Source organism: Acomys minous (genome assembly GCF_964271855.1).
Source record: "Acomys minous genome assembly, chromosome: 9".
Taxonomy (NCBI): Eukaryota; Metazoa; Chordata; class Mammalia; order Rodentia; family Muridae; genus Acomys; species Acomys minous.
Window position 1 is genome coordinate 95,599,786 of NC_140490.1, and position 561,285 is coordinate 96,161,070.

General features: G+C 43.0%; 4 protein-coding genes, 1 long non-coding RNA gene and 1 pseudogene across 13 annotated transcripts in view; 1 reads left to right on the plus strand and 5 right to left on the minus strand.

Annotated features, from left to right (window-relative positions):
* LOC311605533 (uncharacterized protein) overlaps nt 1-13,807 on the minus strand; it is a 77,139-nt gene extending 63,332 nt beyond the window's left edge. The window contains exons 1-3 of the mRNA XM_084796157.1: nt 13,715-13,807; nt 12,840-13,012; nt 9,696-9,779 (exon numbers count right to left, since the gene is read on the minus strand). The gene's annotated coding sequence lies outside the window, so the exon portion shown is untranslated. The remainder of the gene's footprint in view (nt 1-9,695; nt 9,780-12,839; nt 13,013-13,714) is intronic.
* A 772-nt stretch (nt 13,808-14,579) lies between these two features.
* On the minus strand, nt 14,580-67,448 carry NEDD1 (NEDD1 gamma-tubulin ring complex targeting factor). 5 transcript variants are annotated; one of them, XR_014781998.1, is made up of 18 exons: nt 65,221-65,472; nt 63,567-63,710; nt 59,954-60,048; nt 56,456-56,572; nt 54,719-54,859; nt 44,083-44,312; nt 42,335-42,536; nt 41,788-41,974; nt 38,746-38,874; nt 36,627-36,674; nt 35,516-35,718; nt 34,155-34,311; nt 33,228-33,384; nt 24,920-24,986; nt 23,953-24,516; nt 22,384-22,554; nt 16,775-16,908; nt 14,580-14,706 (listed from the first exon to the last, which is right to left on the minus strand). XR_014781998.1 is itself a non-coding variant. In XM_084796155.1 (15 exons), the coding sequence occupies exons 2-15, from the start codon at nt 63,700-63,702 to the stop codon at nt 24,412-24,414; spliced, it is 1,974 nt and encodes a 657-aa protein (XP_084652281.1). In that variant the 5' UTR covers nt 63,703-63,710; nt 67,340-67,448; the 3' UTR covers nt 22,940-24,411. The 5 variants fall into 5 exon arrangements, 4 of the variants coding, with proteins under 4 accessions (XP_084652281.1, XP_084652280.1, XP_084652279.1 ...); XM_084796155.1 differs by lacking the exons at nt 14,580-14,706; nt 16,775-16,908; nt 22,384-22,554; nt 65,221-65,472 and adding an exon at nt 67,340-67,448 and having other exon boundaries at nt 22,940-24,516; XM_084796154.1 differs by lacking the exons at nt 14,580-14,706; nt 16,775-16,908; nt 22,384-22,554; nt 65,221-65,472 and adding an exon at nt 67,143-67,279 and having other exon boundaries at nt 22,940-24,516.
* A 672-nt stretch (nt 67,449-68,120) lies between these two features.
* LOC311604503 lies at nt 68,121-69,200 on the minus strand. The gene is made up of 3 exons (XR_014781524.1): nt 68,868-69,200; nt 68,333-68,464; nt 68,121-68,231 (listed from the first exon to the last, which is right to left on the minus strand). It is a non-coding gene; the product is annotated as an uncharacterized lncRNA (long non-coding RNA).
* A 42,304-nt stretch (nt 69,201-111,504) lies between these two features.
* CFAP54 (cilia and flagella associated protein 54) lies at nt 111,505-407,961 on the minus strand. 4 transcript variants are annotated; one of them, XM_084796146.1, is made up of 68 exons: nt 407,403-407,961; nt 395,592-395,697; nt 389,197-389,340; nt 387,408-387,579; nt 378,111-378,169; nt 372,290-372,433; nt 369,989-370,102; nt 369,764-369,865; nt 366,165-366,363; nt 362,284-362,465; nt 362,040-362,205; nt 361,136-361,221; nt 358,794-358,928; nt 357,636-357,786; nt 354,313-354,389; nt 346,754-346,882; nt 346,282-346,408; nt 343,657-343,743; nt 343,441-343,562; nt 333,370-333,546; nt 328,461-328,553; nt 328,053-328,238; nt 318,263-318,399; nt 315,303-315,450; nt 314,740-314,895; nt 313,008-313,130; nt 304,149-304,274; nt 302,215-302,332; nt 298,255-298,344; nt 296,819-296,945; nt 291,676-291,790; nt 290,824-290,924; nt 287,795-288,025; nt 285,643-285,785; nt 282,830-283,017; nt 279,964-280,191; nt 273,361-273,584; nt 273,125-273,260; nt 269,772-269,883; nt 259,307-259,459; nt 256,389-256,580; nt 254,468-254,555; nt 253,860-254,066; nt 251,031-251,097; nt 248,149-248,331; nt 242,241-242,327; nt 236,458-236,580; nt 230,105-230,158; nt 225,478-225,685; nt 220,966-221,045; nt 217,488-217,657; nt 205,557-205,656; nt 204,187-204,334; nt 203,208-203,365; nt 202,877-203,053; nt 202,639-202,765; nt 196,766-196,918; nt 194,537-194,642; nt 193,552-193,645; nt 188,344-188,442; nt 186,476-186,617; nt 165,792-165,965; nt 163,587-163,810; nt 156,269-156,439; nt 147,022-147,128; nt 141,643-141,784; nt 133,861-133,935; nt 111,505-111,683 (listed from the first exon to the last, which is right to left on the minus strand). In XM_084796146.1, the coding sequence occupies exons 1-68, from the start codon at nt 407,738-407,740 to the stop codon at nt 111,564-111,566; spliced, it is 9,528 nt and encodes a 3,175-aa protein (XP_084652272.1). In that variant the 5' UTR covers nt 407,741-407,961; the 3' UTR covers nt 111,505-111,563. The 4 variants fall into 4 exon arrangements, with proteins under 4 accessions (XP_084652272.1, XP_084652274.1, XP_084652273.1 ...); XM_084796148.1 differs by lacking the exon at nt 372,290-372,433; XM_084796147.1 differs by lacking the exon at nt 358,794-358,928.
* A 76,685-nt stretch (nt 407,962-484,646) lies between these two features.
* Nucleotides 484,647-558,213, plus strand: CDK17 (cyclin dependent kinase 17). Its single transcript, XM_084796156.1, has 17 exons — nt 484,647-484,918; nt 525,454-525,600; nt 529,676-529,840; nt 534,635-534,768; nt 535,757-535,882; nt 539,350-539,406; nt 540,419-540,533; nt 541,437-541,531; nt 541,986-542,048; nt 544,178-544,301; nt 549,318-549,438; nt 551,944-552,041; nt 552,537-552,642; nt 553,896-553,938; nt 554,796-554,886; nt 555,886-555,963; nt 556,489-558,213. The coding sequence occupies exons 2-17, from the start codon at nt 525,483-525,485 to the stop codon at nt 556,524-556,526; spliced, it is 1,572 nt and encodes a 523-aa protein (XP_084652282.1). The 5' UTR covers nt 484,647-484,918; nt 525,454-525,482; the 3' UTR covers nt 556,527-558,213.
* On the minus strand, nt 499,021-499,763 carry LOC311605444 (dynein light chain 1, cytoplasmic-like; annotated as a pseudogene). Its single transcript has one exon. The product of its transcript is annotated as a dynein light chain 1, cytoplasmic-like (transcript).
* Nucleotides 558,214-561,285: the final 3,072 nt, after the last annotated feature.

Consider the following 561,285-nt stretch of genomic DNA (forward strand, 5'->3'; position numbering starts at 1 on the left):
GTGTGCGTCCATGTTGGATCTTCCTTCCATGATTGGATAAGATCCCTTTATCTGGAGATGCTCTTTTACTTATGATTTTGTCTGTTGAAAGACGTTTGTCTTCTATTCTTAGCTGCACAGAATAGTGTTGCTAGGAATACTACCATTCACTGTTTCTCTTGAACCCTGCTTTTATTTCTCTGGGGTATATACTAGGAGCTGAATTTCTGGACGTAATGGTATTTCTGGGTACCATAGTGGCACGCTACCCAATTTTTCTCCAACATGCTGTGCCAGTTTCCATTCCCGCTGGCAATGCGTGAGGCACCATGCTTCTTTATATCCTTGTCAATCCTTGTTGTTTTATTTTCTGCACCTTAAACTGTGGCTGTTATGAGCTGGATATGAAGTGTCCCCCAAAAGACTCATGTGTTGAAGGCTTGCTCCCCAGCTGGTGGTGCTGAGAAGGGACTGATATGAGAGTACCGATTTCATCCATGGACTACCCATCGATCAATCGACAGCTAGCTGAGCCATTAGGAGGTGGGACTAGTCGGAGGAAGTAGGCAAGTGGGTGTGTATGTCTCAGGGGGATGTCCTGTCCCCTATAGCTGCCCCCATTTGCTGCATGTCACACGGGGAACAGCTTTCCCGCACAGTGCCTTTTTGCCATGCTGTTTCTGTCTTACCACAGTGCAACAACAAGGGACCGAAACTGAATTTTACCTCCTTTTAGGCTGCCACATCATGGACTTTGTCACTGTTATAAAAAATGTGAGGTCTAGGGGAGGGGAATGGGGGAGAAGAGGAGGGAGGGTGGGAACGGGAACATTATTAGCAAGGGGAAAACAGGATGTAATGTGAATAAATTATAAAAAATTTTAAAAAATTTAAGTAAGAAAAAATGAAAAAACAAAAACAAAAAATTGTGACTGACACAATGGCTTTGATTGTTTTTGTCTAATGACCAATGATATGAATATCCTTGTATGTGCACATTAGACATTTGCATGTGTTCTGTGGTGAAATGCTCTTCTCAGCCCTTTGGCCATTTTAACTGGGCTATTTGTTTCCTCTTGTGGAGGTCTAAGGGTTCTTAAATATTCTGGATATGAGCTCCTTACAAGCTATGTTATTTATAAATACCTTCATTCTGTGAGTTGCCTTTCCTCTCTCTTTGTAATATCTTTTAATATACATTTTTAGCTTCAACAGTTATCAATACTTTTTGTGCCTTTAGTGTCACCTATTAAAAAAAGGACACTGACAAAACCAAAATCAGGAAAATGTGTCCTTATGTTTTCTGCTGCTAAGTGATTGAGTTTCATTTTTTTAAAGTTAGATCTTTTGAGTTCTTGTTTCGAGCACATGACATGAAGCAAAGGTCTTTATTCCTTTGACATGGATTTCTAGACAAAGATCATTCAATGTTCTGAGGAAACTTGCCACAGATCCCTTGTCAGAGATGTATAGAAAACCTCACTATATCATAACACAGATTTCTCAGAATTCAAGACCCCAAAAGTGCCCAGCAGGCCATTCATTTCTATATGGCAAAAAAAAAAAAAAAACCATCATAGTCATATTGCCATCATCCTGAGCACATCCACACATCTAGTACTGAAAGCAAAGTACTTCTCCTGCCCTTATCCACTCACTTCCTGCCAACTAAATCTCTATACGAGGAATCTGTCTCCTCTGAAGCTCCCCTTCCGTTCCCATCCACATGGCTCTGGTTTACAACCTGCATGTCTAAGATGGTTTCCTAAGCACGTTCATCTGCTTTGGGCCATTCCTTCACTCTTCTGGCATACTCCAGGGACCTTTTTTTTTTTAAAAACATTGATCAAATCATCCATCACTCCCTGCTGCATCCCCCAAACCTGTCCCCTCGTTACCATGCAGTGGTCATGGGGACACACATGGCCTTGCGGAACCTGATTCTGACCTCTCTAGCCCAGGTGAAGTCTTGAGTCAAATGACATGTGTCCAGTTGACCCCAACACCCTGAGAAGGGAAGCCCACTGGAGCCACCGCAGGCTCCTGAGATAGAGAAGCTCAAAAGAAGCAAAGGGGAGTTAGTTCAACCTGCTGCTTCCGGAGGTGAATACGCAAAAGCAGGAAAGGACTAGCCAAGACACGTATTTTTATGGCTGTGGTTACTCTGTTTGTTTGGTTTTGGTGCTGCTCTGTGTTGTGTGTGACTGTGTGGGTATGATTTATGCATAAATATACATAAATGTGTGTGTGCCCATGTGTATGCGTGCCTGTGTGTACATGTGTGTGTGTTTCCACCAACAGTGGAGGTCCAGTACCTTCTTTCATTTTTCTCCATTTTACTTACTGAGGCAATGTCTCTCACTGAACCCAGAGCTTGCCAATGCAGACACCAGCCAGCTAGCTCATCCAGGAGAGCCTCTGTCTCTGCCTCCGAAGCTTTGGAATTACAAGCGGGCTCCTATGCCTGCCCAGCTTTTGCACGGGGCCGAGCAATCCGAACGTCAGTCTTCACACTTGTGTGGAAAGCACTTTATTCAGCAATCCCAGCCTTATGGCATTTTGTTTTGTTTCTTTGCTTGCTTGATTTTTAATGCTTTTGCTCAAATGATTCAAATATCTAGCATTTTAGACATTCGGGTGCCAGCATACACTAGTCAGAACAAAACGTAAATGATGGACAGTGATGTTAGCACGCTTCAAGCTGACGTATTCCAGAGTAGGACACGTAACTTCTGGGGTTTTTGTTTGTTTGGGGGGGCGGGTGCTCAGTTTTGTTTTGTTGGTTGCTCAAATTCTTATTCTCAGCAGGATTTTTGTTGTTGTTTTATTTTTTGGCTTTTAATGAACCATTTGCTCTCAGACAAAGGACATGAACGGTTGCAGACATAAATCAGCTTTGAGGATCAAAACACACCCAAAAAGGAACAAATGGCAGGGCAGGTTTACATCACAACACGCGACCACTCATGAAATAGTTGACAGTCTATTTCTGCGATAGTGTGTTCCTTGCCTCAGCTGTTTAGTCAATATGTTCTTAGAGACTATTATATGGCATTGACAACCCAGTACCAAGTAAGTCATTGCTGTAACTGATATGGGCTACGACATGAAGTCCAGAGCCACTGTTCCGGGGACACACACACACACACACACACACACACACACACACACACACACCCTGTAAAAGAAAAAATAATAAATGCTAACAAGGATGATAACAGACTGATACTGTGTTTGAAGAGTACAACAGAGGGATAGAGATGGCTCGGTAGTTAAGGGCCCTTGATGCTCTTGCAGAGGACCTGGTTCAGTTCCCAGCACCCACATGGTGCTCACAACTTTCCGTGACTCCAATTCCAGGGGAGTTCCTTCTTCTGATTTCCAGGAGCACCAGGCATGCTCATGATGTATCCATGGCACACACAGGCTCCACTCTCAAACACACACACACACACACACACACACACAAATAATAATAATAATAATAATAATAATAATAATAATAATAATAATAATAAATCTGAAAAAAAATACAGTGGAACCTGAAACAAACTACTAAAGGATAGGATAAAAACAGTATATATGAAAAAAACTCTATACAATCATTGACTATAGTAGAATCTGCCTCCAAAATGAAAGGGTGAGCCAGTATTTAAAAATAAATTGCAACATCTACACAATTCTAGAGGAGAGGAGACAGTACTGAATGTTGGAAAGTCCATGACTACATATCTCTAGCACTGGAAACCAGGGAGGGATGATTGCTCTTGATGGTCTACTTGACACACCTCTGAAGTTGGAACTCAGCTAAGGAATTGGCTCCAGCAGACTGGTCCGTAGACATGTCTGTAACACTTTTCTTGACTGCTGAGTGATACAGGAGGGCTCAGCCCACTGTGTGCAATGCCATCTGTGAGCAGGTGGGCCTGAGTTATGTAAGAAAGGGAGCTGAGGAAGCCAGGGAGAGCGAGGCAGGAAGCTTGTCTGACCTAACATCCTTGTGACTGTCATGTGACATCTTTGGGGATGTATGAGCATACTGTAGTTAGTACCACCCCCAAAGCTGTCATCAGAGAGCCTTGAAAATCTAGAGTGAAGATTTCTCTGCTTTGCTGTAACTTACCTACCTGATGGTTCTACTTATGTGTTTTAAAACACATATGTGTTTTATGTGATTTATGATATTTTTTTAAATAAATTACAAAAGCCCCATGAAACTATTATAATGTTAGGACATAGTATTTAGGGTGATCTAAAGCTGGGCCTAGATCATAGCTGCTCATATTTGGCTACAGTGCAAACTATCTCTTATTCTCTTTAAGACGAGAGCTGTTGGCTTGTGCCAATATATCTGTACTCTGTACTCAACGCGCTTATGTTTTTCTAGTGCTTATCACAAAGGAATGATTTACTGCTCATCAAATTAATTAATTCATAATTAAAAACAAAGACAAAGGATCAGAAGTGAGCATCCCAGATGGAGAACCTTCCCTGAAGTACGGCTGGGAAAGTCTTCTCTGGACACTGCTGAGCCACGGACAATGTCTTAAAATATCTACCACTAATCCTCGGACAAAATCTGGAAGAGTAACTTTCCAGATCTGGGATGCCCTATGGACTCACCTAATTACCTCACTCCCCAGCCAAAAGAAGCAGTATTCTCCTTCCTCTACGAGCCAGAACTGCTGGAAAAAAGGAATGCCAGCCACATTTGCCAAGTGAAGGCGCCGATGGTAGCTTTGCATGAAGAGTCCCGATACCTTCTAACAAGGAGGGTGGACACAGCTCAGCTCGTCTCCTCATTCTGTAGAGTGCAGGCAAGCATGTGTCAGTTAACAGGGTGCACATGGAAACCCTATCTTGACTTGCCCTGCCAAGCTCACTTGTCCCCCCGCCCCCCCCCCCCCGCAGCAACTCCTGTGTGGGGCCCTTGTCCTAGTCCTTCCCTCCCGTGACACTTGGACAAACTTCTTCTTTTTTTTTTTTTGTCAAAGACTATAACTATGTTATTGAAAGAAGGCTCAATACCTGTAGTAATATTTAGATATCCAGATATTCTTTGGTTTCATTTGGCAGATAAAAATTTGCTGTGATCTTCATCTTTTTAAAATAAGAACTAAATGTTTTCTACTTCACTGCTTTTCAAAGACTAGAGTAGGTGTCTTTTGACATAAGACGTACTTCAAACAAATTTTGAAATTTTCAATTTGTCTGAATACAGAATGAGGCATAATTGATTTTTGACATTTTAATATTCAGCAAACTCACTCTCAGATTAACTTGAATAGGAACCACAATGTCTGTATCTGGGATATGTCAATTATCTTCAACAATATTGTCACTTTGCTGTGTACATAAACCTATCTTACTATTATGAAAAGCCGTTAGTTGACGTGAAGAATGAAAATTTATGGTTCATCAGATTTCAGGCTTAATGTGAGCACCATGCGTATCCCATGGGAATTAATATGTAATAATCCCTATATGTACCCAACACTGTTCAATGACGGTTGTATGAAAAGATGATAATGAACTTCTGGGAGAGGCTCTTATCACACTGGACACTGTCTAGACCGAGATAATTTGACGGCCTCCTCTGCCCAGTGAGGATCCAAACATGGAGACAAATCATCATCGTCATTCTACAAAAAATCACCATGCTGCTAAGAACAAATTTTTGAATGATCAGGAGAGAACAGAGGTGTCTTTGGGGCAAGAAAAGAAGATGTCATCCGAAACTTAAAACATAAGTAAAATAAGTTGAGTCCTAGCATTTTACCGTTTGAAATGCAGAGGCAGAAAGCTATAACCCATCTCTCCACCCCCAGATCCTCAGATTGGCATATTGGGTGTGTGTGGGAGGCGGGTGATAAACAAAAGAAAAGTCTGCAAGAACAACAAGTATGTCACACCAAGAACAATACCACTTTCCTTTAGACAGTCATAATTGCATAGAAGACAACTCTAACAGCTACATATTCAGTGACCAAGTAGGGAAGTGGAAAGCCTAGTTAGAAAAACAATTTAAAACCTAGGTAATGCCGGGTGTTGTGGCGCACGCCTTTAATTCCAGCACTTGGGAGGCAGAGGCAGGTGGATCGCTGTTAGTTCGAGGCCAGCCTGGTTTACAAAGGGAGTCCAGGACAGCCAAGGCTACACAGAGAAACTCTGTTTCAAAAAAAAAAAAAAAAAAAACCCAAGAAAAATAAAATAAAATAAAATAAAATAAAATAAAATAAAATAAAGCCTAGATAACATGTGTGGGCAGTCTGAAGAACAGCAGCTGGGATAGCGGTGAGGCAAGAAATGTCCCTGGCATAGCATCCTACACAGTCAAAAGGCTCCCAGTGGCACATAGTGGACCTTATTTCCAGCTGCACTACACACTAAGATGGGTCTGAATAAGCAGGTTGGCTAAGATCTCTGTTCTAGTTTGCTTTCCATTACCATGGTAAACACCATGAGCAAAAGCCACTTGAGAAGACAGGGTTTATTTGTCTTACTGACCGTATTATTGTCTATCATTGAAGGAAGCCAAGACAGGAACTCATGCAGGACAGGAACCTGGAGGCAGGAATAAAGCAGAGGCCATGGAGGAACTCTGCTTACTGGCTTGCTCCCCATGACACACTCAGCTTGCTTTAACAAAACAATTCAGAACTACCCACCCAGGGGTGGTACCACCCACCTTGGGCTGGGCCCTCTTGTATCAATTATTAAGTAAGGAAATGCCCCCACAGACTTGCCTACAGGTCAACCTGATGGAGGCATTTTTCCAATTGAGAGTGCATCTTCCCAGACAAGTCTAGCTTGCCTCAAGCCAACAAAAAAACAACCAACATTTCTGTCCCATATGTGGTTTTTCATGTTTCTTATTGGACCAACAACTATCTCAGGAATGTGTGTGGCATGCATATGTGTGTACAAATGTGTGTTAGGTGTGTTTGGGGATGTATTTAATGTGCAGGTCAAAAGTTCAAAAGCAATCAAAACTTATGAGATAGATTTATTTATTTATTTATTTATTTATTTATTTTTAGCTTTTTGAGATGTAGCCCAGAATGGTCTCAAACTCACGATTTTCTTGCTTTGGTTGGCTGAAAGTTCAGATGTATACCATTATGCCTTACAAGAGCTCTTGAAGCCTAGTCTTAGAACCAGAATATCATTTTTGATTGACAGCAACCAACGCTAACAAAGTCAGAAGACCGGAGACAAAGCTATCATACACCACACAGTCTGTAGAGCCAGCACCAAGTGGCAGCCAAGGTTTACCACGTGTTCTCTTTAGAGCTTTGCTGACTCAGCAATGGAGCATGTTTCCAGGAAGCAAGGAAGACAATCTCCGGGTAGCCCCAGGAGAGAGAGCCTGTGGAGATGGCCATGGGCCTGTTCCCCAAAACCCTTGAGTCCTAGGCCTATAGCCTGTGATGTAAGAAACAGAAGCACACGTCCCCTAGAGACCCATGTGTTTCTGAGATGCCCCTTAGACTTCTTTCCCATTATCCTCGTGCAAAGCTCTGGCTCCTTTAAAAAATCAATGCTAATCCCTGGAGCAGGCGGTTTCTAAGATGCACCTTCCACACTCTGGTCATATCATGAAGGTTTAGAAGGTTTCTACTCTGCTCCTTTGTCATCACACAGGCTCCCCTTGGGTCATATGTATGTTCCTTCCATGTCCTACTCTACGGCAGTTCAAATAACCCAGCCTTGGGGCTTTCTTGTCCAGGTGCTCACTCTGCCAAACTAGGCCACCCTGGCAACTGCAGCTTCTTCCCGTGTCCCTGGGCTTGGACAGAATACAAGTCTCTTGTCACCATGCACCAGGGGTGGTGTGTAGTACAGTTTGTAATACAGTGGCTTCCGTTTCCTCTTGAGACCAGTTTCCCAGTCTCTTTGTCCTCCAAGACACCACGAGAGTTACCCATATTGCTCTGCTCACAGAATTCTAGGCTTTCTCTAAACTGCTCTTACAGATTCTCCCAGCCTATGGCCATAACTTATTTCCAAAGTCACCCCCCTCACGTTTTTAGATATAGTAATAAGCCCTATTCTGGTACCAGCTTTGTCTTAGTCCATTTCCTGTTGCTAGAGACACAATATCACAGTGCCTAAATTATAAGGAGATAAGGTGTATTTACCTTACCTTCTCAGGGGTACAATAGCTCACATTCTTGTGGGCAGAGTCCCAAGGCAGCACATGGCAAGAGACAGGAAAAACACATCCACCTACCTTCTGATCTTTTTCACTCTTCTCATAAAGCCACCAGTGTTCAAGTCAGGGTGCTCCCCCTTGATGGCTTTATGTAATCCCAATACCTCCCAAAGATTCCATTTCTAAGCAACATAATTAGATTACGTGCCTATCTCTTAATACCTCCCCATGGGAATTAAACTCCAGCATGAGTTTCGGAGACAAACAAAACTCAAGCCATAGCTTCTTCTCTTGAAGAGGTTGTAGTGATATTCCAAGACTGAAAGGATTTCCAGGTCTGTGAAAATAGCTCAGTTGGTAAAGTGTAGGCCATGCAAGAATAGGGACCTGAGTTCAACCCCCAGAATCATGTATATACACACAGACACACAGACAGACAGGCAGATACACACACACACACACACACACACACACACACACACACACATACACGCCAAGTGCATTAGGGCATGCCTCTAATCCCAGCCCTGGGCAAACAGGAACAAGTGGATCCCTGAGACTTGTAGGCCAACCAGCTCACCCTAATTGGATATCTCCCAGGTGCCAGCGAGAGTCCCCGTCTCAAAAGCTAAGGTGATTGACAACTTAGGATTTACGTGGGAGGTTGACCACTTGCATTCACACATGTACACACTCACATACACAAACACACAAATGGTAAGTAAGAGTAATTGTTATTTTTCATGTGCAGGTATATATAGTGAGGATGTATTTATAAATAAGCCAAGAAGGATATATATATAAAGAGAGAGAGAGAGAGAGAGAGAGAGAGAGAGAGAGAGAGAGAGAGAGAGATTTTCAGAAGGAAAAGAACAAGAATGGGATGAGAACAGAGCGCGTAAGACTCTCTGGTTAGGAGCAGTGGACCGATGCGGACGAAGAAGACGTTTGCTTCTAGAATGGAGAAGCGTTAAGACCTACTGATCGCCACGCTACTTTTCCTCTGGGAAATGCTCTAACTCTGACCCCTGACAGGAAACAAGAGGAACCGGGAGAGCTTTAAACTCTCCTCAGGGACAGAGACGAAGTCGTACACACTGGGACAGACCTGCTAAAGCTAAAACCTGCGAAGAGAGCTTCAGAAATCTGAAGCGGTCTATGTCCGACGTCACTGAGCAGAGACCAGTGCGTGGGTGGCGTGCCAGGTAGAGATCCCAGGACTGTGTGGAGCTCTGAGCTGGCCCCCTGGGAGGTCTGTGTGAAAACACTGGGGACCAGGAGTAAGACCCTCGGTAAAGCCAGAGCCCACGCCCCACAGCGCTTTCTGTTAGAGGTCAGGGGCATCTAATTCTGTTGTGTATATTTCAGCTTTGCTTCCTGTAGTTGCATAACCTTCATACTCAGACACCGAAAGAAGAGTCTAAAGAAAGGAAAATTAATAACTAACCTTTCTAATAAACTTAGACAAAGTAAATCCTAAATACTAGCAAAAAATAAATCCAAGATAATGAGGTTTCTTCAGAGTGCAAGGATGATTTAACATTTAAAAATCAATACGAACCTCTATATTCATAGATTTAAAGGGAGAATCCAATCTCCGTGGATTCAGCAAAAGCAATTAACACAGCTCGGTACCCACTCGCTCCTGATGGAAACAAAGCAGAATTTCTTAGCAAACTAGACAGAGAGCTGGAGGCTCTGCGCCTTCCCCTTACCAATTATTGGGAGAAGTGTTGTATTCAGCTCTTCCACCAAAGTATAAGCAATGACCTTTTCTTTTGCCGTCTCCAGCATTTGCTTTGGATGTTTCAAATCGCCCTGGTGAGGACATGAAACACTGGAATCTCTAAGTCTTTTTCTTTGACCAGGACAGCCTATCCAGTTGGCTTCTGAAGTTCCAAGATGGGCCAATCTAGTTTGGTAGTTTAGTTGTCAACTGGACACGGCCCAGATTTATCCAGGGAAGAGTTTCAATGAATCTAGATCAGGCTGGCCCGTGGGAATGTCTATGGAGACTTTCTTGATAGCTTTCCCTGATAAAGGAAGACCCAGCTTGAAGGTGGGTGACACTGTATGATGGTTTGGATTCTGGACTATAGTAAGAGTAGAAAGAAGTAGTTGGAAACTGGGCGCATGCGCACACATTCTCTCTGCTCCTGACTGCCTTAGCTGCTTCAAATCCCCCACCCCCCACCCCACCCCTTGACGTCCCTGAAACAATGCCCTGTAACTTGGAATTATGGGCCAAATAAACCCTTTCTCACTTAAGTTGCTTTTTCTCGGAGGAATTTTTTATCACAGCAACAGAAATGAGACTAGCACATTAGTAGTGTCACATTTATGCTGGTTTTTCATACCTTCTTCCGTTCTTTCATTTTCCATTCTTCCTGCCACCCAATATTTCAAAATGTAAATCTTGTAACCAGAACTTACCTTGTGTTTTGTATGCTAATTGTTTTAACTGGCCTATGGCTTCTTTGCATATTAAGTGTTGTTACTAATACATTTTAGTTGAAATATACTAGCTTACTATTGTTTCCCATCTGAACCACCTATTCTGTCGTCCTATCTTTTTTTTTTTTGTAGGTATTTACCACAATTAACCCCAAGAATCAAAGGGAATTATTCAAAGGTCTGTAGTTTTATAATAGGTTTCACAAACAACACACCTATATGCCAACACTCAGGCTGAAAAGTGAAACCCTGACTTCAGAAATGTCCCTAGTGCTCTTTTGGCCTTGGACCCCAGAATTCAGATGAGATCTTTACTGCCACATGTGAAATATTCCGATAGACTCCCCAAAGCATGTACACCCTTCCGTGCTAAAGACTGTATATATGAGACCCTCGGGTCGCAACCTGCCTGAGGCCACCATACCTGCAGGAAATCGTTAAGTTTCGTACTAAGCTAGAGTGTGGGTTATTTAACTGTGCTCTCCAGCCATTATGTCTATAAACCTTTGGATCCAGCCAGACTGTTCATCATTGAAACCTTGACTGCTTGGCCTCCTAGCACAACACACGTTATCATCGGCCAAGTTTAGAGCACCGCTGCTCCTTAAGAGGAAGGAGATGCCGAGGACTCTCGGCTCAACCAACCTGACAGCAATCTGATGTCAGGGCTGGACAGTTTATCATAAGAGGACCCTTTGCACAAATTCAGAGTAGCTCAGCAGTACAGTACCATTTGGTCAATGTTAAATTTGAGTCACCCTTTCAACGCTTACAAGGGTTTTCCCTACATCTTATAAAATCTAAGACTTGATAAACTTAGCTCCATTAACTTAATAGTCCATTCTAGAACTAAGGCCGTGTGTGTGTGTGTGTGTGTGTGTGTGTGTGTGCACTCGCGCACTCAGGTATGTACATATACACATAAATATAAAACACTTCTGTAAAATCTGAGTAACTCATTTATTATTTGATTGTTGTCCCTTGATAGCCTTATTCAAGCCTATTGTGTGTGTGCTCACTGAGTCTCTTCAGAAGCTCACTTGCATGAGGCATCATGTCATCCCCTCATGTTCAGCCTGGGCATGCCCAGATATAGCTACGCTCTCTCGTATGCACACACACACTTTGTTTGTTTATTAAGCCAAACAACTGCATTTAGTTGGTATGTTTAGCACATTTGTATTTAAAGTTACTATAGGTTAGACCTTAACGTGGCCCCTTGTTAATTCCTTTATGCATTTCTTGTACCTTTACTCTGATTTCCCTTTCCTCCTTAGGCCTCTTCCATTGTGTTTCTGCAGTTACGATTTTTGTTTCTTCCTCACTTCCTGATGTATTCTTTGTAGTCATGAATGTAGCTATATAAATCATCTTAACTACTTAATTATAATGTTACATTTAATACATGCATTCACTTATAAAGATTCTACACCTTACACTTAACACTTTTTACAATAATGACACAAGTTTCCATGTGTGTGTGCATCTGTGTGTGAGTGTGTGCATGCTCACATGTGCACGTGTGTGTGTGTGTGTGTTTGTGTACATCTGTGTGTGTGTGCATGCTCACATGTGCACGTGTGTGTGTGTGTGTGTGTGTGTGTGTGTGTGTGTGTGTGTACATCTGTGTGGAGATTTGAGGACAAACTCGGTTGTTGAGCCTCACCTTGCACTTCATTTGCGACAGGGACTCTTTGTTGCTTTTCTACTGTGTACGGCAGCCCAGCTGACCCTCAAGCGTCCGGGGATTCCCCTGTGTCTATCTCCCATGTGGGATCTGTGAGGATTACAGATGTCTGTGCTCCATCCCCAGCTTTTACATGGGTTCTAGGGACTTGCACTAAGAGCCTGCTGCTTGTGTGCAAACTCTTTTACCTACCGAGTCATCTTCCTGGTTGCCAATCTCCCTTTTGGTACTACGAATCGATCCCACAGATTAGTTGTAGGGGTGTGTGGGTGTGCGTGTGTGAGGGGTGGTCAAGCCTAGGGTCTCACACAAGCCAGGTAAATACTCTGACCTATAACCCCAGCCCAATGTCATAGATTTGTAAGTTTTCAATTTAGTTTTACCGTGATGAGGACAGTTAGTATGAGCCCTACCCTATTAACAAGCTGCGAGCGTACAATAGATCACTGTTGACAACAGGTGCAATGCACAGGTCCCCCGAGCTTATTCATCTTGCTTAACTAGGACATTATAATTACTTCTTATGCTCCTAAAGATCCAATGCCAGATTCAAAAATGATTTACCTTTCAATACTACGGGCTTCTTCTGTGGGTCTATGTATTGACCTATAACTGCGAAGTTATATTTATGGACAGTTTTCTCCTGCCGTTTACCATGTTTTTGCTTGAACTTAGGAAAAGTAGCCGCTTGAGTCGGATACGAGAACACCAGAAACCAGTCGGCCGCAGAGTTGCCACTAAAGGACAGAACAGCAGATGTGCATGTTGTATGTTATAACTCTCTGTTCCCAAGGAAAGAATCAAGAGTTAGCCTGTCACCCCAAACACACAGGGAGGGCTTGAGGAAGGGCTCTATGGAGTGTCATCATACCACCCCCACGTGATTTTAATCAGGTTGGTTCCTTTTCTCCTGCAGTATAAGAGCCAGTTAGTGGATTTCTCAGAAGGCATTTGACCTCTGGGTTATTAATTCTGGTTCATGTGCAGGAAGGAAGGTTCTGCTCATGGGCTTTTTGTCCATCTATCTTGCTGAGATCACTCAACGCTTGCTTTCTTAAAACTTCTAATACAATGGCTCTCAACCTTCCTAATCCTGTGACCAGTTAATCCGGTTCCTTACATGGCAGGGACCCCTCAACTATGAAAGTTATTTTCATTGCTACTTCATTACTGTAATTTTGCTACTGTTATGAACCATAAAGTAAATATCTGGTACACAAGCCAGTAGACATGAGACCTCCAGAGGGGTCACAACCCACAGGTTGAGAACCACTGCTCTAAGGTTTCCTGGCACAAGAACAAACTTCACTTAAGCAAACAACAAAAACAAAAACTTTCTCAGGCCTGAGCGATATCCCATGGACCCAGTGCTTGTCTAGCATATGTGAGGCCCCAAGTTCAATCAATCTACAACCTCCTACACCCTTACGGAGACGCACCTGTGCATCCTCATGGCCATGGGCCTGATGAACGTGTTCACTATAGGCTTATTCCTGGTGGTCTCTGAAAGGTTTACCCAGTCAGGATTAGCTGAATGAAAAGATTTTAGGCTGCTGGTCTGGAGCATAAGTCAGTAATTGGGTTTATGATGAGCAATAATTTCTGATTTTTAAGAAGCAATAAAAGGGACATGTTAAAAGAGATCAATAAAATAAGAGACGGTAAGGCGCTGTTGGTGACAGCTGAAAATGAAAACATGAAGTAGATAATAATACCAGGCAGTTCTAGCATGTTGGCTAACAAATAATTCTGGCAACATTAAAAAGGAGACAACAAAGAGCAGGACAATGTGAAAACTCAGTTGCGACATGGATGGGGTTCTACACCAAGCAGGCAGCTTGTGAGGATAAAGGGCCTCCTTTCCCAAATCCAGGCACTTCCATTTCCTTTTCCCAGCCTGGAGCATACAATCTTGGCACCTTAACGCTAAGGTGGAAGGGTCAGCGAGATGGCTCAATGGGAAAAGTGTTTGCTACCCAAACACAAACATCCAAGTAACAGCCAGACATGGTGGCACATGCCTACCTGCCAGTGCTGTAGGGTGGAGACAGTAAAAACCCTAGAGCTTAGGGACCATCAGTCTAGCCAAACTGGTGAGCTCCTGGTTCAGTGAGGAAGTTCATCTCAAGATAAAATAAAACGATGGGCGTGCAACTAAGGAAGATCCCAATGTCCACTTCCGGCCGCCGTGTGCACATGTACACACTTTCACACAAACACGTATGCATAACCCAAACACATATGTGTGTATGCACAAATTAACATGGGACATTTCCAAACTTAAGCACATAAATATTAAATTACCTTTAATGACTATTGCAGCAAAATCTTTAGGAAAAAAAGTAAAGGTGAATTGTTCTGACGACTTCAGCTGTGTATTTGCACATCTCTATAAATCCTAAGGCATGGATTTTCAATTCTCCATCAGCTCCTAATAGACAAGTAAAGATTTTTGTAAAAATGGCACAATAAAGACAACATGACTTATCAACACCTTTACATATAAAAACCACTTTTGTGGCTTATCATTACATCAAAGTTTGAATCAACTATAGAAATGTACTGTGACCTAAGGTTTCATGGTCAAAAAAACTATGCTTGCATAATGCACTGAAAAATAATACTTGGAGTAGAAAGTTAAAGGTGGGTGTGTCTGGCAACTTGTTTCATAAAGGCAAAGTAAATATAAAAGTTATAGAACAGTAGGAGTAATTTTGAGTTCAGAGGACACAGGCAAGTAAGCAAGAGTGGTGTTTATGTTTTACATAATTCTGAAAAGCATTCTGTATGCCATGCACCAAGGAAACCGTCAAGACAGAAGCAGCAGCTCTTGAGGCTACAGAAACAGGCAGAAAAGAATGCAGAGAACACCAGCCAGTTCACAGAGGGCCTCAGAGACCCACGGACTCCTGCTGTGAGCCCAGTAAAGACTGTTTGTGCCTCCTGCCTGCCTGGCTTCCACTTCCTCCACCACCGCAGTCCAGGGAAGTGGGGACAAAAGATGCCTTAGTCACTGCCCCTGTGGGCAGAGGAGACTTTTAGACAGCTCTTGTTGAGTTGTATTAAAGTGGATTTACTTGAGCTTCGGTGTTTCAAATGAAAAGAGCAGCTGGGCTGCCCTGCCATCTGCCCCAGTGCCATATTCTGCAGCTGCGAGATGGGGCCCACACACCTGGGTTGAGATGGCCAGGGCCATATTCTGCAGCTGTGAGATGGGGCCTGCACACCTGGGATGGGATGACCAGTGCCATATTCTGCAGCTGTGAGATAGGGCCCGCACACCTGGGCTGGCATGACCAGTGCCATATTCTGCAGCTGTGAGACGGGGCCTGCACACCTGGGCTGGGCTGACCAGTGCCATATTCTGCAGCTGTGAGATGGGGACTGCACACCTGGGATGGGATGACCAGTGCCATATTCTGCAGCTGTGAGATAGGGCCCGCACACCTGGGCTGGCATGACCAGTGCCATATTCTGCAGCTGTGAGCATGGGGCCTGCACACCTGGGCTGGGATGACATAGCTAAGCACATGTGCTACCTTTGCCTCTTCCCTACTGCTGGAGAGTTCCGTGTGATAAACACTAGTGGTTTGGGCATCATGACATATAAAGTGAGTTGGATAGCCTTAAATGGCGGTGAAGCACCCGGGCGCACTTTAGGAAGGACCTAGCCTTTGAAACAAGGACAACAAAACTATCCCTCCACCAAAAGGCTCTGTAATTTCTGAAATGGATCCTATAAATTGCTAGAAGAGATGCTGTGGTTTTCAAACTCAAAGCCATAAGTCTAGACAATTTCAGATAGTTTTCCTGGCATATTTCTGCTGGAAAATGGGGGTGGGGTGGGAAATAGTACTATGTGAGTAACCCATTCCAATAGTTGGTCAAACATCATAATTACTCTTTATAGCTGGCATTTTCTGATAGCGTGAAATCATAGTTCAAGCTCAGGTTGAGCATATAATGATATATTTCCATTTAAATACTTTCTGAATGGTAAAAGTAGCAACATCACAATTTACAGAATAACTAAACTAGTAAGTGTTATTTCCATGAAATGCATACTCTCTTGCCATCCTTTAACAAGTGTCATGATCCATAATGCCAGGCACTGAAGAAATGAGGGAAAAAAATCTGACGGCTCAGTCTGTAAAGTGATGACTGTGCAAGCACGGGGGCCTGAGTTTGCATTCCTAGCACCCATATAAAAGGCTGAGCATGCCTCTGCATGCCCATAACCTCAGCTCTGGGAGGCAGAGGCAGGAGGATGCCAGGGGCTCACCGACTAGCCAATCTAGCCAATCAGAGGGCTCCAAGCTCAGTGAGCGAGCCTGTCCACAAAACAATATGGCACAGAGTAATAAAGGACGATACCAAAGTCTACTCTGACCTCCACATGCACATAACACACACACACATACACACACACACACACACACACACAAAACAGAAACAAAAACAAAAATACTTGACTACAACCTTTATTTCTTATTCCTTGCCTGTATTTCCCTGATGAGTTCTGCAAACCACACTTGAATTTTGCCTGTTGAGCAGACACTGACCCATGACCAGGAAGGTTGTAATCTAAGATTTCAGGAGGCTGAAGGAAGAGGGTCCCATGTCTAAGTCCAGCCTGTCGCAAAAATAAACGACTAGAGTGAACAAACAAAAGAAGGAAAACAGAAAACTCTTCTTGACAGTTTCATTTTTCTCCATAATGATTTGTCGTTTATCAAGGAAACTGTACAAGTATAAATGACAACCATCTGAATCACCTAGAAAAACAAATCAGCCTCATATAAAATTTCTAATTCACTGTACTCCAAACACTCAGCTCATCAACAAATAATCACTGATAGATAGGTGTGTATGAGGTGAGATAAAAACATTAGGGTGGTTAAAGTTGATTAACTAGAAACTGTCAAACAGCTAAGTTAAAATTTTAAACACGTCAAAGCAGCCACCAAAATGCTACTAAAAAAAATTATTTTATTTATTTTTTTTAAGAAACAAGAAAAATACATTTCATCCCAGGTAAACTCCACTATTTCACTGGCTTCATTTACTATAAAACCAAAACTATGGGAATTCTCAGTGGATGTGTTTGCCCTACCATTGCACATTTTTACAGTTCTAGTTAACTAGTATCTGTAGCCTTGGTCTGCATATGATACTGACAGGCTCAGTACTGATGACTCTCCTCCTATATGCTGGGGCAGTTAGCTCTGTAAACATGACACAACATGGGATCAGGTAGGAAAGGAGTCTCGAGGCTAGAAAAGGATGGCCTCTGGGCATGCCTATGAAGGACTTTCTTATTTGGGCCAACAGAGGTGCAAAGACTCATCTCGAATGTGGTCAACATCACCTCTTGGGCTGGGCCCTTGATTGGATAAAGAGGAAAGAGTAAGTTGAGCACTACTAGGTATGCATGCATGCATTCTCTTTCTGCTCTGTACTGTGGGTGTGACTGACTGCTTCTAGTCCCAGCCATCTTGCTTGCCTGCAATGACAGATTGTGACCTGGAATTTTATAGCCGAGTAAGCTCTTTCTCCCTTGTTACTTTTGTCAGAGTATTAATAGTAATAGAAAAGCTGCTAAGTTCCTAGTGCTAAGCTGATGTCAGATATATAGATATATTCCATATTTTAAACAATATTAACAGCGTGAGGGGTAGGAATAAGTCACTTCAACCTACCTATGCCATACATTAGAAGTGTCCCCTCTTTTGGTGGCACTCAGGGGAGAGTAAAGACAGGAGGATCAAAAGTTCAAAGTCAATCTCAGCTACATATGGAGCTTGAGGCCATCCTGGGCTATGTAGACCTTGTCTTAAAAACAAGTTGGGGAAGTTGATATTAAAGTAAATAATCCTATCAGAAGCATGTAATTTGGAAAATATTGGCCTGAGTGCTTCTATCATCAACACCCAAACAGTGCAGTCACCAGTGACAGGAGTCTCCCTGTGACCCTTAGGCACCCTTCTCTGACCCCACTCCCTACTGTCCACAAGCATCGATTGCATTTTCTAGAGCTGCAGTTTACCACATAGCACTGGTTTCGATGGATAGATTTTGTGGCTAATCCGCATCACTGTACATTAGAGTTCTTCGCTTCCTATAGCTTCATGGACTCCATTACATCTACTGTGATTTGCTTATTCATTTCCTCGCTGACAAGTGTCTGGATGGCTTCCAGATTTGGGATACTACAAGAGCTGCTGTGACCGTTCCTGTGCAAGTTCTGTTTAAGTGTCTGGAGTAGAATGGCCGAGGCCCGTGAGTGATGGATGGCGTGAGGAACTGTTAAAATGTCCCCTAGAAGGACTGTACCATTTTGCATTCTTCAAGTGTGTAAAACTCACAGTTGTTCCTCTTCCTTACCAACTATGGTGGTTTGAATAGGAATGGCCCCCCTAGACCCATGCGTTTGAATACTGGGCCAGTAAGAAGTGGCACTATTAGGGGGTGTGGCCTTGTTGGAGTGGGTGTGGCCTTATCAGAGGAAGTGGGGGAGGCTTTGAGGTCTCTTACGCTGAAGATACACCCAATGTGACAGTCTTCTGCTGCCTGTGGATCAAGGTGCAGAACTCTCGGCTCCTTCTCCAGCACCATGTCTGCCTGCATGCTGACATGCTTCCTGCCATGATAATGAACTAAACCCCTGAAACTACAAGCCATTCCCAATTAAATGGTTTTTTTGTTTTTCTGCTAAGAGTCACCGTGGTCATGGTCTCTTCACAGCGGTAGAAACCCTAACTAAGACACCAACCCAGGAAAAAGCTGGGGTTTGTTTTGTTTTAAGCTCCCAGTGTTTAAATGAGTGTGCAGTGGCATCTTCTGGCTTGGTCTGAATTTCTCTGAAGACTGAGATTATATAGCTTTCCCACGGACACGCTTGAAGCCTTACCATCATCACTGTCAAAGTGCCTATCTAAATCATTTGCCCATCTCAAAACTTACATTGCTTTCTACAGAGATTCCTTCATATGTCTGGAGTGCAAGACACTAAATGGCACTTTCCCATCATGCCATGTCTTTTGAATCTCAGAGTATTTTTTTGAAGAGCATATCAATTGTTGCTCAAGTCCAAGTTAGCAATTTTTCTCTCAAGGTTTTATTTGTCGATATATAAAAAACTGAGCTCAAGATTTTTATCTGATGTCTTCTAGACCCTTAATTAAATTTTGCACACAGTTTGATCTATTTTAGTTAACTTTTATATAGTACAAGGTATATTTCACAATTTTTATTCCAGATATCCACTTATTCCAACAAAACAAACCAAGTATAAACTTTCTCTATTGGTTTATATTTTTATGTCAAAAGTCAGTTGATGGATAGGTATGACAGGGCAAGAAAATGCTAAGATTCGATCTTGTATGCTTGCTGAGGCCATTTTACATTTTACTAAAATTTGATCTCCTTGTAGGGAAGCCCTATGGAAAATTATCCAACTCTATTTTAGGAATCCAAGGTCAAGACGCTCCAGCTAACTTATGTTAGCTTTTGTAAGTCTGTCTGCTTGAGCAACCTCACCCCAACCCCCTCAGCTAGATGCATATCTTAGCTTCTGTTAAACTGCTTGCTTGTACAAAACCTCATCCTACAGCTGCCAAACAGGATGTCAAGATATGATTTTTGCTTTTAAAACCCCTTACTCTAAATGCCCAGTGCTTCACTTGGGTCCCAAATACCCCAAGTGTGATCTTAAGTACCTGAGTGTATTCCCAGCCTACACTACACTACACTACATTGCAACAAAGACTCAATTGGCTATAAACTTGTGTCATCTCTTGTGGGCTCCCCATAACATATGGATGAGTGTGTGTACCAGTGTGAGAATCTACTTTTGGACTTTATTGTAGCATATTGATGTGACTATGTCTGCACTTATCTGTTACCTGGGCTAGTTGTACCTTTTAACAAGAAATTATGAAAATATAAACACCAATATCCTATTTTTAACAGGATATTGTTTGGTTATTCAAATATTTTCTATTTCAAAAATGTAAAGGTAGTTTCTCACATGCTATCTAAAAAGATTGGCAACACACTTACTGCCATTCTGTTGAATACATGTCAATGTGAAAACTGATATTTCATAGTACTGAAACTGTCAAGCCCTAGTGTGCATGCCACACTATTAAAGTTTACCTTCTCACTGGAGAATACAATGTACAGGCCTTTTATTAAATCTATCCCTCACTAGCTCACATTTCTATGCTAAGTGACATTTAATTTTCTCATTAATTGCTACTTACATAGAAATGAGACTTTTGTAAATTTACTTGCACCTGTTTTTTTTTTTTTTTTTTGCTTGTTTTATTGTTTTGTTTTTTGAGACAGGGTTTCTCTGTGTAGCAATGGCTGTCCTAGACTCGCTTTGTAGACCAGGCTGGCCTCAAACTCACAGCAATCTGCCTGCCTCTGACTCCCAAGTGCTGGGATTAAAAGCAATGCGCCCACCACACATGGCAAAAATAAACACATTTCTTTTCTTTTTAAGATTATTTATCTATTATGTATACAGCATTCCTCCTGCATGTATACCTGCAGGCCAAAAGAGGGCACTAGATCTCATAGATGGTTGTGAGCCACCATGTGGTCGCTGGGAATTGAACTCATGACCTCTAGAAGCCCAGTCAGTGCTCTTAACCTCTACCATCTATAATGTGATCTGATGCCCTCTTCTGCCCTGCAGGTGTACATGCAGGCGGAGCACTGTACGCATAATAAATATTATTATAAAAGTACTTGAAAGACTTCATTAGTTTTCAAATTTGGTTTGTCTTTGTTTTTTGGATTTGTTACTTTGCTTTTGCTCTGTTTTGGTCAGAAATACTTGTAGATGATTTCTTTCCCTCCCAATATTGCTCACTTATGTCTGTTTTTCTCAGTAGTGTGGCTGGTGGCTTATCAGTTTTATTGCTAAGAATTAGCTGTTAGCTTTACTATTTTCCCCCAATTGATTGTTTTCCACTGCATCCTCCCCCTTCTCCCCCCCCCCCCCTTCTCTTCCTTTCGGGCATACATTTTTCCTACTTGCAGGTAGAAGGTAAGGTCACTGAAATAGGAGTCTTTACTTTTCTAAAATAAGCTTTTGATGTTATACATTCCTCTAGAAATACTATGCAGTGTGGTTTCCACAATTTTTATTTTTATTTAAGAAGAAAAGATGAGAGGAAAAGGGAAACAGGAAGAGGGACAGAAAAAGGGAAAGAGAATGGTTGAAAGAGACGAGAAGCGACTGTCAAACTCTGGAGCTGGACTCACAGGGAGCTGTGAACCACCCAGTCTACGCCATCTGGAAAAGCACTGTGCTCTCCTAACCATCAAGCCTTCTTTCCTGAACCTCATCTTCACTTTCATTCAGTTCAGTGTACTGCCAACTTTATTTTTCAAACAGTTTATATAGTCATGTTTAAATTTATGTTCCGTACAGTTGGATTGTCTTCAAGATTCAATCTGATTATAAAAGCACCTTGGACGAGTCGATGTAATTCTAGGTATGTCTGTTTAAATCTCCCACCTTGCTGTTTGTTTTCTGTCTCACACTTATCTTTCACTACCTTTTTGGATGTGTGTGTGTGTGTGCGCGCGCGCGTGTTTCCTAGTGTAGCAATGTACGTGCCACAGCCCCCAGGCAGAGGTCAGAAGGCAATCATGAGGGTCAGTCTTCACTTCCAGACTGTTTGAGGCAGGGAGGTCTTTAGTTTGTCACAGTGTATGCCAGTCCAGCTGGCCCATAGGCCTCTGGGGTCCTCCTGCATCTGCCTCACCCCACAGTAGGTTCAACAGTATTACAGATGTACCCTGCAGATTTCCCTGGGTCTTGAGATGCCAACTGTGGCCCTCATGCATGTGTGACTACACATATAACCGTTCCCAGATCCTATCCCATTTTGTTGTTTTATCACTTTCACTAGTTTGCTAGTTATAATTAACATTTTTCCACGGCAGCTGACAAGTGTTTCTCATCGCAGCCTGTTTCAGTTAGTGTGTGTGAGCAACTCAGGACAGGAGACTTCTTCATTGCATCCTCCCAACCTTGATCATAGCCCATGTCCACTTTACCTTGGTTAACAAGATAACATTTTACGCTTACCTTTGAATAGTATTTTTAAAGTGGGAAGTGTCTTTATTCGTTAATATTTTGGGTCTTTACTGCTTTGTGCAGTTACAACTTAGATGTGGTACCCTTTCGGACAGTAAGTCCTTCTTGGACATTTCCTGTAGCTCCTTCTCCTTGTAGAGAACTCTTTTAGCCTTTTTAGGTCTGGAAGAAAAAAGAAAGTTTTATTTTATTTTCATTTTTGGAAAATATTTTCACTGGGTATAAATTTGAATTGGAGTTCCACCTTCAGAACTTTGAAGATGCTCTGCCATGACCTCCTTTTTTCTTCCCCGCCCTTTTCCTTCAACTTCTATTTTCAATTTTCTGTAGCTGCTGCTTTTAAGAAATTTGCTGTTACCTGTAACCCTGAGTACTCTGAGTCTCTCTCTCAGGGACGACACTGCTGTGGTGCCCAATGTCTACTACATAGTAACTGCTTTGTCTCTCCATGTTAGTAACAATTGTCTTTTGTTGTCAAATTTCTAGTGGGAAGCTAAATCCAATCCTTATTATTCCATTTCAGCTAGAGACAAAGAGTTCAAGTTCAGACTGTTTTGAATACAAAAATTTATTTATCGTACTCATCATTTAAATCCATGACAACTGTTTTACCTATACACATAAAATTACTAAATTGTTTTATCAGACCCCTTTTAATACATAATATATACACCTATAGAAAAAAGGAAGTAGGAAAATATTAACAGATTAAAATATAGTATATAGACAAAGTAATTTTGCATTCTAACATTGTTTGAGTGACATATAAGAAAACTTGTTACAAGTCATAATGCCGCCATATTTGCCAAGACAGCAACTTGATATGCAAAGAGATTTTCTGAGTCACACAAAAAAGTCTTATTCCTGTCCCACCTTTGGAGATAATTATTCATAGGTTTATATTTGTTAAATACATCCTTTCACTTTCCATCACTTTAGAAACCCATAGAGTTAGCAAACTAAGCTACATTTTAGTAAATATTTTGATCTTGGAAAGCAATATTGAGGAGAAGACCTATATACAAAGTACACAGTTGAAATCTTTGGGCAAGAGGCAACAGGAATATAAACAAACGGGTAAGTAGCCCCCCCAATACAACCCGATCAAAAGTGTGGAGCACAGTAGGCAGATGAGCATGCCTAGCACTGCCAACGTGTAAATTCTTTGCATGATAAACCTTTATGAATAATACTATGGTAAGGCTAACGACAGAAAATGTGGTCCACAGCACACTATAATATATGTACGTATAAACACAGAAGAAATAATCTATGCCTTTCACTTGTGAGGAAAAAACATGGCAACAATACTGTAATATTTAGTATCTTATAAGAAATTCTCATTGATCATAAGTAGAGCCATGGTAATTAAAACCAAATAGTATGATTTTACACATCATTAATTCATTAGAAAAGCAGCAGATGTATAGCCCTTGAGTCTTCCAAACCCCTTAAAGTCTTTCCTATGTAAAGTTAGATAACCAGAGCAAAGGTGCTGTGTATCTGGACAACTCAAAACTTCAAAATGTGTTACACATACAAGCAATAAATAAGTCATACCTGATGTCATCACGTTAACAAAACAATTATTAAACAGTAGCATGAAAAAATCCAATCGCCACTTTAAAAGTATTTCTTCATAAAATAGAAGGTATACCAAGGTTTTAAACATTGGCTACCTAAAAAAATTTGGAATACAATTTGTCCTTCAAAAATATATCTGTTTAAAAAAGTCATTTACAAAACATAAACCTATCCTTATATGCACATCTTTTTCTCTTAGGAAAAGGGCACTTAGTGTATAGCTAAGGCAGTCAGAAAATGAAGTTCCTGTTGACTTTCCCACTGGAAAGATGGTATCCACTCAGTTCTAATATAAAAATATAAGTATGTCTGACAGAGATGGAATAGTCCGTGCTGCAAAATCCATGCTCAAGGCCATGAGAACAATGTGACTCTGTGTCATTGTTAGTTGCCAGAGACCTCCCAACTGATAAAAACTTAAGGCATTCTGGGTCTTTAGAAGTGGGCCCGGAGTCTTTTGTTTTCTTCTCGCAGTCTTTCGATTTCAGCCACTAAGCCTTCATTCACCGAGTATCTTTCCAGCAAAGAGTGCATTTCATTCTGGAAAAGAGGGGAAATGCTTTATAAATGCCTGGCTTTTCACACTACCCAGCAAACTGGGTTTTACACATGTTGCACTGTCACTTCTTTTACCCTCAATTAACTAGCTAAATGGTATTTCTTGGACTTAACCACGAAGATTACTAGAGAAATGAAATATCTGCAAGTTTACGGTCACACTTTTGGGAATTTATCAGAGAACAAACCTATGAGGTAGAAGCCCTAATTCCCACAAGTGGAGGAGTACCTGGGCAGCTAAGATCGACACCATTGTTAAAGCGTCTGAACTCCCCCCACTTCTCTTAGCAATCAGCTGTAACGACTAAGGAAAGAGGTACTGTTCCGTTTTTTTCTCAGATCCTCACCCTTCTGCATTCTTGAGGACACTATCTGCTATACATACCAGTTGCATATGAAACTGTTTAATCATCTCCACTTGCAAATTCACAATGTCCCTGTGGCAAGCTTCCCTAGGAAGAAAATAACTCCTGTTAGAATCTGTCAGTGCAAAAGCTCTGGATCATTCACAAAGCATCTTCTCTGTTGAAATGATAGATATTAACCGCAGGTATGCTGATGTACCAGTGACAGTGGTTGTGTGCAGCGATTCTTTTACTTGAAATTTAAGAATCCATTAATCTCCACAGCGATGAGCAGTATGTTGCCGACGAAGAAGCAGAGCCAGAGCAGGTCTAATTCATCCACTGTCACACAGGCCCAGCAGGTCACCAGCCCTGGTTGTCCTATGCATCTCTACAGTGCTACAGCCTACTTGTTATGCTCTGTGCCCATCCTCCTGGCAACTGACAACTGAATTGCTTCCAAAATTCACTATTCCCATGTTGCTATAAGTGAATACACATGCACGCACACACACGCACACATGTATAAATAATTACACATGCCAGTGTCCATTGGCAACAGTGGGTATAGACTTGTTTACTATGCACTCATGCAAATGGCTTTTCTGAGCAGTATGTGAATGGATTTTGTTCACAACCAACATGAGAGTTCTGCTTGAGCTCTGTCACTTCACCAAAGCCAGGCAACACCACTTTTCACCAAACTCTGCCATGAAAGTGACATGGTATCACACTGTGTCTTCCATTTGCTGATCAGCTAGGAAGTAGAGTGCTTTTCTGAGTTCATACACTGTTCCTCTTTGAAATATGCTGTTCTTGAATCTTTATTATTCACTATAAAGCTTTTTGACAGCACCTTACTATGTGGCCCAGGCTACCTTGGAATTTCTCATCCCTTTTATCCTGAGTGCTGGGATCCCAGGATGCATCACCTCATCTGACTCACTGAAAACTTACAAATTGGTCCTTTGCTGGCCATGAGATAACAATTTTAATCATGAGACAACATAAAGTGCCAAGACCATAGTATCTTTCCATGTCCACTCCATGAAGTGCTAATAATTTGTAGTATGTAATAAAATTCTCCCTTGGGGCTAGAGAAATGGCTCTGCAGTAAAAATCACTTGTTATTTTTGCAGAGGACATGAGTTCTGATCCTGGCCCCCACATGGCAGCTAAAAACTGTCTACCTTCAGTGTCAGAGGATCTCCCAGCCTTCTTCTGGCCTCCACACTTCTGTGAATACACACGCATGGCACAAACATACACATGCAGACGAAACACCCATATATGTAAAATAAATCAATTTTAGAAATAGTTTTTGCTTAAAAATGAGGCAGGGGGAGCACGACTGGTGGACACTCCCACTAGCAGTGGACAGGGTTTGCTTTTCCCCTATCTGCCACTGCTATCATCAGCTAAAGATGATGAACATTTCTCAGTCATTTCTAGTTATCACTTGAATATTCTGTGCTTAGTTTAGCTCCATGTACCCCCTTTGAGTTGTTTCTTGATTTTTTTTCCCTAGATCTTTGTATATTCAAGATACTAACCCTCTGTCAAGAGTATCACTGATAAGGACTTTCTGATTCTTTAGGCTGATTCTGTACTCAACTGATGTCGTCTTTTGCTGTACAAAAGCTTTTTAGTTTAGTGTCGTCCCATTTATTAATTGTTGGCCTTAATATTCAGAAAGTCCTCTCCCTCCTCTTCTTTGACACTGGGTTGAAGCCTATTCCCTACAGTCCATCAGAGTCTCACGTCAAGGGCCAAGATCCATTTGGAGTATAACTCTGTGCGAGACAAGACAGGAGATCTAGTTTCCTTCTTCTACACACATCTATCCAAACGGACCAGCACAATTGTTGAGGATGCTGTCTTTTCTCCAGTGTATTTTTTGGCCTGTCAAAAATTGAGTAGTTGTAGGTATATGAAAAGTCTGTGCCCTCCTGGAGGTGGGTAGCGATGGGAACAGGAGGGATGGGGTACAGAGGAGGGAGAGGGAGAGACTGGAACTGTGGGGGGCGGGGCATTTGCAGGGAGGGAGATGTGGAAACCTAGTGCAGTACAAACTTCCTGGAATCTACAAGTGAACCTAAGGAAGACTCCTAGTAATGGGGGATACAGAGCTTGAACTAGCCGTCTTCAGTAACCAGGTAAGGCTTTCCAGTAGTAGGACTGGGACACCAACCCAGCCACAAAACCTTTAACCTACAATTTTGTCCATCCTGAAAGATGTGCTGGGGTAATGGTGACACAGAACTTATAGGAGTAGCCAACTAATGACTGGTCCAACTTGAGGCCCATGCCATAAGAGGGAGCCTATGCCTGACAATGCTTGGATGGCCAGGAACTAGATATCCCAGAGACATACAATAGTACCAAACAAGACAGAACCAAACACAACTAGACAAATGATAGATAGATAGATAGATAGATAGATAGATAGATAGATAGATAGATAGATAGACAGACAGACAGATGATTGATAGATAGATTTTTTAAAACCCAGTGAAATGATTCCTAATGATATTCTACTATACTTAAAGATTAGTGGTCGGCCCAATCATCACTGTTAGAAAGGGTTCACCTAGCAACTGATGGGTGTAGTGCAGAGACCCACAGCCAAACATCAGGGGAACCTCAAGAGGGGGAGGAAGGACTGTAGGAGCTGGGGGAAGGGGTCAAGGACATCAAAAGACTGCCGCCACTAAGTATGGCTCATGGGGCTCACAGAGACTGAAGTGACAGTCAGGGAGCCTGTATGAGTCTTAGCTAGGTCCTCTGCATATATGCTACAGTTCCGTAGCTTGGTGTCCTTGTGGGACTCCTAATTGTGGGGTTAGATTATCTCCAATTTTTTGCCTTCACTTGAGACCCTTTTCCTCCTACTGGGTTGCCTCGTTCAGCCCTGATATGAGTTTGTGCCTAGTCTTTTTATAGCTTGATATGCCATGCTTGGTTGATATTCCTGAGAGACCTGCTTTTTTCTGAAGGGAAATGGAAGAGGAGTAGATCTGGGGGTGTGGTGGTGGGGAACTGGGAGGAGTGAAGGGAGGGGAAACTACAGTCAGTATGTAATGTATGAGAGAATAAATATTATAAAGAGAAAAGCAAAGTGTGTGTCCTCCATTCTATTCTACTGAACAGTGTGTCTATTTCTATGCTAGCACCGCATGACTTTTACTACTATAGCTCTGCAGTATAACACAGTGAGGGATTTTAAGCCCCTAGCAGTTCTTTTATTGCTCAGAACTGTTTTGGCTATTCTGGGCATTTTGTGTTTCCAAATGAAATTTAAAGTTATTTTTTTCAATGTCCGTGAAGAATCATATTTTAATTTTGGTGGGGATTGCCTGAACCTGTAAGGAACTTTTGATAGGATGGCTATTGTCCCACTAGTAATCTTACTAATTTATGAGCATGGGAAGTCTTCCTTAGCACTTAGTATCTTCTTCGGTTTCTTTTTATTGTTTTTATGTATCTTATTATTTTAAAGTTTTAGTATACAAGTCTTTTACTTCCTTAGTTAGATTTATCCACCACCCCTACCCCTGCCAACACAGCTATTATGAACCAGATTGACTCTGTTCTGAGATGGAGGGCACAAGTAGGCACAAAACCCTACTGTTACCTGAGGAGCTACTGGCAGTTGATAGCTGTGGGAGAGAGAGAAAGAGGCATCTTTCTCTAATGATGTGACCTTAGGACACTGATCACACGCCAGGGCAGGGCCCACTCCCAACAGTAGCTGGGTAACATAAACTGAACTCAATGTGGTGGAGAGTAAAGAAGAAAACTCAAAGTTGGGTGGATAGGCAGGGTGGATATGGGAGGAAAATGTATTGCATGAAATTCTCATAGAATTAATAAAAATATTATTTTTAAGAGATTCCATCTTACACCTGTCAGAATGACTAAGATAAAAAAAAATTCGAGTGATGGCACATGCCAGCAAGGACATGGAGCAAGGGAAACACTCCACCACTGTTGGTGGGGGTGTACACTGTACAACCACTGTGGAAATCAACCTGGTGATTTCTCAGAAAATTAGAAACAGCGCTACCTCAAGGCCCAGCTATACCCAAAAGATGTTCCACTACACAACAAGAACATTTGCTCAACTATTTTTACTGCAACTTATTCATAATAGCCAGAATCTGGAAACAACCCTAGATGTCCCTCAACCAAAGAATGTATATAGAAATTGTGGTACATTTCACAATGGAATACTACTCAGCTATTAAAAACAAAGAAATGATGAAATTTGCAGGCACATGGACAGAACTAGAAAAGATCATCCTGAATCAAGTAACCCAGATCCAGAAAGACACACTTGATATGGACTCACTTATAGGTGGATATTAGCCATATAGTATAGGATATCCTCACTACAATCCAAAGACCCAAAGAAGCCAATGAGAGCCCAAGGGAGGATGCTTGAATCTCACTCAAAACAGGAAATACAACAGGCATCTGAAGTAGATGGCGGGAGGGAACTGGGTGGGAGATGGGGTAAGGCGGATAACGAAGTGGGGATCAGGTCGTGGGAAAGAAGAGGAGGGCAGGTGAGGAAAAGAACTGAGAGAGAGAACAGAAATTGGGGGGGGGGGGTCTCTGGGACAGGGGAGGCTCCTGAGAGTCTATGGGAGTGACCCTGGCTGAGACTCCAAGCAGTGAGTGTTAAGGAGCATAAAGAAGGCACCTCCTCTAGGCTGGTGGGGCTCCCAGGAGAGAGAGGGGGACATGAAGCCACATATAAAACTTTCAATCTAAACTATGCCTTGCCTACAAGAAGCATAGGGACAGAGATTAAGAGAATGGCAAACCAGTGACTGGCCCAGCTTGAGACCCACCCCACCGAGAGGGCTGACCAATGTCACCATTAATGAAACTCTGCTATGCTTGCAGACAGGAGTCTAGCATAGCTGTCTTCTGAGAGGCTTCGTCCAGCAGCTGATGGAGACAGATGCAAAGACCCAAGGCCAACCACGGTGCAGAACTCGGGGAGTGCTTGGGAGGTAGGATAAAGGGAGTCAGAGAGGTCAAGGACTCCACAAGAAGACCTACAGAGTAATCTAACCTGGGCCCATGGAGGCTCATAGAGACTGAACCACCAACCACAGAGCATGCATGGACAGAACCTAGACCCCCGGGCTTGGGGAGACAGAGAGAACCTTGGGAAGAACTTGGTCATCAAGTGGATTCCCTAACAACAGGTGCAGGAGCGGTCTCTGATCTGCTTCCTACTGTTGGCTGGATCACTTTCCCCTAGCTGGGCTGCTTGTCACTCCTGGGTGGGAGAGGATATGCTTAGCCCTGCAGTGACTTGAGATACTATGTGGATTGGTACCAACTGGGGACCTCCCCTTCTTTGGGAAGAGAAGGAGGAGGAGTTGGGATCAGGATGTGATGTGATGATAGATAGATAGATAGATAGATAGATAGATAGACAGACAGACAGACAGGCAGACAGACAGATAAATGGAGGGGGGAAAGACAACCTCTTCTTATAAAGATCACCATCTTGTTTAGATGCATTCCAAAGCAACTTAATTTTTCAGTATGGAAAGCAAGGTTGAGGTGTAACAGGGCCCAGGAGCTTGAGATGCCTTTCCCTGGTAGGGGAGTATTAAGAGCATATGGCCACCAAGACGGTCAAGGTTAACAGGTGCAGTAGGCTCACAACCCTAAAGAGGGTAGGATCAGCATTCGTGGGTGTTGGTAAAAACAAGAGCCAGCAGGATAGAAAGATGGAGTGAATACACCAGACATTCAGCTGCTGTCTGCAGGGGAATAAAGGGAAACCAGAAGTAAACTAATTCTAAGAAAAGCTAAGCCAGCAACTATAGACTTAAGGGGCCCACTTGACAAATGAAAATCCTGAAAGATAATTCATGATGTCATCTCTCAATGACAAAAATCAGTCTGCAAAACAGTACTTGTTAAAATTATCCAGAGTTACAAATACAAAGAAACTTAAAGTAGAGTTGAAGAAAGGAAGAATTCTTCCTGGGAAAAGAAAGGCCCAAGATTCTAGACTGTGCATGTGCAGGAGAAGCTTCCTGGGGGAAGGTGAACAGAACGAGCTGAATGTCTATAGACCTTAAAGCCAACTGGAGACTCGACAGCGTTTAGAATCCCAAGACTTCTGCTGTCAAGTCTGTCCTGACCAACTTTCTCCCCTGGGCCTGTACTAAGTGCTTACATTAAAAATAAGCGATAAGCAAAGACACAGGGTTGGGAGAGAGGCCCCTGAGGCACAGAGCATGTGACATCTGAGGGCAAGGGAAAACTAAGAACAGCCTCTGAAGGCAGAATGGCCGCACAGAGGAGCTACCATGAGAGCGAAAGGAAACCCTCAGCCCTGTCCCTTCTGGGCCCACAATGACACGGCAGCTGTATATAAGCTACTAGAAGCAGAGACAGAGCAACTAGCTTAGAAACCCTGCGCCACAGAAGCCCTAAGGCACAGAAAGGCAGGAACAGACTTAGTAAAAGGTGGTGGCCAGCTGTGAGGCAGAGAACTCAGTCTCCCCAGGACGCAGATCCCCATCTACTGAAGGGAGGGGAGGCCTGAGCCCACCTCTCTAGAATCAGCAGACACCGCGTCAGGCCTTCATAATCCCTGCTCTCTGCTCTCCTCTCTGCTGACATTCCTAGAGTTCATACCCATGTCTCTCCTCATGCTGGTCCCATATACTTCTGTATAAAATAAAGCCTCTTCAGCAATACCTTTCTAAATCTGCTCCCTTTCTGTGTCCTTATTTGTGCTAGACTCAGCTGTTATCTAGACAGTTTTCCTATTAGGCCATACATATTTATGTAGTCCTCAGAAACTCTTACATCTTTTAAAATCATGCACTGACAGTAAGAGGACGCAGAGAGAAGGGACTACAGCAGACTACTTATAACCCTGCAACTGTCTACGTTGCAACTGACAACAAGTCCTAATAAAATACCAGTGCAGTTAAAAAGCACGACCAAAGTCCGATATGAACTACTGCATATGATCCTACTGAGCAAACCTGATGATCACTTAACGGAAGGGAAAGGAGACTGGACAGAGGATGCAATGCTAAGAGATAAAAGGGCAACAGATGCTTCCAGAACGCCCCACAGTCACAGCAAGGGAAGAGAACACAGGTGGGGGCCCGACTTCGCTGCGGTCATACACCTGCTTTAGTCCTAGTGTCATATTGACCACAGTGCTTATTTGCCAATCACGAATACAATAATTCACATTAAAACAAACACATATACCATATCCGAATGCAGTATACTTATTCCAAAAACCAATGGCCACTGTGAAAGACTCCACTTCTGTATTCTTATTATCTGATACACATACTAGGCACATCATAACTGTCAAAAAAAAGACAATCTCTTAAAAAGAAAATGTCTAATCTTTCAAAATGCGTTTAAAATATTTTAAACATTAGAAAGAAATGTGCATTAATAAAAAACTATACATTTCCAATTTTATTCTCATTAAAATCCAAGTAATTTCAAGTCAGAAAGGGAAAATAAAAATCTCATAGAAAAGATTAGTAACTGAAAATAACTTCCAAACCCTGAAAAATCAATGAAAAGGCAATAGCAACATTCTAGAATACATGTTAATATTTTTGTTTGATCCCGCAAATTTCAGAGAATACATAGATAATCCCAATATCTTAATACTCTCTGAGTGAAAAAAATCACTTTTAATTTATGATGACATAAAATCCTACAGCCATGACTAAAGGCAACAGGAGGAACAGTCATCAAATATAGCTTTATAATGAACATTCAAATGATGGGAAGAACAAAATTAAGTTACAGAAATAAAGAAATGTCTCTCTGTCTCTCGGTATATATGTAACACTGAAGTAATTTATCTGGTGGATGGCTTGGTGATTACAGGCACTTGCTGCCTCCAGACTGAAGTTTAATCTCCAGAACCCACAACACAGCAAAAAAAAAAAAAAAAAAAAGAGAACACGCAGGCTGACCTCTAACCTCTACACGGTTGCAGTGACATACGCTCCCCTACCCCAGCTCCCACACAAAATATTAAACAAGCCTAACAGGTCTGTTTCACACATCCCTTCTTATGGTGCCCTAATGTAAGAACTGCATTTGAGTACATAAAAACCCGCCACATCCTGCTGACAGACAGAGTCTACAAGGACACTGCACACTCATAGCTTCTCCATGCAGGTGGCAAACGTGCCTTTCCACAGTGCGGTGCACAAAGATCAGAATTGACATTTCGTATGTTCTGTGCTCATCAAAACCTAGGCGCACATAGCAATTACCAGGAGGAACTCTGGTTGTGGTTTGGCACAGGTAAAAACAGACTGCTACCTGAAGTCATCCAGCGTCTCCTGTATCATGTTCTGAATGAAGCGGATCTGAACGGAGCTGAGCGGTGCGCTCGGCCGACTGTTCCCCAGGGTATCCACTATTTTTTCTGAGAGGGAACTGGCTACTCCAGCAGTGACGGAGGATGCTGCCTTTGGCACTAAAACAAATGGAGGAAATATTAATAGTTAACTTGGACAAAGAGACATCGACCATTCCTAAATACGATTTGGTAAAGACTTGGGAAACTGCGTAAGAACAGTGTTCTGTCTGGAGTACACACTTCAGAAACTCTATGACATTATTTCTAATGGTCATTTATCTGTAGATATAAGCTGCCAACTGTCTAATGTAATAACACATGACAGAGGGATTAATCTTGAAGGATCCCTGAGCCATTTCCTCTTATAAAAGATGTATGTGACAAGCTGCACCACAAACCAGACTACTAAAAACAAACAGGAGGAACACAGGCGTGAAGCAGTTGCCACTGGCGAGGCCCTGGAGTTTGAGCAATGCAGACAGGCTCTCGGTGGAGCCATCTGCACAGGCAGCTCCTACACACCAGCTCAGCTTCCTTAAATGCATCTGGGTCTTCAGTCTACCGCATATACTCTAAGGATAAAACGTAATACAGTTCTTTTACAGATTTCAAGTACTTAACCACACCATTTCAGAAAGTCCTGTTTCACTCTATGTACACCAAGTTGAATCAAGCCCTTATGTACTGGACTGAGAATGAAGTCCTTATCAAATGATCAAGTCAGGGCTGCTGGATTAAGCACTCATGACCTCTGACCCAGCTGTCCTTAAAGTCATCCTTTAACTTTACCTGGCCCGTGGCTACTCTCCGTTTGTTTGTTACAAGTGAAACAATCAGGGACATCCCAACTGCACAGTCTCCAACACGAGAGCGTCCAACGCGCTTACCTGGAGTTGAGGATCCATTGATGGAGGGCTCATGTATCAACTGGGCTTCAATTTCTTTCTCTGGCTTTTCAAGTTTTTCAAGATTTCTTGTTTGGTTAGACGATGGACAGGTATTTAGAATTCCAGGTTCAGCACCAGAGGAGATCAACTTTGTAAACTTCATATTTAAAACAAACAGTCACTTTAATAAGTCATTTCTTATTTTATCTATTTATCCTACTACCCACAGAATTTTTACCTAGTTCTCACTTCTTTGCCCCAGTAGGCACGGCCAGGAAAATAAGAATTGACCAGGAGCTAATGCTAACAACAAAGCAAATGTATGAGTCAAGATATGAACACTTACAAAATGCTAATTTATTAAGCACTGTTGACTACAGTCACAAATGCAAATCACTGGGAAGAGGAAGGAGGGAAGAGACCTCTAGACTCTCATGTAGTAACTAGACAGAGCTATCCGACAAACAGGACATTTTTGTACTACTGACTTGATTATCTGTTAACATCTAGTTTTAAATATAAGAAAACAAACATTAGAACACCTACAGACCTCTGACCTCTGACCCCCAAGGTGCTAATACTTTAGTGGTTCTTAGCAACCTCAGATTTGCTGGAACACTAGGAACCACTTAACTACCAGCTTGCTTTAGGCTGCAGTGGAAATATATTTTTAAAGAATTTCCCCCTTTCTACATATTTCTCTTCTTTTTTCCCTACTTAGGAAATTAGAACTTTTCACTCTAAAATCTTTGAGTATCTGCACTACTCAGAGCAGACCCAATGAACACAACATACAAGTGAAGACACATCATCGCCCATTGTCTTAGCTTTACTTCTCAGAAGTAAGACTAGCTGGAAAGCCCAGGCGCAGTGGCACACGCCTGTAACCCCCGCCTCAGGGAGGCAGAGGCAGCTGGATCACTGTGAGTTCAGCGAGTCCAGGAAAATCAAAGCTACATAGAGAAACCTTATCTCAAAAAAAAATTTTTTTTTCTTTTCCTCAGTGAGAATAAAGAATGTATTCGGATACAGGGTTACATTATTTTAACCTGATTTTTTTTCCTACTTAAACATGAAGTTGATTCTTTCCCTTGACTTCATAAGAATAAAAATAATTTCTCCTCAAATAAAATAAAGTAAAATTCATGGATGATTGAAGATGTGTCATTATCTGCAACACAGACAAGGTTTGGCAGACTTTAGAACTGTCCTTCAGCTATTAAGAAACGGCATCAAGATTTAAAACTATTCTTTTGCCTAGTAAGTACTTGGCATTAGTTATTAACACATATTCGCTGGTGGCAGCCCCTCCTGAGTGACACACACTGAATTCAGGCGCTGCTTTTGGGTGGGGTGAGTACCTGCTTCAAGGGGTCCTTAGGTTCCTGTTTCCCTAGGTGTGTTTTCTTAGGCTCGGCTGTCAAACCATGACTTTCATCTTCTTCTTTCCCTGGAGACCCCATCAGGACATTAAGAGGGCTGGAGTGCAGGACCAGAGTGCTGGAAGTGACTGGAGGTTTTCTCAGGGGGAAAATGGAGTTCAGCTGAGGTAGGAAGTCAAGGCCTGTGAAGGAAAGGGAAGGCGACACGCACATGATGCTCCCCAACCTTAAACACTTGGCATAAGACTTTATTAAAACAGTGGCAGATAATGTGGCAACAGACAGGGCTTTGGACACAAAGGACTGGCTTATCTCTCAGCTGGAATGGGCTGGATTTGGGGCACAACCTTTCAAAGCCTGACACTCTCTCTCTGGGAGGATGGTGAGCCTTTAAAAATACATGTGCCCCAACAGGCACATAGATGGCTCCAGAGCCTTAAACAGGAAGACTAAGGTATACAAGGCCAACTTGGACTACACAGCAACAATGTCTTAAAAAGTTTCTTTTCTTGTGAAAATACTTTGAAAACCACATTCAATGATTTAGGCCGTACCGGTTCTTCATGACTAAGAGTTTTAATTTGTGCCTGTCTGTGGCAGCCTTTAAGATGGCCCGATGATCCAGGCCTGACTTCCATTCTCTGTGCATTCCCCTCAGTTTGCATGAGTTAGACTAAGGAAAGGAATATGGCGAAAGTGGTGTGATGTCACTTCCAAGATCAGGTGACAGATAGTGTGTCTTCTCTCCCAAAAGTCCTCCCTCCACAGTCCTCTCTGAGGAAAGCAGCTGCTCTGCTGTCAGCTCATCTGAGGAGATGTCCAAAGATGGAAGACACTGGTCTCTGCAGTCAGAAGGTTCACAAGCGAGCTTGGAAGCAGAGCTGAATGCAGCTCTGGCCAATTCCTCAACCAGAGCATCAAGGAAGGATCTAAAGCCAAAGGTGCCTGGCCAAGTGATGCTGAACTCACAGAGACAGTGAGATGCCAAGTGCTCGTATTTAAAGCTACAGGAGGTGAGGTGAGTTGTTACATAGCAGCAGTATCAGTACTGCTTAGGATTTTCACAAAAATATTTCTTAGGATTTCTTACCATCTCCTTTCCCTACAGATTCTTCACCTCCTTTGTTGACTACAGCATCTACAATAAAGTAAGATAGTCAAATTAACTTTTTTATTTGCAATATTCTTTATAATAAAATTTATTTATTTATTTTTTTTTTACATTGCAAAAAGAGAAGCTGTAGCAACTCTTCCCATTCACTGTCCCAAGAAAGAGTCAGAGACGGACACTGCTGAGCGTGAGTCAAGCCAAGCATCAACACGAACTGAGGCAGGCCTCCCTCTAAGAAAGAGTCTGAGACGGACACTGCTGAGTGTGAGTCAGGCCGAGCATCAACATGAACTGAGTCAGGCCTCCCTCTCGCTATTTAGCTTCCTGCAGAGCAGCACATATGCACAATCTTCTCTGCATGGTCACATAAGGCGACAGCAGTGCACGAACAAGCCCTAAAATAGGTGCTGGCATTCAACAACCCAGTTTCGATCATTTCATTTGGGGCCAGCTGCCAATACAGTTACACTTCAGTTTACCTTGAGCATATTTACACTAGAGATAATGCCTGCATTATGACACAAAATTGAGCAATTAATTGAAATAAGAATATTTTACATCTATTACAATGCTATAAAAATACATGGTTTTATTGATGCTAACTTAGATCATACTGTTGCAATACTATAATTATTCATTTATCAATATATAACAAAAACTGTGAACCCAATGTCAACATATTAATAGAATGGGCAAAAGCCACTAACAAATGTACCAGAAAAACAAATGGCCCATAAGCAAATGACTACCTGACCAGAAATCTGCACATTATGTATTCCTCATTCACCCAGTAACTGCATCTCTCTGTCTCTCCATCTCTCTCTGTCTCTGTCTCTCTCTCTCATTGACTTTTAAAGTTCATGGATTCCTCTTAATATAAAAATTATTTTTCTTTAACAGATGAAGAAACTGAGGCACAAAGATAAGTCCTTTCCTTAGAGAACTGTACCCTTGAGATTAAGACCAATTCCTAGTCAACAAAACAAACATTGAATGGTCTTATTTTCCTTAACATGAAGATGAAGCCTCACAGCTAAGTGGTGGTGGCGCACACCTTTAATCCCAGCACTCAGGAGGCAGAGAGGCAGGCAGATCTCTTGAGTTTAAGGCCAGCCTGGTCTACAGAGTGAGTTCAGGACAGCCAGGCTCCACAGAGAAACCTTGTCTCAAAAAACAAAAGCAAAAGATAAAACCTCAATGAATGGAGACAGATACCTTAAATTTTACATTTGAAAAATAGCACAGCAATTAAAGAAAAAGCTAGGCTGCTCATTTATTTATTCTAGAAAAAAGCCCCCTCCTTCAGTCTTAAATACAAAAGTTGTGCTCTCTCTGAGAGAGATAAAGGAGGTGGGGAATGTGTATTTAAATCTTCTACTAAGAACATTTAGATTCTGTGTCTGGCTTTTAAATATTATAAATAAAACAGCAAACACACAAATCTTACAGATGCCTCTGAATATTTTCTGAGGTAAATTGGTTGAAATGGAATTAACAGGACAGAAAATATGAATAATTTAACTATCAAATTGCCCTCTAGATATTTGCCCGGATTGCTGGTGCTGCTATTAGCACTGAAGCCATCCCATTAAGGAATGTGAGCCTCAGTAGAACTGGGAAAGCACAGCTGGACAATGGCATACGTGTGTCATGCATCAAGAAGGCAAAGGTTTCTTTTCAATGGTGACAGCTACAAGGTAGTGGCAGAGATGACATGACAATCACATGAAAACACCAAATAAATACTAATAATCTTTATTTTTGCATACCAAACATCCAAATTTTTAGGTAGGTTTATTTGAAGCAGACACAAGTCAAAGGTTGCTTATAATGGTAGATGCTCCCTGAGGTAACGCAGTTGGCCCCCCAAGTTCAGAGGCAGAGCACTCGCCTAACACACAAAAGGTGCTGGGTGGGCCCCAGGATGCGGGTGGGGTGGGTATACACAATGGCCAGCACTTGCTTTAGCAAGGCACCTTCTCACCTATTGGGTACAGGAAAGCCACAACTCAGGAACTAAGAAAATGATCAACCACTGTGTGATTTAGACCCGCATCTAACAGCAGTATGAGACCACGCCCTATCTGAGCACACTTACCGTCTCTAATAGGTGAGAACATGTCACCTAAACTACTCTTCCCAGTATCATCAAAGCTGGAGAAATCGTGGCTTTTTCCACCATCTGCTTCCTTAGATAAGATATCTGTATTTTTGCTTCGAGGCAAGCCTTGGAAGAATTAGATACAAGAGTCAGTGTTATTACATACATCTAAACAGCTGCTAACATCAGAAGCAAGACTGTAAAAAATGAACATTACCTATATTGTTGCAATTTTACAACTGAGCATCAAGAAAAGCAGCAGACTATGTCAATGAAAGGCTTTTCCAAACAAGCAGCGCATCTGCTCATAGGAATCACTTCAGTGGAAGGTTTCTAAAGTCATTAATATGCTTCTACTGCCCTCTTAAAGGACACTGAGTACAAGCTATGCGTGTTACGTCTATGATTGTCTACAGATGACTGAGACATACCTGCTGGGCAGACAGTATGATGCCTAACATACAACAGGAGTCCTCCACCTTGCAGAAGGCAGGTCTCCTGTCCCTAGCAAAAGTCATCTCCCATTAACAGCGGGAGTTTTACTATCTGCATTATCCAACTAAAGGGCTGGTGACTCAGAATGTTATTAGCAACAAGGAAACAAGAGGACCAGACTCATAAAGAGTGCAGTCGGCAACAGCAAAGGGCTTGCTAACACAAGGCTTATGAGCCAAGGCTCTGTGGGAGAAAGCATGGATGAAGGACCATCTTGCTGCTGTTAGGGCTGTGAGTTCCCGAGCTGCAGCGGCTTCTGACTGGTAGCATGCTGCTGTACGTTTTAAAAGCTTTACTTGGTTGGCATCTTGGTCTCAAATGGAAACTGAAAAGCTAGAGATGAAAACAAATAACAGACTACGGGATTTCCAAAGCTGACAAAGTCAGGATAAAGAAATGAACTTTAAAATCAAAACAACTGCTAAGAAAAACCAAAGCATCTGTGTATCACAACCCTGAAAGGTGTTTCCAGCAGTGGCACAGTGACACACAACTGTAACCGGGCACTGGGAAGCTAAGGAGATCAGGGTTAGCCTGGGCTACATAGTGACAGAGATGAAAGGGAGAAACATGGGTACTTGCCTTTGTTTTTTTTTTTTTTTTAAAGGTTCTTAACATATATCTTAGCCTGTGAAACATTCAAAATAGAGGGTTAATATCATAGAAAAATAGTACTGAAGCCTTACTTTTCACTTCCTAAATTGTTATTTCATACTTGTACTGAGGATCAGCATCAAGTCTGTAGAGGGCTTTTTTAAATTACTAAATCAGTTAACTCCAGTAGAAACAGGAATTTTTAAAACTTTAGATTAACTGTACATAAATCTCAAATGAGTCACCAACATGGTCATGACTATGATTACATATCACTTACTACCTCATGAGGCAGGCATTTGGGATACGTTTTTTCTGGTTGCCATAATCATCTTAAACGTTAAACTCATCTTAGTGTACAAGGGAAAACAATGAGGCAGTAGACGCCAGGGCATAGCTCAGTCAGCAGAGACCGTGCCCTACAAGCTGAAGATGCTCCCCAGACCCCACAAGAGAAGAAAAGCAGGGCGTTTGCAGTCTCGGCACTGGGGAGGCAGAGGTGTACAGGGATCTCTGTGGCTTGCGGGCCAGCTACCTTGGCAAGTTGCAAGCCAATGAGAAACTCTGACTTCAAATAAAAAGCAGACAGCCCCTAAGGAATGTGACACTCAAAGCTGCTGTCAGGCTTTCATATACATAGGCACAGACAGCACACATGCACCTACACATATGCATGCTCACACTCACACACTCAAGACAAGTAGGCTCAGTAAAGATGATTCTGTGTGTGTAAGACAGAGAGTAAGGCAGCAACTAGGAATAAGCCTATGAGGTTCCAAGTTTGCCAAAGGCCAGAGCTTAGGGAGCTCAGCACAACGAGTGAAACAACTCTGTAAGTTGACAGTTACTTGAAAATAAACAGAAATCTGTTTGTGGGAACAAAGCAAATTGCCCCCCTTCCGAAACTGAGACTGTTTAGAGCTGTCATTAAAAGTAACCCAGTAAACCCAAGTCTTTATTTGCTAATGAGTGCGGTCATCCTTAAAGAAGAGCTGTTAAAAACTGATACTCTACTTCACAGTTTATAAACCACTAATTTAATTTTTTAAAGTCATGAATAAGATAAGAATTGCAGAATCACTCATGAAAATCATGGCAAATTTTCATAATAGTTAATTCAGCATTTTAGGAGATATTATTCAGTTATATTTCAAAAATAATTTTTCCTAAGTAAACAGCCACTGTGTCTCCAGGTCCTTAAAAATGGACCTAGTTATTTCTCGTTATGTTCTGACTACTCTGTAAGAGTGACACAGACCATCACAGGAAGCTAATAAAAAAACAGTTATTTCATCTATGGAAGTCAACACATCAGCGCCTTGCTGTTACTTAGAAATAGTAAGTGTACACAGAGGAGCAAGGACGTGACGTGCACCTGAGACAGCACACTTGCATTACTACTGAGTGTAAGGTGGTGCTGAGAAATCAGACTGTCCTTATTACAGGCAAAGAGCAGTGAAGCCACCACGACACTGCACCTTCCTATGACCTAGCAGAGTCAACAGGATTGTCATTAGAGACCACCTAAACACTGCAACTCCCAGTTAGCCAAATTATAGCTTAATGTGGGCCAGGCACTATTCAGCAGTTCACTTGAATCAATGTTCATCTTGTCACTTACGGGTGACTTACTGACTGTAAGGGTGAAACAAACAGGCAGCACTGCCATTCTCACTCTCTGCTCCTGACGTAAAGGAAGGCCAGCCAATCTGAGGCATGGTAAAGACACGGCTTCCAGCACTCCATGTCTAAAATGGCCACTCTGTCTCACAACAGAAACTCAGCTGAAGAGAGTAAGCACTCTCAAGAGCTCTTTAACAAGGCAGAGTTAATAAGCTTCATTTCTTCACTGCTTTGTACTGATCGGTTTTGCCTAAATATTCAAATGAGCCCTAGGTTCTCAAGGAAAGTAAGACTACGTCCTCAGAACACTCTGACAGACGCACTCACCCGCCTCGTCCTGTGCAGCTACCGCTCCTTTGCCCACAGCTGTCGCTGTCACGGGCTGTGGGAGAACTGTGGCAATGGAAGGGGCGGACGCGTCCCTGACAGCTTCTGAGTTCTGCGCGGCCCTAGTGCTGCTGCTCCGTTTGTTCACTGCTGCGGCCTTATTTGAGCAGCCTTTATTTAAACTTGCCTGAATGGAGTAGAATATTTGAAAGCTCAGATTACTAATGTGTAATGCATTAATATTTTATTAGTGCTTTGCTAAATTAAAATTTTAAATTTTTCTTCTTATGAATCTGAAGCTTGCTGGTATATCTGAATTTTGCTCTAAACAACAATGCGTTTTAAAAGACTGTTTATGAGATTTTATAGAAGAATTAAAAACTAAAATCAAATCTCAAACAATTTATACTAAAACTATGCATAATGTCACCATATAAAATAACTATGAGGCAATATAATGCTGTGCTTAATTGATAAGACATAATTTTCATTTTTGGAGCTAGGAATCCTCAGTAAACTAGAAAAGGTTGAAAGGAGAATACCTCACCTTTGTCAGAGACGTGGAGTACTGAAATGCTATACATTGCACAGATGTCTTATGGGCACTGATGGTTTTCACGGGTGACTTCAGCATCCTTAAATCATATTGATATATTTTCCCACGGGAAGATCCAATTGCCAAAGTGGCTCCATCCGGCATAAAATCTACTGCGGTCAGAGGAGCATCAGCCACTAAAGTTTTCACTAGCCTTTGGAAAAGCAGGAGAATATGCAAATACACTAGTATATACAGGAGTACAGGCTTTTATGACACATTTATTTATCAAAACCACTGAGTCAGAAGTGGGCAAACAACACATATCGCAAATAGCTGTTTAAAGCAATTTGGAGTACATCTTAGAAGCACATACCTAACAGAATGACCTGCAAAGAGCTGAATAGGTTGGAATTTTCTACTCACATCACCAAGGCACAAACTACATTTTGCAGGTTGGCCTCCTATGTCCTGGAGTAAGCACTCTAATAGCCACGAGTGTGACAATGGGCACCAGGCTCAGGGCTGAGCAGGCACTACATATCCAGTTTCCACTGAGTGATCTGCTTGTCCCTGGGGGTCTGTGACCTTTCACAGGAACAGATGCTACTCTGAGTTGTACATCTCTTGACCAAAAGGCTAAAAGTAACACAGTTCATGTGGTAGGACCTTAGCCAGCCAATGGATGCTGACATGCTCTTTGCTGGCCTATCTTGTACAAGAGAGAGCGAGAGAGAGAAAAACAAAAACAAAAACACAAAACAACAACAACAAAACGGCTTACTGACTGTCGAGGCTGTGAGTGAACTGTTCTAAAAGAGAAGATGGTGAAACAGGTCACAGTAACTACTGAGCAGTGCAGCAAGGCCTGATCCTGGCATCTTCCCTGATGGGGACCTTAGCATTCTACATGATCTTTAAACACCGCTTAGCACTGACTACAATGCTAATAGCCACCCCCCTCTTTTTTTCAAAGTTCTAAATTAAGCACAGTTATTATAAATGTAGGGTTTAATGGTTCTACCCAAGCAGGGGCAACATTTCTCAGGGATATCTGATAATGTCTAGAGACTATCATTCTCAGCAAATGCCCCTCAGCTTAGTGGAGAGAAAGCAAGGCCGATGCTGAAATATATTACAGTGCTCAGAGCAGCACTCCGTAACGGAAAAACACCAAGATAAAACCCAATTCACTTAGAAACTTTGATACAGAAAATAAATTAATTTTAAAACAAAACTGCTTTTTAAAAGTATGTTTAGTTATATTTTTCAAAAGAATCTTAAGACTAATAAAATAAAGATGTACAATGAAGATTCTCCCCCTCAACACTCATGGTCTAAAAACATCTTAATGCCCATGCTATATCCGTTCGTTTTGTGTAAGAAAGCAACAATGAAAAAATTTCATATTAAATACATCAACTGTACAAATATCAGATCCCTCGATAGCAACCAGATGCCTGGGTAAGTCACAAACATATCTGCTAATGAAATAGCCATCACTAAATTAAAGAAACATGGACACACTAGGCCTGGGGATGTAGCTCAGTGGATACAGTGCTTGCCTAGCATACATAAAACCTTAGGTTCGAGCCTAACACCACATAACCTGGCTGTAGTGACACAGACCTGTAATCCCAGCACTCAGCAAGTCAAGACAAGAGGATCAGAAGTTCAAGGTCACCTTTAGCTAACTGGCAAGTCTGAGGCTTTGTGAGACCCTGCCTCAAAACAAACACTTCTGACAATGCCACACTTACTTCTTACTTGAAGTGTCATAGAGGATGATTCTTTTGTCCAGACCGATGGTCACAAACAGCAGTTCATTGACAGGAGAGAAGCAGAGGCCTGAAGCTGGAGCTTTGTGTGTGCTGTCAAAGCTATGGTATGAACTCTGACTGTTCACATCCCACAGAGTCACTGCTCCATTATCCGAGACGCTGCCCAGCAGAGACTTCCTGAACAAGGAGTACTTCACGTGCCGGACAGGCTGCAAGAAACACACCAATGTGACTGCAAACAATCACAAACATGACTTAGGCAGTCTCCGAGTTAAAGACAGACATGTTTTGGCCACAAACCCCACCATGGTTTTTAGTGTGCTGTAAGATGACCCTGCAGCATTTCAATATTCTGTTAGTTGAATACCTGCCATGATTTTATTATCTTGGAAAACACAGCTTCTTCAATCTCCTCCATTTCAGAGGAAAACTGTTACCATAACACAGCCACACTGACCACACTAATTAACCAGGGTTAGAATAGTCACCATAAATACAGGACCCAACCACAGTCAAATCACAGGAGAACACTGGGAGAGAGAGAAATTACTTTGTGCTCATTTCCTCTATAGCCCTCAGACACTGGCATGTTTTGGTCTGTGCGGGGGCCGTGGAGCTGGCGACCCAACACAATCAGCAGCACAGTGAGGTGTAGTAAGCACAGAGGGGATCAGCAGCATCTGCACAGGGCAGGCGAAAGCCCCTCTTGGAAACGTGTCAGCCTGAAGGCAGCGCTGGGCTTTGTCTAAACATTGATCCCCATTAGAACACAGGCTTCCTTTCTAGTTTATCTGACCAAAAAATTCAGACTGAGTAAATAGGTCTTGATTCTAATTGGTTGAATTATACCTACTTTTCCTAAAATACTGCCTTTCAGATTTCTATTGGTATAATTAACTGTGCTAATAATAAAACAAAACGGAAAGCTTGTGGGAATAACCAAAAAAAGAATAGGACAAGACAGATAAGAGAAAAAGGGCTCAAAAAAAGGCATAAGAAACAGATACAGACACAGAGAAATAAATACTTAGATCACACATTCAGACACCTGACAAAAACCACAAAACTGGAAGTCATAAAATATATGCAAAACCTACAGGGCAAAAAATAAAAGTGAAAATAAAAAAAGGTTTAAACCTCAACATGACATTATGAGATGGAAACCTCAAAGATGCCACTGAGTTTGTTTTCAGATGGCCATCCTACTGGGCATATAGGCCATGCTGGAGAGTAGTCTGTTCCCTAGTGAGACTCTTGGAGAACAAGTGGGTGTCAGCTGGAGACAGCTTCTGGGCTAGAGAAGGGAGCATGTGTCCATTTCCTTCAGCTCTGAGACCCCATCTGGTCAGACCCGTGCAGGCCTCGAGCACGCTGCCTTTGCCTCTGAGGACACAGGCGCATTGACTATGCTGTGTTTAAAAGGCTTTGTTTCCCTGCTGTCCTCCCTCCCCTCCAGCTCTTAAACTCTTTCCACTGCCTTTTCCCCAGGATCTCTGAGCCCTGATGGGAGGGAGTTGATGAAGACATCCCAATTAAGAACGGCGTGTCCCAAGGTCTCTCATTCTTGCTGTGTACTGTCTGGTTGTGGGTCTCTGTATTTGTTCCCATCTGCTGCAGGAGGAAGCGTCCCTAATGATGGCTGAGCAAGGCACTGATCTAGAGGATAGCAGAATATCATTAGGAGTCATTTTATTGCTACATTTCTTTTGTAGAGTTTGTATTTGGTCTCTGGGCTACCTAGTCTTAGGTTCTTGGTCACCCAGGAAGCGTCAGGTAAGAGTTCCATCTCATGGAGTGGACCTTAGGTCAAATCAAGATTGGTTGGTTATTCCCACAATCTCTGTGCTCCACTACACTTGTGTCCCAGCACTGAAGCTTCATTTGGTGATGATGCAGTTGGAGATGTCTCTCTTGGTATTTGGCAATTTCACTTAGCGCGTGTACACACACACACACACACACACACACACACACACACACACACACACAAACACAAAAGAAAGCTTCTACTGTACTAGGTTTCCATACAACCCCTCAAATGGCCCTTGATTTTAGCTGTCCCTCCCCTCCTCAAATTCTCTCAATCGATGCCTCTTCCCTTCCCCCCTCTCTCTCATCCTCTTGTTCCAGTCCCTACCCCACCTCCAACCACCATCCATCCATAACTACTACTCGATTTCCCGGTCCCAGGGAGTGGTGTTCTCAACCTGTAGGTCTTGACGCTTCTGAGGGTCAAAGGACCCTTTCACAGGGGTTGTCTAAGACCATCCTGCCCATCAGATATTTATTTTATGGTTAATAAAATTAGCAAAATTACAGTTATAAAGTAGCAATGAATATAATTTTATGGTTGGAGGTTATCACAATAGGAGGAGCTATATTAAAGGGTCACAGCATTAGGAAGGTTAATAGCCACTCTCTGTCATTCTACAGATTATAGTTTACTTATCTGTGACTTAAACTAACATTCACATATAAGTGAATATATAACCTTTCTGGGTCTGGGTTACCTCACTCAGGATGATTTTTTTTTCCTAGTTCCATTCATTTACCTGCCAATTTCACTTTCTTTAATGACATAATAAATATTCCATTATATAAATGTGCCACATTTTCCGTATCCATCTGTTAACAAGACATCTAGGTTGCTTTCAATTTCTGGCTATTATAAACAGAGCATCAATTAACAGGACTAAGAAAGTGCCTCTGTGGTAGGGTGAAGCCTTCTTTGGGTATTATGGCCAAGACTGGCATAGCTGGACCTTGAGAAAATTGAGTCCCATCTTCTTCAGGAACCACCACACTGACTTCCATAGTGGTTGTGTAAGTTTGCACTCCCATTAGCAGTGAATGCGTGTTTTCTTTATCACATTCTCGCCACCATCTGCTGTCATTTGTTTTATTGGTCTTGGCCATTCTGACTAGTGTAAGATGATTTGCAGATGACTTGAGAATTCTGTTAACAGGTCTGAACCCCATTTTTTAATTGGGCTATTTGATTTCTTGAGATCCAGTTCTTTTAGCTCTTTACATATTCTGAATATTAGCCCTCTGCTGGAATTAGAGTCGGTAAAAATCTTCTCCCACTCTGTAGGCTGTCGCTTTGTCCAAATAATGGTGTTCTTTGTCTTACAGAAACTTTTCAGTTTCATGAGATCGCATTTATTAATTGTCGATCTTGGTGCCTGTGCTAATGGTGTTCTGTTCAGAAAGTCTTTTCTTTTCTTTTTTTTTTTTTGGTTTTTTCGAGACAGGGTTTCTCTGTGTAGCCTTGGCCATCCTGGACTCACTTTGTAGACCAGGCTGGCCTCGAACTCACAGTGATCCACCTGCCTCTGCCTCCCGAGTGCTGGGATTAAAGGCATGCGCCACCATGCCCGGCCAGAAAGTCTTTTCTAACCTGATGCACTATGTAAACTAAATATTAGTGCACTTTGGTATCAGCAGCACGCAATTTATTATGTAGTTATCTGGCTTGGCACTTTAAGCATCAATGATATTTTTTCTTACAACACATTATCATTATGTAAGAATGCATTTGTTTTTTTTTTTTAATTGGTTGTTTATAAGTAAAAAACATACTCATATAAGTAGGGGTCAGCAAACTTAGTCCTAAATAAACTGAAAGTAAACACACTATCATTCTGCAAAAGCAGCTGAAGACATTATATCAACGAATAATCCTAACTGTGTAAACTTCACTTACAAAATTTACAAAAATAAATAATCAGCCACGGGCTAAGGAATTCTCATATCCACTATGAGTTCTTGGAAGAAAATATAAGTAACAAAGAGAAAATTCATCTGTGACCTCAGCAACTACAGAAAAACTCCTTGTAGCTTTGGGGGTGCCTCTTAAGGATCTTTCTGTATGTACATGTGTGTTCGGTGGAATAGAACAGATACCTGGGGTTACATTCTACTATGTATGACACAGTCATGTCAGTAAAATGTCGTCTGCTTGATTTCACAGCTGGATAATATAAAAATGCACATTTACACTAATTTATTCCCTCCAGTTTCCAACAAATATATCATTTCCTAAAGTTGCTAATTTAAGATGATTTGCATTTCTGTTGTTCAATGCTCTTCAGAGATACTGAGTTAAGAATACTAAGTAAATATTTAGTTTTTTCTTCTTATGAATTGTCTATAAATCTATTTGGGCTATTTTCTATTGAGATAGTAAGAATTTTTAAAAGCTAATTTGCACCTGTTCTTAGAGTAAGGCCATTAATGCTCATATAGACTGCAAATATTTTCTCCACTTCCTTTTAGTTTTGTTGAGTCTTGTTCTGTCATACCTGGGCTACAGGAACAGTCTCAAGGCTTCTGGCCTTTCCACCTGTGCGCTCTCCTCCTCCTCTGCAGTTCAGCGGAGCTTTTAGCTTCCCGAGCTCCCCTCAGCAGGCCAAGGGCCCTCCTCCAGAAGGAGTGAAATCTTCCAATCCTTGGCTCTCTCTCTCTCTGGTCAATCCCAAAGCTACTAATCAGAGACATTCATCACCAGGAAGATGCTAAAGAGCTACTACTGCTTCTACTCTGGAGATACTCCTCACCTGTCTTCTGAGAGCTGTCACCAGAGACCTGTGCCCTGAGGACGTCAGTCCCCACTTCACCCTGACTGGTTGGATCTTCCCTAGAGCCCAGTGGACTCTGCCTCAAGTTACCACTGCCTGTTCCTTGGGCCCATCATCCCCTACTAAGCCAGTTACCAATCCTAGAAGTACTTTCAGCTCCCCCTCTTCCTTCTCCATTTTGAAGCATTTGGAGCTGCCAAATCTCACAGGTCACTAAGCAAACACACACACACACACACACACACACACACACACACACACACACATCACACACTTTAATCAAATCAAGAAGTTTATAATACAAATTATGCTTCCTTTACAAAGACCTGACATCCTAAGGTATTCCATGGTCAAAAATTACAAAATTAAAGAAAGGCCTGCTTTACATCAGTGGTTTCCAGCCTTCCTAATGCTGTGGCCCTTTAATACAATTCCTCATGTTGTGGTGAACCTCCCCCCTCCAATCATAAAATTACTTCATAACTGTAATTTTGCTACTGTTATGAATCATAATGTAAATATCTGACATGTGGGATCACCACCCACAGGTTGAGAACCACTGCTTTAAATGTTAGTCCTTAGCTGATTTTTTTCTAGTCTATAAAACATTAATTTATTTTTTTATTTTACTATATTTTATGTATTTGAGGTTTTTAACTCAACAATCAAAGACTATCTCAGTTTGCTAGACCTGGCACTTGCTGGATACATATGTTTCAAAGTTTCTCTTTTGCCAATTTTATGTAACACATTTTTCAATGTTTAAGTATTTTCTGTATGGTGCTCCCTGGGAATTCTAAATAGCTGAACACCAGCAGCATTGTTAACTGGCTTTCTGGGTGGCCTCGTCAGCTCCTGGGCTTGTGGTTCGGCTACAGGTTTATCAGCCTTAGAGTGGACAGAGCCTAGAGACTCAAGCACATGCAGCAGTCTGAGTTGCCAATCTGAGAGTAGGGTGCATGCCTTAAATAAGAGCCACTTACTCTGCTTGCTTTTGCTTGGGGTGGGGGGCAATGTGGAAGCAGTTAAAGGTTCCTGACCATGTACATGAATAAGCAAGCTGTTGTATGGTGACTTGTGGCTGTCTTTAAGATGCCGCTAGGAACTCTGGGCTCCCACACCTTGGGTATTTGCCTTTCATCCTTGCACTATCCCCACGCACCTGCACATAATGGGCCTGTACCCCTTTTCTCTTGTTAATCTACTGTCGGTTCTTTCTGGCAGATTCAATTACTAGCCTACAGAGAACAGACGGTGAAGCTGTCTGCTGGGTTAATTTGTCCTTTGTAAAAGTTACTTTTTGTTTTCTTTTCCTTTGCCAGGCATCTTATACTCTAAAGAAAAGATGCACCTAGCTGATTAAGATAGGAACAGAGGAAACATCATTCATTAGACCTCCTGCTCACTTATCCGTATTTAGATTCACAGAGCTCAGAACATCTGCTGCCTATCGGTAGGTACCATCAGAGTAAGTCAAAGAACCAGACACCTCAGGACTGACGACTGCTCCAGTGCCCACTCGCTGTTCACAACTAAAAACATTAGCACCACAGTGAACCTGCTATCGAAAAAGGTCAAATCAGAAGAGATTTATAATAATTTTAAAATAAGTGCTTGTTGTGATTATAAAAATTTAGAAAAATATCTAGAACAGAAGAATCTTTACATAAACAGTGACATTAAGTAATAACAAGCATACAATCACTGGAAATTAGTTAGGAGGGTTAAGCATGCCTGGGACACACAGGGTGACAAAAGAAAGGCAGGAGACAAGTTTAGACAAAGAAAATGACTGTGTAAGAAAGACAAAGCTATATATAGAAACATATAAGATAATATTTTTCAAATAATTTCCACTAATGTTAGGAAGAGAAAAACATGAAAAATATATTTGAAATAGGTACAAAGCGTCAATTTATTTTATGCTCACATAATAATAAAACTGCTGAAGAACATATTATAGGGGCAAGGCAAAAACATAACAAATGCTAAAGAGTTTATTATTAAGGATGTGTTATTATGCCAAACATTTTCCCCAATGTAAGTTATACTAATGCTCCTGTAAATTTAAAGATCACTAATCTAGAAATAAAGCCTTGTAGTCAAACTTTTTGGGTATAAATCCATGTAAAACATAAAGAACTTTAAATTGAAATTTTTCTGTAGTGCCAGAAATAGAAGTAGGATTTCCTAGGGTTCCTACAGCTGAGCTGTACCCTGGCGCTAAGGTATTCTTTACAAAAGGCCATTACTTACGGTTACCATAGCTCTGTACTTAAGCAGGCTTATTAACACTTACAAAACCTATATATTAAACGAAATATCACTTAAAGAAAACAAATGAGTTTAAACATGTATTGTGTTATATTTTTAAATCTCACCTGCTTTACCTAAAATTCTCTTTAAGGCATCTGTAATACAGAGCCACATTTTTAACTGCTTGGGAAAAGGCGACACGGGTTAAACTCTCAGGGAGCCCAAGCTGCTGAACTTGCCCAATGCTGACATGCAATTACAGCTTAAGAAGCCGTCAGACAGCAGCTACACAGAAGCGGCGGGGGCTCTTTTTTCTTTGGAGAAAGACAAAAACTAATAGCTTCAATTGAGCTCAGACATTTCAAAGTAAGACTCTGAATACATTGAGGCAGCCTCATTTCTGATATGAATTTCAGCCGGATGTAGAGGTAGTGAGATGTCAAGGACTTGTCACATTCTCTAAGAAGCCAATTTGGCGATTATTACAACCCCAAATCCTTGATTGTATATAGAAACAAAAATAAACATTTCAATTTAATCATGGATATGTCTTAACTAATACTTTTTCTCAACAACCCAGAGCTTAGGTACAGTAAAATCAACCAACTCAAAACTGGGCTGAACAACAGTATATCTGAATTTAAAATGTCAATGTCCGACATGCTTGAGATCTTATAAACTGTTTAAACTTTTTAATGAATACTTAATTTATTTGAAATCTTAAAAGGATTTTAAGAAATCTTCTAATAGAATTTTTTAATGAATGTTCCTGGCAAGCCTATGCTTCTAGTAATAATAGGTAAACTGTAATTAAATTGTAGGGAAAGAATTAATGTAAAAATGCCTTCAAGTATTACTAAAGCAAAACCTGAGTGTGCAGAACCATTCCACTGACTTTCCTAAGAGATCTAGAACGTATCTTTATATTTATATATAGAGAGAGGCCAATTTCTATTGCCTTGCTTACGCATTTTTCTCTTACTGGTATAGCTTATCAGAGAATATGAAATAATATAGTATATAAAAAAATAGCCATTTGTCCCAGGCAGAGGGAAAAATGCACCCTAATTTTTTCTTTACCTCCTTACCATCACACACACACACACACACACACACACACACACCCTACTGCATTCAGTTATGCTGCCTTTATATGCATGCGTTTAAGACTACCTACTTAAGTACTGGGAAGCCTACACAGGGTCTCCTTCCTGAAGAAAACAGCTGTCACTGACAACCTGAAGCTCTGCCTCTGGATGTGGGGCCTTGTCAGAAAAATAATTCCAGAGGATAAATTATACTGGTAAATTAGCAGGGGTTGAAGGGAGTACAGAAACTGGAGATGTTCAAACCAGGCTGAGGAAATAAACTGCAGAACTGATTTTAATGTCAATATAATGACTCATAAAAAGCTCCCAACAGTAGCTAACACTCACTGATCTCTTAGCCTAGTATTGCCAAGTAAATACAACGCCTGCTCAAGCCCCTGCAGAGGTGCAGCTGCCCACGGAGGAGGCGGCTGCCCAGGACAAGCTCCAATTCTGACTGGTTTGGTTGGACGCACACTGGAGATGAGCTCTGCACTTCACGCTCCTCCTAAACTAGAAGATAAGCTTAATTCAGTTTTCTGATGAGAACTAATGAACTAAAATTCTATGAAAATCAACTGTGCTTCAATCCATCACCTAGGATTTTAAGGGTTTTTCTTTTCATGTGAGAAAGAGATACAGATAAGCATTAGATTCTCACACACCTCGAAGCATCTGTGTCTTCTCTGCCACTAGCTGTGGCCACAGGGAAGGAGTGAGAGGGAGCTCCACAGGGCAATGGTAGAAGGGCAGGGGAAGAAATGAAGCGGAGGGCCCTAATCGGCGAGGAAGGCTCATACAAACAGAGAAGGAGGCAGGAGGTTAAATAACTCAAGATGTTTGGAACAGCCATAGGGAATTATATTATTTTATGTTTACCTGAAATTACAAATACATGTACACACACACACACCAATGAAGTTATACCACATAAAGTGATAATGTTTCAAAAAGCCATAGACCAATTGTTCTCAATCTGTGGGGCATGACCCTTTGGGGGTCAAATGTCCTTTTCACAGGGGTTACCTAAGACTACCAAAACCCACAGATATTTACATTACAATTCATAACACTGGCAAAAGTACCATTATGAAGTATCAATGAAAATCATTTTATGGCTGGAGGTCACCACAACATGAGGAGCTGCATTAAAGTATCTCAAGAAGGCTGGGAACCACCGCCAGAAATCGTTTATTTAAACAAAAACTCCAGGACTAAGTGAGAAACTTCCTTTTGGTCAGGGAAGTCCAAAAGACCCCAAAACAATACAGGTTGCCGCCATTGCCCTTTGTTGTCTTCCAAAATTTGGAGGCAAGACCCCATTGCTGAAGACACCACATACTTTGGTCTCAGGGCTTAAGGAGTCAAGCCGGTACTAACTGGAGCTGGAAAGCTCCTCCCTGAGGACCTGCCACAGAGTGCTGCCATGCAAGTTCCCAAGAGAGGAACGTTATCAATAGTCCTACACTCCTGTACAGCCTGTGCACCACAATAACAACTGGCCTGTAAGGACACACACCGGGAATAGGGACACTGTATTTAGAAGTAAAGCAACAGTTGTCTAACTGGACTTAAGGCCCACTCAACAGGAGGGAGCTCATGCCTAACCCTGTAAATCTGGCCAAGAACCCATGGCTGGGCAGCTCAGACACTAGAGGAAGGAGCTTCAGATACTCATGGTCATCAGTAATCACAACTTCCACCAGCCTAGAAAGTGAGGCAGGAGGAAGCAAGGCTAGAGGAGCAGCTGACCCTCCGGTGGCTCTGGGATCCGAGGGTGTGGGATCACAGTTCTCAACTGTAAACTAAGAGCAGCAGACTGACTAGCAGCAAAGCCTAAATGAGGAGAACGCAGTGTAACTCAGTGACCACTAGTGTGAAACAGCAAACAGCAGCAAGTCCTCTGCGTGTGTAGTACGTCCAGCAAGTACAAGAAATCAGAAGCATGAACATACTCATGGCCATAACTGACTTGCATGGGTCTAAAGAGCCAGGCAAACATTTATGGATTCGCTATGCCCTAGTACAGAACACAACACAAACAACATGTCCACCTTAGAAAAAAATTCTACCTTAGTGGAATTATCTCTAGAAATTTTCAAAGAATGTTAGCAGGGAATAGACTTATTAAAGCATTTCTCATTCTTTTAAGAAAAAAATTAACTATTTTTTTTAACCAAGGAAAATATCTAATTGACTAATTTTTCTTTTAAAATGTTTCCCTAAAGATTTCTGTACTAACTAGAAATGTCTAAGTAGGCTTTGATTATTTTAACTACCACATTAAAAAAAAAAAAAAAAGGCTAGGTTTTTTTTTTTTCTTCAAAATGTACTTGCCTCTACCTAAACACAGTAATTACCTGTTCCTGAACAATATGTATCAGTCCTCCAGCCAATACAGTTTAAAGTTCGCAATACTTCTGTCAGTTTTAGGGCTGTGCTACAGCAGATAGTTGCATTTTGTTAAAGACAGTTATAAGATAGAAAGAAAAATTTAAGTATAGATGTGAATTCATACAAGCAATCTAGTATGTATTATAGTGTACTTTATCTTTTTCAAAAACTACTATTAAAATTATCTGGATGTTTTCTAGCAAGCCAAATAACATTTTTAAATGTTAAAAAATTTAAACTTTCTTATGTAAAATAATTTAAAAATATGTTATCAATTCTATTAAAAACATACCATACCTGCTTACTCCCATGGCCAAAAGGTGTACTGGATGTATTAGTGGTTACGCTGTGTAAAATAATCTCACCACTGAGAGAGCCGGACGCAATGTAGCAATCGTTCCAATTGTACGCCACACAAGTTACTTCACATTTATGATCCTGTAAGAAACACATTCAAGAACAGCAGTCCTTAACGCCTGTATTGTGATGGACAGAGAAGAGCATGGCTGTCAGTCAATACCTGCAATACCATTTCCCTTCCAACACAACACTCCTGAGCTGATTAGGACACTGCATGAGCAACACGAGTCCCCTCAGCAGACAGCTTCTCAGAGCCATATTACATGTTCGTGGACTGAGACAATAAACAGTTTATAACATAACTTCATGTTTGCCTCGCAGAACTGCCTGTGTATTACTGTTCAACTACAAGACACTAAGATTAGCACCAAAATGGCAGAGCAAATGCTAAATAAACAGTGTCAGCAGGGGATCAAAACGAGAAAACCAGGTATCACTGTCAACTCAACTGATTGAGACAGAGACATAGAATTGAATCCAACCTTAAAGAAAGGACGAGGTGAGGAGTGATAAAGCACTGGTAAAGCCCAGCACTAAGGGGGGTCATGAGTTAAAGACTAGCCCGTATCACACAGAGTTCTAGGTTAGCCTGAGCTACATAGGGAGTCTTATCTCAAAAGACAAAGAAGCAAATAAAACAAGAACAGAGGTAAGTTATGGGAAAGGAAGAAAAGCAGACATGACAAAAGGGAGAGAAAAAGCAACAACTAAGTCTGCAACGTCAGGCAGCAGCCGCTCTCACTGGCTGAGTGCCTTCTCCGCTGAGGCTTCACGTACTAACTAGTCAGCCTTTAAAATTCTAAGAGGCGATGCCACTTTCCCCATCCACAGATGAAGCACACAGACACGGCAACGTAAGAGACTGGTGCAGCTTACATATGTGCTAAAGGACAGACTAGGACTCAGCCCCAAGACAGACGACCAAGCCCTTGGCCCTCCTGACACAAGACTGCTTCCCACATAGGAACAGGATCTACTTTAATAGAATGAGAAGTCCAAGACTTCGAACAAACTGAGTTCACAAGGACGGTTTCCAAACATCAAGTTAGAGATGTTTTAACAGGAACATTAACACTGATCTGAGTTAGAATGGTGGAGTGTTTTGTTTTTTAAACAATGCAGTGTTCTGTTATTTACTAAAATAAATATATTAAACTTAATACAAAATAACTAATGGGCTATCAAGATTGCTGCAGCTAAGACATCACACTTACTTTACAGCTTTATCAAATGATCCTTCGAACATTTCCCCTCTTCTATCAAAGCAGTTGCCTGAGGAAAAAAATTTCCTATGCAATAAAATAAGCAACATTTTGTGCATTGTTGTGATAGGGAATTAAGAGTGTGTCATCTAATAGAATTTCTGTGACTTTGTAAAGGAACAGGTCTTCCTAATTTCAGTTGTAGAAAATACATCAACCAACCACAGAAACCAATTTCCCATCACTAGGGAGAAGTAGTTCATTCAATACAGTAAAATACGTGAAAATAATAATAATGATGATGATGAAAATGCAATCTGCAACAACAGCTTTTATGAGGAAAAAAGTTTCAGCTAGACAGCACCTGTATTTCCCCCAATAAATCTCACTTCAGTTCTAAAGCGAAGTTTGGTAGCTACTCCAAACACGGTGTGAGCTACTCATTCTACAGAGGTAAAACGCATTTGCTTACCTTAAGAGTGCGATGAACTCGTTTTGACTTTAAATCCCAAATATTAACAGTGTTATTTAGGCCTCCACTCGCCAAATACATCGATGTAGAATTTAAATCGACACATGTCTGCTTTTGCTATTTAAATAAACAAACAAAATTAGTTTAAGGGAGCCCAGAGACGACACAGTCTCACCTAACACAGCACACAGGACAGTGAATCTGCTGATATAAGGCATAAAGGTGATGATAGCTGCAGCTAAGACTTCACCTCTCATCATCCTCCATGAGAATCAACAGCTTATTCATTTTAAGATGTCAAGAAAACAGCAAACCTCACTCCAGCGGTTCTCAAGAATGTCACCAAATCTAGGCCTCAGGGGCTAGTGACAGGGCTCAGTAGCTGACACTTCCTCAGTAAGTGTGATGCTGTGGGAAACCCACCACCAAATACAAACACATGCATTAACATATAAACCAAGTAACCTGGCCTCACACTTGTCCTCAATTCAGCAAAGGTGAAATTGCTGAATAACCAACCCTCAATTCCCGGTCCCAACCTATCAACAAGGTATATAAACTCCAATTCTACGATAAATTCCACATGCTTCCCTGCATCTAAATATATTATTACCACTAACCAAACTTTGCCCAAACATGGTTTAAAAAAAAAAAAGGCAGCCAGAGCTGGCTTCCAAGCATACCTAGAAGAAACCGCCAACCATCAACCTGCTGCCAGAGCCATGTTCCTACTACATTCTTATCACTGTCTTTCCCATACTAATTCTTCACCAATAAACAACCCTGCACTCCTAACAACAATCCTGCAACCGCCTCCAGGCTTCTAAAGAGCTGCTCTCCTTGCCCAGAAGTGAAAATTCACCAGACCAGGACAACAGACATTAGATGCTACTTCTTAAAGAAACCTCCCTTGGCCACTTAGTCTAACTTCTGTGGCAGTGTTTTAGTTCTCGGCAAAACAGCTTTCCAGTATTTGGCCATCTTTGCTCAAAGTTTATTGTCTGCTTGAAACCAGAAAGTCAGTTTCTTAAAGATTACAACCATATTCAACCAACATTAAAGAATAATGAAAAAAAAAAAAAGAATAACGGCTAACGGCTAACCTCACAGAGGTTATCAAGCTACTCTCACAGTAAGGATGCGTCCCCCTGGGGCCTGGGCAGTGCTGCAGGGTTTTATATAACCCACAGGAGTGGAATGAAGCTACACTAATTGTTCTTACTTCAGTTGAATGCCATAAAAAAACAAACAAACAAACAAAAAGGAGAAATGACGTTCAAAGGAGAGTTCATGGCCTGATCAAAAGGCAAGCTGTGAGGCTTAGGCAAGTCACTTCACATGTCTGGATACATCCTGAGAAGCAAACACATGAGTCCTGGATCAACTGTCCCTACCCTGAGAGCCAGGCATCCGCAGCCCAGTCTCTGCTCCAAAGAACCCTTACAGATGGCCTCTTCCGGCATCCCTGCTGGACCAATCAAGATTGCTTTTACCATTTGACCAACAGTACCAACTAACACATACAAAAAGAGCAGATGCACACCACATCAGGGCTTTAACTCTAACACTAACGTTCTTGCAGATGCCATCCTAGGAACGAACAGGTCTGAAGGAATCAAGAAGACTTACTTCAGAATATGCTTGCACTACATATCCAAGTTTTCTAATAACAATTAAAAGAACTTTTAAGAAGAAATAGGTAAGGATAGTATCCACCAAAGCCTGATACATTGGGACGCCAGCTGTCACAGGTTCAATTACTGTTAAGAGCTGAGAACAAAATCCATACTTAAAACTGGCTTACCTTGTTGACAGAAGGCCTTTCATGTTAATGTATTTTTAATGCATCTAATGAACTTAAATAACTAATACAAACTGTATGATATTATAGGAATCCTGTACCCACAAGACCAAAAAAAAAAAAAAAATCAAAACACACAATTTTTAAATCTAAAAACAAGGTGGTGAAATTTCAAAGTTATATTGTAATGACACTATAGCCATTATAATACCATTAAGACCAATCTGTGCACTTCAAAGAGGAAATACACGAAATTAAAAACAAAAACATGAACCTAAAATTTCATTCTAAAAATAATCTTAAAATTAGTTTCTTTCCCCAAGTAGATAAGGCCTGATAGCACAAACAGCCATGTGAGAGAATAGGGCTGGAAGCACCACACAAGCAATGATTATATAGTAACAGATGTGTTATAAAATATTCCTAATAAATTCCTTTATTTAAAAGCTGTTTGCAAAAAGCTTTTATAACTGCAGTACATTCAAGATTAGAACGCTAATGGATTCAAGTGTCCACCTGCTTTATAATATAATCTCTTAAATTGGGGAGGGCTAAAATTACACAAATTAATGGGAATATTTACTAAGTCTTCAGGATGACTCACATTTATACACATCATCTGTTAAAGGATTAAAGCATACAACAGAATTTGAAGTATAAAAGTTCAAAGTATACTTTTTTAAATGGGAGGAGTCAAGCTTAGTATAGTAGTTCATGCCTTTAATCCAAATACTAAAGATGCAAAGGCAGGTAACTCTCTATGACTTCAAGGTCAGCTTGGGGTAAATAGCAAGTTCTAGGCAGCCAGAACTGCACAGGAAGACTGTCCAAATAAACAACACAGGAAGACTGTCCAAATAAACAAACACATTATCAAATAGATTTTTTACAAAGAAAAAGACAAAAAATGGGCGGAGGTGCTAAATATTGATTTTTAAAACACAGTGTATCAAAGTGCACCCAGTTGTGGAGGCTGGAGGAACTGATCTGGCTTTGATAATAAATTCAACAGCAGCTTGCTGGTCACTCTTGAAAGGACCAAAGGTCCCACGATGGCTATTGCTGCTATCTTGAAGAGTGTGGTCCACCTGCTGACAAGAGACAGCCACTTCAACTTTACTTCGCCCCATCTGCCTCAAACTCCCATTCTACCTTTAGCAGGCATTCTCTGTACGTTTCTACGCCTGCGCTGGAAGTGAAACTTAAGCTTTAAAAAAAAAAAAAAAAGCAGCAGCAGCAAGAATAAGCAATACCTTTTTGTTAGCTGTTGTTCTCTCTGAAGAATAGCTTTTGTGAATGTGTGGATGGAAGTGAGGAAACCAATACTATCCTCAATGAACGTAAGAACAGAAGAATAAAGATATAACATTCAGGGAGAGCTTCACTGTGTGCTGTGGGCTGGGGCGGGTCCCTGCGTGCTCAGCGGCCAGCGTCTGAAGCAGAAGGGTGCCTTCAGAAACAGTCTTTGTGGATGACGCTGCACACAGTCAACAGGGGCAAGTCAACCTGGTGACCTAGTCACACATCAACAAGAGGGGAACAGAGAGGGTGCCTCCTAATGAAATCTAAGGCCTCAACTATTCTCCTAATAGTTTAGGTGAAAAAATGTTTTTAAACACAATAAACCATAACAAGTAAGTCACTGTCACTTAAGCAAACTGAGATTTTAAAACAATTTTAAAAAGCAAATAACTTACCCCTTCAGCAAGCTCCAAAAGTGGGACGGGCTTACATTTGCAACTTGACACCACTATTTTGTCACCACTGGAAGATGCTGTCACTAGAAAGTTGTCTAAATGAAGAGTTAGGAAACATCAAACAGTCCATGGGCACCCACAGCACCCAACTATGGTCACGGGAGTACAGGCACGTGATCATCACCAAGGCAAGTACACAAATACAGCTCATACACCAGTGTTCAAAAGGGTTCCAATTACCAACTGCTAAGTCTCTCTCTCAGGACGGCAGGGACGATGCCTCCCTTCTGGCTATGCTACCATTTGAAAGCTCTTAGCCCATGTGAAACACTACTCCCTTCCCAGAGCGGGCCAGAAGGTCTAACTTTATCCTTTCAGAAGCGAGAGCACAATAAAAGCAACAAATACAAATAATAATCAGCTTTTTCATGTACAAAATCTGTTCAGGGACTTACTGATCCAGTGCTCAGTACCAACCTCTGTCAGAAAGCTGGTATCCATGTGACTCTCCTACTCCTTCTAACAGAAAAATGAAGACTGATATTTTCTCAGGACTAGAGTCACGATCGTAGTTGCTTCCACCATAAATATATTGTGAATGAGTATTGTAGATAGCATACTAAATACAACTAAGTGTGGCTAAATAAAAATGACATATGTTATACAAACTTAAACTATTTTAAATTAATCTTAAGCTAAAATTTTAATTTACTCTATATGATTTTATGAGTAATAAGTAAACAGAAACAATGCAACTATCTTGAACCAAAATGATTAAATAATGTAATCAAGAACAGGAGTCTGATTTTAAAAGTCAGAGCACATTAAAGTAGGAGAATGTTTTGTACTTGTTTGTGTACGTCTGTGCATGCACACTCACACACGTCACGGTCCAGGTCTGGAAGTCAGAGGACAACTCATTCTCTCCTTCCAGCTACTAGGTTCAGCGAATTCCGCGCATCTGGCTGGGCAGCGAGCACCCTAGCCCTCCGAGCTATCTCGCTGGCCCCAGAATACAAGACTTCCAAACTTTCAACTTTAGGAAGCAAAGTCTATGTGTGGAAGCAATGACAACATCTAAGTAACCCTAACTATACAATTTTGACAGTGTGCGTAACATTCAGATCCTTTACAACTAGAGCATGGACTGGAACATTGTATTTGTCTGTTTGGGGGACAGTCCCAAATGTCACAACTCACTTTGTAGCCTGAGACACCCTTGAGATTGCCGTGACCGTTCTACTTCCACCTGGCAGATGCTAAGGCTACAGGCGTGCACCACCACCATGCCGGATTCCACACATGCTTACCACCAACCTGAGGGTGTCACTCACGTGAGGCAAGCCTCTACCAACTGAGTGACACCCCAGACTAAATGGTATTCAAAAGAATAAAGAAGTTTCTTTACTTTGAACCATGTCTGAACTCCACTGGAGTCAGAGATAGAGCGTCATCTTCTGCCCTCACAATGAAGTCTCTAAGTATCAGCTAAGCTGCCAACACAAGCCGCTCATCGTAAGAACAGAGTCCAGGTTCCTCTGGCTTGTGAACTAGCAAGTCAATCAGCACACTGCCAAAATCCACAGAGCCAGTCGCCAGTGCCCTCTCCTCTAACACAGCTACAGGCTTGCTTTTTCATTCCAGGCACTCGCACACCTCTGATCCGAGTAGGCCCCGGTAAGAGCTGGGTGGAAACGCCACTATCAAATACAGAGCAAGCTACACACATCATTTCCAGGGGAGATGAAATCCTTGCTACCAGCACAGTGCCACGTGAGAAGCCATCGCCTTCCTCAGTCTGCCACACTTCACCCCTTAGGACATAGAGAAAGAACCACAGGAAGAGAAAAGAGGGGAAACTAGTTTCTAAGTTTTCTTGCAGTTTTAGAAGTTATGAGAGAAATGCGGAGCATTCTGTAAAGAAACCAAAATGAACTAAGTTCCCTAGCACTTCACAGTAACCCTGACCCCAACTGGAATTTATACACCGGGACTCTGAGCTGCTGTGTCTGGAACTCTGTTCTTCGGGAACAAATGCCATGAAGACCACAGCCTCACCGGGAGCACGGCTAACAGGACGATCTCTGCACAGAACCAGGACCAGCTTCTCAGAGTCACACAGCAGCACTACCTCCTTGCCACACCAGCCATTATGGAGTGAACTTGCCGATGTCAGTCCTGGTAACACTCCCTAAAACAAAGCTACGCAGGAAAAAACAAACAAACAAAAAACCCACATCCTATTAAGATTTCTTTTCTTTTCTTTTCTTTTTTTATTTAAAGAATTGGTTTGTTTTTTTTTTTTTCAATAGTCCCAGAAAAAAAGGGGGGGAGGGAGAGGGGAATAAAGCTGTAAACATAACTAAAAACTAAAAATAGAGGATCAACTTCATGTACTTGCCACTCTCCTTAAAATAGTTACCACATGACAGGCTGGAGAGTCCTTCATGCAAGTTTGATTAATAGAGCATTGAAGTAATTGGTTTCACTGCTCTAATGCAAAAATCAAGGAATGATCAAGAGGGAAATTTTAATTCAATAAGAAAGCTGTCATTTGTTATGTATGTGTAAGAGCAGGCATTTGAAATTAAAAAATCCTAATATGTTTGTTCATAAATCAGTCATCTTCTAAAGCCTTGTCAGTTTCCCTTTCATCAGGAAAAATATTAATACTTTGATACTGCTAAAAACCAGATAATTCTTAACACTTAATGGCTGTTTCAAAGCAGTATGTGATTCATGGAAGATTAATCTCTAGCATATCAATGGCAGAGTATTTTTCTATCAAGAGAACTCATCTACGATGCTTCATCTACGGCAGAGGCCTTCACATGCGGGTGAGTCTAGCACTGCAGGAGGCAGTTTTGGACCATCACAGCTGGGAGTTAAAAGCATTTGGTGGTTGGTAGCAGAGGTCAGGAACATTTCTTAGGATCCTACAATGCCCAGGAAAGCCCTCGCCAGCCCCAACACAGCCATGATGTGAGGATGATAAGCCCTAACTTACAGGCTCCCCCCACCCCTCTCCCCCAGCCCTGGTTCCCCATTCAGAGGCTCACCAACACAGGGAGTATACCAATCAGAGTGCAGGAAAACTCAATCCATTTTGTCTGTTGGGAAATGATGCTCTTTTCATCACAGACAGAAAAGACAGACCCAAGCATACCACCAACATGATATAAATGATGGACAACTGGTTTTTTAATCACCTCCATCTTGCTTCTGTCCCCAAGTTCTCAATGATTTCCAGATCCAACTCACAAATAGACAAATAGAGATGTGGAAAAACCATTCTAAAATCTCCCAGATGCTCTCCTGTTCTTACCTAATTCCATGTATTCAATAATATGTAGACAATGTAGCTAATTCTACTGACTGTATCTGAAGACTAACAATATTCAGCAAGTTTGAATGAGGTTCAAGTGGGTTGCAACCAAATTTTTTAAAAAGAAAAATCAACAGAGAAAATTAGAGCTCATATATATATACTATTTTTATCTGGTTATTTTTAAATCTATGGTAGCCACACAAAATGTTTCTTTTCACAGGCCAACAGTTTCACTGATTATTGAAAACTAATAAAAAGAGGTTACTTTTTTTTTTTAAAGGATACTATTGTTGCTCCAACATATTGAACTGATTCCATGCGGTGACGTGTGCGGGTTGAATTTATCCACCAATGTCAGAAATGAAGCGTCCCATATTTTAATATCATCTCCTGATGAAGCAAATCTGAGGCTTTCCTGCATGACTGAGCCTATGAAAAATTTAGAACAACTTATTTAGAACACAATTGTGAAAATGAAATTTAAGAGTTGAAATGCCCCTAATCTAAAGGAAGTGGCGTTACTTGTCCATTTCTGTCCATTTTTATCCCAAACAGCATGCAAAACACACACACACACACACACACACACACACACACACACACAGTACACGTGATCTAAGCACCAGCCAACTGCATACTCTTAGCTCTTAGCTCATCCTTCCAAGAGTCCCCCTAGCATCTACAATAAACCCAAGCTCCTCAGCCTGCCTCCCAGGACAGCCATTCCTGTGTGACTCTCTCCTACCTCTCCTGCCTGAGGCCACCAGATCTGGATACCGGCCTTCTTCACGTCTACATCAAGCCAAGGTCATCCTCACCTTAGTGGCTCTTCACCTGCTGCTCCCCTACCTGGAAAGTTCCCCCCAGGCTCCCCTAAACCATCTCCTTATAGTTCCGGTCTCAGCTCAAAGCATCTCTGCTTCTAAAAGACAGGTTCCCCACCTGCTGTAACAAAGGCAGCCCTGTACCAGCTAACCTGTATTCCAATGCACGTTTCCCCTGCCATGGAACATCTGTTGTCTTATTTGCTCCCCTAACAACGTCTGCATCCTCACACAGGAGTTTTGAAATATTCCTGATCCATAAGTACTCCACAAAGAAATGTACTAAATAATATTCTCATCTTTAAAAAAAAAAAAAAACAAAACAAAACAAAAGGGAGGAGGGAAGGGCTGGAGAGATGGCTCAGAGGTTAAGAGCACTACTGTCTGCTCTTCCAGAGGTCCTGAGTTCAATTCCCATCAACCACATGTTGCTCACAACCATCTATACCCTCTAATGGCCTCCTCTGACATGCAGGTGGTACATGCAGATAGAGCACTCATACACATAAAAATAAATTAATTAACTTTTTTAAAATGTAGCCTAAGCTGGCATTCCTAGAACTCTGAATCCCCTTATCCCAAGTTTTCCAAACTCTAAAACTAGCAACATGGTTAAAGAAGCTGCCACTTGTGCCATGGCTTCTCCCTTTTTGTTCAGTGTGATGCTCCAAACACGTAATTCTGACAAAGTGATGCCATAAGCCAAAACTATCTAGAAGAAAGCAGAGAGGGTGCTCTGGGCACTCTGAAGAGCTGCAAGTAATATGCATTTAAAAACAGATGGAAGCTTTAATCCCAGCACTCAGGAGGCAGAGGCAGATGGATCTTTGTGAGTTCCAGAAAAATCTCTGTGAGGTCAGCCTATTGTTTTTGAATTATCTGTATTAATAGTATTATCAGTATGCCCAGCTAACAACCAATTAAGACACTGACCCTTTTTATATTTTAAAATAGCCTTAGTTACCCTAGGGCAGGGCAGATACCAATCCTCTAAACTACTTCCCATAGTGGGGCAGGTATGGGATCCCTGTCCCAATCCCATGCGATCTGCTCCTAATAATTTCTATCAAGCTACCTCCCATCCATAATCCCAAACACGTGCTAATGTTCTTCACCTGGGCCAAACCCTTCATCCTCGCCAGCCACGTGCTTCTCCTCCATCTAACCCATGTCGGCCTTCCACTCGTCCTCTCCGCTTCAGGTTTTTCTCCTTCTTCTCTAGGGACCCTCTTGTCTTCCCTCAATCCTTCTTCCTCTTTCTCTCTATAACCCTAGGAACCTTAGCCACACCTCTATCTCCTCTGCCCGGCCCAGGTGGGATGGCTTTTTATTAATCAAAAGGTGGGTCACAGAGACAGCAAGCAGTAATTAGCATCAAAATACATTAGGCCATCCCCCAACAGCAGCCTATTCTACAGAGCTAGTTCCCCAGGACAGCTAGACACACACACACCAAAAACAAAAAACAAACAAACAAAATCTGGGGGGTGGTGGGGGGAGGGACACAAGAGAGAAGAAAAGAAATATACTCACACCCAGAATGGGTGGTACAGGAATACTGTATTGTAGGTGGTGGCGCACCCCTTTAATCCCAGGCAGAGGTGGTTTGTAGCCAGCCTGGTCTACAGAACTAGTTCTAGGACAGCCAGGGAGACACAGGGGGGAAAACTGCCTTTAGCCGGGCGGTGGTGGCGCACACCTTTAATCCCAGCACTCAGGAGGCAAAGGCAGCTGGATCACTGTGAGATTGAGGCCAGCCTGGTCTACAAAGTGAGTCCAGGACAGCCAAGGCTACACAGAGAAACCCTGTCTCAAAATACCAAAATAAATAAATAAATAAATGCCTTTAAAAAGAAGCAAACAGAGCCAGACGGATCACTGTGAGTTCGAAGCCAGCCTGGTCTACAAATCGAGCCCACGACAGCCAAGGCAACACAGAGAAACCCTGTCTTAAAGAAACAAACAAACAAAAAAGAGTACTGTATTATTATCCAATAAGAAACCTTTGACAATAAAACTAACTCTATTGCCTGTATCTAAAGACTAATATAAGGGAATGAGCTTGAATGAAATGGGTTGCAAGCCAGTTGCTTTGTTGTTATTTGTAAATAAAATCACTGGAGAAAACCAGAGCACAGCATATGTACTATCTTTTAATCCATGTTTTTTAATCTATGGAAGCCACACAAAATATATTTCTTTTTCTAGGTCAACACCGTTTCATTGATACTTCAAGTCTAATAAAAAAGTGGTCACTTTTTTCCCCTAAAGAATACTATTGCCGCTCCAACGTTGAAATGATTTTATCCACCCCTGTCACAGACCAGACCAAAAGCTGTCACAGACAGGCCCGCATTATCATCAATAAAGTACCACACTTATCTCTAAGGAGCTCCAGAGAAGAAAATAAAAAGCATAAACCATCCGTTTCCAAAAGGGGGGGAAAAAAGTATTTTAAAGTTTATGGAAAGCATCAAACTTTTAGCCAGAAACTCCCATGATTCATTGTGCTTTCAGGTTACAGTAGTGTATGGGTGGTCCCGTGGTAGAAGGGGCCCTGCCAGGTGCTGCTAAAAACTTTTCGAGTCACCTGTTGAATTGCAGCAATGTTTCTACTTGGTGACCACAACATGTACCCTATGTCCCCTTGTTGCCCTGCTCAAGGAAAAACAAAGCGTGCCAAAGTAGAACTCTTAAGAGCAGCGAACACAACTGCAAGATGTTGCTTCTACGACCCTACAAAAGGTGCCTGCTGGGCAGTGTGGAGCAATAGTGGGTGCATCAAGGGTCCCCAAAGCTGAGTTAAGCAACCCGCCCAGCTTAAGGCGATGCTGACTTTACAGAGTCTTCTTCTCCCCGGTTCCCTCGCTGGGCTTCTGAGATCTGACATCAGTTCCTCGAGAGGGGGGTATCCCCCGAAAGAAGAGCTACAGCGACCAACGGCACACTTGGCTGAAGAAGAGTTCTCCGGAGTCGCCTTTCTCTGGAGCCCAGACCGAGGGCGGCTGCGCTCAAAAGCTCCCGCAAGGAGCGGGACCTGAGCCTCTCCGGGTGAGCTGCCCGCCGGGGGCAACTCTCGGGTCGGCGACCCCGTCCCGTCCCGGGCCACTCTCCGCCGCGCGCCCCGGCCCGCGCAGCGAAGGGCCTTCTGAGAAGGCCGGCCCCGGGGTCCCCCGCCACCCTCCCTGGCCCTGGGTACGGTGCTCACAGCCCCGCTACCCAGCGGAAGCTCACCTCTCAGGCTTGGGGCCACAACGGAGGGGGCCCGGCTCCACCCGCTCCTCGGTGCGCTTCCGGCTCCCGCCTGGACTGTTAAACTTGGGCGGCCGGAAGTCCCGCCCCAAGTGACGTCACGGGAGAAGCCGCGCTCTGAGCGTTCTGCTGAGTGGCAGCCCACCCTGGGGCGGTGCAAAGGAAGTTATTCTAGCCTGTAGCTCCTGTGCCTTTGTCGCTGTGCCAGGCGCCTTGTTAGGCTGTGAGTGTGTGCACTAATGGGCTTAGCATAGAGGAATAAGAGATCTGTGAACACACAGGGTCCTTGACCTGATAGAGTGTAGGAAACTAATGCTAAAAGTTCAGTATGTAAGCGGAACTGTGGGAAGGCAAGCCTTTGAATCCCAGAACTCTGGAGGCAGAGGCAGGTGGATCTCTGAGACCAGCCTGATCTACACAGTGAGTTCCAGGACAGCCAATGTTAGACAGAGAAGCCCTGTCTAGGGGGCCAGGGGAGGACAAAACAACATCGTAAACAATTGTGTATGTAAAGAAAGAAAATAAAAGAAATATCTAACTGCTCCCCCCCCCTCCAAAAGAACCGAACTCTAACCCTGAACCCTGAGAAGAAATGCAGAGATGACTTACCCTTTGAGGTAGCAATCTTCAAATCTCAGGCATCACATGGTGCCTCAATGAATAGTGAGTAATCTTTTGATTACTGGCTCAATGAATAGTGAGTAATCTTTTGAAGGAAATTTGTCTCACGTTGGAAAGAGGACGATAAGCTGAGTTTTCCAAGGTTCTTGCTGAAAGACTGCTCTATTGACGATCTTAACTTCGATGATTGATGGGGTGTTTCTATGGGAAGTGTCACTCTTTTGTCCCAGGTGTGCACAGATGTGTTTCTGGTCTAGATACATAATGTCGCAGTTATCTGAACCCATGTCACAAACAAGTGGAAACCTACTAGGTCCCAATCCCCACCGCCTCAGGTAGAAAATGAAGTCCTACCTGGCTTCTGGAGTCTGGTGGGAAGCAACCATAAAATGCAGACAACTGGCAGCATCTGCTGCATGTAAGCTGTAGCTTCTTGTGGTGTTTTTATCTGATTTTTGCCTGGGATTTGGCCCAAAACATTGAGATCTGAGAAAGCAGAGTAAAGGAGAACTGGAAACAGATGAAATTAAAAAAAAAATGCTTCCAACAAAAATTATACATTTCTAACACTGAAACCCGCAAGAAAACTTCAGACTTTATTATATGGTATGGGGGAGGATGTAGACACCAAGATGGTTTCTATGTTAAAAGTGAGATATTTTATAACAATAAAAGTAAGCTGAGCACAGTACCTCACATAACTAATTCCAACACCCAAGAGACAGGCACAAGAGTGGCCTTGAATTCAAGGCCAACCTGGGCTACACAGCAAGACATTATCTGAGAAGAAAACAAGAGCAAATAAGATTCTCTAGATGAACAGAACTGGTGTGTGTGTGTGTGTGTGTGTGTGTGTGTGTGTGTGTGTTTTAACACTAGAGTAACTTACAGGTCATATCCCAGCTAGACAACAATGGAAAAGTCTAAGAATCCAGTGGCTGCTTAGTCCACACAGCTCGGTGTCTCAGCTGGTCTTGAGTAGATGTCAGAATCCTGAAGACGTGGCCTCTACTACCAGTGAGGGAATAAATTTTCCAGAGAGTGAGGGTGAGCAGGCAAAGAGAAAAAGCTTCTTTCTCCTTTGTTTCCTGCGTGGGCTGCCAGGAAAAGGTGTGGCCCAGATTGAGGGTGTGTCCTCTGAGATGTAATGATCAGAATTTACCCTTGAGTCTTACTGTTTCAAATGATCCAGTTACCAAAATTGCCTCGTAGGTGTGCCCAGCAGTTTTGCTTTTCAGTTCCTCCCATTCCATAGGGAGTCCGGTTGACAATCAAGACTAGCCACCACAGGGGCGTGTTCATAATCGTTGTTGAAAATGTCAACAGAATTCCCTCTTAGTTGAGAGGGAGGGATCACACTAGTGTCGACGAAGATTGGGATGCTGTTGACTATCAGCATTCCTGGAGCACTCTACCCCACCCCACCCCCAACAAACGCAAGATTACCGGTCTCTTCAACTACATATCTGTAAAAATAAACAAAAGGCTGAAGAATTAAAAAGGTTATAATCGATTTGTAAAAGAATATATTTTACAGCCAGGCGTGGTGGCGCACGCCTTTAATCCCAGCACTCAGGAGGCAGAGGCAGGCAGATCGCTGTGAGTTCGAGGCCAGCCTGGTCTACAAAGCGAGTCCAGGACAGCCAAGGCTACACTTAGAGACCTTGTCTCCAAATATATATATATATATATTTTACAGACCAGGTTCTCTGATCATAATGATGCCAAGCACAAACTGAATATCACATATTTTAGGTAAGCTGCTGTGGACCTTCTCCACTTCCCATGCCCTCCCGCACCCAATCCTCAAGGTCATCCCTAATGCTGAAATGGAAGACTGGGTACAGTATCTCCAAGGTATACCTCCTATGGATACCATAGACTGTCCCCCCATGGCCCTCCCTCACCCCTCATCACTGAGTTCCAGACCCCACCTTGGCTGGATACTTCCTGATCAACCAACCACAGGACATGCCTGCCAGAAGACCAAGTAGGCTGCCCACAGCCTTTCTCCACTCTCTCTGTTCCCCTAGGCCCAATTCTCATGGTCATTCCTACCTAGCACTGCAACAGACCATCTCTCCCCAACCTTCTCTTCCTCCAGCCTTCAACACCAGCAAGCATCCCCCCTGAACTCCCCTGCAGAGCAAACCAGGAAAGCAAGACAACACACAACCAGCACACTCTTTGAAAACCCAGAAAGGAAATAGAAACTAAGGCACAAAACATGCACCTAACAAAGGCACGCCCAGAAGCCAGCAGCTAGGCCCATAATCATCCCAAACCCAAATGCCTAGATGCCAGCATAAGAACACAATCAATAACACCCAGGGCAATATGTCTCCACTAAAGTCCAGCTAGCCTATAGGCCACAGGTCCTGAATATTCTAACATAGTTGAAACACACACACACACACACACACACACATAGAGGAATGTTAATTCAGAACATGTCTGTTCTGGCAAGAGATCATATTCAAAGTTCTTCTAGGTCTGTGTGATCTAGCTGGAATACAAACACGCCTTTAATCCAGGAGAAAGAGGCAAACAGATCTGAGTTCAAGGCCAGCCAGGTATAAAGCAAGTATCATATAAAGAAAAGCTTAAGTCCAGGCGTGGTGGTACATGCCTTTAATCCCTAAGGAAGGTAAAGTTAGTTTGTAGAAGGAAGCACCTATGTTTGAAAATGACCTCTAATTGAGTGGCAGTAAGGGTGATGAATCAAACAAGATTTGACAGAATAGGGTATGCCCAACTCTCATGAAAAAAGAGAGGAAAGGAAGCTACTTAAGAGGCAGTTTATAGAGAGAGGAGGCAGTTTTACCAGGACAGTAATAGAGAGATGGGTTGCAGAGAGAGAACTCAGGTAGGATGGAACAAGCCAGAAAATGAGAAGAAGGAAGAAGATTAGAGCTGATTTCTGAGTTAGTCTGAGACCAAACAAAGCGATTCCAGGCCAAGAGAGAAGCCAGATTAAATAAGTCAGCTGGGAGAAGAGTTTGAGCCAGAACAGCTGGGTTGAACCAGGCAGCCCAGAGTTCAGAAAGAACAAGTAAGGGTGAGCTTATTAAGCAGTAAGTCTCAGAGGCTGAAAATATTCTAGGCCTAGATTAGATTGTACAGAGGCTAGAAGCTTCCAGGACTATGCCTAGGTTAGCAGGAGGTAGTACGCCTCCAAGATAACAATTGAGCCAGGGGAATAAAATTACTTTTACATACACACACACACACACACACACACACACACACACACACACACACACATACACACACACACACACGGGGATGGGGTGGGGGGGAGAGAGAGAGACAGACAGACAGACAGACAGAGACCGAGAGAGTTTAAAACCAACTATATGAAGATGATAGAGGTCCTTAAAGAGAAAATAAATAAATATCTTAAAGAAATCCAGGAAAACACAAATAACTTGAGGAAATGATAAATCCTTCAAAGAAAGCTACAGCTAGACTGTCTCGACCCAACGCTTCCCAATAATAACAGTGAGTTTTTATTATTATTTATATAGCTCGGGCCTTTTATAGCTTAGGCTATTTCCCAACTAGCTTGTATAACTTAATTAACCCATCTTTACTAATTCACATTTGCTATGTGGCCCATTTCCTCTCCTCATTTCTAGTAAGTCCGACTTCCTCCATGCCTGGCTGGTGAATCTCCCGCCCCTCTCAATTCTTCCCCCCGGGTCCTATCTCTGCCTGGAAGCCCCACCCTTCCTCTCCTGCCCAGCTAGATGCCATCAGCTCTTTACTAAGCCAATCAGAAGGTGAAGGAACAACAGGGCAAGTGATGCTTCATAAAAATTGCAATAGCAAAGTGCAGCTTGTACTCAACTCTTGGCCTGTACAGGATGAGATCCTGCTGTTAAGGTTGAAGTCTGGTGTTTCAGGATAACCTCTAAGTAAGAACATCCAAGAGGAGTAGGCAGCAAGAAATACTCAAGCTGAGGGATGAAATCAATAACATAGAGACCCAGAGAACAATAAGAACCAACTCCTTTGTTTCATTGATTCTTACAAAGAGTTGGTTCTGTGAGAAATTAATCAAGATAGACAATCCTTTATCCAAATTTACTAAAAAAAAAAAAAAAAAAAAACTAATAAAATAAGAAAAGAGGGCCATAACAACAGACACAGAGGAAATCCAGAGAATCATAAGAGCATACTTTAAAAACTTGTATTCCACCAAACAACAAAATCTAAAAGAAATGAATGATTTTCCCAATGGGTACCACTTATCAAAGTTAAATCAAGAATAGATAAACAACTTAAGTAGACCTATAACCTCTAGTGAAATAGGTGCAGTCATTAAACTAAATTCTCCCAACCAAAAAAGCCTGGGACCAGACAGTTTGAGCACAGAATTTTATCAGACTTTCAAAGAAAAGTTAAGCCCATACTCCACAAAATAGAAACAGAAGGAACATGGCCCAATTAATTTTATGAGGCCACAGTTACCCTGCTACCCAACTACATAAAGACTCAACATGAGTTGAGGAAAAACCAATTTTCCTCATGAACACCGATGCAAAAATAGTCAGTAGAATATTTGCAAACTGAATCCGAGACACATCAAAAAGATCACTCACCATGAGCAAGGAGCCTGCATCCCAGAGATGCTGGAATGGCTCAACATTCCAAAATCAGCACATGTAGTCTACACGATAAATAAACTGAAAGGAGGAAAAAACATGTGATCATCTCATCAGCTGCCAAAAAACCTTTGAAAAAAATTCAACACCCCTTTGTGATAAAAGTCCTGGAGAGACTAAGGCTACAAGGGAACATACCTAAACACAGTGCAGGTAATAATATACAGCAAGCCTATAAACAACTTCCAATTAGATGGAGAGACACTGAAAGCAATTTCACTAAAATCAGGGACAGACAAGGCTGTCCTCTCTCTTCATACCCATTCAATATATTACTTGAAGGGACTCCAGCCAGCATTGCCTGGTAAGCAATGACTCTGACAGACCTTGTCCTTCTTCCCCATTCCCTCTGCCTTGCTAAAAAACTGTTAGATTGCATTGCTAAAGCTAACAACCAAAGCCTATTCCCTTATTTGGCCACTTCCTCCTCCTGAAGCTGACTATCAAGGTCCAGCAATCAAAGTATTGAAGTCCAGCAATCAAAAGCCCCCTATGGTTCACCTACTACACTTGCCCAATCAAAACACAGCACCACATCCTAGCCCGTTGTCAACGGAGGCAGAAATACACACCAGAAAAAAAGAAAGCATCTTCTGACAAATAATATTTGTTGAAAGATGCTCCACCGTACAACAAGAATATTTGCTCAACTGTGTTCATAGCAACTTTATTCGTAATAGCCAAAATCTGGAAACAACTTAGATTCCCCTCAACCGAAGAATGGATAAAGAAACTCTGATACGTTTATACTATAGAAAATAAGTTAGCTAAAGCACAGCCATTTTTTATTTTAAAATAAAACAACAGCCGAGGCTTAAACTTTCCACTATCACGCCTGCTACTCCCTACCCACAATTCACCCACCCAAAATACTTAAACCACATCCTCATGTCGGATCCAAAACACCTGCAGGGGGCCGACGGACCCCCAAGGTCGACGTACCTAACACTTGAACCCTGACCAGTCATTTTAAATGTCATCTCTGTTAGCCAATCAGTTGTTGACTAACCACTGTTGTTGAATTCTGCCTCTGTAAAGGGCATTTAAACCCTCAGCCTTTGCAGGACAGGGTCTTCCATCTCCTTGGAGCTTGGTGGACCCTGGCGCGTAAGCTCAATAAAGTTCTTTGCTTTTGCATTGAGCTGTGACTCCGACTCTCACTGGGCTTCCAGAAAGAGACTCCCGAGATTCGAGTGCCACAACACGATGTATCAAAAACAAGAAAATCTTGAAATTTACAGGCAAATGGATGGAACTAGAAAAGATCATCCTGAGTGAGGTAACCCAGACCCAGAAAGGCACACACGCTATATTCTCACATATAAGTGAATATTATTAGGCCAACATAGATGTCCTCTGAGAGACTCTACAACACGGGGTATGAGGTCAGATACAGGGAGTAGCAGCTGGACTCTGGGAGAAGCACTGAGAGTTGCATGGAAGAGTGGCGGGGGGGACAGAAGAAACTGGGGTCGGGGGAGTGTCAGGAGCTCCACAAGGAGACCATCAAGCCGGCGGATCTGGACCCAGAGGGGCTGCACAAACTGATGGCCCAGCCAAAGGCCATTGTAAGCAGAGAACCTAGACCTCCTGCTGAGATGTAGCCAAATGACAGCTCACTCTCGGTGTTGGCACTGGGGAGGGGAGTGGGGCCTGCCTCTGACACGAACTGTGGTGCCCGTGATTTGATCACTGCCCCTTGGCAGGGAGGCCTTGCGGGCACAAAGAGGAAGAGGATGCAGGCTACCCTGAGGAGACCTGGTAGTCTGGGGTCAGAGAGTGGGGGAGGAAGAACCCCTCCCCTTCCCTCCACCCCCTCCAACCCTGCCCTGTCAGAGGTCTAGGGGAGGGGAATAGGGCAGAAGAGGAAAGATAGGAGCGAGAGGATAACAATCATGATGTAAGTTTGAATAAATTATCATAAATAAATAAAAAATTTTAAAGATATGTGTCTAACTGGATGTCTACATATAAAAGAGTGTGAATAGATAGGTACATACTTATTACCCTTCACAAAACTCAAGTTCAAGTGGCTCAAAGACCTCAACATAGAATCAGATACACTGAATCTGAGAGAAGAGAAAGGGAGAACAGCCTCGAATACACTGATGCATGAGACAACTTTCTGAACACTTTATCAACACTTGATAAATGGGACCTCATAAACCTGTCCCAAAGGTTTATGAGCAGCCAAAGAGGCAGCCTATAGAAGGGATTTTTTTTTTTTAACCAACTCGGCCTTTAGTAGAGGTCTAACATCTTGCTGGGTGGTGGTCAGTGCACACCTTTAACCCAGCATTTGGAAGGCAGAGTCAGGCAGATCTTCAGGTTTGAGGCCAGCCTCATCTATAAAGTAAGTTCCAGGACAGCCAGGGTTACACAGAGAAACTCTGTCTCACAAAAAAAAAAAAAAAAAAGGCAGAAAAAAGAGGTGTAGAATATACCCAAAAGATGTTCCACCACACAAGAAGGACATTTGCTCAACTGTGTTCATGGCAGTCTTATTCGTAATAGCCAAAACCTGGAATCAACCTAGATGTCCCTCATTCAAAAGAATGGATAATGGAAACTGGTACATTTACACTATGGAATACTACTCAGCTATTAAAAAACAAGGAAATCTTGAAAATTTCAGGCAAATGGATGGAACTAGAAATGATCATCCTGAGTGAATTAACCCAGATCCAGAAAGATACACACGGTATATACTCACTTATAATTGGACACTAGCCCGACAATGATGTCCACTAGGAGTCTTCATTCAGCTGGGCATTGGGATAGAAGCTAGGACATCCTATTGTGACTCCTGGTGAGAGAAGTATGGGAGAATGGGGAAAGGGAAGGACCCAGAATGTCCTGGAATCCAACAAGAAGACCATCAAGGATGGCGGATCTGGCCCCAGGGGGAATCCACTCAAGCTACTACTGTACCAACCAAGGACAATGCACGCAGTAAACCTAGACCCCCTAATAAGATCTAACCAATGGGCAGCACATTCCACACAGGTGTGTGGAGAGCGGGGGCTGACTCTGACAGGAGCCCCTTTTTTGATCACTCCCCCTTGGTGGGGAGGCCTGGAGGCACCCAGAGGAAGCAGACTACCAGGATGAGACCTGACAGGCTGTGACCATATAGTGGGGGAAGAGGTCCCCTTCTGTCATAGACCTAAGGGAGGGGAATGTCGATGCCGCCCCCGACCAGCAGGAAAGACACCAACACCGGAAACTCTTCTTGCCGCAGCTTATTCAGGATCCTGGACTACCGGAGTGACCTCGGGAAAAGCTCCCACAGAACCTCTATAGTCCTATCAGAGACTGCCACGTCGCTCTTGGTTGGTGCGTTCGGATCATGCCACCTCACACTATGCCTTGTTCAGATCATGCCACCTCACGCTATGCCTTGTTCGAATCACGCCACCTCACGCTATGCCTTCAGGCATGCGCATAAGGGGCTTGCTCAAAGGCGCACTGTGCATGCACATAAGGGGCGCACTGCGCATGCGCATAAGGGGCGCATTGCGCTGGGGAAGCAGCAGGGGGCGCTGCTATCTGTGGCTCTCCACAGGGGAATAGGGTGAAGGAGGGAGGGAGGAAGGGGGAATGGGAAGATATAAGTGAGGGGATAACAATTGAGATGTAATCTGAATAAACTACTTAAATAAAAAAAAAATTTAAAGGAAAAAGAGGTCTAATATCCAAAATATAGAAGTCAAGAAACTAAATATTAAAAAAAAAAATCCAATTTAAAAATGGGGCACAAATCTAAACAGAGAATTTTCAATAGAGGAATATCAAATATCTGAGAAGCACTTAAAGACATGTTCAACATCCTTAGCCATCAGGAAAATGCAAATCAGAACTACTTTGAGATTCTTTCTCACAGCTGTCAGAATGGCTAAGAACAATAACACCAATGACAGCTCATGCTAGTGAGGATTTGGAGCAAGGGGAGGTTGGGGGGGGGGAGCTGGGAGGGGGAGGGGAAACCCTGGTGAGATGTGAGAGAGGAATCTATTTACAATTTTTAAAAAAGAAAAATAGAAAAAAAATCAACCTAATTTATAGAATTGAAAAATTAGAAAGTGCTTATAATTACATAAATACACGTAGCAAAAGCATTTCAAATGAGCAATGTCCCTGAGTGATTAAAAGTACTCAAACAGCTAGGAAAGAAGGGAGAAACCAAACCCACCAGTTGGTCCAAAGTCCACACAAGAGGCTTAGGAGACACTTCAGTCGGGAGAGAACATGCTTGCTGTGGGAGTAAGACAACCTGGGCTCGCTCCTCATAGCACACGAAAAGGTCGGGCCTGCTGAGTTTAATTCTTGACAGAACCATAGCGAACAACTTAACCAAAAACCTAAAGGCTACTGGGTGGAGAGATTGTGCAAGAAACTCTGGTGGGAGGAATTACTGCAGAAAACTACAGCCTACCATATATTTTACCATGAATAATATCTATGTATTAAAATGGGCATAAGAAATGCTAATTGAACCAAAATTAGTGGTATTTGTTTTATAGTGGAATGGGAATTTGAGGGGGGTGTGAGTTGCTGAGAAAATTGATTTCTAATCTTCTATAGTGGAAAATCAATGAGTAAAGCCTAAAATTGAAAAAAAAAAAAAAGGCAATTATTCAGGGAACTGGAACAGAATACTGAAGGGCATTCAAGGGAAGTGCATATAACCACAGAGTTTTACAACATATAATTTTGTTTTTTTACAAACCTCAGTCCCTCATACCTGTTCATCACCATCTGCTTCCCAGAAATAAACTGGACTTTTGCTGTGTCATCGTTTTGTCATCATACGTGTATGGACACTCTTCAGTTCCTAGCAGACATGGCGGCCACTGCAATCGCCTGAAGTGATTAGCCACGTGCCTGCCTTCTTCATAGGGCGAGGCTAGAAAGCAGCCAGTCTGCTGATTCCCCAGGGACGGGAAAGACAGTCACTGAGATGAACAGCACTCTTAACTTGGAAAAGTTCCGATCATACAGAGGTGTTATATAGGTGACACAAACTGCTATGACATTCAACAGAACACATGCCAGACAGTAGTGGGAGGAGTTCATATTGCCTCTAGAGTTAAGGAGGGCTTCAAGGGGAGGCAAGGTGACAAGCACTCAAGATGCTTGCCGGCTCCCCTTTATCTGCAGAGGGTACAAATGAGACCCCTGTGACTGGATGGCCGTGCTTAGTGGCAAGCGTTGTACGCTCTGTTTTCTCCTACATGTGCAGGCCTATAATTAAAGTTTGTAATTAGGCTCCATAAGAGCTCTACATTAGCGATAATAAAACAGAACAGCTACAACAGTAATAAGACTGATACTCGAACACGTTGACACCTCTCTCCACAAACGCCATATCGTACTGTACTTATCCGTCCTCTTACAGAGGAAGGTGCTTTGTGTGCGGCTCCTCTTCAGCATACGTGAGCTGTCGGCGCCGCTTCCTTTTGTGCTTTTGGAACGTTTGTAAGCACATAGAGGTTAAGTACAAATACTGAGATGATAGCAACAGTTGTTCTTGTAACCAATATGTCTACCAAATAGGGGAGTGTACATAGTGAGCAAACTCTTGAAAGAGAAATGATGAGCCAGGAGGTGGCGCACGCCTTTAATCCCAGCACTTGGGAGGCAGAGGCAGGCAGATTGCTGTGAGTTCAAGGCCAGCCTGGTCTACAAAGCAAGTCCAAGACAGCCAGGGCTATTACACAGAGAGACCCTGTCTCGAAAAACAATCAAAGGGGTGGGGGTGGGGGAAAGAGAGAGGGAGAGAGGGGGGGGAGAGAGAAAGAGGGGGAGAGAGAGAGAGAGAGAGAGAGAGAGAGAGAGAGAGAGAGAGAGAGAGAGATTATGTACCTTTTGGGTGAGATGGGGCAGAAAAGTTCTGTTATGCTACTCAGACTGATATACAACTTTAAATGTATGAATTGTTTGTTTCTGGAACGTTCCATTTAATATACATCTTCAGACCATAGTTGATCACAGGCTATGAAACTGTGGAAAATAAAAACATGGTTAATGAAGGCTCCTGTACATGTTTTCTGGCACTATTAGAGAACTTATCACATGGACATCTGGATCCCTTTACCTTTTTCCTCTTCTCTACAGCTTCTTCCACCCATTATTTAGGGAGCTGGTTGCCGCACGTGGTTCTTCCTTTGGTACTGTTCCCTGAACTCTCCTCCAGCTCCCTCTGGGACTTCACCCAGGTAAGTGCTCATATATGATGTTTCTGCTTGGACATCCTTACGTAAATGTTCCCCACACCCATTCATGTGGTGTCTTCTTCCTCTTCGCTTACTCTGTCTTCAGAGCAAATACCTGATTGACCGTCCGCATTCAACTACTTGTTTGGAAGTGCCACAGGTTCTTTGTCTTGGTTGATACTCACTGTGCGCAAGTGCTTATGGTGCTGCCAGTCAAACAATGTATATATACACACACACACAATGCCTATTTGCCAAAGGAGTAAACACCTCAATCCAAATCCCTGAGCTAAGAGCCAGCCCATAAACTCAGGAGCTACCCACTTTCTCTCTTCCAAAACTGTCTCTCTTCTGTTGCTCCTCATAGCACCCCATGGACTCAAGTCAGATACCTGCATATCAATCAGCTTTTTTGGTGACTATCTCCCAACTGTCCACTTTTCCCAATTGCTACTAGGGCTGTATTGATTTGTATCATCCACCACTCTTGACTGACTGGTTGAAATAATGCCCCTTCTCCAGGCTTTCACCCTTCTATGATCCTCCAGAAATCTTATTAACAGTTTATAAAAATGCACATCTGATCACATAACTGTTTCCTTTAAAACCTGTGCCGAACCCCTTTGCATGGACCCTTAGGGCCACCTCCATCGCCTCATGCTAACTTAGCCACATCTGTGGCCACCAGCCAGCCTTAGGGAACAGATAACATCATCACACTGTTCAGCCACTGCCCTTTCTGCTTATTCCTGTTACACCATGGTCCCTTACTCTTTACCTGGCTCTTTTCAATTAGCTCTTATAGCAAGGCATCCTGGAAACATGCCCTCCCTCTTGGGTGTTATCAGAGCCTCCAGTGGCCATGGCCATGGGCTACGAGCTCAGGTCACCTTACTGGCCTGAGTCTCTAGGAAGGTGCCTGACTATGAGAAGTAAGTTTTTGCATCCCCATTTCCTAGCATGATGCCCAAAATAAAGGCCATAGTTAATGAATGATGATGGATGGATGGATGCATGCACGCTTGCATGAATCTGGTTTTGAAAATCTGTTTTTAGAATCCAGCAATAAAGCGGAAAAATGAACTGCCAGCGGGAAGTCTAGGAGCACATGGATTAGTTAAGAGCTAATCGACACCTTGCAGGCAAGATGAAGATGGTCTGGATTCAGACAAAGGCCATGGGAATGGAAATGGGTCAGAATCGAGAGCTATTTTATGAGCAAACAAAACTGATTGATACGGGTATGTTTTCTGAAGGATAGCTCTAATACTTACCGCATAGACAAAGGGCTGGAAAGCCAGGCAACCCCGTAAGAAGCAATCAATCAGTAGACTTCATGAAAGTGAGAAGAGGTGATTGAAGCAGACAAAGAGCTTAGAGAGGCTCAGAGAGTTCCCGATAGCGAAATAAAAGAAAGTTTTAACCACTGGAGAGTCAAGGGGCTGACAGGAGAGTGAAGATTTTAGTGCAAATAATCTTAAGAACTGGAAGAGGTTGCTTTTGTCTTTAATAGTGTAATAAAGCTTCCAGGCAGCCTAAGATATTACATTGACAAGGAAGCTCTACATTAGACAAGCTTCGGTCCATTTGAATAAAGGAACTTTAAAAATAAACTAGTTTCTGGGATTTATTGAAGTAAAAACACAGAACTCTAGGACACCTCATAGGATCAGTATATGTTTGTCCTATTATGTCTGACATCTCTAGACTCGTAGCATGATGATACGTTTTAAGACATGCCTGAAACATGGAACAGTGCCATTACGACATCTGTGGTGGTGGCCAAAACGGGAGCCTGTGGTGTATAGGGTACCAGAGTTTACATGCATCTGTACTGTATTCTCAGGCAAACAAGAAAGTGTGAATTACTGTGTGGCCATGACTGACTTTGAAATTTTTCAATTGAAGAAAAGCTAGCAACATCTTTCCCCGAGTAGGTAATGAATGCATGTTATAAAATTTACGTATCATTATGCCAACATGTTGAATTAAAAAAACAAAGCTTTGCTTATCCCCGATAGCGGGCCATGATTTCTTTGCTTTAATAAAGAAAAGGAGCATAATTTCTTGAGCACATTTCGGAAACATTATACACATGTCCAATTTCATGTACCACAAAGTGTGTCCCATATGTAGAAAACACAAACATTAGTTCAGAGCTATTCTAAGCTTCGTTTTTCTCTTGTATCAAAATACAGTTAGTAGTTGATCATTTTTTGGCCAGTAAGATTGCTCATTGGCCAAAGCACTTGTCATGTGAGTGTGAGGACCAGACTTCAGGTCCTCAGAATCTATGAAAAGCCAAGTGGGTGTGGTGGCCTGACAGTAAGTTCAGCTTGGGAAGGATCTCAGACATAACACCAGCCACATCAGTGATCTCTGAGTTTGATTGGGAAGCCCTGCCTCACTGAATAAAGCAGAAGAGCAATTGAAGATGATTTCTGACGTCACCTCTGGGCCTCCATGTGCATGTATGTGTACACATACACATATGTGCTCACAAACATGCAACATGCATACACACACATGTCACACATACACATGAGAATGAAAAAAAATGTTATTTTAGTATATCCTGGTTTTATATCTCCTGCCCACATAATATTCTGATTTGTAGATGGTTTTTTAATTTTGTAAGGTCTTTATTGGTATATGTTCAATATTTTATCCAGATGTCCTTTGCATGTAAGCAATCTTCATATATGCAATATTGCTTATACCAGCAGGATTAATATGATGCATACAGCATGTGTGGCTTAAATATTCCAGCAGCCACATATGAAGAATTAGAAGAAACAGATAAGCTATAATTTCATCAAACAGATATTCAAAGCATTATGTCTAAGTGTTAGCATTTCAAATTTTTGTTACTCAAATTAAAATATGTATAATAGTGAGCAAATCCCTATGTGTGAAAAATCGTTCATCTTTTTTCACCAAATGAAAGCTAGTATTGTTTTCAAAACGCAAATAGATCCTTTAAAATGCATGGAAGTTTTAGCCTTTCAAGCCTTGAAGCAAATTCAGAAAGAAAAAGAAAGAAAAATAAACGTGTCTTATGCAATAACATTTATGCTAGGGTAAATGCAAGCCTCCCAAAGCTGATACCCCCAAAATATCCTCCTGTGTGTTTGCTAGCCTATTTCCTTCATAATCCTATCTCATACCAAAATAACAGTTACATTGCCATAAGGCAAAGAAAGTTAACCTTATGCGTAGCTTAATATGCCACCTAAGCCAGTCTCTTAGGTATTAAGGATGAGCTAGCCACTCAGTATCTGAAGAGATCAGAGTCTGTCATTCCTACAGTTGGTTCCATTGAACAAACTAAAGCTTGGCTTTATGATTTCCCCCTGAGCGTCAGAGCAGTTGAGTCCCTGATGTTAGTGAGCTTTGTGTTTAGGTAGTCTAGAATAAACACCCAGAGTTACCTAGGCGGGGGAGAGGCAATTCTGTTCATTGTATTAAAGTTTCCTCAGTTTCTACATACTGCTTGTCCTGGCACTGCTATCTTCAGCCCGCTTGGTGCCCATGCTAACTGTTTCCTGTGAGGAAACCATCAAACCTGTGGCTTAACTATTTCTCAAACCTGACAGCCCATAAAGCACCTGACACCCATAAAAATTACAGTGATCAGCCAGGTGTGGTGGCACGTGCCTTTAATCCCAGCACTGGGAAGGCAGAGGCAGGTGGATCGCTGTGAGCTCAAGGCCAGCCTGGTCTGCAAAGCAAGTCCAGGACAGCCAAGGCTAACACAGAGCAATTCTGTCTTGAAAAAACAAAAACAAAGCAAACAAACAAAAAGTTACAGTGGTCTCTGTTCCTGACGCTAAGTGTGTTTTCCCTACTGCCTCTTTCTGCACTCTGTACCTCAGCCAGCTAGCTCATCAGCCACTCACTGGACCAGTCTCTTCTTTCCCCTTTCCTTCCACGATCCAGCCATTACCACATTATTCAGGTTTGCTTTCAGTTGCTACCTTTCGCTAACTCCACTTTTCGCCTTAACATATCTCCCTCGGTTGGAGTGATAACATATGAATCATCTTTTGCCTCTAGGTCTGTCTTTTCCTATTATATGCTTAGTGGTACTGCCGGACAGACCATCCTACAAAACGGAGCGTAGTCACATCCATCCTGGTTTGAACACACTTTGGTGGACCCTTTAGTATAAATTTCCACATTCCAGCTATTTATTCAATTACTAAATATTTAGTAAACACTTCCCGGGTGCCAAGAGCTCGTAGCAGCTGTCAAGGACACTGAAAACAAAACAACAAAAACTTTGTTTTGGCTTTGTTGTTGTTGTTTTGGTTTGGTTTTTTTGGTTTGGTTTTCCTAAACAAGTTTCTAGCTTTTCTTGAGCGAAGGTATTTTCTGAAGTTTTTGTTGTTTGTTTGTTTGTTTTTGACAAAGTTATGGAACAATAGACTTTACTAAAGTTTATGGCACAGAGCACGTGCTGAGGGCCGCTTCCTTCAGCCTTTCAAATCCTATGGAAGAATAGCGTCGAGTACATAATCTGAGAAATCCCGACCTGAGATTTTTGCCTACAGCACACTGCTCGCGCTTGTTCGTGTGTGTTTTGTTAGAACAGAGATGGAGCTCTTCAAAAGATCAAAGGAAGACGCCACCCGAAAAGTGACTTCTTTGCATTTCCTGTAGCTACTGATTGATATTACGGCTCAAGGAGGTCGCTCACAGTAGCTCCCCGCTCCCTACACCTTGTGGAGCATGCTCTGTTGGCCTGTACCGGAAGTTCGCCTCTGGGTCAGATGGCGGCCGTGCGGCTTCTAAACACAGAATAAAGATGCTTTCTGCCGCTCATTTTGAATAACACCCTGAAGCTTTGATGCAGCATTATGGAGTTAGAGTGCATAATTGGTTTCATGGATGCTTCCCCTCAACTATGATAAAGGGTGCATTAGGCAGGATTTTAATGTGCATGGCTTGCTTTTTGAATAAATTCAACTTATTTAAAACTTGAGAAAAACCTGGGAACTATATTGGAAGACGTTATCCTTCGCCTGATGACCAAAAAGATTGTTTTTTTTCTTTTAATTTCTATGAGTCTAGACACATCTTTTGTGAAGAGGGAAAATGCTTTCTGAGGTGTTATTTTGACAGCTGCAGGTTTTTTCTCTGGTTCCTTGGGGCTTTCATCAAGGATTTCATCTGGACGGGGGGGGGGGGGGGGGGGGGCAACTGGGGGGGGGGGCTCAGACAAAGAGTTTTTAAAGGCTAGCTGTAATGGTCCAAAAGTAACTCTCACTGTGGGAAGCTCTACTTTAGCCAATTGTTGAAGCAAAGTTGCATGGTAGAGTTACTGCCCGACCCCGGCCAATTACAGGCCACAAAGGGCTTCTTGGGTGCTAGTAAAAATGCTCTTTCTTTATGTCAATACTGTTTAGTAGGTAGATTCAGTTTTAATAACTGCAGTAGGCAGTATGCTGGGGATTTGTACAGTACGTGTATTATACTCCAATGCATTACAAAACAATAAAGTTGGAAATACCTCCTCCAACTTAAATAAACGTACACCTGCATTTACACAAATACACCTGCCCACATGCACAAACACTTTTCCTCCTTTAAAAGGAATTGGTTTTGCTTTTTTAAAAAATTTTTTATCTTTCCTACTAAACAGTGCGTTCTATAACTCAAGCTCTTGTTGGCGGCAGGGCTGATGTTTTTCTCAGCACGCACTGTATCAGAGCTAGTACACAGAAGATACTTCGTGAGCATGTATTGAATGAATGAGTGAGCTAGAGAATGAATCAATGCTGCAGCCAAAGAAATTAGGAACAGATAGCTTAAAAGGAGGAACTGCAGTAAATCATAATCCTCTACACTGTGAAACGGTTATGATTATCTTACCCAACGGCCAGGTTCTATAGGCAGTTTATAACCCATCATCACAGTAAGCGTTAAACAGAACACTTGACCAATTAAACTAGGATGCTACTTGGTATATCCCAGGATGAACAAGGTATCCTTTTACTTAGAGATTGTTTTAAAATGTTGTACTTAGAGTACTTTAGAGTAAGACAGGAGCTGTTGGGGTTTTTTGTTTTTGTTTTTGGTTGTTGTTAAAGATTGAAGAGTAGACATTGAGTTATTTTTAGATACTGATTATATTTTAGATCTGTAAATATTTTTAAAAGCATATTTAGATCCATGATCCTAGAGGCTTGGCAGTCTGTGGTGGTGTAGGTGTCCTACGCAAACCACTCCTGAAGGCCGAACACCCACGACACAATTACCTACCAAAGTTTTTAATTGTTGAATACTATTAAAGCATGACTTCGGAGAATTATCTGCCAACATGTGACACCTGGGAGACATAGCCGATCACAACAGCAAGCTAAGGACAGCAGTGGAGGTGTAGTGAAACATCTGTCCTTCATGTTGTAAAACAGTGGTTCTCAACCTGTGGGTCACAACCCCCTTGCAGGGGGCGTGTCAAATGACCTTTTATCAGGGGATGCCTAAGACCATCTACACATCAGACATTTACATTATGACTCATAACAGTAGCAGTTACAGTTATAAAGCAGCAATGAAACTAATTTCATGGTTAGGGTCACCACAACATGAGGGCCTGTATTAAAGGGTCACCGTGTTAGGAAGGTCGGGAAACACTGCTGTAGACCTTCATTGTGTTGTGAGATGAGTCAGAGAAAGCTGAGGGTCCCATGAGAACATGTGCAGTTTGGTCAGTTTGGCTTTGCTCCCAATTTTAATTGTAGTAAACCCTTCATGCTTAGACTCTTGAAGAAGGAATAGAAAAGGACAAGGAAAATGTTTCAAAATAATTCCATTTCAAAATGTCACCATATCCTGTACATTTTCAGAAAGAAATAATAGATATCAAACCTTGACTTGGAAAGCAGGAGATGTGGTAAATTCTTAGTTACATATTTCTGTGTAACAAATGACTCTAAAATGTAATGGCTTAATTGGCTGACACAATAATAAACACTTATCTTTTATAGCTCCTGTGATTCAGGAATTTCAAATCTATTTTGCTGGACACAAAGGCTTCATCAGAGTTGCACGGCTAATCAATGGCCGCTTTAGTCTGTGGAGCCATGTTCTCTGACTTACTGGTGGGGGACGGTGACTCTGTGGAGCTAACAGCTAGAAACTGGCTGAGGTGACAAATTACTAAGAACAATTCATCTTTTACTAAAGGAAGGAAAAGTTGGAATATTTAGGCAGTGATTGTGGAGGCCTCGTGAAAGCTAGGCAAGGTGGCTCCCTGTTAGACACAATACTTTAAATGAGTATATTCTGGGCCTCCATCTTTACAGACAAAGGTCTATAGGCCTCAGTAGACTGTCAGGTCTCAGGCCACATCTGCCCCTCAAATGAGAAATGAGACTTGGGAGAGAGGAAAAATAGAATCCATTAGAAGACAAAATGACCAGACATAGCAACCATCAGGATCAACACACTAAAGCACCGTGTGCTAGAGAAAAATATCCTAGAGAAAAGATAACAACCATCTTTATAATAACTAGCAACAAACACAAAATAAATGAAATAGTCACACTCATAAAACAAGAGACGATGAGACGAGACCAGGCAGACTCAATAAAAGGCAAACCAAACAATCTACAAATAAAAGAAAATGTTATTTCTTTTGAAATTAAAAGCTCAGTGGATAGGTCAAAGAGGACTGGTAGAGTTAAAAAAGAGTATTACCAAACTGAAGACATTTTGCACAAAGTCTTAGGGGAGAGGGACAGATAACATGAGCAGCGTTAAGAAGCAGAATGGATCCAGGCGGTAGTGGCGCGCGCCTTTAACCCCAGCACTTGGGAGGCAGAAGCAGGAAGATCACTGTGAGTTCGAGGCCAGCCTGGTCTACAAAGCGAGTCCAGGACAGCCAAGGCTATACAGAGAAACCCTGTCTCAAAAAACCAAAAGAAGAAGAAGAAGAAGAAGAAGAAGAAGGAGAAGAAGAAGAAGAAGAAGAAGAAGAAGAAAGGATACAAGGCGGAATCAAAGCTTATCTGACAGGAGCCCTCAAAGAAGAGATTTGAGTGAACGGAAGAGATGTTTGGAGAGCTACTGAGCACGCTTTGAACCTAATAGCCCTGTCAATCAAGAACAACGAGGAAAGTGAGATGGCAGTATTTCTTAATTTCCATTTATTGCATGATAAAAGTAAATATTACATGTTGGAGAGTCCTGTATTGCATAGTATGCAATAGCTCACTGTCAAAGCATAATTTTCAAGACTGAAAAACATCACGCTTATAAAAGCCAGAATGCATACGATCCATGGGCTGCTATTCAACCCACTAAAGAGGGAAGCTGTAAGACAGCAGAAGTGTTGTTCCGGATAGCATTTGAAAAATCTTAAGCGTGACATCAGTGTAAGCTGGCAAAGTGGCTCAGCAGATAAAGAACTATTGGCAAGCCTGACGACCCGAGTTCGATCCCTGGTGCTCACACACTACAAGAAGAGACTCAACTCCTATGAGTTGCCTCCTGATCGCCACACATGCACCATGGCACATAGACATAGACACACACACACACACACACACACACACACACACACACACACACACGGACTATTCCACTTAGCTAGGTCATGGCACTGGCACAGGTGGGCACAGATTGCAGAGGACATAAGGACCATGAGAGAGGATGAACGTTTGACATGGTGCCTCCAGATTCCTATCACCATGACACTGAGAATTCAGAGCCAGACAAAATAAACCATAGCGAAGTAAAGCAGCGTTTTTCTTATTAGTGAAAGTGCACACTCAAGGGGAGGGCTGGGGGTGGGGAAGTGGGGGTGGTAAGGCTGGGCTTCTTAAAAGTCTCACATTACAGGTTTCTAGATAGTGTATAGGGATGTATAGGTTATTTTTTGACTAGGGTGTGATTTTTTAAAAGATTTATTTATATGTATAAATGTGTATCTGTGAGTGCATGTGCAGCACGTGTGTGGGTACCCAGGGGCCAGAAGAAGACCTATGTCTTCCCTAGACCTAGTGTTACAGACAATTGTGAGCTACCTGACGTGGATGCTCAGAACCAAACTTAGGTCCTCTAAGAGAACAGCAAGCACTCTTAACCATTGAGCCATCTCTCCAGCTCCTTGGTTAGGGTGATTTGATAAGGCATATTTATTTTATTTCCTTTTCAGACCCTGCAAGGTGCAGGTTAGAGGTCAGATCTGATATGGGAAGTTGAAGCCACTGCTTTTCAACATGAAATCCAGTTTGAGAGCTCCTGATCCCATCTCTAGATCCTGCCTGACCTACAAGTGGCGGGTTCCTTTACTGTTTCTACATCCCTTCTTTCTTGCTTTGACTTCTTCCCACTGACCCCATTTTGTTCCTCAATAAGTCCTGATCCCAGTACCAAGACGTTCATCCAAACACCGGTGTGGATGTTGCTGTGAGGGTGCTTCCCCGCTCCCCCCATCCCCAAAGATTTATACCAAGAGTTTCTAAGTAATGCTGATTAACCTTTATGAGGTAGGGTAACCGTGTGCAAGAAAAAAACAGCCTCAAGAAAAACTAAAGAGGGCGGGGAGATGGATCTGTGCTTTAAAGAGCACCTGTTACAAACATGAGGACCAGAATTTGCATCCTGAGAACCCAAGGAAACGCCAGGTGGGCATGATGGCCTGCCTGCAATTCCATCACTCCAAAGGCAGACACAGAGGATCTGAGAAAGCACACTGGCTGTCCAGGGATACAGGGCATACAGGGATAAACTGAGAGACCGGTCTCAGTGAATAAGGTGGAGAGTGATTATTGGAAGAGCCCCAGGGCATAAACCTCAGGCGTCCATACACGTGTGCGTACAAACCTACACAAACATGAGGCGGGCAGAGAGAGACGACTCGTGTCTTCAGAGGAAGCGGGAACCCTGCCTCCCGACTGCCCGAGGCTACAGCGGCATTATCAGTTCGTCCCGATTCTGCAGTTCATCCTAATCCCCGCCACGCCCACAGCCTATGTGTTCTATTTCTCTGGAGAACTCTGGCTTCACACCCTCGAGGGAGACCTGAGCTAAGGGAAATGTGAGACTCAACGGGCGTGGTGGTGTGCGCCTTCAATCCCAGCACTCGGGAGGCAGAGGCAGGCGGATTGCTGTGAGTTTGAGGCCAGCCTGGTCTACAAAGTGAGTCCAGGACAGCCAAGGCTTCACAGAGGAACCCTGTCTCAAAAAAACAAAAAGAGAAAAAGAAAAAAAAAAAAGAAAAACAAACAAACAAAAAAAAAAAAAGAAAGGAAGGAAGGAAGGAAGGAAGAAAAAGAAAAAAAGAGAAAGGAAAAAGAAAAAGAAAATGTGAGACACAACCCATTAGGAGTCAAGTCATGCAATGTGAGGGCCACACTCTATTATGCAACAGTAAAAGGTACCAAATGTTCAGTAAACAAACATTAGTTCAGGTGTCTCTGGCAGTGTTCGCCCATGCTGCATTGCGCAACCTCCCGGAAAGCCCAGTCCTGAACACACAGTATCGAGCTCTGCACTGGACACGCCATCACACAACATAGTGTCAACCAAGGCTGCCTCAGCTCGTGTCTGAGACTGCTGATTGTTCTAAGTTGTTGCGTTTTTATTGTACAAAGATTTCTGCTCTTATGAAACACTACCGTTTAATTATAGGCCAACCATGTTCTCCCTGCCAGTCTTCAGCATGTAAGGGTCAAATTAGTGTAGCTTTGGGTTGTTTTGTGTTAGAATGCTCAGTTTTTAGTTTATTGGTATTTTTAAGATTTATTTTTATTATGTATAAAAAGGAATCAGATTATATTATAGATGGTTGTGAGCCACCATGTGGTTGCTGGGAATTGAACTCAGATCCTATGGAAGAACACTCAGTGATCTTAAATTCTGAACCATCTCTCCAGTGCCCTCCCCACCACCCCCTCCCCCATGCTTTTTTTATAAAATGGCTGTTTGGATGCTGACTTGAGATTCATGGAAAAAAATTGTTAAATAAATGTTGGCTTGGGATTAGGACAGAATTCCCAGCAATGTCTGAAATGGCCCTAAATGTACTTCTATTATTCTGTAGTGCATCTGTACAGCAAGAGACATTCTTAGGACTAGTGGTTGTAAAATTAAAGCATCAACCGATTCTGAAAAATGTTGAAAATGCTCAACAGCTTGAGTATCATTCACCTGAATTTAATATTTTATGTAAAAACAAACAAGGAAATCCATCTACATCTCATTAGTATGCAGATATTCTCATCTTCAATAAATGATACAATTACATATATACATATACCAAATTATATGATTTATTATCGGTAAATGTTGGATTTACATCACACACACACACACACACACACACACACACACACACAGGATCTCCTAAATATTTCTTGGGTAGCTAAAAAGCTTAAGAAGCCTTGAGTTGACACTGACCAGCACTGAACTATAAACTGGAATCCAAATAACTTATTTTGTCTATTTCTAATTTTCAGGTCATTTTTTCCCCCCTAAATACTCCAAACAGTTAGATATAGTTACAACAAATTCCACTTAATTATTTATTAACATGTTAAAAAAACAATTACAACATTTTATAGGCTTTAAGTTTTGGTTAGAATCAGTACTTCAGTCCATAAAATAAAATGAGAATTTAGAGAAAATGAGGGGAGCACAGTTTTAAAGATAAAAAGCAGCTAGGGGGTGTGGGCGGGGTGGTGGTGTGTGGAACAAAACTAATCGAAACACAAACAAAGAACAAAAACCAGGTGGGCCGTCTCAAAGTTACTTCCCTTGCCTGGCACCGACAGAGACACAGAGGACAGAAGTGACTGGCTGGTTCAAATGCCACCATTTCCTTTGCATCTGGATTAAAACATGGGGACTCCAAAAGGCTGCTGACTGAAAGGCTGAAAGGTGCTTCTAGGGGGAACCAGGTCTTGACCTCTCGCTTTCCGTTCCCTGGCAGGTCAAAGAACCAGTGAGGTTTTGACTCAGCAGCACGGAGCTCCTGCTTTAATGTCTGATCTTGATTTCTAGTCTAGTCTGCTAAAATCCAGGGCAAAAGATATCAAAACAATGTGCTACTGTTCTTATATAACCCTCCAGAATTATCCCGCAATTGTTTGTTGGGCCTTGTCCATAGTAACTTTGGAAAGAGCTAGTATACTTGCGTTGGTAGAAAACAGCGTGATTACAGTACTTAATTTAAAATGGCACCATGGATCCATTCCCCCCCTCTCCCATACCCCCTGCCCCAGTCTATGTTTTGTTGTTTGTTTTTCCAGACACGGTTTCTCCATGTAGCCTTGGCTGTCTTGGACTTCCTTTGCCTTCCAGGCAGGCCTTGAACTCACGCAGATCTGCTTGCCTGCCTCTGTGTCCCTGACTGTCGGGATTACAGGCATGCGCCACCGTGCCCAGCTATGAGACTACTTGTAGTTTATGGTTAAAATACACTGGAAGGTCACCGCAGTCCTTGTGAACATTTGCAAAGATGACTATGCCTTCCTGGTCCACTTGCAGCTCAGCCTCCATAGTGTAGTTAAATGATCTCAATGCCAATCTCCCTTCGGCATCCCGTCCCATTCTGGATTCTTCTGTAACTTCCCAGCCCCCTCACCATAGCCCATTCCATAACTCATGAGCAGATGGACCTCTCCTTCTGCCTTTTTTTTTTTTAACGATCCCTGCACCATCATCCCAGCTGTGCAGAGCTGGTCTCTAACTGACAAACGCCTTGAAAAGTCCGACGTGATGATGAGACTGGATGCTCAGGTCCTTCCCAAATGCACAGGTTGAAACCCTGACCCCCAGAGGTGATGGGACTTGGGAGTTGGATTTTGAGGAATGACCAGATGATGAGGACGGAGCCCATGTGTTCAGAATCAGTATCTTTAGTATCATTAAGAAAAGTCTCCAGGAGAAACCACAAAGGGGAAGGAGATACCTTCTAGTATCTAAGGACAGAGATAGATGTGACCATCTATGAAACATGGTGGGGGTCCTTGAACAGGCACCAAATTCCCTAGCACCTTGACCCTTGGCTTGCCAGCCTAACCAGGTGTCAAAGATAAATGTCTGTTATTTATAAGCCACACAGATGCAGCAATCTCTTATAACGCTCTGGAGTAAGATTAAAACAATAAAAGCACACTACAATTTGCCTTGAGCCCTCCCAATATAGAATTCTTGGAGTTTAGAATATTAACTTCCGTCTTTATCAGGACGGTTCTTACCTGTTTTAGCTTAAAAGTTGTCGTAAGCTAGGTTTCCTAGACAACAGAGCATAAAGGAGGAGATCAATGCTGATTATTTCTGGAGAGGGCAGGCATGTGAAAGCAAGAAACTGTGGGGAAAAAAAAAAAGCCTGAGTGAAACAGGAAAAAACATTAAATGTGTTACAGAACTGACCACATTCCTTCACGATGACCCTTGGAGACATGTTTTGTTCTGTTTTGTTTGTTTATTTGTTTCCAATGTGTTATGCACCTCAGCCTTCCCAGGGTGACTGACCAGGGAAAAAGATGCTTCAGAGAAGCAAGCAGTATCTATCTGCCCCACCCCTCACCTCAGTTCTCTGACTCTTGTTTCCCACTGGCTGGAGTCTGTGAGTGTGGTGTCAGCCAGGTATAGGGGTGCTTGAGGAATGCTCATTTGGGGGCCTGCTACTCAGAGGGCACAGGCAAATTCCAGGGACAGAAACCATAGGTGACATTTACCCTCACCTCACCAGCCTTCCGCCAGGGCTCCACAAGCGTGAGGTGTCTGAAACAATCTAGCAGCAGCAAGAGGAAATGATGAGAAGAATTGAGAAGGTAAAGCCTGGCTTCCTCCTCGCTTCAGGCCACAGGGCTTTGGTGGCACGTAGAGAAGACATTTCTGACTTGGATGAAAGGTTAGAAAGGCCATGATGCATCCTGCCCTGGCTCTTGTAATCATTGAGAGTGCACCTTAACGGCTCTGATGGAATTTTCCATATATTCAAAATGGCAAGAAAACCATGGAATCTGGCCATGGTGTGGAAGAGATTGCCAGAGGAGTTTGTCCAAAGGGTGAGATGTAATAGGCTTCATACGCTTTTGTCTTTTGGAGGATTTGAGAGACAGGGGAATAAGGAGAAAAATAAAACACATCAATGAAACCACTTTGGAACTTTCCATCCAAGTTGTCAAGAGATAACATTTTATTACATTAAGAAAACACATTTGAAAATTATACTCGCGACAACACCTATTTTCTACAAGGACTTTTCAGAATACAATTTTTTTTTGACCAATAAGAGACAGCATTTATTTGCTGGGGCATCTGAGACAGAAGCTATGCCTCAGAGAGAAAGTGCTTGTTGCTGACAGAATAGAATCTTAAAGCTGTGTTTTGTTTTAAAGCAAGCCAAGGCGTGTATAACACAGGATTCAGACCCCTTCCAAATACGAATTGTGAGCAGCCTTTCTAAATGGTCTAAAGTTCACGGGGCATAACCCAAGCTCAAATTTGAAACATTCGTTCCACAAAGTAACAGCCAGGGTCAAGTTAAAAGCCCCATTTCAGGACACAATATTGCACCAGTTATACCATAAGTAAGCAGTGAAAGTGACTGGGAACAAGATTTCTGCTACTTCTTCTCTCATGCTATATACAAGGCCGGTCTCTTAGCTAACACCTGCTGTAGACTCAAGCGCTCCTCTGGTCCTGGACCACCTTTGTTTTTGCGTGTTCACCCCTCACTCAAGCCCTGTCCTTCCTCGTCATAATGCCATTCACCTCTCTGTGATTTCCCCCTTTAAGCTAATGTCACAAGAAAGACAGTTATGCCAGGACCCAGGATTGTACATCCCTCTTGCTTCTCGCCCTTTCTCTCTCTAGGCTCTTCCATCTCCCCACTTCTCCTCTCCATGGTCTTCCCCGAGAAACAAATTTACCTTACCTGGTCCTATAAAGCCCATTTGGACCACCACTTGCTTGCTCAGGGCTTCCATTTACCTATGCACTACATGCTGTCTGCAAGGGGCCATTTTTCTCTAAAACCTCACCCTCCGGCAGCTTTAAAGAAACGCCAGAGGCTTTGTAATTTCAGCCTCTTTCTCCTTTCTCTGATACCCATCTTGAAAACCATTCAACTGAAACAAAAGCTTCAGAGGATAAGGAGAAAATACTCGATAAGCCAGCCCCACGCCCCCTACCACCTAATATCTTAGAGAGGTTGGTAAAGGGGCATATCACCCTCATCATGGTGAGGATGGGTCTCTAGGCAACCTGAGAGAGAGAGAGAGAGAGAGAGAGAGAGAGAGAGAGAGAGGGAATAAACATTTACCCCTAGATAAGCCACCTTGCCCAAACATGCACGCACGTGCACACACTTTTGTCAGTGGAACCTACTGAAGTCCTAAAGTCAGTTTGGATTTTAAGGAACACTTTTTTTGCCCTCTCCATTTCACATCTGTCACATGAACTATGCCAGAATGCATTCAATAAAGAGTCCTATTTTAATCATTAATTATGATACCAACATACCGGTTGCATTGTGCTCCAATGTGACTCGCACTTGCAGACTTCAAAGAGCTTGCCCAGATTTAATTAATCTTTCGCTCTGCTAATGAAAGGCATCTCTTTTGCCCGGCATGGGCTTAGGTTTCTAATCTGTTCCTTAAGGTCACCTCATTTTTCTCAAAAATGTACATTTATAATTTAACACCGCAGATCTTTCACATTCCCTATTAAGCAATTATTTTGATTACTTCATTATCTTTCATTTTTTTTTCCTGGACTATTTAGGTTGCCTTCTGCCTACGACCAGCCAAGTGTAATTTCAACATTCTCCCCGGCTCCCTTTATTAGTGTGATCTGCATCAGCAAGGGATTCATTTTCATTCCGAAGACTGAAAACAATTTCATTATCTGATAAAAATTATCTTCTCATACACGGTGAGAAGCAATTCTCCTCATTTATGGACTCATTAGGCATTTCATCTGCCCAATCCATCTTCCCAATATTTCTTTCCGGAAGTAATCATCTCGTGACTCAACTTGGGAGACTTTGGACCAGGGATTCTTGTCTGCATTTTTTTCTCTCTCTTCTCCCTGTTTTCTTTTCCCAACAGAGTCATTCCATCAACTCCTCTGTGAACTTTTGCTATTTTTTTAATCTCCTTTTACCATTCTGTTTAGGTTTCATTCTATTGTCTACAAGGCTATGCTGTAAATTGTAAATGTATATATCGGTTGCCTTCCATACATTATGAACATCCTTTGTGCCAGGCTTCAGAATACAGCTCTCTCTATGTCTAATGTAGAGGAAAGCTTTTTAAAAAAGTGTATGCTGAAAAATGAAAGAGAGAGAGAGAGAGAGAGAGAGAGAGAGAGAGAGAGAGAGAGAGAAAGAGGGGCTAGTGACTTATACAAACTAAGGCCAAGCTGAAGAGATGTATAGAGCTCAAAGCACCAGGGAAGGAAGAAGTTAGGCTACCTCTCCAGGAGATAGCACACCTGTGCTATTCCAGGGGACCAGCTGAAGAGAAATAGAAACTCAGAGGATGCGGGGAGGGGCAGGGGCGCATGATTTGGATGCAGGTTTGGATGGGGCAAGATCTAAGTCTGAACTGGAAGTGTCTCTGCTACAGGACACTGAACCATAACAAGGTCTTCTTATCACAGCTACTAGGACTGACTGATACAAACCTCAGAAGAGTTTCTCAGTCTGATGTCAGACTTTTGAGTGATTTCTGTCTTACTCATCCCATAGGAGAATTAAAAGAAGAAGAGGAGGAGAAGGAGGAAGAGGAAGAAGAAGAAGAAGAAGAAGAAGAAGAAGAAGAAGAAGAAGAAGAAGAAGAAGAAGAAGAAGAAGAAGAAGAAGAAGAAGGGGCTGGAGAGATGGTTCAGAGGTTAAGAGCACTGACTGTTCTTCGAAAGGTCCCGGGTTCAATTCCCAGCAACCACATGGTGGCTCACAACCATCTATAATATGATCTAATGCCCTCTTCTAGCCTTCAAGTGAACATGCAAGTAGAGCACTGTATACATAATAAATAAATAGAAGGAGGAGGAGGAGGACGAGGAGGAGGAACCAGACTGTTTGTTCACTTCATCACACATGTCAGAACCGCAAGAATATAGAAGAAACATAACCCGTGGTCTTGGTGGCAGTTCCATAGGACTCCTCCAGGTCTTCTGCTTGGTGCAGGGGCCTCGACTAGTTCTTTTCAACCCCGGGGTAGAATGACCGTTTCACAGTGGTTGCCTAAGACCATCAGAAAACTACGTTTTTAATTAGTTGTGAGGACATTTCCAAAAATAATATTTTATAATACACAAAATTTATGGGATATTCAAGTTGGGAAAGTTCTTTTGGATCACAGCCATGTGTGGCTGGGTTTCCCATGGCCCCATTGGCTCCAAACTGCCAGAGATGACTAGGAGCAAGGGGGGGTGTGAAACCTGAAATTTTCTATCTGGTGTTCTGTGAGCCTGGGAGTCTTGGAGCCTCTGTGTCTATCATTGTGATCATGAGTGTTTTGAAGGAAAACAGTGTGAAGAAGGCCCATAAGGAAGATGGCTACTGAGCCACTTTCCCAGAAGTGAGTCAGAGCACACATGTGATGGGGGACCCCTGCACTGAATAAAGCCCGAGGTCCCCTTACCACTGACTTTCCAGTCACGTGAGTGCCAAACACCCCTCATTGTAGGACTCAGGTAGAGGCCCGTTTTCTATCATGGAGTCACAGAGACTCTTTATGAACACAGTTATAAAATACAGATGTAATTTTAGTCTTCTCAACTCTTAGGATATCATAGTAGTGTTATTTGTCATCTTGGCAGAATCTACATTTACCTCGGAAATGGGCTTTGGGGTGTATGTACACAGGATTTTCTAGGCTATCTTAACTGATATGAGATGAGCCATCTTAATTGTGGGGGTAACTGTTTCCTCAATGGGAGGATCTTGGACTGTATGAAATAGAAAAGGCAAGCTGAGCATGCATCCATTGCTGATTGGGGACACAACGTGAGCAGTTGTTTCAGGCTCCTGCCATCTTGCCTTCCCTGCGATGCTGGACTGTGCTCCTGAGTGACTAAGAGAAAATAAGCACTTTTCTCCTAAAGTTGTTTTTGGATACTTGACTGCAGCAACCAGAAAAGAAACCACAGCAGTGTTCTAGCTTGCTTCTCTGTTACTGTGATAAAACACTGGTCAGAACAAACTTGGAGTAGGAATGGGTTTATTCTGCTTCCGGTTTACACTCCATCAACCAACGATACCAAGGCAGGAATTCAAGGCAGGAGCCTGAACTGGAAGGGGATGCTGTTTCCTGGCTTGCCCTCCATCCCTTGTTCAGCCTGCTTTCTCAAACAATTCCAGGACCACATTCCCAGAGGGGGTACCACCCACAAGGGGGCCGAGCCCTCCCATATCCATCATTAATCAAGAACATGCAATGCACCCAGAAACAAGCCGGTCTGATGGAGACAAGTCCTCAGTTGAGGTTTCTTCTTCTTCTTCTTCTTCTTCTTCTTCTTCTTCTTCTTCTTCTTCTTCTTCTTCTTCTCCTCCTCCTCCTCCTCCTCCTCCTCCTCCTCCTCCTCCTCCTCCTCTTCCTCCTCCTCCTCCTCCTTCTAATAGTTCACTTATTTATTGTGCATACAGTGCTCTGCCTGCACATACACCTGCATGCCAGAAGAAGCATCAGATCACATTATAGATGGTTGTGAGCCACCGTGTGGCTGCTGGGAGTTGAACTCAGGACCTCTGGAAGAGCAGACATTGCAGTCAGTGCTCATGGGTGAACTTTGACTAGACACAAAGTAACCAGCACAGACATGAACTACATTTTGACTCAGCTTTCCTGTTCCACAGCTCATGAAAATTCAGGACCTGTCCCATGATTTCTACAAAGCCAACAAAATAACACTCCTATTACTCTTGACCTCCAAGTATCATACATAGAATGAATATTGTTTTCACCCCCTTTGTATCACTGTTAGCTTCCTGAATATGCTTTTGGCGTTATGCAGGGTTACCTAAGACCTGAGGGACTACCGAAAGGGCTCTTTCTCTCCCCTGTGCAGCCTGCCATCTCACAACTACCTACTCTTTCCTTCCTCCCTCACTACCCTCCTACTCTTCCACTTCCAACACAAAGAGCCATTTTTGTAAGATAACAACGCCAGCTTGCCTAGACCCCGTTCATTTTGAGACTGTCCGGGCTTTTGTACTATAAGTTGGCATGTTGAAAGACTGATTTCTGTGCAAACTGAGAGCTGTCACTCTCCTTGAGTAGATGTACCTGCTTCTGTGAGGCATCAAAATGAATTACTACCTGTGGCTCGGCGTCTACATGGTTTAGGTCGTGTATCGGAAACATTCTAATTGGGGCAGCATTCTTTTCTGAGAGGATCATTAAATCAAACGTGAGATGCTTGACAGACGGCTTAGCATTGAAGAGTGGTTGCTGTGTGGTCACGAGGACCAGACTTCGGAGGCCAGCACCATTGTGACAAGTGATGTGTCCATCACACACACACACACACACCTATGCTCCCAGCTCTGAAGATCACTGTGTTGTTTTTTGACAAAGCTGAGAAAACTCATGTCCAGATTCATGGAGAGATCCTGTCTCAAAGGAAAAAAAAAACAGAAGGCAATAGGAGAGAATTCGTAGTGTCCTCTTCTGTCCCCTGAGCATATGCAAAGGTATACACACATACACATGCATACACACACACACACACACACACACACACACACAGGAACTTACACAGACATAGACACCAATAAAATATAGTAAAATAAATAAATAAAACCTACCTTATTATTAATATAGCCACAGAAGCTTTGTTAAGTGTAGTGTCTGCATGCTATCCATGTCTCCATCCTTTGGCCTCATCCTGCCAGTGCATACAATATCTACTTGTGTGTGCATGTATGTGTGCATGTGTGTGTGTGTGTGTGTGTGTGTGTGTGTAAGAGAGGCCATATTTTAGCCTAGCCTGGAGTGCACTATATATCTCAGTCTGGCCTTAAGCTCACAATAATACTCCTTCTTCAGACCCCCAAGTCCTGGCATAAGTCATCGTATTTGGCTATAACTTTGATTCTCACCAGAAGCGCTGGTCTATTCATATCTAATATAATTAGTAATGTGTTTGAATAATAAATATGGTGTGAGTCGTCTAGACTACTTGGCTGATTTATTTATTGGTTGCATACTTGTGTGTGTGTGTGTGTGTGTGTGTGTGTGTGTGTGTGTTACTTGTGTAAAGGGGTGTGGGTGCACACTTGCCGTGGTGCATACGCGACATCAGAAGACACATTTGTGAGGTCTGTTCTCTTCATCCACCTTTACATGGGTCCGACTGAACTCAGGTCATCGCTCTGGAGCAGCGAGCGGTTTTACTGGCACTTCTAAGAAAACTCACCGTCACTATTTGGCTTCAGATGCTTCTGATGAGACATCGCCTGCTCTCTCATCGGTCCTGTTCTCGGTGTCTTGTAACATGCCCTTTCTTTGGGGCTTAGGTAGTTTCCTGTAGTTTTCAGCAGCTCTTACCAAGTGCTTGGCTTCCTTTTTTTGTCTTGTGTGGCTTTCATTTAGAATCCCCAAAACTGAGTGTGTTTAATGTTTTAAACCCAACTTAGAAAAGGTTTTTACCATTATCATTTATAACTTATGGTCATTGCTGTGTGTCTTGGGAAATGAGTGGCATTGTGACATTTTATATGTATATAATGTAGCTTGATGACTCACCCTCTTTTACTTCTTGTCCCCTTTGCCTGGTCCCAGTGGTCACTTCTGTCTAAATAATACCTTCTTTCATGTTTAAGACCTAGACTCGACATGAAAGGAAATACACAATATTTGCCTTTCTGAAGTTTTAGCTTTTTTATTTTCATTTTTTTTTTGTTTGTGACAAGGTTTCTCTGTGTAGCATTGGCTATCTTAGACTCGCTTTGTAGACCAGGCTGGCCTCGAACTCACAGTAATCTGCCTGCCTCTGCCTCCCTGCGTGCTGGGATTATATGCCTATGCCATGACACCCAGCTGGTTTTTTTTTTTTTAATCATTTTTAAAATTATTTTTTCTTTCTTCCTTTCTTTACAGGGCTTCAACTTCGTGTACTCTAGAACAGCTGATGGCCTGGTAGAGAGCTCTACCATAAAGGACTCACAGCACAAGCAGGGAGGACCCTCAGGCCTCTCTTGGAAAAGGGACATGATGGCAAATGCTCATAATCATCTCATTGGAAAAGCAACATGATGGCGTATGCTCATAAGCCTTTCATTGGATATGGGAAGACAGGCAGATCTCTGGGGTTCACTAACCAACCAGTTTAGCCTAATCAGGAGCCAGTAAGAGACCTTAGGTAGATGGCTTCTGCAGGAAGACACTTGAAGTTGACCATACACACACACACACACACACACACACACACACACACACACACACAGGCACCCACACACGCGCACCTGTGAACACATACACACATGTACACACACAGACCAAAGAACACTTAATAGAGTTATGTATGCTTCTTTAAAAACTCTTTTTCTTATTGGTTTTTTGAGATAGGGTTCCTCTGCGTAACAGTCCTGGCTGTCCTGGGACTTACTCTGTAGACCAGGCTGGCCTCAAACTCACAGAGATCCACCTGCCTCTGCCTCCTGTGTGCTGGGATTACAAGGTGTGCGCCACCTCTGCTCTGCATAGCTTGCAATTATTAACAATACTTTTTAAAAATCTCACTCTTCAAGTGGATAATTAATTTGTTTTAGTCTGTTTCAAGGACACCTCCCCCTTTCCACAGTGCTAGTTTGCTTTCGAAGTTCACTCAATCTTTTTTTTTTTTTCTTCAAAGTTTCCAGTGGAACTTTCAGTCCCAGGGTTTGCATCACTCACTGAGTTCTTTTTCATTTCTAGGTCTCTCCTGATCAAACTCTGCTTTTTATCCCTTGTAGCAGTCTTTTCCAATAGGTCTTGTGCATACATCATAGTGATTTTAAAGTTTTCATATTCTATTTCTGCTGTCTGGGGCTGCTGAGGAACTCTTTGCCCCACCCCTCCCTCCGGCTGCGAGTAACATGTTCCTTGTTGCCTCTACAGACAGTATTTTTAAATTTCATAGCGTATAATAGGAGTACTAAGCTTCAGGAGACATATTGCTTTCCTGTGAAGAGTGTTGGGTTTGGTCTGAGCACAAAGCTAAATCACTGGCAAATCATGTCCATGTTCCTCTGAGTGAGGTTTGATGGTGCTGGGTCTTTTTGCATTGTTCTTAGTTCCCAGTCCTAGCTCTAGGCTTCAGTGAAAAGCACATGAAATTCAGTAGGTCTCTTTCACTTGCCTGGACTCAAAGCAAAAACTTTGGTTTTTCTAGAACTTTCTTTTTAGCATCTATTAGAATCTCGTCCCAGTTCTTGCAGCCATCACCTGTCAAGGAGCTCCCTGTAGTCTCAGCTGGTACTATCTACTGAGGTCATCAGCCAATGATTTGAGGCTGATTTGTGTACCAATTTGGGTGGTTCCAGGAAGTCTCCTTCAGCGGGGAGGGACCTCCTTCTACTCAGAAAGATGTGAACCCTCAGCCCAGCCACTTCTCTCACTAATTCTCTTCCCTTTGTATAGTCACACACCTGACTATATATTCATGTTTTGTTCAATCATATACTTCATCAAGTCCATAAGATTATGATGGAGCTGGAAACATTCCTACTGCCCGGTGATACAGGAGCCATTGTAACCCAATGACACTATTCCTGTGCTTGTGAGAGCACTAGTGTAGACACACCGCTTGTACTGCTGGTTATACGAGAGTAGAGCACATGCAATTATATGTCCCGTGTGTGTGGTGCACTGCACCATCCAGGCTCATATAAATCCACCCTGCAATGTTGAGGTTGTGATGAGATCGCCTAATGGTGCATTGCTCCGATGTGGCCCGTCATTAAGGAACACACAACTGTACTCCGTGGGATGACGAGGGGGAGGAGCCTTGGAGAGAGAGAGCCACTAAATGTGGATCTCACTTAGCTAGCTCCCAGATTTCAAAGGTCATGTTTCCTCCAGGCTCTGTGCCTATTTTCAGCCATCCCTCTCCGTGGCTTCAAACAATTATTTTAATTTTTATTTCATAATTGCCTGCACTGTTTTATGGCCTAGAGTTCAGAGGTGTTACTGGCAGATGGGAGCTCTATAAAACCGACTCTGCTATTAGCAGAGCTCAACGCTTCATGATACTGAAAAAAGAAAGAAACAAAAAAAAACAAAACCCTTTGTTCTTCCTTGGCATAACTAGGCATTCCTGAACATTGTACATACACTGTGCACAAGAATGCAATAAGAGTAGGGGATAACTTGGTGTGCAGCCGGTGTGCCACACACAGTTGTTCAAGGTGTTTTGCCCCACACTTGGCAGATGACAAAGCTGGAGTGCAGGGAAGTTATAAAACCAAACAAAACAAACTTGCTAACATCCAGGGATGTGACCCATCGGATCAAGTACTTGTTGCAGAATCTGACTTCAGATACTGAGTTCACACACACACACACACACACACACACACACACACACACACAGTCAGGTGGCATGGCATATGCCCGTAACACAACTGGAGGCAAGCCCAAGAAGGTGGAGTCTCCAAACACACTGGCCTAGGATCAGTGAGAGACTGTTTCCGAAAATAAGGTGGTGAGCAACTGAGATAGATACACATTGTCTACCTCTAACCTTCACATGCGTCCACATACATTTTTGTACACACACACACACACACACACACACACACACACACACACACCACTCACACACAGTTCATTCATGTGGTAAACAGAAATCTGCAACTCTAGTCCTAACCAGCTGATGTTAGAGCTGGCTCTCTTACTCACCATCCTATCCTGCTGTTCAACCTCAGGCTACTTATTTCTTTAAAAAACAAAAAAAACAGACCAAGATTTTATTTGTATTTATGACTGTTTGTGTGAGTGTGGGTGCTTACACACACCAGAAGAGGGCAGAAGAAGGTACGGGCTTCCCTGGAACTGGAGTTCAAGGCAGCTGTGGGTGCCAGGGATCAAACTCTTGTTTCTTTAGTTGAGCAGCAAATTCTCTTACCTGCTGTGCTGTCTCTCCAGCTCCATGTGAGTTTCTTGAAGGCAACAACTCAGAGTGGATACAAACATGTGATGGAGAACTGAGTGGCCCACCTGTGGTTCTATTTTATTTTATTTTATTGTTTTTGGTTTTTTAAGACAGGGTTTCTCTATGTAGCCTTGGTTGTCCTAGACTTGCTTTGTAGACCAGGCTGGCCTCAAACTCACAGCGACCCGCCTGCCTCTGCCTCCCGAGTGCTGGGATTAAAGGTGTGTGCCACCACGCCTGGCTCCATCTGTGGTTCTTTTAAACATGTGTATTTGATATCCTCATTGAAATCAGATCAGCTAAAAATATTTTCACATTAGAAAAATTCCTTTCCCCCCCAATCAGAAACCCTAACCAGAAGTAGGCTGGAAGACTATTCCCATTTCCAACTGTACCTACAGAGCCATTTCTTTCTCTGCCTCAGATTCTGACATGGGGAACACTCCAGCAGAACCCAGGGTTTCTGGATAATCTAAGGTTGCTACCATGCTACCTGTCTATGCACTCATTCTGAGTTCGGGGCCAAGGCTAATCCCACTTTCACCAAGCAGCGGCTCAAAAGATCAGGCTTTGAAGTCTTGCAAAATAGTCATCCTGTGTGCTTCTCTGGGCCAACCCAGATACATTTGAAAGGTGTTTTAACCAGTGACATCAGAGACCACATTGAAGTATTTTCCCTCCTAGGAAAAGAAACTTCTTTTAGGAACAATAAGAACACGTTCCTTCCTGTGGCAGCCTTGATGCATGCCTCTTGTCATAGACTCTTTAATTAGAAGCAGATTGTTATTTTACAAAATTAAAGTGTGTAAGTGTATAGAAATGCATCCAAGACCCTTGAACTGACCTGAGAAAGGGGCTGCGTTTTGTTGTAGGCCATGGCTAAAGATGTATTTCTTTGCAGTGTGATCCTGTGAAGACTCATAGGAAATCCTTTTAGGGGATTAGCGCTGGGATTCAGAATTCTCATGTTGCAGGACTCAGATCTCCAGAGGGAAATCTTTAGTCTGTTCCCAGAGTCCCCACTGAGAGACGGAGTCCGTTGTCGATGCAAACGCATAGGAATTTATTGAGCGACGTGACGGGGTCTGCCAAGATCTTTCTAGCTGGAGATGCTGAGGAGCAGAAACATGGGCTTTTTATACCCTTTACAGAAGCAGAACTTAGCAGAGACTAACTTAGCCCTGGGGCTATATCCCCCTTTTAAGCAAGTCTGAATATAAATAACAAAATTGCTCCAGAAGTGATTCATTGCCATAATGTTAAAAATAAGAAACATGGAATTATAAACAAAGGTTGAGAACCTGTTTGGGGTTGGGTACGGGTGGGGTGGGGGAGTGGAACTCAACCGAATACTTTTTAAAAGGGTTAACACCCTTGATGTTGAAGGACATTTGAAATCAAGAAAAAGATGAACATATCAATTAGTCAAAATGGAGGGAGAGAGGCTGGAGAAATGACTCGGTAGTTAAGAAGGTTTGGACGATCAGAGTTTGGATGGTAGCACCTGTAATTAGCTCACTCGGAAGAACCTGGAACTCTAGCACCAAGGGCTCTGGCACCCCTTTCTGGCCTCCACGTTCTATATCAGTTTCTTCTAAAATTGAAACATTCCATCCTGCAGGGAAGCTACTTAAGGAGAGAGGTAAACAACTCAAAATGACTTCAGGAAGTCCCCGAAACTGAACAGATTCTTGGCCTCTCGCCATCAAAGTAAGCAGAGCTAACTGGGCAGGAGACAGGGAACGGCAAAAGCTGCCAGGAAGGCACTGAGACCAGCAGAGCTGCCAGGAAGAGATTTAGATCAGAGTCACTTGGAAGGATACTCTCCAACCTGCTGAGCTTCCTGCAGGCTGTGCTGTGTGCTTCACAGTCCCCAGCTTCTGTGACCCGTCACCCATGCTGGGGTGGGTTTTGGTGATGCACCTGTCTATGAGCCATTGGTGCTCCTGTTAAGTAACCCCAATAAAACTCATTGGCTCACCAACTTGGATTTTAGTGTTGTCCACGCTTTGGTCTGTTACGTGTTCCGTATCTGAGCGAATAGATGTGTGTGTTGTATTTTCCCAGGAAAAGTTCTGTCATACAACACATGGCCACCTGGACATTCATGTGCGCGCACACACACACACACACACACACACACACACAACCACGCACACATAAATATAATAAAAACATCCTGAAGAGGTAATGAAGATAAAAAATAATGCAACATACCAAAATAAAAACAAAGAAGATCATACAACCTTAGAAGTCAAAGAAATGAAAATCTAACATTAATGAGGGATCTCTGTAGAAAATGGAGACAACTTAGCTACTTCCCTGAGCTCTGCCTATCTTGCTCCATGAGCACAAGGAAGAAGTAGATATGATAATTAGCATGTACAACACTCATTGTGTATGACAAGAGCATGTGTATGTTTCCTGGAGGTATCAGGGAAAAGGGGGTAGAGACACTGTGGTATGAGGTGCCTGGTCCAAAGAACTGGAACCATTAAATATGAGCATTGAAAAGCAGTTTAATACATTCAAAATGCTCTCTCATATACATAGAATTTCTCTCATATACAAATATATCTATATATGTTTGTATCGTGCATGAAATATGGATTTGAAATGATTTAGTCAAGCTAATAAGTGTATATATTTGTGTATATATTTTGTGGTGGGAATACTTAAAATCTACCCAATCATTTTTCAGAACTACATATATTATGGTTAACTATAAGATATCGTCTTATACGATAGAGCCCTTGAACTTAGCTCTTTTCTAAACGGGATTGTATATGCTTTCACCAACCTCTCTCCAGCCACCTCTCCCCCTGCTCCCAGTGTATGCCATACTAGTCCTTATGCAGTGAGTTCAACTCTATAAAAGCCTACATGCAAGAGAGGCCCTGTGGCATTTGCCTTCCTATGACTGGCTTATTTCATTTAACACAATGTCTTCTGGCTTCATCCATGAAGTCACAGGTAACATGGTTTCTTTCTTTTTTTTCCTCTTAGGCTTGGGTGGCAATCTATTGTGATTTGGGGATTTTCTTTATTTATTCATCAGGCAATAGACACTTGCTTTTATATTTTGACTGTGGAGAACAACACTGAAATGAAAATGCAAGGGCAGATGCATCTTTATTAATAGATGATTCTCATTTTCTTTGACTGTATCTACGGAAGTGGGATTGCTGCACCAGATGTACTACTGAAGGAAGGAAAGACTTAGGTGCCAAACAGCGAGTGTTTGGAAATTTTTATTTTTATTTTTAATTAAAAAGAGCGAGGCCCGGGCATGGTGGCACATGCCTTTAATCTCAGCACTCAGGAGGCAGATGCAGGTGGATGGCTGTGAGTTTGAGGCCAACCTGGTCTACAAAGCGAGTCTAGGACAGCCAAGGCTACACAGAAAAACCCTGTCTTGAAAAAAAAAGAAAGAAAAAAGAAGAAACAGAACAAAACAAAACAAAGAAAAAGAGTGAGAAAAGATATTTGCCTGGATAGCAAAAGTCACAAATATGTCAAAGAAAAGGGGGGAAAAAACAACTTTGAAATGAACAAATATGTTTGAAGGACTGCGCTGAGTTAGTCAGGGAGACACTAACATATCTGTGGAAGGGAGATTAAAGGGCCAGCCTCTAAGGAACAAGGCTACAATCTCCATCCCCTTTCCCCTCCTCTCTCTCTCTCTCTCTCTCTCTCTCTCTCTCTCTCTCTCTCTCTCTCTCTCCTCTCTCTGTGGATCATTACCACTTTATTACTAGGGCGCGCAGCCCTGGACAATTCCTTTGGACCTAATTACATCTTTACTGTTTTGTGGCATATCATCCAAACCACCGAGTCTAAACACTCCCAGTCTGAGCATTTCCTTAGCCCACAGCCCTGACAGGGGCCGACTATGCTACGCTCAGCGGATACATCTTGAGTCTGACCGCTGAACACCGTTTATCATTAGACGGATTTGATGAACTGTGCTTGACTGTTACACACACTGGTTCTTACACAGTGGTGGGCTTCAGGGAAACCTGTTTTCTTTCTCTCTACCTTTCAACATTTTACAAATTCTATTAGTTCTGAATTGCATTTTGGAATGATGAGAAATCAGTCCAAGAAATTCTTGTGAATCCTGAGGGACAGAATTGAATTAGCAAAGTTAGGAGAGCAGAAATCCTGGAGTACTCAGAAATCTCTTGAGCTTCCACAGTGTGGATGATTTCAAAAGGAGGGTTGAAAGCTGTGTGTGGAGCAGGCTGTGGTTCCAGAAGCATTCATTCTGACGAAACAGACGAAGGGGACCTGAAGGGTCAGAGGGCAGCAGGTGCAGTCCAGGGGCCTATATCCAAATTCCCAATTGAAAATGCACTTGTAATAAAACTCCTGTGCCTCTTAACCCAGCTTTCTCAGTAAAGCCGTGCACATGTTTATGACAAAAAAGAAATGGGTTGTCATGGCAATGTTAGCCTCAAAATTGCAAGTCATAAGCAAGCCATTACTGAAGCGAAAGTAAAAACAGAAAGCAAGTCTTTGGTAAAGATAAACTTCAATATAAATATCTAAAATATTGAAAGCGTGAATGCTAGATGGGCTTTACATGTTAACTGATCTTATATAATAGGCAGTCATGGAAAAGGCTCCACACAGATCTAATTTTGGAAAATCAAATAATTGGAAGTGTAACAAGGGGACTTCTAACTGGTAGGGATTGTGTAGGGACTCTGCCTCCACTGAATTAAACATTTATTAAGGCTCCGCTACTTCATATTAAAAATTAATATTTTCACAGATTGATTTTCTAAAAGCGGGCATATGGATATAGTTTAACATTACTTTTCAAGTGATTTTGAGTTGTCATTAAAATAGAAAATTAATGGAACCAGATCTGTGAACCACTGAGTTATAGCCATGTCTGAGACCAGAATCACAGCTCCATTTAGTTGTTGATAGGTATGAGAGTCAATAACTGCACCAAGCTTGCCAACCAAGAAGATAGGAGAGGGGTTTTGTTTTGTTTTGTTTTTAATTTATGAAACATATGCATAGAAAAACTCGAGAGACTTACATAACAAATATTTGGCTTAAGGAGGAAAATTAAAAACACAAATGAAACCTCTTAAGAATTCTCCCGAAAGCTCATTTTCTCTTCTTCATCCTAGAGATGGCAACAGCTGGAATTTGCTGCCAACCATTAACTTGTGTTTAAAATTTTTTGTATGTATGTATGTATGTTTGTATGCATCCATAAATACTGTGCCATTAGACTTGCCTTTAAATGTTGTATAACTTGACACCCCTAATGTATAGATATGTCCTTTGCAGAACTTCAGCTTATTGGGTGTGTGTGTGACTGTACGTTGACACTCATTTCCATAATTTGGTCACAAATGTTCCACATTCGGTTACTCAGGCATTTGTAATGTCAGCATCGCACTCTGTTGTATGTGCCCCACATACAGTGAACCACACAACTGAATGCAAGTATCCGAATGGCTGGCAGGCAGGCAGGCAAGTTACACACCAGTTCCTTTGGGGAATAAACCAGATAGGGGAAACTCTTGGTTTCTGTTACCTATACCTTAGCTGCGGGCCGTGCCTCCCCACCCCATGTTTCCATGCTTTCCTTCCCCTGATTTTTAATTGTTTTCTCTCTCTCTTCCTTTGCTTCTTGCCTTCTCTGTTATAATTAAAACAAGTGGAAAACATCAGAGCCGTCTGCTGCCAAGTATTTACAGATACTGTAGATGGCTTTTAAAAGATAAAAGCAGTTGCAAAACTTGTAATTTGGTCTTGAGGAAAAAAAAAACACTTGCAAGACATTTGTGGAAATAAACACATCCTTCATGCTGGTAGATTTTGAAGGTTTGTTTGCTGATTTGCGCTTCATGCCAGTTCATCACTTCCTCAGTGCCTGGCATAGACTGTTCCAGCTCTAACAAGGGAGTGTCACTCCTATTTTAGAGGATGAGAGGGATTTCTAGTATGGTAGCTGAAAATGGAGAAACTGTGACTACAGGGTCTGGCACATTGTACACAGTGTGTCTGTCTCTTGGGCAAAACGACACCCAAGAATAACAGCATCTGTAAGCAACAGAAAGGGAAGAGGCAGCATTTCAAATGCCCTGACATGCTACACGAGCTGCAGTGGGTGAAAGGGAGCTAGCTGTCTTCTTCCCCGCAGGAAGTCAGCATACCTGCACGGTGTTCTCTCTGACCACCTCTGTGCCTCTGAGAGCATCACCCATTCAGGTCTACAGATCACGTTAAAAAAAAAAAAACTACCCTTTTTTAGTTTTTCAAGACAAGGTTTCTCTGTGTTATCTTGGCTGTCCTGGACAGGCTGGCCTTAAACTCACAGCAATCCACCTGCCTCTGCCTGCTGTGATTAACGATGTGGGCCTGGCAAAAATATCTACTCTTAAAGTGAATGGTAGGTAGTCTAGTTTTAGCTTGAGGCTCAGCCATGCCTCTCTTTCCCTTGCCTTACAAATTTCTTAGAGCCATGGACTATGGGCCAGAGTAGGAGCTACCCACCTACGCCGAAGAGCTCGGATTCTCCAGGCAGGATTTCAATCCTGGCTGCAACACTGAACGGCCCTGAACACTGAGCAGGTGGCTTAATTGCCTTATATTTCTGTTTCCTCTTCTGTAACGTGGGGTAAGTAAGACGATGTGCCTTGTGGCCATGATGGTTGTAAGGACAAAGGGATACAAGTCGTATGCAGTGACAACTAACGGGGTATAAGGCATGGCTAATGCTCCAGAAAGTGTAGGCAACAGTGGGTGTGGTGATGGTGATGGACACCCCGGAGATTTTTGGATTCCCTCTTCAAGGTCACTTTCTTGTGCTTCAACTCTGTTGGGATATTTTGGTCTTGCTTTCATAGTACAGTTGGGCTCTGGTGGTACCATAGTGGCTTGGATGTTGTTGATTGTGTTCCTGCTCTGGCATTTAGGCATCTGGGTTTGGGATGATTATAGGTCTAGGTGTTGATTTCTGAGTCTGTCTTTGTAAGGACTCCTTCTTTCTTATAGCTCCGTATGTCACTTGGCTTTGATCACAAGCCATTCACTCAATAAACCTTGTAGACCTCCGTAGAGTGCCAGACATTGCTCTATGGTTCTTAAAAAGTACATGAAGTTACATTCATTAATATTTACAAGAAAAAAAAAACTAAGTACCCAACTGATAAAAGCTTAATAGTGAAGGATGAAAGATGACCACATTGCATTGTGGGAAATTAACAAGTGGTTTAACGGAATGGCCCTACTTGCTTGCCATGAACATGCTGGCGTTTATATAATGTTTCACTTCCTGTATTGAGAAATGCAAACCTGTTCTGAAACACAACAGAGACATTTGTAAGTCCCCATCCTCCACCACAGGACGTGGAATATCCATCGCCATCCGAATGTGCATGAGCCAAACTTCATGTGAAGGCGCAATCTTCCAGTAGACACTCTCCCCTAAGCTCACTGGTCTTTTCCTTTCTCACTGTGACATGGTTTCCTGTTACTCTTCCTGTAGTTCAGGCCTTTTCTATTAGATCTTGTAGGTGTATCTTATTAGCAGCCAAGCTGTCACTCACTCTGCTCTCTGATTTTCCCCATCCACTGTCTTCTAGTGTCAGGACCTTGTCTCTCCTCTCCTGCTCCACCCCTAACAGCTTCCTATTGCTTACGGATTCAGCCCCAGGTGTGTGTTCTAGTTCATCTTTGGTGTGAATACTCTTCTGCATCCAAACGTGACACAGTCCGTATAGGCAGTAGCCAGGTCCTTCCCAGATGCAACGCAGGCACTCCTGTACCTCTCTCTCTGCACTCCTCTATTGTTTCTACTGCTAGAAAAATTATAGTAACGTTTCAAATGCCCATTTTTTTCTTATTGTTAACTTCCTTGCTAAAGTTTCATCTCCACTATATCCTATCATAGGATGGTTTGAGTTCGGTTGCCCCCAAACATTGGAACCTTGTAGATGTATACTTGAGTACAAACGTAAGGTTGTAAGTCATTTTCGCTTATCATTTTATTTTATTTTCACAAGTACCCATTCATGTGCCAAAGCCTGGGAAGGGTTAGTGCATGGCATTGTTAGGTGCTAGGTGAGCAGCCGAAATGCCTGGCCTTCTTCGCGTTTAGCAGTCAAACGACACTCCATGGCCTATCACTACGTTGGGCCTGAGCTAAGCATCTTGGCATGCTACTCCACGCACTTTAGCAGGTACCAGCAATCTTATGAGACAGACGCTCATATCCTCATTCTGTAGATGAAGACGCCAAAGCCTAAGAATTGAAGCTAACTTGTTAAAGAAGCCAACTGCTTTAAAGCAAGCCGGTGGCAAAGTTCTTACCCAGACCCACGCCCACAGAATTCCAAAGCTGGTACAATAAAGTTCCATGCTGAGATGCCTCTCAGAAGAAGCATGTTAGCATGTAAGGCCAAAATTTTCTTCCCAAGCCAAATAAATAAACGTCTTCAGTTCAACATAACAGAAAATATTGGTACTTAGGAGATTAAAAATTTAGAAATTTATTTTGAGCCAAAAAAAAAAAAAAGTAGTAATTAAATCCTCCCAACCCCGTCACCACAGTTACCCTGTTAAGCATGTTCACGGAATAACTGAGACCACCCAGTTGAAAAGGCTTCCTACTGACACAATACAACCATTTGCGAGATCAAAGAGTCTCTCGAGATTGAATATCGCAGGCAGGGAGATATCAAATGGAACCTGAGGGAAAAAAACACAAAAGCATATGTGAGGTATACTGTTTCAAACTACTGACTGAAGAAAAACTTCATATAATAGTGTTATATAAAAGGCATTAAATACTCATGTTTATGATACTGGCTTTCTACCCAATGATATGTCACAAATGCCATTTTATGTTCTACTGGAATTTGTAGATCCACCCATTAAATATCACATACTCTTTAAAAACAAGTGCTATTGGCTTTGTTCTTCCTAAGAGATTGATTTGCCCATTGAAAAATCTCTCACTCTTCCCTTGATCCTAAGTCCTACCACAGGCAGCAGGAAGGCTGTGGGGACACTGGGGTTGAGATTACTCTATCTCAAAGAGGTTCCAAGTTTTATGTCCAAGAGCTGGTACAGCCAAAGTCACTCCAAACAGACTGAAACTGAGAAACATAGACTTCAACATATGTTGATTATAAGAGAAAGAACAAAAATGATTAGCCATCAATCAGGAAAATGCTCCACAGAGTTGCATACAGGCCACTCTGATAGGGCCATTTTCTCAATTGAAGTTCCCTCTTCCCACATGACTCTAGTTTGTATCAGGCTGACAAGAAACTAACACACACACATACACACACATACACATACACACACACACACACACACACACACACACTCACACACATTTGGCTTCTTTAATTAATCATTATATAATCACTATTCTATTTTGGGAAGTTTTTTTTTTTTTTTATATGGATAAGGTGGTTAGAAAGAGAATGGCCTCCGCAGTGTTTGGTCATTACAGAGTGGAACTACTTGAAAGGGAACTACTCCAAGGTGTGGCCTTGGAGTGGGTGTGGCCTTGTTGGAATGGGGGTGGCCTTGGAGTAGGTGTGGCCTTGGAGTAGGTGTGGCCTTGTTGGAGTAGGTGTGGCCTTGGAGTAGGTGTGGCCTCGGAGTAGGTGTGGCCTTGTTGGAGTAGGTGTGGCCTTGGAGTAGGTGTGGCCTTGTTGGAGGAGGTGTGGCCTTGTTGGAGGAGGTGTGTCACTGGGGGTGGGCTTAGGGGTTTCAAAAGCCCAAGCCAGGCCCAGTGTCTCTTTCTCCTTGCTGCCTTCAGATCGGGATATAAAAATCTCAGCTACCTCTCCAACACCATGTCTGCCTCCACGATGATAATGGACTAAATCTCTGAAACTGTAAACAAGCCCCAATTAAATTCTTCCTTTTTATAAGAGTCTCCGTGACCATGGTATTGTGTCATAGTAACAGAACACTGGCTTTTGTTTTTGTTTTTTTAAATAACATAATTACATTTCCAGCATATGCTTATTCAGTTAGAACTCACATGTGTGTTAATGTATGTACAAAGCGCAAGTGAAAGTGTGAGTGTGTTCCTTGTATAGTCATTTTTTTTTGAGACAGGTTATCTCACTGGCCTGGAGCTTATGAGTTAGGCTAAGATGGCTGACAGCAAGCCTGCGACCTGCCTGTATCTGCCTCCCCAGTGCTGGGATTAGAGACGTGTGCCATCACGTCCAGTGGTTTCCCCTATGGGTTCTGGAGACTGAACTTATCCACACTTATACTTGCATTTATTGACTGAGCGATTATCCTTAGTCCTTATGGCCAGTTAAAAAACCCTTACAGGTGACTTTCAGAGTAGAATGCAAAGAAATACTAATTAGCATTAAGATATTTGTACTGTCTTTTACAATAAAGTCCTTTCCAGGTTATATGTACGAATGGTTTTTGAAAATGAGATGACCACAGTAGTTTATTTAACATTCCAGTTATATTGCTGACACAATATATGCTAAATACAGATGCTGCCCTTTGACTTCTGGCTCTTGGCACTGAGACTCCAAGAACAAAAGACTATTTGTCAAAGGATGAAGAATGATTGGTGAGCTGATAGAGGCTACCGGCAATGCCTTCACGTCACGAGAATCAAATAAAGGCAGCTGTCACTCCAGAGAGGAACAAATTACTCAAAAATGACGGGTCCCTCCCTGCTGTTCATTCTCACCATTCTTGACACCAGAGGAATTTTCAGCCTTTTAGTATACGGTCAAGGATTTCAAATTCTGCTTCTTGGTATCATGCAAAAATGGTATTCTGTATCTTTCTACTACTGACTAAAACTGTTATGGTAAACTTCTGGCTGAACTAGTAACATGGTAAGTCCATAAGTTCATAAGTTCTCTCTCTCTCTCTCTCTCTCTCTCTCTCTCTCTCTCTCTCTCTCTCTGTGTGTGTGTGTGTGTGTGTGTGTGTGTGTCTGTAACCACTGCCCAGATCAATGATTAGATATACACATAAGCCAAGTCTGTGACTCATAAGTGATAATGCACACTTGTAATCAAATCACAGATGATGGAAGAAGGTAAAAGCAGGACAATCAGTAGTTGAAGGTCAACCAGAAGTAGTTCAAGGCTACCTAGAGAGTTCACAGCCAGCCTGAGTTACAAGATACACTGTCTCAAAAATAAATAAATATATATTTACATATTTAAAACTAGACATACCCATGACAGTGAGGTTTGCTGGGCCATTAGCTATACACATATCTTATTATAAGTGAGCAGCTTTCTAATACTTATTTCCTACCACCCATGTATGAGCTTTTTGGGTGCTTCGTCTAGTCACACATTTTGAAAATTCCATTTGAGATTTTAGCCGCCTTGTTGAATTTTGTAGGTGCCCAGCTGACCCTCTCTGTTCTTATGGCAATGTCCTTGACAGCTGGTGACACTCCGCCTTGCACCCTGCAGGTCCCCTTGTGAACGGGCAGGGCTTTGCTTAGCTTGTACCGAGCAGCCGATTTCTCCTTGATATGTACAGGAACTTTAAGGAAGTCTAAATACCCATCCTCATTAAGTATGCATGGATGCTGCCTCTGCTCCTCAGCTTGTCATTTACTCATTTAATGATACCCTAAATGAATACAGCCCACTTTATGTTCTTAGTCTTAAAAACAGCACCTTTTAACGTGGGGCCTATTTATACAGTATTGTATTGTATTACCAAAATCATGTCAGGAACCCTCCCATGCCCCATTTTTTGAGGCAGGGTCTCTTGTATCCCAGGCTGGCCTTGAACTTCTTATATAGTTGTGGAAGACCTTGAGCTTCTCGCCTTCCTACCTCCTCTTCTGCACCAGATCGGGGACTGCAGGCATGTGTGAACATTCTTGGCATAAACGGTGCTGAGGCGGAAGCCCAGGGCCTCATGCCTGGTAAGCAAGCACTCTACCAACTGAGCTACATCCCCAGCCCAAGATAGCTTGGCATGCAGCTTTCTGTTATGCCAACACTGCAGAGTCTGAGGCAACAGGACTGCTCTCAAGTTCAAGGCCAGTATAGGCTAGAGAATGAGGCCATGTCTCAAGATACATTAATAAAAACAGGATATATGGTTTTCAGAATAGCTATGATTTTTTTCTCAGTCTGATTTTAAATAGCTACTTTGTAACATCTTCTGGTTCTCTCAGGTATAATGTCCCCTCCTCCTTGGTTCCAAATGTTAAATGATGAAGGAAGCAGGTGGGCAATTGTAGAGAGATTATCTTGTGTATTGTATGGATGAAACACCTGCCAATTAAAAACAACAACAACTATGGCCTATAGGAAAGGGTAGACTAGAAGGTGGGACATCTTGTAGTCAGAAAGGACTCTGGAATAGAGTCAGACGTAGGATATTTGTCCAGGAAGATGTGAGGAGGACAGATGCACAGTACATAAGCAGTGGTAACCAGACACATTGCAGAATGTAGATTAGCATAAATTAGTTATGTTATGAGCTAGTCAGAGAAGAGCCTAGGCATATGGCCTAGGTATTTATAAGTATATTTTGAGTCTCATAAGCCATTATTCTGGGAGTTCAGGGATAGGAGGAAAAATTCATACCCCCACTACAGGGAATTCCCCCTTCATCAGTTTGGCTTGCTTATTCTAGTACTATAATTTTGAATGATTTCAAGTTTAGGGACATGGGTGGATGCAATGGCTTCCTTTCAAAAACCTTAAAATACAGTGCAAGATCCAGAGGGGAAAAAATCTAATAGTCCCAAAGAAAGACAACTTACATCTCCCATGAAAGTTTATGTACCATTTCCTATCTGTTAATTTAGAACTTCTCTGTGAAGTTACTGATTGACTGGAATTTTTTTCTCAACTGGGAAAAACACACATCTTAGAAGATAGAAGATAGTGTGATACTATGATATTAATTTACTTAAGAAACACTATTGTGGCTGACAGCTGACCCATGTGACGAAGGGAGAGAGAGAGAGAACTAGATAGGCTTCGTTTTCTTGTACTTGCTTTGAGCGAAACCCCGTGTCAGGCACAACGGTATCCTGCCTCCCATCCTGACACGGACAGCACACAGTTCTTCAGAGGTAGACAGGGCCTTTGTACAATTTCTCTCATCCGTGGGAAATCCCACACTTTTCTGAGAATGAAATTATCTTTTTTATCACTCTAATTTTTGTGTTAATCAAACTTTAAATATGACAGAAAGGTATTTTAATATAATGGGGGATCAAACGGTCATACTGGTGAGATGGTAGAAATCTTTTAATATTAAATTTTAATGAAATAATGTTATTGCAAAAGGAGATTTGAATAGAACAAGAAAACTAGATATTAAAAGTCAAGGTGTGGGGAAAAAAAACATATACAGGCGTGCTGACTCAAGTGGCATGTTGTCTAAGGATAGAAGGATAGGTTCTTCTTCTTCAGCCATCATCAGCACCATGACACACCTTCATCCCAAGAGGAGCCAAGCAAGCAGGCTTATGTCATGGGACTCACAGACAACCCTGTTTGGGGTTACTGGGGGAAGCATGAGGAGGAAGTATGAAAAAGGAACCTTTAGAAAGGGCACAGACACTCCCCATCCTTTCTCTGCGTGTATGTCTCTCCATCTCTGTCCCTGGGTCATTGTGGCCTTCCTGACATACTAATAATCACACAAAGAGTGCTTGCTTACTTGTGGCGCTCCTATCACCTCCAGATCTTTCTATCTGCCCCCCCTATGCCTGCCACTCTTCCACAAGAGTCCCCGTACTCATATGTTTGCAGACTGGATCCAGCAATGGATCAAAACAGATGCTGAGACTCATGGCCAAACACTGAGCCATTTCTTTTTATAGAGAATTGTTTAAGAAAACATTCAAAAATTTCAAGGGAAAAAGAGACAATTAAGGAAATTGTTATCCTTAGGTTGGTTATCCTAAGGTTTGTTCTGACTGCTCAAGACTCCAAGATCTAGAAAAAAAAATCTTTGAAGTTGCTCTCTTTTGTCAGAAAGATATGTTTTTCAACTTATACAGAATATAAGGTCTCAAGTAGGGAAGTCTTCTTTAAAATGTCAAAAGCTCTGACTACAGCAGGAAGCATGAATGAAACAACAGTCTAGCAGGACAGCATACAGGACACACAGGACAGCATACAGGACACACAGGACAGCATACAGGACACACAGGACAGTACATAGGGCATAAAGGACAGGACACAGAGCATACAGGACAGGACACAGGGCATATAGGACAGGACACAGGACACACAGGACAGCATACAGGACAGTACACAGGAGAGCATACAGGACGTACAGGACAGTACACAGGATAGCGTACATGACAGTACACCGGACACACAGGATACACAGGACAACATACAGGACAGTACACAGGACACACAGGATACAAAGGACAGCATACAGGACATACAGGAGAGTACATAGGATGTACAAGGTACATGGGACAAACAGGGCACACATGACAGTACACAGAGCACATAGGACACACAGGATAGCACACAGGACATAAAGGACAGCATGCAGGACACACAGAGCAGCACACAGGACACACAGGGCAGCACACAAGACACATGGGGAAGCACATAATACACAGGACACATGGGGCAGCATACTTGGTACACAGGATAGCACACAGGGGTACATAGGATATCACATAGGGCACACAGGTCACACAGGGCAGCACACAGGCAACACAGGACAGCACATAGGGTACATAGGACAGCACATAGGGCACATAGGACACATGGGGCAGCACACAGAGCACACAGGACACAGGACCGCACACAGGCCACACAGGGCACCACACAGGGCACACAGGGCAGCATACAGCATACATCCTGGCCTGGATGCAAGTTCAAGGGTCTGTGGTCTTAAAGTCACGCACTGGAAGAAAAAGTTAAAGGAAACATTTTCTTCAATATAGAACTTAATAAGAAGTCAGTGTATGTTGCTGTGCCACTTCACCACAGGACAAAAGATCATGCACTAAGCTTTCAAAACTTAAAGCCAAAATCATTTTTTATTTTTAGAAAAGTTACTCCAGATATTCCTTATAGTGCTAGACAGCTGACTAACAGAAAGCAGATTCTGAGATGGAATTTAGCTTCCAGAAGTTCACTTGCTTTAAAAGAAATGACCAGGAGATTAATACATACAGATAAAAATGAAGGAAATGGAATTTGGCAGGAGGAGTTGGCCTACAATGCAGTCACAGACAAACTCCAAGCCGACCTCATGGAGATCTTTGAACATGGAATGGCCCTTCAGTGTTACTTTGAACTGTGACAGAGGGTCAAGTCTTTATACCACAATATTGACCAGAAACTGGACACAGGCTTCTTCAGGAGAAGATGTCGTGTGCATTGGCGGACTAAGGAGATGGCTCGGTCAGGAAACTGCTTGCTGGCCAAGCACAAAGACCTGAGTCCAGATCCCAAGCAACAACATTAAAAACAAAACGGTGTGCAGAAGTTTGTCACCCCAACGCAGGGAGCTTGGAACAAGAAAATCCCTGGAGCTCGCTGGCTAGCCCGCCTAACCAACGGATGAGCCTCAGGCTCAGTGAAAGATCCTGTCTCAAAATAGTTAGGGCATAAAAATTCAAGGAAGACACTCAATGTGACCTCTGGCACCCCAACAGAAGTGCATATACTTGTACCAACACACACACACACACACACATACACGTGCATGCGCATACACACATGCACACACATACACACTCACAAACACACATGCATGTGCATACACATGCACATGCACACATACATATAATGGCAATATGGCAGAATGCATGCTAGCCTGCGGCCAATATAAGCTGAAGGGATAGTTAAATAATTTTGATACATATGCTAAATTTCCAGATGCTTCTCTTTGGGGTCTTCATAAAATAATTCTAATGCACTGCTTCTATTAATCATTCTATTTGATTACCCTAGCAATATTCCCCTCTAGAATATGAGGGGAATTAACAATTAAAGAGTAGGAAGAAGATTTAGGACTAACATCCTCCTGAAAGCTTAAGAAGGAAAAACAAAATGCAATTCCACTCGAATCCTAACTCGGTCAGCTTTTCCTGGGGAGACACAGACAAACATCTCCTCCCTCCAGAGAGGGCACTGATGGTAAATCAAAGTAAAAGATCCCACCAAGGACAGTTTGGTGGACTAATGAGGAGTTCACTTGGCTTATTCATAGGCACATGCGTGAGGCGGGGTAACTTACAGGAGTATGGGTGAGCCTCAGATCTTGGCACCATTACAAAAATCCCACCCCAAGATGGATAGCAATCCTCTGTTAACCTTCTGCTTCCTCCACACCCCAGCACCTCCCAAGATCATTTTCTGCTAGGAGTGGGGTGGGACGGAGGGAGCACTGGTTGGCTGGATTTCCAGCTGAGGGTCCGGTGACCTCCATTCCTCCTTGCACTATGTAATGTCAGCTGCTCCAACGACTCTGTTAAGGAAGCATCTATTGCTGTACTGGTTTTTGCTTATTTGGTTGGCTACTGGGCTAAGGCTGTTATTGCTGTGAGGTGGTAGTGAGGTGTTCATGCTTTCCCCCAAGGAGAAGGCCTCCCATAGCAGGTTAATTGGGGAAGTCCCCTAGAGTCTTGCACACATTTCTGAATTCACGGAGGAGCAGGAGAATGAAATTGGGTGGGAACGTGTGATGCTGCACAGGCCAGGGCAGTGCACAGACATGGCAGAAGAGTGGTCATGGGAGAACTGAGTGCTGCGTGGAAAGCAGTTTTGAGCACAGTGATAAAGGACATATTCTGACCATCCATCAGCCTGGACATGGAGCCTGACCGGGATACCTGCTAGCTGAGGGGTGTTGGCTGAGCCATTGCGTATCCTTATTCCTCAACTTTTCTCATGGAAACAGTGATAGAAATAGTAACAGTAACAATACCAATGCCTATCTTAAGCACAAACAAAATCTGAAGTCACACGCTTGGCTTCGAGTATGGATTTACTCCCTGTCCCTGAAGCCACACATTCATGCAAACATAGTGATTCATAACTAACTTCCTGTAAGTCCTGAAGGTCAGAAGCCTGAAATCTGTTTAACTGATGTCAAGTCGAGGCACTGTCTGGACTGGTTTCTTTCAGATGTCCAGAGCAGGGAGGGGTGTGGGGTTGGGGGAGAAGGGGAGCTGTTTACGTTCCTGAGCTTCCGGTTACCTCCTCCCTCCTAAAACCAGGCTCACTGCCCTTGGGCTTCTGTCATGAATTTGCCTCTGTCTCCTCTCTGTTGTCTAATCCCTCAGGGGCTCCCTCACACAACGTCCCTGATGACAGCCTTCTGGGGTCACCTACACAATCTTCTCATCATTTTATCTTAAACCTGACCACATTCATTGAGTTGCTTTGTCATGATGGAGTTCTGGGGAGTCTTCTGGAAAAGACCACTGTCTGCCTGTCACATCTGTGGTACTGTCACATGTGTGGTCCTGTCACAAGTGTGGTCCGGTGAGGTGATTTAGATCCTGTACTTATCATAGCTACTGTGTGGGGATTGCTATTATCTTATTGTATTATTTTTTACTTAAAAATTCACTATGTTTCTAGAACATCCTATTGTGACAAAAAGTTATTAGTGCTCACCAAAATTCATCGGTGTGTCTTTACAGTGCTCCCTGGTATGCCCTTGCAAACTGGGTTGAGACAGTAGGCTATGAGCAGAAATGGTGACAGCCACTCAGGATGGCTTTTGGAATTTATTACCCAGACTGGGACACATTTCAGAGAAACAGAAGAATCCGTGATCAATCACTCTAAACAAGTCTGTTCTCTGTGACTGCGGCATATTAGGATATGTGGCCAATCTTCTAAAAAAAGAATGTCTTGTGAGATTCTGAAGGTTTCTCTGGCAATGCTGTCCTTGAACAACCACCACTGCAGATGCCACAGATACAAGTCCAAGGGCTGGAGAGATGGCTGAGAGGTTAAAAGCACTGACTGTTTATCCAGAGGCCCTGAGTTCAATTCCCAGCAACCACATGGTGGCTCACAACCATCTATAATGTGATATGATGCCCCCTTCTGGCCTACAGGTGTACATGCAGACAGAGCACTGTATACATAATAATAAATAAATATTTTTAAATGTTAAAAAAAAAAAGAAACAAGTCTAAGTACCCAGCTTTCATCATCTGTGAGGCAAATAAATCTTATTTGGGATGTGGAGATGGCTCAGTGTAAAGTGCTTGCCATGTAAGTGTGAGGACTTGAGTTCGAATCCCCAAATCCATGTAAACCTAGATGCAGTAGCACAAACATGTAATCCCATTGCTCCCCCTGTGCCGAGGTGGGAGGCAGAGGTGACAGGATCCTCGGAAGCTCGCAGAGCAGCTGGCCTGGTGTACCTAGTGACTAACAAGGTAGGAGGTGATAAGCAGCACCTATAGTGTCCACGTGAGTCATGCCACATGTGCGCCTGCACACGCATACATGTGCTCACACCCACCTGTGCAAATGTGTGCCCACACATACAAACATGTGCACATGCACACACATCAGTACCACCCCTGAGCATTGAGGGCTTAACTGTTAGTGCAGCATAACCTGCCCCATCCTGACAGAAATTTCTGCTCTGGCAAGCTCACCTTCCCTCACTGTATTTCCGTCACCACGGTAAGAGTTTAACTTCACTTAAAGGTCAGAGCTTTGAATCTCAGCAGCCAAGTTAGCTGCTCGGTACCCTCCCAAGGGTCTCCGTGGGGTCTGCCTGCATGCTTTTGACCAGGGACACAGAAATAAAAACTCCACAGTTATAACAATATTTGATGCTTTTTTTTTTCTTCTTCCCGAGGGATCTCACTGGGCTTAACTTCTGGCAACTAAAAACCAGAGGCTTTTTTTTTTTTTAAAGCAAAGGCTTTGTCAAGAACCAAAGTTCACACTTTATGTCGGGGACTTTGTTGCCTCGAATCAAAAGCATGCTGGGTTTTGCTCTGAGTTCAGTGGCAAACGGAAGAGCAGACCTTATGTGCACGGTGTGGAAGGAGACCTGCTCAGACTGGTTCTTTTCTCATGGGGGATGGGGGCACACCTTTCTTAGACAGCCACTGGCAACGAATGGCAGTTTCTCGTAGAAAAAGTTTAAGCATCCGCCAACACTTTACACCCATTGTTTATCTTGGTATCCTGAACCCCAACAGCCAGCCTTTGTGGATGGACAAGGGGATGAGGAGAAGGAAAGGACCAGAAAAAGAGAGTAGGAAGGAGAGAAGCAGAGGAGGGAGGGCGGAGCAGGTCGCCGCCTGGGGGGGGGGGGGAGGGCACTGAGCATGTAGCATCCACCCTGCCTCAGACGCTGAGCCCTGAGGGTGAATGAGAGCTCTGTAGCCTAACACTGAATATATACATTTCCGGAGCATTTTGTTTATTGGAAGGATTGGCTTATGGCTAGCTATGGCAAAAGAGACGAGGCCAGTCTCAAGAGTGAGCCACTCCTTTTATATAGCATCCTTGGAATGAAGACATTTCAGGAATATAAAGAAGATCAGTGGTTGCCAGTGGTTCAGGGGATAATGTTTAGAAGGGAAGTGGGGCTACATGAGGGTGACAGTGGTGCTAGCGATTGCAGATGCGCTTTGGGTTTTGACTGTGTCACTGACCCCACGTTGGCGTAAGGTTTCACCACTGGGGAGAACATGCAAAGGCTGTAGTCTCATCTGTTCCCATCCCTCTCCTTTCCCTTAGCTTTGGGGACCTGGCAAGTGTTATGTGAGTGTTATAACACGGAGTCAGGGGCCTGTCTCCTCTGTATGATTTTTTAAAATTTCAAAATCTTACTTATCTTTCTGTGTATGAATGTTTTGTCTGAACATATGTCCTGTCTATGCGCCGTGTGTATGCAGTGCACATGGAGACCAGATGAAGGGGTCAGATCCCCCGAAACTAAAATTACAGATGGTTCTGCGTCACTGTATGGTGCTGGGAATTGAACCCTGGGTCCTCTGGAAAAGCAGCCACTGCTTTTAATCATTAAGCCATCTCTCCACTAGCTGCCCCTCCCCCCATGTTACTTCTTATAATGATTTGGCTTCATGTGAATCTACAGTTCATTTAAAAAGCACGATTGAAAATAACTCATAATAACCAAAATAGTTAAAGACACCCTGTTAATGGACCATTTACTCTTTGAAAAAGCAGCAAACCTTCCGATGAGCAGAAGAAGGGAGATGCTAATGGTCAAATGAGTCAGTTCACATCAACTTAAGGCTAGGAAAAATAAAGATGGCTGGCCTGGCACTGTGTTGAATATTGGTCCCAATGTGACTTCAGGTGACAATATCTGTTTGCCGCTAATACTCACCTGAGGGTATGAACCCTTGACAAACAGAAAACAGAGTAAATTTTCCATGATCACACACATAGCAATCTAACTTTTCTATTTTTTTCCCCAACTAGGATACATTGCTTCTAAGACTAATCAGAATCTAATCAACCAAGGCTCTTTAAAGACTAACATGTCTACAGGGGCAGAGGCACAGCATGGGGTGAGGGCTCTTCCTGCTGTGCTGTGCCACCACAAGTAGTTGAGGAGAGAGCACGTGGAAACCAGCTGCCTGTAATGGCAGCGGAATTCTGTCGGAAACCTGGGCTGGCTGTTGGCCAAAGTAAACAAGGAAAACAGGCAAATTGACACCTGCTTTTCCTTTGCATATTTACTTAAATTCTCAAAATATTTATGAAAAGAATTTTTAGAGTTTTAGTAGTTTATTCAAGTTGTACGAGTGGGGAAAAAATAAGACCTTCACCTAAAGTGAAAATAAAGTTACACTGTTGGATCTGTGACAAAGAAAAGGCCTTGCTATATAGCTCAGGTGGGCCTCAAACTCACTGAGCAGCACAGGGTAGCTTCCAACACAGCAATCCTCCTGTACCTCTCAAATGCAAGGATTATAGGCATGCATCCCTGCATCTAGTTCAAGGTTAAAAATATTTTACTTTAATTAATTAATAACAATTAATAATTAAAAATTAATTGAGAGAGAGAGAGAGAGAGAGAGAGAGAGAGAGAGAGAGAGAGAGAGAGAGTGTGTGTATGTGTGTGTGTACACCATGTGTGTACAGGTACCTGCGGAGGCCAGAAGAGGGCATCAGATCCCCCTGGAGCTCAAGTTAAATGTAGCCACGAGAGGACTGACATGGGTTCCGGGAACCGAAGTCTAGCCCTCTGAAAGAGCAAGCAGCACGCTCTGAAGTGTTGAGCCATCCCCCCGGCTCTGAGGTCCAGGCAGAATCATTTAGCAAACTTGAAGGAAGGAAATGAAACTCACAGTTTAGCTCAGTATTTTCCAAAATAGACAGAAATGAGATTGGATGATGACTCCCCCCCCCCCCCGCCCCCCGCGACTTCCCGTGGAGTTGTACGAAGCGACTAACGGCCCCCTTGAGAGCGATCTGCACTTGTTTTGGAAATGAAGCCAGGCTTGATTTATGGAGCAAAGCGCACGCTTCTGTTACTTTGGTAGCAAACACATATTATCCCGTTCATGATGATGCTGTGGTTCAAATCACACCCCAGCATCATCACACCCTCAAACTGCACATTCACAAAGCAGTCTGGTACTCCAAGCAAAGGGAGCATAAGGTCTCTCAGTTTCTCATGAGCAAGGGAAAAAAAAAAGTGTATTTCACCTTGACACTATTGCCGGCAAATCTTGGAGAAATGAGCACTTTGAAATGCTCCAAACAGCCTAGTCGTTTCTTAGCATTTGAAGAGCATATTAATAGCCTGGTCTTTTCTTAAGGGCTTTCTTTTTCCCTTATCCAAATTTGACAGTCATACGCAAACGGTGAGACGATGGAACCAGAGTCGCCACAGTGTTTTTAAAAGCAGTGTGGAATTGATGCTGTCTGGCATTGTCTTCAAAAGAATGTAAGAATATTAAGTGGATGCCTCATGATCTCACACACAAAGGATGCTCTTCACCTGAGGGCCGGATGGTAATGTCTCAAAGCAGGGGGATGTAATTCTAGATGCCCATAATAGCCCATAAAATCTATTCAGACAGTTCGTGGCTGCTCCAACAGAAATCAAGTAAAAGAAAGAAGGAGAGAGGAAGAGAGGGAGGGGAAAGGAGAAGAGAGGAGAGGAGAGGAGGGGGGGGGGGGAAATGTGCAATTGTCAGCTCACCCTCCAAAATGTGTTAATAGAATCAATCGATAATATTCAGTAATTACCTGCCATGCCCAGTGCAGAGCTCTGTGCTAGAAGCAGGGTGAGCTGCTGGCAGGCGTCAAGGAGCCGCCTCTATGCAGGGGGGGATGAAGCATAGAAACCGGGTGCATTGTTAGCTCCAGATCGATCCCAGCCCACTAAGGGGTGAGGGGTGAGGACTGGGTCCAAACTGGAATGCTGGGGATCGCTTCAGAGCTCAAATGGCAACAGAGCTTTCGCCTGGGCATCTGTGGAGGCCTAGTCTTGAATCCCAGGCTGTGAGAAGGGCCAGCCAAGCACAGAGTGGTCTGGTGTAAGGACCCAGGGAAAATCTGGGCAGGGTTGGCTGCGGGATAAATCTTAATGGTTAAAGAAAACCTCTGTAGTCAACCCATTTGGGGTATGACAGTTATCAGCTATGTGGCTTTGGGCAGGTCTTTTTATTTTGCCTTGACACAGTGTCTCATTCTGTAGCCTAGGCTGGTGTAGAATTCACTGTGTATCCCAAGCTGGCCAACAACTTACTATGTAGCCTAAATGGGCTTCAGATTCACCGGCCATCCTTTGGCCTCGGCCTCCCAAATGCTGGGTAGCGCTTTGAAATGGTATCTTACTTCATTTTCCTGGGTCTTCATGCAAAACAGACACTCATAAAAAACCTCAGCCGCCATCTTTTCCTATTGTAAGCACCAGCTTTCTAGACACCCCTGTCCTGGCCAAGGCTCTCTGTCATCTCTGTTTTCCCTAGTGTGCCCAGCCTAGTGCCTTACACATGAAACTTTTAAATGGAACTGACCTTTCCCTCAAAACAAACAAACAAACAAACAAAAAGTGTAATTTCAGGAAGTTGAGGATTTGTCTCATTTTTCCATCTTCATAGCAAATCATGACCTGACCATCGAGCCCATGGCAGAGCCAACAGGTGTGTATTGCCTGCCCTTTCCCATCAGAGGGACACGTCCTGTGAATGACCCGTGAACGACCCTTGGCTGTGTTTGTGTTTTGCTGAGGCTACTCTATTGTTGTGCAGTTGTTTTTCAGCACAATAAAAACTATTAACAGTAGACCACTACATTTCATGAGAGGAACCAGTAAGCCAGGGGGCGAGGGCAGGAGTGTGTCACCGTCAGAGCTATGGTGAGAGCCCGTTAGAGGAGTGAGGGTAATGGTGCGTGAGGCTGGTTACCTCTTCAACTAAACTGTAGGCTCTCTTCAAGGGGAGAACTTGGGCTTTTACTTCCTTATTCTACTGCCTTGCCTTGTGGCTGCCACAGGAGAAGAGTCCTGCTTAACAAATGGCTGACATTGATGACCCCAGAGTCTATGTTCATGGCAATCGTAGAACTGAAATTCCAGGGCTATCTTCAGGAGATGAATTTCAAACCATTCATTCCTTTAATATTTACTAACACCTGCTGAGGACAGACACTGGACAAAACACTGAGAATACAAACACAGTAGGAAGCGATATTATTGTATTAGACTTAGTCATCATTATGATAGGAGACAAATAGAGATGTATGTCATTCAGACATATTTTGCTTAAAAGTTATTTCATGCCAAGAGATGTAAGCCAAAGGCTGTAGAGGAGGAAGTGGAGAAAGAGCATCAGTCAGGTCTCCAAGCTGTCCCAGTGGGTAAAGGTGCTTGCCCCCAAACCTGATGATGACTTGAGTTCGATTCCCTAGAACCCACACGGTAGGACAGACTGTCTCTCAAAAACTATCTTCTGTCATTCATACATGACCTGTGTCATGAACACATGCTCCCTCCTCCACCTTCCCCTCACTACAACTACGTAATAAAATAAATATAATCAATTTTTAAAGAAAGAAAGGTCACAGTCATAGTTAAGCTAACATAGGTGGAGGGTGCTATTTATCCATTTTCCACAATAATCCAGGAAGATACTGGCATGGTTGCAGACATCATTTCTGCTGACATGTAAAGGCTCATAAGAGGCTCTGAGGGGTGATAAGATATTCACCTCATGATGGAATCAATATATTAGAAAAAAAGGAGCAAATGACTAGATAAACCGAAGTCTGTTAGCTTGTGTAATGGTAACCGTTAGTCATCAGCACATGGTTGATGCCAATGTTCCATCAGAAACGTCGTGTACACAGGAAAGTTTTGTTGTGCTGTAGATTGAGTCTAGGACCTCAGGCATGCTGGGCAAGTTTTCTGCCACTGAGCCCCTAAACAATTATTTTTAGCAATAAGAAACAATTGGCTATATGCACAGGGAACTCAGCCATGTAAAAAATATCCATCAATCAAGGGCATAGTCACACGATATAAGTCAGTAGAATTTTAATGTCATTAAGGATTTATCGGTCTGATAGAAAATAGAAAATATTTTTTAAAAAGCAAGTTTTTGTTTGTTTTATTTTGTTGTAGTTTTGGCATTGGGGTTTTGTTTTGTTTGTTTTTGTTTTGCTAATTTAGGAGCTTAAGGGATAGAGATGTCAAACAGTCACTGTGCTTTCTTGAGGTAAAGGGGAGGAGCTTTTCCTGGCTATGGGATGGCTGCAGACCTGCTGTCACTGTCCCCACTGCTCCCCACTATTGAGAACCAGCTCCCCTCTCCCACTCACCCAATAAATAGTACACTTGTAGTGGTGTTTGTTTCTTCCATCAGGCCAAGATGCACTGGGTCATAGGATCTTAGATAGAACTGGGTGTGGCCCTCAGTTCTGTCATTTGTGCTGAGCCAACATCCTCAGCCATTTTACTCTATGACAATGAGTACCTCAATATTCTCCTCTCTTAAAAAAACAGTGCCCCCAGCCCACCCGACTAACTCCAAGTACTTGAACTACTTCACCGAGAAATGAAAATCCCTGGGTGAACTGCCCCAACCTCACCCAGTCCCTACCAGACTTCCTCACGTCCCTTTCTTTCTCGATCACGGCAGAATCCTCACACTTTCATCCCTCTGTTATCCCTCTGTCCAGACACATGCCCTGTCCTTATGGATAACATCTCCTCCTCCGGTCTCCTTTCCCTTACGCTCTTTCCTATTTCGACACGCTCCTTGGTCTTTGGATCTCTGTCTAGTGTTCTCCCTTCCTTCTCAACCCATCTTCATGTATATTACCAACTTTTAACTTCTTGCCTCACTCCTCAACTGCTCACAACATCTTTTCCCACTGTTCGCAAGCACCATCTCATGGGTACAGGTAAATTGCTGGCCTTATTAAAGCAAATCTGTACTTGACTCCAACCCCTGCCTTGAGCCTTCGGCCTGATTTTCCTGTGCCTGAATTTCCTCACCAATGAAATAGGAGGGCCTGAGGTGATAGTGCAAGTGCCTGCTGCTCTTGCAGAAGACTGAAGTTTAGTTCCAGAATTCACATCCAGTGGCTCCCAAGGGCCTGTAACTCCAGCTCCATAGGATCTGATGTCTTTTTCTGGCCACCAAGAAACAACAGCATGCATGTGCGTACACACACACACGCGTGTACACACACACACACACACACACACACACAAATAAAATAAATTTAAAAATAAATAAAACAGCAACCAACTCGATGAGATTCTTCTAATATTAAATGAGCTAATTGTCTTAGTCACTGTCCTATTGCTGGGCAGAGACATCATGGCACAGTCATTCCTATAGAGAAAAGCATTTGCTTGGGGCTTGTTTACAGTCTCAGAGGTTTAGTCCATTATCTTCAAGGCAGGCAGACATGATGCTGAAGAAGGATTTGATAGTTCTACATCTGGGCCGGCAGGCAGCAGGAAGAGAGGGAGAGACACTGGGTCTGGCTTGAGCATTTAAAACCCCAAAGCCCACCCCCAAGTGATACACTTCCTCCAACAAGGCCACACCCACTACAACAAGACCACACATCCTAATCCCCGTTAAGTGTCACCACTCCCTAATGACCAAGTATTCAATAGACAAGCCTTGGAGGCTATCTATTCAAACCACCACACTAAGATATTTAAAACATTTAGTAATGTTTGCACATACAATGTTCTGAACAAATATGAACTAGTGTTATTATTATGATTACCAGTGGTTTGTTGGCATTCAGTGAATATTATTATGATTGTTAGGTACTTATGCCATGTTGAGCTGAAAATTCTGAAATGGAAGAAAAGCTCTTTACCTTGTACAGTCAATAAAAACTGTTTTGCAACCTCTTGTGTAGTAAGTTCCATCTCTTCCAACCAGAATCTGTGCCTCAAGTCTCTTCCAAGTACAGGTCTGTATGATTCGTGCCTGTACAAATGAGCTATACGCTCACACACCAATCTGTTCAATTCACACACACTCCACGCACATATGTGTATAAAGACCAATGTCTTCATGTCATGCAAGCGAGTAGGAAAACATCAACTGAGCCAGGTGGAGGTGCTCTCATCTATATTGCCTTGCAGCTACCTACATCAATGTCCAGCAGACAGCGGACGGCCAACAATTAATGATGGACAGGGCGCTGTGCAGAAGGGCTTCTTCCTCCCATGGGTAGCTAGTCATAAGAGGACAAAGGAAATCATTTCAGCATCATATTTAAATCCCACCTGACAGCTTGGAAACTAATAATTTGAACCTAAGCAGGCAATTAAAGAGAAACTTTTTGTTGTTGTGTGACACAAAATCATTTGTCATTGATACTCTATGATTGTCACTAAGAAGGTCTGCCTGGATGCTCTTTTATCTCCTTGCTCTTCTAAGTCTCTTTTCTGTAACTTCTACACAGCAGTTTTTATTTTTAATTAAGGAGAGGTGATACAAGCCAAGGTAATTTGTAGTGGGTGTGTTCACTAAAAAGTAAAAATCTTGCATAACAAGATCTCATATCAGTGACAAAAAAAAAAAAAGTCTCAAAGGGCCAGATGTGGTGGTACACACCTTTGATTCCAGCACCGAGGAGGCAGAGACAGGAGGTTCTCTGTGAGTTCAAGGCCACCCTGGTCTACAAAGGCTAGTCAAGGTCGCACAGTGAGGCACTGTCTCGAGGAAAAAAAATTCTATCAACACCTAGAAACTTTGCTTGTTCAAGAATTTACTTATTGGGATAAGCTCACACATTCCCTTGTCCTATTACAGCAGTTAGGTAAGTCTGCCTCTCGGCAGGGGTCAAGTGTGGGATTCAAGTGGAAGATACCATCTCTTAGATGGGTCGATCCTATGGCTGCTCTGCCACTGTGATCTCTCATGGCGCCATCCTGCACACTGGCCTAATTCCTCCAGATTCAAGAGCGATTTACATTAACGAGTAGAGACTTGGTGTCTGTTTCCTCTTCTAGCTTTGAGACTACAAAAAAAACCTTAGATATTAAAACTCTGAAATCAGTGAACCCGGAGCAGAAGCATTCACACATGACGAGGATGACAACGATGACAGCTCTGCTTAGCTATCCCAGCTTTAAGCATTCACTCATATCAGACTCTTTTCTACATACTGAACACATCACTGTCTTAATAGCCACAATGACTGTGAGAACTTGGCAGCATGACTTCATTTTATATACACAGCCTTAGGCCACACCATTGTTAACCCCCCAGACTAGGATTTCAGGCCTCATCTGCCAGAATGCAGAACCCTCGAGACTGTTCACTGTCTATCTCATGAAACCCTTTTTTTTTTTTTTTTTTTTGTGATCCATTACTGAACACTGTGGTGGTTAATGTTTATTGTTAATTTGTATCCTCAGTTTCATTAAGTGGAGAGACGCCTAGGAGATGAGTCAAGCACACTCCTGGGTGTGTCTGTGAAGGCGTTTCTAGAGATGACTGGCATTTGGGACAATAAGAGAGGGGGAAAGACCTAGCCTTGATGAGGACAGCACCACTCCATCGGCTGAGCATCTGCATGAAGAAAGGTGGAAGGAGGAAGCCAGGCAGAATGTGCAGGAACCACTTTTCCTGCATGGCTGTGTTAAGTGCAGACATCAGGAACCACTCTTCCTGCAGGGCTGTATTAAGTGCAGATGCTGTAGCTATCTGACTCCAGCTCTTGAGCCCTTCAGTATGCAGCCACACTAGTGACTGCAGGGAGCTCCCAGGCCAGCAACCTCAGGCTGGGATGCATCATTGCTTACCTTGTTCTAAGGCTTCTGGTATCATCCACTGAGAAGCTACCAGGTTTTCTGGCTCTCTAGCATACAGACAGACATTTTGGGACCATGTAGCCTCCAGTCATGTAAGTCAACATAATTATTTCCTCTGTAATCACATATACATGCATATACATACAAATATACAAACATACATACCACACACATACATACACACATGCACATACGAACACAAATACAACATATACATGCACATATACACACAAGTGCATGTGCGCGCGCATGCACACACACACACACACACAGACACACACACACATACACACATGTGGCTACTATTCATTCTTTTCTTCTTGAGAGCCCAAAACACAAAAATAACTTGTCCAAAATTAGATTTAAGCTTGGATTTACTCTTTCTACCTCAGTAGAGCTATATCTTTACTTAATACAAAATATGTTCTTCATTTTAAAGTGGACAAGAGACACATTATTAAGTGGATTTTTTAAGGAAAAATAAACCTAAGGGTTTAAACCTAAAGAGAATTTAATTTAATTTAATTTTACAAAGCACCATGGGAACAAAAAATATAGGAAATGCAGCACTGCTGTCCCCAAAGCTCAGGAGCTGGTGAAAGGCACAGTACAGTGTCCCCATGGCTCTTCAGATGGCACAGTACAGTGTCCCCATGGCTCTTCAGATGGCACCTCTTCAGACATTTCCCGTAAGCAGCCCTAAGAAACCATGACATTATGGCCCATCAGAGAAACCAGTGAACATCTTCTGGAAAAGTCCAGAAAAGGAAGAACTGAGGCCTTGGAAGACATATAGACTTAATACCCAGCTCTGGTGGTGGGGCAGTAAGTGCACAGAAACCACAGCGAGTGAATGGGCATGACTTTGTAAGAAAACACCATTTCAAACTGTCAGTGTAGATTTGTGTATAGGATACAGTTTGACATTCCATTACTTAATGTATTGCCCCGTATGGTTTTTAGTTATTAGCAATTTAAAAAATCCAGAATTATCTTTCTGCTGCTGGTGGTGGTGATGATGGTGATGAATTCTGTCTACTCTCTCTACTAAAAGGCAGCTCTATAATAAAGTTTGTAATTTGAAATATGTTCCTAAGATGAGCTATCTTTGAACACACACACACACACACACACACACACACACACACAAACACACTAAAAGACAAAATGGAGTGCCTAGTAATGCAGATGGGAGTTTTGGTGAACTGACTGTCTCATCAACAACTGACAGGAGAGAAAAACGGGTGTCGTTTCCAGAGGACCATTTGCCATCATCTATTAGAGTGAACATACTAGTTCAAAAGCGAGCAATGGATCAGAGAGCTAGTTCCCTGGAGAAGATACGCAGACGGATGATGAGTATATGAGAAAATGTTCAACATTAGTTGTCATTAAAGAAATATGCATCAAATACCCGAATACCACAGGTACATCAGGGTGGCTATTGAGAAAAAAGAAAAGTAACACATATTGATGAGAATGCAGAGCAAATAGAACCCTGGGAGGAATTGTCTGCAGGTATCTAAAGTTGTACAGCTTCGGGGGGGGGGGGCGCGGGCGGAGTTTGAGAGATCCTTAAGTAGTTAAACGTCGAACTGCCATGTGATTTTGTAATTTCACTTCTAAGTATGTAGCCCTCCCACTGAAACCAGGACTCAGTACATGCCCGTGTAATACACTGATCGAAAGGCGAACAGAACCAAATGCCTATTTCAGATGAGTGGGTAAACATACATGGTATGCAGACGCAATGAAAATAAACAATAACGTAAAAAGGAATGAAATAATGATGTGTGCTACACTGGGAATAACTTTAAAACATTATGCTGAATGAAGCAAGCCACACACCAAGGGAGAAATGTGACACAATTCCATTTCTATGGTGCCCCTGGAGTAGGTAAGCCGGGACACTGCAAGTACAATGGAGGTTGTCAGGAGTTGGGGAGGATTGTAGGGAGGAAAGGGGAGGTGATTATTCATGAGTGGAGCTGCTGTTTGGAGCGATGAGACAATTTGGGAGGCAGGTGAAGGTAACAGGTGCAAGGCATTTGAATCTAACAGCTGTCCAGTACATCAAATGGCTAAAATTACAAAGTTTATAGTATGCTTATTTCATATAATTTTTACATATGGTTATATGTACACCTCAAGATCTCTCATAAGTAAGTATTTAGCCATGCAATTAGTGCTTGGCAAGCAAATGAGTGGAACTACTTTAAGGCATCAAATATAACAAAGTAAACTTTTCACACACAACAACTCGCCCGTGACATTATTGATTAGTGAAACAGCAAGTTTCATGATGCATGTAAAGTTGATTCTGTTAATGTAAAAATCCTAAATTTGTGTATACTGGAGAAATTTCTAGATATTCTCCAAATGCTCACAGAGGACTTTCACAGAATGGTGGCTTTGGAGTGATTTCTTTTTAATCCTCTTTATAATTTTCTGCACCAGTTGAAGTTTCTAGCAAAAGATACTTTTAACTAAGGTAACGCGCTATGATAAATCCACATGTGGTACTTTTGCATGCTAAGTAAGGGAGTGGGGTCTGCTGTGTTTGCAGTTAGGTACCAGCTGTGCCTCTGTTTCAGCCGCAAAAGAGATGTGATCAGCACAGTCTCGGAGAGGAGGTACATACCTCAGACAGTGGCGTGGACTCTTTGTCATTGGAAAACAGAGCTGTTATTTCAGAGCAACATTCCAGGATCATGTTCTGGAAACAGAAAGAATGCAACACAGTGATTCCAATGTGACTGGGAACGTATTCCACATTAATTATTAACCATTTTGTCTTATCCTATGTCACCCGGACCTTGTTCCCAAGCCCTGGAAGAGGGAACTGGAAGTCATTTTCTCAAGTCACCCCAGTTGTTCGAAAGGATGCAAGGTAGCCATAAAATATGAGAGCAGCACACAATCGTGTCTGTTGCCATGGTACCTTCTCCCTGGATAGTGACTGCGGAGAGGCATACTCTGCAGGGGAATGGCAAGTACGACAATTTACACCAAGACACGGTTTGGGAGAAATGACTTTTCCACTGAGAAGAGATCTCTGGGATGAAGACGGTCAGACCCCAGAGGCCAGGAGTGAGGAGGTAAATCAGAAAGGAATGGCTGCTGGGTGGGAATAAATGGGACAGGGCAATGAGGGAAGGTAAACGCGAAGAGGCAATAGCATGTAGGCATCATCTGCTGATGGACTGGCCTGGCCTGACTGTAGGGACACAGTTGCCTTTCGATGTGGACGTCTGACCTCAGGTGACCTCCCTACAGGCAGAGCTGGCACAACCGTGCTCCCTGTCATTGCAACCGACTCCCTATTCACCTCTCCTATCTCGGAGAGAGGCTGCAGTGGTGAGGTAAGATGTGGAGCTGGAGAAGGCAGCTACTGGGTTAGTGGTGTGAGCTCTGGAAGAGGAGGACGCAGGGGTTAGGGAGAGTCTGTGTCCCCTGTGGGTCTGAGTGCAGCTCTGGCTCTTGCCTCCCAGGTCTGGTTTCCACAAGGGTTCTTGTGCTCAATCTGGCCGTGAGCTGCACACAGGCTTACTATACCGTCTGATAGACAGCTCTGCCCTTTCTCTCCCAGCCCATTTTACTCAAGCAAGTGTCTTTTCCTTTACTTAGAACTAAAGGGAATATAGCTACAAGACTGAAAGAAGAGGCTGGGGAGGCTAAAGAGATGGCTCAGTGGTTAAGAGCACTGGCTGTTCTTCCAGAGGACCTGGGTTCAATTCCCAGCACTCACAGGGCAGCTCACAGCTGTCTGCAACTCCAATGGAATGGGATCCAACACCCTCATGCAGACATACATGCAGGCAAAACACCAGTGCACTACAAATATATTTTAAAAAGAGTTAAAGAAAAGAACAAAGAAACAAACAAACAAAGATGGGGCTTGGAAGGTGGCTCAGCGGCTGGTGAAGCACTTGCTCTTTGCTCTTTCAGAGGACCTGTGTTCAGTTCCCAGCACTCACATGCTGGCTCAGAAACACCTAAGACTTCAGTTCCAGAGGCTCTGATACCCTTTTCTGACCTCCACACGCATAGGCACACATGTGGTGTGTAGGCAAAACACTTACACACAGAATAAATACATCTTTAAAAAAAAAAGATTGTCAGCGCTAAACTATGCCTGCTTTAAAATATTGCCTGCATCTAGCCCTGAAGGAAGCAACAACTGGTCTGGATGATAGTATTAATATATGCATGTACTGGTACTCAAAATATTAAAATGATAAAATGCATTAATTTTTCAAATCATAACCAAGCAATGACGGTTAAAAACCTTAAAACAAAAAGCAAATGATAATAGACCTTGGAGTTTCGAGCCACATTATATCTATGTTTTATAGAAGATATACACAGAAATGATCCAGTTAGAGCTAAGCAATATTAAGGAAAAAAAGTGATGCACAATAAAACGACATAGCAGGTAGCATCTATGCAGAACACATGTAGTTCTGGAGTGTGGCAGGATCCTGGGGTGTGATGGAGAGTTGATACAAAGACAGGGGTGAGGTGAGGAGTATGAGCCACAAGCAGTGAACATTCAAGGAACACGGGGGAGAGGGAACTGATGTGGTCTTTTCTGTGGCAAGCGTGGAAATATGAGACTTAACAAAAAGGCTGTGGATAACAGACAGCTTACATGAAAGTCAGGGATCGGAGTTTAAACTGTGGTAAATTAGTTAGGAGGAGTCCAAGGAAATGGAGGTACAGGTTGCCTTGACCACTGTTGAGATGCAAATCACAACGACTCTGAGATTCCATCTTACACCCCTCAGAATTGCTCAGATCAAAACTTCAAGTGACAGCACATGCTGGCAAGGATGAGGAGAAAGGGGGAACACTCCCTCATTGCTGGTAGGAGTGCAAACTTGTCCAACCACTTTGGAAATCAATCTGGCTCTTTCTCAGAAAATTGTGAATAGGGTTACCTCAAGACCCAGCTACTTCATACCTTGGAATATACCCAAAAGATGCTCCACCATACAACAAGAACATATGTTCAACCATGTTCATGGCAGCCTTATTTGTAATAGCCAGAACCTGGAAACAACCTAGATGTCCCTCAGTCAAAGAATGGATAAAGAAACTGTGGTACATTTACACCATGGAATACTACTCAGCTATTAAAAACAAAGAAATCTTGAAATTTGCAGGCAAATGGATAGAACTAGAAATGATCACATTCAGTGAGTTAACCCAGACCCAGAAAGATACACATGGTATATAGTCATTTATAATTGGACACTAGCCCAACATGATGTCCTCTGAGAGTCTTCATTCAGCGGGGGATCAGGACAGATGCTGGTACTTGCTACTGGGACTCCAGGTGAGAGAAGTAAGGGAAAATGGGGAGATAGAGGGACCCAGAGGGTCCAGGAACCCTACAAGAAGACCATCAAGGCTGGTGGAGCTGATCCCAGGAGAGTCCGCTCAAACTACTGTACCAACCAAGGGCAATGCATGCAGTAAAGCTAGACCCTCTAATCAGATCTAGCCAATGGACAACACATTCTCCACAACTGTGTAGAGGGCAGGGACTGCCTCTGACATGAACTCTGGTGACCCCTGTTTGACCACTTCCCCTTAGCGGGGAGGCCTTGTGGAACTCACAGGAAGAGGAAGCAGGCTATCCAGATGAGACCTGATAGGCTGTGATCACATGGTGGGGGAGGAGGTCCCCTTCTGTCACAGACCTAGGGGAGGGGAATAGAGTGAAAGAGGGAGGGAGGGGGGACAAGAAGATACAAGTGAGGGAATACCAATCGGGATGTAATCTGAATAAATTATTTTTTAAAAAAAGAAAGAAAGGTAGGCTGGCCTAGGAAGCGAAAAGGGGAAGAGCAGCCAGCTAGGAGGCTACCCACGCCATTGGAGCTTTAGGTTAGCTTCACCGGCTAAAGGAGACAGAGGGAGGGCGGGAGGGCCAGCACTGATCACTACACCTGATGACCCTCTAGATTCGGGTCCACATTTCCACACAAAGGGGGGATGCTTTTCTCCACCTGCACTACTCTAGTTTCTTTATATACCTCTACTTCTCACTGGATTCTTGACTTGCTAAAGTAGGTTTTCTCTCTTTAGAGGGTTTCATTAACAGCCATGATGGTTCCTGCCATCGTTTCATCAAGAGCCATCAAGCAAAATGGCTTTGTGTGTGCCATTCATCATCTCGGTGGCAGATGAAGGGAGCGGTGTTATGTGACAGATGCCTTTTACTGTCTGTCTCAATGTTTATCAGACAGGGACTTTGCCTCAGCGACACTGTGTCGCCTGGGCTGTGAGGTAAACCGTGTACATACGCTGTGGAATTGGTTGGTTTGAAGCTGGACCTTTGAATATCTCACATGACCTCACTGCCACAGACCCGGGGCAAAGCGCTTATGCTCAGCATTCTTAGACAGAAAGTGGTGGGAAGCTTGCCGCATTTGACAAGGGTCAGAGAGAGGTGAAGTGACCCTTAGCTAGGCTTTGCCCTTTTCCCTTCACAGGAGCACCCACGAATTCTACAAGAGATGGGCCTCTGAACACCTCCCAACACACAAAGCCAATTCTCATCCTTAGAATCCTTGTCATCTTTGACCTACATCGAGAGAAATGCTTCTTAAGTTGTTTTCCAGCCTTCAAATCCCTGCTTCATCTGTTCTCACAACGATGATGATCAAATTGTTGGCTGAGATGGCTGCTCAAGTGAGGCACAGCCTCTTCCAATTCCCCAAAACCCAGACTGACTTCCCCACAGCCTTTTGCTATATTGCAAGTCTATTTATCGCTTATTCTGTCAAGTCTTTGAACTGCCCCCTACAGTCCATAGGGTGGGGCAGGAATCAGATGAACAATACAGAAACTTAAGGAGTTCTCAGTCTGGGGGACTAGGACACACACACACACACACACACACACACACACACACACACACACACACACAAAACAAACACACACAGAGACAGATTCCTCTCACACTGCCTGGCACTGTGCCTCCACACTCGCAATGTGGGAGGTCAGAGTGGGGTCAGAGTGAGGCATTCTCACGTCCACTGCACCCTCCAGCTACACCCCTCCCCAGTGCTCTGCAACTGCTGTTCCTTAAATTCTTGCAAATAATGGCTTCCCAGAAAAAATAGAGAATACTAAAAACAGAGTGTATTTTTTTTTCTCCAGGCATCCACAACCACAGTGCTTCTCTATTTAGGATTTTTAGTATTATACTAGTTTTAAGCCATTTATACTGTTCAGATCTGCCATAAATATTTGCTGAAGTAACCTTATGCATTTTGGCAAACATATGGTGAGCTCCCTAGAGCAACATATTTTTATTCCAAATAATGTGTTTGTACCTCAAAATCAGCATGGCTTATAAACATCTTTCCTGATTTTGGTTTCTTTGTTGGTTTGTTTTGTTGAGGCAGAGGCTCCTGTAGTCCAGGCTATCCTTAACTCATATGTAGCTGAAGAGGATGACCCTGACCTTCTGATCCTGTTACCTTTATTTCCCAAGTGCTAGGATTATAGGCATGGGCCAAGGTGCCCAGTTCTAGGCTGTGCTGGAGAAGGATGGACTCAGGGCTTCATTCACGCGAGGCAAGCAGTCTCATCAGTGGGCTATAACCCTAGTCCTTTCCTGTGTTATAATATGCTGATCCCGCTTTCTGTAAATGGTGGAGCCATTGAGATCAGTCATTCAGAGCCATTGCTCCTGTTAGAAAGTTTCGGGAACTGATCTGAACATGTGCTGTGTAGCCTCCTAATCTACCTTAAATTAACATCTGTGTTCCAAAGTCCCTGGCTTATTCTGGGCTGTAGGGACTTTGAACAGGGCAACAATAAGAGAAAATAGGAAGGACCTGAGGGAAAAAACAAGGAACGGGAGTAGGAATGAAGGAAATCCACACCACACATACAACCAAAGGCACATGACATATCCTTACAGTCAGCATCCTACCAACAATATAGAATACGTAATAAGAATATCATGTTACAGAAGCTATGGACTCCTGTTGAATTCCAGACCAGAATCAATCTTTTCAAGTGTCCTACTTAGCTTTCCAATTAGCTCAAAGTGAGAACTGCCATGACAACAAATTTAGTCAATGAGATTTAATATAAGCCAGAATCTAGTTTTTTAAAGTGCAGTTTAATTCTGTGTAAGAAAGAAAAATATACGTTACTTCCATTTCTTATAAATACTGTGAACTAACTCACTTGCCAATTCAACTCCAAGTAAACGTAATTCCTTCTATTTGGGGATGTTCTTTCATATACAGTGACAACGGGAACTGGAACATGCCTAAAACTTACTTTAAAGCTAAGGATACACTAAGAGAGGAAAACAATTTTTAAAATGCGAAGGAGGATATCAACTTTGCAGAGGGTTTGTTTAGCTGTGGTTGACCCCAAAGCACCAAATGGGGACATGAGAGCACATCACAGGCCTTCACTATGGAAACCTGTCTGCTGCGTTCCTCCCGCCACCATATATCCCTGTTTAATTTTGACTTGTTTATGTTCACAGTCAACCCCCTGACTCAGACATTTATCTTCTTATAATGAAATTTACACCCATGTTGACCGGGGTCACTCGAGTAACACTGGTTCTATCCGAACAACCTGTCTTTGTGTGAAAGGATTATTTATTTTAGAAATGAAAAAGAAAATTAGCCCTGGAAAAGGTCTAGCCGCAGACCTAGGCAGTAAAGCAGAGAAGCAGGACCACAATCTAGAGGCCTCTTCTCTCATATTGGAGACATTTTCCTGCGGCAGACAATCAAAGGTAAAAAGACAGGCAGATTCGTAAGAGAGCGATTTTCCATACATTAACTATGGAGAAATGTATGAGGAGCAATTTAAGCAAGAAATATTCTAGACTGTGTCTGCCTCAAAGACAGCGCTCTGATAAGTTTGTGACTGAAGAGCCGTCATTGAAAGTGCACTACAAAAGATGCGCTCAAGTCAAGAGAGCTGAGTCCTTCTTGAAAGCAGACGTGAGAGGGCAACGTGCTCTTCGTGAAAGCAATGTATAATCTGTGTATCTCTACAAAATCTCCTGGGTTTGAGATACTGGGAGCTCGCTGACCTATGAGAAGATTTATTGTCGCACTCAGTTTATCAGCAAGCATAGTAATTCACATGCGAACATCTGAGGCTGTTGAAAAGGCTGCAAGCCTGGAGCTCTAAGATGTCCGCCCCTTACGAATCCTGGCAGAGGGTGCAGAGGACTTGAAAGCTACACAGTGGCATTTCACAGAGGCTAGCTGGGCTCACCTGATAGAGTCTCTTACATATGGCTGCTAACTTGCATAATAATATAAAATACAGTTAGTCATTGTGCTAGTAAATTGAGACTTAAAATGCCAACACATATACTCTGAAAATCAGAAAAGCTGCTAGCTTTTATATATTCATATATTAAAAGCACATAGAGGAGATAAATTTAAAAAAATGAAGAACCATGCAAATAAGTGTTATTCTTTAAGAGTTAAAATTGCTTGATTGTTGGTAACTGGTTTCATATTCACCTGGCCAAGTGGCTTCAGAAAACAAAAGATCTCCTGGGCTAAAACTGAAGAAAAGATCCTGAAAGCTTGCAGAGAAGAAAAGTGAGGAAGCAGCCTAGGCTGCTGCAGCCTTAACCAGGAAAGCAGCAAAAGAAGAGCCAGAACCAGATGCACCAGTGGCTCCGAGAACAGCGGGAGCCCAGGAGGAAAATGGCACCGAGACAGGATGTGATCAATTTGAGCTTTTGAGTCAAAATTTATGAATGAACACCTGAAAATTGGATATGATGAGTGGGAAATAGTGAAGGATGAAAAAAAATTAGTCAAGAAAACCAAACACACAAGAAAAGAATACAACCAAAGGTCTTCCTGCCCCAGCTGTAAGGACTTTAGACAGGGCCATAAAAATATACACACCAGAAATGGTTTCCAATGCATGTGAATGATAAGACAGTATTCAGAAAGCAAGGGGGAAGGCATAAGTTGGGAAGAAGGGGGTAATAAGTTTGACAAACCATAAAATAGCCAAACAGAAAACCAATAGCATCTAAAATTAATACAAGTAAGGATTCCTGCCATTTTAGGAACACTTCTGGATTTCCAGGCTCATAGTGAGAACATTGGCACAGACAGCAAGGATCATATTTGACAAACAGGTGACCTGTGACCCCCACACACATGCACACACATATGCACATACTCCCTCATACACAGATGCACTGAATACACATGTACACACAGGAGTTAGCCCATATCTGGTAGTATAAATAAAGAAGATTAAAGGTAGGAGAATCACGAAGTTCAAGATTAGCTGCCCAGTCCTGTTCCAACAAAGGGACCAGTAACTTCAATAACGATGTGTGGTGGGATCCATCCTAAAACTACAAGTTCATTTTCCCATCATTTAGCAATGTACTTACTTCCATGTCCATATCAACTGGTTTATTTGCGGGTTCTACTGATTCATATATATTTTCATCTGAAGAAACTTCAGGAACCGATGGTAATGATATCTCAGCTATTTGTGCGAGGTTAGATAGCTTCTCATGAATTGAGATGACTCTAAAAATAACACACATATATGCATTTAATGTGAAAAGCCAAGAATGGTATTGGTTTTAGACTCAATGAGATTTATGAATGAAGTCTTTATCTACTTAACAGTTAAGGGTCTGAGCTCCTCCAGTATTGTCTATTCAATCATCCCTTCATTCAACAGACATGAGCAAAGAGACAGCAAGCAAATACTCATAATGTTTATGTCTACTTACCCATTCACGTTGATATACATTAAGACAGGGGAAGGGCACAATGACAGGAAGATATCTGTCCAAATTATTCTGAATTATGAAAAGAAATATTTATAAAATTCCAGCCAATCAACACAACAGTCACTCCTATGTAGATCTTGATGGCACGTTATGGCTGTCCTGCTGACACAAGGTAAAAACTATGACAAGTCAGAAAGAACTTGAAAAAGCCAGCTCATGAGTGCATACTTTAGAGGTGTGTGTGTGTGTGTGTGTGTGTGTGTGTGTGTGTGTGTGTGTGTGTATGTGTATGTTGTATGTGTTGTGGGGGGCTGATGGGGCAGAGAAAGAGGAAGAAAATTAAAAAAGATAAGAAGCAGAGGTCAAAGAAGAGGCATGGAAGGCAGTGGTGATGCTGCTGCAGATGGACAGCTTCAAGGCTTAAGGGCAGTGAGAACTGAGTGCTCTGTGGGCAGAGGTAGGACCAACGGAGCAGAGGTAGGACCAACAGAGCAGAGGTCAAAGGCTTGTCATTGGCAAGACCACCTGTAAGGCCCTGTGTGACTCCACCCTACAGGAACAGAGTGAACATGCATGTCTCTACTCAGGGAAGGACATTATTATGCAAAATGAGATGATTCAAAGAGCAGAATGGTGTAAGAGTACACATGAAAACTTTCAGTACATATAGAAACACAGTCTTCCATAGTGTCTCTTCCTGTGACATGGGGTACTATTTGAGTTCCTCACTGGCAGTATATGCATACATACATACATAAACACATACACACAGTATATATAAACATATGTGTGTATGTGTGTATAAATATATGCTATCAATAAGGAAACCAAATAGTACTCTATGTCTTTCTTACATACACACATATATGAGAATTTTCATATATTCTGCATTCTTTTTTTTTTTTTTTTTTTTTTTTGGTTAAAAGGTAACAACTAAAACATAAAGATTTGTCAGTAAGTTTGCTTGAAACACTTGCCCGTTAGGGAGTAGGTTCTATCCAACTGTGCTAGACAGGCTGCCTGTTGTATGGAGAGTGACAGTGGAGCCAGGACTCACTGTGTCACACTCAGCTTTTGCACAGGGAACCTGACCGACCAGTGTCTTGGTCCTTCCTTCATCCCTAGACCCTCCAGGGAGTCCATCAGCATCTGACACTTAAATTCCTCTATGGCAAGGCTGGACTAATAAAGTCCACTTTGCCTAACTCATAGGGCATGTGTAAGGAAGAAGCGATGTACCTGGACATGTTTAACTATAACAATAGCCCATAAAGGGAAGAGAGTGTGCTAAACCCCGCTCTTCAGTCCAATGCCCAGAGAAAGGATTCTCATGTCGTTTCAAACATCACATAGGGCTGAGGGGTGTATCTCTGCAGGATAGTGCTTGCCTGGCATGTCCAAAGCCGTGCACTTGACCCTTAGTGCCCTAAGTGAACTCACAACTTCTGATCCTTGGGGTTGTAGTAAGAATAAGCTAGCCCCAGACAATGGGTTTCAGGTTTCCCTGATTATCCAGAACTCAGAGACTGCGATGCCTTCTTCAGAGTAAATGCTCAGAATAAATCACTCTCTTAAGAGTGATCCAGGGGGCTGGAGAGATGCCTCAGTGGTTAAGAGCACTGTCTGCTGTTCTAGAGGTCCTGAGTTCAATTTCCAGAACACACATGGCAGTTCACAACTGTCTGTCACTCCAGTTCCAGAGGATCCGACACCCTCTCACAGACATACATGCAAGCAAAACACCAATGCAAATAAAATAAATCATTTTTAAAAAAAGAGTGATCCAGTACCCAGCAGAATATGCTGGCCTGGTGCTTTCCCACTGTGCTGCTCAGCCATGAGGGCCTGACATCTCTCCAGGTTTCCTGTCACCTTGCTTACGAGGAGCAGCATTAGGTGATGGTGGGTGGCAACGTAAGGTCAGCCCTCTGGACTGCACAGGCCCAACGCCTTGAGCCTCATCTTTTCTCCAGCCTGCCCTTGCTTCGCTCCCTACTCTTTACTTCTCTGCCTCCAAGGCTAATGCCCACTCCAGCCTCTCAACCTCCTGCCTTGACCCCACAGGCAACTACCCACCATCCTGTCTGAGCTATGAGAGCTCCCCAATACCCTGTTCTCCCTAATGTCTGGGGGCTCTCTCTCCTAGTCCGTCAGGGCCTGGGGAACAGGATCCTCTTGGAAGCAGAAACACAGATGAAGATGAACGGTGGTGACAGTTTAAAGGTGGGGAAGTGGACAGAGAGCTTGATTCCGGTCCCCAAAGGCCATATAGAACTAGACAGAACTTTGATTTGCAATGACTGGGAACTCGGAAGCTTTCTCTGCGGTTGGAAGAGGAACAATTAAAACATGCCTTTCCTCAGGAGAACTGAAGTAGCAGGTGTGGAGGCGAACACAGAGAGGGAAGCGCTCTTTCTTTTCTCTGCCACAGAGACACTCACTTTGTCTACAGTAAGTGAACGAGTGGTAACCCTCACCAGAACACAGCAAACTGCCCTGGGTCAGGAAAGAGACATCACTGCTGAGAAGAGCTCGGTGACAAGGGCTTGTCCCTGTGTGAGTGGTTTACTGTTGATCATAAAACACGGCAATTTTAAAAGAATTTTAATTTTAACTTAATTAAGATTTTAAAAGAAGCCTCTTGCTGGTGCCTTTCTGCTCGGTAGGTTTTATCCTTATGTTCATCTTGTGGTTCTGGAAAAAAAATTAAACACCTGCAGTGTTGCAGGGTTTACAAGATAAATGCAGATGCCCCGATTTTGTGGTTTCTTATGCTGGTATGTTTCCCACCATTTTGCTTTAAAGGGAAAAGGGTGGGGGGTGGGTGGAGGGACAATATTGACTGAAAATTGGATGTCTGCCAGCTCTTGAGACAGCTCTTGCTTTATTCTCTTTCATGACAAGGCCAAAAAAGTCCTGAGATCTGAAAAGCATGGGGCAAGCACGGGACTCTCTGGGGAAACAGGGAGGTTGTGTGTCTCCATCCACAGTTTTTCCAGATGCCAGGTGGGATAGAGAGTGAGTGCCAGCAGACTCCTGTGCTGTCAGCTTCCCAGCACCTTCTCACCTGTCACCAGGCTTGAGGCTAAGGACCACCAGAAAGCTGGGCAAGGAGATGTTAGCACTCTCCTCTTACTACAGGAGGAATGGAGGCTGAAAAGGTGTCAGGGCAGTGAGCGACCGAGTGAGCCGAAGATGAGTTGGCTAAGTTAAAACATTTCTTTTAAACCGAAAACAAACAAACAAAACAAACAAAAACAAAACAAAACAAAGAACTTGGCAAAAAGTTAGGAAAGCAGAAAACGAGCGAACAATTTTGTTTTGTGTTTTCTTTTTCGAGACAGGGTTTCTCTGTGTAGCCTTGGCTGTCCTGGACTTGCTTTGTGGACCAGGCTGGCCTTGAACTCACAGAGATCTGCCTGCCTCTGCCTCCCTGAGTGCTGAGATTACAGGCGAGTGCCACCATGCCGGGATAAATTTAACAAAATGAAAATTAAAGATCTTTCCTTCTTGATAGAAAGGAAGGAATAGGCCTGGCTAGAGCAGAGGGCTTGATTTGGGCAAAACACAAAGGAGATAGTGGAGTTTGGATTTAATTTGCAAACATTATCAATATGCACACACACACACACACACACACACACACACACACACACACACACATACACACACATGTGTTTTAAGCTAAATTAACTGGAATGTTTAGAGGATATTTAGCTTCTTGAGTTATTCCTAGATTCTAATTTTCTGTCCAGCTCATATCTGTGAAAAGAGTTTCTCTCAACCTGTGGGCTTTCTCTTAACCCTGTGACTGTTCCCACTGCTACACAGAAGCCCAGGAGCCTTTTAATTTCACACAATCTCACTCTCCAGTTTGTGATATTACTTCCTGAGTTACTGGAGTCCTTTTAAAAAAAAAAAACCCTTGCCTCTGTCTCTGCACGGAAATGCTCCCGCTGGCTTCCTCTATGGGTTCTGAAGTTATCGAGCTGGGATTTTTTAGATGGAATGAAACATGTGGACCTAGTTTCATTCTCCTCCATGCAAATATCCAGTTTTCTCATAACCACGTGTTGAAGATGCTGCCTTTTCTCTATCAAAACTCAGGCAACTGTAGCTGCCTCAATTTAACTCTGGGTCTTCTCTTCTATTCCACTGATCCACATGTCTGTTTGTGTCAGTGCCATGTTCTTGTTACCATAGCTCCACAGTATGACTTGAAATTAATTTCTTGCTCTTGTCTTATTGCTGTAGCTCAGAGACTGAAGGACACGGAATGCATTGACTTGTCTTGTGGATTTTAGGGGAAATGCTTGAGTGTTTTTCCCCATTTAGTGTAGTGTTGGCTCTAAGCTGTAGAATATAGCCTTTATTGTGTTGACATGTGTTCCCTCTACCTTAGCTTCTTCAAGGCTTTTATTATGACAGGGGCCAAGGGAGTTTGCCTGTGAGTCTATATACCCTGAGTCACCAAAGGAGGCTTACCAAGCAGTGTGAGCAATCAGGAGCTACGGGTACCATGTCTGTGTGATGGGCATGCACGAAGTGAATGGGCCAAGCTTCGCCCTTTCCCTTTCCGACAAGGTATCATTTCAATAGATGTAAAAAGGCAAATGCTTACTATGGACTATTGATCATCCACATGAAGGGACCTCTCCTGTGTCTCTGAATATAAGAAGGGACCCCACTTACTCTCATGGGCCTGGATACTCCTCAGAGCCTCCACTGTGCTATCTTTACTTGGAGTTTAGTTACTCCCTAAGGAATCTCTTACTCCAAAGGATAATTTGTCTCGCTATCACTCTTGAATCCTTACATCTGAGATCTTACAAACAGTGCAGTGCAAACATTCTGACACCATGCCCCTACTACTGCACTCACCTGTACTGGCTGCAAAGCACCACCCACTGTGGACTCCCAGCTCTCTGGCTCTGCCTTCCAGAAATTCCTTTCTTTCTTTACTACCAAGACTAATGTTTCTATTCACCATCATCCCCAGATGGCTTCCAGAGGATGGTGTTTACTTGCCTGCTCAACGAAAGCCAGCAGGTGCCAACACACACGCTGTTACCAGTAGGTACTCTAACGTCTGTAATCTTCAGAGGCTTCAGGTTATATGCATACAATAATAAAACCTAAAGAAAAATAAACGCATATAAAAATAGACATCAAAACCATACCTGAGAATTCCATCATCATTCCTTATAGGAAAAAAAATCACTGTATCTTAAAGAGTTTTTCCATAGAAAAGAAATACTTGAGTTTTCCCCCCTCTCAATTCACTTTGAAGAGAAATACGAGATGTTCAAAGTTAATTTGGTTATGGCGAAAGAGTCTTGGAATCCTGGAATGTGGGATGCAGAGGCATAAGAGTTTGAAGGGTTCAAAGTCAGCCTAGACTATACAGTGAGCTCAAGAAACAACACGTTGCCTAGAAAAAACATGCATAAATATAATTACATGAAAATAAGTGCTACTTGGAGTAATGTTTTGTGCTGCGGTTAAATGTAAGTTTCAGCATTTTCAGGCCCTCTGTAAGAAGCACAGATGCGTGGGGGACACAGAGCTGCTTCCTGTTACTTCTCAGTAGGCACAGCTCCCCCGTCTGGGGGGACGCCCGCTGGCACACACCCACTTACAGTGCTCTCCTCTCCTCTCGGTTTCGTCTCAACTCCACACACTATCACAGGCCTGCTTAAGACTCATGCCCCAGGCAGTTCCCTGTCGCTTGGATTTGGATAATTCCTAGAGTCCTCTCCATGCAATGTGACATCCACTAACAGTCATGGACTCCCACACTGTGCGATTCACAGACTCCCACTTTTCTTTAAGATTGGAACGCTGAAGCTTAGAGCAGCCCGTCAACACTGACTGGTCAGGCACACACATGTCTCTCTGCTTCCATGCAAGTGAAATGTAAAGGCTAAAGGGCTATCTTTACATTTAAAAACTTGCAATGGCAGAAAGAAAAGGGAGTGAAAGAGATGACATATTGCAGCACTTTGGAGAACAGAGAGCATTTCAAAGACACAGAGGAGAGGGAGGGTATTCCAAGTGTCTTCACAGTGATTGCCGATATCAAGCATGACCTAGAATGGTGACAAACTCCAGGATTAGAGGTCAGGCCCCTGAGAAGGCAAGCTCAGGTAGGATTGCAAATAGAAGTGTGAGAACAGCTCACACCAGGGCTCTTCCTGTGTCCAAGTGGGGCGATTCAACATTTCCCACGACACTGCTCCCCAGTAAACCCTACCCACATCTATATTCATGGCTTTAGCTATAGGGCTGAGGTGTTGGCAGGAATGTTGGAGTTAATGTATTATGAATGTGAGATATCCACATATTCAACCACAAGAGCACAAAAGCAAAAGTCCCTCTGGGATCATTGGCCAGTTAAAGAGAAAAAGACTCACAGACACTGGCATCTTGGCACCCTCCAACGAGCTGCTGGCTCTTCCCCCCAGTTACCTTATAACCAACTCTATATATCAATAAGCCAGGCACCATGTGTTTTCAGTGGCTCCCTAAACATAGTCAGACAGCCAAAGGTCTGCTGGAAAGGAAATGAAAGGCAGAAATCAAAACTAAAGAGAAGAAAGGCAGTCAGAGGGTCAGACAGACCTAAGATGGAACAGAGGAAATTATCAGTGGGCACAACAAACCTTCAGAGAGAGAGGTGACAGGTCCATAAAAAAAGACGAAGAGTGAGAGATGGTTTGTCTGTGAAGAAGGATCACGGGGCTGCTCAATGAAAAAAAAAAAAACACTAAGGACAAAAATACACTATCACAGCTAAGTAAGCAATGAAGTATTTGAAGCAGAAGATGAATCTGTCCTTCCCCAAAGGAAATACTAAATTCAATTCATAGATAACAGGGAGGGAAAGGATAAGAAAAATAAACTCTGAACCCATTAGGTTCACTTTCTGAATAACAGAAATTCGGGACTATACTGAGATGGCCAGAGGCAGGACTTGATAAAGATGAAACCTCTAGGAACTGAAAATGTGATGCTGTAGGGTGACAAGAGTGTCCTAGGCATCCAGCAGAACAGATTGGGGGGGGGGGTGGAGGGGGAGAGACCGAGGCACACCGTAGAATTTCATCACACACGTGGGACAGAGGATCACAGAGCAACCAGAGTCACAGAAAAAGACCTCACTGCCCACTGGGGATGCATCCAAAGGCGAGCGCATCAGTCAATCAAAGCCATCGCTGCACTCCGGTGGGTAGCAAAGCATCTCAACAGCCAAGATGTGGAATCGACCCATGTCCATCAACACATGAGTGGGTAGATCAAATGCATTCAAAATAAAACTCCGTACAGGCATGAAAATGTAATCCTGACACTTGGGGGATGTGAGTGAGCAGAGAAGGCCAAATGTGAAGCAAAATAAGTCACATGTAGACACACAACTGCTGCATGGCCTCACACACATGTGGAATAAAACAAGGATCTGATAGAAGGTGGTAGTAAGTGGTATTTATCTAGAGGTTGGTGTAGCTCGGAGAGTGTTCACAGATGTTAGCTAAAGAGTATATAATCTGTTTTTCTTAACAAAAATCTCAGTCGTTCGATTGTACCAATAAAGACCCAGGAGCTTAGATGCTGGGGCAAAAGCCTGCTAGCTCACAAAGGCAGCGAAAGAACCCAGTTGACTTTCCTCCTTAGGCAACATCCCAAAAAAGAGGCTCTCCTTCCCCACAACACTGCCCCAAAAATCCCTCAAACCGAGCGCCCCTCCCTTCTACTTCCTGGGCATCTCTCTATCCATCCTCCTGACTTCCTTTTAGTCTCTGTGGTTTTTTCCTATGTCCACTCTCTGTCTACTGATTGCTTGCTCTGCCTCTTGACCTATGGTTGACTTTATTTGATCCTGTTTACAATATTCAAACACAAAGCTCTTGGGTTAAAGGTGTGCTAGGGCTGAGCCACACCACAACTAGAAATGGCTTTTTTTCCAGTAAATGATACAACTTGGGGGTTCACAGTGTGATCAAATATCCTGCTACAATAACCAGTTAAGATAGGAGGAAACAATGTGTGACTGTTTAGAATAAGCAAACATAGAGACAGAAAGTAAAAAAAAAAACAAAAAAAACCAACTACCTGTGATATTGGGCCAGGAGAGAACTAGTCGGGGATAGTATAAAGAGATGAGAATGGATAGTAGTAGTTATTGAATGTCTTATATGGGGGGAAACTGATTGCATTAATAACTGCAATCTACCAAAAACAGTGGGTTGTATACTTCAGATGGGTGAACTGATGCTCTGTTAACTGTACCTCATTAAAATTGTGTATGTGTGGGGGCGCGCGCGTGCAGGTGTGCACACATGCACGCATGTCTGTCTGTCTGTCTGTCTGTTTGTCTGTCTTTATATGGAGTAAAGATGTATATGCATGCATATTCATTTGACTATTCATGTAATATGAATATGCAGGTATGCAGCTGTATGTGCACATGCATGTGGGAGGCAGACGTTGACACTGGATGTCTTCCTCAGTTACTCCTCACCTCGTTTTGTTTTTGTGTCAAGACAGGGTCTATCATTGACCTCGCAACGTGCCAGTTTGACTAGACTGCCTAGCCAGCAAGCCCAGACATCCTGCTACATGGCTGCTTGTCACCACATGGGGATTTTGTTTTGTACGTGGGTGTTTGGGATCTCAACTCAGGGCTTCGTGTCTGGACAGCAAACACTTTGCCAACTGAGGCATCTCTCTATCCCCACTGTTGCTAAAATTTAAAATGCCAGCGCAAATATAAACAGAATTCAAGACAATTTGTGAATGCATGTATGACATTATGCATTTGAAAGCCTGAATAATTAAAAAATTACCTTTTGATTAAAAAAGATTAATAATATTGAAGAGACAATATACATCAGAAACATATATCAATAAGGCACTTAAATTAAAATAAGAAAGTCTAAGTTCAAGTTGACAGATGTTTCTATCACCCCACTGAAGCACAGTATGATAATAAAATCTTATAATAACTAGTCTATAAAAAGAAAAGGACGGGGGAGGGAGAAGAGGAGAGAGAGGGTCAGGCCTCTCCATACAGTGCAAGCTTCCCACAGACAGTGAAGGAATGCTTCCGATGTGTTAAATTATATATCTTATGTGAAGTGTGGGAAAATATTTTTATAAGATGATGAAATCTCCCCCAGAGATTTGGCCAAGGCCACACAGCCTTATGCTGTTTGCTCTTGCTTTGTGAGTGTTGCCCTTGACTACAGGTGTGGAATTTAAGATCTTTGAGAACAGGAATACTATCTTGGGGCAGGGTTTTTTCTTTCTTTCTTTCTTTCTTTTTTCTCTTCAGTATTTGTGCAATTACTATCATTACCTCTCTGGCCTTCCCATCGTGTCTGTTAAGGGCCAATGAAGTTCCCTAAAGTGTGTGAATGGACAGTTTGTATTTAGATAAACACTTGAGATTTATGCCAATGGCTTTCCTCCTTTTCATGTCACCGCCTGTCTGCAGCTTGCCTATACGGTCGAAGCCTTTTCCACCTGCTTGAAAGGAACCGTTGAAGTCAGTGGATAGGTGACAGTGTGAGATCAGAACATCACGGCATCAGTCCTAAACACACATGCAGTTGCGATGAGTATGGCCAGCAAGCGTGTCTGGCTGGGCCTCCCCAGTCGTTTAAATAGCCATGTCTCTGCCTCCTTGTGTGTAAACTGTAGATGTGCCTCCCATGACTTGGGGTTGGCTTATACCATACACCTAGTAGCTTTGGGAACTATCTGCAGGAGGACTAGGATCTAGTTAACCATTCAATTAAGACTTCAAGTCCAGAGGCAACTGAGAGGGAAGTCCTGGGCAATCACATGAAACCTGTAACACTCCAGGCACTAACTACGGGAAGCCTAGCTCTTACCTTTCTATCCTGTTAGACTGAGCTGGTCTTGAACACACAGCCTAGGAACAGTCTAGCTCTTGTTAAAGATATAAAGACCTCCAGCAAGGAACTCGGTTTCCTATCTCTTGCCTCCAAAAGGCTCAAATCCTGTACTGATTAAACATCTCGAGGGTCCATTCCTATCCAAGGATGTGTTTTCACTTGCCAGATGAAGACTTCCTGTTCAGCGTTCAGTGTTTTGCCTCATCAGACTTCCTAAATGTGGCATTGCTTGTCTGTTTGCATCTGTGGTGCGGCCACAAGGTACCAGGCCTTAGACTGTCTAGCCACATGTCACATAACAACCTTGGATTCCATGTAGAAGATCACAGTAAGTTGTAATGCCCATAGGAAGATTAGCTATTGATCCCCTGGTCCTGCTTTGCTTTCTATTGCTAGGACGAATACCATGACCAGAAGAAACTTGGAGAACAAAAGGCTTATTTGGCTCATACTTTAACACCATAGTCTGTCATTGAGAAAAACCTGGGCAGGAACTCAAGTGGGAACTAGGAGACAAGAACTGAAACAGAGGCCATGAAAGAGTACTGCTTGCCGGGTGTGGTGGCTCATGTCTTTAATCCCAGCACTCGGGAGGCAGAGGCAGGTGGATCTCTGTGAGTTCGAGGCCAGCCTGGTCAACAAAGCAAGTCCGGGACAGCCAAGATAACATAGAGAAACCCTGTCTCATAAGAAAGAAAGAAAGAAAGAAAGAAAGAAAGAAAGAAAGAGGGAGGAAGGAAGAAAAGAAAAGAAAAGAAAAGAAAAGAAAAGAAAAGAAACAGTACTGCTTATGGCTTGCTCCCTGCGGCTTGCTCAACTGTGCTTTCTTAGATACCCTCAGAACCATCCAGCCACAGTGGCACCAGCCCCGGTTAGCTGGGCTCACCTCACAAATCATTCATTAAGAAGAGCTCCCGCCCTCAGACTTGCCTACAGGCCAATCGCAATTCCTCAATTGACATTCCCTCTTCCAAAAGGATTCTAGCTTGTATCAACTTGACAGTAAACTAACCAACACACCTTTTTTTCACTTGTCATTCATATTGAATGCACACCTTGAAGCTCACCGCCTTATAAACGCAATTGAGAGCTCATCTGGGACCAGAAAGTAGGGCCATGAGGCGGGTTAAAGGTCTAGGCTCTCTGGCATCATCTTGAGACAAATCTAAGTCATCAAGCCTTTGGCTCTGGGTGCATGTTTTTTATTGCTGAGCTATGGTGCCATGTCTGGCTGAAAGCAGCAGTTTTTCACTGTGGTCTGTAAAACAAGTATCTGTGCAGTTCCTTAGATTTTTGTCTCTAGTGGCCACTTACTCCCTGTCTCTAAAATTGTTTGATAGTTACTTATTTTGTAACAACGATCTAATAAGGTTACTTTCTTTCATGTGGTTCTGTTATGTTCTACTAAAGATTTTTTTTTAAAGATAGGATAGTCTGATTTCTTCTTCCTGTATTTAGGAAGTTAAGATTTTTTTAAGTTACAAACTTGAACCTAGCTCCAAAGTTCATCACCTAGAGAAATGCATCTCTTTGAAATCTTAAAACAAACAAACAAACAATCCACCCTGCCCCCAACTTCTTATCTGGGATTTCTATTCTACTAGCCCCAGCATCCTTGCTTCCAACTGGCATTTCTGCTTCTAAGTAGTCAATAAATGGAAAAGGATGGTGTGACATGCAGTTACCATGGCATGCAAATGGCCTTTATAGTCCCTGCGACATCTGAAGTGCTAAATCAGATGTGAGATTTCATGCATCCTGCCTGAGACCTAGAGTGCCCGCAGACACCACCCAAGGACTAAGTGTGGTACCTTGCTTGCTCAGGCAGATACACTCTACAGTCAGATGGCTCCAGCCTGTGTTCTTGCCACCTGGCAGTCCCCCACTCTTGGTCTCAGTCTTCCTCCCTGTGAAATGGGATTAGGGACCTCACCTACCTCATATAGTTCCTGTCAAGATAATGGAAACAAAATGGCATCGGTGCACCCTACCCTGCACAGTGCTCACTGTGGCTGCCATCTATCCCAGTGGCTTTCAGCCTTTCTAATGCTGCAACCGACCCTTTAATAGAGTTCCTCATGTTGTGGTGACTGCCCCCAACCATAACATTATTTTTGATACTACTTCAGAGCTGTAATTTTGCTACTTTTATGAATCGCAATGTAAACATCTATTTTCCAATGGTCTTTTGGGGCTTGTGACCCAGGTTGAGAACCCCTGATCTAAGGTTTGCTGAGTGGGTGGATGATGTCTAAATTAATCAACAACTGTCAGAAGTATCTTCGAAAAAGGTAAGAATTTGGAATCTGAGAAGATTATCCAAGAAAATGTGTCTTTGTGATTTTTTTTGACAGCCACTGTATCTTTTGTTGTGAAACAGATACATATTATGCACACTTGTTCACTGTTAAAGAAGGAAAAATGGACCCAAGGTAAGAGAAAGGGGAAACTATGGTCTGCCTGTTTTCTTGTGCCTTGAGAAAAAGTATCCGCCTTAAATGACAATTTGTTGGTTGAGACTCAGTGTGTGGCCTCCTGTCAGCAGCTCCTGAAGCCCTTGTTTGCTGTCAGATGTGGCTGTTTCTGGACAATGCCTTGTTACCCCAATGATGCCAGAGATGAAGGCTCAGCATCCAATTCCCAGAGGAAGGTTTCTGTCACCTGACACCAACACAAGGACATCCAGACCATCCTGCACCTCCCAGTAACTGACATGATATAGTGGTTCTACAATCTGGTGACATGAACACACACTTAATTTTAAAAGACTATTGCTTTAGATGAACATTCTCTTTGTCAACTATAAATCCTTCCAGCCCCTCCATCTTTTGCCTATTTGGTTGCGTTTCCTGCAACTAAATACATTCTGACATATGACCATCGATTCATCTATGAAATTTTGTCTTTAACAACATGTACCATGCAACAAAATTCTCACAACACCTTATTTTTCTTATATGTGATGGTGGCTTTTTTGGCCTATGTCTTATTTCCTTTTAAGAGGTGCTACTCGTGAGATGGAGAGATGTCTCAGTAGGAAGGAGAGTGAGGCCCCAGGTGTAAACACCCAGTATATTCGTAAAACTCCTGGCATGGCTACAGGTGCCCAAAGCCCCACTGTCAGAGGAGCAGGGATAGGTAGATTCAGGAGCTCACTGGCCAGGTCAATAGAGGAAGATACTTGGTGCCATTTTCTGGTCTCTGTTCATGCACTTGAGGGACACACACACACACACACACACACACACACACACACACACAGTGCTACTTATGACATACTGTATTGACTCTCTAACCTATTAATGTTTAGGGAACCACAATTTGAAAACTACTATAGTAAATTTCCTGAGAGACATGATATACTATTTTAAAAGTTAGATGGAATGTCTGGCAAGGATTTCAAACTGGGAGGCAGGGGTGGGTGGGAGGGTGGGGGTGGGGGCACAGATGGTATGGACAGCCCTGCATAGTCATGGGTTCTACAGTCACAGATTCAACCAGTTACAGACAGAAAATATGTCTTTGTTGCATCTGCTGAACATGCAGGGACCCTGTCATGTCATTACTCTCTACATAACACAGCGTAGAAACAACGCATACATTTCCATTGTGTTCCATGTTGTATGTAATGCAGAAACATTTGAAAGTACACACAAGGATGTATGTAAGTCATATGCAAAGATGTCATTTAAAAAAAAGATTCTTGAGCATCCATGGATTTTTGTGTCTTTGGAAAATCCTGGAACCAATCACCTGCAGATAACAAGGGATGAGTTTTGCCTCTCAAGGGTAAGACGAGGCTTTAATTATATCTGGAAGTGGTATGGTAAATCTATCTTTCTGCCTGAATAGGAAAATCTGTATAACTGGCCCAATGTTAACAGGCTTGTAGCCTAAGGGAGAGGGAGGGTGGAAACAGGAAAGGGTGGGCCTATGAGGTTTCTGATTTGACAGGGGTCACGTGAGTCAAGGAGGGGCAGAAGCTACCAGGGGCGCCGCTGGAGGCGACAAAGCTTCTGTGCTGGAGAGTGCAAAAGGATACCAATGCAGGAGACAAAAAGCAAACGAAAATGCCAGAGGAGGAAAGCCCCTTAGGCTGGTACTCAATGGGAAAATGCCTGAGGCTCTTCTTAGAGGGAGCCATCAGAGGAGTTCTACACTGGAAGGCCTCGCCATAAAAAACGGTTACATTGACCAACGGTTCCATTCTGCAAAGCCTGACCCATTTTCAAGACTGCCCTGGAATCTGAATCACTGCTCCATCTCGGTCTTTAAGGGAGTGAGCCTCATTCCTGCCTCTGTGAGAACACTGCGAGCCTTATCTCCCAGCAGAATAGTTAACTCGGGGTCTTGTGTACCATAGGTTCTGTGGCTGTGCTCGGAGGCTTGTCCAGGGGAGGGATATACCACTGGAAGCAAAGTTCTTTGTTTAAAGCTTGCACAGCCATTTCTGACGTGAGATCGGTGTAAGATGGGGTGCCAGGGAGTTTCGAAGACAAATCAGACTGCACGGAGCTGTCCCGATGAATCTAGGGAACAGAAACAACGAGAAGCCATGTCAGTGTAGTTGCCAATGGTGAGCTCATTCAATATTCAAAGCAATGACATTCTGCTGCATTAAAAAAATTCTGGGGGTTGCCGGGCATGGTAGGCACATGCCTTTCATCTCAGAACTCAAGAGGCAGAGGCAGGTGGATCGCTGTGAGTTTGAGGCCAGCCTGGTCTACAAAGCGAGTCCAAGACAGCCAAGGCTATACAGAGAAACCCTGTCTCAAAACAAAACAAAACAAAACAAAAATTCTGGGAGTTGTCTCAGTTTATTTTATGAAAGTAGACCTTGAAACTGCCCCTAGATTGCCATAGAATAAATTCTCATATAATGAATAAATATTTAAAACCTTGTGGACTCAACAGATGTCTTCTACTTCAGTAAAGCTTTCAGGGTGGTGGCCGTAGGGCGGGGGCATACCCTGAAATTTGTTGCTAAGAAATATCTATTACATTGTTTCTGCTTGACATAATGGTGAGAAAATATGTGCTTTCAGCTCCAGTGACACAACTGGTTAGCACTTGCTACTTGCAGAGTAGGTACCCATAACACTTATGGTCTTGTTCATTGGTGACACCATTACAAAATGAGACACTTATTATTCCCTGAAAGGCTTAAGTCCAATTCTCTCTCCTTCCTTCTTTAAATGCATGGGACTGATTTGTAAGTTCAAGCCCTCAGTGGGATCTAGGCCTAGTTTATTTCAGGAAATGTGGTTGCTGGGCCAGGAACACAGACGGGAAGAGGAGCTGAGAGCTTCACTGGGGAAAGAGTTGCTGAGGTAACTAAAGGGCACAGGGTGCTGATGTTCATCAGCGAAACAACTGGCCAGCCATGGGGAAAGCAATATACATAGCGGTACCTCAGGTCTGAAAAGAATGGGAGGTAAATTATTTTCAAAGTTAACTTCTTCTTGCTCCCAAGGCCACAACTCAGTAACTAGAAAAGTTTCCCTGCTCTGGGTTCCTGACAGCCAAGGCTTCTCAGCGGGGCTGCTGACAAGGAAGACACACCACCACCAGAACTCTGGATGCCTCTTCTCCTCTCATTATGCCCCCACTTAATCAGGCTCTGACTGGGACTGCAAGGCTTCAAAACCCAAGCAGAAGTGGAAAAGACCCTTGACCTTTCAAGCTGTCCCCTGAGAAAAGGAGAAAGACGTCTTGACTGAAAGGTAATACTAAATAGGGAACTTTCCAGAATGATCTAGAAACTATCAAAACAAACAAAAGCCCAAAGAACCTCCGCATAATGAAGAGCAATTCATATGAGCTGGATTCACACCCGGCAGTTCATAACAGAGACGGGGTAAAGAATCGCTTTAAAATTGAATTTCTTTCTTTCTTTCCTTTTGGTTTATTATTATTATTTCTTTGGAGACAGGGCTTTCCTGTGTAACCCTGGCTGTCCTGGAACTCCTTCTGTAGACCAGGCTGGCCTTGAACTCAGAGATCTGCCTGCTTCTGCCTTCCGAGTGCTGGGGTTAAAAGTGCCCATCGCTGCCACGGCTGCTGCTGCCACCACCACCACCTGGCAAAATTAAGTTTCTAATATGAGGAGTTTTCCTAGGCTCTGACAATTATTAATTACTCTCATAATGATTATTCTAATTAATGGTATTCTGGCAATTATTATTATTTCCTAGGTTCTGAAAAGTAATTCATACTTCCAACCAGGTCAGGGAACGAAAATAAAAATCAGTTACTTTTTAGTTCAACACATGCGTCGATCATTAGAACAATGATAATAGACACTACTGTCAAACTGCAGTGGTGAGCGTCATCAGGGCTTGCCTCTCCAGCAGAAGGACTTGAGCTCAATCCTCAGGCCATGTGAGAAAGCTGAGCACAGTGGGTGTGCCTGTAGGATCAGTGCCGGGGGTTGGGGGCAGCTGGATGCCCAGGATTCACTGACTTCTAAGTGCCAGGCCAGTGAGAGATCCTGTCTCTAAAATCAAGGTGGGTAGCTCTCAGAGAACGACATCTGTGGTTGTCCTCTGGTTTCCCTATGCAGTACACATATGTACACACCCACAAATACATATCCCTGAGCATACACACTTAGTTAATATGAAAACATGCATTTCCCAATATATTTAAAACACTATAGTATCTAGTTGCTGATGAGAACAATTATATACATATTTAATATATGTATATGTTAGTACATATTAAATATACACACATAAATACATATATATTCTATATAATAAAATATAGAATACACCTATATACTTCACACATATATAGAATGGTGACTTAGACACCAGATACTTTCTATGTTTTCTTAATCCTTTAAAAGGAATGGGATAACAGACCCTATCATCCTATCAAAACCAACTCATTCCAGCTGATCCAGTATTTGGATCTGCACAGGCTGCATGGGCACTCAGTCCATAAGCATGCACAACTCATCACTGTGCGTGATTTTAATCATCGTCTATTTGGTATCTCTAATTCGATTTGTTTGGTGCCTCTGTTTCCCATTGCAAAGCTCCAATAGATTCAACACAACACAACATAACATGCGGCAGTGATTGTTATGGAAACCTACCTACTTCTTGGTGGGGGGAAACACAGGCTGAAGTACCCAAGTAAGGAAACAGTTTGATTGAAGTAGCCTCCCGAGTGATTAAAGGCTCCAAAATGTTATTATAAAAATCAGCCAAGCTTGGAGATTATATCAAAAAAATCCCCAAAGGCTTCATGCTTGTTAGTTACCTACCCCAGTGAAGCGAACACATGATTAGGTACCTCGCACCTGTCAGGCGAGCGACAGTGATCTCAGAGCTGATTACCCTGGGATAGTGTTTCACTCATTATATAAAAATAAGAGTACACAGGTGAAACAAAATCCACCATAACGCCGCCGCCGTGAGAAATAACAGAAGGCTGCAGATCGCATTTGAAATGCTACCTGTGAAACACCAGCCTCAGAATTAGGTCATGCGACTTTGGGTAGCCATTCATACGAGAAAACTTGGGCCAGCGAAACTTTCAGGCATGCACATTAGGCATGCACATTAGTTTCCAAGGTCTTGTTCAGCGCCCACAAGAGTGGAACTCCGATGACACTGTTCTCGGACCTCAAGTCCAGCCCCTGTCCTCTCCCTCCAGAGTCAAGGTATAACCAGGTAGGATGGCTAAAACCTACGATATTATCACGTGCAGACTGAGGAAGGAGGACTCTTGTGAGTTTCAAGCAAGCCTGAGATACAGAGTAAATTCCAGGTCAGGGAAAAAAAACTCCAACAGCTAAAACAAACCAAACCAACAAAAACTCCAAGGTGTTTGAGACATGTGCAGTAATCCCCAAGGGAGTCTCAGTTCCAAAGAAGTGAGTCAGAGTCTATCAAATTTTCTCCCATGCTATGTGCGATTGTGGGAGAGCCTACTGGTCTACCCGTCCTTCTCACTCCTCTGCTGGGAGAAAGTTACCTGACTGAATTCAGGGGGAAATATTTGGGACATGCACATTTCTGCTTGATCCGATTTCAGCTTCAGTTGTTTGTTGTTGTGTTGAGGTGGGTTGCACTGTGCAGCCTAAGAGGTGCACCAGATAACCCAGGCTTAGCCTACCTAGTGCTAGGTTACCGATATAAGTCAGCGTACGTGGCTCTTTAACAGAGTTCTTAAACATTCCTGAATGGCTGTTTCCTTGTTTTATTATTTAAATGTTTTCTGTTAATATATAACCTATGCTGTAAATTCACAGTGTCTCCCTAGGCAGTGCAGGTTGGCCTACAGTTTACAATCTTTACTTCTTAGCCTCCTGAATGTTGGGGTTACAGGAATACCCCACTACACATGGAATATCACGTCTAAGGCCACAATTTATTGAAACAAAACAAACAACTAACTCTTTGGAATAAAAAGGCAGGAGAATTCCCAAGTGTTCTATTAAGTCCCCCCCCCCCAAGGGTTTCTCTGTGTAGCCCTGGCTGTCCTGGAACTCACTTTGCAGACCAGGCTGGCCTCGAACTCACAGAGATCCACCTGCCTCTGCTGCCCTGAGAGCTGGGATTACAGGCGTGCGCCGCAGCGCAGCACCTGGCTTCTTTTAAGTTTTTAACGTTGTATCCAGACACAGAGATGCTCCATTCTGGTAGGATAAGATGGGTGAAAGTTCCTGTTCTGGAAAGAGCTGTGGTTTCAGGTCACATCCCTGGCAAGGCTGGCAACAGAAGCATGGCCGTGGCTGGTTTATGGAAGCCTGTCATTGTAAACACTAAAGGGCTGAATGGCAAGGTTCAGAGATAGGATTAATTCAGAATAAGTGAGGACTCCCCCCCCTAATTTTGAAGACTCTGTGCAAGTGACATGATTTATTCATTTCATAAACATGGACTCATAAACTTGTGGGTTCAATGGCCCCTTGAGTTTTCTGCCAGAATCTCAGACCTTCCATCTACAGAGCACAGTGGGTCAGCCTCCTCCACAAGGCACTCCTCCTCCAGCTCCCGTGCACCTGCTGATGGTGTCACTGAGCTCTAAGGACCACAGGCTTCCCATGGACCCTTTGTCTTCCAGCTCCAAAGGACCATGATGCTCTGTTTCAGTGTGCCATTTTTTTTTCTTAAGCAGTGTCTTTCACAGCCGTATCTTCCTTCCCACTCTTGTGGGCATACGGTCCATTACTTCACTGCTTCTCTTTTAGAGATCCCTTTCCCCCTCTCCTCTGCCAGTCAGTGCTACACAAAACTAACAGCAAGGATAACGTACACAGGTTGTTTTACTTTTGTATTGCTCTGTCTTGTTAGAAGATGATTTTATTTTTCATTTTTACAATAGCCTATAAAGTAGCAGGTTCCCTCACGGTATTCTCACACACATGGTCTTCCCTCAACCTCACCCCATCCCACTTCCCTGCTCCCGTTTCTCCTGCCACACCCTTTGTCCCCCAGTATTCTCCTTTCCACTTCAGTATCCCACGTGTTCTATTATCTTCCTCACCCCTTCAGCCCGTGTCTCCCTCCCTGCGTCTCGGGATCATCTCTAGTCCCCTGGACCTTACCCACATCTCCACCCATGTAGATACACAGAGTCACCATTGGAGGCCAGGAGCTACATGTAAGAGAGAAAACACAGCACGTGCCTTTCTGAGCCTTGATTACCTCACTTGGTCCTATAGTTTTTCCAGCACCATTTTATTTTCCTGTAAATTCATAACTGCATTATTTTTTTTATAGCTAAATAAAATTCCATTGTGTATACACTTAAGTATTTATCAGGTGATAGGTATCTGGACTGATTCCACACTCTCTCGGCCATGAAAAGAGAAGCAATGAATGTGGATTGCAGATATTGCTGCAACAGGATGTAAAGTACCTTGGTTATATACCTAGGACTGGCATAGAGGGATCATGTAGTAGTTCTATTTTAGTTTTTTTTTTTTAAAGAAGCTTACACACTGATTTCCATAGTGGTTTTGCTCTATTTTACACTACCAATAGTAGACAAGGGGTTACTCTTTCCCCACACTCCAATTACCATTTGTGGCTCATTTGTTTCCTTAAAGGAAGCTGTTCTGGTTACCGTGATATGGAATCCCAAGGCAATTTTAATGTGCACTTCTCTGATGGCTAAGGATATGTAACACTTTAAAAATGTATTTATCGGTCATTCATACTTCTTCTTTTGAAAACTGTCTTTCCAGTCCATTGACCCAATTATTGATTGACGGTTTTGATTTTAGTGCTTGGTTTTTGCTGTTCTGTAGATTTTCTGAATATTCACCCCTTCTCTGAAGTATAGTTGAAAAGAGGTTTTTCTCCCATCCAGCAAGCTGTCTTTCACTCTTTTAACAGTTTTTTTGTTGTGCAGAAGCTCTGTGTGTGCATGTGTGTGTGTGTGTGTGTGTGTGTGTGTGTGTGTGTGTGTGTGTGTACGTATGTGTGTGAATGCACTTGTTTGTATGTGTGCTTGTAGAAGTGTGAGGTCAACTTTAGTGTGTTCCTATATCATTCTCAATACCTTTTTGGCTAGACTGGCTGGCCAGCAAGCTTTTGGCATCTACTTATCTTAATCCACTCAACCCAGTGAAGAGCCACAGTGTGTAGCTGTTTGCATGGGTGCTCAGGATGTGAACTCAGGTCCTCAGGTTTATATAGCCACTGAGCCATCTCCTCACCCCCTAGAAACTTTTTTATTTCATGTGATCCCATCTGTCAGTTCCTGCTCTCTCTCCTGTGCTATTGGAGTCTTGATGAAAAGCGTCCTCCTTATACTTAAACCATCAAGTGTTCCCCACACTGTTTCCTTTAGCAATTTCAGAGTAAAACCATCAATAATCCATTTTAACCTTCATGATTTCCTTGCAATGTCTCTTAGAAAGATCTTCTGAAGTAATCTAACTTCCCTTTGGTCAAACTTGAGATCTGTTGTTTCTCTACCACTAGATCAAAACTGCACCCACAGGAGGTCTGCTTTTCTACATCGTCTGTCTCGGCCAACTCAGTCGCTTTGGTACATAGTAGGACTTCAACAAATGTTTCAGGCTCATATTCTTAATTTTGAAATGACTTTCTCAGTGTAATCAAACTCCTTCATTGCAGTGGTTTATTTAACTGTTCACATTACTCAAACTGTGATGGCTTTAAAAGCCAACTCTTAGAACCCCAGAAAGTCATCTTTCTGTGTCATGTCAATGGAAATTGCTAAGGTTTTTTTATTACACATTTTGTAAGAATCCATTGAATTTAATATAACTTTCCCGAATAACAAGTTTCCCAACTCTTAATTCATCTAAATCTTTTTTTACTTCTATTAACATTAATAGTTGTGAAAAGTACAATGAACCTTTCACATGTTTAAAACAAAGAACCCAGTGTGGACTTAGAAAGACTCAGACTAGGGTGTGGCAATGTGATGATGCTGGATTTTGCATCAGATCTTAGCAAAATGGGCCACCTGAAAGATATTTGCACTGGGGCATTTCCAAGGCCAATGGAGATGACAAGAAAGAAGACTTGAGGTGGGAATCATCCTGAAACTCCAGGTATCTTGGTTGACCTCCCTCTGAGCCTGCTAGGAACTCTGGGTAAATTAGAAACCTCTGTGCCACTTGAAGGCTGACTCCTCTCTGTGATAGAAGGAGGGTGATCTAAGACAACGGTTTCAGAAGCTTACCTTGCTCAGTGACTCAAACAGGATTTTTTCTAGCGGAGCGAAGTTTTCCAAACTTTGAAGAAGCTCCTTTGGAAACCCATCAATGCACGAGGAGGAGTAGAGCTGTAAGAATCGTTTCAGGAAATGATGTATTTCTTTCTGGCGCAAGATCAGTTCAGAGTTGTACAGGGATGTGAAGAGCATATCATCAGGCAAAGAAATCCCCGACACAGGAGTTGCAGATGCTTAGAACAAAAAAGGTCATTATTCAGGCTTGTGTTTGTGACAGAGTGGTCTCAGTCTCGGCACTCACTCACTGCCTGCTATGGCAGAGCAACCAGTTAATGTCCGGCCACTACCATGCTCTGTAGGAGTTACATACTAATGGGTTACTGATTGCCACGGGCTTCAAGGGACATGTCACAGGTACACAAGGATATTGTTTCTGGTTGTAACTGTTAACAACTACACCATCTAGTCTGTCTACTTGTCTTATTTTGGGTTCCTACCACATAGGCCCTGCAAGTGGAGATTTGAATGGGGGGTATTCTTCTGAAACAGGGATCTCAATGACCTTTGTGGATGGTTAGGAAAACTGGCGCCAAGAAAAAAGGAGATTTAGAAGGGCACATACATGAATGGGACAGTCCTGTGGACAACAAACAAACAAACAAACCAAGCCAGGAAGGATGATCTCAATCAAGCCAGCTTCTCTACCTCGGCTACCCTATTAGCTAAGGTCACTGCTAGGTTGTGGGGAGCCTTGGCGTAGGTTGTGTTTACAGAATGGACGGAACCCTAAGAAGACCCAGAGCATAAGAGCAGAGAGGTGAATGCTTTTGTGGAAAGTGCCAGCCTCTGCTTTCGGAGGCAAGCTGGTCACTGCAGTGGCAGGACATCCTCAGGGCTGGCTGTTGGGCTCAAGCCTACATCCTTCCCTTCTGAATGAGTTTCCATCACTGCAGACCACAGCAGTCACCTTTCCACCCTGAAACCTTCCCCCAGGGATTGCTTAGCCGCTTGCTAATATCCGATGACTGTGCTCAACCACTCTGTGACCCTTGTTGCCTACCCTGATGACCTCTCAATTTTTGGACATGGTGTGGACCAGACAGTCTTTCTTGACCGCACTCATAAACAACACTAGATTACTAACTTCAAGGATACCGATAAGGCACAGTAAAATACTAATAATGTCAAAATAATCATGGTAAAGGGCTGGTGTCAGCAGATGTTAGCAGTTTTTCTATAAATTCTTTACATGGTGTGCTGGCTTGACACAAGGTGAAGTCATTTGGGAAGAGGGAACAACTGAGAAAATTCCCCCACTAGACTGGCCTCAGCCAATGTGGTATTTTCTTAATTGATGAAAGATATGGAGGTGCCAATCCTGAGCAGGTTGTCCTCCTGGGTACTATAAAGAAGCAGGCTGAGTAAAACCTTGAGGTGTAAACCAGTAAGCAGCACTTGTCCATGACCTCTGCATCAGTTCTGGCCTCCAGGATCCTGCCTTGAGATCCTGCCCTGAGACCCTGCCCTGAGATCCTGTCTTGAGACCCTGCCCTGAGATCCTGTCTTGAGACCCTGCCCTGAGATCCTGCCTTGAGACCCTTGCCCTGAGACCCTGCCCTGACATCCTGCCCTGATATCTTGCCTTGAGATCCTGTCCTGACTTCCATCAGCAACAGAGTGTGGCCTGAGAGTTGTCCTCTGGAATAAATCCTTTCCTCCTAGAGTTGCTTTTGGTCTTGGTGTTTTAAAACAGCAATAGAACCCAAACTAAGACATGTGGTACTTTTTTAAATGATAATTAAATGTCCTATCCAAAGTCGTACATTCTGTCTCCTTTACTTGCTAGATAGTAGAACACACCCTAAAGCCAAATTCTATCTTATTCGTTTTGTAAAGCTGTCATTCTGTGGTCCCTGGTTTTTACCTCTTTTGCTCCAAGGACCACTTTGGCAATCTGGCGAATTCACCAGATACTTTTCAGTCAGGATGTTTTTAAATCTATGAAATAAGATGTGTTGAATCTTTGCAGACATCAATTACATTGAAATGTTATTCCGGTCGAAGGTCCCCGTACTGTACGGGCTCACGTCCCTGAAACCCCATCTTTTGATGACCCTTCGCTCAGCCATCAGAATTGCTCTACAGTCTTAATAAAGATGTGACCTAAGTAGGAAAAGGAAAGTAATACAGTTTTCTTAACGCCTGGAGACCCACCTAGCAGCTTGCTCAAGTTGTTAATTCTCTGTAGGTGGATGTAGTAGCGAATGAGAAGGACCCACGAAATGTCGCCTTTGGTCTGAGTCTTCCTTTTGCAGTCTACGTTGTCATAAATGTCATCATTTGGGTTAAAAAATGAACTGTAAGTCTGGAAAGCAACTTGGTAGTTTTCTGAAAGCAAAACAAACAGTAACAATGAAATGCTATGGTTTTCTTAAAATAACTCTATGCATGGAGTCAGAGGGGGAGAAAGACAACTTATAAAGGAAAGGCTATTGTGTGAGCAGATAATCAATCTTTAAAAATGTATATCACAAAGGCACCAAACACAATGCTGAAAGAAACAGACTAGGGCGTGGGGAGGGCGTGGAATTTAGCGCATGTATTGCTGCTGCTTGCTTTTTAAAATAAAATATGTGTATGAGTGTTTTGTCTGCATCTACGTCAGATCTGCTGGGCTGGAGTTTTGAGTGGTTATGAGCAGCCGTGTGGGTGCTGGAAACTGAACCCAGGTTCTCTGCAAGCACACCAAGTGCTCCCGACTGCTAAGGCAGGCATCTCTCCAGCTCCCAAATTATTTTGTTTATTTCTTTATGGTTCTGAGAACTGAGCCTAGAGCTTTGTGCACGCTATGGGTATGCTCCGCCAGTGAGCTACGGCCACAGCACTTCCTCTTTTTTATGTAACATCTAAAAACTTGGTACAAACCAATTTATAAAAAGTCAAACAGCCCAGTTTCAATAAGCAGTTCGTGGGAGAGGTGAGCAAAGAATTTCAACAAGTAACTGGTAGGCCATAAAGGATGGAAAATTTTAGTACCACTAAAAATCAGGTAAATCCAAATTCAAGATGAAATATCCTTTTCCATGCCTTAGGAATTGCCACAGTGCTAACTGACTATAGTGAGTATTAGTGACAACTTGAAGACAATGGAGTGTGCATACACTTACCCCCAAGTGCAACAGCCCGCCAGAGAATAGGGCAGGATCTAACAAAATGGCAAATGAAGACACTCGTGCATGCTAGAGTCTTGTGCAAAGATGTGCCCCACAGTTTTGCAACAGAATAGCACGGTACCACTGATGCACATTCCAGGGCATGTATGTTCCTTATGTCGTGTATGTGCTAACAACATGTACATATGAGATTTGATCAGGGAACAGTAGTTGTCTCTGGGGATGAAAGAAATGGAGATGCTTGGGGTCTTCTGTGGGTAGTGGTCCAGGCATGTTTTATTTTTTATTTGTAGCTCCCTTCCTTGTTGCCTCCCAGTCCCACCCTCCCTCCCTCCCTCCCTAGTCTTTAGAAAGGGGAGCCCTCCTCCTCTATCATGTGACCTCAGCCTGTCAAGTCTCATCTGGACTGTAAACTTTTTTTGTTTTTGAGACAGTTTCTCTGTGTAACATCTCTGGTTGTCCTGGACTCACTTTGTAGACGAGGCTGGCCTTGAACTCACAAAGACATGTCTGCCTCTGCCTGCCTAATGCTGGGATTAATGGTGTGTGCTACCACCTAGGCATGTTTTAAATTGAATTTCCATGCACTTACCGTATGGACGAGGCCTCTCTGACTGACTGACAAGCTATCTAAACACTTACCACTCACCTTAGAAAACAAAATACTGCCTGAGTGCTTTTAGGGTACCTTGAAATAATCCTTTCTTAAACCCATTTTCCTGTCTCTGTCTGAAGCCATTGGCCACAAGTAATCTTTAGCCAAACTTTCGTACTAGGAACCACACAACTCTCATAAAAATGTATTTTTCTTTATAATTTTTTGAAACTATGTTTGGAGAAAAATTACATTACCGTACCATAATTTTTTTCACTAGACATTATACTTTCAAGTTTTATCCAAGCTGTTTATAGGTATAGTTCATTGATTCTTTTCATTGCTTATAATATTCCATTAAATAAATACAACATGATTTATATAATCTATTGGTGATAGACATGTGGGTTCTTTCTGATCATATTTTTAGGTTTTAAATATTTATTCATTTTTATTTTGTGTGCCTGAGTGTTACTTTGCATGTATTATGCACAACATGTGAATGTCTGGTACTCATGGAGGTCAGAAGAGATTACTGAATTCCCTGTAGCTGGAGTTACAGATGGCCGTGAGCTACCATGTGGGTGCTTTTAAGCACTGATCCATCTTCCTAGCCCCTGTATTTTGCTTTGTTTTTATTTTGCTGTTTTAAACAAAACTGCCATGAGTATTTGAACATATTTAATACTTAAGTGTATAAATCACTGGGAAGTAAATGTAGGAGTTCATTTTCTGGTATTTTTAAAAGAATATTGCCCTTTGCTCTTTTGGATAAATTTTACCATCTTTATCAACTACCACCAAAATGAAATTTGTTAAAATAGTTACTGAAGCTTCATTAAATGTACATGTCATCTCTAAAAGATGTATAGACGGCATGCTCTCCTGTCATATTTGCCCATAGCTTTTGATGAGTTCTCTATTAACAACTTTTGTTAATCACTAGTAATTTAACTTTTTAAAAAGTATTATCTTTTGAAATCTGTAGAGATAAAATCTTTTAAAAATTATTTTTGAGAGCTTCATGTATGAGTTTACTGTACTGACATGCCCTTCCTTCCCTCCCTCCCTCCCTCCCTCCCTCCCTCCCTCCAACTCCTCCATGGCCCCCACACTTGCCTCTCAGATTTATGATTCTATAATTTATATATACACACACACAACTTAATGCTGCCTTTCTGTATGCACAGGTGTTTGGGGATGACAATTTAGGACTGGATAGCCTATCAGGAAGCTTGTCTCTAGAGAAAACCAATTTCCTCCCCCACTCAGCATCCACTGGTTACTTATAGATCTTCATATATAGCGATTAGGACTAGTGAAAATTTTCTCCATCCACATATTAACTGGTGTGGTCATTTTACAGGTCTTGTTTAGGCAGCCGTAAGTGTAGATTTGGCTTCCATGGTGTCTAAGAGAAACTACCTTGCAGCAGGCATCATCTCCCTGAGACTTAGGTTTAGGCAATGTGTTGTAGATGTACCAACTGGGGCCAGGCAAAACCACTTATCATCTACCTTTTGGGCAGTAGTAGATCTCTGTGTAGCTTCTGTCTACTTCAAAAAGAGTCTTTGATGATGGATGTGGCTTATACTTACCTATGGGCATAATGTATTTACAACACATTTAAAAGCTATATTGAATTAGGAAAGTTTAGGTTCTTTTCTGGGGTCTTCTATAGAGCAGGCCATAAGTCCAATCAGACAACTGTTGGTTACTACCAACATACAAGTGCCACTATCACGTTACTGGGGATATCCCGCCAGGCAAGCTGCTGTTGTGGCTCGCAGGCTTTACAGCTAGGGGGGACTGTTGATAACTTTTCTCCCTTGGAAGTTTGCAGAGCACCTTCCAATACTATGGGAGCTGGTTATCAGGGAGGAGCCTTTCAGGCCAACACCAGATTGATTTTTTTTTTTCAAGTCCTGTGACGTAAGTGTGTGCTGTCTTCAGCAAAAGGACGTTAATGTCAAGTTCTGGGAGGCAACCAAAGGCAATACCAATAGCCAATGCCTTGGGGGTATGTATGCCTTAGACCTCACCCTGACTAACAACTCAAAGAAAGACATCTCTTGACTGGGTTTCTTTATAGATAGACTATGGCTCCTTTACGGCATTACTTCCTTTAAGATTATGTATGTATGTATGTATGTATGTATGTATGTATGTATGTACGTATGTATGTTTGCTTGTATGTGCGTGCATATTATGTATTTATGTATATATGTTTGTATGTGTATATATTACAAATTTGTGAATTATATAAAATATGTATTTCACATATTTATAAATACACATACAAAATGTACTTCTAAGCTTATAAAATTAATACTTCCCTATGGCACTTTCAAGCATCCTTCGTGTTCTTTATCTCTGTTCTCCTCTTGCTGTTTTAGCCTCCTTCCCCAACCCCAGTTAACTACTGCAGCCCCATTTTCCTTCTTCCCCATTTTATCGCACCTATGCTCCCCTCTGGACCACCCCAACGGTCCCTTTCTGCTTCCCTGGCTTCTGCAGGGACCCTTAATTATATACTTTGTCTTTCTGGGTCTGGGTTACTTCACTCATATATCTTCCAGTTCCATCCATTTGTCTGCAAGCTTTCTTTACAGATGATTAAAATTCCATTGTGTATATATAGATTTTCATTAGTTAGCCATTATGATGGCTCCTAGGCTGATTCCATTTCCTAGCTATTGTGAACAGAATGGCAATGAAAGTGTCCAGTCAAGTATTCCTGCAGTAAGATGTCCAGTGGTGCACCTGGTTCATTTGGAAGACATACTTTTAGTTTTTTAAAAAAATTCTCCATACTGACCTTCTGTGGCTGCACCACTTTGCAGTCCTACAAAGAGTGAGTTAGGGTTCCCTTCCCCTACATCCTGGCCAGCATTTGTTGGCACTTGTTTTCTAGACCTTGGCCATTCTGACTGGGGTTAAAGGAAATCTCAGAGCAGTTTTAATTTACATTTTCCTGATTGCTAAGTACATAGTCCACATTTTTAAGTAAGAAATAGCATCTTGCATACAGCAACCCTGCTAGATGCACCTTGTCTATAGTTCGGGGTCTTATTTGTGGGAATCATCCATGGCTAATGGCAGCTCATTATTATTATTATTTCTTTTCTGCATATTATTATGCAAGACAGAACATCCAGGGCAATTTAAAATTAAAGTCATGATAAGTATTTCACTTGTTTCTAAAGGGAAGAGTACGTTCAAACACAGAGGGTAAGTACTAAGAGGGTTTTCCTCACTCAGAACTCTATTTTATGTTCAATTATGAGTGCATTGCATGTGTGAGTATGTGTGTGCATGCGGGCATGTGTGTGTGTGTGTGTGTGTGTGTGTGTGTATGTGTGCGTGTGTGAGTGTGTGTGTGGTATGGTTATGTGTACATGGGTATATAGTACCCATGTGCAGATGCCTGTGGGTGCCAATAGATGCTCTGTAGCAGGTGGCTGTAACTGCCCAATGTAGGCACTAGGAACGGAACTCAGGTCCCCTATAAGAGTAGTGCAGATATGCCTAATTGCTGAGCCATCTCTCCAACCTTTTAGAACTCTTTTTAAAGGAAAGGAATTTCCTTTAACTCAGTTTTGGAGTCATGGATGACTGTTTAATTTTATTTAATTTTGTGCCTGTTTGAGATGATGATTATTTTCACCTACTAATGTAGCGATTGGATTTAATAGATATTCTAATTTTGAATTACATTTGCATTCCTGGAAGTAATCCAACTTGACACCATGTATCTTTCAACATGCTGCTTGTTTTCAGTAGTCATGCATGTATATGATCAAAAATAAGACTCTCTCCCTAGAGATCCAGCTCTGAAAGTAACTTTCTTATAGCATCTTCTCCAAATTGCCCGTTTTCAAGAATCTATTGATTAGGTTTCTGTGACATTAACTTAGAGGCCACTTCTCTGTCCTTCAAAATGGTTACAGGTATATCACATCCGCTTCCGCTACCATATTCCTACAACCTTCTAAAAGCCTTATAGTGCATCCAATATGGACCATATCTCTGGATAGCTTACTTCAGAACCTGACAGCACCTGCCCCTTTGCCCCTTCCAAGCTTGCTGTTGTCAAATACAACAACATTTACGCTCGTGCTTATCTGTATTCATAACTTCTGTTTTATCGCTAAGATGAAATCAACAAAGAGCATTTGCTGAGCGTTGTGGCACCTATGATTCCTACACGTGGGAGGTTGAGGCAGGAGTATCAAGAATTCAAAGTCATCCTTGGGTATATAATACCACATCCGAAGAAGAAGAAGAAGAAGAGGGAAAAGGAAAAGGAGGAGGAGGAGGAGGAAGAGGGAGACCTAATTAGGATTAGGATCGCTCAATTCAATATAACCAGATTTCTTTCATGAAGGCTTAGTATCACAATCCCACAACCCACATAAAAATGCTTTTAGTATGAAGATCAAATGGACTATTTTAATTTATAATCATTCCATCATTTCATCATATACTTCATGTACGTCACTTTATTGGACTATGAATCTTTTAACTCTGAATATTGTCTTCACTAACAGAAATAACATTTTCACTTCACCATATTCTTTGTGTGGGGAGGTCTAAGACAGGGTTTCTCTGTGTAGCCCTGGCCATCCTAGAACTCATTTTGTAGACCAGGCAGGCCTCAAACTCAGAGATCCACCTGCCTCTGCTTCCCTAGCACTGAGATTAAAGGCGCGTGCCACCAGCACCACATTTTTAATGTCTTCTAACTAATTATTCCATCTCCTGCTTTGCACCCATTCAAGTTTTCCAATAGTGTTCCTGAGATAGCCAATCTCCCAACCTACTTTGCACAGATGCATTATGGGTGGTTGCATAGCGAGCAATAGTGGGGAACTCCCCTTTCTTTCCTTCATTTGCAGTCCTGCATGCCAGGATTTATTATCAAGAAACATCCTGAAAACAGTTTATCAATTTGTAAAAACACTTGAGTCCTTAAAGGACCCTAAAACCTAACTTGTGTCTTAGTGAAAAAACAAACTTACTTCCCCACAGTCCCTCCCGAGCCTGTGCTCTGATGTCCTCCCATCTGTTGTTGCTGCAATGGGGCTGAGACTCATCAAATCCAACCCGCATGTGCTACCTCATTCTGGAATGTACTTTCTTTTCCCAATTAACTCATTATCTGTGGTAATTTAAAGTGTCCCGTTAGGCCCAGCTTTTCATATTTTTTTGTTTTGTTTTTTATTTGTACTGCATGGATCATGGTAGAACTTAAAGGCTCATTTCTCCCTTCAGCACTGAAAAAGAGTTTTCTATTGATTTCTGTGATGACTGCTTCCAATTTTCTTCTCCTACATCTTGAATATATTTTGAATATTAAAACATTTGCACTGATTCACTCTTTCTCGATTTCTATTTCTCTTTTCTCCTCTTCTTTATAATTTCTCTGCCACCTTCTCTCCTCATCTCTCTTGATTGATGACAGATATAACCCTCTGCTGTTATGCAGAAATGTAGGCATTTAAATAAATGGTTCTGGATGTATTGTATATCCATATAGACAAAGTCTATCTTGACTTCAGCCTTCCCACGCATGTAAGAGTCGCACATAAAAACAGGCTGAGTGACATGCAGATCTAAATGTAAGTGCTGAAAGGAAGATGGGTACACAGGAAAGCATTTTTTGATTTTCTGTATGTAAGAAAATATTTCTGTAATTGAATATTAAGAGTACAAATCATAACAGAAAACACATACCTGTGTTTTAAGACACATACCCACGTTCCCAGTTCAGGGGCAGGAGAAAACCCTGTCTAAAAAATATTTATAATCTGCACAATAATAGAAGTACAGGATTTGAATAATCAAAAATTAAATAAAATAAAAAGATGAAACAGTATAAAAGATATATAATATATTATATAATCAACAAAACATAATATATATGATATATAATATATTATATAATCAGAAAAACATCCAAATATATAAAGAACACCTGTAGTTCTCTAAAACTCCCAAGGAAAAGTACAGATGGCTCTTGAATAAGAGGGTCCCTCTAAAGAGTATGCAATAGCCAATACACAATACAGAATACAGCATGTCAGCAGGATAAATTTCAAACTAAACTGCCTTGGGAACTTGTAAAGATGCTCATATGCTTTCTGATGCAGCAATCCCACTCCTTGGCACACATGTGCACACACATATGCATACACATATGTACATGTGTATACACACATCATATATATATTTATATGTACACACACACACACACACACACACACACACACACACACTCATATATCTGTACCCAAAAGATCACAATGTTTTCTGAGCAGGCTCTTTCACACAGCCTTCAGTGTTTACCTATGGATAATAAATGGTGCTGTTACATCCACAGAAGACTAAGTCTCACAGACAGTGTAGAACAAAAGAAGCCGGCTACAACAATGCAGTTATTTCATTTACACAAAATCCAAAAGCTGGCCAAACTTATGTTAGACATTAGAAGGCGGGAAGGTTAACAGGGCCAGGAGGGGTCGCCAGGTGGACTTCCGGGGTGCTGGCATTGCTCCATGCCTTGATTCGTAACAGTCACATGGGCATTTCCTACATGACAAACCACCTGTGTTTGTGCTCTTTTTATATTTATCTTCCATGACTTTCACATTGGAAATGCCTGTGTGACAATGGCATGGCCTCCTCTTCTAGAAACCATCACCGAACAACAAAGAAAACAGGAAGCAACAACACTAGTTTGGCTGGAATAAATCAAGGAGTGGAAATCTCAAACCACAAACTGTGTAGAGCCATCCCCAAAGCAGATGGCATTGAGAGCGCAGACAAGGAAGTCGAGGGTGACACTGAGATGTAAAAAATTGATGATGAAGAGCAGGGCTGTGGGGCCAGTCATGAAATCTTGCTACTCATATACAAAAGAAAAATGACTTAAAATGTAAATGTAATGTAACAACTCAAATTTATGTTACAGCTTTTCCAAGCTAAAAATGGAAAGCCAGTAGAGCGTCCTATAGAGCAGTGGTTCTCAAACATTCCCTTTATATAGTTCCTCATGTTGTGGGAACCCCCAGCCATAAAATTATTTTTGTTGGATTGACCATAGACATGCCCCCAAAACCTAGACACTCATACAGCTCTGCCCTAAGTGACTTTACCCAGTGCTCACCCTGATGTCTAAGGATGCGGTTTAAGGTGAAAAAGATTTGCATTTCCCCTGGACGAAAGCTCAGTCTCTCAACCAGGACACTGTAAAATGGTCAGATAAACGGGCTTAAAGACAGAGCTGAGAACACAGGTGTGTGGATCAGGATCTGGGGGAAGGAGGATTAATGGTGATGGAGCCACACGGAATCCTAGGAATTAGACTCTGGAGACCAGACTCCAGGTGCAGTGCATAAGCCTTTATATGACTGAAGGACCAATCAGACCATCCCATACTAGCCTCAAGCGCCAATAGCAACCTGTCAGGTTGGTGTAGCTATGAGGAAATGTGGCAAGCCAAGGTCATTTCAGAAGGCTTCTGAGAAGAAGGCAGAAGCAGTCGCTGACCTAGCCTCGGACCATTTTGAGAGTTCACTAGTGTATTAGGAGTCCCTAGCAGATGAACACTGTGTGCAGTAGATCAGGATCTTTCAAGGAATCTTAGGAGCCACTGATGCTTGACTGCCCCTTCTCTGGGGGCCTCAAAAGGGTTCTCTCCACACTCCCCACACAGAGAGCATCCTTCCTACTTCCTCAGCAGAATCACACGTTGCAATGACAAATGGCTCCCACTTGTAACTGTGGTTCATCCGAGGTCTTGCTTGTGTTTGTCTAATGATATCAGCACCAAAACCTCCAACAAGATCACTCTTTATGCCAGTGTCAGCAGGAGAGCGGAAGTGCTCAGAGCATTGACGAGCTCTGCTTTCAGCCTAACAGTTCATGATGAAGCATGTATGCCTCCATTTGGAGAGGCGGCACCAGGAAGCAGTGAGCGGCGCCTTAGTGGGACGCTAGGAAAGCAGACTCCGCACTGCCTAGCTGTCCTTGAGTTCTTCATGTGAAACAAATAAATTAATTAAAATGCCATTTTTCGTTGAAGACTGCCTGGCTTGGTGATGCCGTGAAAGTCATTAAAGTTACTAACTATGCACTTCTTTTTTCATATTCTGCGTAATAAAACATGTAGAGCAAGCAAGGCCCCTGTGCAGGGGTGTGCAGGCACAGGGCTGGCCCAGAATTGCAGCTGAATATGCCTTTTCCCACCTCATGAAACTCCGTTTAACCTGAAACAACAACTGACAAGCTATAAGGTGATCTGAAGTGCTCTGGACTTCAAGGGAAATCTCTGACAGGATTAGTGCCTGTGATAAACGTTCAAGTCTTCAAGTAGAAATCCTGAAGTTTTGGACCGTTTATACCTGTCACTAAGAATTTTCCAGTACTTAGGTTTCTTTGAAAGGGATGGCAGTGATGTTTTGAGCTTACAGTGTTTGACATTGGCCAAGGAGATAGACCAGTGTTTAGATGTCCTCACCACACCAGGAACCAATGCTTTCCAGATGCTTAAGCTGTCTCAGGGACCCCACGCCAGGCTCAGCACCGTAGCCCTTTTGCCAGGTGAAGGAATTCAGAGACACACAGAGTACAGCATAGAAAACAGATGGAGGGTTTTTTTGTTTTATTTTTTCAAAGTAAAGTTGAGCGCTCTCAAAAGGGTGGGCAGGCAATAGGCACTGGCCACTGCAGAGGAGCACACTCCTGAGTGAGAGTGGGTGTTAGAGGAGCCACTGTCTTAACCTACATTTTTTTAATTTTTATTTTTTTACCTTTTTTATTGATTTATTCAGATTACAACTCAATTGTTATCCCATCACTTGTATCCTTCCATTCCTCCCTCCCTCCTGCTTTCACCCTATTCCCCTACCCTAGGTCTGTGACCGAAGGGGACCTCCTCCCCCACTATATGGTCACAGCCTATCAGGTCTCATCCTGGTAGCCTGCTTATCCTTTCTCTGAGTGCCACCAGGCCTCCCCACCACGGGAAAGTGGTCAAATATGGGGCACCAGAGTTCATGTCACAGTCAGTCCCCACTCTCCACACAACTGTGGAGGATGTCCTGTCCATTGGCTAGATCTGAGTAGGGGTTCAATGTTGACTGCATGCATTGTCCTTGGTTGGTGCAGTAGTTTGAGCAGACCCCCCCTGGGTCAAGATGTGCCATTAAAGTATTTCTTAAAGTCCCTAAATTAGAAGGCTTTCCTGTGGGCAGTTTTCCTGTTCAGGTGATTGACTGGCTCAGAAATTAAGTAACAACAGTCGATTAGAAAGCCCTTTCCTGGGCAGAAGCCTATTAATAAAGACTGGGGCCCAAACTAATGCCAGTCTCCTATAAATGGGAGGATACAAGTGAGGGGATAACAATTGAGTTGTAATCTGAATAAATTAATAATAATCAAACCCTAAATTGACCCGATAAAAAGCTTTCTCGGGGAATTCATCCTACCTAGATGGCAATGCCCAGCAGCTCTCCTGAAGGTCCACAGAGGCCCTCGGCCGGCTCTGGCTAAGCACTCTAGAATCCTCTGGGGCACCAATTCCCAAGTTTGGATCTGTTCCCAGATGACGAAGGCCAGGCTTTAAGCCAGTTTGCTTCTAGGCTCAATGAATTTCAACAGGCTATCGAGGGCATGTTCCCAGGGGCTGGAGAGATGGCTCGATGGTGAAGAGCATTGGCTGCTCTTCCAAAGGACCTGGGTTCAATTCCCAGCACCCACATCCTCACGATTGCCTGTAACTCCAGTTCCACATAGGGAGCCTGATGTAAAACAATGTCCACGAAACAAAAATAAATAGACCATTAAGGACACAGTTCCAAAGACAGCCAAATCCACCATAAAAATAAGAGAAGGGCTCTTTTGCTGGGAACACAGGTATGAACTGAAACCTACAGGGAGGACCCTCAGGTTAACTGTTAACACCTCTTTGAAAGGCTCTTAGCACATGCTTTTACTTTCTACTGTCATCAAAATCCTGGAAACTGATGATTTTATTCATCACTCTCCGGTTAAATGTTGGTAAGAAAACCCTCCAAGAAAATACCTTCTGCCATATAGTGGAGACTTAAGTTCATCCAAACGGACTGTCAGTCACCCAAAAAGAAAATCCCCATGAATGCTATCTGTGCCAGACGCTTTATAAATAGAGAAATCTTGTCTAAAGTTGTAAAGCAGTTCGGCCATTGTCCCTTCAGCCACTGCCTATTCTCCCCTTAGATTGTCCTTTATCTTGTGGTGAACTTCACCTACCTTCCTCACTATGTTCTTCAGAGTCTCTGATTCTTTCAACAGAGACGGCAAGGACTAGGGAGGCCGCGGAAGGCCATGGAGAGATGTCTATGAGATAACATATGGTGTTATAAATCACACGTGAGGCAGAGGTCTATAAAGATGGCAAGGTTGATCAACATACTTCAGTGCATTAAAGCAGAGAATGAAAATATTAATGATGTGGGTTTCGGAAGCAACCTCAGAGTTAATCATACCCTGAACTCCCCCAAAAACACCCTTTACTGGCATTGTTTTGGATGTAAAGAGGAATATAATTATTTGAAGAGGCCCTTGTATAACTACATATTTGCACGAAGCTGGATTCCCTTTACTTACTTCAATGGAAACACTGCATTGCTGCAGACTGACTTTAAAAGAAGGTGAGAGAGTTCAGCTGATTTTTAGGAAACCAGATTATTAAACAAATTTGTAATATGTTTTTTCTGCTAACTTGTGGTAGATTTATTAATAATCTTAAAATTAATAAAATTTAACTTCCAGTTTTAATTTCTAGCATAGTTATATTACTTCCATAGTAACAGATCTAATTTTTTTACGTTTGTAATAATAGATACAGTGACTCTACCATATAGAGATAGAGTGGGGTTGAAGGTGTGGCTCAGTTGGTGGAGTGCTCCATTGGTGTGGCAGTGACCCTAGCTTCTATCCCCCATCCTGCAGAAAACCTGGGCATGCTGGCCTGCAACTGTAATCCTTGCATTTAGGAGGGGAGGGGGCAGATCAGAAGTTCAAGAGCATCGTCGGCTATATAGTGAATATACAGCCTAGGCCACATGAAACCCTGACAAAAAGAAGGAAGGGGAAAATGAATAAAAAAAAAAAAAAGACAACCACTGGCAAAACATTTGAATACAGCGTTAATATGTTCACATAAAAAAGATTTGAAGTAAATAAACATAAAGGATTATAATTTCTCCTGTTAAAATAATTTGATAGGCTATGAAAATGTAAGTTATTCTGAAGCTAATATCTAAATGTAATACAACCCCAATAAAAATATAAGATTTTAAAAAAATTATACAAGTTAAAAAATTTGAAAATTATACAAGATATTTTAAGCCATAAAAGACAATATTGAGAGGAAAGAATAAGGAGTGGGCCTCACACTAACACCTATTAAATATTATGACTACACTATCTTAAAGAATATATGTCGTGCTGAAGCCTGGATACGTGGAGCGATAGCAGCCGATTGGAAGCCCAGAGGCAGGGCTGCCATCTAGTAAAACTAAGTATGCGATCACGGGACTCACTTTGCATGGGCCAAGTAGAATTCCACAAGTCCTGTGATAAACACAGACAGGTAATTGGTATGACCATGATCAATAATATAAAAGTATATGTAAAAAAAATTTTTTTTAAAGAAACAAAAGTAAATAAATAAAAGAGAGTGCAGGGAGAAAAGGGAGTTTTTTATGGAGAGCTCCTTACCAGGACAGTTTCACAGAAACAGCACGCAGAGAGAACAAGCTAGATGAAAGTGAAGACAGAAGGAGACGGAGAAGGAGCTGGAAGATGAAAGCATACTGTCAGAATTTGTTTGAGGTCAGAGAGAGCGATTCAGTCAGAAGTAAAAGAAGCCAGTTTGAATCAGTCAGCTTGGAGAGGAACTTAGGCTGGAACAGCTGAGTTGAACCAGCCAGCCAGAGTTCAGAAAGATCTAGAAAGGCTTGTTAACAGCTCTCATTTCACCCACACATCTGAGAAAATAAACACATTTACATTATATATACATTATATATATATACACACATTATATATATACATATATATACACATATATATGTACACACACACACACACACACACACACACACACACAATTACCCAAGTCACTGGAAAAGATTTGAAGTAGAGAGGACCTTTTTGCAAATCTAGACATCATCAAAAAAAAAAAGCATTTTTCTGCTTTATAGAAATAATTCTTTTCATGTGACAGAAATCCTACTGGAAAAAATTAAATACCTGATAAATTATTTTCTTCATTTTACAGGATACTTTTTTATATTTTTTTAAGTCTCTGAGATGTGAGGTGGTTGGCTGCACAGCAACACCTTTCCAGCACAACCAAAAGCAGATGCTCTGTCTCTCATTGACACTGTGCTTCTGCCTTCCTTTCTAAACTTAAGTTAAAAATAGTTTTGAGAATTTCATACATGAGTAGTGATAACTATATATAATATACTCTTCACAAAAAAACCATCATCAATGAATCCATGCCTCTGCTAGGCTGGCTCCTGTAATGTCTCGTCACCAAGTGTGCCTGGCCAGTGTCTGAATATACTTTCTTATGTTGAGGAAATTATGAAGATAAACATTATGTTTTCAGATGTCATGAGTTTCAGGAATTCTGGTAAGAACTAAATTCAGAGGTGGAATAAATTATGTCAGAGAAGAGATTAAAGGCATCTCTGGCAGGCAGGAATTTCAGAAGAGCTGCTGTGTGTCCCATACTTAACAACCACAGCAGAAAAGTCTTGTGTTGCAGACAAACTCCGAATTCACTCCTAGATGTTTAGCTTCTCCTTTGTTTCTTTAATTTCCCACTCCCATCATCAGCATAATGGTCTCTCCAGGGATCCTGACCTCTACACTACAAACAACAGCTAATAGGAGTGTCGTGGGCAACATATGAAGCTGAGGGTACAGGACAGACAATGAGCCAATGAGTAGGGTGTGTTGGTGCAAATCTGTAATCCCAGCACAGAGGCAGGTAGGTTGCTGTGAGTTCGAGGCCAGCCTGGTCTACAAAGGGAGTCTAGGACAGCCGAGGCTACACAGAGAAACTCTGTCTCAAAACAAAACAAAACAAAGAACAAAAACACAAAACAAAATAAACCAGAAACAAACAAACAAAAAAAGATGACCCACAAAGATGCTCACCTCTCAATGTGCAGAACCTGTCAATGCATAAAGCTAGGTGACAAAGGAGAACTAAGTTTTTCAGGTCAAATTTAGGTTCAAGTCAACTGTCCTAGAGGTGGGAAGACTATGCTGGGTTATCTAGATGGCCCAGCGCCATCGCAGGGTCCTGACAGGTGGAAGCACAAGGAAGGAGGAGGAGAAACCATGTCAGGGTGACTTAAAGACGCTGGCTTGGAAGATGGAGGAAGGACACAAACTCCACCCAGAGAACTTGGGTGGCCTCTAGCAGAGATGCTCCCGTGAGGCTCCTGAGGAAGCAGTTCCCTGAAATTAACCTGGGGACACTCATTTTGGACATCTGACTTCCAATGCCCATGACAAAGTGATGTTCTGCACAGCCTGTCTTGGAGCAGGACCGGTGGCTGAAGCGTGGCTAGCAATGACTGCTCCTCAGGAAAACTAGGAACTGAGCCAAAGGGAAGACAGGCGCACACCTTCTCCCCACACCCTTGAGTCTCTATTGAGAAAGAAATTATCAGAACATTTAATTAAAAGAAAATATTCTCCACCTATACGACTGACATTGGGATCATAAACTTCACAACAGGAAATTAAGACTAGATACATTTTGGTTCGTCATACAAAATCCTTTTCTAAAAGTTGACTTTATTTTCCTCTTTAGGATCCACAGGGGTTAGAAACTATTGATATGAAGTCTGTTCTAAAACTGCCTTCAGGAGGACTAGGGAGGAGAGTGTGAGGTCTCTCATGCCCTGCACTGGGGAACATCCCTTCACAACTACTGCCATGGGCCCCAGTCAGAGCTTCTGCTTCTGAGACAGTTCACACCACATTCTCAGAGCCACTTACCTGGTGTGAGTCTCAACCTTATAACCAGAGTGAGTTTCTGACTCCTCTCAGGTGGGTCTGGACCCCAACCCAAGGTCTAGCCTATTAGGAACCCCAACTCTCTGTTGCTGGTTATCTTTCCTCCCCCATGGGGCTCCTCCACCCACATCCATGAGCAGGCAGCAAATCCCTAGCCCCGCCCCTCCAGCAAGGGCCTCTGCTACTCCTAACACACACACACACACACACACACACACACACACACACACACACACATACACACATATAAAACCCACCCCAAACCAAACCAAAGACTCCATTTTGAAAACAAGGCAGTGTTTTTCTGCTATCAAGATCAGCCAGGAATTAAAACAAACTGTTCACTTTGCAAGACTGTTCTATGCTTGACTTTAGAGTAGGCAGAAGGAGCCCTCAAATCAATTAAATTCCTTCAACTCTAAAACTACACACAGCTCTACATTAAAGTCCTGTGGTGTGACTTCGTACATCTAACATGATGCTTTCTTTTCACGTCTAACAGGATGCTTAACGATACTGCCCTCAAGAGCTGAATAGTTGAGGGGCCAAAGCAGTGGTGAAAGATGGATAGGCTTTATTACTCCAGTATCTTGCCTCCTTTGTAAAAATGATGCTCCCCCTGGATTTTTCCTAGAGGATAAGCGGCCTCTTATTAGTTGGTAGTCCAGCCTTCAGGCTCTCGGCTGTTGTTAGTCCTTGGTTGTGGAGTCCCTATGAAGGGTACTTAACTAACTCTGTTTTCTTTGAGTCTCTGCCTATCTTCAGGAAGATGGCATCCTATTGCTGTCTCCCATGCATGGTTCTAATGTCTTATTTTCCACTGTGACTCTATCTAGTATAATACTTATTGCCTTAAAGACCGATAGTGTTGACAGTTGACCAGTACCTATGGCACTGTATCTCGGCTTTTTTTCCCACGTGTACATATCTATGCTGAGCATTCATAAATGGATGTTCACAGGGGTACATCAGTGTACCTATGTGTGAAAAACAAAGGTTGATGGTGAAGATCTTCCTTTTATTTACTGGGATGGAATTTCTTGTTGAACTCAGAGCTTGCTGACTTGGCTAGCTGAGCTAGCTAGTTTGACCTGAAGACCCCATACTTACTTCCAAAGAGCTGGGAGTACGAGTGGGTCACCACAGGCACCCAGTGTTTATGTGGATATTGGGGAACTACTCACTGGGCCTCACACCTGTAAAACAATCTCTTTAACCACTATGATATCTCCCCAGCCCCCTTCTCAGATTCAAGCGATCAATGAGATATCTCTTCAGGGGAGTCTCTGGACTTCTGCAGACACGGGACCAGGACAGCTTGACTTCACTGCAATTGGTTCTCTTCATGCCTTAGTAATTGCTTCTATAACACTCTCAAAGCACATAGGTAGATGGACAGACAGACAGACAGACAGACAGACAGACAGACAGACACACACCCTTGCACTATTCTAACACAGGTAGATTTTGTCCATCCCATGGGTAAACGATGTAACCGTTTGGGATTTGGGTAGAAATCACTCCACTTCTCAGCTACTAACTGTGCCTGGGGGGAATAAGAGAACGAGATAGTTGTAGAGAAATGGAATCCATCTCTGAACAAAGACCAAGAGAGGGAGGTGCGGGGACGGCAAATCTCACTCCTTCGGGCTGGGAGATCAGCTGTGTTTCCAGAGGTAAAGCACACACTGAGCAGCCACACTGTTCCCAGCTCTGCTCCACAGGTTGCTGTAGTCTTGGTGGAGAGTTCACCGATGTGCCCTGCATTTGTAGCTTTCCGTATCTCATGTGTATTTAGCTGTGAGAGGCTGCATTTGGAACCACTAATCCGAAGTGGTGCTTTTAATTTAAAGTGTCTTACAGAATTTAATATTTTTTTATCCCTGCTGAATTACCATTAAGGCCACAAGAAAAATCAAGACTAGAGGGTTGTGTGTATTTGAACATAAGTGCAGTGTTAGCAGCTAATGAAGGTTCTCATGCTGAATGGAAGCATAGTCCCACATTGCAAGCGCCGCCATTTTGGAGTTGATAAGACAACGTGCAGAATAGTCAACAAATGGAACCAAGCATTCTGCTCAAATTTTCCAGTGTCTCATGAATGCCTATACAGGCATTTGTCAAACACATATGATTCCCCTTCCATCTGGTACTGATTTGCATCTGTCCTGTAACTCACTGTGCCCAGGTGAAAAGAAAGCTCCCAGTGAACTCTTCTTACACCATCCTGAGTGTCCCCAACTTTCCACAAAAGACATAGATTTAGCTTCTGGGACATTAATGCTACTTTCATTGATAGTGGTCTCTAAAATATGAATTTCTATTTTTGCAGTGTGTAATCCTGTTTCTAATTGCCCATGGCTAAAGGCTCATGGACATAAGACCTGCTTCCCTGCTGTGTTTGCTCCATGACTTCTCTCTGATGGACAATAGCGTCTGGTGCAGGACTTGGGGTGCAGTTCAGTTAATAGCAGGCTTAAGACTCCGGATTGCATCAACAGCACAGCAAAAAGAGCGGAAGGAAGGGAGAGAGGCAAAGAGACAGCTTGCATTGCACTCTGTACCCAAAATGATGGCTATTGTTCATCACCTCCTGTGCAGATGAATACTAATATTGTTTAAAGCTAGATTAGTGAGGTTTTCTTCTGGATGCTAATTTATGCTAATGAGTAGGAAATCAAACAAGTTTTATTTGTTGTTGTTGAGCGATTTTTCCCTTTAGCAAGTCATTTTAATACGAACTTCGTGGCCATCTGTGTATTTGTGGAAATCAGGTGGGAATTCAGAACTTCCTTCCAACCCAAATACTGAAACGAGCAAAGTCATCAACATGCATTAATTATCAGCCTGCCAGGAGAAGACTGGAGGGCAAGATTAATATTCTTTATGCGAGGTAAAATGAAAAACGGATTAGACTTTACAACCGAGCAATTTCATAGTTAAAACAGTAAAGAAGTGTTAATGGTCTAAAGCAGAAACTAAAGAAACTGGAATGTGTGCCAAGCAAGCTGTCCACATAGAACAAAAAGTCCAAGGTCTAGCATTAAGCAAAGAGGAAAATGACTCAACCAGACTGACTGACATCAGTTGGTTTAGGGAATACCTCCCTCCATTGTGGTACCCATGGCTGACAACACTAGTCGGCCATTGCAACAACTTGTCTTGTCTTTCCATACAGATGCTCACAGTTCTCCTCCAGTGGTTCTCAGCCTTCCTAATAATGCTGTGACCTTTGAATACAGTTCCTAATATGACACCCTCCCAACCACAAAGTTATTTTGTTACTATTTTATAACTATAATTTTGCTACTGTTGAGTGAATCTTAATGTAAATATCTGATATACAGGTTATCAGATATGTATATTCCCCCAAAGGGGCCATCACCCACAGGTTGAGAACCTGTGCCCTGCACTTGTCGAGTGATAGTGTAGATTAACATTTGGCAAACACAGGCATCTTACCCCTTCTGCAGGCATAGCACATGTCCCATACCTTGCTCACACTGGGAGTGGGATGGGTGGTGAGATAAGCCTTCAGTAAGCCTATGTGATCTGACCTCTGCCTCCTGCCCTGGTATCTGCTGTGAGCAGAACATGCTGTGGGTAGCCACCAGCTCTGCAGACTGTGACCCATGGCAGATGCCCATGGAGCATATGCAAGCCCTGTCCACAGACTGAGGCGGAGCACAGGAGAAGGGTGAAGATGCTCTTAGTTGTAAGTCACTGGATGAGGCTCAGTCCATCTCAGATGAACCTTGTTGTCCATAAAGTGCGAAGCATCAGAATGAAGGAAAGGAGTGAAGTAAAGTGCATGCATCATCCAGAATTAATGTGTTCCTGGTAGAAGCAAAGGTAACCATGCTGGAGGCATGAGGCATCTGGCCAGATCCAGGTTTCTAGACTGCTCTGTGCAGGGCCAGAGGCACTGTCTCTAGTGAGTGCTAAGAAGCCAAGGAGAGGGGAGCACCAAGATGGAGGTGTGGGTCATAAGGAGCCAAAGTCTACTGGGCATGAAAGAAATAAAGGTTTAAGAATAAAGTTTCAGTATAAGGCCACTATCTAATTAGTTGACCTCCAACAAAGCATTGCTGCACTGGGGATAGTTTGGCCACTCAATCATCTGGAAGAAGCTTGGAAAGACAGTGAGGTGAGATGTGAGAGCCTTTGGGTGAAGGATGCTAATCCCAAGGGTGGCGAGGGGGCCACTGCCACCTGGTTGGATTAAGGGGAAGATCTGTGTCTCCTTTGGCTCAATGTTTAACACACAGAGAGATCGGAGAGGTCAGTCTTACTGAGCAGCAGCACCTGGTTGTTCCTTGGTACCTGTTTCAGCCCAAGAGAAGCATTCGACAAACATTTTTGACAAATGGATGAAAAAAAAACCCCACATAAATGAATGTTAAGTTCATTACTGCTGGTTTAAGAGTCACATTATAGTTTACTAACAAGAGGATAAACCATAGATAAGTAAAAGTCATTAAACCAGCCGTAAGGTCAATCCTAAACTCTAGCCACTTGGCATTCATCAGTTCAGTTAACAGACTGGATGCTGCGCATGTGCAAATGATGTTGTACTCCAGTGCAGATGAAATAGTGGGCCCTGCTCTCTGGAAAGCTCGGGAATGAAGGACATACTTTATGCACACACAAATATGCACGCAAATGTAAAAATTCTAATAAGACTAAAGAGAGTGTTAGCCAGTGGGTATTTTATATGAGAGGATCAGAGAAACTCTCTAAAATAAAAACACTCCCCGAAGGTACCATCTGGCATGCATATATGTTAAGATAAACAATATGAGGTCCTATCACTCTCAGAGCCCAGTTGTACAACAGCCAGCTGGGTAACACGTGTGTGCACTCAGGTAGTGAACTGAGCACACACTATTTTGGCAACTGGCCCTAGGACCCTGGAAACTCCCCAAAACATTATCTCCTCTAAGAGAAAGGCTAACAAATCATAACGATAAAGTCTTCTAAACTTGACTGTGCGTTATACAGAGAATGTTCTGGTTAAATTCTGTAGAGACTTTCAAACGTACCAAGTAAATAATCTGTATACGAAGAGAAGAGATCCACAGTGGCAAACTCTGGGATGTTTGGCAGTGCCATGTGATTAACCTTGTCGGTTCTGGCATTCTTCTTTCCAATCAGGAGGTTGAGCGCCAGCACAGACTCACTGACCTAAAATGAACACATTAGGATTCGTGTCATGTTAGCAAAGGCTGTGGTTTGGCCCTGCTCCTCCCAGTTCATGTGCTGGGAGTATGACCCCCACAGTGGCATGGGAGATGGGGGAGGGGCAGAGGGCATCTTAGAGCACTGATTAGGTCAAGAGAGCTGGGCCCTGAAGCATGGATTGGGGTAGTCCCTAAGTCCCCAAGTAAGCTCCTTCTAACAGCAGAGGCTGTCTTCCTATTTCATTTCTGTTTTGCCCGTCCACCTTATGCCATGCAGTTATAGAGCAAGAAAGGCCTCACTAGGTGCTAGTCCTTGATCTTAGACCTACTAGACTCCAGAACTGTGAGTCAGTACATCCATGCTTAACATGAAGTACCCAGTGCGCGCTGTTTTGTTACAGCATCAGACAAAGACAGTAAACATGAAGACATGGATTCATAAAATAATATTTTGTTGCAGGATACTTGATCCCATTGGGAACCCCGAGACTGTGAACTGTAAAAACCTGTTACTTGTTTGGCGTGGCTCAGCCGTAACACACACCTTGAACCTGAGAACTTTCTGTTTATTGTGGCAGGTGGTTCTGGTGTGGCTCAGCCCTAGCACACACCTTTAATCCAAGAGCTTTCAGTACACAGGATTAAACAAAGTTAGCCCTAGGTCAAGAGGTGGAGCAAGAAGCCAGCTGACAAGGATTAAACAGAAAGGCAGGACATTGAAAGAAAGATATTTAAGACACCATGGAGAAGAAGAAAGGGCTTTTGGCTTTTCCTTCTGGGACATCAGTGGAGTAGGACGATCAGCTGGGTGCTTTCTCTGCCTCTCTGAGCTAGCAAGTTTTCACCACAGCATCCTGAGTTAAGCTCCTGAGTCTCCACTGGTAAAATTGAATGATTGCGATCTAGTGTTTTAAAAACAACAACAATATTTGATATACATTGTGTGGTCATTTGAAAGAAAATGGCTCCATAGGCTCATAGGGAGTGGCACTATTAGGAGGTGTGGCCTTGCTGGAGTAGAGGATCATATCACTGGAGGTAGACTTCGAGGTCTTAGATGCTCAAGGCAGGCCCAGTCGCTCAGTCTTTTCCTGCTGCTTGTGGATCCACATACAGAACCCTCGGCTCCTTCCCCACAACCATGTCTGCCTGCATGCCGCCATGCTTGCCACCGTGACCAGAATGGACTAACCCTCTGAAACTGTAAGTCAGCCCCCATTAAATGTTCTCTTTTCTAGGATTTGCAGTGGAAATGGTGTCCCTTCACAGCAATAGAAACCCTGACTAAGACACAACATGAAAGAAAGAAAAAAAATCACAACATGAAAAAAAAATAATATGTGATCCCTGACATGCAAAAATATGCATCATAGCCAAGCCAACCAGTTAGCTTTGAGAATTTAAGTGATGTATAAGTCACTTTAAATAAGGTACATCACACAGCCATGGCATGTATTTGCCAAATGTCTCAAACAGATATACTTGTATATCCAACATTTCATTAAGGGAAAAATGGGAAAAGTTGTGTTTGGTTATTAGCTATTATAAATGCTATACAGGTGTAGAGACTGTTTCTAAAGCCTCCAAACAGATGTGGCAGATAGAAATCCCTCCCCAAATACAACCTCTTTCTCTAAGACAGATTCGCTGTGCTGCTACAGCACCTGGTAGATGGAGAACACAGGCAAGTCCACAGGGAGGGCAGGGAGAGTCTCTCTGTACATACTGACCTGTGCAGCAGCTCGTATTGCAATCCAGGCCAGTGAGCTGTACAACTCAAATCGACTTGCTATTGGCTCCTTAATAGAACTATGCCTTCTGGGAAGAGGCTAAAATATTAAATAGAAAGCATTTATGATAAAGAGTGCCTCAATTTCCTTGACAAACCTTCTCATCATCTCCAGGTGACTTATTGGTGGAACAATATGCAGCCATCAAAAAGTATAATATATTCTTACCATGAAAACATATTTAAAATATACCCCCCAAAAACCTATATGCTACAAAATGGTATGCAAATATGATCCTATTTTTTCAAAATGCACTCACATATTTCTGTACATATAAGCAAAAATTACATCAAGTCCTAAGAGTGATTACATTTTCCCTAATTTTCTATAATGAGTTTACATGATTTGTGTATTAAATTAATAAAAATATCTTTTTAAGTGATGTCAAACTCCATTTTGATAGAGAGGTTATTTAGACTAAATGTATTGTGGGAAAAGAGACCAGGAATGAGGATATTCAAATTTGTTCTGCTCTTCTGTTGTTTCGGCATGCTGGTCATAGCCCTGCTGCTCCCAAACTCAAGATATGCTGGTCTCAACCTCCTGAGTGACTCAGGGGATTTTGAGTCATTTTGATAGTAGGTTCTTGTTATGAAAAATGCTAAAGGGATTTTCATAACTCCATAGAATACTATAAACTAAGGAATAGTTTTTTTATGCATCTACATCTCTATATATAAAAATACATACATTCACATATACACTTATATAATTCAATTTTTAGGCACAAGAAGTTTAATGCTACAAAAACAAACACAGCAAACATAGTCACTTAAAAATTCAATGATAATTGAAGTAAATAAATTTTAACTCATTAAAAAAAATTTAAGTAGTTAGACCAGGCATGGCAGCACATGCCTTTAATCCCAGTGGGGGCAGAGGCATGTGGATCTTTGCTGGTCTACAGAGTGAGTTCCAGGACAGCCAGAGATACACAGAGAAACCCTGTCTTAAAAAAACAAACAAACTAACAAAAATTAAGTAATTAGACAACTAAACTTTAATTAGATAAATATTTAATTAAACCCCCACATTTTAATTTTTTGATGTGCATATTTTGACTATTTCTTTATTCTGCCAGAAAACTGAAGAATTAAACACAGGGTAACAAGCAGCTTAGATGCCAGGAACACTAAGTCACTGGATAAACTGGTCTGATATGACCACCCTGCACAAGGGAGAGCTTTGGAGAAAAGAACACCAGGAGAGACATCTCCATGGGTGTCTGTTCTACATAGCTCTGCCCAAAGACAAGGCCCCGGGGGAGGGGGGGCACGGGGGGGGGGGACTGTGTGGGCTCTGCTGTAACAACGACTACTTGGCTAGCGCGAGCAACTTAGCTACTGCGTGTCTGGAAGCAAGACTGGGAGCTGCGAATCGGAGAACCCAGAGTAAGGTGAAAATAAAGCGTGGTGCAGACACTGGGAAACACATTAGTGAGAAGGCTGGACTTGGGCTCAAAATAGAATTTTCAAAAAAGGATTGGGGGAAGAACGTGATGGGCTTTCTTTTTTTTTTAGATGAGGAGGTGAGGTGTCAACATTCACCAGCCCATGGGACCAGAAAGAAAGAGAAAACCCAGAATGGTTGGAAACGAAGACATGAAAGCCTATTTACTTGCAAAAGATGTATACAGAGTCCTATATACAGGATATACTAAGACACACACACACGCACACACACACACACACACACACGCACACACGCACACGCGCACACACACACACTCCAATAAAATCAGCAAACATATTTAGTGGGGGCCTGGATATAAAATCCAATAATATATGATATATGCAAATCAATTACATTTCTGTAGAGATGATTTATGTCCCTGATATCTTAGTATTGTTAAGAACTGTCACCAGGTTACTCTATAGCATCAACACAACTCCTAAAAAAAAAAATCCAGTTCATTTTTCCTTGCACAAATTTGGAATATGTAATGAAGAATACAGGTGTTGTGTTGAAGTTGTGTAAAGTCAACAGCACTTAATGCACCCTGCTCAATACTTTATGTTTTTGGCCACATTAAAGGGCTCATGTAGCTGTCGCCATGTCAGAGGTGGGGAAGCAAGGCTTCTGAAGTCACTCCTGTATGTCAGGCTCAGATCTGAGTCCAAGACTGCTCTGCTTGCCCACCTCTAAAAGCAAAACAGTACCATTGTTTATTTTGTTTTGCCTTTCATTTACTTGTTTTGGGGGCACTTGTATGCCACAGTCCACACGTGGGAGGCCACAGGACCACTTGCTCTAGTGGTTGCTCTACCATGTGCATCCTGGAATAAGGCTTGGTGGCAACTCATCCACCCTCAGTGGCCCCAGTCCTATATTTTAAAAAAGGGTTTTAAGGGGTTTTGTGTTGTTCCTATTAAGACAAATTTCAGACGTTCTATTTCAATAGCCTGAATATGCATGAATGGGTGTTTTTATTTGTTCCAGGCTATTTTCTGTGCCTCTAGTAATTTTATAACTTACTAAAATATTTATATTATGTCAAGATACACCAATTTTATGGAATTATAGTATTTTCCTTTTTCAGATCCTATTTCACATTCATAGTTACAAGCATATATCTTGGGCAGGCCCAGAAAGCAATGCTATTCATGTAGTCTCCGCTTTGCAGTGCTGCTCTTTATGAAAACCAAACACTTGTTTTTCTCTAACCGGCAATAAACATTTTTCTCATACCACCAGAGCAACCTTTCCTAGTTTATAGTCACGTTGATTTTTTTTAAATGGTGGCACCCACCTAAGGCACCTGTCATATAAACAGTTCTATTGGCTAAATACATTTGCCTATAACTTTTTTTCTCATTAATTTATTTATCTGTTCATTCTATATCCCAACCGCAACCCCACTCCCTCCTCCCCTCGCGGTCCCATCCTCCCACACACTCCTCCCCCGGTTATCAACCCACTCGGCCACATCAAGTCACATCAGGACTAAGTGCTTCCTCTTTCCCTGAGGCAAGGCAAGGCAGCCCTGCTAGGGAAATGGGATCCAGAGGGAGACAGCAGGGTCCAAGTTACAGACAGGCCCCGCTCCAGTTGTTAGGGGAACCACTTGAGGACCAAGCAGCCCATCAGCTTCGTATGTGCAGGGGGCCTAGGAGCAGTCCATGCGTGTTCTTTGGTTGGTGGTTCAATCTCTATGAGCCCTCATGGGCCTGGGTTAGTTAGCGATATAGGTCTTTTTTTTAGTGTCCTTGGCCACTCTGGATCCCTTAACCCTTTTCCTAACTCTTGTCCAAGACTCCCTGAGTTCCGCCTAATGTTTGGCTGTGGGTCTCTGCATCTGTTTCCACCAGCTGCTGGAAGAAGTCTCTCGGATGACAGTTACACTAGGTTCCTGTCTGCAAGGAGAGTAAAGATCATTAATAGAGACAGGGGTTGGGTCTCCCCCATGGGTCTCAAGTTGGGCCAGTCATTGGTTGGCTGTCCCCTCAATCTCTGTTCCATCTTTTATCGCTGAACATTTTGTAGGGTGGGTAAATTCTGGGTCGAGGGTTTTGTGGGTGGGTTGGTGCGTCCCTCCCTCCACTGGAAGTCCTGCCTGGCTATGACCCAAAGAAGCTAAGTAACAAGGAGGGCTCAAGGGAGGATGCTTGAATCCCACTAAGAAGGGGAAATGAAGTAAACATCAGAAGTGGAGGGAGAGAGAGGCGGCTGGGGGAGAGAGGGGATAGAGAGGAGAACAGGGGTGGGGGGCAATCAGGTGCAGGGGAGAGGGGATGGGGGTGAGAGGGCTGGGAGAGAGAAGGGAAATTGGTGTTGGGGCATCTCTGAGACAAGCTGGAGACCTGGGAGCTAAGAGGATGAGCCTAGCTGAGACTCCTAGCAGCAGGGCGTACTGAGACTGAAGTGGCCACATCCTATTGCCTAAAAAGTTTAAATCATGTTCTTGAGAACTCAAAAATTAGAGACTTGAGCCAGTTGCAGTGGCTCATACTTTTAATCCCAGCATCGGGAAGCAGAGGTAAGTAGAAGTCTGTGAGCTTAAGGACAGCTTGGTCTATATAGTTTCAAGACATCCAGATCTATACAGAGAGACCCTATCTCAAAACAAACAAACAAATATATATATATATATATGTTCATACACACACACACACACACACACACACACACACACACACACATATATATATATATATATATATATATGTTTTTAAAATTAAGAGATTTTATTCTGAAAAGATATCCTTACAGAAAGAATGATCATTTGGTAAGGAGATGAAAGTCTACCACAATACAGCAATAATTAATTATGTCATTCAAAGCAACCTGGCTCATTTCTGCCATTAGGATCTCCTCAGTCAAGATCCTTGGCACTGCAGTGGCCTATGCCCATCAGCAAATCGCAGTCTATTGGAAACCCCAAACCTCAAGCCTGCTCTCTAAGTGACAGGATCATTATCTGCCTTCAGCAAGATTTGGGGATATGGTTCTGCACCTCGGTGTTCAAGCACTGCAGTGGGTTGCACATCTGCCTGTGAATCTTTGCACAGCTCCCTCTTTATCCAACACTCCCTGCTGTGACATCACACCAAAGCGCCACCTTCCACTTACCACCTTGACATCACATCATCCAAGCACCTTCATTCACCGTTCCAGCGACACAATTTCCTCATCATAAGTTTCCCTACCAGGGGCCCCTCTCTTCCCCCTTTCTCCCTCGTTCCCGTCTTTCCTGTCTGCTGCTTTAAGCTCTGCTTCCCTTCACCAGCTCTATGAGAAAAGGGATTGTGCTGATTTGTGATTTTCTAGAAGAGTGGCTTGATCAAAGTAGGTGCTCGACACATCTGTGAGAAATGAACAGCACTGCCAGTTTTTATTACTTTCAAACATACCATTTGTCCATTTCCAATATTCTCATGAGCACTTCCAACCACCCATTGACTTTGAGTATTTGCATAAACTAGCATTCTGGGTGCATCATTTTTAACAAGCAGAAACAACTACGTGAAATCAATTTCCAGAGATCTACCTAAAGCCTCCAAAGAGGCATTTGAGTGCAGATGTGACGGCGAGGTAATGAGTTAATGTCTTCAAGCCATGAAGCAAAATGCCTCATTATTTCAGCAGTGCAGAATTACTGAAAACTACCAAAGGCAAGTGGCCTCCAATTCCTGGAAATGCGGCGCTTACCTTGAGCATTGATGGTGTCGCCGACAGCTTCTTCTTTGGCTTCTTCAGATGGAAATACACCAGGGCAAGTTCTAGGTAGGAATCCCTTATCAACCTAAAACGACATGACATGAGCCTTAGCTTCCCTGCTCCCTTGTACAACCTTGTTGTACTTTTTTTTTGCTGACAGTGTCTGGGAGAGTGAATGGTACGAACAGACCAACAGGTGTCCCCCTAACCCCCATGCCTTAAGGCCACGGCTAGTAGAATCTTCCTCTGAAAGGAGAAGCTCTTGGAAGAGCACTTGGCATTCTATCTGGTCTTGTGCTAGCAACATCCCAGGCTACGAATGATGCAAAGCTCAGCCAAGGCCTGTCTGGAACATCCCAGCAAAGTGGTCACTAGAGAAGTCACGGTGAAAGAAGCCACCTTGAAAACCAGGCCTCTGTCTTGTCTTCTCTTCTATACTAATTAAAATGGAGACAGAGGCCTGCATGGAAGGCAGTGATGGTCAGATCTATATATGTACTATTGAAAGTATCAGTTGAGGCCTCATGGGTCTGTGCTGATTCAACAACAGTGCCTCCTCTCAATACTGAGGTAGTATGTATGCAGAAGTAAGTGGACTTATGGATGGCTACTGAAAATATAGAATGCATCCTTCTTATACATCCACAGTGGGATCTTCTAGGCATAAGTTGATAATCCAGAGGAAGTCCCTGCCATCTTGGTATTGACAAGAGACCTGGGTCTATGCAGCCTTGAATGCTGCCATGATAAATGGGAGCCATCCCATCTTTTCCTGTAAAGGAGGCCTTAGGTCAGAGCCAAAGGCAACAAGTTTGAGAAGCAGGTCAGTAAGCCTGCTGTCTGGGTGAATGAGTCCCAGCACACGAGCCCTGCCAGGATGAGGTCTCTCGTTCACCCCTTTCCTGAACCTTCTGTGTACTGCTACACAGAAGTCAGATTACACAGGAATAGTTCTACAAGGATGAGATTTCATTACCCTGAGTTCTGATCATTTCTTAGGCTTATTTGAATAGCATCAAAAAAACTCTCTACTTGTGAAATTGGAGATTTATCTTCCATCAGCATTTGACGCTCTATTCTGCCTGAAAGGAGGGAAAAAAAACATGTAAATATGGTGGTCTCTCTTTTTTTTTTATCGTTTATAATGAAAGAGCAGATATTTCATTCTACAAACTCTGGAACCTGAATTGCTGTCTTCTGCGGGTCTGTCTGTCACTCCTTCATCAAAGACAAGCTAAGGACGAAAGAATTAAAGCTTCCTTCCACCAGAATGTCTGCAGTGCTTTCAATAAAGACACCTTTGGCTTCCCAGCAGCACTGGCCTCACACTTTTCCTACTTTGCAATTCCACTTGTCCTGGTCTATTTCCCAAATACTAAAACTAGCTCAGCTGCCTGCTTATGTTCATTGCAGCAAAACCCATAGCTACAAAGAAACGAAGTAAGCCTGAGTGTTCTTTAAGGCTGAATAGATTTTCAAAAATACAATTATGTATATGTAGGTATATCATTATTATTATTAATTATTCAGCATAAAAAGAAAGAAATGCTACCATTTGCACACATGAACCTGGGACACTATGTTAAGCATAAGAAGGCAGGCACAGGAAGGTAAACACTGGATGATATTACTTATTCATGGATCTGAGAACGCTCCATTCTTGGAGTAGAAAGTGGAATGCCAGTCGCTGGAGGGCAGGACACAGGGAGGAGGATGGATGAGTTCTGTCACCTACTGTATAGCCTTGTGGTTATAATTAGAGTGTATGACATACTTGAAAAGTGATAAAGAGTTATATTCTTAAATGCTCATGCCACCAAGTGAAATATGTTTGGGTAAGTTTAATTAGCTAGGTTTAATCACCTCATACTCTACACAAATATGGAAGCATTACACTGTACCTAAAATATATAATTTTGCCAATTAAGATTAAAGTTGTTAAGAGTTATATTTGGGGGGCGGCGAGCCTGGCCTTTAATGGCTAAACCATCTCTCCACCCTAGCTTTTAGGTTTAAAATTAAACTGAAAGCCGGGCAGTGGTAGTGCACCCATTTAATCCCACCTCTTGAGAGGCAGAGGCAGGCAGATCTCTGAGTCCAAGGCTAGTGTGGTCTACAGAGTGAGTTCTAGGACAGCCAGGACTACACAGAGGAATCCTGTCTCAAAAAAAAAAAAAACATAAATAAATAAATCTTAGCAAAAATATTTTTTCTTTTGTTTTTCAAGACAGGGTTTCTCTGTGTGGCCTTGCCTGTCCTGGACTCACTTTGTAGAGCATGATAGCCTCAAACTCACATCGCTCTACCTGCCTCTGCCTCCTTGCATGCTGGGACTACAGATGTGTGCCACCACACCCAAAAATGATTTTTTTAAATGCCAGTAAATGCTTTAAAAATGCTTAGAGGCAATGCCAATGTCCACCCTTCGCTTGTCTCCCACCAATCATGGTGGACGCTATCCTTCAAGCACAGGAATTGAGAGAGGGTCCCTGCAGCAGAAATGCCACACAAGGGAAAGCTCAGTCACCATGTGGAAGAGCCACAGTTTTTGTGCAGAGGAAGGAAAAGTGTCAAGTAGGGGTGGGCACAGGGTTCCCATCTGGACACTCTCATGTGACATGTGTAGCTCAGTAAGTGACTGCAACAGTTACCCTTTGACTTTCTTGCAGCTACAATAGCCATATGAATGTACTGTATGTAAGATGTAAAGGCAGCTACTGTACAGTTATTATATTTTAATTTAATGTTATCTCTTACACATAGAAAGTAACCAAGATGTCTAACTAGGTAATGAAATAATGGAAGACACTAATGTATTATTATTATTTAATAATAAATTAATCTTTATTGTTTTAATTCATACTTGCAATTTGTTTTATTAGTTGTTATTTAGTAGGTATGTGTTCTAAAAGATTTATTTTTAATTTCTTAGTATTTTCTTTTATGTGTACAGATGACTTCGCCTGCATGTATTGCTGTGTACCATGTGTGCGCCTGGTACCTGAGGAGGCCAAAAGAGTTCATTAGATCCCATGGAACTGAGGCTGCAGCCATGTTCCGAGACAGGCTTATACAGAGCATCGATGTGTCTTGTCATTGCCAAGCCCTTTGTACAGTCTGTAGTTTTTACAGTTGAGGAGTTGCTTGCTAACAACATCACAGCTCTTTGTGCTTCATCACAGTTGTGATGCCCAGTGCAGCTCACCTTTCTGAAACAAAATCTCAGCCTCCACCTCCTGTTCTTCTGTGGCTGTTTCCTTGCAGAGCTTCAAGGCCATCTCAAAGAGGTGGAGAGCAGGCAGCCACTTAGAGATGTCTTTTCTGGTTTTGGACTGCACCTGCTTGGCTAAGGTGTGTCCTAAAAACAAAACAGTCGGGTGAAGGCAGAACAGCAAAGTCTTCAGTATTTGGAGCAAGCCACTAAGCCTATGGGCTTCTTTCAGAGCTCCCAGTAGCCAAGAATGTCTTAAAAAAACCACAATAGACAATATGTCCATGAACTATGACAGCAATTTGGTCTTTGATAAATCTCCAATGTGTTATCTTATTTCTAAAATCAATGATAGTCTCCAAGTCTCTCCAGTTCTCAACTTTTCATAGTGCTCATTAAAACACGCTCCATGTTCTTAAGAGGCTGATAGCAGAGAAATATCTGGAAGTTGCATATTATTTATAATTAGTAAATTTGCATATACTAATATTATGTCTATTAAATGCACTGATTACTCATCATATCATATTATGTCATCATAACTGGATAAGAAAGCTCTTTATAGACAAGGGCTACATGCCATATTCCTTAGGATCTCTCATCTTTAATGACTGCACAGAAGGATTATTGAATAAATAGTTATTATGATTAATTAATTAATTAGTTTTGTATTTCAAGACAATGTTTCTCTGTGTATCTCCAGCTGCCCTTGAACTCACTCTGTAGACCAGGCTGGCCTTGAATTCATAGATCAGCCTGTCTCTGCCTCCCAAGTCCTGGAATTAAAGGTATGTGCCAACATGGGCGTAGCTATGAAACATTGTTCTGTATTGCATCAAATATTGACATTTGTCAAAAAATATTTCCTCCATGTTTGAGTACTAAATATAAATGAGGGAAGTGAATAATAGGAGCTGAGACTAGTTAAATGTTTGCCTGCATGCCGAGCACCATCTCATGAACTCGACATGAGCTGCCCCTGTGGTTCACTACACCAAGTGGGCAACATTATTATGTCCATTTGACAAAGACAGAGCAAGGGCCCAAAGCTCTAAGTAACTTGCTCAAGGTCCCCTGGCCCTGATTTGAGCCTAAAGCAGACTGGCCCTAAGGCCCACACCCTAAACTACAACACAGTATCCTAAGAGTGAGGGCATGGAACAGTGGGTTAACCAAGAATATAATAAACAGCAAGACAAGTAGTTACAAAGCATGTGACTGGGCATTAGAAAAGAAACTGTGGGGCATCATGGGAGCAGAACAAAGATCTGGCCTGTCTGGGTCTTGGGAAGGTTCCAGAAGGCTACCCAGGCAGCGTTATGTTCTAGGTCAGCGGATGGGGGATCTTGCCTACTTCTGTTTCATAAATATAACCTCAACATGTTACTTCCTATCAGAGGCTATCCCAGAGGATTAAAAAGAGCAAGTCGCCAAATTCCTGTGATGCAGTCTATACAATAAGGAGAAACTGTCGGGAAAGCTAGTGGCAGATGCTTTTGTGCCTCATCATATTGAAATGTTCCTTTTCCCAGTAAACACCCACTCTGAAAAAAAAAAAACCCTGTTGTGAAACTGACATTGTTTTGACAGAAAGGCGCTGTGGTTTTGTTTTTAAAAGCTGTATTTAATATAATATAGCAGGAGGCAAGCTGTTCAGCTTCAAATGTGTCTGCAAAGAAGCAACGGTATTGTCATTGAGCGGTGACAGATCTTCAAGATTAGCAAGTTGGAGAAGCTGAGTGTAGATTTGATTTTACACTATCTATGCTTTGAGCTCATGCAGAACTCAAGTAATAAGCAAACTGTGGGGCTAAACGGGTGAGGGGAGAGTGTCTTGCCCGTGGTCACTAACTGAGCTGCACGGAATCTGGGAGGCCAGCCAGGTGTGGTAACTCCACTGTGAGGATGCTTACAAAGCACTGTGCAGTGAGATTCATGCACCGGCGGTGAGAACGGAGATTTGATCAAAGAAGGAGAGAGGCGAGGGGAAGACTCCTGGGAGATGGAACTTTGAGTATATGCTCACTGGTCTCCTTTTGCCAGCAGAGCCCTACGACTGATTCTCTTGGCTGAGCAGGTACTGGTAGGAGAGGAAAGAAGGTTCTAGGAGGTGGCAGATGACAACAGAGAGAGCTACCACTAGGTTTCTGCTCTCTGAGCAAACCAAGACCCTGAGAAACAGAGAAAGGTAGGTGTGTGTCGAAGATTAGAGATGGTACCCAAAGAGAGCCAGAAGGGATGGCAGTGAGTTGCAGAGAAGGGGAGCTGTGGCTGGCCTCCTGGATTTCCCAAAAGGGATCTGACAACAGACTGAATTCTCTGAACTCCTGAGCTCAAAAATGCTGGCTGGCCTTTGTTCTTTCCTTTGGCGACTCAGTGCGGGAATTGAGACTCTTAAAAGCTGATACAGAGCCAAGCCACAGAGGCAGAACTTGCCCTTTCGACCACTTCTGGCTGACTGTCACAGCTGGACCTGAAGAAAAATATGCGTAACAAAATCTATTCCAGGAAAGAAGAACCAGCAGCCATAAAGAGGAATATCAAATGTGGCTCCGAGAAGAGATAGCATGAATGAAATAAAATAGTTTGAGGATAGGATACAGAATAACATATACACACATACATGCATACATGTATACATACATGCATGCATATATAAAAAATACAACATTCATGCATACACATATATACCCACACACATACATACATACATACATACATACATACATACATACATAAAGAGTCTACATAGAAAAACAAGTTACCAGCTAATTTTGAAAGGGTGGTCAGTACCAAAAATATTACCTGTTAAGAATATTGATTAGATTAAGCTTACACCATAAATTATAAAAAATTAGAATTACAAGGGAAAGATTACACACTACGCAGACATAGCCAAATATGATCAGCATCTATAGAGTTTGCTATGGTCCTGGCACGGAGCTAGGCATGTTTCTCACCTAATCGTCAATGAGGGAGTACCACAACTACTCCCTGGACGTTTATGTTCTCTTCCATTTGTATGTTGAAATGCCCTCTCCAACAATGATGCTGTCTATGTAGAGAGGTAAGCCTTTGCCTGGTGATTATGAAAGCTGAGCTCTTGTCAATGGCCTGGGTGTGCTATATAATAACTTGGAAGAGCCAGTTTCCCCTTTCATGACACAAGGACCAATTGAAGGGGCCAGCTGTGTAGCGGATGTGCCCTCGCCAGATGTTAAATCTTGACTTTGGACTTTGACTCTCCAGAAATGGTAGTAATAGATTTGTACTATTTACAAACTACTTAGTCTAGGGTAACTTAGGGCATGTGGGCTACGGCAGCCTTGCTTCTGAAATGAGAGAACTGCAAAGATGCTGAACGACACTCTTGAGAGTTTCACACAGGTATCCAGCCCCAAAGAAAGAATGGAGGAAGTGGGAGGACAAGAACTAAGCAAGAAGAAATCCTCCCCAGATAGAAAGGAACTTATCTGCAGATGCCATGGGCTCAACTGATTCCTCCATAGAGAAAGAGGGTGCATGTGCCAAGACAGGTGTTGGTGAATTTCCTGAACTAGAGAGGTGAGAGAAGATATCTAACAAGTTTGGGGGAAGGAAGGACAGGTTTCTTGCCAAAAGAAAATAAAATTTAGACTGACACTACAGCTCTCATTTTAAACATTGAGAGTGGGAATTACGGAACAGCGCCTACCAAACTCCAGAGGGAAGGCCATTCCCCAAGGTGCTTCTGCTAGGCTGAGAAAGCACACCCGTCACCTGTCATGGTGAAGAAGAGGTGTTTGTGGAAAGCAAGGCTTCAGAGAACTCAGCACCAGGTGGGGGAGTCAATCAACAACCATACTGCAGAACAGAGACTGGGAAATGAGAGACTAATGAACAGACAAGGAGCGGGAAGACACCAGCATTTGCCCAGTTGTAGGCTGTCTATTATCAGGCATTATGAGTGACAGATACAGTGTCTCTAAGAGAAAGAAGAAGGAGGAGGAGGAGGAGGAGGAGAAAACCCAAACCCCCATGATATAGCCTGGATCACATCACAGGAAGCCTTTTATGCCACAATAAATGGATAACATCAATTTAAGGATGATCTATGGAAATAGAAGACTTTGTGGTAATCAAGAAACCAGAGAAACAAAAGGAAAAGTTAGAAGACACAGTGCCTGGGGATCTACAAGTTGAGTGCCAAGAAGATGCTGGTGACGTAGACACTACCGGATACTGAGTGGCCCAGGGACACAAGACTGGAAAGGAACACTCTGGAGTTGCAATTGAGCCTTGGTCAATCAACAGTGATTTAGTTAGTCTGAATCCAGAATAAAGTTGGAGTTGGACAAGGAGTGAAAGGAAGAACATGGCAGGTGGAATCTATTCTTTAAAAGCCCAAATGGCCAGGTGTCAGAAGAATACAAGGTACTTAAGAGTAAGCAATTGTTTTGTATGTCGTCTGTTTGCTTTTTTTTTTAACTAGTAAAGATTTAAATATATTAACATAGTAAAGGTTGAAGAGAGAAAAAGGATCTCAGTGACAATAAATGGCAGAAGGGAGGAACCTCTACAGCCAGGACCCCAGGAAGAAGACACCATCTGAGAGCCTGAGGCAAGCTAAGAGGCTGGCCTTTGAGGAGAGAGGCTGCTCCCCTGACACAGAAATAAGGCCCACCATAGCTGGATTCTTACCCAGGCTGAGTAGAGAGATTTCCCAATGGGCCTGGCCTGCAGAGTGTGGCACATCCATGCATGTTTTTGTTTGTTTGTTTGTTTGTTTTTGTTTTCATAACACTGCCTAAAATAACCATGGTGCCTGATATTGAAAGTGTCCGTACAGGACATTCTCCACTGTTAAGTGGAGAGTGGGATCTGACTTTCACACGAACTCTGGTGCCCCATATTTGACCATGTCCCCTTGATGGGGAGGCCTGGTGGCACTCAGAGGAAGGATAACAGACTACCAAGAAGAGACTTGATAACCTAGGATCATATTCAGGGGAGGAGGGCCCCCTCAGTCACAGTCATAGGGGAGGGGAATAGGGTGAAAGTGGGAGGCAGGAAGGAATGGAAGGATACACGGGATGGGATAACAATTGAGATGTAATATGAATGAATTAATAAAAAATTATAATGCAAAAAAGTGTCCGTAGCAGAAGACCCATTTCTTACCATGCATCATGGTGAAATATGGAAACCTTACCTTCAAGATACCTTGCTTTGTAAAACTACAAAGATTTTAACAACTCTACATTGACAGGATGCAGATTTATTGCTTAAAATATCCCAAACTTGGTATTAGAGCTCAGAGGGAAAGCATGGCGTTACCATCAACACATTAAGATAATGTTTTTTTCCTGGGCATTGTTTCTAAAGATACAGGTACTTAATAGTATCAGTAATAAACAGAAGACACAATACACTGTTCTATATTCCTCTCTAAACTCTTTCTCAATTTGACATAAATATAAAAAAATATGCTGCAATTTAGAGAACAAAAAAGTGGGGTATTATTTAGGAATGCACTCATACCTGGGTTTCTAGGATTAAAAAAAAATAGATTGTGAAAATAATCTTGTTACAAATGATTGACTAGCTAGATAAAATGCAACAGTCCAAAAGCAAATAGATTCACATATTGTAATTGCTGTAATCAACCTCATAACTTCGTTCCTACATTCAGAATATCCATACACCACAAGGTTTATCACATGGTAAGTGACCAAAAAAACAAAACAAAACAAAACAAAAAAACAATTTAAGCATGTGGAGTCTGGGCTCTCGTAACACTAACCCTTCAAGTTATGGCAGCCTAGTTGAAAATCAGTTTAAAATTCCTATCAGTAACTCTAGGAAGGTAGATATTTAAATGTTCTTACCAATTCTCAGTTTTATTTTGGCCAGTAACATGACATGAGGAAGGTAGATATTTTTTAAAGGCTGTAACGGATTCGCATAGTCAACAGCTGAGAGAGGGAATTCAATCGTCTCTCCAAAAGTTAGCATCTAGGAAAGAAACGCTAGAGTGAGTGAGTGTGGTGAGGGAAGGAGAAGAAAAAAATGGCGGGAAAGTACCTTCCCAAGTCTGTGACCAAGAAAAAAGAAAAACATCCCTACCTGTGCGATAAGAATTCTGTGAGCTTGATTCAAGAAAATTAATTTTTCCTCTTTTGAAGACTGTTGCTTGAACTTCTCAGCTTTTGTTAAGTCATCCATTAGAAGGAGGCTTCTCACCAGGGTCAACCAAGAGCGAGGAGAAAGGAACTCATTGCCTTCCAGCAAATGGATGATTTCCTAGTGAGAGAAATCTATTTGTGTTTCCCAGCTCATTGATGAGCTGGGGCCAGAGTGCCAGCGACACGTTCATGAGGGTTGAGAATCTCCCTCCTTTTGGTCCAACTGGAGTTTTCCATTAACACCGGTGTGTACACTACCCTGTCTCCTTTACCTGAAGGTTTCTTATGATGTCTGCCTTTAAGTGTTTTTCCTGCAGGCCCAGGATCACAGCTTGCATCAGGAACTCGGCCAGGAGCTCTGGGTCATCTGCACTTTTCGCCTCCGTGCATACTTCGTGGATAAGGCTCAGACAGTCTGTCATGTCATTCTCTAATGCACACAAGGGGGATCATCAAGATGCACGAGAAAGCAGGAAAGGATGTGTGCATAATGTCTCCCAATGGCCAGCGAGTAAGAGGGCATTAAAAAGGAAAATGAAGATTACATGAGACACACAGGTAGGGGGGCTGTTCTAGTTTTGGTCATTTGCTATTAAAGTAATGTTATCACGTGAGACTTTTGACTTGGAAGGTAGACAGAGACATGCAAATAGGTGGGAAGGGAATAGAGTGAAAGAGGCAGGGAGGGGGGAACGGGAAGATACAAGTGAGGGGATAACAACTGGGATGTAATCTGAATAAATTATCTTTTAAAAATAGGTAAGCACGCAACTAGACAGTTACCAGTCACTGAGGGAGCGACTATTTACACATGCCAAGCTGTTATCTAAGACTATAACTTCCATCTCCTTCTGTCTGACAATGAGCCCAACAAGCAAGTAGGTTATCTCCATCTTCCAGAGAGAAAGGGGAAGTAGAGGATCATGGGAGACTGGGTAGGGGGAGATTTGACAAGGTGGGGGAAGGTCAGCATTGGAACTCTATGTTGCTGGGCTTGTCAACTCTATGCTTAGACACCTTCCTGAGAAAAATGCATTTTGAAATCTCCTTGATGATGATGATGATGATGATTATGATTATTATTACTATTATTATTTAGAGAACTGTGAGGAATCGCTGTTTTTGTTTAACAACCTGTGCTTTAAATTCTGGAAAGAGAGCAAGCTACAAAGTTGTGAGCATCATCGTAGACATACGCCTATAAAACCCCATCCCCTATGTCAAGTGAAACAAACCACAGGTGTTAAGTACCTTTCATGATTCCAATGCCATGGATCTGTGCAACAAATGCAGTGACGAGCATCAAGCGGCACCTCAGCCAAAGGTGGATGTTGAAATATTCCCGGGAGTTCAGGGAAGTGGGGTCTAAAAACTCGCTATCATCTTTGTTTTCTGAGGCCTAAACAAAGTTAAAAATGATGAGGTTATCTTCTCATTGGATAATGTCAACATCCTGGCCTAAGGAGAAGCATGAGCTGGGAGAAGCGTCCAATAGCATTTCACAGTATCACCTTTTAAATTAAGACATTATTCTTGAGTAGTCTATAAGCTGTAAGATATATGCAAAAGAGGCAAGTGAAGTCAGTCGCAATCCTGTCATCCCCTAGGAACGTTTTGTACCATGTGTCAGCCCATCCTTTTTCTCAATACCTCTACTCAAAAGCAGCTTCGCATGGAACCAAAGAGCCGCCTCAGAGGTTAACAGCTCTTCCGCTCTAGCGGAGGACCTGGGTTGGGTTCCCAGCACCCACATGGCAGCTCACAGTCACCTGTAACTTCAGCTCTGGCAGGATCCAGTGACGTCACCTGCCTTCTGCTGGCACTGCACACAGGGTGCACTTGGGTGCAAACGAAACACTCTTAGACATAAAATAAAAATTGTTAATTAAGAAAACAGTTTTGAAGCATTGGATATTTGTTTTGGTTTTTAATTATGTTATCAGAAGTCTCCATGTCATCAGAAAAAAATATTAAACATCCCTTTAAGGGATGAAGAATGATAAACCCAGTGCTGAGTGTCTATTCTGGACAATTAGTTCACTGGTTATGAGTGATTTCATTAGAAATCTGAAACTCACGAACAGTATTTTGTTTGGTGCATACTTTCATGCAGACCCCTAAGCAATTTGAGCCAGCCCAGTGACAGAGCTTGCAACAGGGCTGTCAAGCAGGCTTTAGAGCCCCTGTACAGGGAGGGCTAAGTCTGAGGAATCCTAGGTGGGAAAGAGGGTGAGCATCCTCCCTGCCGTCTCCAGGAAACAAACTCAAGAGTGGAAGGAAGAGTGGGTCTTGGGAAACCGCTGTGCCGGTGGGGCCGTATGAAGACTCTCCACAGGGACACATCCTAATGTGTCTTGCGCTGAGGTCTGTATCCACTCTCAACAGCTCGCAAATGAGATTACAAGACTCTAGCAAAGAAATTTAAGGGGCCTTTCTCAATAGGGAGCATAAACGGGACTTCGACACAGGCCTTTTGAGCCAGATTTCGCTGTTTCTTCGGCTTTTCCGCTTTGCATCATCCAACTAGCTAATTCAATGCCTGCTGTGCCCTTCGGTACAGTGGGATGTGTTGTAGTGTTACAGCACAATGTGTTCTGAAAGAGTGATAAGTCTATACGTACAGAACTTCCTGGAGAGGTGGGAGTGTATGGGTCGTCAGGCGTCCTCTTAAAAAGCTTCGAATCCTGGAGAAGCTTCAGCGTGGAATACATTATGGCGGCACTGAAACCAAGGGAAGGGTTTGACTGTTACTAGTGACAGCATCTGGAGTGTTATTTCACCAGTCTCTACTTCCTGTGAACACTTTGACACCCTCCACCCTCTCAAGGTGACCTGGCATCTCCTTTATATGTCCCAACAGCACTGTAGCACTCTGGTCCCCTACTATACTCATCACACCTCTTAATCGCAGTATAGAATTCTAAACCCAGTATAGAATTCTACAATCACTGAGGCAGATGCGCGTGCACATTGCACACACACACACACACACACACACATACACTCAATCACACACACCTCACACTCACACACACTCACAGATACACATTCACACACACTCAATCACACACACCTCACACTCACACACACTCACAGATACTCATTCACACACTCAATCACACACACCTCACACTCACACACACTCACAGATACACACTCACACACACACACACTCAATCACACACCTCACACTCACACACACTCTCACACACACTCACAGATACACATTCACACACACACACACTCAATCACACACCTCACACTCACACACACTCTCACACACACTCACAGATACACATTCACACACACACACTCACTCACACACACAACTATAAAAACCACAAAGTCCTGTTCAATAAAAAGAAATGGATCAAAGAATAAATAACGAATGTTTCCATAATCTAAACAGACCAAAGGCAAAATCCCCACGTTTGCCTCCTACGGCCAAACTGATTCCACTTCAAGTCCTCAGTCAGCACCACTGCACCCTGGCTCAGCAACACACGCTGTTCAATCCATGAAGGCTGTCAGCTTGACCCACAGTGTACGGCCACTGTCCAACACCTCCTTACCCCTCTCCCCCACTGCCAGGCCATTGCTACCTCCAGGATGGAGGACCAAGCTAGGCTCCTCGTTCCTCTGCTATGGGGCACATGGACTGTGCTAGTGTGAAGTCAAGAGTGTCCAAGCCCTGAAAAATCTCAATCTTGAGACCAGCGGGAGTCAGGACTGGCCTCTCCTTGTTCTGTGCCTACATGCCTCAGCCTGCGTCCTCCCGTGACTCCCACACACAATTCTAGAAGCAGTCGCCCAGCCTAGCACGTGGAATGCCTCCCGTGCAAGTGAGGCATCACAGTATCTGAGGCCCTCAGCCAATGATGTGCATCCATCTTAGCAATCCCTCCCCCTCATGCCCAAGGTTCTATATAGCCCTTGTTAGACCCAGTAACAACATGAGCTGTTGCACCGACTCTTGTCTGAGACAGCTGTATCACTAGAATCCTCACAGAAGGCCTTCTCCCCACAGCACTCCCAGCCTGACCAGGATCCTGCGGACCTCACCAGTTCAGGCTCAGCGTCACCATTCCCAGCCCAGCTGTGTAGCAGTGCAAGGACTCACACTCTCCTGCTCTCGCTCTGACCCACAATAGCTATGGCAAACTCCTCACGGTGTGACTGGAATGGTCCGTACCAGAAGCTTCCATGGACTCTGGTCAGTATACTTTCTTCTTTGCATTGGTTACCGAGAATTCTGGTCTAGCCCGTGGCTGGCTTCATCCATGTTCCCGGATCATAAGAAAGCCAGCTCTTGTCCATAGGTTCTCAGGGTGTGTGCTTACAGGCTCGATTTCTAGACTTGAAGTATTTTAAGACTGTTTTGTGTTGTTTGCATTATAGATGGGAAGAGTCCTGTTAACACTAACCATGGAGCCAAAATGTTTCTCCTTTTTCCTATAATTCACATCTTAGGAAGACAGACTGTTTTTCTACCACCTGTCAGATGCCATATTGTGTTATTTTTGTGAATTAAGTCATTTACTGCCCCTCACATGCTACAAGTTTAAGGTAGATGCTATTATGGACTCCAGTTATGGAGTGGGAAATGGACACACAGAAATATTAAGTAGGTTGTCCAAAGTCACAGAGAGAGAGAGAGAGAGAGAGAGAAGAGAGAGAGAGAGAGAGAGAGAGAGAGAGAGAGAGAGAGAGAGAGAGAGAGAGAGAAAGAGGAATGATGGTAAGAATCCAGACAACAGATCTCTGAACTGTTCTGATTCAGTCTCTCTCCCCTTCTCCCTCTCCCTCTCTCCTTGGTCTATCCAGTTTGGCATCATTGGTCATGTCACAGTGTTATGATCATTACTGTCAGTGTCACTGCTGACTATACTTGTCATCAATATCAAAAGACCTCTTGGTCCAGCCCAATGTTTTTCTCTTACATTCTACTCAGCATATTGCTATCATTAATATCACATACCCGATGTTTTCTCTTTACCTTTAGTCATCTTATTTATAAAAAATGGCTGGTCTAGCCTGGTCTACAAAGCAGGTCCAGGACAGCCAAGGCTACACAGAGAAACCCTGTCTAAAAAAACAAAACAAAACAAAACAAAAAATGGCTGGCCTATCCCCTTGATGGGGAGGCCCAATGGCAGTTGGAGGAAGGATAGCAGACTACCAAGAAGAAATTTGATACCCTAGCATCATATTAAAGGGGAGGAGGGCCCCCTCAGTCACGTCATAGGGGAGGGGAATGGGGTGAAAGCGGGAGGGAGGGAAGAATGGGAGGATGCACGGGATGGGATAGCAATTGAGATGTAATATGAATGATTTTACTTTTCAATAAAAAAAAAATGGCTGGCCTGTTTCTGCTCTGTGGGTTATACTCTAGTCCTGTATCTGTCACTTGGAATGGCATACTTCACTTCTCCTAAGGAGACCCAGGTGATCCTTGCCCTGTGCCTTCCCTTCTCAGTCCTTTGTCCATGTTGTTCCATTGATCCTAGCTCATTGGCCAGGATGCCAGGTCCAGGAGTGAGCACAGGGAAAAAGCAAAATGGATCAAATGAGGGTGGCACATGGGCTGAAAGAGATGGACCAGACTGGGCATTCCTGAGGCATTCCGCCTTGTCTTGCTGAGCCCCCAGCCCATCTTTACCTCTGTCCTCCCCTGCTCTGCTAAGTCAGTCAGAAAGCTGCCTGTTGCTTCAAGCTGAGATTCTGTCTCTTGCAAATAAGCAATACCAATAGAGACATGGAATCTCAACACTTGTGTCAAGATATATCGATGATGATGATGATGATGGGGTGGCTCACACATGCAGTTTAGAAGTCAACTTTGTGGAGTCAGTGCTCTCCTTCTGCCTTTATGTGGTTTTTTTGGGATTAAACTTTACTGACTGGGCCATCTTGCCAGCCCCATAATATGTACATTTTCTGTTATTTTATAACTGTTTATGCCTCTTCCCTTTTCCATTGTTTTGTGTCTTTGTTACGGTATAATATTCTTTGACCCCCCTCACATTAATTTGAAAGAAAATGCCTATCCTTGTTTAGATTTTAACACTGGTTACTTTTAATGGCTTCAAAAACATACTTCTCTATTAACCCATTTTTTTCCCCTTTTGGTTTTTTAAGACAGGGTTTCTTTGTGTAGCCTTGGCTGTCCTGGACTCACTTTGTAGACCAGGCTGGCCTCGAACTCACAGCAAGCCACCTGCCTCTGCCTCCCAAGTGCTGGGATTAAAGGCGTGCGCCACCACGCCCGGCCCTATTATCCCATCTTTTAAAACATAATTTCTCCCTTTGTCAAGAGGGGAAAAAACGAAACGGAATGTGGAAGGTGAAGAAGTTAGCACATTAACTGTGCTTTCTCTTCCATGCCTGCTTGGCTGCTGTATCTTATGTAACACCCTTAGCTCATTGTTAACTGCTGCCTTGATAATGCATCACACATTCTAACACTTGCATTCGCTTATACGCAGATGATTGTTTGTACCCGGTGCCAAGCCCTGCCACGCCCACCACTAGCCATGTTAGCAGAATAAGTCACCCCTCCCCAGTGTTCATAAGGTTTCTCTCTCATCAGCTATGTTATTTCTTCAGGCACATCCTCGGGGCACCCGGCCTGGAATTTGGTTGATGAGCCCCTTATGACTTAAACTGTATTTTTCTGGGTGGGGGGAGGTTAAGTTCTTCTTCCTTCTTCCTCTGCTGTAGTCAGATGATCCCTCTTCATCAACTATTGACAGAGCTCTAGAAACTTATCAAATTAGAATTGAGTTCAAGTAAAAATGTCAACTGATGTGATCTGTAAAATATTTTAATTGTGTGTGTGGGGGGGGGGGGGGAATGCTTGCAACCGGAGCTGGGCCAGCAGGAACAGGAAGCTGGGCCATCACAAGTTCGTCCCCATACAGTAAACAAAGAGATCACACAGGAGTGAAATGTGCCTTTTGAAAGTAAATTTCCCCAAATCTGACCATTAAGCTTTCTTTAGTACTTTGCTAAGCCTATTTCAGTTTTTGTGTCTTTATGAATCCTTCTGATGAGACACTGAGGGAAGAGACTGTAGATGGAGCATCCTTGCTGCTCTTGCAAAGGACCTCAGTCCATAGCGAGTACATACAGGACCGCTAACGCCAGTTCCAGGGAACCTGGTGCCCTCTTTTGGCCTCTGTGGGTATTGCATGCACATGTTGCTCATAAATGCACACAGGCAGCAACAACAACAACAACAAACACTCCTACACACTGGATCATTTGATGGACAGCTGAACCAAAGGCGTTACTTTCCCTTTACAAGGGGGCGAAGGTTTTCCCAGTGTTTGTGGACTGGTTACAGTTTCCTCTTTTGAAAAAAAAAAGCTGTGTAGAATTGAACTGCACCTTTTAGCAGTAGTATCTTTTAATCCACGTTTCCCAGTGATTATAAGTAAGATCGCAATGGCCTGTTTATTGTATTTACAATACAGTTTGTGGCTACAAGCCTTTTTTATTTTCTGGTGTTGAGGCTCATAAGCCAGGCCTTGCATATTCCAGGCCAGAGCTTTTCTACTAAGCAAGAGCTACCTCCCCAGCTCTGGCTGCAAGTATTCCTCACACACACACAAATTAAAATATTTTACAGATTAAATCAGTTGACACTTTTCTTTGAACTCAATTCTAATTTGATAAGTTTCTAGCGCTTCAACTATTTAATTATGTTTTTCTTCTGTTGCTAATGAAAGCTTTTAAATTCATCTTGTATAGCCTAATTTTCAGAAATTTGTACACAGGGGGAAAGAGTTCAAGGCCCACCTGTGTCATGTTTTAGCTGTATGATCTTGGGAAATGCAATTATCAATCTCTTTATAAAACAAAAATGATGATAACAGTTCCAACCACATCAAAATGAATGATTCTGATGATTAAATTAGGATTCGTTTGTTCACAAATACATGCTGAGTATCTGTTTTGTGCCAGGAAGAAATCTAGGAGCCATGGATACAGCAGTAAATGATACAAACCAAACCCCCACCCATCAGGACCCAACATTCTACTGCAGTAAGTCGTGCTTAGCAAACACATGCTAGCTATTGGCATCATTAGTTTATTGATTTGGCAAGAGACGTAGTAAAGGCCAAGTTGATTTTTTAAAACTAAATCGTTAAGCAGCTTTCCAATCTCTTAGCAATTATTGAATATTAAACTTGAAAAGCGTTTTCTAGACCATTAAAATATCCACATTTGTAGACTATTTTTAAGGTGTTGTGTGTCATTAATGTTATTGTTTTCTTTTTAATTATTATTATTTAAAATAATAGGAAACAAGCAAGAGGAGAGCAGAGAGCCTGGTGGGGCCTCAGTTCGTGTGCAGTTATGCTGCAGTCCTTTGATCAAGGCTACACACTTCCAGGGTGCCCTGTTGCTACGGGGTAGCTGCAGAGTCTGGTACTTCGCAGCCATGGGAAAAGACAGGAGTGCCTACTGCAGGGGCTCTTCCCATTCCAAAGCCTGGGTTCTGCTTTAAAGAGAAAGGACTTGTAAGGCTTGGCATGTCAGTAATGAAGAAACCACATAAAATGCAGTGTGTTCTATAGGCCAGTGTGTCATAACCCACTTGTTACTCTGTAGTTGCTTAGTGTTTTGTTTTGTTTTGTTCTGTTGCTATTAACAAAACACCTGCAACCAAGGAGAGAAGGAAACTTAGTTCACTGTTCTAGAGCAGCAGTTCTAAACCTGTGAGCCAAACAACCCTTTCTCAGAGGCCATAGCCCACATGTCAGGGTTTTTACATTATTCTTCATAACGGTAGTAAAAGTACTGTTATGAAGTAGCAACAAAATAATTTTGTGGTCGGGGGTCACCACAACACGAGGAGCTGTATTGAAGGGTCACAGCTTTAGACAGGTTGAGAAGTGCTGGTTGAGCCTGGTGTCATCAATTGGTGAGGCTTCCTGCTGCCTTAGAACATAGTGGAGTATTGCACAGCAAGACAGAACAAGCCTGCACGTGCTTGGGCCTGTTTCTTCTAAAGCCACCAATGCCAGCATTAGGACTCTACCCCTATGACCCCATCTAATGATAACTGTCTCTCAAAGGAGATTGCACTGGTGTCTTTACTATCGCTGTCATAAAAATACCCTGATAGGCTTTATGTTGGCTTACAGTTGTAGAGGGTTGCGGTCCATCTATCATGGAGGAGAGGCATGACAACAGGGCGGGGCAAGCAACAAAGAGATCAAGCAGGAAGTGAGGCAAGGATTTAAACTTCAAAGCCCACCTCCAGTGACGCACTTCCTCCAGCACAGCTTTACCTCCTAAAGGTTCCATTACTTCCCCAAAGTGAACCACCAACCAGAGACCAAGTGTTCAAACATAGGAGCCTATTGGGACATTTATCACTCAGGCCTTGTTAGCCATAACCCTTCCAAGGGTTATGTTTCCAAGACACAGACTCCAGGGACAAGCATGTAAGCAGCAACAAGTGCACAGTGGGAAATTTCTAGTTCCTCTACTGCACTAGACGGAAAAGTCCAGAAGTGCGTACCAAAGTCTCAAATGCCAAGAGGTTTCATTTTTGTCATAAAATCCAAAGGCTTGAATGTTTTTCCTTTTAGATCGTGAACTAAATGCAAAGGAAAAGAGGAACAAACATTTGTTTAAACAACATAAAGAGGATGGTAAAGAGAGTCCAGAAAGAGAAGCATGTTTTGGAAAGTTTTGATTCCATTTATTCCTTATTAACATTCATGACAAAAAAAAAAAACAGTCAGTTTATCCTCATGAAATCCATGCAGCTCGCTCTACCTGTCACCCCAGGGAAGGCGCCTTTCAATTTCCTTGACACATAATTTTATTAAAAGTATCAGGAAATGTCAGGCATCATTTGGAAAGGGGATAGTCCACCACTCTCGCAGTACCCCAACAGAAGCTCCTGGGGGTGCAGTGAGGGGGGTGGGGTGTCCAGTTCATGGAAGAGAAAGTCACTCATCTTGACAGTGGCCTTCCCCAAAATGAAGGCTCTGCTCCAAAGAGGCAACAGCACCAACATTGCTGCCAGTTTTGTCCCAGGGGCCATGTTCACATGTTTAAAACAGTGTCCTGTTTAACAGTGTCCTGATACGCTGGCACAGAGCTGGCATAAGTCTACCGTACATCTGGTCTTCAAGTTAAAGCTCTATTGTGACAGCCCTTTCCTGGACAGATTGAAAATTTTCATTCTCATTACTTTTTTCATTAAAAGAGGGTGGGGGGCACTCATCCCTCACATCCTTTATACCAAGAGAGAAGAGAATATGTCAAGACAAAAAAAAAAAAAAAGAATGACGGTAATGACCAAAAGAAAATTCCGTGCATATGTGTGTGTGTGTGTGTATGAGTGTGTGCATACATGCATGCATGTGGGCGTGTGTGTGCATGCATGTGTGTGCATGCATGTGTGCATGCATGTGTGTGCGTGTATTCTTAGCGCTAAAGAGAGCACCACTGGAGATGGAAATCATACATTAAAGGTTTCTTCGCCCTTCAGATTTTGGCAAGGGAAGTAATTTATCATTAGTGACTGTCTAAGCATAAACCTATAATTAATACATTTTCAATAGCTACCAATAAAGTACAGCGTAAAGATGGCTGTAAATATATTATCACTATAAACTACCATGGCTCAAGTTTGATGCCAACACTGCTGTCTACCCCTAAAAACCATTAGGATCTGTAAAATTGTTGGGGCCCTCTAAAGAGTGCTGTTAACATTTATCACGTCAGAAATTGGGTTATTTAATATTTAATTTATTTTAAGAAAAAAATTAAGTCATTATATAGTAACAGAAGTAGTCCATTTTATACAAAAAAAAATATTTTCCAAAACAGGGATGAACTGCCATGGCTTCCTTCATTTACTGACTTTCCAAGTAAGGGAAAATGGACTTCCATCCCTGCTCGTTCATCAGTCTGCTGTCCCATTTTATTTTGATTAAAGGTTGATTATTAAGCCTCATACAAGGAGGCTTTTTCCTTTATTATGGTATGTGCGTATACATGTATATGTGTCTGGTATAGTATATGTATGAGTGCATGTTTGTGAATATACATGTGTGTGTGTATACAGATGTGCATGCACATGAAGGTCAATGTCAGGAGTCGTCCTCTGTTACTTTTTCAGTGAACATGGGTCTAATTGATTGGTTGGGCTGGCTGAGCAGCAAGCTCTGGGAAATCCTCCAGGCTCTGGCCCCTCCCACTCCAGCACTAGAGTTAGTTGCAGGTGCATCTTGTCAGGTCTATTACCTACATGCGGAGATCTCCATCACCCCATCTGGCCTCTTTTGATAACTACAAACATTTTTCTTTGGTGGTTTCGTAAATGTCTGTAGCCATAGAAAATTTTGTACCACACACTGACAAGGGTTTCCTACATTGAAGCCCACTGGTCTGCTGTGTTCACGAAAATTTTGAAATGCTGAGCTTTTGTCATCTGGGAAAATGAATCACAGAAATATATCAATTATTGAAATAATTAAATAATTAAACAATATGTTGTTAATATTATCATTCATGTCACCAAAATCTCAGGTTCTTGTGACAAATATAGATTCTCTAAAGTTCAGATGTTCTTACGAAAGCTCAAATTTTATCCGAGGCAGCAGCTACTAACAGGCCAGCTCCTAGCAGCAGCAGCAGCATGATCATTTTGTCAAGAAATTGTCTGCCAAGTATCCAAACCCAAACAGTCACAGTCTGTCAGTTGTTTTTCCAATAAAGATGGTCTCCCATGAAAAGAGCATCTTGTTTGACTCTCAGTTCCATCATCCATGTGTTTCTCCTCAGGACAGCCATCAGGACTGGTACACTACAGAAACGTCCAGACAAATGCCCCACCGAAGACGCCACCAGCTTGGAAAAGTCTATGCTGGAGGGTAATGATTCCAAATGCCACGCCTCTGTGTCTTCAACAAGGGCATTAGTGAGTGTAGCTGGCATTAGTCTCCCCCTCCCTCCTCCATGTGTGTGCCTGTCTCACTGTCTCCCACCCTGGGGTTCGTGTGTGTGTGTGTGTGTGTGTGTGTGTGTGTGTGTGTGTGTGTATGTGTGTGTGTGTGTGTGTACGCGCGCGCATACACTCTCTTCTTCTACCCCAGGTGGCTTCTGTGTTTGTGTTTAATCACACATGAGCAATATTGAAGACTATACTGTCAGAGTGTGTTCCCACTCCCTTGCTCATGCTGAGGGGTCAGCGGTTTTACAGTTGCTTTGGCTGCTGCATCAATGCGTGATACAGTGAATCTGGTCATCATGTCCTGGTTCTAACACAGAACTGAGGTCTGTCTTCAGATCCACCACACAAGGTCTCAGACGCCGTCCGCCACCCTCAGACCATGCCCTGAGAACCCCTGCTCCCCAGAGAGCTGATGGGTTTTCATGACTGCTTAGAAACTAGAAACACACTCCTCATTCTGTGCACATGGAATAAAATCCATATACAACACTTGCATATGCCATAGTCAGAGTCTGCTGAGCACATCTCTAGGCCTCCTACAGAGAGCATGGTAGGTTCCCGGAAAGCTTGGACACATCTTGAGAGAACAAGGTCCTGATTTGTTTTATGGTACTTGCTGGGTAATCGCACTTGGGTAAAGGTACCTACACACAGGTTGTGAGTGTCAAAATCTCACTAGCACCAAAGTGGCAAGTAACTGATCATCCTGCTCAAACAGGTACTGGGCAGAAGAAAGGAAGTGGGGGCACCTAAAAGCCGTAGACAGTGAGCACAGAAATCAACCCATATTCTCTGTTACCACCACATAACCTTTATTCATCCATGTATGTTGTATGTATGTATGTATGTATGTATGTATGTATGTATGTATTTAAATGATGGAAATTAAACTCAGAGCTTTGGGCATGATACATGAGTAGTCTACCATATTAGACCACAAGTACATAATCTTAACATAACCCTCCCTCTTGCCCCCTCCCATTTTTACCCCGACAGTCTCCGTGGTACCAAGTGTGAAAGTGACTTTCTTATTATGGTTAAGGTGTATTGGCAGCCCACTTATCATCTGTTAGAAGATACACTTGCTGACAGCAGGGCTCTCATCAGTGCTGTTGTGCATTTTGCACAGATTACACAGATATACGGGTGTCATAAACCTGACCTATCCCCAGAGCCTAGAATAGCACCAAGCATAATGTCAGGGCTCAAAACTATTTTTGGTGAACGGTGTGTGTCATTAAACAAATGGCTACCAAAGGTGTCCAAGGACTTCATGATACAGATGTGTTTATCACTGGTGGTACATTCTCACGCACTGATGGAGTATGTCTGCGATGGTGAAGAGCAGCTGCACTGGTGCTACTGTTTACATGGCTGTGAGCATGCGCATGCCGGAGCCTTTACACCATGGGTCTCTAGACAAGACTGTCACAGTGAGATAGCTAATGACAGAGTCGGTGGCCGAGCTGAATGAAAATGCTGACACAACTATGTGCACTAATATAACCGGCTTCTCCACATCTAGGCCTCAACAGTGTCAGGACAATTTGAGACAACACAATTCAGAAACGCTATTTTAAAAGACAGATCTTCTTTGTTTTTACTTTATTACTTATGTGTCTGCATAGGCACAAGTGAGTGTATGTGTGTATGTGCGCATGCACGTGTGTGTGTGTGTGTGTGTGTGTGTGTGTGTGTGTGATATGAATAGCAGTGGCTGAAGATGCATGAAGAGGCAGAAGAGGCACGAGATTCCCAGCACTGGGTTATGAGTAGTTGTTAGTCACCCTATCTGGGTGTTCTGGAGGAATATTTGTCACTGCTGAGCCATCTCTATCTGCGCCCTTTTCATATTTTTATTTGATGCTTAAAGAAAAAAATTAACCCCAAAGGCTTTATTGTGTTAAAAAAAAAAAAAAGAAAAACTATAAATCAACCAAACATCAAGCACTGTTAATTTGTTCATTTTATATATAATATTAAACATTCTACGTAGTGTGCTTAATAAAGGAATTTCTTTATAGAAAACTGATGTGTTCTATGTAAATTAAAATTTAAAATCCCATGAATAAGTAAAATCAAGGATGTCCCTATGGATCTAGGACTTTCTGAAACTTATATAAAATGTGAATATTTAACAACTGAGAACGAGCAGCTTCACATGGACACCAAATGGCAGAGCACTGGGCCTTCCAGAGTGAGGGGGTGAGGAAAGGTGAAGGGTGAGGAGGCAAAGGGGTGAGGGGGTGTGGGTTGGGGAGTGAAGGGGTGCTGACTGAGGGGGTGAGAAGATGAGGGGAATTCAAATGAAGAGGGAATGAGGGGATGAAGAAGTAAGGGGGTAGGGGTGAGGCGTGAGGGGATGAAGAAGTAAGGGGGTAGGGGTGAGGCGTGAGGGGGTGAGGGGGTGAGGGGTGAGGGGTGAGGGGTGAGGGGTGAGGGGTGAGGGGGTGAGGGGTGAGGGGTGAGGGGTGAGGGGGTGAGGGGGTGAGGGGGTGAGGGGTGAGGGGGTGAGGGGGTGAGGGGGTGAGGGGGTGAGGGGAGAGTGTGCCTCTTCTTCTGGGGGACTCACCTGTATGCTGCCCGGTATCTCTGCAGAGCAACTGTAGCCAGGTGCAGCCTGGCCTCCACCATGATTTCCAGATCCCTAGCAGAGCACTGACTCAGAGGCCTGTGGCACTGATGCTCCAACTCAGACAACAGGCAGTTGAGCCTGTCTTCCGCCTCAGCCAGTAAAAATGACTAAAGAAAGAACAGCACATAGTGACACAAACTCAGAGATAAAGTCCCACTCTTAACGAACATTTTTTTAAATTTTTTCCTTTTTTTATTATTTGTTCATTCATATTACATCTCAATTGTTATCCCATCCCTTGTATCCTCCCATTCCTCCCTCCTTCCCATTTTTCCCTTACTCCCCTCCCCTATGACTGTGACTGAGGGGGACCTCCTCCCCCTGTATATGCTCATAGGGTATCAAGTCTCTTCTTGGTAGCCTGCTATCCTTCCGCTGAGTGCCACCAGGTCTCCCCATCAAGGGGACATGGTCAAATATGCGGCACCCGAGTTCATGTGAAAGTCAGTCCCCACTCTTCACTCATCTGTGGAGAATGTCCTGTCCATTGGCTAGATCTGGGTAGGGGTTCAACGCTTACTACACGTATTGTCCTGCCATAGTTTGAGCAGAACCCCTGAGCCCAGATCTGCCTGTCATAATGTTCATCTTGTAGGTTTCTAGGACCCTCTGGATCCTTCTATTTCTCCATTCTCCCATAATTCTCTCACCTAGAGTTTCAATAGGATGTCCTCACATCTATCCCACTTTCCTTATAGGTGAAGACTTTCATGGGACATGCCCCTTAGCTAGTGTCCAGACAAACATTATTTTTTTTCATGTCTGGACAAGTTAACAGTGGTTGGGGGACACAAGAGGACATGGACACCTAATCAACAGAGGTGGAGGCATGGAAAGGAGAATGGACAGCAACAGGTGTAGACTTGACAACACTGCTGGTGGATCTCCCTGCTCGCAATGGTCCTGGAAAGTTCTGTGGAGTTGTCATCAACATCGACTAGTCAACACGAAGACACTGCCTCTTGGGGACAATACAGATAGATGTGCCTGAGAGCCTCTTGTCACATGTTCATCAGATGATTGGTACTTTACCTTGTTTTAATGTGTGTTTACACTTAAAGACATACTATTCCACAGATATTGCTTCATTAACCCTGAACTCATAGACAAAAGAGCTATAGTTCATGACTGCGTGAAATCTATATGCTGCAACCATTTTCTCTGTAAGGCACATTACAAGTACTGGACATCATTTTAATATTCTGCACAAGGGACACTTTAAACAGCAAAAATCCACAACAGAAACACATGGGGGAGCACAGCACAGGCCAGGGGTTGGGGTTACTAAACAAACAAAAAAAAAAAATCTGATGCTGAAGCATTTTAAGCACTGACCTAGCGCTCCAAAAGCTTCAGCCCTGAAGCATGGAGATGTTTGGATTAGGGATGCTCACGCAGGAAGTCTGTGCAAATATTACAAAATCCCTCAGAATATGACGATTCTCATAAGGGTCACTCGGCCTGTACTAACAGATCAGAGAAGTGCAGAAGGGTCTGTTGGCAGCCTGAGGAAGGAAGGAATGCCGGAGCAGAACCTCATTCAGCATGGCGGGCCAGTGCATGCTGGCTGTATTGGTTTCTTTTTTTTTATGTTCAGATTTTCTGTGATTAAATTTCTTGACAGCTGAGCATGTCCACAAATGATCATAGAAGTGTGGGGCTCAGAGGTGTGCTTTCTGAAGTTACACGTGAATGTCAGCAAACGGGCAAATTAGCAGACAGAATCCAAAATGAAGATAGGTTAAATTCTGGCTACCTAATAATGGCAATGTGGAGATAATAAGGCTTTGTGATAGGCAACCAATAGTAAACAGAAGTAACATGGCAGAAGAGAGTCTTTCGAACAACAGGGCTCACTATGCATTGCCACAGAGTCCTCCTCCCTGAAGACCAGCTCTCACAGTGATGTAAGAAGACACTAGGAAAACTTCCAAAGGAGGAATACAACCAACCAGCCCACCCAGCTGTCTATGAACACCACCAGCCAGCATGGCAGGATCACCCTAAGGGTGCGGTAGTGGTACACATACCTTGTTGGGAACCAACAGCTCTTCAGTTGGACTTGAGACAGGCTCAGCTAGAAAGAAATCATGTGTGGTCCTGGAGACCGAGAGAACCACCTGGGTCTAGTACACTCATAGAACTCAGAGGAGAACCTGCAACTGCCACCTTACTAAAACAGAATAATAACCCATAACCACATTCTGAATATTTGTCTGTGTCTCCACAGGTAAGTATAGCTCTCCTTCCTTATCAAGGAAACTTCTCTCTGTGATAGGCGGAGACCGTTTACAGAAAACTGAAGCCCAACCAAAAAGGCAGAGTTGTGGAGCCAAGTCCCAAGGGAAATGCCCACAACACAATGCCTGCAATTCAAGACACAGGGGACATGCAGAGGGGCAAAAAGATTTTAAGAACCAGAGGGCCAGGGAAAAGAACTATAAGATTGGAGCTTCTAGAACTGTCTGAGATGCTACAGGCATGAAATCTCCTTGGCCGTCGGCATGGCAGCCTAAAGAAGGACATCGTTAGGTATGCGGGGGGGGGGGGGGGGGGGGGGGAGAACTCTCACAGCTTCACCTCAACACAAGAACGACAGGCAGCCAAGGGATGCTGAGAGTGGGAGAAATGGTCTTCCTCAGGGAAGGGCACACCAACTGCGCATCCAATACCAAAGATTAGCTCTGAAAACTTGACATACAAGTTTTGACACACAGACGTATCAGGTTGTACTTATGTTTGTGGGATTATATATGTATACACATATATATGTAACAATGTTTTTTTTTAAAAAGGCAGTGAACTTCAAAGAGAGGAAGGTGGGCACTGTGTATGAGAAGGTTTGGAAAGAATGGAGGGAAGGGGGAGATGGTGCGATTGTATTACAGGCTCAAAAAATAAAAAAGAAAGAGCCAGGTGGTGGTGGAACATGCCTTTAATGCCAGTGCTTGGGAGGCAGAGGCAGGCAGATCTCTGTGAGTTCGAGGCCAGCCTGGTCTACAGAGAGAGTCCAAGAAAGCCAAGGCTACACAGAGAAACCCTGCCTAGAAAAAACAAAACCAAAATTAAAGAAAGTAAGAAGGAAACAGATCTTTAAAAATTTGTGTGTACAAAGCAAGGACTATCATAGTAATTTAGTATGGTTGAAATCATGGACCCTTTAAATAAAAAATATAGAGACATCCTATTCCCAGATCTATATTTTGCTATTTGAATGACATTGTTAAATTTCATATATTGTCTAATCCTTAGGAATTTTACAAAACACAGTTTAGTAAAAAATGATTAATACTTACATCATAGAGGTGTGAAAATTAAACCACCATGCGAAATGCCTGTTGTGTAGTGAGCATTTTGATAAATGGTTTACCATAATTTGAAGAAAAAAATGAAAGAATGAAATGCTTAGGCTTACCTTTAGCATGCTAGTAGTGTGCTCATCTCTGAATCTCAACAGCTGACAGTGTGAGCTTTCATTATCTTTTATAGACCCATCTAAAGACAAGATATTTTTAGAAAGATCCAGGATCAGTGGTTAGCTTAAATAGTATGTGCAGTGGCTAAAAATCCATCATTCATGGGACACACAAATACATTTAATGAAAGAGAATCAACAATGAATATTAAAGATGCATACGTGTATCAAGCATTCCCTAAACATACCTCAGAAGGCTGGTGCTGAGCCTTGGAACAAGTCAGAGAACTCGGAAAAGGTCCCTTGGATACTGAATGATGTTACTTGGATGATTAATTTCTGATGTAAAATCATGGTCCTTCTAACCACTTCTAACATCAAACAAAACTCCTTGGAGACATGAGCTCTATTCACACGTAGAAGCCCTTACTGTAGCAGCAGACAGTGGGACCATCTGCAACAGCGAGTCTAGTTAAGCAGTGTCATTGAGGATCTCTCTCAAATTCCTCATCCAAGGCCAAGAGGCTACCCTTATTCTGAAGCTGGATTTACATACAAGTCTTTGCCTGAGTCAGTCGGTTGTGGGTGAGCACAAGTCACCTGGCTACACATCCACCGCTACTGAAACGTCATCTGCCTATAAGATCAATGTGAGGACATCCTACTGAGACTCTAGGTAAGAGAAATATAAGAGATGAGGAAATAAAAGGACCCAGAGGGTCCTAGAAACCTACAAGAAGAACATCGTGATGGGTGGATTGGAGCCCAGGGGAGTCTGCTCAAACTACTGCACTAGCCAAGGACAATACAAAAGTAGTAAACATCAAACCCCTACTCTGATCTACCCAATGGACAGGACATTCTCCACAGTTATGTGGAGAGCAGAGACTGACTCTGACATGAACTCTGGTGCTCCATATTTGACCACCTCCCCTTGGTGGGGAGGCCTGGTGGCACTCAAAGAAAGAATAAGCAGGCTACCAGGATGAGACTTGATAGCCTATGACCATATAGTGGGGGAGGAGGTCCCCCTTGGCCATAGACCTAGGGGAGGGGAATAGGGTGAAAGCGGGAGGGAGGGAGGAATGGGAGGATACAAGTGATGGGATAACAATTGAGTTGTAATCTGAATAAATTAATTAAATTAAAATTTAAAAATAAATTTTAAAAAAGATTGACAAGTGGGAAGAATGAGCTTTGGAATCAAATGGAATCAAATGGCACTGACTTCCTCTTTTCACCTCTTTGTTATTCTCCTAAAACAGGAAGCCCTGGTCTTAGGTGTCAACTGAATAAAGGGGTTGGATTTAGGCTTTCTTCTCAAAAGAGAGAGAGAGAGAGAGAGAGAGAGAGAGAGAGAGAGAGAGAGAGAGAGAGAGAGAGAGATCAGTTCCTGGGATAAGCTCTCAGAACCTACTCCATGGGAAAAGGATTGTTTTCTAATTTTTTTTTCTTTTTTCTTTTTTTGTTTGGGTTTTGTTTGGTTTGGTTTTGGTTTTGGGTTTTTGGTTTTGTTTTTGTTTTAGTTTTTGTTTTGAGACAGGGCTTCTCTGTGTAGCCTTGGCTGTCCTGGACTTAGTTTGCAGACCAGGCTGGCCTCGAATTCACAGTGACCCACCCACCTCTGCCTGCCTCCCAAGTGCTGGGATGACAGGCGTGCGCCACCAACAGCTTGCTAAGGCATATAGCAAGCAGGCAAGCCTACGTTACAATTTCAGCTGAGGCTGGGCTGAGAGAAGCTCAAGTCTAAGGACATGCTCAAGAACAGCAGAGACCACAGGAAAAGGCCTAGAAGAGGCTGATGGGTCCCATCCGGTGCACAGGCTGCACTGTGCGCTGGCTGCCTTATGGGGCGCACTCACAGGTGGAAAGCCAGGCAGTGGTCCATCAGGATTGTCCCTTGACTAGATGACTGGAATGGCAAATTAGGCCCCAAGAAGGCATCAAAATCAGATGTAACTAGCCAACAACTCACAAAGCTCAACAGCTGGGTAGGAGCCAGGAGAGTCGGAGAAAGTATGGACAAAACTGCCTCTCCCAGGGTGGTAGCCACGAACGGATTCATTATGAGGAGAATTCTGAGTGCTTGTGAGAAAACACCAAGGAGACATGATCGTAACATCTCCCGTTAACATTCAAATGCAGAAATAAATAAAATCATAATGAATGAAGAGACGGGAAAGACGAGAATAAGAAGGACCATGGATACTTAGTTCCTTTTCTCCTTGCTGTGATGTAACACCTGACAAGAAGTGACTACGGGAGGGAGGGTTCATTTCCGTTTGTACTCTGATGGGAGACGGGCTAACTTTGACATGGTGTCCACAGTCAGAGAGCAGAGGGAGATGGATGGTGCTGTTCACTCCCGCTCTCCTGTTTCTTCAGTCCAGGATCCTGTCTGATATAATACTGCCACCCATATTTAGGGCCAGGCCTCCACCTTCAATTAACCTGATCTAGAACCCTCACAGACATACCTGGAAGTTCGCTGCCATGGTGATTCTGAATGTTCCAAATATCACTAGTGTCTTTGTTGTTGTTTTCTTTTGTTTTTCAAGACAGGTCTTCTCTGTGTGGCCTTGGCTGTCCTGGCCTCCCTTTATAGGACAGAGTGTTCTAGAACTCAAAGAGATCCACCTGCCTCTGCTTCTCAGAGTGCTAGGATTACAGGTGTGCGCCGCTGTGCCCGGCTTTCACTAGCGACTTAGTCAATTTTTATGGCTGTGACAAAGTACCTAAGGAATATGCTTTAAAATAGGAAAGATAGCTGTAGCTTATGGTTTCAAAGGCTTCCACGCATGGAGGCTGGAAGCCAATGGCAGGACAGAGCATATGGTAAAGGGAACACTAACATCCCAGCAGCCAAGAAGCAGAGAAGGGAGGTCCAGGGACACAGCATACCCTTGTAAGTCACACCCTCAGAGACTCACTTTCTCCAACTAGGCCCCACCCCTTAATGTTTCCACTGTTTCCCAATAATACCATCAAATTATGAATCCATCAATAGGTTAATTCAGTGGTTAGGTCAAAGGCCCCACGATCCAGTCACTGCCAAAAGATCTGGCAGTGAACATCATTGCTTTGGGAACTAAGTGTTTAGCTGATGAGCCTGGTGGGGAGGAGATTTTATATTCAACCAACAGCAATAAGACACTACTATGAACTGTGATGCAATGGTACCAAACATTAGTAAAAAGATTAAAGCAAAAAACAAAAATTCTTCTAAGAAATCATGAGCAAAACATCCAAAGCTGGAGCTGAGGCGATGGCTCAGCCAGTAAGGAGCAAATGAGCATGAGAGGCGCAGTGTGACGCCAAAATGTCACAGAAAGCTGGATGCGCTGGCTCGGCCTGTGTAGTCCCGACATTGGGCAGGTGGAGACAGTAGAGTCCCTAAGGCCTGCTGGCCAGCCAACCTAGCGAAGTCAGCAAATCCCGGTTCTAATGGAGAACTTGTCTCCAAACACAAGGTGGACAGCTGCTGAGGAACAGCACCCAAGGTTGAGCGCTGGTCTCCATACACACACACACACACACACACACACATATGTACCCTCACAGATGCATTCACATGTGCATGTGTGTGCATACTCACTCACACACAACACAAAGCTAAAGTTATCACACTCCTTGATTTTGAAATATATTTAAAAATCTATAACATATAAAGTAGTGTATTATCACCTCCACTCACCTACACCCATACCCATTTGTATATCCATAAAGATGTTAGCATGCCATGCATAACATGAATAACACATGTTTTCAACAAATAACATATACAAATGATTATATGAAATGGTAGATCAAATTTATTTTTAAGGTAAAAATCTAGTATATTTCAAAAACACACATACTTGGTAGCTCACGCTCTAATGTTCAACATAGGAATACACATTGTCACATGGATCTGAAATACTGCAGTATGGTTCTTTGGAGACAGTGTATGAATCTCACCAGGGCACCTGCTTCCCTCTATCATAGGATGCTCATAGCACAGAATAGTAAACAGAACAAAGCAGTTTTCACTGACACCTTATAAACGATCTACTTTAACATTTTTTTTTATTATGCCCGCATCTCTATGTGTGCGCATTGTGTGCAAGTACCTGCAGGGTCCAGAAGGCATCAAGACCCCTAAACTGAAATTAAAAGCAATTGTGAGCTGTCCAGCGTGGGTGCTGGGAACCAAACCTGGGTCCTCTGCATGAGTAACAAGTGCTCTTAACTGCTAGGCCATCCCTCCAGCCCTGCATTTTGTCTTTATGTAAGAAATGCAAGATGAAAAAGAAAAAAAAACTGTAAGCATTCCATTCTGTCAAACAGTGACATGCTCTATTTTGCATATTCATCACATTTCTATGTATATGCATGAATGGATAGATGAATATGCATGTACTTGAACTTGACCTCGGAGGGAGAATACAGGCCCATATATATGTATTTCTTGGGAGTGGAGTGGCTAGTGGTTAAGGAGACCAGGAAAAAGCAGAAATTAAAATAATAGCTCACCTTTTGGGTTTGGGAGGTTGGATTTGTTCTTGTCGCTGACCACTGTGTGGCATCGTGCCTTCTGTGAATTATCTGGGATGCAGTTTATCGTCGCAGCCAAACCTATGAGGAAGTGTGCCTTGACTAAATTAAATTTACTTAAGAGATGTGGCTGGCCGAGATAAACCAGAGTGGTGGGCAAGCCTTTGTTTATTAAGTCTTCAAGTGCCTGCAAATAAGAAGAGACAGAAGACTTAAATGTCTTCTCGCGTGTTAGTTTCACTCCCGTTTTCTAGTTCTGATTTGGTATCAGACGAAGGATTGGACATGACAGTTCCATATATGTTAGTACCATCCCAGTGCCTGGTCCTGCCACACACACACACACACACACACACACACAGAGAGAGAGAGAGAGAGAGAGAGAGAGAGAGAGAGAGAGAGAGAGAGAAAGAGAGAGAGAACCTGGGATCAGAGTTTTACCATGAGCGCACACTGGACAGGAAGGGAAAAACAGTGTCCCTACCCAGACTAAGGGCGCCACGGTCAATGGCGCCTTCCCCAGCCCCTTTCCACTGCATACACTCTTCCTTTGCAACTCGGACTCTAAAGTGCATTTGATGGCCTACAGTAGACAAGGAAGAGGAAAGTTGCATGGCGGTGCAAGTGGCCCCACGTTAAGAACTCCACCAGAGTTTCTCTAGTATTCCTGACTGTTCTAGACTCACTTTGTAGACCAGGCTGGCCTCGAACTCATGGAGATACGCCTACCTCTGCCTCCCCGAGTGCTAGGATTACAGGTGTGTGCCACTCTGCCTGGCTAAAGAGATCTTTTTAAAATTGAAGGCCAGTGAGGTGGTTCTGTGAGCAAAGGTGCTGGCCACCAACCCTGAGCACCCCCAAAACCTATACAGTAAAAGAAAAACAATTCCCAAAAGTTGTCTTTTGACCTCCACAGGCATGCTGCGGCATGTGCCCTGCCTACCCAAATACATAACAAATTTATAAGCCTAAGTGGATCAGATCACACTTTTGCTCAGAGCTTTCTGGCAGCTCCCCATTTTGCTCCGGTAAGAGCCTATGTCACAATTTCCCTACAAGACACTTCTTAGTTTGACCTCTCTGACCCTATGTAGTGCTACTCTCGCCCGCCCCTCCCACCATCCCTACAGCTCTAGCCACTCCGGTGAGGATAGCTGTCGCCAATCCACGCATGTCTGCTCTAAGGCCTCTGGGCTTGTTCCCTGTCTCTAGGTTATTTATTTATTTACATATTTTGAAGTTGCATGAGCCACATCTATCTTTAAGTGAAGATGGACTTACAGTTTCCACTTATTACAGCGCTCCCAATCCACTTCACACGCCCACTGCTGAGTCCTTGCCAACCTACAGTGTGAGCCACTTCTTTGGGCTTATGACATTTATTATCACTGGGTCCTCCCCATTCAAGTGTACGTTCCATAAGGACTGGCTGTTGGCCTGTAGTGCTGACTGGCTGTGGTGACAGGCCACAGAACAGCACCTTAGATGCGACAGACTCTTCATCAGTTTTGAACTGATGTAGAAAGAAGATGCTGAGGCTATCCTAAGACAGAAACTCCGTGCCTTACTTAAACAGAAACAAGATTTCATCATTTGGAGGAGTCTGAAGCCACAGTGGCAGGGGTGGGCAGGCGAGGTTGTTTGCTCTCTGTTCCTCTTTTCTTCATCTGTTCTATGGGATGAAACCCATGCGTGTGGGCGAGCAGATGTGGCTCCCCCACTGGGACAGAGGTGCAGCAGACCCACTGTGGCATCAGGAAGATCATTAGTCTTCCCAACCCAGAGAAGAAACCATAGGCTGGCTGGGGGTGAAGTGAGGGAGGGCATTTTTCTTCCCTTCCGTCCTCAGCAAACTGATTTAATGAGCCCTGACAATTACACGCAAACACTTGAGGATCAAAGGAAGATTAATTAGTAATGCTATTTAACACTCCATTCTCTCCCTCTATGCAGAAAATACAAAGTGTAATCTGAAGAGTCTTAAGCAGGCCAACAGTACTGTTTTAATTAATTAGCTAACAGAAATTGGGTCCCCATTATGCCGTCAATCTCTTTTTGGGTAAAAAGAAATGATCAGACAGACATTCTTTTCAGGCCAAACGCTGTTCCGTAAGGATTGTGTTTTTAGGGGGGAGGGGTGACATTTGTGACTGGAAACAAAAGAAATATTCCTTAACTCCCCAATGTTTTGGAACACCTAAATATGAATATGAATCTTTTTCTCCCTAACACCAGTCCTTTCATTCCAGGCAGCTTGCTTGTGAATTAAAAATAAAAATTTACTGGAAAAACACTGAATGATATGAAATATAATTAAAAGTGGAATTTATGAAATAAAATGCAAAATAATAAAAAAGTAATAAGATTACATTTAATAAAAACAGGATCTAGGCTTTATCAAAATTAAGGGGAAAAATAAAGCAGTTTTGAGAAGAATAGCTTTCAAGTTACTTAAAATAAATACCCTATGTATTAGCTACTTTCAATACTAAGACAAAATATGTGGAAAAGCAACTTCAGAAAGGATGGGCTTATTTTACCCTACAACAGAAACACAAGGTGTCTGGTCATATGGCATTCACAGTCAGGAAGCTGAGAGTTGAATGCTGGTGTTGAGCCTGCTCTCCCTTTGGGTACACAGACAGTACTCTATGGACAATGCTGCCAAAGCCTAACGCCAGGTCAGCATGCTGCCAGCTCCCTTGGCCCCAGTTGCAGCAGACTCTGTATACCCTGGAGGCTGACCCTGAGGAAACACTTTGCTGAGTGGTTGGTGTGAACCTGGGAGCCCCGTTGGTGGCACTCTGAGTTAGGCTAGCTCCCTCTGAGTGCACTTTTCCTTGGTTGGTAGGGTCTTGCCCTTCTGGTATGCCTTTAGGGTGATAACCTCTTTAACAATAAAGCTGCTTTTTCTACAGCTATCTACTGTGTGAACAGCTTTAAATGCTCATGTTCTGTTCTGTGACAAACTTCACATTCCTCATGTCTTCCTGCTCCATTGGCTACTGCTGCCTCTCTGCAAGTCTAAATAGAAGCAGGCAGCGTTGCCCATGGTTCAGCACATAGCCACGCCATTTTGAAATTTCTTCTGCCAAACAGAGACCTTCATTGCTTTGAACCGAGCCTTGATCAAGTTGAACGCAACCAGATTCTTAGCCAGAAGGGAACACGAATGGCTTCTAGAATACAGTGCATGGTCCCCTCTAAAATGTCCTGAGCCAGACTTGCACTGTCCACAAGTTCCTGGCATTATTGTTTTCCAAACTCCCATTAGAATGGACCATTAAGCTCCACGAACAACATTCTGGGGCTTTTGTAGCCTGAAATGTCAAACAGCTTCCAATGGCTCAAGCACCAAACGGTCCGGCTGGTCAGCAATGACCCCATTTCCGCAGCCAATTTTTGGATTAGCTACTTTTCTCATAGCTGTGACAAATGCCTGGGTAAGTCAAATTAAGGAAACGGGAGTTTGTTTGGGCCACAGCTTGAGGGCGTGGTCCATTATATCAAGGGAGGAATGGTGACAGCGGATGCCTGGTCACCCTACATCTACAGGAGCAGAGAGATGAACACTGGTGCTCAGCGTTTATGTAACTATTTGCCCTTCTTCATCCAGCCCAAGACCCCAGGCCATGGGCTGTTGCTGCTCATAATCAGGATGGGCTCTTTCCTCTTTAGCTAAACCCTTCTAAAAACACACCCACAGTCTGTTTCTATGGTGATTATGAATCCAGTCATGTTGACAAGGAACATTAATCACCCCACCTCAGTTAAAGACGGAATGCTGTTCTCTATGATTTAAAAAAAAAAAAAAAAAACAAAACTAATTGTATCTGTCTGTCCACATTAACTGCTCCTGGATCATTCATGTCTTCTCAATCCACAGTGCCTCCCCTAGTCCTTGTGACAATGGTTTTTGGCGAAGGCCCTCCCTATAAGCACTTTTATGATGCTTTTAACATTATTAAGGTTTTTTATTTTTAAGTATTTAAATGTCACTAGGAAATCAAATGCTTAAATACCGATCATTGGATTGTTAACAGGTTTTTTTGTTCTTGTTTTTGTTTTTGTTTTCGAAAACTTTTGGGAAAATCAGAGGAGTCACATGTGAAAAGGTTACATAAAAGTAAGCCCTGAGGTGGGTGGGAAGTCTGGGGACCGAGAAGAAAGGATACAAGCAGAGGCATATTGAACAAAAGGGTACTCCAAAAGGAAGGGAATCCTTAGATTACAACAGACAGATGGTCTCCTTCCAGGAGCCAGAGCAGCCAGTACTACTCACTAATATCAAGTTACTTTGATACAATTCTAACTTTAGCCTCAGAATTTTGTGACCAAACCCGATTATCAGACTTTTTATAAAGAAGAAGAAGAGGAAGAGGTGGAAGAGGGGCAGGAGGAGGAGGAGGATTGGGAGTTTGGGGTTATCCTTGGCTACAACAGTGAGTTTAAAGGTAGCCTGGGCTACATAAGACCTTGTCAACAAGAGGAATCAGGGAGGAGAGAAAAGAATGAGTACATAGAGCAGGCTTTCAAAATCAAATATTGTACCTCCCAGACAGCTTGAAATGACTCAGAAGATTTCCACATTAAATATTGTTATTACCTGTAGGTTGTCTTTACTGTTGAGAGGTTTCGTAGAATCGAATGATTGAGTCATCTGTCAAAAATACAAAATATTAACAGTAAAACCCATATTTATTTCAGCATTCTTTTAAATGGAATTATTAATACGCCCTAAAAACATTTAAGCACCATTTTGTTGCCAAAGTAATACGTGATCTAGTCAGAAATATTAGTATAAGAAACACTTTGAAAAGTGTATATGTCAACTTCTTTTATGCTGTAAATGTTAATATTTTGATGTCTTTCCTGTCCTTTACTTGGTGATTATCTTTAAAAAAAAATATGTGCTCATGTATATTCCATTTTCACTAAGAATTACCTAATTTTATTTCTACAAAATTAAGTTATTTGCAAACCTCAGCCTAAAAGGCAGCAATGAAAATAGCATGAGGACTCAGTTTCTTTGCCCTTCTGAGTTACCTAGTGTGGCCATTCCCCATCATCAACCAACCTGAGGTGAAATGACATTATATTGATTGATACTTTGTCTGTATTTTGATCATTGATTTTTTTATTTGGACCTTAGAAGTAGTTCAGGGTCAGATGACAAGAATGTCTTGAGGAAATGGGAAGGCTCGACTTTCCCTCCCACCCACACAATATTCTCACTTTAAAAACTTTTTGGTTTGGGGGAGATTGAATTTCTATTTAGAATGACCGTCCAAGGCTCTTCTCCATTTTTCTATGTGAATCATGGATTCATACTTGACTCTAATTGTACTAGCTCAAGGGAAACTTTTGTTCCCACAGGAAACTGTAGTCTCACAGCGCAGACCCCATGTCTTTTTATCCTGGCAGTCCTTTGGAAAAGATGTGCCTGGACCCAAGCTGATGCTGCTCTCCTACCTCCTCAGGCTCCAGGAAGTATCCACTAACTTCCAGGGACAGATAAGTCACTCATATACAGGTGGCGTTCTGGATCAGGACCCTGTATCTCTTCGCCTGAGGACATTCTGTGGCCCTAAGAGTGTTCAGGAGAGCCTAGCGACTCAGGCCACTCATGTCCCACCCAGCCCCTTATGAAAGTCCTAGGAACCCAGAGCAGTGACAGTCTCCCTAATAACACTCTTGGACCGTTTCCTCCTGTTGCTGTGGGATGTGCCTTCTCTTTCAGTGTGCATTCTGGGATCTCCTCCCAAAGTCACTGCTCACTCCCACATCCTTACCTGAAGATGCCCATGCCAAAATATCAAGTTTACTGTTCACAGCAAATCAGCTCTGATACTGCAGAATCGCCCCTCTGAAGGCATGTTTTATTATCCAGTAGACACTGAAAAACTAGCAACTCAATAAAGGAGCTCTCTCTTGATATAAAGGAAGAGAATTCATAACAGGACTTTACAGTTGGTAATAAGAGAGGAATCTTGATACAAACATAATGGTGAAGTATAGACTCTTTCAAGGCACTATGAAGCGCCGGATGGTAATCTGTACGTCTTTTTCAGTTCCTTTCCTTGCACATGAAACTAAATTCATTAAAGTCTTCTTTAAATAACTGGCCTGCAGCCTAATAACATTGGCACCTATTTTAATTATAAACCCTGAAAGCATTTCCTCTTTTAATTACACTTTTAAATTCCCAATTGAGGGTGGAAAGCTGCAAATTAACTCTGAGAATACAAAATTTGAAGTCAGAACCCACCGGGAGATGATTCACCTACACACTTGTCTAATGAAAGTTACTGGATAAAAATGAAGTTTGGGATGTTCATGTAAAAAAAAAAAAAATGGGTCTGAAATGTCTTGTTGTTTGTTTTCGGGAAGGAAATGGCCATTGGAAACCATGCACATGGTTTCTCTTTCCATCTTACCTTCCTAAACTATACATGTGGATGGCCATAAATTCATTTCCTTGCACTTCTCTTTTTCTGTCTGCCTTCGTTCTCACGTTATTTTAATTTAATGGTAACTAATCCTATGTCTTAGCTATGGTTTTAGTTGCTACTGCTGTGATGAGACACCATGACCAAAAGCAACTTGGAGAGGAAAAGATTTATTTTGGAGTCCACTTCCATATCACTGCTCATCACTGAAGGAAGTCAGGACAGGACTCAAGCAGAGCAGGGATCTGGAGGCAGGAACTGATGCAGAGAGAGGCCATGGGAGAGTGCAACTTGCTTGCTCATTGTGGTGTGAGCAGCCCTCTTATAGAACCCAAGACTGCCAACCCAAATGATCTGGGCCCTCCCACATCAGTCACCAAGGGGATGTTCTCCCGGCTTACCTATAGCCCTCTCTTATGGATATGTTTTCTTATGGATGGGCTTCCTCTTTTCCAACAACTCTATCAAGCTGGCATAAAAGTAACCAGCACATTCTGTGGTTTTAAATCTCTGTGTTGCTATTCTCAATTCATATATGCAACCCCAACAGGTCCCCGGAGTTCTAGTCACTACCACTCTGCACTATGGAGCTATACTATCACCTAGATGCCTGTGGGTCTCATGTGCAGCGTGTTCAACACCTGCTTTACTGTGTGTGAAGACTGCCTGCCAACTGCTCAGGCTGAACCCTCCATATTCACCCCAAACACCACTGTCTAATGCTGCCAGCTCTTCCTTCACAACCTACCTAGAAGTAGCCTGCTCACCACCACTATCACCCCAAGAATGATTGTGTCTCAATCAGCGGAGTCCTCCCCTCCTCCTCTCTTCCTACAGCCTCACTGCTGGTCTTCCCAATATCTCATAAGCATCATCCTCATGTTCTTTATTTTAAGTGATTTGTGCCTTGACGGTCATTCCCTGAGAACTCTGCCTGGCGCGTGTCCTCTGCAAGTTGCTAATGAGGAAAAACTTTCTGAAAACATGTGAATAACAAAACAGCAGCCTATTGCCCAGATCACTCTTCTCCCCTGCATATCTGTGGGATTATGTCCACAGCGCATGGCCACCCTGTCAGAGACATGGGCTTGGTGTTTGTGATCTGTCCCCCTCACTAAAGCAAGCTCCAGGAAAGCAGGAGGTACATGCAGTTTTTCCACTGCTCCTCCTCTTCCATGCCTACAACAATGGCTGTGTTCAGTAAGCACTCAAGAAACAGTCCGAGTCTATTGAACTATAATTGTAATAACAAAAGACAGACTGCTTATAATAAGAAAATACTGGGAGGCTTGCAAGAAAATGGCACTAATTTAATCCAGACAAGAAGATAAATTCATTTATAACACAGAAAATGAATGAATAGCCAATGTTCTTCTCTCCTGATAGGTAGCATGCTGGCTAGTGGCAGGTCATCTTGACACAAACTAGAGTCATCAGAGACATTGGAGCCCTAATTGAGAAAACGCTTCCATAAGACTGGACTGTGGGCAAACCTGTAGGGTATTTTCTTAGCTACTGACTGATATGCAAGGGCCTAGCCCATTGTGGTCTGGTGGGCCTGGGTTCTATAAGAAAGCAGCCTGAGCAAGCCATGAGGAGCAAGCCAGTAAGCAGCACCCCCCTCTCTGGCTTCTACATTGGCCCCTGCCTCCAGGTTCCTGCCCTGCTTGAGTTCCTGTCCTGACTTCCTTCAGTGATTGACTATAGTGTGGGAGTGTAAGCCAAGTAAATCTTTTCCTCTCCAGGTTTTTTTTGGTCATAGTGTTTCATAGCAGCGATGATAACCCTAACTAGGACAAGTAGGTAAGTCATAGACAGCTAGGCAGATACACAGGCACACTTATACCATGTACCACATATGGTATACCACATGTACCACATATGGTATGCCACATATACCATATAATGTACATAATGTATACATATACTCTTTAAGTAGATATACATACATATTCATATTGTTTAATTAAAATCACTATTAGGATGTTCTATACATAGCTTTACAGTCCCATAAAGCCTCGCTGGTCTCAAACTTGCCAAGGATGACCTTAAGCTTAGGATCCTTCTGCTTCCAGTTCCTGAGTACTGGGGTTACAGGCATGTACAACCACACTCAGCTTTTATTTAGCCATTTTAAAAAATTTAGTGTGGGGTACTGAACCCAGGGCTTTGTGTATCCTAGGCAATCAACTGAGCTACCTCCCCAAGCCCACATTCCCCCCTCCTCACCCCCCATGTTTCCAGTGTTACAGATCTACCTCAGGTCTTCACACGGGCTACACAACTATTCTTTTTTTTTTTCCCAGAGGAAAGAGTTTATTTCAGCCTACAAATCACAGTCCTGCTGTGTCAGAGCAGACACTCAAGGAGGAACTGAGGCAGAGGCTGTGGAGGAACGCTGCTTACTGCCTTCATTCCTATGGCTTGCTCACCCTGCTTTCGTCACATGCCCAGGGCAGCACCACCCAAACTAATCTGGACCCTTCTGTATTAATCATTAATCAAAAAAATACCTCACAGGCTTGCCTACATATGGAAATTTTCTCAATTGTGGACCCCCCCTCCCTGCCCAAAGTGACCCAAGCTTACATCAAATTGAGAAAAAAAAATCACAGCACAGGCTGGAGATGGCTCAGTGCTTAAAAGTACTTCTTGTTCTTGCAAAGGTCCCAAGTTCAGTTCCCAGCACACAAGAGGTGGCTCACAATTGGCTGTCTAGTTCCAGGACGTCCAACATTCTCCTCTGGGCTTCCTGAAGTACCCCCATGTGGTACACATATAAACATGCAGGCAAAGCACTCCTTCCTACACATAGAATAAATCTCTTTTTCAAAAGAAGACTAGGAATAAAACTAGGAAAAGCACAGGGATTTTTTTTTTTTACAGTTTTATAGACTAATAATTATACCTGCTAAACAACTATTCTAATACAGGACTATTTCCCAGGCCTCTATTATAACAAGTAACAGCACGGTCACAGCTGTGTGGAATATGAGAATATACATTTTAGAGGACTACACTAAAGTAATAAGCACAACACATATAAATAGGATGCCAGCGTGCGTGGGCGGCTTTCAAAGCTTAAGTTCATATTGTTGATCCTTTTAAGATATCTAAATTTGAGTTCAGCTTCTTACATGTGTCTGTCGCCTCATGCTTACACATATGGTCTCCCCTGGAATGTGACATGCTAATTGTGTATGTGCCATGTGTGTGCCTACATGTGTGGAGGAGCATGTGTCTGTACACATACATATGGATGTCAGGTATCCTTCCTCTATTTCTTTGAGATAGAACCTCTTACCAAAACTAGCAGATTTCTGCTAAGCAGGCTGGCTAACAAGCTCTTGGGGTCCAAGGCAGGGGATACAGGCACAGGCAGCCATGCCCAGGTTTTATGTTGGTGTGGGAATTTTAACTCAGGCCTCATGACTGCAGAACAAGGGTTCCCCCCCCCCCCCGCCCGCACCCTACCCCCACTGAACCACCTTCCCACATCTTATTTTTTTTTAATGCTTGAACTGATTTGTTAATGTTTTGTAAATATTTTTTTTCATATAATATATTCTGGACGTGGCTCCCCTCCGCCTTCTCCTCCCAGTTCCTCCCTACCCTGTCAACTCCATGTTTTTTCTCCTCTCTCCTCAGGAAAAAAAAAAAACTTGCTTTATTGCTAGTTTTCTGTTTTAAGTATATAAGCTCAAGTGATGAAATTACTACTTATAATGAAATCAAAATTCTAATCAGCATCTGCCTAAAGCAAGGTCACCCGGTGAGTCCCCGATCACCAGCAAAACCAAAGCAGAAGAAAAATAATAACACACTCCAATTTAATTTATGTTCCCGCTGTAAACTTCAGCACTTGGCTTCAAGGATGCTTCAATTACCCAGTTTACAAATACAAATTAAGCAAGTCAGGTAAAACCATCTCCTAAAATCAAAATAGATTAAGCAAAATGGAGACCGTTCTTCCCTTGGAGAAATCACAAGAAAGCTGAAAGTGGTGAGAGAGATGCCACAGAGGCAGTGCCTGCCTGGCTAGCATTCACAACACCCTGGGTCTCATCCCCAGATGCAAGAGGGGGCGGGGGACGAGGAGGAGAGTGAAGAGGAAGAGAAAGCATATAAAATAAAAGCATCCAAATAAGATACACAGACAGGTCACTTGGATGAAAAACATTAAGCAAAAGTGGTAAGATTATATCTACAGATCTGGCCTGTGCTGGTGGATGTACCTAAAGAGACCACCGTGACACCGATAATAAAGTGTGCGGTGCACCTGCGCCAGAATTCGATCGCGATAACCTTCCCCAGAACCTCGGTCCTTCCCTCCCAGCGCCTTTCCACTTCAGACAAATGAAATTCAGTTTTGCTGTAGCCAGCCTTAACAGTGAGATCTGGAGCACTGGAGACTGGCAAACATACATCTTTGGGGATGCTCCTAGGTTTTAGGAAGGCAGCTTCTGGAGATTTAAATAAAAGGCATCTTTCAATCAAATTGGGAGGTTACCTTGACTTTCAATGGAGTTTTATAGCCAGCAGGTATGGCACACGGCATGTTCTTTCCAAGAACAATCTGGGACAGCTCATAAAAGGCTTCGGAAAAGAAGCCTAAGTCTATAAGGATTTCGATCTATAAAAGAAGGAAAAGAAGATTTTAAGTTCGTTCCTTTTACTTATAAAATACAAATTTTAGAGAAAACCGTCTGTTTCTAAGATCCAGGATACCTGCTTAATGATGGCCATGTGCAGTGAATCACACTGTTCATTGATTAGTGAGTGAACACAGAAGCACATGCTTGTGAAAATGCCTGTTTCCATGTGCCCTGGGCCACAGAACTAAGAGCAGCAGGGGCCACTCAGAACAAAAGGCCCTTCTCAGCTGTTGCTTACTTCATCAGAGGCAGGCACAAGAATATAACAGCCATGGAGAAGTTTTTAAAAATTAATTGAACTTATCTCTTTGTTCCCATGGTTGCCATGGGAAACCGGGGGAAAAAACAAAGTAAAAATACCCATGATGTTCTTGAGCCCTCTGAGGAAAATCAGACAAAAGCACAGTGTGTCAACATAGAGGCAACTATTAATTTTCTTATCTATAATTAACAGTGTCAGTTTTAAAGCCATATGCTTAACAATTTTTAACCAGTTAGTAGCTATAGGTTTTGCAAGGTTTGTTTTGAATACAAATTCGCTTGGACTAAATCAGGATGTTAAAGGAAGGGAAGTTGGCATGCATTGTATTTGTTGACCATCTCTTGGACAGTTTGCGTATTTGGAGCTTACAGTCCCCTGGGATTCATAGTTAGCCAAATATAGGTGACACGCAAAGTTCTTACATAGTAAGAGGAGGCTTAGGGGTGTTGACAAAATTCTGCTTTCAACAGTGGGGCCCTAGAAAAATGTCAGTGAGGAAGAGCTCCTCAAGAGAAGAGTTGGGAATCATGTAAAAGAGAGAGAAAACATGCTGACAGTAGCTAGGCACAAAGGGCATGGGTTCTGCATGGCTGGAGACAAGGGAAGGCAGTCGAATTAGGAAGTGGGCACAGGTGGTGGCTGAATACACAGAGACTGCAGACCACAGTAGAGATGTCTTTTTTTGTGATGTGAAAAAGAATTTATCAGAGAGATGGATGTAATGGGGAACACTGGAAATGCCGGTACTTTCAAAAGACAGGGAGTTTCAAGCCAGGCCTACATTAAGAGTACAAAGCCAGTCTTTGTTGGAGTGAGACTGCCTCAAAAAAAAAAAAAAAAAAAAAAAAAAAAAAAAAAAAAAAAAAAAAAAACAAGGGATGGGGGTTCATCTCAGAGGCAAAGTTCATGCTACTATATTCAAGGCCCCAAGTTCAATATCAGCACGGAAATCCCAGCACTTGGGAGACATAGGCAGGTGGCCGCTGTAAGTTTGAGGCCATCCTGGTCTATAAAGTGAGACCAGGATAGCCAAGGCTACACAGAGAGACCCTATCTTGGAAAAAAAGGAAGGAAAGAAAGAAAGAAAGAAAGAAAGAAAGAAAGAAAGAAAGAAAGAAAGAAAGAAAAGTCAAGGAGACTTTGAACCAGAAAAGACTCCTACATGATCTATGTTTTGAAAACATGCAGAGACTTTGTGCAAGACAAGGGTACATATGAATGGATACAGAGAATAAGTCACAAAATTGGATGAATACACAGAGGGGAGAGGATGGGAGGGGGAAGAGAGCTCACGCAGAATAAGACAAGTCAATTTATCTTCAGCCAACACACTTTATTCTCTCTTCCCCCTCCCACATTTAGCTTAGGAACATTAAAAGTGGAAAACACAAAAAACACTTCAAGGAACTTTTTTAAAAAGGCAAGTTAGGAGAAATTGGTTGTAAAATTAACATGAAATGCTAAAAGGCTGGTTTTAACTGGAAAGAGGAAGTCACTTGGTTGAACTACACACTGCAGTTTTTTACTCAAGGATGGTGGTTTCTGTCCTTCTCCCACGCCATCCATGCTGCCATCAAATAGCAAAGTCATCCCTTAGGGAGATAGATGACTCTTCTGGACCCCGGGAGCCATTACTTTAATTGACCCATAGGAGAAACTATTTTGGAAGACCTCTGTGTGGTCAGAGCACTGTACCAACACAACATCAGCCAAGGCGGTCTCAGACTTTATCATAGTCATCTGAGCAGTTGGAGCACTGGTCACCGGCACTGTGGATTCAAGCCAGAAGACAATGAGAACTGGTCACCAGCCAAACCTACATATGGCTTGTGAAGCAGCAGTACCCTTCCTGGGAAGGAAATCTTGAGAACAGATCTCCAATAGGATTAGTGGGTCTACAGTGAACCAGGGTAGCCAATCTTACGGCGTCCCTTGGGGTAGCCAATCATAAAGAGGTCTTACGGCGTCCCTTGGAAGACTCTACTGCACTACAGAAACTCGACCACAAGTTCTGTCTATCACAGCCTGATAGATAGCCAAGGAGCTGCACTACTTGGTGTTTCCCAACTCTGATGCTTCTCTTCCACTTAGTGACCCCAGTTACTCAGGAAGGTCACACAAACTCCATTCACACAGACTGTCACTTCTTCCTCCATGGGATCTATCTTTTGCCTTGCATCTTGTCAGGACCCTAACCCCAGGCTTCAATCTTACTGTGCCAATAAGCTCTCAGGTCTATCCCATATTGCTCCCAGAAGTGTTAGCAAACACCAGATCTGGTGGTACCATTCTCCTGGCTATCATTCCGTAGTAAATACCCCTCCTAGCCAAAGCTGAAAACACAGGGCATAGGTCTTCACTGGTTTCATAGCTACTCTACGACAAAATCATAACCAAAGACCAAAGAAAGAATCCTACCTTAGTCTAACTTGATAAACTATGAGTTTGTTGGGTTATTTACAGTCTTATGGGAGCTTTATCACCAGAAAGTACCCTGGGCAAGCCTCGAAGTTACAACAGTAGAAAATTCATTCACAGCATGAACAACTCACAAAGGCCACTCTACCAAAGCATCCCAAACTAGCTAACTATTCATCTATGGCCGGCCTTTCTCTAGGAGAGGAATGGTTTTGTGAATCCATGAGCCCTAAGAACCTCTGCATTCCTCCAGTGAGGAAATGCCAATAGGCCTGATCATCATCTTTTCTTTTCTTTCTTTCTTTCTTTTTCTTCTTCTTCTTCTTCTTTTCTTCTTCTTCTTCTCCTTCTTCTTCTTTTTCTTCTTCTTCCTTTTCTTCTACTCCTTATTGTCTCCTTCTTTTCTTCTTTTTCTTCTTATCTTCTCTTTCCCTTCTTCTTCTTTCTTCTTAGATTTATTTATTATGTATACAGTGCTCTGCTTGCATGTGTGCCTGAATGCCAGAAAGGGGACATTAGGTCATATTATAGATGTTTGTGAGCCACCATGTGGTTCTTGAGAGTCTTCTGTTGTGATCCAAGACAGGAGTGGTCATGGACAACCTGGAGGAAACAGCGACCCAGCACAGCTCTCTGTCATTTCTCCCTTTGTTTTCTATAGTCTGTTGCTCAGAGCTTCCATTCCAGTAACATAAAACCACATCTGCCTTCTAAACAACTCAGTTTTTTTCACCTCTATATTTTCCCAAGAATGTTCTCTTTCCCACCCACTTAGCTGTCATAGTTTCAAGCCTAAATTCTACCTATTTGGTGAAATCCTCAAACCAAAGCCATTTGTTTCCTGTTCAAACTCTTGGGAACAATTCTCATCACACTCACTTGCAAATGATCAAGTGACAGGTGTGTATGTTACTAACTTGTGATGTGTCCCATCTCTCTTCCCAGTTTTCACGTCCTTATAGTCAAAAGCTGTGGGCTACAGGTCTTAGACTCAAGTTACTAACATGGGGCTTTTACATAAGAGGTGTTCAGAAAATCTTTTCAAAATGTTATTTATTTGTTTGTTTATTTATTTATTGTGGAGCTATCTCTGTGCGTGTATGGAGGAGGTCCCTCTCAGTCTTAGACCCAAGGGAGGGGAATAGGGTGAAAGCGGGAGGGAGGGAGGATCGGGAGGATACAAGTGATGGGATAACAATTGAGTTGTAATCTGAATAAATTAATAAAATAAAAAAAATTTCAAAAAAAGAAAACCAGAAAAAAAGTCAGGATAAGGATAACTTATGGGAGTTCATTTTTTTCCAGGGCTCAAACTCATGGCCTCAGACTTGGTCAAAAGTACCTTTACCCTGCTGAGCTATCTCAAACAGCCCCAAACCTTGCTTTGAAATGAATGAGGATTTGCCAATTATTTTCATCTGAGTAGCAGTGAACACACACATAGACAGTAGGCACTTGACAAAATCTACAGATTTAAAGTTCAATCTAAAAATCAACTAATGAATATCTAATATGCAAACTTATTACCCACCTAAGACAGTAGAGGGAGTTAAAAGGTGAATAGGATACAGCTCCTAGCCTCAAGAATATTATCTTGAAGGAGGGGTTTAAAAATATGCTATTAAAGTTAAAAAACAAGATGATTCATGAATCAGTAACTCATGAATATATTTATGAAGTCCTTAAAGATTTCTTTATTTAAAAATAGAAAGTAGTGGACTATTCACCAAGGCCCAAAAGGTCTAGAAGGAGATACAGGCTACATGTACAATCTAATTTCTCTTCACTGAAAACAGGAGGGATTTGAGGGAGAAAAGTAGAGAGTTTCCAAAAGAGAAAGTGGTATGCAGGAGCACTGCCCCAGAGTGCTGAGTGGAGGTGAGCTGGGGTCATGTCCTGGATTACTGTTCTAGAACCAGATCTTTTTCAACCACAAAACCTGGCATGCATCTCTAGTCCTGTCTGCCTCTCTAGTGATGCCTTATGGGTAGCTTGAGGACAATTGCATTGGGAGTATTTACATCTTGAATGAAAACTGCAAAGATATAAATCTGCCTTTTTAAAGATTCATTTTATTATTTTTAATGTATGAATGTTTTCTCTCTCTTTGTGTGTGTGTGTGTGTGTGTGTGTGTGTGTGTGTGTGTGTGTGTGTACACACACCCCACATGCATGTCTGGTGCCTAAGAACACCAGAAGAAAAGGACAACAGGTCCCCGGGGGCTAGAGTTACTGACATTTGTGAGGTGCCATGTGGGTACTGGGAATCGAACCCAGGTCCTCTAGAAGAGCTGCGAGTACTCCTAGCCACTGAGCCAACTCTCCAGCCCCTAAATTGGCTTTTTAAATGATCTCTTTGTGAAACCTTTATCAACATATAGCAGATCATGTCACAGCATGAAAGGAAACATGTGAAATGATGACCAAGAAATAGTTTAAGCTCAAGAACACCAAAATCTATTTTAATTTTTTTCTTCACTCAAATTTCTCTTTTCCCAGTGTTCATTAAAGGAAACTATAGGGGAAAAAGGGCAGGTGAATATGGTCTGTGTTTACGTGTGTGTGTGTGTGTGTGTATGTTGGTGGGGGACAGAAAGGGGATAGGGTGTGTATGTGTGTGTGCGCGCGCGTGCCTACATGAGTTCATGTGTACCACCTACACATAAAAGCCAGAAGAGGCCGTTGGATGCCCTAGAACTGGGGTTGCAGATACTTGTAAGCTACCATGTGGGTGCTGAGAACTGAACCAGGGTCCCCTGGAAGATCAGAAAGTGCCCTTAATCAGACTCACTTTGCCATCCATCTATTTTTTTAAATTCATGACTATGTGTCTAGGTATGTGTATGCTGTGCCCATGGAGGCCGGAAGAGGACATCATTGATGATGAGGTCCTACATGAGCAGGCACACATTGTGAGCTGCCCAGGGTGGATGCTGGGAATTGAACTCAGGTTCATACCTTGAGGATTCTTGCTTCTAGATTTCTATTGATGTCTTGGCAAATTACAGACACAAAATATTGGTACAATGCAAGGAGAGGCAGAACCTACCAAGAGGAAAAAAAAAAGTCTCAGTTTTAAGATATAACTTATCAACTTAATAGACTAGTAATCCAATTTTGCCAAACATTAACTGTAGGATGTGTTACATAAATATCGCATTTCTGCATTAGCATAATAAGCTGTTTTATAGAAATAAAATGGCCTGCCTAGTTATATTAGTCACATCTCTTATTGCTGCAATAAAATACCTGACAAAAGCAACTGAAGGAAGGAAATGTTTACTGGAACTCACAGCCTGGGGGGTCCAGGCAGGCCACCCTGGTGGGGAAGACACAGCAACAGGAGCGTGAGGCAGCTGGTCCACGGCGCAGCCTCAGTCAGGAAGCGGACAGGTAAATGTTGACACTCAGAAAGCCTGATTTCTCCTTTTCATTTAGTTCAGGACCCAAGCCAAGGGAATGCCACCACTCATATTTAAGGTAAGTATCTCTATGTCTCCTCTCTCTCTCTTTCTCTCTCTGTCTCTCTCTGTCTCTCTCTCTCTTTCTCTGTCTGTCTCTCTCTGTCTCTCTCTCTCTTTCTCTGTCTGTCTCTCTCTGTCTCTCTCTGTCTGTCTCTCTCTCTCTCTCTGTCTCTCTCTGTCTGTCTGTCTCTCTCTCCCCTCCGCCACCCCCCCCCCCGCACCCTTACTCCGTGTGTTGCCTTCGCTGCCCTGGAACTTGCTTTACAGTCCAGCCTAGCCTTGAGCTCACAGACATCCACCTGCCTCTGCTTCCCACGTACTGGGAGGAAAAGTGTGTGTGAACCACACCTGGCTGAGTGTCTCTATTTCGATTAACTTCATCTAGAAAGTCTCTCACGGTTATGTCTAGAGGTTCCCATGGTGGGTCCCAACCTCCTCAAGTTGACAGTCAAGATTATCCTCTGCGTTAGCATATGCTTCCTAATCTCATTAGACCTTGAAGATGCTATCAGAGACTTGAGAGTTCCATGGCTATGTCATTTGTGGCCCCAATGTAAGGGTCCCATCTCTAAGTGCAGACAAGGTCAAGTACAATTCATTATCTTTTTTAAAAAAGCAATGGCATGAATGTGTGAGGAATGTGTGAAAATTCTAGAAAACATGCTGTCCGAGAATGGAGAACTTACGGCAATGGATTTACGTCCGTGGCCCCTCGCTAGCTCTTACTTATTCGCATCACTGTCATCTGCAATGCCTTCAATCAGCATCTTCCCATGGCAAAAGTGTCACGTGCCTCATATATTAGATGAGACACTGTTGGGTGAGAAGAAAAAGTGTGGCTTGTCCCAGCCTTTATAGAGCATAGCCTCTATTGACTAAACCCAAGCTTTCTCCACACTTAGTGTTTTTATTGTCCTAAAGTTAAACCCACATAGACTCCCAGGATCTCAGATGACTGTGCCATTACTCATCACAGCAAGGGATGGTTTGGCATGGACACTGGAACAGTTCCTGATCTCAGCTCACACCAGAAGCTTCACTCCGGCAGCTGCACCTGGCACGCCAATGTAGGCTCAGTTTTCTTAGCCAATATATTTTATTATAGCTTATTAACTGAGCATACGTCACCTATAACCTGACTAACCAAAACAATAGGAAGAGAGGATTAAGGAACACAATAACAAAACCATAAGGATATCAGCAGGATTCCTTCTACTGGAACCTGAAGTAACCAGAACCTAGAACCTCAGCAGGAGCCGGAGCCCCGAAGCCTTCCCTCGAGCGGTTCTCTCTAGGAGCATCTCAAAGTGGAGGGATGGATAGCCAAAACTATCCCAAGTCTCCAAAAAGCCCCAGCTCCAGTTCTGGGCTCATTTATATATCTCCTCCCAGAGTCTGTTCATGGGATCTTTACAGCTGGCAACAATCAAGCTCCCGCACGAGGTGGTTGGTCTTCTAGTGGATTAACCTCACCTGTTCTCTCACAAGACCATTCCAATCCCGCACTTGGGATCATAAAAAACAGGTTTATCTCTCCTTCAAGCTAAGGGTGAGACCCCATTATTGTCTCACCTTTTGTAGACTGAGGAGTGAACCAAGCACCTTGCCGCTTGGTTCGTGTTAGGCAGGAACTCTACCACTAAACTATACCTCCTGACACCTTTGACTTTTATTCTTTATTTTGAGATATGTCTTACTATGCTGGCCAGGCTAGTGTTTAATTTGCCTCATAGCCAAGGCGGGCCTTTAACTTGTGATCCTCCAGTCTTAGGCTCTTGAGTAGCTGGGATCATGAGCCTGAGCTAGCAGACATGGACAAGCAAAATTATTGTCTGAGAGCAAACTCTGTATTTTACAGATGTCTCACCTGCCAAGAGGCTTCTTCTCAAGGCTGATGTAATATAAGACAGAAGGTGCTCACTGTTTCTGACTGGTTGGGGGACATCTAACGATGGGTCAGGTAGAAGCTACACCAGCAATCACTTTCGTAAAAGATTGGGATTAGTTTGAAATGACTTTGAACATAATACACTTTTCTACAATGATGCACCGCAAATGTAAAGCAAAACCTTTACTACAATTAACACAGCATGGAACAGCAAGAACAATTTTACTTTTGAGATTTAGTTTCTTTTCTTTAGTGAGAAATAAAAACACACTATTTTATTACCATCTATTGCTCAATTATTCAGGAAAAACATGCTCAATTTCTTTAGCTCTAGAGGGGAAAAAGTCTTATTTCTTTTTGAGACTTTATATATGAATATGGGGGCAGCTAGGGGGTCCCCAGGGGATAGAAGTGTATCCCAATCTAGAAGTGAGCTGTGCTACAGGAAACAAAGTATCATTTCATGAAAGCTTTGTTTGTTGGTTGGTTTGCTTTTTAGTAAATAATTCCTTGCCAAATCTGCCCAGTGTTGAAAGCACTTACCACCCTCTTCATGGCAATAAGTATTTTTAATATAAGAAGAGAGATAAATTCATTAGAACAAGTATACCATAAGAATATAAAAGATAAATGCATACACATCTATACATATGTTTTATATATATATACATACATATATATACATATATATATATATATATATATATATATATATATATATATACATACATACATACACAGAGAGACAGAGAGAGGGACAGACAGAGACAGAGAGAGGAGGAAGAAAAACAATAGCCAGTGTCTAGAGCATATTAATTTATTTTTAAGTTTAGTCAACTTCAGATTTGTGATATACACTTCAATTTCTTCCCCCAAAAGGGGAAAATGAACAGTGTTTGGACTCTGGGGGTTCTGAAGACATTGAGAAACGTCTGCTTTTTATCTCACAGTTAAGATTTGTTGTTCTTAGATACATCTTTGACAGAGAAGACACAGAACATGATAGAAAATGAACTTATCTCAAAGTTTGGACATTAACAAGAACTACACTTTAACTCTGTGAGCCTTAAATGCCCTAGATTTCTGTCCAACATCAACAATGCATTCTAGTCAATTTTATCAAATGTCTTGAGGGAAAGAAGAGTGAAGTAAGAGAGCACAAAAACAGACAACGGTCGAATAGGCATGTAATGCAAACTAAAATGTCAGAGAGAGACTGTGGATGAGCACGGGTTCAGAAGTACAGGCAAGAATACAAAGTATGTATGATTTACACGTTGTAACCAAATGCACATCAGTGAAACTTGGAAAGTAGAAGGTAAGTTAAGAAATGCATCACAACAAGTTAAGAGGCTTTAAACTTGGGGTCGAAGTAGTAGAATGTGTGTAATGAAAGTCAAAGCGGGGAGATTCGGGGTGAAAAGGTTTAAAGCGGGGAAGGAGAACAGAGAGATTGGGGAGGTGAGGAAGAGGATCAGGTAAAACTAAGATAGTGGGAAAGTCCACAAGAAAACATGACTCTTGGTAAACCAATTAAAATGATAATAACAATAAAAGAGTTTTAATGAAGGTAGCCTACGTGGGCAGATAAAGCTGTCCCAGAAGCCATGGGTTACTAAATAAAAAACCTAGTGCCAGGCAAAGGACCCCTCCCTGTGAGTCTCCAGCCGGCTCCCTGAGGCCCCCAGAACAACACAGGCAGCTTCCACTGAAGCTGGCGGCCCATCAACTAGATGGTGAGACTCTATTGACTAAGATACCGTATGCTGTGGTCATAGCACATAGAGAAAACAAGCTAGAAATAAAATGGAAGCTTCTTTTTTGATAGCTAGCCCTTATAGTACCAAAAGTTGCTGGGCCAATGGCTGGGGGAGAACTGTCATCAACAGTCTGACTGCAGGCTGCACTTCTGACCTATGGTAAAAGGTGTGTCTGTCTGGTGGTGTGATACAAGCAACTCTGTTACAGGGGTGGCCAACCATTTTCTTTCCTTTTTTCCTTTTAAAATTATTGTATTTATTTATTCACTTCACACCCCAATTGTAGCCCCCTCCCCCCTCTCCTCTCTGTTCCTCTCTCCCTCCCTCCCTCTTCCCCCACCTCCCTCCCCTATTCCTCAGCAAAGGGGAGCCCTCACCCACCCACCCAAGCTCATCAATTGCATCAGGACTGAAAAATTCCTCTTCCCCTGTTGCCTGGTGAGGCAGCCCCACCAGGAGGAAGTGATTTAAAAAAAAAAGCAGGCAACCACGTCCACATCAGAGATAACCCCCGTTCCCCTTACTAGGGGACCTACATGGAGGAGCCTGTGCCGCTTGTCCGCTGCATCTGTGCAGGGGCCTACATCCACTCTAGGCATGGTCCTTGGATAGCATGGCTGTCCTCTGAAAGGCTACACCCTGCAGCTGATCCAAACAGATGTGGAGACTCACACCAAGAACCGAACAAAGCGTGGGGAGCCCTGTGGAAAATTGGGAGGATGCATAGAAGGACCTGGAGGTGACAGGAGCTCCACAAGGAGACCAGCAGAGGCAACTAACCAGGGCCCAGAGGAGCTGGGGAGAACCACCATTTTCTAATCAGAATTAAGGCCTGTTACACAGGAAGGACTTCACATCTGCTGCTCCAAACCTGCTAAGAAGCCTGTGGCACTGGAGTCGTAATCCTGAGTGGGGCAGCTACTGCTGCTTTTGCTGAGTGGACATGGTGTGCCCACCTAAATGCCTTCTATACCCTTATATTTATTACTCCTACATCTGTGCTGCTGTCAGCTTTGGTCAGAGAAGCTTCTTTCTGCAGAGGGCAAAGGTCGCTGCAGAGACGTATAAGTGGTCAAAGACTTGAGAATAAATGACAGGTGGGTGCTTGGGCACACGTGGGATGTCTGTATCACCTCCTTCAGGGTACAGAGAACATTATGGGGGAGAGGGCAGAAAGAATGTAAGAGGCAGAGGATGGGGTAGAGCGCTATGGAATGCTGCCTTCTGGGCATGAGGTGCCCATGGCGCTCCTAACACACAGCAGCGACGAGGACCTGTAGGAAACCTGCATGCGATCGACCCCAGCAACACTCTGTCATGGCAAGGGAGGGGAATCATGAGGCCCCACTTCTCCCTGAGGACTCATAGGCAGTCAGGGGTAGCTGTGACAGGGGATGGTTGGGGGTAGGGTGGGGACATTTTCTTCAGTGGTATAGATGCTGCTAAGGTTCCCACGCTCTTACCACTGTTCCTGCTGCTAAGCAACCCTAAGGAACTCACTGAGTCATTAAAAAAAAAAAGACATGAAAATAGAAGGAGGACTAGCTGGAAAGAGAGTATCCATGAGAGTAGGAGATAAGAGGTACCAACGGTGGGGGGGGGGGGGGGAGGCAGGGGGGAGGGCGGGGGGGGATACAGATAATCAAAATAATTATGAAAACATTGTAACAAAAAACACCATTATCTCATTACACATAGGTAATTCATGATACTAATAACATATAAAAGCATTGTTGATCTTACAAGTCACTTACCATGAGGTTGTACCGAGCACAGTGCAGTTCACGGATGACGTAGTACAGGCTTGCAATGACACTGCAGATGTCAGCCCTGAATTTGTCTGAGAAGAGTTCGATGCCCGGGAGGAGCTGGGTGACATCGTACTGAGCGTAGCTATGCTCGGCTTTGGGATGTGGGAGTGTAGTACGAAGCAGGCTCTGAAAGGGGAAAAATGGTGAACTGAGGAGTCACGGCCTCACCTGCAATGATGGAACAGGCCAAAGCAGGCGCGGGTAACACTTCCTGAAGGGCTTTGGGTGTGATCTGTTTGCTGCCCGTCATCATTATAGGTTCCTAACGCTGCTGTCACTCCAGGTGGGCTTTATAAATTCCATTATAATAGTATGCTTACCGTTTTTCAAAGAAAGTATCATTATAGTATCTTTTGGTGAGGCCTGTGCTTCTGGCAAATTCTGTGTAAACATCAACTCGCTCACTCTCAGCTAACTTACTCTTAGAACAAAGGACTGTTCTTTCACAAATGGTACCACTAAGGCTTAAACAGTTAAGTTATATGAGCTTACACAGCTAATGGCTGACTGAAAAGCTTCCAAGTCATGTCTATTTAACTTTGAGCACTGTGGCACTTGCTTTTACCAAGTTACAGACGAGGGAGATGGTGACTGAAGTCTAAACTAGGCAGAGGAGGTTCTAGTCAGTGTCTCTTATGTAACTCATATGACCAGCAGTATGCAACATGTTAGGGAAACAAGATGTATTTATAGAACCAAATTCTATATTTGGAAGTCTTCCTTTGTTATTTTATCACTTAAGTTGAAGACAAAACATTGTGAAATTATTTTCATACATATCGTCAAGGAAATTTTTCAGTTGGATTATTTGTTAATATTATAAAGCACCCAGTTTTCAAAGATGCATATAGCTGTTGGAAATTTTAAGGTCTCTAATTTGCTTTGTAAAACCATTTAAAAATTAACGGGCTTCTCCTGCTCCCTGAGGACTAGCTGCCATAGTACAGGAAGGGGATATTCAAGCTTCCGAGGGAGGTAAGCGACCAATACTCCTGCCTAGCTATGACACTTACAAACCACAACAATGACCGCCGCGGCACCATACACTTAAGGGTGGAGTAGTGGCATTTACAGCTTGGCAGTGACCAGCTGTTCTCTTGGACTTAAGGGCTGCTCAACGAGAGGGAAATCAAAATCATGCCTGGTACTGAAAACCAAGCCAAATACGCAGAGCTGGTGACGTCATGGGTCTTAGAGGAGACCCTCCTGCTGCCGCCTTACTAAATCAGCATAACTCCCAGCTGCACCCTACTGATCCTTACACCCTCAGAGAAGAGGAGCGCCCATCCCTCCTCGAAGAAGCTTCTCTTTGCAAAAGACAGAGACCGTTCCATAAAACCACAACTTGTTGAAATGCAGAGAACAACTGAATACAACTACAACACAACCCCTGCACCCAAGGCTCAAGAACATCGAGGAAGAAGGGGCAGAAAGACTGTAAAAATCAGAGGACCAGGAAGCCTGCTGTGATACCGAATCTCTAGGAATGGCAGGAAAGCAAGCCCATGATACCAGCGCAGGCTGCCCAGCAGGGCCAGAGCAAGACCACCACCAGACGGAAGGGGAAATCTCACAGGCGTCCACCCATAGACAAACATCTACAGAGAACTGAGAGTGGAAGGGAAAGTCTTCCCTGGGGCTGAATCCTCTCATTTGTTATTCAACACCAAGTGGTCAGTCCTGAAACCAAATACATACAAATTACACTAAAAAGATTTAGTAAGATTTATACATACATACACATATGTACATGCATGTATACATGTATGAATATACACACACACACACACACACACACACACACACACACAGAGTTATATAAAAAGAAGCCATGAATTCAAGGGGCCAGGGAGTATAATTTGGGAGAGGATGAAATTAAGAAAGGGATGAAGGAAAATGATATAATTTTATTTTAATTTAAAATTTTTTATTAAAAAATTAATCGGCTTCTAAGATACATCTCACAAGCTAATGTTTATTTTAGGCGTGGCATTACTAATGTAGCAACATTTAATATTAAACAAAAAGCTAACCATCTTTAATCGCACACATTCTAGAACACAAACAGGATGAACAAGGGCACGAACAACAAGCTAAAGCTACGCAGCACGGGGTGAGAGAGTTAGTCTGCTTGCTCTTCACAGCTCCCGCTTCCCTTTCAAGCACACGACTTGGGATGTGTGGAAACTGTAAAGTCTGGCTTGAAAGCTGAAGAGGCCTTTCCCAAAGAACATACATATCCAGATTTTAGAAGCCTTCAGCTGACCATGACACGCACACAGCAAGGGCATCTGTCAGTCCATCAGAGCAAACGGGACCTTTGGCAGGGGCCCGGGGCTACATCTCGACTCTCTCAGGTTCTGTTTCAGATAAAAGCTCCTTTCTTTTTTAGTGAAAAATCCCAAGATGCTCCTATCACCTTAAATCAGTTTATCTCTTGCCTTCACTTTATGATAGATACTCTCTCATGTGCCCCAGAACAACGTTATCTAGCAGAGATGAGGTAAGCCCTGGAAACTGTGTACAGACTGGCTCTATACTGATAGCTAGCGAAGATCCTACTAAGCATAGGAAATTCATGGATCCCTATGTATAAAAATCCACCCACGAGAGGAGAAAAGAGACTGAAAAGTGACTGTTCTACGTTGATGGGGAAGGAGCGGGGCAGCCAACTGCAGCCAACACAGGAACGATGAGTTTGGGTGACTGCAGCACAGCCCCTGCTACCCCCCCTACCTGCAATTCTTATGCACTGGGTAAACCTCATCTGTTTACTGATTACATAAATGGCTCCATCACTCCAGAAAACATACACAAACCATTACCTGAAAAAGCAATGCTGACAAGATGCAACAGTTGATTCTTTTCTTAACGCTCGTGGTCTTAATAAACCTAAATAATTATAAGGAAAACCAATTAGTCGACAACATTCTAAAGGTCCTATATGACAATATTTGGAGATGCGTCTAGAACCAAGGAAATATTAGGGGAAGAGGGAGAATGTATGCAATAAAACAATAAAAAGTATAGAAAAAATGAAAAGTTATCCCAAATCCTACCACTGGTAACATTTTGATCGACTTTCACTTAGACTTTTTCTCTCATAGCTGCACACAAAGAAACAAAGGCTTGTTTATATTAAGATTAAAATTATACCATCGATAATATATATGCAATATGTTGTATAAGCCATTTTCTATTCATGTACTTGGTAAGCTCTATGATTACTTTAAAGAACTATAGTGTTTTATTGTGTAGAGGTATCACGCATAAAAATCTCAATCCTGACTTGTTTCTCTTCCAAGAAATGTTCTAAGTAAAATTTTGAGTGCTTAGCTTATTAATTCCACCAGATAAACCCCTAGAAGTGCAAATTTTTGGCAAAAAAAAAAGAGGAATGAGAAGAAGTTTTTACATGATTCTGGTTGAATAATCACCCCCAAAGGCTGTGGCCATATGGTATCTTGCCACTTCTAACATCAAGCCTTTCCATCCAAAATGAAAATCATGTCTTTCCGCTATGATTGTCTCCCGTTATATCCCTTGGAAGAGTTTGTGCTTTCTTTATGTGACTCTTACAAGCTGCCTTTGCAGCTATAAACCAGATTCTCTTCTCTTCTCTTCTCTTAGATAAATAAAACCAGGCCCCTGGCTCGGCTGTAGTAGCAAGTCTGCCCATCTCTGTTCATCTGTGTGGGTGTCAGAGGTGGGACTCTGCCCTCAAGAGTGTCCTCTGAGCATCTGACAACAGCTAAAGGCCCCATGAGCCCATGTCTCCCCTGGAAGTCAGACTTGCAGCTGGGAGCAAGAAGTGGCTTTCTTGCCTGAAATCACTATGTAATAATTTCAGAGACTGCAAGCTGAGGCACCCTCAACAATGACTGGTCCTTTCTGTGTCACAATCTTCTACTCTTGCTTTCCTAGGTATCACACTGAACTCTCCCAAGTCACAGGTACGCAGCACGTGTATGTGTGGGGTGTATGCTCACACATATGTGTGTTTGAATGTGTGTATGTATCTGTTTGGCTTTCAGTTTCAGAATTTCAAAGATGAATTCCTTCCCAGGGGTACAAAGTCAAAATTGACAGATGCTCTTTCATGGTTAATACTTTTAGAGAAATTTATTTCTTCCTCTACTTCCAAAAGTACCAATTTTGTGAAATATAAAAGCTTTCTCATTTACTATGCTATATAGCTCAAAATGCAGTATGGATTTTTCTTTGACACAGCATGCAGGTGGCCAAAGAAGTGGGCGGAGAGAGGACACCTCTCCTACTCTGGACTTTGGGAATTTCCTAGTTATTATGTGGATTGTTTACTGTATACAAAGCATCGTGATAAACACGTACCAAAGGCTGAATCATGGCCAGAAAGATGTGTGGCCTAACCCCAAGAACCTGAGAAAATAATACCATTTATGGCAAAAAGAGACTATGCAGATGCAATTATATGAAAGACCTTGAGATGGGGTAAATACCCACAAGCGTCTTAACAAGTCCAGGTAGGCAGGATGGTACTTTAACCGAAGAGCCAGAAGGGCCAAGGAGTAGCAGGAAACACAAGGATTGAATTAAAGGTCAGGGAGGGCCTGAGCAGAGAAAGGGTGGAAAGAGCAGAACATTAGCAGACTGCGGCTCTTCAGCGGAAGGTGGGTCTGTAAGGCATGGAACGCAGGAGGACCCTAAAGCGGGAAAGGTCCAGAGAACAGACGCTGTCCTGGAGTGTTCCTAGGAAGCATATGCCTGCAACACCTTGACTGCAGGGTTTCTGAACTTCCTAAGTGTAAGATGATAAATGTGTGCCCAGGCTGGATCTGCTATAGGTGGTTGGTGCTTGCCTGGCATGTGAGTAGCCCTGGGTTAATCCTTGGTACCACGGAGCAACTGAAATGTGTTTTCTTTTTAAAACACTGTAGCAGTTTTGTTATGGCAGCAGTAGGGAACAAATGCTGGGGTGCAGTGGGCTGGTTTGCTATGCTGTAACTCCCAGTAACCTCAGGACATGAGGAGACCCGCAAATGAAGATGATGAAACAGACTGCGGATGGGCCGCCCTAGTCCAACCTGATTTGTATGTAGAAGAGATTTAAATACAGACAGATCCTGAGAAAAGTGACCACCTACAAGCCCAAAAGAGTCTCAGGAAAGCATCAGCCCATGTCCATCTCAGGGGTCCAGTCTCTAACATTATAATATGACGCATGCCTACAGCTTGAAGCTGCCCATCTGTGCTGCTGTTACGGCAAACCAAGCAAGGTAGTACAGTGTGTCGTGTCAGTGTGTCCACCACAGTGTACAGATGAGGGTGCTGAAACTCAGAGAGGACACGCAACACACTGTGGACAGGGGATTCCTAGGATGCTTTGAAACTCGGCCTGAGTAGCCAACCTGCATGCTATACTAGACTGATTCCACTATTCCATTATTCAAGTCCTACTAAAAGCCAACACCATGCCAGGCACTTGGGATGCATCAATAAATAAAGGCCTGTGCCCAGGTGGGACTTATCTCCTGGAGGCAAAGAAATGTCGCAGGAGAAGAGGACAGTCTTAAATAAAAATATCCCAAGATGAAATTGCATCACCCTATAGATGGCCATAACCATGCTGGAAGGAAAAGGAGTTGGCGTGTGGTGCAACCCACACTCAGACTCACTGTGCTATCTTCGCAGAGATCACTGCCCCCTGCAAACAGCCCCAAATGCCAAGCTTGGATAGAAATTCTTCACTGTAGTCCTTGAAACCAGAAGGGGAAGATCTGTTGGCGGCACTGGCGAGGGAGCCAAATTCCTTCCAGGTGTATAGCACATCTGGTTTTCTGAATATGTCATCAAGAGCTTGACACCAACATTTAAAAGCCGCCCTAAGACAGAAACAGAGCCCTCAGTGGAATGTCCTCTGGGCCAGTCATCAAATCAGAGCAGTCAAAGCAAACAGGCTGAAGACGCACCCGGGGCAAATATTAGAAGCTAAGACCACAGTGTCTGTTCCATGTGACAGTCTATCTCAGATCATATGACATGTGACAGTCTATCTCAGATCATATGACATGTGACAGTCTATCTCAGATCATATGACATGTGACAGTCTATCTCAGATCATATGACATGTGACAGTCTATCTCAGATCATATGATAAATAAAACAGAGCAATGCAATGTTATTGTAGAACTAACATTATAGAAGAAAAATGCTTTTCCCTTTTTCCTTTTTTTAAAAAATTGAACAAATAAAAGTCTGTCTTTACTAACATCTGCGGCATTACCTTTTCTTCTCTGCGAAGATGAGGAGACTTCCAAGTGAATGCAGTGACTGAACTTTAAGGCTCCTTTGATTGCTGGCTTGGAGAACATCTGTATTTTTAATCAAGTGAAAGAACAAATGTCAGTTCTGAGGAAAGCATTTCCTTTATGTTTGCAAGAATATTTCCAATTGCATTACTTCTGAGCTGCGTAGACTGCAGTGAGAGAAAACTGCAAGTTAATAGTGTTTTCAAATGTCACACGCTGTATGTACCCAGAGAGAGAGCAAGCGAGACTCTGTTTGAACACTGAAGAATGGGAGACTGAGTCTAATGTCCCAGGATCACATGGGCTCTGTGGAAAAACCAGAGCCAAGTCAGGCAGGAGGAGGCGGTTAACTAACGAGCCTTATGGGGGAGTGGTGGGAAGGCTACAGCTGTGAGACTGACACTGGAGTTTGACTTTCCAACGAGGGTGGACTGGGAGCCGCAGGAGAAAGATAGTGCTTCAATTCTAGAGGCCCCTGACTGCTACTTGGAGATTACATTGTGACAGAGAGAAAGGGCCAAAGAGCTTGTCTTCAGCAGAGATATGACAAGATGCCAATAGACCAGAATTTTCCTTTTACCTAAATGCGGGGTCAGGAGGGTACTTTTATCGTGCGTTTTTCAACTTTCTAATAAAGGAATATATAAATAGGGTTGTCTAGCCAGAAGAAGCCAACACATGTGGCAGTGGTTTCTAATGATCGCAGCAGTATCTCCTAGAGGGCATTTCTGGGACCTCAGGCGGGGTTCTGTGAGTTGTGACCATCAGCTAGAACGTCGTCAGCAGCAACCAGGGATGCAGGATGCCCTGCAGAAACTTGCCCCACAGTGCCTGAAAAAAAGTGAGAACCCTGTTTATGAAGTCCAATATAACTTTGATTCATAGGAATGTTTTAAAGGTATTTTTGTTTGATTTCTAACTGTCCTGAATTTTCCAGAAATACAACCCTTGCAGGGCTTGGCCTTGTTCAGAACAAAACTCACAGTGCTGGGAGAGCTCAATTCACCAACACCTCACACCTGTGTCGATCGATCTAGGCCCTCGGTCACGGGGAGTCCTCACGTGCGATGGCAGCATCTGATCACTTGCACTTTCTCATTTCCATATTAAGCCACAGAATCTAGTTATAGAGTCATTTTGTATTCATTTTCATTTTATCTTTACAGATCCATAGAGGATTTTCAGAAATTACGTATCCCAAAGAATACACGAATTGCAGGTTTTACTTTAGGAAGTAAAGGGAGAAATACACAGGGTCTATGCAAAGGGGCTATGTGTCACTGGAGGGTTGTCATACAACATGGACGAAGGACACACGACTGGGTTTGTAGAAAAGCCGCATCTAAGGGAATGCTGTGAAGAGTGAGGTTGTCTGGGACAGAGTGGAAGCACCTGCCCATGTTGCCATCCTCACAAGGACCTCACAGTTCCAGCAAGAGGAGAATGGAGCCAGAGAGTGGCCTAGGATCTTGCAGCAACCAAGAATAATAGCCAGGTAAGTTACAGCAGGAGTCTGTTTCTAGAATGTTCTATCATAGCCTAAAAGTCTGTAATGAATTGACTGTGCACTCAAGTTCTTCCATCATTCTTAAGTGTTTAGTTCATTTATTATTAGTGCTTGTGTATTGGGGGAGGGGCTGCAGGTGTGCACATCCCATGGCGTACATGTCAAGGTCAGAAGACAACTTTGAAGAGTCTGTTCTCCCCTTCCACCTTTACATGGCTTTAGAGGATTGAACAAAGGTCTCCGCTCTTGAGCACCAAGCACTTTTAGCAGCTCAGCCATCCAGTTGTTACATCCTTCACCCTGCTCTTAAAGGTAACACTTCGGGGCTAGATGCAGTCTCACGTTAACACCAACGGTCATTCTGACGACTTGTACTTGGTTAGCCTTACCAATGGTTTGATGAAAGGAAGAAATGACCAGCCCCAGCTGCGAGTAGGGGAGTTTGCTTTTCTCCACGGAACTGAAAACTCTGAAGTGTTCCTGAGAAAGGTCAGGGGGTGTTGACATGTGCATCTCTTCTGTTCCCAGGCAAAATTCCACCTTCCCTGAGGTAAATCTCGAGTTTATCCCTCCTTTTTCACCTATGGGTATGGGTGAGAAATGGGAAGGGTTAAATGGAGAAAGACGGAGAGGGTGGAAAGGCCAAGAAAAGACAGGCTGTGCCTACAGATGGGCTTCTCTGTGGTCAGGGGGCTGCAGTTTTCTCAGGCCTGGGGTCCAGGGTGGAGTCTGAAGCCTGAAGCTGTTCAAGTGGAGGGGCTTGGTACCTTCGTGCTTTAGCAAAAGTACTACAGAGGAAAAGTACTAGCCTGGCAGGCTAAGTCACTACAGAAGGACAGACAGATAGGGTAAGGCACAACAGAAGGGACAGCCAGAAATGCCAAGGCACTGTAGAAACACCGACAGATACACAGCAAGGCTAAGGCACAACAGAAGGACAGACAGACAGGCGACAGCACTACAGAGGGGGCAGCCAGAAAGGCTAAGTCTTAGCTAATATTCTGCTTCTTCTGCAAGCTGGGGAAATTCAGAAGGTTTGAGTCTGTTTTCTTAAAAATAGCTTCCTACAGTTAAGACTAATTCACCTCTGGGACAGAAGTGACATGCATAGAGCTCTGACCTGAAACAGGAAGAGAGGGAGAAAAAATCTATTTTGTTAGAAGATCACAAAACACAGGGAAAGAAAAGGGTAGGTAAGCAGAGTAAAGGAGCTGAGGGAAGACCTGTGATGGGATGGATGCTGGCGTCTACACCTGAGGACTAGGAGTGAACTACTGAGATGCTCAGAACCCAGTGAGCATGAGGGTGAGCCTGGGGAGCTGTTCTGAGTTGTCATCCTTGCTTTTATAGCTCATGTCTACCAATAATATATTTAGTGATTGGAGGAAGTAATTATGATGCAAAGAATTAATTTAGCAGACTGCCCAAAACACACCAACTGAGATAGGCTAGCTGGCCAGTGAGCACCAGGGAGCCACTTGCTCAGCTTTGCTTTTACCAGCATGCTTTATTTTAACACAGTTTCAGACTTTGAGATGGTTTGAATAGGTATGGCCCCCCCATAGATTCATGTGTTTGAATGCTTGGCCATAGGAAGTGGCACTATTAGGAGATGTGGCCTTGTCGGAGTAGGTGTGGCCTTGTTGGAGGAAGTGTGCCACCGTGGGGGCGGGCTTTGAGGCTCTGCCCAGTGTGAAACACGTCCCATTTCCTCCTTGTTGCCTTCTGCAGATCAAGATGTAGAACTCTTGGCTCCTCTACCACCGTTGTCTGCTCATGATCTGCCATGCTTCCCGCCATGATGACAATGGACTAAACCTCTGAAACTGTAAGCCAGCCCCACTTAAATGTTTTCCCTTATAAGAGTTGCCTTGGTCATGGTGTCTTTTCTCAGTTATAGAAACCCTAGCTAACAGAGAAGTTGGTACCAGGGATTAGGGTATTGCTGTGATAGGCCTGACCATGCTTTCCTTTGGGGGAATGTGGACTTTGGGACTTTGGAAAGCAGTGGAACAACTTAAGTGGGGCTTAATGGGCCACACTAGAAGAAGCATGGATGACAGTGGTGGCCTGGCTCAAGAGGTTTCAGAAGAGAAGAATTTCAGTATGTTGCCTAGACTGTCCTTGTGACATTTTGGTGAAGAATGTAGGTGCTTTTTGCCTTTGTCTGAATAGTCTATCTGAGGCTAAGGTGAAGAGATTTAGATTAATTACATTGGCAAAAGAAAGCTCAAAAGAGCCTAGTACAGACTCCAGCCTGTGGTTCACTCTTAAGAAGAGATTTTTGATCAAGCTTAGAAAGGAAAAATGTATGGTTCAGGTATTAAAGGGGCACCAGGAAGTAGAATGGAGCTAAATCCCGTGTTGAAGGATATTAAATCGAATTAAAGGACTGGTAACTTTGGGGCAAGAGCCCACCCATCTGAGCTTATTGTTCATTTGTTTGCAGTTGAATAAAGGATAGTTATGTCATGCTAGTCATTGTTATGACCTGGCTATAGTTTTCATTTGGACATAAAGATATATAATTGAGGGGGCTGGAGAGATGGCTCAGAGGTTAAGAGCACTGACTGTTCTTCCAGAGGTCCTGAGTTCAATTCCCAGCAACCACATGGTGGCTCACAGCCATCTATAATGTGATCTAATGTACATTGTATACATAATAAATAACTAAATATTTTTTTAAAAAGATATATAATTGTGTGTTATATGGACAAAGGATGGTTGTGATAGCTACTCTCCGTTGTCATCTTGACTGTATCTGAAATGAACTGCAACCCAGAAATAGAGGGCACACCGTGATCCACATCTTAAGGCATAGTGGCCATATTTAAAAAGAGCTTGTAAAAATGAACTAAGGAAAAGCTTAGGCCAAGGCATGGTGATCTGTGCCTTGCTTTTAAATGGCTACTTCTTTGAGACTGATAACTGGCATCTGGTAAGAGGCTCTGCTGAACTCGGTATGGTTCCTAAAGGAAAATAAGAGTAGCTCTACAACCTGCAAAGAAAGCTCCAAGAACTCCAAGGCACGGGACCAAAACCTTAAAAGATGCTGTTTTCCTTTCTGTCCACTGTATTCAGGGAAAGTTGGCTGGTTAAGCAGAAGGTTTAAAAGCAAGTCAGGGGTCTTGGTTGGAATAAGGTATGTGTGTGAGAGAGAGAGAGAGCTGATAGAATCTGTCAGACAGGATAGAAAACGGCTGCCAGAGGAAAAGCATGTTGGTGAGTGAGGAACATGAGGCCAGAGCACTTGGCAGGATGGTACCCAACCTAAGTACAGGCCGAGGGACAGAGAATAAACCTTTACCTTGGGTCTGTGCAAGAAATAACAAAAGCAGTTTTCTGCTGTGTCGGACTGATCTGTTTTGGTATTTGGACTTCTCCAGGGTCTCTCTGAAGCACCTCAAAGTGTCTGTCACATCCACAGGCACGCACACAAGCTGTTTGGCTTGTTTATACTCTGAAATAGAGGAGAACAGGTGTCACAAGACAGCACCAACTCAGAGACCTTCATGGCTTCAGCGGCTGAGTTCAAAGGCCCCAACTTGTAACAGGCACTTGACACTCAGATGATTTTTTTGTAGCACATTTCAAAGTTCTTTTTTTTTTTTTTTTTTAGAGAAAAGTTTTAAAATTTTTTATTCTTATGAAGTGCAAATAACTTTAGATCTTGCCAATTTTCCTTATGAAGCCTCCTACTTTTTCATAAAAAATGAAATAATCTACTCTTTTTTAACAGCCTCTTCAAAGCCCAGGTGCCTTGGGAAACGAGGAGGAAACAACAACAAAATAATAATCTTGGAGCCTGGCAGCTGATCTCAGAAGAGAAGGAAAAGGCAGGCCCTGAGAAAGGAAGAGCAGCTGAGGCCATGTGTGGGTCTGGAGCTGATCAGGTGTTCCGACATGTGCCAGGCACTCGGGGAGATGCCATTAGGTCTCTGGGCAGTGAGAACGGTCCAGGAACCGGACTCGGCTGCAGGTGATCTGCATACAGACAAGATGAGGGCTAAAGGAGAGTGATCTTGCAGGATTCCACATTGAGTAGCTAAAAGATTTACTTCTTCAATAAACCGAACAAGTAAGACATCCCACTAAAAACATAAGGTCTCGGTAATGTAGCCACTTCCTAACTAACAGATCACCAAGAGGTTAAAGGGCGTGACTTTCTTCCTGAAGAGCTGGCCTTTCTAGCTGACTAGATAAGGCTTTCCAACATAGGAAAATTAATGTCACCTTTGCAGAGAGAATCTGACTAAATGATAAAATAAGAGAAGTTTAAAAAAAAAAAAGACAGAAATAAACAGAGGCAGGAAAGGGCACACTGACATCTCTCCAGCCCAAAGTCTAATAAATTACTATGCTTGATTGAATCCTAAAAACAACCCTGAGAAATAAAGGTCATTATCACCCTTATTTTAGAGATGAAGAAAAGAAGGTGCGGAGGGGCCTGGCGAGCAAGCATCATAATCTGGAACGCAAGGAGGTATCCTTGCAGACACAGATATTTTGTGCCAACATCAGAACAGACAGACAGACAGACACAGTGGGGATTCTGTAAAGTTCAAGATACAATGGGCAGACTTGGCTATCCATTGAACAAAAGGGTCCATCCCAGTCCAATTGCCTTTATTTTCTTCGGTGGAGAACCAGGGACGCGCTTTCCAAGGGGGACTCACACCTATGGACAGGTATCTGAGAAAGATAAGGTACCAGCCATGTTCACGCACGACTTCCACAGCAGAAGCACTGTGTTCTCTCACTTGACTGGAGTTTGTGAAATGGCGACCAGGGACCTGGTGGCAGTGAGGGTGAGTGGCTTATCAACCACTCCATGGGAAATGAGGAATCAAAGCAAGCCAGGGAGATTTGGAAAATATTCACCCATCCCCTACACCAGTGCCTGTCTGCCCCCAGAGATGCTCACCCTAGAGAATCTCAATTCCCTCCTCCTGCAGAGCTTCCATACCCCCCTCTGTGGAACCATTCCCAACAGCATTTTTGCTGTGATTTTTCCCATCTCTAAAAATGAAAAAGCTCTCTCTCTTGGCTCATTTCCCCTCAGGCTATCTCCTAGTCCTCTGTTCTGCTTTATAGTAGAATTTTTCCTGCAAAATTTGTCTGCACTTGTTGTTTCCCATCCCCGCATAAACCCATTTCAGTCAGGCGTCTCCTCTGTGCAGCAGAGTCCCTCCCAAGCCGAGCCAATCACTCAGTCCGGCTCTTTTGGCTCTCTTAACCTCACCTCTTGACCTCTTGACCTTGGGACCCCAGGTATTGTTCTTAGACGCCTCTCTTCCCTTCTTAATTTACACTCACCCCCACAAAGATCATCCACAGTCTTGTGTTTAAATATCAGTGTTCTGGTGGCTCCCACATTTTTAGCTCTAGCCCAACGCCCCACTGAAGCTCTCACTCTTCTCTCTAAAGGTCCACATTGCTGGGAGTGCAACAGAAAACTCAATCCTAGCATACCCCCCAGCTGGCTTCCTAACACACACACATACACACACACACACACACACACACACACACGCACACGCACACGCACACGCACACGCACACGCACACACACACAGCATCTACGCCTTCCAGTCTTTCCCATCTCAGTAGAGAACGGCTTTATCTTTATACATGTTCAACTACAAGCTAGAATCACTCTTCTCTCTGGGATCCCAAGTCAAATCCACAGCAAGTCATAGACTCACCCTTCAGAAAATACCTACAGTCCCACCATCTCTCAAGGGCTCCCCTCCACTTCCACTATGTGTGGGCCCTGCTACCTCCTTTGGAACTAAAGCAGTTGTCCTACAAATTGGTCTCCTCCTTTATACCCTAGCTATGTCCACCAAATGCCCCTAACATAGTTTTTAGAAGGTTCTTTTTAAAGTGTAAACTCACTTGTGTCATTTCTTGCTTCAAACTGTCCTCTTGCCCCCATTATCATCCTCAGAAAACACTAGAATTCTTAGAACAACCTCTATGGCCTTATGGGAACCCCCCCAGCTGCTCTGCCTGCCTCCCACTATTCTACCCTTCGCTCCCATATACATCAGGCATGCTTCCAGCCCACAGGCTAACATAACTGGCTCACTTTGGTCTATGACACTGGTTCTCAACCTATGAGTAGCAACCTCTATCACAGAACTTGTATATCAGATATACTGTGCATCAGATATTTACATTATGATATATAACAGTAGCAAATATAACAGTTATGAAGCAGCAACAAAAGTAATTTTATAGTTGTGGGTCACCAGAACATGAAGGATTGTATTAAAGGGTCACAGCATTAGGATGGTTGAGAACCACTGTTCTAGAACATTCTTCTGTCTGGTATCATATATCTTGAATTCTAGATTTCTTGGGACTGTTGCTCAGCTGTCAACTTCTCGGTGAGACCTCACTCTATCACCTACGTATGGGGCATTTCTCCCCCCCCCCCACTATCCCCACAAATCATTATCATATTCTGACATATTACGGCTTACATGCTCATTGGATGTCTCCACGAGCTCATTGTAGACAAAGGCTTTGTCCATTTTGTCACTACTAGTACCTGCTACCTGTTACGTGATATATGCTCAAAGAATTCTGTTAATAAACTAATGAGTGCAGGTCTTCAAAGCTGTATGGCTTGGGCATGTTTCATTAATAATCTCTGCTGTAGGCTAATCTCAGTGATCCTGCCTCAGTCCCCCACTTCTGTATTCCCAGGAAAGCACACCCTGTATTCATCATACCCAACCCCTCGCACCCCTACCCTTATTTACAAAACCCTCAAGTTTGTAGATTGCCATGAAATAGTAACAGTATGGCTGCCTAAACAAGACCTGAACAATTCCACAAGTTAGCATCCCAAATGGATGGGCCCCATCCATAAATGAAGGGCTACAGAAAACTAACAACTGTTGAGGCAAGCGGATTGAATCTTTCCCAGGGCAAACCAATCCCCAGTTGGTTATTCAATACCAAGCTGTCAGCCTAAGAACATAATAATACATAAAAAAAACCCACTAAATGACTCAATGGGTTGTATTTATATATCTGTGTGTGTGTGTGTGTGTGTGTGTGTGTGTGTGTGTGTGTGTGTGTAACAATAATACTTTAAAAAGAGGTCATGAACTTAAAAGGGGGAATAGAGAAGGAGTTAGAAGGAGGGGAATGATTGTGGAAAAGATTAAGTTTTGTCACAGGTGGAAGCAGTCTTGGCGGGCTTTAGCCTTGGGGCACCCCATGAATACCTTGTGATAGACTTAGTGGAGCCATCCTGGGCCTGGAATTCAGGAAGCAGACCTGGGAACCCCACCTGGGCTATTGTTTTCCTAATTGACCCTCAATGGGAGAAGGAGACCACCCTTTCCATGTGACTGAGGGAGGTGGGGAGGAGAGAACAACAAGTTGAGGCCAGGGGAGAGGGCAGGGAGAGCAGAGACCAGGCCAGACCAGAACGTGGGCCAGACAGACACCTAAGGACCTGTCCCGTGGAAAGGATACCGGAAGGTTCACTCTTTTGTCCCTTTAACCTTTTTTTCCTTCTTGTGTATGCTAGTTGGGTTGTATAATAAAGTTTAATTGTTAAGAAACAGAGCCAACAAATGATATGTTTTAATTTTTAAAATAATGCAAGTTAGCCCCAGACTTAATTTTTAAATAACCAGTAGATTTTGTTGATAACATTCACCTCTAAGGGTTACTGTTTAACCTTATGTGTCAAGTGTCTGGGAAAAGTACCTGTTGTGGAGTAAGCATCTGATATTTGGAGGCTCATGTCACTACCGCTGCTTATACATTTTTAAAACAGAGGCTTGTACCATCTCACAATACTGTCCAGCATGATGGTAATCCCACAAGATTACATCATCTAATGACATCAGCTGTCTTTTTTTACTGTTGGTACACCAATGAGACTGCCCAGCGACAGCTTTTCTCATAGTGTATCCCTGTCATGAAGTGTCACATGACTGTATATATGAAGCACTTATGCATACTGGGCATCGTGTCAGGCAATGAAGAAATACAACTGGATAGAACATGGAAATGGCTCTCATACAACTGACATCCCAAGCTAAATCCTGAAATGTAATTAAACAGTCTGAAAGAGAGCACCCTGCAGCTCATTGCTCTTTATGTAACCTCTATTGATAACTGACTCCTCTTTATAGTTTTCCTAAACTATGTTACTCTTTAAAAAAATTACTTTTCTTTTTTAGAGCTTTTCCCTTGTGACCTAATTAGCGTTCTGGTGCTGGTGATGCTGGTGCTGGTGCTGGTGCTGGTGCTGGTGGTGTGGCTTCTGCTTCCATGAGACACAACCAGCAAAGCAGAAAGAAGGTATCATGAGTTCCAGGCTCACCCCCATGGGTCTGGCTACCTCAAGGGCTCTCTGAAAATTTCCATGGATCATTCCAGAAATTATTTCAAAGTCATTGGTAGTGTTTCAATAGTTTGAAATTGATAAGGAGGAAGAGTAGGGTAGGGGGTAGGCTATTTATGCATCTTGTTGCACCCATGTACTAAGGGAATGCTAATCACACATGAGTGTTGGGTCTACCAAATATGAGTGTTGGGTCTACCAAGGAAGGAACCTCAAGAGGAGAATGACCTGTGCTTTCAACTCACTTGACCACATCCATGGTAGTGCCCAGAGACATTAATAAAACACACCTGCCAAAGACTGAAAATTGCACTACACCTAAAGACTAACACTATCAGAGAACTTAAATATCTAATCAGACCAATACTCAAGATAGAGGTGCTGAAAAGCATGTCAAAAGTTTCAATAAAAGACACATCTAAGGTTATCTTGCAGACGGATCTTAATAAGCAAGCAGGCTACTCATCCACACAGGAATAACCTATAAAACGAGTTAGTCTCACTTCTTCAGATCCTGCTGATATTACACCAAATTACATATGCATTATTAAATAGCTGAAGGGAGACTAGGATGCTGTTAAATAATGAGAACACCAAATGTTTCTAGGCTCCGGGGCATCACAATATCTGTTGTGAAGAATTAAAAGCATTACCAGCAAATGTTTTTATGCCACAAGAAATTCTGAGGCCCTCAAGCAGTGATCTGGTGTGGAACCTATCACGAGTAGACTTTGCCTTATAAAAATAAAATTATAAGCATTTTATAGAGACATACCCAAGGCTCAATATAGTTATAAACATATTAATGATCTGAGTTCAAGATACTTAGAAATTTTCATCATCTTAAACCCAAAGTCATGGGTCAAAGACTCTTCTAGCTACACAGGTTCCAGAACCTTGTAAAGAGATTTAAGTCACAAGACAAGTTTATAATAGCTCAATATAAAACCTCTAAGTGTACTGGTTATAGTGGAATTACCATACTACCACAATATTCCAGAATACCGTGCTTATCTCATACGGCCACTGAAAAATACCAACTTGTTTCTTGACTGATGCATATTTAGAGATGACTTCAGCCTAAAGTGTGCAATACACAATAGGCTTGATAGGTCAGCAAAACAGTTAAGGATGGGACAATCAGCCAGACCACGGATTAAATTAAAACAAAACAAAACAAAAACTCTCACTTATATAGAGTTCCAGTGCAGTGTTACCACTGCCATATAGTATTCTTGAGTTTTTAGTTCCTCAGATGTTCCTATTCTAATCACAGCTCAAACAATACACACTTTGAACATAGTTGCAAATCAAGGGGACTCTATATAATGACTTCACCTGTTTTTCCTTTGCCACTCCCATTCATCCACCCCCAAATGTCTGCACAAGTACAGTTTAATAAGAGGCAACTAAGGTGTTTTCAGGCATAGCACACCCATCATCAGTTAGCATCGCCTCTTCTATGGGAGTTATCATTTAGATTACAAGCATGGTCGGCATGTTTTCTCATAATGGTAGCTATTCTTCATAGGATGGACCGCATAATAGTAATTGTATTTGAATAAGGATGCTAAAACCGGGGACATATTCCATCCCCCAAGGTTTGTAGACAAATCCAAGAAAGAAGGACTCATACTCCTTGTTGGTGGCAGTCATATGTGACTAGATGGTGACCCTCAAAGCGAGTATGGACCTGAGGGGATGATCATCTCAGGTCCCCCCTAAAGGCAGAGTTGACAGAAACATTTCCCTTCTCTTTCTTCTTTCACTGTCCACTCTTCTGTTTCTCCTAAAACCTCTAATCTTAGCAATCCTGCCTATGCGCTAAACCCCATCACTGAGAAAGTCCCTCCTACCCAAGGAAAGTGTCTTCAACTTCCAGCCCTACAAACCTTTCTGCAGGGAGCCTGACTCTTCACCCTTCCTCTCCACCTTAGCAGAAGGACCACCCCCACCCTCAAGTCTGCACTCCATCTCTGCCTCAAGGTACTTGCTCCATCAAAATCCACGCTCTTCCATTGCTAGGCTCTCCCTCTCTGATGGCTCCTCCTGTTTAGCATGTGCATACACTTCTCTTCTTCCACTATAAAGACACACATAAAGTGAGATGGAAGGTCAGAAGGTGGCAGAGTGGTTGCCCAACGTGCATAAGCCCCGCCCCTGGCACCAGGAAAGTCCCTGTGCTGCCTGCCACAGCGCAAAGACTCTCACTGTTCCTCTCATCGTTTCCATAGCCACAAAGTCATCCATTCAGCAAACGAAAACTGTGCCAAGGTTGTTGCTTGTGGTTAATTTAAAGGTGTGGTCTAATAACGTTTATGATTAGACTTATAATTTTGAGGGTGGTATTATCTAACCTGCTATCACAACCAATAAAAGACACAGACACCTGATAAATTTTACAATAGACTTATTTCACTTGTGGCATAGCAGATGTTACCTCCTGAGCTATCTTTATCTCCCAAGGCCCCCATCCCATGCCGCCAGCTCTAATAATTTCTATCTAGGTTACCTCCCATCCATAATTCCATAAATACTTGCTTACTGTCCCATCTGGGCCACTTTCCTCCAACCACACAGATCCAGCCATGTGCTCTTCTCCACACTAACCCATCGTTGGTCCCTCCTTCCTTCCTCCTTCAATACTTGTCTGCTTCTCCTCCCATGATCCTTCTGTCCCTAAAGCCTGGGAACCTTCACCACACCTACCTTCCTCTGGTCTTGCCCAGGTATTGGCTTTTTAATTGGTCAAACACGAATCATTTCTTAGGTAAGGTTTGCATAACAAGAACAGGTATATGTGAGACTGTGCTTGTCTGGACAGCAACCAGATCTTGGGGGCCAGTAATTACGATTAGAATACATAGCACCAGAGCAACCCCCAACAGGGCTTGTTCCATCATGATGTCAACAGCTCCATATTCAAGCTTACTGAACACAGACATGGAGGCAATAAAACAGACGTTTCTTATGGTGAGCTCATGAGATACGGGAGCCATGTGGCACTGCTGGACAGCCATGTCGTGCTTTGACTGACGTTGCTTCCTAAGTGCAATAGCCTCGAGTCTATACTCAACAGAACTCTCCCTGACTTTAACCACCACCAATGTATTGATAGCTGAACAGTTCCCTAAGCCAACTCACTCTGAATGTTGCATTCATACATTCAACCACCTACCCAGATACCCTCAGCTACCCACAATATCTATCCTCCAGTCTCCACCAGCCGTCTGCGCCATGCCTCTCCTTGGGTACCCATCAACTGTCTATGCAACACTTCTGTTATCCATTGGCCATCTATCCCATGCCTGTTCATGAGTATCTACCAGCCACCTACCCTATGCCTCTCTGCAAGCATCCAGGCCAAGTCAGAACTGCAGTAGCATGCCTTTCCTCTGACCTGTACGTCATTATCTACCCAGGCACCTGCTGCAGACCCCATGAGAGTGTGAGCCACCCCCCTCCACGCCAGGACAGAATGAAGTCCTGGGGCCTTCCTCTCCCTGTCTCTCCTGTTTGTTCCCTCTCTAACTGCCCAGCTGCAGGCCTCCACTCATATATAAGCCGGGAGCAGCAACTCTCTGGGCTCCTTCTACATTGCTGCAGGAGAGTCTTTGAAGAGATCACTTGACTCTTTGCTGCCTGCGTCCTCCTACCTGACTCCCCTCTGCTCTCCAGAAAAAAAGCTGAGCCCCTTCATCCTGCTCTCTGGCGTATATTATTGCCTACTTCCTGTCAACCTCGCTGACCTTTTGCCTTCCTGAAGTTCTCAAAGGTGAATTTTAGTTACTCACTATTGCAGTTTATAGCAACAGAGATAGTAATAATACTGTCAATTACAATCCCTACCTTATTGATCTTCTTCAACATATTATAAACTCCTCTCTGACTCTGAGGAGTCTGTCATCTCATTTATCTTTGAATTCTTGATACTTTATGACATCATTTATACCTTAACAGATGTTCAGTGCTTGCTAAGTGTCTGGATAGCTGGAGGACCAACTCGACAAATGGCTGAATGACTATTGATGAAGCTGCACATACAGAAAGTTAGTAGTGAGATAAGAAGTGAAAGAACTGTAACATCCCAAAGGGAAGATGATGCTCCTTTCCCATCCCAGAAATGTGGACACTTGAGAAGCACAACACGGTGTGGGTCTTATTTTCATTCTTATGTTTTTCTGTAAAGAACTATTTTGTTTAATTATAATAATACAATTAGATATATTTGGGTTTAGATTTAATTTTATATGCATATATGTCTATGAAAGTGCATGCTAAGTGTATGAAGATACCCACAGAGGCCAGCCAGAAGAGGATGTTAAGCTACGTGGAACTGGAGCCAGAGGCAGCTTTGAGTGACAGATGTAGGTACTAGGAACCGAACTCATAGCCTCTGGAACCACAGCAAGATATTTCAACTGATGAGCCAGCTCTTCAGCCCCTCTATTTTCATCTTATTCTACTGCCTCAATCCTACAAGTTGCACTGGCAAAAATATTCTGGAAGCCTCAAATCAGCTAAAAACATGTGTCTCAGTCAGGAGTTTGTTGCTGTGAATTGACGTTATGGCCATGGCAACTCTTATAAAGGAAAGCATTTAGTTAGAGCTGGCTTACAGTTCAAAGGTTTAGTCCACTATCATCATGACGCGAAGTGTGGTAGCACACAGACAGACAAGGTGTGGACAAGGAGCCAAGACTTCTACATCTGGATCAGCAGGCAGTAGGAAGAGAGAATGACACTAGGCCTGGCTTGAGCTTCTGAAACCTCAAAGCCCAGCCCCAGTGACACACTTCCCCCAACAAGGCCACACCTACTCCAACAAGGCCACACCTTCTAATAGTGTCACTCTCTATGGGCCTATGGGAGCCATTTTATTTCAAACCACCACAGCAAGTAAGTCAAAAGTATTGGAAAGCCTTCTTCATATCTTTAATTATAAGATTAAAATGTCAATGACTTACCATGGCACAATCAGTAGGACCCTGTACATTGAAGAAGTAAGCTATTGTCAGAATCAAATCTGGACAGACACACACACACACACACACACACACACACACACACACACACACACACACAGAGTTGCTATTTTTTAAAGTGAATTCCCATGAAGACAAAAGTAGAAAGATGCACACAGAGTAAACTTTTCTCATCAATTCTCCTTCTCTTTTCCTTTCATTTCCCTTCAGCTTATGAAAACACTTTGAGCTTATAAAAGTATTTAATCATCCTTGTAGGGCATTGACAGCAATATAAAATGATAACTATCAAATGGTTTATTTTCAAGTAAACCTGAGAAATGGAGTTTGCTCGCATTGCTGAAGGGTTGGCATGCAGAACACGATGGCAAACATTAAAGAAAACTGAGGTTCAGGTTGAAGCTGGGTCTGACCTGAAAAGAGGATCATCTTCAGCGGGTCAGAACTGCCTTCTAGATCTGGCAGTGTCTTGGGTGAAGAAGGGTCGATCTTTAACTGCTTCCCGATGAAGTTTCGGCAGGTTATCTTTAAAAAAAAAAAAAAGAGAGACCAGACATCACTTAGGCATGTCTAGTTTAAAGTCTGGTTCACTTGAAATGTTTATCTCAGTTTCTGTTGAGATAGATGTGAAACAGTACTACAAATAAAAGCTGGTGGAACTCAGTCAGAAGGACGTCAGGGAAAACACAGCGACATAACTTTTCCTATTTCTCTTGTACACAGCTCAGCTGGGAGAACATTAGGGAGATTGCACACAGCAATTAGAATGCATTTTCTGATATTCTATAAATTCAGTGATCTAAATATATATTCCATTATGTGAACTGAAGCACATTTCAAATACAAGCTCCTCTTCCAAAGGCAGATTTAGTTCCAGCCTACTCATAATTAACACAATTGTGACTTCCCTGATGAAGTTTTTCAAAACTAATTGCTTCTCCAGTATTTTGACAATTTCTTGAACAGATGTTTGAGTTCTCAAATTGTAAAATATGCGAAAACAGAAAAGTGTTTAGATGAAAGGAAATTCCGTTAAAGAGACCAAGGCCCTGCATACTCAGATAATCAAGTTTACTCCTTCTCAAGTCTCTGGGGGAGTTGAAGACAGGTAGCTTAGTTTTACAATGAAGCTTAATTGTTTAGGGGTTAAGATGTTTTTAGGTCTAGATAGGTGCTCTAAGTTGATAATGACAATATGTGATGGAGATTGATTTACATTCAGAATTTTAGATGCACCAAGATAGGAAAGATGTCTTTTTCAAGGCTGTCAAATACAAATATCCAAGACACTAAGAATGTAACATTTATATCATTCATGATTGTATCACGGTTCTTCATGCCATAGGTAATCTATTGTAAATATGTGTAATAATATAAATGTATATGTACAAAAATAAAATAATTTTTAAAAATTTGAAAAAGAGACCAAAGCCCTGTTCTCTTCATGTATCTATGCCCATTCCTTGGTCTAACCCAAACCAGTCACTCAAGATATAGCTGCCTTTCAGTCCAGTCTGGTGAAGGTGCTTCTTCCTTGTCTCTGGTGGGCATTTCCATAAAGAGATGGAAACAGAGTCTGATAAGATGCAAACTTTTTCCTACAGTTTAATAAAGCACACCTGGATGGGCCATTCTCTCTCAGGCTTCTTCAAAGGAATCTTTGTTGAAAGCCAGGGTGTCATGCACTATTACACACTGATAGGATAATGTGGCAGCACAGAGAAAAACAAGCAACAACTTCTACTCTTAAGGAACATATCCCAGAGGGTTGTAAAAACAAACAAAATACTGAAACACATAATGTAGCACATTGAAGACTTTTAGTGGCTATAGAGGAATGGTGCAAACAGGCACATGGTTTTAAATATGGGAGTGAATGAGAAGTTCAGCCAAGGGTATGAAAGGTGGGAGGAAAATCCGTGTGGGCATACGGAGGAAAGTACATTCCAAGCAATGGCACTGACCCAGGGGTGAGAACGTCTCAAGAATAATGTAGTTGAAGCTACAGAATTGAATGGCCTAGGCCACCTTAGCCCCAACATTCACGAGACAGACACTGGAGGACTGCTGTGAGTCCAAGGCCAGCCTGGTCTGCATAATGAGTCAGTCCTAGGCCAGCCACAGCTGTAGAGACCCCGTCTCAAGAGTATCCAAATAAACATAAAATTTAAAAATGTGCAGGAGAGCTGGGTGTGGTGGTATAAGCTACAATCCCAGGACTCAGCACTCAGAAGCAAGAGGACCAGGCGTTCAAGGTCATCTTCTACTATACAGCAAGTTACAGGTCATTCCTGAGCTACAGGAGATAAACAGCTAAACACCTACAGGGACTGGACCAAATGATAGCCAGTAGCAAAGGCATGAACTATATAGAATAATGTATATGAGGCCATGAGGAAGTTCTGTAGAATAACGTATAATAAGGCCATGAAGAAGGTGCTTACTTCATTCTAAATCTGATGGGAGGCCCACATAGGATTGTATAATCTGTAGTCTGACTTGGGTTTTCAAAGGGCTGCTTTGTCCACTGAATTTGAGAGTAGACTGCAGGCCGGACAGGGTACAGGGTAATTACAAAGTCACCAACTCGAGAAAACACACCAGTAGTTGGATCAGAGGACTGGCCAGTGCTGAGAATGGGCCTGAGTCTGATTGTATTTTGAGGACAGAAGATTTGGAAAGCAATGTGAAGTGGAGTGTGAGAACAAGGAAGGAGTCACAGGTGCCACCATGGCGTCTGATGTGAGCAGTTCGGACAGGGCTGTCATCAACTGACAAGAACAGGCGTGTTTGCGATCTACTAAGTGTGATGAGTGCTATAAACATCCAAGAGGGGACGGCTGGAGTGTGGGTCCGCTGCTTAGGGCTAACCTTTAAGGAGAAAAGGCAGGGAGGCGTCCATTTTGGGGCATAACCACACTTCACTCCAATCCTTCATAAATCAAGCACTAACCTAGATAATCCTGGGGCAGGATTCTTCCGAAACTAACTAATGCCCCTAGTTAGCTAACTTTAAACTAGAGTGACTGTGCTCGGCCGACCTGGCCTACGCACACAAGTCCTTTCCATGCCATTGAGCCCCAGAGCGGCAGCAGCTGCACCTACAGTTGCTCGCTCCTCTTGCGAAGCAGCCACCTGGCTGATTTTGAACCACTAAAACGAACGTGCAAGAGGGAAGGCACTCACTTGGTCGTGAGGAGCGTCTGTGAGAACAGGAGAAAATCAAGTCCTTCCTGCAATCCCACACACTAGTGTGAGCGCAGGGGCTGGAATCAGGCCAAGGCCTTTGGGAAGGCAGGTTCACATGAGGCATAAATTCATATCTGTTCAGTTAGTCAATTGGAAGGTTTACAAATCTCTCTTCCTTCATCCCTGTCAAGATTACTATGATTTCATGAGCCTTGAACATTTTCACCTTCACGGGGCTAGTGGTCCACTTAAAATGTATATGCTAAACCATTTTATCTTATGACTGAGTTAGGGTTACGTACAAAAATATCCATAGTAAAAAGTAAAACATTGTCTTTGTCCTAAGAACTACCTTTTCCTTATTTTTAAAATGAACTCAAACATAAAGCAGGCCCCTGAAAACTACTGTGGGATCTAGGGAGCTGGTCAGCCCTGACCCAGATATATGTTTCTTGGGAGAAGGCCTTAACTTCTGGATTTGTTGTATCTTGAGATCTCTGCCCAAGAACAGGCTGTCAATCACATTTGTGGATCTGGATGGAGGATGCCCAATGGAAGCCATAGCTTCTCAGCTTACCTTCTCTCTATTTTCAGCCTCGTATCTGGCACAAGCCTGTTGGGAGACATCAGGGCCATCGAACTTTTGTATCCTCACGAGCAGCTGACGCTGGGCATACACCAAGAGCGGGGTCACTTGCTCTGTGTACCTCTCTCTGGGCCACGGTAAAGAACAAATCGAGAAGTTACCTTGAGCTAACAGACCATCCCCCGAAGAAGCCTGTTACTTTTCAATGGCTTTGCGGCCGCACGTACTGTGAAACGATGTTGAACTGGATGGCAAGAGACACCAGTGTTTCCCACTTCTCCACGTAGTACAACACCTCCAGGGACTTTAACACAAAGTCGTGGATCCATTTCAGGTCGACCACGTTGACATCATCCAAAGGATCCTCAAAAGTCAGGCTGGCACCTCCGCTGTCGTGTTTGATGCTCCCGAAGCAGCTGGGAATGCTGAACTCGCCTTTCTCTCCGACCGACTGTGAGAAGCACATGGAAATAAAGTTCCCAGTATAAGGCCTTACTGCATGTGTTCCTGGGAAACGGATGTGATAATGTAACCTGAGGAGAAACTCAACTAAGAGGAGAAATTAATGTTGCGTGACTCACTGGTTTGTGATGGGAGATGGTGGCTGTGCAGTAACACCTTCGGGGATGATCAACATGTGCTGGGTTTGGGCTTGTCGTAATTTAATACAGCCGCCAGACACGCGTGGCTGCTGGTTATGTGAAATGTGATGCTGCAGCTGAGTACTTAATTTTGCTTGGTTTTAACTATTTCAGATTTTAACATAGTTCACGACAGCTAATATTCACTAGACAGCAGAGGCAGAGTTTTATGCTTGGTATTTACTCATTGTTGATTTAAGTAAGGACATTAAACCAACATGACAGAGCTTTTAGGGAAAGCTCTATGTGTGTTGAGTACATTAACTAGCGTGTAGAATACTACCCCCAGTTCCTTAATATAAAGGTCAGTTTTATGGAGGTGTCTTAGTTATTTTTGATGAAACACCATAGGATACAAAATTAACTTAGGGTAGAAGAGGTTTATTTGGCTTACATTTTCCACATCACTGTTCGTCATTGAAGGAAGTGAGGACAGGAGCTCAAACAGGGCATGAGCTGACGCAGAGGCCATGGAGACGTGCTGCTTACTGGCTTGCTCTCCAGGGCCTGCTCAACCTGCTTTCCTATAGAACCCAGAACCACCAGCTGGAGGATTGTGCCACCCACAATGGACTTGGCTCTCCCCCATCAATCAATAATTAAGAAAATATCCTATGGGCTTGCCTGCAGTGTGGTCTTCAGAAGGCATTTTCGCAATTGAGGTTCCTTCTCAGATGACTATAGCTTGTGTCAAGTTGACATAAAAGTAGCCAGCACAGCTGACTCCTTGTAGACTTGACACACACACACACATCACTATTAAGCCACAACCTTTCCTTTCTTTTTCATCCTCAATATCACACATTAATCTCAACATCACAATATAAAACCATTTCTAATTTTAAAAGTCCCACAGGTCTTACAAAAACACTTTACAAATTCAATCTCTTTTAAAACCCAAAGTCTTTTTTAAAAATACAAGGTCTACAACTGTGGGCTCCTATAAAATCAAAAAACAAATGAAATACTTTCCTACTTCAGGAGTGAAGAGCCAGATACAGTCATGATCTGAACAAAGCAAAACCAAACTTCAGCTGTGAAATAATAACTCAATGACCAATGGCTGGGATCTACTCATGATCTTCTGGGATCCTCCAAAGGCCTTGGCCAGCCACTCACAGCACATATAGGCTGAGGCTGTCTCCTTTACATAGCTGCTGCTGACCGCGGTGGTCATCCCATGAAATGGGGGGTCTCTGGCTGCATCTTCATCAGTAGCCTCTCCTGGACTCTCTTCAAGGTGCCCAGCCTCAACTTCTCTGCATGCCTCCCTTAAGCCTGGGCCTCTGGCTGCTAATGAGCCTTGCACCTTCACCAATGGCCTCTTTTTGCCTCTCACAGTTCCAGGTCTCAGTTGTCCTTCATGCCTTCAAATTCGCTGCGGCCTGGGAGACGCTTGTGCTGAACTGAGTTCGGCATCCAGCATGGAGTACAACCTTGGCCCCCTCTGGAACGCAGCTTCTGTGTGCTGACTCTCAGGAGACACTTCTCAGATTTCATCTTAGCGGTGCTGTTCTCTTCTCAGTCACTGCTAATCTCTCGGCTCAATTATCCCAGGAGAGCAGGGGTTTCATTTTAGCTGTTCTGGTGTCTTGTTCATCACAGCCAATTCTTCTGCCTCAGCTAACCAGAACCACAGATTCTTAAGTCAAAAGATGCAACGGCCCCCACTGGAGTCCACAGGTGACTTTCAAACGTCCCTCTGGAACTTCACAAGCCAGGTCTCCATCGTCTGCATTTCTTCCAACATTCTTATCTTCTAAGCTCCCATAGAACAACTCACCGAGCTTTAAACACTCAATGGCTTTTCTATAACAAAGTTCCAAAGTCCTTCCACAGTCCTCGCAAAACAACGCGGTCGGGTGTGTCATAGCAATGCCCCACTGTCCTCACATTAGTTTCTGTCCAATTAGGGTTACTATTGGTGTGATCAAGCTCCCACATCACTGTTCACCTTTGAGGAAGTCAGGGCAGGAACTCAAGCAGGGCAGGAACCTGGAGGCAGGAGCTGGTATAGAGGCCATGGAGGTGTGCTGCTTACTGGCTTGTCCATTTGAAATAGCTCAGCCTGCTTTCTTACAGAAGCCAGGACCATCGGCCCACAGATGGTACCACCCACAGTAGGATGGGCCTTCTCCCATCAATCACTAATTAAGAAAATGCCTTCCAGGCTTGCTGACAGCCTGGTCTTAAGGAAGCATTTTCTCATCTGAGGGTCCCTCCTCTCAGATGACTCCAGCTTGTGTCAAGTTGACATAAAACTATCCAGCTCAGGAGACTTTTATCTAGAGGCCTGATTTTTGTCCAAACTAAAAAGTGACTGTTTTAACTACAATTGTGCTTATTTCCCATGAGACCTGATGCATTTGTTATATCCCTCTGAAGTTTTTTGCAGCAAAACAAAGTGTCTGAGGTCTAAAGGCCAGGCTGCAGCTCAAAACAGGCAACTGGGCTCAGCTCCTTCTGTCCTGGTGACTCGTTAAGAGAGGGAAGGCCTTAACAAAGGTGGGGGCTGAGCAAGAGCCACTCCTTCAAGCTAGAAGGTCATGACTATCCTCTAGCTATGGAAGATCAGGGAATGAAGAGATGCTGGAGCCAGAATTGGCCGCGTGGGATTTACCCCTTACATGGTGCCAGTGCATGGAACAAGCTCAAAGGAAGCCGTGTCCTGAGTTGTGAGCCCAGTTCCCAAGCCGATGAGTCTGCAGTGTCACATATGTGTGTAAGAGGCTAGCTCCAGCTCCCTTCTCCCACATCTCCAAGTGAAGGCCTTGGCACTTGCTCTCCTCTTGTCAGCCTGTCCCACTCGCCCTTTGCGGCTTGCCATGCTTACACGCTACATCCGGTACCAGGTTCACTTCTAGGATGAAAGGTAAGGAAATCCTCAGTGGTGACCATACGTTCCAATACAGAGCTCACTAACAACAAAGCTAAGATTCTGTCTCAAAGTGTCTTATTCAGCATCCATCTCTCCATTGACTCTTATCTGATAGGCAAGGGCGGAAGAGCATGATGTGACCAGACAACACTAAGAAGGAAGCAGAGCTGACATATCAGGGCTGAGGTAGCATTTGGAGAGTATGGTTTGGTTGTGATCATGGTCTAAACACTTAAAGATTTAGTATGTGCCGTGTGCAATTCCTTAAGATGCTTTGTTCAGGGCAACTTACAGCTCTCAAAACAGTAGAGGAAGTCATAATAAGACCTGGACACCTTCTATGCGCTTCAATAGTTTTCAAATTTTCGGATATACTCAGTCCTTTTATCATTTTAATCATATCCCAGAAATTAAACTAATCAGCCTATAAATATTTCAACATAATCTCTAAAGAGTGAACGATTCATTTTACAAAAAAACCCATAACTATAATATGAAAAAGAGACAATAATAAGGATTGAGGAGATGGTGTGGTGGGAACAAGTGCACATCCCCCAGTAAGGAGGACATGCGTCTAACTAAAGCTTCAGAACTAGCAACAGTGGCACCTGTGCTCCAAGGGCAAGACAAGGATGGACACAGATGCCTGTGGACCAGTCAGATGCCTATGGACCAGCCAGATGTGGACCAGCCAGATGTGGACCAGCCAGATGTGGACCAGCCAGACGCCGCCTGTGGACCAGCCAGACGCCTGTGGACCAGCCAGCCCAACATTTATAGCCCAGCGGCAAAATCACAGAGACACCTTGGCTCAAACAAGGCGGAAAGCAAGGATCAGCACAGAGGGAGTTTGTTCTCTGACTTACACATGCATGCTGTGGCACTCCCACACCTGTAAATACAAATACATGGATTCATATCATACATATACACACATGCGCGTGCACACACATACACACACACACACACATAAATAGCACTAAAATAGTTCTTCAACAAACACACTCAAAATGTCCCTGTTTCTTGAAACAAGAGCTACACAAAGCCCAAGCGGTGCCATTCATTATGGCTCAAGTCCTTTATCATCTATGAGTTCATCTCCCTTTTTAACATTTCATTTTGTTGTTGAGGAAACCATGTTGCTTCCTGGAGATCTCCCAAGGGCTTGATTCTGTCAACTGCATTCTTAAGGCTTTCTTTGAAATGTTCCTCTGTCAACTGCATTTGTGTCAACTGTGAGGTCTAAATGCCTGATCTGATTAGTTTGGGTTTTTTTTTTCTGAACGTGGAACTCCAAGCCACTCCTTCCTCCACTTAATTCATTAAGAACTGACAAACCTCAGTCCTTCCATTCCAACAGCCTTTCTTCACTCACTACCTGCACACCTGGCCCCCTTTATGGAAAAATGGAATTTAAAGACATTCTAGACAGCTGCTGCTGCTGCCACCGCTTCCTTTGGGGCCCTTCTAATTTCACTGCCTCCCTTGCCATTTTTTTTTTAACTTGTATAAATGGTCTTCCTTCAGGTTCTCCATTTGTATCATTGACACATTGCTTTCTTCATGCTAATACTGTGGTCTCCCAGGTATTATTAAGCCTTCAATTGGGTAGTGAGTCCTGAAAGTTCAGTTTGTTCTGAAGACCTGCTGGGCTGGTGGGGTCTGGGGCCAAAAAGATTCCCTTTCATTTGCATTTGCTTATAAATTTTAAAACTGTCAATGTTTTTTAAAAATGCCTTTGGATTTCCATGGGTCGACAGATGAAGCTGAGGATAACTCACAGCCAGTCTTCCTGGCATGACACTGTGAGACAAGGAACCTCTAAAGATGATGAGTTCGTTTTCTGTTGGCCGTCTACTGCTGGGCATGCTGCCTTCCCTTATGAGTAGTTTGCTTCCCCAGTGAGACTCCCTTGGAGGAAACTAAATATATATGTGCAAGTGTGTATCAATTAAAGATTGATTCTGGGTTAAGAATAGAGACGTGTGTTACCTTCTTCTCTTTTTAGCTCTAGGACCCTACCTGTTACATACCCTGTGTGTGATTGCCTCAGTCTCTGTGTTTTTTGTTTCCTAATGTTCATAATTTCTCTCATATGAAGAAGTATATGTGTTTTCCTACCTGGTCAAAGAATCTGTGCCTTTTAATTAGGGTGCTTACCAGTTTACATTTAATATAGTTATGGATATGACTGAGTTAATTTTAATACTTGTCTTAGTCAATGTTCTAGTGCTGTGAGGAGACATCATAATCACAGCAACTCTTAAAAGAAAGCACTTACCTGGGGGTTGTTTATGGTTTCAGAGGTGTAGTCCCGCATGGTGAGAAGCATGGCAGCATGCAGGCAGACATGGTGCTGGAGAAGAAGCTGACAGCTCTATATCTGGATCCTCAGGCAGCAGGAAAAGTGAAACTCTGGGCTTCGCATGAGCTTTTCGTCGAGACCACAAGGCCCACCCATAGTGACACGCTTTTACCAATGAGGCCACACCTACTTCAACAAGGTCATGCCTCCTAATCCTTTCAAATAGTGCTGCTCTGGTATGAGCCTATGGGGTTCATTTTCATACAAACCACAACAATACTTGGTATTTGTTTTCAATGTGTTCTTTGTATGTTTCGTCCCTGCATCATTTCTTTCCTTCTTTTAAGTTAATTGAGTATTATTTAGTCTCATTTTATTAGCTTTTCTGGCTATCTCTTTTTGTTGCTGTCATTACTTCATGGATTATGGATCACATGCCACTTAAAGTTAGTATTATAACACTCAGTGTTAGGTAGCTTAATTTTATTTACATGCTTTGTCTTTCATGATATTTTTATTAGATATCATCATCCTTCAGAAATGTTATAATGTTATATACCAATGTGTTTATGTGTTTGCTAATTTTCAAATTGTTTACATTGTTGCATATTGTTTCCATTTTATTTCTATAATCTAAGTCATGGTATGATAGATTTTCAACAGCCACAAGCCTTAGCACCTGGAGCAATTGAAAAGAGTTAGACAGACAGCTGGGACAGAGGTAACCTGGGCTTCTCAGCCTTCTTGTGGATTATATCTACTAAGACAATTCATATAGGAGACAGAATGGAGGAAGGGATTCTTTCTCTTTCCTTCAAACAAACTAGATTTTCAGACTGAGATGTTTTTAATTAACATTAATGCAAGGTATGTGCTGTGAACAAAATTAGAATGAGAAACAAATGCAAAACAGACAAACCAAATGGGAACACAAGAAAAATATCAATTTCTACTTATCCCAAGCTTGAGGATAAAAGATATTTTTTAATTACTAAAATGCCCTTACCTTGATAGAATTGGTGCTCTGTAGCTTTATTAGCATGTCAATAAGCAGTTCTGTGCCCAGGCTGAAGGGTAACACACAGATGCAGAAAAAGGCATCCTCACTAATAGGGAAAGCTTTGTAATTGTCCACAGCCTGCTTCAGTAGGATTTGCAGTTCCCGGGAAAAGTTCCAGAAGACCCTGCAGCAGTTCTGCAGTAGAGTCCAATAGCCACCACGGTAAGCAAGCACCTAAGACAAATATCACGTTTAATACCACAAAATTCCAAAAGTTATAGATGTTTGGAAAATTTGACATTTTTTTCTGCTAACATATATGTCAATGATTTTTTAAAAAACTAACTAAAACCATTTATTATGTGCTGCTCACATGCTTAATACTGTGGCATGCTATTTACATACATTAGCTGATCTGAGTTCACCAATCCTGATAGGCAAATATACTTTAGCACTCTAGCAGTAAAGAAATAAAGCCTAAGCTAATTTGCCCATGGTCCTCAACCCACTAAGTGAAAAGGTAAGATCTGCATATTCATAGCCAGAGTCTGAGAATCCCATTTTTGTAGGTGCTGGGGGTACAGCAGTGAGCAAGGACAACTGGTCTACCTTCCTGCTGCTTACATTTACAAGAAGAGAAGGCCAACAGTAAGAAGGTACACAAAAATGGGTTTTCAGGAGGAAATATATTTTATTTTAAATAAAGCAGGAGCTAGAGAGATGATTCAGTGGTTAAGAGCATATAAGATCTTCCAGAGGACCTTGATTTGATTCTTAGCACCCACATCAAGTGGCTCACAACCAACTGCAATTCCAGCTGCAGAGAATTCAATGCCTCTGGACTTTTTGGGCCTCCACTGAGGTGCACATACACACAGAGATGCACACACACACACACACACACACACCCAGAGGGGGGGGAGGGAAGGAGAGACAGAGAGGCACAGAGAAAGAGCCTTAAAAATAACAAAAATTAATGTAAAAAATCAGAACTAAGCCAGAACCGGCTAGGAATGAGAGAACATATTATCTTAGAGTCAGAGAAGAATCCTTCCTGAGGTAGAAGGAGGTCCAAGAACCTTGAAGTAAGCAGACCATGTAAAGGTGGGGAAGAGGAGAACACCAAAGACTCAGAACAAGGAACAGAAAGGATGAAGGGTGAAACTGAGCTGGAGAGAAAGCAGGTTTAGTGCCTTTGTAATAAGAGTGGGAGGCAGAACAGAAGCAAGGAAAGCTGAACTCCACCCTGTGAGGAGGGCTTGGCTCCTCAGTGCTCTGAAGCTAAGAGGAGGAGGCATAAAATTGGGTGTCCATGGCCAAGGGGATGGTTGTGAAATCACCCTGTCCATTCCACGGAGGAAACTCAAGGGTCCTTTCTTTTGTCTTAAACGCATAATGATCCTCTCACCTTTGAAGACACTTTAAGCACACGCTTTTCCTGCTGTGATTTAAAAAGAAACATTTCTTTATGGCTAAGAATTCCAATCCTGAGTTTAGCTGTCTGCTACTTAGGATTTTAAAAGCATAAAAGGTGGCTGCAGAAATGGGTCAGTGGGTAGAAATGGTTCCTGTAGAAGCATGAAGATCTGTGTTTAAATCTCTAGCTTTAATATAAAAAGCCAGGCATGGCAACTGTACCACTGTACCTGGAACTGTTGCACTGGGGTATGAGTTGGCATTGGCAGAGACAGGAGGATACCAGGGACTTGCAGGCTGCCAGCCTAGCTCAACATTCAGTGAGAGACTCTGTGATTAAAAGAAGCAGTGATAGTGCAGGACACCCAATGTCCTTACCTGGCCTTTGTACACGAACACCTGCACCCACATGTACACATGTACACACACACACACACACACACACACACACACACACACAGAAGAGGTAAGTATATTAGCATAAAGGGATACAAGTGGATGATAGAACCAGGAGGTTGAGACAAGAATAGGTTTTTCATAGTCAGCAGCATCATTCTTCTCTGGACTAGAGGAAAGAGAGAGAGTTGTGATACCACAGGAGTCATAGCAACACTGGGAATGCACCCAGTGATCTCATAAAAGAATCCTATTTGCCACTTGTTGCAGAAAAGCAGTCAAGGCATGTGCATCGTCACAGAGTCTTCATGGTACCAAAGGTCACCAAGAAGACTCTGGGTGCAAAGATGACAGCTAACTAAAAGAGCTTATATCTTTTTACCAAACAACCAGACAGCACATAAGTCTTTAATGTCTTATCAGGTAAACCTCAGAAGTGGCTGAGACGAAACCAACAAGATAAAATCTATATGTAGCAAGTGACTATGGGAAGTGTCAAGATAAGCCTTTTGGAGGCCAACAGAGAATGGCAAGTGTGTGTCAGTGGCTCCTACAACTCATCAAATGATCCTGATCCACTGCACACACTATTGATCTACTAGGGAGTCTTAGTACACTAGTGAAGTCTCAAAAATGGATCCAAGGCTAGAGTGGTGACTATGACTATTTCCCCCTTCTTTACGGAAGTCTCCTGATGTGATCTTGCTATAAACACACACACACACACACACACACACACACACACACACACACACACACACACACTTCCTTTTAGCTACACCAACCTGATTGATTGCTATTGGTGCTTGAGGCTGTCAGGGATAGTCTGATTGGCCCTTCAATCATATAAAAGCTTATACACGGAACAATAAAGTTAGATCTAGACGTTCAGTCTGGTCTCCAGAGTCTGATTCCCAGGTTTCTGTATGTCCTCTATCTCCACTCGTCCGCCTTCCCCTGGTGATTGATCCCCACAAATGAGCATATCTTACACACCCACATTTACGGGAGGGGCTCATGACTAGTCTACTGCACAATCAAAGGGAAAGGACTGAGTTACCATGGCTCTCTTGCAACATGAGAAGATTTTCATAAAGTGATCCAGTCCCCAATTCAGTGCTCGATCCTTCTCTCTAGCATTAGTACCACTGCCTAATTGAGATTCTGATTCATAGATTACTTGTGTTTTTATCTTGGAAACATTATCTTCACTTTTGGAATTCCAAAATGCAGCAAAATCTTCAATATCTACATTCCAAAAATAAAACATAATACTATCAAAAACACAACTAAAAAATAAAAAAAATAAAGCATACATGTATATTCTAATAAAGGTGACATATGTCATGTAATGGTAATACATGTCACATAAACTTGGAGAAGGAATGGCTCAACCAGAGCCTGAAGTGGCCACCTCCTGTAGCCAAGCAGGACTTTGGTGGAGGAATGGAAACACCAACCCATCCATAAACCCTTTGCCCTGCCTACAAGATGTGCGAGAATAAAGATAAAGCAGAGACTGAAGAAACAGCCAACCAATGACTAACCTAACTTGAGAAACAACCCCATGGGAGAGAGCCAATCCCTGACACTATTAATGACTCTCTGCTATGCTTGCAAACAGGAGCCTAACATAACTGTCCTGAGAGGCTTCATCCAGTTGCTGATAGATGCAAAGACACACAGCCAAACATTAGGCTGAGCTTGAGGAGTCTTGTGGGAAAATGGAGGGGATGATTGAGGGAGCCACGGGGTCAAGGACAGGAGGCATGGCTAGCCCCATTGGAGGATATGGAGAAGAGCACTTCAGGCAAAGGTGGGGGCAAAGGAGCAATGTGGAGGAAGAAATGAGCAGGTGTTGGAGAAGCAATGACAAAACCCACTGTTCTTTAATCTTCCCATACAGCCGTTTCCAGGACCAGCACTCTCATTCCTCAGCCAAGAGCGCCCCGGCTGTTCACTCCTCAGCTAAGGTAGCATCAGCCCGGAAGTGCTTCACCCACCACATATCTCCTCCCCCATATCTGCACTAACTAGTCTGAAGTGTGATGTCCTGTCTCCAGTATTAGAGTGGGTTAAAGCTAGGGATAAACTACATGTCAATGGATTTACAAAAGGAGGAGGAGGAGGAGGAGGAGGAGGAGGAGAAGGGGAGGAAGAGGAGAAAGAAGAAAAGGAAGAAGAATCTGATTTTATGTTTGTAGAATTTCTCTTTAATTATGTGGATATACATAACATGGTACATGAGTAGTGCCAGTCTACACCCAGGAGAACCAGAAGCATGGAAGACACCTCACGATGACCCAACACTGCTATCAAGGCAGTTAACCAGCTACTAAGACCCCCAATCAACAGGGATGCCACAGTGCTTAAATGCCACCATTAAGGGATTTGTGAGGAGGCTCAAGAGACAAGAGCACTGACTGCTTTTCTGGAGAATCTGGGTTCAATTCTCAGCACCCACATGGAGGTTTACAATCACTGGTAATTCCAGGCCCAGGGGCCTCAGCTCCCTCTTTGGGCCTTGACTGGCATTAGATATACACATGGTGCACATATATGCATGCAGTCAAAACACACTAAGATAAATATTTTAATGACGGTGTGAAAAATCTACATACATGAAATTTTAATAGCATAAAGATACTATAAACACATGTTCATTTGTAAAATGGGCAGTAGTCAAGATAGAAACCTCTGTTGTTTAAAAACAGTATTCCAGGTTCTATCATATTTACAGGAAAGAGTTTTAAAAAAAAATCAACCAAATTTGACATGTAAATAGTCAGCACTGCGTCCAGACAGCAAGACCTCTATGTCTATGTGTCTCCGTCACCCAGAGACTATGAAACAAACCATACAGGAGCACTTCCTGCCCTGCAAGCAGAATATTATTTCATTCACCTTGAAGTGCGCTTTCATAGAAGATGCAATTCGAGACTGTAAGGCAGCAGTGGGCTGTCCCAAGTTCAAACTCAGCGATCGTGACTCTGTTTGTGCCTGGCAATATCAGTACATTGGTGGAATCTATTTGAGAAGTGATTTCCACTAAGATTATCACTCCTGCTAGCAAGTCTTCATCTACTGAACATGAAGGGTTTCTTGCAGGCTCTGGCAGGCCTTGCCCTTCTCTCATCTCCTCTTCCTTGCTAAAAACCATTAGACCACATTCTGAAAGCTAGTCCCCACAGTCTATTCCCTGTTTGGCCACTACCTCCTACTGAGGCTGACTAGCAAGGTCCAGCTATCACAGTACTGAAGTCCAGCTATCAAAAGCCCCCTTTGGATCACCTAATTGACATGCTCAATCAAAACAAACCAACCCATCCTAACATAGGGTTTCTCTTTTTCCTCCATAAACCAACGTTTTCCTATGGACCATGACAATCTCCTCTCTATCCAGAGGCAGTTCTTTGTGCTCTCTGGGGCAAATGTCTCCTCCTCCCCCACGCCACCGCACCCCACCCCTTGCTTTCTGCCTCATCCTCTATCTCCTATCTTTGTCTCTTATTCCATGCTCTTTTTTCCTCTGGGGCATATAAATCTCCTTTGCGATGAGAACTCAGTCTTGGGGTATCTTATGGTGACTTTGAGGCCCTTTCAGAACAGTAAAAGGCTGCTAATACTTATACCTGCAGAGCAATCAAAATGATTGTTAGTGAAACATTAGATACTTAATTGTTAAACTCAAGAAGGGCAATTACCCAAACATACTAACACAACTAAATTGCTGGGCTTTTGAAAATGGCATATATATCTCTCTGTGTCAGCATCTATGCTTACATGTGTATGTGTGCATGTTATATGCTGTTTGTGTTACTTAATAAAAATTTAGAGGCAGTTGATAAAAATTGTCAGTGAGCACAATTTTACCTGAGTGCTGGTTGTGCTTCCTTTTTTTAGAAACTGTAAGGGCGTCCAGCATTGCTTTGTAGCTGTCTAGGTTGAGCTTGGCAGTTGATAACACTGTTCCAGAGTGGAATAGTGAGAAGATGTTAGGATCACATGATCGGAAACTGAAAAGAAAGCCAAAAAATTATGAAAAAACAACATAAACAAAACTGAATGTCTTTTAAATACATCTAATTTTTGTTTTTAAGATATTTATAGTTGTGATTTTAGATCATAGGTTCTCTTGGCAGGCAATCAGCCCCTAGGACCTTACCACAGACTTTTGAGGTTATACAATGTAACTACTGTTAAGGACTTAAACATTGTATCCTTCTCTAAAAGGCTCCTTAAAGATGGGAACTAAGACTCTTTATTCTGAGTTCTAAAGCAATAATTATTATTGGGCTAGTGGATGCATCTCTGAGGTAGACCAGTTGTCTAACATGTATAAGGCTCTGAAATAAATCCTGCTATTGCAATGGATAAATACTATTAGAATAATAGAATCACATGATTTAAGTACAACTCAGTGAAGAGAATGCCTATTAAGAATATGTTTATAACCATGTTTCTTTATTAAAAATCTGAGCACTACACAATCATAAACACTGAGAATCCACTAATAATCATAAAAAAATCAACATTAGCAGCAAAATGCTCCTGAAATAACCTTGACCACTGATGGCTTTATTGTGCTATCATCAGGCATAGTTGATGACACATGACAAAAAGACTTCTAGGTACCCAGTGGACACCAAGAAATCCTCTCTCTTCCCTGCCATGGACTGTACTACTAAGCTAACTATTTCTTTTTTGGGACCTGGACTCACTTTGTGACCCAGGCTGTCACCATCCTCCCAGCCCAATCTCGGCACTAGAATTGTAGTCATTGTGCCCAGTTGGCTGGCCACTGGAATGCAGATGTCTAAGGATCAGATTTGTGAAGGTTTATCTTCCAAAAGTTATAACCAAATTTGTGGAGAACTGAAAGGAATGTCCAAGTTCACTTTGCATTTTAACCTGCATTTCTTTGCCTTGCTGGATTACTGAAATAAATACCCTCTTACCTCACATCCTTTTTTCTAGTCTTTCCCCCAGCCATCCCACTGTGTGTTCCTGCCAGGGAAACTCCTTATCATGCTCTCGCTCAAAACTCCTTAGTCGTCTCCTTCCATATAGAACAAGATGAGCCCAGATTTAACATAAACTCTATAAACTCTTCAGTACCCGTCATGACTTGGGACTGCCTGATGTTGCTATTTCTCACCCCCTCTTTCATATGCCCTAGATTTGGTCAGACGGTTGGGGTTCTCATTCTGTTTCCTACCTGAACTCTGACTTCTGCTATTCTCGCTACCAAGAATGCCTGCTTTTCTGAACGCTCATTTCTAAGCAGCGTCTATCTATCTGCACCCAGGAGTACCAACTCCATGAACCCCTTCCTATAAGGTCAAGCCAAAAGAAAGCAACTACCAAGTTGTAACAAAGAATGTATGTGTGCTACACCATCACTCAGCAAATAGAGTTATGCTTGGGTGCTTATGACACACTATCATCCCACAGTGTCTATCTGTTCCATCTTTGCACACTCGTGGCATCTAGCTCACTGCCCTGTATATAAGAGTTCTTTGGCGAGTATTTTCTTTTTTGAGTAGAAGATTTCATATCAGCTTTGCAACATGTATCTAGCATTCTATACTATAGTCTTCCATTTGTATCTACCTCAGCACTTAGCCAAAGGTACAGAAGAAAATCTCAAATTTTCTATTGAATTCATGGCATAAATATCACATTAGAAAATATGACCTCTGCTTTTACAGGCTTTCAAAAATGCCACTGAATGAAAGTGACAGTGACACGAAGTCTGCTAATATCAACATGTATTATGAGGTCAGGCTGGCACTAGAAGCTGCACTGATGAACATAGTCAAGACATATGCAAATTAGCACCACACAAGACATTGCTGAGCATTTATTAGGGAAAGAAACCAACATACCAAAATGGAAAACACCATGATGGCCAGTGTAATGCAAACATTCTGGAAACCTCGCTAAGCTGAAGCCGGGGGCATTCAAATGCACGGTGTGTGTTCATGAGATGAACAGAGCGTGATTTACCAGTATCATTGTGTACCTGACATTCGAGTGGGAAGAGGAGACCTTCACCTTCGTGCGCTCGGACAGCTTTTGTAAAAACAAGTGAAAGTGAGCACTCGCCAGATACAGGTTCATCTGCGATCTCCAAGGGAACTCTTCGAGCATTATTTGATGGAATCTCTTTCTTTTAACATAATTTAGTATTAAGGGATTCAAGTTATCTGTGAGGCTCCGATACGCCATTTTTTTAACATCAGGTCTCTTGTTTCTACCAAGGGAAAAAGGTTTTTGAAGTTATACAGAAATAAAAAACTAAGCATTAAATAAAGAAGAGTGATTCCAGTTTGAACAGAATATGTTAGGAAGTCACTTGACTACACTTATGAAAATGTTTTTGGCTCGTTTATCATTTCTTCAGTGATCAAGATGTGAAGCTGTGTGGCGGAGAGGCTGCAAGGAGAGCCGTCAGGGGCAGAGATGCTACTTAATTGCTTTCAGGGATCTTGCATGTTCTAGCTCAAACAAGAGCTTTGTTTTTCCACAATCCAAAGGCCACTGGGATTACACAAGCCACACTGTTTTCACATTGATCAGCTTTTTCTATACTAAACAACAAATTCATTTTTCTATGTTAATCCTTAAGGGAAAAAACAATGGAGCAAAATTTTGTCTAACATTAGTTAGACTCCACAGGAAGTAAAATTTCAATCAAGTGTAGATAAAAATAATTTCAAATGTGAACATATTCAATATGTTATGGGAGGAAAGTATTCAAGTTTGGTTTCATAGTTCATATTTGAGTCTGGTTTTGCTTTTCTGAGAGTGAATCTTGTTACGTAGCCCAGGCTAGCTTTCGCCTCTCCATCCTCCTGCGTCAGCCATCAAAGCATTATGATAGTTCAAAATTTTTTAAAGATGCTGTACATTTAATCTTTTTTTTAAAGCATTCCTATAGATCAATGGTTTGCAATCATGAAGACATAAGTTGGATTCCCAGAACCCGCATAAAAAGGATGTGGTAGTTCATGCCTATAATCCCATCATGGGAGGCAGCCACAGGATGATTTGCTGGTCAGCCAGTCTAGCCAATCAGCAAGCTCCAAATTCAGTAAGAGACTTTGACTCAAAATTGAAGTAAGGAGCAACTAAGGAAGACAATGTCAACCTGTGGTCTCTACATGAATAACCAGATCAGAGTATCTCATGAATACACACCCCAAAACATCAAAATAGTTCCCCTTTGTATTCTTATATTATGTGTGCCCGATTACCCTCTCTACTCATTCCTATAAGCCTCCTCTTTTCCTCTCATGTACCACTCTCTAGTTTCACAACCTCTACCCACATTTCCCTCTGCTACATGCATTTTACACTGTTGTTCAGTTCTAAATATACTAAATTTGGTTAACAAACGTAATTTAATTCAAGGCTTCTGGGCTTTTTGTTATAATCAGTTAAATTTTCTACCGAAATTGTGAAGCTTAAATGATTATCCTGAAATTAAAAGTGTCATTGCCAAGACAAAATTAATCTTGTCTTTGTGTAGGGAAGCCAGTTCTCCTCAAGAAGCTAAGAAGAGCCCACAGGGCCCCACCAGAAAGCAGAAGAAAGGCCAGGGAGTGATCAGGAGAACAAGCCATATCCTGTGGTAGACTAGTGACGTGAGATGCTACAGCCAGCCCACAGCTGCACAAGGTAGAGAATGTTCCAGTACCTGAGTGGTTGCTAATCTTTACTTGCACTCTAACAATGAGACCAATCACCACGATGGTAATGGCCACATATGTCCTACAGACTGCACAGAACGAAACAGATATACAAAGAGACACATGTGTAAACTCACATAAAGTTGCTATACTTTGAATAAAGTCACTGGGTTGTATTACTTCCAGTGTCTTGGTCTATGATAATGTAAGGAGTCAGAGTGTCCCTTGAAAACCAGGTAAAGAACTTATGGGGTGTACTTCTCATAAATGCACATAAACTTTCAATTATCTGAAAAAAAAATCTTTAAGACACATGTTACAACAAGTATGTCAATATCACAGGATTTGGAGGGATTACACTTGAGGCCTTGGCCTGTAAGCAATGAGAAGAAATAAGAGGAATGAACACTAAAAAAGAATAATCCAGACTTCCACTCTCGGTATATACTATAACCATGCACACAGACAAACTCGAACCCAGGAGTAAATTATCAAGTCATGTAGATAATCTTTATACCAAAATTCTATTATATCTCTATTCAAAGAATAGAAGAAGTCAGAAATGTAATTTTTAAATCCATGTAAAAATAGTGCTTTTTATAGCTAACAAAAAGAAAGTAACACATTTAGGGAGAAACCATACAATGTATTTTTTTTTTTAAATTACAAGCTCTTAAAAGAAAGATGTAGAGATGCAAAGAAACAAAACAAAACTTCCCAGGCTCGTGTGTATATTCAATTCTCTTTTCAAATTCACAATAGAATACTTCCTGTTACTCAGAAAGCCAGTCTGAACTATTTTCTAAAAGATTATTCAAGACCCAGGTGAAGGAAAGCAACATGCTGGAGGGGCATTTTCTATCAGACAACAAGTTTTACTTTAAGGTCAAAATAATTGCAGTAGTGGGTTGCTGATGCAGAAAACAGACAAACTAATGGGCTAGAGAAGAGATCCCAAAACCAAATCCAAGAACAGTCACTAAATAACAAAGGAAACAGTGACAATAGAATCTATGATTAGGGAAGAGATGATCCAACAGATGGCACCATCTAAAGTAGCCTACAGTTCAGGGGAAGGAGTGGACCGGCAGTTAAGAGCCCTGGATGCTCTTCCATGGGACATGGGTTCAGTGCCCAGCACCCACATGGCAGCTCACAACCATCTGCAACTCTACTTCCAGTGTATCCTCTTCTGACCTCCACGGGCACTGCACACACATATTGCACTTACATATACGTGTGTAACTCGCTGAGATGGATTGTTTTGTATAGCAGGTTTTCCGGCATATCCCTAGAACTCAAGTTAGTACCCAGCACGCAGGAAACCTCAAGTGAGCTGGTGCTTACAACTCAGTCATACCTTTCCAGGTCAGATAGCTCAAAAATGGACGGGTTCTTAGAAAAATAGTCTTTAAGAGTTTCCTTTTTCTTCTTTCTTCTTCTCGTCAGCATCTCTGAACTCTCCATGGAAAAGAGAACAGATGTTACAAGCTCAACTTGGAACAGAAGCCTATCACCCCTTCATGCTTCAATGCTTAGCCCTTATGAAACACACTGGTTTTTCCTACATCCTTTAATTAAAATTACTATCCAAGGAGTGGAGAGGTGGCTCCAATGTTAAGATCACTTGCTGCTCTTTCAGAGGACCTGAGTTCGATTCTCAGCACCCATGTGTTGGCTCACAACCATCTGTAACTCCAGTGTCAGGGTATCTTAGGCCCTCATCTTGCCTCTGTAAGCACCAGGTGCACACATGACCCAAACATATATGTATGGAAAATATCCAAACATGTAAAGATAAATAAATATTAAAAGTAAAATCGGACTCTTAGGGGCTGGAGAGATGGCTCAGCAGTTAAGAGCCCTGTCTGTTCTTCCAGAGGTCCCAAGTTCAATTCCTAGCAACCACATGGTGGCTCACAACCATTTATAATGAGATCTGATGCCCTCTTCTGGTGTTTAGGTGTACATGCAGACAGAGCACTCATACAGAAGATAAATAAATAAAATCTCAAAAAAAAGCACCCCTATACCAAAATATTTGATTATAGGAACATCTATATTATTTAAGAATTTATTATGAAAGTATAAAATTGTTCCCATTGGTATTTCTGTTTACAAATTAAAATATAATCAGCCATCCCTAGATGTATAATCTCTTAATCTATTTTATTAATTTAAACTTCAAAACACATTTTAACAAATTACTTACTCTTCCTATCTCGATCACTATAGATTTATACTTCTTGGGAGATTTGGGTGACTTCTTAGAAAAGGCATTGTCCTTATATTTTAACCGTTTTACTCCAATAAGGGACTCGTTTCGCCTAATCCACTCAGAGGGGAAAAAAAAGATTAGTCAAAACATATGCAAAAACAATTGCTGGCAACAACCTGTCAGAACAATAAATCTGTAAAGAATGCTGTCCTTGAAACTGCAAAGTGGAAGGGTGCCCATGATGCATGCTCCATGCATCACTGGGGGGATTCCCTGGGTATCTCACCTCCTAACAGTAATGATGTCATTCACACTGAAAACGTGCAAAAAGGGTGCACACATAAGTCCACAGGGAAAGGAGGAAGAGCTGAAAGCACAGTGTAGGTTGGACAGAATCAGGCTGAAAATCAGCTACAGTTACTTCCCTTCATGAGGAAGACAGAAGCCACACCAGAGTGACTCTACACCAACTACCTTGTTTCTGGCTGACTTCAGTCTTCTTGGTTCCATCCTGCCTAAACTCCCAACCGCCACTGCCCTTTGCTAAGCTTTCTCCCCTCCCCACCCCGCTTGGGAGCCTCATTTTCCCATCATGGCTTCCAGTTCTCCAAGCACAGTAAGGTTTCACGGTGTCTTGCTATTGACATGTGTCAGCTAATTTTCCTGAAATGCGTACATTTTCTGGAATTTCTTTCTTGCTAGAGAGAGGGAGAAATCTTCTTCTAAGGTGATGAATGGGAAACAAGCACTTGAGTGAATTGCAAAGCTACAGGGTTAATACAATGACTGAGTGAGCGATTGTAGATAGCTAGTTCCTGTCAATATGATAGAAATACTGAAAATGAATATGATCAAATTTCATCTTGTTTGTAGGAGTAGTTGGTAGGTTGGTATCTTACTACAGTTTTGTGTGCTCTCTCTGTCTCTGTCCCTCTGTCTTTCTGTCTCTCTGTCTCTGTCTCTGTCTCTGTCTCTGTCTCTGTCTCTCTCTCTGTCTCTTTGTCTCTCTCTCTCTCTCTCTCTCTCTCTCTCTCTCTCTCTCTCTCTCTCTCTCTCTCTCTCTTTGTGTGTGTGTGTGTGTGTGTGTGTGTGTGTGTGTGTTTTGCATGTACACATATGTTTGAATGAGCACCTTTGAAGATGTGTGGTGACCACAGGAGAACATGAGATATCCTGATCTGATCTTTTATACTCCCTCTTGCTCCTTTGTGACAGGATTTCTCTCTGAACCTAGGGATGGCTATTTTGGCTATTCTGGTAGCCAACAACTCTGTCTCCGTCCACCCATGGTACTAGAGTTGTATGCATGCTTGGTCATACACGGTGTTTACGTGGATGCTAGAGATGGGTTTCAGGCTCTTGTACTTACCCAGCAAGTGTTCTTACCCAGTGAGCAACCCCGCTGACCCCTCCCTTTAGTCTTTATTCTTTACTGGACAGTGAAAATCCTTCTTTTGTTGTTCTTCTTTTTCAAATATCACTCATTACTCTAGCCTACACTCCAGTTTATCTGAAGGAAACTGCACTGAAATTATTTTTTAAACCAACAAGGTAGTTTTAAGATAATAGAAGCATTCACAGAATTATGTCTGACTATAAAGTGCTGTGCTGCCTTTTCATTTTAGGTAGAACATATGTAAAATATGTATGCGTGTTTTATACAAAAACATGTCATCGTTTTCAAATCAGTCAATACTCCCACACCACCCCTGGTAAATTTAGTGATAGACTCTGTAAAAATTGGATTTTTAATTATACTTTTAAGTTCATACAGGAAAGCTATTGGTTTTGCATCTAACTATCCTATGATAGTTATCTTTTTTTTTTTGCTAATTATCTTTAGATTAAGTTAAAAGAAACAATTATTGTCAATGTCTCCATTTTCAAAGTACTTCACTGTGGAATCCATTTAACAGTTTTAATTCTCCTTGCTGTGTTAATCATAAAATCTCTAATTCTAATTTCTTTTCTTAATATACTGGCAAGAACTTTCAGAGAAATGGTAATTGTCAGAAGGTAAAATGAGTTTCCTTGTTTGGGGCTTAGTTTAATAGAAAATCATCTGATCTTAATTTTATAGGAATAATCATTGAATTTACCAGACAATTTTTAGAAAACTCCTAATGGTTCCTGTGGCTACCTATGATAATTATATTTTCATATCTCTTATTCCATCTGACTTGAGAATAAAATATTTATTTTATGGCTGGATTTGTGTGCTAGTACTCATTTTGGATTTCTGGCTCTGCATATTGCTCAGTACACTTTACTTTTTTCTACTTGTTCACTCTCTGCACCCAGTTGACTAGAAACCTTGTTGATATGTGGTAAATAGCTATGTGTGTACATAGACGAAAAAGTACAAGTGACCACAGAGGCCAGATGAGGGCATCAGTGTAAATGTAGCTTTTATTTGCCTGATGCAACTGTCATCTCAGAAGCTTACTGCAAAATAAATTCATCATTTCTAGCTCTTTCTGAATTCTCGGCAATGCAACTCAGCTGTTCGGGCTCAGACTCCGCTCCAAGCTGACTAATTCAAACTGGCTTTTCTCGGCTTCTCCTGAACTGCTCTGCTTGGCCTCAAACTCTGGCCATTTGTTCTAGCCTTCTGGCTCCTTCTTATTCTCTAGCTACAACTGCTTCTGCACTACTTCACAAACAAACTCAGCTCCACTGCACTGCACTCACTCAACTGAACCAGCTGAAATGATCTCAACTGCCACTGCTCTGTCTCTCAACTGACTCCCCACTGACTGGCCTCAACTCAACTGAACTGCACAGAACTGCATGAACTCAAGTGACCTCAACTCTACTATACTGTCTTCTCTACTGAACTCTACTCTACTGTATTTTCTTCTCTTCTCTCTCCTCTCTTTTCTCCTTCTCCTCTTCCTTCTTCTCTCTCTCCTCTCTGTCTCTTTCTGTGTCTCTCTCTGTGTCTCTCTCTGTGTCTCTGTCTCTGTCTTTGTGTCTCTCTCTCCTCTCTCTCTCTCCTCTCTCTCTTCTCTCCTCCTCCTCCTCTTCTTCTTTTCTTCTTCTTCTTCTTCTTCTTCTTCTTCTTCTTCTTCTTCTTCTTCTTTTCCCTCTCTCTCTCTCTCTGTCTCTCTCTGTCTGTCTCTCTGTCTCTGTCTCTCTGTCTCTCTGTCTCTCTGTCTCTCTCTGTCTGTCTCTCTCTCTCTCTCTCTCTCTCTCTCTCTCTCTCTCTCTCTCTCTCTCTCTCTCTCTCTCTCTCTCTCTCTCCTGGACCTACCTTACTCTATTGTCTCAATTCAACTGTACTGCTCTTAAGTACCTTCTTTTTCCTGTCCTTGTGAGAGTTGGGCATATTCTAATTCTGACTCACTCTGTCAGTTCTTCCTCTGATTCATCACTTTGTTTGCCCCTCAATTAGACATCACTTTCTAACATGGGTGCTTCCTTCTACAAACTAACTTTACCTTCATTGTCTTAAATTAAAGCTGTGTATTAAGGGTGTGTCTGTATTCCAGCAAGAGGGACTAAAGGTGTGCCATTCCAGCTGGACCACACAGACCGTCTTTGGATGTGATAAAAGCAGCCATGTTGCTAGATGAACATTCTCTACACATCCAGTCACCTGGAGCTAGAGTTACAGGCAGTTGTAAACTGCCCAACACAGATGCTGAGAACAAAAACAGGGGCCTATAGAAGAGCAAGAAGTGCTGGTAGTCACCAGCCAACTCCCCATCCCTCTAAGTGGCATTTTAAGCCACAGCATCATAATAGTTTCTCTTTCAAATTAGTCTTATCAGCAATTATTCCCACAAACTTTGACTTCTCAAATAGAACATGAAACTTCATGAAATACCTTCACTGGGGCTTATAATCACCTGAATGTGCAATCACCCACATTCAGAATGAGAAGGTGACAAAATAACAATTGAAGGGGTTTGTTCTTTAAGTAGTGCCAGTTACATCTGACAAACCTTATCAAAGGCTAAGGTTTAATTTGCATGCATATTAAGCATAACGTGTGATGCTGTAAACTGGAGGAATGCAGATGGAAAACTTCCTGGTATAGGGTGAAGTATTTCAAATGCAGAAGCACGCCGCACATGTGAGCAAACAGACATGAGTGCTACATCTGCTCTGTTCCCTATGCACCCTGGCCCGGTGAAAATATCTCCTTGGTCTCAAAGTTTAAATGGCTGCCATTGTCTACATCAGCTGCCTTGCTCAGTGTCCAGGCTCAGATACTCATGACACCATTATTCAATGCTCATGACCCACTTCATCTATTTACCTTTCAGAAGGCCTGTTGTTATTATTTTTTTATTATTATTATTGTTATTATTATTATTATTATTATTATTATTATTATTATTATTATTATTGACGTTCATGGTCCTTCTGATTTTCACAAGTCTTGACTGCTTTTTAATTGAATATGACTTTCTAATTCTGACCAGTTCTCTGATTACCATGACCTATTATAGTTAATAGGCACAGTCTCCTCCAACTTTTAAAAATACTATTCTCCTAGTCCAAGCTTTGGCTTTCATAAATAAGATGCCTATTTTACAAAGAAATTTCTATGTGGATTCCCTCCTCTTTTGGTGCCATTTACAAAAAGTAAGCCTCATGTTACTTGCTGTTATTTTTATTCAAATGGGACTGATACGTTCATACTCGATGACAGACCAGCACACTTGTCAGTGGTCCAAGGACAAGTTGGATATATCTGGAGTGAGACATTATAATTTTCCTTGAGAGTAAAGACAATCACTCCCGCTTAGGAAACAGAGGGGCAGCTTTAAAGCTTACACAGATGAAACCCCAAAGGAATGGCTCTGCTCATTAGGACAGAATCAGGAGCGCATGGTAGATGTGCAAAGTCAGACTCTATGCCTGCCACAAGAACGAGCCGGCAGCCCAGGGAGACCATTACTCACACTGGCACAGTGGAAATGGCCTGCTGTCTTTGCTGCTGGTGATGAGAGCATGCACTGGTCTGGCTGCTTAGTTCAGCTGCATAAATATCTTTATAGATAGAAGTTAGTTACGAACAAAGACACAAGCCTTCTCCGTCTATAAGCTCACAGTTGCAATGGCTGCCCACTTTCTTCATCTACCTTTGTAAAAGTCTTGACATTTGCAGAACTAGAACAGCAAGTACCTCTTCAAGAAGTCATTAACAGGGCCAGCTATCTCCACCACGAGGTGAAATTTTTCGTCGTTCATGCACTTGAGCATAACTTGTGTAAAGAATTCCAGGAATCTTGGTCTGTGCTTAAATTTCATGACTATAGAGACAAGAAGTTCATTTGAGAGTCACCAGTGTCTCTTGTAACAAGTGCCAAAATTCCTAGTGCCAGCAGTCCTTAGGCACAACAGGCCCGTGGATCAATCTACTTTCAGATTTCCCATGTATTTATTTTATTTCATTTTTATTAAAATACACTTACACAATTCCTCCTCTCCCTCCTTAATTTCTCCCACACCCCTCAATGCCCTATCAAAATCATTATCTCTTCTTTTGAGTATTTTATTTTATACACACACACACACACACACACACACACACATACACACATACATCCTAATAATTTTATATAAATACCTGGTGAGTCTATATAGTGTTGATGTACGTATATTATTTTAGGGCTGATTATTTGTATTTAGAAGCCAATTATACCTACAGACAAATGTAGCCCTTGCCTCTCTTCAAAGAAACTTCCTTTGGCAGCATATGGAGTCCATTATAGAAAGCCACAACTGGTCAAAATGCAGAGAACAACCAACCACGGGTTGCCCAACCCAATCTGATACATCTATGTCAACACCCCTATGCCTAAGGCTCAGGGAGCACTGTGGAGGAGAGGGGAGAGGGTGTAAGACCCAAAGGATCGGAAGTTTACTGTGAGATTGTGTCTTCCAGCTACGACAGGGAGGCCACATCCATGGAGTCTCAATACTGTGTCCTCCTGAACAGTGGCAATAACATTCAACATCCAAGGAACATGGGGGAAATCTTGTGGGGGCCCTTCCTGAGAGGAAGAACCACAGGCAGAGGATGACTGCTAAGGGAGAGGATTACTCTCCCCTGGGAACGAGACCCCTTACAGGTTAGAGTTTTCACTTATAAATATTAAAGCAGATGTTAGGCGAGCCTTATTCCAATGGCCACTGATATTTTATGCTGCATATCTGATTCATCTTACAAAACCCTCAATAATAAGAAAGAGCCAACTGACATTGCTTGTGATATACAGCTGTCAGGAGAAGACGCTGGTCTCATCTTACACTGATTTGCACCACACACCACTCAGAGCTAAACAAAAATGCTGCCGTCTCTTCGCAGCTGAATTTTAAAATGATGACTGCATCTTTCTGGTGGCCTTCCTTTTGTCAGCCTCATAATGACACAGTTCACTTCAAAGCAGCCAGGAAGGCTCTTTCTTCCCAGACTTTAAGTCACCTGTTTGGGTTTCTCAATTTCTTTGCAGTCAAGAGTCTGCGTTCCTCTCAGTGGGTGAGAATGCTGAGTGTGCGAGACATCTCAGAGGATACAAAAGAAGCAACGTACAGCAAAAGGCAGCTCCTGTCACTCACCTTCCTTCACGGCGCCTTTCACCGTCCAGTTTAAAACCACAGGGTAAAGGAAGATTGGGTCCTCTGAACCAGAGAGTTCAGTTGAGATAACTAAGGTTTTAAAAAAAAGGTTAGTAAATTCTAATTTCTGTTTGGATCTCAATAACCAATCTCTGTTCAGATCTCAATAACCAAGACATACAACTCTTTTGGAGGGTGTTTTTTTTTTTTAATAGGGGAAATACTCTACTAAATACTAAATTATAGGCATTAAAATACCAAATATATCATATTTTGGAATTGGAGGGAAAAGATCCATTAATTTCCTTTCTCTTAAAATTTAAGGGGCTCAAGATCTATTAGTTACATTACTCTCATCCTTCTAAAGTCGAAGTCACTCTATGAGTCATAACCTGCAGCACAGACTGCTGGGTTCTGCTTCAGCCTGCCTACCTGTGACGTCATTGCCTACCTGCCATGGAGCATGGCCCTGCCCAGTACATAAAAGGACAGACCTATCCTGCCCCTCCTTCTCTTACCAACCCCCACACACACACACACTCCTTATAACTCTCTCTTCCCCCTCTTCTTCACTCTGTCTCTGTCTCTGTCTCTCTCCTCTCTCTCTCTCTCTCTCTCTCTCTCTCTCTCTCTCTCTCTCTCTCTCTGTGTGTGTGTGTATGTGTGTGTGTGTGTGTGTGTGTGTGTGTGTGTGTGTGTGTGTGTGTGTCCGTCCCCCTTTCCTTCCTTCTCTCCCGATGCTCATTTAATGAACCTCATATAGTCTAATATCTGCTGCCTGGCATCTTATTCTCTTATTATCTTCTTATCATTTTCTTATATAATACATAAAATTAGTGCCTGGAACCTGAGATATGAAATCCAAAGGGCCAAATTCCTCTCTCTAAATACTTCTGCTGCTCTCCCACTTCCCGCTGCCTGACAAAGCCACCTGTGAGGAAGCCTTCCCAACCAGCTCTTCAAGACTGCCACTGAGGCCATGATTCTAGGCTGAGGTCATTTTCTGCTGCTTTGCTTACTCCCAGTGCCCAGCACAGAGCGCAGGTGATTCGCTATGCCGTGTGGCCAGGCAACCCCCCACAATGGCACTGTTCTTGGTGAACCCTGGTGTGGACTAGAAGACCACATATTATTGGTAAACAATGCCCACCACAGAGTGTGACCAATTTTTGGTCCCTCTGGTGTGAGTAACTTTGAGCTGGCCACATTCTGCCAGCCACTTGTAGGTATTGTTATACTCCACCACCGGGGCACATCTCAGGTAATCCTCTGGGACTGGGTTATTCCTGCCGTGTTGGATTTGAGAATGAAACACTGCTCTCAGCCACCCTGAGTCACTACAGCCTACTAGCATTTTAAATCTTCCTGCCACTGGTTCCTCACCATGTGACAAACGCCATGTTGGTTCTGGACAGAGGAAGTGAAGTGTTTGCCCTCCACATCGTCTTTGTTGAGGGCAGCCACATGACTAGCCACCATATTTGTTGAGGGCGGCCACATGACTAGCCAAGATCTTTGTTAAGTGCAATCATGTGGATAGCTGCCATCTTTAAGGATAACCACAAGACCACTACCTGCTTCTTTCCACTGTCCTGGCCCCTCCCCCTTTCCACTACAGGACTGCTGGAGATTCACTAGAGATGCACATGTGTGACTCCCTACTCCCTAAGTCCTGCCTGCCCAAAGGTGGGCCAGGGAAGGCCAGGGGTGGAGTCAACCCCTTGCACACAATGACTGGCTCCAAGCACTACAATTACTAAATCCCTCACTAAGAGAGTCAAATAAGCCTGGCTCTCAAACAAAAATAAAAATTGTCTCTTATTTCTTTTTCTATGCTAAAAAAAAATCATATGATTGCTTATTGGGTGTGATGTTTGCACCATATATAAAAAAAGCTTAACCTCTGTTTATGAATTTTTAGATAAAGAAACCAACAAATCTCATTTTATTGTACCCTGGTTCAAAATGTTTCTTATTTCAAGGTTATACAATGTTAAAATTTAAATCACTGCCTTAAAACATGTTTAACTCTATTTTCTAAATGTGATGTTATTGATCATACAAAAAATTGTTCTGCTTTCTTTTTATGGACTGTGTTTATTTTTTTTAATGCTCCAACAGGGATAAAACCTAAATCTTGGTCTTTAAGTATTAAGATAAACTATAAATAAAGTTGTCTATTTAAATATTCTTACGATAACTGTAGTCTCACTGCCATCTTAACTAAAAGGCTGAGGATATTTCTTGAACCCCCATATAGGAACTGGTAAAATCTTTAAAACCTGAGAAGAGCCTTCCCGACAGGCTCAACTACAGCAAAACTCTACTCCAGGCCTTAGCTACTCTCCCTGAGGCAAGGAATTAGAGGTCTGCCGTGCCCCCTCCTGCTGGGGTTCAGCCTGAGCCAGTTCCACCAGGGACCTGTTTCAGATACAGCCAAAAAGAAGACCCTAGTCCCTCAGCTTGCCCATTGGCGAATTGGCCTATGGATGTCAAAATGCTCAGATGCCTCTGCTATGCTATATGTCTGCTGCCTTTTCCTACAATGTATACATGTCTAACAATGTGTATTTCACTGCAGATTACAAACAGTGATGATGCTAATGTGTCTAAAATGTATCTTCCTTTTTGAACTTAAAAGGATTCTTGTAAGCTACAGGGAATCCATCTCTCAGGTGAAATGGAGTCCAGATAGTACTGTCATCCAAAGCCTAAGTTTCTCACCTATAGCCCATCTCTGAGGGTGGGCTTCCTTGTCCTTTTCACTGGTTTGGGACTCTCATCTCTAATACTCAACTGCCACCTTCTAGCACCCAACACCAGCTGAAATCTCCCTTCCTAGTTGAGTAAACGCTTCCCTTTATCCAAGAGACTGTCAACGTCTCTCTGGTGCACTGGGAGCAGAGGTACACAACCCCAGGCTTCACAACTGAGGTTGTTCCTCTTCACTGACCTACAGCTAGGACTGTTCCCATCAGGTGAGCTTTCAGATGTAGCTTCTTTCCCGCAGCTGCCACTGCAGCTGTCCCAGACTCTGGGGCACTGAGTAGCTACATCTCCGGGCCAGTTTATCTGCCGAGCTGTGCTGCTTTGGTCCCTGGTCAGTGCTGCTGAGCTGCTTCTTGTGTCACTATCCATTTTGGGGGATGCCCTAATGGGTTACTGGCCTCACTTCTCCATGGAAAACGTCCAGACATCTATTCCTCCTAGCATGCCTTTGGGATGCCTTCTGGAGAATTTCAAATCCCTATGCCCACATTAAGGGCTGCTAAGCTTACATGCCTCTGAAACCAAACTTGGACAGATCCAAAACCAAACCATTGTAATTATTGCCAGTGATCAGGTAAAATGGAAGGAAGTTCCCATATCCAAACCTTTTTCTTTCCTCTCCCAAATTTTTCAAATATTGTTATCTTTCCTTATTTTCAAGCCTCTTCTCTCTGTTCTCCCAAGAGTTTCAAATGTACACCTAAAGGGAATTTTCTCCCTAACCAACTAACGTTGTCTTCTGCCCTCGTATGTGTTCCAGTATCCTGCCAGACCTCGTACATCCGGGACATCATCACAGCAGCTACCTACAGATGCTCCAGTCCAACCTCACAGATTATGTCAGCTGGACCTGCATTGCCCCTCCTAGCCGCAGATGCTCCCAGACCCTAAACAGAAAATACAACAATAGTGCCAAGGCTGTAAAGGCCTACCCTAAAGCTGTAAGACATGGGCCCAAGCCCAAGTCGGCCATGCTTGGGAAACCCCCTACCATTATGAGGCACACCTGGAAGAAGCATCGAGCAACTCCTCTTAACAAGGTGTTGTTAGGATTAATGGCATCATGTAGACACACTATATAATCCTTTAAGGGTTTAGCAAATACTAACATCATCTTCATTCTTTCAGCAAAAATACTTCCTCATTTTAAGAAACATAATGCTAAACAGATACAGGAGGGAAAAAAATTACATTGCTTTGTCATTTTGAGTAGATGTGTCTCCAACAAGGCCAGCTGTTCGTTTATCTTTTCAGGCAACAGCACCTGCTGTGGCTTCCTGGTTTTTGAAGTTTTCTTAGAACAAGTACCCTAGAAACATTGGTAAATGTCAGAATGTATTTCAACATGTTAGGGAAACTGTCATTTTCAAAAAACCTGCTCTATGTTCGGCTTATCCCTTCCCTATTTAAGAGGCAGGACTATGTATGATGTGTGCGGCTAAGCGCCAAGAATTAGCAGTTTATAGTAACTGAGACTGCATTCTAGCTGAAAGTGCTAAGAGTTACATGCAGAGAGCCAAAACGCTCCTGTTTCCTCTGCCTCCCATCCACTAACGCCCACCCTAAGCCAGGACCTTCTAGAACATGTCGTGGTGGTGGTGGTGGTGGTGATGGTGATGGTAGTAGAGTGTGTGTGTGTGTGTGTGTGTGTGTGTGTATGTGTGTGTGTGTGTGTGTGTGTTGAAAAAACATCATCTGTAGCTCAGGCTGGCCTCAGACCACTAAGTAGCCAAGGATGACTTTGAACTTAGGATCTTCTACGCTCCACCTCCTCAGTACTGGGATTATGAGCACGCTCCTTCAAAGTTGGTTTAAGCAGAGCTAAGGATCCCACCTGGGGCTTCAAGCATGCTAGGCAAGCACTTGGCCTACACCTCCAGGTGCTACAGTCTTCCTAAAGTAGCTGTCACCTACAAACATCCTCAAAATAAAACCCCCAGCCAGCCCGCAGGAGGGCATCCTTTTATTCTTCTCATTCTTACTGTCCCAGAAGGAGCTTCTTTACAACCTGTCTAATTGCCTCTACCACTTTGCCTTTCACTGAAACCTCACTGTTCTCAGTAATTAGCAGATTAAGGACTGGCCTGTGTGTATCCAGGCTCCCCACCATGTTTTCTCCATCTGAGACTGATAATTGACCTGCACTGTCTCCTGTTATCACAAACAAAACCTTCTAATCCTCTTTACTCTTAGAAGAGGTCTCCAGTGGCTCTGGTGATCTCTGCCTCTGACAAATTAGCAGATGCTACAACCTTAGTCAGTGGGAAGTGTCACAGCCTCCTGCTGGACCAGAGGATCCGAGGAGAGAGGTGTGAGACCCACTCACAAAACTGGGAGGGCACAGAGCCTTGAGTCAAGGTCTAGCAGACTGACACAAGGAGCTGGTGGACAAACTAAGGAATTGGTTTTGAAACAATAAACTCAGATTGCCTCCACTTGAATCAGAATTCTCTCTAGGCAAAGCAAACCCCACATCCTACTCCCCAAAAAGATCTTTTAGCGTAAAATATCCTTTAGCCAGGATGATTTGGCTGGACACCTTCTAGTGTGACTCAGAAGCCCAGAAAAACCAGGTAACATCTGACCTGCAAACACGCTATTCATTCCAAGAAAAAGCAATAAAGCCTAAGTCTCTCTAAGAGTCCTGCTTATGAAACACATATGGAAGATTAGTCTCAAAAATTAGCAGTCTTGTGGAAAAAAAAAACGGGAGTCTAGGTATTGCTGTGGGTCAGAAATCCACTTAGAGCATAAGATAGAAAGTTCAGCTACCTGTTTACTACCCTCTGTGAGACACTCAGAAGAAAGCAAGTTTGACTCAATACTTCCTAAACATGCCTCTTTATATTTCAGTGTTCAACTGAATGTAGGATGGTCTATCCTCATCTACCTTACAATCAGTACTTGAAATGGGGACTATTCAATGAGCTAGCTCTTGACTGACCCTATCTCAAAAGTATGTTTTTAAGTTAAAGAAGTTCTTAATGAAATCACTTTTGTTAATGTAAAGATGACAAACTGATCTATTTCTAGAGTGTTTAAGCCCAATAACTAAAGCAGATAAATGTTTTTTTTTTGCTAAATGTATTTTTAAAAGAAATAAACAAAACAATAAAACAAATTACCTCATCTCCATTATCATCTTGGCCAATACCAAATAGAGATTTGCACCCTGATGTGATGTCCAACAGCTTTTTCCCATAATTTATAAGTGCTATTGCCAGGTCATATTCCTTCCAGGAACGTAGAATCTAATTAAAAGAAAGTATTAATTATCTCTGTTGGATGCCTCTCTGTGTCCAAGTACAATGCATAATTTTTCATAAATTCAAATTCCCCTAAGTCTTTTGGGCCTCGCAACACCTCACCATGGTTAAGAAATTTACTTCCAGATTATAGGAATTAAAGTTATGTAATTCTACTATTCTTTAAGTAAAGAACTAACAACACCTTCTTATCAATAATGCATTTCCTATCTCTCTGGGACATATAACTTTATGCTTTGTGGTACAGCACTCCACTATTAAGAAATTAGTTCTACTTTCAAAAGACATATTCAAAAAATTGTTCCTTAAGGTCATACACACAGAACCTTTTCTGTGTTCTCTTTTGCTTTGTTTTTTGAGACAAGGCCTCATGTAGCCCAGGCTGGCATCAAACTCACTATGTGGCTGAGGATGGGCTAGAACGCCTGATGTTCCAGTCTTTACCTACAAAGTGCTGGGATTCTAGATTACCGGGATGTACTACCATGCCCGCCTTATCTCAAGTTGCTTCCTGTGGGAAATGGCACAATTCCTGACCACACAGTGCATGAGTGTGAAGGGGAACCTTTAGTTGGTGATTTGCAAGACATCTTAGTGGGAGGTTGACCGTCTCTGAAAGCCTGAGAGGAATCATGCAGTAACTCTTACAGGGGAAGGCTTGCTCTGTCCTTCTCCTTCACGTTGCCCAGAGCTTGCTCTTTGCCCTTTCCTGTCTAGTCCTGTCCACTTTTCAAGAGCAATCCTCCACCACCATGTCCTTAGTGAGCCAAGTGGAACCCCAACACCTGCATGTTTCACCTTGTGTCTCTCTGTGCCTGACTCATTTCCTAAAGCGCCTGTCACCCCTTATTTCTACAGATTTGCCTACCTTATTATTATATGCTGGCTATAGCATCAACTCCAAGAAGACTTTTGCAGGCAGTAATCTGGTTTGCACATTTCTCACTGCTGTGGCTCCGTGAAGGGAAGGGAACACACTCATGGTAAGCCTCAGAGGGGCAGCTATGTATAAATATGTCGGTATGAATGTGCTACACATGTAGACACTCTGCTAACATGGTTCTTATTTCGGATACATAATCGCTGCTACTTCCCACATGGAGAAGGGCTGTATGAAGGGGCTTAGACATAGTGAGTGGTTGGCTACCCAACCCTAAGAAGCAAAAATGTGTCTCTGGAGACAGGGCAATGTATTTAAAAAAAAAAAAAAAAAGGAAATGCATCGAGAGGAACATAATGTAGTAGGACACGGTGGCAGAGCAAGGCCTGAGACAACAATCTAATACCATGACAAAACGTAGATGAGACGCTTCATCACAAGCCATCTTTACTGGGTAAGTGTAGCTACTGCCCCTAATCAAAGACTCTTCTCTTCACAGTAAATGGAGGCCATCACAGAAAATCACAACCGGACACAATGCAGAGATCAGATCAATGAGTTGGGAGGAATCCGGTCCCGATACAAGAGTCAGAGCACACGGTAGTCAGCTGTGAACAGTCCCTGCAAGACACGGCTGCATAAACAAGGCCTGGACCACCATAATATCAATAGACACGCTAATGTGGAAGGGGAATCTCACAGGATCCCAGCCCTAGACAAGCAACTACAGGTGGAGGGAGAATTCGCCTCTCCCAGGGGTTGAGCCCCCTTCTTGGTTGTCCAATAAGAGGTGGTCAGCCCTGAAACCATGCATGCGCGCGTGTGTGCACACACACACACACACACACCAAAAACACACTCAGCAGGTTGCGGTTACATGTCTGTGTATGCACATACTTACACATAAATATGACGATAACAATCAAAGAAGAGGCTACCAATTTGAGAGCTGGAGGGATATGGAAAGATTTGAGGGAAGGTAACTTGGGGGAGGCTGAAGGGAGGAAAGAGGAGACTGAGGTAATTGTGTTCTCATTTAAAATGAAAAGACATGATGACTATGACCGGGGCGAGCACTGCTATTTGAAAACAGACACGGGCTGACGTGTGCTCTGCACTCTACTCCAGCTGCTCGCCGCCCGCTTTCACTCTGCTCAGACAGAGCTGCTCGACGCCTGCTTTCACTCTGTTCAGACAGAGCTGCTCGCCGCCTGCTTTCACTCTGTTCAGACAGAGCTGCTCGCCGCCCGCTTTCACTCTGTTCAGACAGAGCTGTGCAGCCTTCTCCCTCCCTCTCTAAATATATTCTGAGAAAACAATAAATGAGAACTGATTTTTCCAACGAAGAGAAAGACAAAGGACTGAGTCTATTCGACACACCAAATAATGGACAGAAATGCCCTTGTATGACAGATGTCTAACACTGACAACTTTAAAACAATGCAAAAATAGCAACAATATGTGAGACGGCAAATCTCAGAAGTGGCACCTCATTTGCAACTGCAGCAACTTGGAGGGGAAGTACCATTGCTTAAATAAGGAAGACTGAGCTCTCTGAGGAATTTTTCATTTTGTTTTTCAGAAGAGAAAATTGTTGCTTAACTGGGTTTCACATGTTCTAAGATAAAATCTAGAGCTGTTTGTATCAAATGAACACCTGAAATTGGAAATCGGAGATAGCCCATGATTCAGGAACAATAGACGGGGCTACAGGAAATTTCTAGAATGGCAATGCCCAACTGTACCAGCTGAGAGAAAGCCAGCTCAAGTAGCTAACATCCTGGTAAGTATATTCTTTTCCAGGTGAGGTTGTATTCAGGATCATTTCTGGTATGACATAAATTAATCCCCTAATTCCTCAAGTGAGGGAAGAAGAGGCAGGGGACGTAACTGACAAACCAGGAAGTGCACAGAGCAAGCCCAGAGCCACTGAGTACCAAGGGCAGGAGGCAGCAGCAGGAGGATTCACGGATGTAGACCTCCACGGGGGCGGGACTACTACTGGAACCAGCATCGTCCCCCATCTTCCGCAGCTATTGTCTCTGGAACCCGCTCATATTTCCAACTCCCTCACGGTCGCCAGGCAACCTGCAGGGATCCTGCTCTTCCCTTCCATATCTTTCCCCTTTCCCCTGCAGGCTCCTTTCCATGTTTTAGATTGTCAGCTAAGCAGGGTTCCTTGTGTTTGCTCATCACAGAAAATTTGCTATTGCAAAGTCACCAGATGCCTTGCAATATGGTTTCTTCGCTGAGGTGGAACCCTGCAGTGGTCACTGCCATTTATTTAAGGTGCTTGGCTGTGTTCAGTGTTCTGAAGGAAGGTGCAAGCTGCCCCTCCCCTCACCTGAAAGGGACACACTTCCATAGAAGTACCCCACTTCCATGGAAAGCAGGCCAAGCGGATGAAGGTTCTCTAAAGAAAGCAGTAGGGGTTTGGAGAGGCAGTTCCATGGTTAAAAGCACTTGTTCTTACAGAGGACCTGGTTCTGTTCCCAGCACCTGAATGGTGGCTCACAACCATCTGTAACGCCAGCCTAGGGAAGTCAACACCCTCTTCTGACTTCCAAGGGCAACACACAGGCAAAACACCCATATACATAAAATAGGATTTAATAATGATGATGGTGGTGGTGGTGATGGTGGTGGTGGTGGTGGTGGTGGTGGTGGTGGTGGTGATGGTAATGATGGTGGTGGTGATGGTGGTGGTGGTGATGGTGGTGGTGGTGATGGTGGTGGTGGTGATGGTGGTGATGGTGGTGGTGGTGGTGGTGATGGTGGTGGTGGTGGTGGTGGTGATGGTGGTGGTGATGGTGGTGGTGGTGGTGGTGGTGATGGTGGTGGTGATGGTGGTGGTGGTGATGGTGGTGGTGGTGGTGGTGGTGGTGATGGTGGTGGTGGTGGTGGTGGTGGTGGTGGTGGTGGTGGTGATGGTGGTGGTGGTGGTGGTGGTGATGGTGGTGGTGGTGGTGGTGGTGGTGGTGGTGATGGTGGTGGTGGTGGTGGTGGTGGTGGTGATGGTGGTGGTGGTGGTGGTGGTGGTGGTGGTGGTGGTGATGGTGGTGGTGATGGTGATGGTGGTGGTGGTGGTGATGGTGGTGGTGGTGGTGGTGGTGGTGGTGGTGGTGATGGTGGTGGTGGTGGTGGTGGTGGTGGTGGTGGTGGTGGTGGTAAGAAAGACAGCAGGGGCACTCTAGGCCCAGCACAATACTAATGAATTTGGCAGCACGAGAGAAGGGCAGGTATTGCCTGTGGTTACAGCAAGTGTTGTTGACAGGGACGAATGATGCAGAAAGGCTAAGAAGGGCGCGGAATGACAGGCGGTTTTTCATCAGATTCCTCCCCACTGCCCAGTGTTTGGAGGCGAGAGCTGCTTCTTGGGACTCTAATGCAAAGTAACTAACTCTCACCCCTTCTCTCAACTGCGTGGCTGAGGCAGCATCCTAACTTGCTACCACTTGAGCCGTGGAGTGGCCCCTCTGGTGTTACATGTAAGCCTCAGGGCCCTCAGGACCGTTTGAGGAGCACTTCTTTGGATATTCTCAAAGCATCAGAATCTATCCAGAGCATATCCATTTCTCCTTCACTACACAGAGAGAGAGAGAGAGAGAGAGAGAGAGAGAGAGAGAGAGAGAGAGAGAGAGAGAATTCCTCATCTGGAGTCAATTAAAATTATTGTGCTTGTCCAGTTGTCCAGAAAATATAGGCAGACATCAACATGGCCCTGCCCTTGCGTCCTTTATCCCTTACACATGATGGATTGCCAGCTTCTCCACTCAGCTCATAAATAACCCTTGAGCCTGCTAATGCCTTCTGCCTCTCGCTTTCTCCACTTCACTTTCTAACTCAGCCCTGCCTCAGGTCTCACACCCTTCAAGTCACTAGCTGCCACACAACTGGAACAATTTCCTTCTCTATAATGCACAACCTTTTTACCATCCCTGGGTTTAAAACCCTTCAAAATCTCCTCTTGGATCTCAGAAAATGGCCTTTCATCACCTGCTACCTGCTCACTGCTGCATCTCAACTCAAATCTTTTTATTAATATTTTTACATACGCATTTATATTGTTATACATATATCTAATGAACTACATAGAGCAAGAAGAACCATGAAACAATCAGGAATTATATTAATGTTACATTCATGGGGTTTGGGTATTTGTATTTGGCAACCTTGGAGAAAACATCTTTTCTATCTTGGTGAGTCTAAAATTTTGAATGTAAATCAGTATCTATCATATTTCATCTCTATCAACTTAAAACATCTAACTAGACCTAAAAACATCTTAACCCCGAAACAACTAAGTTTCATTGTGAAAATAACCTATTTGGTCTTCAACCCCATCAGAGACTTGAGAAGGACTAAAATTAATTACACAAGTAAACAGGAAGTGCAGGTTACCAGCTCCCAAGTTGGAAAAAAAATGAGAGGGCCATCAACTCAAATCTCTAACCATAGCCTATGTGACTAAAGATAATCTTGGTTCTCCTTGTGATGAGCTGCATGTTTTCTCATTGGTTGTTCTCTGGGTCAATCGGTGGTAGTAATATGCCTCTGCCACGCATTTTCCAACTCTGATATTTGCCTCTAACTTTGCTCATAATTTCTCATCATAAAAGTGTTCCAACTACAAGTAGCTACAGTTTTCAATGTGTGATCCCCCTTGCTGAGGAAGGTGAGCCCTGACTCCAAAGCCACGTGACTTCCCTGGATCCAGCTGGAGGGTATTATGGTGAGACGCTGGGCTCTGAATTTACTTCAGGTGCACAGTCACTTACACCAGGGTCGCCCACTCTGAAAACCATAGCAGAGCAGGGTCTCTATGGTCAAATCAAATTGCTACCTGTATAAGATGTTCGATTCTTCTGGAGCCGTGGGCTGAACCCCCTACTCTAGTCCACGGATCGATTTGCCCACAATATTGTTAACACCATTTGTACTCAGGTGTTTTCACATCTATTGGGAACCTTTGAATGAGTCTAGAGAAACCCCATGGGAATTGCAATTAAAACTACATTAAATATAAGTGTTATTTTAGGACAGATTTATATTTCTGTTGCAGCACATCTTCATGCCTGGGAACTTGGTGTGGCCTGCCATATGCTCAGATTTTAATGCGTATTCTTGGCAAGATTTCAGTTCTTTTATGCAGGTTCTCTGACACTTTTCTGGGTTTTTAAATAGTACCTAGAGTCTGCCCTCTCCATGGCTAATGATTTCTGACATAAAATAAAACTATCGCTCATATCTGTTTAATATATGTCTACTTGATATAGTCTTCACATGATTCTAATTGTTCCTTACCGGATATTTGAGACCCCTACAATTACAAGTAAGCTATATTTTTCCTTTCTACTCTTCTAAAAGTATTTCAAATCTATGTCTACACCACAAGAGAGAACCTCGGAAAATAATGACACTCTGTTCAAAGCCCTTCTTGGGCCTGGTTTTTTAGGAAATGGCTTCAGAAATTTGCCATTTAGCATGATATTTGCTTTAAAATGTGGGTAAATGTCCTTATCGGTATTCTGCAGTTCCCTTTCATCCCGAACTCACTAGCAATTTTATTAGGAAAAGTGGTGAAGTGTTATCAAATGTCTTTGTGGCATTTTTCATGCAATCTTATTTTTCTTCAATTTGCTGTTATAAAAAAAAAAAGTCCAAGCTTTATTTTAATTCAGACTCTTTCCCTTTTCGTGGTGCTAAGAATCAACTAGAGGGAAGACTTGGTCCTCCGTGCCTGACACTGGGCCTGCCATGAGAGTGGCCTACAACACAGCTGAAGCTCTCCAACAGCAGGGCAAGGTCAGCCCCAAACAGCCAAAGGACAGTGCGCAGTGCCGCTCTTGTCCCTGGTTAATGTTTGTGGCTTTGAGCTCTGCTTTTTCTGGTGTGAAAATCATCATCTCCCTCCATTACTTTTGTTGGTGCTTGACCGTCACCGCTGTCCTCTTCATTTTAGATGTTTTTCTTGAAGCAGTATCTCTACAGAAGCCACATTTCAAGCCCTCCTGGAAGCCTGTCTTCTAAAATCATCTACACTCTGTGATGTGGTTAAAACTTACTTTATTACTTCCATCTTTAAGATGAATACTCTTCCTTGCTTCTTACTTTGGATAAATTAGCCCACTTCCCTCCTGGTCCATATTGCTTGTTCTTGGGGCTCCTCTCTCTGTCTCCGTGTCTGTGTGTCTGTCTCTCTGTCTCTGTCTGTCTCTGTGTCTCTCCCCCTCCCTCATTGTTTCCACTTGATTCTTTTTCCTCCCTGTACACTTACAAGTCCCATTATTCTGTAAAGTTGTACTCACAGTGACACATAACCATGAAATCTTTACATACGTATGGGTGTTCTGTCTGAGATATAGTGCCCTTAAGCTACATGCACTTCACATAACAATCATAACTGTACAACCATGGTCCAAGAATCTACCTGCTAACCTGCTCTCCCCTCCTCGGATATGATGGAAGCTTTAGCTCTGGGCTACTAATAAGTTTGTCTTTTAAGGATGACGCCCGTCTTTCAAGAAATCCTACTTACACTCGCAATGCAAAGTCCAACTCACACCCTTACGCCCTGTTTACTTGTAATAATGCAGATTCTGAGTGATTCACTGCTCCTACTAGCCCCCTCTTTTGTCTCTCCTATCTTAGGACTTCCGCTTGGAATCAGCTGTCATTTGATAAAGTGTTTCCTCAAGTGTTTTCCCCAGATAGGTGCGGGGCACAACACTTGTGCTTTGCACGTGTCTATTTCTGCCCCGCGATGAATGAGTGGTATCTTTCTTGGTTATTAGTTCTGGGACCTTGGGCCCTATCCTTCCAACGGCCGTTTGGTGTTTTAACTCCTGGTGCCGCTAATACAGTGGGAGCCCGTTGGTTCTCCTCGTACTGTGAAGAACCTGCTCTTCCCCAGCACTCCTCTGCACGAGTGTCCCTGCCTTAATCCTGCTTGGGACTCAGGGAGCCTACTAGTGTTCGTTTGCTTCCTCCTCAAACCAGCCTCCAAGTGTTCTCATGCTATGGCTGCTGGGTCCTCCTTCTGAGTGCATCTACAACTCCGAGCAGTTCTATGCTGAGGTACTTTCAGATTCGACTCACGATCTACTGTTACCACGTCCCCTGCTGGGTGGAGTCTTTCAGAGGACATCTATGGTAGGCTCCTGTCCTGTTCCCTCTCTTCAACTGCTCCCAGTGTTCTATTTGTCCTTCAGAGTAAGAGTTAAGCGTCCTCCCTAGGGTCCTCCTTATTACTTAACTTCTTTAGGTCTGTTGGCCTATATTATGTAGCTAATGTCCGCTTATATAAGTGACTATATACCATGTGTGTTCTTTGGGATCTGGGTTACCTCACTCAGGATGATCTTTTCCAGCTCTATCCATTTGCCTGAAAATTTCACAATTTCTTTGTTTTTAATGGGTAAATAGTATTCCACTGTGTAGATGTATTGCAGTTTCTTTATTCATTCTTCGGTTGAGGGACATATCTAGGTTGTTTCCAGTTTCTGGCTATTACAAATAATACCATTATGGACACAGCTGAGCAAGTATCCTTGTGTGGAGCATTACAAGTTGGTGGAGGTGCCCTCTGAGACCAGAAGGCGGCACTGGATCTTGAGCAGCAGGAGTTATAGGCAGTTGTGAGCTACTTGACAAGGGTGCTAAGAAGCAAACGCAGGCCCTCTGCAGGAGCAGCATGAGCTCCTAACTTCTGAGTGCTGTCTCTGGCCCTGGGGATGCTATTCTTATGCAGTCCAACTATCATCATTAAATGATGTTTGACTTCCTCGCTCAGTAAAGTCATGCATTTTATGACAGTAGACAAACAACGAGATAAGTACCTTTGTCATATAGAAGATGCAGCAAGCTACCATGTGCTGTATACTTTCAAAGCTTGGAATGTGTTTCTTTGAATGAACAATATTTGGCATGCCTTGCAAAACCACAATACATTTTATCAAGATCTAAAAAAAAAAAAAGAAACACAATGATTTTGTGTCAAAATATCATCTTATTTAGTATAAATGTAGTACCATAAATCGTATCAGTCTTAAGCTACGAAGTGCCACTGTCATAGATCACTATTGATAACATATCCATGGGGTATAAAAGAATATACATAGATAAATGGACATATTCAATTTTCAGATGAGTCATCTGTCTATATAAGCTTGAAAACTGGTCAAGAGGACAAAATAAGTATACAAGTAACTATAAAGCAGTGCTTATTTTCACAAGCACCGTAAACGATAGAGGCCAAATGCTGTATGGATCCAAAACACTCAAGGTCACATCTATGCTTAGGGGGACTTTGGCAAAGGACAGAGGGGATCAGGCTGTATCTGACTTAGTACGGAGGGACAGAGCACTTTAAGTTTGCTTAAAGTTAGATTTAATTAAAATTAAGATTGCTTTATCAAAATCCAAAACCTTATAACATTTCCCATTTCCTTGTGAGTGAGTAGAATGCCAGTGTTGTCATACATTCTCGCCAGCAACAGGAGCAACAGATCTTACGTTGTTAATCTGGTATGCTTCCAGAAATACTTGGTACCCAAGCATGTTAGCATGCAGCGTATTTGGATTTTTGTGAGATGTCTATCCAAGCCCTGTGTCCATTCACCCATTGGGTGATGGTTTCCTGTCACACCTTATTACTCCTCATTTACTTTGAGTATATTTTTTCCAATTCCACAAGTTTCCTACAATCTTTGTTATGGTCCTTCTGTCTCATACAGTTTTTTGTTTCTAGATGTTCTTTCTTAAATGGGAAGATTTCCCCCCAAAACCCCAGGCTACATATGTCATCTTCTGGGTTGGTTTGATTTTCCCCCTAAAGTTTTGCTTTATTTAACTTGTAGGTTTTTAAAATTTATTTATGTTTATTAGTATTTTGTCTGTTTATCTATGTGATGGTATTGGATCCTGGAGGTGCAGACAGTTGTGAGCTACCTTGTGGGTGCTGGGAATTGAACTCAGGTCCTCTGAAAAAGCAGTCAGTGCTCTTAACCGCTGAGTCATGTCCCCAGCCCCTAACTTGTAATTCTTAAACAGGTGTGGATACTTTTACATAATATAATAGAGAACAGATTCTACTTTCTTTCAGATGAATAACTAGGTGTTTCACCATCATTAATTCAAAATGTTCATTCTCCTCCCTTTGAATGAAAATATCAACTGTGCTACCAAGAAGTCTTTCTCGGATTATTCACTATGTGCCCCTAGTGATGGCTTTAGCAATGCATGCTGAAAATATACTGCTGTATCTAAAATGACAAGAATATCAAAACTAAAATAACTCCTAAAACTGAGACATGGCTATTGCCAGTGTTTGACTAAGGCCCTTGATGAGACTGTGAATTTTCAAAGAAGCACAGTTGGCCTTTATGTTTTGTTTTGTTTTCTGATATATAATCCATTAGGACATTTTCCATTTAACTCCTGAAAATTCACAATACTTCTTCCTGGCGCATTTGTCCTTTATGGAGGATACACTTCTTCTTTCCCATAGTGAATCACTGAACTGTCATTCTACACAGGCCTTCTGTGGAGGCTGGGAGAAGACAGCCTTACCTGGATGGCGGGTACCAAAGCGATGTTGTGATAAATGATGGGTGCGAGGAGCCCATAGCACTGAGTCACTGCCTGGAGGGCGTAGTTAGCATCGTTGAGGAAGTTGCTGACCTCCAGTGCCACCAGCACGTTCTCACATTCCATCAGTCTAGCGGTCTGTGCAGACAGAAGAAACGCTGTTACTCGGGCTGAGTATCGGGCGCCACACTCCATGTGTCTTTGAGGACCAGAGCGGGCAGGGAATGTGACCCTTCTGGCTCAGCAACATGAACAATAATATGAAGAAAATCCAAATTTATAAAGGACTCTGCCTCTCCCTTAGTGCTACACGTGCATAGCATGATCTTGGAATTAAACTCAAGCATATTTTGTAAGACAATGTGCCTACCATTTTTATTGGCAAAAAAAGGGGGGCTATGTTTTAATTTCAGAAAAATCCCTAGTTTACAAAACCATAAATTGTGGCAAATAATAAATAAAAAATAATATAGTGATAATATTGTACCCACTTGATTAACAAATTCTAATTTCACTTACTTTGTAATAAAATGGAATGTACTCACTTGTTGGGCAGGGAAAATCTCATTGCCTTTAATATTATCACAGTAGAGATTTTCTTCTTTAATTTTAATGTCACTGATCACAAAGATATTTCTAAGGAAAAGGTATAAGAGGATCGAAGAAGTGTCTGCCAAGATGTCGGAATGCAGTCTGCAGGAGGAGGAAATGGTGTTAAGTGTGGTACAGTGAAATGACTGGCCTAGCACATCTATTCAGCCTGCTTGTGTTCTCCAATTCTCAGAATCCACAGAGTGACCCTGACAGTGATGGTGGCACATGGAACAGCTGTGTCTGTTTAAACCAAAGGCAAGTTCAGCACTAAGAAAGCGAAGCAGTTGAGATGTCAGGCCACCAGTCTGTAAAAAATAATCAGTGTCAAATGTTCCTAGTTGTTACAAAGGGCTGCCCAGTCAACACAATGCAATTCCAGTGCGCCGGGTTGCAGAACAGGCCCAGGAGCCCAGCTGGTGAACTCTGTGAAGATGGGGAGCATGCTAAGCAGATTCAGCGAGAGACAATAAGCCTTGGTGGCCCTGGTTATTTCTGATTGCCTTTTCTCCATTGCAGTCCACAGTGCCAAAGGTAGGCAGAGCTTTGAAATCTGTGAGTTCTTTTCTGTTTCCAATCCCCATATGCCCCAAGGCCTAACTGGTGATAGACCCTCACACTCAAGCTTGCAATCCATCTGCTCTCTGAGCCTTCTCTGCCCATAAAGCCTGGAAGAGCCTGACATCATAAATTCACACTTAAAGTTGACCCTGCCTTGTTGAACTTTGCCCTCCCTTATGGGGGTCGGGGGGAGGCTAGTTCTCCATCCCCACCCTGCAATGCACACTGCACTTCCTGGTTGGCCTCACAATGGCCCTCAGGACCTTGACCCACGCCTTCATCCCACCTATCACTTTGTGACCCCATTACATTCCCTGCACACCCCAGAGTCCAAGAAGAATCTTCGATATTGAGGTTCCCGGAACCTTAGTCTCTGCCACCTCTTATATCATCGCGTGACCCTGTAAGGACACCACTGCCCAATTTTTCTAGCTTGTCACAACACCGGTTGCTTATTTACTTATTTATTTTTCCTTTCACCTTTCTAAGATAGCGTCTGCTTAGGGGCTACTACATGCAGGTCACTCTCCTGGGCCCTGGGATACAAACATGAACCAAGCAGACGCTTAGCCATCAGAAACTGAGCTTCACCACGAAGTTCTGCACCAGCTATGATGTCAGTGCTAGCACTCCAGCTCTTCCTGTGCACATGTCCCCATAGAACATTCTAGCAGCTCTGAGCTCTATGCCCTCTTGAGTATAAAGGCCCCAGGACAGTGCCATTGCCCCCAGCATTCTCTTGTGTCTTCGTCCTCTCCCTCTGCACTGGATCCCTCCCTTCCCTCTAGACACCAAAATACTTCTGAGCCTGACTTTCAAGCCTCTGCCTGCTGCTCTTCTCTTTTCTCTCCCGCCCATGAGTGGTCTTCACTTGTTTCGGGTTTCCATTTTCGTTATTCTTCTGCCCATCACAAAATCCTTTCTGGCTCGTGGTTTCACAGAAGTTACTCTCTTGAATTCACTGGTGGCCTCCTGATTTCTACTGCGCTCAGCCTTTCTGCGGGATTCCATTGAGCCTGACCTGGCACTAGCACGTGCTAGAGCAGGCCAGTCCCCACCCCCACCCTCCCCCCATGACTCCCACTGCCCTTAGCAATGCATCTCTCTGGTTCCCAGTCTCCTGGACAGCGCCCCTTCAGCAGTCCCCCTTGGCTCCATCACTTACACCTGCCCCTTTAACGTAAGCAGCGCCAGTGCTCAATACCAGAATTGTCTATTTTCTGCTAAAGTTCAACCATCATTCCCGAGGAGACAAGCGCCTTTTCACGATTTCAATGGTGACCTCCACAGACAATTTCCAAATTGCCACCTCTAGCGTTGACTGTCTCCTGAATGTCAGCACTAAACAAAACATCCACTATCATCGCCTGACCTACAAAGGCATCCTGCTGGAAAAGCAAAAGCAAAGGAAAACTATCCCCAACCCCACTCATTATCTTCCTACACACACACACACACACACACACACACACACACACACACACACACCTGCTTCCCTTAGTAAATGCCACAGACCCTGCGGTCTGTTAACACTAGGAAGCCCGGTTGCTTCTCACTCCATCTTCTATACCGCACAAAACCTGACTCTTATCTCTTAAAATGCTCCTCAGATCTCTCTCCCATAGCATCACGATCCTTGCACAGAGCAAACGTGAAGTCTATATTTGTTTAATTGAAATGGAATTAAGCTTTTAGTGCAAACAAGTATAACCAACACCTTACCTTGCCTAGCATTTATATTTTTAAGTTCACAATCTGTAAGGGGGAAAGGGTTATACCTTTCAGGCATTAATAAGCAAGTGAGGGTTTTTGGGTTTGGGTTTGGTTCCTCAGTTTGTAGGCACAGCCTGAAATGCTGTTGTAAGACTGATCTGAACTCCTGCCCCTTTAAGGAAAAACAAGAGGCAGAAAAGTCAGGAGATAGTCAGCCGTGTTCTATGACTTCCACTGGCGTGTTGGCAACTGCTGTGAGTCTGATCCTGGGCATCTATGTGGAGCAAAGGAGACACCCCCATGATCCCAGTCCACAACATCAAGCATTAAACCCATCCACTCCCTGCTCCATTTCGAACGTCCCCAGGGAGCGTTCATGTCTTCCGCTCTGGCTGCTGTCACTTGGCATTTGTATGCCAAAACCTTTGTCCATCTGCCCCACTGTTTTTCCTGACTCGAGAAAGGACATATCTAACAAGAACTCTAAGGCCTTGGAACATATGTACTTTACAATTCTGGGTAGACAGACTTTTACTCGGGCTATCTTGATGTGAAAACGAGAACAAGTGACTTGTTTTCTGCCCTCCACTCTGTTCCCTATAGCTGCAATGTTGCACTTTAATGTCACATTTCTAATTACCTTCTCTGTCTTATTGTCATGACGTTGTTTAGACAGATAACAGACGGATCATCCTGAAGCGGCGAAGCAACAAAATAATCCCAGACTGGGGAGAACACTTTCTTGGCCAGCTCATAGTTACCGATCTGATAGGCGACCTGTGACAAAATATAAAAATAATAAATAAATAAATAGATAGATAAATTGTCTCAAAGGATCTTTGCACTTGGGATATGTATATTTCAAATAGAATTTTGACACATCCGGCGCACACTAATTCCACATTTGCCACTCTGCTCACTGTGGTGCCACAGTGAGGGAACGGGGTGGCCTTGGATGGCCACTGGCAGGGGAGGCAGATGCATTTTGAAGTCTCTTTTATTTCTAAATTGCATGGAAATTTGAAGCTCTGTAAGGATGTTTCAAATCCTCATAAGCAAAACAAAGATCACATCTGAGCCAAATTAATTTCATTTCCATCCATCTCAGCAGTGGGCCCCATTTATTATAGATACCGTTATAATGAACAATCTGCTCCAAGAGAAACAATCAGATTTCCCCAACCTGATATATGAAATATATTTCATTCTTCCCTGGTTCTGACTGACACTTTCAGAGCTTTTGTGCAACAAAGAGTTGGCAGCTGAAAAGGGTAAAGAATAAGACAGAAATGCTCTCTCCAAGAGCTCGTATCTTTTAAGTTTAACAGATCCACTGTTGGGAAAAATAATTTCACTTGTAAAGCTTAGAAGCTCAGTAGAAAAAAAATTATCACCAACTGACCTTCTTTTGATAGAATATATTTAAGGGACTTTCTAAAACTTCTTCCATTTAAATACATACCTAACATGAACCTTCAGCAAATGACTTCCACGCTGCTTCAAGTGATAAGGCATAAATAAATTCATTGAATTAAGCACAGAAAGGACATTTTATTAGAACAGTATCCACTCATGGGAAAAACTTACAAGGCCAGAACTTCTCTAGTCTGTCAAATGATTCCTCCTGACTCGCCAAGCAGTAAGCTTTCCTGACCGTTTCTACTCTATGCTGAATGCTGGGGAGCAAGCTCCTGTCAGCCTAGGAATGCCCTCACCGTCCATGTGACCGGACCCGGGCTAAAGGTATAATGCACACTGCAGCACAGCAGAGCTACAAAGAAGAGCATAATTGTTGTAGAGATCTTAGTAATATAGAGCAAGCATTGCAAACGTGCAGAGAGAGTGTGGGTTAAGCTGAACCCTAAGCCAAGGATACAGTCCCAAATGGTACAGTTTAGACAGAATTGTGAGAAGAACAAGACATGAGAAATGGTCAGAGAACATCGAAGAGAGACTGCAGGGATGAGTCAGAACTGGAAGGAAAACGGGCAACGTGGAGGAAAAGTTAATATAGGATGCATGGGATCTGTCAGGCCTGAAAGCCAGACGGAACTTTCTACATTCCCTTTCTACATGTGAAGTATTACTGTAAACACTTGGGCCTATTCCAATGGCTGCCCCTTACAGCCCGTCAGTCCCCTTTGTGGGGGAGAAGTGGAAACTGGAGCATGGAGACGGGGAAGATGCACAGAGCCCATCAGTCAGGAAAAGTAGTAGATTCCAGTGCTAGACCGAGTGCAGCAAGCCACCACTGTGGCGACCAATCAGAGAGTCACAGCAAGAGTCACAGAAACACCATGTAATTCTAAGATGGTCAAGGAAAGTGAGATGATGTGGGGGGGGGTTGCTAAACCTACAACTGAGCCTTCCTTCCTGTTACTAGAAGCCCCGGCTGCCCAATGGATAAGGTGTGGGCCTCAAATAATGTTATTGGCTTAACGAGTGAACACTGCTAAACAAGATGTGCCGAGTACAAAAACAGAACAATAAAGTGATGAACTCGTGAAGCATCATAGGCTTTTACACAGGAAGTGCCATGACGGCTGCATGTGCACCAATAATGAACCTACCAGTGCTGGATAGAGCAGATTTCCAAAGGGGTGTGGGGGTGGGAAAAATGAGAAGCAGCACACTAAAAGACCCGTGGGCTGCGTTAGATGCCTCCTCCTTGATAACGGCCCACATACAGCTTCAAGAATTCCACACTGCAGGCTTGCTTCCTGACACAACGGCCACCTTCCCTCCCAGACGCCTCTGCCTGCCCCTGCTCCTCCCCAGCTCGTTCTGTGTTGGACACCCGAGGTCCCCTGACTCCTTGGGTTTCTTTTCTGTCCACGGTTTCCTGGTGGCAGCATGTGGCTTGCACTATCACATGCTGTTCTCAAATCTTTCTCCCAAACCCCAGAGCCATGTATCCTACCTCAACCTGCCCCAACTTTCAGCTCTCCCCTGCTCCCAAGAATCCATACACCACACAGCCTTACAAGCAACTCAAACAATGGCAAGTCTGTCCTTCCAATTGCATGATTAGCCTTAGAGCCAACTTGGCTCCTTCAGAGCATACCCAGGCCCTGACCTGGCACCGCTGCTGAGCCCCTTCTACCCCTCACTAGAACTCAGCAGAAGAGAGTCCTTCCTCCCTAGTCTCTCCACATCCGTTCCCACCCTAGCCCGATGAGCCTCTGACACTAGAAGTCACACGTGACACGGCATGAGTCCAGGCTGTCTGGTAGCTGCCCATTTTAGGCAAGGCAAAAGCCGGACTGCCCCACAGCTCAGATATCTGACCACTCCCTCTGCTCTCCTTGGGCCCTACGCTCCAGCCATAAAGCTGGCCTGCTCTTCATCAGACTGAGGAGGAGAACACCTGAAACTCTTACGGCTCCAGCTCCCGGCTGCTCTTCCATGGAGAACCACCGCCTCACATCCTAGGCCTCTCCTCAAATCTCGCTCTCCCTGATCATCCTACTGAACACGTTCCTTACCACTTAGCCTCTGACACATAGCTTACCTATTTGCTTCACCCAGTTCTCACCATGACGTTTTGTTCAGTGGTTAAAAACAAGATGGTGGGACCCAGAACTCCAACCCACACGTCCACACACTTGGGTTTTAGGGTTCCTCACATGGAGTAACTGGGGCAGACAAATTACCCAAAAATGTTCTGTTCACAAAATTTAAAAATCATCCTTTCTGGTAATGTCACTCTCCTCCTGTAGAGAGATGCTGAGCAATTTAACTATGTGATACAACATCGTTTATTAATAGCTGGGGTGAGTACCTGACTCAAGTTGGGTACTTTGTGGCCCCTACTAAATCAAGATGCACTTCACTCAACGCTTATTTCTGATGTTAAGGCTAATAGCACAAAATATAGAAGAAGAATTTGATTAAAAGCTGGATCACTTATGCAAGAAATTCCTAGTGAGGGGAAGGGAGGCGTTATCAGGTGTGGACAGCTTGGTAAACAGAGGTAGGCTAGTGGTTCTAAAGTCAGGGGATAGTGTAGGAAAAGCTCATGCTGGCTGAGAGACTGAAATATTCTGCTGTTACATAAAAGCAGGGAACTGACTCTGACATGAACTCTGGTGCCCAATATCTGACCACTTCCCCTTGGTGAGGAGGCCTGGTGTCACTCGGAGAAAGAATAAGCAGGCTACCAAGATGAGACTTGATAGCCTATGACCATATAGTGGGGGAGGAGCTCTCCCTCGGTCTTAGACCTAAGGGAGGGGAATAGGGTGAAAGCAGGAGGGAAGGAGGAACGGGAGGATACAAGTGATGGGATAACAATTGAGATGTAATCTGAATAAATTAATTAACTTAAAAAACAAAATGTTAAAAAGAAACAGACAGAGTGTGGTGGCACAAGCCTTTAATCCCAGCACTCGGGAGGCAGAGGCAGGCGGATCACTGTGAATTGGAGGCCAGCCTGGTCTACAAAGTGAGTCCAGGATAGCCAAGGCTACACAGAGAAACCCTGTCTCAAAAAAACAAAAACAAACAAACAAAAAAAAAACCAACCAACAATCAAAAAGGAGATTAGTTCACAGAACTTTTATTCAGATTTCCTAGATACGGTACCTAGATGCTGGACTCACAGCAATCTTTATTGAAACACAAAAGTCATACTCCCCTAAATCAAATGACCCAATCAGACACTTTCTCAAAACCATGGATTTTAATTTAAGGGCCTGCTACCCTGAGTGACTGGAACTAAGCAATACATAACAATCAGGAATTGCCATTTTCCCTTCAAAAATAGGGGTCTTTAGGGAGAGGAAAACAAAATGGATGTGCAGAGAGAATCAAAAGTACAAAGTGTAGCCTTGATGACCCCACGGCCTCCCACAGCTCACGCCTGCCTTGCCCGAGCCAGGCTGGCTCCCTAGTGTACAATCAGAATCCTAGCTGAAACCATCAGTAAACTTATCTGCACACGGTCACCACTGTGATGACGTCAATCTAGATGAGTTGAAGAGACATTTAAAAGGGAGGAGAGATGACATTTAGCATGGAGCCTGGTGCTAAATAGACACTAATTCATTGAGAAATAGATGAACAGGGAGAGTGGGGCAGTCAGAAGAGAAGAAGGAAAAGGAGGGAAACTTCTGAAGAAAAGCACTTAATTTTTAAAAACTTATTGCTCTGGCTTCCCTGCTTGTTGCTGTGATTAAAACAAAAACCACTCTGATGAAAAGCAACTTATTGGGAGGAAATGTCTTATTTTAGTTTACATCTCCAGGCCACACCGTCCCTCTTGAGGGAAGTCAGAGCAGGGACTTAGACAGAACTCAAAGCGGCAACCATGGAGAAACGCTGCTTGCTGGCATCCTCTTAACTAACTTTCTTTTATACAGCCCAGGATCACCTGCCCAGGAAATGGCACCAACGGCAGTGGGCTGACCCCCTCCTACGTCAATCAAGACGATCAAAACCAGTCCCCACAAACACATCCACAGAGCAGCCTGATAGAGACACCGAGACTCTGTTCAGCTGACTCTAGGCCCTGGCTAGTGCATAGCTAATGCCAACTAAGTCACCCATAATTCTTTCTTTCAGATTTAAACTCATGGGCAAAAGGAAACCTTCATGCACCAATGGATACTGGTGAATTCGTCTGTGAACTGGGGACATGGGAGAGCCACAGTTCCCTCACCACTGTCACAGTGCTTGCATGTTCCATCCTCGCAGTCTGCTGCATCTCGCCAGGAAGACCTGCTGACACATCAGGTTTGGCGGAGACAAGAGAAAACTGAGAGGACGATGAACAGTGGAGGGGAAGAGAGCGAGCCTAGAGAGGGAGCAGGCAGGGGGCCACGGTGACACTGCTCTCAAAGCGTGGGCACTGAGCAAGGCCCAAGACTTGGACTCCAGGAATCTGGGCAGGGTTGCAAAAAGACATGAGCTGACCCAGTGTCAGACATCTGCTACCTAAGAAACCTTAGGGGTGTTGCTGAAGCTGCCTAAGGCATCCTCGGTAGAACACAGGGGAATTCCAGGCATCTGTTTCCTTAACCATCAAATGAAAGTACCCATTTCATCACATAGAGTTATTGTCGAGAGTGGAATAATGAAGTTTTAGAGCTGTTTTCAAGTTGACAAATAGTAATTGTGTGAATGGATGAGTTAACAGTGAATGTGATGTTTTGGTGAGTGTGTAATGTGATGATGGAATGACCAAATTGCACTAATTAACATATTTATCCAATTGCATCTATTAACATATTTACTAACATATTTATCACCTCTAATGTACATTTCTTTGTGGTGGTGGTGGTATTAATGTCATTTCTTCTAGTGTTTGAAATATTCTTATAATTATTGGGCATAATGACTTTAGCATTAAGGCTCTCTCCTGCCCACCTCTAACTTAAATGCCTGTTGGGCAGTGTCTCTCCTTTCCCTGCCCGCCCTTGGCCCTGACCTCTGAAATCACAATTCTAGTGTCCATCTCCATGAACTTGACTTTTTCTACATCAGTGAGATCAGACATTTGTCCATCTGTAACTGGCTTTCAACTTAGTCCCTTCATGTCCTCCAGGCCTGCCCATAGACTTTCCTGGTGTTTAAGGCTGAATAGTATCCCACTGTGTACACATCATCAGAGTAATGCATGTGAAAACCATGTGCAGTACCACCTCTCACCTCCTAGATGGTCCATTATGGAAAAAAAAAAAAAAAGGAAGGCAGTGGGAGTCGGTGAGGACATGGAGACCAAGAAACCCTTCTACATTGCTGTCGCCATTGCTAGCTTGGAAAGCACTATAGAAATTCTAGACACAGACTCAACTGAGGAGAGAATGAATGCAGCAGCCCAAAGCTGAAGCCCGCATGCCAAAGAGGTATCTGTTCGCTGAAGCATATGCCCAAGAGTGAAGACACAGAAGCAGGCTGTGTCCATTTACAGAGAAGGGATGGGCTTAAAGGCCTGGCATGGAGCAAGCCTTTGTTGGCACTGCTTCTTTGGTATCTTAATAATTGATATTTACCATTTCCATATCACAAAATGCCCATTCGTATTATTATTTAATGAGCTGGGCGTGGTGGTGCACGCCTTTAATCCCAGCACTCGAGAGACAGAGGCAGGAGCATCTCTGTAAGTTCAAGGCCAGCCTGGTCTACAAATTGAGGCCAAGACAGCCAAGGCTACACAGAGAAAACTCTGTCTAAAAAAACCAATATATATGAGCTGGGAGGAGGCATATCATTCGGCCTTATGTATTACAAGTAGGAAAAACAAAATAAAATAAAATAGTTGTGTTAAAGTCAAAACTAGAATCCACTCATCAATTTCTAGTTTTCTATATTTTATAATACATTTTAGCTATTACCTGCTTTAAAAATAGTAAGCAGAAATGAAGCCAGAAAATGAGGGAATAGTCACAAAAATAATAAAATTGTAAAGGATTCCTTTAAAAACAAAATCCAAACAGACTAAATTACTAATGTCCTACATTAATGAAAGACCTGGTAAAGATTCACCTGAGTTTACTAATGTTTACAGAATAATGTGGAATTAAAGTGCAACCTAAACCCCCAAAGGCCATGCTGACCAGAAGCATTTTGGGAAATAGCTCATCTTTTCCTACTTAATACTTATGATAATGCATTTTAGTGAACAGAAATGTCCTGAAACTAAAAACCTAACCACTATTATGAAAACCAGATTGTACTTTTGAAAGAAAGGTTTATATTAACATAGAATATATATAAAAGCTTAATCTTTGAATTTAAGAGTTGAGGAGTTTTAATAAGTGAGAGATTTCTGCTTTAGCCACGTGGCATCATGGGAGACTGGCCTAAAGAACTGCAAACACGGTGTCAATAAAGAGACACGGGCCATTGCTCCACGGCACCTCCTCCTTATCCCAGCAGTGTAGGCTGGACTTCATTTTATTAACTTTCAATGAAAGTTCTGCCAAATGGAACCCAAGAGCCAAACCACTCCCGGGAGAAAAATTAGGTCTTGATGAAATATTCAGCGCCCCACAATAACTCCATGGCCGCAAATTAGAGAATATATTACGTTCTAAAGAAATCAAAATGCCAGGAAGCCATGAGCTCCTGTGACATGCTACACCGATGCTTGACAAATTCTCGCAGTTCTCTTGGTTTAATTTTCTTTGAAAAATGTGATCATATAAAATGGCAGTGAGATCTAAGCTTATCATACCAATCAACTATTAAAAATAGCACAGCACAATGGAAATATGATAGCACTCAGAAAGCCGCCCACTCTACAGACAACAACAGGCTTTAAATTAGAGACCTTAGACCTAGGTCAATGTGTCGCTCTGGTGTCCTATTCATGGGTGACAAGTCTCCAGTCAGACAACAGCTATCCCAGCGAGAAGGTTAATCATGGGTGTGTTTGTAACTAACAATAATATTCAGTGTGCACTGTGAGACAGATGCTGTGGTTACACATTTGACATATGTAACACCATTGACATTCCCAGGACCCACGAGCATCCAACTGCTGCTCTCACTTGACAGATAAAAGTCACTTGCTCAGTACCACATGGCCTGTGAGAAGCCTGAGTCTTAACTTGGTTCTGCCTGTATCTATTGACCTGCTAATTTCCTTTCTATGGATGTATCCTCAAAAAGCAGACATGGGTGCAGTTAAAGATTTATAAGCAGTAATGTGTGTTTTAGCTTTTTATAATAAAATACTGAACATGGGGACATGGGAGGGGTTGGAAGGAGAAAAGGAAAGAAGAGATTATATAATTATATTTTAATTTTTTAAATTAATATTCAATAAAATGGAATCACTAAAAAGTACTTCATAGGAAATTTCCTAATGCAATAAAAAAAATTAAAAATTATCTATTAAGTGAAAATATCATGTAAAATAGTATGTATAGTTAAGACTCCGGAAGTGATTTAAGAGAAGGAGCAGGAGGACAGGAGCCTTCCATCGAGGTCCTCTGAAAGACTTCACCCACCAGGGGATTGAAACAGATGCTGAGACACACAGCCAAACTTTGGGGCAGAGCATAGGGAATCTTATGGAAGAGTTGGGGGATAGAAAAATCCAGAGGGAACAGGGGCTCCACAAGCAGACCAACAGAACCAACAAATCTGGGGGTGGGGGAAGAGGGCGGGGGGGGGGGGTGGTACGGAGACTGATGCACCAACCAAGGACTGACCAGGCATAGAGAGGACCCGACCCCTTTGCTCAGATGCAGTAGACAGGCAGCACAGTCTCCATGCGGGTCCCATAATATGAGGAGTAGGGGCTGCCTCTAACAGCCTCTGTCTTGCTCACTCATTGATCACTTCTCCCTGGCAGGGCGGCCTTGCCAGACCACAGTGGAAGAGGATGCAGAGAGTCCTGATGAGACCTGACAGGCTGGGGTCACAGTTGGAAAGGGAGGAGGGCTCCACCTTTCTGAGGACTAGGGGAGGAGGGTAGAGGGGGAAAGGCAGGGAGGGTAGGACCAGGAGGAGATGAGAGAGGGGACTACAATAGGGTTGTAAAGTGAATAAATTATAAATAATTATTTTAAGGCAAAATATAGAAATTCATATTTGTGTTTGTACATTATATACACATATATAATTGCATGTATAGATAGGTAGATGGATGGATGATAGATACATAGATAGATAGATAGATAGATAGATACATAGATACATAGATACACAGATAGATAGATACATAGATAGATAGATACATAGATAGATAGATACATACATACATACATACATAGATACATACATACATACATAGATACATATATATAGACAAACAGACAGACAGACAGACAGGATAGATGACAGACAAATAGATAAGATGGCAAGTAGATAACTAGATAGATGCACAAAAATGAAGAGCTGTCTCTGGGTGTGAGTTTCTTATGCTGCTGCTGCTACTGACACGTTGTATTGGATTTTTTTTTTTACAGTGTTTGTGATTGAGCCCAGATCCCTGTGCATGCTGAGCTAGTATTCTACTACTGCTGAGTTACACCCCCAGTACGCGCTGGGAACTTCCACTTTGCAGAAGGCCATCCCTGTCACACTGTGTGCTGCTCTATCACCCTCCCTTACCTCTACTCGCTAGACACCAGTGGCATCCCACTAGGTTGTGACAACCAAAAATGTCACCAGACATTTGACAACAGTGCCCCAGGGTAAGATCTGCTGCTACTCTGGGTAACATTTATTTATATGCATTGCAGTATTTCCCAAAACGTCTAAAATTACATTTGTCCTCCTGGGGGAAAATGTTCTGTAGAAGGAAAACTCACTAATAGGGGAGGCAACGACTCAGGTTTTATCAAGTAAGCAGTAATCGTGGTAAATACGCATCTGAGGCGCTGTGGAATGTGTACTGTGATTTCTCTTCCATCAGGACTACTTAGCAAATGCTTAACGGGGGGGAAAAAAGGTAGGAAAATAGCAGCCATCTTTTCTACCTGTGTCAGGTACATCCGAGTGGTGAGGGCAGAGAGAGGAGGGTAAATAAGAATTGGTTTTGTTGTCTCCCCAACAGCGTCGCCAATGAGTTTCCCATAGGAAGAAAAAGCAGCAACCGCAAATATATATTTTTCATTCGTTTCCAAACCTTTAATTTCAAAGAAGCTTCTGCCATCGGCTGGTATCTGTGAACAGAAACATTTCAGCTTTTACTCAGACAATTAAGGCGGTGTGACTATTAAACCCTAATTGGATAAACCTTTCCCCTTCGCTGTTGGCTCTTGGTTGTGACTAAGTCGGAATTAGTGTCAATCCATTGCTGCGATGACCTCCTCCTAAGGGGAACAGACACTGGGTTGTGGCTGATCAGGCTTTGATAAGGTCTTCTGACCGAGAGGGTGACATACCGCTTCTCCTGAGGTTGGGAGGTGGTTGTTGTTCAGTCTGACTTTTCCGTAGCTTCCCTTTGCTTTGCAACCCAATATGCAGTACCAGGACACCTGGAGGGGAGAGAGGCAGCCAGCCATCACCCGCAGTCTGTTTAACGGCACTTGATCGCCTCTGTCTAGGTGTAGCAAAAATCAATAATCTTCCCACGAGAACGGCGACTACTCTCGTGTTAAACTACAGCATCTTTTATGCCCATATGTCATCTCTACACAGTGACAACAAACGTGGGGCTTGCTTACCTGAGACAACCAAGACTTAAGTGCTGTTTATAATTTCTCTCCCCACCCCTCTGCCTCTCTGTGTGAATGTGTGTGTGCTCGCGTGCGCATGGGCATCTGCACACACATGCACACATGCATGCACGCACAGTGCATGTGTGGAGGTTAAAAGGAAAACGCAGTTGTCAGCCCGTGCCTTCTGCCATGTTTGAGATAGGCCTATGGTTGCTTTCCCACATTCAAAACAGCAGGCTAGCCGGCCCACTAGCCCTACGATGTTCTCCTAGCTCATCTCCCCTGCCCCACACGGGAACACAGGCATTAAAAACTCTCATGCTGTGTCTGGCTTTTATACGGGTTGTGCGAATTTGAATCCAGATCTTTACGCCAGCCTGGCAAGCACTTTTACCCACTGAGCCACCCACCCAGGCCCTCCCTGTTGCCTGCTTCAGTCACTATTAATTGAGCAGCTCATTGTACTGACATTAGTAAAGTGGCGTGTACTTTCCTTTTCCTTGGCATGGTCATTGCACATAGTGATGGGTTTCATAAAGACATCTTCATACACGCAGATCAAGTACTTTGAGCATGTTCAGTGTTTGCCCCCTGCCGTCCTGATATTCTCACGCGCTCCCCCAGCCTCCCCTCTGCTTCCACGTCCTGGATACATGCATAATATGATGTGTCTACATAAAAGCTGGAGTTTGAAAATGAGAGAAACGTGCAACATCTGCCTACTTGAGCCTGCTTTGTTTGGCTTACTAAAATGATCTCCACCTTTTCCTAAAGAACAACATGATCCATTCTTTTTATGGCTGAATGAAACTTCACTGTATATATATATATATATATATATATATATATATATATATATATATATATATATATATATATATTCCACATTTTCTTCATCCACTTGTCTGTTGATGGACACCTAGGCAGGTTCTATAACTTATCTATTGTGAAGATGGCTGAAAGCACAGGTGTATAGGCATCTCTGCAAGGTCCTACTGGTACAAACGCAGGAGGGGTGGAACTTGGTCACACGGTAGCTGTATTTTTCTTTCTGGGGTATCTCCACCCTAGTTTTCACCATGGAGAAAAATAAGAACGAATTCTATCTCCACCAGCAGTGTGTAAGTGTTCCCTTCTCCTGAATTCTTACCAGCACTGGTTGTTATTTGTTTTCTTAATGGTTGTCATTGTGACCAGGGTGAGACAGGATCTCAATGTTGCTTTAGGTAGCATGCCCTAGTGGCTGAGAACAGTGAAAATTTGTCATATGATTACTGGCTGCTCCCACCTCACCTTTTGAGAACTGTCTGTCCATTTTGAGAGCCACAGGCAATTGTGAACCACCTGTGGGATGTGGGATGTGCTGAGGACCAAGCCTGGGTCCTCTGCAGCAGGCAGTAAGTGCTCTTTACCTCTGAGCTATCTCTGCAGCCTAACACTTAGTCTTTTAAGTCCTTTATATAACCTAATGTTAACCCTCTGTCAGTGATACGACTAACAAGAACTTTTCTCCCATTCCTTGGCTGTACAGAGCTTTTTAATTTCATGCAATCCCATTTGTCAAATCTTGCTTTTTCCCCCCTAAGCTATCCCAGTCCTTTTCACAAAGTCCTCTTCAGATAAGCCTGTACCTGTATCTTGACATGCTTTTCTCTAGTACAGTCAGAGTTTCAGATCTCATATTAAGGCCTTTGACCTATCTCGAATTGATTTCTTCCAGCAAGAAATCTGCTCTCATCCTTCTACATGTGGACACCCAGCTCCGAGGGCACACGCTGATGAGGAGGCTGTCTTCTCTCCAGTGTATGTTTTAGGCATCTTTGTCAAAAAATCATGTGAGAAACATCCGCCACATTCCTTGAGAGGGAAGTGCTACTGTCATGGGAAACCGTAAGGCAGAAAGGCTAAGTCATTTTGACTCCGCGCAGACAGGCACACAAGCTGATGCCAGAGACAACTTCATCTTGAGGGACTTGAGATGTGACTAGAGGGAACAGAGATGACCATTTGGAAGATTTTCCTGTGACATATACATATGACAAGAACAGCAAGGCGTAGGGGGGGAAGGGAAGCGCTGAGAAACGCAGGCTGTTTACAGCCGAAGGTCCCAGTCTGTGTAAGGAAGCCAGACGGAAACTCGCCGAAGCGAGCACCGGGGTCTGTGCTGCACGAGAGGGCCTTGCCCCTGACTCCACTCTCGGTTCCCTTTTAAAGGAACGGTTTGTACATGAATGATCACTTTCTAGAATTACCAAGAGCCAAGCCACTCATGGCTTGCTGGATTCATCGAGTGAGGCTTTCCGGTCTGTCCCTTTGTGCTTCCAAAGAAAACTTCTCAGGTGACTGTGACATGTAGGACTAATTAAGAATGCTAGCTAACATGAGCAGAAATGCCGAAACGGGGAAAGCAGCAAAGAGCCTGGAGGCTGGAAGGCAAGGGTAAAGACCCAATGCATCTCCAAAACACAACACAACACAACACGAACATCAAAATAACGGACTGAGCATCTCTTGATTACGCGTACAAAAAGTGTACACGCTCCACAGTGTGTGCGTTGGGGGGAGGGGCGTGACAGAAAGACTGTGTTGTATGATAGATATTTATTTTATGCAAGCCAGAATCTAGAGAGCAAATTCTCTCTAAAAGCACTTTTACAAGGAGATTTTATATTTTTATTTTGCTCCTAGTTCCTGTAACACAAAGAAGCAATGTGTAATTAGAATCTACATAAGAATAGAGACGGTGTGAACAAATCACTAACTTTGGAAATAAGGTTTTATAGACAATGTAAGTAACATTAGCATTTGCAACTATAGAAACAGATTTTAATGAAGCGATATCTTAGGAGGCTTTCCTGAGACAAAAGATGGCCAAACCAACAAACCAGAAACTTACATAAGCCCACAGTGCCACCTAGTGGTGACAAAGAGGAAGCAGCGGATGAGCCTTCCTGAACCAACTCTCCTAATGAGTAATTTACATAAATGTTGTTTGTATTCATGCCATTGAAAAGTTCTAGAGCTGTAGGTCGAATATGAGGTGCTAATGCTTTTCTGTGGTCAAGCAACATAAAATAAAACTGTCGCTAAACAGTAATACTGAAAAAATTAATGTTTGCGTTAAAGGGAAATGTTTAAAAGCAAACACTAAATTTCATAGCCCTCATTCTGTAGAATTTTCTAAAACCAGTGAAGCCTTGCTCCTAGCACAGATCTCCAAAGTCTCCAATGCTGAACCCCTAAAATGACGCTCTCACAGCAGCACACGCAAATGTAAAACGAAGGCTATTTCTCCTCCCACAGTTTCAAAGAACAAAACAACACGCGAGCAACAATAGTTCTGAAGAAAGTCCACCCCATCCATCTAAAGGCACTCAAGAGTGAGCCACACTTCATCCATGTTCCACTTTGTGCCTGTTAATTCACACACAACTTGGCGGCTGACAGACATTTGAGAAAAAAAAAAAACCTCATTGTAGAGCATTGATGAAAAATGTCACATAATAATACAACCACAGTCTCTAACTCCAGTAATTAGTTCGGTAGATTCTATTACGCGTGATTAATAAAAGTAGCAGGAAGCCATCAGCTAATATGTCGGTGATATTATATATCAGCTTGGTTTATATTTTCAACAGGGTGTCGCATTGGCCTTCAACTGGCTGTGGAGCCAGGGATGACCGTGAACTAACAGGTCCTTCTGCCTCTGCCTCCAAAGGGCTGACATTAAAGGCACCACGTGGCACCACACCCAGTTTACATGGCCCTGGGGACAGAACAAGGCCTTTATGAGTGCTAGACGTGGCCTCTACTGACAACGCACATCTGCTCTCGCTCAGTTTCTTCTCACAATAAACACGCTTTACAAATGAAAAGACATCTTCAAACTGTACTTGGTCTTTCTAAAGGCCAAACTGTACTGCCAGTAAGAAGGGGAGCCAGACTTCAAAGTCTCTGTGTGCAAAATGCCCTAAAGATAACCAAAGATAGGAATGCATTGTGGGACAACATCAAAGAACCCCATCAAGAGGAAAGAGTAATATTTAAAATAAAAACTAGATGGAGCCGGTTTCTTGTTAGAAGATGAAATCCCAGGAGTTAGTCCCACTCAGGCTATGATCTGGTACTCAGGGACGAGAGTGAGGCGCACCCTAATAAAGCCATACAGGCTTGTGACTGGAGAGACATTTGGATTGTCACTTGTTTCCACAGTGACGTGAGAAAGATTTACATAGAATCCCTAGACTCACAACCTTCAAATTCCCGTGTCCTACAGCTTTGTCCCCAGTGCTGGCTCTCGGAGGGACTACCCTCTTCCAGTGTCTAATTCTATTCCAGCCCTCTGCCTTGAGCGCAATGTCATTGTGGCAGACACGTAAAGGGAACTCGGTTTTTTTTTCTATTGTTTCTCCTTCCCAAGTGTTCGAGATAGCTTTAGAGAACAATTCATAAAAGGAAAAAATATCATGAATAAATTAAGCGTAGATAAGACATGAAAATGCTAATCTGATGCTTGGTGCTTATAAATAAGACTATTCATTCGGGTCATAGAGGCAATAATAATATGAGTCCTTAAAGCCATGAACGCGCTTATGTTGCATGGCACGCGGCGGCACTCGGGAGGACACCGTACCTTAACATCTGAAATGAATGGAGCGGGCTTCAGAGTCACAGAGCAGTGAGTCCGGGCCAGCAGGATGGGAGGAGGAGGGACCCGGCTCTTCTTCGTCTTTGAACTCTCCAAGTACTTCTGATAGGAATAGAGGGCATTTTGTTCTGCTTCAACCTTCTCAATTAAGGCATACGTTTCCTGTAACGAAGTGTGAAAATAGAAAAATACATTTCAGGAGCCTGAGCCTCCTTTGTATTTGTAGACTTCTCTTGCGGTAACTGTTCTCTTTCTATAAGTCATTTCTTGAGCCCCAGAGGCATAAATATACATGTCAATATGTATTGCTGGCTGGTTTTCTTTGAAGGGCTATAAAAAGACTACTAAGTGAGCATCATCAATGGAAACAGATGCATATGTCTAAATGTAATGGTCGTATATTAATAGGAGGCCTTTCTGTCTTTAAATTCACGGAATATCTACCGTCATACTCTATTATGTTTCGGCAGTTCATAACACAGACACACAGAAACCTGCGTTTATGCTGATAAGCCCACCACTGTGAACCTGCAATATGACTCTCAAGAAAAAAGATTATTGATTCATGTGATTTGTGAAAAGAATGTCGTTGAGAGTTTAGATCATCAAGATGAAGTTAGAAGAGACAAAAATGCCAACTCTGTAATTCGGAAGGAGAAGCACTCATTGTTTCCAGCCCTTATATACAGAGACAACACCTAGCTATCAGTGCTAGACAAACTGCACCTACAGGGATGTGTAAACCTTCTAACATACCAACACTACTTAAAATAATAATAGTAATATTTAGTCTCAATAATCACAGGCAAATCAAACATATTTGTCTTTACTTTTTTGTTGGGTATTTTGTTGTTGGTTTTTGGTTTTTGGTTTGGTTTGGTTTGGTTTTTTGAGACAGGGTTTCTCTGTGTACCCTTGGCTGTCCTGGACTCACTTTGTAGACCAGGCTGGCCTCGCACTCACAGAGATCCGCCTGCCTTTGCCTCCTGAGTGCTGGGATTAAAGGCATGTGCCACCGCGCCTGGCTTGTCTTTGCTTCTATAAGATATTTAAGCAGGGTAGAGAGAGAGTTTGGTGGTTCGTTCTTCCAGAGGACCCAGGTTTGCTGCCAATGCCCACACACAGCTTCCTGTAATCACAGTTCCAGGGGATCCGACAACCTCCCTGGCCTCTGCAAGCACCAGGCACTCACGTGGTACACATATTTATATTCAGGAAAACACTCGGACACATGAAACAAAAATCATAACTATTTTTAAAGGTATTTGAATATCTTAAATATCTGCTACTAATTTTCAAAAATTCAATAAGCTGGGAAAAATAATTAGCTTCATTAAAATATTATTTTTAGTTAAAAGACAGAGTACTAAAATAGCACTCTTGGTGCTCCTAATGAAACACTAAAGGGAGGTCCAATGAAGCCCAAAAAGAGATGGGGGGCTATCACCCCACTGTGTTCTAGACGCTCCATGCTGTCAACAGACGCAAAAGAGAAGCTTCTACAACTAGGAAGGCAAACTGTCTGCCTCCCAAATCTCAAGCCCTCCCGCTCTGCTACATTAGGCCTGTGCTATTTCTCCTACAGGAGACATGTAGAGTTTGAAGTTTCCATGTAGACACCTGGACTTCAAGTTCGATAAAGAAAAGACTAGACATGGAGTTTTAGTGTTCCTCAAAGTGACGCTCAAGGCTGAAGGAGCAAACTAGCACCCCATTATAAGACGGGAGTTCCAGGCATGGTTTTTCCTAAAATAATAAGACCAAAATAAGATGACCAACCTGTTACTCTTATGAGTGACTGGCACCCAGCTCTAAAATCACTAGCAGTAACTAAGATGTATCTGCAATGATACAGGCTTTAACGTGCTACTTATCCAATGCTTGGAAAGTGTCTCTGCACTCGAGGTCACAAGTCTTAGCCATAAGCAAGGCCAACTGTCCCTTCATTTGGTAAGAGTAGCAGGGATGGTCTGTCACTAACACAAAGTAAAAGTCCAGAAGTAGGGCTGGAACGTTTTTATCACTGACGAAGGCTACGGGTGATTCTGAAGTGTGTCAGGAACCGTCACACAGCTTCAGGTAGGAAACAGCAGATCACAGGCTCCCTGGCTGCCTTTCATCCTCCACAGAAGTCAGGCCAGGCCCTCTTGGACACAGAGACCTGAGAGGAAGGTGTCACGGCGCGCTATGAGACATTTCTTTTCTTACCCAGGACCAGACTCCTCAGTCCTATCGAGGTCAGGCTAAATTTCCTGGTGTAGAACTTCCCACCTACCCAAATAAAAGCCTATCAAAGTCAGAAAACACCCCGTGTTTAGGGAGGAGTGGGAGTCTGCAGCCTTTCCTTTCCGGACCCCATCATGCTTTGCGTAGCATCTGTCTCTCCTACTCTCCCACTTCAAGCTCTCTTTCCTAAGGGAAGACTGTCTCTCTCCCTGAAGGGCCTTCGTGTCCCCTCTGCTATGATGTCCTAACTCTTAGTGCTCACCTGGCTCTAACCTCAGTGCCTGATCATGTCCCTGCCATCTCGAGGCTCCATCACCTCTCATAGCTCATTTTATGAAGGGTGATTTTACATCGACCCTTCTCCCAAGACAACCGACCTGCTGCATCTGACCAGCAGCCTCTTCTCTGTCACTCGGTCTCTGGGCTCCTCAACTTCTGGTCTTGACTTTCAAAGCATCCTCTACCATCTACTGAAGGGCAAACTCCTCCACAGCATTTTGTTGTTGTTTTGTTTTGTTTTTTGTAATGAGCACAGACATATCTTCTGGCTGCATCTCCCCATTTACTCTTTCTTATACTATGTATTTATATATTTATACTTTCTTGTACTATGCCTACCTTTCTATTTAACCTAACCCTCTAAAGCCATTAAGTTCTATGCCATCCCCTTCCCAGGCAGCAGCACACCTTCTTTGCTGGTCTGAGACCTTCTGGAGCATCACCCCCACTGACATCTCTGTGACAGCCCCATGCTCTCAGGATCCCCACCCATGTATCTTGACCAATGTTAGTACAGTGGGCATTACACTGTGTGTTATCTGTGTACCTAGCTGCGCATGCCCTGTTCTGACTAGCTTGGTGGCAGAGACGAGACGGGTGCTTTATTTGTCTTTAAATTCAGTCTCTGAGGTCGAAATGAAAGTCATCCTAAACCGTGATGGTGAGGCAGTGTGTTTATTACAATACATTTAAACCCCATGTTAGAAATGTTCTGACTGGGTCTTGAACAATGTTAAGAGGAAATCCCTGACTCGGGTTTTGCCTGTGCCCCAATTCAAACTGTGCTGGCAGAAATATCCAAGGTTGTATCAAAAGTAGTGAAAGAAAAGTGTAAAATAAAATCTTAGGTTTGGGCTGAATAAAATCTGTAACAAGAACTCAAGGCAAACTCTAATACCTGTTAAATATATAAAGTCCTGTGATCCCAGCACTCAGGAGGCAGAGGCAGGTGGATCGCTGTGAGTTCAAGGCCAGCATGGTCTACAAAGCAAGTCCAAGACAGCCGAGGCTACAAGAGAAACCCTGTCTTGAAAAATCAAATGTTAAAAATAAAGTCCTAACTTAGAAAGACAAATCTTGCAACTGCTAGGAGAGGTCATTCATGAGAATGTGTCTGGGGTGGGGGAGGAGGGAGTTTGATATCTTCAACCCCACAGAAGGAAATAGTATCTAGGGGGAAAAATCAAGAAAGAAAATTCTCAAAACCAGTTGTACCCGATTTTGAAAGGGTGTTATCTACAACAAGACAAGAGTGTTACCTATAGCAATGCTTTGACATGCCAGGGCCTCACAACTTTCCCACTCTTAATTCAAAAACTTGCTTTCCCAGCCATGTCATGTCATACAGTGGAAATAACTAACCCTAACCCTCTCCTGAAAGCTCTTGGAGACTAGAAGGGCTTACCAAACCTGAGAGAAGAAGGAAAAAGGTTAGCCAAGACCCTCGATGCACAGGGACTTCTGCAGCAGTGCTCAAAGGAAGCAACTACGCCTCCAAGGGAGGCCCTGAGGAGTTTTGTGCACATGCAAATGCCCCTGCCTCTGGTTTCTGTTAGAGAGAATGAGACCTGCCTCTCTCCAGTGCTCATGAAGACCGGCTGACAGTAAATACACTTGGCACATGCCTGACGCCCACGGTGAGTGCGGACACTAATGGACAGTCTTGAAGGAATGATTAAGATGCACACAAACAACTATCTCCAGGCTGCGCAGATGGAGTGCCACATTCACTACTCATCTTGGAGCCCTCCCTGGGGTCCATGCTGGGTCCCAGCATGATGACAGACACCGCAGAAGAAGACAGGAAGTAGATTAAGTCATCCCCCAAGAACCCTGGCCGGAAATATTGCTGAGAATAAAAGACACGGTTTTGGAGAAGGTGTTGGACACGATGTGTCATCTCATGAAGATAAAAACAGGTGAAGCTTAGATAATAGTTCTAACCAAAGACTACAGAGGGCTCAACGTGAAGGGTAGGCTATCAATGATAACAATTGTCATATTAATATCTTGTAGTTATGGCCTGTTTACTCTGTGCCAAAAGCTAAGAATTTTTAATGGTTTATTTATTTTTACTGTATGTGTGTTGGTGTTTTGCCCTCATGGATATTCATGTGAGAATGTTGGATCCCCTGGAACTGGAGTTACAGACAGTTGTATGATGCTAATGGGTGCTGGGAATTGAACCCAGGTCCTCTAGAAGAACAGCCAGTGCTCTTAACTGCTGAGCCATCTCTCCAGCTCATTTTTTAAGCTAAGGGTTTTATTTTATTTTGAAGATTGATTGATTGATTGGTTAGGCATACAGTGTTTTGCCTGCATGTACACATGCACACCAGAAGAGGACACCAGATCTCATTACAGATGGTTGTGAGCCACCATGTGGTTGCTGGGAATTGAACTCAGGACCTTTGGAAGAGCAAGCAGTGCTCTTAACCTCTGAGCCATCTCTCCAGCCCCAAGCTAAGGATTTTGTATGCAAAATAATAGACAAATATCTTAAGACTTAGGAGGACATCAATAACACAGGACATAGAGTTAATCAGTGGCAGAACAGGAACTCTAGCCAAGACCCTATACTCCTAACCACAATGCCCCTGCATCCAATTTCAAAGCTAAGCTGGGGGGAAAAACCCTTGGGAAGACAAACCAGAAATAGTTCACAACACTGTACCTTTAAGATAGATGACAAAGAAAAGTCTCTACCAGGTAACTATGCCCAAAGCTGCTGGCAGTGTTTGAAACCCAGGGTTTGAACCTGGGAAGGGGGGGAAGGAAGGGTCAGAATCAGGAAGGCCTCTGATATTCCACAAGGAAGACATGTATAGAAGAAGCACAAAGAACTGAGAAGGTTCGGGGTAGGGGGAGAGAGTTCACACCTCCCTTCAGAGAAACAAATAGGACCGTGTTGACTGAAATTCCATGAATAAGGAAAAGAAATGAACTCAATTACTGCCAGTTCAGTTCATAGAATAGAATTAGAGGCATAAATTCAGGGAACACTAAAACCAGGACTTATTAGGACTTCCAGGGGCTCTGGTTTCCTTCTCAGCTCTGGTTCTAAAATGGGACTACACAATTACATTCTGCACCAACAGCAAGCACGAATCTGCTAGACCATAACGCCCCTTTGCGTAGAGTTGAGGTACTAACACCAGGACTTGGCACTGTTGACTCTCTCTCCGCAGCAGGGGTACTTTGCCTCCAGACAGCATTAGCAGAAAACCAGATGCAGCCATTGGGTCTCTTTGCAACAGAAGCTACTGGGAAAATGTGGGTCAGAAGGATGGAGTATTCCCAGAACAAGGTAACTGCATTCTCATCAGCACACAGGTTTGGCAATAGATGGATTGCCAAGCTCTATTTCCTTATAGGGGGCATAGAGAGACCCCTTTTCCTTGGCAAGAAGCTGCTCCTAGGTAGGTATACTAAAGTTGCAGTCTTTTCACATCATTATAGAAAGTTCAGCCTCTAAGAAGGGAGCAATCAACAGGCCCCTTTCGCATCTTTGGCATCTGGACGCTACCTGATTTTATCTAGTGGGAAGGAAGTAACTCCCCCTTCTGTGTTATTTGGATATCTTTGGCATCTGGACTCTACCTGATTTTATCTAGTGGGAAGGAAGTAACTCCCCCTTCTGTGTTATTTGGATACAGGAAACAGCATTCTAGAAGACTGCCTTGAAAAGCCTTAGGAGTATCTCTGTCTCTTTCCAATGAGAAATGTCATCTGCTAAGATACTGAAAGGTCAACTGGTAGACCCATCAGTGAACTAAATGTCTAACATAAGCCGCAGGGTGGCTGCTCAACTCAAAAGGAGAAAAGCATCAAGTAGGGGTACTAAGTGACATCTCTTACAATAAAGGGATGACTTATATGCAAAGCCAAAACAGACTGACGGAGTCAAACAGCCAAGGCAGGAGAATGGGATAAATATATTCCTCTAAACAAGAAAAGAAAAAAAAAAGGTATTCATCCCATTTGGGAAACCAACATTATCAAAAATCTGTCCCTTGTCTGTAGCAACAAATTGGTTTTAATTGGTTTGGAGTCACAGACACTTGATAAGATCATATGGATCCACAAGGGCAGAAAACTTTTGAAAAGCCAAAACAGGGTATGAATTACTTAAGAGTTCCTAAGAGACTCAAGCTTTTTCATACCTTTTTATGATATCGGTTGACACATCAATTACTGACTTGGGGACAATTTTATTACAAGACCATGATAATGTAAAACATTTTGTGATATTCCTTGGCAGAGAATGCTTGCCAAGGGAGAGAAGTTTATTTATCTTCTTTAAGGAAAGAAAGTTTGACAATTATTTGAGTCATAACATCACTGTTTAGGAGAGTGCCCCAAGGAGCAATCGTGTCACCACAACACTGAGATGGAAACTGCCACTGAGGAGCAGTGGTGGCCACCAAAGACAAGGGAGCGCAAATAAATATTCAGCATGCTCCCAGCTGGAAAAATCCCACGTTGAGGATCCCTCATGCAGAGCAGAGCCTCCAAACTCATCTCATGGAGCTTTCTTATGGGGACATTATACTCATATTTTTTCTGGAGTTCAAACAGTCTTGGGAAATAGACCCGGAATCTTAGGCTCCTCACTTCTCTGCCATCCCCCTCCCTGGCCTCGGTGGGAAGGAAGTGGCATATAGTGGAAACAGTGAGAAAACCCCAGACGGTGCGCACTCATCAGGCTCCAAACGCATGTGGTCCTAAGGGAAACATGTTTTTAAGAAATTATGTTTTGTTCTCCATAGACTTGGGACTGGCATGCCAGTGTCCTCTAAGCAGGCAGCCATGAAGCATCTGCCTAGGAAACACACACACACACACACACACACACACCTTGAATAGCACCTACCCATCCAAAGCCCTCAGCCTGCTGAGCAGGAGCGTGTTTGGTTCCTCTCTACCTGCCATCTGGTCTCATGCTTTACCGAGGCCCCCCAAGCCCCTCCAGCCCCTGCTTCATCAAAGCACAGCGACTTCTGGATCCTTACGACTCTGCACACGTTCCCGTGGGCCCCCTCATCTTTGGCTACTCAGTGGTCTCTGAGTGTTCAACTTTAGTCTATGTCCAAGTTTCCAAAGTCCTGCTTGTTAACCTCAAACTCATCATTTTAGCTTTCTCAGACTCTCAAATGTATGGTTTCTCATTGGCTCTTATAGGGTGATCCAGGTTAATGATTTTTTCTGTGACAAAGTCTTCACCTTGATGTCTTATTTCCTTTCCCATTCAATCTGAACTTGGGGTTTTTTGTTTGTTTTTTCGTACAATAAACATCTAGTTCTTATCTGTAATAACAAAGACACAGAGCACTGCAGGTTCAGGAAAGAGCTGACGTCACAATCCCTCTTCATAATCAGCTGTGCTAAATAAAAGGGCCTGTGACCATGGGGGAAATGGGACGCCATGAACAGGCCCCTGAGGTAGGAGGCTATCAGGAGGGGATGGAATGTCATTCCAGAAACAACATGGCGGATCCTTAAAAGGAAAAAGGACCTTCCCCTCAAAACATGGAGAGGAGCACCATTAGGAGAGATACCTTAAAGTGGAAGAGTAGATAAAAAAGGGTGTTGTGTACAGCATGATAGGAAAGCGTGAGGAAAAGAGGAACCCTTCAGAGAAGTCCCCTGAGCAAAGACGAGATATAATTCCCATGTATTTTTAGAGGGTGGCTAAAATTCCACACCATCTGATTATGGTTTAGTCCTCCAGAGCCTAAACACCTGGAAGCCCCCACATCCCAACTGTGTGTCTTAACTTCCATGGCCAGGGCCTGTTGGCTGCTAGGAGCCTGGCCTGATGCCTGAGATAGTGGGGCAGCTAGGAAGTCTGTGGTCTAACATCATCGTTTTTTAAAAACTGAATGATCCTGCATGAATCTTCATTGTGACAAAGATCCTGCTGTCACTGCTACTAAGCGTACTACATCAGACCACTGGGAAGAAGAGCCTGAACAGCCATGCTCCCCAGCCTCAGGGAGAACTTCCGCGTTCCGGCTAGTCCCTTTGCTTGCACTCAGTGCGCATCGCCATTCTTTCCTATCCTCAGTTCCCCTTCGCTTTCCCTTCCTGTCACTGCCATCTCCCCCTCTTCACTGCTGGCAGAAGCCCTTGCTTCCTCCTTAGACAAGACAGCATCCGCGTACCCCTTCCTCCGCACCAACAAGCTCCTTGCATGCAGGGCTCTCCACTGCTCCTCCCTTTCTGCATCAAAGGATGAAGCACCTGCCTTGCAGGCTACCCCAGGCCTATGCTTTCTTCCTCCTCCCCTTCCCTCTTTTGTGGCGGTCTGTTCCCATTTTAACCTCTCTTCTGTCTTCCATTTCCTGGTTCCTGTCTATTGGTCCTCAGAACACTGGCATACCACATATACCTGTTCTATACACGCCTACTACATGCACGTGTGCTGTCTTCTTAACTGACCTGAGTTTGGTCTATTTTTTCCTTGTCTCATTGTCCAGGTTACCTGTGGCATTAGCTTCTGTTTTAATGTGATAATCCTCACTCAGCCAGAGCTCTATCAGGGTATGGAATATCTCCCAACGTCCCGTGTGCTGAAGGTAGTGAGAGAGTGAGTGCTGAAGGCAGTGACACAGTGAGTGCTGAAGGCAGTGACACAGTGAGTGCTGAAGGCAGTGACACAGTGAGTGCTGAAGGTAGTGACAGAGTGAGTGCTGAAGGCAGTGACACAGTGAGTGCTGAAGGCAGTGACACAGTGAGTGCTGAAGGCAGTGACACAGTGAGTGCTGAAGGCAGTGACACAGTGAGTGCTGAAGGCAGTGACACAGTGAGTGCTGAAGGTACTGACAGAGTGAGTGCTGAAGGCAGTGACACAGTGAGTGCTGAAGGCAGTGACACAGTGAGTGCTGAAGGTAGTGACAGAGTGAGTGCTGAAGGCAGTGACACAGTGAGTGCTGAAGGCAGTGACACAGTGAGTGCTGAAGGCAGTGACACAGTGAGTGCTGAAGGTAGTGACACAGTGAGTGCTGAAGGTAGTGACACAGTGAGTGCTGAAGGCAGTGACACAGTGAGTGCTGAAGGCAGTGACACAGTGAGTTCTGAAGGCAGTGACAGAGTGAGTGCTGAAGGCAGTGACAGAGAGAGTGCTGAAGGCAGTGAGTGCTAGCATACAGGAGGCCTTGTGCCCTATCCCTAACACTACACTCTTACAAAAGACATCAACAAGAAGGCTGCTACAGGGGTTAGCAGCAGCTGTCTGAAAGAGAGAGTACCTTTAACCAATGGGATTTCTGTATTCTAATCCGAACACAAACAATGTGCCGGGCTGGCCAGTGTTGCTCCAATTTTAATTTCCCTTATTTGGACTCCTCCTCATTTAGGTGGCCTGCTATGTCAGCTGTCTCTCCAGACAAAAAAACCACTTGTTTGGAAATAGTTTGGGACTCGAGGTACACATTGGTCCCCCTGTTCAGGCTGCTCCATATAAGCTGATCCATAAAGCTCGCAATCCAATGCCAGGGAAGAAAGCATGCTTTGGAAAGATACACCAATCAAGATGAAATGATACATTACCATCAGCAAGCTCTGTGTCGTTGTGCAGGGTGCGTCTTTCTCAAACAGCAAAAGAGCCTTCTGCATCAGGTAGCTGGCTCGGAACAGCTTGTTCTTCTTTATTTTATTCATTACACTTAGCTCTGTAGAGGGACACGAGCATTTACTAAAAGGCCAGGACGCGAGGGATCATTTAAATATGTTGAAACACAGGTGATTCCAGCACTGATCACCTACCTGAGAAAGACACGGTGCTCTTAGGTTCCTGCAATTTTTCCCGACCTTTCATGGAAGTGTTTACGACAACAGTTGGAGTCTGCAGAGCTGAACGACACGTATTATGAACCAAGCAGAATTTTTTTCCCACGCAGGGGAACAAGCCCATGACCTCGGGCATGCCAGGCATGTGCTCTACCAATACCCTGCAAGGCCAGCCTTCATTGAATTTTGGTTGAGGCAGGATCTCCCTATTTGGCTCAAGCTGGTCTTGAACTTGCTATGTAGCCCAGGCTAGACTCAAACCTATAATCTACTTACTCCAGCTTCCCACGAGTTGGGACTACAGGCATGTACCACCACACGTTGTGACTACAGGCATGAACCACCACACGTTGGGACTACAGGCATGTACCACCACACCAAGTAGGGTACAGTTTCATTGTCACCACACTCTTTCCTTTCTCAGTGATGTATTTTCAGGGCATAGAATTTCCAAATTATAAAAACATTTGATTTTCTGTCTCATCTTAAATAAAATCAGCTTGTGGGTAAACTATTGGCTACTTTACCTTCTTACATAAAATGGCAAACCCTGATACCAAACTGTCCCTGGTCCTTTCTAGAGAAATTGTGTCACCTAAGTCCCTAGAAAATATGAATACTGCCTGGCAGTGAAGACCTAACTATCTTCACCTAAAGCATAAATATGTACAGTTTGTGTACAGTTGGGATTGACTGTCATGGTGGTCCAGTACAATGAATGTGCCAGCCCAGGAGATGGAAAGAGTGGTGCCAGTTCTTGATGCTTTGGTCTAGTCCACAGGAGACCTGGCACTATTTTGTTTCCATCCCGCCAAGTGTGCGGGGTGCAGTGGTTTGAATGGGAATGGGGCCCCATAGGCTCCTATATTTGAATATTTGGGCCCTAGCTGATGGAACTATTTTGGGGAAGATTCGTAGGTGTGGTCTCATCAGAGTTGTTACATCACCGGGAGTGGACTTTTCAGGTTTCAAAATCCCACGCCAGACTCAGACTCTCACTCTTTACTTTCCTCCAACTTGCAGGTCAGGACGTAGCCCTCTGCTATTGCTCAGGGCCATGCCTGCCTATCTGCTGCCATCCTACCTGCCATGATGGTCACGGGCTCATCCTCTGAAAATGTTAAGCAAGCCCCTGGTTGAATGATTTCTTTCATGTTTCCTTGATTATGGTGTCTCCTCACAGCAAGAGAACAGTAATTAGGACCCAGGGTTCCCTGAGGACACCTGACAGCACATCCCTTTTGCTGAGTGTTACAGTTTGTGCTGACGAGGGCTGAATGACAGTGACTGGTGCAAGTGGCAGAGCAGGACAGCGGCAGAGGATGGGATGTAAAGGGGACTTCCTATGCAGATACAGATGAGACATCAGGGGGCAGCCACTGTCAAGTTCTTGAATAAGAGAGGCACAAACAGCACTTATGGAGCATGAATCCGGCAGCAGCACGCATGAGTGCAAACAGGCAGAAGGACAGAGATGGCAGTCTGGGCCAGGATGGAAGGCCAATAAAGCAGCAGCAGAAGAGCCAAGGGGACTGAGAGACAGCTGTGCGGACCCTTAACTAACTCCACTAAAAACCCAGCTCGGGCCCCCATCTATACCTGTGCGTGCTCCCTCATGAGAACTCATTTGGCCTTCAAAGACCCAATGGACAACAGTTAGAGAGGAAACCGGCACACAGTAGCCCTGAGAGTAAACAAAGCCCTGTTCTTCCACAAAGGATGATACGGGGAATAATACTGAGCGTTCTCGAAGGAAGCCAGACATGTCACTGTAGTGAGGTTGGAGGTGCATTTCTAAGCCACATCTTCTCAGCTTCAAATACTGTTTATGTGGCTGTTCTCAGGCTGCCTGTTTACACAACAGAAGGGCTATGGGGCTTTCAGCTTACTTACGACGAAACAGATGTTTTCATTGTTGTTTGCTCCCCTCTACCTCTAAGGGGTCATACAGAACACGGGTTTTTCTGTTTGTACTTTGGTTTTTGGGTGGTTTTTTTGTGTTGTTGTTGTTGTTGTTGTTTGGTTTGTTTTTAGATTTTCAAGACAGGGTTTCTCTGTGTAGCCCTGACTGTCCTAGAACTAGGTCTGTAGATGATGCTGGCCTTGAACTTGGAGATTTGCCTGCCCCTGCCCCTGCCCCTGCCCCTGCCCCTGCCCCTGCCTCTGCCTCCTGAGTACTGTGATTAAAGGCATGCACTGCTGCCACTGCCGCTGCCGCCACCACTACCTGGCTGAAAACTAATTTTAAAGCCATGTAAATACTTAAAGCAAAATTAAAAGGATGAAAATATAAAAAGGTTAAAAAACAGGATCTTTGGTAGGTACTAAATAAGTGCTTGCTCTACTGAATTAGAAAAACACCAATAACTTACTATGAGCAAACAAATATAATCACACCTTCTTAGAAATCTTCTGATTTGCTATGCAAAGTGTAAACCAATAAACAAAAGTATCTTGTTGATATTAATCCAAAGAGAACAAAATAAAAATAATAAAACGTATTTGGGAGTAGGCAACAAAGCCATTACAAAGCTTAATCAACTCTGCCCTTGAATTTGGGCTGAAATGTACTCTGTGTAGTTACTCCTGGGCGGCCACTACCTTGCAGCTGGTCAAGAAGCACAACAGCTATGCGGTTCTGAACTTGAACTAATTCAAGATGCAGGTCCATCATGAAGCTGTTTGCCGAGATCGGCTTGTAAGGCTCTCCATCCAGGTCATGAGTGTCCTTCAGTCCAATGGAGTTGAAGAGGAAGAAATTAAAAAGAAGAACGGTTATCCAAACAGCTTACAAAATAGCTACGCCTTATCCTCTTGCAAGTTCTGTCTTTGCTCACAGCCGTTCAATCCCGCTCACTTCTACCCTTAGCAGCTGGCCCACGTGACGACATGTGGTCTACGCTGACAAGCTCAAAGACACTTCGTCTCCCTGGTTTCTTCTGGGAAGAGCTATTTCTGGCCTATGAGGAGAAAGCTTCCACAGGCCACATTTTTTTTTTAACCTCTCTGCCAAGCCAACTCTTCTCCTACTTAAGGAAAATGTCAACCTCACATGAAATTAGTCCACCCTTGCCTTGCCATAGCAGTGGTCGATTACGGATGATCCATCCGACAAAGTGTTTAACATGCGATTCCAGTTCATGCTGGCGATGGATTTATCAAGGAGTTCATATGCATAAAACAGCTGCTCCACAGGTGCTCGCTGGAATGATTACAAGCAAAAAGAAAAGTGAACCTCCTTTTAACAATCACTCAAAACCAAACAGCAGAAACTTTGTCCAACATCAGCCACGCTTTATATCTTACTAAATACGCTTAGCTTCAACTACAGACTGAGTACTGTCCATGAAGGTGAAAGCAATATAGTTCATGCTGGAGAGACGGCTCAGAGGTTAAGAGCAGTGTCTGCTCTTCCAGAGGTCCTGAGTTCAATTCCCAGCAACCACATGGTGGCTCACAACCATCTGTAATGAGATCTGGCGCCCTCTTCTGGCCTGCAGGTGTACATGCAGCTAGAGCACTGTATACATAAAATGAATAAATAAATCTTTGAAGAAAAAAAAAAGAAAGTAATATGTTTCTCCATTTCCCAAAAACAAACATCCACAAACATATATTTCAGTTCTATTCATTGTCTTCTGATTCTAGTTGTATCAAACATACTGGTAAAATTTAAACATGAACTTCACATAAGTTTAGCTAATCTCTCACACATTCAATTTGATAACATACAGCTTTTTTTTTTAATCTCAGAACCTCAGAGCTAAAAATTTAGATTTGGAATCTATAAAAACCAACATGGAAAAATTTCAAAATCTACCTATCTTTTTAACACCATTATTCTCAAAGGGAGACTAGCTCATAACAAAGGGTGATTAGCTCTGCTCAAATGCTCAACTCAGAATCTTTTACACCTGGGCTACCAAGCACAGAGTCACTCTGCACACTCGGCCCCAACAAGGAGCCGCTTCTCCTGAATCTTCTTTTTTTTTTTTTTTTCTTTTTGCCATCTGTTTGTGTTACCTGAATTAATGTTTGTCTGTCTGTCTGTCACTCTCATCATACATGTGCGTTGGCTAATATGCAACATCATTTTTTACATTTTTAAAATGCTTTTTATTTTCTCCATCATAAAATTCTTCTGGCTGCTTACTCCCCTCAACGACAGGTTGAGGAGTAGTGTTTGTACCTTAGTGGCTCAGGCACCGTGTGGTTATGTCACAGGAGTTCTCCACGTACCCCAAGCAGAAAGGCACTGAACGCACAGAATCAGAGGTGTTCACTGCTGTAGGAAAGCTGCAGGTGAGGTGTTAGCTCCCTGCTACTGTCAAGAGCTTCCTCGGAAGCTTCTGTGACTTCGGAAACCCAAGAGGCAGCTGACACCCCCAAGTACCCACTACAGTGACACGGGTGGTTGCGAGAGCTTGCTCAATGCGGCTGGTAAATTCGCATCTCCTTTCTGCCACCACAGGTTATGAACTTCTCGTTACAAAGTCAGCCAAATGTTCCTCATTAGGAAATTAGCCGCCTAGGGCCATACAGCAATGGCATGCTGCAAATACCATGTCAGGCATCCCCCGCAACCAAGCGTGACTACAGAGGGGCAGTGCAAGGATGCCCAGCGGACTCAGGTTTGTGTAGAATTCTGATGACCATGTCACTGTTAGTCATGCATCTTCTGACAGACATGTACACTGCTGTAACTAAATACCCTGCAATGAGTTGTGTCTGTACATGAAACCAAAGTTATTACTTCCTGGGTAGTCTTTAAGGCATCTCCCCCCACCCTTCAGCCTTCACTGTCTAAAGCTTCTAAAGCACGTTGACTAGGAGAATGGTGGACACCTCATGTGGTTATGTCAGAAAAAAGGGACAGTTTCAATCTGGTACCATAGCTATGACATTAGCTGGAGGACTTCGGATACTTTATCAGGTAAGACTCCTTCTATTTCCAGCTGCTAAGAGTCGCGGTTTGAAAGGTTGGCTGTTGGTTTTGCCAGATGCTTCATTTGCATCTCCTTGTGGACTAATGCAGCCGTATGTTTTTCTTTACTCTTTAATGTGGAAATGTGCTATACTGCATTATAGGGTGCTAATGTTGAACCGGCCTTACTTTCCTGGAACGTACACAATTTGATCACACGTAACCACCCAGCGGTGTCCATCCCCGCCAACAGCCACAGGCTCAGGAAGGGGTCCAACTACTCAAGTTGTACACTGAAATACCAAAGCCACCTGAGGGCACAGCCAAGGCTAAAACCCATCGGGGTGACAGATCTTCCCCCATTCACTCCTTCTCTCAGGACTGAAACTGAGATATTGCTGTATAAAACTGATTTCTTCTTCCTAATATACTTTTGCGGTATTTTTTCCTAGAATGTAGTCTTCTGTAGGTCCTAGCTTTGTGGGGAAGCTTGGTGGCAACTCTGTCTTTCATGAGCTGAAGTTTTGGCTTCCTCCCCTACACAGCTGTTTAAAATGTCTACGTCTGGCTGTAACTCTGCCCAGCGACCCAGCGCAGCTCCCACCTGCCCGCTGTTCTGGTTTTCCATCCCATTTCTGTTTTGGCCTCTGGTGTTTCCCTTACTTTCTTGTGAGCTGCGCAGTGGGCCTGAGGATGTCTGCTCAGGTCTGTGCAAAATGTCTAGGTGTCTTCCAAAAGAGGAGATGTTTAAGTCATACAGATTGTTCAGAAGAAAAAAAAAACCAGAGGCCACTAAGGATATGAATGTGCATGTGTGTGTGTGCGCTCGTGTGTGTACAAGGGCACGTATGAACGCATGTGGGAGCAAGAGGAGAACATCAGCTGTCATTATTCAGGAGACAGCTGCCTTCTCTCCTGGGTCAGGGACTCTCAGGTAGGTTCGGCTAGCTTGCCAGTGAACTCCATATCTGCCTAGCTCTCCCTCTCCACCCAGAATCCAAAGCATGAGCCACCATGCCTGCTTTTGTTTTGTTTTGTTTTGTTTTGTTTTCCAAGACAAGGTTTCTGTGTAGCCTTGGCTGTCCTGGACTCTCTTTGTAGACCAGGCTGGCCTCAAACTCAGAGATCCACCTGCCTCTGCCTCCCAAGTGCTGGGATTAAAGGCATGCGCCACCACCACCCGGCCTCATGCCTGGCTTCTTACCCAGGTCCTGGAGATTGAATCCGGGTCCTCAAGCAAGTTCATCAAGTACTATACTGACTGAGCGATTGCCTCAGCCCTGGGGATGCCTTTTGTGACACCCACACTTTTCAAAGACCCCACCCATGGCCACATTCTGCTGCCATCTTCATGCTGACCACCGTGCTCATCACCCTCCCCATCACAGCCAACATGCCCATCGCCCTCCCCATCACAGCCAACATGCCCATCGCCCTCCCCATCACAGCCAACATGCCCATCGCCCTCCCCATCACAGCCAACATGCCCATCGCCCTCCCCATCACAGCCAACATGCCCATCGCCCTCCCCATCACAGCCAACATGCCCATCGCCCTCCCCATCACAGCCAACATGCTCATCGCCCTCCCCATCACAGCCAACATGCCCATCGCCCTCCCCATCACAGCCAACATGCCCATCGCCCTCCCCATCACAGCCAACATGCCCATCGCCCTCCCCATCACAGCCAACATGCCCATCGCCCTCCCCATCACAGCCAACATGCCCATCGCCCTCCCCATCACAGCCAACATGCCCATCGCCCTCCCCATCACAGCCAACATGCCCATCGCCCTCCCCATCACAGCCAACATGCCCATCGCCCTCCCCATCACAGCCAACATGCCCATCGCCCTCCCCATCACAGCCAACATGCCCATCGCCCTCCCCATCACAGCCAACATGCCCATCGCCCTCCCCATCACAGCCAACATGCCCATCGCCCTCCCCATCACAGCCAACATGCCCATCACCCTCCCCATCACAGCCAACATGCCCATCGCCCTCCCCATCACAGCCAACATGCCCATCGCCCTCCCCATCACAGCCAACATGCCCATCGCCCTCCCCATCACAGCCAACATGCCCATCGCCCTCCCCATCACAGCCAACATGCCCATCGCCCTCCCCATCACAGCCAACATGCCCATCGCCCTCCCCATCACAGCCAACATGCCCATCGCCCTCCCCATCACAGCCAACATGCCCATCGCCCTCCCCATCACAGCCAACATGCCCATCGCCCTCCCCATCACAGCCAACATGCCCATCGCCCTCCCCATCACAGCCAACATGCCCATCGCCCTCCCCATCACAGCCAACATGCCCATCGCCCTCCCCATCACAGCCACCATGCCCATCGCCCTCCCCATCACAGCCACCATGCTCATCGCCCTCCCCATCACAGCCAACATGCTCATCGCCCTCCCCATCACAGCCAACATGCTCATCGCCCTCCCCATCACAGCCAACATGCTCATCGCCCTCCCCATCACAGCCAACATGCTCATCGCCCTCCCCATCACAGCCAACATGCTCATCGCCCTCCCCATCACAGCCAACATGCTCATCGCCCTCCCCATCACAGCCAACATGCTCATCGCCCTCCCCATCACAGCCAACATGCTCATCGCCCTCCCCATCACAGCCAACATGCTCATCGCCCTCCCCATCACAGCCAACATGCTCATCGCCCTCCCCATCACAGCCAACATGCTCATCGCCCTCCCCATCACAGCCAACATGCTCATCGCCCTCCCCATCACAGCCAACATGCTCATCGCCCTCCCCATCATAGCCACCATGCTCATCGCCCTCCCCATCACAGCCAACATGCTCATCGCCCTCCCCATCACAGCCACCATGCTCATCGCCCTCCCCATCACAGCCACCATGCCCATCACCCTCCCCATCACAGCCAACATGCCCATCGCCCTCCCCATCACAGCCAACATGCCCATCGCCCTCCCCATCACAGCCAACATGCCCATCGCCCTCCCCATCACAGCCAACACTGGAGTAAAACATATTGGCAGCACAAGGATAGTGATACTGCGTGGCCTTTTGACTGCCAGAGCTCTAGAAGACATATAGTCACTAGTCAAAATATTTCTATAATCCATTTCTTGAGAAGATGCCGCATGCTCTGCAAAAGTTTAACGTTTTCCTAAATCCTGTCCTCACAATGGTAGCCCTTACATTTTTCACATAGCACTTGGATGCAAGCAATATTTAAAGGCTGCTAAGTGCACACATGAGGCCTGGACCCTCCTCCCACATGGATCTGAGACCTCAGCTGAGACCAGTGCTCTACCTGAAACACAAACAGCTAACATACCTGAGTGACAGGTCTCCACGATGTCACCAATATGTCAAATAAATGGGATAACAGCCCAGTGGAACAGGTAAGGGCATAATTTCACAGATAAACACATTGGAACGGATCATATAATTCGTTCCAATTTGTGCAAACAGTCAACATCCTGGTCAAGATTTGACTGTGAGTCTGTCCAAAACAAATGCTAGGCTCTGGGATACACCAGGGAATTGCCTGTACGTCAGCCACCATGTGCCACTACAGCTGAGCAGCCTGTGTGCTATCCAGTGTTAATGCCTGTCATTCAGACCGCTGCCATTACAGACTTCATATTTTGGCCATTTCTCAGGACATGGTAGCAAACCATTTGGAGGAAAGGACACATTTTTCTGACTCCAGTGACAGCAGGGGCACCTCATCAATGGCCTTTAGATTCTTTGTAGTGAGAGACATGACGCCTAAGAAACCCATCCTATTGAGGGACTAGTGGATGGAAATTTTCAAGCCAAAAAACCTAGCCCTTCATCCCTTGCGCTAGGGTTCCTGTGCCTTCCCCATCACGCCATGGGGAGCAAGCGATAGGCCACTGAGCCCGTGACTCTCACACTCCAACGTCCTTAGGAGTTGAAACGATGGTGGATTGTGCTGCATGACAAGTGAGAAGCAGGATGTTGTGGGAGCACCACACTGCAGCCCGAGATAAACCACTGTCAGAAAATTATGCCTCCTTCTGTCTCTTAGGCAGACCAGTTTCTGTTCCCAGAGCGAGAGCTCTCAATCCTAGCTCTCTCCTCGAGACGCTGCTAAAACTGAAGAACTCCAACGTGTCTCCCTGGACCTTGTGATTAGAAAGCAAATGTTCATTTGAGAAGGTACACTCAACAACAACTCCGCCTGGTGATGGTTGTTTGATACTAAATTTCTTAAGATTCACCTGTTGTGCCAAGTAGGGCAGAAAGGTGAAATTGTTCTTTTAAACTGAGTGCTTGTGGGGCTGTGAGATGGCTCAGTGGGTAGAGACACTTGCAGCCAAGTCTGACAACCTGAGTTCAATGCCTGGGACTCATGCTATAGAAGGAGAGAAGCAACCCCCACAAGATGTCCTCTGATGGTGATGACGCACATCTGTAATCCCAGCACTCGGGAGGCAGAGGCAGGTGGGTCTCTGTGAGTTCTAGGCCAGCCTGGTCTACAGAGTGAGTTCCAGGGCAGCCAAGGCTACACAGAGAAACTCTATCTCAAAACAAAAATAAAAATAAGAGATACACTAAAAAAGGGGGGGCATAAAAAAATGACACAGGATATCAATACAGTAAAGTTGCATATTTTTGTTTTGTATATCATTAAACATCTCCCAATGTCAATGCAATTTTCACAACTTGGCCTACAGTTTATCAAATATATCAAGACAAACCAAAACATTGACCAGCTTTCTCTCTAGGAAAACATTTTAAAGTCATCCATGAAGCACGGGGGCTCTGAGAAAATGCTTCATGGTTGAGTAAGAGGAATTGTGTTTTAAAATAATATAGCATGTGGTATTCTGCATCTCCTCAGAAAATCGCACAGCTGACAGGCAAAGCGACCCCCTGGGAAGTCCCACAGAAAAGGAATCTGTTGTGTTTAATCTAAAATCATCCACGGCTGTTTGCCATGACTTCTGCTCATGAAGCGCAGGACCAGAATCAGAGGACAGGCTCCGCGCATGGCTCTGGGTGCTGCCTTTAAACACTGTGTGTGAATCTGCGCCACTCGGATCTAGACAGTAATGTCAATGTACGGAAGTAATTCAAATACTGTGAGGAAAGCAAATGATGAGGTAGAGTCAGGTAGCTCCCCACCCGTTCTCCTACATGATAAAGCTTACTGAGTGAGCAGTCCCTGAGTGCCAGAGGCATGTGCAGAGTGGAGTGCCCCCACTCCTTAAGCCTCAGAGCACAGTAGTGATGCTGCAGCGGTGGGGCTTCCTAAGAGGTTGGAGAGATGGCTGGCGCAGCGGTCAAGCAGCCTGCACACTGCTCTCAAAGGATCTGCGTTTGATTCCCTCTGAGTTCAATACCTCGCCCTCCTCTAGTGACTGCCAGCTGTGTGACTCTAGCTCCGGGAGATCTAACACTCTCTTCTGGCTTCTGAAGGCACTGTATTCATGTGTACAAACACACACATGCACACACACACACACACACACACACACACACACACACACACACACACACAAGACTGTCTAAGTATCTGCATTGCGAGGTGGCGACCAATACACACAGAAACGGAATTCCTAAAACTTCTGCACTCTGAGCCATTTCTACAGTGGTCTGCTATACATTTACATATTTGATATTAAAACCAAGAACTCATGATTTTAACCATGGTTTCAATAGTACATCGCAGTACCTTTAATATTGGGAGGGCTTCTGGGATCCCTTTTGGAGTCCCGGGGAAATCCTCCGGCCCTCTTTTTGCAGATAAATCTGAAAAATAAAGGAAGTGAAGAAAAAAAGAAAAAGATGAGGAAGAAGCAAGATCAAGACAGAAGGAAAAAAGGAAAAACAAAGGGAAATACAGAAGGACAGAGAGAAAGACAAAGTGAAAATACAGAAGTGAATACCACCATCAAGATAGTGAGCTAAATCAGTCATCATTTTCACTATTTATTGATCCTAAAATGACTCACCACTAGAATTTGACAAATTATCAGAATGTTTCTTTTGTGTCCTTAAAGTTTTATTTATATAAAACAATCCTTTTAAAAAAACTCAAGAATTTTGTTTCAACAAGATGGTGTCATGCTAGTCACTGTTCTACAGAGTCCATTTAAAAGAATGGAACTTTATGGACTAAAACAAACACCAAAGAAACTCAGTCTGAATTAGGAGAATATAAATTGTAAGTATTTATAAGGCAATACTACATTTTCTATTTTATAATATACTTGGTAATTCCTACTAACCAACATAATACGTGATTCATAAATTCCAATATTGATGGCAGCGCTGTAACAAAAAATAAAAAACCTGGGTCTTGTTTAGCCTGGTTATGAATGAACAGTATAAAACAATAATCTTCCAAAAGTAACTAGTGCTTGAAACAATACAATTAAATAAGCAATAGACTTTTAAAGACAAGAAATCTAGAAAATGTCTCTTGGCTATAGAAAAGATAGAAAATATTTTTGGACTCACAAACTAGGAAGATAATAAAATAGTAAATATAAGGCAAGGAGCTTGGGAAAGGAAATCACAGAGTGCAGGAAGACCGGAGGGTGAGTGGGGTGTGGGGGCACAGGTTGGTAATCCCAACATCTGGAAAATAGAGGCAAGAAGATCAGGAGTTCACGTCCAGCCTTTGCTACACTGTGAGTTTGAACATATACCTTGAGGCCAGCCTGGGCTAATTGCGACTCCATCTAATTAAAAACAAAAACAACAAAAATAGGTGCAAACAGCAACAGGCTAGTGGATCAATGGAATCGAACTGAAGACCCAGAGATGACTCCACACACATTTGCTCACTTGATTTTTGTCAAAGAAGCCAAATCCATTCAATGGAAAAACGACAGCATCTTCAACAAATGGTGCTGGTCTAACTGGATGCCTACATGTAGAAAAATGCAATTAGACCCCTACTTGTCACCATGCACAAAACTCAAGTCCAAGTGGATTAAAGACCTCAACCTAAAACCAGAGACGTTGACCCAGTTAGAGGAAAAAGTGGGGAAGAGTCTGGAACACATAGGCACAGGAGACAACTTCCTGAACAGAACACCAACAGCCCAGGCCTTAACGTCAACAATTAATAAATGGGACCTTATGAGGCTGAGAAGCTTCTGTAAGGCAGGCGACACTGTCAAGAGAACAAAGCAACAGCCTACAGACTGGGAAAAGATCTTCACCAACCCCTCATCTGACAAAGGTCTAATATCCAAAATATATAAAGAATTCAAGAAATTAAACACCACCAAATCAAATAACCCAATAGAGAAGTGGGGCTCAGAACTAAACAGAGAATTCTCAACAGAGGAAAATCAAATGACTGAGAAACACTTAAAGAAATGCTCGACTCCCTTAGTCATCAGAGAAATGCAAATCAAAATGACACTGAGATTCCATCTTACACCCATCAGAATGGCTAAGATCAGTAACTCAACTGACACCACATGCTGGCAAGGATGTGGAGAGAGAGGAACACTCCTTCATTGCTGGTGGGAATACAAACTAGTACAACCACTTTGGAAATCTATCTGGCACTTTCTCAGAAAACTGGTAATAGGGCTTCCTCAAGACCCAGCTATTCCACTCTTTGGAATATACCCAGAAGATGCACTACCACACAACAGGGACATATGCCCAACCATGTTCATAGCTGCCTTATTCATAATAGCCAGAACCTGGAAACAGCCTAAATGCCCCTCAGTAGAAGAATGGATAAAGAAACTGTGGTATATTTACACTATGGAATACTACTCAGCTATTAGAAACAAGGAATTCCCGAAATTTGTGGACAAATGGATTGAACTAGAAATTATCATAATGAGTGAGTTCACCCAGAAGCAAAAAGAGTTAAATGGTATATACTCACTTATATCGAGACACTAGACCAAGGGGTACGCCCCCATGAAAAACTTTACCTACTAGGAAAGTGGGTCAGAGGGGAGGACATCCTATTGAGACTTTAGGTGTGAGAAGCCTGGGAGAATGAGGAAATAGAAGGATCCAGAGGGTCCTGGAAAACTACAGGTGGGTCTGGGCCTTGGGGTCCTCCTCAAACTATGGCACCAGCCAAGGAAAATATAGGCAGTAAATTTCGAACCCCTACCCAGTCTAGCCGATGGACAGGACATTCTCCACCGTTAAGTGGAGAGGGAGATCTGACTTTCACACAAACTATGGTGCCCCCATATTGGACCATGTCCCTTGGATGGGGAGGCCTGGTGGCACCCAGAGGAAGGATAATAGGTCACCAAGGAGAGACTCGATACCCTATGAGCATATACAGGGGGAGGAGGTCCCCCTCAGTCACAGACATAGGGGAAGGGAATAGAGGGGGAAGCGGGAGGGAGGGAGGAATGGGAGGATACAAGGGATGGGCTAACAACTGAGATGTAATACGAATAAATTAATAAAAAATTTTTAAAAAATAGGTGCAAAGCCTACTTCTCCTATTGGATACTATGACTATTCTGAAGAGAGAAACTGGGCAGCCATTTTAGAGCCTTAAGGAGCAGCAGTGATGGCAAATCAGGAATGAGAGAATAAATATGGTAGACAGTTGCTTCCTCCCATGAATACTTCTTGAGGAGTGTTTCTCTGTGTCAGGCAGGGCGGTGAGGGCCCAGGATGCAGCACACAAAGACATTTTCTTAACTCTTGATGTGTCTGTGAGAAACGAATGAGGAAAAGTATAAAAGGGGGTGAGAAAGAAACAAAGGAGAATGAGTGCAGAGAAAGAGGAGCGGATGGCAGTTAGGGATGGAGAGGGCGATAAACAGGTGAGGGAAAGGCAGAGCCTTGCCCACCATCAAACCATAGGGCATCTAACCGTCTCTTGGATCTGGTTAAACCTGCGCCATTGTCTCTCTTACAATAAATCATCAGTGAGGCCCAATAATGGCATGCCTAGCTCCTGCTAGCGGCAGTTATCCTGTATTCTGATTTGTGCTTACATCGCTACATTTGTCTATGCTAACAATCTCATCATGTATTTCATCCGTCATTTACCATCAGATTTTTTTAATTTTCTCTTCGGGCTTCCCAAAGACTCTAATATTTCACTTAATCGCAATGTGATCTCTGCCACCATCACAATGTCCAGATTTTCCAATTTATAGCAGTGAATCACCTCGCTGATCTGCCAGAGGAGATAAACCCACTGCAAGGAGAAAATGCAAATCAAAATCATTAACAGTATATCGTGTAAAGAGGCAACATTTTCACATTTTCATCTTCCCTTGAGCCTCCTCTAATCACAACCAAGTGTTATGTAAGCTTCGTGTTAATGTATCTTAGTCATGAACAACATAAGGTGACTTCAATGAAATATTTAACAATAAATATGTTTACAAAATTCCACAAATATTCACCTGCTCTTAGTGTGTATGCCTGTAGCTACAGTGGAAATTTTATAGTGTCATTTTTCTGTATTGTCAAATATTTACTATATTCTCAAAATACAAAGTCAGCCAAGTGGGCAGGTGTTTCTGGCTCCACGTCAGGTGCTTAGAAAATGACTGTCATGCCTACATCCCCAAAGATGGCAGATGAACCAGCCAGCATTCCCTGGGACCTATGATGGAACAATATTATCTGTCCATATCATTACCTAATAGAGAACATGAACAAAGTGTCAGATCCGTGAATCCCAGTACAATTAGTTGTAGGAAGCACACTAGAGCTAAAGAATTTAGTGGTAAATATTTTATCTTAAGTTCCCTGTTTTACAGTGTTCAAATCCTCCCAGTTTCTCCTTCCAATAGAAAAATAGCTCTGTTAAATAATATATGTATGTAATATATGTTATGTGTGTGTGATGTACATGTTATCATGGGGAAAAAAGCACCCTGATGTTCCTGACTTATTGTCTCTTATTCTTCTTATTATTATTACTCTTCTTATCGAATGCCATCCAAACTCATATGGCCTAGACATGTTGTATTTGTTCCTTCCTTTAAAAAATGAAACAGATTTCACTCTCTGAAACCAAACTGGGCCAGGGGACAGCAGCACACACTCTGAGAAAGGCTAACTGGGCACAACAAAGAATAACTTGTTAGTGCACACATCTGCCAAGGGTAGGAGTTACAGGGTGGGTAATAGGGGAGGCCTAGGTGAGAGCCGCGTGCTTAGCCTGAATTAACACAAACAAACAAAACCAAGTACTTTGTTAGTGCTGATCTTGTAAAAATACTTTGGGAAGTCGCCTCTGGATACGCTGAGCCTTTGAATTCCTAGCTTGCACTTCTGCCATAAAAATGTTATTATGTCCACAACGATATCCTTATCTGGCTGAGCATCCTAAAAAGAAAATGATGGGTGCGTGAGTAAGAACATTACTGTGGCCGTGATATTCCATGCGAGTCAGGCAACACCCCTGTAAATGGTAACGCACCCCAATCTGCCTACCCCTCTTCAGTCGGCGCACTCAGGTGAGGGCAGGACATAGGCCGAGGGAACCACGTGGGTTTTCCCACAGATCAGGAGGGTTCACACCTTAGCAGTGAGGCTCCCCGCGTCTCACCTTGCACTCGGCGGTGACGCCAGTTTGGCTCTCTTAAAAATATATATAATAAGTCCGAAACATTTTCATCCAAGCATGTAAAGCAAGAAGTCCTCTCCAACTGGCCAAAATGTAGTGTTTTCTTTCAAAATTTCTTGTAAAGAACTGAAGAAGTGAAGGCTACAGTAGGAACGGGAGCGGGAAGAGCACGCGGAGGGAGTGGGGACAGAATACAGAGGAGGGTGGAGAGAGGAAAGGTGAGAGGATGCAGGGCAGGGTGGGGACGGGCTGTGGGGAGGAGGAACCACATGCTGCGAGGAAGATGGGGAGAGGAGATGAGGAGGGAACCCAGGCAGCTGTGGGAGAGGGAGCAGGGACACCATGCAAGGGAGGGTCGAGAGAAACTGAGCAGAACTGCACTGTGGGCCTGAACATGTGGCCCATGATGGGCAAGCTTTCTCTCTGGCTAGCTGGCTCTTTCCAGAAAAAAAAGGGGGGAAGGGGACTCTGTATCTAAACTGGGAGGTAAGTGAAGTTCATGATTAAAATAAAACAAGTGCGGACCTCCTAGGGAACGCTGAGATTTAACTTGGTATGTGTCACAGCTCCCTGCAACACTCGGGAACAAAACAGATACCAAAGGCTGGTAAATGTGCACGAACTGGAGTCAAACTGAGCTGAACTAAGACACACCCTGTATTCTTCACAAATGTGTAAGCGAAAGGCCTTTACCCTTTTAAGCCTTGATTTTTCTTTTTTATTAAGTTTGCCCACTATAATAATTGCATTTTCTGCTTGTCTTTTAAAATTAAATGCCTGGCAGGGCCCGCTGGTGCAGGCCTGTAATCCCAGGTCTTTACTGCTTGGGAGGCCAAGTGGACATAGCTCCAAGGCCTAGCCTGGGCAACTTAATGACATTCTGTAAAAAGTGGGCTGGGAAGGTAACTCTGAGTTAGAATACTTGCCTCGTCATGTGCAGCCCTATGTTCTCTCTGAAGGACAGAGAGAAAAAAATGTCTACCACGGGTTCCAAAATATTCTTAAAAAGTCAGAAGAAACAGAAATATTGTTAAGAGCAGAGCATTTTTAATCCCCTCTGTGTTTCATCTACCTAAAAAAGTATATTAATGCAAAGCTTTATAATTACAGTTTCCACTTTCCATAATCATAAACCAAAATTTCAAATGAAAGTCATGAGAATTCCAGTATTGTATACAAACCAGATTATGAATGAACCAGGAAGAAAACCTATTAGGATACCACTACTCAAAACTGGCTTCCCGGGAAAGCTCAGAGACACCCTGGGGACCCTGGGATTCAAATTTAAACATAGTGCCAGGAGACTAGGGATGGTGCAGCTCAGTGGTAGGACACTTGTCAACTCAAACTTTGGAGTCAGTCCCTTCTTGTCCTGCCCTGGGGTAGGGGGAAGAGAGAAGAAGGGAGGGAAAGCAGAAAGAGAAAAAAAGGAGAAGAAAAAAAGGGAAAGAGGAGGGCAGAGGAGAGAGGGGTGGAAAGTGCCAGAGCCAACAAGCTCATGATTCATAGGAGCCTGAGATACACAGGAAGTCCCTCTTTACGAATCCAAAAATGGAGGGGTGGGGCAGACCTGAGCCACTGCACATGGGCCATTTCTAAATTCTGGCCAGGATGTGAGAAGTGACAATAAGCAGGCATGCCATCATGGGCTGAAAAGCACCATGGCCATGTTTCACTAAACATATACAGTCTCCCTCAGAAACCCTGCCTGGGTCCCCTCATCACTGCATGAAACGCAGCTAGTCCGAGACTTTTCCCTAAAGGACCCCCAAAAATGATGACAAGAAGAAGAAGCTGAAGGTTTCACATCAGTGGCCAACTCGATGATGGATTCTAATCAGCAAATAAATAATAACTTTAGGAGCAGATCCTGCCATGTGTTTTAAACCCGGCCTTAAGCTAGGTCAGATTATTAAAAGGTATTTCCTTCCACGCTGCTGTGATATATTTTAAAGAGGTACTTCACCTTGGAAGGGACACAAACACAGAAATGAAGAATTGCCGCCAAATTAAAAATATCTTCCGTGTAGGCACAACTCTTCATACACGACTCTGCATGTGAAAAGCAGAAGCAAATGAGAGCAGGATGTCAACTGTGAAGCATCAAGTACAAAACACAGACGGGTTGCAGCGATGGCATAAATGATATCTGCACTATTTATCGCGTCAGTGTCTACACGCCAATAAGCCATTTAAAACATGGCCGGTCGTGTCAAAATGAATCTCAGTAGCTCCAATTCAACTAAAATAGGCTAGCGTTTTTACTCCCAATCCACCATACATACGTCAACTATGTCCAAAGAGAAATGGAAGGGAGCATGACAATATTACAATAATCTAAAATGTGGCAAGTGGAGAAAGTGTATAAAGGCATTTATCAGGAATAACGTTAATGATGATGCTAGGAGAAAGTCGATCACTATGGGGACAAATGATTTGCTGCGAGCGAGCGAGAGTGTATGTAACGCCTAAAAGAGCATGGAAAACACAGAAACATGGAAGAAAATAATTCTCGCTCACCTAAAAGCGGACCGGATGTTAAATTATGCATATGATATCTTATCATTAAATCACTGCAGTCCTAGAATGCAAAACACTGCATGCTGGAAAGAAGCAACACAGCCAGACTTGCTCTTTGCTCAGTTTGGTCGCCTCCTTCACCCTTTGCCCCTCAGTGGTTGCTCAGCAGCCCGGCTGGCGTCGCCCTGACGGTAGCGCGCGCGCGCGCGCGCGCACACACACACACACACACACACACACACACACACACACACACAGGACCTCCTCCTCGTGTCAAGGGCAGGTCCAAAGCCAAAGACCAGGCTTTCTCACATAAGGTGATTTCTTTTTCCAGAAAATCAGACACTCACCATGGCAAGCTATGTGTTTTAGATAAATGTGGGCAGGCTGTCCTTCCTTATCATTATCCAGAGGAAAGATGAGCCCTCTGCTCCTCTTCATGTTCATCAGTGGCTCTATCGCAACCAGAAGAATTAAATCCTTCTCTGCTCTTTTTGCCTCGGGGCTATCCTGCTTCTGAGAAAGGTAATTAGCAAGTCAACATCACACCAACAAGATAAAAACAAAACAAAGGAAGAGCTTTGCCTGTGTTACCTGGAGAAATTGGATAAGCTGTCCGGCTAGTGACTCAAATAAGCCCCATTCTTCGTAATTAAACGCCAACTTGGCAAATTTCACAACAGCGCCCATAGAAAGGAGATTCTTCCTTTCCACCATATGCTCCAGGAGATGTGTTTTTGGGAAATCAAGCTTTCCGTTTGTACCAACATTTGAAACTAGAAATGAGAGAGAAATGTCTGGGTGTCATTCATACAAAGAGACATTTATTAGATATTATAGCTATCAGACACTTTCAGGCTCTAGGCAAACAATGAGAAAGAAATGGGCACCTGAGTCTGCAAGGTAGCGGGACAAATGAGAAACCTAAGTGGACGAATGCTCTGGAGACAAATAGGAGGGGTATCAAGCACAGGTGTGAGGGAGGACATCCCTTCCGGCCACTCAGAAAAAGGAACATGGCAAGCTGGAGAGATGCTCAGAGGCTAAGAACACCTGCTGCTCTTGCTGAGGACCCAGGTTTGGTTGTCAGCACCCGCATAGCAACTCCAACCCTCTGTAATTCAAATTCCAGGGAGTCCAGTGGCTTCTTCTCACCTCTGTAGCCACCAAGGCAACGGGGCGATAGGCACATATGTGGTGCACACACATGCATTCAGGCAAAATCCGTACACATAAAATAAAAATAAATAAATAAATCTCTTTTTTTGTTGTTGTTGTTGTTAGATGGAGGAGGAATTCATGTAGAATATAAAAAACTGGCAACGATGAGTTAGCCTTGTAGACAGCTTGACATTAGGAATAAATAAGACCTAAAGACAGAAATGTGTTCACCTAGTGATCAAATAACCTCAGTAGCTATATCCACAGCAGGTGGCATGATCAGCTATGAGCTAAAAATCATCATCATCATCATCATCAAACAAGGGAAGGCAGAGGGAGAAAGGGCAGCCAAGGAGAGCGTTTAGTGAAAAGAAAGAGCTAACAGTAGCAAGGACTGCAGAACCTACAGAGCGGTGTGGGACGAAGCACTGAGAAGTGAGACCCGTCGGTGAGCAAAAAGGAGACTTACTGTTTCTCAATAGCATGGTGGGGACAGAGGCTGCCTAATAGACAGATGGGCAGAAGGAAAGGCTTGAGAGCAGTGAATGCACGCAACTCTCTTCGCACCCATGGAAGAAGATGAAAGAGGATGTAGGATAAAGGGACTGCTTGGAAGAATTTGAGTGAAAGACACAAAGAAATGGAAATGTACTCCTGTTTCAAAGAAAATTCTGTCCAGGGTACTGTGGATACAGGCAAATTCTAGAATCTGAGTGGATGAGATCAAAGAAATTCTCACTTGACAATTTTTTCCCCTAACAATGGGAGTAGGAACTGTCTCTGACTCTGTTGCCTGCCTCTGGGTCCCTTTCACATAGCTGGGCTGCCTTGTCTGGCCTCAGTGGGAGAGGATGCACTTACCCCTGCTGTGACTTGATGTGCCAAGGTGGGTTGGTACTCATGGGGGGGGGTCTCCCCTTCTCTGAGAAGGGGAGAAACTGGGAGGGGAGGAAGAAGAGAACTGGGATCAGGCTGCAAAGTGATTAAATACATAAGTAAATAGAAGGAAAAATAATTAACAGAAGAAAGATTTTTTCATATAAAATATTCTGGTCATGGTTTCCCCTCTCCCAATTCCTCTCAGAACTTTTTTTAATGAAGACATGAGGCCAAAGTATGGCATCAGAGGCTCACTGCCTTCTGGTGGACAGACACACACATACACACACTAAAGTTACACAAGCTAACATCTGGCTTCTCACCTCTCCTCCTAGGTAGACATTACAGCCAAATCAGCTAGCTATTGCAAGGCCACAGAAGGTTAAGTTCATGCGGAAGGAAAATGAAATAGGCAAGCACTTTCAAAGTAAGCATCCTTCACCACAGGAAGCAGAAAAGTAGGATGGAGTGAAGGAGAACTTAAGGACGAGTATCCTCTCAGAAGCAAGAGGTGAGAATCCGATGCCTCGAGGAAGGCACAAGTGTGGAGTGCATCCGACGTCTACCAGTGGTGAGCACAACGCCAGAATGGAAAAAACAGAACATAAATGAGAGACCTGGAAATTCACATTGAAGAGCCCTCTCAGAAGTAATAGAAAGGAACAAAAGGGACAAATAAGAAGATGGGGGGGGGAGTATTGGTGGTGAATATACAAATGCTGGTTTATAAATGTAAAAATGTTGATAGTTTGTTTAATATGCGACTTGATGAAGGAGAGGTAGACATAGAGAGGAAACAAAAAGTAGTAGGAAGTATTTTTAAAAATATAAGAGCTCGGGCTGGAGAGATGTTTCAGAGGTTAAGAGCACTGACTGCTCTTCCAAAGGTCCTGAGTTCAATTCCCAGCAACCACATGGTGGCTCACAACTACCTATAATGAGATCTTCTGGCATGCAGGTGTAAATGCAGGCAGAACACTGTATACATAATAAATAAATATATCATATATATATGAGCTCAAAATGCCTCTTGCATCACTGGACCCAGTATGATGAAACACAAAAATAACATAAGACAGATAGATGTATAAAAGCTACAATCTATAAGACAAGGAGGTTTAACTAACACCGAACTTCCCCCACAGAAACCTTGTGTCCAAGACATGGCGATAGGATAATGCAGATGTTAAAACAAACAAGCTCTATAGATAAGTAAGATTTTATATCCATTGTCCAGAGGCTTCAAAGTCCTCAGTGTTTAGACTTCAGCAAAAAGAAGTAAGTTCGGATAGATGAAACGAAAAGTGGTAAGTAGCCATGAGAAGACAAAGTAATAGGACCATTGACTGCCTTGCAAACTGTAGGGCAATGAGAAGGCAGAGGTTCTTAAATATGGCACAAAAGGAATTAACTATAAAGGATGTACTGGCAAAATGAACTACATTAAAATGCGAGCATTTCTGGGGGCTGGAGAAATAACTCAGCAGTTAAAAGTACTCGCTGCTCTTCCAGAAAATTCAGACTTGATTCCCAGAACCCACAAAGTGGTTGACAACCATCGGTAATTTTATTCCAGGGGATCAGGCACCCTCTTCTGGCCTCCACCGGCACCAAGCACACACGAGTGGCAGACAGACATAAATGCAGCCAAAAGACTCAGGCACATAAAAATAAAAGTAAGAATTATTATCACAACAGATCCCATTAAGAGAATGCAAAGAGGGGCTGGAAAGAGGGTCCAGTCTGTAAAGTGTTTGCTGTGCACACATGACTTCAGCTTACCCATGTAAAACACCAGACATGGTAGCACGCTCTGTAATTCAGAGCTAATGAGGCAGAGACAGGAGGATCCCTGGGCTGGCTGGCCAGTCGCTCTAACAAAATCAGTGACCCTGTCTCCAAAAAAAAAGTGACCAAGGGAGACAACTGAATTTATTCTCTTGCAAGAGTGTACACACACACACACACACGTACATGCACACACACATACATACACGCACATATACATGTACACACAGAGCACTCTATGAATAAAAAACCCTTAACAAATCAGGAATTGAGGAAGCTGTCTTCATCTGAAAAAAATTCCACAAAAGCCCTTTGGCAAATGTCTGAACTGATGGTAAAACATCTGTGATCAAGTTGGGACAAGGAGGTCAACTAACAGCATGGGTTTCTGGTGACTCTAGTCACCAGAATAAATCAAGAAATGGAGAAAAAAAAAGAAACTAAGAGATTAAAACCTGGAAAGAAAAAATGTAGTTGTCATTATTAAAAAATGATTATATATTTTAGAAAATAAAAAAAAACTATAATGAATTATTTATAAACATGGTCACTGACTTCAAGGTCAAATGCAAACTTGATACTAATTTATCATCCTGCTGAAGGTATTTGTTATTGGTGTCTCTATAAAATATTAACATTTTATTTACACATCAAAAGTTCTTTCCCGGCCATAAAGAGCTCTGAGACAACATCGCGGAGCTCCACTTCATCGGTCACCAGCGGTCCAGTCTGCAGGATTCGCCTGTTTGAGTCAGAGAGAGCTTCCAAGACGGCCAGAAACCGGGACGAGGTGCTATCGAACAACTCATCCAACAGCCGCTCCGTGACCGTCCGTGGCCACAGCATCTAGAGCATGGAGAGACAAAACCACAGCTGCCAGGAAGCAGAGGCTACAGCCTGCTCAGCCAACCCTGAGGGAGCACTGAGTCCTACAGGGACACGGCTGCTGCCAGGCCATTTATGTCTCTACAAACTCCACTTAAAGACTGCTGGTTCTTATACGCAGCCAGTGTTTCCAAGGCAGCACTGTGAACACTTATCAAGGTAGCACTGTCTCCAGGAGCTTTGTGGCACCTGAGTGACAGTTGTAGGAGGAGCTTAGTCAGCCTGACGCTCACTTAGGGGTGCCTTTTAGATTCAAGGTGGAATGTCTGGAAATTAAGGTCTGACAATGTTGATAAATGCTGCAGGGAATTCTCACACACCGCGTTCTCAAACTCAAATCTGAGGCACCATTTTATTGTGTAAATAACTAGGGGGTTAGTGGTTAATGCTATGGAAGGCTTGATCAGATAGATACAGATACAGATACAGGTACACATACAGGTACAGGTACAGATACAGATCATACAGATACAGGTACAGGTACAGGTACAGGTACAGGTACAGGTACAGATGATACAGATACAGATACAGGTACAGGTACACGTACAGGTACAGGTACAGATACAGATACAGATACAGATGATACAGATACAGATACAGATACAGATGATACAGATACAGATACAGGTACAGATACAGGTACACATACAGGTACAGGTACAGATACAGATCATACAGATACAGATACAGGTACAGGTACACGTACAGGTACAGGTACAGATACAGATGATACAGATACAGATACAGATACAGGTACACATACAGGTACAGGTACAGATACAGATCATACAGATACAGATACAGATACAGGTACACATACAGGTACAGATACAGATGATACAGATACAGGTACAGATACAGGTACACATACAGGTACAGATACAGATCATACAGATACAGATACAGATACAGGTACAGGTACAGGTACAGGTACAGGTACAGATACAGATGATACAGATACAGATACAGGTACAGGTACACGTACAGGTACAGGTACAGATACAGATACAGATACAGATACAGATGATACAGATACAGATACAGATGATACAGATACAGATACAGGTACACATACAGGTACAGGTACAGATACAGATCATACAGATACAGATACAGGTACAGGTACACGTACAGGTACAGGTACAGGTACAGATACAGATACAGATGATACAGATACAGGTACAGATACAGGTACACATACAGGTACAGGTACAGATACAGATCATACAGATACAGATACAGATACAGATACAGATGATACAGATACAGATACAGGTACAGATACAGATAAAGCAGTTGTGTAGGCCTCTTAGATTCCAGCCACCCTCCAGCACTGGGCCACAGCTACATCACCTACAGGTGCTTACTTTAAAACTATTCTCTCTGATGAATAGCCTGTTCTTTGCTTATAGATTGTCAATAAGGAAGTTGCAGCTGGGAAATGCCATCCATTTCCTAGGACTAGCTACCCCACCCAGTTGCCTCTATGTCTTTGATTCTATGGCCAATTGTACATTAAAAACCTCCAGAAAACTTGACCTCTGTGCCTTGCTCTCTCTCTATGAACAGAGGTGAGGGCTCCTCTGAAGACCTGTACTAGAGGTTAAGACAGTGCCTTTAAAATATATTTAAATACTATAATAAGCTTTTATAAGTAAAATGCTATTTTCCCCTAATTGGTGAAAAGAACAGCTAGCCTGGGCTACATAGTGAATTCTAGACCACCCTAGGCTACAAAGTGAGACTCTGTATCCAAAAAAAGAAAAATGGTTTTCTAAACAAGAACTTTTCATTGAATGAAGCCTAAAATAACTGAATTTTAATATAATATTATCCAGAAATGTAAATATTTCTGAAGATGTATTTAATTTTGCTACAGGAATGACTACAGCTCACAACGGGGTGCTATGTAATGACAGCCCTGCAGTTCAGCTATCTAAATTGAGTTTCCACAAGGAAAAAAGAAAAGGTCTATGAGGAAGAAGAACAAATTGCCCCTGTCCTGTGACACAGAGGGCAGCACTGCTATTTAATGATACCTGGTGCTGGTCCTCCAACAGCACAGGCAAGAAACTGCCTGCAGTGTGGCCCCACCCTCAGCAGCCAGGGAACACTGAGCAGTGTGGGATATGATTCTTTTCAGGGATCAATAGTCAAAACTGTCATACTCAATACCAGTGGATTGGCCGGGTGCCCCCAGATAACACTGTAAATATTATTAATGTAAAAGGAAAAGGGGAGAATCATCTGTAAATAGTGTAAGCTCTAAGGTGAGAGCACGGGGCATTGGTGCCATGAGAAGGCACTGCACTCAGGCGTGCAGTCCGGAGCTGCCAGCCGCGGTGTGTGACTCTGAGCTAGTGGTGGAAAGCCTCTGAGTCCTGACTTCCTCGTGTACAGTGCAGAAGCATCATGTGCTTTCCAAGCTCACTTCTGGGTCCTGCGATCCAGTGGCACTTCTGTCAGAACCTTCTTACCTCCTCCTCCCCCGCCCCCACCCTTGCCTTCATTTCCAGACCCTGCATAGCCACTCAGAGAGGAGAGCTGGCTGACACCACCTAGAACAGTCTAGAAAAGCTTCGAGGAAGGAGGAGAACTGAGCCCACAGGACACTGAGCTCAGAAAGGCAGCAGGGAAGAGTTCAGAAAGAAGGGGGGAAGAGAGGGCAGGAAGACTGGAGGGTGGGAAGAAAAGGTTGAACTCCACAAAGAGTATCTGGCTCACTCCCCCAGGATGGCACTTAATGCTGATGTTGGGAGGGGCTGTGTGACAAGGAGTGTGCCACTTGCATGCTGGGCATCGGGGCTCCTCCCTGCCATCCTCTCCAGCAGAAAAGCCAGCAACGTCTAAATAATAAGAGTTGGTCCTAAATCATAAGGCCTGGTCCTGAACAGCCATTTAGCAGGCCCCCGGGCAAATCCACTGGCCCCTAACTCCAGTGGGAAATTATTTTTATATCTTCTGAGAAGTGGGGGTTGTTTGTTACTGTGGTATTGTCTATTCGTGACACTCCCGACGGTAAACCTACAGCTAATGAGAAAACCTCAACACTAGTGTCAAGTGGCCAAAGGCAGAGACCTGTGCACGCCTACTCAGGGGACCTTCCATTTACACGGGGCTTCACACAAATCTTTCCCAAGCTCATCTCAGCAACTCGCCCACTAACATTGCAAAAACTGGGATAACAGAAGGCGCAGAAAAAGAGAAAGGGATGCTGTGGGCTCTCTCTCAGTTGGGGAGACATGCCTTTGCTCTAAAACCTGGGGCAGGATTTAATCCTTAGCAACTAGGCTTAACCGATACAAGGGAGTGGGCGGGGCTTGCCGCAGGACTCTGGAGAAGGCAGGCCTTGGGGACTTACGCTTTGAGCTTCCTTTAGGTTGATTCTAATCTTCGGTCTAAACACTGTTTTGTTTTTTCTTCTAGACTCAAATACTCCCCTTTTGAAGATCATCACGGCCATCTGTGTCCACGACAAGAACCGTACATGAAATAACAACAGGACGCACGCCTCGGCCGCCGAGGTTCAGCGCTTAATCAATGGTGCTGGGTGGTAAATTCCTTCCATTTCATGAAATTTTCATACCTTTATCGTGGCTTCTCTGTAGTATCTTCTGGAATCATCTAGAGATCCAGAGGAACTCATTAAGTCCAGTTGCCTCAACTCATCAATTTTAGCTAAACCACGCCGAGCAAATGCCTGTGTTGCAATTAAAACAAATTTAATTGACAATAAGTTGGAGAGCTGTGATTAAAAATGTATAAAAACGGTATGTTTTGATGTCTGAGGCATTTGATTTAATCTGAATTAAACTGCGGGCTGCTGTTGACTCCTTATAACACAGCAGCCCTCCAATCTATCATTGCCTATGAGCACCATTAAGCTCTATAAATCTAAAGTTAATAAACATCCTGACATATTGACTTTATGAATTATAGAATTGTTAGATGAAAGCCAAAATGGGGGTTAAACAGAACCTCTGTGCAGAGTACTGCTCCCCTAGGAATGCAAACACGAGCAAGCTCACACTCGAATACACACACGCACGTGCACGTGCATCCCAAAAGGGTCTTCATGAATTTCAACCTTGCTGGCATAGCATGCCATGCAATCTCTCCAACTGCTCACATGAGGACCACCACAGTGTGAGGCGTCTCAAACGCCTTCTTCATTTTCAAATCTCCAGAACCCACCGTACAGGAAGTCTGAAGAGGGACAAAGAGGCTGGGAGAGGGCAGGCTAGCTCGTGGAACCATCCCCACCACTGCGACAATTCTCCAGAGCCAGTAACAAGGGTACAGAAGACCCCTTGAGAAGAGTTAAATAGCAAAAGATTACATCATGGGTGACTACATAGCACAACAGATTGCACATCGGACTTCCAAAATTTTGTGTCATTGATTTTATCTTTTTTAAAAATACTTTACCCATATCTTTTAATAAAGTTCCAGCTACAAAACTCAAATTAATGAATGTATAAAAGTTTCCAATAAGCAAGACTCCCGACAGGAATCAAAAGGTCAAAACTACCCACGTTCTGGTCCCTATCGTTTCAGCGGCCATGTTGCATACTGAGCCTCCCCTGGCACACTCAAGTTAAACATGCATATGTGGTGAGCAGCTTCTAGAATTGCCCTGAGCTGTAAAAATATCCTAGCAGGGTTTGAATTCAGCTGCTCCTGCAGCTGAGAACTGCTACACTTAACTGTTCGGAATTAATTCAGGTGCAGGGGAAAAGTGTAAGAAACCATTAATGGTCATATTATGCATATCAGGTTGTGGGCAGGAGTAGATATAAGCACAGCTATAACATGCTGTGCCCTGCGCCAGGCTCCTAGCCAAGGGCCTAAGGGAGCACTGAGTTGCAAGCAACAGTCCTCTTACTAGGCCGTGCGTGCATCCTGGGGCAAGGATGTGTAGGCCTGAACAAAGAGGTATGGTTTTCTAATATTCTCCAAGGCTGCATTCACTGACAAGTGAATGAATGCCGTGGACAATAGAGAAGATGCCTTTAAACGTATACTAAGGTTCTGTGCAGGGCAATGGGAACCTCTGCCAGCTTGTTACATGCCAAATGTTCCATCTAAAAGACATACTAAAGTGGGGGGCAGTGGAATAGATATAACAAGTAAGTCTGGAGGCAGAGAAAACTCCAGATAAATGTATAATAGATGCAATGGAGTCTAAAACTAAGCAGGGAAGGAAGGAGCATCCATGTAAGAACAAATTGAGGAAAAGAAAGATGCTGGGATCTAAGAGCAGAAAAGGCCAAAGAGGGCTGTGGAGATGGTGCCATGGGTGTGGCGCTTGCTACACAAGCAAGGAGACCTGAGTTTGAAAGCCCGGAACCCAAGCAAAGCCAGACAGTAGCTCCCATCTGTAGTTGCAGCATTACAGAGGCAGAGAGAGGCAAACCTCTGGAACCTCATGGGCCGACTAGCTTGGAGTTAGCCCAAGCAGACAAGAGACTGTCTGAAACAGTGAAAGGCAAGGACCAAGACCCAAGGCTCTGACCTCTGCATGTGCTGTGGTACCTGTGTGCACACACATACACATACGTGTGCGCACGCGCGCGCACACACACACACACACACACACACACACACACACACACACACGCATGTACACACCATACATGCAGAAGAATAAGAAATAAAAAGAGGAAAACTGACAGAGCAAAAAGTCAAGAAGAAAGAGCAAAACGTGCAGAAAGAAAACCAGGAAACGGGATCGCCAAGAAAATGTCTTCAGATAAAACCAGGAGCTTTTTCACTTTGCTTCATCTCAGTTCTCTGACCAGTGTGTTGCTTTGAGACATCTGAAGGGGACAGGGCTTTCTAAACTGTGTGTCAAACGCTGAAGCCATCGGATTAGAAAGCCACATACCTCCCCGTGGATGCCAGCCTGGCAGTCATAGTGGCACTGGCAGACAGCGGTGTAGAGAGTGGCTCTCCATGTCAGATACCTGACGGACAGGAGTGGGACAGAGGACTCCATGCACATGCTGGCCCACAGCAGGAATTCTAAGGCCTGGGAAGCAGAGAGCACAGCTGAATTGATTCTCATCTCTCATACGATCCATAATAATATTCATTAGAATCACCAAAGTGTACACTCTGGGTTCAGATTGTTGGCTACTCCTATCAGTTACTGTAAACGCTGAGTCAAAGAATATTAGCATTTTATAGTTTCATGTATGTGTCTGTGTGTGTGTACTTGTCTGTGTGTACATGTATGTGTGGCATGTGGAGGCCCAAGTCAACACTGAGTGTCTTCCCCAATTGTTCTCCATCTTATTTTTTGAAACAGAGTCTCTCACTGAGCCCAGGCCTCCTGACACAGCTGGACTGGCTGGCCAGCTCATCCCCAGGATATGACCATCTCCGGCTCCCCAGTGCAGACATCACAGATGTGCAGCTGTGCCTGGCTTCTTTTTAAACATACAGGGTCTGGAAATCAAACTCAGGAGTTCATGTTTGTAAAGCAAGCATTTTACCAAGAGCCCATCTCCCCCACTCCACCCCTAATTTTTGTTTTTAATTTAAGTTGAGAAAGCCCCAAATCTCAAAGTAGCTGTTTTAGTGTCTTTATTGTACTAGAATAGTTCCTAAAGAGGCCTATGAGCTGAGCCTGTAGTGTAGGAGCTACTCAAAGCTGCTAGCTGGTCTATGGAATTGGTGGGTTATTTTGGTTTGGAAGGCTGAGGAAGTGGAAATGGTTTAGCACTGGAGAGTCCAGTCCTCATTAGAGACAGACTGAAATCAGATAAACCTAGGCTGCATTGCCATTTCAGTGTCTATCTAGACCTCAGTCTTCTCATCTGTGGGATGGGTATTTTAACGCATCCCAGCCATGCTGCTCTGGAGAAAGAACCAACGTGCACGATGGGCAAGAGCAGTTAGTACTCAGTACACTTTCAAGTATTTGTCCTAGCTAGGGTTCCTATTGCTGTGACGAAACACCAGGACCAAAATCAAACTGGGGAAGACAAACAAAGGGTTTATCTGGCTTACACTTCCACACTGTAGTTCATTGTTGAAAGAAGTCAACTCAAGCCGGACAGGAACCTGGAGGCAGGAGCTGATGCAGAGGTCAGAGGTCATGGAGGGGTGCTGCTTACTGGCTTGTTCCTTGTGGCTTGCTCAGCCTGCTTTCTTATAGAACTGATCACTAACCCAAGGGTGGCCCCACCCACAATGGCTGGGCCTTCCCACATCAGTCACTAAGAGAAAACAGTAGAGGCTTGCCCACAGCCCAGTCTTAAGGTTCCTTCCTCTCAGATGCCTCTAGCCTGTGTCAAGTTGACATGAAACTATGCCACGCAGTACTCTAGAAACGGCGCCAACAGGACCGAACACAGGAAAGCTGACAAGTGCCCTGGATTCTTACGTGATGACAACTGTGGGCAGCCGAGTAAAACCTCTCTTCCAGTGAGAAAATACGCCTCCGATAACTAAAGCATAAATTCTCCAGTGGATCAGTGACCAGCCTTGGGAGGGAAATGCACCTGAAAGGTCACGTGGCTTTGTGGACACCGAACAAAGCCACCAGGTTCATGTGGTGTTCAGTAGTGAAAACAAGAAGGACAGGGGTGGCAGTCAGGCCCCATGGCCACCTTGGGTGTCTCAGAAGAGGAAAGAGCAGGATGTCCTGTGTCTAGCTAGTTTCAGTGCCAAAGGAGAAGAAAGTGCTGGATGTAGATGAGGATGTAACAGCAGTGGGCAAGTCTTCTGCATCCTTCTCATCGCTGTAACCCCACACCACCCCGCAAGTAGTACGCACGCTGTAAGTACTTAACTGGCAAACTGACCTTCACTAAAGGGGCAGTTCACCAAGCCAGTGTGGAAATACTTCAAGCAATCATAGAAACGGAAAAGCTGGAAGCCCCCCATCCCCCCATCCCCCCACCCCCGTCTAACTGTCTCCCCATCAACATCACCAGCACCGACACTGGACATCCACATCCTCCCCTACCAAGAGTTCCTACCCTAATAACAAGAAACATGAGAAAATAACAACAACAACTTCATAATCTAAACTAAAATCCACCTTGGTATGCTTCCGGCACTTGGTCATAGCTAGATCTTCTGGAAAAGTACCAAGCAAACCCAAAATGCACTTCCAAACACAGCCTTCCAAGGACCTGAGAATACCCAAGTAGCCTCTGTGAACTCCCTGAGTTCTGGGATTACAGGAGTATGCCACACCAGGCTATAGAACTGGTGAACGCCATCCCCCTTGGTCAGCCCCATGTTGCCTTTGGTGCTTTTTGTCACTGCTGCTGCAGCTCTTTGTATACTGTCAGCTTCATCATGACTTCCTGTTTTCTCATATCCACCGCCCCACAACAACCCTATTATTGGATCATGGTGGTTCAGAGAACGTAGAGTGAAACTATACTATGTAAATACCCTCTTCAAATCACCATGCCTTTGCAAAACCCCTCAGGGCTTCTGCGATGAGAGATTTCACATTTCAAAATAAAAATAGCTTCCACTCACGGTTATTCACATTGCATTTGGGCTTGGCTTTAAGGGTTGGAATTAAAGAAAAAAAAAATCAAAGAGTTTATTGCCAGAAGGGACCTTAAGTTAAATCTAACCTAATCTGACTCGGAGACTGAATTGCTTCTAAGACAGAGACGAACTGCGGCTGGAATTCAAGGCTTTGAACTGCTAAGTGCAGCGTTCTTTCCACCACACAGTGAAGCCTTGACAAAGGAGGGAAGCGTGCCAAAACCCACTGGAAAACCTGCTTTCAAGTTCGGAGATGAAAAGCCATTTCAAAAAAAAAAAAAAAAAAAGACTCAGTTTGTAGCATTTTTTCCCCCTCTCTACCCCTACAGGCTAGAAATAATTATTTTTATTAACAAAGTGTCTGGGCTTCAGCAGGACAATTTTCTCCACAGAAAAACAAGACTTCAAAGAGCCAAAATATAGATGGATCTAAACTGTGGACCCCACAAAAGCATTTTCAGGTGTCAGCAGGAAAAACACACACACAATAAATTAGCTCAGCCACAGGATGGCACTGCAGCCTCATATATCAGCAGTTTATGTCCGGAGCCATCTCAAGGTTGACTTCAAGTTTATGTGTGCATATGTAGGTCACTTAATAACTGTGCAAGCCAAATACTTTACTGAAATAGTTGTCAACGTAAAAACATTAAGTCCATACTTGTGCTAGTATAATCTTTAACATTCGTTGACTCCCAGGCTGCAGCTTTAAATGCCTCAGAATATGCTAGATTTGGTCTGTGACCCAAAGCAAATGTGTCACTCAACTGTTGGGTACAGCACTGTCATATAGATGGCTTCCTGGTACTATATAAACACATGCTGGTGAGTGCCTTAAGTGGCTTCATCTGAGGAAAAACCCTTGCTCAGTCTCAGTCTTTGGGATTTCTTTGGGGGGTAAAAAAGATCTGCCCCTTCTACACAGCTCCTCCACTGGAGTAGGTAAACCAGAATAAGACAGGCAGGACAGGAGCCAGTTCAGTGACTAGATGGGCGTTGCTCTCATGACGTTGGGCAATGGTGTGACAATGGCCTCAGAACACCTCAAACTACACCTGTAATTGTGAGCAAGCTCAGTTTTCTCAGCCTCGGCATCCCCATCAGAGTCCTCGTTAAAGTGTTCGAATGAGGATTAAGGGAGAAGATTCAGGAAAGTTCTTAGCAGCATACATGCTATGCAGTGAGCTCTTACCCGCATGATGATGATGATGGTGGTGGTGGTGGTGGTGGTGATGATGGTGGTGGTGGTGGTGCTAGTGGTGGTGGTGATGAGGAGGAGGAGGAGGAGGAGCCTCTGACTGGTGGCAGTGGTACTGGTGATATCATCACAAAAGACTATGGTGGGTACTGCTAAGCATGCAAAGCCTTTCCACAGTCCCCAGAATGTAGTAAGGATGCAGCAACAGTGAAGAACAGCCATAATGCCTGGGTTCTACAGAACTGGCAGCTTAAGTCACCAAGAAGGACGCCAAGGGTAGCTGGAGAAGCCCAGGTCTACTTCTGTCTTATGCAACTACAGACTTGAACTCAAGGCCTGGGAAAACGGCTCCTTTGGTAAAAGGCCACTCAAGTATAATGACCTGAGTTCAGGACCTCGCACCCATGTAAAAGCCAGCCACAGTGGTAAAGTGTCTTTCACTCCATCACCGGAGAAAGTGAAACAGCCAGGTGGTTCACTGGAGTTCACTGGCCAGGCAGACTTAGCCAAACTATGCAAGTTGTGTGAAAGTTCCTGTCTCAAAAGCCAAGGAGAAGATCAACTGAGGATGGCACATGACATCAACTTCTGGCCTATACACACACACATTCATACATGTATACACACACCAAATAATTACAATTTTAAAAAGAAGCTCTACTGAATCCCATTCACACATGTGTACACACACACACACCAAACAAAAAATAATAATTAAAAAAATACTGACAAGCTCTATCGAGTCAAAATCCCTTAGAGCCTGTTTCATATGTGGTGGCATCTCCAGGGCTTATGGCCATTAAATGGAGGCTACCCATGTGTAGCCTCAGATCAGCAATCAATTTACCATGTGGAGGATTGGGAATTTCTGAGTGAAAAAAAAAATTTTAATTTTCTTGAGGCTTGCCATACTGAACAAACTAGAAGAATTTAATCTAATCTCCAAGTGCCAGCTGCAGAACCCCAAAATTCTTGTATGCTTCATTCCCCCAAAGCCCGTCCCACAGGCCTGGGGCTACTCAGCCATCCTATCCTTGTCTACCACTTTCTTTGTCAGAGGCAAACTCAAGTTACACGAAGCAGGGAGAAGAGATGTTTGGCGTAAGATTATAAATAAGCTATTTTAAGATGACTATCTATCAAGTTGACTTAAAATTCTCTTTGTGTTAACAAGTACAAACACTAACAGCCAAATGTTGACACAGACAACTGCACCCTTCAATGCTTTGGCAAGAAAACACTATAACAGGCCAAGCTACGGCGGCTCCGTGGAGCAGCATTTGTTAACACAGCAAGGGCAGTGCAAACATGCAAATTCTTTCCTAGGGTCTCAACTGGACCCAAAAGCAGTGTGGATGGTAGAGCAACTTGTCACTGTATGTGGGACAGCCTTGCTCCCATTTAATTCGCAGTCAAGTGCTGCCCCAGAATTTGTTCAAAATACAATTAGGGGTGGTTCATGCATAGTATGTGCATACAAAAAATAACAATAATGTAAATGTCCCCTTGCCCTCAGCAGCAGCAGAAGTTGGAGAGTTTGGGTGTTTGTTTAATCAAATAGTATGTGGGTCCTAAATGAAAAGTTCCAGAATGCCATAATATAAACAGTTTATCCTGCCATCCAAGACACTTTAGAAAGTGACAGAGGGCACTCTTAATGGCTACTATGGGACAAACAGCATAAACAGGAGTGTCCTGGGTCAACTGGAGAGTCCCTTTCCTAGTCACTACCAGATGGATGCTCAGTATCAAGTGTAGCAGGTGTGATGTCTGACACACGGAGATACTAGAATATTCCTGTCAGTGCTGATAACTCCCACTCTTTACACGATTCTTGATGGCTCTCCCGTCATATGATGCCTGGTAAAACCACGGCCAAAATATTCTATCACACAGTCGCTAAATATTAAGTCGTTCCCTAGTGCTCTTGGCTCAGCTCAGCATCCAGTGAACGGTACGGAACGCCATAAGGGAAAAGCATTAAAGCGCATACCTTGGAGGCCTGCCCAATGATCATCAGTTTCCGGCAGATGGTGTAAATGTAAATGGTACCTGAGTGAAGAGAAAGATGGTTAGCATGCCTCACTGCCAGGACACTGGGACCGTCTACTGCAGGCTCTATGGCTTAGGTCCGTCACTACCAAAGCAAGCGCTCTCCCAAGGTCTGATGGTAGGAGGGAGTGACACAGAATTATTGAAATAACTAATATGGTCATATTTTAAATATGTTAACACTGCAGTTTTCCAGTCTCACTTTATGGCAATTCGAGTTTTAAAATATACTGGGGAGAATAGTATTTTAGCAGGTAATTTATATATCTTGTGGTTTTTATTAACGCTAAAATGTCTCCTCCCCCTCTCCTACCCCTCCCCCGTGGCTTCCTTATGGCTGAAAATGAAAGATTTATCTCTGAATAACATTAGGATACATATTTAATCAGTGTGGAACACTACTGAACACGGAAGGCTTGGGGTCACTTAAAACTTGAAATAGGTAAGGAGCTGTGTTTTACCCTTTCTTGCTTCAGATAATGTTTGCCCCATTATTAAGACATTCCTTATTATCAGTCTTAAGAAAGCTACCATCACAGTATGATTCATGTGTTAGGCAAGTAATTACATGAGGAAACCAGGCTGGCAGCAGGGGGGGGGGAGCAGAGTGCATGGCTGTACCTCTGCCTGTAGATAAAGGACATTACTCGGCTATAAGCATGCTGGAAAGCACTCCTGCTTTTAAAAGGTTTGCCTTGAGCCGGGCATGGTGGTGCATGCCTGTTGTCCCAGCACTCGGGAGGCAAAGGCAGGTGGATGACTATGAGTTCGAGACCAGCCTGGTCTACAAAGCGAGTTCAGGACAGCCAAGGCTACACAGAGAAACCCTGTCTCAGAAAACTAAAACATAAAAATAAAATCAAAAATAAATAAATAAATAGGGCGAGTCCAAGATGACGACGCCTATCACGCACTGTATCTGATCTACTGCACGGAAACCAGGGGCCTCTCTAGCCTAGGCGCAGTGTATGCGAACCAGAGGCCCTGGCCTGGGAAAGTCTCAAGGGAACAAGTGAATCTGTCCTCGGACACCCCCACCCGCCCCACCCGAGTCGACAGGGAGCCCCCCCCAAGCCACGGCGAAGCCCACGGAACCCAGCCACAGCCAGGCAGCCAGCCTCAGCTGTATCAGTTTGGGCTGATAGAACTGGGCCAGGACAGTCCCCCCACGGCCCGGCAGGGACTCCCACGCTCGTGGGAGAAGCTGGACTGCCCTGAGGGTCTGGAAGGGGGTCTGAACTGCGACCACAGCTCAGAGGGACTGAGCCGCCAAAGGTGCGCAACCTCGGCTGGTCGGCTATCTAGACTGATACCTGTCGCAGGCCACAGCGGTCAGAGCCTGGACAATTGGGCAGATAAAGCCACAGTCCCCACAGCCTGCTGCAGCTCCTTGGGACTGAGCCACCAAGGATGCGCAATCTAGACTGGTCAGCTCCCTAGACTGCTCCGGGCAGGAACCTGTCTGTGGATCACAGTGGACCGGGCCTGGACAATTGGACAGATAAAGCCACAGTCCCCACAGCCCGGCAGGGACTCCCCATGCTTGTGGGAGAAGCTGGACTGCCTTGGGGGGTCTGGAGGGGAATCTGAGTTGCGGCTGCAGCTTAGTGGGACTGAGCCGCCAAGGGTGCACAATCTAGACTGGTCTGCTTTCTAGACTGCTCCGGGCAGGAACCTGTCTGTGGACCAGGGCGGTCCCAGCCTGGACAATTGAGCAGATAAAGCCACAGTCTCCTACATGCTTGGGAGAGGCTGGACTACCCTGATGGGTCGGGACAGAGAATTAAACGGTGGCCCCCAACACAGGTAGTTTGAATCCCCTCAGTAGCGTGAACGGAATCAGGCAGAAGCCTACCTCTGCTGACCCAGTCAGGAGCTTAAGGTGTAGAACAAAGTCTCCTGGAGCAGAAATCAGGTCACCTGCCTGTTGCAGAGAATAACTCCCTGATCCTCACTGGGATCACTCACCAACTACTTGTAGGAACAGGCTGCCTGCCTGTCTTGCTGTTTCATGACCTGTTTCTAGCAGCTTCCACATCTGTGTTTATCTTGGTTAGCTAGTCGTGTTTACTGCTCTGAGAACGCGCCCCTCCCTTCCTGGAGACTTTTCCTCCTGTGTGCGATTACCTCTTGAGGGATTTCACCTGGGAGGAGGATTCCTGTTTTGCTGCCTATAAGAAGGCTCTTTGGAACTCTGGGGAGAATAATAAACCGCTGCTGTGGCTGCTGCTGCGGCTGCTGCTCTCTTAGTACGAAGGACCCGCTGTGTCAGTGTGTGTGTGTGTGTGTGTGTGTGTGTGTGTGTGTGTGTGCATGAGTTAAATCCGCAGTCCCTTGCCCTCGACTCGGTACCGTGGTGGCGCGGGCACTACACTACCCACTCTCAATGACCAGTGAATAACACCAGAAGCTAACTAAAAGGCAGAGAGACCCTATCCAAATCAACAAAATCAGAAACAAAAAGTGAGAGATAACAACAGACACTTAAGAAATGCAAAGAGTCATAAGATCCTACTTTAAAGGTGTATATGCCACAAAATTTGATAATCTAAGGGAAATGGACAATTTTCTTGATCAGTTCCACTTGCCAAAATTGATCAGATAAATAAATTAAAGAATCCTATTTCTCCTATAGAAATAGAAGCAATCATTGATAGTCTCCCAACCAAAAAAAGCTCAGGCCCAGATGGTTTCAGCGCAGAGTTCTACCAGACCTTCAAGGATGAGCTAATACCGATACTCTTCAAGCTATTCCAAAAGATAGAAACAGATGGAACATTACCAAATTCATTCTATGTGGCCACAGTCACATTGATACCTAAATGTCACAAAGACCCAACAAAAAAAGAGAATTTCAGACCAATTTCTCTTATGAACATTGACGCAAAAATACTCAAAATACTCGCAAAATGAATACAAGAACACATCAAAGATATCATTCACCATGAACAAGTAGGCTTCATTCCAGGCATGCAGGGATGGTTTAATATATGGAATCCATCAATGTAGTCTACCATATAAACAAACTAAAAGAAAAAAACCACATGATCATCTCCTTAGATGTGGAAAAAGCATTTGACAAAATGCAACACCCATTCATGTTAAAGTTTTGGAGAGATCGGGAATACAAGGCATATACCTAAACATAATAAAGGCTATATACAGCAAGCCAATAGCCAACATCAAATTAAATGGAGAGATACTCAAGGAAATTCCTCTAAAATCGGGGACCACACAAGGATGCCCACTTTCTTCATATCTCTTCAATATAGTTCTTGAAGTTCTAGCCAGAGCAATAAGACATCAAAAGGAGACCAAGGAGATCCAAATGAGAAAGGAGGAAGTCAAATTATCCCTATTTGCAGATGATATGATAGTGTACATAAGTGACCCCCAAAATTCCAGAGAACTCCTACAGCTGATAAACACCTTCAGCAAATTGGCTGGATACAAAATTAACTCTAAAAAGTCAGTAGCCTTCCTATATACAAATGACAAGCATGCAGAGGAAGAAATTAGGAAAACTACACCCTTCACGATAGCCACGAACAATATAAAATATCTAGGAGTAACTCTAACCAAGCAAGTGAAGAACTTATTTGAAAAAAAATGTTAAATCTCTGACGAAAGAGATTGAACATGGCATCAGAAGATGGAGGGATCTCCCTTGTTTGTGGATCAGGAGAATTAACATAGTAAAAATGGCCATCTTACCAAAAGCAATTTACAGATTCAATGCAATCCCTATCAAAATACCTACACAATATCTTAAAGACATTGAAAGATCAATGCTCAACTTCATATGGAAAAACAAAAAGCCCAGAATAGCAAAAACAATCCTATACAATAAAAAAGTCCTCCGGAGGAATTTCTATACCCGATCTCAAGCTTACTATAGAGCCACAGTAATTAAAACAGCATGGTACTGGCACAGCAATAGGCTGGTTGCTCAATGGAATTGAATTGAAGACCCAGAAATGAATCCACACACATATGGTCACTTGATTTTTGATAAAGAAGCCAAATCCATTCAATGGAAAAAGAATAGCATCTTCAACAAATGGTGCTGGTCTAACTGGATGTCTACATGTAGAAAAATGCAATTGGACCCATATTTGTCACCATGCACAAAACTCAAGTCCAAGTGGATTAAAGACCTCAACATAAAACCAGAGACACTAAATCAGTTAGAAGAAAAAGTGGGGAAGAGCCAGGAACACATTGGCACAGGAGACAACTTCCTGAACAGAGCACCAACACCCATGCCTTAAGGTCAACAATTAATAAATGGGACCTTAGGAGGCTGAGAAGCTTCTGTAAGGCAGGGGACACTGTTAACAGAACAAAGCAACAGCCTACATACTGGGAAAAGATCTTCACCAACCTTACATCTGACAAAGGTCTAATATCCAAAGTATATAAACTCAAGAAATTAAACACCACCAAACCAAATAACCCAATTGAGAAATGGGGCTCAGAAGTAAACAGAGAATTCTCAACAGAGGACTATCAAATGACTGAGAAACACATAAAGAAACGCTCAACGTCTTTAATCATCAGGCAAATGCAAATCAAAATGACTCTGAAATTCCATCTTACACCCATCAGAATGGCTAAGATCAAAAATTCAAGTGACACCACATGCTGGTGAGGATGTGGAGAGAGAGGAACACTCCTTCATTGCTGGTGGGAATGTGAACTTGTACAACCACTTTGGAAATCTATCTGCTGCTATCTCAGAAAACTGGGAATAGGGCTTCCTCAAGACCCAGCTACTCCACTCCTTGGAATATACCCAGAAAATGCTCTACCACACAAGGACATATGCTCAACCATGTTCATAGCAGCCTTATTCATAATAGCCAGAACCTGGAAACAGTCTAAATGCCCCTCAGTAGAAGAATGGATAAAGAAACTGTGGACTACTACTCAGCTATTAAAAACAAGGAATTCCCAATATTTGTGGACAAATGGATGGGACCAGAAATGATCACATTGAGTGAGTTAACCCAGAAGCAGGAAGACTCACATGGTATATACTCACTTATAATTGGGCACTAGCCCAAAGGCATGTCCCATGAAAGTCTTCACTTACCAGGAGATTGGGATAGATGTGAGGACATCCTACTGAGATTCTAGGTAAGAGAAATATAGGAGATGGAGAAACAGAACGGCCCAGAGGGTCCTAGAAACATACAAGAAGAACATCATGATGGGTGGATGGGGGCCCAGAGGATTCTGTTCAAACTATTGAACTAACCAAGGACAATACAATAGTAAACATCAGACCCCTACTCTGATCTACCTAATGGACAGGACATTCTCCACAGTTATGTGGAGAGCAGGGACTGACTTTGACATGAACTCTGGTGCTCCATATTTGACCACCTCCCCTTGGTGGGGAGGCCTGGTGGCACTCAGAGAAAGGATAAGCAGGCCACTAAGGTGAGACTTGATAGCCTATGACCATACAATGGGGGAGGAGGTCCCCCTCGGTCATAGGCCTAGGGGAGGGGAATAGGATGAAAGCGGGATGGAGGGAGGAATGGGAAGATACAAGTGATGGGATAACAATTGAGTTGTAATCTGAATAAATTAATAAAATAAATAAATAAAGGTTTGGCTTGTAATCACAAGCTGTTTTCCACTCTAAGAGCATCTGTTCCAAGGGACAGGCCTTGACTTTAAAACACCTGCGAGAGCAACAAACATCAATTGCACAGGTGGGCAACAAGCACTCTGGAGGCCATCGAAATGCTTATAACACCTGAAGTTTCAGGAAGAATACAATGAATCAGCTCTCAACAGCCAAGGACTTGACCGGCTGAGCGCCCAGGATGTGTGCCTTCTCCCTTCACCTAAGATCCACAGGAGTGGAAGCCACCCGCTCCAAGCCATCCTATGCCCCTCCACTTGCCTGCACTGAAAATATAACTCTCAGCACCCGGCAAATGGCTCGGTGGGTAAAATGCTGGCTTTGCAAGCATGAGGCCTAGAGTTGGCTGGGTGTGGCAGCATACATACATAACCCCAGGGCTGGGAGGATGGAGAAAGCTGAGTTCCAGGGACGCACGAGCCAGCCAATCTAGCTGATACAGGGAGCTCTAAGTACAGTGACAAAGCTCTGTCTCAAAAGGCAGTAGAAGAAGCGACCCTGACACTAATCTCTGCATTAATACACATATATGTACATACAGGTACACTGGACACACATGTATACTAGAGTACACACATGTGTGTACATATTACACTACCCACACATATATACTACTGTGCAAACATGTATACACATACACTATGTACACACATGCACATACATATACACAACGCACACATTTGCATATACATATATACACTGCATACACACATGCACCCACAGACACCACACACACATACATTATACATACACACATGCACTAACACATACATATACACTACACACACACAAGTGTGTGTATACACATACAAACACATATACACTACACAGAGTGGGGGAATGCAACTGCATGACGGATTCCTTGTAGACAAGAAAAAGTCACCATGTAGGCTGGTGCACAGGAAGCTCATGCCTGCTCACAGAGCACGTGACTCAGGTTCGAGCCAGAAGCCTGGAAAACCATGTCCGCCAGAGGAGGGCGGTTCCTTAGAAATGACAAAGGCCCTTCTATGTTTCAAACCATGCCTGAAACCTTGCCAGCCCCAGTTCATCCTGAGCACATCTCAATTCTTCTTTGGTGGTTCAGGATTTTCGCCTGGCTCACTAATTCCCCCAGCAGAAGCCACAGGCAAGATAGTGCAGGACGGGGCATAGACTGAATCTTTAGGAACTTTAGGGAAATGTTGGAAGCCAGGTTTTTTTTTTTTGTTTCTTTGTTTTTTGTTTGTTTGTTTATTGGTTGGTTGGTTTGGGGTTGGGCGTTTTTTGTTTTGTTTTGTTTTGGTCTGGTTTTTTGTTTTTTGTTTTTTTGTTTTGTTTTGTTTTTTAGCCAAACCCACACTCTAAATTTATTGAGCCCAATCTTGGGACTCCTTTTTAATCAAAGATGACCACTATCAAAATAATCTGAAAGCCTAGATTAGTTGAATTACTTGAGAACATTTGAAATCTTTCAGACAGAATAAAGACTAGTTACATATCTTACATAACCAATGGTAAGTGGTCTACATAAAAAAGCCAAATGTACTTTGACAAGTTATTAAATACACAGTACTGACTGCTAAAAATGCAAACTGTAAAACCCCAGGGCTTGTGCCCTTGTTAATCCCAGAGTCGGACCAGCTTTCCCAGTCAGGTGGTCCTTGGCCCCAGTTCCCTCAGCCCCTTGTTCTGCTGCCCCCAAGCATTTTATGTGCACTCCCAGCCTCTCTGAGGCTGGCCTCTGCTTTCCTTCCATGTCCGCCTTCTCACCTGCATCTTCCCCAACAGTAGCACCTGACACTAGCTGTTCCATGCACCACCTCCCTGCAGCAGGGGTGAGCGGAAGTGTTTACCTGATGTCTCCTGCTTCTCAGACACCTAGGACAATGCGGGACTCATGGGATGTATTCAGTAGGTCATAGATGACTACATTAAAACAGGGTCACTAATTAGCAAAGCCAAGTATAGAGTATGTACACCCCACTACCCAGAAACTCCACTCATGGACACAGGTTCCAGAAAACTGTCTCTCCAATCTGTAAAATGAGATGTGCAAAGATATCCATTGCAGAATTATTTGTGCAAATAGAAAGACGGGGCAGACCGGGTGCCCCTCCCTAGGGACATTGATGGGACACTGCAGGAATTGCTGATGAACTATAGAGTCGCACACAGGGGCCTGATGAATTCTAAACTAGCATTGACTGAGAAACCCAGGGAGTGGAATAGTGCAGAGCTCAAAGTCATAAACATAAAGCTCACACCAGAAAGGGGACAAAGGAGATACAGAACTCTAATCTCTTTTCCAAAGAGAGGAGGTGGAAAAATCTGATTGTTTGTTTGTTTGTTTGTTTTTGAGACAGGGAGTCCCAGAGCCCGGCATGCTCTTGAACTCTCCACCTTACTGCCTATGCCTCCAAATGCTAGAATTATAGGTTTATCACTACATCACATGCATGATTTATGTCTGATCTTAAAGGCAAGAAAACAGTGTACACCATTTCTGCCCCCCTCTAGGAACTCCAGCCTCGCAGATGCCGTTCACTGCCCCATGGGTACATAAGCATGGGTCCCTGCTCTGTTTAACTCTGCCAGCAGGCCGCACGCAGCACTGACTAAGCTATCAAGGAGGCTGCTGACAGCCAGCCACAAATACTTACCAGTCACCCATCCCAAGGGTCCGATCAAAGTCATCCTCATTTCTAGCAGTGGGTGTGCAATGTAATGTCAGTCAAAATGGCGGCACGGGAATTGGGGTGGGTACAGCAGGAAGAGGCTTGGAGATAAACTTTCAATTGCCACGAGATAAAGGAGAGCAGTGTATTCTCATTGTAATTATTCTTCCCTAGTCTTATGCACATCAAACAGACTGCCCCTATTTTTTTTGTTGTTGTTTAGAATATATTATCTATCCTCAGCATCATCAAGAAAATAAAAGAACATATTATCCAGAGGCCAATACAGTGAACACCTCAAGAATAGCATTAGAGTGTAAAAGCAAATATTACACTTTAATAGTTAAGCTTAGTCTCTTTACAATACACTGTATATTATATCCATAATAGTGTATGTGTGCAAGTGTGTCAGGAAAGAGAAAGAGACAGGGAGAGGCAGAGAGAGAGAAAGAGACAGATAGACAGACAGACAGACAGACAGACAGAGATCCTTACTCAGAAATAAGCGGGACAACGGATGTTGCTAAGTAGAAAGCCCAAACTACTGGCCAAGGTCTTTGAGAGGACCACCAAGAAAGCAGATAATTCTTAGAATCAATCTACCATTGATCCTCCGCATTGTGCCCTCCACACTTATCATATGGTCCCTACTTTTCAGAGACCTGAAACCAACTACCCCATAGCCACTGACCCCTCCTTTGGTGAAAAAACCCAAAGTCTCTATTTATGAGGACAAAGTAGAGTGTGATCCAATTTTTAAAAAAATAATTATTTTTAAAATTATTTAAAATTATTTTTAAAAACAATTACTCTACTACAAAAACATGTATGTTCTATATCACAAAGTGAGCAAGTTACCACCAAACGTGGCGTTTAAGTAGCTATCTGAAGGATATGGTGGGAAGTCAGCCATTTTGGCTCCTACCATTGAAGATGGTCCAGCACAGGTGCTCCTGTGGGAGAGCCACCTGCATGATGAGCCTTAAGGATGACAAGATGTGCAGACACTGGCTCACGGACTCCTTATTCTGCAGGTTGGCATCACTGTCGCAGACCAGCTCGTAGCTGCAAATATTTTTGCCATTCAAAGCATGGAACTGAAAGACACGGGAAATATATGAATATAAACCAGATTCATATGAGTCTGAAAAGACATTTCTCAATGATGTTTTAAAAAGAAACAACTAAAATTTGAACACTTGTGTTTAGTTGGTTTAATGGATTAGTATGTGAAGATGCACAAGACAGACTTCATTAGAACATTCATTTAGTTAAGATTAGCTTTCCGTAGGCAAAAGAAAATCCCAAACAAAACAGTACCAAAACCCCATTGCTGTATTATCTCAGTACCATTCAGCACTATTTGTTATCTCATCCAAGAGAATTTTGACATATTTATTGACACAAATGTGACTGTTTCTATTTCTATAATGCTTTCAGTAAATGTTGATTGGCCACCACTGTTTCAAGGGAGACTTGAAAAGAGGGAAGAAAGCCTCAGCTCTTGGTAGAGGTGAAGTGGTCCAGGCACAGGCAACATCAGGGATGCTTCTGGTGTCTGTCATGCTCACTGAGTCCAGAAGAGGGCACCAGACACCACGGAATCATAGGCTGTGGGAAATGTGAGTGCAGAGAACCACACTCAGATCTTCTGCAGGAGCAGCAACACTCCTGACTACAGAGCCTTCTCTCCAGCCTCAGACTTTCCTACTCTCTAATCTCCCTTTGATCAATAAAAAGGTAAAATAGCTCCACCTCTGAGCACCATAAAGAGGCTGTAAGGTGAAAATGTATACAGTGAAGAAGTTAGCTGGCACAAAGCTCGCTTTGGCAATTTTTTTTCCTTTTGGCTTCTGTTTTTGTCCCCCAAAAAACACCTGAAGCATTTGGAAGGAGAAGAGGCAACACGGCCAGCCACTGGGAATATATATATATATTCATTTTTGCTTTTCAAGACAGGGTTTCTCTGTGCAGCCTTGGCTGTCCTGGGCTCACTTTGTAGACCAGGCTGGCCTCAACTCACAGCAATCCACCTGCCTCTGCCTCCCAAGTGCTGGGATTAAAGGCGTGCGCCACCACCGTCCAGCTACCACTGAAAATCTTCAGGAAGGCAAATCTGATAGGACTCCCAGCCCCATCTTCCTAACAGGGATTCCTTTAGCTCCCAGACTCCCAAGAACACTTGTGAAGCCTCGGGAGGAGGGGAGGAGCATGGCTGAACTGGTAAATTAATGCTAGTAGTATTGCTAGTATATGCTGGTAGTAATCATAGTAACACTGGTATATTAAAAACATAGCTTAAATTTTCTTATCAAAACATCTATGTTTGAACTTAAGGAGCAACTTTTTACAAAACTTGTATAAGAAGCTTTGTTTTTATCTTGTACAGGATAGAGCAATAATAAGATCTAGGTAGCACCTGCTAGGGGATCCAGGGTGTTTTCCAAAACTCTTGGTGAATGCATGTACCTTCCACAAGCGTTAGCTATCATGACAACAGTGCTGCCTTCAGGATGAACTGACACAACCTCTGAAGCTCGGTGAATCTACGATCTTGTCCGGCTTTCCAAACTTGTATTGGACAATTTGTGGGGCACAACCAGACGCTGTCCCAGGCAGAGGGAAAGATCTAGACACAGTCAACCAAAGTCTACACTAAGCACACAACTCGCCACAAGCCACAGCGGCCATCTTAGCTGCTTCTCCCACCTTACCGTAAGTTCCGCTGTCTCATCCCCGAAGCCTTTTGGGAAAAAGACAGTCTTGAACTGATTCACATCTTCGTTGTGTTCATCGAAATCAGTGGTGAATTGCTGGAGATACCTCCCGTAACACTGCAGAAGAGCCAGCTTGTATTCCTAAAATAAAAGAGGGCGCTATCTTACCAGGGGCTGACGGTCATAGTATCCTTAGTCAAATCAATGTTGGCTATTACTACTTCCAGAGTCATACTAATATGGTGATTCAATGTCACTTTCTTAAAAAAAAAATAAAATAAATGTTACCCTTTCATACCTAGGATCCATTTCTTTACACTCCAAGCCCTGCACTTCTGCGTGCACCATTTTCCAAGCAGGCCTAAAGTGACGGACCCTCTCCGCGCAATGCATGCCTGTTTCTGTGTTGAATTCTCAGAACAAGCCCGCTGAGATACATACAGGACCATCGTGACCACAGTGATGTGAATATCCACGTTTGTTCTCTATGTGGAAAAGCCCTCAACATCTCACAGACTCCGGATCTAAGTTCCCAAACCCAGCCCGCCCTGGTCGGGGTGGCCAACATGCTCAGTTCAAGGGTGAGGACTGACTGTAGCCTTGCTAAAGAGTGGGGTGTCGGGGGATGGAGGTGGAGGGCCGTAGTTCTGTAAGGCTGAGTACTTTGCAACCCTTCCACAACCTCCTCTTTCTTCCCTTCCTCTTCCTCTTCCTCTCCCTGCCCTGTCTCCAGGGACCTGGCTCTGACTTACCTACCTGCCCTGGTGCATGCATGTGGTGCTAAGGCTAGCTCTTATTTCCAAATCTGCCCACCACTGGTTCCTTACAACCTCTTAACTAGCCGCCATCTTTAAAGACAACCATGTGACTAGTGCCTGCTTCCCGCCACTGCCCTGGCCCCTCTCCCTTTCCCACACAGGTGATGCACATGCAGGAATCCTACTCCCTAAGCCCTGCCTGCCCAAACCTGGGCCCAGAGAAGGCCAGGGCCAGAGTCAACATCCTCCACTGTGACAGGCTCCAGCAGCGACTGACAGTTGTGCTAACTGCCTTGCTCTCAACTAAAAATAAAAACTCTCTCTGATTTCTTTTCTGCTCTCAAGAAAAAAAATCTTACAATTGTTTATTGGGTAAACGATTGCTTATTGGGTGTGATGTTTGGACCATATATAAAACTTCCTAATCATAATTAACCTCTGTTTATCTCCTAAACCAACAAGTACCCTGGTTCAAAATGTTTCTTATTTCAAGGTTATAAAGGCTCCTACAAGCTTCCTGTTCAACTGATCTTGTATGATGTACTGCTGTATTAATGTTCATTTGTTTACAATGCTAAAACTTGATTGTTATGCGCTATCTTCATTCTCAAAGTCTAAAATCACTGCCTTAAAACATGTTTGACTTTATTTTCTAAAGATGTCATTAATCCATACAGGAAACCATTCAGCTCTCATTTTATGGGCTGTGTTTATGTTTTTAAGGCACCAACTTAATAGGGATAAAACCTGAACTACTAGCTTTAATTATTAAAGTCTTATAAATGATCAAGTCCTTTAACATGTTCAAAAATGTGATTTTAGTCATGCTAAAAACCACTGTGATTAATTATAATTTCAAGGTCAAACACAGAATGATATCGTAACATTCTAGTTTATATTTCCAAAGTATAGTTTAGAACAGATAACTAGATACAAAGATCATTTAACTCAAATATACTAACCCTCAAACTTGTCAGAGATCTGCTGAATATGGCATTTAGCATGTGTAAATGTATTATAAAAAAACAAAACAAAACAAAACAAAAAACAGAGATTTCTAGATCATAACAGTAGTTCCCCAAGGCCTCAGAAGATTTGGGCGCAATGGCAGGTGACCTCAAGCCTGGATTGTGGTTTCTGGCCACTGAGTAAAACTGCTTCTCACCCTCTGCTGTGGATCAGCCTAGCTGTAGACACACTGGACATCCATCTGGAGAGGCATTGCCTCAGGTTGCTGAATACAGGGTAAAGTCAGTCTCTTCCGTGCTCACCTTCCACAGAAACAGCCTCTCATCCCCTGTGCTTGTTGCAAGACCATCTCTGCTCATGGCGCCAGGCTGCCACAGGAGATAACTGGGGCAACTGTCTATCCACTGGGATATGACTAACTAGTCATCTCTGTCATTTTTATTAATACATAGATTCCTTTGGGTTAAAAATGTATCCTTCCTGGGTCTCTGATCACTTTGACAGCTAAGCTGATGTTAGCTTAATAGCTAAAAATAAAAAATAAAAAAACACAATGATCTCCTTAGCCCAAAGTAATCTACCATGGTTAGTTCTTCATTGGTCAACTCACCAGCTAGTTAAGACTACTAGACACTATATCTCTTATCTTAAAAGACAAAAAGGTCTGTCTTATTCACAGACCTCAGGTTAAAGATAAACAGGCTTCAGATACCTTCCCAGTCCTCTTCATGTGCAGGAAATCAAACTTTAAACCTCACTCCCAGAGTGACTGTCAAGTCTAGATGCAAGAGAGATCCCATTCTCTTAGGTAAGGGCAGTGACTGCTGACAGCAATTTCACCTATGTCTTAAAGCTTCCAAGAAGGTGCTTTATAAATGTTAGAAAGTCTAAGAGGGTGTTTTACAAATGGTAGAAGGTCTAAGAAGGTGTTTTAACGCTGATACATGCATTATGAATATTGGAGGGTCAAGGAAGGTGTTTTAAAGTTGTGCATGCAAGTTATAAATATTGGAGAGTCTAAGAAGGTGTACTAAGGTTGATACATGCAGGTGAAGAATGTTAGAACGTCTAAGAAAGTGTTTCAAGTTAGTAAATGCAAGTTGTGAGTGTTAGAAGGTCTAAGAACATGTTTTAAGTTGATAAATGCCAGACGTGAAGGTTCAAATGTCTAAAAAGGATGTTTTATTCATCCTGCTGCTGTGCTATTGTTGTATTAACTGTTCAGAGTGTTGGCCCTGATCAATAGAGCTCTGGTTTATTAATCTAACTATGGAAAACATCCCGCTGTATGATCCTATCATAGTTCCAAGCTCAATATTTTAAATTTCCTTTGGTTTGTCTTAAAATGCCTCTCATTGTACTAAAATTATATATATATATATATCTCCAGACTTCTAGACAGACCTCTTTCATGATGGGTAGTGATGTTAAAGAGAGCTTTTGCCATCCTGCTCCATGGGAGATTTCTGTCCTTGCCATGCTGCCGTTTCACAGGTGTCAGAAAAGTTCCATAAGGCTTCTGCCTTTCCTAAGCTCACCTCAGAGAGCGTTTGTGCTTTTAACACAAAGTTCTTTTCCCAAGCCTCTGCTATACTCTGTGTCGACTGCCTTTTCCTACAATATGTACATGTCTAACAATGTGTACTTCACTCCAGATTTCAGACAGTGATGATGCTAAATTTATCTCCCTTTATAAACTTAAAAGGATTCTCGTAAGCTATGGAAAATCCATCTCTCAGGTCAAATGGAATCCAGACAAGTACTGCCAAAGCAAAGGCTAAGTTTCTCACCAATCACCTATTTCTGAGGGTGGGGTTCCTTCTCCTTTTCACTGGTTTTGGGACTCCCCTCCCTAACTACCCAATTGCTACCTTCTTGCACCCGACACCAGCTGAATTCTCCCTTCCTAGCCATGTTAAACACTTCTCCTATTAGCAGTCTTCACAACTAAGGCTGGACCTCTTCACTAACCTACAAAACTAGGACGGTTCCCATCGGGTGAGCTTCCAGACTTAGCTTCTTTCCCTCTGCTGTCTTTGCCGTCAACAGCTGCTGTCCAAACCCCAGTGCACTAGGTAGCTAGTCCCCAAGTAAGCTCACCTGCCAAGCTGTGTTCCTTTGGTCGCTGGTCAGTGCCGACAAGCTACTGAGCAGTCTCTGTCTGTCTTTTTGAGTCACTATCCGTTTCTGGGGACACCCTACCAGATTACTGGCTTCACTTCCCCATGGAAAACACCTGTTCTTCCTAGCATGCCTATGGGATGCCTTCTGGTGAATTTCAGATCCCTACACCCACATTAAGGGCTTCTAAGCTTGCACACCTCTGAAACCAAACTTAGACAGATCCAAAAACCATGACTTTTTAAGTATGGTCAGCAATCAGGTAAAGTGAAAGACAGTTCCCCACGTTCAAACCTTTTCTTTGTTCTCCCAAAATGATAAGAAGATAAGATGTAAGGTACCAGGCAGCAGATATTACGTTATATGAGGCTTATTAAATGAGCACGGGGAAAGAAGGAAATGGAGACGGAGTGGGGGGGGAGGGGGAAGAGACAGAGGAAGAGAAAAAAAGTAGAGGGAAAGGGAAGAATGGGGTAAGAGAGGGAGGGGCGAGGCAGGTCTGTCTTTTTATATAGTGGGCAGGGCCACGCCCCCATGGCAGGGGACCGTTGGATTGTTTTATATAAAGTAAGTTGAAATATATATGGGCTGGAGAGATGGCTGAGGGGTTAAGCACACTGACTGCTTTCCTGAAGGTCCTGAGTTCAATTCCCAGCAACCACATGGTAGCTCACAGCCATCTATAATGTGATCTGATGCCTTCTTATGGCCTGCAGGGGTACATGAGACAAGAGTGCTGTATACATAATAGTAAATGAATAAATCTTTAGGAAAAAAAAAGAAATATATAAACATAGGTGGCTGAGGGCGGGGGGAGGATGAGAAAAAAGCAATAGCAACAAAATGTCCAGAATATATGGTGAACTGGAAGGAAGAGCTCTGGCCTGAAAGTTTAGGGTGGAGGGCAGGCTATGTTAGCCATGTCCTGCAGCAGATAGGGAACAAGGAGTGCTGGGAGAATCTGGAGCTGTCTGTCCTGGGTCTGGAGCACACCATCTCAACCTTTGTAAATGGATAAGGGGAGAAGTAATCGTCTTAACTACTTCCTGCTAACACTAGGGCAGTGAGAGGGGGTTAAAAGGCTGAAATGTTGGCCAGGTTCCAGAAAAACAGGCTGCTGCATTTGCTGTCCAGGGTCTGAGAACATCTGTGGCTAACAGGAGAAGCAGAGGCAAGTGTTTTATGATTAAGATAAGAAAATGATAAGAAGATCCCGGATGCTTCCCTGAGTGCTGGGATTAAAGACGGTGCAGCATCACCATGCCTGGCTTGCACTAATGGTGTTTTAAAATGGAAGTTTTCCTACACCTTATCCTCTATTTCAGTTGTTCTCAAACTTCCTAATGTTGCGACCTTTTAATACAGTGCCTCATGTTGTTGTGACTCTCAATCATAAAATTATTTCATTGCTACATCTTAACTGTAACTTAGCTACCATTAGGAATGGTAGTATCTGATATGCAGGATGTCTAATGACATCCCCATGGGTGAGAACCGCTGAGAACTGCTGCTCTATTTGGCAAATTTGCCTCTGAGAACATAGATCAAAAAGTCTAAGAAATAGAAATGCAGGGAGAGGGGTCTGGAGAGATGGCTCAGAGGTTAAGAGCACTGGCTGCTCTTTCAAAGTCCTGAGTTCAATTCCCAGCAACCACATGGTGGCGCACAACCATCTAAAATGAGATCTGATGCCCTCTTCTGGCCTGCCGGTGTACATACAAACGCAACATTGTATACATAATAAATATTTTAAGAAAGACAGAAATGCAAGGAGAAAATCAAGCTGGGAAGCTGAAAATTGAGAAGGCACTAGCACTGCCCATGTCTGGCCTAAAATCCCTGCGGATGAAATAGCTCCTTGTCCCAACACTGACTAGAACGTGCTATGTTTGGACTTAAGCCAGAGCTACAGGGTTTTAAACTCACAAATGCATGAAACGAAAGCTCAGCCATGGCATGGTCTTATCAAGACAAGGCAGGTTCCATGACATTCAAAAACGTTGACCCTGATACAGACCTAACATTATGGTACACGCTTGGTTTCTAATATAATACTGAGCTGGCAACGGGGCATATATGCCACAGTTGCTAGACTCATGGTACAGCAAAATAGTCAAAAGAAACCAAGTCAGGCCAGGCCAGAAGCCATGACGGCTGACAGGGGCAAGGCTGCCAGGCCAGTGAAAAACAACCGGAAACGGTGTCTGGGCTCTTTTGTGTAAGGTAAGGAACAGGATGACTCAGCACTTCCTGCAGCGGGGGCCCACCACACCCTCTGTCGGTGGAACTGAGCTGCCTTCCTGCCGCTCTCTTCCCTCAAGAGACTACTACCCTAGAGACTTTCAAATACAGAATGAAAAGGCAGACTTTGTAGTTGTTATGTTGTGTTACTGTACCTCATCACAATTTTTATCCATTCGCATATTTTTTAAGACCAAAAAAAAAAAAAAATCAAAATATGTAAATTAGAAAGGGTAGCAACCCCAATACTAAGCCACTGAAGGAGTTTGTTTCCCATGGACTCTGGGCTTCGGAGCCACTTACCTTCATTTGACAGAGGCTGTCTCCGACCTTCAGAAGCTTCTCGTTGTAATAGTTAGCTGGCAGCCTGGGGGCGTATTTGGTCCAGATATTAAACAGGGTGGTGGCACTGTAAGGATCATAAAGGGGGGGAAAAAAAACCACGACATCTTCAGAGTCAGCAGGCAGCATCAACTAATTAGCAGGCAACCCCTTTAACACGTCCCTTGGTGCTGAGTCTTTCGAATTTGCCTTATTGTTAACGCCTGAGTACCAACGAATGTTATTAGGGCTAGCATGTGTTCGGAGTTGACCAGAGCCCTTTATATGCATTTTTTAAAACTCTTTCCTTTTCAGAGAAGTATTAACTTCACTGCAAAACTGAGACGTACAGAGGTGCCCCTCCACCCGCAAGCACAAACACACCGTGCCTTCTACAATTCCCCACCAGAGTGATACTAAAACAGGGGGAAACTGAGGTTCCCTTTGGAGGTTCTTTGTCCTAAAAAGAGATCTTAGAAATGGACTCAGAAGGGAGCCGGGCATGGTGGAGCATGCCTTTAATCTCAGCACTCGGGAGGCAGAGGCAGGTGGATTGCTGTGTGCTCGAGGCCAGCCTGGTCTACAAAGTTAGTCCAGGACAGCCAAGGCTAACATAGAGAAACCCTGTCTCAAAAAAAACAAAAAGAAAGAAAGAGGGGGAGGGGAAGGAAGGAAGGAAGGAAGGAAGGAAGGAAGAAAGAAAGAAAGAAAGGTACAAGGTACCTTTGTACAAGGTACAAAGGTAAAAATCCCAGTAGCAGCCAGAAGATGGAGGAAAAAGGCGTGCCTTTTAAGTTAGGCCTGGACTAGAAATAGACAGATTATTAATAAAGGAAAAAGCACTTCTGAGAAAAGAAGTGAGCTGTGAGCTGAGGGAAGAGCCATATGGTGCATGATCTGTGATAGTTCCCTCTTTTCTCTCCTTTGCATTTCGTTTGCTTCACACACGCTCTGTTCCTTAGGTCATGCCAGGTCTTACAGTGTTCCTCTGCAGATCGGCTTCTTTCTTATGTTAACCTTTTTTTAAAAATACGTTGAGTGTTTTTGCCTTGCATGTCTGTGGCCATGTGTATGCAGTACCCAAGCAGACCAGAAGATGGCATCAGATCACCTGAAAGGATCTGGTGGGGGAATGGGGGGGCGGCACCATGTGGGTGCTGAGAAGAGCAGGAAGTTATCTGAACCACTGAGCCCTCTTCTCCAGGCCCCCTCACACCTTATTCTTGATGTAGCTTTTGTTTCCCTTCTTACTCTTTCACAGTACCATGTTATAACTGATAAACTAACACTGACACATCAAGTATTAACAAAGTCCATTCTTTCTGTCAGGAGCTACTCTTGGGTACAGCTCAGTTAATAAAATGCTTAGTGCACAGCATAAGGGCGTGAGTTGGAGTCTCCCAGAACCCAAGTAAATAGCCAGATTCTGTGGCACATGCTTGTGATCTCAGCACCAGCACAGCAGCGGCACGTAGCCTCTCCAGTAGCCTATACTAATTTGTAAGCCCCAGATTCCAGTGAGAGACCCTGTCTCAAAAACAAAGGCTAGCTCTTGATGAAGGAATCCAAGGTTGAACTCTGACCTCTACACACGCGCGCGCGCGTGCGCACACACACACACACACACCACTGAGGGAGGGAGTAGATTGGTTATGGATACCCATATGAAGGGTTTTACATAATCTTCCTTTGGGTGTCAAGTGCCATAATAATTAGATGACATTATTAAGGGTGTACTCAGCTTTGTGAGACGTCGTCACTTGTCTTCCACAATGCCACATCTGTCCTTCTGCATCCCTGCCAGCATGGAGAGAATGCTCCTTCATCAGCATTCAGAATTGTGAGTGCCCTGGATTGTAGCCTTCCAGTTGGTGTCTAGGCAATCTCACAGCTGTTTGAATCTGCAGTCCCCTGATGTTGCTGCATGTGGAATGTCATCTTATGTTTATTTTCCATCTGTGTTTACCTCTTTGGTGAGATGTCTGTTGGATCTTTGGACAATTTTTAAGAACAGGTTGGATTTTTTTCCCTACTACTGATCTTTTTAAGAGTCCATTATATACTGTGGATAACAGTCTTTTATCATATATGAATTTTGCAAGTATTTAGTTTACAACATAGTCAGGCAGTACTGGTGTACACCATCTTTCATCCCAGCACTCAGGAGGCAGAGGCAGGTGCATCTCTGAGATCAAGCCAGCCTGGTCTACAGAGTGAGCTCCAAGGCAGCCAAGGCTACACAGAGTGTCTCAAACAAAACTAACAGACAAAAAAAAAAAAAAAAAAGATTAACAGCCTATCTGGTCTAGTTTTTCATGCTCCTCTCGGTGTTCCACAGAGCAGAACTGTTTTGCTTTGACAAAATTAAGCTTGTTAATTATTTATTTCAGCTGTGCATGGTTGTGCACTCCTTTAATCCCAGCACTAGCACTCAGGAGGCAGAGGCAGGCAGATACGAGTTCAGGACAGCAAAGGCTTCACAGAGAAGCCCTGTCTCGGGAAAAAAAATTACTTCATGGGTCATGTATTTGGAGTTATGTATAAAAGCCCAAGATCACCCAGATTTTCTCTTAGGGACCATAGTACTGTTTTGAGCATCGCATTTATGACAGGTGATCCTTTGAGCTGAATTCCATGAAGGTGACAAAGTCTGTACCTAAGTTCATTTTCTTGCATGTAGTTGCTAAGTATTTCCAACACCATTCTGCTTGGTTTTAGTCCTTTGTCAGACTACACACTATATTTCTGGGCTGTGTTTTCTTCTCCAGTGACTTGTGCGTTCTTTCACCAGAATCACACTATCGAGAATACAACGGCTGTTTATAAACCCTGATATTCTGTAGTATTGGTCTGCCAGCTTTGTTTCTTTGATTTTTGTTTGTTTATACTGAGACAGGGTCTCACTATGAAGCCCTGCCACCCTCAAACACAATATCCTCCTGGCACATGTCCCTGCGTGCCAGAATTACAGGCATGAGCCAGCACACTCTTAATTGTCCTCCAATTTTGTTCTTCAATATTGTGCTGGCTATCCTGGATCTTTTGCCCAGAATTATTTATTTTCTCTCATTTCATTTTTGTAGCAACCCCAAAATGAAAAACAGCATCAACATGGGAAAACAACCTCCCCATAGACAAGGGCTTCTTGCCTCAAGAGTCAGGAATGCCTAGGACAGATAAGAGTGCCTTTGTTTCTTTTCCTATTGCTGTGATGAAATAGTCTGGCAAAAACAACTTAAGGGAGAAAGGGTTTCTTCTGTCTCACAGATCAAGGTACAGCCCCCATCATGGCGGAAGTCAAGGCAACAAGAACGTCAAACAGCTGGTTGCGTCACATCCACAGTGAAGAACTCGTGCTTGCCTTGCATTCTCCGTGCTACTCAGTCCAGGATGCTAATTGGGGAAGGGTACCACACTGTGTGGGTTCTTCCCATCTCAATTAACCGGGTCAAGAGGATGCCCCGCAGACATGTCAAGAAGGTCACTTAACCCAGAGAAGCCCTCACAGCTGTTCCCAAGGAGGCTTGTCTCCTAGGCAACTGGAGATCCTGTCACGTTGGCAGCTAACACTAACTTCCCAGGAGAAAAGCGTAAAGCAGAGGTTCTCAACCTTCCTAACGTTGCGACCCTTTAATACAGTTCCTTGTGCTGGGGTGACCCCCCCCAACCATAAAATTATTTTCATTGCTACTTCCTAACTGTAATTTTGCTACTGGTATGAATCATAATGTCTGTGCTTTCCCATGGTCTTAGGCGACCACTGTGAAAGGGTCGGGTTGTCACTCACAGGTTAAGAACCACTGGTATAAAGGAAGCAAGGAGGGAAGAGGATGGAAAAGTGAAGGTGGGGGGTGGGGAGAAGTTAAGAAAAGGAGAGGGAGAGATGGTGACTGGGGTAAAAGGTAGGTACACTGAGGTAATTCTTGCTTTTATTCTATTTCTTTCCCTGAGGAGCTCAAATATCCAGTCAATCCATATAGCGCTATGCTCCCACCGCATAAAACAAAAACAAGTCATCCGTATTATAAAAGTGGTTTTTAATAAATATGAACAGGGCAGTAAATCATTGCTTATTTTACTCATTCATTGAGTTAACTGATTTCTTCTCTTTCTCCCAAATGCTACTATGAGTGCCTCTGGGATTAAAAACAAAATCCAAATCCCATTAAAGTTGTCCAAGCCTACCTTCTAAATAAATTTCTAGGTAAAGACGGTGCATCCCCCCGAGCCAGGTGCATTGTTGAAGCCTTAACCCCTAGGGCAGCTGCATTGGCAACTGGACCTCTGAGGAAGCAATTAAGGTCTGGTGGGATGAATGTACTTCCCGGAAGAGACTTCTAGAATCTACACTCATTCCCGCTCTCTTCCTCCCAGCCTTCTTCAGAGGGGAAAGCAGTTTCCCAAGCCAGGAAAAGAGCCCTGATGAGATCCTGACCCAGACCATAAAGTCTTCACAGAGCTATGAGAAAATAAATTTCCTTTTTGAAGCCACTCCTGTCTATGGTATCTTGTTAGGCGGCAAGAACTGATGAGTACAGGCAACGGTCTAAACTTAAGATCTGGAGATTCTTAAGAACTAGTGGTGGTGGCGCACGCCTTTAATCCCAGCACTTAGGAGGCAGAGGCAGGTGGATCTCTGAGTTCGAGGCCAGCCTGGTCTACAGAGAAAGCCCCAGGATAGCCAGGGCTACATAGAGAAAACTTATCTCAAAACAACAACAACAGAAACAACAAAAACAACAACAAAAAACCCTGGAGATTGGTATCTACTTCTTACATGTACCTATTAGAACATTCAGGAAACAATATCTACAGATGCTGATCAATTGGCTCATTAAGGTAATTAAATAATATTGAGTCCCCAGTTAACTAAAGGGGGCTAAGCATTTCTGTCTTTATGGATAATGTTTGGGGTAGAAAAGCATACACATGTGCCCGCAATAGATGACAATGACAAATAAGTAATGTGCCAAAAAATGTGACAAAGAAACCACAGGGGGGCTAAGAAAAGAAAGACATTCATTTTCTTTGTTCATTTTATATTTCACTTGCTGCCTCATGATACTGCACAGTATTTGGATGTAGTAGATACATTCAAGAAATCAAACCACTGGGGCCAAAATCCTCTAATTCTGCACCTGAAACAGTTAACTCATCCAAGCCTTACAGATGAGATGAGCATTGGGTTTGTTACTCACACAAGCAAAATACCGGCTTGATCAAATCCACTGGGTTACGTAATAAGAAGAGAGCTTTCTTTCTTCTTTTGATTTTTTTTTCTCTTCTTGGGGAATCTGAAGTTCGGGAACGCTGCCCCATTAGCAGCAGCTTCCATAATGCTGGCGCAAATAAAATAAAATAAAATAAAACAAAACAAAATATCCTCTGTAGCCCAGGCTGGCCTGAAACAGACTCACAATCAGTCCTCCTACGTCAACTGCCAAGGGCTGGGATCACAGGCACGGGCCACCGTCGCCAGCTTTAAGACTAGAAGGCTAGCATGTTTTATTCTGCTGGTTGGCTGTACCAGCTAGATGATGTCCTGAATGCCCTAAAGAAATCCTCACAGTATGAACAGAGTATCTGGTGCTTATAACAAAGGCTTATTTCTAAAATATACCACCATTTTATATAACAGCATTGTTCATTTAATCAAAATTATATTTTTGGTACTATAAATTTTTATCCTTGTGGAAATTCCTATACTTAGAAAAAAGAAAAATGCTTTGATTTAAAAAAAACAAACAAACCAGCTTGTCCCAGAGATGCCCACCCCCCTCCCCAAGGTTTCTCATTTCTCTGCAGGAGGCCTTCTTTCCTCCTGCCCCTGCTCTCCCCAGGTCTGATCTCCACCCTCATATTTCTCTGTTTTCCCTCTCCTACCTTGTTCCCTCTCCACAGCCACTACCACTGTCTAATCTATTTCCCCTTCTGAGTGAGATTTGAGCATCCTCCCTTGAGTCTTCCTTGTTACTTATCTTCTTTGAGTCTGTGAACTGTAGTATGTTTATCCTGTACTATATGGCTAAAATCCACTTATAAGTGAGTATAAACCATGTGTGTCTTTCTAGGTCTGGGTTACCTCACTCAGGATGATCTTTTCTAGTTCCACCCATTTGCCTGCAAATTTCATGATGTCCTTGTTTTTAATAGCTGACTAGTATTCCATAGTGTAAACGCACCACAGTTTCTTTATCCATTCTTCAGTTGAGGGACGTCTAGGTTGTTTCCAGATTCTGGCTATTACGAATAAAACTGCTTTGAACCTAGTTGAGCAAGTCAGGGTAGGAACTCCGGTAGGATATGAGGGTGACTCTAGCAGAGACTCCTAGTAGCAGGGGCCATGGAGACTGCAGAGGGCACCCTCTAACTAGACTCCTAGTAAAGGGAGGGGAATACCAACCCACCTACACAAACTTAAGAGCCAAGATTTACCCTGCCTAAAAGATGCACAGGGATAAAGACAAAGCACATTGAGCAGAGATTGAGAGAATGCCCAACCAATGCCTGGGCCCAACCCAAGGCCCACCCCATGGATGAGAGCCAACCTCTGACACTATTAATGATACTCAGCTCTGCTTACAGATAGGAACCTAGCAGAGCTGTCCTCTGAGAGGCTCCACCCCGCAGCAGTTCAAAACAGATGCTGAGACTCACAGCCAAACATTGGGTGATGATGCCTAGGGAGTCTCGTAGAAAAGTGGGGATGGCAGGGGGCAGGCGCAGGGAGAAGGACCTGAAGGTGACAGGGGCTCCACAAAAAGACCAATAGAGCCAACTAACCAGGGCCCAGAGGGGCTTGCTGAGATTGAAGCACCAACCAAGGACCATGCATGGCCTGGACCTAGGTCCCTACACAGATGTAGCTGATGGAAGCTCAGGCTTCATGTGGATCCTCTATCTAGTAAGGGGAGCAGGGGCTGTCTCTGACATGGACTCTGCTGCCAGCTTTTTGACCACTTCCCCCTGTGGGGACTGCCTTGCCAGGCTACAGGGGAAGAGGACATGCTCAGTCCTGATGCGACTTGATGAGCTGGGGTGGATGGGAAGGGGGGCTCCGATTATCTGAGGAATAGGGGAGGGAGGGAGGGAGGGAGGGGGGGAGGGAGGATGGGACTGTGAGGAGAAGAGGGATGGGGCTACAACCAGGATGTAAATTGAATAAATTATTGACTTTTTGAAAGCCTAACCCCCCTCAAAAAAAAAACCCACAACCCATCTCTCAAGTATGTTACAATAGCAACTCCTGCCTCCTGGGCCCCTAATCATTTCCCCATTACCACTCTTGCTCAATTGGGACATGGTCACCCAAGCAGTATTTTCAAATAAAAAATTGCTTAAGGCCAATCTGTTACCAGAAAGGGGTTCCTGCTGCAACTGACCCCTTAAGCCTTTCGAAGGCCCATTGCTTCCGCTAGTGTCATCCCCTACCATCGTACCTGTATGGGCTTCTTCCTGTCCATTTAAAGTGCTTGGTTCTTTGCAGCCGAGCATCTCCCTCTATGCTTGCTCTCCTGTTTCTCCGTTTGCCCATGCTGACTGCTGCCCACTCCTCTCATCTCAACCTTAACATCAACCTCCCTTGCCCCTCATTTGAAAGCAAACTCCCAGAGTTCCCCCTTGGGCCTCCGCTGGAGAGCCAACTTCTTCGACACACATGCAGGCACAATACACTCACACATAATATAAAAATGAATAAATCTGTGCTTAAAAACTGGCTGGAATACAAGATAATATAATCCTTGGATTCCTGCAAAACCAAAGATCTGTTGAGTGTTGACTATGTTCCAATCCCCAGGCTACTAGAGATGGGGCAATGAAGAAAGAAAAATATATATATTATCAGAAGCTTTCATTTAAATAAAGGAGACAATGGAAGGATACAAGTGATGGGATAACAATTGAGCTGTAATCTGAATAAATTAATAAAAATAAATTGAATTTAAAAAGAAAAATAAAAAAATCAAACAGGGGAAAATAAATAAATAAATAAATAAATAAATAAATAAAGGAGACAAACAATATACAAGAAAACCAAAAGTTAAATAAAATGCCAATTGATAGGTAAGCTTGAATTAGGCAGAAACAAAACAAAACAAAAACCTGTCTTGGATAGTGATGACTGAGCAGAGACCAGAAAGAAGGGAATGAGCCAGATAATTAGAAATCTGGAAGAAAAAAAGTCCCAAAGGAAACCTCAAATATTAAGCTTCCGGGGCAAGGAAGTAGAGTGTTTCTGTGGTAAGTCCCAAGAAAGATGCTGAGCATGGACAAGGGGAAGGCAGGGAAGCCAGATCCTCAGACCCTGGAGAAGGATGAGGGGTTCTTAATTGCTCTCTGGAAGCCATGGCAATCAATATACTTTAGCTAAGAGCTATGTTTACAAAGAACGCCCTGACCGCTACATGAGGGATATTGAAGACAGGGTAGGGGCCAAAGAAAAATGAGCCTCGGCACTGGCAGTGGAGATTTGAGATGATTTACAAATGGAACCCGTTCAAATAGAAGGCATGTAGGATAGAGGCTGGGTGAGCAACGCGTCCTCCTTGGTCTTTCTTTTTGTTTGTTTGGTTGGTTGCTTGGTTTGGTTTGTTTGGGAGGTGGTTTCAAGACAGGGTGTCTCCGTGTAATATTTACGGCTGTCCTAGAACTCTCTTTGTAGACCAGGCTGGTCTGGAACTCACAGAGATCCCCGTGCCTCTGCCTCCCAAGTGCTGGGATTAAAGGCGTGTGCCACCGCACCCAGCATGCAGTGGTCTTTCTTTAGACAGAGGCTCACTCAGCTAGCCTTGGATGAGGATCCTCCAATACAGCCTCCCAAATGCTGGAATGATTGGTACGCAACACCAGGTCCAGCAAAGCCTTTATCTCATCTCATCTCATCTCATCTCATTTGTCCTCCATCCTTGGTCACCTCTTGCTTCTCCTCCATCAGAAAGATAAACCACAGTTGATTGTTCCTTCCCTTTGAATCGATTTCTCTCCCTGCTTTCGAAGCACTGGCTACTTCCTGGTTCTCCTCCTATCTTCCAGGCCCCTTAGTCTTTGCAGGTTACTATTTGCTTCTCCTTGTCAGTGTTGGAACATCCCTTGGCTCTGTCCTTACTCTCCTCTTCATACTTTTAATCTCAGCAGACACAGAAGCAGAGGCAGGCAAGGTCACTGTGAGTTCGAGGCCAGCCTGGTCTACAAAGTGAGTCTGGGGCAGCCAAGGCTACACAGAGAAACTTTGTCTCAGAAAACTAAACAACAACAACAACAACAAAACAAAAACAAAAAAACATCTACTCCTCGATCCCTTGGCTATCAATCATCATAATTTAAACATCACTAATGGGTTGAGGAATCCCAGGGATGTTTCTCTTCTGATATCCAGCCCTGCCTGGACGCTAAATTACAACCACAGTCTCCCTAAAATCAAACTCTTCATTTTATTTCCTTCTGTCTAAACGTGCTCTTCCCACTGTCACAATGCTACCCCAGGTTCCTCACCCCTCCCCCCCTCTCCCCCCTTCCCTCCCTCTCTCGCTATCTTCCTCTCTCTCTCTCCCTCCCCCATCTCTTCTCTCATTCTTCCCTCCTCCTCCTTATTCTCCCCCCCCCCATGGGCTTTTCAAGACAGGGTTTCTCTGTGTAGACCTGGCCATCCTGGAACTCGCTCTGTAGACCAGACTAGCCTCAAACTCATGGTGATCTGCTTGCCTCTGCTTCCCGAGTGCCGGGATTAAAGGCGTGCACCACCACCATCTGGCTCCCTTGTCAACTTTCTATAAGGCATTTTCCCTAGTGTTCTCCATCCAGGCTCCTTGCCACCCCGTTATCAGACCACTTGGTCCTGTCCCCTGCCTCACTGTTCTCTGGCACTCTCCACTGTGGTTCTCCCCTACTTTCAGTGGATTCAGTGTGAGACCCCCCCCCAATAGATGTATGAAGGGACAATTAGCACTGAACACTATGTATACTATATTTTAATCCCTTCATACACACACACACACACACACACACACACACACACACACACACACACACCTGCTCCAGTTTGCTTTCTGTTGCTGTGATAATCACCATGACCACAAGTAATCTGGGGAGGGAAGGCTTTATTTCATCTCGTGGGTTACAGTCCATGACCAAGGGAAACCAGGGCAGGATCTCAAAACAGGAATATGGAGGCAGGAACTGAAGAAGAGGCCATGGAGGAGCACGGCTTACTGGCGTGTTTCCCCTGGCTTGTTGGCTGTTTTCCCCATACAACCCAGGGCCACCTGCCCAAGGATAGCACTACTCAGGGTAGACTGAGCCCCTCCCATATCAACCAACAAAATGTCCCACAGGTGTGCCACAAGCCCAATCTGATGGAGGCAAAACTGAGGTTCCTTCTTCCCAGGAGTGTCAAGTTGACAATCAAGATTAGCCATCCCATGATGAAGTCCTCCTTATGAATTCGGTGCATTAGGAGATGAGCTATATACTAAGATGGAACAAGTATAACAAACTGTATAAAAGTTATATGAATATGGTGACTCTCGAAACAGCTAACTGTACTATGGATCTTGGACAGGCATTTTCCTTGTTTCCTTATTGAAACTTGGTTTTTGTTTTTTTGTTTTCTTTTCATTTACAGAAGGAATTTATGACTTCTCCTTGGTATACATGCATCCCCAGCACCATTATTTGTTGATGGTTATTAAATAAAATCTGGGATATGTCAACACAAATCCTGAGTTACCATGACAGCAGCCAATCTGATAACCAAGATGGCTAGCTAATGAAGAACAGTGTGGGTGTGCTGGATGAAGGGGTGATTCAAATCCTGGGTGGGACACAGCATGGTGAAGCAAGATTTCCTCAGACTGCTCAAAGGGGACTGTAAACAGTGGTAACTGTTTGCTTCTGGAATTTTCCACTTATTTCCATAGGTTTGACCACAGTTAAATGAAACTTAAAAAAAAAAAAAAGTAGCTAAGGGGCACAGTAAGAATGCTGTGTCCCATGTTTGTTTACTGCAAGACTATACTCACAGAAATATATGATTTTGGGGAGAGGGTCTATTGTTAACTTGATGACTTCCTAGTTTTGAGAAAAATTACCTTTCAAAGATGTATATAGTAGGTGCTCAACCAATCGTTAAGATGTTTGAATGAATAATAAATGTAAATTAAAACTGTGTATTCATATTAAATGCATGACCAAAACACGTAACTTAAAATTATTCACCAGTCTGGTATTCTTTGCCATTTGCCTGTATTTTTGAAACTACTCATTTTGGACCAGAAAAGATGGTAACATTAACAAAAGCAAATCTTAAAAACAGGTAGTTTTCAATTCATAGAAATAAGTCGGAGAAACAAATAAAAAGCAAACAGATGCTTAGAATGCGCCACAAAATCAAGAAGTTTTTGTAATCCTAACAGACTGTAAAAAAAAAAAAAAAAAAGAATAAAGAATAAAATGCACACGTTCACAGTATGATAGACTTGGTTGAGACCTAACTTCAAGGACCTAAGCAAGCTCAGAGTTGGTCTTAAATCTACTTTTGTCCTGTTTTGCGAGCCATGGATGAGCCAAGAGAATCCAGGAGAAGGCACTTGAGACCAAACCCGGAATTAGAAAACGCTCCTGTGCAGATTTTTATTTTGACCTGAGAAGGAAGCCACGGTACATGTAGGAGGAGCTAAGGGACTGTAACAGTAAAGGAGCATCCAGTTCTCAGCTGGTCTCCAGGGCCCCGCCCTTGTCGTGGTACACAAGGGCATCTCTCCCTATGCCCTCCTCCTGCGCCCTGCCTCAGCTTACCACTTCCGATGGAATTCGTGTTTTTGCTCCGCCGAGATAGCTAGAGGCTTCTTCTTCTTCATAAAACCCAGCAGCTCCCGGATCTCCTTCTCACAAGAAGCCAGGAGCGGGTTTTTAGCGTCCAGGGGCCCATAGAAGGCGGCAGAGGGCAGCTTGACCTCGGAGCCGGTCCAGAGCGGTTTGCTGGACGAGCTCGACTTGGACTCCAAGGACGACTTAAAAACTGCGGTGGAGGTCGGCGGCGGCGTTGGGGGCAGGTGCGCCGGCGACGCCGAAGACTCAGAGACAGAGGACTCATCGGTGGAAGAACTGGAGGAGACGCTGCTGGAGGACGACATGTCTTTCAGAGTTCAGCACGCTAGAGGGTTGGTGTACAAACGGTTGCTAGGCAACGGTCTCGCGGCAACCAAGCCGCCTGCTTGCTTTCCGGAAGCACAGCGGCCCCTAGAGGGCAAGGGAAGCACCAACAGCCTGGAAAGGCACGGTGCTCTGAATGGCTATTTGTGGCCCTCTTTAAAACAGACACAGACGCACACCACGACAATCAAATAAACAGATACGTAAATTTTAGTTTTTAAATATTCGTTTGTTTTGTAACCGCCTGGCACTGGTGTATAATGCATTACTAGGTTTCTTTATGTTTGGTTTGGAGGTTTCGTTTGCTGTGGGACTTTTGTTTTTAATCTTAGAAGGAACTCCTTGTATAGCCCACACTTGTCTCAGACTATCCTCCTGCCTCGGTCTCTGGAGTGCTGTGATTGCAGGCATTCAGAACCAAAACAGCTTGAGAGAGAGAGAGAGAGTTTTAAGCATAGAATCAATAAATTCATTCAAAGGCCGGATGTGGTGGCTCATGGCTTTAATCCCAGCACTGTGTAAGTAGGAAAGAGGATCTCTGTGAGTTCAAGGCCAGCCTGGTCTACAGAGTGAGTTCTAGGACAGTCTGGGCTGTTACCGACAAACCCAGCTTCAAAAACAAACAAAACAAAAAAATTCATATAATACTTTTTTCCATTTTGGTGACCTGATAGATAATATCTATGGTTACAATAATTAAGATGCATTGGGTTTCATTGCCATCATTTTGAGGCATTACTTTTCTCATTTAGCCATCGTGACTTCATCCCTCAGCTCCTATGATACCTTCACTGCCTCACAGCTTATGAAAATATAGCTTGGCTTTGACCAAAGTCAGAAAATAAAGTAGTGTCAGCGGACAAGACCTAATTAAGCGCTCCAAAGCCAGTGATTATAAAGGAATAAGCTATATTGATGATCCCCTCCCCCCAAAAAAGAAGCTTATTAATAAAATTGAAGTTGAAAGGAAAGTCTTTGACAAGCTGGTTAAGCCAAGCGCCTGCTGCCACATTCTTCTGGCTGCAGTTTGAGTTTGCACCTGTATAATCACACCTACATTTATTAGTTACTTGCACTTCAGCCTTATCCTAAGTGTCACCCCGTTCTAAATCAGTGTGCATTTCACTCAACTTTAGCTCTCTGATTTAGCTCTCTGACATTAATACATGCTAATGGTTTGAAATGTTAACTCTCCAAGCACTTCTGCATTTTTAAACAGGGATATGGGTGATTTTTTTTTTTTTTCCACTAATGGACAAACTGTAGACCTCGGGGGAAATACTTTTTTACCAGGAAATATTCTTTTCTTGCATTTCACGGGCCACACACTGAGTCAAATTTATTAATTTGGGACTTGATTTCAGCCAGAGGACCTGCTTTTCCTCATAAATTATGCAAGGCCAAAGATTATCGGAGAGCCAGAGATATATGGTGGCTTCAAAAACCAGGTCTTTAACACTGAAAAGTAGTACCAGTTCTTTCACACTCAAAAATATAGATAATGACCTTGGTGCCCACTGAATACTAAGGACCTCATTAAGCTATAGCCTTATCTCTTCCGGCTCTGATTCATTTCTTTCAATGGAAGAAATGGGCCTGTACTAATTTGTAAGGCCAGCTTCCTATGTCCCATGCACTGTACCCTAATATTCTTGAAAGGAAGATGGCAGTGGGGGCTGGTGAGATGGCTCAGTGGTTAAGGAAGATGGCAGTGAAATCGCTTGTTAGCGCAGGTAATTATGGATAAAGAACCTTCCAGGCAATCAGTGAAACACAGGAACACCTACCTCATTGCCAGAGCCCAATTCTCCCGCTATGCTGCTGCTACTCTGCTTGATCACGGTATCTTAGATTCTAGACGAGCAATACAAACTTTAAAATTTTTAAAGAATTCGGGTCTGGGTGGGGGAATTTGTCCAACTGAGCTTCTGCCAAAATATATTAACAGATATATTAATAGACACTTTTTAAAAAATTTGGCTTGGTAAATTCTACCAGTTCTCTCATTCTCCCCTTGTTTTCACATAGCAGCAGATCAAAAAGCCAGTGCAAATTGCTGCTGAGAACAATCTATTGTAGTGACTGACAGAAACGGCAGGAGGCAGGATCCATTAAAGGAAAGTGGCCAGAGAAGAGGAAAGATCAGAAAACAAAGTGGGCTTCCTCCATCCCTACTTTGGTGCTCCTTACAAAAGACCTTTCTCATCGTGTACGATTTTCAAAATCACTGTTAGGAAGAAAAAAGAAATGTGACCAACTCGGGTGTTTGGATTATGAAACGCTCTATCTTAGCCATCTCCCGCCCTGCATGGGCTTCTGTTGACACTGCCTCAGCTGCAGTAGATTCTAGAAGCCTGTCTGAAAAAACGTAAATGGGTGTAGTTGTCCGAATCATCATCACAGAAGACGTAACTTTCCAGTTTGTTCCCTTTAAATCATATATGAGGTTTTTTTTTTTTTTACAACTAACCAAACCAAAACATTTTTTTCAGAGCTCTTTCTTTCATGTAACAAAATATGGCCTTTTAAATATTTTCTTTTTCCAGTGACACTTTTCCTAATTCTCCCTGTAACGAAAGAATAGAGTGGGGCAGCTACAGTCAGGGCCAGGCAATGTAAATAACTTCTTCATAAATAATGTAAATTGCTGTTTCTTATATTTAATGCCTTTGCCCAGCCACAGAGATTCTTTCAGCTCATGCAGAATTCTTTTATACCTTAAGTTATTGTTAGAAAAATAATAAATAAGGTTAGTACAGGTTTTTTTGTCTTTTCTTTTGTTTTTTGTTTGTTTGTTTGTTTGAATTTCCTGTTAGGTATTTAGCTGTTAATCACTTAGTCTACCCTAAAGAGGAATGTGTGGTCCTTTACATGTATGGCGGTGGTGGCACACTCCTTTAGTCCCAGCACTTGGGAGGCAGAGGCAGGCAGATCTTTGTGGGTTCAAGGCCAGCCTAATCTACAAAGTGAATCTAGGACAGCCAGGCCTACTACACAGAGAAACCCTGTGGGAGCGGTGTTGGTGAGAGATGGAGGTGGGGGAGGGGGCCGGGGGGCAGGGGGAGGGGGAGGCAGGGGTGGGTGGGAAAGAAAAGTACAAAAAAAAATCTCCCTTTTCCACATCACCAACTATTATGTAAATTTAAGTTTTCTGTTTGTCATTTGTTCATCCATTCATTAGGTTAAATACCCCCTTCCTTTGTGTACCCGTGCACTCTACACATGACTATGCCCACTCCCTACAAGAAGCAGGTGAGTGGAATGTGCTGTGAAAAAGCCAATGGGTGTGATTGAAGTCCCAAGATGGAGCTTGGGGGATGGAGAGAGAGAGAGCCAGCAAAGGCTTGCCAATGGAGATGATGGCTTAGCTGCGGTCTAGAACAGCCTCTCCTTACCCTGTTTACTCTAGTAACCTAATGCTGAGCCGGAAAGCACAGGACAGCTAGAAAGGGGAGCATGCCCAAACACAGCAAGCAGCGGGAAGGTGTGTTCAGAAATCTTCATTTGGTTTTGTATTTAGTGGAGGGAGCCCTTTGAACCTAAAAGGGCTTCCTTCCCCCCAACCTGTGATAGTTTGACTTTGATTTTTCAGCTTTAAATTGGTGTAAATAAATACTGGGAGTGGCCCCTATAGGCTCCTGTGTTTGAATGCTTGGCCCACAGGGAGTGGCACTACTAGGACGGTAGCCTTGCCGGAGTAGGTGTGGCCTTCCTGGAGGAAGTGTGTCACTGTTGGAGCTGACTTTTTTTGTTGTCGTTGTTGTTTTTTTTGTTTGTTTTGTTTTGATTTGATTTTTTTTGTTTTGTTTTGTTATTTGAGACAGGGTCTCTCTGTGTTAGCCTTGGATATCTTAGACTCGCTCTGTAGACCAGGTAGGCCTCGAACTCACAGCGAATCACCTGCCTCTGCTTCTCAAGTGCTGGGATTAAGGGCGTGCGCCACCACGCCCGGCTCCGACATTGAGATCTCTTATATGCTCAGGCTATGCCCAGTGTGTAACAGCCTCCTTCTGCCGCCTTCCGAACAAGAATTAGAACTCTCAGCTCCTTCTCTTGAACCATGTCTGCCTGCGTGCTTCTGGGACATGATAGTGGACTAAACCTTTGAACTGTAAGCCAGCCCGAAAGAAATGTTTTCCTTCATAAGAGTCGCCTTGGTTATGGAGTCTCTTCACAGCAATGACACCCTAACTATGACCGGTTTGACTTTTCACTTCGAGTACAATAGTCACTAAATTACACAAGCTATTCACTGCATTGTAAAACAGACTTCTCCTAGGGATAGCTTTGTCCAGTACAGCAATGTAAGTGGTCTGGGCACACCCAAAGTTCATCAGGCAAAACTATCATATTATGTAGGCTAGGAGTATTAAGTTCCTTTTGGCCTTATGATATCTTCAATTTACAATGGGCTTATCAAGGTGTTACCCATACATCAAGGCCCAGATGCATGGTGTAGAAATGAAAAGGCCAATGCTTTGGGAGCCGCTCAGTCAGTGAACTGCCTTCTGTGAAGACAAGAATTTGAATCCAGCCAGGCATGATGGTGCACACCTTTAATCCCAGCACTCGGGAGGTAGAGGCAGGTGGATGGCTGTGAGTTTGAGGCCAGCCTGGTCTACAAAGTGACTCCAGGACAGCCAAGGCTCCACAAAGAAACTCTGTCGTGAAAAACCAAAATAAATAAATAATAATAATAATAATTTGAATCCAGCCCCCAACACACAGATCAAAGCTGTGTGTGGTCACACATAAATCTGTATTCTAGAGCTCAGTGGTGGAGTCCAGGAGCTGGCTCACTTGCCAGCATATCTAGCTAATGAGGAATGAGTTCAGAGAACTTGCCTCCAAAAATAAGGTGGAAAGAAATAATGGAAGGCACCGATTGTCAACGTCTGAGCTCTACACGCACGTGTGTGAACACTCATATGTGTTTAGTTCTTCCACTGTATTTAGCCTCACTATTCTTTGTTTAGTTCATCTTTAATACCTCAGAGTCTGGGGTTGTTGTTGCTGCTGCTGCTGGGTTGGTTTTATTTTTATTTTTATATTTTCCCCCAGAATTAATGGGTTAAAACATGTAAATCCCATAAAGCAGTGCTATAGACCCAGTTTGTATTTTGTATGGTTTAGACAGGATTTTTTTGGGGGGGGGTGGTTTTGTTTTAGGGTTTTGTTGTTGTTTTGTTTTGTTTGTTTCTTTGTCTTTGTTTTTGTTTTTGAGATGGGGTTTCTCTTAGCTGTCCTGGAACTCACTCTGTAGACCAAGCTGGTTTGAACTCATAGATCTGCCTGCCTCTGCCTCTGGAGTGCTGGGATTAAAGGGTGTGCCGCCACCACCGGGCTATTAAAAAGGATATTTTTATGGCAGAACAAAAGACAAGACAGACAAGAGTGAAAGCTGTATGTTAAGCAACGCAGGACACCATAATAACTGCATCCAGTCAACAGAGAGAGAGAGAAGGCGGCAAACCGGAAACATGAGCAATCACTGAGGCAGAAGCAGGGAGGAACAGGTGTCAAAGCACCAAAGCAAAGGGACAGTCGGAGAGGAAGACATAGTCATACAAGAACTATATTATACCATATGGAATCATAAAAGTAGTCAAAATCTTAGCACTGTATTTCCGGTCTTAAACAGGAGTTTATCCTAAAACCTACAGAAGTAAAAGAGCAATACTGCTTAAGTTGAGTGCAGTAATATAAACCTTTGGTACCCTCCCCCCAAAAATAAAATAAACCTTTCGTACCCAATGAAGGAGGAAAACTAAGACACCCACTGAGAAATTATGTGTGTAATGCATGATCTACTGCGTGTGAAATGCGTTGATAAATAACAACCGCAACCCAGGCTGATGGAAAGCCCAAATTAAAATGCTTCTTGCATAAAACAGGCTTGCTTAATATTGGATAGGGGTGGTTATCTGGATATGCAATGAAGAGGTCTGCACCGTTACTGGGAACACTGAGTTCATAAGCTTCCCAAACCTAAAATCCTCACCGGCAGACATGTAGCTGTGGGCGGTTACACCCATGCATCTTCCAAATCCTTGATACTTGCACAAATACCTGCTGCTCGAGGGCACGGCATTGCTTCTAATACAGTCCTGGGGTAAAACCATTTCAAGCATTCGCACTGTCTCTTTCACCCATATGATGGTTCTAGCTCCAGGGCTTAAAGATCCAATGTTTAGTTTCTTCTGGATACCTTCAATCAAACTAAACTGTGGAGCAAAGGAGACTGACTACTAGTGTATTCGAGAGACGCTCCAACACCCAGTCCACCTGCTCCCAGCTAAAAGCCTGTTAAATGGGGACTCTGCCGTTCCTTTGGCATGAGGTCTATTTCTGCTCAAAGCAGAACTTGTAATTTCCTGCTCGGGTTGTGCTGAAACCCAACCTTGCTTTTCAGCCAAGAGGCAATCAAGTATGTTGGGGGTATATTTTCAGAAAAACAAGCCTGATCTTGAGAGGCACCTGCTTCGGATTATGTCACTGTATATTCTCCCCAAGGCAAGCAGAAACTTTTTTTTTCTTTTTTTCTTTTTTCTTTTTTCTTTTTTTTTTTTTTTGTCTACCAAGTGGATAGGGGTTATTTTGGCCAGCCTGGAAGGCTCAGAGGAATTTAGGAATTCAGATTTCTCTGGCCGCATCTCTGGGCCCCACTCTTGGAATACCTGCTATATAATCAGATCCTAGGTGCGGCTTTCAGCAAAGTCAAACCCGCATCTGCCTCATGCTTTGTCATCTGCCCCAGGACAATCAGGTCCCTGTGGCTCTCAGATAGACAAGCAATCCAGTTCTAGAATCTAATCCCGAGGAATCCTTTTATTAATCCCGTATTCCTCCTGTTTAGTTAACCTGAGTTTTCCTAAAAGGATGAATCTGAAGAAAAGGCTCAAACGCAGCTTTACTTCTTGTGTGGTCCTACTGAAACTGGACCGAGGGAAATGGAAGCAAGCGAGGAATGGACGTAAAGAAAACCCAGTCCTGACCAGTGAATCATCAAGATGCACAGTCAGTTGCTCAGCCATGGGATATGTCCCACCAAATATGCTATGCCTCAGAGTATACGTGACTAGGCAGAAGGTATAGGTACTGTCTTCCTCCGGATCAAGACTCACCCCTGTACTTCCAGCTTGGATCGTCTGGCCCCGGAGACAGCTCTTTGTGACGTGGTGTGTTTGCTTTAACTTCAAAAGCAATGGAAAGAACCAGAAACTCCAGGCAATGGCTTTGGGTAGTAGAGCCAAGCAGGCTGTCTTAGAGGGCAACCCCCCTATAGCAGCTGTTAGAATGTGGAGCCAGGAACAGGAAATGTGCAGACTATGACGTGGAGAGCTGGGTTCCCCGAGGGAAAGCGTCCAGTGATAGAGACTCCATGAATGTGGGAGGTGGGACGGGGAACCCAAAGTAGAGCTTGAGGCACGGCTAACACACACCAACCTTCAGCGCTAATCAGTGCCTGGGCATAGCGGTGAGAACCAAAGAGCCCGGCTTCCTCAAACGGTAATGCCACACACCAATAACTATGTGACAAAAGCAAGCAAAGATTGGCCTTCTGTTTAGAAGTGTTAGAAATTTCTTTTTCTTTTCTTTTCTTTTTTTTTTTAAGATCAGCTTTGGGTAATGAGAAGCACACATGTGTAAAGACATACATGTGGGGAACATACGTGTTTATTGCTACCATTAAATGCTAGTAATAGTCAAGTGTTAGAAATCTTCTGGCTATGTCAACCATGTGTATGTGCGCTCAAGTTTCTCACAGGATTAAATATAAAACAACACCCTAAAGGAAGGTAGTGGAGCTTTCTGTTTTGACATGAAAAGATTTTTAGGATTTTTCTTTAAAAAAAAAAAGAAAAAGAAAGAAAGAAAGAAAAGGATGTTGTGAAAAAATGTGTTGAATGTGTTAATATGTATTTATAAGAAATGCTGGGCTGGAGAGATGGCTCAGTGGTTAAGAGCACTGACTGCTCTTCCAAAGGGCTGGAGTTCAATTCCCAACACACACATAGCAGCTCACAACTGTCTGTACCTCCAAGACCAGACACTCTCAGATAGACATACATGCAGGCAAAACACCAGTACACATAAAATAAAGATAAGTAAATTAAAAAAAAAAAAAAGGAATTTAGAATTCTCTTAAAAAGGGGGGGCTGGAGAGATGACTCAGGAATTAGAAGCACTGTTGCTCTCCCAGAGGACCCGAGTTCAATTCCCAGCAAGCACATTTGTGGCTCACAACCATCTAAATGGGATCTGATGCTCTCTTTTGTCATGTAGACATACATGCAAATAGAGTGCATATATATATACACACACACACACATATATATATGTTTTTAAAAATTAAGAGAAATGTCAGCTATGTGCAGTCACATACATCTGTAATCCCAGCACTCAAGGAGGCAGAGGCAGGTAGAACTCTGTGAGTTCAGGGCCAGTCTGGTCTACAAAGTGAGTCCAGGACAGCTAAGACTACACAGAAACCTTGTCTCAAAAAAAAAAAAAAAAAAAAAAAAAAAAAAAAAGGAAGGAAGGAAGAAAGGAAGGGAAAAAAGAAGGAAGGAGGAAAGAGAAGTGCCATGGGTCTAGAGCCTGTTAAGAACACACAGTTCAGAGCACAGGTTGCTCTCCCAGAGGACGTGAGTTCTATTCTCAGCACCCACATGATGACTCTGATCATCTATGACTCCAGTTCCAGGGCATCTGACACTTTTTTTTTTTTAAGCTTCTAGCGACCCCAGATACAAACATGTTACACAGACATCCATGCAGGCAGAACACCCGTACACATTAAAACAAAACTATTTTTTTTTAAAGAAGTCCCACAAAGCACAACTATAATATCTATGCTTACGCGCCTATGCTTATAAATGCTATGAGCAAGAAGAGAGACGCAAAATGAGAATGAGAATAAAAGTACTGAGTTCTAAGAAAGACCACTCAGCAAATTATTTAAAATAGCCACACGTGGTAGGTAAGCGATCACATACGATTTTGCACATACCTCTGTTACGTCTATTCATTTAACGAAGACTGTCCTGTGTTAGTTGTTCAAATGGAAGTTTACTTAAAAATCAAAAGTTAAGAGGAATGGAGAGAGCTGGTTCAGTGGCTAAGAACACTTGATGCCCCTGCAGGGGACCAGGGTGTGTTTTCCAGCACTTACACGGCTGCTTGTAACCATAGTTCCAATGTCAGTGAGCATGGCACCCTCTTATGACCTTGACCAGTACCAAGCAGGCACATGATATACGTACATATATTTTACGTGAGCAAAATGATCATACACATGAAATAAAAAATAAATCTAAGAAAGAAAAAGAAAACTCTAGAAGTTAAGTTAGAAGGCATCGCAAAAGTCAGTTTGCTCTCCCCGGAAGATGAAACTACAAAGAACATTTATTCTGCATTCCTTTTTGTACAGTGCAGGTCTATAGAATTTGCTTTCATTGTGTGGGGGTGGGGTGGGGAGGCGCAATATATTTTTACCTAGACCATACTGATGCACGTACAGGACACCATACTACAAACATAAATCAAAAACTTCCTAAGGAGGGCAAATTTTTACACTAACTGCATCATTTTGGTATATTCAGAAGTGTATTATACACCTAATTTCTCTTTCCTCTATTTACTTACTCTCAAAGGACAGGAAGCCTTTTGAGTCATTTGTGCACTTTTGGACGGAGCACTGAGACTTAAGGTCTAGGTGAACCTTCAGATTAGGCCCGTTTCTTATGTGTAGCACTCCTTGACATCCTCACCTGTACCCCCAACCCCAAGTTTGCATCCTTAAACATGAACCTAGAGACTAAGATTCCCAGTTTAGGAAAGAACAGGAAGTGAAAAGAAAAGCACAAGGATGCACAGAAGGACTTGGAGTCATGTGGAGGAAAAGTATAAGCAGGGCGTGTAATGGAGGAGCGCTGACAAACAAGGGAAGGGTCTCAGAAGCCAGTCTGTCCTATCATGCTGCATTCAGAGAAATGAATTCTTTATTTGGCTTCCTGAGTCACCCAGGGTAATAATCATGGATGTACAAGCATCTCTGTAGTTGAACGCAAACTTCCTTAGGTATAATCCCAGTGGTTTAGCTGGGTCCTGGGGTAGGTCTATTTGTAGTCTTTTGGGATGTCTTCACTCATGGCTGTACCAGTAACACTCCCACCAACAATGAATTAAATAGGCTTCCTCCTCTGACTCCATTTCTTGACAATATTTGCTATCCTTCCTTTTGGAAATGATAGTCATTCTGACTGACTAGTAGCTTTAATTTGTATTTCTCTGATGGCTAAGGACACTGACTAATTTTAAAAATACTTACTGGTCATTTCTACTTCTTTTAAGTGCATGTTCAGGATGGTTTGCCCACTTATTGATATTCAGTCTTGGGCTTTGAGTGCAATTCTTGCAGTTCTTTTATGCATTATAAATATTCATAAAAGTGTACCAAATGCCTCCCTCTTCTGTAGTTTTTCTATTTCTTTTGCTATCTTCAGAATAGCAAGGAAAGAGAATCAGGCTAGAAGTCTACCAACAGATGACTGGGTAATGAAGATGAGGCGCATACACACAATGGAATTTTACTCAGCTGCAAAGGAAAATGGATAGAATTTTAAAACATATCAAGCGGAGTATCCCATACTCGCAAAGACAAACACTGCGTGTCCTCTCTTGTAGGTGGATCTTAGCTTCTGTTGGTTAAATATACATGTTTAAATGGGAGAAAGTACAGGGGAAAGCCAGGAAGATAGAAAGGCCCCTGAAATGTGAAAACGTAAGTCTCTAAGGGAATGTGTGTATGTGGGGGGCGGGGGGCGGGGGGGGAACAGACACATAAGCTATGAAGAGGAAGAAGGCATTAGTCAGAGAGGAAGTACACAGCAGAAAACGGGGAGGAACAAGGGTCAGGGGTGCCATCTGGACGGGATGTATACATTATTCTTGTTTCCTCAGTGCTGTATTTATAGAACAATTATGTTGTATTAGGCATTATAAATACAAATTAAATAAAATTCAGTATAGAGAGCGCCCGTATAATGGTTTCCAAGCAACATCCAATTCCAGGATTAAACGCTGAGTCTCTTTTACATATATTGTGGCAGGATAGCAAATAATCCTGTCTCATGGCAAAAAGGAGGAGGAGGAGGAGGAGGAGGAGGAGGAGGAGAAGTGATTCCTTGCTCTCATTTGTGCTCTGAGTCCTGCTCATGATCTTCTCTTGTGGGTACCAAGCTGAAGGAACAAGTCATGTGTGGTATGTTTTGAGTCTTACAACAGAGGAGAAAAGCTGCCTAAAGAACCATTTAATAGATACTTGTTTTGTGTTGTTTCGTTTTGAGACAGCGTTTCACTGTATAAGCCTGGCTGGACTGGAACTCACTTTGTAGACCATGCTGGCCTTGAACTCACAAAGATCAGCCTGCCTTGGCCTCCGGAGTGCTGGAATGCAAGGCATGCAGCCCCTGATCCTTTCAACTGGATGCCACTACTCTACAGTCACGAAACAGGAAGCTGAGCTTCACTGAGTCATTCTATCCCATTTTTGGTCCCAGTATCTACATTTATAACGTTCCTTATGGCAGTGACCAGCTGTTGAGGGATATTTGATCCCAGTGCAATCCCTGAGATTGTGAACTGTAAAAAACCTGTCTTTTGTTTGGCGTGGCTGAGCCCTAATACACACCTTTAATCCAAGAGCTATCTGTACACAGGAGTTAATAAAGTTAACCCTAGGTCAAGAGGCAGAGCAAGAACCCAGCTGACAGGGATTAAAGAGTAGGCGGGGCTTTGAGTTGAGGAGTATTTAAGACAGCATGTAGCAGCAGAAGGGGTCTTTAGTCTTTGGTGCTTTTAGCTCGTGGGCTTTACTCTTGGGATTTTTGCTTTAGTTCTTCAGCTTTTAGCTCTCTGGCTCTCAGCTCTCTAGCTCTTGAATTTCTCAGGTCCTTGGCTTTTAGCTTTTGAGCCTGGAGCTGGCAAGTCTTTGACCTTGGGTTTTTTAGGTTTTTCCTCCTGGGCTGTCAGCTGAGCTAGTGAGTCCTTTGGGCCCTCTCCATTGGAATATGAGCTGAGAGGGAAGCTCAACTTGGTGCTTTCTCTATCTCACTGAGCTAGCAGGTTTTTCACCACGGCATCTGGCTCCTGTGTCTTTATTGATAAAATAGAACATCTGGGACTTTCAACTAAAACATTTTTGTGCCCTACCACCCCCCCCCCCAAAAGAGAGATTTGAAATGTTTTAAGTGATTTTAAAGGGTTGTTACAGTTCAAAATTTGTTTTCTAAATCTCTAAAGTTTGGAGTAATTGGAGCTAAGATTCAAAAAAAATTGTGCAGGGCAGTGGTAGCCCATGTCTTTAATCCTTTCAGACACAAGTAGATCTCTATAGATTATTTGCTTTCTAAATCCTACAGTAACAACGAATAAAATGGCACTGGTTCACACTTTTAATCCCAGCACTTGGGATGCATCTGCCTTTAATCTCAACACTCAGGAGACAGACACTTGAAGATCTTTGAGTTCAAGAACAGCCTGATACAGATCAAACAGAGAAAAACTTAGATCCTGGTGTGTATTGGTGCACAACTTTAATCCCAGCACTCAGGAGGCAGAGGCAGGTGGATCGCTGTGCTGTGAGTTCAAGGCCAGCCTGGTTTACAAAGTGAGTCCAGGACAGCCAAGGCTACACAGAGAGACCCTGTCTCCCTATCTTGAAAAACAAAACACAGAGAGGGAGAGAGAGAGAGAGAGAGACAGACAGACAGACAGACAGACACACACACACACACACACAGAGAGAGAGAGAGAGAGAGAGAGAGAGAGAGAGAGAGAGAGAGAGAGAGAGAACAATGCAGAAAGTAGATCCTTGCACCGCACTGCCCCCACCCCCACATGGAGACAGCTTAACAAACCATCTGAAGACACATAGTTCCTCAGACTGGCAGACTGGAAACCTTGATGCTGAAATGCACTGTTGCTTAAGGACAGATGATCAGAACCGCAATTATGGAGGATTATCACATCAGTGGCTGAGTGGATCTTCATAAGGGCATTCAGACTGTTAAGATTGTGGGTTTTGATATTTGTTTCTATTGTAAAATTTAAAGTGTGTACAATTTTTAGCTTAACCAGAAAGAGGGAAACGTAGAAGAATGTTAATTTAGAACATGGCTGTTCTGGCAAGAGATCACACCCAAAGACCTTCTAGGTCTGTGTGATCCGGCTGGAATGCAAACACACCTTTAATCCAGGAGATTGAGGCAAACAGATCTGAGTTCAAGGCCAGCCTGGTATAGAGCAAGTCTCAGGTAAAGAAAAGCTTAGGTCCAGGCATGGTGGTACGTGCCTTTAATGCCAAAGAAAGGTGAAGTTAAGTTTGTAGAAGGAAGCACCCATGTTTGAAAATGATGTCTAAATGAGTGACAGATAAGGTGACAAATCAGAGATTTGACAGAATAGCATACACTCAAGTCTCACAAGAAAAGAGAGGAAAGGGAAGCTACTTAAGAGGCAGTTTTGCAGAGAGAGGAGGAGTTTTACCAGGACAGTAATAGAGAGATGGGTTGCAGAGAGAGGACTCAGGTAAAGACAGAACGAGCCAGGAAATGAGAAGAAGCCAGAAGATTAGAGCAGATTGCTGAGTTAATTTGAGGCCAAGCAGAGCAGTTTCAGGCTGAGAGAGAAGCCAGAAGTCAGCTGGGAGGAAAGTTTGAGCCAGAACAGCTGAGTTGAACCGGCCAGCCCAGAGCTCAGTAAGAACAAGTAAGGGTGTTTTAAGCAGTAAGTCTCCGAGTCTGAAAACATTCTAGGCCTAGGTTAGATTGTATGGAGGCTAGGAGCTTCCAGGACTAGGCCTAGGTTAGCAGAAGGAGGCAGTCAGCCTCCCAGACCACAACTGAGATAGGAGAATAAAAGTGAATTTTACAACCACCCACACATGACTGCTGCCGACTCCAGTGGCCAGCCTATATTGATTTAGCTGCACGGTGGTCTCAGTGACCACTCTATATGTGACCAATTTATACCAAGATATACTCTATGTATAAAATAGATGACAGACTTTAAAGGTCCTATACTAAAAATCGTGTTTAACAAACATTTGCAGTAACGAATTGGGGGGGGGGGCAGAGATGTCTGTTTTTCTCTATTTATTTATTATTTTTAATTTTAATTTGTTCACTTTACACCCAGATAGCCCCCCTCCCTCATTGACTCTGGGTCTCCCCTTCCCTCCCTGACCCCCACCTCCACCCTTCCCTAGTCCTCAGAAAGGGGGAGCACTCCTTCCCGATCATCTGAGCTCAGCCTATCAAGTCTCATCTGGGCTCCCTTTGAAATGAAAACACTTTCCATATGCTGGAGTAAATAAAATATATTATCAAAATTAATTCCACTTGCTTACTTTTAGCTTTTTGATTTAGCCACTGGGGCCTTTCATGATAGAGCTCCAGAAACAGATTCACCCTGATAATTCAGGCCCTTGGTTTAGACCTGGGGGGCCTTAGTCTCCCTGAGACTTTACCAAGGCTCTAAGGATATGGACACACTTAATTTTAAGAGAGTTCTCACATCTTCCGCTTTTATATTCTCCATGTTTCTCTGCTTTCAATTTACCCACAGTCAAATCTCTCTCCTCTGTTCCCCATTCCCCATTGTTCTTATTCTCCTGAAAAGACAAAGGCATCTAAGATCTGACTGTGAGTCATCGATGAAACAATTAAATAATTCCTGTAAGCTAGCAACATAATAGGCTTCCTGCCATCAGGCCACGTTGCCAGTAGATTGTTCATCACATGCCGCACATTTGCTTCTAATACAGAAGATCAGTTCTCAGCTTCGCTGTGCAGGGCCTCCCTCAAATTTTCTATTCTGCAAGCTTCACCATCCACTGAAATTTTATAAAGTTTTATTGAAGGGAGAGAGGCAGGTTATTTTATCTGTTCAATTTTCATTGTCATTGTGGCATTCTTTGACAATGCTTGCCTCCTTTTAGGTGTCAAAAAAAAAGGGGGGGGGGAGAAGGTTCCCTCCCCAAACCATTCACATGCTTATTTTTAAATATTACTGAAAGGGTAATTTGGTAGAGAGGAAATAAAGAAGAAAAGAGAAACATTTTTAAAAGGAAGAAACACTAAGATTTGATTATTAAACTCATTAGTAGGCAAGCGGATAGGCATGCCTTGTTTCTTTGAATTAACGATTGCTGCCAATTGGTTTTTTGATTGTGACTGTCATTAAGTTGTCACCAAATTTATTCTCCAGACCACACGAGGATGGTGACAAGGACTATAGGAGGATAGCAAAAGACATGGGCTCATGGGTCCAAAGACTGGCTGATTCAGCACCTGGAAGGCTTAGGACTTTAAAAAATTCAGTGAGCAGCTCTGTGAATCAACTTTCTTATCTGTAAACTGTGAATAACAGGAAATCCATCATATAGAGGTACCAAAACACTGTAACCAAAGCAACCCGAGGGGGAAGGCTTCATTTGGCTTCCACTTCCACATCATGGTTCATGGTTCATCATTGAAGAGAGTCAAGACAGGAGCTCCAACAGGGCAGGATCCTGGAGAAAGTTGATGCAGAGGCCATAGAGGGATGCTGCTTACTGGCTTGCTCACATGGCTTGATCAACCTGCTTTCTTTCTTTTTTCTGGTTTTTTGAGACAGGGTTTCTCTGTGTAGCCTTGGCTGTCCTGGACTCACTTTATAGACCAGGCTGACCTCAAACTCACAGCAATCCGCCTGCCTCTGCCACCCGAGTGCTGGGTTAAAGGAGTGCGCCACCACACTTGGCTACAGCCTGCTTTCTTATTGAAGCCAGGACCATAAGCCCAAAGATGACACCACCCACAATGGGCTGGGCCCTCCCCAACCCATTACTCTACAGCTGGATCTTATGAAGGCATTTTCTTAGCTGAGGTTCCCTTTTTTCAGATGACTCCAGCTTGTATCAAGTTGACATAAAACTAGGCAGCACAATTGATCCCTTGTGAGCTTGACACACAAACACACCACTGTTTCGCCCCAGCCTTTCCCTTCTTGTTCATCTCCAAGATCACACACATCAACATCGCCACCACAATATAAAACACTTTCAAACCTTAAAATGTTCCACGAGTCTTATAAATTCAAACACTTTAAAAATGTACTCTTAAGATCCAAAGTCTGTCAACTGTGGGCTCCTATAAAATTAAAAAAAAAATAAAATAAAATAAGTTAAAGACCTTCTTAGGTCAAGAGGGAATAGCCAGAGCACAGTTGCAATCTGAACAAAGTAAAAACCAAATTTCAGCTGTGTCAATGCCTCCTCAGTGCCCAATGTCTGGGATCCTCCAAAGGGCTTAGGTCACTCCTCCAGTTCCGCCCTCTGTAGCATGTACAGATTGTCTCCTAAGCCCCGCCAGGCTCCACTCTATAGCAGCTGCTGGTCTTGGCAATTGTCCCACGGTTCCTGGCATCTCCAAAATGCTACACTCCCTTGAACCAACTGGGATGCACTTTCACCAACAGCTTCTCCTGGGCTCTCTTCAGGGCCTCCAGTCCAACCATCAGTGGTAAGCCTCCACTGCTCCCTATGACTTTTCTCAAACCCAGTACCACTTGGGTACCACTTGGGTACCACTTGGGTACCACTTGGGTACAGCCTTGGCCACCTCTGGAACACATCTTCTGTGAAGAAATACTTCATAGACTTTTTTGGGGGAGAGGGGCAGGGGCGGAGCGGGTTCCAGACAGGATTTCTCTGTGTAACAGCCCTGTCCTGGAACTCACTTTGTAGATCAGGCTGGCTTTGAACTCACTGAGACCTGCCTGCCTCTGCCTCACGATTGCTGGGATTAAAGGCGGGTGCCACCACCGCCCGGCTCACTTCACAGATTTCACCTCAACAATGCTGGTCTCGTCTCGTTTCTCTGCTCCAGACAACCAGCATCAATTGTCCCAGTAAAACAAAGGTCCTACTTCGGGTGTCTTGTTTTTGTTTTGTTGTTGTTAACTTTTTATTGATTCCTTGTGAACTTCACATCATGCGCCCTTATCCCACTCATCTCCCTGTCCCTTTGTATCCACCCTCCACTCTTGCAACCTCCTTCTAAATGAAACAATATAATAGAAGAAGAAGAAGAAGAAGAAGAAGAAGAAGAAGAAGAAGAAGAAGAAGAAGAAGGAAGAAGAAGAAGAAGAAGAAGAAGAAGAAGAAGAAGAAGAAGAAGAAGAAGAAGGAAGAAGAAGAAGAAGAAGAAGAAGAAGGAAGAAGAAGGAGGAGGAGGAGGAGGAGGAGGAGGAGGAGGAGGAGGAAGAAGAAGAAGAAGAAGAAGAAGAAGAAGAAGAAGGAAGAAGGAGGAGGAGGAGGAGGAAGAAGAAGAAGAAGAAAGAAGAAGAAGAAGAAGAAGAAGAAGAAGGAAGAAGAAGAAGAAGGAAGAAGAAGAAGAAGGAAGAAGAAGAAGAAGAAGAAGAAAGAAGAAGAAGAAGAAGAAGGAAGAAGAAGAAGAAGAAGGAAGAAGAAGAAGAAGAAGAAGGAAGAAGAAGAAGAAGAAGAAGGAAGAAGAAGAAGAAGAAGAAGAAGAAGAAAGAAGAAGAAGAAGAAGAAGAAGGAAGAAGAAGAAGAAGGAAGAAGAAGAAGAAGAAGAAGAAGAAGAAGGAAGAAGAAGAAGAAGGAAGAAGAAGAAGAAGAAGAAGAAGAAGAAAACCAAAACAAACAAAAAGCATGCTGTCATGGAAGCTGAGATGTATCATGGTGTGTCACATAGTATATGTATCCTTTTTTCCAAACATCTTTGCGTGCAAATGTTCATTGCAAGGAGTCATTAGTCTGACTCGAGGCCTCTGGCTTCTGCTAGGCCATCAATACTGGATCCTCCCATGGACCCCTCTTGGATACCCTGTTGTTGCTCTGTGTCATGGAGATCCTGCAGCTTTGGATCTGCAGGACTGGTCCACTTGACATGCTCCGGCAGTTCATATATGGGGTAGATGTTGGGGTGAGCCAACTCAGAGCCCTGGATCTGAGCCTGGGTGGTAGGTAGCTCAGTTGGTCAGCCCATTAGCTCTCCCACACCATCACCACAGGGTGAGTTCTCCAGCACCGCCCCGGCTAAGCTCACCCAAGTGATGCTGCTGCTAAGGGGCAGAACCAGCTCTGCCATGGCTGCCCAGGCAAGGTGCAGGGCCTTGGACACTGGCAAAGCCCTCAGAGGCAGCTCGGGCCAGGACATCACTATAGCCTCAGGTGGCAAGGCAGGCCACTCACATCAGGATGTTCCTCTCCACCTTGTGTCTCCAGTTTTCCCTTTCTTTATAGTGTTCAAACCATTCTGCTTCTCTCCTGCTCCTATCTCTCCATCATATACGTGCACGTCAGAATGTTGCCCACAAGAGGCGGGCCTTTGGTGTCTTCCGCTCAGTTGTCTTTTGTTAACCTCTGCTGATTTGTCAGCCTCAAGATGACCAGAACCACAGAGTCTTCATTCAAAACGGCAAATGGCGCCCACTACGGTCTTTAAACTTCCCCCCTGAACCTCCTCCGTCATCTGCACTGCTGCCGCTATTATCCTTCAAGCTCCCACACAGCAGCTCACCAAGCTTGGAACACTCAGTAACTTTGCTAGCCCAGAGTGCCAACGTCAAAGACACACGGTTCGGTTTGTGTGCCCTCCAGAATTTACCTTAGTTACGCTTCTACTGCTGTGATAAAACACGATGTCAACGTGGCGAGGAAATGGTATAAATGTTACAGTTCGGAGGGGAAAGGAATACCACAAAGCCACGCCACACAACAAACCTCACACTAGAGATTTACCCGGAAAAGCACGAGGGAGGGAAGCAACGAAGAACTGAGCAGGAGGCATGCTTTATGTAGGATTTCTTGAGGGGGGAGGCGGAGCTTTCCAGGGTGGCCTGGGATTGGTAGGAGTTTGTAATGATCTTGAGGCAAGCTTAAGGATTGGTGGGTTTTCAAGCTCAGGGATTGGTGGGATTCTATGACGTGCTCTGCCCCCCCCCCCCTTTTTAAATCTCTCTTTGTAGGGTGGTGCTTGGCCACCTGCATCTCAAGGCGCTGGCTGGCTGGCAACAGGCTTCAGGGCCATTAGAGTGGTCCAGGGTTAGGTTGGGCCACTTGTAGGCCTTGAGGAGCTTACAAAGATTTATCTGGCTTCCACTTCTGTATCATAGTACATCATTGAAAGAAGTCAGGGCTGGGGCTTGAACGGGTTCAAGAACTCTGAGGCAGGAGTTGATGCAGAGGCCATGGAGGGGTGCTGCTTACTGGCTTTCTCATTATGGCTCGTTCAGCCTGCTTTCTTATAGAATCCACAGATGGCATGGATGCCCACGGATGGCACCACCCACAATGGGTTGAGCACTCTCCCCAATAAATCACCAATCACTAATTAAGAAAATGCCCTACCACCGAATCTTTGGAGTCGTTTTCTCAACTGAGGTTCCCCTCCTTTTTTTTTTCCAGATGACTCTAGCTTCTGTCAAGTTGACATAAAACATAAAACTAGCCAGCACAAGATGGATGCAATAATTACGTTAACTGAAACAAATGGACTGCCCAGAGGGGTGTTTGGCACAAAGCAAGCACTAAGGAAGAAGAACAGGAAAACAAAAACAAACTGGGTGTGGTTGTGCACACCTGTAAGCTCAGAACTTGGGAACAGGGACAGGGGCTCCAAGCCAGCCTGTGCTACACAATGGAACCCTAGAGAAAGGAAGGAAAAAAATGAAAGAGTGAAAAAGTAGGGAGAGGGAGGGAGGGAGGAAAGGCAGAGAAAGAGGGAAGGGAGAGGAAAAGGAAAGGGGGGTGGGATTCAAAATACATATCGTGGTCAGTGCAAAACTTTCATGACTTCAGAACTGCCTCAGTTATCCGGAATGGCCTCACACTTATGTATCAGGCTTCTGGTTGCCATTAGTCTATGTTTCCTGTGTTTTTAAAGGACAAATAAACACGGACACTGAACTATCCAAACCCAGAAGTTGTAAACCTCTTTATACTCCGGGGTCTCCCAGTGGCTGGAAGTACAAGGCCACAGCTGCCGAGCCCTGATCAGCAGATTGGCATCAAGGCCACAGCTGCCGAGCCCTGATCAGCAGATTGGCATCTTTGGAATTCTCACAAAGTTACGCAACTCTCTGCACTTGAGCTTACTCATCAGTGAGTGAGAGGAAAGGTGCTAGACACACGCCTGCTTGTCTCCAGATCCTTTGTCCCCTCCCTGGGTTTCCTGTCCTCACGGAAGGAGAAGGTGGAGGTGGGGAGGGGGCGTGGGGGGTGTGGGGGGGCGGGGAGAGCAGGGGAAAATGTGAGTGTTTAAAAAACACAGAAGTATCAGGAGGCAGAGGCAGCCGAATCTCTTTGAGTTCAAGGTCAGCCTTGTCTGCAAAGAGAGGTCTAGGATAGCCAGGGCTGTTACACAGAGAAACCCTGTCTCAAAAAAAAAAAAAAAAATCAATCAAACAAAAAACAAAAACAGAGAAGTGGTGTTTAATTCCTGTTCACAAGACCCTTGGGTAGTACTTGCTTTTGCCCAGGCTCTTCTGAGGCATTGGATACGCTCCTATGAGGCAAACCCTTTGCATTTCAGCTTTAGGTGTAACCCCTGGGCACCCTTTGTCTCTCTGGCGTGTTGTTAACGTCATGGGTGTATGGGTTGTCTCACTGTCTTCGAGCTAGCTTTATAACCTTCCAATTGCATGCATCAAATTCCTGTTCTGCTATTTAAGATACCTTATTAATGTCTCCTCTCCTTCCCCCCCGCCCCCGTATGTGTGTGTGATTATCTTTATTTATATAATCTCAGTTATGAAAGGGCTGGGTTGGTGGCCATACCTATAATCTTGGCACTTTGGAGGTAGAGGCAGAAAGATAGGGAGTTCTAGACCATCCTCAACTACATGGCATGTTCAAGCCTAGCCTGGGCTACATGAAAAAAATAAATAAATGCTCTGAAACGGGTAGCTGGCAGGTGGAATCCAAAGCTCAGCCTTATATAGTCTAGATGAAATTCTAGAGACAATGAGAACAGAAAAAAAAATTACTCCTATTTTAAGAAGGAACTAGTAAGGGGCATAATAAGCAAGATTATAACTACATAAAGGGAAGCCAGTCTATTCCATCCAACACCAGAGAAGCAACTGTGACTCTCATGCTCAACCCTGGCAGCAAAGGCCAAATGAGAATCTGGACTTTTTCCCCTTCCCAGGATGTGAGAGGTACCCAACCCACCTCCACATATGACTTAATGAGGAGTCACGCCACCCATCCTGATCCGCAGGTGATGAGACCGTCTCCTCCTCCTGGCTGCTGAGGGGTCATTGGAGGAGATGGTGGCTCACTAGATTAAGGTGCTGGTTGTATAAATTTGAGGACCTCACTTCCGAGCCCCAGACTCACGTAAGAAGTCAAGAATGGCCCTCCCACCGCTCTTACCACAGTGCTGTGGCGGAATAAGAGATCGGAGAATTGGTGGTACTTCCTGGCCAGCCAGCCCGGTAAAAAACAACAACAACAACAACAACAGTTCTAGTTTGCTGCTCTCTTGCTGTGATAAAACAGGGCAGAAAGCAAGCTGAGGAGAAAGAAGGTTTAGTTGGCTCTCGGTTTACAGTCCACCGTCAAGAGAAGGTGGGTCAAGACCCCGGAAGGCAGGAACTGAAGCAAAGATCACAGAAAAACACTGCTTACTGTTTGCTTACAGAGTCACATTAGGCCACCTTACGTATACATCCCAGCCCGACCTGCTTACAAGCGGCACTGCCCACAGTGGACCTTCTAGCCGTCAAGAAAATTCTCCCGTAGCCACGCCCAGCGGCCAATCGAATGCAGGGGATTTTTCAGCTGAGGGCTCCCTTTTCCAGATGTGTTAGGCTGACAGCTGAAGCTAACTATGACACCGTATGTCAAGTGAATATGGCAGCATGAAAAGAGGGCATCTTATATCTTCCTCTAACCTTAGCACATTCATGTATTAGCAATGCACCCTATACACATGATCATACGAAAGTACACACACACACACACACACACACCCTCAACACACAAATGAATTTTAAGTCAGCTAGCATAAAAGTTATTCAGTGAACAGTTTCAGGCATACTTGAAACAAATGAATTAGAAAGTCATAGTAAAGTAATAAAGTAGCTGGGCGGTGGTGGCGCATGCCTTTAATCCGAGCACATGGGAGGTAGAGGGAGGCGGATCTCTGTGAGTTCGAAGCCAGCCTGGTCTACAAAGTGAGTCCAGGATAGCCAAAGCTACACAGAGAAACCCTATCTCAAAAAATAAAACAAAAAGACGAACCCCTTATCTTTCTGAACCAATCAGACGCTTCTGGGGAATCTGAAGTTCTCTAGAAGATAATATATATTTTATGGGATAAAAGATTTTAAAAAGAAAAAAATAAGTGGTCAGTTTCTGCCAAGAAACGCCAAGCACAAACAACTGGTTTGGAGCGACAACATAGAGTGTCTCAGAGAACTCAAGGCAAAAGCTACAGGGAAGACTGTCAATGTGAGGTCCTCATTTCCATCTCTTCTATGGGCCCAACTGCCTTCCTGCCTTTGTTTCTGTATAGACTCCTAAGAAATCCTCCTTTAAAGCAAGGCATGGTGGAAGGGACTTGGGAGGCAGAGGGAGGTAGATTCCTGAGTTCCGGGCCAGCCTGATCTACAAAACCAATTCCAGGACAGCCAGGGCTACACAGAGAAACCGTAAAGAAGAGAGAGAGAGAGAGAGAGAGAGAGAGAGAGAGAGAGAGAGAGAGAGAGAGAGAGAGAGAGAGAGAAGCAGAAAAGGAAAGGGAAAAACAAAATCCCTCATTTGGAACAGTAATTAACCAGATTTGTTTTCTGGTGCTGTAAGCCAACACATTCTTTTGGACATGCTTGATATTATTTTCTTTCCTGCTTCAGGAATATTGGCGCCATGCTGAGCACCGTGGCACACACAAATATGTCTGCCATGCCAGAATAAGGGTGGGGTGGGGTGGGGTGGGGTGGGTGTGTGTGTGCAAAGAGGATCACAAGTTTGAGATCAGCCTGGGCTACAGTGAGTCCCTGTGGAAAAAGTGAGACAAAGAAAACGGAAGACTGGGATGGCGTTTTGGATAGTTTCCTCATATCCTATTACATCTTGAAAATTTTCCAGACCTCTTCTTTCTTGTCCTTGTAGGCACTGCCTTATCATCAAATGTTAACATCGTGGCTGGTTTTTGTTTTTGTTTTTGTTTTTGTTTTTGTTTTAGACCCTAAGAACATGGAGGAAAGAGCATCTTGACTTCTCAAATCTCTGAGCATGTCCACCCCTTGTAGTCCTAAAAAAAAAAAAAAAAAAAAAAAAATGCTGTCCAAAAGGGAATCAGAGAAGAACGTCAGAACAGAGGATTTTCTCTCGTCTACACAGGTCCACAGCTGTGGCTTATTCTCCTGAAACACAAGAAAATGGGAGAGAGGAGATGAGCTACAGAGTATTACACAAGCAGTGAAGTGCGAGTCATTCTCTAATTGCTCTGTGGCTTCAACACCTCTACATGGCACCTTAAAAAAAAAATGCAGGTCTGGAAGCACTTCTCTGCAAATTGATTTCTTAATGTCACTAGGCTTCACATACCCACAGCCCACGCTCACTCAGTTGCTAAGCGCACTGGATTGTCACAGTGTGTTCCAGAGGCCCCAGATTTCTCTCAAATGTAAAATATGTGCCTGCCTCTGACTAGAGGTACAACCCTTGTCTTTCAAATGCAATATTCTCTAAAAAAACAAAACAAAACAAAGAATCGGCACCCATTAGATTTCCACTTCAGATTAAAAGCAATTTCCCAAAGCAAGAGAAAGGATGCGTGCTCTAAGATTCAAGATATTATCTTACAACTCGGAACCCAAAGATGACATCTAGATCATTTTCACAGTATTGGCTTTACCCCTATTAGGGAGAAAAGGCAGAAAATGACACTAAATGTTACTTCCTTATAGGCACAGATAGCTTCTACTGATCAGTTACAAAGGTTCTCTAACCCCATTACAGAAATGAAATTTTATGCAAAAGTTTAGGAGTTGATTTAAAAAAAAAAGGGAGGAAATGACAGCAAGAAATGTGTAAAAACAGATAGAATAGGGTGGGTATATGTACATAAATTTAGAAATACTTCGCTTAAAAACTCTGAGTGTGTGTGTGTGAGTGTGTGTGTGTGTGTGTGTGTGTGTGTGTGTGTGCATGGTGTGAAAGTAGGTGCCTGTGGAGGCCAGGAAGAGGCCTAAGATCCCCTGAACCTGTAGTTACAAAAGGTTGTAAGCTGTCTAATGTGGGTACTGGAATAAAACTCTGATTCTCAGCAGAAGCAGAAAATGCTCTTAGCCACTAAACCCAGTAAGTAGTTCTTGAATGGGACCAGTTAGTTTCGCACAACAACCCACAAGCCTCAAAAGTTCAAAGTTTTGTTAGAAGAGTCTGGTCATTCATTCAACATGTTTTCATTAAGTATTTGCTTGACAATAAAAACAGTATTGTCTAATAATAAGATGCTTAAGTTTTGAGTTCTATCTATCACTGAATCACTTCTCTACGTTATCAAATTTAAGAGTTTAAGCTTATAATTCTATTACAAAGAATATGTGTTCAATTAAAATGTATGTGCACACACATACACAAACCCCAACCAACAATGTGCTGATGAATTTTGTTAACTTGACACAAGCTAGAGTTGTCGAGGAAGACAGGATCTCAGTCTCAATAGAGGGGCTATCTCTGTCAGACTGGCCTGTGGTATTGTCTGTCGGACAGTTTCTTAGTTGCTGATGGATACAGCAGGGCCCAGCCCACTCTGTTTTGTGCCACTCCCAGGAAAGCAGTCCTGGGTTATATAAAAAAGCAAAGTGAGCTAGCCACGGGGAACAAACCAGTTTGCAGGATTCCTCCATGGTTCCTGCCTTGACTTATATCAGTTGTGATCTGGACATATAAGCCAAAGAAATCCTTTTTCTCCCCAATTTGCTTTTGATCATAGTGTTTATCACAGCAGTAGAAAGCAAACTAGTACAAGGGAAGGTAAAAGAAAGACACACACACACACACACACACACAGAGAGAGAGAGAGAGAGAGAGAAAGAGAGAGAGACAGAGACAGACAGACAGACAGACGGAGACACAGAGACACAGAAACAGACACATAGAAAAATAGAGACAGACAGACAGACAGAGAGAAACCAGGGAAAACAGCTTTATCTGAAGGAATCTTCTTACACTTAAAATAGGTGCAATGTTTGCTAAGAATTCTTACTAGAATGTTCTGTGTAAAACAGAGTTAAACACCGCAACTGTTTCTTTATTTTCTGAAGTTATATATGACAGTCCTTCATTAAAAATTTTGGAAAGCTCACTGAAAAATCACCCAGTGTGAGTGTATTTTGGTACAAAAATTTTTTCTACATTTTTTATCAGTTACCGAGTTATTCAAATCAACTATTTTTTGAAGTTTTCCACTCATTTTTCTCCTTTTTCTAGAAAAGTACCAGTTTTATTTTCTAAAGCTTTTTGAAAAGTTGTGTATAATATTCTCTTTATCTATCACTTGCCTATTTCTATCTATCATCTACCAGTGATCAATCATCTATCATTTATCTATCATCTATCACCAATCATCTATCTATCTACCATCCATCATCTACCAATCATCAATCATTTATCATCTATTTATCTATCATCTGTCTACCAATCACCTATCATTTATCATCAATCACCTATCACAAATCATCATGTAACATCTATCGATCTTCTATTGACTCATTTGAGAGTGAGTCGGCCAGGCTAGCATGGAGCTCATTATGTAGCTGAAGATGACCTTGAGCTCCTGATCTTACTCCCTCCGCCTTTTGAGTGCTGGATTAAAGACATATACCACCATGCCTGGTTTCTTATTGGGTTTTGCTTTGTTGGTTTGGTTCACACATTAGGCAAACACTCTTATCACTGAACTACGTCCTCAGCCTTCTTTCATTTCTGAAAGTTTTCTCAAAACCGGTAAATGCGTACCCTAACAGGTTGAATACTGCCTATCTAAATCCCTTCTCCCTAATTGGCCAAAGGTGACTCATTTGAATTAGCCTCTCTCTCTCTCTCCCTCTCTCTCTCTCTCTCTCTCTCTCTCTCTCTCTCTCTCTCTCTCTCTCAGCCTTTAGCCTCAAAGTACAAACAAAAAAAAAAAACCGTATAGAAATATAGTTGTTACCATGAATTTACTTTTTTCTTCCAGATTAAATTTTTGAATCATTGCCTTAAATTTTAGGTTACTTTGTTTGCTTGTTTGTTTATTTTTTTTCAAGACAGGCAGGGTTTCTCTGTATAGCCTTGGCTGTCCTGGAACTCATTCTGTAGACCAGGTTGGCCTCAAACTCAGAAATCTACCTGCCTCTGCCTCCTGAGTGCTGGGACCAAAGGCGTGCGCCACCGCCTCAGTAGGTTGCTTCATTTAAAAGGTATGGAGGTCAAAGAAAAGCATTGGCTATATTAACTGATGTTTATCCTGTTGGCCTAAGTTTATCCGTCAAATCTAGCTGAGTGTCTTGCACAGTCAAGTCTGTGGACTGTTCTGTTCTGATCAGATCACCCAAGGGCTTACTTACTTTCGGTGAGCCAGTCTAAAGGTTTCTACACATAACCATAAGGGGTTTTCCCTTCCAATTCTCTGTGTTTCTAAGAGCTTTTGTTTCATATTGTACTGCCTGGTTTTGCAAGTCAACTTGACACAAGTTAGAGTCATCAGAGAGAAAGGAGCCTCAGCTGAGGAAATGCCTCCATGAGATCCAGCTGTGAGGCGTTTTCCCAATTAGTGAACAATGGGGGAGGGCCCAGACCATGGTGGGTGGAGCCATCCCTGGGCTAGTGGGCCTGGATTCTATAACAGCCTGAGCAAGCCATGTGAAGCAAGGCAGTAAGCAGCACCCTTCCGTGGCTCTGCATCAGCTCCTGCCTCCAAGTTCCTGCCTTGTCAGTTCCTGTCCTGACTTCCTTCAATGATAAACAGTGATATAGACGTGTAAGCCAAATAAAGCCTTTCCTCCCCAGTTTGCTTTTTGGTCACGGCGTTTTATTGGATCAATAAAAACCCTAACTAAGACATACATATTTTAATATTTTGATGCTAGGTTGTTTGAGATGATACCACTTAATGGAGTTTTAGTCCCTCTAACTTGTGGTGTTTTGTAGACACTTTAGCATGGGCAATAGCACTAACACTTGCTGATGGATTTGTTCAGGGTAACTGTGAGAGAAGCTCATCCATATTTAAATACAAAGCTTCCAAAACCCTCAATAAAAATCAGATTTGGCTGGGCATGGTAGCCCAAGACTTTAAGCTCAGCACTAGGAAAGCTGAGGCAGGAAGACTGCAAGTTCAAGGCCAGCTTGGGTTATGTAATAGGATATGGGTCTATTTGAGGTGTGGAATGGTGAGACAAAACAAAATAAGATTAGGTTATTTGGGGAGCCTGTGCCTGTGAATTGTGTCTGTGGTTCAGTTTCTCACTAGCTCAAAGAATGTCAGCCTACTCAATAGTTCAAACCCCATGAGCTAAACTTTAAGTGACAGACACTATGACACTACTGTGAGACTATTAAATGTCATCTTTCCCCTTCTTGCAATGGTTGCTTTTATCTGCCTTCTATTTGAACACGTCTGAACCTAAAATGTCAAAACCCAAGTGCAAATTTTGCAATTACTTTTTTTTTTCTTTTCTTTTCTTTTCTTTTTTTTTTTTTTTAGTACTGGGCGTTTATTGAAAAGAGGTCATTTTGAATCCGTCACATGCAGTTGTCCACTCAATATAAAACAGATTTAGACGGCTTCTTTTAAGAATAGCAACCCCTTCATTCTATGGGAAGAATAAGTCTGCATGAAAATCCCTACTTCTTGCACTGATGTTGTTGTTTTGTGGGGAATCTCTTGTTTCTACTGTGTGGCGTCTGGCTTTCAGGCCGTTGGCTTTCCTCAAATGTTTGGGACTTCTTGGTAACCTTATCATGTTTATAAGTCAGGAGCAGGTTGAGCTCTTTAGGGGCTGTGGTGTACAGCTCATGGAGTTAGTTCCTTGTTTTCTTGGCAAGTGGCACAGTTCCTGAGTAGGAAGGGAGACCATGTGGCCACCAGGCTTTTCTTTGGTGCTCCCCAACCATGTAACCAGGGAAAACTGTACCCCAGTTTACCACTGATGGTTCGAGTTTACCTCCTCTTAGCCTGGCATAACTATGAATAATGCTTTCTTTCACTTGGCTTGGTCCCAAGGCAGACAATAAATTACGTTTTTGTGTGGCTTACAAACCCAAGGAAATGACTGGAATATTGTGTCATTTTCTCTCTATGGTCTCGACACTCACTTTGGCAATGTCTGGCAACGAATATTCCAGTTAATTTAGAAAGCAGAAATTCATAGCCTTGACCTGGGGCACACGTTATGTGCCAGGAACCTGGAGAATAAAGACTTTGGTCTCTCTGTGGCTGTGTAATTAATTATCCAACTGGCTGCCTGCCTCTGTCTCTATTGCCCAACACTTTAGCTTTCTTTGTTAAGGGTCATCAAAGCTATTATCTCCCACCTGCATAGGAGTAAAGCACTTTATTTTGTTTTTAAATTCCTGATGTGTGTTATCATCCATGTCTAACTCAACCTATTTTAATAGTCAATATTAACTTTTCCCATGGAACTGGAGTTACAGACAGTTCTGAGCTGCCATGTGGGTGCTGGGAGTTGAACCCGGGTCCTCTGGAAGAACAGCCAATGCTCGTAACCGCTGAGCTATCTCTCCAGCCCCTCCGTATTAACTTTAGAATTGTACCTATAATACCACTGCAAAAGACAATAATTACAGGCAAGGTGTGAAGAGTTCATTATGTGCTGGGCACTGTTTGAAGCCCTCGGCTCCTTGCCATTTTCTCGGCTGCGTTGTGAAGTCAGTTCTACTCTTTCCAAATCCTAGCTATAAAAATTGAGGTGTAGAAAGGAGAGAAGAAGGTCTTACCATAAAGCCCAAAGATTCCCGAAACGCTAAACAACTGAGTAGAAACAGCAGTTGCTTTCATAACTCATATTGGCACCACCTAAAACTCTTAGGTCGATCATCTCTCCTCCAGCTTAGCTCTCCAGAGCTGCGTGGGATTATAACGCAACTTTCTTTCTTAGGTCTGTGGTTTCTGAGGGACTTGACACTGCGTGAACCCAGAAGCTCAGCGGACCTTCGCGAACTTGGGAGCTCGGTAAGCGCCTTTCTGTCTCTGCTGTAAATGACTGCTTTGTCGCCCACCACCTAACAGCCAACCCTTTCTTATGTGCACCACCACACCACTCCTTGCTGCTACATTGGTCTAGAAAATTCTATGTAGATCTGGTGTTTAAAAAGCAGGAAGAAGTCATGGGGAGTTGTTCACGCCTGCCCCGCCCCCCGCGGGGGCATTCTCAATGGAGAGTCCCTTTTGACACTGTGTAACCCCAAATCACAGGATTTTTCAATGAGAAAGAGGCAGAAGCCAAACCCACCATTTTGCAAATAAGAAAAGAAATTATAGGGAGATGGAGTTACTTACCCACACCTCACAGCTAATTCTCACTTCTCACAGCTAATTAGTATAATCAGTGATGAGGCCACAATTGCCACCCAATGTCCTAACAAAACCACCGTTCTGTTCATTCTGTCCCTCTGTCCCTTTCCCTCCTTGCTTTGGGAACAGAAAGAGAATATGATCAAAACCATGCCATTTTGTGTATGGAAATGACCATTTTTTTTATCTAAGTTTTCTGCACCCATAGTCTTTGGGGGAGAAATTACTATTTCAATTTTCAAAGAAATTTAAGTCAGTGACTATCTCTCTCACGCTCTCTGTCATTTTTAAAGGATTTTCTTTTCGCATGATATATATGTTGATCCAATAAACTATGTGACTTTTCACCCCAGCATAACACTTTTTTTTTTTTTTTTTGTTCTTTGAGACAGGGTTTCTCTGTGCTAGCCTTGGCTGTCCTGGGCGCACTGTGTAGACCAGGCTGGCCTCAAACTCACAGGGATCTGCCTGCCTCTGCCTCCTGAATGCTGGGATTATAGGCGTGCGCCACCATGCCCGGTTTATAACACTGACTCTTACCTATTTGAATTAGAATTTTATTCTGGATTAATGCCCCACTAAGAGCAACAGGGTTAGAGGCCAGGGCTTAATGTGACGCCCCTGTGCTGGGTAAGATAAAGATACTTTCTACACCAAGACTAATGAGTTTCAGAAAGGTAAAACCTCGTCCTTCCTTCCGTCCTTCCTTTCTTCCACAGTTTTGTTCTGCTTCCTGGTGGCAGTCAGCTCGCTGGAGGTGAGGATGTTCTAGAAATTACAACACTCACAGGCGTTTTAAAAAATGGGGCACGATGTCAAGAAAGGAGGAGGAAGAAGAGCTGTTTCATAATCTGTCAAGAGACAAGGGTTTCACACTCAAAGCAAACAAAACTATGCCCTTGTCTGGGAACAGGAGACATGCACAAAGAAAAAAAAATCTGGGGTGTGGGGTGTCGGGTGTGGGGGTGGTGATGACAGTAATAAATTTTTGTCATTTGTTATCAGGGAAAACTCTGGGGGTACAGTAATAAATTTCTTGTCATTTGTTATGAGGAAGATATATTTGTTCCCAAGATCTTGTTAGAAGTATTCAGCTCTCTCTAGAAAATACCTCTTTCTCCATAAGCCAAGCTAAGCACTGGTTCCTCTTCATCAATGCCCGTTTTCTCTTCTGAATAGTTACTGCCACCGTCTCTGGTCTAAACAGGTCCCCCCAGGACACATGGGTCACCCCTATTTCCTCCCAGACACACTAGTATGTGTCTGTGTGTGAGGGTGCGCTCATGTTCACGTGGGAAGAGCTCAGAACATGAGCTGGTATGGTGGTTTGAGTGAAGATGCCTCCCACAGGCCCATAGAGAGTGGCACTGTTAGGAGGTGTGGCCTTGTTGGAGGAAGTGTGTCACTAGGGGGCGGGCTTTGAGGTTTCAGAAGCTCGAGCCAGGCCCAGTGTCACTCTCTCTTCCTGCTGCATGCAGGTCTGGCTGTAGAACTCTCAGCTCCTTCTCCAGCACCATGTCTGCCTGCACACCGCCATGCTTCCTGCCATGATGATAATGGACCAAAACCTCTGAACCGTAAGCCAGCCCCAATGAAATGTTTTCCTTTGTGAGAGTTGCCGTGACCATTGTGTCTCTTTACAGGAATAGAAAAACCTAACTGAGACACCTGGAAAGATCGATTTTCTCCTTCCACCTTATGGGTCCCAGCATCAAACTCAGGTTATCAATGTTAGGCTGGGCAGGAAGAGCCTTACCTGCTCAGCTATCTCAACAGCCCGTTTTATTGTCTTAGTTAGTTCTTTTGCTAGAGATGGATTTAAAAATTGGCCTGCTTATGTATTTACTTATGAGGTCTATTTCAGAGATGAGGTTTAACTACTTGATATACATCCTCTGCACTGAGAATAATGCTGGAGACCCAGAAGGTGCTCGGCAACAGTTACTGACTGAATAACATTATTTGCTTCTCTTCACATTTTAAAGCATCTTGAGTGCCAGAATATAAGATCCCCTCACTCTCTCTGCCTCTGTTTCTCTCTCAGCCTCTCTGCCCACTCCCCAGTGTATATGTGTGTGTAGGAGGGGGTGGCTGGCTGGGTAGCTGAGTGGTTGTTTGCGGGGGAGGGGAGCACAAGTATGTAAAACAGAGGTCAACATCACTCAGGAATCATCTACCTTGATTTTTGGCACTGTGTCTCTCACTGGACCTGGACCCTAACTATTAAGTTAGGCTGGCTGACTACAGCACCCCAGGAATCCTCCTTTCTCTGCCTTCCCAGCTGAGACTGCATCACACCTGTCTTCTTACATGGGTGCTGGGGCTTGAACCCAGGTCTTCATGCTTGCCGGCAAGCACTTTACCACCAAAACTGTTTCCTCGCCCTACCCCGCCTCCGCCACAGAAAGCTTTCTTATCCTCCCACATAGGCTATTCTTATCTTTTGAAACTGCATGGAATTTACTTTAGAAATTTGTTGCCCAGCTTTTCTTTTTCTTCTCCAGTGAGTTACATACTGCTTTGCTCCCAGAATCTCAAGTCTCCCTAACGATAATGTGAATCCCCACTAACAGCTCATAGGTGACCTCACCTTGGCCTCTAGACTTGCTGAGTAAGAGCACCACCAACCAGCTCATCACACAGCCTCTCCCTCTCTCACCATTCCATACCATTCCATCAAAACTGCTTCTTCCTAAGTCACCATTCTACAACCCCATCAGTTGAGGAAAACAAACAAAAAATGAAATCCAAGGTCAAGTGTCACAAGTGTATAGAAAAAAAAGGAACGTTCAATATCAATAGAACAAAATATAGTCCAGTCATTTTGCAAAGTCTCCAGTGAGGTTTGAAAATATGAGTTACCAACCATATATTCCCCAAGGAAAACTGCTGCATATAAACACAGGAAGACCTCTCTAAGAATGGGTGCCATGGCCTTGTTTGTAACTATATAAACAACTTAGAAATCACTCATATGCCCAGTGTGGTGGACATATGTAATTCTTCCATTAAATTCACTTTCTCCCTTTTCATCAGTGACAGAACATGCAAATTTAGGTCATGTTTAGAATAAGTTCCTTTTCCTACGTTTTATTGCTTCAGTGATCTGTTTAGGCTTTGGGTGGAGGACATAAATAAAATGGGGGGGGCTGAAACCTCTTCCATCTTCCCTTTATCCATTGTACTATAGTGATGCAGACATGTCCACTAGAGGTGTGGTGTCCATCTTGAACCTTGTGATGGCTTTGTGTTGAAGAGTCACACATAACGGAACAGCAGCAATGAGGGAGGCGGAGTCTCCCCACATGATGCACTACAGCAGCCCAGGAGACTTGTCTTTGGGCTTACACAAAAGACAGCAAGATTTTTCTTACTGTGTTTAGAATGCTGTTGTTTTTATTTCATGCTCATTCTCTTTAGCCAAATATAATCTTAACATTTAGAGTGATGTGCTTATCAAATTTTCTCTAGATAGGTGTAAGTGGATAAACACGCAAAAGAAATCATCAATGTGGATAAATCTCAGAAATACAATATTGCAATCACGCATATGAATTCATACCATGCATTTAAAATTTTTTAAAATGAGAAGTAGCATATATTATTTGTGGATATATATATATACACATATGTATATATATACACACACACATATATACACATACATACATAATTTCAAAAATACAGACAATCTGTGGTTATAGATCATAACACCTTCATGATAATGGCCGCCTTTAAGCAAGAGTTTTTCTGACTTGACATTGACTTACCTTGTGGGTGGCTCATTATTCTAAATCAGACAGGAGAGGCAAAGCCAGATGAGCTAAGTGCCCTCATCGTCTCTGTCAAGAGCGCTCTGAGATGGTTGGTCCGTTTCTCCAATGTTCCCCTTGAAATAACACCCTGCTCTTCAGTATTTGAGTCACTCTCAAGAGATGCGATATGAACAAGCTAGTCACACTAGTGGAGACCTGGAATCCCAGAACTCCTGAGGCTGGTGTAGGAAAATTGGTGTAGGAAAATCAGGTGCCTATTATAAGGGGACCTTTTTTTGGACTACCAGCTCCCAGTAATGACATGGAGACCTTTTATTAGTTATTAGAGATTGCTCTTAGCTTAGGCTTGTTTTCCAACCAGCTCTTATATTAACCCTTTTATATTAATCTACATTCTGCCACATGGCTTGTTACCTTTCCTCAGTCTCTCAGTCCCTGCTAGCAAATCTTCCTGCCTCAGAGACATTCCCAGCACGCCTATGTCTGCCTGGAAGCCCCGCCTTCCTATCCTCCCTTTGCTATTGGCCATTCAGCTCTTTATTAAACCAATCAGAAGGTGGAGGGAAATGTTCCCGAAACATGATGGCGCCAAAGAGTAACAGTACCAAAGTCTGCCTTGTAGTCAGATCTCTGCTGGTACAGAAACCAGCACTTGAATAACACAAAGACAGTCTTTATGCAGTGCACAAAATATGTCCCCAACAGAGAGTTTAAGGTCAGCCTGGGCTGCATAGAAAGCACCTGTCTTGCAAAACCAAGGGCTGGTGCTGTAGTTCTATGCTATGTTAGACGGCATGCTTGGCAGCTACAAGGCCTGTCCCCCATCGCCAGAACCACACGACAGAAAGAAGTAGACGTGGGGGAGGAAGGAAAGAAGGGAGGAAGGGCAGGAGGGAGGGAGGGAGGGAGGGAGGGAGGGAGGGGGAGCAAAGATTATTTATGATTTTAAAATCCATGCTAAAGAGAAGATTCTGCCCAACTTCAATAAGGAGAAAGCAGAAGTGGCCGCTGTGGATTCCCCACAGCTTACTGTTATTCACCGAAACTTCCTCAAGTGTATTCCCGGTTGAATTTAAGAAGAATAACCTTGTAATTACTATAAATGAAATATACATTGTTTTCAAATATATATTCTTAATAATGATGAGAATAATAACCCTCCCCCAATTATTGAACCCTTACCATGTACCAGGTATGTTGTATATATTCAATTATTACAGGCAATTTCACAGCAATCATGTATCATCAATTTTAAAACTGAGGCTTAGCTGTTGCTCACATAGGTAGAAAGGGGTTTAGTTTGGATTCTAAGGAGTTGTCTGAATCTAAAGATGTATACTCTTAAGTGTTACACTACATCATTTACTTTGGTGGTCTTGTCTTGTGAGGAAACAAACTAAGGGGATTGACTACATTGTGCAATTAAAGGCCACTTAAGGGTTAACAGTATCACATTCGGTAATACTGTTAACCGTACACTTCTTTCTGTTGCTGTGATTAAAGCGCTCTAACCATAAGCAACTTGGGGTGAAAAGGAGTTTATGTCATTTTGCAGGTTATAGTCTATCATTAATGGAAATCAGGGCAGGGATTCAAGCAGGAACTTGAAACAGAAACCATGGAGAAACATTGCTCACTGGCTCATACTTAGCTCTCTTACACAAGCCAACACCCCCTTCTCAGGGAATGGTGCCGCCCACATCAATTAACAATGGAGACAATGTCCCATGGACATTTCCACAGGCCAGCCTGAACTGGACAGCCTCTCAATTGAGACTCCGTTCTCAGATAACCCTAGGCTGTGTCCGGTTGGCAACTAAAGCTAGCTAAAATACTAGGCCTTACATTCTTCGTACAGTTAAGTCATTACCCCAGAATATCAGTAAGGTTTTTTTTTTAATCAGAAAGATAAACATTAATCTGTAGACTACTTTAACAAACTGCAAACTTTTAACAACCTATTAAAAAGAATGTGACACTGGTCAGCCACCTATACCTCAGTGGACAATGTCAAACTCTTGAGAATCGAAGACTCACAGGAGAAACCTGAAACAGAAAGCACTAAAAAGTGTAGTGGTGCCAAAAAGCTGCTGAGTACACTGTGGATTTGTGAATCTCAGTCTGCAATGGAATGTTCAAGTTGAGAAAACCTTGAACGTCATCATCTATCACAAGCCCCTTCATTACAACAGCCAAGAAAGCCACCCCCACCCACAAGAAGCTCACCCCCAGAAAGGATCCCTCTCTTCCTGTAGTCTCCTAAATGTAGTCACTAGCCTGTTAAATCAAGGTCACCTTTCACTTGCCTCTGCCTGCCCGAGTGCTGGGATTACAGGCATGCACCACTGTGCTGGCTTTCCACCTTACTTTTTTGCAATAGCGTCTCTCACTGAGCCTGGAGCTTTGTAATTCAATTAGACTGGCTTAACTGGCTATTCCTAGGAATTGTCCTGTCCCTCTTTGCCCAGTGCTGGCACTGTGACACACAGTGACACACTTTTTATACGGATCCCTCCTAAGACTCGCACATCAAGTACTTTGCCCACTGAGTCATATCTTCTGTTCCCTTAGATTTGAATTCTCCCCCCCCCCCCCCCGCCCCAAGATTACTGGAGGTCCTTTATATTTCTACATAAACTTTAGAGTTCTGTATTTTTTTTTGTTGTTATTGTAGTGGCTCAAGAATATTATTAGCATTTTAATGCAGATTACACTAAACGTGTAAGCAACTCTATGTATGACAATGTTGTACAATGTTAATAAAACTCAGATTGTTATCGCTTCTCGGCCTCTTGGCTAAGATCAAGTGTAGTATCTGTTCTTATCAGTTTAATATCTGATACGTCCTCTATCCGTGGACAATATATTAAATGGATTTTTGGAAGTAGGAGTTGGAATAGGCGCTTGCTCTGTCCACTCCACTCATCGACCTGGTATTGCTGTACTTCCGGGAACAGTGCACCCCCCCCCCCGGGGGGAATTTAAAAAAAAATTAAAAGAAGCTCTACCATATGATCCATCGCTCCCACTTTAGGGTATATATCCAAAGGAGATGAAATAGCCATACTAAAGAGATCCTTGCGTGCTGTGCTTATTGTGGCATTATACACAATAGGTAAGCAATTTTATCAGTCGAGATGTCCATCAATGAATAAGTGGATAAAGGAAGCATGGGAAATGCAGACAATGGGTTATTATTCTACCATAACAAATAAAATCCTCTTATTTGCAGCAAAATAGATGTTACTGGAAGATGTTATTTTGAATGAAATAAGCCAGACACAGAAAGACGAGTACCATGTGTTCTCTCTCGTATGTGGGAATAACAATGACGACAACAACAACAACAACAAAACAACAACAACAACATCCATGCTGAATGGAGAACGGTGTTTTCTGTAGTTTAGATAAAGGGGGAGTCAGATCTCATCAGTCATGCGATGCATCCATGTGGTAATAACCTATGGAACCGTGTGGCCAATATACAACAAATTCATGCTCATCAAAAGTAAGATGTAAGGCTGGGCGTGGTGGCACATGCCTTTAATCGCAGCGCTCGGGAGGCAGAGGCAGGCGGATCACTATGAGTTCAAGGACAGCCTGGTCTACAAAGGGAGCCCAGGACAGCCAGGGATACCCAGAGAGACCCTGTCTTGAAAAACTAATAATAATAATAATAATAATAATAATAATAATAATAATAATAATAGAAGTAAGATGTAGAGAGAAAACAAGAGAGACATTTTTGATTCGCTTCATAGTTTTAACCAACGCACAGGCACGGCCACCAACTGTCGTTATCTCGTTTTGAGTGGGAGGCAGGGGAAAGATGGAGGCTAGAGGCTGAATGGGTGCCATGGAGCATTCTCCCTCTGTTTGGGAAGAGCTCCATTCAAGCTAAGGAGCAAACCGCGACTCTGGTTTCAGCTTCCCCCCTTTCTTCAAGTCCTCGCTCGAGGGCAAGGGGAAAGGAAGCAAATCTGGCTGTGGGACTGGGAGGAGAGACGAGGAGCCTGAAAAGAGGCAAAACTTGAGCCTCGAGGATGGCCACCCTGTTTCAGCTCCACACCCTAGCCTCCTCATAGTGAAGAACCCTAAGCTCAAAGTGTTACCAGACACGTATATCCACAAGCCCACTGCCTTGGTTCCTCTACATTTTAAAAGAAATTAGAACATTGGTAAAGGGAAATTATATATATATATATATATATATATATATATATATATATATATATATATATATATATATTTTTTTTTTTTTTTTTTTTTTTTTTTTTTTGTGATTTTCATGCAGCCCAGGCTAGCCTGGACTTTGCTAACCAGGGATGAACTTGACTTTCCTCTGAACCTCTTGCCTCCCACCTCCCAAGTGCTGGGATTAAAGGCCTGCACCACTCTATTTGGTCTTATGGGACACTCAAGATTAAACCTAGTATGCTTCGTGTATACAAGGCAAGCGTTTTGCCCACTGAACCACGTTCCTAGGCAGAAAATAGATTTATGTATAGCTTGGCTACACCTGGAAGAGAAAGCCTCCTAGTTTCTCTCTATCTTGCCTGTGTCAGAACAAACAAAACAAAAGCCAGGAGATGCACAGATGTCAGTGCCTGACATGGCCCCCCCCCCAGAACCCCCCAGAACCCCCCCAGAACTTACTTCCTGGAAGACAAATCCCTACTTGGTACCAGGGATTCAGCATTTCCCTCCCTCCCTGGACACGAGATCTTTAGGGCAATTTGAGTTCTCTGGGACCCCTGTTTCGTAACGACACAGCACAGCGCCCACCACCTTTCTGCACAGGTCCCGTCTTGGAGTAAAAATAAAATGTGCTGTGGTTCTCACCCTTGGCCCCTCTAAAGTCACTCCCAGCGGGTCAGATCCTTCCTCTTACGTAATAAGCTTCCACACACGTGATGAGTCAGGTATTATTATACCTAATAATAGTAGAAGATCGGGATCATATTGATCGGGTGCCCGGCACTAACTTATGAATGTTGTTTAAGTGGGACCTGTGGCCCCGCCCCGCCCCCGCCCCCCCCCCCCCCCCCGGCCCATTGGCATATGTGCTTGAACACTTGGCCGAAGCGGCAAGAGCTGTTTGAGAAGGTTGCCGAAGCTTTTGCTGGCGGGACGACACCCACTAGCTGGGCCTTGAGGTTTTATAGTCCTGCCCCCCATTTCCTGCAGACACCAGAAGGGCCAGACACTCCTGCCACCAAGTCTGCCGGCCATGATGGCCTTTATACCCCCTCCAACTGTGATCTCAAGTGACCCTTTGCTTCCTGTAGCTGTTCTTGTCCTGTATTCAATCACGGCAATGGGAAAAGCAGCTAACACATTCCTACCCATTCATTTAAGCTTCCCAAGCCTGAGTGTCAGTTACTGTTGTTAGTCTTGTGTTGAAAGTGAGAAACACAAAGGTTAAAAAGCTTGCCCAACTCTCACAAGCGAGTAGGGTTGAATCCATACATGTAGTCACTGTATTTCGCAACCATTTTTTTTTTTCATACTTCTAGCTTGCTCTCCAGCCGTGCTTGGCACGTTTGCCGCTATGTGACCTTTTCCCTCTCTGTCCACTTGGCCAGAGCCGCTTTACGTCAGTCATTGGGAAAGAGTGTGAGCTCCCTGGGAGGCAGGCATGGGCACGCAGGAGGTTTCTGAAGGAGCAGTTTGCTGTCACAGGGCAGAGGCTGGAGCAGAGCCGAGCTAAGACATCACCCCAAAGCTTGTGGGTCTACTAGAGTCTAACCACAAAGTCATTCCAATTAACTGAATATAGAAGGTTGGATAAACTCTTGCCCATATCACATTAATCACATACTCAATTTTTGTCTCAGATTTTATGGAGACAAAAACCACCCAGATTCCATTGCTAAAACACATAATGGGCCGGGTGGTGGGGGCACACACCTGTAATCCCAGCACTTAGGAGGCAGAGGTAGGCAGAGCCCTGTGAGTTCAAGGCCAGCCCAGTCTACAGAGTTAAGTGCCAGGACAGCCAGATCTACACAGAGAAATCCGTCTTTGGAAATCAATCTGCTGCTTCCTCAGAAAATTGGGACTAGTTCTACCTCTTGACCCAGCTATACCTCTCCTGGGCATATACCCAAAAGATGCTCCACCGTAGCACAAGGACACTTATTCATAGCAGCTTTATTCATAATAGCCAGGAACTGGAAAGAACACAGATGCCCCTCAACTGAAGAAATGGATAAAGAAAATGAGGTACATTTACACAATAGAATACTACTCAGGTATTAAAAACAAGGAAATCATGAATTCGCAGGCAAATGGATGGTACTAGAAAATATTATCCTGAGTGAGGTAACCTAGACCCAGAACGACGCACATGCTATATCCTCACTTATAAGTGGATATTAGCCATATAGTACAGGATAACCATGCTACAATCCACGGGCACAAAGAAGCTAAGTAGCAAGGAGGGCCCAAGGGAGGACGCTTGAATCTCCCTCAGAAGGGGAAATAAAATAGACATTGGATGAAGAGAGAGAGCTGGGGAGGAGGTGGGTAGGAAGGAGAACGAGGATGGGGGAAGAGTAGAGTTGGGAGGAGGGAGGGTTGGGAGAGAGAGAAGAGAAACTGTTGCAGGGCGGGGTCATCTCTGGGACAAGCTAGATATCCGCAATGGGGTAGGCACCTGGGGGGATGGATATAGGGGTGACTCTAGCTGAGACCTCCTAGCAGTAAGGGATATGGAGACTGAAGCGGCCACCCTCCTAAAGTCAGGCAAGGGCCATCCAGAGGAAGGAGGGGACACCAAGCCACCCACAAAAACTTGGACCCAAATTTTACCCTGTCTACAAGACGTGCAGGGATAAAAATGGAGCAGAGGCTGAGGGATGGGCCAAACAGTGGCTGGCCCAACTTGAGACCCACCCCATGGGAGAGAGCCCAACCCCTTCGCTATGCAGGGACTAATGAGCCTCTGCTATGCTTGCAGACGGGAGCCTAGCGTGAGTGTCACATGAGAGGCTCCACCCACCAGCGGACGGAACCTACGCAGAGACAGCACAGCCAAACATTCGGCAGAGCTTGGGGAGTCTTGTGGGAGAGTTGGAGGAAGGATATAGGGACCTGGAGGGGACAAGAATTTCAAAGACCTACTGAGTCAACTAACCAAGGACCGTGGGGGCACACAGAGTCCGAACCACCAACCAAAGAGCATGCATGGACTGGACCTAGGCCCCCTACACATATGGAGCTGATGGGCAGCTTGGTCTTCATGAGGATTCCCTAGGAATTAGAGTGGGGGCTGTCTCTGACATGGACTCTGTTGCCTGCCTTTGGATCCCTTTCTCCTAGCTGGGCTGCCTTGTGGAGCCTCAATGGAAGAGGATGGGCTTTAGTCCTGGTGCGACTTGATGTGCTGGGGGTCGGGGTGGGAGGTATGCAGCTGGTGGAGGGGAGGTCCCCTTATCTGAGGAGAAGGGGAGGGAGGAAAAGGGCTAGAGAGTGGGTGTTGAGGGGTGGGACCAGGAGGGGAGGAGGGAGGGGTCTGCCATAGGGATGCAAAGTGAATAAATTAATTAATTAATGAGGAAAAAGAAAACCCAAAATACTACTACTACTACTACTACTAACAACAACAACAACAACAATAATAATAATAATAATAATCCATATGCTGGGCATAGCGTATGGATTTAAGCCCAGCACTCAGGAGGCAGAGTATAAACCATCTGAGTCTTTAAAATAATATGTAAATTAAGGGGTTTTTTTTTTCTGTTTCTGTTTCTGTTTTTCTGTTTTTGTTTTAATGGAGTGACATGTTCCCTTCCTTTGAGGTGTGATATATTGATTTTGGGCATAGTTTAATGTGAGAACAGTTGCCTAGCAGGCTCACGGCCCCGGGATCAATCCCCAGCACCACATACATCAGTGAACCAGTGGGCCATCTCTGCAAACAAAAGGTCCGTTTCTCTTGTGTAGTGGTAAAGGAAACAGAAAATCTGCAGATCCTTTGGCAAAGAGTGTTCAGCCTCTTGTTCATGTGCAAGGCCTTTCTGTTTGTTTGTTCATTTAACAATGCATCTGCTGGTTGATCCATCAAGTTGCTCGGAGAACTCCACAGTATATTAGCAAGTCTGCTAAATAACAGATAATTAGTCCCTAGGGGGGAGGAAAAAAAAAAAACAGGAGAATGCCTCAGCACCCGCAGATCTGTCACTTGTCTGATGCCTTTTGCACAGCTCTGGAGCTGCTCTGACTGTTTGCAAGTGGCAGAAGTTCTGACCATGTTTCTTTTCAGAACCTCCTTATTTGTGGCTCCTATTGCAATGTAACATACGTCTGAGCGGTTTGCTCTCTCCACTTCCGGCGACCACGATTATGATGGACTCGGCACACGATTAAACCAAAACATAAAAGGGGCCTATATGGGAGTCTTGCTTTAAGAGTAACTATGAAATACTGAAATTGAGCCAATTAAGGAAATAAAAAAAAAAAAACAAAAACAACCCGAAAAGCTAAAGGCAAGAGGTTAACACAACAGGAAATGGCCTGCAGTGAGGAAATGGTCCATCTGATAAATTAATTTACTCTCGCTCTATGCGAATTCCACAGAAATATCATGATTCCACGTTGTTAAGCTCATGGAGGAAATTTTGTCTCATTGTGGCTTGGTTTCTTAATTATTTTCTAAATTTACTTTGAGTTATTTGTGTGGGGGTGTGTACGTTGTGCCTATGGGAGAGGCCAGAGGTATGGGATCCCACTGGACGTGGGCTTACAAATGGTTGTGAGCCACCCTCCGTGGGCGCAGGAAACTAAACTCGGGAACTCTGCAAGAGCAGGGATCATTCTTAGCCACCAAGCCCCTTTCCAGTGGCATGATCTGGTTTTGAGACTGAGACTTGTTATATATAGCCTAGACTGACCCCAAACTCAGTCTTCCTGTCTCTGTCTCTTGAGAGCTGAGGTTACAGATTATGTACATACACCCAACACGAGAAGATATTTTTGGGTGTGTGAAAGCTCACATTGTCACAGTGAAAGACTTCCACAAAGCAAGTCATCCAGAGCTGTCTCTCACAGCACTCACAGCATTTGTCTCAAGCCCTGCGACTATGCAGGTGATCTGCTGGAACCCACCAGGCAGAACGCCTTGCTGTTTGAAGTGGTCAATCCCTCTCCCTGTTAACTCTGCGTGTTCTCCATGGAAACAGTTGCTTCCTAGTCACACTGAGACAGGAGCAAATAACTTGGCATTTGGGCATACAAATTAGAGCTATCAGTAAGGAGGGACACCCCCCTTCCCCCAAATAATGAGTTTTATTGAAATCAAAAGGAAAATTAAAAACTTATCAAAGCCTGTCATGATGATACATACTTACAATCCCAGCATTTTGAAGGCTACGGTACAAAGATCAAGAGTTTGAGGCTAGCCTGGGTTATATATTGAGACCCTAAGGGAGAAAACCTGAGGGCTCCATGGAAGAGCATTTGGCTAGAAAGTGCATTTGCATCCCCCTGGAGTAGGGGGTGTACAGCCCAGTGGAAGAGCCCTTACTTAACACAAGCAATGTCTTGAGATCATTCTTAGCACCACGAAGAAAAAAAAAAAAAAGGAAGGAGAAAAAAACAAAACAGAAAAACAATAAAATTTTCTGTATGAACAGCCTTTCCATGTATCAACCCAAGAATTAAGCATATTAAGTAGATTGTTTGAGTCAACCCAAGATTTCAGCATATTAAGTAGGTTCCTTGAGTCAACCAAAGATCTCAGCATATTAAGTAGGTTCCTTGAGTCAACCAAAGACTTACATAATATATGTTGTGCACTTTACGAAAAGTCCTTATCACGCCTCTCTGTTTAAAGCTGAGCTGGAAGAAACACTGTATCAGGAAGAGAAAAAAAAAATCTACACCAACTTCAGCTGCAAAGGGAAACTGACTAATCTAAGAAATTTGTTTTTCCTTCCTTACGCTGGTCTCGATTCCAGCTGGAGGAAGCTGATTGGCATTTGCTGGCTTTCCTTTACACTCAGCTGGGCGCAAGCTGCAGAGGAAGCCAGGCGGGGCCCAGAAGAAAGGAAACTGCCTAGCACCTTCGTCAGTTTCCTGTTGCATCTGTCTGATAGCAGAGACAGGAGGCTGCGATGTTACATTGCTGCAGCTTGATTCTAAGATGCGGCTGATAAACACCCCCACCTTCCACGCAGAGGCTGGCGGTGTACGGTCTTCTGACCAAATCTATGTTCGAGCTTGATTGACTCATACACATCCCATAACCACTCAACCTTTTAAAATGCGTACATTGTATAAGAGATCAAGAGCCCAAAGTTAAGATACATGTATGTATGTATGTATGTATGTGTGTGTGTACATACATACATACATACATGTATCTTACACACACACACACACACACACACACACACATATATATATATATATATATATATATATATATATATATATATATATATATATAAAACAGGCCCCTCATGGTCTATAAAACTCCAGAAATACACCAAATCTGTTTCTAGGGAAATTGGCTCCCCTCAGCCTTTGGTCTGCTTATCACAGATATTTCCATAGGGGGAAATGTCTTCTGATTTGGCAAGGGGTTTGGAGTGGGCTGGAGACATTTCATTAGATTCTCTTTCCCAAATACTCCTAGCAGGGCAGTAAGAAACTCTACTCAAATATTTTAATGAGTTCCATTTGATTAAAGAAGAAAATTTAAGCGATTTACTTTGAAAAGCCTTGCATAACATAGTCCCTGCCTCCCTTTCCAGGCTTGTCTCAAAGCACACCAAGTGGCCATATTATTTTTAAGAGCCTACACATTGTGTCCCAAGCTCGCATGGTTTTATAATAAATCAAAGAGAAGTCTTTATTGCATGTTCTGAATATTGCTTGCACATCATCTCAAATAGTGCCTTCGATTCATACTTTTTTTTCCCCCCAGCATGGCCTTATGTAAGCCGAGCTGGGCTGGGCTGCTATGTAGTACAGGAGTGACACTGGACTTCTGATCCTCCTGCCTCTTCCTCACAAATACGGGATTCCAGGCCTTCCCCGCCTTGCTTTGCTGTCCTGGGGATAGAAGCCAGGGCTTCGTATAAGCCAGGCAAGCACCTTATCACTGGAGCCACACCTCCAGCTACTGCAGGCCTTACATATTGGCGAAATGAGTCTTTGGAGAAGGCTAGAGAGGGAGAGAGAGAGGGAGAGAGGGAGAGAGAGAGAGAGAGAGAGAGAGAGAGAGAGAGAGAGAGAGAGAGAGAGAGAGAAAGCAATAGAATTTACCCAGTGAGAAAGGTGGACTTTGCTAAGCTAACCCTGGGCTATTTCCAGATGCTTTGCTTTCCAAACAGCCTGCTCTGTTCTGCTGTGAAGCTGAGACCAGCAAATCAGAATGTCACCTGGTTCTCACTCCCGTCTTCCTCCCTGGCTCTCTTCACTTCTGGCTCCCCGGGATTGGGCCCTGAAATGTTGACTGTCATAATCCCAAACTTATTCCCTAGGAACTCTGAATAGTTTTTTAAAAGGCTAAACCCAGCCGGGCGGTGGTGGCGCACGCCTTTAATCCCAGCACTTGGGAGGCAGAGGCAGGTGGATCGCTGTGAGTTCCAGCAAATCGTGAAGCCCTAGGTTTAGTCCTCATTACCACCATCACTAATACAATAATCGTGCACGAAATGATAAAAATAGAACAAAATATTAAGACCTTCCCACATGTCTTAGCTGGAGTTTCTATTGCTATGGTAAAAGTCTGTGGCCAATAGGAAATTGGGGAGACAAGGCTTTATTTTAGGGTTACTTGGTTCCATCATGAAGGGAAGTCAGAGCAGAACTCAAGGAAGAAATCTGAAGGGAAGGCTTGCTTCCTTCATGGCTTGCTCAGCCTGCTTTCTCTCTCTCTCTCTCTCTCTCTCTCTCTCCCTCCCTCCCTCTTTTGTTTTTGTTTTTTGAGACAGGGTCTCTCTGTATAGCCTCAGCTGTCCTGGACTCGTTTTGTAGACCAGGCTGGCCTTGAACTCACAGCGACCCGCCTGCCTCTGCCTCCCGAGTGCTGGGATTAAAGGCTTGCGCCACCACACCCTGCTCTAAGCCTGCTTTCTTGTTGCACCTGGGCCATCAGCCCAGGGGTGGTACAGCCTATGGAGAGCTGCGCCCTCCCACATCAATCACTAATTTATGAAAATGCATTATAGACTTACCTATAGGCCAGTCTCATGGGAGCATTTTTTTCAACTGTGAGTCCCTCTTCCCAAATAACTCTATCTTGTACCAAGTTGATGTAAAGCTAGCCAACATGCCATACATACATGTGCCCTTAGCCCCACCAACACATAATGGAAATGGCTTTCTATCAACAAATTTAAATCTTTCTCATAATTTGGGCTGCATAATATTCTAACGGGTGGATATATTAAGTGAAACTTTAGGCTGCTTCCTTGAGTAACATTATACACATACTCTTGGCAGTTCATACATGTCTGTCCTACACTACTTTTTTTTTTTACCCAAGTAACTCGAGGGAAGAAAGAGTCTATTTGACTTACAGGTTGCATAGTCTATCATCAAGGAAAGTCCAGACAGAAACCCAGAGGACAGGAATCGAAACAGAGACTGTGAAGAAACGCATCTTACTGGCTTGCTCAGCTATACAGCCCAGACCTACCCTGTCAGGTTGGCAAAAACTATGACAATGCCTGTGTATCTATAGTATATATTTCTTTAAAAAAAAAAAAAGATTTATTTATTATGTCTACAGTACTCTGCCTGCATGTACCCTTGCACACCAGAAGAGGGCATCAGATCTCATTATAGATGCTTGTGAGCCACCATGTGGTTGCTGGGAGTTGAACTCAGGACCTTTGGAAATGCAGCCAGCGTGCTTAACCATTTCTCCAACCCTCCCCCCGTATATTTCTACAACTATTGCTAGCTCCAAGAGTGCATAAGTCTTCATCAGAGTATATCCCAGGGCACATTAAGTCTCAAACCCAGGACAAATGGCTAACCAAGGTGCTCTTATAACATATCAAAGTGGACCTGGTCATCAGGTTCTCCCAGCATCCATCAGTCCCTACCTCTTACAGGATATGGCTGCCATACCCCGCCCTCTATCCACAACTTCTCCAGCCCTGAAGCTAGGCTGCCCTTTGCTATATAATCCAGCCACTTTGGTTACCTGGTCTTTTCTTCAATCTACTCTTTACTTTCCTCCTCTCCTCATATGGCCCAGCTCAGGATCATGCGCACTCTAGACTCTCCCCAGATGTCTCTGCCCCTGGCTTTGCTCTCCCTCATATCTACAGTAAAAAAAAATCTTTATACTTCAGATGTAGTTACGTTCCCCTTCCTTTTTATTTCTCTTTTTCATTCAACGTGTTGACAAAAGTTTTGCTTTCTGCCTTTTGGTTGATGGAACACAATATCCCGTCAAAATGTAGGCCACACTAGTCCTGGGATAAGTGGCATCAAATATAACTTTAGATTCTCAAGAGACACTTGTTTTTTTGTTATTTTGTTTTTTGTGAACCAATTGTTCTTGAGGAAATCTTCACCCAGGGAACAATCGTTGGAGTCTATTTTTAAAATCTTGAGCTTCTGTCTCAAAGAGAAATTAAAGTGGGGACTTTAACACAACTCTCACCATCACTGCTTGATGTACTGTGATGCATGCCTTTTCCAAACTGTAAAGTCGAGCCGCCCCCCCACCCCCCTGCTACCCCTCCCCCCCCCCCCCCCCCCCGTCCCCCTACTCTCTCCCCCTTCAAGTTCACAGTCTAGCAAAAAATGACAGACAGTGGGGGTGGGGACGAGGGGTAAATTGGGTTCACATGCAGCTGTTTGTCCCAATTGTGATTCTCCAAACATAGGATGCACCCATGGCGAGGGCTGATGTTGGTGTCACTGCAAGCAGACGCTTCGATGCAGGATCAGGGATGGCATTGGCATGAAGGCAGCGCCCTGGTTCTTAGAACTTGTCTGAGTCAGGGTTTCTATTGCTGAAACCATGAAAACACCATGGCCAAAAAAGCAAGTTGGAGAGAAAACGGTTTAGTTGGCTTATACTTCCAGATCACAGTCCATCACTGAAGGAAGCCAGGACAGGAACTCAAGCAGGGCAGGAACCTGGAGGCAGGAGCTGATGCAGAGGCCATGGAGGGATGCTGCTTACTGCTTTGTTTCACATGGCTTGCTCAGCCTGCTTTCTTATAGAACCCAGGACCAGCAAGCCAAGGGATGGTACCATAGGCTAGGCCCTCCCACGACAATCACTAATTTAAAAAATGCCCTACAGCTGGATCTTGTGGAGGCATTTCTTCAACTGAGGCTGCTTCCTCTCTGATGACCCGAGCTTGTGTCAAGTTAACACACACAACCAGCCAGCCCAGAGCCCAAAGGTTGACACCTTACTAGAATTGATGGTGCTACTTAGGGACAGCATGACAATCCTTAACAACAACAACAACAACAACAAAAACCCAGTGTGCAAGTTATCACAAAGAATACAGCGAATAGGGAGGGGTTTAAGTAACCATAGGGGCAGAAAGGGAGGTCTGCTAAGGTGAGTTTTGGGGAAAAATTTTTTTAAGAGCACAAAGGATTAAATGGAACAGGACGGTGAGCAAGCTAGAGAAAGCTACATGCAAAAGATTCTAATTAGCAAAAAGATTGAGGCCTGGGGTATTTTTTACTATAAAGGATGACTAATCCAGGGTATCCAAAAAGAGTGTGGTGTGTGTGTGTGTGTGTGTGTGTGTGTGTGTGTGTGTGTGTGTGTCATGCGCACTTGTGTTTACAGGCAAGGGTATGAAAGACAGACAGAAGGAGAGATGAAGTCACCTTTTAGTTAAAGACTGTTTTCTTCCTGTGTTTCTCAATTGAGCTCATATTTTCTTATAAATTTTATCTGACACACATAAAAAGCCCCAGGATATATATATATTAACTATAAATATATATATTATAAATATATATATATATTTGGGATGATATATAAATGACCTATTATTACAGGGAAGCTAGAAGGATCAGGCCAGGGAGAGTTAACTCCCATTAGCCACCATCCCTCTGGAAAAATTAAAACCAAATCCTAGGGTAAGAAGGCTAATGGATATACTGTAAGAACAAAGTGGCTCAGCCTCAGGTTGGAACAAAGTGCTTTTTACTCAAACCTACAAAATAATGCATTAAAAAAAAAACAAGACTGCACATTATATTTACCCTGCCTTGGCCTTCTCCCCTTATTTGCTGGTTGTTTTCTTCTCCTTCAAGCAGTAACCCTCCTGTTTTCATGCCTTGTATATATTTAAATCTAGGTTCTGCATATGAGAGGGACCACAGAACAAAAACTTCTTTAAAATAAGGCGATGCATTGCCTTTATGTTTATGATAATTAGAGCTATTGGGAGGAAGAACAATCAAAGTGTAGCTGAAAAGAGGGGCCAGTGAGTGAAATCAGTTGCATTATGGAGCCCTAATGATCTTCACTTTGTAAACGCCCAAGAGATTTTCCTAATGAATACTCCAGAGTGTAGCCATGTTTAAAAATCTGCTTGGCTTTAACAAGGGGGAAAAAAAATACATGATAATTATTTTTTTCAAAAAGACATTGCCAAGGTTTATCCATGCCAAATGCTGAGGGAAATTTTAATGTGAAATGAGCCAGAGAAAAAGCAGCAGTAATGAGAACAGCTCACAAAGACTGTCATCTGCGGAGATGCTGGCATTCTCTATTCTTCTTTCAGCTCCTCCTCAAACTGTTCTCGCCTAATCCTCGGTGTTTATATTATCCACCCCCTTAAAACTCAACACTTGACAGACTCCAGGGATTAAAAACAAGCGTTTCGATTCCCGAGAATCTTCACGGATAAGGCAAAACTGCCAACAGAGAGTCAAATGACTTCACTAACACCCCACAGTGTAGGTCAGCCTTGACCTGCAGATCCAGGCAAGCGCTGTGCCTAGTCAGTTATCTCTGGTTTGCTTTTTTTGTGTTGATGTAGATGGCAATCAAGGCCTCTGGCATGCTAAGCAAGCACACTAGTGCTGAGTTACATCCCAGGTCCAATTACTCTTTCATAATGACTGCATCTTGCTTGTTTCAGAACTCAGGATAAATCAAGCCTGGACCTTCCCCGGAGAGTGGGGGAACTGGCTAAGAAGTAAACCTTTGGGGCAAGGTGGATTGCTGCATGCAGACTCCGTGCCAACCACTCTTAAGCCCATGGTCCCCAAACCCTTCCCCCTTCTTGCCTATGAACCAATCCCCAACTTCCTTCAGGAACTCATGACCAACACAGGGGATAAGGGATGTCAGGTCCCAGCCAATGGTAAACCCACTTTCCTTTTTGGTGATCAGGATGGGAGCAGGCATGTGGGCCCAGTGTTGATCAGAACAAGCTGAGAAGTTGTCTGAGGACTCACTGAAAAGGCTTTATTCTCCAAGGAAAGAGAAAAGCCTGGTCTGTCTGCCCCTCCCTTTGATTTTACCTTGCATGCCTTTGATTAAAGGGTATTTCCTGTAGTGGTGACAGCAAGCTGACAATCACTAGGGAGAAACTTCTGACTCATTGAGGAAACGGGGAGGAATTTGCCTTGTAGATTGAGTTACTGAATCAGACTTGAAGCCGTTTTCTGATTAAGTAAGGAAAAAATAACAATCTTATGGTTTTAGGCCATTATGTATTTATGGCTCCTCCCCCTTTCTCTGCAGTTCTGGCCTTTGACACTAGTGTCTCTCATACGTTGGCCAGTTACTTAACTGCTGAGCTGTGCCCCTACCTCAGATCTCTGTTTCTCAAACCAGACAAGATGCGTTTTCTACATAGTAGAAACTAAGTCAGTAGCACAGGGAATGGTGGCAAAGTTGTAGGCTCGATTTCCTTAACAATTACACTTTATTATGAACTTATTAAATGAATGTACCTCCCTTATAACCCGACTACCCTAAACAGGAGGGAAAGGAGATTAAGGAAAACAAGAATGAAACCTTCTGGTTATCAGTTCCTGGGAACGATTCTCCTGGTGAAGTCAGCAGGATTTCAGCAGACCAGCAATTCCACTAAGGTTGCTGCTAGAACCTGGAGCAACCAGAACCTGGAGCCCAAAGCCTCAAAGCCCTCCCTGGAGTGGTTCTCTCTAGGAGCATCTGGAAGTGGAGTGATGAACAGCCAAACAATACCAAATCCCCCAAAAGCCAAGCCTCCTGTTTTTGGATACACACACACACACACACACACACACACACACACACACACACACACACACCTCCTCTCAGAGTCTGTACTAGGATGTTTTTCAGCTGGCAACAACCAAGCCCCCCCCCCCCCCATGAAGTGGTTCAACTTCTAAGTGGATAAATATCACCTGCTCTCTCACAAGTCTGTTCCACATCCCACACTTGGGATCAAAACAAACACATGTTTATCTCCCCCTACACAAAGTAGGTACCAAGAGTGAGATGAAGCAGTAAAGTAGGAGAGCTATGGAAATGTTCACATCTCGGAGTGCGTTAGCTGAGATTTGGAGGCCTTCCCCAGCATGCTTCTGGCTGGGCGAGGCAGGCCTGGCACCAACAGTGTGAAGAGCCAGTGTAGAGCTGGTCTTCTCCAGACCCTTTCTACTCCTCCTTCTTCATAAAACACACTTCAGCCCAGATCCTTATAGTCCCGGTGCTATGGCTCTTCTCACGTGTTTTTTTTTTTTTTTGACAGACCTCCTGTTTTTTGTCCCCTCCACCTTCTGACTTCCCCTGGACATGGCAGTTAGACTAACTACTAGCTGTGTCGCTGGCTTGAAAGCCTTTAGTGGTTCTCTTTCTTTTCTATTGCTGTGAAGAGACACCAGGACCAAGGCAACTTACAGAAGAAAGGGTTCATTGGGGCTTACAGCTTCAAAGAGCGAGTCCATGACCATTGTGGTGGGAAGCATGGCAGCAGGCAGGCAGACATGGTACTGGAGCAGTAGCTGAGAGCTCACACCCTTCTCAGCAAGTGTGAGGCAGAGTAAGGAGACAATTTGGAAAATGGGGTCAGCTTTTGAAACCTCAAAGCCCACACTCCGAGTGACACACCTCCTCCAGCAAGGCCACGCCTCCTAGTCCTTCCTAAACAGTTCCACCAATTGAGGAGCAACATTCAAACATACTTGAGCCTATGGGGACCATCCTCATTCAAACCACCACATTGCCCGTTCTGAAAGTTGACCTCCACTGGGCTTGTGTCAAAGCTTCTTATGGGAGGCATCTCTAACTGGATTATAGTCCCTTAAGGTCAACTCCTGGCTGAAACTGCTTGTTTTATGAAGGTCTCACAAAACATATATAATAACTTTCAATCATTTTCAGTAATAAACATGTTTGTTTCACTGTTTTTCTTAATCTCTCACCTTATAGGTATTAGAAAAAACAGCATTTTAAAAAATATATTTTATTAATTTATTCATATTACATCTCAGTTGTTATCCTATCCCTTGTTTCCTCCCATTCCTCCCTCCCTCCCATTTTCCCCTTACTCCCCTCCCTGTGACTGTGACTGAGGGGGACTTTTTCCCCCTGTATATGCTCATAGGGTATCAAGTCTCTTCTTGGTAGCCTGCTATCCTTCCTCTGAGTGCCGCCAGGCCTCCCCATCCAGGGGACGTGGTCAAATATGGGAAAATGGATTGAACTAGAAATGATCATAATGAGTGAGTTAACCCAGAATCAGAAAGAGTCAAATGGTATATACTCACTTATATCTGGACACTAGTCCAAGAAGGGGCATGTCCCATGAAAGTCTTCACTTACCAGGAAAGTGGGACAGATGGGAGGACATCCTATTGGGACTTTAGATGAGAGAAGCAAGGGAGAATGGGGAAATAGAAGGATCCAGAGGGTCCTAGAAACCTATATTTGTCCAATAGATATCAACAAATTAACAAATTTAGATAACTACAATGCTTTGAATTTGAGTCTTTGTTATAATTTTTTTTAAAGTGTGTGTGTGTCTGTGATATATGCATATGTGTGTTATATGCATATGTGGTGTATGCTATTTGTATGTAGTTTGAGTATATATATGTGTGTGTGTTGTGTGTGTGTGTGTGTGTGTGTGTGTGTGTGTGTGTGTGTGTGTGTGTCATATGTGTAGGCTCACCATCACAAACTCCATCTCTTTCTACTGGCTATTGCCTTCATTGAAGTCCAGGCTCTCCACATTTACTTTTTCTAAATGAGAGAAAATGTCTACTACTTTACTCAGTAGAACAACTCTCCATGTTCTCAATGTCCCCCACCTCTCCTCCCCTCAAGGACTCCTCCCCAAAGGCCCACTTCATGAGTTCTCCTGAAGGCTAGGTCTCTTGTCACCTGAATCCGAATCTCACTCAGCTCCAGGTCTGCCTAGCTGCGTAGCCTTCAGCACATTGCTTATTTCTTCTGAGGCTCATCTCCATCTGTCTAATGGGAATAATAACTGAAAGGTTGTTAAAAATGATGGAATGATGTAATCACCCACACAAAAAACTTTACAACGGTGCCTGGCGCTTGTAAGTATTCAAGAGGAAAATGCTAATTGGCAATAAAGGAAACTAGCTCAAGTAGGCAGGATGGAAATTTTCCATTCTGTATGCTAGTAGCTCATGGATCAGAAAGCCCAGCTCAGTTCCCAAAGAAAAATAAAAGACCAAGGTAGCCACAGGGATTCAGGTAACTGCAAAAGGGGGGAAGAGATCAGTCTTTTGGCCTCTGTGTTTCTCTGCTCAAGATTCTAATTTCTCAGAGCAATCATTTGGACCAGTCTAGCTTGGGACATGTGCTTACCTGTTTGCCTGATTAACAAATCATCTTGGGCAATGAGACAGCCAAATTATCTCCACTATGACCCCCAAGCAAATGTGGAACACTGTCACCACAAGGAGCAATTTATAGACAAGAGCACTAACTACATTTATACGACAAGGATTATGTCTTACTCACTACATTGACTGATGTTTTGTTTGTTTGGTTAGTTGGTTGTTTTTTTTGAGACATGGTTTCTTTCTGTGTCCCTGGCTGTCCTGGAACTAGCTCTGTAGACCAGGCTGGCCTCGAACTCACAGAGACCCACCTGCCTCTGTCTCCCAAGTGCTGGGATTAAAGGCGTGCACCGTCACTGCCTGGCTATTGACAGGAGTTTTAACCCAACCATTGTTAATATTCTGAGCTTGTTGCTTGGTTTTGCTTACACCATTAGACTTGTCACACAAGATCTGCATTTTCAAGGCTCAATCCAAACGAAAACACATGTTCCTTTCTTGCATGTTGTAAGCTTCGAGTGTCTGCTGCTGGTAATTGTGAAGGGATGTAAGGAGACTCTCTCTAAAGGGTGGAAGAAACTGAGTGTGAAGTCGTTAAGTCAAAACCATCAGTATGGGGCTGGAGAGATGGCTCAGCGGTTAAGAGCACTGACTGTTCTTCCAGAGGTCACGAGTTCAATTCCCAGCAACCACATGGTGGCTCACAACCATCTATAATGTGATCTGATGCCCTCCTCTGGCCTGCAGATGTACATGCAGGCAGAGCTCTGTATACATAATAATAAATAATAAATCTTTTTTTAAAAATCATCAGTATTAAAGAGAAAACGGAGGAAGCATAGGCCCATTGGTCCATCCTCTTCATTTCTCTCCAAATGTCTGGCAGATTCCAGTCCTAGGATGGGATGCAATAAGAGAAAGGGGGGAGTTGGTAGAAAAGCACCTCGATGGGTGAGTCTTTTGTTTACTCTTCAGATGGTATGCTCTTTTGGCCTCAAGTATCTAAAGAAGATGACAGCATGCTGCATTTATAGGCAAAAGGTATTAATCGTGCCCATCTTTCCTTATACATGTAGTTTCCCCTCAAATCTGCTGTTATTAAAGTCAGCCTAATACCAGCTGCCCTGTGGCAACCTGCCTCCCAATAGCTGGTTCTTTTTTTTTTTTTTTTTTTAATTATTCAGATTACATCTCAATTGTTATCCCATCACTTGTATCCTCCTGTTCCTCCCTCCCTCCTGCTTTCACCCTATTCTCCTCCCCTAGGTCTATGACTGAGGGGGACCTCCTCCCCCACTATATGGTCATAGGGTATCAAGTCTCATCTTGGTAGCTTGTTCTATTCTTTCTCTGAGTGCCATAAAGATTTTTTTATTTATTAGGTATACAGTGTTCTGCCTGCATGTACACATGCAGGCCAGAAGAGGGTATCATATCACATTATAGATGGCTGTGAGCCACCATGTGGTAGCGGGGAATTGAACTCAGGACCTCTGGAAGAGCAGCCAGTGTTCTTAACCTCTGAGCCATCTCTCTAGCCTCAGTAGCTGCTTCTTGTGCCATTCCTTTCTCTGAAGTCATAGGACCAGGCAGCTTCTTGAGCATGTTTTGGCCTCATGCCTTTCAAATGGTACCCTAGCTCCTGATGCAGATGTGAGAGCAAGCCAGCTGAGACATTTGTCATCCTTTCACTCATCAGCACTGATTTTACTGATCTAACCATTGATGGGGAGGGTTGTTTACCTCCCACCATTCCATATGGCCTGCTTCACTCAAGACTGCACACATAGGAACACTGACAAGGCAACTGGAAGAAGGCTCATGGCTCCCCCCGTGAGTCTGTCTATGGAAAAGAGGAGAGTAAGAGGGGACGTGGGCCTGATACACATATCAGGGAACTCTAACAACTGATGGCCAGGTGGTACAGGGTGAAAGCAGAGAAGCAGATGTCAAGAAGGCAGAAAGAAAAATAGGACAAAAGCGGTGATGTGGAAGCCAAGGGAAGGTTTCAAAACAAAAAGAAAAAACAAAAACAAAAAAAACCACAAAAAGCAAACAAAAACAAACAAACATAAAAACCAGAGACAATAACCAAATGTGGCATAAGAAACAATGGCAGATTATTCAACCTTAAAAGAGTAGAAAATCCAAATTTTCTGATACTGATACTGATACTACAAAACATCACGCTAAGCCACATAAGTCAGTCATACAAGAATGAGTATTAGGTGATTTGTTTACATAAAGTACATAGAATTACCACACCCATGGAGACAGTAGGGTTGTGGTCCCCAGGGTTGGGTGATGAGGGGCTGAATAGGGTATCAATGCTTAATGGATGTAAGGTTTCAGGTTTGTTCTGAATGAGCAGGGGCAATGGTGGCATAGCAATGTGAATGCTTTAAAAAATTTTATGTATAGGAGTGCTCTATCTGCATGTACACCTGCATGATGGAAGAGGGCATCAGATCCCATTATAGATGGTTGAGAGCCACCATATGGTCGCTGGGAATTGAACTCAGGGCCTCTGGAGGAGCAGTCAGTGCTCTTAACTGCTGAGCCATCCTTTCAGCCCCGGTACAAATGGTCTTAATGCCACTTAAAGGCAGTTGAGGTGGCAAACGTTGTGCGTTATGCATATTTTACCATAGACACTGTCCAGTAAGGACAGGTCAATAGAGCCTGCTGCTGCTGCTGAAAGTTCAGCTTCAGAGGAGTGAAGATGCCTTTGTGTTTGGTGTCATGGAGACTGTTGGTGACAAGAGTGAGGAAGGTCCACCTACATTCCACCATGGCGCCATTGTGCACATGCAAGGACCCATGCATGCTTTCTGGCTCATAACTGACTTCCAGTAAAAGTGAGTCATGGCTGATTCAGGCCACACTCAGCTCCCACAATTGACCTCTTCCTCTGGTCCCTGCCCTCACTGATTTATTTCATTCTCCCCGGTTCTCCCTTTGGCTCATACACATTATTTCATCTTTTTTTTTTTTTAACTGAAGCCAAGCAGGACCACAATTTCCCTGAATCTCAAGTACTGTGTGAATAACCCCCCCACTCTGCTGGCCAGTATCTTTTCCCTGCTTCCAATTAGTGAATGCTCTTCTTTCCAGGGCTCTTTTCCCTTTCCCAGATTAACCCTATTTGACTTCACAACGCTCTTAACCACTGCTTTCATCTCCATTATCCGCTCAATTTCATTTAAAGAATAGTAAGATGCCACTTTTAATTTATTTGACAGTTATTAGGAGCTTAACATTTTTTTTTTTTTTTCTCCTGAGACAGAGTTTCTCTGTGTAGCCTTGCCTGTCCTGGACTCACTTTGTAGACCAGGCTGGCTTCGAACTCACAGGCTTTGAGCATATACAGCTTTCACAACATTGCCAGGGTGGCGAATGTATGCCCACTATACCTAATTTAATCAGCAGTGGTTCGAGTCTCGACTGAAATAGACTGGTACACTCATTCCTAAGACTTGTGAATGATCGATACTTTTTTTGGTCGTTCATGTTTTGTTTTTTTTTTTAATATCCCAAGTCATAAACTTCCAGCTCCAAGGCTGGCTAGTCTCTGCCTTGCTCTACCTCCCAAGTGCTGGGATTACAGGCATGCGTCACTGCGCCCGATGAATTTAACATCCTCTAAGTATCTATCTTCCTATTTCATAAACTTGATAGAGCCATAGTAGCATAGTGACTGACCTGATGCAGTGCTGCAGATGTAGTCCCTGCCTCATAAGCTAGCAAGGCAGAGACTAGCCAGCCTTGGAGCTGGAAGTTTATGACTTGGGATATTAAAAAAAAAAAACAAAACATGAATGACCAAGAAAACGTATCGATCATTCACAAGTCTTAGGAATGAGTGTATCAGTCTATTTCAGTCAAGACTCGAACCACTGCTGATTAAATTAGGTATAGTGGGCATACATTCGCCACCCTGGCAATGTTGTGAAAAGCTGTATATGCTCAAAGCCTAAGTGTTACAACAGAACTTTCTAGCACTCACTTGCTCGCCTCTCATATGTCATCTGCGTTCTACTATAAATAGGTTACCATGGCTGGAAAGGAAGCTCAGTGGTAGGTGCAAGTCGGGTGCAGCGGTGTACGCCTGTAATCCCAGTACTCGGGAGCCAGAGGCAGGCAGATCTTTCTGTAAGTTCGAGGCCAGCCTGGTCTACAAAGCGAGTCCAGGACAGCCAAGGCTACACAGAGAAACCCTGTCCCCCAAAAATCAAACCAAACCACCATCACCACTACCAACAACAAACATGCTCAACGCCTCCAGCCTTTCCTTCTGTCCGCAATATCTGGCTGTTGCTATCTCTTCGCTCTATTGAGTTCTTAAGGATTCTTGCCTCTTATGGCTCCTGGCTTGATACTATCAACCCAATGGGGTCTTGGTTCGTCCCGCACCTATTGAAAGCCTAGTGCGCGCCAGGCAGGCATTGTTGTAGGCATCAAGGATAAATGACATTGAACAGCCACACAAAATGTAAGTCTTGTCTCCATGTAGCTTAGGTCTTTCTTCCATGAAGAGACAGACTAAGCAAGTCTACAGTGAAGAAATAAGATAACTGGACCGTGATGAAGGGAACAAACAAGGTGCCGAGATGGAGAACGGTAGATAGCCATCTGCTCCGGGATGCAAGTCAGGAAAGAACTCCAGAGACTTCTAGAAAGGGGAGGACTTACACAGTGCAAACACAGGAAGCAGTCCGTGTAAGCAGTCTGTGTATGTGTCCGGAGGCGGTGTGACTGTGATGTGTATAAGAACAGACCCTTCCCTCCTCTGTCACTTCAGAGCATTTTATATCTCCCCTGGGGGTCAATACAATTGGCTTCACTAAGGTTGCCTGTTACGCTCCTTTCCCGGTCTACATCTAAATTGCATAGCTTGAGCTTCTGAGCAAAGCTTAGTGTATCGGCCATACTTAGTCCGGAATGTGCTGTAAGATGGTACTGAGCGCGTTAGTCAGGGCACTATCTAATGTGTGCTCCACAGGTTCCTTTTGGGGTTTGGTACTCGTGAAGCTCATGCTCCTGAGATGGTTAGCTGCTTCTCATCTGAGCCAAAGACTCGCATGATGCTTTGTGTTTGTACTTGCTGCTTGAGTGTTAGAGAACTCAAGGTCAATTCAAGAATTCAACGTGAGCCATGGCAGCCACGTGCTTAACCCGTTTGGTAGCAATATCTGTGTTTTCCTTTTTATCGGCTCCTGACTTTTCTCCTTCTGGTGATTAATATCAGGGTGTTGAGGCTCTATGCCAAGGGCTTTACATGAGTTATCTTACTTAATCATCAGAACAATTTTGAGTTCTTTTTTGTTGTTGTTGTTGTTGTTATTGTTGGAGACAGGGTTTCCTTGTGTAGCCTTGGCCATCCTGGACTCACTTTGTAGACCAGGCTGGCCTCAAACTCACAGCGATCCGCCTGCCTCTGCCTCCTGAGTGCTGGGATTAAAGGCGTGCACCGCCACGCCCGGCCCTTTTTTTTTTTTTTTCAAGACAGGGTTTCTCTGTGCAGCCTTGGCTGTCCTGGACTCGCTTTGTAGACCAGGCTGGCCTCGAACTCATGGTGATCCACCTGCCTCTGCCTCCCAACAATTTTGAGTTCTAGAGATGGAAAAAAAAAAAAAGCCCAAGTTTTAGAGTAATGCTAAATACTACTGTCATCAAAGTATGAGTACCAGAGCTAGGATGGAACCCAAGGGTTCTAACGTCGTCACTATGCTATATGATATGTCTGATCATATAGGATGTGGCCTCTTTTCTAATATTATTTGGCTGAGTATATGGGTTGCGTGGACTTACATGTATAGATGTGTGTTCTCATGTATGTAAAGCACATGCATATGCCTAAGTGTGTATGTGAAGGCCATAGGTTGATATTGGTGCCTTTCTTGGTTTCTCTCTCTCTCTCTCTCTCTCTCTCTCTCTCTCTCTCTCTCTCTTTCTCTTTCTCTCTCCAGAATTTTCCCATTTGTGTAGCTAACCAGCTCGCCCCAGCAATGTTATGTCTCTGTTTCCCACAGACAGGGATTGTAGGCAGGTGCCATGCCTGCCCCAGCACTCATGTTTACACTCACTATTCACTGATCCATCTTCCTATCCTCCTGAGGTGTTTGTCTTTATAAACAATTTCAGCTGAATATGGTGGCATTTCAATACTCAGGAGGCTGAAGCAGGCAGATCTCTATGAGTGAGGCCAACCTGATCTACACAATGAGTTCCAGGACAGCCAGGGCTAGATAGACAGACCCCGTCTTAAAAGAAACAATAAAATTATATTTTTTTTAAAAATTCAGGAAAAGGGCTGGAGAGATGGCTCAGCAGTTAAGAGCACTGTCTGCTCTTGCAGAGGTCCTGAGTTCAATTCCCAGCAACCACATGGTGGCTTGCAACCCTCTATGCTGGGGTCGGATGCCCTCTTCTGGCAAGAAGGTATACATGCAGATAGAGCTCTCATACACATAAAATAAATAAATAATCTTTTTTTAAAGGAAAAGAGCAAAAGTATATATATTTATACTTCATGTACATGTGCATATTTCCATGAAGACACAGTCATTGTCAATGACCTCAGACCACATTCTGACTGTCAGTCACTATGAAACAGTCCTTTAAGTCTTTGAGTCCTCAAAAAAGGTACGTAGATCTTAATGATAAACTATTTTAGTTTATAATGAAAGCTAGGATGTAAGCCATTGTATTTAAAATTTTCATCTGGCCAGGAATAGCAGGCCACCCCTTTAATCGCAGCACGTGGGCAGGAGGCAGAGGCAGGCGATCGGTGTGAGTTCGAGGCCAGCCTGGTCTACAAAGGAACTCCAGGACAGCCAAGGCTACACAGAGAAACCCTGTCTTGAAAAACCTAAAAAATAGAATAAAATAAAAATTTTATCTGAACAAAGGATTGAATTTTAGAAAGCATAAACAAACCAACAAACAAAACCTCAAATATTGGCGTTCAAGTTGTGGATCAGGCCATTTCAATAGCTTTCAAAGAGAAAGGGGGGTGGTGGAAATCCCAGCTGCAAGGCAGTCGAATTCCTTAGATAATATATGTCATGTTTTAATATAACATTGACTCCCAAGTGGGACGTAGCTCATGAATTCCTGGCTCTCTCTGACATCCAGAGCCGTGCTCATCGGAAGAATTTTCATGTGCTTTAACACTTAAATAGCTCTGCATTGCCTGTCAGCCAAGATTGGCTTTACGTTTTTTCTGGAGACAATTTGTACAGAGAGGGAAATTATTAGAGTTGATTCCCAAGGCAAACACTATCTTTGAAGGCAGTGTTCAGGGCTATCTTTTTTTTTTTTTTCTTTACCCCCCCCCCCACACACACACACAACTCAGGAGTTTGTCTCAGCACTAGTTAGAAAACATGGCCATTAGTATATTGAGAACCTGGAGCCTGGGCGTGGGGAGCCGCAGCCCTATTTTTTTTCCCTTCACCCAAGCCAGAGGCAAGAAAGCTCAGTGGGAGAACCTGTTTCAGGAACACACAAAGCCACAGCAGGAAATCCTCCCGAAGTGTTCACACTCATTTAGAGAACGCCAATAGCTTTTCAGTTGCTCTCAGAACAGGTGGCCCTCCCCTCCCCACTCTTCCAAGAAAACCAACAGAGTCGCTTTACCAAACCAACTCACGACTGTAAAATGACAAAAACCAGATTAGGAAAGCCGCAACTCAGGCAGGGCCAGAACGCAACACGGTGGCGTGTACGTTTCTTATCTGTCATTGAGATTACCTGGTAGTGTTAACTGGGGGCTTGGAGAGGGGAAGGAGAGTGGTTTGCAACTGATAAGAAAAAATTTGCGGTCCCGCTTTCATTCCGTAAAAGAATTCATAGAAAATGCTGCAGCGGGGCTGTGTGATACACGCTGTTATCAAAGCAGTTGAGAGTCAGGCGCGTTAACATTTAGTAAAAAAATCAAGAGCAGCAGGAAAAATGTGCTTTCTGAAGATAAGGAAATTGACGGCATGGGACGGTTGCAAGAAGAGCCCAGGAGCCTAGGGAACTGAAAGATGGGTGACTCAGCACCACCTAATGCCACAAGCTTCAGGCGTGCGCCCATCAAAACAAAGGTTAGCTTTGTAGGAAGTGCTCCCGCGCGCCCTCAGTCCCACTGTGCTGTAGATGGAACGGAGATTGGAGTTGGTGGGATTGGATTGATCTGAACATTTCTCTTGCCACAGATTGCTGCTGGATGGGTCAAGTCTACCGGATGTTTACACTCCACTTGGCGAGTGCCTCAGAACCTCATTCGTTATTTTAGCATTTAGCAGCTGCCTTACCAGGTACCCACTAACTGTCCTGCATCGCGATGGGCTGGGAGGATTCAGAAAGGATCGGAACAAGGAATTCAGAAAAGGAGGTCTGATGAGTCTTAGAAAAAAAAAAAATTGTCTGACACCCCTCAAGCTCCCAAGGGCCTGTTAAACATTTTATTAAAAGGCATTTATTTATAACGCAAAAGTTTAAAGCCTTGGACTGCAAATGGGGACAACCAATCCTGATAAGCATCCCCAAGGTAGAGAGGGGCCAAGTTACAAGATTTGAGGGACTATAGATTTAGAGTAAAGGGGCCAGGATTCTTTCAAAACATGGCATCCCTCCCCCCCAAAACACTTCTATTCATTTCTCTTTCAATTAATTCCACTCCTCTCAATAGTCTATATTTACCCTTTGAGAATCATGCTTTCTCCTCTTATTCTTAGCTTCTCGCCCACATCCTTGGATTCTTTCACCTATTGTGGTAATTAAGAGCCCAGGCACTGCAAAGACATGGAGGCTTACACTTCAGAGCAGCTATGGTTTGTGGAGTGCTGAGCTGGAGGCTGAATCTTTCTGAGCCTTACATATATCACCTAGAGAAGGAAGGAAATAATGGCGCCTGTCTCACAGGACTGTTAGGAAGATTAAACGGAAGGCAGGTGTGGTGGCTCATAACCCCTCCTCCCCTTAGGAGGAGGCTGCCCGCCAGGAGATTGCTGTGAGTTTGACGTCAGTTTGGGAGAGTGAACTGCAGGATAGTTTGACTATAGTGTGAGAACCCAGGTTTCAAAATAACCCAAACCAAAAACAGTAACAGCAAAAGATTAGTTGGGATAATACATATAAACGCCAGCCCAGTTAGTTATATTAATAGCTAACATAGTTATTCTGAGCTTATTTATCTATTCTCACATCCAAATGGCACATTCTCTTTTTCACTTCTGCTTGTTGATTATTTTTCCAATATTCTGTTTCATTTTAATGTGTGACTCGTTTTTATACCAAAGATAATATCATGGGGGGAAAAAGAGTAAAATAACTTTAAAAAAATATTTTATGTTTGGGTTTCATGGTATACAGTTGTAGTGCTGGAACTTAAAGAATGGGGCAGAAAAATTACAAATTCAGTACTAGACTTGGATCCATAGTTAATTCAAGGCCTGAACTACATAGAGACATGCTATTTTAAAATATGTGTGTGACAGGGCTGTAGAGGTGACTCAGTGGTTAAGAGCACTGGCTGCTTTTCCAGAGAACCTGGATTCAATTCCCAGCACCCGCTTGGTAGCTCACAACTGTCTGTAACTCTCGATCCAGGGGATCAGACACCCTCACACATGCAGGCAAAACTCTAATGCATATAAAATAAAAGATTAAATTTTAAAAATGTGTGTGTGTGTAGGACACTCTAGTTATCTGAAATGGGAAACAGTTTACTTCTTCACGATAAAACCCAGGTGCAAAGAAAACTTTGAGACTAGAGTGCTTGCGCAGCATTTGGCAACACACTGGTTTTTCTGTAGCTCAGCATCTCACTGAGTCATGGCTTACACATCAACACTTCACATAGCGCGCTGGTCTCCCTGCCAACAGCCCAGGAATGCGTTGTAGCCGCTGTAGCCGCTGAAGGCATCGCTTTCTCCAGCCCGGAGACTTGGACTCACTGGCAATGAAAAAAGCTCCCCTCGAAATGCAGATTTCTTCACAGATTTCTACACACACACACACACACACACACACACACACACACACACCTCAAATACTTCTTCAGAGAAAAGGTGTGGTTCGTAGATTGATTTTTCAAGTTAGAGGAGTAAGGTTCAGCTTTTGTTGCTGTTTGGGGAACCAGATTGGCTGGGAGTGAGGGTGGGGGCGGGGAGGGGCGGATACAAAGGAAGGAAATAAGCCAGGAGTACTTTTGGCAAAGTTGCCACCAAAAGATCGGTAAGGCAAAAATACCCAGAACTCTTCCCCCACTTCCGGAGAGTTACTGGTTCCACTGAAGAGCGAGGAAATAGGTCCACTTTTCACGAGACTAAAGCCAGCAGACCTTAGAAACACGCCTCTCAAGTTTTAGAGAGGCTGACCTCAAACTTGGACTCTGCATCACAGCCTTATCTGATACCAACACCGATGCGGCAGACTTCGCAAAGATGGCTGAGTTTGTGGGATTGAAGATAGAAGAAATGACGCGACCGCATTAATTTCAAGAGTTTCGTTTGTTTGTTTTTAGTGAAATAAGAATTCTAGATAATTCCATTGTGTCTGGAGGCAGCCTATCCTTCTTGCTGTTATTAAACTCAGTGGATTCCAGGCTTTGGAATCATTTATCTTTGATTGCAGAACATTGGAGGTAGCGGACAGCAGAGCTCTATGAGCTCCAGGCCAAAAAGGGCAATACAGTATCTTTTGAGAAAAAAAAAAAAAAGATATTCTAAAACAAATGACCAATATATTGCCATGTAAGAACAGATCATTATTTCTTCTCATGTCAAAAAAGGATAGTCTTGATATTGAAAGCCATTTTAGGGAAAGAAGTTAGATTTTTTTTCTTTCATATTTATACATATGTATTCTTTTCCAATTGCTTCACTTGTGTGAAAAAGCTGGAATAAGGAGCATTTTTTCCCATGTGAAGCAAATCTATTTTCAATGAGATCAAATTAACTGTATGCCAAATCTGATAAAAGGTTTAGAAGCATTCTTGGGAGAATGTATTTTATTGCCATTATATGTCATTGGTGGAACATCCCATATGCACGTAAGAAAGTTATTTGGAATCAAACTAAATCAAAGCAAAACAAAACAATTTAAAAAACCAACCCTCACATTTTTGTGAAAAAGACATCTTCTATTCCAAATGTATGGCTTTCACATTCTCGCCAGTTAGACTTCCCACCTGTTGGGACCTGTGCTGGCTGCCACCTGCCACCTATGGCATCTTGGTCCTGCTTGGTTTTCTTTCATGACAGATGTCCCAGTGTCACATCCATAAGCAGGTTTAAGCACTTGAGTTGCTTTCACCTGGGTGTGTAATTATTCTCTAAAACCAAAGCCTCCGCTTTTCCTACGGTGCCATTTTGCTATGTCTGAATTCTGTGCATAATGCATTTGAGTCTGACTTTGTCTTAAAAATGGGGGGGCAGGGCATCTAAATCTTTGGCCTTTTGGGGGGGGTGCTAGAGAGATGGCCCAGTGGTTAAGAGCGCTGTCTGCTCTTCCAAAGGACCTGGGTTTAAGTCCTAGCACCCACATGGCAGCTCACGGCTGTCTGTAACTCCAAGATCTGACACCCCTACACCAAGGCACATGAATTTAAAAAATTAAATACAATATTTAAAAAAATATATTTGGCCTTTTCATTTTGAGACGATTTGAAATTTTAAGATATTTATTTATTTTTTTCTTGAACTGATAGAAGAACAACAAAGTTGAGTTGAGATTTTGGCTGTTAAGTAGTAGTTCCTGTCTGCCATCTTGAAGACAGAGTGAGCTCTTTGAACTAAGTGTGTTATTCGTATTAAGAACAGATAGACCCTCCCCAAACAATGCTAGATTAGGCCAACAGTGGATGAAATCAGGTGGATGGTTTGGGAAAATATAGGAAAACAGCACTCTGCACATACCCCCTTTCCTGCCCTCCCCTACCACCCTCACCCCCCAACCAACCTCCCAACCTTAGCCTATCCCCGCCTCTGCCCCCTCCCACTGCTGTGCCCCCCCTCCACACACAACCCCAGTCCTCCCCACTCAGGAAGTCAGTGGTTTCTAGGGGAAAAGGTTGCAGAGGCAACAGCAGTTAGGGCAGACAAATTGTTGTAGTTTAGATCTTTGGGGTTTTTATTTGTTTTTTTGTGTTGTGTTTTTTTGTTTTTGGAGACAGGGTTTCTCTGTGTAGCCTTGGCTGTCCTGGGCTCGCTTTGTAGACCAGGCTGGAGCTCACAGAACGCCTCCTCCCTCTGCTTCCCAAGCGCTGGGGTTACAGGCATGCCCAACTGAACTTTCTTCTAATTCTTCCGGTTCATTGCCTTTGTTGAGTATAACAAATCACCCCCCACCCCACCCCACCCCACCCTACCCCCTGGCTAAATGATGGTGCAGTTTGAGCCGTTCATATTTTGCTGGCTCCGTGTCTCTTATGTGAGCCCTTCAGACCTGCCCAAATTTGTGTTGGAAGTATTTGTCCTGCAGAAAGAGCTGAGATGCCCAGTTTTAAAATGGCAGAAGGCATGAGTCAGAGGCACAAGGAACGCTAGTATTACCCTGGTGAGCAACTCGGAAAAACCTGAGATGTCAAGAGATGAGAACGAGGCTGGTTTAGACAAAAGCTGCAAACTCCTCTGTGGATGTTAGAATGAAGTATGCCGCATTAATAGACTTATAAACAAAATTACGTTTGTCTCTGAATTGTATCTTAAGGTAAGTTGTTAAGGATTTATGGAGATATCTCTATTGTGAAATAAAATGCTTAACCTTAATAATAAAACATTTAATACCCACCTTAATCTTAATAAATATAAAGCACTTGACCGAAATTCTAGATGACTCTGTAGTTATTACTGTGCCTTTTTTTTTTTACAAAAGGGTGTAGGCAATAACCAAATAGCTCTTTTAAAATTTTTAGTTTCAAAATACTGCTAAGTAGCCAAGACTCATAAAGAATGACACGCCCCATGTACGATTTGGCAAAGGATTTAGAGGTGCAGTGGAGAGGTCCCGATCTATCTCACCTCATTTTTCATTTTCTGTTTATGAAACTACTCATATAAAGAGAGGGACTTGCCTTTCGCTTCACATATGATTCATTTGCTGTTGTTGTTTTTGTCACTTGCATGACAGAAGAGGACACCAGATCTCATTTTAGATGGTTGTGAGCCACCATGTGGTTGCTGGGAGTTGAACTCAGGACCTTTGGAGGAGCAGCCAGTGCTGTTAACCTCTGAGCCATCTCTCCAGTCCCCATTTGCTGTTTTTTTTTTTAAATTGAATTATATTTAATAACTGAGTTACTATTTAAAAATTGGCATCTGAAACAAATGTATCAAAAGAGATATGATGTATACAAATATGTTTCCAGCCTTGCAAGGACTCTTTATTGCTAGGCTATTTGGTCAAAATCCATGTAATGTATGCGGTGACACCAGAGATGACCATTTACCGACTTCTGCATTCTTCATCACGATATGCAACATTCTTTGAGTCAAGTGACTTGTCAGTGAGGTAGGCTTTGATTTTTCTCCTTTCCCCATCTCTGCCAGCCTGAAGTCGCCCTCCGTGTCTCCAACAGTGCAAACTTTCACCTTAAGATCTTGGTTTTTCTCTGAAATATGGCAGGGTCTTCTTTCTTGACATACTCAAAGTCCTTGGGGACAGATACTATCTATGACTCTTCCTGTTTTTCACTTACCATGCCTAGGATGTTGAACACAAGTTGGTTCAAGAAAGACTTGACTATAGCCGGGTGTGGTGGCACATACGGTTAGTCCCAGCACTGAGAGGCAGGCGGATCTCTATGAGTTCAAGGTCAGCCTTATATACAAAGTGAGTTTCAGAACAGCCAAGGCTTTTACACAGCAAAATTCTATCTAAACAATAAAGAAAATAAATGGCAGTTGGAAACTAAATATAAAGTTTAGGGAACTAGAACAGATCCCAAACCAAAAATTGCAAGAGTATTTCTGGGAAGTATAAAGATGTATCTTTTTTTTTTTTTTTTTTTTTTTTTTTGAGAATCCAGTGTATAGAAAGCAGGTAAGAGGTACTGATATGATTTATCCTCCTGAAAACAAAATCTGTACAGATTGCAACTGCATGTTTTTTTCCTTTATTCATACTAGTTATCACAGATCCTTGACAACCTGAAATTTAATGCTAACATTATGATGGATAATACGTGAAAATATAAATATCTGTGTATTCAGTCTGAATAGAACTGCTTATCATCCAAGAAAATGTTTATTTTTCTCCGATTCTTTCTTTGCTAAATATTATAGTACTTCTCCACAGAAGACAGATTATTTCTCTGGAGTATTGTAAACTTAGATGTCTGCCTTCCTCAATGCATCTTCATCAAAGTATTTTTCCATGACTTTTATAGTCATGATGTGCAGGAGTGGAAGGAAGAACACTAACATTTATTCATTGCTTGCTAAGTGCCAAATACTGTGTTAGGCACTTTTATATTTAGCATCTTGCGGAGAGGCCTTATAGAAACATGCCCTTCTTTTGTGTAGTACAAGACTAAAGCTGGTGATGACTACCTTCCATGGTGTCTCACAACAGACAGTGGAGCCAAGATCTAAAACCAAGGCCTGTAGAAATCCTGTAAAAAAAAAAAAAAGTCTCTATTGCATCATACGAAAACCTTTGTGAACATTTGTGCAGGTGAAAAAAAAAATCCCCAGGGTATTTACTACATCCTGCCTGGAAGTAAATAGAATATCAAGGAACAAAGCAGGATACACAGAGAGACGCCCAAGGCCCTTAGCAATACAACAATAGTGCTGCCTGCAACAGTGTGGATCACTCAAACACGGGCAGAGTATTCTTAGATAGACTACATTATTTTACTTTGTAGTCACTATAAAGACATTATCATTAAAGAATATTTCAAACAACAACAAAAAAGGAGACTTTATAAAAATGTCCTTCTAAGTCCAAGGGTATGAGCAGTGCTGGTGAGATATTTAGCATATCTGATGCCTTTCAGTCAAACGAAAATTGGAAGATAGATAATTTTATGAGCTCTGGGGAAAAAAATTCTAATTGTAGTTGGCCTAATAGCACTGGTTATCGGGGTGCTCCCGAGGAACAGGGTGTCCTACCCAGTGGCAGCTCCTACTTGCCCCCCAGGAGATACCCCAGGAATTACACAGATCATACACACTTCAGATCAGAACTATAGGAAGTGGGACTATTTATATTGCATAAATAGATGGAGTGGCTGTTACTTCAAACTGTTTGGGTGATTTCCACATGGAGGAGCTTTCAGGAGAGGAGGCTAGCATTTACTGAAACTAGTCTGCTTTCACTAATCTGCCGGACTTCCTAGACCAATATTTTATATAGGGTTAAATAGTTTACAGATGTGCCAAATGCACAACTGACCACTGCTGTACTCATTTGCACCATGGCGAGAAAGCCCACATGGTCAGAAAACCCACAATCCAGTATATAGCTTTTATTAACCTCCTCTATGACCCCCAAGCTTAGAAACAATCTATGCATTAACACTTCCCTTTTCAACATTGCCAGAACTCTCAGGCTTGTCCAGACAGGTCAGACAATACTGGTTTTGACTATCATTTTCTCTCTTTTTCATAGTTCTGTTCAGGCATGATCACATAAACTGCACACATATGTGATAAATTTTCACATTAGGTGCACACCCATGAAAACATCAGCACAATAATTTTTTTAAAGGATAAAGAACAACACATTAAAAAAAAAAAGAACAACACATTTTATAATGACTATGAATGTCTTCATGCCCTTTTGCAATCTTTCCTTCCTTTAGACCCAGGAAACTACTGATTATTTTTCATCTCCTATAATTAAAAAACAACAACAACAACAAAAAAAACCAAAAACCATAATCATATGCTACGGGAGCTGGAGCGAAAGCTCAGTCAGCAAAGTGCTTGGCTTGAAAGCACAAGGACCTGAGTTCAGTCCCTAGAATTCTAACAAACAAACAAACAGCTGAGTATGTTGGTGGACACTTATGACTCCAGCGCTGGGGAGACAGAGATGGTGGATCTATGGGGCTTGCTGGCCAGCCTGCCTACCTAGCTTCCTTGGTGACTTCCAGGTCACTGAGAGGCTTTGTCTCAAATAAATGCATAAATACATACATACATACACACACACATACATACATACATACATACATACATACATGGTAGACAGAGTCTAAGCAATGGCACCCAAGGTTGTTCTTTGGCCTCCGCCTATGTCTAAACACATGTGCACATGCAGCCTCTCACACATGTACCTACACACACATGAATATACATACACCTAGAAAATATAATCATACGATATTTTCTCTATTTATCTACCTATCATCTATCTGTCTTCCTACCTACCTAATCATCATCTATGTGTCCTGTAGTCTGCCTTTTTTCCTCTAGCATGATGGTTTTGGGATTCACCCATGTTGCTGCATGTATTGATAAAGTCAATTCTTGTTCTGATTGTTTTAACATATCCTGTTATTTGTCGATTTTTGCAGTTCACCCTCCTCTCTTTATCAAAACTATTTTCCCTCCAATTTTCAGTTTCTGACAATACTTTTAGTCTATACTTAAGGATGGTAGGCACCTCTGGTCTCTGACTACCCTGTACTTTTTCCCTTCTTTGGCTAATAGCATGTTTTTGTTTGTTTTGTTTTGTGTCCTTTGGCTATCTGCATCTTCTCCAGTCCATCTTGTCTGATGGGAATCTTCTCATTAGAAGATGGACACAGGACTCAGGCTGGGTATCGAAGTCGCTCTTGGGATTTTCTGAATGGAACTTTTCTCTTTTTAGGTTGGGAATTGTGTTAGCCACTTATACTACTGTGATAAAATACCTGTGGTTGTCAATGTAAAAGGAAGAAAGACTTGTTTTTGCCTCTTGGTATTAAGCATGTTAACCCATGAGGATGTTGTCCTATTGTTTTGGGCCAGGAGCATCATGGTATATTATGGTAGGAGCCCAAAGTAAAAGAGGCCTGTTCACATCATCGTGTCTAGGAAGGAAAGAGAAAAGAAAAGGCTGGGATCGCAATATTGCTTTCCAAACTTTCTTCCAGAAGGCTCCACCCCTTAGAGGTGCCATCATCTCTTCAAATTACTAAAGGCTGACAACCAAATGTGGTCTGTGAACCCACAGTGGGTGGGAGGGGGATGTTGAGTCAGATCGCTGCAGAAACTACGAGCAGGTGACTCCAGAGTGCCCGGAGGCCTGTGAAGAAGGAATTGGATGGTACAGGCCTATGATCGCAACTGCTGTGGAGGCTCAGGTAAGTGCATAACGAGTTCAAAGACAGCCTGGGCGACTTAGGAATATCCTGCCTCAAAATAAAACCTGACAGTTAGGGCTGGAGAGATGGCTCAGAGCGTGAGAGCACTGACTGCTCTTCCAGAGGTCCTGAGTTCAATTCCCAGCAATTACAAGGTGGCTCACAACCATCTGTAATGTGATCTGATGCCCTCTTCTGGCCTGCAGGTGTCTATGCAGGTAGAGCACTGTGTACTAAATAAATAAATAAATCTTAAAACAAAAAACAAAAAACAAAAAAACCTTGACAAGTGACCCTGGAAATACAGTAGGAGGCCCAGTGCTTACTCTCTCATACTATAATAATGTTCAGACCTGCTTCAGTCTTCAATATAGCATAAATTGTAGGCATTTTGTTTTTTAGTCTCCATCTTGCTTATAAGGTGAAATTAAGTTTAAGTTTTCAGGCTCTGCCTTCCAGTGATTTTGTCTCTATGGAGCCATTTCTCAAACTTTTATACTTTGTTACCTGGACACTGTAAAGTCCCCAACTTCAGAGCCAATCAAATTAAAGGTCAGTTAGAAATCTTTGTCTAGCTAGTCAAAATGATGTGATATTGCATCCTACACCTGGATACGCGGTTGTTACCTGGTTACCGTTTTCTTGTTGGTTGTTACTTGGTTACAGTTTTTCTTATAAAGTTTTTCTCAGAAGCAGACCAATGTCATAGTCTGGCTCCTGAGCCCGGATTATGGCCCTGACCGCTCCGTTTATGTTTAGTTTATACAGTTTATATTCAGTTTATGTTCAGTTTTTGTTCAGTTCTTGTTCAGCGTTCAAATAAACTTCATCAATCTGAGTGGGCAGTGGCTATTCCTGAACGCTAACAATAAGTAAGCACACACCCAGGGCTGTGGGGAGCCGGGAGGCGGGGGAGCCAATGAGAACCAGAGCAAATGCTTGAGAACCAGGCTGACTTCATAAGAATAGCTGGTGGGGCAGGCTGCTCATCGCAAGCTGTTCGATTCCCACCCCCCAACCCCCCACAGGGTTTCTCTGTGTAGCCTTGGCTGTCCTGGACTCGCTTAGTAGATCAGGCTGGACTCGAACTCACAGCGACCCGCCTGCCTGTGCCTCCCGAGTGCTGGGATTAAAGGCGTGCGCCACCACCAAATTTTAATTAGGTGCGGATGCAGCATCCACCAGCTTACAGGAATGCCTACTCTTTTCCTACTTGGGGTGGGGATGGGGGGCTCTCTCTTCCTATTATCTACATGGCCGTCCTTCAGGTAATAGAGATTCTTTTTTTTTTTTTTTTTTTTTTTTTTTTGATTCTTTAGGGCCCCCACTGACAGCCATTGATTCCAGCTGGCTAATTTGAGCCACTGTTCTTCCTCCTGGGTCCTGCTTTTTCTTTTCTCTGAGATACAAACCGGGATGTAAAGAGCTACACGTATTGCAGCCATAGGTTGGTTGCCCTAGTGGGGAATGAGCCAAGGCCGCCAAAGGCTGAATCAGACGGAGAGAAACCAGGCTCTCCTCGTGCCATTATGTGAGCTGTTGGTTAAGCCGTCTCTGAAGCTCAGATTTACCCTTGGCCCAAATCTCCTTTTTGTGATGGCGCTCGTGTGACGTATGACACAACAATTCACGTGGTGTATGATAGTATCTTATTTGGTACTTATAACCTGGCAGATATGTTATTAGTTCAAGTTTACACGTGGGAAAGCTCTTAGCTAAGTGACCTATCGGCTTGCCCTGGTGCAAAGCTGGAAGTCGGCTCCATGCAATCATCTGCGCGGCGTAATTGCTGCAACAGTGCCTCGGGCTAGACCCATGACCTGCTTGCTTAGCATCGTGTTTTCTAGCCTTTTCGCTCACATGAAATTTAACATTTCTAGCGTTTGTGGCTTTGTTGCTGAAAAAATAAGGTTTAATTCTCTTTCTCTTTTTCACCTACTCCTTCAATTTCTCTTCCTGAAATCTCTGTGGATTTAGCCCCTTCTTCACAGTTCTGGTGAATTCCAATGGTCCTGGGTCATTGTTAGCTTCAGCATGAAAGGTTAGTTTACTGAAAGCATGACCTTTTGACGAGTGGTCAAAGATTAGAAGAGTTCAAATGAGTCTGATAAATTACCATGAAAACAAACTACTGAGGTGAATTTCAAGATGAAAAAAAGCACAGGCCACTGCTGTTCCTTGCTTTGTCTCATTCTTTTAACTTTTTTGAGGAAAAAAACCCCAATATTAATGTTCAGTGGTGATTTTCTTTCTTTCTTTTTTCTCTTTTTGGTTTTTTTACTGGTTTCTCTGTGTAGCCTTGGCTGTCCTAGATTTGCTTTGTAGATGAGGCTGGGCCTCGAACTCACAGCTGGGATTACAGGTGTTGGTCCATGGTACCCGGCTCTCACGGATTATTTTCTCCTGGGAAGATTGCCAATCGTTGTATCATCCTTCATGTACCCAACAGGGAAACCCCATGCTCCTCCCCAGCTGTTACTTTTCAACCATACATAGTAGAAGAGGTGGTTTAGGGTTGGAGAGATGGCTCAGCGGGTAAAGCGCTCTCACACCAAAAAGCTCGAGGATATGAATTTAGATGCCCAGATCTTGAATCAGGGCCCTATAATTCCAACACTTGGGGTTGGAGACTTGAACCTCTCAGAGGCTTGTTGGCCAGCCAGTCTAGCTAATAATGGAGCCTCTGCCTAAAAACAAACAAACAAACAAACAAAAAAACTGGGCTATAGTGGTATACACCTTTAATTCCAGCACTGGGAGGCAGAGGTAGGCAGATCCCTGAGTTCAAGGCCAGCCTGGCCTACAGAGTAGTCACAAGACAGCCAGGGCTACATAGAGAGACCCTGTCTCCCTGCCCACCCTCCAAAAGGGTGGAGAATGATGGAGAAAGACCCGTGTTGTTGGCCTCTGGCCTCCACAGGGACAAGCACACTCATATACAAAAGTATAAATACCTAATAAAAGGGGAAGAGTTTGTTAAAACTGCCATCCCTTTTTGGGGGACTCTTAGACAAGCCCTTCTGTTTATACTGTTTACTTGAGGCAGGCGCTCCTGTAGCCTACACTGACCTCAAGCTCAAAATTGAGCATGAGCTTGAACTCGGGTCTTTCTGCTTCTCTAGTGTGCTCTAACCATGCCCTAAACTTTATATATATATATATATATATATATATATATATATATATATATATATATATATATGCTTTATTAAGAGCCCACCTTTGTTCTCTCTAAATTGAGTACCATCTATGGAAGAAAAGGAAACGGGATAGAGTGAAGGCAACTTATTTAATCCCTCCTCTGTCTCAATATAGCCGCACAGAGGGCCATCCTAGAAGCCAGAAGACAAACATTTCCAAAGCATTTTATCAATAAGGGAAGAGCAATTTCATTTCTGTCCCATTTTATTCCAAGTTCAATGGCTTTTGACTCTCTCTCTCCCCATTTTTTTTTTATGTACGCCCCCAAGGATACTCCCTTTCTGTGGTGAAAACAGCTTGCCGTACTTCAGTCTCACTGGAAAGAAAATTATTTTTAATCTCAGAGCCTCTCCCAGCCTTCAGTATATAAATGTGGGCACTGTGACTTTCTAGAAGGAAGAGAAAAATGTGGCCATTTTCCAAGTGGATTTGAACTTGGAATTCTTCCCACATCCCTCTCCTTTACCCGGCATAACATATTCAACTGCAGTTGGAAAACATTCCAAGTTAAAAAGTATTCTAAATTGAAAATTATCTTACAGCTAGGGGTGGTGGCCCTTTAATCCCAGCACTCGGGAAGTAGAGGCAGGCAGATCTCTGTGAATTCGAGACTAGTCAGCCAAGGCTACACAGAGAAATCCTGGGGGTGGGGGTGGGGCAATGAGGAAAATTTCCAAAGCATTTTGTCAGCAATTCGCCAGAAGCATTCGGCCACCTCAATTTATTCCCAATGCTGTTTGATTTTCTTCGTCTCTCCTCTTTAGGCATTAACACATTGGTTCCGTTAGAGATCTCTGTGTGTATTGCTTATTTTCACCAACAGAGTATAAGGGCAAAACTATCTTTATCTATGCATTTTAAGGTAGAGCATGGTGCCTGGCCCAAATGGTATAGTTAATCTTTAAGTTCTAGCATCCTACCTGGTCCAAATGGCAGTTAGCATTTTTATTTATTTTTTATTTTTGAATGAAAGAACAACTAGATCAACCAAATAATCATCCAGACTCTAAGGATCAAATTTATACTATGCTGCTATGGTATTCCTTAGCAATTTTGGCTGAGGCAGAATAATCTTTTGTTTCTAAAGGGCTAATTGCAGTCCAATGATATGAAGAAAGAATTACAGATGCTGAAACTCAGGGTACAATTATGTAGACTCCCTTTTTGCTATTTTGAATATTTACTAAGAGAACAAAAAAAGCACATAATTGCTTTTTAAAACAAGGCAAGCATGTGAAAATGTTTGGTATAAAAGTAGGTCATGTATAAAAATATGTTTTCCTCTAACTTACAAAGAACTCTGAAAATTTATAAAATTGCTTGAATTGGACATATGTAAAAAATCATCAACTACTATTTAAAAGTACATACTCTTTTTTTGGGGGGGGCGGCTGTTTTTGTTTTTGTTTTTGAGACAGGTTTCTCTGTGTAGCCCTGGCTGTCCTAGAACTGTCTCTGTAGATCAGGCTGGCCTCTAAGTCACAAAGATCCACCTGCCTCTGCCCTTGAGAGCTGGGAGTACAGGCATGTACCACCTCCGCCCTTCTATGTGTTTTTTGTTTTGGTTTGGTTGGTTGGTTGGTTTTTCAAGACAGGATCTCTCTGTGTAGTCTTGCCTGTCCTGGATTCACTTTGTATACCAGGCTGGCCTCGAACTCACAGCGATCTGCCTGCCTCTGCATCCCGAGTGCTGGCATTAAAGGTGTGCGCCACCATGCTTGGCTGTGTATTCATTTTTAAAGGGAAGCAATTTAGAGATGTGCATTCTTATATGGTAAGCAAGTGTCTGTGTGACCTTAAGGTATTTGTAGAGAATAATTATTATTACCTTATGGTTCTGGTAATTTTGGAGACACAGGAGAAATCTGATTGACATATATGAACCTTAGAACTTGTAGAAAATACATCCACCTTTGTCCAACAAAGTAACAGAAAGAAGGTAGCAGGATGAATTTTCAAGGAAAAATTGGTTGGCTAGCAATCCAAAAAATCCAAAAAAGATACTATTCAGCCCTTAGGAAATAATGAGATTTGAAATTGGATTTAAAATTGTCACTTCCTGATGTTGAGACCGGAAAAACAAAACAAAACATAACACCAACCCTCACCCTCCAGGTCTTTTTTTTATGGTTAACTTTTTCTTGTTTAGGACGTCCACATCCGGGCCCCATTGTCTTCTTTCAGTTCTCTCATCATTTCCCTCTGGGGACTTAAGGGTTTTTTTGTTTTGTTTTGTTTTGTTTTTTGTTTTTTTACTTTATGCTTCCATTCTTACTTGTGGAAAGAAATGGGCCAGTATCACTTTAATCTTCACACTCACTCAGCTGTCCCTGAACTGGAAAAGAAGAAAGTAAAAAGATTTACAGAAACTGGGCCAACCTCTTTGCCCCGCCTCCTCCAAGAAACAGAACCTAACTCGCTGCAACTGTAGAGCCCTTTCTGGGTCTTACAACATGGTACTGCCCTCTTCACAAAGCACAGTTTCATTCTAGCTGCCGATAGTCTGCCATTCCAGCTAGATTCTAGAGCATTTGACCACCCAGTGTGGTGTCAACAGTAAAATAACATTTAAAAACACCGTGGCTTAAACCAAAGCTTCATACGCTGATGATTACCCCACAAGCACCACACAGCCAGCCACATGACAGAAGAAAAGTTGCAGCAATCGATCAAGATGTTTCTGTGTGGGTCATTTGACATCAACTCTTTCCTGTGCTCGGTGGTAGGCATCCCGTGTCCAGTAGCGACCGGAATACTTTAAGCAGGAGTATTTATTATTGTGAGGGGTCAGTTGAGGAACTGATTTATACTGATCGTTTCCTCGCCAATCCCAGTGGACAGTCACCGTGCAGCGCGTTCTGTCCACTGCGAGGGTCTCCTGCTCTCCCGCTGGCTCCGAAGCGAGGGCTGGGGCGAGTTTCCTGGGAATATCCCCGCCCCTCTCAGGCCCCGCCCCCAGAGCAAGGCCCCGCCCCGCTCCGCTGCCGCCGCCGCCGCCGCCGCCGCCGGCAGGGGTCGCGCTGCCCCAGGCAAGCCGTGCAAGCGGGGGTGGGGAAGCTCCCGCAGCCGGTCGCTTTTCTCAGCTGCCGCTGGTTGGATCGTTTCAATAAAAGTCTTTTTTTTTTTTTTTTTCTCCCCCTCTCGCTCGCTCCGGGGAACAGGCGGAGGCGTCAAGCCGCAGCCTCCGAGCGAGAGAAAGCGAAGCGCACGGAGACGAACGCAAGCGGCGGCTGCGGTCTCCCTAAGCGCCCCTCGGTAACAGCAGCCCCGCGCCCCGCCGCCTCGCTCCGCCCCGGCTCGGCGGCCGGGAGTACTGGGCCGTCCGCGCGGCTCCGCGGCCCGGGAGCCATGTTGAGCGGGGGGCTCGGCCACGCGTGAGACGGCCGGCGGCCCTCGCGGAACGGAAGGCGCGAGGGGGAGGCCTGAGCCTGAGGCGCCTCAGCGCGCGCCGCCGCCGCCGCCGCCGCCACCGGACCTGCATCCGCTCGCCCTGCGCGCCCGCCCCGGAGCCCGCGGTCCCCGCACTTGCTGGTGAGTTGGCGGCGGGGCCGGGCAGGGATCGCGACGCCTGTCAGCCGGCGGCTCGGGTGGGGACCGTGTCGGTCGCACGTCCGCGCGCGGCGTGGGTTGCGGGAGTGAGTGCCGAGCTGGGTGGGTTTTTTTGGGGGGGAGGGTGGGGGTTGGGGGGGCTCCCGTTGCCGCCGGAGCTCGTTGACTCTCGGGGCTCCCTGGGAGGCCGGTGGCCCCGCGGGGCGGCGGAGAGGAAGAGGCGGAAAGTCCCCCGAGACACAAAAGGTCCCCGGGGCCGGGGTGGAGGCGCGGGCGGCGGGAGTGGGCGAGGACGCGGCGCTTGCGGGTTCCTTGGAGACGCGGGAGGCTGCGCGCGGGTGGGCAGCTCCGCGGGGGAGGAGCCCTCGCGTGGGGAGCGGGCCGACACAAAGCTCAGGGCAGCCCTCTTGCTGGCGGGTCACACCCCTGAGTGTCGCTCTAACCGGAGGCGGAGGGACTGTGGGAAACCTAGAGGACCCGGGGGGTTGGGGCGCGGGGCGGGGGGTGGGGAGTTGTTGCACCGTTGTCTCAGCCGCAGTTGCTTTTCTCGGTGTTTTATGTCCGGTGCTTCTGGTCCCCATCTCAGCTGGGTGGCCCCAGTTTTTCTACCCCCCTCCTCGCCCCCCGCATCACCCCCGCACTGCCACATCGCCTTCCCCTGTGGTTTCCTAGTCAATTCTCTCCCCTGCTTCTCACCCACTCCTTCTAGGGCAAGCGGTATTTTGCCTTCAGCTAGGAGAACAACGTTTGCTAATGACAGGATGCCTGACTTGTTCTGACCCTGAACTGCCTTGAACTCTTCTCTTTTCCTCCCACCCTTTCCTTTCTGGGATCGACTGTGTCACATGGCCATTAACAATTAGCTTTTCTTTTTCAAAAATGGCAAAAGCGTTTAGCTGAAATCCGTGGCGCCTCTCCCTTATGTTAATATGGCCCTCGAAGACGCGTCGGTGATCCTGTGTTACCTCCTCCTAAGCCAAGTTGATTTTCAAGACATAAAAGTGGGCAAATTTTGTTTCGAGTCTTGGCCGTTCCTTTGGCCAGCAAAGTGTATTCCTGGTAGCAGACCTTTGTCACTTAACAGGAAATGCTTGACTTAAAGAGAGACAATTCTTGCCACCTAACTTTACTGTTTCTTTTTCCTGATCCTTTGTTGGCTTTCTTTTCAATGGCAATTGTGCAAGAATATCAAATATATTTGAGTGACTGAGATAGACGCTGTTAACCACGGAGCAGAAGAGAGTGAACGAGCCTTGTGACCAGTTGAATTGCCCTACACCCTTGAATCTAGAAATAGGTGTAAAGTAAATTTTATGAGAAAAAATTGCTAGTGGTAATATAATTGGTTTTATTTTGTTCTTTTATGAACACAGGGAGTTGGCTTATACAGCGCAGTGTTGCCTTGTTAATGAAGTCATTTCAGTTTTTGTCTGTCCAGTTTCTGCATAACTCCATAAACAGTGGATTCAAACAAAAGGAAACAATATGACTAGGGAATCTTCCTTAGTTGTTTTCTTTTTCTTTTCTTTTTTCTTTTCTTTTTTTTTTATGTTATGAGAATGACTATAGGAATGTGAAGACTGCTGTTCTTTTATCTGGCAACCCACCTCATAGGCGCCAGAAGCAGTAACTGTTTGAGTTTTGTGATTCAAAGAAATAATTGCCGAGCCTTTGAATTTAAGCTGCTTTAAAATTCCAAGGCCAGGGCCAGCACGACGGCGCAGTGGGTAAGGATGCTTACTTTAGGGCCTGAATTCAGTCCTGAGAACAAGTGCAAAGATGGAAGGAGAGACCACCACAAAGTTGTCCCCCGCTTTCCACATGCATCCACACACACACACGTCATGGAATAATAACAATGACATAATAATTGATTAATAATACATGTTTTAAAATTCTTTTTTTTTTCTTGAACGGGCTCATTAGGTATACACAGTTACACTATAGTTTGAACCGAGGACCTTCTGCTTGTAAAGCAGAGGTGATAACCACTACCCTAAAGAGCCCCTTTAAAATTTTTATGCAAACATATTTTTAACTGTTATTACAGTGACAATAAAAACAATGAAAATATGAGAAGAAAGTAAAAATAAAGCCTGTTTAGTGTAGGTGCAGTAATGTTAGTGTCGCCGTAAGAACGTTCATATTTTGCAACTTGCTGTCTTTAAAGTATTGACACTAAAATTTCAGGTATTTCAGCCAGGGATTAGTCTGTATGTTTCAACTTCCTATCTCCCTGCACCGCCCCCCCCCCCCAAGTGTTTTAGAGACCTTTGTGAAATTAACAAGTCACATTTTTAATTGATGCTTAATATGCTTATCAAAAACCATGTGCATATTTTTTCTTGCACAGCTATTAGTACCTACTTAGATAATAAAACTTGTGTCACTAAGAGGAAATTCATCAAAAACCTAGTAAGTGTTTCTGGATTTTGGGTGGTTGTTTAACTCCATTTTTCTATTACTTTTACAGCTAGGGTAAAAGGTAAAATTAAGGTCTTGTTAATATTGTAAATTTTTTTTCATTACTAAAATAGGATGTTGTCTACGTAGTGTAATTCCCATCTTTGGATTCAGGTCCGAGAAAATAACTTTTGGTGCTGACTATGTGACGTAGTGTAACCTGTCCTATGCAAGTGGATTACCAAAAGAACACATGAGAGAGGCACACAGTATGGAAAGATGAAATTGGAGGAGTTAATTCAGTGTGCTTGTTAGTTTTAATGCTGCTAATGGCTTATAGAAGTCATTGGTCCTACAGAAACTAGAAAACAGAAAATCTTTTTGCCCTGCTGCTTAGCTTAGCTGTGTTGACCAGGGTTTTTAATGTATGTCTTGATACATTTAGTTTACAGATACTGCAGTTATGATCGGAAGGGATATAAGATCATTGGCTTTGCTCTAGCAAGGCTTGTTTTCCCTTTGACTTCCAGAAAAAGTGCTACCTTTTCCTTCATGGAGGAGAAAAAGCGACAGACTGAAAAGCTGTGAGATACTTTATTGTGGACAGCATAAAAACTATTGTGGCAACTGAGGAAGTTTTTCAAAAAGGGAAGATGGGGGAGGGGGCTCCTAATATTAAAAAGCTGTCTGAACGCAGTATTATTGCTTTGCCAGTTTCCATTGTTACTGTCTCACAGTCTTGGATAGTTAAAAGATGGCACATTCTGAATCTTTACTGTTATTCTTAAGCCTTTGTATAATTATCACTTCGTGTTCTGACAATTCTTCTACATGGGTTTTTCTGCTTCCAGGGTGGATAATTACGGAATAAATATATTTCTGTGTTGGTGGGGAAAGGCCATTGTGTGTTAAACACTACTTATGGAAATAATCTCTAGGTTATTTTAGAAATGGCTTCTCCTTTTGTGCATGCAAAGGAAGAATATTTTTTGCTCAAACTTTTGAATATGTATGTAAAGTAATTTTATAAAATGATCATCACATTTTTTCATTTTCAGTGCTGATGTAATGGTATTTAAAGTGTTTACATAGCACCTGTAAATACTAGAAGACTTGTGCCAGAGCTCACTAGCAAATTCAACCTGTGATGTTGCCAGTTTCTTTGAACTACTGGAGAGAGAGGACGGATTTGACTGGCTTTTAAGGATTCTTCTTGTCATTAGTGGATTTGTTGTCATTTTGCTCACAATGTAGTCAATTGGTGTTTAATTTTGCACGCATGCTCGTGTGTGTGTCTTTGCTTTTGATGTCTGCAAAATATTGACCTAGAAAAAGGAATAGTGAAGAGCCTGAAAAACTGTTTTAAGCTTAACTCTCTTGTTGTTGTGCCTTGTCTTGCTCTCTCTGCTGGCCAACTTGGAAAATCAATAAACATCTACCAGTAAATCTAATGTTTTATGGTCTACAGTAACATGCCATCGTAAATACTTGATTTTAGGAGTAGATTTACAGATCCACAGTGTGTCGTGATAGCTTGTCTAGCAGAGGGCACAATTAATATTTAATTTTTTCCTCATAGTTCTTATTGTGTCCTGAATGATTGCATGGCCCCCAAATTCATGTGTTGAGACCCCTAACCTACTGGGTAAATGGTTTGGAGATAGGTTTGGGAGAGCTAATTTAGATTTAGTGAAAATGATTTTGCTTTCCGAAGAATCTTCAAAAATATCTGATACATACGTATCTTAGTCTAACTCATCTTCCATTAAAAAAAAATCACATATTGGGTGGCTTTTAAAACCAGTGATTTCTCACTGTCCTAGACTCCTGAAGTCTGTGGTCAGAGTGCCACGGTGGTTAAATCTTGGTGAGGGCCCTCTTCTTTGTAGATGCCTGTCTTAACTGTGTGGTGTTTTGGCCTGTTGTTTGATGCCTGTAGGTGAAGAGGAAGGATGAGAGGGGAAAAAAAGGGGGGGAGGGTGAGGAAAAAGATCATGGGAGAGCGGTTTTCTTGTATAGGGCATAACTTCTATTATAAAGGCCCGAGATCTCTGGGCCTTGCTTAATTCTAATTAGATCCCGCAAACCCATTGTCCCGGTAGGTGAGAGTCCCGACATAGGGCTCTGAAGCCACTCAGCTATTAAGTGCATAATATAAACTATGAGAAAGAGTACCCTTGGTAGTGCCCAGTGCTGTGCTAGACACTATTGTTTTGTTAAATCCTCACAGGAAACCTATTGTGTCAGGCAAACCTTTTTTCGTAGTAAGGAAGCAAGGGCCTTAGGTTAAGCAATTTTCTCCCAGGGCCTAACACGATAGTGACCCACGATCCAGTTCAGGCATTCAAAAATGCCGTACTCACAGTGCCTCTACCGGGATGCAGTGCTGAACAGCCCGCCAACGGTCCTAAGTGAGAGGAAAACACATTCAGAGAGAGAGAGAGAGAGAGAGAGAGAGAGAGAGAGAGAGAGAGAGAGAGAGTGTGTGTGTGTGTGTGTGTGTGTGTGTGTGTGTGTGTGTCTTGTTCCAGTCCTCCCCATCCTGCTGGGTTTTATGCATGTTTGAGACAGGTTTTCTATGTAGCCCACGCTAGTAACAATTACCATGGGTAGTATGTGGATTCATTTTCAGTCATGCACTTGACAGTATTCTCACACACAGAAGGAATACAAACGCTGGGGGAAAGCACACAGAAGAACCTCTTCCTAAATTACACTTGACATTATAAGTACATTCGCACTCCTGTCAAAATGTCGATATTCATTTACTTTGATTTTACCTGTATTAGAATTACTGAACGTATATAATTTAAATTACAGTGCTTTCATTATTTGAGCGTGAGCCATCTGTGTTGGCCAGCTTTATACTCCTGCAACAGAATACCTGAGAAAAACCACCTTACAAGAGGACACGTGGTTACCTGGCTCCATGGTTTCTGGGCCCGCGATGAGGCAGAACCGCATGGTGAGGAGCATCCCTGTGGTGAAGTGAGGCAGATGATCCCCTGGCCTCAGGGGAGCAAAAGGAGACAGCAGGAGGAGCCTGCATAGGTCATAGCCTTCCCGGTCAAGTCTTCCCTAGACCTCCCCCCCCTCCCCCCGCCCCCCAACTCTCCACCACTTCCCGACAGCTTTTAATTCTTAAATCCCTTAGTCTATCCAGGAGATCAGCGCACTCAGAGTCAGTCATCAGAAGGTTCACCTGCTGCAACCCCTCCCCCACACTCCCTTCCCCCCCTCCCCCATCACTTCACTGGGAACTGAGCTTTATACCATAAAGGTGAAAACTTCAACAAACACACACACACCACCTATTGGTTTTTTATCTCAGTATAGCAAGGCATAAATTTTGCATATTTTTATTCTGATATCCACTGAAAATAGAAATATGACATTTTTCACATTGAAAATTGACCTTTAGGATAGAAAAACTCTAAGTCTTTTAAATATACATTTCTTACTCAATTTAAAGGATAGAAAATATCATTTCCTAAAAGATGATCCATTAAGGTGAAAAGGAATTTTTCCCACATAAAGGCTAATCATAAGAATAGTTTAGCTGGTCATCTTGGCACATACCTGTAATCCCAGTGCTTGAGAGAGCGAGTCAGGAGAAATACAGGCAATTTTAAAGCCATTTCTCAGCTACCCAGTGAAATTCTGTCTCAAAAAATTAAACAAGAAAGACAAGGCTTTGGTGTGCATCTGAGCGTGCACGCTCACATACATGTACAGAGGCCAGCGGTTGATGTGGGGTGTGCTGTTATTCTCTGATTTTTCTTTTTCTCTTTCTTCCCCCCCCCCCCCCCGAAGATTCTCTCATTGAACCTGGAGTTAATCTTGCCACCGAGTCTGGGTAGGCAGTGAGCTGAGCACCAAGGCTCTGTCTCTCCCTCTCCAGCACCGGGGTTGTAGACGCGCGCACCACGCACTGCTCTTCGTACGGGTTCTAGAGCCCTGAACTCGGGGCCTCCTGCTTACACGAGCGTTTTGCCGACAGATCCCTCTCTAGCACTCAGTCTTCAAAGCGTGCTTCACAGTTTCATTTTATGTGCTTGTTACTATATGCTCGAGCATTTTCAGTTTTATATGTATATAAACAATACATACAAAGGTATCTTCTCTAGGATCCTAGATTATTTAGTAATTTTGTTTTTCTCAAGGCATATATTTAATGCTGCAGTATTTTTCATTGATGGCTAGTACTTGCTTTTTTAAAAAAGCATATGTTAGTTCACTAATAAAAAACAAAGGTTGGTAAAAGCTATATATTTGTGATAAATTACCAACTAACATGAAATTGAGACCCTTCTAATTAATGTGGGGGTTTTCATGGGTATTTTTTTAAAAGGCTCAGAAGAAAATGGCAATGCACATCAGAGCTGGCATTTAAAGCTGAGGGAACTTGGGTGTTGATACTATAATGCTGTGACACTTGGAGGGAACTTCTCAGTTTTGAGGCCAAAATGTCATTTCCTCTGACATCTTCCTTCTTCCGCCCTGACAGGGTTATGGCGCTTATTTGGAACATTTATGCCCCTTGTAGTGCAGAGTTTGTCTGCCGTAGGGGACATACAAGTCTCTCTGCTTTTGACTTTGTGCTGTGTTCTTTTCCCTTTTCTGTGATCTCCCCTGCACACCCCATTTCTGTATTGCTCAGGTCAGTGGACTTGGGGGGATAGGAAAAACCACACTGATTTAGCAAAGAACAGTCAGGGTTGTTGGCCTGGAAACAATAAAGCATAATTTCAGGTTTTGAGTGTTGGGGAATACCTTGTTGGCAGTGTTTGTGTGAGAGTAATCTAGAAACCGGTTCAGGCCAACTTAGAGGGGTAGTCATTTGGCGTTGTTGAGACTTTAATTCCATGTGAGCTGTGCCGACTTGCTAGAGAAAATGAAGAGGCTTGTGGCCCTCAAAAGTGGTTGCCTTTTAGACAAAACTAAAAATACAAAGCTAGCATATTTATACATAAAATACTGATTTTTAGAGGTCTAAAAACAGTGGCCAATATCCGAGTAATTTTATTTAACTGTAAATCTTTTCATTTCTCATGCAATCAAGTCCTTTAGCTGTGTATACAGAGGTGGACTTGAATGCACTTACAAAGTACAGAACTGTATTCAAAGTGTTGGACGGAGCTTTTGATGTTGTTTCTGCAAGCCAGTAGTTACTGTTTATAATTGATCACGAAGCTGTTTTTTTAATATAATTAAATAAAGCACATTTCACCTTTAAAATTAAAGACTATTAGAACTGAATCCTAAGTTATACCTGTGCGTGTGTAGGTCTATTATAATTAATACATTTATTTGCAAACCAGCAGTTATGGTTTAGTAGCAGCATCATGTTTGAATGGAACATTTAGAAGTGAACTTTGACAGTTTATTCTATATAGAGACTATTTATTATATAATATATTATTATATAGACTTTCTATGTCACTATTTAATAAGTGACAAAAAATATAAGACTACTAATAGAAAAATTTAAGACCATTATATAGAAAAATATTTTATAAGTGACATAGAAGAAATATAAGACTATTATATGGACATTTTCTATGTTACATTTTTTAGATCAAATTATGTAGATTTATTACTTCAGAAATAATGGGTGGACACTATATTTGAAAATATAAGAGATCTGATCTATTTGCTCAGGTTGATCAGTGATTCATAAGGACAAAAGAATCACTATATTATGGAATTTTAAACTATACATGTCTTTTGGATGTCCTAAAATGTCTCGTGCTTTTGCCTAATGTGAAAATTAGTCTGGTAGTGAACTTCTAGGGTAAGGATGTAGGACTAAATCATTGAGAATATGTTGTTTCTCTTGCTTGCTCTTCTTGCTTTTCTTTCTTTTTCTCTTTCCTTCCTTCCTTTCTTTCGGTTGGTTGCTTTGTTGGTTGTTTTTTTTTTTTTTTTTTTTGAGATAGAGTTTCTATGTGTGGCGCTGGAACTCACTCTGTAGACCAGGCTGGCCTCAAGTTCAGAGATGTGCCTGCCTCTGCCTCATGAGTGATGGGATTAAAGGTGTGCCCACCACAGCCAGCTCCCCGCCTCCACGCCCCAGACAGGATTTCTCTCTGTGTAGCCCTCGCTGTTCTGGAATTCACTCTGTAGACCAGGCTGGCTTTGAACCTCAGTCATTGTTGGGCCTTTTTTAGTGGTCTTAAGGAATAAAGAGGGCATTGACCTCAAAGAAGCACATTTTCATAAGTGTTTCTTTAGGGCTAGGCAAATTTTCCTTGCAATCATTTCCCCTTCCTTAGCCTGGTGGGTTTCCCCGTGTTTAGCATCTAAACCTTTGAGACAGTGTTTATATTCTTGTTAACCACCCTTGTGTGTGACTCTCAAGGTTTTTAAAAAACAACAACAAATTACTCATGAAACCAATTTAAAGGAAAAAAACAAACCGACCTCCCCTTTTTATTCTTTGTCATGAAATCCGCTTGGATGCTTACCGCTTGTTATATCCCTGTTAATTGTCTTTTGTTCTAGGCCAGCGACTTAACCTGAATCTCAAGAATATAATGTTGATTAGAAACAAAAAGTCCAGTGTGTGTGTGTGTGTGTGTGTGTGTGTGTGTTTGTCTGTCTCTCTGTCTGTCTGTCTGTCTGTCTGTCTGCATCTCTCTGTATCTTGGGGATAATTAATCTCCAGCTCTGTTCGGGAACAACTGAATCAAAATACTAGACTTAGACGTCAAGTGTTGTATGTAATTCTCGGTAAATCTTGGATTTTAGCATCATACTAAGGGAAAGAGCGATTTATACAAGTTAAATTTAGAGTGAAGACAAATGGTTTAAACTACGTCTTTCAGACCTTTATTTACTCAAACCCTTCCAGTATTGCCAGTTTTGGGAGAAAGAGTTAGAATCCTTGTTTATATATGAAACTGTTGTGTTTATTTTATTTTGGATTCTTTTAGTAGACTCTCCCTTGCTCTTTTAGGTTTGTTTCTTATTGGTGTCTTTCTGTGTCTATGTATATGGTCTTAGTTACTGCGCTTTGAACATTATTTTTAAGATGTACAATAATGGAGAAATTGGGTAGTTTACATTCGCTCACACGGTGCTTTCCGTCTACAGACATTCTCAGTTGTCTTTTCACGAATAGCTTCGGGTTTTTAAGATGAGTTTTGTAATGTAACTTTTTTTTAAGGTAGCAAGTTATTCTTAAACCAAGTTGTTTGCATTGATCTATCAAAAGATGTTTAATCATTTTATAGTGTTTGGTAACGCTTACTTTTCATAGTTCACTACTCTAGGTTTCTCCATGATACACTTGGATGGGTGCCTCAGCGTCCCTCATCTCAGCTTCCTTAGGGCGTGTAGGTATCCAGAAGTGGCATCCTCAAATGAACGCTTCTTCATCCTTTCCTGGTGTTTCCTGTTGTACCAATGTCACCGGTGATGAGCCATATTAGTGATACTGACTGTTACAATAACTCTTGATTAGATCCAGACATAACTAGAACATTAGTAAAGACACGGCTCTGGGTGTGTGTGGATGTTCCCAGAGAAGGGTAGATCATGAAGGCTTCGACCTAAGGAATGGATTTAATCCACTGATAGATTTAGGCTATTGGGAGGCAGTGGAACTGTGGGAAGTCATGCCTCGTTAGAAGAAGTGTAGGCCACTGGGGGCATACTTTTGGGTGCTATGATTTGCCCTGACCACTTCCTGTTCCTTGTGTACTCAGCTTCTGGCCTGTCTCAGCGACTACGTGAGAGGCTCCATCACACCCTTCCGGTGGTTATGATCTAAACTTCGGAAGCCACACGTTTAACCCTTTCCACTCCTAAGTTGTTTATGTCAGTTGTTTTGTCTCTGTGAGGCAAAATCTAACATGCTACTCTATAAAATGAGTTTTTTCAGGGGCCGAGGAAATGTCTTACTGAATAAAGCACATGCTGTGTGAGTGTCAGGTCCTGAGTACGAGCCCTCAGACCCCATGTGAAGCTTGGCGCTGTAGCTCGTTCCTGTAATCTCATTGTCAGTGTGGTCCAGTGTGGGCTGGAGCCCCTGGAAGCTTGCACAGCAGCTAGTCTGTTTGCTTCTCCCCTGTGTCACACAGGTAAAAAGTGACTCCCGAGGTCCTCTGGCCTCCACACATATACCATGGCACCCCCTCCACACACCCAGGAATCCACAGACACACATTACACACATTTGTTTCTCATCATTGGCATATAGCAAGCTATCATTTCTATTTGATATTGGGATGTTGAATTGTTTTCTTTTTCAATCCTTCATTTCTTTTGTTTGTTTGATTTGGCTTTTCAAGTCAGAGTTTCTCTGTGTAGCTGTGGCTGTCCTGCACTGGCTTTGTAGACCAGGCTGGCCTCGAACTCACAGTGATCCACCTGCCTCTGCCTCCCGAGTGCTGGAATTACAGACACATGACACCACTCCCAGCCAATCCTTGAATTTTTAAAAAAGAACTACTTTATAATATTCTGTGGCATATTTTTTTAATTGGAGGCAATTATTCTTGGTGATCCATCCATCTACTTTTTACAAACTTTATTTCACCTTTTAAAATTCTTGGCACCTTATATGTTCCTATCTGGCATGGAAAGACATTCATTTCATCCCTCCTAACCTTTTGATGTCCTTATATGGGTTTTTAGTTCTACTTTTATAAATGGCAGGCAAAAAATGTAGGCGGTAGGGTTGTATGCATGTCTGTGGAAGGAAAACTGCAGTTGCTCCTCCTCTCTAGAAAGTGGACTTCAAATATTTTTTTCAAGCCTGTCTCTTTATTATAAACTTTGGCCCCTGGGTATGTCTCCTATCAATAAGAGTTGCTTCAGGATTGGGGTAATATTCCCTTTATTTATTTTCTAGGTATTACTGCTTAAGGAGTATCTCAGTGAAATACGGGTGGTTTGTGGAGAGAAAAGAAACACTTCCCTAGGACCAAGTGAGCATGTGAGAGCGGGACAGGCGAGGCAGATGGTCCAGGCAGTATGTTGCCTTGTAAGCATGGAAAAAAGAGGAAGCAATGACAGAAGATTTTACGTTCTTTTAAAAATATGGGCTGACATCTCTTCTTGGCCTTTTTGGATAAGGTCAAATGTAAAAATATGGGCTGAGGAGGTGGTTGAGTTTATAAAGTACGTACATAGTTTCACTCCTCAGAGCTCATGTAAGGAAGCTGGCATGGCAGTCTGCACTGAGAGCCACAGGTGGACTCCTGGGCTGTCTAATAGGCCAGCCTAGGCTCCTTGGCAAACTCTAGGCCAATGAGAGACTCTATCTCAATGGATGGATGGATGGATGAATGAACAAACAAATGAATGCCTAGGCTACTTAGTAAGCTCCAGGCCAGTGAGAGAGTCTCAATAATAAATAAACAACAAATGCTCGAATGGCACCTGATGAACATTACTCAGGGTTGTTGTCTGCCCTCCAAGGGGACATCACTCACATGCATGTTACCAACACAGAAAGCAGTGCCATTCCTCTGTGTAACTCTTGACTCCTGTAAGTAGGAAGAGGGCCAGGTAGCTTGCGAGGGTATTGGTAGATGAAGCCAGAGAGACGTACCCCAGTGTATTTGCTACTTTCTGTTGCTGTGGTAAAATACCAAGCCAAGGCAGTGTACAGAAGGAAGAGCTTATTTGTAAGACACCAAATGAGGGAGCTGAGAGATCACATCTTAAAAACACACACAGAAAGCAGAGACCAAATGGGAAGTGGGGCAAAACTGTAAACTCCCAAAGCCTACCTTCAGTGACACGCTTCCTTCAGCAAGGTTACACTTCCTAAAGGTTCCATACCTCCCTGAACAGTGCCACCAGCCCTAGACCAAATGTTCAGAGACTTGAGCCCATGGGAAACATTCCAGGTTAAACTGTCACACCCTGTAAGGAACTTAGATCTTACTGATTTTTTGAAGTGAGTTAGTTACGTATTAAACTCTTCATTTTGTTTTTGTTTGTTTGTTTTGAGATAGGTGTGTGTGTGTGTGTGTGTGTGTGTGTGGTCCCAGCTGTCCTGGAACTAGTTCTGTAGACCAAGATGGCCTTGAAGTCACAGAGATCCTCCTGCCTCCGCCACCCATCTTGAACAATTTTCTACAGTGCAGTTCTTGGGAAAGTTTTGTGAGCAGCTGCAGACAGGCCACTTGGTGACTGAAGGGATAATGCGTTAGGATACGTTGATGTTTGAAAGCAGCTTCAGTGGATTGCATTCCATATTGAGAATACTGCTTTTACTATAATTTGCTTCACCTCAGAGACATGAAGATTGCTTTACTGTCTTTTAGGAACATTTAGAAAAGAGCATTTAATTTGCAAATACTGCCATTTTAAATCTTCCACTAAAATGATGTTTTTCCATGTTAGAAATTGCTGTTAGCATTAGGGGGGAGATAAGATATAAACAATAGATTTGAAAAAACAGAAATGATGGTTCCTCTTATTCAACTACAAATGGCCTACTTTATAATCAAGAGAACAAATACTGTGTCTCGGTGTATAATTTTGCATCCTTAAAACATTACCTCCTTACTAATGTAGATGATCAAGCAATGCTATTCATTTAGTACTTACTCAGTTAAATTGTTTGCAGGGTCTGAGAATAAGCTATTTATACCATCTGTGTGCATGGCAGTATTTTAGTTCAACTTGAGTTTGACTTGAAATACTTCTGTTGCATTAAAGTTTATGAGAAATGTTTTTGTCACAAGATATAAACAAATGAATAATTTATGCTGGAGATCTTTGCATATTTAGATAATTTTTACTTTAATAGCTCTGTAGTATTTTATTATGTAGCTATACTGTGCTTTCATCCTTCGTGCTTTATGATTTTTAGCTGTTCCCTATTTATTGCTTTTATAGTGTCAAACAAGCAACTACGTATGCGTCGATGTTCTAAAGCAGCTTCATAGGGTTCTATTCCATACTGAGAATGCTGTTTTACTCTGGGTAATATATGTCCATGTATATACTTTTCTCTCTTGTTCTCACCCCGTCAGTTGAAGTGGTAAGAAGCAATCACACCTTTGTTGGGATGAGCACGCTAGGCTCACACTAGCTCTCGATTTTTAGTATCCATCCAGTAAGAGGAACCAGGCCTTTTTTGAGTAATGGCTGAATTCTTGGACTGGGGGGAAAAAGTGACAATTTCAGGTTGACCCTGTGGCATCTTATGGTGCTGGCATGTAAGAAACACTTAAACACAAGTGTGGTGCTGCGCGCCTTTCATCCCAGCACGGGGAGGCAGACATAGGTGGATCTCCGTGGCTTGGATAGCCTGGTCTATGAGAGAGTCCAGCACAGTGAGGGCGGCTCTGTGTAACAGAGAGACTCTCTCTAGAAATAATAAAGAGGGATGGGAGGAAGGGTTACTTACACACCCTCAGTAATTTGTCACTGTCTGCTGGAAGAGTGCTCACCTGCCTGTACCAGGATAAAAAGGGACAAAAATAATTAAGTATGCAATTAGCCAGAATATAAAATCATACTGTGAGTTCATACTGATATAAATCTCTTGCGTAAAGTTCCTAATCATAAATGAAGCCATGCAGCCTGATGTGGTGACGATGCCTTTAATCCCAGCGCTCAGGGAGGCAGTGGCAGGAAGGATCGCTGTGAGGTCAACCTGGTCTGCAGAACTAGTTCCAGGACATACAAGGCTACACAGAGAAACCCTGACTCGAAAAACAAAAGAAGACAAAAGAACAAAAAAGAATAAATGAAGCCATGCATTGTGTAACAGTTTCTTTTTTTCTTTTTTCTTTTTGCATTTCCCACAGGTTTATTGTTAAAGGAATGGCCTAAGGGAGGGGAAAAAAACGGGGCACAGAAGTATGGACTAGAAAAGAAATACAAATGTAAGATGTTTTACTAATTGTTTTATAACCACAACCTTGGGCGGAGGATGATGCCCTCTACAAAACAAGAGATTCAGACAAGGTGTTCCCTTAGCAAGGCTGAAGATTCAGTCTCTGGTTTTAGAAGTTAGGATGCAGTCCTTGTTTTTGGATGGATCACTGGGTGTTTGGCACTGTCCATGCTTTTAACCGGATTTGAACAGAAGAATGGTCACCTGACCCAGGTAGAAGTAGATGGAGTGTTTGGTTTCACATGTCACATAACTGCTGAAGTTCCGCCCCACAGTGCAGTGCCAGGTGGGGCTGTACTTCTTGTCCAACTCCTTGAATATGGGCCGCAATATCCTTCTCAATGTTGTATTTCTCTACCGCCTGAGTAGCGCACTCCACCAACTCCTGTTGCATCTCTTCCGACATGTCTGCATTTTTTATCACCCCTTCAGGTCGCAGTGGAGCAGGGTCTAGCCGGCTGCTGCGAGCTCCTGGGGAGGGTGCTGGCACTGGGCAAACAGCAGAGGACAGCCGGTAGCTACTGAAACCGTGGCACAGCAAAGCAGCCCCACACCAGCCACCTCCACCTATGCCCCAGGCTCCGCCGTAACATAATTTCTTACTTCTTTTGTTTGTTTGTTTGTTTTCTATTTTTTCTAGACATGGTTTCTCTGTGTACCCTTAGTTGTCCTGGGCTCACTTCATAGACCAGGTTGGCCTCGAACTCAGAACTCACAGAGATCCATCTGTCTCTGCCTCCCGAGTGCTGGGGTTACAGGCGTTCACCACCCTGCCCAGCTTAATTCCTTGCTTCTACTACACACAACAGTTTTTTCCCCTAAAGAGGGAAGTACAAACATTTGAGGAAAGAGTGACGACTGGGACAGACCTGAGAAACACTAGCTTAGCCGTGGGGTCAAGGTTAGCATCAGCAGTTACAGGCACGGTGCTGATGTTGTGTCGGGAGAGTGCACTTCGTTTTTGTGGTTTTTCTGCCCTGAAAATTATAACCCTAGTTTCATCGTCAGAAAATATTAGTCAGATTCCAATTGAGGAACACTCTAACACAATACCTGCATGGTGCTGGCCAAGTTGTCTGTGTCATCAGAAACAGGAAAGTCAAACCCTGTCAGAGCCAAGGGTAACCTAAGGATATGGCGTTATTGCAGTACAGTATAAACTGCACAGGATCCGGGGACAGAAAGAGTACATTCTAGTAAAACTAAGGAAATGGAATAAAATGGTGGGCTTCAGTTAATAATGATGTATTAGTATTAGTTCACTCGCTGCGACAAAGGTGCCACTCCAGTGTAAGATGTAAATAGAATTTTACCAGTTTGGCAAATGAGAACGGGTGGAATTTGGAATTCTATGTTTATTTCACAGGCTTATTCGTTGCTTTGCCCCCTCTCCACTCATGAGCCTTTATGTTCTGTAGTTTCCTTCTGGGGCATTGCCTTTTCCTTTTTGGTTCACTTCTCTAGAAGATTAGTCTTTTATATGTGGTCTGAGCTTTAGTTAGTTTTAACAATTTATTTTTTATTTTATGTGCATTGGTGTTTTGCCTGCATGTGTGTTTAAAGGTACTGGATCCCCTCAAACTGGAGTCACAGACAGTTGTGAGCCGCCATGTGGGTGCTGGGAATTGAGCCCAGGTCCTCTGGAAAAGCAGCCAGTGCTCTTAACCACTGAGTCCTCTCTGCAGCCCCTAGTTAGTTTGTTTTTTAGAGATTGTTTATGGACTTTTTAAAAATTGAGATTTTTGTTTTCATGTACTCTCATATGGTAATTTTTCTTTCTGTGTTTGATTTATAAATATAGTTAGGACATCTTTCATCACAACCAGTTTTTAAGTGAATTCTGGTTTTGCCCTATGTAGTGAAGTTTCTGTTTTCTTTAAGCACGTCATTTCTTATTATTTGGGAATTTGAAAAGTACATAGATTATAGTTTGATCATTTTCATCCCTACCTCTTAGTTCCACGTTTTCCTCTCTGTGTGTCTCTCTTAAGTAACCCACTGAGTCCAGTTTGTGCTGCCCATTTAAACATGGGTGTGCTCCGTCCACTGGAGCGGGGTGGACCTGCCAGGGGCCACACCCTTAAAGTAAACCGACTGCCCCTCGGCTAGCAGGCTTCAACTGTCGGTAGCCTCAGCCAGCTTTGGAGACAGTTTGTTTTCACATTTAGATTTTAAGTTTGAAATACTAAATTGAGTACTTTGTGGTCCTTGAGGCATTTACATTTTAAACTTATTACATCTGTGTATTTGTGTTGGTAGGGAAAAGAGGGGCATGCATGGAGGTCAGAGGGCAGCTGGGAGACTGTTTCCTCCCTCCATCACCTGAGCATTAGGGAGCTGGCTCAGGTTATCAGGCTTGGTGGCAAGTGCTTTTACTGAAGACTCGTCTTTCCAGCCCCTTGAAGCATTTTAAATGCTCATGCATTTACTCTTTTTTTTTTTTTAAGATTTATTTTTATTTTTAAATTGTGTGTCTGTGTGTGTGTAGGGGGTATGTTGCATGTGAGTGTGGATACCCAGTGAGCTGCCTCACATGGGTACTAGTGGCTGTCTAGGATCCTCTGCAAAAGCCGGATGTAACCATTGAGCCAGTCTCTCTAGCCCCTGAACCCTCTCTCTGAGATAAAGTCTCATGTAGTAGCTCAGGCTGCCCTCAGAGTCATGGCAGTCCTCCTGCCTCAGCATCCCAAGTGGGATTACAGGCATAACTCACTACATCTGGTTCTGTGTAAGAGTTGTTAACATACCATAGAAGATTTAAGGGGCAGCCGGTCTCTCCGTTGTGATTCAGCAGTTTATAAATGGTTTTGCAGTTACAAAGAGACTCGTTTACATAGTTTCTTTCACTGTTGAATTGTACCATATTTCTAGTATTTGTCTTCTGTTGATTATTACTATTGGTGATCATTTATGTGTTCATTTTTCCCTATTGTGTTTCTTAGATTATTTTTTCTTAGAAGAGTAAACTTGACTTGATGTATTTCTCATCTTCCTTATAACCCCTCCTCACTCACTATATCCATTCTGATACCGGTAGTGTGTTTGTTAATTAGGAATTTAATCAGGAGACCAGTTATAGCTCTTTCATCAGGACATTGGAGCTAGGTGTGTGTGTGTGGATGCTGTCTAATGTAGGGCGATGATTTAGCATAACCTTCCACAAAGGTATTCATATTTTCCAACAGGGTTTGTACTGACTCTAGTACTGCTGAACTGAGTTTCTCATAGACATTTGGGAAGTTGTCCAGTGGTGCTGTAGAATGTTTGCTCCTGGGAAATGTTACCAAAACCAAGCTCTTGAGTTTATTACTTATACCAGAAAGGAGTGCCATCTTTACAGAGCCAGGAGTGTCTGTGTGGGTAGGGTGGAGTTGCCAATGGGATTGTGGGGCAGTAGTGGTGACAGTGAAACGATTGGAGGGGACAGCAGAATTAGAGTGTTGGCCGTGGGGAGGCTAGTATTTCAATGTTAGGCTTGATTGGTATTAGTATAAGGGTCACAATAAAGTTCAAGGGTTAACTGACATAGCAAGGCAAACATCTTGGGGTAAAAAACCCAAATAGTTGGAAAGTGAACAATCATTTACTGCTATTTATTGAAAATTTGAATAGTCTAGTGTTGGTTTATATGACTTTTTTGGGAAGTTCCTGAAATGAACAATGAAGTTATTTGAAATTCTTATCTTCCTGTCAGGGGTTTCCTGGAATAGTGAAGTCATTTTACTGTAGGCAGCTGACTAGTGGTGGTGAGTCTAGGCAGCTTTGATTGTTAGCACTCATGTTTGAACCCGTACAAACTTGAAAATATGTTTGTAAAAAGTCAGATTTTTGGTCCCTCCTGTAAAGATAATACATCCTTTTGCTGGGTGATTTGATAACAGATTTTTTTTTTCCCACTCCAGCAACATGGTCCAACTTTAACCTGGTACTTAAAGACACTCAAGCAGGCAGTTGAATATGAGTTGGTAGCCAAAAAGAAAGAGTTTAGAATCAGAAGAGGAAATTATTATATCGATGCTTTTGAAATCATGTGCCTGGGTGGGGTTTTCTAAGAAGGAAACAAAGTGAGAAAAATGTGTGGGCTTTAAGAGTTGCAGTATTTAATGGCCACCTGGCACGCGCGTGTGGATAGTGTGCAGAGAGAGTGAGAGTACAAAGCGGATAGAGTAGTGGTTGCATATTATGCACAAGTCAGGGAAAGTGTTTCTAAAAACCTTTTATTTCATGTATATTGATGTTTTGCCTGCACATATGTCTGTGTACTCCATGTGTGCAGTGCTCAAGGAGGCCAGGAGAGGAGGATATGCTGGAACTAAAGTCATGGATGGTGGTGAGCCACCGTGTGGGTACTGGAGTTGAACCAGGGTCCTCTGGAAGAACTGCCAATGTTCTTAACCACTGAACCATCTCTCCAGTCTCCCAAAATATGTTTTTAAGACTAATGGAGAGGGGCTGGGGGCATAGCTCAGTTAATAGTGCTTGCCTACCTTGCAAACAGGAGCACCTGGGTTTGATACCCAGAACCTATGCTAAATTACAAACAAACAAGCAAACAAACAAACAGGCATGGTGTGATGGTGCGTATTTGTCATCCTAGCCCTGGGAGGTTAGGCAGGCCGATCTCTGAGACTTTCTGGCCACCCAGCCTAGTCTACGTGGTAAGTACCAGTCCAGTGAGAGATCCTGTCTCCAAAAACAAGGTGGACAGCACCTGAAGGATTGATGCCTTAGGTTGTCCTATGGTCTCCACATCCACCCCACATGTGTGTATGTACATGTGTTCATACTTACATACATACATACATACATACATACATACATACATACATATAGAATGATGAAAGAGAGGTCAAACACTTAAACAGGGAAGGAGAGGTGAAGGTGTTAATTTAAGTTTGCTGACAGAATTCTTGCTTGAAGGCTCCATCTTTATGTGAGGGTGTGTGTATGTGTATGTGTGTATGTGTGTGTGTGTGTTTTGAGTGAAAGGTCATCTATAATTGTAGGTAGAAGTTATAGTCTGAAGTTGATTTGGGGCTGATCAAGCACAGTTGAGAGATAACAGTGTTGTTGATCAGTGTTGAGGCACATTTCAGTTTCTCTGTGGTGTACACATGTGCATGGCCAAGGTTAGCCTCAGCTATCATCCTCAGCAATGCCATCTCTTCCTCCTTCGAGACATGGTTTCTCATTGGCTCAGAGCTCACCAATTAGACTAGATTACCTGATGGTCAAGTATAATCTTGTTTTTGCCACTATTTGATGCCATTAAGAGATACAGTATCCTGTATCAGGTAAATATACACATATATACATACACATATATATGCACACATACATACATACATATATATACATACACACATACATATGTGTGTGTGTATATATATACATGCATATACATATGTATATGTATATGTATATGTATCAGTATATAGTATCAGGGAGGCAGAGGCAGGTGGATCTCTGTGAGTTTGAAGCCAGCCAGGGCTACATAGGGAAACCCTGTCTCGAAAAGGGGTGGAGGAGCAAACCCCAGGTATATGAGGATGCTGCCACTTTAGTAATAAGTAATGCATACTGTTTTTTAGTGAACTTTTTCCCCATGGAAACAGGACTACGCTATAACAACAATATACTAAGTCTGTAAGCAAGTAACACTTATTATCAAATCATATCTACTGAATATAAGTGTATGCACTGTGCTTTTATATGCTATAGTGTAGTAGGCTTGTTCATATCAGCATCATTACAGACGCATGAATAATGCATTGTGCTGTGGCATCACTAGGTAATATTTCTCTTGTAGTCTTATGGGCAGTATTGACATAGATGTGTAAGTATTCATGCATTAATGGACACAATCTATCCCTTCTCCCTGCTCTGTGCTCTTGGGAGCAGAGTGGCTTTTCCTGCTGCCTCGCTTCCTTGTGATGGTTAGTTAGCAGTGCATGCCCTTCTCACCTGCCACTAAGCCAAGGAACTGATGATTGTTCAGCCTGACTTAACTTGCACTGCTCCGTAGGATCATTCTAGATGGTTTTCACAGGGTCTGGAGAGCTCTGCTGTTTCTTGAGAAGAAAGTGTTCTTGAATAAAATAAGAAAGATTAAGCCTGATAGGAGCACAGAAGCTGGGATGCAGAGGGGAAGGGCTGTTCGGGGTGGAGGGGTGTGGTTGTGCAAAGCGGAGAGGCTGGAGCGAACTATCTCCAGGGAATCGGATATCCTTAAGATGGCAAGGCGCACACTATGACTGTGACCTCCGGAGATGGGCTGAAGTGACCCAGAGTCAGTGCAAAGGCCCCGATCCCTAGGTGGAGAAGTATCTGCTGCCCCCAGAGGCAGATTTTCACTTACTGGTTTTTTTTTTTTCCTGTGAATGTACAAAATAGTCTGTTCACATTCTGTTGCTGAGTGAGAAGTTCTGTTTGCAAGTTAGTTTTTTGAAACCAAGAATATTTTTTCAGATTGCATAACAAAAGTTACTCACATTGGTTATGATGCAATTTTATGTGCAGTATATACATTTATTTGATGCTCATACTTTGGGGTTACGTAGTAGAAGAAGCTGTTGAATGTTACATATGTGTCAGCCATGAAACTAGTCTTTTTCTTTTCTCTCTCTCTCTTGTTTTATTTTTTTCTCTAGACAGGCTTTCTCTGTGTAGCCTTGGCTGTCCTGGACTGGCTTTGCAGACCAGGCTGGCCTTGAACTCACAGAGATCTGCCTGCCTCTGCCTCCTGAGTGCTGGAGTTAAAGGCATGCAGCACCACTCCTGGCCCTTTAAGAAAAAGAATCTTTTTCTTAAAGCTTGGTTTTCTCAGCCTCATTCTTTGCTCTTTGCTCTCCTCAGTGTCTGAATGAAGGAGTCAGAAATTGAATGTAGGCTAGGCTTGCTCTAAATCTTACTCTAAATCTTACTCTCAATTTCTGCTGCTGTACATTTCCTATATGCTATAGAACTGTCACCATTAGTGCCAGAGCTGTCTCTGCTCTACTTTTAAAAAATTAACTAATTAACTTTACATCCTGATCACAGTTTCCCCCTCCTCTTCTCCCTCCAGTCCCTCCCTCCCTCCCTCTCACCTTACCTCCAAGACATCCTCCCCAGCCTCCCTTTCTCCTCAGAAAAGGTTCAGAAAAAGGGAAGCCTCCCACGGGTAGCAACTTGCTTTAGCATATCAAGCTGTAGTAGGACTAGGCGGATCCTCTTCTATTGTGGGTATACAAGGCAACCCAGGTAGGGGAAAGGGACCCCAAGGCAGGCGGCAGAGTCAGATACAGCTCCTGCGCCTGTTGTAGGGGACTGAGCTGCACCACTGTTACACATGTGCAAGGGGGCGGGCTAGGTCCGTCCCAAGCATGCTCTCTGTTTGATGGATCAGTCTCTGTGGGCCCCTCTGGACCCAGGTTAGTTGGTTCTGTGTGCTTTCTTGTGGTGTCCTTGACTTCGGCAGAGTTGTTTGTAATTAGCATTTCAACAATGGAGGGGTTAGTTAACTTCTCAGATTTTGAGAGTGGGGCCTGAACAGGCAGTGAGAAATAATTCTAGGCTCATGTAGACAATTGTTGAGTTGAATTCACTTAATTAATTCTACTTAATAGAAAATTCAGCCAGTCAGAAGTACCTTGATCAGAGCTCTGATTAATTTAAGCATTACTCCATCCATCCATCCATCCACCATCCATCCATCCATCCATCCATCTGGGGCAGGGTCTTCCTATGTAGTCCAGGCTAGCCTCTCATTGTCTTGTTTCCAGGCTGGCCTAGACTCTGATGTCCCTGCTCTGTCCCCTGAGTTCTGGAACTACAGGCATTATCGTCCTCCCCAGCGTCAGGGGTCACTGTTCTGAGCGCTTTCTTGTGCCCTCATAGGACACTTATCTTTGGACATCTTTTTACTATATTTTATACTAATTTGACCCACTATTTCACTTTTCTCTGTTTAGTGTTCACAAGTTTCCCAAGAAGGTAGAATTAGTACCACAGGATACAAATAAATTCAAACTGGAAACCGAGAAGCAAAAAGTTGTGGTTGTTGAATTTAGCCAGATACAAATTTCCTTCTTACTGCCTTGATTCAGTCTCAAAGCCTGCCTTTACTACAGGCCGTGTGAAGAAAGTGGAGTGCCGTCTTGTTCAGTACGCTCTGCTCTCTGTTTTAAGACCGGTACATCAACAATTTCTAGTTCTCTGCTCAGCAACTAATGTGGAAGATTTTAGCTCACTCCTCCCAAATCGTACACACATTTTTCTGAAGGTGACAGTCACTGTATTGTTTTGAGGTCAACTTGTGCAGTCTTTGGAAGACATCTGGGAATAGTCCAGTGTCTTTAGAAAACTAAGAGTGATCTTTTCCTCAACTGTCTTTCCTACGCAGAAACATTGCCAGAGGGCTGGAGAGTGCTGGCAGCCGCGGTGTGTTGCCAAGGCTTCCACTGTTGCTGAGGAGGGTTGGCCGCCGCCCAGCAGCTTATCTTACATTACGTAGGCTTTATTAAAGGGTTAGCCTAGAAAAAAGTAACAGGTAACTGTTGTGCCGTAAATTATAGAGCGACCAAATAACACGCATAGTTGTGCAGTTCAGATGTGTCGTAGAGACAAAGGGTGGAAAGTTGTCCACACAGTTTTCCTTTTTCTCTCCCTTTGAACATGGGAAAACCATGTTTTATGTTTTGTCACATATTCCAAATACATTCTCAATGGAACTTACATAAGTATCTCGAAAATAGTTTTTGTGAGATGAATCTTTAAAACATATAAAAGAAAATATGTAGTATTGTGTGATTATAACTGAAAAATGTGGATTTTGGGGTTTGTAATTAAGAGTTTCATAGAGCATGTTTTGATCGAACACCCCTCCCCCAACTCCTTCCAGATTCCTCCCCCTTCCCTACCCACCTGACCTTTCTCTCTCCTTGTGACCAATCAAGTCCAGGTTGTGCTGCCCTGTGTTGAATGTGTACCCCTCCATGGAGTGGGGTGGTTTCAGGGATGACATGAGAACGCAAATCCCCCCCTCCCAGAAGCTTTCGGTTGTCAAAAAGCACCTTGGCAGGGGGTGGGACTTGATGTCAGCTTCCCTTCCCAGGCTGGGGGGGGGGGGGGTTGCTGTAGCTTGGAAATTCAAGCCTTAGCCTCATGGTAGCTGTAATATGTCCTTCAAAATATGTAAATATGTAGTATTGCTTAATTTTCTGTATTAAAATTAGGCTGTCTTTAATTTCTTACTGTTGGAGTTTAGATGAAATTAGCGCTCTTCCTTTTTTAAATTTAAATGTATTTTTAACATTTTATTTACTTTCTGTCCCAGTCGTAGCTCCTCCCTCATCTCCTCCCAGTCCCACTCCCCTCCTTCCCCTCCTCTAGTGCTCAGAGAGGGGGAGCCTTGCTCCCTTACCAACTGACCCCAGCCTACCAAGCCTGCATCCTCTTCCTCTGTGGTCTGGTAAGGCATCCCGCCAGGGGAAGTGATCAACATGCAGGCAACAGAGTCCATGGCAGGGACAGCCCCTGCTCCCCTTACTCGGGGCCACCTATGGAGGCTGAGCTGCCTGTCAGCTGTATCTGAGCAGAGGGCCTAGGTTCTCTCCGTGCATGGTCCTTGTTTGGTGCATCAGTCTTCACAGGCCTCCCTGGACCCAGATGAGTTGGCCCTGTGAGTCTTCTTGTGGAGCTCCTGAACCCTCTGGGTCCTTCTATCCCCCCGCTCTTCCAATGGACTGCCTGTGCTCTGCCCGAAGCTTGGCTGTGAGACTGAGCTTCTGCTTCAATCCCTTGCTGGGTGGAGTCTTTCAGAGGACATCTGTGGTGTGCTCCTGTCCTGTTCCCTGTCTTCGACTGCTTCTAGTGTTTATTCTGTCTGTCCTTCTGAATGAGAATTAAGCATCCTCCCTGGGTCCTCCTTGTTACTTAGCGTTTTTTAGGTCTGTGAATTAAAAGACTTAGTATTTTTGGTTTTTTGTTTGTTTGGTTGGCTGGTCTTTGTGTGTGTGTGTGTGTGTGTGTGTGTGTGTGTGTGTGTGTGTGTGTGTGTGTGTGTTTGCAACAGTCTCACTTTGTCACTTTGACTGGCCTAGATCTTACTATGTATTTTTAGTTATGTTTACTATGTGTGTCAGCATTTAGTATGTGTACTTGAGTCTGGTGTCTGCAGAGGCCTGGGGTGTCAATTCCCTTAGAACTACAATTACACCTGGTTATGAACCACCAGACATGGTGCTGGAAACTGAACTCAGGTGCTCCGGAAGAGAAGTATGCCCTTTGAACCACTGAGCGACTTGGCTGGCCCCAAAGAGGTAATAGTGGATGGATGCTCGGCTAGATTTCACAGGCTGTGCTTACAATGTAATAATCATGGGCAGTCCTAGCTGTTGAGCTTTGTAGACTGACACACTTTAGTCTGTATCAATGTGATATACACTCTAGAAAAACTTATATTAATTAAACAATAGAATATAGTGTGAACTTCAGATATTGTGAGTGAGTGGGGACTGGTGGCACAGGCCTATATTGCTGGCTGCTGAGCAGACTGAGGCAGGAGGATCACAAGCTCAAGGCCTGCCTAGGTTTACAGAGCGAGATCAAGGCCAGCCTGGGTGACTGAGTAAGACTGTGAAACAACAGGTAAGCAGAGAGCTGGGGACGGATGGCCTCGTGCTCGCCTAGAGTGGCCACGTGCACTGCTCCAGAGGCTGTGGGGCCGACAAACAAGGCCAACTAAAGCCTCACACACTCACCAAAGCAGAGCCTCAGACAGTTTACACTTTTAGGGTTAAGAAGGGTCACCTGACGCCGGGCGGTGGTGGCGCACGCCTTTAATCCCAGCACTCGGGAGGCAGAGGCAGGCAGATCGCTGTGAGTTCGAGGCCAGCCTGGTCTACAAAGCAAGTCCAGGACAGCCAAGGCTAAGCAGAGAAACCCTGTCTCAAAAGACTAAAAAAACAAAACAAAACAAAACAAAAAACAAATAAATCCCTTTTCTACATGTAGAGAGAGATTCATTCTAAGTCCTGTTATCCTAGAGAACTCTAATATGTGTTAACCTGGTTACATTTACAAAATACACTAAGCAGTGGTTGTACTATGTTTCTTGTTTACAAGTCACTTTGCGGAAGTGTTTGATTTTTGTTTTATTTTTTTTAAAGTTATTCCTTTTCTTTCTTTTTGTCTAGTGCTTATATGGTCTTTCCAGCAAAATATCTTTCTTTTCCAAGGTGCTCAGAATATATGGTGCATCAATCAGAAACAGATGCATATGAGGCTGAGTTCATAGTATAAGGAACACTACTAGTTCTAAGTAAAACAAAAAACAAACAAAACTTGAAAAAGCAGAGTAATTGGTTGATAACATTCTTTTTTGCTGATTTTTATATTTATTGGCCTTTTTATTCTGAGACAGTGTCTCAGTGTGCATCCCTGGTTGGCCTGGAACTCACTATGAGACCAGGCTGTTCTTGAACTCCCAGAGATCTACCTGCTTCTGTCTCCCATGTGCTAGGATTAAAGGTGTATGCCGCCACCATGCCTGAACTATGTTGAGCTTTATAACTTCTTTTTTATTTTTGGTTTTTAGAGACTGGGTTTCTTTTTGTAGCCTTGGCTGTCCTGGACTCCTTTATAGACTAGGATGACCTCGGACTCACAGAGATCCATCTGCCTCAGCCTCCTCCTGTCCTAGGATTAAAGTAGTGTGCCACCATACTCTGCTTGATTTTTATAACTCCTAACAGAAAGAGAAAGTTGCAAAGGACTCAACCAGTTCCTGCTTGTTCGTGCTTATTGAGGAAAAGCGTTAGGGTTAAGGGTTAAAGGTTAAGGGTTAAGGGTTAGGGTCAGGGTTAGGGTCAGGGTTAGGGTTAGTTCATTCTGCTCTCTGCTGCTCTGTTCTGCATGCTACTATGTAATGACTGAGAGTATGGACAAGCATTTAAAAAAAAACTATTTGGATTTCAAGCTACTTCTCTGATAAATTGCTGTAACTTGCTCTAGGCTTTTAACTTTTTACTTGGTAAGTTTCTTACGTATAAAATGAGGATAACTTCAACAATGTTGTAAACCATTAATGGCTGCATGAATTAATGTGTATGAAGGTTTTGAACCTTTAATCCTAGCACTTGGGAGGCAGAGGCAGAGGCAGGAGGATCTCTGTGAGTTCAAGGCCAGCCTGATCTACAAAGTGAGTTCCAGGATAGTCAGGACTGTTAGACAGAGAAACCCTGTCTCAAAAACAAAAACAAAATAATGATTAACTGTAAAAGGGAAAGTTCCTTTGTTCACCTCTTTGCTGTTTAAATCATATTTTATTACTTTGGCTTAAACCAGAGAAAACTGATAAAAGACCAGACCTGACAGTACTTAGGATATGTTCTTCCTAAAATTACATTTGAAATTCCTTTGTCTTTGACTTTGTAGATACTACTACAAGTGAGATTGATGACTGTAGAAGTGCCTAAAATTAGGCTAAAAGTGACCGTGTTCTACAGAATACTGGATTTCTTTTTACTTTTTTAAAATTTATTTTGTGAATTTGGGAGAGTTTGTATAGGGTGGCAAGAGCCATGTAAATGAGGGTCACGTGGGAAATCAGTTCTTTCTTTGCACTCTGGTTCTGAGGATCACACTCAGGTGGTCAGGCCTGATAGCGAGTTGTTTGTTTGTTTTTAAACCCTCGGAGCCATTTTCTCACACACCATAATGGATTTCAAGATGACATTTTCATACGCAAATTCAGTGTGATCCTCCTGTCCCCAGCTCCCTCCTGCCAGTCCTGCCAGCATGTATGTTGGTTTTTCCAGGCAAAGCTTCTCTGCAGTGTTTCTCTGCCTTTCCTGGAACTCTCTATATGAAACAGGCTCCGCCTGCCTCTGCCTTTCATCTTAAAGGTTGGCTTTGTTTTCATACTTACCTTTTTGTGCTGTGACTTAATGCAGGTGTTGAAATTAATCTTTCCCATTTTATATTGCAGTCTTGTCATGGATTTTGAATGAGAATGCCCTCCTTAGTCTCATTTGGATGCTTGGTCCCTAGCTGGTGGAACTGTTTTGGGAAAGATTAGGAGGTTGGCCTTGTTGGAGGAGGAATGGCACTGAGGGTTGGCTTTGAAGTTTTAAAATTTCCTGCCAGATCTAGTTACAGTGTCTGTCTGTCTGTCTGTCTGTCTGTCTGTCTGTCTGTCTGTCTGTGCCTTTTGCCTGTGGATCAGACTAAGCTCTCAGCTACTACTTGAGTGCCCTGCTGCCCTGCTGCTGTGTTTTCTGCCATGATAGTCCTGGACTCACCCTCTAAAACTCTAAGCAAGCCCCTAACTAAATGCTTGTGTGAGTTGCCTTGCTCGTGGTCTCTCTTCACAGCAGTAGAGCAGCACCTCCAGCAGTCCTTCTCAGAAGGGCTCAGACCTCTGTACTCCTCAGAAAGGAGAAAACAAACCACTATCTCAGTAACAACTAAAGAAACCGGATACAGAAATATGATAAAAATAATTAAAGGCAACTGTCATTCTACCCATAACCACAGAAAAGAAACAAGTCTGTTGTTAAGAATGTATTATAAAAGTAAAACTGATGGAAGGAGGGGGCAGGGAAAGGAGGAAGCAGTACAGCTCAGTAAAAGAAAAGGAAAAAGGAACACAGTTGAGGAAGCAGAGGAGGATGGGAGTAGATTTCAGAAATACTAACAAAGACAAGTAGAATGTGGCTGGGAGAGAGATCCATTTTCTTCAAAGGAGTTATTCTGAGTTTGTCAGACAGCTGCCCTCTGGGGCGAGCGGCAGACTTGGTGAGCAGGGGGTGAACAGCACAAACCCTTCCCATGTTTTGTTCCTTTGTTTCTCAGAGAGCAAGAACATGAAATTGGATGGGTGGGAAAGTATGGAAGGGAAAGGAATCTGATAAAAAGTATGAAATTCTCAAAAATAAATAAAAATGTCACATAAAGAAAAATTTAAATACTAAAATACAGCAAAAAGAAAGAATCCAAGAATTCAAAACTTTTTCTTTAAAATCCTCTATATCAAAATAAACATCGTTGGGAGCTGGGGGCAGATGGTCTGTTTTCCCACGTTGTTCTCGCTGTAGATAGAAGACGGTGCTGTGTGGTCCGAGGGCCAGGCTGTCAAGGGAACCCTGGTCTTACTACTCTGAACTTTTGTTTTCTGTGTGCTTGTACACCCACTGATTTGTGTTCTGATCACATGTAAAGCATGTGGTTTCAGAAACAATTATATCGAACATGATAAAAACAAATTGACTTTGTAGCATCAGATTAAACTTTTTATTACTATATAAGATAAGCAGTAAATCCTAATAAATGCAGTGCTTCAAAGATACCTGTTTAAGAATAAGAAACTTCTTGAGATTCATAGAATATTTACATTTTGGAAAAAAAGTCCTCATGTGAAATGATTTTATCATATTAAAGATGGTGGACAGATAGGAATATTATAACAGCAAGGAATACTGAATTTGGTTCTTTTTTTTCTCCTCTTTACCCGTTTTCCCACTATATCATTTAAAATTGCAAAGATCTTTTATTACTGTCTATCAGCATTGCATTTAGAAAGTTTAAAACACTCTTGTTCTTCAATAAAAGATTTGTTACATGCTTAATCCCTAGCTACGTATCTTAGGTAGCACTGGTGACAACGTGCAGCAGTCACTAGGGCATTATTGTTTAAAATGAGTAAGGGCTGCTGAGGTGGCTCAGTGGCTGAAGACAGACTCTTGCTGTCAAGCCTGACAGCCTGAGCTCAGTCCCTCAGACCCACGGCGGAAGGCGAGGACACCGCACGTTCTTCTCTTTCCTACACACTTGCACATATACAGAAATAAGGGGAGCGAGAGTACTTATGTGGGTGAGGCGAGGTGGAGCTCTTTGCGCAGTCTCTGCTTTACCACGTGCTGTTTCCCCTGTGAGGCTGGCAGCAGATTGACCGCTAACCCTTGAGGGTCTGTCTAGTTTGACTTTAACTCTTTTCCTGTTGGTTGTTTGTCAGCTTTACTTGGGGTTATATTTACATGGCTTCATCAAGCACTTCCTAAACTAATGAAACACTAATGCAGAAAGAGTAACTTCTTGGAAAACGGTTCTGGAGTCAGATGTGAGGAAGAGAACTTAAAAGTCTGGAAAGGTTATACATACCCAAGAAAGTCTGACATTGGTTGCTTTATGCCTGTTTGCAAGCTTTGCCTTCACTCTGAATCAAATTAGCTAGAAATGGTGTTTGTTTGTTGGTGTGTGGTTTGTTTATACAAGGAATTTTTGTCGGGGGCCAGGCTTTCATCTAGGAGAGGACTGGTAAGCACGCGCGCGCGCGCACACACACACACACACACACACACACACGAACACGCATGCATGCGTGTGCCTTCTACCTTGATTTATTTTGTTAATTCTAACTTAAAAGAAAGTTAACAGTAAGACTGAGATCCTTTTTTGTTGTTGTTGAAAACTTTAACATAGATTTTATAGGAAAGTTGGAATAATACAGTGATTTTATAATTAATACATACACCTTTTAGTTTTTAGCAAATTTTTGTAAACCTTTATATTCATGCTCATTTTGTTGTTGTCTTGTTTTTTAAGGACTTTGCAGTTACCTAGGAGTTGGGGGTTTTTATATTAAGATCAGCCTTCTTAAGTTTGGGGGGCGGTGGTGGTGAAGCTAGGCTTCTTCTTACGTTTCCTTCAGCTGATGTTTCTAGGGTAGACCCTTGCACTCTTGGCCAGGTACAATGGCTTCACTAGAGGTGTCAAAGTATTTCGGTTTTGGGTGCGTAATAATGTGTTAACTAGTTCCACAGCTGGAATATAAAAGGAGGATATTTTCTGTTTGCTTAGTTTTCTTAATAAGTAGAGGAGTGGAAAACACCCTTTAGGAATAAGTGGTAACGGGATTGGCTTGCGCTCAGATTTCTGAGGCCCAGCGCCCAGAGAGGGCTCCAAAGCTGTTGTGCTGGCTGCCCACTCTGGAGCAGCTGACTAACCAGCTGCTGAGCACATGGAGCTGGTCATGAGCGCCTTCGTCTCAGCAGAGCGCGTTAACACAGTTTACATCCAGAGCCACGTGCGCAGCTCCTGACCTCAGGGTAACCCGCTCTTACTTTTGAAAGGAGAGGCGTGCTCTTGCCACTTCCCATTTCTAGCCACATGAAAAGATTTCTTACACAGGGCACACAGGATCCTCTAGTTTTCCTTTAATGTGAAAGGAGCATTCACTCTGAGCCTGCTGTTACATGTTGCGTGGAGAGAGAATCCTGTTCCTCCCCTGTTTCCCCCCTTACTGCAATCTTCCTGGAGCTCTTGTAGGTGCAGCAGGTAAGTAGAACCAGAGCTGTTCTAACCTGTCCTTTCCCTAAAGCAGTACGCAAAGGAGCAGACTTCCCTGATGGCAAGCCATTGTTTCATTTCGTTTCTTGTTCCCTTCCTTCCTTCTTTTCTTTTTTGCTTGAGACAGGGTTTCTCAGTGTAGCCCTGGATGTCCTGGACTCTCTTTGTAGACCAGACTGGCCTCGAACTCACCGAAGTCTACCTGCCTCTGCCTCTTGAGCGCTGGAAACCATTGTTTCTTAATACACATATGGGGCCAGCGCAGAAGCTGACATTTGGTTACATCCTCAATTGCTCTCATACTTTTTTCTTGCGGGGAGGTCTCTCATGGAACCTGAAGCTCTCAATTTTGGTCAGCCTGTCTGCAAACTCCTCACTAAGGTCACAGATACCTGCTCTGCAGCTGGCTTTTATGTGGGTGCTGCGGATCTTCACATTTGCTCAGCAGAGCTACCCACTGAGCACTCTACTCCAGCTGTGACAAACACATCCTTAACCTTATACTTCTTGTTGATAAGTCTAGGTCTCTTGTTCTCAGAATATCCCTCTAGTCACTGCAAAGGGTTCATTTAGTTTTTCTTTGTTTGCTTCTCTTTCTTTCCTTCTCTCTTTTTCTCTCTTTCTTTCCTTTCTTTCTTTCTTTCTTTTCTTTCTTTCTTTCTTTTCTTTCTTTCTGAGACAGAATAGCACTCTGTAGTCCAAGCTAGCCTGGGACTTACCATTCAGCCCAGGCTACCCCTGAAGTCAAGGCAATACTCCTGGTAATTATAGGCACTAAGCACTATGTCCAACTTTGAGCTTTATTTTGTAGACATCTCTGACTTGCCTGAGAGGGTAGATACTTCACTTTCAGAACATTCTAAGTTGCTCTATTGATGAGCAACTGAGTATGGTGATCAATTTCCAAGTTTTAAATCGTATGCCTGCTTTTCCCCATTAATTGTTTAATTACAGAACAGCCCTAAATCTATTCTGATTTGTTAAGTATAACTCAAATTTCTTTTAATGGTTAATAATAAGTTCAGGGGCTCATAATGTGATTACTAAATCAAACACTTAATCATAGTGTTCTAACTTCTGATTTCTTGGTTAAGTTTTCCTGGTACCAAAGAAACTACCATTATGCCAAAGGTCTGTGCTTGACTCTTTTTGCTCGTTTGTTGGTTGGTTGGTTTTGGTTTTTTGAGACAGGGTTTCTCTTGTAGTCTTGGCTGTCTTGGACTAGCTTTGTAGACCAGGCTGGCCTCCAACTCACAGAGAGCCGCCTGCCTCTTCCTCTCAAGTTGTGCTTGGCTTTTAAAGGACATACTTAGAAAAAAAAAAAAAAAGAAGAAGAACAGAAATCAATAAGAAATAAGATTTCAAAAATATATGCAGATGTTTGGTTAGTATTCAATTTTGTTGACTTAGTGGAGTTAATATATTTCTACTTAGAAGTAGAACAGCACCCAAATACTTATCTAAAGTTATATATACTTCACCTGTATACCCTCTTGATAATTGATGGTGTCTCAATTATTTATTTATTTTCTATTGCTGTGATAAAACATTGGCCAAAAGCAGTCTTGGGAGGAAAGGACCGATTTCATCTTGTGTGTCTAGCAAACAGTTCAGTACTAAGGGAAGTCAGAGCAGGAACCTGGAGGCAGGAACTGGAGCAGAGGCCACAGAGGAGTGCTGCTTACTGACTTGCTCTCCATGGCTTGCTTAGCCTGCTTATAGAACCCAAGAGCACATGCTCAAGGCTGGGTAGCACCAACCACAGCATGCTGGGCCCTCTTACACCAGTCATCAGCCAAGAAAGCACCCCGTGGGCATTCTTGCACTCCACTCCGATAGAGGAATTTTCTCAATATATGACCTGAGTTGGTGTCAAGTTGACCAAAATCAAACCAGCACAGATGGCATTTAGTCACCTATATTTTGGCTAAGCATTCATAAGGTCAGAGTTTGTACTTACTGTTTCTGGTTGTCCACATTTATAATTTCATTAAGTAGCTGGTTGAAATTCCAATTGAAAGAAATGTTTTTATGTATGTGTCGATGTGCATGTATATGCACATGTGTGTGAATGCCCACAGAGGCAAGACGAGGGCATTGGATCCCCTGGAGTTGGTGTGGATGCTGGGAACAGAATGCTGGTCCTCCAACCCTCTGCTTTTTATAAGGAACTAAAGTTAAATCTTAGCCTCTACCAACTAACTTTAAACAAGTGCCAGTTACTATTAATTTTAACAGTGCAGTGTAAATGTTCTGTAAGCCTAGTAAGTGTTAATACATGCCTGTCATTTCAATGTTTGGGGGGTTGAGGAAAAAGGATTGAGTTTAAGGCCAGCTTGGGCTCCATAGAAAAGGTGGAAAATAAAGACCTTTTGTATCTTCTGCAGTAATCACTAAAGGAGTGATGCTAAAATATATTATGTAAAAATACTACGTAACAACACAGAGGTACTCTGCAAGTGCAAAAAAAAAAATGAAGATAAAGGGAAAAGAGTTGGACAGACAGCACATAGGGAAATACAGTGGACAGTCACGTGCAGTTAAATGCAGATGGGCTGCACACTTTCATGAGGGGTGATTAGGGCTGGGGATATGGCTCATGATCGGAGTACACACTTACCGTGCACGAGTTTAGCTGGGTACAAAGCCAAAATTCAACTCTGTACTCTTTGCAAAACATACTTGGAGAATTTACAGTAAAGCAAGGCAAAACAACACCATGTAAATGTTAACCCATGGAAGGCCAACGTGGCTGTACTAACATGAGAAGAAAAATGTGGCATATTCATAGAATGGGCTCCAAGTAAGCAGTGAAAAAAACCACACAACAACATGGGTAGCCCCAGAGCTGTGCCTGGTAAGGAAGGTACACTTAGGAAAAATACTCCTACCTGGTGTTCAGGTGACGCTCTGCAGAAGTTGTTATTTTCAGATAGGGTCTCAGGTGGCTCCTGGCTGGCCTTTAGGTGCTCACTACAATGCAGCAGGGCTAGCTTTTAATTCCTGATCCCCCTGCCCTCCCTTTTTGAGTATTGGGAGTTCAGGCCTGTTACCACTCCTAGGTACATTTTGTTGGTGTTAGTGGATATTCGAGCTGTAGTTCAGAGTGGCCTGAAACTCACAAGATAGCTCAGACTGGCCTCAGGTTTGTGGGTGCTCTTTTGCCCCAGCCTTCCAAGTGCTGGGACTACGTTGGTATTGGCCATCTTGGAAGCAGTTCCTGTCTTACGGGGTTGCACCACAGGAAGTTGCCATTATAGGACTGCTTGGTCACCCAGCACCACGAACTTCCGCGTTGTTTAGACGTGCAAAGCTGAAACAGTGTCTTGTAATTTTTTTCAGTTGAAATAGCTTACGCAAGTAGCATTTCACGGAACCCTTTTCTCACGGTGTAGAACCCCTCTTGAGATGCATATCTTGGAATTCTAATTATATTTTTGGTTGTGAGCCTAGCCTTTAATGGCTGAGCCATCTCCCAGCCCAGGAATTCTAATTATAATAGTGCTAACTATGGTGACATTTACTTCAACTCAAAACTAGAAGTTATGAACTTTGACTATATAGGAGTGTGTCTGCAAGCCATTCCTATGATTGCTTTTACATATAAGCATATCCTGAGATGATATTTCCTTGGCACTACAATAGGTTTTTAAATTTTAAACATTTTATTTTTTATATGTACATTTATATTATTACACATATATACAATAAACTACATATAGCAAGAAGAACCACGACACAATCAGGAATTATATAAATGTTACATTCTTATTGTCTTGGCTATTTGTATTTGGCAGCCTTGAAGAAACCATCTTTCCTATCTTGGTGTGTCTAAAATTCTGAATGTAAATCTGTCCTTTCTCATCAACTTAAAACATCAATCTAGATTTTAAAACATCGTAACCCTTAAACAACTAAGCTTAATTGTAAAACAAAACTATCTGGTCTTCAACCCCATCAGAGACTTGAGAAGGAATAAAATTGATTATCTGAGTACAATAGTTTATGAATGTCAGAAAAAAACTGGCTTCTAAACACTGTGGAAGGACCCTTGAACATTTAATTTTAATGTATAACATTTTTTTTCTGACTAGTTTTTGCAATGATGTTGTGGTCTGTAATTGGTGATGTCTTAGGTTTCATAGCAGATATGTTTAAAATGACAAACATTAAATTTTAACAGAGAAAGACATCCTTTCAGCCAGTTAAGATGCAAAGATTATTTAGGGCGTGCATCGTCCTTGCTTGGTACAGCAGTTCGTGCAGATCCACCAGCCTCGATGGTCTTCTTGTGGGGCTCCTAGACCCTCTGGATTCTTCTGTCTCCCCATTCTTCATTACCACTCTCACCTGGTGTCCCAATAGTGAGTCCCAGCAGCTGTCCCAATCCCCCACTGAGTGAAGTCTCTCAGAGGCATCCATGTTGGGCTCATATCCAATTATAAGCGAGTCTATACCATGTGTGTCTTTCTGGGTCTGGGGTAACTCACTCAGGATGATCATTTGTAGTTCCACCTAATCAGATCTAGCCAATGGACAGCACCTTCTCCACAGTTGTGTGGAGAGCAGGGACTGCCTCTGACATGAACTCTGGTGCCCCCTATTTGACCACTTCCCCTTGGTGGGGAGGCCTGGTGGCACTCAGAGGAAGAGGAAGCAGGCTATCTGGATGAGACCTGATAATCTGTGATTATATGGGAGGGGAGGATGTCCCGTTCTCTCGTAGGACGAGGGGAGGGGAAGAGGGTGAAAGAGGGAGGGAGGGGGGAATGGGAAGATACAAGTGTGAGGATAACAATCAGGATGTAATCTGAGTAAATTATTTTTTAAAAAAGATAAAAAGATGAATAAGGCTTAAAGGAGAAAATGACTTAAGTTTGAAAGTAATGGATAGGCTCCATCTAAAAGTTTAACAACCCAGACCGTTCATTAATCCCCAGTAATGTTGGTGAATACTGAATAGACGGGAATTTAAAGTTCCTGTATAGGTGCCAAATTGGGACTTAAGCATTTTTTCCAGTTCTTGAATTTCTGGTTTTGTTTTTATAAGATCTGTGCTTTGTTTTTACTATGAAGTAGAAAAGGTTATTTTTTTCAAAGTTTGGTTTTATAATTACTTCAAAACTCATAAGAAAAATAGTAAACATTCTAACTAGACTTTTATAAAACTAAACGTTCTGCAAACCATACTGTAAGTACATAAAAATGGAGAAATAAAATCATGCAAGTGGGTTCTGACTGTTAGTGTTTTGAAACTGTTTCTCCTTTGACCCCACTCCCTAATTACATTCTGCTGAGAGAAAGTGGGGCTGGGAGAAGGAAGAGGAGATTTGAGGGGAAACAAGAGGCTGTCTCCTTTCTCCTCTCACTGTCCGCAGCCCCAGAGCTCAGCGCCGGCGGGAACCATGGCGAATGGTTCCAGTGTGCAGGCTCTGCGTGCTCATAGGACCATCCTCATCACCCCTTAGCTAAAAAGAGCATCGCCTAGTCATGTCTCCTCAGAGGCCTACGTGAGGCTATAGCTGAGCCCCTTCTCCAAGCGCTTGGCTTCTAGTGTCCTGCTGACTCCTTCCAGAGGCTCAGTTTCTTAGGGTTGCTCCCAACCACTGGTCCATCCCTCCAGCCCCAGTGTGCTTTTTCCAACCATCATTTAAGTTGGCTGTGGAGATGTTCAGTTTCCTGTAGCCTCTCGGTTGTGTCCCTTCTTCTTGTGCTTTACCCCCGAAAGCCTTCCTGTGTCATGTTTTGTTGGACAGGTCTGTGGAACAAATATTATTTCTCTTTCGTTTTTGAAGGACAGTTTTGCCGAATAAAATATGGTTGATTAACACTTTCTTTTTCCTTCTAATATTTAAGTATGCTGTTTCTGGCCTTTTAGTTTCTAATCTGTCACCAGCCTTTACTCATGTCCAGGAACCTTGTGTGGATGGAATAGCTCTGCTAGCTGCTTTGGGATTTCTACACTTCTAATAAAAAAGTGTCTCAGTGCAGGTCTATTTGCGTTTATTCTCCCTAGGTTTTGTATATGCATGTCATGTCTCTGACATCAGAGTTGGGAAGTTTGGGGCCAACATTTATTTTTATGAATGTATTTGTCTCCGTTTTTGCTGTCCTTCTGGAGCTCAGCTGATGCTGGTATTCATGTGTACACTTGATGGGTCTCAAGTGGCCCTGTGCTATCCCTTTTTACTTCACTTACCAGAATTTTCTATAGTGTTTGGCAAAATAAGTATTTATTGTACTATTGAAATTATGAATAAATGGACCTTTCCCTGATGACCATTGTTACTCAGATGTATTTACTTAAACTCGCCCAGATCTACTTAATGCTCTGTGTTAGCATGTGGCCATAACTGTTTGCCATCTCTAGAGTTTTTCTTTCTTTCTTTCTTTCTTTCTTTTTTTTTTGAAAGCTAGAATTCTGTATCACAAGTTTCCCACTTTCCACCCTTTTGCTATCCATTTTCATTGTTTTTATACAACTATGTCTTCAGTTATGACGATTTTTTTTTGAGGAATAAAAACATTTTTATTTGTGTATTCAGAATCACACAAGTTACCTTTACAGTTCAATTTACTATATATAGAAATCATTTGAGTTGTATATTCAGTTAGATTTTGAACTGAGATTACAATATCATATAAAACAATTTTATACTAATTATTCTTAAGCATACCAAATTGAAATACATAGGTTTAACTTTAGATTTATGGCAAACAGTCTTCAAATACAACACAGACATTCTTAAGTTTACCTGTCATTCACATGTGAGCTTAGCAGTTCTGGGCCATGACGATATTTTTACAATCTTGTTTTCATGCTCAATTTGGACTAGCCACTTCATAGGTTCTCATTAGCCATTGGCCTATATTTTGGGTAGTCCAACTCATTCTGTAATACAGAATCCATATATAATTAATCTATGTCATGCTTTTTTTTATCCTTGTCATTCTAGAACAGTCGGCAAGATCTGTGGTCAGCAAACCTTAAAAAATGTCCTGTCAGGGTTCTGCAAAAATGCTGGGAAGCTGGACAGACGTTAGGACTATGTTAGACACAGTGGTGTCTGAGTAGCTGGCTGGCTTTTCATTTCACTTGAGGGCTGAGCACTTGCCCAGCATGCACGAAGTTCTGGGTTTGATCCTCAGCACTGGCCATCTTTATCTGTATGACTTAGTTTCAAGCATATAGACACTCATAACAAGTGCACTGTTCCAAGGACTGATAGGGTTTCTTCCAGGAGCCTCTCACAGATGAGGTTCCCCTCACACTTTGTAGGGTGAAGTACCCAACTCTGCTTAGTTACTCCTGCTGGGCCTGGTGCTTCTTGAACCCTAAAAGGAGGCCTCTGTGAAGTGAAGTGAATATGATAGCATTTAGGACATCCACAGCTAGCACTTTCAGGGTGTGTCAACCGTTGGCATGTTTAGGGTATGCCTGCAGTTGGCATGTTTAGGGTGTGTCAACCGTTGGCATGTTTAGGGTGTGCCCACAGTTGGCATGTTTAGGGTGTGCCCACAGTTGGCATGTTTAGGGTGTGCCCACAGTTGGCATGTTTAGGGTGTGTCAACCGTTGGCATGTTTAGGGTGTGCCCACAGTTGGCATGTTTAGGGTGTGCCCACAGTTGGCATGTTTAGGGAGTGTCTACAGTGGCATATTTGGGATGTGCTGCAGTTGGCATGTTTGGGATGTGTCTGCAGTTGGCATGTTTAGGGGACGTCTACAGGGGACCTGTTTCTTTGGAATCAGCCTAAGCTGACCAGCTGCCTCCTATTGACATCTGTATAGTATTACCTTGTCTGGCACACACAAAAGCTTCCTTTTTTCCTGCGATGGGGCAGCTTTAAGCGAACTGGAGTCCTGCTGAAGCTGCTAGAGATGCTAGGGGAATGGAGATGTATAAGGTGCCCACTCGGCCAAACGTGAGGGGAGGGAGGGAGACACTGTGCTTCTGCTGTCGGTGAGTTAACTGACTTTAAAAGTTAACCACGTTTACACTGTTCTCAGTGGGACGGTTAAGGTTGAGCAGGGCGTATGACAAGAGCAAGAAAGCAACTGAGGACAGTGAACAGAGCCTCCACTACTCTGTTTTTATTTTCATATATTTTATTTTGATATTTTATACATTCACTATATTTACTTACTTATTTAGTATTTTACAACTTCCACTGCTGTTATTCTGGCCCCCGGATTACAGTTGTAGTCTCCTGAAGGACCTTGCCATAAAAGTGACAATAATACGGCGGGGGGGGGGGGGGGGGGGACGGGACGGGACGGACGTGTCAGACTTTCAGTGTCTCGAGATTCAATTTCCAACAATCTCTGTCCTTCACTGGATTGAGTTCATGTGCTGATCTGCTTCTACTTGGATGTCCAGCTAGGAAAACAAGGAAAGCCTCTGTGGAGGAAGATGGCAGCAGCATCTGGAGTCTGTACATTGCTCCAGTTTCACGTCATCATTCACACAGAATGTCTGGCACTCAGTAGAACATTGCTACACACAGAGCAAAAACAGAAAAAAAAATCAACAGCAGAAACACACCAACAGGTTATACAGACCAAGGGTTATAGACAGGAGCTTTAAAATATGGTGATTTATATGTTCGTGAAAATAGATGCTGAAGCTGAGAACTTGACTAAAGAACTGGAATCTATAGAAACGAATCAGATGGGGGTTCTATAACTGAAAATATGAACAGCACAACAAATGGATTTAATCATGGGTTAGACACAGCTGCAGAGAACAATGAACGGTAAACTGGGAGATAAGTTACCAGACATTATTCAACACAGATTCGTCTGTCTTGGTGCTAGGACTGACCCATGTCATGCCATGGTTGCTTCTCAGGCTCACTGAACAGGATGTCTTAGACTTTAGAGCTCGGGGATGAAGAGAAACCAGTCATATTAGGTTATATTAGATTATAGTTACAGTACCTGCTTTTTTATGTGTGTGGTCTCATATTTTATAATGACGACGTTTTTTAAATTTTAGTAAGTACATAGTAGAGAGTGGTCAAATATGAAGTTATCAATTCTAAATGTGTGTTTTGTGTTCCCCAGCCTTTGAGCAAACAAAACACATAAGTCAGGTGTTCCACAAACCTAGAGTGTACCCTTAGAACGAGAAATTAAGCAAAACACAGATGGAAAAGATAAACAGCTGGATTTATTTTCAGCATCAGGGTATTGTAAATGGCCTTGTTTTTATTTAGGATAGCTTCGCAAAGCAAGCTGGTAAGCTTGCTTATCACATGTAGGTCATAAAGAGCAAATAGAGAGGAAGTTAAAGTAAATTACTGAGTTGGTTAGGGGAGCAAGTGCCTTGTTTTCAGTTAGTAAAGCTCTACTGACTAGTAAGACAGGGAAAAATCCTTCCAGTTGCATATGACACCTCATAAATTGTAACATGCATCCCAATTTCAGAAGTGTTAGAATTTAGAAGAAAAGGTAAATGTTACTCTAAGGCTTAGTTCTGTTGCCCAGTATTTGATGATTTGCTCAGGGAGGCTCTTAGAGCATTTCCTGCCGTGAGGATGGGGTAGGACACATATCCACTGGTTCCTGAATGGCGGTTCAGACTTGCATCGGGACCCAAGCATCAAAGTAACAGTGCCACTTGACTCTAGGAGTTTTCAGAGAACACGCTTTATGGAATTTTCATCTCTTCAATTCGTATCATTCTTAAGGTCTCACTCTTAAGCTCCGTAAAAATTTTGGCCCTCTGTTGATGCCAGCTAAATATAGCATTAATCAAACTATCTTTTTAAACAAAAGGTTTAGATTCTGTGACGTTTGCTGGAAACAAGAGTTCATTAATATATTCCTATTCTGAAGACTCGCTGTAAGCCCCAAATGACCCTTTTCTTGAGCAATAAAACATTTAAAACTTAAATTTTTTGTTTCTTCTTTACCTTCAGAATTTTTCAAGCCACATCTGACTGATAGGATGAAAAAGTTTAAGAGGAGACTGTCCCTCACGCTCAGGGGAAGCCAGACTATTGACGAGTCGCTGTCGGAGCTGGCTGAGCAGATGACGATCGAGGAGAGCAGCAGTAAAGACAACGGTAAGTGTGCGCGCGGAGATGCTCGGGTACCGCAGATACACGTATATCTTCTGTTAAGTCAGATACGCCACTTTTGTCTATCTAATTCTTTGGTTTCTTGGAAACAGAAGATGGATTGGCTAATGGCATAGTCTGCTCTCATCCCAACACTGCCAGTGCACTCGGTCTCCTAACCTTCCTACCATTCTGTCTGTACTGGTTCTTAAATAAGAATGTATTTTATAAAATGATACTAATTGCTAAGTTACTATTTGTAAATTAACATTTAAATATATTAAATATCCTGAGTTAATAGAGGATAGTAGGGTTGTAAGATTCTGTTGTAGCTTTATCATAGTTTTATAATATTCTAAATATGTATTGACTGTCTTCATAGATTACAAGGTGTATCAGATGAGTGAATTTGCTGTCTTATTTTATGTACCACAGTGTGTCCATAGTACTGAGAACACTAAGAAACAAATACATTATGTTTCATTTGACAGTGCTTTTTATATAATACAAAGTAGTAGCACACAAATCTTTTGTTTGTTTGGTTGGGTTTTTTGGTTTTTTTGGTTTTTTTTTTCTTTCCCCCAAGACAGGGAAGCCTTGGTTGTCCTGTACTCACTTTGTAGACCAAGCTGGCCTCAAACTCACTGAGATTCACCTACCTGTACTTCCCTGAGTGCTGGGACTACAAGCATGTGCCACCGTGCCTGGCTAGCACAGATTTTAATGTAATAATTTAAAGGGGGCTGGAGAGATGGCTCAGTGGTTAAGAGCATCACCTGCTCTTCCAGAGGTCCTGAGTTCAGTTCCCAGCAACTGCATGGTAGTTCACAACTGTCTGTAATGTGATGTGATGCCCTCTTCTGGCCTGCAGATGTGCATGCAGGCAGAACACTGTATACATAATAATAAATAAACAAATCTTTAAAAACATAATTTAAAGCATTTGTTAAATTGAATGAATTAAAATATAAACCTGGTGAAAGTTTTAGAACAAGGTTATATACTTAAAGCTGAAAAACCTAGGAATGTCTCAGTGACCAGGAAGGCATGTGAAAATGGCTGAGCTAGATTCTGGTTAGAGAGCTCTGGCTGCAGTTAAAAGCCTGACTGCCTGCCCCATTGCAGGCAAACACTTGAGGTGTGAGAGAGGCAAAGTGTTCTGCAGCTTAGCAGTCATGGCCTGGAGCAGCAGATGTAGTAAGGCACTGAAGTGCTCTTTCACCCACACGGAGAAGTCGGTTTCAGAGACCTTGCTTTTCTTCCTCGATCGAATCATTATTTGCTGAATATTGTCCATCTTGTTGGCAGAGCCGAGATGTGCTTGCTTTTGGATATCATTCTTTATAGGAGGCAAGACTGGCTGGCATTTGGCTCAAATCTTGAAGGTGATTTCTGTAATATTTACTCCTCTTCTAAGAGGATGTGCTAGACACACGGGCAGAATCCCGCTATTCTCTTAGACCCCCGTTGAACTCTGGCGGTAACAATAGTTGAATCCAGTATGCTCATTCTTGTGCTAGAAATTTTGGCCAGTGTGTTTGCCAGTGATGCTCAGGGATGAAAGAGGCACAGTGTACATCATGGTAGGTGGCTTCTGGAATGCATTCCTAATGGGAATGTGATTACCAGACAAACGTTTTTATTAAAACTGAGCTGTGGAAGACGCACAGACTTTTTAGAGAGCTAATTAATGACTTAGACAAACTGAATGTTTTCTGGAGTGTTTTGGTAATTATCTTAAAACCTGATGAGTTTGTAACAAATGGTAAAATGTTAGAAGTACCCAGTATTTTAAAAATAGCATAAGTTGTTCATTTGTAACAGACCATAAAAAAAGAGAAACAGGAGTGCTTGCTGTTGGAATTCCTCCTCATCAGAGCACCTTGACACCATACTTGAAGATACAGGCAGAAATTTATTTCATGTTGTCATGAACCGCCATGTCAGTTGCCACTTGCTCTCTGTGTGTAACATGGATTTCATCAACAGTTCTCACAGGGGTCCTAAGTCTTTTTTTATCACGTCAGTGCCTACTATCTATACTAAACACGTTCCCCTTAGAGAGTTCGTTTTTTCTTGTTTGTCTTTCACACGAGAATTACATAAGATTGGTTGCACACAGACAGTCCATCGCAAAGTTCTCTGTAAGGATGTATGTAGACTGTACTATTAAAAAAACTTTGTTTGTTTGTTTGTTTGTTTGTTTTTCAAGACAGGGTTTCTCTTGTATTCCTGGCTGTCCTGGACTTGCTTTGTAGACCAGGCTGGATTACAGGCATGTGCCACCATGCTGGGTTATCTTACATGTAGCCATGCAGCCTTTGATCCCAGCACTTGTGAGGCAGAGGCATGTGGATCTCTGGGTTCCAGACTAGCCTGGTCTACAGAGTGAGTTCCAGGACAGCCAGAGCTATTACGCAGAGAAACCCAGTCTCAACAAAACAATACAAATTTTATATGTAATGTGATTAATTTAAAAGCAAAAGTGATCTGTGTCTAACTTGAAACAGCAGCCATGCTAGCTTACGGAATAAGGGAAATAGTTGTATTTTCTCCAAGTAAACTGCCTCAGTCTCTGACTTTGATCACATGCATGCTTGAGTCCTGTTGCACTTGCATTGTGTATAGTCATGTATACTGTCACAAGATGGAGACTACCCACTTGCAAGGTTTTAATTATATAAATATCTTAGGAAAATGATAGTGCACATGGTCCCTTGGTTATCTACAGTATTTCCTCCCAAGTAGAACTTGAGAGATTTCGTAATTTTAGTAACTGTATCACACTTTGAAGGCTAAGCTCAGTTAGAAATGTTCTGCTATAATTACAATTTACAGTACACTGTGAGCTAGGACGTTTGCACGTTGGCTCGTGGGTTGAATCCAGGAAAGAAAAATTTTGAATTTTACTTATTGAATTTGTAGTCAGTATGTAAAAATAAGCTTCAAGTTGTTAATCTTGGCCACTTTGCACATATGGCCCTAACTTAGAACAGCTTTATTTAAATATAAACTGAAAGTTTAGCCAGGCTCCGTGGTACATACCTGTAATCCCAGCACTCAGGGAGGCAGAGGCAGGCAGATACCTGTGAGTTTTTAGCCAGCTTCTACAAAGTAAATCCAGGATAGCCAAGGCAACACAGAGGAACCCTGTCTTAAAAACAAAACAAACCCCAGAAAGTGTATAAATAGAAACACAAGAAAGCATTTTTAAAATACCTACTATGAAAGATAACTCAGAAAAAAAATGGTAAGTTTTGTTTTTATAGCACAGGAATTTTACTTGGAGCCTCATACATGCTAGGCCAGCACTGTATCACTGAGCTATATTCCAAGCCCTAAGTGTGTAGTTTTTTTAAATTGTCAAAAATTAATTTATTTCTTGGTCTCTAAAAGTTGAGCATAGAATTACCATATGGATCAACAGCTCATCTTTAGGGGTATACTCAATAGAATTGAAGTAGGTGTTCAAACAAAATGCTGCTACACTCCTTCCTCATCTATAGCTAACTGATTTTAAGTATTGCACTGTAAGATGTTTCTGCTTGGTAATGAGTCTTTGCTTGTTTAAAGGTGTATATATATATATATATATATATATATTTATATAATAAAATACCAAAATTGGAGCAATAAGCTCAGCCTACTTAAGTATTTCTTTTTTTATTCACTAAATGACATACCTTTGTGAATGTCTAGTAATAGAAGTATAAATTAGATGCATTTATTATATTCTACAGCATTTAACCCCAAGATACATGATAGTCATAATAAGTCAGTACATGAAGGAGTAGTTTGGAAATCATTTTAAGATGTGTATAATTTGATAATCAAAACTTGGTGGGGTATATTAGTAACTGTTAACCAGTTTTGGTCATTGGACCAACTTAAAATGTCTATAAATATCTTTTCATAGAAATTATTTTAACTCTAGCCCTTTAAGTGAATAGCCAAAGAAGTGAGTTTACTGATATATGATCTCTATCACAACCTTTCGTTTTGTTTTGTTTTTTTAATCCTTCTCCTGTGATCCTGACTCTCGGGATGATGTGGAATGACTCTTGGATACCGTGAACCGCAGAGCCTATTGTGAAGAATGGCAGGCCTCCAACGTCTCACAGTGTGCATTCCTTCCTTCATCAGTACACAGGGTCTTTCAAGAAGCCCCCGTTGCGAAGACCCCACAGTGTTATTGGAGGAAGCCTTGGGTCCTTTATGGCAATGCCCAGAAATGGAAGCAGACTAGGTAATGTGATTACTTATCTGTTGCATTTCTGATTTTAAGACATGTACACTGAGTGTTGGTTGTATGAAGAAAGTCAGCCACTTTCATTGTCACATTTCTCGTTAGTCATATAGAAACCAGGGTAAGACTAGAAGGGTATTAGAGGCGTGCCAACACCACAGAGAAGTGACGTTTGCATGCCTGCTCATCCAGGAGAGCGAATAGCGCTTCAACAGCTGTTCGACTCAGGACCGCACAATGGCCCAGTCCAAGCAGGAGATTAAGGCCTGACTTGTTCATGTCCTTTGAAGTATCCAGGGAAAAGATCTACAAATTTTTGTATACTTTATCTCTCTTCCTTTTTGATAGTGGATTATTATGGTTTGATCTTAGGAATCATTTTAAATATAGCTGTTTCATTGTCCCATTAGTCGTATTTTCTAAAGTTCCCGAACTGTCTACAAGAACATTATGTTAACACTGAACATTTTATTCTTCTGTTTGCTTTATTTCTTCCCACAGTAGGCTACTTCCTGGTTCAGTTGAGTACTTTTAACACCACAAGCCTCTGTACAGTGTGGCTTCATCGGTGAGAAATATGCCTTGGCCCTGTCAGCACAGCAGTAAGAATGGTGCGCTGGACTCATCTTAGGCTGGTTCCTGAGAGATGATTGTTATACTTGGTTGTTAAACATAGCAACTGTTATACTTTAAATTTTACAGGTTTAGAGTTAAGCGAGCAAGCTAAATTAAAAACCAAAAGTGATTAGTGCTCCAAAGTCAGTACCTCTACCTACTTTACCGTGTATGTTTATCTACTCTCAGGAGTTATGTGCCTTATGTGTCAATAGTGATAATACTGTGTAATGGTGTGCCATTGCATAATTCTTTCCAATATCACATGGCCAGTAATACTAAGCCAGTAATGTAAGGCCAGCCATGAAGTGAGTATTTATCTTCAAGAACTCAGGTCTTGGCTTGTAATTTTGTCGGTTATGTCGACAGGAGGTTGGTTAGTAAATGTTTTAGGTTTTATGGGCTGTCATCTCTGTTGAGTGTTCTTTTTCTGGGTGTAGTGACCCTTTAAAATGCAGGAAACATTCTTAGTTCAGAGCAGTGTAAAATCACCTGTTCTTGACTCTTGGTTGCGAGTTTAAAAAGTAATATTGATAATGTTAATAATGTAGACTAAATTTAAAAGTGTATTGTATCTTTTCAGTTTTATAGTGAAGTGATAAAAACATTGAATGAGCAAATAGCCTCTAGTTCTTGACATTCTTCACATTTCCGCAAAGTCCTTACCCCACTAACAAATACTGAAGTTCTGGCTTAGGCCTTTGTTATCTCACTTCGCTTTTATCTTGAAGGGGACAGAGACAGCTGTGCTTGTTTGGTAGCATGAACAATCTCCTGGCTGACTCAAAAGCGGCTCAGTGTTTGTCCACAGCTGAGATTGATACCTTTGCTTGGCAGTCCTTGTTGGTTTTGTTTGCTTGTTAGTACAGGGAAACTGAACCTGCTGCCTTCTTAGAGCAGGCTACGCAAATGCTGTGTCACTGAGCTTACGTGGCCTTGCCAGTTTGTCAGTTTGTCTAGGCAGGTCTTGATTTTTGTGAGCTCTCAACAGATTTGTTTGTTGTTTTTTGGTTTGTTTTTCGAGACAAGGTTTCCCTGTGTAGCCTTGGCTGTCTTGGACTTGCTTTGTAGACCGGTCTAGCCGTGAACTCACAGAGATCCACCTACCTCTACCTCCCTGAGTGCTGGGATTACAGGCATGTGCCACAACACTTGGCTTTCCCAGCAGATTTTTTATATTTTAGAGACCCCAGACTTAGCTTTGTAGTAGATACCCAGTCAATAATGCTTGGAAGACTCACTCATGACAGTGTCTTGCTGTGCAGCCTCAGCTGGCATCTTCTGTTCCATTCTTTTGCCTTAGTTCCGGAGTTCCAGGCTTGTGCCACCACACTGGTCTTGCTACTGGTGGGTAGCAGCTTTTTAAATTTTTTAAAAAGACTGTTCTATCAGTTAGTTCCATTTTATTGCTGACCTAATGTAACATCTAATGAAAGAAGCAAAAGACCAAGTTTCTGGTCTAGCTGTGTGTCTCAGCTGCCCGATCTAAAAGTCAGTTACTCTTGTAAGTCTGCCATTTCTAGAATCTAGAAAGTGAGAGAAGTTACTAAAATTGTCAAGAACTGTCTCGAGTCTATAATTTTACCCCCTTTTTGATAGTAACTTAAATTATTCTAAAATTTTTCATAATTTCAAAATGTAGAGAGATCTGGTGCAGAGCACATGCCTGTAATCCTAACACTCAGGGAGCTTGCTCTGTGAGTTCAAGGCCAGCCAAGGCTACAAAGAGAAACTGTCTCAAAAGGAAAAAAAAAAAAGTTGAGAGATTTCCCCTTCCTGCCTCAGTGTGAGATTAAACACATGTGCCACCATGCTTGATATCATAGTTTTCTTTGTATTGCTGTGAGGAACACCATGATCAAAAGCAATTTGGAGAGAGGGTTATTTGGTTTTTTGTTTTTTGTTTTTGTTTTTTTGACTTATACATTCCAGTCCATAGTTCATCAGTGAGGGGGAAACTCAAGCAGGGCAGGAACCTGGAGACAGGAATTGAAGCAGAGACCATGGAGGAATGTTGCTTATGTTCTTGCTCCATGTGGTTTGGTCAGCTTACTTTTCATACAACCTTGGTCCACCTGCCTGGAATGGCACCACTCGCAGCGGGATGGGGCCTCCCATATCAAGTATTAACCAAGAAAAACCACCACGAGTCTGATGGAGAAGACATTTTTTCAATTGTCTTTCTCTTTTCCCAAGTGACTCCAATTTAAGTCAAGTTGGCAAAAAATTAATCAATACAGTTTACCCTTGTCACCTTGACAAAATGCATCACTATGAAACCCTAACCTTTCCTTTCTTGTTTACCCCCCAAGATATCATACTAATAACATTACTGTTGTATAGCTATAAAACATCATATATCCTTAAAAGTCCCATAGTTTTTAAAAATATTCAGTCACTTTTTAAACAAAATTCACTCTCTTTAAATATTCATATCTTAAAAGTTCAGGGTTTCTCAATTTGAACTTTTGTAAAATAAAAAAAGTTACAATCTTCTTTGTCTTTATCATCATCTTTTGGTTTTTTGTTTTTTGAGACAGGGTTTCTCTGTGTAGTCTTGGCTGTCCTGGACTCACTTTGTAGACCAGGCTGGCCTCAAACTCACAGAGATCTGCCTGCCTCTGCCTTCCTGAGTCCTGGGAGTAGAGGCGTGCGCCACTGCACTCGGCAAAAGTTACACACTTCTTATTCCAAGAGGGAAGAACTAGGGCACAGTTACAGTAAAATAAGAGCAAATCCAACATCTAACAGTATAAATCAAAGCCTGTAGCTAAATGTTGAGTGTCTGAGATTCATTCACTTACAATCCTCTGGGCTCCAAGGGACTTGGGCACTCTACGCCTCCTGGTGTGCCAGTCATAACACATGCAGCTAATCTCACGGGCTCAGGTTGGTTCTGTTCCACACCTGCCCTATCCTTGGTGGTTTTCCCACAGTCCTGGACTCTCCAGTATTTTTGGAGTCTCCACTGTAACTGGGCTGTCCATTCACCGTGACATCAGCTGGTATCTCTTCAGAGACTCTAACCCACTCACCACATGGTGCTGGGCCTTAGCTTCTCTGCAGGGCTCCTCAATCCTGGGGTTTCCACTGTAACCTTCTGTGACTCAAGTTAGAGGCCACACCCGCGCCCATGGCCTCTCCTGGTGCCGAGCCTCAGCTTCTCTCCATGGCCCCTTCAGTCCTGCAGTTCTCATGCTGCCCGAACCAGTAACTCACGGAAGACAATGAAATAGCACCAAGACTGGCTGCCGGCTTGAGATACAGCGTTGGCTTCTTCCGGCTTTGTGTGGCGACCCTGAGGAGAGATCCCTCCCAGAAGTTTCACCTCAGTTGTGCTGGTCTCTTTATCATCACAGCTGCCTTCCACCCTCAGCCGGCCGGAAGCCATGGGCCATCAACTCAGAATATAAGAACAGCCTGGTAGCATGCTTGTGTCCCTCTTAAACCCCACAAGCCAGACTTGCATCACCCATGTTGCTCTCAGCATTCTTACCTTCCAGCCTCCATGGAAAACCCCATTAAGGCTCAAGCACCAATGGCTTTTCCAGTTCAAAGTTTTAGACATTCCTACAAATGTCTCCTGCAAATCTTTGCCCAAAATACTGTGGTCTGTGGTCAGAGCAGTCACAATAGGATCCCACAGCCCTGGTACTGATTCTGTGTTTGCTTGCTTTGTATTGCTGTAAGAAACAGCATCGTCACAAGCACCTCGGGGAGAAAGGGCACATTTGGCTTACACAGTACATCTTTGAGGAAATCCTGGGCAGGAACCTGGGGCAGGAACCGAGGCAGAAACATCAGTAAGGAGAAGACCCTTATTTGCTGGCTTGCTCAGCCTGCCTTTTTATACAGATAAGGATCCACTGTGAGCATCAGTCATTAATCAAGAAAATTCCCCACAAGCTTGCCCATGGGGCAGTCTGACAGAGACGTTTTCTCAGTTGCCTTTTCCGTCTTCTCGCACAACTCTAGCTGTGTCCGGCTAGGCAGAGACTAACCGTCACACCTGGCCTAAGGTGTCGCGCTTTGGTCTGTTAACTAACTGCATTACCTATGTCTCCAGACCATGGACGGCTCTCAGTTGACAGCCTATATTTACTTGTAATGATAAGGAACTTGTGCTATATAGTAAGATCTAGCTTTTAAAAGTAAACAGTGCCTCCTTTCCTGATACAGATATTGTTCATGAAAATCTGAAGATGGGATCAGATGGTGAGAGTGACCAAGCTTCTGGGACTTCGTCTGATGAAGTCCAGTCACCTACAGGTGTTTGCCTCAGGAATCGTATACATAGACGGATCTCCATGGAGGTAACCCTTTAAGAAAATGGAAATACACCTTTGTATGCATATCTGTGTTTGTAAAGGAACATGCACACATATGGAGCAAGTAGACGCTCGTTCGAAACAGTTCAGGAAGGCAAATGGCACTGGCACGAGAGCTGCTTCATTGCCTTAGTGAACTTGGTCTGAATGTTGCTGTTCTCTAATTCGTATCCCAAGGCAACTATGCATTAATTACAGTTTTCTTAATCACACCTTTTTGCGTGCATGCTAAGAGGTACAAATAACCTGCAACCAGCTTGCTTGCTTTGTTAGTGCCTCCTCTGTTGTGCACTATACTATACACGCTACGAGACATTGACGTTGTGTCTCCATGTAAAAGCAGCGTTGCTGCTCCTGCAGAGGAACCGAGGGTCAGTTCTCAGCGCCCGAGTCGTTCCAGGACACCCAATACAGACAGAACATTCATACACGTAAATAAATATTAAAAAGAACCCAAACAATTAATTTCATATAAAGATGTATGTTACAGTTTTATGGAAAGAGTTTTTTTTTTTTAAATGACTTATTATTTCAGTATACCCTGCAAGTTAAAAGCTTTTGCAAAGATATTGAGCATGCTTTAAAATAAAGCTTTAGAGGCTGAAGAGATGGTTCGGCAGGTAGCAGCATGTGGCAGCAAGCCTGACAGCGTGAGTGCAGTCCCTAGAACCCAGGAGGTGGAAGGAGAGAGCTAACTTCTATCCTCTAGTTATTGAAGTGACCACGTTCTGTGGTAGACTGCATATTTCTACATACAGAAGAATTGCAAAGTAAAGTTCAACTTAAATTTGCTAAAGAAAGTACTGAGTCTTAAACCCTTTCTGTAAAACCGCATCTGCCTTTGATTGTAGTAAGTATTTTTGCCTTAAGTAACTTTGTAACAATAAGCAGACGCCAGTTGCTTAACACTAAAGAGTAATGGGCTTGGGCCGGCGTCTGCAGAAGTCTAATGCCATGATCTCTTGGCTGCTAGGACTTGAATAAGCGGCTGTCGCTGCCTGCGGACATCAGGATACCTGATGGCTACCTGGAGAAGCTGCAGATCAGCAGCCCACCCTTCGACCAGCCCATGAGCCGCAGGTCCCGCAGAGCCTCCTTAGTAAGTTTCTGGCCTTGCACTGTGCCACGAGGACGGCTTGTTTCCAGAGTGTGGCTTCTCCTTATTGTCCTTTTGTCTCTCCCTTCCTTCTCTTTCTTCCTCCCTTTTCCCCTTTCACACCATTAAGCCCAGGGAATTGCATGTACTAGGCAAGTAATGTACCATCTAGTTGTACCCGCCCTGAAATTTGTTTTTATATATAAGTTTTAATTCACTCACTCACCTTTATTGCATTATTGTCTACATTTGTCATTTTTCCTACTTAAAGGGTGTATGGGAACAGGACTTAAGTTACATCTTAGTTTTGGATGCCTCTGCTGAATATATGTCCACCATATGTGCTTGATGTACCATATGTTGATAATTCTAGATTTTACAGCAGAGCGCCCAGACTCTAATTTTATAGCTCAATGTATTTGTGTTGTTGTCATACTCCTGTAACCAGTACCCAGATGAATAAATGAAACTTTTCTGTTACTCTTTTCTTAATAGCCCTCATTCCTCAACTTATTAATGCCCGCCCTCTGATAACAAAGTTCAGTTTTACACACATGGTCACACTGTTGTGATTACACTCTTTTCATACTATGATTTTATATCTGAGCCTTATTCATAAACATGTTCATATTTGTTTCTAAAGTATTTAATACTTTCATTATTTTCTTGGAGAGAGGGTCTTGCTAGTCTGCAATTGACTATAAATCAGGCTGGCTTCACAGTCCACTTCACTCAGCCTCCTTAATGCTGGGATTACAAACATGTTCTGTGATACCTGAGTATGTTTCCCACCTACTTACTCTCATTTAATCTTTTGAACCTTATGTAGTTATGAATACATGTTGTAAAATATGCATGTACAAATATGCAAGGTGTTTGTATATTTATTTTACAAAGCCATGTAATGTTATAAAATCACAGCATGTATGTAAGTATGCAAAATATATTTTTGTAGTTCCCTTATTCGGTTCAGCGTTAAGTCTGTGAATTTCGTCTATCTTGTTGCCTGTAGCCAGTCATAGTCTGTTCTTTCTTGCTGTTGTATGTTGCACACGTGTATAAATGTACTATCCTTTGTGTGTGTGTTGTATTTTATCCATTCTCAAGTTGATGGGCTTTAAGCTTGTTTTTAGCCTTTGACTGTTATAGTGTTTCTCTCACCATCCTGTGTGGCTTGGTCATGTTACTAGATCCAAAGAAAGCTCGAAATCTCCCACCACACTTGCTGCCACTTACAGGTTACACTATCATAGGTCAACATAGTATAAGTTATAATTCATTTATGTGGAATATTTTAGTGTTTTATGCTTTTGCTGTAAGGGTCATCAGAACAGGAATTTGGTTAGACTCTGAGAAGATTTTTCTTGAAGTAATGAAGTCACAAAATAAATTATTCTCTGGGAATGAATTACCATAAAAATATTGATATTGGATTAAAACATAAGGCTTCTAGAGCTGTTTCTTATAGTTTTTATGGTGCCTGTTAGTTTTTTATGTCCTAAAATAATCTAAGGTAGGCTCAGTGCAGATTGTGGACTCAGGAAAGCGGGGATGGCGTCTGTCTTCACTTTGTGCTCAGCACCTAGCGCTGTCCTTGGTAAATGTTGGATGAAGAGCTTTGTCTTCTGTCCTCTGAAAACTTCTGCAGGAGAATGTCAACTGCTGCTGATTGTATCTGTTGTTAATCTGTCAGTGTTCAACAGATAAAAATGCAAGCAGTACTTTCTAAAAATTTCATTTAAAGATTGAGTAATTGCTATTTAAATATAATCATTGAGTCCACTAAGTTCAAGAGTCCTTAAGGGGCTTGGGTGTGTGTGTCTTGCCCTCTGAACTAGGGTCTGACAGCCCGCTCACTAGTGAAAGCCTTGTTGTCTGAATTTCTTGGCCAACAGCATGGATGGAACTCAGTATTGCTGTTTATTCTATACACTAACTAGTGTGTAATAATTACAGTTTACTGTTCACTTTCTATTCTAGACTTCTGCTTATTTTGAATTGGCACATACTCTGTATTTATGGGGTACAGTGTAGCATGTCAACACTTGTACAATGTGCTTTGATTAGAGTAAGGAGCATATTTATCACCAAAATAGCTGTTTTTATGAGGAATATTTAAATTATAGTAGGCATTTTGACATATACATTTATTGTCGACTATAACTACATTATGTGTATTATGTGGTATTTAAACCTGTGTGTGTTTGTGAACTTGTGCACAGGTACATGTTTTTGTATGTGGGATATACTAATAATGTCACCATATTTCATTCTTTAAAGAGTCATCTCTGCCATACCATTTTTAATGCATCTGTTATATTTTATCCCATGTGTACTTGGTATTACAGTAATTTCTACAACATTTTGTTTATATAGCCCTTAAGTTTGTTGTCAGTACCTTATACAATCTTTAAAGCAATGTTTTTGTCATAGTCACTACTGGACCAAATGTATTGGATGTTTCCAGGGAATGGTAGCATTCATTCACTGTAAAAAAAAAGATGAGTGAGAAGAAGTTCACTACCCCTGAGAGGAAAACATTCTTGGCTTATATGCACCTATGTCTCCTGTGCACCTTTCATTGCTGATGATTATATTTTTAGATACCTCAGTGGCACTTTTCATTGTGGCTATACTGCTTTGAATTTGTTCTCAATGTAGTATTGTCCTCTCTGTAAAAAGAGACAAGAAAAATTCAGTGCCATTTGAATTAAAATACCTGACTTCTGAGGATACCCATGTATAAAACATTTTGATATAGTTTCTATGACAATGGCAGTTAGCTTTTTACATCAAAGATAATTCAGAATACGCTGTTACATACCAGGTACTGGGATGTTTACTGTATTTACTAAATTGAAGTTTTACACTTATTCTTTTTGGAATGTGTTTGCATTATAATTTTACCTTATTTTTCATCATCATTGATAGTAAAAACTAAGGCCATAATACCAAGTCATACTTAAGGTAGATACGGTTATAAAACATGAGTTTTCTTTTTTCTGTAAAATACTGTATACTAAAAAAAATCATTAAGAGTGAAAGAAAAATAAAACCCACCATATGTAGTCCTTCAGTAACACCACCCATGACTAAAAGTTCTGCTTTGCTAAAACCAAATTAAGTAGTGTTGTGATGTATTTTTCAGCATGACAGGTATGCATCATTATTACAGAGGCCTAAGGACAGTTCTTGTGGGGAACTTCTACAGATTCGTCAGTGTGTTTAAATGCCTGTGGTACCTGAAAGTTGTAGAGGTTATTTGTCCATTAAGAGAAGACAAGCTGGCTCTTACATAGACTATTTTAATTGTAAACCCTGATCTTTTTAAACCTTCTGATGGTCTAATATCAAATGTATTTTAAAACGACAGCTATTCAACAATTTCATAATTTTAGAATAGAGTTAGAAGCTAAAGAAGAGGTAAAGTTCTCAGAATAGATGCTAAATTCATAATTGTTTGCTTTCAGTCAGAAATTGGGTTTGGGAAAATGGAAACCTACATCAAATTGGAAAAGCTGGGAGAGGTGAGTATATTCTTATTTTAAAAGTAAGACATTTTCTTGTTATCTAAACTCAATTAGGCCATAATTTTTGCCAACTTAGAAAAATACAGGTTGTAGATATTGTCGTCTAAAAGATTATATACGCAGTTCTGAAATGACAGCAAAACTAGATGGGATAAATACTCAGGCCTTGAAATCTCCCATTGGTTAGGATGGAATTAATATTTTTAATAGGTTTGTAATCGTTTGTTGAAGCACAGATGCTGTGCTCTGTGGGTAATGGTGTAGGCCTCTACTCGTTTACCTTTGGAGTCTGTGGCATGGACATTGTATAAGTTCAGAGAACTATCTTTAGAGGTAAGAGTGCTTCATAAAAGGCTAGAAAATTCTTAAGGCTCTGGATTTCTTGAGCCTGCTTCTTCTGCCTGTACTGCTGTTAATTTAAAAATAGCCTGCCATCCACAGTAAGAAAGGGCAGGAAAAGAACTTGCAAAGCCTTAAGGGAGCTTTTAAAAGGAGGCCTAATATGCACAGATTCTGAGGGGTATGAAGGCATGGATTGGTTTTTTATGATTGAATATTATCATTACATTTTCACTGAAAGTGCTCAATGCCCTGTGGTTTTTTATACATCATTACCTTAACTGCCTTTGATATTAAATCCATCGATCCAGTTGTTAATCTGAAATAACACAAGAATAAAGAAAATGTATTTTTATGCTTCAGAAACACCATAGGGTGGTGGGGATTGTGCATATGGAACTAAGCCTTGCCTAAGAAAAACTAGATGAGAGGATTTAAAAAATAAGATAGAGTTTGTAATGTGCTTAGAAGTTAGAAATTGAGGTTAAGGCTCTTTATACTTTTTTTTTTTTTTTTTTTTATACAGAGTCCCAGTTTCCCTATAGCTCACCATGTAGTTGAAGTTGGTTTCCATCTCCCTATGCCTCCCAAGTGCTAGAAGTAAAGGTGCGCATCACCCTGCCTGGTGGCCACCACATTTTTAAAATGTCCTTCAAATTCTATTTTATAGGGCACATATGCAACAGTATATAAAGGAAGAAGTAAATTGACAGAGAATTTGGTGGCATTAAAAGAGATCCGCCTGGAACATGAAGAAGGTGCACCCTGCACGGCTATAAGAGAAGGTACAGCATTTATGTAGAACGTTTAAGTCTAAATCATTAAGATTACAGTTTATAAAAGTGCTCAAGTATAGAGACAATCAATGGCGGGGAGCTATTTTTGGATCTTGCAAATGTTAGTTTCTAAAACCAACAGAAAGGGATTAGTCAATTGTATTATTGTATAGCTTATAATGAAATACTTAGGAAGCTGTTACAATCTCTGACAGATAAATATTGACCTAGGAAAATTTTATGTATTGTTATACAGTGACCATTGCAACTATAAATTAGCTACATCAATATATTTTACTAAATATAAGAAGCAAATAGCTTATAAACATGACCATTTTATTTTTTTATCAGTTTTTTTTTTTTAATTCTTGAAAAGAGATACAACACATACAGTATATTCTGATTATGGTTTCCCCACACCCCCACCGCACCAGCTTCTCCCCACTTCTCCATCCACCCAAATACACACTTTTTTTTTTATTCTCTCCTTAGAATACAAATAGACATCTTTAAAAAAATAAAAAGGAATAGGACGAAAAAAAAAAAACCACACACATAAATGGGGATGGGGATTGGGGCAGAGAGCCAAAGAAAAAACACAAAACCATGCGAAGAAAAAAAGGCACCTTGTACTTTATATCAGAGTTAGTCTCAGAGCTTCAAACAGTTGACAGCTAAAAAATACGAAGATGCAGGGTTGTGATATTGGGGACAGTTTGAGAGTTTACAGTCTCAAACCCACACCACACAACCAAAGGAGAAATCAGTACCTTCATTTTCTCCACTCTCAGTCTTGCTTTACACTTTGGGCTTTATGTTAAACACAGTCAATTAGGTGCAAAACTCTGGGTTTTTATAAAGACTGGCTACCTACCATAGACTAAATAATTTCCTTTCTTTTTTGTTTTTCAGTTTCACTGTTAAAGGATTTAAAACATGCAAATATTGTAACCTTGCACGACATTGTTCACACAGATAAATCTTTGACTCTGGTCTTTGAGTATCTGGTAAGCATTTAATAAAATTTAGCATACTCTTTTACTTTAATAATAGCATTTTATATTACATTCTTTATTACATATTTTACTTTAATATAATGCAATATTGGACCTTTTAACAGGCCCAGGGACAATTTTGTTTAATTACTGGTATTTAAATGTGTGTGTAATGAACTGTGTATATTTCCTTGAAAAGCAACGTAATTCTAAAAATGAAGATGCCACTGGGCTGGTGAGATGGCTCCATGCATAAAGTTGTTTACTATCACAACTGCCGACCTGAGTTTCATCCCTGGGACTTACATAGAATTGGATCAGCTCCCTGGAGTTGTCCTTGGGCCTCTACATGCATGCCACAGCACCCGTCTGTGCACCCCAACATATAAATAAATACATGAGTTCTCAGGTCAGTCAGCCGCGCCTTCCCTGCCGAGCCCCATGGTAAAGTGCTGTGTCTTTTCAGGACAAAGACCTGAAACAGTACATGGACGACTGCGGGAACATCATGAGCATGCACAACGTAAAGGTACGTCCTACATGGGATGTTGAGCCTTGTTCAAGCACAGCTGGACCATACGGCCCAAGAAGATATGCCAGCCTCATAAGCAGTCTTCCAATTGGCGTTTTAAAGTTACTGCCTTGTGAGCATATTAAGTCAGTGTCTGATGACAGCACTATAGCTTTTAAAAACCACATTTTGTATTGCTGCTTCATTTTAAAGGTCTTTTAAATTTTTGGCATTTTCTTCCACAACAGTCCATTCCTTTATATGTAGGATGGATATCCAAGTATATTCTGGATAAAAAATAGGTAAAATAAATATGAATGGTGGTACATACTGTGAAAGACCCTTTTAAGGGTAAATTTCATTAATGTATTTAAAATAATATGTAATTATAAAATAATCAACTGGACATGGTCAGGCACTTATGTTGAAAGCTGTGCTAGAAATATAGACTGTGTAATCGGAAGATAATCAATGTTTTCTTAGCATTAATTATCTAAGAATTCAAGTAATGCTGAAGGAGTTTGCTAAGCCAACCAATATCAGCAGACACTCAAAGGTTAGGTAAATAAAAGCATTTGACGTAGCTGACTTTTTAACAGTAGATGTCTTTGACCTAACTGGCATACCCCAAATTTGTCGAAGACTTATTTATGTAAATTAACAGTTCCTAGAAACCTATTTTGGTAAAAGGCAGTGTGTTGTGTATGTGGCTGAGACATTTCTAATTCTGTAGATAGTAAGTTTAACCTTTTTCCTTTAATAGTAAGTTGGTGGGTATAGAGGAAAGCCAATCTCCATTACTCACCAAGTGCTCTAACATGGGCTGGTCCATTGCTAGCTGCAGGGCTCTGAATGGATTTCTTTTTCTTTTTCTTTTGATTTTTCAACAAGGTTTCTCTGTGTAGTCTTGGCTGTCCAGGTTGGCCTTGAACTCACAGAGGTCTGCCTGCCTCTGCCTCCCTGAGTGCTGGGATTACAGGTGTGTGCCACCGCATCTGACCTGAATGTATTTCTATGTGTTTCTATAAGGGTTTTTTTCTATAAGGGTTTTTTAATGTATATATTTCACCTTATTTTATAATACATTATTTATGAGTAACATTTGTATATTTTTGGTCTTATTTTTTCCACTTTTATATAGAGCAATAATTTGAAAAGAGAATAAAGAGTTGAATTGGTGTAATTTGATAAAGGGTGTGAAGTCCATGCTTTTTAAGTTAGGTTCATATGGCCGCTGTAAGGTAGAAAGCATCTCATTGCCTGCCTGTTAAAATTACACTTAACATTTTTTCAAGGATAACACCTGACAGCTATTGAAATAATGATTCTGGAGTTTCAGAGCATAGAAATGCCAGCTCTGGAAACTGCTTCTCAGAAGTCATTCACGCTGTCACTCATCTTCTGCAGTGTCATCCTCAGGGACCTACAAACACCTCTTGGTCTTCTGTATGAAGACCCTCTTTTTGCTAACAACAAAGAATCAGAATGCTCTCTGCATCTTTCTTCTAAAATGCACACAAGCCCTTGGCTGTTAACCTTACAGGGATCATTTCCTCACCATTCAGAGGAGGGCAGCGCCAGGGCCCCTTTCTGAGTCACAGTGGGTCTTGAAGGGTGCGTAGGAGGCGCTGAAAGTCAAGTGCCTGGGAGGTGGGTGAAGAGCTGAGTAGAGTGTTTTTATAGCAAGTAGTTTGCCAGAGCCACTCAGCACTTTCTCTTCTGATACCTTGGCTCTTCTGTAAAAGCACCAATTCTGATGCCTCCTTTAAATGATACTGTGTGTGTGTGTGTGTGTGTGTGTGTGTGTCTGTCTGTCTGTCTGTCTGTCTGTCTATGTGTGTCTGTGTTAGAAGGAGGAAATCAGTGGCACAGTTTGCTTGATTGTTACAACAAATTTTTATAATCAAACTGTAGACCTCCAACCAATGAACTGTTACTATTCAGAGTCTCATTTGCAGTATTTAGTTTCCTGGCTATCCTTAGGTTAAAAACTAGATGATGCTTTAAATTGAACAATAAACAATAAAATTTAGAAAGCAGCTCTAAGAGGAAAAGATGTGTCTTTAAATGGCTTTAATTACTTGATTTTTCTGTATAGCAAAGCCCATTACATTATCGGTAAGACTGCTTTCTGTTTGTTTTTGTAGCTGTTCCTGTACCAAATTCTCCGTGGGTTGGCATATTGCCATAGAAGAAAGGTATTGCACCGGGACTTGAAACCACAGAACCTCCTCATTAATGAAAGAGGAGAACTAAAGCTGGCTGACTTTGGTATGGAGAGATACGATATTCATAAATAATTGCAGGAGGCTAAGTTAAAAAAAAAAACACACCGTTGTCACAATGTGTCACCACTTGTATGCAGGTTTTGACGGTTTCTCTGTAGCTCAGAGATTATGTATAGAATGTGGGTGGATGGTTTATGACGCTTGCACATTTGTGCACGGCTCCCAGGCGTCCTCCTCAGACCTCGGGGCCTTCTGAGACTTTCCAGGGTCTCTAAAGATACAGTACAGGCTCAGACTCACTTGCACTGCTGACTCAACAGCAGCAGGAAGTCAAGGCACTGGCTCCTCGGTGTATTCAGGGCAGAGCCACGTGCACTCTTCACTGCTGATATTTTAGGCGAATTTGTCGGTTATCCTTGGGATGCTCAATGTTGCAACAAAGTCTATTTTCTTAAGTCTTCAGCCTAGAGTGTTAATTGTTTACAGTATTTCCTGTGATAAAATGAGGCACATACATAAACATATTGACCCCCCACAGAAACAGTGCTAATCTAAAGAGAAAGGGTGTTAGGGGGTTCTTTTAAAAAGAAACACTATTTTACAAGGGTCTTATTATCTAGACTCTGATATTTGGGTTTTCTAAAAATGTACTACTGTCCTTCAGGCTTGAGTTAGGCAGCCTTTTAGTGAGGTTTCGTGCGTGTAGCTTCCCTGCCATTTCTGGGAGGTTCCTCTCGGGAGACGACTTGCCCTCTAGTTCTTCAGTCTTGCCACCTCGGCTTTGGAGATGTTCCCTGAGCCATCTACCTGTGCTGTAGATGGATGTGTCAGTGGGCGTGGGCACCACGCCATCACTTGTTCTCTGCATTTTTATCAGTTGCGGATTTTTTGTAACAGTCTCCATCTGTTGCAAAGAGAAGTTTCTTTGGTGAGGGGTTAGAGCCTCATTCACGTCCCTGTGGGTCTAAGGATAAATATTTAGAATGCAGTTAGGAATTGTGCTGGTTTAGTAACGTGGTAGCTACAGGTTCTTCTCCAAGATCCGTATCATGCAAGCATGCAGTGGGGAAACCTCCTGGGATCCCAACCCAGAACACATCTGCAGGCCCCTAAGGAATGCTGAGAGTGGGAGAAACAGAGCCTTGCTATAAGCTACCCAGTACCACGTGGTGAACCCTGAAGTCATACACGTACAAGTAACATTATCTGAACTGAGCAGATTGTATTTATATGTTTAGAAATATGTCTATGTACACAATTATATATGTGTGTGTGTAAACAATAAATGAACATATAACACACACACAATTAAAGAAGACGACCATGAATTGAGATCTGAAAGAGCAAGCATGGGAAAGGTGTATAACATGACAGGAGTTGGAAAGGAAGAGGGGAAGTTATGTAATTATATCTTAATTTCAGAATATTTAAAAATGAATTGCCATTTTAGTAAAAACATTTAAGTTAATATTATATACTGGTATATAATTCAGTATAACACAAATAAATAAATACGTAAGGTAAAAAAAAAAAAGGAAATTACCAAAAATATTTTTGTCAGTATTATTCAAGTTGTCAAACAAAAATTAGAATTTGAAATTTTGTATCTGCTACTTTGACTTTATTTACTAACTTGCTGATATTTAGAGATAATACAGAGTGAGAAATATGAATTTTTTATTTTTATTTTTTTTTTCTGAAGAAATCTATAGCTTTGTATAACATATATAACTCATGGACCAGTATTTCCCCAGTTACCAGGAACTGATGCTGTAGAATCGTGCAGAGAGAAGAAGAGATGGTTAAAGCACTGGGTGGTGGAACAAGGAGCTGTAATAAAGTATGAGAAGGTCACTGATGCAGTCTCAGTTACCATGCAAGTGTTTACAAAAGTCACATTCTTTCTGGCTCCAGATGGCCATGTGAGATGGGCCCTGCTTTAGAGGAGGCTCTAGGGTGTGTCTCCTTTCCCACTTGGTATTTGCTGAATTTATTCTTGTCTTATGTGTACGACACATTTGACAAGCTGTCCTGCATATACCGTGAGCCTACAGTCCTTCCCACATCACAGCACATCAAATGCAGAAAGAAGACATGGAATCCAGTTGTTCTTTATTAACATAAAATTTAAGGTAGTTAATAGAAATGTAGGGCCATTCTTCCCCCCCCCCTTGGAAAATAACATTTATAAAGATGTTACTGGAGACAGCCTCTTGTGAGTGGTGGGTGTGTGAGGTTGGAGCTGTTTTTGTTTTTGAGTCTCACATTATCCTCAAACTCACCATCATCATCTTGCCCCTGTCTCCTGCATTGTGTCACTGTAGGACAACATTGCTGCACATGATTGAGTCTTGTTTTTAATCTATAAATAAATGCCTTCCCGTTTTCTCAGCTTTAGCTTACAAATACGGTGTCAGTGATCTGTGGGAATAAAAGCACTTGGAGTCTTTAATAACCTTGAGAAGCTTATGCCAGATCCTGAGACCTAGACGCCGCCCCAAAAGCCCCCCACGCCCACAGTTTTACAGCTGCGCGGTGACTTAACTAGTAGCTGTATGTCCCTTTACTAATCTGATTTTATGGGATTTGACAATGAAGTACAGTGATATGCTCTCTGCTCTTAGGAAATATATATATATTTCCTATATTTCCAATATATATATATATTGAAAGAACACTTTGTAGAGTAGCTTTGAATTTTTATGTTATATACTTAAAATTTGCATATTTTAATAAATTTAGTTTTTACATGCCAATACAGTTTCTACAGTTAGCATGTATAAATTTTCATAAGTTATGCTAGCTTTACTTTAGTACTGTTTAACACATTCCACAAATAGGAGATTTTCAAGCTTTCTGTTAGTGGCAAGTTAAAAACTCACTCTTACTGAATAGTGAACTTGCCCCGGCTGGTCATGGACACCTGTTTATTTAGTACTTTATCATTTGCTGGAAAGGGATTTGCTCTTCGGCTGCCCGAGGTTCAATGAGATGCTACAGGCTAATTTCATATGCTTGTATAGATTACACAACCACTTCTTGAGCGTCATTTATGGTTTTTTCCTTATAATTGTCCCCGTTGCTCCTTCCTCTCTCTTTCTCTGCCAAGCTGCTTCTATTCCTCCTTACCCTGAATCCAAAAAGAATGTCAGTGACAGAGAAATCATGCAAAGGGTTGTTAAAGGCCATTGGGAAATCTTTTATCTCTGAATGCTTTGAATTTAATACTTTAAAATTTTGCTTTTAACCTCCACAAAGAAAGAACGCAAATTTCATAATACAATCATGTTTTTGCTGTTCAGCATTTATTCTTTTTTTTTTATTGGTTTCATGGTAAATACATGAATGGCTTCACATAATGAGTGTAGTCTAATTCTTCCTTTTTTGTCCTTGGTGGTGCTGCGGATCAAAGTCAGAGCCCTGAGTGTGATAGGCAAACACTGTTTCTGAACGACATCTCTACCCTTTTTGGGTTATTCTTGATACTGGGTGTAGTCAATCCTTGCATTTGGGAGGCAGAGGCAGTCGGATCTCTGTGAGTTCAAGGCCAGCTTGGTCTATATAAATAGCTAGTTCTCTGTTACACAAAGAAACCCTGTTTCAAGAGATGAAAAAAAAATTCCATTATTATGATCAATGAAATTCAGGTACTTAATAAATACAAGCAGAAACATATACTTCCATTAATCATAGAAAATGACTCAAAACAAATACTATATCATGGTTAATTTGGGAAGGAATTGCTTGTAATTTCATTTTTAAAAATACTGAAATTCTAATTTGGAATCATGAGCCTTAAAGGTTGAGGATCTCAGTTCAGAGCAGGAGAGTAAAGGACTGAGGAAGTTGTAACTGGTGGTTTGCTTTAATGGCCTGAGTTTTAGCAGATTTATAGCCTTGTCATCTATAACCAGTTCTTAATATCAAATGCAAGGTGACACACGCCTTTAATCCCAGCACTCAGGAGACAGAGACAGAGGCTGAGGCCAGCCTGGTCTACATAATGACTTCCATGGCTATGTAGTGGCTCTCTGTCTTAAAAAAAAAAAAAAAAAAAAAAAAAAAAACAAGGTAAAGGAATCAGAGAGCTGCCCTACTTCTTGTTCATTGCCAAACTGTGGGACAATAATGTAGTGGGCATGACTGTGTCAAACTGGAGTGCTGGGGCAATAGAGTCTATGCCAGGGCAACAGTTTGTAATTAAAATAGTGTCAACACCACACTGACATAATGAAGTGTCAAATTACCATTTTATGACATTTTTCTTATTTAATATTTTATCAAGATACATAGTTATGCATAACAGCAGTCTTAGCTTAAGTACCCTTGTTACTTGAAACAAAGTGTATGGTAAAAGTAAGATTATCTTTCTTCAGATTTAAACTTAGTGACATAATTCAGAGATTTAGGGTCTCTGTGCAAGCAGGAAGTGTGAGGCCACTCTGTGTTCCTGGACTCAGTGTAGTCCTCACCTGGTTGACAAGGCGGACATTTGTTTACAGCAGTTGCTGTTATCCCAGAGTATCAAGGCCCCTTACTCTGAAGTTACTCATATTGCTTAAGACAGTAAAAAAGGCTGAGTGCTGAATTTTATTTCAGGCTAGTCTCCAAATAGGTTCTGGGAAATTGGTCATAGACCAGTGATTTTGAGGTTTTTAATTTTTAAAAAATGGAATAGCAAATAAATGTGGCATTTGAGTTAAAAAGTGATAAATAGCTTATAGCTGTAGCAAGTAAATTATAGTGTCATTGGCCTATTTTGGGTTAATTCTAGTCAGAAATAATTCTAGCATCATGACTCATCAACAGACAGAAAATATCTTAAGTTTCAATTAACTCAGACACTGCACCAGCTTAGTCTCTTGTTGTGTAATTAGTGCTTACTTTAATTATATAATATTGACTTGGCCCAGAACTACATACACTCAACAATCTGTAAAACTACTTTTGTGAAGTTTCAAGATACTGTGTAGTCGGCACCACTTCAAATGGGTCATGGTGACGGTGTATTAATGGATCTCAGTATATTTAATTCTTCTGTTTTCTTCTCTCCATAAAGGACTAGCCAGAGCCAAGTCAGTTCCCACAAAGACCTACTCAAATGAAGTTGTCACACTATGGTATCGGCCACCCGACGTGCTTCTTGGCTCGTCAGAGTACTCCACACAGATCGACATGTGGTAAATATATATAGATACCATTGCCGTTTATAGTTCTGAAAGAATATAGCTATTAACAGGGCATGCTGAAATTTTTTATTTTTAAAGAGTATGTGTATGAGCACAGATTAACAGTTGAGGCATGGAGCCGGGATAGTGGCTCATGTCTGTAATCCCAGCACTCAGGGAGGCAGAAGCAGGCAGATCTCTGTGAGTTCAAGGCCAACCTAGTCTACAAAGCAAGTCTAGGACAGCCAAAGATAAACAGAAAGGCTGGACGTGGTGGCGCGCGCCTTTAATCCCAGCACTCGGGAGGCAGAGGCAGGTAGATCGCTGTGAGTTAGAAGCCTGCCTGATCTACAAAGTGAGTCCAGGACAGCCAAGGCTACACAGAAAACCCTGTCTCAGAAAACAAACAAAACAAACAAAGAATTGAGGCATGGAAATCAAACTACTTAGATTTAATTTTTAAGTCTACACTAATAGAAGACTAACCGCCTTATTCACATTATGAGCCTGGGCCTTCATTTCCTCATTGAAGGAGGTAGACACAGTAATAATAAAGTTCTGTAGATAATAATAAAATTAAATGAGCTAATGCGCAAAGAACGCTTTTTAAAAGGGCATATGACGTAGGAATTTCAAACAGGTATTGTTTTAATATGTAAGATATACCTACTTTAAGTTGGTCTAAAAATTAATAATTAAAAATTCAAAGATCTCTTGTACATTATTATGTGTGCATATGTGTGTTATACATGTATACACACCTGTACATGTATCTGTATATGGAGGCCAGAAATGAACATGAGGCATGTTCATTTATTTATTTGTTTGTTTATTTATTGTTTGTTTGTTTATTGAGACAGTCCTTTACTGATCCTGCATAGGCTAGCTGGCCAGCAAGACCTGGGACCTACCTGCGTCAGCCCTGTAGCGCTTGTGTACACAGGTGCTGAGAATCAGGCTCAGGTTCCATGCTGTGCCCGCCGAGCCCTCTCCGCAGCCCGTGCTGCTCTGTGCTTGTTGCCGACATCGTCACTGCCCATGGGCTAAACTACGTTTTCTTCATCCAGTAGTTAACAGATTTCTATAAACTTCCTTTTCCAACCTAATTCCGCCTATTTCTTAACACAAACGTTCTCCATTAACAAAGCTGTTTCACTTGCTGTTCTTCTAAGTTAGCCTGACTCTCCCAGCTCTCTGCCTGGTGCTCGGCCCGGCCCACCAGTTTGACGTGGCTCTCTTCACACGGCAGAATCCGTGTGTAGTGATTGCAAACCGCTTGTTACCAGTCCCTGCCTGTGTGCCCTGGCCTTCAGAGACAGGCCCTGCCCCTGCATCACGGCTGGCTCTATTATGTGCTCCTTATGTCTTGAGAAGTTCAGTAATTGTTTCTCTTATTGTCTTGAGCAGTTGCGCGTAATCTCCTTCTGTAGGACATTTCTTTTCTTAATTTCTGATAAGATATTTAGAAGGTAAAGTGTATAACTTGAACCAGTCTAATTGCAGTTTTGAGACACTAAGGTCATTACATTGTTACACAACTATCTCCGCCATCCAACTTCAGAACTCTTTACTCTTTCAAACCCAAAATTCGCCCGTTGGATTAGACAAGGCATTGCTCCTTTTTACTTGATCTGTGCTAGTCAGCACTCGACTCGTCTCTGACAAGAAGCACCTGTTGCAGTCACTTGTCTTTTTGTTACTGACATACTCGGCTTTTCTCACTGCCCATGATGTCTTTAAGCTTCATCAACACTGCATATAGTTGGTGTCCGTAACTTACTGTGTTTATATAACACATTTTGTTGACTTGCTCAGATGCTGCGTTGAGTTCTCTTGAATATTTACCTAAAAGTGAAATTGCTGGGTCATATCCTGTTTTAAACTTCTGTTTTAAAATGTTTAAGGAACCATCGCATTGTTTTCCATTCCTGTGTGCCATTTTATTTATAGTGTGATGATTTCAATTTTGTGTGGTTTTACTGGCTGTGAGACCTGTCTTACATGTACCATACAGTTTCTAACTGATGATGTCTGTCCTCTGAGCCTTTGTCCGCCTTCGCCCTCTCTTACATGCAGTAGCAGCAGAACATGCTGCTGTCGTCACTGCTTCCTCCCTCAGTCCTGATGCTTCATTCACTTCTCTCTGTCCTGTCACTGCCACTGTCACCTCCTAGGCCACCATAGTAAAAGTAAGCACCCATCACTATTAAGTATTGTTTTATTATTTGAGAATCTTACATAAAAGAAAGCTAGCATTTCAAGTGGGGAAATGGATTCATAACATGGAAGTTGAGTGGTAAATTAGGTTTAAAAATATCTTTGCAGAAAGTTTTCTGGTAGGCTGGTCTAAAATGCTCTAGAAAGACAATCTTGAGAAAAAATATTCTCATGCTACCTAATACGTGGATTGATTTTTTTTGTTTTCTTTCTCTCCTTTCTTTCTTTCTTTCTTTCTTTCTTTCTTTCTTTCTTTCTTTCTTTCTTTCTTTCTTTCTTTTTTAATGATGCATTTTAAAGGGGAGTTGGCTGTATCTTCTTTGAAATGGCTTCTGGAAGACCGCTGTTCCCAGGGTCAACTGTGGAAGATGAACTGCACTTAATATTTCGACTACTAGGTGAGAAAGGAGCCTTTTCCCACGATTCACGCCTGCAGTTGACCGCTTAGGTTAGTTAGGACTGTGACTGTAACGCATGTGTGTGTCCATGCGTGCGTGGCTCTTACAGCAGGAACTTCCAAGGTAACTCCTCGTTCAGCTTCACTTGATAAAGGTTTCCTGTAAGAAGATTTGACCTTCTACAGATGATTAGGGACTCTTCCTAGCATAGGTGGTGCCATGTCAGTAGAAAGGGACTTTATCATATTTATGGCATAACGGCATAGTCCACCGAAGCCACACGTATATATGTGGTATCCCTACACACACACACACACACACACACACACACACACACACACACACACACACACTTATTTTAATTTCGATGGAAATAGTTACATTGTTTAATGAAAGTATATTGTTCTTCAGGGCATTTTCTTAATTATGCCTGTTGATGTATGTTTGCACATATGTAATTTAAATGCTTATCAGGAATGTATTCTTTTAATTCAGGAACTCCATCTCAGGAAACGTGGCCAGGTGTTTCTTCAAATGATGAATTCAAGAACTACAACTTCCCAAAATATAAGCCACAGCCTCTCCTTAACCATGCACCCAGGTACTTTTTTCTTAAGCGGAAAGGGCCAGCCTCGTGTGGCTCAGGAGATGTGTTTGATGAGCTCACAAAGAACAGCTCAGGGCTGGCACAGGGCGGTCTTCACAGTGTGATGTGCGTTAATTCAGTTTACTCCTTCTTTTGACATAAATGTATAAATCAATGGCCAAGAATCACCAAAGTATGTAAATAGAACCAAGCTGCAAAATGAATATAGCGTGCATATATTGGACTTCTAGAGCTTACGGATGAAGGCCATGATAACGCTTCTGTTTAGGAATCGGATTGGCCATGTCATTGGTCTTATAGCCCTTGTTACTCAAGTTTTATGAACTTAGTCCTTTTAAAATTTTTTACATTTGTTCACTTTACAACCCAATTGTAGCCCCCTCCCTCGTTATCTCCCAGTCCCGCCCTCCCCTCCTCCCCTAACACCTGACCCCAGCCCATCACGTCTCATCTGGACTGCCTGCGCCCTCTTCCTCCGTGGCCTGGTGATCAGCATGTGGGCACCAGAGTCCATGTCAGAAGTAGCCCCTACTCCCCATACTGTGGGGCTCACAAGGAGACTGTGCTGCCTGTCTGCTGCATCCGAGCAGCGGGTCTAGGTCCTCACCACGCATGGTCCTTGGTTGGTACCTCCCTCCTCTGCCCGGATTTGTTGTCTCCATTGGTCTCCTTGTGGAGCTCCTGACCTCTCCAGGTCCTTCTGTCTCCCAAGTTTGGCTGTGAGTCTCAGCATCTGCCTGGATCCCCTGCTGGGTGGAGTCTTGAACATAATACTTTACAGTAGTCATTGCTTATCAAGTTATTCTATATAATTTTGTTGATAGCTTGTCTGTATTTTGAACCCCACTGGTTTAGTGTTTTCACCTATATGCTAGAACAGTGATATTTGTGGTGTGCCTGCCTTCATTGGCACACTGAATATTTGTGCCCTATTTAAACTTTCCTTATAATGGAGGTTGGTTTGTTTGGGGATGGAATGCTAATTTTAAAAATTCTATAATGTTCATTTTCCTTTAGTATTGAAAAATTTAATGCAGTTCAGTTATTTATGATTTATTCTCAAGTAACTGGCAAGATACATCTCTTAGACTAGAACAGATTTGGGTCTTTGGCAGCAGTATGAGGAGTTATTTTAAGGCCCTTAAGTTTGGCAAATAGAAACATCTAGAAAATAATTTTATCTGAAAAATTTCTATCAGCTGAGATAAAAGAGTAAATGGACTTTGTTTTATTTATTTTTTTTCTAGGTTAGATTCTGAAGGAATTGAATTAATAACAAAATTTCTTCAGGTAAGTCATATCTTATTTTATAAGTGTTAAGTGGATCATTAAGTGTCACTTTACTCATAGGAAAAACAGAATCAATAATAACGCCTTCAAATGCTGTTAATGACAGTATGATTATTTACGGTGCTTTCTAGAATGTTTCAGCCAGCTCAGTCATGTTCTTTGCAATTCATGCTTGTATGTTCCCTTCCTTCTTGCACTTGCTGCCTGGCAGGATGCTGCACTTCCAAACATCACTCTCACTGTACTCCAGGGCAGGCAGAAGGGGGAGGAAGAGGGTGGCATCGCCACATTAACTCGCTTACATCTTGAAAGCAAAGGCTTTTTCCATGTCTCATTGGCCAGAACATTAATGGTAAAAGCAAAACAAAACAACCCAGAAAGGCTGTGAACTGGGGCATTAGCCTCAGCTTGGAGCAGCCATGATTCATGTGTTGTCTGCTGGGGTTGGAAGTGTGAGTGTCCTGAGCAAGCCTAAACTGTATTATCCAGGAAGAAAGAGCAGTGGGGCTTATCTGCCGAGGGTGTCTGTAAAGGCTTTGGGCATATTTCCACCGGTACATTGCTGCTCACAAAGAAAAATAACATTAAAGGTTAACTATTGTCATTTTTCATCACTTCAGAAAAGTATAAAGAGTCTAATTTTCTGTTAGGAGGCTTAACTAAGTAATGTGGGATTGAGGTAGAATTATCTCCATACTTTGAGTGTTTTTGGGAGTACTCTAAATTGATGCTAGAAAACTTGTCATATTAAGTAATCAAGAACTTTCAAAAAATAGTTCTAAATGCTAATTTATCTTTCAGCTTTTTACAGTAATTAGAAAAAAGGGTAATGAATGAGGTCCTTGCTTTTTTCACAGTATGACTCTAAGAAAAGGGTTCCAGCAGAAGACGCCATGAAACATGCGTACTTCCGAAGTCTGGGGCCGAGGATCCACACTTTACCAGAAAGTAAGGGGCTCTCAAGTCTGTCCCTTTTCTCTTCATTTGTCTAGGACTGAGGATCGGAAGGCTTAGGAAGTTAGAAAGAGATGGTGGTTGATTTTTATGCCTAAAATTTTAGTCCTTTTTTGTAATCAGATTGTAATTTTTCTAAGGAAGGTGTTTCTTGTCTGTCTATTATAACATTGAGCATGCTGTCTCTACTCACTAAGAAATCAAAATATTTGAGTGTGAATCATTAATTTTACTTGATGACATCATCTTTAGGTGCAATTTGGTTCAATTCATTTGTTAAAAGAGGATTTCTGGAGTGGATAGGTGGCTCTGAGAGTAAAGTGCTGCTATACGAGCATGTGGACCTGTGTCCAGATCCCAGCCCACACCTAAAAGCTGGGTCCTGGCACACACATCTGTAACCCCGTACTTGGCAGGGTGTGGATCCCAAGAGCTCACCGGCCAGCCTCGTCAAAATAGCACGCGCGCTCGTGCACACACACACACACACACAGTTTTCTATAAAGATTAGTGAAGCACAGTCAAAATACAAGATGTTTCCTCATAAAAGGGCATTTCCTTCCTGAGAAGACAACAAAGATAGTTTTCCTTTCTTGTGGCCACTCTGGCTGTACTATCCCTAAGAAATCAGTAAGTCTATTATCAAAACCACTAGAATAGAACATTTCCCAGGCCTGAGTTATTGCTTTAATTTTGTTCATGCTGTCTTAAATTAGTCTACTGTTACTTTAAAATAGAATGAATGGGGAAATAGAGGAATGTTTGGAAACTCAGCTGTGAAAGCTGTTCTTAATTCCTTATCCTCCCTCTGCTAGGTAGCTGAGGTTCACGTAACAGTCAGCAGCAACACCTATTAGAGAGTCCACAATAGATATTTGATGTTGAATCATTATGTGTTTTTTAAAATAATTACAGCTGATACAGATTTGTCATTACATCTGGTGATTTCTTTTTTTTCTTCTTCTTCTTCTTCTTTTGGTCTGTTCATTTTAGGCATATCAATATTCAGTTTGAAAGAGATTCAGTTGCAAAAGGACCCGGGTTTTCGAAATTCTTCCTATCCAGAGACAGGTGTGTTTGTCATAAACCATTTCACGTGTCGGTCATGAATTTTTGCGTGGAGCCAAGCCTTGGGTTTACAGTTTGATCAGTAAACTTATTGATGTAAAAAACAAAAACAAAACAAAAAACCAATGTACAGTGCATCCCACAACTCTGTATGTTTAGAATTGCACATGCCGCTCTGTATGATGTGGGCAGCTCATTTAACCTTCAGAGGGATCAGGGACCGCTGACTGCAGAGGGCACAGAGACCTTTTACAGGCGGCCTGGCTTGATCGCTGCACACGCCATCCCTGGCACCTGAGGCAGAAGACACCCTTGTGCTTGCCTAGTCGTCAGGCTCATCACTTGGAAGCCTAGAAGCTGTAGACTGACCCCGTCGACACCAGGGTCACTTAAGACAGTGCTGATCACTCTTACCGTGGAATTTTAGCATTTGCTGGTGGGAACGTTAGCTTCCTAGAGTCACCAAGTACTGTATGTGGGATAAAAACTGAACCTTGAACTGCCTCATAAGATGACTTTATATTTTAGGACATGGGAAGAACAGAAGACAGAGCATGCTCTTTTAAGTCTGGTAACATGGTTTCAAGCCCAGCCCCAGCCTTTCTTATCAGCCATGGACTCAGAGCTGAAGGCAGTTATTTCTTGTGCTGGACTTGGGATCTCCGTGTGTCTACACTGTCCTCTTCACAGTGGAGTCTTTTTATTTCAGACCTACAGATTGTTTTTATATTTGTTGTCACAGTGTGACAATTTTTTTTTCTTTTTTTTTGTACAGTTGGTTTTAAGGTCTTCTCTGCCAGTAGAGCCAGTATGTTACAGCTATCAATGTGACTGTAGCTGCAGATTTGTGCAGGACTGAGAAACACAGTGCATTATTTATTGCGGAATCATTGCTGCTAAATAACTGCTGTCTGTTTATTTAACACAACAGTTGAATGCCTGAAGAAGTTGCAGTGGCTTTATTATATGTGAACGCATCGGTTTCTCCTCACAAGTTGTTTTACTGCTGCATTTTGTTTGTTTGTTTGTTTTTAAAAATTAAACTGCAGTGTTTCCTGGAATATATTTAGCTTTGCTTAGCAGTAAAATAAGTGAGCCATCTTGAACACTCAAGTTTGTGCTGCATATAATTTCTTAGGAACATTGGCCAATCGAGTAGCTGAGACATTGACAGCACGGTGTGTTTAGGAAGCATGCAATGCGAGAGTTGATTCAAGCAAGTGAATACCAGACGTTTTTGGGTTCTCACATTAGACACCAGTGAACTAAAACACCAAGTTATTTATTTTTTAACCTATTCCTCATCGTAGAAATGTCTACTGCATATTTGTATGCTCCTACACTTGATTAACTCTTATCACACTGTGCTTTTAGTTAAGGTTTAACCATAGAAGTCATTCAAACAGGAAAGGCCTTGCTGCTGTTTGTCTTAAACACATTTCTTTTATTAGATGATATTTCATTTGAGGAACAGTTTCTTTCATTTGGGGGCTGTGTGCGTTTCAATAGCATTCACTTGGAATCAGCTGAAAGCTGTACTATGTCTTTAAAATGAGCCATGATAAATTAGAAATGAGAAATAAGAGCCCAGAGGACTGCTCTAAAGCATTGTGGGTATTATCTGCTCATCAGAGACACTAACTAGTGTAACTTGAATTATGCATCTCCTTGAACATCACAGACGTTTGGTGTTGATAACAGTGTTTTAGGCATTTGTGTTCATTCTTAAGGACTATTGGTTAGTGCATCTTACAACTATAAATCTTAATTGGTATATTTTTAAATGGTCATGTAAGTTTTTGCCTTATATCATGAAAATAGTTATAACTTAATTTTCATCCTGCCATTCACTGTAAACATTCAGGGTCCTCTCATTTCTGTTCAGGAAATCCTGTAGTTTATTGTTGTTATTTAACAGTATTAAGTGAGTTTTTGTATATTTCCTTTTAACTTTATTTGTGAATAGTGATTGTGGCATGTTTGGGGATGTTATTTTAATATTTCATGATACTGAAATTTTAATTTTTAAAAAAAAGTTCTGGAAGAAACAGATTCATGTGTAATGGTGACTATTGGACCACTACTGCTTTTCACATTTGTCAACTGGTTTTATGTTAAGCCCTGTAGCCTAACTGCTGTTATTTCTAACTGACAGACATGTATTAATATTGTACTTTGAAGGTTATAAATATTATGTGAAAATTCCTTCATTTTGTTTTGAAATTTATAACTAAATCTCTGTGTTATATAAAATGTGATTTTGTTGAGTCACTGTTCTTTCTTGCGGAAGAAAGGTGTGCGCACACTGGGGTCATTTCTTTTTGTGGTGTCACTGTAACGAGCTCTCACTGCCCTGACAGTGACAGCTGCTTTGTGTCTGTGCCGACCATTTGGTTAGCCGGCTCTCATGCAATCTGGTGATACAGTGTTCCTTACTTATTAAGTATCAGATTTGTCAACTCGATTTGCAAATTGACTATAGTTACTTGTCAGAAAGTATGATTCTTGGATATATAAAAAGTAAAGAGCCATGTGCAGTTGCTATTAAAAGTTCTTTCTAGGGAGTCTAGGGACCTTTGGTTGAGAAATTCAGTAAGCAGATAGGCATGTGTAGGTCGCTTTTGTTTGTTGACATTTTAGGATCATTCAGATCCTGGAAACTGCAGAGAAGACACTTCAAACATGAAGGATTGACCTGGAGCTCTCACAAGTCCCTAAGCTGACAAGAGTTCTGAAGGTAAGCAGTGCTAGGTCATTCTCAGCAGCTCTAGGTCTCCACTCGGGCATTTTATCTGTTTCCATGACACTTTATATTGTTTTTTCTTCACTTCTTTATTGGCATTAACTGCATTATCAGTATATCAATTACATTGATTTATTTCCAAAATTATCTTACTATTTCAGCGATTGAACTCATTAAAAATTAATTCCATTTTGTCTCCCAGGCCTCTCATAACTACTCGTCTACTTCCCGTGTCTGTGAATTTCCCTGTAGATATGTCCTGTATGTACAAGCATGCTATCTTTGTATTTTATGTCTGCCTTATTTCTTTCATCATAATATTTTCAGAGTTTCTCCTCGTGGCTGACCCACGTTCTCTTGTGACTGAGCAGTGTGATACTGCTGCAGCGGGCACTCGTGTCCACTTGTTTGAGGTCCTGTGTCCATCTCTTTGGAGAGTATTGACACTCAAAGTAAAACTGCTGGTCAGCCATCATCCTGTATTTTTTGAGAAGCCCCCAAGCCGTATTCCCCAGCAGCTGCACTATTTTAAATTCCTAGCGATGTGTGGGAATCCTTTATCCTTCAAGTACTGTTGTTGCCAGCGTCCCCGTGTTCACTCTAATATTCATGAAGATGTCATTCACTGTGGACTGTATTTACATTTAGTAAGGATTATCTATGAGTGTCTTGGGTTGAGTTTTGTTTTGTTTTGTACAACTGCTTTGAAAAAAAGTTAGTCACGTAAAAAGTTTCCCAGTTTTAATAATAAGGTTGTCTTTTTGTAGTTGAATTGTAAGAATTTTTTATGGATTCTTAATCTGTCCTTACAAAGCACATGATTTTCAGGAGGATTTACTTCCTCCTGCTCTGAGTTTTCTTTCCCTTTCTTGAAGATATCCTTGTGAGGTCTAAGAGTTTTCCTTTCATATCTTTGATTTTGTGGCCAGTGCTTTTGGTATCAGATTTCAAAAACCTTTTGTCAGTGTTCCACGATTATAAATATTTTCCCCAATCTTTTCTCTTAAGATTTTAAGGTTTTAGTCTTAAAGTTAGGTCTCTGTATATCCAATTCTATACTTTTGAGTGGAATAGTCATTTTCCAACACCATTTCTTGAAAAGGCACCCATACTGAATGATCCTTACAGCCTTATTTCTGGGCCTCTGTTCTACATTGCCAGTTGTGTTCAAAGCTCTCATTCAGCCAGATACCATGGACTCTTTTCACGCCAGCTGAAGGAAGAATAACAGGTAGCCCTATGCCATCAGTGAATAGCAGGTCATCAGACCAGTGCTGAGTTTGGGGGTACTGGCAGAGCTGTGGCTCTAATTCCTAGAGTTTGAGGTGGTGGGATCCAGTGTTCAGACCAGGGTGCCTTTGGAAATATGTGTCATGAGAGTCCCATGTCAGGTGCCAAAATGTTCAAAGTTATTTTTACAAAACTGTGTGTGTTTCTCAGTTTCTCTCTTAACCCAGCTAACACAGAAATAATTAAGACTCCTTTATATTTGTTTAATAATAATAAGCTTCACAGCACAAAAGCTGATCAGTTATTGCTCTATTCTTAACCTTCTAAACTAATCTGATTTCCTCCTAACATAAATCTCAGAGATACTTGCATTTTGTAGCTTTCTGGCACCTCTCTCCTGAGGTCTCCTGGTCCTCATTTCCTGGCTGAGTCTTAACTTCCTCCTCTAACTCCTCCTCCCCTGGCTGGCAGGAAACCAGCCCTATTCTCCCCCCTGCTCAGTGATTGGCTGTAAGCTGCTTTCTTAGCATATCAGGGTACAATTGGGGAACAGTGTTTACACAATTGAGACAGGAAATTCTCAGAACAAGGATTGCAACCAGATATGCAGGGTACAGAAATCAACATTTGAATTACATAATAACCTTATGCCCATAGTCTTACTAATTCATCAATCTATAGTCTGGCCATTCAGATATTACCACAGGGTTTTGTTCAGTACAGATATTTTGGGGGGTAGGGGTAAAATTTGAAATCAGGAAATGAGTTATCCAACAGATGTGTCCAGCCTTTTGACAATTATAACGGGATATCAGTATCTACAAAATTCATACTTAAGAGCTGCACAACCAGGTTACATAAAATGAATTGCACAAAACAAAACAACAACAACAAAAAAAACTCTTTAATTTTTCTCAGCAACATTTAGTAGTTTTTAACATATAATTATTACTCTGCATTAGCTTTCTTTGTTTCTTTTTTATTTTTCTCATAGCTAGTGCTTGGAAGCACAGATGATTTTGTTTTGATTTTTGTAACTTGCAACTTTGATTTTGTTGCCTTAAAATTTTTTTGTCTATTCTTTAGGGTCTTCTACATACAAAATTACATCACCTGAAGGAAGATATAGTTTGACTTTTTCCTTTATAATTTGAATGCCTTTTCTTTTCTTCCTTTTTTTCCTGTGTTCTTTTTAATCGATCTCTTAGACTTCCAGTACTGAGTAGTGAAAGAACGTCACTAACTTGTGTTCCTGGTCTTGGGGGAAAAGTCTTGAGACCTTCACCAGCCATGTGCAGCTAGCCGTGGGTTTTGTATATGGCCCTAATCTTTGAGGCACTTCCCTCTATTCC

Bases quoted from the DNA above. Each gene is read 5' to 3' on its own strand.
- NEDD1 (XM_084796152.1), bottom strand. From the start codon at position 65,266: ATGGAGGAGAAGCACGTGGCTGGCGAGGATGAAGGGTTTGGCCCAG. The intron at 33,385-34,154 runs GTAAGCGCGTTG...CATTTGTTTTAG, and splicing joins CAATGGATCCTCAACTCCAG to TGCCAAAGGCAGCATCCTCC. The intron at 24,517-24,919 runs GTATGTATAGCA...CCTCTTTTCCAG, and splicing joins AACAGTTTCATATGCAACTG to AATGAAATGCACTCTTTGCT.
- CFAP54 (XM_084796146.1), bottom strand. From the start codon at position 407,740: ATGTCGTCCTCCAGCAGCGTCTCCTCCAGTTCTTCCACCGATGAGTCC. The intron at 298,345-302,214 runs GTAATTTTTTTC...TTAAAACCTTAG, and splicing joins ACTCAAAATGACAAAGCAAT to TTATCTCAACTGAACTCTCT. The intron at 254,067-254,467 runs GTAATGCCGCAG...TTTCTGTCTTAG, and splicing joins ATCTTCGCAGAGAAGAAAAG to GGCGGCTTTTAAATGTTGGT.
- CDK17 (XM_084796156.1), top strand. From the start codon at position 525,483: ATGAAAAAGTTTAAGAGGAGACTGTCCCTCACGCTCAGGGGAAGCCAG. The intron at 541,532-541,985 runs GTAAGCATTTAA...GTGTCTTTTCAG, and splicing joins CTCTGGTCTTTGAGTATCTG to GACAAAGACCTGAAACAGTA. The intron at 549,439-551,943 runs GTAAATATATAT...TGCATTTTAAAG, and splicing joins TCCACACAGATCGACATGTG to GGGAGTTGGCTGTATCTTCT.